Here is a 576,716-nt window from a genome sequence, read left to right as displayed (position 1 = left end):
CTGACACTATTGTATCAATCATTTTTAAGTATTTTTTCACATAGTTCACTTATGATAACAAAGTGAATAGTCATTAAACTGTGAGTTCGATCCCTGGGTCAGGAAGATACACCAGAGTAGGAAATGGCAACCTGCTCCAGTATTCTTGCCTGGAGAATCCCATGGAAAGAAGAGACTGGTCCCCAAGAGTCAGACATGACTAAAGTGACTTAGCACACAGGCTTGCAGGAATTTTCAATCATCTGTTATGAGAACATTTCCTGATTTATTAAAAAAATAATAAGCTGATCGTTTTCAACAAAATATTTGCTGACTTTGTAGTTCAAAATTAAATTCTCAAAAAGGACATACACATATAAAGAAAGTGCTCCTTATTTTATATTGCCCTGTCTTAAATGAGGCAGAAATGGACCAGACCATTGTTGATCCAAAGAGAAAGATGAGTCAAACAGAACTTAATGGACCTTGGTTGAGACACAGGAAGGGCTTAAGACAAAAGAATCATCAGTTCACTTCAGTTCAGTCCCTCAGTCATGTCCGACTTTTTGCGACCCCATGGACTGCAGCACGCCAGGCCTCTCTCCATCACCAACTCCCGGAGTTTACATAAACTCATGTCCATGGAGTCAGTGATGCCATCCAACCATCTCATTGTCTGTCGTCCCCTTCTCTTCCTGCCAACAATCTTTCCCAGCATCAGGGTCTTTTCAAATGAGTCAGTTCTTTGCATCAGGTGGCCAAAGTATTGGAGTTTCAGCTTCAGCATGAGTCCTTCCAGTAAATATTCAGGACTGATTTCCTTTAGGATGGACTGGTTGGATCTCCTTGCTGTCCAGGGACTCTCAAGAGTTTGCTCCAACACCACAGTTCAAAAGCATCTATTCTTTAGCACTCAGTTTTCTTTATAGTCCAACTCTCACATCCATACATAACTACTGGAAAAACTTTGACTAAATGGAACTTTGTTGGCAAAGAAATGTCTCTATTTTTTAATATGCTGTCTAGGTTGGTCATAACTTTTCTTCCAAGGAGGCAGCATCTTTTAACTTCATGCAGTCACCATCTGCAGTGATTTTGGAACCCCCCAAAATAAAGTCTCTCTCTGTTTCCCCATCTATTTGACATGGAGTGTTGGGACCAGATGCCATACTCTTAGTTTTCTGAATGATGAGTTTTAAGCCAGCTTTTTCACTCTCCTCTTTCACCTTCATCAAGAAGTTCTCCTTTAGTTCTTCTTTGCTTTCTGCCATAAGGGTGGTGTCATCTGCATATCTGAGGTTATTGATATTTCTCCCAGCTATCTTGATTCCAGCTTGTGCTTCATCCAGTTTAGCATTTCACTGATGTACTCTGCATAGAAGTTAAATAAGTAGGATGACAATACACAGCCTTGACCTACTCCTTCCCGATTTGGAACCAGTCTGTTGTTCCATGTCCAGTTCTAACTGTTGCTTCCTGACCTGCATACAGATTTCTCAGGAGGCAGGTCAGGTGGTCTGGTATTCCCATCTCTTTAAGAATTTTCCACAATTCATTGTGATCTGCACAGTCAAAGGCTTTGGTGTAGTCAATAAAGCAGAAGTAGATATTTTCCTGGAACTCTCTTGCTTTTTTGATGATCCAACAGATATTGGCAATTGGCTGTCTGGTTCCTCTGCCTTTTCCAAATCAAGCATGAACATCTGGAAGTTCACGGTTCGCATACTGTTGAAGCCTGGCTTGGAGAATTTTGAGCATTACTTTGCTAGCGTGTGAGATGAGTGTAAAGAATCATCAGATTGGTGCAGAATGGTACTGAGCAAGATTTTCTCAAAAGATAAAGTGAAAGATCCAATACTGGAAGAAATATGAGAAATAAGCAAGATGCAAATTCTTTTTAAAAAGATGAGGAAACTGAGGGCCAGAGGAAAAGAGTGACTTACTTGGGTTTTTGTACTAGTCAAGGGAATAAGTCAGGGTTAGAGGCCAGGTCTCCTGGGATATAATAGAATGTATCACTTGACTTTACCACTCTGTGGAGACCAGTTTTCTGCAGACTATCACACGTGTGGAGAATTCAGGGATACAAGCTGGGCTATAATCTGAGAGTGCCCCTGGGTTCTCAAGAGTATCTTGTTACCTCTGGTCTTCCACACACCAGATGCTCAGAGGCTAGCACCTTGTAGTCTTTGGATTCCATAAATAAGTCATTTCTTCCTCATGCAATCTTCTCTTCCTTTGTTGATGATTGAGAGAGATTCCATAGCACATAAACAGTGGTATTAAAACTATCCCCAATGACAATGCTTGTTAACTCTGCTCACAAAGTACCTGACATTCTAAGAAATGTGATTCTCAATAATGTAATCAATATCTTTGCTTCTGCCCAGGATCATTCCTCACAGGACTCTACTCAGTTCTTCCTACTCTCCCAAAGCCATCCTTCTGTCTTTTTAAAATGGTGACCCTTTGAACACAGAACTAGATGAGGACAGAAAGGTACCAGAAAAACTCTAATTTTTCATTCATTCCCTTATAGGCCTGGGATTTATCAAGGCCATTGTCAAAATCTTGATTATTGAATTTTCCTTCAGTTATAGAGCTTTAGTTGATGAATCTTGCCTTCTTCACTAAGAAGCATTATCATCTACTAGCCATTTGCCTTAAGCTTCCTTCATAGACCTAGTTAATCATTACTGCTGATTGTAAAACTCTGGCTCATATTATTTTGGCAAACCCACCCACTGAAATGACAGGACAAATTTAACTTGGATTCTAGGACAGTGTTGCAGGCTCTGGGATGTGTCAGATGTAATTTAAAAATTAAGAACAGAGCCAGAAAGCCAATGATAATACAAAAGGGGCTAAACTCAGCATCAGGTTTATAGGAGATTGCAAAGAATTTGGCAAAAGACTCAGCAAGGGACCAGGAACATATCAAGGAGTGGTGTTTAAACAACACTAATTTGAAAGTGGTCGACAAATTTAGGTCTCTACCCATAGTCTTCTACTGAATTGGAAGTCTTTATTTACCAGATACTCAAGCTGCTTTCTTTGTTCAAATTCTCTCAGAATCATGGGGATTGGGAAGAAGGTGATCCCATGTAAACCAAATCCCAGAGTCAGAATCAGGACAGAGGTCCCTTGGCTGCAGCTGTCTTACTCCCCTTTCCCTTCTGGGCATTGAGGCTGCTGGCCATTCTTTCTGGTATCACCACTATGGGAACATTTGGCTTCTGCTGCCCCTAGGAACTTAATGCTTTTATCAGTAGTTTTTTGGTTTCCAGATCTTTTCATCTCATGTTCATCTCAAACCAGTAAAGAAACATTCTCCTTTTCTAGTGTCCAGCCATTAGCAAATGTATCCCCCCAAATAGCAGAAGCTATCCTGTTAATCTAGCACTTTACAGTTTTCCAGAAGTTGCCCTTGAATATTCATTGGAGGGACTGATACCGAAGCTCCAATACTTTGGCTACCTGATGCAAAGAGCCAATTCAGTGGGAAAAAAAAAACCCTGATGTTGGGAAGATTGAGGGCAGGAGGATAAGTGGGCAAACAGAGAATGATATGGTTGGATGGCATCACCGACTCAATGGACATAAGTTTGAGCAAACTTTAGGAGAAAAGTGAAGGACAGGGTAGCCTGGCATGCTGCAGTCCATGGGGTCACAAAGAGCCAGACACAGCTTAGCCACTGAACATGTTGTCTGGGGACTAAGAAGGGCTGTGGCCAAGTGTATTCATCTCACTGTACCAGGAATTGATACCATTCCTAATCACTCTCCTCCCTACTTGCACACTCACCAACTTCCAACTAAGTCTGATGCCCCCTGCCAACTCCTAACATCCTCATGGTGACCTTTTACTCTTAGAAACTTCTTTGTCCCATCATTGTGGCATTATTCAGGAGATACTGAATTTGCCAAACATGGCAGCGTATATGAACCTCCAATACGGACAGACTGAATGCTTACATTGCTAGGAGTACCACGGGCCCAGGTGGGCTGTGTAGCAGCCATCATGGAGATGGCCTTTGAGGTTTTCACTCTGAGTGCTTTGTGCTCTGAGGCCAGCTCTATGTGTACATACACTATGTTTTTACTGAACTTTTATAAGTTCATCTTTCTATCAAGTGAATGCTTGATTAGAGGGTCCTAGATTACTTAAGATAATGGAACCAAGAATGAGGCTAAATCAAAATTGAAAATCACTCATATTGTGTTTGCTTATTTTATTTGTACTTAAAAGTAGTCATGAACAGAGTTATTCTTGTAAATTATATTACTTCAAAATTGTGGCGCTACTGTCAAGCCTCATTGAATTTTTATCATTTTCCACCCTGTTTCTCTGTGGGATTATCTCTTTTTCTCTCTACAATACTGATTAAGAGGATCAATTTTACAATTGAGGAAAAGCATCAGACTAAATAGAACTTTGTTCAACTGTTCTTACACTAAAGCTCACTGTCTTTTTGCCCATACTTTCCCAGGCTGAAAGAGCTAATTAAACATTCTAGGAGAAAACAGCTTCCCCTCATTACCAGCTGGCCTGTGGGCTGCATTTAGTGAAAACTATAAACAGGGGTGTCAATGATGTTAATGAACTTGAAGCAGAAAAAATGACCAAACGAACCAGGATTATTTGTGGATAATCACAAGGCTGTCTGATCAGGGTTTAGTGTCCTTTTGTTGTTGTTATTGTTCCCGTAAAAATAAAGGTTGGTTTTGGTATTTCACTTTTGTATAAAAATTTCATAAAACGAGATATTTCAAAAGTCTCAACTCGAATGTGATTTTAAAACTGACAAGTAAGCCAGAAAGAAAAACACCAATACAGTATACTAACACATATATATGGAATTTAGAAAGATGGTAACAATAACCCTGTGTACGAGACAGCAAAAGAGACACTGATGTATAGATCAGTCTTATGGACTCTGGGAGAGGGAGAGGCTAGATCAAAATGGAACATCATTCATATTGTGTTTGGGGGAGATCTGGGACAATGGCATTGAAACATGTATAATATCATGTATGAAACGAGTCGCCAGTCCAGGTTCGATGCGAAATACGGGATGCTTGGGGCTGGTGCACTGGGATGACCCAGAGGGATGGTATGGGGAGGGAGGAGGGAGGAGGGTTCAGGATGGGGAACACAGGTATACCTGTGGTGGATTCATTTCGATATTTGGCAAAACTAATACAATATTGTAAAGTTTAAAAAATAAAATTAAATTAAAAATAAATAAATAAAACTGACATGTATACACTGCTCTATTTAAAATAGATAACCAACAAGGACCTACAATTTAACACAGGGAACTCTGCTCAAGACTCTATTATAACCTAAATGGGAAAAGAATTTGAAAAAGGATAGATACATATGCATAATTAAATCACTTTGTTGTATATCTGAAACTAACACATCATTAATCAAATATACTTCAATTTAAAAATGAAGAATCCATAAAATCTGCTTCAGAAAAATAAAAACAACAAAACCAAAAGTCTCAACTCATAATAATAAAATAATAAATTTTCTGCACAGTTCCATTGTCTTGAGAACTCTGATTAGAACAATATGGTAAAACAAAATGAATAAATATAATATTACTAGTTGGTGTTATACTCATGTAATTTTTCCAAATAACACTGCAGCTGGTTTTGGATATCTATCAATATCCAAATATTGGACAGTTCATATTATCATCACACCACAGAGAAAATTTTAGATTTTCCATCTATAGCAAACTATTGCATTATCATAAAAGAATGTTTTCAAATGATGATCCAGTATTCCTCCTCATGATGTAAAGAGCCTCAAATAAAGCACAAATAGTATAAATTGTGAAGGAATAAAAATAGGAATAGACCTGTGATCTAAAAGCTGTGTATATGTAATAGGGTGGATTATGTTACATGTGTTATAACAACTTCATCTTCCCCCACTGGTTATGAGGCTGTAATTTTTAATTTCTGCAAGTACCTGATAACCTTTCATGCAGCTAAAGGATATTGTGTAAAGATATGAGTCACTACTGAGTAACTGTCATTGTATCTGTAAATGCTACTCCTTCACAATCCTTGCTATTACTGCTTTATCACTACTATCTTCCTCATTCCCAGGTTCATATACAAGACACGTATTTCAAAATTTAAACTAAATCTGTGTTGAAAACTTTGAGGGGTTATGAATACCATTCATGATTGTTGAAAACACAAAAAACAACTGAGAATATTGGGTAAAATCACAAATTCTTTTTATGTGGTCACCTTTTAAAAAATAATTCTTTCATTTGAAGCAAGATTTCAACAATTACAAATTGCAGTCTTGGGATCACTATGAGCACGTAGCTATGCCCCCTGGACCTGGACATTTTGACTTGGCTAGGCGTTTATCGTAACCAGGGGATTATGGTTTTATTGTAGTTTCTTTGTAAACTCACATCACAAAGGTGGTTCTTGACATTTACACAATAGATACTTTTGTGTATTATAAATCCATGCCCTAAACCACCTTTCATAGGCCAAATTCAGAATTTCCCACTAGAAGTGATTGTGAGTGATTTAGAGAAACCCATGGAGATTTGGAAAGGGAAGGGAGGTCAGCCTTCATGATGTGACTGTGGCATTTGTAGACTATTTTTTTGTAGCAGCACCAGCTAAGCCAAGCAATGCAAATGCTTTCTGACCATGTTCACCACAGGACAGTACAGGCTTCTCTATCCCACCCCTCTCTTCCATACTGAGGAGTTTTATGCAGATTCCTAGCACTAGAGGACATCTTTAACTTACCAGTTAATTCATTTTATCATGCACAACTAAAATTACCCCTTACCCCACTGAATCTCCCCTTTCCTTCCAAACCCTTTTTGCCTCCTCAGTCCTAATTCTACTCTAGGCTATGAGAGTGGCAATAAGAAGAGGAAGCACCTGTGGAAGGCAGCTGGCGAGTCTCCTCACCCCGGGGTCTGTGAACAAGTGTGGGCTATCTCCCTACTTCCTTCTGTCTTAGCCATGCTCCAGAACACTGTGAACATCCACTCTAGATTTAAAGGCTGAAGGCCACTCAACATTCAGATCAAGGCTCTATGGAAGAGATCAGACAGAGGCAGGAGACCTATGAGGGAGGTTCAGACTGATGTCTGATTTCTAGGAGGGAGCTGGCAGGATTCCATTCTGCTGCTGCTTCCCCTTGTCCTGCAAGGTTCATACCCACCCACTGGAATGCCTGTAGGGATGGTATTTAACAAAATAGTGCTAATTTTTAGCTTTCCAAAAATGGAACACTACACACACATCACTAAAATAATCATGTATTTTGTTTGTTTTTCAAACATTCAATTTCTCAAATATATCTGTCAAGCATATGTTATATACTAAACTACGTTGTTGTTCAGTCACTAAGTCGTAACCAACTCTTTGCAACGCCATGGACTGCAGCATGCCAGGCTACACTGTCCTTCACTATCTCCTGGAGTTTACTCAAACTCCTGTCCATGGAGTTGGTGATGCTGTCCAACCATCTCATCCTCTGCCACCCCCTTCTCCTCCTGCCCTCAATCTTTCTCAGCATTAGGGTCTTTCCAATGAGTCAGCACTTTGCATCACGTGGTCAAAGTACTGGAGTTTCAGCTTCAGCCTCAGTTCTTCCAATGAATACTCAGGATTGAGTTCCTCTAGGATTGACTGGTTTGATCTCCATGCAGTCCAAGGGACTCTCAAAAGTCCTCTCCAGCACCACAGTTCAAAAGCATCAATTCTATGGTACTCAGCCTTCTTTATGGTCCAATTCTTACATCCATATATGACTACTGGAAAAACCGTAACTTGAACTATATGGACCTTTGTTGGCTCAGTGAAGTCTCTGCTTCTTAACACACTGTGTAGGTTTGTGCTTTCTTTCCAAGGAGCATCTTTTAATTTCATGGCTACAGTCCCCATCTTCAGTGATTTTGGAGCCCAAGAAAATAAAGTCTGTCACTGTTTCCCCAACTGTCTGCCAAGAAGTAGGGACAGTTGCCAGATGGGACCAGATGCCATGATCTTAGTTTTTTGAATGTTGAGTTTTAAACTAACTTTTTCACTGTCCTCTTTCACTTTTGTCAAGAGGCTCTTTAGCTCTTGAGTCCTTCCAATGAAATTCAAGGTTTTAGGATGGACTGGTTTGATCTCCTTGCAGTCCAAGGGACTCTCAAGAGTCTTCTCCAATGCCACAGTTCAAAAGCCTCAATTCTTTAGAGCATTCAGCATTCTTTATGGTCCAACTCTCACATCCATACATGACTACTGGGAAAAGCCATAGCTTTGACTATACAGACCTTTGCCAGTAGAGTGATGTCTCTGCTTTTAAAAACACTGCCTAGGCTTTTCATAGCTTTTCTTTCAAGGAGCAAGTTTGTCATAGCTTTTCTTGGGAGAAAAGCTATGATAAGCCTAGACATTAAGTCCATAATAAAGTATCTATCCTGCAAAAGATATCACCAATTAAGAATCTATATGCCCACCTTAGAGTTCTTAAATTAGCTTGGAACTAAAAGAAAAGGTCATGGCTGTACCATTAAAGGAAATAGGAAAAAGGAGTCATTACTTGTCCTTCCATACAACATTTGGGATAGAGCTTTCATTACGACTTAAAATGATACTAAGTTCAGGAAAGTGATGAAAAATTATTAGAGGATCTTAAAAACTTACCTTTAAAGCTTAACATAACAAACTATACTTCCTGAGCAAAAGTTGGATCAGTTTCTTGACCTTGCCAAGACATAAGGATCAACCATTTTGAGGAATGAAATATTCAATAAATGCCAGTCTGTCAATTAAACAAGAGAACTATATCTTTGTTTTGTCTTTTAGAACTATTTTGCTAAACTTTTTGGTGAATAGGCCTTTTTCAGTTTATAGGTTTTTATAATGACTCACTACCTAAAAATTCAGATTCTTCATATAATTGTTCATAGAGGAAAATTTAATAGATATTTTTCCATCTTTCTAGATTTCTAAAACCTATGAGAAAGGCTAAAGCCATAGCACTATTGTTGTCTCTGGGACAAATCAGTATGGAGAAAGCATTGTAGATGAGTGCTTATCATCTAATACAGTTGATGAAACTTATCACTGGGTGATGGTCCTAAAATGCCTCAGGCATCACACTCCTCACTGGAACCAAGAATAAATCAAGATGGCAGAGAAGGTAGGGATGCACTTTCATAGGGAATTACAATGGTGAGTGGAGAGAATATAGTCAAGCACTCTAATGTTTCCTACTGCTGTTTACTTAAAAACTGTCATTTAAAACTATGGGAAGAGCCTAAAATATTCTGATTATGGCAACTTTATCATCTCTAACATATATCTAAATCAACACCATAGTGGGGCCGACAATAAGAATTATGATCAGTAATTTCATTTAACATTTTGATAGGTAAGTCAGGTAAATTGCTTACCTGACTGTTCACAGTAAGCGATTTCACAAGCATTACTTCCATGTAGATACACAGGTACAATTAGTACTCCCGTTTTCAGATGATGCAGTGGAAACCAGATTGAAATTTAGGAGCAAATAAGTGACAGAGCAAGTAAGTCAGCAAAAGCTTCAGCCTACAAGCCTGGGTTTCTTCTCACTGTATCCTATTTTTACTATATTCTTCAAAATGAATTAAAATCACCAGATCTGTTGAAATTTGCCAGTGAATGTATTTTATACATTATCAAGTCATTATTCCCTATGGTATAAATTATTCATTCAAAGAGAGAAAAATCAGGAAAGAAAAATAACATTCGCTGGTGACTCATTATTTACTAGGTGGGACATTTTTATGATTGTCACAGATATTCTAACAAGCTAACAAGCACAATAAAATTCATTCCTGTCCCACATTAAAATAATTTTAGCTGGGAAAAAAAAGACATAATTACTATTATCATTTTGCTTTTGAAATTATTGGCTACAAGTCTCTCATCTAATTAGGATAAGCTCTGATTTCTCAGCAATCATTTTGTAGAAAATCTAGTCTACAGATTATTTTCAAATATGACATTTTTATGAACACTAAATTTAACAACTCATGAAGTTGACAATAACGTTATGCTTCATAGACATTTAATAAAACATGTATTCATTTAGATTTTGCCTTTTTATCATAATCTCCAGAGAACTGTCTTTCTTGGTTTCAAGCCTATTTTTTGCAGACCACTGAAAAACCTGTAGCCCCCTAATGCTATGTTCTGGTGCCTGATAAATAAAGTGACCTGGGGCACTATGCCAGGCAGTTTGCAGACCTTACCTCATAAGATTATCTGTCCAGTAAAAAAAAAAAAAAGCACTCTGAGCTACAGATAATAGTTTGCTGCAGCAAAACCCCAGAAAATCTATAAGGAGGATGATCTCCTAGGAATTCCTACCACACCAGCAATTTTAGTGTTTTCTATTTAAATAACAATCAAGTTCGGGGGGAGGGGAAGGGGACTGCAGTGAAAATAGAATATTGGAGATACAGGGATATAATCATTTTTTTCCTTTATAAATGTTACTAGAAATGTTAATCATTTATGGACTTTATTTCATTAAAATATATCAATGTCAGTTCATTAGTTGTGACACATATACTAATGTATGATCTTAACAACAGGTAAGAAGCATGTGAGGTAAACCAGAACTCTCTGTATTATCTTTGCAATTTTTCACTAGCCTAAAATGATTCTAAATATTTATTTTTATAAATAGAATCATGAACAAAAGTTTTTAAACAGAAAAAATATAGCCCTAATATTTTCTTTGTACCCTTTCCCTTTCATTCCTTCCCCTTCATGGATATTTCAGTCATAAAGCCACTGGATGGGGAAGTGCTAACTGCCTATGTAGAGGATGAAGTTCAAGTGTGGTGATTAAGTAATCACACAGAGAGAAGGCACCAGACATCCTGCTGTTAAAGAGTTACAAATGTGGAAAGAAAGAAAATTAGAACACCATGCTGTGGCAATGAATTAGAATTGGAGGTTTCAGCATGAACAATGGTTTTCAATATATGCATAGAAATATCAGTGTAAGTGTGCGTATGTGCCCTGTTCACTGAGAATGACCTGGGTTCAGTTTCACTTCAATAACAACTCGTAGACCTAAAGCCCCGATATTAATTTCAAAACATCATTCTTAACTAGAAGAAACTAGGGCCCTTTAGAGTATTAACTGGGTAGTAACTGGTTCTTATTTTTGGAGGGGAACTTGATAATATGATTCTAAATCCTTAAAGAACATATAATCATTTCTCCAGATATTTCACATATGTAAGTATCTTAATGAAATTATGAAATGAATTAACAAAATGAAATCTGTCCATTGGCATGAGTCAAAGAGGTATACTTAGTTTTGCTTATTTTAACAAAGAGGTAGACAAAATGCTCAAGAGTTGAGGTTTGGTTAGTAAGGGCCTATATAGCCATTAAACAAAATTTTATTGACTTACATTTTATTAACACATTGTATGCTTTTATATACTTTTACACAGGTTTTTAAAATATATTTTTATGTACTTTTGTACTTATTTATGTTTTATTAACTCTAAAAGGCATTCATAATATATTGCTGAGTGGTGAAAACAAAGTAGAAAGCCATATAATAACAACATGGTATGGAAAGTGTGTGTGTGTGTCAGATCAGTGATCCTTATTGTGTAAACTCACTATATGTGAAACTAAATAAAGCTGAGTGCCGAAGAATTGCTGCTTTTGAACTGTGGTGTTGGAGAAGACTTTTGAGAGTCTCTTGGACTGCAAGGAGATCCAACCAGTCCATTCTAAAGGAGATCAGTCCTGGGTGTTGTTTGGAAGGAATGATGCTAAAGCTGAAACTCAAGTACTTTGGCCACCTCATGCGAAGAATTGACTCATTGGAAAAGACTTTGATGGTGGAAGGGATTGAGGGCAGGAGGAGAAGGGGACGACAGAGGATGAGATGGCTAGATGGCATCACTGACTCGATGGACATGAGTCTGAGTGAACTCCGGGAGTTGGTGATGGACAGGGAGGCCTGGCGTGCTGCAGTTCATGGGGTCGCAAAGAGTCCGACACGACTAACCAACTGAACTGAACTGAACTGAACCATACCTACACACAATTGCAATTAGAAAAAGATAATCACAGAATATGCACAATTGTTAATTTCTTAAATTATGATGTTCAGGTAAATATCATTTTCCTTTTCTTTGTTTTCCACATTTTCTATAAGAAATGTATACAACCTGGTTATATAAAATAATAAAGAAGTGGAAGCCTTGCCAGAATGCATGTGAGCCATTTCTCAAGTTGATTCATCCTACTTAGCCTTGATCTCCGAGACTCCGGGCTAATCACCATTATTGAAAATGGCAACCTTCTGCTGGCAGAGAAAGCAACGAAGCTGAGAGGCTGAAAACACCTGGGCAGGAGGCATTCGCTCTAATGGAAAGTGTTGACTGCTCTCTCTTCACAATCTGATAAGGGACAAGACAAATCAATGTTGTCAATAAAAAGTGTTTCTGTGTCCTTGAGAGAAGACTTTATGCATAGAAAAGATCATTCCTAGGTTTCCTTTAGTTTTAAAGCTTAAAGTTAAATCTATTCAAGGTGCAAATCTAAAAGCCTAACTCACCTTTAAGTTTTTAGATCAATTTACAAATTTTTAGTGTAAAATATTTTAATAGTAACTTAAAAGATTTTGATTGATCACTTGTCTAATTTTTAAAAATAATTATTTTAAAAGTAATCCCTTTAAAAATTGTCTGTCTGATAAACTGAATAGGTTAGATAGGTAGATAAACAGATGGATAGATATAGATACCTATGAAATCTTAAAGGATTCCCAGGTGGCACAGTGGTAAAGAATCTGCTTGCTAATACAGGAGACACAAGAGACGTGAGTTCCATCCCTGGGTTGAGAAGATACCCTGGAGTAGGAAATGGCAACTCACTCCAGTATTCCTGCCAGAAAATCCCATGGACAGAGGAACCTGGCAGGATACAGTCTATGGGGTCACAAAGAGTTGGACGTGACTGAGCATGAGCATGCACACAAGATAAAATCTTGAATGATCCAACACTATATGTAACTTGGTAAGATTTCAACTTAAAATGAGTCAATCTAAAAATTTAAATCATTTACACTATTACACATTTTAAGACAGAATCATTTTAAGATGTTACATGGTAGGGCAAATTCTCTTATACACTAGAAATTCTTAAATACCACATACACACAGATCTCTTCTTTACACAAAAATATTGCTGCAAAACATTTAACTATTTTAAATATTTCTACTGTAAATTATAAATCTTCCAAGGTTAAAAACTCTTTATCCATGAAGGAATGAATATCACTAAAAATAGTTTTGAGGTTACCTTTTCAATCAATTGAAACTGTATGTTGGTTGGAGATTTCAATCAAGCTGGATTTGGTCAGTGCCATTAAGGGTCACCTTGAGCCCTATTCATGGTCTATTGAAGTGAAGTGAAGGTCGCTCAGTCGTGTCCGACTCTTTGCAACCCCAGGGACTATACAGCCCGGGAATTCTCCAGGCCAGAATACTGGATTGGGTAGCCTTTCCTTCTCCAGGGGAATCTTCCCAACCCAGGGATCGAATCCAGGTCTCCAGCACTGCAGGTGGATTCTTTACCAAATGAGCCACAATCCAGGGAAGCATGGTCTATTACAGGGATTTAATGAGGGTTGAGTTCAAGAGCCTTGAAAGTGACATAGCACATGTTATAGATTTACTTATACCCTTCCCAAATTTTTAAGTTAGATTAACTTTCATCCCGTTAACTATGATATTTAATTGAATCCAACAATGTGAGTCACTGCTTTTCAGTTCTGAATTATTTTCAGATTCTTTCCATTAGGACTACAATTCCTACACTTGCATATATTCCATAACATTTGACTAAAAGTTAGATCTCTCACACCAAGCAGTCATAATGCATAAAGTTTTTCTCCTGATGAACATGTATGTATGCACATACATGTATTTTGTAGAGAAAGCAGGAGTGAGAAAATGGTTAAATTGTTGGTAAACTGGTCAGTTTAGGGGCAAAGAAATTTTGCTGTTTTTTGCTATCTTATTTTCTAACCCAGGCAAGTTGATAATATAATGTTTAACTGACAAAGCTTAGGAAGTAAGTTCTACTTCTTAAAAATTTATTATTTATTTCTAAAGAATCAGATCACTTCTCCAGCCTACTTTTTTGGAAAAGAGAGTTTAAAGTGCAAGCTCAATTGCTTGGCCCACAATGCGGTGTCACATGGGCATAGGAGGTCAGCTGCATCAGAGCCACCACGCTACCACTCACCCTAGAGCTCCCACTGACAGCGGAGTCCCAACACCTGCAAAACCTAGCAGCTTAGTGAAGTTATTTTCATTTCAGCTATAGGAACGCCACTGACTAAAGAATTTAAAAGTGAAGGAGGAAAAAATGCTGCCTCCTCATATTTAGAATACCTTGTTTATACTCTCCTGAAGGCAGAAAGGTACAATAGACCTAGTTGTGCTCAAGAAGTTATTCAAGAAACAATTATTTACTGATTCTCAATGCCAAAAGAATGTCAGAAAGTAAAAAAAGCAGTCCATGATCTTGCAGAAGAGTTACAGCTGGAAATCCTTATATAGTTCTCACCAATCTAAAAAGAGCTCCCATTTTATCTGTGTCATGAATAAAAAGACATTGGCATCCAGCACCAGGATTATCATCTGCCTACTCGGAAAAATGATTAATTTAAGATAAATAGATGCTGGCTTCAAACACCCTGATTGTATTTCCCAGATACTGCTGTAGCAACACTCTCTCCACTCAGATGTTATCTAGTATTCAGAGGATGGCTCTTTCCTACTCACAAAACACAGAGCATTCAAGATTTAATCTAGCTCCCTGTACAATGTGGTTGAATTTTTTTTTTCCACTTTACCATCACCCCTACCAATACAAATCTCTTTTTTAACTTTTCATAGCATAAACTTTTTTTTTCCCCTTTCTATTTCATTATAGAAAAATAGCTTAACTATAAAGGATGATAGTAAAAGTATGCCACTCAAAACAAATAAGTAGAAAATAGCAATCACAACCTGATTATTTAATTTTAAAATTTTGCAGAGCATGAGTATGCTCTAGTTATCCCTGAAAAGATTTTTATTCTAAAGATCCTCTTTTTAAAAGTATACCTTATAAGTATAAAGTTGTCTTCATTCCAAAAGGCTACTACATTTTTAAATTTCTTTAATTCAGTTTGTTAAAGGCAGAGGATATGTACTACCAGTATTTTTTTTTTTTACAATAAAAACATGACCTAGAACAATTTTCCTCTTTTTATGAGACATAGATCTTAGAGAATGACCTTATAAAAAATCTAAGGCTATTCTGATCCTAAAATATATCACTGAAAGCAAATTCTAACAACTAAGGATGATCACTGAACACACATCACACTACTTGTCTTCACATCTGGAAACTCATTGAATATCACTCCCCACAATCCTGGGAGCCTTCAGTCAAGAGATGAAGCTTAAAAGTATGTTTTCTTTTTACCAGAGTGCTGTCTTACTGAAAAGTCACACATACACACATACACACACCCACACAAATGAGATATGGGTCCATGGTAATTGAATATGGTTCCATGGTAATTAGGTTTAATAGTTTGTGGAATAGAGATTTAACTTGTCAAGCAATGACTTAGGCCAGGCTATTTCTCTACCTTGTGAAAGACTCCATAAAACTGCCAGACATGAAAGTAATCTTATACCTTCAGCTCTGTTTATGATGAAAACAAAGTTATCCTTCTCATCAAGTCAAAACCAAAAAGTGTAGACTTTAAAATAAAATTTAATAAAAATGATCATTGTAAACAGGTATAATCACAGCAATTATAACACAAACAAAAAGTTGTTTGTCCAAAAGAGTTGATAATTCTAAGGAGTAGTTGATCCAAAGGGCCTCAATATTTGATCCTAAAATTTGCAATATGACTCTGAGAATTTTATGTTTATAGTTATGTTTTTAGACATCTTATAACAATAGCTGGATTTTTCTGAGTATATCACAACTGAACAAAAGTGGCATAGCCAATTGAAAAGTTTTGCAAGAATACAAAATAATCACACAAAAATCATAATTATTTCTACTAACTAGATCCTATTGGGTTAGGAGTTAAAACCTTCTAGTTAGTTCAGCCAATATCTTACAAAATGTAAACCTCAGAGCCTCTCAAGGCTGAAAGAGGCACAATATAATTATTTATCAATATTTAAGCATACAACAACACACTAAGTCCAGGATAGATTTGCCTAGGATCCCTCCAAGAATAAGTATACATATTAAAATGGTTTTTCTATGAGGTCAACAGTGGCATATATATAGCTGAGAGGTCTCTGTAGTAGAAACAAGGAAGTATAGTGACAGGTAAGGAATGGACCAAAATGGCTTTTATGCATCTCCAGCAGATGCAACACTGCAAAGCGGTGATGGAGGACCAGATGCCTACACTGCCCCCCACTGTCATGCCACTTAAGTCTCTGGGAATTTGTCCTCCAAAGTAGTCACCTCAGTAAACTTTCATTTTCTGTAACTCACTTCACAAATAAAGTGACATTTATAATCACATATATTAAAACAATGATATTTAGTATCCCACAAGGCTCTGAAATGTCCAAAACCGCTATGTTTCTGAAGAAATATGAAATTTTCCTGAATTAGAATGAGCAAAAGAGCTTTGAATTCAGCATAGGCTGAAAAGGTTGCACAATAATAAAGATTTGCTGGCTAAATTAACAAAAATCCATTTACATGTTTAGGACAGCCAATTTTTCAAAATATTTCACTATTCTTTCTTTTACTATTTACATTGTTTCTCTGGTTACTTAAAAACATATGATTACTTAGACTTATTTAACTTCTATGCAGAGTACATCATGAGAAATGCTGGACTGGAAGAAAGACAAGCTGGAATCACGATTGCCGGGAGAAATATCAATAACCTCAGATATGCAGATGACACCACCCTTATGGCAGAAAGTGAAGAGGAACTCAAAAGCCTCTTGATGAAAGTGAAAGTGGAGAGTGAAAAAGTTGGCTTAAAGCTCAACATTCAGAAAACAAAGATCATGGCATCCGGTCCCATCACGTCATGGAAAATAGATGGGGAAACAGTGGAAACAGTGCTAGACTTTATTTTCTGGGGCTCCAAAATCACTACAGATGGTGACTGCAGCCATGAAATTAAAAGACGCTTACTCCTTGGAAGGAAAGTTATGACCAACCTAGATAGCATATTCAAAAGCAGAGACATTACTTTGCCAACAAAGGTCCATCTAGTCAAGGCTATGGTTTTTCCTGTGGTCACGTATGGATGTGAGAGTTGGACTGTGAAGAAGGCTGAGTGCTGAAGAACTGAGGCTTTTGAATTGTGGTGTTGGAGAAGACTCTTGAGAGTCCCTTGGACTGCAAGGAGATCCAACCAGTCCATTCTGAAGGAGATCAGCCCTGGGATTTCTTTGGAAGGAATGATGCTAAAGCTGAAACTCCAGTACTTTGGCCACCTCATGCGAAGAGTTGACTCATCGGAAAAGACTCTGATGCTGGGAGGGATTGGGGGCAGGAGGAGAAGGGGACGACAGAGGATGAGATGGCTGGATGGCATCACTGACTCGATGGACGTGAGTCTGAGTGAACTCCGGGAGTTGGTGATGGACAGGGAGGCTGCGATTCATGGGGTCGCAAAGAGTTGGACACAGCTGAGCGACTGAACTGAACTGAACTGAACTTAGAATAATACTCTCCCTTTAAAAACAAATGCTTTTAAAAGTATCATTGTAGCCTAAATCTTCATTACATTTATGGAATACAACAATATTTTAGCAGGCATTTCTGACTCTAAAATTGTGCCTTTCCAAACATCATGAATACAGTTATTAATACCGTTAAATGTGGCACCCGCATAGTATTTCCCTGTGTAAAAATATGTAATGGTTCTCTATTGAGCATCACTAAATTCATATTCCTATAACTTTCTTGAATAGCTCTAGCACCACTTTACTCATTGAAACATCTATCATATTTCCTCAAAAGTACTCTAGGAAGAAATATCATTTCCCTCTTTCAGTATTTCATGTATACATGTTCTTGTCATCCTTCCTATAAGATAAGCAACTGGAGTGTCATATTATTAATTAGACTCTTTGTCCTATGTCTTCCTTAACAGCAAGAGGAATTTGTTATGTCAGCAATTTGAAGCTCCCTCTCAGAGTTCATTTTGTTCATTCCCCACAGCACATTGATCAGAGGTAAGCCAAAAGCAAGAACCAAAGTAGATATTAGCTTATTGATGCTGTTGTTCTAATAAATATAATATATAGACCAGAGTAAATATTTGTACTGAAATTATAAAAATTATTCCAATCATAATTATATCCAATACTTTGGCTACCTGATGCAAAGAACCAACTTATTGGAAGAACTTGATGCTGGGAAAGATTGAAGACAGGAGGAGAAGGGGACAACAGAGGAGATGGTTGGATGGCATCACCGATGTGATGGACATGAGTTTGAGTAGGCTCTGGGAGTTGGTGATGGACAGGGAAGCCTGGTGTGTTGAAGTTAATGGGGTCGCAAAGAGTCGGACACGACTGAGAAACTAAACTGAAGTGAATCATAATTATCTTTGTGTACAGAAAGATACTTAGATATTTTTGATACTCAAAAATCCATTACTCAGAGATTTTTGAAAACCTAAATTGTGATTTGTTGTGTTAATGTCACATGACATACAGCACACAACAAGTTTAAGTAAGCCATATATCTTTAGAGTTCTTCCAAACATCAAATAACCAGAAAATAAATCTTGTAAGGGAGGAAAAGTAACAAAGCTCAGAGTTTAGTTTTATTAGCAGTCTCCAACTTCTCTATTAGAAGGGATGATCCTAAAATATTTCAAAGCATATAACACATGGATTCCATTCTCCGGCTCCACTTTACCAGCTGGACACAACAGCAATTTAGTAAAACACAGCATTTTAGTTTTTAATAGAGAAAAACTTAGGATTACTGAAGCATAATTACCCTATAATCTTCCTCCTCTATAATTTACTATCAGATACTTTCATTCTTTACCACCAAATGTTTTGAAGAGTGGTCTACTCTTTGACCACATTGACTAACTAATCAATTGCAAACTGGTTTCTCTCAGCCACTTTATTATTTTTTAAGACTCCAGGAAACCTGTAATTGCCAATATTAGTAGGTCATCTCAGTCCTCAAGTTTTTTGACCTCTCTAGAATTTTACTCTAGCATCTACTTTTTTTTTTTTTTTAATCTTGACAAGATTTTTTAAAATTTTATTTTATTTTTAAACTTTACAATATTGTATTAGTTTTGCCAAACATCGAAATGAATCCACCACAGGTATACCTGTGCTCCCCATTCTGAACCCTCCTCCCTCCTCCCTCCCCATACTCTCCCTCTGGGTCATCCCAGTGCACCAGCCCCAAGCATCCAGTATTGTGCATCGAACCTGGACTGGCGACTCGTTTCATACATGATATTATACATGTTTCAATGCCATTCTCCCAAATCTCCCCACCCTCTCCCTCTCCCAGAGAGTCCATAAGACTGATCTATAGCATCTACTTTTATACCTCTCTCTTATATTGACCTTCATGGCCCCGTGTTTCCTCTGTTCTGCACCTGTAATGCTCTGCCACCTCTTTCATTGAGTCCAATTTGCCCACTTCTTAAAATTAGGTTTACATGGTACTCTTCTCCACCTACACTGTCTTGTTTCCTTTCATTATCTCACAATCATTTTGGTTCCCATGGTTTCAACTCTTCCCTCAATGTAGAAGACTATCAAATTTGCATCACAATCCAGACTTCTCCAGTTCTCCAGACTCTAATTGCATTTATACCTACACCTTTCTATGGAAACTCCATTTCAACATAATACATACAAACTATTTTTCTTCCAAAATCTAGGTTTCCTCCTTTATCCTCCATTTCTATTAAAAAAAAAAAAAAGCATAGACTTTGTAGTTACTGACATTCAAACCCACAGAGCGTCTTTATATCCTTGCATCTCTCACGTCTCACGTCCAATTAAGTCATGAAAATCTTGGTGATGACATGCATATTTTCTCCATCTCAGCAACTCCTTTAGTTGAAATTCTAACTGTCCAACTGAGCTAAAATTTTTAAAGACCTACCTTTCTCTCAGTAGTATGCCTTAGGCTAGTTATGCAAACATTTCACTTCATGTAAGATTTTTCTGGACTCCTACACTGTGTCTTGGTAACTGCTCCATCTTTCATCTCTATGTCTTCCTATCTTGACTCATTCATTAGGCCCAAACACCCCTTGTTGAGCCTGATTCAGGATCCAACATTTTATGAATTCTATCCATCAGTGGGCTGATAAGTGAGCCTATCCCAGAGTCACAAGCGGAACAAAACGTGCATTACCTTTCATCAAACCATCACCACAGCCTTTTTTTTTTTTTTAGTGTCAATTTCTTTTTCTAAACAGAACAATAATGTAAACAAGCTTAGAATATTATGAATATACAATGCAAATATCACCACCAAATTCCACTAATTTTAACATTTGGCTAGATTTCTCTCTACTCTGGTTTCTATATTTTTTAAATAAAATTAGGATCACACAGTACATATAATTTTGTATATTATATTCTTTATTTAGAGAATGCCATTTTTCCCTCCACTTAAAATATTCTTCAGAAATTGTTTCAGGGCACCATAGTAATCCATAATTAATACATCTATTAAATTTTCAAAGTTTTCTTTTAATTCCATAATAACCATCTTTACATTAAAATCCTTGTCAATTTTATTTCTTTATGACATGTATCTGGAAGACATTATTTAATCAAAGATTATGAGTTTTTAAGCTTATGACCTAGACCATCAAATTGCTTTCCAGAAAAGCTAAATCAAAGTCATCGACTGGCAGACAGTAAGGGCACTAATTTGCCAACTGCAGAATTCTGAAAAGTGCTCTGGCTGCCTCCAGTATCCCCCACCTCTAATTTCTCTGCACTTCACAGGCAACTTTCTAAAACACAGTTAGGATTACATGTGCTCAATCATTCTCTCCTACCTCTGAGCACATGTCCGGGTTCTCCAAACACTGGATGCAACTTCCTTTCTTGTTTTCCACTCCCTTCTTCTGCTTACCCTCAAGTCTATGCCAGCAAGTCTCCTCCAGGAGAGGCTTTTGCAAATATATAGAGTTCCATTCTACACTAATTAAATAAGAACAGGAGTCAGCTTTAAAAAAAAAAAAAAAAATTCTCCACAAGATGATTCTAATAGCCAAGGTTTAAATCACCACAAGCCAGACCATTCTGCCTTAAAGTAAAATAGACAGAGCTATTGGGAGAACCTGTCAGAAAGTCACTTGACTTTAAGCAGACCTCACTTTAAGTGGACCTCACTTTAAGCAGACTAACTCACACCTTTTAGGGCTAGAGACCAGGAATCAACAATTTAACAAACCTGCAGGTTCTGTGGTCTGAGAACTACTCTAGTCAAGCCAGACTATTCTCATTTTCTTAATGAAGTGAATGTATGTCTTCTGCTCTCTATGCTTCAAGCTTACAGTCATTTCCAAACCCTCCCTGACCCCCATCTCTACTCCACCACCCCCCACCAGACATACAAATCACATCTTTTTGCATGCCTGGCTTTGCTTATCCTTTCAGCAACATTTAATTGTTCTGGCATTTGTGTTTTCAGTGTTCATTGTTTGTCTTTTCTGTAGTATTTCTTCTCTCCAGCCCTGTGTTAAATGTAATTGTGTAGACTTTAAGCTCCACTAAGAGGACTGAGAGGAGAAGGCAATGGCAAGCCACTCCAGTACTTTTGCCTAGAAAATCCCATGGATGGAGGAGCCTGATAGGCTGCAGTCCATGGGGTCGCTATGAGTCTGATGTGACTGAGCGACTTCACGTTCACTTTTCACTTTCACACAATGGAGAAGGCAATGGCAACCCACTCCAGTGTTCTTACCTGGAGAATCCCAGGGACGGCAGAGCCTGGGGGCTGCCGTCTATGGGGTCACACAGAGTCGGAAACGACTGAAGCGACTTAGCAGCAGCAGCAGCAGCAGCAGCAGCAAGAGGACTGAGTTTTTCATGTGCGGGTCCAATATCTGACTCACAAGAATACCTCCACACTGTCTGCATATTTTTCTACAAAAACAGGACGTCTGTTACATGCTTATACTAAATAAAAAAGTATTTCTAGCCTGAATCTCCTTGATAAATAATTATCCAACACTGTTCCATAATGTTTTTGCAAAGAGAAAAAACACTCGAGAATTAAACTAGTTTCCCTTTCTTTTTTTTTTAATAAATCTTAAAACACCTAAGTATTCTCTTGGTAACTAAGCTTACTCTGGTTTGCTCTGCTAAATCAAGTATGTTTTGTCTACTTAACAATTCATGTATACCTCAGTTCAGTTCAGTTCAGTCGCTCAGTCGCGTCCGACTCTTTGCGATATGTATACCTGAACTACTGTAAAAATAAATCAACTATGTACCACACACATGTTTGCTCAGTCTTGTTCAGCTCTTTGCAACCCCAATGGCCTGTAGCCTGCCAGGCTACTCTGTCCATAGCATTTTCCAGGCAAGAATACTGGAGTGGGTTGCCATTTCTTACTCCAGGGAATCTTCCCAAGCTAGGGACTGAACCCATGTCTCCGGCATTGGCAGGAAGATTCGTTACCACAGTGCCACCTGGAAAGCCCAAATTAACTATACTTCAATTAAAAATAAAATAAAATAAAATGCTTAGTGAAAAGTTCTACCCCAGTTGTTAGCCATTTTTTTTAGACCATTGATTCTCTTACAATAAATGTATACGTGGGTCAACACATTGAGAGAAATATTAGAAGGGATTTAGAGTATTCTGTTTCCCGAGTACATGAGCACAAATGAAAGGTTAGAGTGGGATCTGATATTCCAGGTAGAAATCAAGTTCAGCTAATCCTGATATTCTAAAATAATAAGCTTACACAAAGCCACTCCCCAGTGTCCCTGAAGGCCATGCCCAAATACGAACTCTCTCATTAAACTTTCTAAGAAATCCCAGCCATCCTTTCTACCTTGGTGTTCTAAAGCACCACCATTTGTCTGGTTTTATTATGTTTTTCATAGACATCTCCCACCCCAATGGCCTCCAAACCCCTAAAATTAGCAACCAGGCATTTTCCACATTTGTGATTCTTCCAGTGAAAATTATATTATCTGGTACATCAAAGCTGTAAATAAATCCAAAATGAATGAGAAATTAAAGACAGTACATCAAATTTTTTGGATCATAGGTATAATGTAGGAGTTTTCTTTCAATTTACCTTATTAAAACCATATGCTAACTTCCATTTGCAGTTGAACTTTCATATCATAGAAGAGCAAAGAATGACCCTGTGATGATGTAAAGATGGAATAATTCATCTTCTCTTTACCTCAGGTAGACAGAGTACGGAGGCCGTTGAGAGCATGTTTAAATTGTGTGCAAGGTACTTGCACACCCCATACCTTAGTTTCCTCTTCTATAAATTCCTGGCAAAATTAGATGTTCTTGGGGGCTTCCCTGGTGGCTCAGATGGTAAAGAATCCACCTGCAATGTAGAAGACCTGGGTTGGATCCCTGGGTTGAGAAGATCCCCTCGAGGAGGACATGGCAACTCCAGTATTCTTGCCTGGAGAATCTCTTGGACAAAGAAGCCTGGCGGGCTACAGTCCCTGGGATCACAAAGAGTTGGACACTGAATGACTGACCACATCACACAGCTGTGGGAAAGTGGGCAGGAGAATAACAATTGTATGTGGGTTCTGAAAGAAGATATGAGGGAAGCTCTAAATTTTTAGCTAGAGATGAAAATTATTAATATGTGTGATTAATGAACAGAAAAGGGACATGCATGCTCGAGTTGGGGAGCGACAGAATGGGGTGGTTCTTACAATTTGCAGAGACCCATGCCTCTGAAGTAAGAAGTATATGCCAACATTTAGTCATGAACCAAAAAAGATATTGAAGAAATGGTAACCATGCTAATGAAAGAAATAAAGATTAATGGCAAGAAGAATAACAGGGAGGTAAAAGATTGCTTAGGGAAAAAAATAGCTAATTGGCAGTACTCATTTCAAAATAAACTATATTCTGCTTCTTACACCCACACAAAAGTGAAATCAAACTTGCCAAAAGGAATTTGCCAATTGTCAAAGCAAAAAATTGGCAGCTCTAATTATACTTGCTACAAATGAACAAAATGAATACTCTCCATGAATCACATTCAAAGCTGTCTAAAATCCTGAGTAGCATCCTAATAGTTGGATAGTCTATATTTGATTATTTTTTATAGCCTGACTTGCTTTCACAACAGACTCGAGTCATCTAAAAGAAATTTGTAAATTAAAACAATAAATTTAAAACAGTGAGGGTTAAATAAAATAAAAATAAAAGCTAGACCAGGAATAGGAGATAAGTAGGGGTGGGAACATCATCCTGCTTTGAAGGTCAGCATCAATCCTTATCAGTCTGGGAAGCCAGAGATTGGTCTTTAGGTTTCCTAACAGTCGAAGAAGAAAGGGAATATAGTTCATGATACAACTCTCTTTATCTCTCAAGGTAATTACATTATCATTTTTTCAGAAGGTAACATTTAAATTTTAGGTATCAAATTTAAATGAAAGAAGTGTTCACTTTTGATTCAGTGTATGCTATTAGGGAGGATTCCCTAGAAGCTCAGACAGCAAAGAATCTGCCTGCAATGAGGGAGACCTGAGTTCGATCCCTGGGTTGGGAAGATCCCTGGGGGAGGGTATGGCAACCCACTCCAGTATTCTTGTCTGGAGAATCCCCATGGACAGAGGAGCCTGGGGGGCTACAGTCCATGGGGCTGCAAAGAGTCAGACACGCCTGAAACAACAAAGCACAGCACAGATGTTCTTGACTAGATGCTTACATGACACAGGGTAATAACCAATTAATGGTATTTAGTCTGTTCTACTTGTCTTACAAAGACAAAAGGACATTGGGAGATTGTTTCTTCAGAAACATCCGGTTCCAGCGCATAAAGGTGCGTGCTGAGAAAAATAGCAGAAGTAATTTAGAGTGTTCTAAAGTGAAAGGTTAGAAAGAAATTTTAAAACAAAATTCTATAATCTGATATTCCCTGTAGAAATCAAGTTCAGCTAATTGCATGCAAGGTACAGAGCTAATCCATGCTTTGGTTTCCTCTTCTATAAACTGTGGACAAAAAGAAGAGAAAATGTCTGGGATTTCCAGGTCCACCATCCAGCTGAGTTGCCAGTGTACTTTGGCCCTTTAATACCATTGACATTCTGATTTCCCAGGGCACCATGGAAACCAGAATAGAACACAGGGCACCTGAGAGCACCCAAGATACTGGCAGTTGCAACAGTGATGGAGCCAGTGGGGGGACCTCGAGGACAGGTAAAAGGGAGAGGCACTAGAAGAAAGAAAGAAATGTTAAGTTGACTTGCAGGGAAGAGAAAAAGATGGGTAAGAACACTAAGTCAAAAGTAACAGCATTTTATATCTCACCCCTACAACAACAACAAAAGAAAAGAAAAGCCATTTCTGAGGTCTATTAATAGGAGCTTAAAAAGAAGAACCCAAACTACTTACTTCAAAAGTTCACTCTAATTATCCAAGCAATACTATTAACTTTCACTGTACTGAGTAAAGGTTAAAGAAGCCAGTTACTAGTTAAAAGATCCCCAGATTTTTAAAAATTTATTGATCAGTTAAATGTATAAATTGAGGAATGATCGTAAAAGATACCCTTTAAAATTTTTGATCAAAAAGAATCTGTATTTACCATTAGATAAATGAAAAGACATTTTAATGCAATGCCAAGGCTACTGTCAGTATCAGCAGATACATTCATCTTTGTGTGTGTGTATATATGGTTCAAGATGGGGAGAAAAACATTCTATAAATTAAAAAATAATAATAATAATGTAAACATTGACACAGTGAACTTATTCTAGATTAAGCTCTATCTTCTTCCTACCACCCAGTTTGTTGGAGAGTTTCTTCCTAGGATATGAGTGTTAGTTATCTCATTGTAAATTTTAAAACAAAATTCTATAATTTGATTCTTGTTTCAACAGTCTTTTTTATTTCAAAGACACTATTTATTGATAACACTTGGAAGCATTTGAACAACTAAATTTTTTTTTTTTTTTGTCACAAGAAACAAAAATGAGTTTATCACCAAAGAAGTAGCCTGGTAATGTAACTATTTTAGTAAGCTAAAAACTGGAATCATCTGGCAGAATAAATAAGACTCATCATGTCCTTTGGAACTCATCCCCGAAAGACCAACAAAAAGAATTTGCCACTGGAATCTCTAATGCCACAAGTTCCACGTAGCAATTACTTGCAATTTCAGGAAGAAAAGCAAAGACTACAACTAAAGAAATTCCTTCTTCATAGGATGTTCCTAGTGGCCAGGATAACAGCAAACATAGAAAAAAAAGATATTGCTGACTACTACGAACAGTTGTTTCAGTCAATTTTGAAACGTCACCTGGGAGAAGCAGTGACAGGACTGCTGCTCATATATCCTACTTCCATTCTGCATATCCTGGAGTCCTCCAGTGGTACTTTTTACCAAATTCTCTTAGATTACCTGAGCCATAATAAGGATGAAATGGAATTTTTTATCCAAGGAATGAAGATTATCGTCATGTCCCACAATATCCCAACAAGGCTCTTTATGCAGTGGCATGTTTCAGTAATAAAAGCGCCGGTCATGTATCTAGATGATGTGACACAGACACAGTCCCTACAAGAGGTCATGACGGAATTTCTCATCCAAACACACAAGCTAGCACTTCACCTTTTTAAGACTGTGAAAGTGAGCCCTAAAGGACCAGGAGACAGTTTGCACCAAGCTGCACCTGAATTACTCCTCCCAGAACAAATAATAAAGTACTTGTGCAACTCTGCAGAATTAATGGACCCGGAAGGTTTTATAAACATGTACAATAAACCCATACATGTCACCTTAGATTCTGAGGTGGTATGGCCCGCTCCTTCCCGTTTCTAGGATGAAGAGAGATGATGTGGTCAATGTGGTCAAATCTCTTAAGGAATGTATGCTACTTAAATAAAAGGAAAATATGCCTAAAGTTCTCTCCTTAAAAAAGAAACAACATGGAGACCTACACAAAGGTAATAGATTAATCTTTAAAAAATATGTTGAGTTAAACTTGAAAATTTATCTGGTCTAATATTAAATTCAACACATTATTTTCAACAGTGAAGGGTTTTCTTAAGGTTATAAGTTTCTCAAAGGCTTATATCATATTGATGGAAAAACTTAATTTTTTAATGAAAAATGGAGATGAAAGAGGCCAAACACTAGATTCAGATTCTCATTCATTCTCTCAACCATCAATGAGAAGCTGTCACCACACAGTAATGTGTTCTAAGAGTATACTATTTCAGGGAAAAATACAACCCTTTAGTTGGTTGCAACCTAAAATTGGAGGCAAATATGTGTAAAATGAAATATGGCATATGATATGATATGTGATTGTTATTACAGTAGCAGTATGTAGGAAAGGCTGTAACAGCACAAGTGAGGGAGTAATTTCTATATATATGATCCCTGAACTCAGAACACAAAACCTAAACTTTCAAAATAGTTTCAAACTCTCATATTCTGGATGACATAATCAAGAATATCGAGGCAATTATAAAGCTAAATAACACAATAGTTTTTTGAAATGACTAGAAAATACACCGTCAGAAAGCACTGAATTCTTTCATGCAAATCATTTACTGAGCACCATTCACAGGACAGACATTTATGACAGGGATATGTTAGGATGATTCCTCCCTTGGAAAGTCTTTGTAAGATAACAATTTGGTTATTTTTCCATTTAATTCCTAAATAGCAATTAATTTTTAAATTAAGTATTTCTTTCTGGCTGTGTTGGGTCTTCATTGCTGCTTGGGCTTTTCTCTAGTTGTGCGGAATGGGGGCTACTCTCTAGTTATAATATGCAGGCTTCTCATTGAGGTGGCCTCCCTTTTTGCAGAGCACAGGCTTTAGGGCATGGGAGTTTCAGCAGTTGTGGTTCCTGGGCTGTAGAGTGTGGGCTCAGTAGTTGTGGTGCACAGGCCTACTTGCCCTGTGCCATGTGGGATTTTCCAGGACCAGGGATCAAACAAACCCTTGTCTCCTACCTTGGCAGGCAGATTCTTTACCACTGAGCCACCGGGAAGTCCCCATTTACTAAGTTCAAAACAATTTTTTTAAAGCATTGATTGTAACTTCATTGTAGCTGGGGAAGGGTCAACATACTTGTTTAATATAGCTTGAATGAACAGCACAGAAATTTTGTGTAATTATGGGACAGTCAGAAAGTTAATAAATATGTATTGGCAACTGGAACCAAAACCCCAAGTCAAACTACAAATTAGACAACAAAGGGTTAAGGGGTTTTGAAAGGTTCAAGTTTGTTTTATTTGTTTGTTTCTAGTTGCTAAGTTGTTTCCAACTCTTCTGCAACCCCATGTACTGTAGCCCACCAAGCTCCTTTGTCAATGGGATTTTCCAGGCAACAATATTGGAGTGGGTTGCCATTTCCTTCTCCGTGGATAGCAATTAATTATATGCAATTCCTATACAACTTACTTCAAGTTGGTCTCCCCCTTCCTTTACTAAGGTTAATGCTTTTTTGCACTATTTAAAATTTTCTACTTTAAGCAATTAAACAACATAAATGTCTTACTACTTCAGTGATTTATTTATCCCCAGATTGCTTCAATATCCTATGAAACAGACTTTGGACTGAATAGAGGAAATACTGTTATATCATTTTAGTTTCTTTTTTTACTGTTTATTTCAGTCACTTTTTGGGAAAAAAGCCATTTCAGTACTCACCTCAGATTTGTCATTATGCAGAAAATATCATAATTTGTTCCATATCAGAATCAAATTTCAGGAAAGACAATTCCTATTTTTTAATTTAGTAAAACAGATTTAGAAAAAGAATGGCATTTTTCACTTTAAGCTGAACTTGAAGTTCCTCTCATTTAAATTTAAGAACAAAAACTAAAGAAAACTCTTCAAATTAAGAAAGAATACATAATTTATAAATGTTTTATCAATGTGGTAAATATTAAACACCTAATATACATCAATGTGATTTTTACTCTTTGAACTATGAGAAGTCACCTATTAGATACTGTTTACTTGACAAAATGAGTTTAGAGTAAAAGCTTTCCAGGCCTCCCCCCCACCCCCCAAAAAAAACAAAACAAAACAAAAAAACAGAAGAAAGAAATATAAGTGAAGAAAGGAAGAGAGGTAGGGAGGAAAAAAGAAAGCGAGTATGTTTCAGTCTTAGTCTTTGAATGTATGTGAGGAAGAGGTTTTGAAGGGCAGGTGAGTATATTTAAGAGAACAGATACAAGCAAAAGCAGGAAAGAGAAAATGACCCATAAATGTTCATTGGAGCAGATGAATCCATTTAACAGGGTAAATTTTGTTTGGGAACAATATTTTCTAAAGTGAATAGAAGTAGTTTACAAGTAAAACTACATATCTGAGTATAAAAAGTACGGCACATTGTATTTTCAAAAAAAAAAAAAAAGACCACTGCAATATATCTCACCCAATATGCTCTTACAATAATGACTTTAAACACTTCTCATCTCATGGTGGGTTCTGAATCCCTTCTCCTTGAAATCAGGTAGACCTTTGTGACTGCCTAGACCAACACTACAACAGAAGTGATCCAATGTGACCTCCAAGGTCTTAAAATTGCCTTGCACTTTGCCTTGGTCACTTGAATGGAACTAAAATATGCTGTGAGCAATCCAAGCAGGTTTCTAGATAACATCCCCAGCTGAGGTTCCAGCCAACAGCCAGTATCACCACTAGACATGTGACTGAGTGAACCTTCAGGTAATTCCAGACTCTAGGCTCCCAGCCAACCCTGGATTTCAAGCCAGAGCAGCTGACACCGTGTGGGGGAGCAGAGTAGAGATGGACTGTTCCCACTGGGCCCTGTCTAAACTGATCTGTGAACAACAGAAATTCTTGTGTTGACTCCAGCTACCAAGTTTTGAGTGGATGTTTATAATAGCAGCATGGAACACCAATATATAACAGGAATAATTTTATATGTATATTTTATTTATATATATGTGTATATATATGCATTTTATATATTTGTTTATTTAGATATGTACATATTTATTTATTCATTCATGTATGCAACTAATATTTTGTAAATATTTACTAGGGGACCAAGCACTGTGCTAGTTACTGGGTATAGAAGCAGAAGTAAGATGTGTGTAATTGTAAGGAAATTATAACCCTCATTGGGGTGAGAATTACTTCATGAGACTTCCTAGCATAGACCTTTTATGGATCTATAATACTTTCTGGTGTGAAACATACTGACAGAAACTTAATTCATCTTGTCAAAGAAAAAACATAAAAAACCTGAGTCATTTTTGAAAGAAGTTATAGAAAATTTCTAAATGAAAACACTGATTTACTTAGTAGACTATTATGTCATATTTAAAGGATTTTTGAAGTATCAATTGTGAAAACTGGAATATAAGCACAAAGTGAGCACAAATAAAACTACTTATTTGTTAAGTGAACATTTTAGAATGAGTTTATTCATATGAAAGTAGTTACCTTTAGGAGAGTTTAAACTCATTTCAGTAACAGCATTATTACTAAAAACATTGTGTGACTCTTTTACGACAGATAAGTTAAGGAGGTTTATAAATCAAAGGGAGTTAAAATATCTTAGTGATATCTAGTTTTTTGGACCCCAAATAATATATGTTCCAATTTGACTGGTGACCTGCTTCCTTAATAGTTCAGTTGATAAAGAATCTGCCTACAATGCAGGAGAACCCGGTTTGATTCCTGGGTCAGGAAGTCTGCTGGAGAAGGGATAGGCTACCCACTCCAGTATTCTTGGGCTTCCTTTGTGGCTCAGCTGGTAAAGAATCTGCCTGCAACATGGGAGAGCTGGGTTCGATCCCTGCATTGGGAAGATCCTGAAGGGAATGGCTACCTACTTCAGTATTCTGGCCTGGATTATATCCATGGAGGATATAATCCATGGGATCACAAAGAGTCAGACATGACTGAGCCACTTTCACTTAAAATTCAACCTTCATTCATAGAAAGACTTCTTTTTAAATATCGAACTCCCTCTCAAAGGAAAATCTGCTGACACTGAACATATTAAAAGGGCATGACACTGCCTTCAAGGGGAAGCACAAATAGGTTTTCCAATAACAGCTGCATTATTGAAAGCCCTATAGAGCTCACCAATATCATATCTTCAAAGGGGACAATACTCATTTAGCTGTGTCTGTTTCGGTATAATGATAAAACGCAGAAATACTATACTCATATCTTAACAAATGTAATTTAATTTGATCAAGTCCAAAAATGTAGCTCATTAAAAATTAGAAAGTCTCATAAGATAATTTTCACCCCTAATGAGGATTAGTTTCTTTACAATTACACTTTACATAAAACCAGGGCACAGAAATTAAACTGAAAAGAAAATGAGCATTTAAATACTGAACATACAATGTTCACTGCCAATATAACAATGACCATGTAACATGTACTCATATATATTCAAGGAACATATGACATTTATATGGCCAGCACCATTCTAGTCCATTTGTTTTGATACCTATAACTTTACAACAGAGTGACAGGTTGACTTCCTTCTTGTTTCAGTATAACCAAGGACTTTCAGAAAGATTATAGTTTTCTTGAAGGACAACTGAAATAATGTTATTTGGAAGGAAAAACCCTCCCAGGGTGAATTTTAAAATTCATACTGTCTTCATTTTAATTAAAGAAGCATCTGGATTCCTTCCTGGAGAATTATTGCTTAATACAAAGAGATTCTTACATTCAGTGACTTTATCATAACTTTAACACCACAACACATTTCAATTCAGTGAAACCTATCTCTAGCAGAGAACTCCCCAAACTTCCATGAGGAAGTGGAAATGGTATTAAGCTGAATACCCACTGAAAATAGCAAGTACTTTAAGGCTATTTTACAGTTGTAGTGACTTAATGTAGAATTAGAGTTCTCCCCCTTGTGGTCAATTATGTAAATTTCCAGATTACCTGCTGATAGGATTTATACAATAAACACAGTGCAGAGTTTTCAAGAAAATATAAAGACAAAACCCCAAAGGTACCTGTCAAATGTCTGTTCTACCCATCCCCCTGACCCTTCACTGTTTTGCAGAAAAAGACATTAAGCGTTTGGCTCACAGTAAAAGCAATAGTTGGTAACACTAGTCCCCTATCTCCACTTCATCACTTTAAATAATTAACTGTAGCCAGGCACTTAGTCATGGTTAGTGTCTAGATTTGACTTTAAGTGCTAGTGGCGCTAGTGGTAAAGAACCTGGTACCAACGCAAGGGACTTAAGAGATGTGTGTTCGATCCCTGGGTCAGGAAGATCCCCTGGAGGAGAGCACAGCAACCCACTCCAGCATTCTTGCCTGGAGAAGCCCATGGACAGAAGAGTCTGGCAGGCTGCAGTCCAGAGGATCACAAAGAGTCAGACACCACTGAAGTGATTTAACCCAAACACAGCTCTCTTCACTACTATGCCACACCCCTTCTGTGCTCCAGCCCTCACATAATGCCTTTTCTAAATATCTGACTGACATCTCCATCGCCACATGTTCTGGATAGAATTCATCATTCCTTATCTCTATTATTCCTTCAGTGTGCTCCCTGCATTCCCCATTACTGTAAAATGGACACTCTCCATACAGTTGCTAAGTCAGAACTTGAAAGTGAAAGCCGTTCAGTTGCGTCTGACTCTTTACAACCCCATGGACTGTATAGTCCGTGGAATTCTCCAGGCCAGAATACTGGTGTGGGTAGCCTTTCCCTTCTCCACGGGATCTTCCCAACCCAGGGATCTAACCCAGGTCTCCCGCATTGCAGGCAGATTCTTTACCAGCTGAGCCACAGGGAAATCCAAGAATACTGAAGTGTGTAGCCTCTCCCTTCACCAGTGGATCTTCGGAACCCAGGAAACAATATGGGGTCTCATCCACTGCAGGTGAATTCTTTACCAACTGAGCTATCAGAGAAGCCAACAACAACAACAAAAATCAGAACTTGAGTGTTGTCCTAACTTCCTCCCTTCCTTTTTATCTCACTGACAGGCAATCAATCCAAGCCCCACTCATTTTTTCCCACAGTGTTTCCTGTCTGGCCTTGTTTTTGTGACATCCTTAGGGATCTCCCTCACTCCAATCTTTTCCTCCTTTCTGTCTTTCTACTCCGTGTAGTATGTCTATCAAAGTTAAAGGCAGTATAGCAGAAGAGGTAGAGAACCCACCTATGGCATTGGACTGCTGTATTGAAAGCTGGATCTGAAAGTTTGTAGAGCCGCAATTTGCTTCTTTACATTTTTGCACCTCAGTTTTCTCATACGCAAAGTGAGTGTGATAAATAGTACTTACATTATAAGATTGGTTATGGATACTGCATGAAATAATGGTGTAAAGATCCTGCTGCTGCTGCTAAGTCACTTCAGTCGTGTCCGACTCTGTGCCACCCCAGAGACGGCAGCCCACCAGGCTCCCCCATCCCTGGGATTCTCCAGGCAAGAACACTGGAGTAGGTTGCCATTTCCTTCTCCAATGCAGGAAAGTGAAAAGTGAAAGTGAAGTCGCTCAGTCGTGTCTGACTCTTAGCAACCCCATGGACTGCAGCCTACCAGGCTCCTCCATCCATGGGATTTTCCAGGCAAGAGTACTGGAGTGGGGTGCCATTGCCTTCTCCAATAAAGATCCTAGCATACAGTAAGTAATAATAAACATTATTCCTCTGATCAAAATTCTTCAATGGCTTTTGTTTCATCAAGATAGAAAGCAAAATTCTAAAATGATCTCCAAAGCCTTGATTCTCTGATCTTTGCTTACTAAGTGACCCACCCTCATCTGTAACCACCATTATCTTTCTCACACTTTGTTCTCTAAAGATTTCCTAATATTTTCATGCTTTTTGTCTTTAACTTCCTTCCTCACTTCTCTTAGCAAAATTCTGCTTATTGATTAAATCTTATTTCCTCTGTGAAGCCTGGCAAGTTCAAGATACTCTTTTCTGTCTTCATCGTTCATGATCCTCAACCACATTTTGGCAAGTCTTCCGTCTTCTTGCTGCTGTTTAATTTTATATTCATTTCCCAACAACCTGTAAACAATAATCATGAGATTTTTTTTGATATTTGTATCTTTAGCTCCTTATTTTTAAAAGGAGTCATTAAAATATCTGTAAGAATTTCTCCGGAAGGTTAATTCTACTTTTATCAAAATGGTTATGAAATCTCAATATATTAAAATATTCCTATCTGACCCATCAGGGTTTGGCCATTGTTCATGAAGCTGTCTAAAACAGCAAGTCTAAACATGGTGACACCTTCTCTGAAATCTTCAGTTTTAAGCACATAATAATTTCTTCCACCCAAATTTGGAAGTTTACTAGGAATATATTCTGGGAGTGATTCAGCCGAATTTTTGTTTTTATATAACGCTACCCATTGAAAAAAAAAGCTCATTCCCAATTCATTTGATTAAAAATACTTTCTGAATAAGCTACTAGTAAGGCATATGACCTTTATTCCATATTTAAGAGTGACTTATTTATGTTCTTTAAGTCCTTTTTTCAGTATCTATACTTATCTGTTCTTTGAGACATATGCTTGATAAGACTAAAATTTATATCCGTATTTGCTTGAAAGTGAAAGTGAAGTCACTCAGTCATGTCTGACTCTTTGCAACTCCGTGGACTGTAGCCTACCAGGCTTCTCCGTCCATGGGATTCTCCAGACAAGAATACTGGAGTGCGTTGCCATTTCCTTCTCCAGGGGATCTTCCTGACCCAGGGATCGAACCAGGGTCTCCTGCATTGGAGGCAGACACTTTAACCTCTGAGCCACCAGGGAAGCCTTTGCTTAGGTTATTATAAAAGTATAAATTTGATTCCATTTTAACTATGTAATTTGCATTTCTGATCTGTTTTTATAATATTCAGCTATTTTTAAGGATTTTTTAAAAAACAAGACATTAAATGTAAAGTGTTGATTTATGAAGGGAAAAATAAATGTCTGAGTACTGAATATATTTACATTTTTACCAAAATCCACACTAATGTAATGATCTCCTCTCAGGGATCTCTCTGACTCAAGTCTCACCTTCCTTCTCCCTCCCTTCCCAGTTTATATTCTACTTTGCATTTTGAAATAAAAAATAATAGACTACTCAACAAGATGGTGCATTTTACCATAGACAAAAACTACACACCTTGTAACATTTTAATTCTTTGATTCTTCACTTTCAGTCCTATAAAGTGACAGTTCTTAAGCACATCCCTTATTCTCACCAAAATCAAAAAAAAAAAAAGAACATTAAAGCAAGATGACTGATCTTTCGTTGTACTCTCATTATGTGCTCTTGAACATGTGATTTGTTCCTTCAGGGATCTCTGCTCATCAACACTGTAGAATCTATAGGCATCACAAAGAAAGCACATGAGCCCTTGAACTTATCCAAAAATGTGGGCAAAAGGAAAGACTATGTTAACTTACAGTCAGTCAGAGGGTAGGATTAAGTATTTTTATTGAAACTTTGAAATCTAATGTCTGAATGGATGACTGATTCACCCTATCAGAGAGTATTTGTGGTGAAATACAAACATCTTCGTTTTTTAAAAAAAATCTATCTTATTGCATCCATTTAAGTGAAAAGATGAATGGGAATTTGAAAAGTCAGGAATTGATATATGAGATTATGACATCTAAATATTAACTGTGGTAGCCCTGTGGAGTCAGAAGATACAGTGAAGAGTGGGACATTTTTATTTAAGGTTGATGAGAAATCACTGAAGATTTTAAGCAGAGCATAATCAGATTGGTTTGGCTTCTGAGTGGAGAGTGAGCTGGCAGGGGACATGGTGGTGCAGATAGACTCCTTAGCAGGTTGAAACAAATTTTCTGGCAGGAGAAGATAATAGCCTGGACTAGATTAACGACAGTGAAAATGGATCCAGGAGACCGATTTGAGAGCTAATCAAGAGGTAAATGAACATAGGTTATGAGGGAGAGAAAAGTGTCAAATACATTAGTTTTTATAGTTTTTTCAACAGGATAGTACTATTCCTGAGTTACGAAATATACAAGGAGTATAGAGTTTGTAGGAAAATATTGTCCTTTTAATTAATGACATATAACCACATCAGACTGGAACCATTTTTGTTTGATATTTCCATTATTAATACCTTTGGATGAACTTTAGAGCATATGCATTATATTAAATCTGACACATGCATTATTTTAAATCTGATACTTTGTTGAAATAGATAAATAGTAAGATATGTTTTCTGATATAAGTAAGTAACTTCTAGAAAAGAAAAGTGAATGAAAGCAGTGTAGTAAATTTAAAAAAAAAAAAGCTGAAGAAGAAATTATCCCCCAAATTACCCTGCATTCTAATATTCACCACCACAGCTCCCCTTAATCTTATATTTAGTGGATCCAAAAATAAACAGCCCTTATTGAGCTTAATGCCTTCCCTTATTCAAATAAATGTCATTGCAAACATTTAATTCAATAATTATTGATTGCCTTCTATAGATGCAGTCATGTGTTAGGAGCCACGTAAGCCACAAACATAAAAGGTTCCATAGAGTCCTCTCCAGATTCATTGGTACACCATTTACTCCATTTGCAATAAACATTTAAGTGAAAACGTATCCTTTGGCATTATCGTAAAATGACTTGCCTCTTGCTTTTCTCATACGATGAATTTTATTCTCTCTCTGCATTTGTCATTCAGCAAGTATGAACTGAAAAACTGTGTCAGACCGTTTATCAGTCATGGGGGCTCAGGGGTGCAATGTAATCACAAGCAAATACATATCATTTCTACCTTAGAGAGTACACAGTCTCTGCCTCCCACTACCCCAAACACATAAAAGAAAATGAAACAATTATGATAATTGTTATCATAGTGGGTATACAAATTGCAGTTGTTTCCTTTCCTAACTTTACCTAGTTTAAAGGATCAGGGGATGCTTCTGAGGGGGAAAAAAAATAGAAGTATTTCTGAAAGTTAAATAGAAGTGAGCCAAATTAAAGGCAAGGAGTAGGAGGGGAGTGTTCCTGGCAGAGGATATACATTCATATTTATGGGCAAGAAGAGTCACAGTGTGCTAGAAGAATGGAAAGAATTTCAGTAAGTGAAGACGTGAAATATGAAGGGAAATCACAAGAGATGAGACTAGATAGTAGTTAGTCACGCATGCATGTGCGCATGCTAAGTCGCTTCAGTCGTGTTTTACCCTGCTACCATATGGACCATGGGTGTACCAGGCTTCTCTATCCATGGGATTCTTCAGGCAAGAACACTGGAGTGGGTTGCCATGCCCTTCTCCAGGGGATCTTTCCAACCCAGGAATCAAACCCGTGTCTCCTATGTCTCCTGCATTGACAGGTGGGTTTTTAAGCTCCACCTGGGAAGCCCTTAGTATTTGGGCAATGGAGCAAATTATACAGACACTTAAAGTTACATACAGAGAAGGCAATGGCAATGGCACCCCACTCCAGTACTCTTGCCTGGAAAATCCCATGGACGGAGGAGCCTGGTAGGCTGCAGTCCATGAGGTCGCTAAGAGTCACACACGACTGAATGACTTCACTTTCACTTTTCACTTTTATGCATTAGAGAAAGAAATAACAACCCACTCCATTGTTCTTACCTGGAGAATTCCAGGGACAGGAGCCTGGTAGGAGGCCGTCTATGGGGTCACACAGAGTTGGACACAACTGAAGCAACTTAGCAGCAGCAGGAGCAAAGTTACATAATCACCATGATTTCTTCTCAAGTGAAACAGGATACAGACACGGTTTAATCATAAAAGTGCACTGATTAGAAATGCATTAGAGAAGGACCACTTGGAATCGAGAGAAGAGCCTGGAAGTGAACTAGAGAACTAGCCAGGATAGATATACTAATTAGGAGACCATTACAGTATTTAAGGAAAGAAATGATAGGAAATCTAAGATAATGATGGGAAATGCAAAGATAATGGCAACAAGAATAGGAAGAGGAAGCAAAAATCAAGAGATCATATCTTGATATTTGACTGAAAGAAGAAAGCGTGAAAAGCATCAAAGACAAAAAGCAATTGACAGGTGGTGGTGTCAGGCTCTGAGACAATAATACTGGAAGAGAAGCAAGCTGTAGTCGCACAGAGTGTAAGATGAAGTTTTCCATTTGGAATATGTTGAATTTGAGGTGTATGAGAAACATCAATATTAAACTCTCAATAAGAGAAATAGATACATTGTCCTGAAGCTCAGGAGATGGGTCATGCTTGGAGACAGAGATTTGAAAATCACAAAGACAATGACTGATGCTTCAAGAGTAATACTATCATCTGGTACAAGTATACAGAGTGCAAGGGAAGAGAGCCTACTTCAAAATCCCAAGGAAGGCAAAGGACAGAAGAATATGGACTCACAAAGAAGCCTAAGAGGTCATTGTTTAAATTGCCCAGAAGCAGACAAAAGAGCAGAAGAGGGCAGTAGTGTCATGGATGCCAAAGGAAAATAATATTTCCTAAAGAAGAGAGTACTTATCAGCATCAACTACTGTCCCAAAGTCAAGTGAGAAATGGACTAAAAAAGTAGATTTTATGACAAGGAGGTCATTGGTGACTTGGAAAGAGTGACTTACATAGTTTAGGAGGCAAAAGAAGGATGCCCCAGGCTCAGGAGTGAGTATTAGGTGAAAATATAGACTAAGTATACACAACATTTCTAAAGGCTTGGGTGTTGAGTTGTCAGTAAATTTGTAGCATCAAATGAGGAATATAATAGCCCTTTTTAAAAATCTTTTTTGTTAAAAGGAAGACCACCGATTTATTCAGGTTTCAAGGAAAGAATCTGTGATTTTATGTGACATGGCCCAAGGGGTAAAAAGCTCTATTCAGTTTCAAAATGCAAAAATACAGTATTGTACCATCAAGGTCCTCAAGTGACTCTTTATACAGTTCTGGACAAGAAATTTTGCTCAATAAACATTTGGATTAGATAAAAAATTGCACTAATTTCTAGAAAAAACCTAGCTGCACAGAAAGCGACTTTAGAATATGTGTGAACTCTGATGTTAGAACTCAAAGTTTGGATATTTTATTGGTATTTCTGAAACTAAGTCCACCTTAAATCAAGTTCCCTTGTCAAGTTTATGATTAATCTCTATTCCCTTTCTTGTCTGACCCCTGTTCCTGTCAAGATCTATGAGTTTCAAAGAAAAGGGGGGACTGAAACCAAGCAGAACCCTGAAAGACAGTCCCAAGTAAATATGCCTTTCTGTTTATAGAAAAAAGGCTTTAGAGTCCTAGAACTTCGCTCAGTTCCAAAGAAGAGATCCAAACTGTGAAGTGAGGGAACTCAACATTAAAGAGAAAGCAAGTGCAACATAATCTTTCCCGTGATAATTAGCTTAAGCCAATGCCTTGATTAATGACAAGGTAACACCCTGTGGCTTCAACCAGCTGGCCCCAAGCAGACCTAAAAATAGGGTCACTTGAGAATTGAAACTCCTGAACCATCATATAGGCCCTAAACAGATAACAGAATGCCTCAGCTACTGTCTCTGCTCTCTTCTAGAGGAAAGTGGAAGGATCACTAGATCAAACTAGGATCAAGTAGAATAACCACCATCACGGGGGGCAAAGGAAGTTACAAAGTGCTGCCAGAAAGTCTGCAGCATCTTATCTGAACTCAGGATTACAAAAGACCTTCTCCTCCCCATTTGCCTTTAACAATCTTGCACCCTAGTCAGTCAGCAAGATGGATTTGAGATCAATCTGGGTCTCCCATTTCCACGCTGGTGCCTCTGTGATTAATAAACCTTTTTCTGCTTGAAACTCTGATGTTCCCATTGGTTTGGCCTCACTGTGCTTTGGGCAAATGGACTTGGGTTCAACAACCATTTCCATGGTCAAACTTTATAGTTGATTGCAGATTATGTGCTTTATCTACTTTATGGATCAAGCACTTTGCATCTGTAAATTTTGCTCTGAAATCTGGCCCTTATCCAGATTGCTTCCTTTTTCGCCCAGTCAGAGCATGCTAAGAAATTGCAAATTACAATCAAATCCCAATTTTCCAAACTAATGAATTTAAAGAGCAATAATGCATAATCCAAAATGATGGTGCATTCATGAACCATTTATCTCTGTAATGTATATTCATTAAACTTGACTCTAAGTACATTTCATATGGCATTCACAACAAAATGATAAAGCATTTCAACTGAAATGATTCAAGGAGACTTGCAAGGTTTTCCAGATTCTCTATTTCTGCTTCCTACTACATCCTATCACTTCTCTCACATTTCATGCTTAGGTGCCCCAGAAAAATGAACATACCACGATTTTTAGGATGAAGATGTTTCATCTTCTCCTTGCAACATTTCCTTATCATTGCCACTATTTTTACAGCTATGTCCCTCTTTCTCTCTCTAAAAAGTATCATTCAAAAAAGTAAATAGTCCATAAGAGGAATGGTACGGGGAGGGAGGAGGGAGGAGGGTTCAGGATGGGGAACACATGTATACCTGTGGCGGATTCATTTTGATATTTGGCAAAACTAATACAATTATGTAAAGTTTAAAAATAAAATAAAATTTAAAAAAATGAAAAAAAAAGTAAATAGTAAAATGAACCCATATATCAATTACCCACCATGAACAAAGACCAACACCTTTTAAAAATCTATAGTTTGTTGGGAGTTTCCTAGTGGTCAAGTGGTTAGGATTCTGGGCTTTCACTCCTGTGATCTGGATTCAATCTCTGGTCTGAGAGTTGAGATCCCACAAGTCAGGTAAGTGTAGCAAAAAAGAAAAAAAATCTACTGCTTATCAAGAACATGACTATTTTATCTCTAAGATAATATAGGTTAAGAAAACACATGACTGCTATATATATAATAGATAACCAATAAGAACCTACTATATAGCACAGGGATTTGTACTTAGTACCTTGTAATAACCTATGAAGGAAAAGAATCTGAAAAAATATATATATATGTATGTATAATTGAATTATTTTGATACACACCTGAAATTAATACAACATTGTAAACAACTATACTTCAATTTAAAAAAAAATCAAGAAAACAACCCCCTCTCAAAAGAAAGCACGTCAATACTAGAGTTATAAGGAGCTAATTAAATATTGTCCATCCCAGCCTAAGTCTCTCAGTAAGGAAAATGAGCAAGTAGGGACTTAATAAAGCACAGAACTGACTGATAATAAAGCAAGAACTAGACATTGTCCACACCTATCTTACTCCCTCTGGTGAAATCAAGACTACAGCTCTTCTGTCTTATTCTTGGAACACAATATTTCTCCAAATCCACATAACAATAAGTATTACTTTCTACAGTCATACGAAGCACAAATAATATGCAAAAATGTAAAGTATTTAAAGTTTGATACATTAGTCACATGATTATTGAGTTGAATTTTGAGGGGTGGACAGCTCAGTGATCAGTTGTAAGAAACAAAGAAGGTTCTTACCTTGGATGTTTTTTAACCAGGATTTCACCCAAGAATGTACTCAATATCTATGTTTATTAGAAAGATGGGCTTCCCTAATAGCTCATTGGCAAAGAGTCTGCCTGCAATGAAGGAGACCCCGGTTCGATTACTGGGTCAGGAAGATCCGCTGGAGAGGGATAGGCTACCCACTCCAGTATTCTTGGGCTTCCCTTGTGGCTCAGTGGGTAAAGCAAGAAGAGAGACCTGGGTTTGATCCCTGGGTTGGGAAGATCCCTGGAGAAGGGAAAGGCTACCCGCTCCAGTATTCTGGCCTGAAGAATTCCATGGACTGAAGTCCATGGGGTTGCAAAGAGTAGGACATGACTGAGCAACTTTCACTTTCACTTTCTTTCACTTTCATTAGAAAGATAAGATGATTTTTATAAAGGGATGACTTCAGTGGTTCCTGTATTATTTTCACCACATACAAGGGAAGGTAATTACGGGTTTGACATTTTCAGTTTTGACCTTCAAATACAAATACAAGGTTTTAGAAACTGAAAATTTAAGGCTTTCATATAGCATTAACTTGAAAAGAGTTGTGATGGTTTCCTCAAGGGTCCTCTTGTCCATAAAAACCTCTTTGGAGGATAATTCTTCGGAGGACCACTCACCCATGTCTGTTGCTAAAGATGTCTACTCAGAGTATTTTAATTATGTCAGGGGAGCTGGAAACCCACAGTTTCAGGTTGACATGTTCTACTAACAGAAGTGTCATTTCTTATCTTTGGCACTACTTTGTTCTTCTTGCTAATATTAACCAAACGATAGTTGTATAAGCACAAGTAATTAGTCTACAAATGATAATAAGACAATGTTTTCCCCATTGTATTTTTAAAAGACATCAAAATATCTCTTTAATGAAGATGCCTCTCAGTTGACTAGTAGGAATAAAATGCTTGCATAAATAGAATTATGTGCATTTTCAGAATATAATCACAGACATAAAGACATCACTGTGTATATTCATGCATGCATATTAAGCCCCTTCAGTCTTGTCCAACCCTTTGTAACCCTATGGATTGTAGCTCGCAAGCTCCTCTGTCCATGGGATTCTCAGACTCAACTGAAATGACTTAACACATACAAGAGAAACCCAAACAAGAGAAACCAATTAATATTCATAAAATTGCTCTAAATCAAGTTGGAGAATCAGATTTAACTATCAAAGTTCAATACCATAGTACAAGAAAGGCTTTGTTTGAATAATGCAGATCATTTATCTACCAATTATGTCCTCCTCACCTCTACTGACTCCCATATCAGATGTTCTGAGTATGGGTCACAACTGTGGGACTCTGTTATCCACCCCTTCTCCTAATCTCTCTCCTTCTGTACACACACAGCAGACAGGCTGGACGAGTAGTATCTACCAGGAGCAGAGAAATCCCATGTGTATGGCAGCAAATGATGAAGCTGAAGTCAGAAGCAGAGATGAGATGCCTAAGAATAGCAGAGAAACAAAAGCACTTCAGCTCCTGATTCCATTCTCCAGCCCTAGCTGAGACCTGGTAGCATTTCCTAGGCCTGAATCTTTCTAATAATCTTTTCTTTTGCTCAAGTCAATTGAAGTGGTGTTGGTGGGGTGGGGGGTCGGGGTGGGGAATGTATATCTGTTTCCCTCTTGAAGCAAACAATTCCTTAGCAGCCTGAGAAATATTTGTCAAAGCAACCTACTGACACACAGGGCAAGGGGTTCTCAGTTTCGTATTAGAAGATTCATGTTCAAATCTCCTAATTTCTGCTGGCTGACTGCAACCTTGAGAAAATTATATAACTTTTCTGGGCCTCTGTTTTGTCACCTATAAATTGAATGAGCACCCAAATATTCAATGAGATAAAATGCATAAGAAAATAACCAGCAGCTCAATAAATGTTATTTTAGAGAGTGCTCTGCAAATTTGCCATTTCCATACAGCAAATTTGCCAGTTATGACAATAAGCTTTGTGACAAGGGCATGAGATGGTTTGAATTCTGACCCACAGCCTTGGGATACTTCAGGAATGTTGGGCCAGTTAGCCAAGTTGTTGTTATATAATGCTTTCATAGCAAGAGTCAGGTGGTCTAGACACACTTTAGAAAACCTTCCAGCAGGGTGAACCACAGGATAAGTGCTCTAGCAGGTTTTTGCTGCTGCTTTTAATATCATAGGAAGAATTTGAGCTACCCTTTGATAAATGCTCAAATACCAATTCAGAAAACTGTAGCCCTGATCAGTTAATTAACTTTTATTAATGTGTTGTGAATGCCCAATTTATATTATTTACTAATAATGAGAACGTTAAAAATATCACAAACCATTGTAATTAAATGGTTTAATACACATAAAAAGAAATTTTCTTATTATTTCAAGAATCTCAAATTCTAGTAAGATGAAAATGAACTTATGTTGGTTTTAGGGGGGTTTGTGTCCATTATGTTTCTAACAAGAAATTGGCTACTTAATCATATGTACCTGATAGAAATAAGGTAATAACCCCACTGTGCCTTGTTACCTGACATATAAAATTGATGGTTAATATTCACACCTATGAGCAGAATTGAAGGCAGAAGGAGAAGAGAGCTACAGAGGATGAGACAGTTGGATGGCAGCACTGATTCAAGGGACATAAACTTGGGCAGGGCAAACTCCAAGAGCTGATGGGAGACAGGGAGGCCTGGCATGCTGCAGTCCATGTATTAGCAAAGGGTCAGACAGGACTTGGCAACTGAACAACAACAACTACATGAGCAGAATTAGTGTAGGACAAAATCAGAAAACTACATAATAGGAGTGGAAGCAACACATACATTTTAATTTCCTTCTACGGACAGATAATTTGGGGGTTTCACCTTGAAAAATTATGTTATTTTCAATTATTTATGTGAGATAAAATTTCTGGAAAGTCCCTCATTTTGAATTATTATGCATTCTTAGTGTCTTTGGGTTCTTGGAAAGTACTTTATAGTTTTGTGTAATTGACAATAACAAGAGTTTAAGTCAGAACATTTATTAATTACACTTACACATTGGCCTGCCTCCTGAGAAATTTGTATGGAGGTCAAGAAGCAATAGTTAGAACTGGACATGGAACATTAGACTAGTTCCAAATAGGAAAAGGAGTACGTCAAGGCTGTATATTGTCACCCTGCTTATTTAACTTATAAGCAGAGTACATCATGAGAAATGTTGGGCTGGATGAAGCACAAGCTGGAATCAAGATTGCTGGGAGAAATATCAATAACCTAAGATATGCAGATGACACCATCCATATGGCAGAAAGCAAAGAACTAGAGAGCCTCTTGATGAAAGTGAAAGAGGAGAGTGAAAAAGTTGACTTAAAGCTCAACATTCAGAAAACTAAGACCATGGCATCCGGTCCCATCACTTCATGGCAAATAGATGGGGGAAAAATGGAAACAGTGAGATACATTATTTTGGGGGGCTCCAAAATCACTGCAGATGGTGACTGCAGCCATGAAATTAAAAGATGCTTGCTCCGTGGAAGAAAAGCTGTGAGCAACCTAGACAAGATATTAAAAAGCAGAAATATTACTTTGCCAACAAAGATTCATCTAGTCAAAGCTATGGTTTTTCCAGTAGTCATGTATCGATGTGAGAGTTGTACTATAAAGAAAGCTGAGCACCAAAGAATTGATACTTTAAAACTGTGGTGTTGGAGAGACTCTTGAAAGTCCCTTGGACTGTAAGGAGATCCAACCAATCCATCCTAAAAGAAATCAGTCCTGAATATTCATTGGAAAGACTGATGCTGAAGCTGAAACTCCAATATTTTGGCCACCTGATGCAAAGAACTGACTCATTTGAAAAGACCCTGATGCTAGAAAAGATTGAAGGCAGGAGAAGGGCACGACAGAAGATGAAACGGTTGGATGGCATCACCAACTCTATGGACATGAGTTTGAGTAAGCTCCAGGAGTTGGTGATGGACAGGAACGTCTGGTGTGCTGCAGTCCATGGGGTCACAAAGTGCTGGACACGACTGAGCGACTGAACTGAACCGAACTGAATACATTGCTGTTCAAATGAATGTTTTGTCAAAATTTAATTTTTCCATATGTGTAGTTACTCAAAATGTTACATTTACTTCAAGTTAATATTTTCACTTTTACCCAATCTAATCAACTAAGATTAAATGAACGCATAAAGAAATGACCAAGGGGTTACAGGTTTATTAAGTGCCTACTAAGCCTCAAACTCTGCAGCATCCAAGTGCCATCATTTACCTGGATGAAGAAGACACATATCCTACTGCCAGGAGACTCAAGGAAAGAGAAACAAGCATGTGAGCCAACAATTAAAACACAATTCTGTTTTAATAAGGGAATGTGAAAACTGTCATGGTCGCGTGACAGTCAAATGGTTTCACACTTGAGATTAGCTTCTGAAGATACAGAGTCCTAATACAACTCTCTCCCCCTCAGTAGCTGTAAAATGTGGAGGCACGTCTCATTTGCAAACAGAATAGTGACACCATCTTAAGATTGTTTTACAAATTAAATAAGACAATGTGTGAAAGGTGTATTTGGGAACAGTATGTCTGATGTAGAGTGAGTGCTCCTGATCTGTTACTATCACTATGTACTGGGCATTAGAGAGGTGTTTTGAATTCCAGGCAAACACTACAGAGGATCCCTAAGAGTTACCAGTGGAGGAGAGCAGAATGAGCAAGTCATAAAACCTTCCTGAGTGCTGGCCTCTGAAGTTCTAAACCACAAGGGTATTTGCAAGTCCACATTGGTTCAATAATTTTACAAAATGTTAATATATAAAACAAACTCATGGGCTGCTTGTTTAAACTATACATCCAGGCCTGTACATTGATTCTTTAAATCTGCAGCTTAATCCCCTTTAGACAATAACCAATGAAGATGAGCTCTTAAGGCCATTCTAGCTTGATTTTGCCAGGCCATTCTGTCGCTGAAGCTGAAGCTCCAATACTTTGGCCACCTGATGCAAAGAGCTGACTCATTGGAAAAGACACTGATGCTGGGAAAGATTAAAGCAAAAGGAGAAGTGGGTGGCAGAGGATGAGATGGTTAGATAACATCACTGACTCAATGGGCATGAATCTGAGCAAACTCTAGGAAATAGTGGAGGACAGAGGAGCCTGGCATGCTGCAGTTCATGGAGTTGCAAAGAGTCAGACCTGACTTAGTGACTGAACAACAACAACAAGCTTGATTTTTACTACAATTAACTCAGTTGCCGTATTTGACAGGCAATTTATTTTCCCTCTTAATCTTCCAGAATCAGGACAAAGTAACATACGTACACCAAAGATTCTCATTACTGATTGCATTTAAATCAGACAAATTGATGGTTTTTCTCTAGAATACTCAGAATATTTTAATGCTAATTATTGAAAAATGAATCAAAGATGAGAAAAGTCCACTTCCAAAACATATATCATACAAGTTTATTTGTCTAATGTGTGCTTTCCATTCTAGACTGTAAATTCCATAACAGATAACACGGGGACTCATTTATATCAATAACTTCACTATCACAATGCCAGACACAGTTAATCAAGAGTTATTTTCAGGAAAATGTAAAATACTTCCATGCCAGGAAATGGGAGTGGTAGGAAAGATGGAAGGGATAGAATGGAGAAATAGTTAGGAGCTAAAATGAGCAGATGTACTAATCTGATGAGGGATTAAAGAAAAATATTCTCAAAATTCAAGCCTAGACTGTTCAGTGATGTCCCCAGCCAAGAAAGCATGCACTCAGTAGAAGATTAACTTCGTTTTGGATATTATATGTTTAAGATATCCATGGGAGATAATGACTAGTGAATAACCACAGATGTCTATGAATCTAAAATTCCGTATTGTGGTAAACAGAATAATGGTCCCATAGATGCCCATAATTTAATTCTCAGAACCTGTGAATACTATCTTCACATCAAAAGGGACTTTGCAGATGTGATTAAAACTTTAAAACTAAGACCCTTCAGATGAGGAGAGGAGATTGGGTTGTCCAGGTGGGCCCAATATAATCCCCAAAATCCTTTAAAGCAGAGAGTTTTTTCTAGCTACAGAGAATCAGAGAGATGGCAGCCAGAGAAAAACTTGCTGGCTTTGAAAATAGAGATGGGAAGCCATGATCCGGGGAACATAGGCAAATTCTAGAAGCTGGAAGAGACAAATGAATTGGTTCTTCTTTAAAGACTCCTGAAGGAAAAGCAGCCCTAGCTATACCTCGATTTTATCCCAGTGAGACCTCTGTGGGAATTCTACAGAACTGAAGAATAATAAATTTGTGTTGTTTGAAGCCACTAAGTTTGTGGTAATTTATTACAGCAGCAATAGAAAACTAATACACATAAAATCTGGGGTGAACATATACATCCTTCAGATTTCTATATAAAAATACAGCATAATTTCCTCTATTATTTAATGTCCCCCCTCTTACTTTCTGCAATCTTGAAGTAAGTGATGTAAATGTAATGCTGGGTATTTCTCTGTTGCCAGTCAGTTCTATCCTAACCATTCCTCTCTCCCTAGGAACTGGGACACAAACATTGTGTATCCCATAACTCCTTGCCAGTTGGTTTCCGGTTAGGTCTGCCAATGGAAAGAGCAAGCCTAATCAGAGAAGGATGAGAGTGGAAGTTAGCAAAAGGAAGGAAGCCATGATTTTCGTCCTTGGCTCTGTCTCCTGACACCTTGCACTTAGCACTCAAAGGTTCTAGCAGTGGTGGCAGCAGCCTCAGACAACTGCCAGCCTCTGCAGTAGGAGCACAGTGGTGCCAGCAGCCAGCAGTTGTAGATACGAGTCACTCAGGCAGCAAATCCACCAGCACCAGTGGGGTTGTCAGCTCTTGGATGACTGCAGAGCAGTGGCGACATGGTGTCAGAAGCAGAATCACAACCAGAGAAAGGCTTGTAGGGTTTAGGCACCACTTTCCCCTTTGTTTCTCCAGCCCTAGGAGCTGCAGTGATTTCCTATAGTTACTAACCTCTTGGTAGTAGCATCTTCCCTTTTCTCTCCCTCAGCCTTTTCAACACATTCATAAACAAATCCTTGCATTGTATTCCCTCTGTTTGAAAAGCTGAGAATGTTTTTTTTCCCCCTAAGAGGAGAATATATGTGCATAAAAGCTTATACCTACACAAAGACTTTAATATTTGCTGATAAAGCAACATAGAACATAGATATGTACAACCTTTATTTACCTAATATGTCTTCACTTCAAATAGTTTACTATTAAAGCAGGTTGTTCCTGGGGAGAGAAAATAATGGAAGGGAACATCACATGATTGGTCCATCAGAATTTTCAAAGGAAGTGAAATAAAGATATTTAAACAGTAAGAGTATGAATGCTTATCATCACAGAGTTAGTAGTTTTAGATTAAATATCTATCTCTATAGAAAAGAAGAGGAAAATTACACATGGCAGCAAGATCATAAAAACAATTCATGTTAACGCAATTCACTTTGATGAAAACAAGAAAAATGGAAAAACAACTTCAAATGTATCATTGTCTTGAATTAAAGCTGTATCAGGAAAGCAGGGCATACTGGGCATTTTCATGATAAAAGTTGTGAAAGCACAGGGCTTCTACTTGCAACATTTCTTTTAAACAGAAAGCTAACCAGCCTGCACTTGTCTTCCAAGAAAACACAGCTACAGTAAAGAGCCATCTTAAAGGACCATTCAAAACAGCAACAGTTTCAACAAGTTGTTTGAGTGCTGACTTCCCAGCCTGTGCTTAAAACAGTTCAAAGGGGTCAAGGAAACCTGTTTATAACAGAACAAGCCACGTGCTATAGGAGTAACCATCAACTGCCTTTCATTGCACACTTAGTATATACCCAACACTTTGCTAAGAATTTAGCATTCATTAGCTCATTCACATCTTGCAGTGGCCCCATAAGGTGACTATCATCACCAATGAACAAGCTGAGGCTCTTAGTGCTGAAGCAGTCATACAGCAAGTTAGAACTGGAGTTGGCGGTCAAACTAGTTCACTCCAACTCATCTATATGTTTAACTACTTCTCTATTCTAAATACAGGAAGGTAAAATGTCCATGCTCTCACCTTAAAAGTCTAGGGGGTGGAGAGTACAGACATGGAGAAAATAGGCAAAATAGGTATACAGACAACACCACAAAACCCTACACACATCATGGTTTTTATTTTAAAATTTTAAATAGATATAAAAAACATGCAACCTTTGTCACCAAGCAACACTGGAAGAAACTCCTCTTTTAGTGACCACACATGTATTTCAGAGATGCAGAGGCAACTCATCTAAGGAAGTCAGTGATTATTACTTTGGGTCTTTAATGTTATTGTCTAAATTGTTTCTAATACTATCTGATTGAATTATCCTAAAAAAGACAAAATGAGTTTCTATACTTAATTCAAAACATTCTAAAAACCCTCTATTTTCCTTTGCTTTCTGGATAGAAAAATGCTATATATCCATAAAACAAGAAAATATTCATTTGGCCAGATCACCCCAGGTTACCCTAAAACAGCAAAGAGGGATATTTTGGGTGAAGCTGAAATCACAGTATCATTTTTCTGTATAGATCTATAAAGTCAGTCCTCAGTTCTTCTTCCCTTATAATGCCTATTTTAATGGACATGATTAATGATGATCCAACTCCCATACTCTTATTTTCTTATTTTTAAATCATTTCTGATTCTTGTTTGTAACAACATAAAAAGCCATGGTTCCTATCTCATTTGGTACAACCCACAAGAAGTAATTAGGTGTACCCATGTCAGGACCACAGAGTATTTAGTTCTGTACTAAGATTAAAAACCGTATTTCCAACTTAGACGGTATCTTTATTTCCTTGTCAGGTGGCCTACAGGAGCCCATGTGGTTGGCCCTTACCTGCCAGTCCTCCCTTATTTTGCACCCCTTAAGCCCCTTAGATGGGGCTTTCCTCATAGCTCAGTCAGTAAAGAATCCGCCTGCAATACAGGAGACCCGGATTCAATTTCTGGGTTGGGAAGATCCCCTGGAGAAATAAATGAAAACCCACTCCAGCATTCTTGCCTGGAGAATCCCATGAACAGAGGAGCCTGGCAGGCTACAGTCCATGGGTTCACAAGAATTGGACATGACAGCAACTAAACCAGCACCAAACCCCTTAGATACCATTTCTATTGTGTTTACCTCACTCTCATCAGCACCTTGGACAGTGCTCGCACTGTATGTGGTAAGGGTCCCAAGTGATTTGTGGAAAATGGATCTGAACTTCATGAGTTTTGAGGTTGTTGTTGTTGCTCAGTTGCTCAGTCTTGTCTGATTCTTTGTGACTTGATGGACTGCAACATGCTAGGCTTCCTTGATCTTCACTAGCTCAGAGAGTTTGCTCAAATTCGTGTCCATTGAGTCAGTAATGCCATTTAACCATCTCATCCTCTGCCACCCCTTTCTCCTTTGCCTTCAATCTTTCCCTGCATCAGGGTCTTTTCCTATGTGTCAGCTTTTTGCATCAGGTGACCAAAGTATTGGAGTTTCAGCTTCAGCATCTGTCCTTCCGATGAATATCCAGGGCTGATTTCCTTTTAGGTTGACTGCTTTGATCTCCTTGCAGTCCAAGGGCCTCTCAAGAGTCTCCTCTAGCACCACAATTTGAAAGCATCAATTCTTTGGTGCTCAGCCTTCTGTTTGGAACTGTGCGAAAATAACAACAACTTTCACATCCATGCATGACTACTGGAAAAACCATAGCTTTGACTATACAGACCTTTGTGATGGTACCAGATGCCATGATCTTTTTTAATGTTGAGTTTTAAGCCACCTTTTTCACTCTCCTCTCTCACCCTAATCAACAGACTTTTTAGTTCCTCTTTAGTTTCTGCCATTTGAGTGGTATCATCCATCATATCTGAGGCTGCTGATATTTCTCCTGACAATCTTGATTCCACCTTGTGATTCATCCAACCTGGCATTTTGCATGATGTACGTTGCTGCTGCTGCTGCTGCTAAGTCGCTTCAGTTGTGTCCAACTCTGTGCGACCCCACAGACAGCAGCCCAACAGGCTCCTCTATCCCTGGGATTCTCCAGGTAAGAATACTGGAGTGGGTTGCCATTTCCTTCTCCAATTCAGGAAAGTGAAAAGTGAAAGTGAAGTCACTCAGTCGTGTCTACATTTTCTTTTGGGCACCTAACACCTGAGCTATTAGGTTAAGAGAAGAATTTTTTCCAGCTCCTTCATTTACATCAAAGAGTACATCAGTAGCAGGATAAAGGATATTTCTTATATATATATTTGCATCTGGTGGTTCCTGCAATGCAGGAGACCTGGGTTCAATCCCTGGGTTGGCAAGATCCCTGAAGACAGAAATGGCAATCCACTCCAGTATTCTTACCTGGAGAATCCCATGGACAGACAAGCCTGGCAGGATATAATCCATGGTGTCACAAAGAGTTGGACATGACTGCACACACACACACACACACACAGACACACACACACACACATAAATGGGAATGTCTGGCATTAGCCACTAAGAACAGAGGATTCTCCACAGAATAGAAACAGCATCTTCTCTAAGAGGGTGGCCAACCATGCCTTTTCCCAAGGGAAAGGGAAGCACTCAGATCCTCACACCCCCACACAAAGTCCTATCTAGTGCTCTGATGCAGTCTCTCCTCTAGGAACTCTCTCTACCACATCCCTTCATCCCTCAGCCAATTATACTTTCAATGCTGGCCTAGTAGGCTTCATCCCACAATGACATCAGCAGGATCACAGAAACCCTGCATCAACTGCTGTCATTCCCTTGGTCTCACATAAGCAGTCAAAGTCTAAAAGAAAACAAATAAAAAAAATTTACTAAGAGCCAAACTAAAACAAAGCAAAAAGAACAAAATGGCAAAATCTACAGATAAAAGTTTAGAACAGTCTAGGTAAAAATTACTTTTAAGCTCTGACCTAAGTGTTCAGTGCCATGGGCCAACCGACCATCATCTCTCTTCATACAATTCAGATGCCCCCCTCACCTTCTTTCTTATGCTTTATCCAAATGAATTTGGTCACTTACCAAAGCGTGCAGATAGAACTACTTTCAAGTGTATTTGCTGCATGGAAAATATACCTTCGTTTCTGATAGTGTGATTTATCTTTCAGTTTTGCTACATAGCCAATAAGGGTTGGACACATAATAGACCCTTACAATACTTGTTAAACATGATTGGATGAATAAATGAATTAATGATGTTGACTTCCCAATTGAAATGTTCTTCTGTTTTCAGTTCTAGAAATCTTAGGCTTCTCCCAGACCAGGTTCCTATATCCAGATTTCTGTCCCATACAATGGTTATTTCCCACTGACTCTGAAGTCTGCTCAGGGACTCTGTTTAGGAAAAAAATTGAGCTTCCTTGAGCTTATTCATGAAGGTGTTCCTGAAATCCCAAAGTCACCTTAATGTTTTTTTAATAAAAACTTCAAACTTAGAGTGAATGTAATAGATAATCAATGTCTAGTGATGGAATTAACTGGCAATGTGTCAAATAGTTAATTAAGTTACTCTGGATAAGATATATGCATTTTAATTATGTTTTGGAAACAGCAGATACTTGACCCTCATGATCCATCTAAGTGGTATTCAAATCATAAAGTCCCAGGGCTCATGCCTAGATGTATCTTCCCTGCCCAGAGGAAAAAGAGAAGGTTTTCACCATTCAAAGCTTCCCCCCATCTTTAGCCAAAGGTTCCATCTATTTTGGGCTTCCCGGTGATTCAGCAGTAAAGAATATGTCTGCAATGCAGGAGACACAGGAGATATGGGTTCAATCCCTGGGTGGGAAAGATCCCCTGGAGGAGAGCATGACAACCCACTCCAGCCTTCTTTCCTAGAGAATTCCCTGGACAAAGGAGTCTGGCAGGCTACAGTCCAAAGGGTCGCAAAGAGTTGGACACAACTGAAGTGACTGAGTGTACATGCATGCGTCCATCTATTTTGCCTGGCTCCAAAGATTTCCTTTGAACTAAGAATATATGAAAAAATATAAACAACATGAAAACCACTGATCAAACATTAGTGAGTTGTTTCCAAACAGGCTGGTAAGAAATTGTGAGGTTGTAGGTTCCTCCTATATTGCATCAAACACAGTGCTAATCATAATCAGAAACTGAATCTCAGAGCTATCCTTATATTCACAACTTAATGAAGAATTTAAAACTTTATGTACCCAAATTGGTGTCACACAAGTAGATCACAAGTTGTATTCCAGTTACTGTCTATTGGATCTAATTCTAGGGTCTTCAGATTCAGTGATGCTTATATAAGTTCACGTAATACTCCCTATGAATATGTTTATGCCAATTATAATTTTGTTCTGGATATGCTTTCTCAGGGATTCCCAGGAGGCTCAGCGGTAAAAGAATCCCCTTGCTAATGCAGGAGACATGGATTCGATCCCTGGGTCAGGAATAGCCCCTGAAGGAGGAAATGACACCCGTTCCAGTCTTCTTGCTTGGAAAATCCCATGGACAGAGGAGCCTGGTGGGCTACAGTCCATGAGTTTGCAAAGAGTTGAACGTGACTTAGTGATTGAGCACACATGCATGCATGCTTTCCCACCTGTTCCATTTCTTGTAGGAAACTGATTTTCTCTATCCTTTTCAGGGGTGGAGTCTATCCTGATGATCACAGAGGATGTAACTGAGTATGATTATTAAAAAGTTTACAGCAAAGTGACTTACTATTGGTAGGAACACAGAAAGAAAATTTATTGCAGTTTATTACTTTTCCTTTATAACACAATTTCACAAATCTTCCTTCTATAATGATAAGAAAACAAATCATCAGTGATCGTCACTAAAGGTTGCTCCAGCAATGTCATGCAGAGCTCTTGAACTCACAGCATGTAGCATATGGATACTGGAAGTTGAACATTTTATTGAAAATACATGATCAGTTCTTTAAACATATTTAATTTCATTTAATTTAGGGTTGATTAATATGAGCATTGTTTGTTTGGGTTTTATCTATAATCTTCTTGGCAATAATCCTGTTTCCATAGCAACACAGGCCTGTATTTTATCCTTATGCATGTGTGTGAGATTATAACAACTTTTGTAATAAAGTTTACATATCATTTGCACATAAATTTCATTTTTTTATGAGAAGTCCAAGATAGAGGTTTCTTTCCTTTAATCATTTACTAGCTCACCACTAAATACATAATTCACATATCCTCGAATAATGAGAATTCTACAGAGCCATTCCTAACCACAGATATTGAAATCTACATGATGGTCAGATCTTTGAATTTCAACATGTACTATTAAAGGAAAAATAATGAAATACTTCACAAATGTTACCCTGGATATGACCTCTGTGTTGTATTAGCATGAATCCATTCATTCTTACCAGATCAGTATTCTTTTGTTCATTTCAAATAGTTAACAAGTTAGCTGTGTCAGTCAAAGTGAAGTAGGATAGTAAGCAGCTGAAACATTGTCTAGTTACCTATACCTACCCAAAAAGAGGATTTGCTGTCAGCTGAACTGCAAGGATATGTATTTCTTACTACAACTCTTTCTAATATTATTTTTTTAAAAAATAAGGCAGTTTATGATCTGCAGTTAGGACAATAGTCGCCTTTGGTTTGGGTGATGCTTGATAAGAGGCACATTTGATGCTTCCAGGAAATTGTAATATATCCACATCTGGGGTATTAAAAAGCTATACATTAACAATTTGTGACAATTTATATATTATGCTATTATTTATACAAAATGTAAAAAGTAACTTTCTATTTAGATACTGCTATGTCTACAATAGGAATGTTGAAGATTTTTGAAATTATAATTGTTATTTTGACTCATCCCATTACTTTTTATTTAAAGCTAATGTGTTTCATCACCTAGGAAATTTGCAGATATCTAAATCAAAGACTCAACAAACCAAGAAAAATGGCCTTAAAACATGCTCTTAAGTTTATCTTCTGTATAAAGGATTCATACAGTATGAAAGGGAACTATTAAAAAAATAGACATGATTTAAAAGTGTGGATATTTTTCTAAACATATGATAATATTATACCAACTTTATTGTCACCTTTCAAGAATATAAGAAACATCAGCATAATGCTGCTGCTGCTGCTGCTGCTAAGTCGCTTCAGTCGTGTCTGACTCTGTGCGACCCCAGAGATGGCAGCTCACCAGGCTCTGCCATCCCTGGGATTCTCCAGGCAAGAACACTGGAGTGGGTTGCCATTTCCTTCTTTTCTTCATGAAAGTGAAAAGTGAAAGTGGAGTCACTCAGTCGTGTCCGACTCTTAGCGACCCCATGGACTGCAGCTACCAAGCTCCTCCATCCATGGGATTTTCCCATGGATGTACTGGAGTAGGGTGACATTGCCTTCCCCGAAACATCAGCATATTGTACTTCAAAACATCTATTACATTAAACAGTGTAATAAAGTATTCTGAGTTGCACAAAATTCAATTAATAAATAAGAAAATAATGCAAGTAATATACATGAAGAAGGTTAGTTCTCATAAATTTTTCAGTCCTCTACTGAAAAATCACCAACTGTCTCTGAATAGTTGAAAGGATATAATACTGATGACAGAGTAGATCTAGCCTTTTGTTTCCAAGGGGCACACTGAGGAAGGATACTGAGTAAATAGGAGGAAGAGACATTGGGGGAGGGCAGAAGGAGACACAGTCTCACTAGAGGATCAGTCACTTTGGTAAGCAGAGGCACCCTACCGCTGGAAATGTTTGCCCATGTTAAGCGTAGTTGTATTCATTTCCTATGGCTATTCTAACAAATAAACACAAATTTACAGGCTTAAAAGATAACACATTTATTATCTTATAGTCTATTAAGTCCGGAGAAGGCAATGGCACCCCACTCCAGTACTCGTGCCTGGAAAATCCCATGGGTGGAGGAGCCTGGTAGGCTGCAGTCCATGGGGTTGCTAAGAGTCGGACACAACTGAGCAACTTCACTTTCACTTTTCACTTGCATGCATTGGAGAAGGAAATGGCAACCTACTCCAGTGTTCTTGCCTGGAGAATCCCAGGGACGGGGGAGCCTGGTGAGCTGCCACCTATGGGGTGGCACAGAATTGGACACGATTGAAGCAACTTAGCAGCAACAGCAGCAGCAGCAGTCTATTAAGTCAGAAGTCTTACTAGGCTAAAATCAAGGTGTTAGCAGGGCTGTGATTTTTTTCTGGAGACTCTACAGGAGAATCTATTGACTTGCCTTTTCTTGCTTCAAGAAGTCATATGCATTCCTTGACTTGTGGCCTTTTCCTCTATCTTCAAAGCCAGCAGCATAACAACTCAAAGCTCTCCCTCTGACTCTGACACTTCTGCCTCCCTCTTATAAAGGTCCTTGTGATTCTACTGAGTTCACCTGCATAATCCAGGAAAATTTTCTCAACATCCTTAATTTAGTCACATCTGCACAGTCTTTTTTGCTATGTTAAGTTAAAGCCAAAGGTTTTAAGGATTATAATGTGGGCATCTTTAAGGAGTCATTAGTCTGCTATCATAATGATATCTTAAAACGTATATAGTGGGAAGCTAACCCAGATTGTTAAAATTACTTCCAATTTTTATATCCTCTAAATAAGACAAATAAGTCAAATATTTGTTAACAACTGTAAAAAAAAAAAGAAAAGAAAAAAACCCTGACCATACGAAAGGCCTGATTCTCTCCACTCCAGAGAGTATTACTATCTTTCTGTATGTCTAGTTGAAATGGCTGGATATTTTAATTAAAACTCATTATTTAGAAAAAAGTCCAAGATTCTTTTGAAGATAGTGACCACATCCTGACTTATCCAAGACAAAAAAAAGTATCAGTACTAGCAAAACCTTATTGGAAACTGTGTGATTGCTAAGTTTAAGCCATTGGAGAGGGCAGGCAATTATGCAACAACCACTTTGCAGCTGCTCCAGAATGGTGCTTTCTCAAGGGCTACAGTGGCCAGTGACAAGGAAATGATTGTCTCTTTTTCAAAAGAAAGAAAATGAGAACAAGATAGAGAGAAATGGTGTGAAAACAACTATCTTTCCTTCTTACTACACACTTCTAAATGGGAAGGGAACGGTCAATTTCCTAACGGTCAATTTCCTAATTCATTTCACAGAAGCTATTAAACATGTGCCAATGAAAAATATGGCTCAACTAACTCAGGTATGAATTTCATCCATTTATATATAGCCATTCTTCAGCCTCTTGTGGCCTTTACAAAAGATGTTCTGAAACAGTTACATGGAATAAAGCACTTCGCAATTTGGAATAATAGGAAGTATTATATTATACTTGAGGCAATTGACCAAAGCATCTTGGTAGAATTTAACGTGAGAAGCATCACCATGGAAAGATTGACCACAAATCCAGTAGAACAGTTTGCATTCTAACAGATTCTAACTAACTTGGGGAAAAACAATTCTCTAAGAAAATATTTTCTTCTTGGAGCTACCAGAAGGACCAAAGGGAATATATATAACAATTAAATTTCGATTGGAATTCTTTTGTTTTCTACTGAAACCGATAATAAACCAGAAGCTATGCCCAGCTCTGAGAATATAAAGAAAATGACAAACATGACTTCAAGGATCTCACAACTCATGGAGAAATGGAGACAAATAAACACAGTGATTACAAGCAATTCTGTGACTGTGGCCTGAAATAGAAGCACCTGATTCATGAGATAAGGGACTTCATGTAGATTCACATGAGAACACAACTCTTTCAGTTTGATAGAATAATTTAAACATATCCCAAGAAATGATAGCAAAAAAAGAGAGGATTTATAGCAAACAGAATAGCATGTGCAATGACAAAAAGGTCCATAAACACATGTCATAGTAAAGAATTTTGAGTACTTCAGTATGACTGGACCATAGGATTAGGCGGAAGAAGAGAGTTAAAGCTGAAGATGTCAAAGGGGCTAGATCATGAAGACTCTTAGATACCACCCAAGGACCACGAACATGTCCAGATAATGTGAATGTAAGTAATATGGACACCTCTTGTCTCTTGACTTCATATTCAGGTGAAGCAAATTAACAAGAAGGGTCAGATTTCAGCGGAGCCTCCTCCATTCTCTCCACCATTCAATAAGGGGCTCAATAGTTACTTTCTCTTTACAAAATGGTATTCATATCGTTCGCAAAGAGGAAATGCCTATCATCTTTGCTTGCCAAGGAACATGTTACAGAATAAAATTATTCATAGAAAAATGGGGATCTGAAAAGGATATCATATGTAGGGAGAAACTGACAGTATTTTTCTGCTATTGAGGAGGCAACATGAGACAAACGAACTGCTGTGTAACAGTGGGAAAGGCTTCCCAAATAGCTCAGTAGTAAAGAATCTGCCTGCCAATGCAGGAGATGCAGAAGACTTGGGTTCAATCCCTGGGTTGGGAATATCCTCTGGAGAAGGAAACGGCAACCCACTCCAGTACTCTTGCCTGGAAAATCCCATGAACGGAGGAGCCTGGTAGGCTGCAGTCCATGCGGTCGCTAAGAGTCGGACACGACTGAATGACTTCACTTTCACTTTTCACTTTCCTGAATTGGAGAAGAAAATGTCAACCCACTCTAGTGTTCTTGCCTGGAGAATCCTGGGGACAGGGGAGCCTGGTGGGCTGCCGTCTATGGGGTCGCACAGAGTCTGACACAACTGAAGCGACTTAGCAGCAGCAGCAGCCAGTATTCCTGCCTGGGGAATCTCTTGGACAGAGGAGCCTGGCAGGATACAATCCATGGGGTCACAAAGAGTTGGACACGACTGAGTAACTGAGCACAGCATAGCACATAACTGTAGGGAAAAGGGCAGGGGAATAGCAATGGAAGCTCTAAATTTTCAGCTAGAGATGAAAATTATTACTATGTGTGATTGATGAACAGAGAAGGGACATGCATGCTCAAGTTGGGGAGCAGACAGAATGGGGTGGTTCTTAAAATTTTGCAGAGACCCATGCCTCTGACGTTAGAAGTATATGCCAACATTTAGTCATGAACCAAAAAAGATGTTGAAGAAACTGGCAACCATGCTAATGAAAGGAATAAGGATCAATGGCAAGAAGAATAACAGGGAGGTAAAAGACTGTTGAGAAAAAAAAGCTAATTGGCAGTACTCCTTTCAAAATAAACTGTATTCTGCTTCTTACACCCACACAAAAGTGAAATCAAACTTGCCAAAAGGAATTTGCCAATTGTCAAAGCAAAAAATTGGCAGCTCTAATTATACTTACTACAAATGAATAAAATGCATACTATCCATGAATCACATTCAAAGCTGTCTAGTAGCATCCTGATAGTTGGATAGTCTATATTTTATTAATTTATAGCCTGACTTGCTTTCACAACAGACTTAAGTCATCTAAAAGAAACTTTATACATTAAAACAATAAATGTAAAAGAATGAAAGTTACAGAAAATAAACTAAAAATAAAAGCTAGACCAGGAATAGGAGGTAAGTAGGAATGAGAACCTCATGCTGCTTTGAAGGTCAGCATCACTCTGGGAAGCCAGAGATTGGTCTTTAGGTTTCCTAACAGTCCAAGAAGGAAGGGAATATAGATCATGATACAGCTCTCTTTAATTCTCAAGGAAAATTACATTATCAGTTTTTTAGAAGGTAATGTTTAAATTTTAGGTATCAAATTTAAATGAAAGAGGTGTTCACTTTTAATTCAATGTATGCTATTAGGGATACATCTTAGGAAAAGTAAGATGGGTAGTGAATACTTTTAAAAGTCCTTTCCATTTTAAATAGTATATAATATTCCTTTGCATTCTTGTGTTCAATAAGCTAATAATGTCTTAGTTACAAATGAGAATGCTGTCTAACTATGATGTAATTCATCTTTCCACAGGTTCTTTTCATATCCAATAAGCGTTTCCAATGCAAGAAAGACTCTGGAACTTGGTGATTGATATATTCCTATTATCATCATAACTCTGCATTTTATGAGAGCATATCAAATATTTAATATCTCTCTCTAGACCTTATCCACTAAGTAAGCCTGATCTATCTACAAGACTGCTGCTTGTCATTTTATAAGAATTACCTGGAAAACTCTGTTAAAACCAAAAGTATTTTCAAGCAAAGTAGCATTTTTATCTCAATTTTGATTCAAATTATTTTCTACACAATATGTATGTGTATCCTAAAGAATTATTCTAGCATTGTGTAGTTTAACAAACCAAATTCATACTGAAACACACTTCATAAAGTTATTCAAAATACATATTACTCTTCTCAATCTTTGCTCTCAGTACAGCTTTAATCATATTGACATCTCAAGCCCTATTAATATTTAACACATGAAAACTCTGTCTATAAGTGAAATCTTACACAACAAGGATTTCATAGTTACGACTAAGTCTTTTTTTTAACAAAAGTACAAATGATTAAGTTCTATGTTAAATAACATCCCCATTTAGCCACCTGATGAAAATATGTTTTATTCTGTTTCCAAAATATGGGAAATAAACCAAAAATAGAGTTTATATTAATTGTTTGTCTAAAAGAAACAAATCAAGAAATTGACCCATTAAATTATAATTGTGAAATAAATTCAGTATGAGCTAATAAAGCCACAAGTTATAGCACTCAAATACTCATTGGATTCTTATTGTAGAAACTTTCTGAAGTTACAGAAACATAAATTAAGTCCTATAAAGTTGAGAGTTATTCTGGAAAGCACAAATGCCAATTACAAGTTTCTATAATCATTTACTTGGGGGAGAGAAGAAATGGGTTGAAAAGGCTATAAGAGAAAAGGAGAGTGCTTAGTACAATATTTGACATACCAAAGAAAACCTGCTGTGTAAGAATTGTAACTGCGTCTTCCTTAAAGAAAACATCTGAAAGTTTCAATATGAAAGGCACTATATGTATTCATGAATTCAAGAAGAGGCAGGTGACTTCTCTATTGGAGAACATATCTTCATAATTACTCTTGGCACATGAAAAGTGCAACAATTTGAGAACATTTTTGGATACGTTTCACCATGTACTTATTAAACATAATGGAAATACATACAATTATTATAGTCATTAAAAAAAGCAAGGTCATAATTGCACTCATTTCCTCATAAGGGGTTCTCTGAATAAATGCATTCTCGAGGTAATTAATCTGTACTAGAACTTCATTCATTTACACATATGCATTGATAATTTTTAAAAGAGAACTTTATAGAAATTTTTAGTCCATTTAAAATGCTCATTTGTTTATATATCACCTCTTTCAATTAGGTAATGCAGTCAGTCATATAACTTAGAATAAGATCACTAAACAAAACAAGATAAAAATTAAACAATATCATCATCCAAGGATCCTGATATGTCGCTGAGATGAAAATCCCAAGAATTTTCTTCACATCAAATGTTTCAGGGGAAGACAACAGATATTCCCAGAAACAGATATTCCTGGGTGTCTATACAGTTCCCAGGAATAAGTACTTTTGAAGAAGTATCATTTTTTTATGTTTTATTTTATTATTATTACTTTTAATTTAATTTTATTTTTTAACTTTACAATATTGTATTGGTTTTGCCATATATCAACATCCAAAGAATGATAATAAGCTGACCATGTACCACAGATAAAACTATGATTATTGTTAACATTTAATCACTAGATAAACTGAATGACAGTCTTACTATTGTTCACACACAGATTAAATAAACTATAATAAACTATCACAACTCTTAAATTTGATATCGTATTTTACATTACTTAAGATAGCTAAGAATATATTCAAATATTTTTGACACTACATAGAGAAGACTCTTGAGAGTCCCTTGGACTGCAAGGAGATCCAACCAGTCCATTCTGAAGGAGATCAGCCCTGGGATTTCTTTGGAAGGAATGATGCTAAAGCTGAAACTCCAGTACTTTGGCCACCTCATGCAAAGAGTTGCCTCATTGGAAAAGACTCTGATGCTGGGAGGGATTGGGGACAGGAGGAGAAAGGGACGACAGAGGACGAGATGGCTGGATGGCATCACTGACTCGATGGACATGAGTCTCAGTGAACTCCGGGAGTTGGCGATGGACAGGGAGGTCTGGTGTGCTGCGATTCATGGGGTCACAAAGAGTCAGACATGACTGAGCTACTGAACTGAACTTAGAGTATATTACTTGTTTATTTGAATTCAAACATGGTGGTAGAAGAACTTTTAAGTTCCTGAGTTGTAAGAAAGTTTAACTTTTAACAGTTCTGACAGTAAAGGTTACAATATATAGGTAGCTTCCTGTACTTGAGCACTGGTAACAAGTGTGTATCTGTATGCATGTGTGCTAAGTTGCTTCAGTCATGTCCGACTCTGTGTGACCCTATGGACTGTAGCCCTCCAGGCTCCTCTGTCCATGGGGATGGGGATTCTCCAGGCAAGAATACTGGAGTGGGTTGCCACGCCCTCCTCCAAAGAATCATACTGACACAGGTATAAAACTGTGTCTCTTTTGTCTCCTACATTGGCAGGCAGGTTCTTTACAGCTAGCGCCAACTGGGAAGCCCATGTATCTGTATATTTATGCATAAATATATGCAGGCATGCACGGGCACGTGTGTGTGTGTGTGTGTGTGTGTGCATCTGTGATTTTTAAAGTCATCATTCAATCTTATTATATATTTGGAATATGATGGGAGATAAATATACTAAAATGTGGGAGTTATAATATTTTCTAAACTTGGAGACTTTTACCAGTAAGCACTATGTGATGCTCTGTCATTTTTTTCTCTAATCTCCTGTATTTAAAGTAACATAAACTATCTCAAATCAAGTATTCACATCTTAATTAGGATAAAAAGCAATAAGCTATTTCTTCATGCCAAGTCACCAAAGAGAAGAGAGATGCAACAGATAAGACATTTTAACGTTTTCACTTTGATGATAGGAACTGAATTTCACTCTAGGATTTTTAGTTTACTGATCTGTGAAAACTGTTTAGGGGTAAAATGCTTTATTTATTTCTCAAGTATCCCATTAAGTATTTATTACAAGAGTTCCATGTAATGATTCAATGTTTTCTAAATGAAATCCTTTGAAATAAAAATGTATATAAATATAAGCATCCCCTTTTTACTGTCAGTTTAATACATCATGTGTTCAGATTCTACAGACACGTCATTTTAACATGACAAATTATACAACTACTTTAAATAACTAGAAGACATTCAAATGTTAAATTCATAATACCCAGGTATATTTATATAAGAACTATCAAAGAAAGAAACTCTTATTACATCAAAAAGGAATTGTGGCTATTCTCCATTCTAAACAAAGTTATAAAATAATCTTATTCAATGATTCTGTTATGTGCTACTTTCAAACAGCTCTACTAAAACAGAAAAACATGGATTAAAATAGGAAAGACAGTCAGATTAAGAAAGTAAGAACCAATATTTAAATTACTGTAGAACTAAGTGAAAATGAGTTAAATACCCCAATCCATAGTCCCAGATGAGCTGAGTTTCAGTGAGTAGAAATAACTAAATTATTGACACAGAGGTCAATTTGAGACCATTCTGGGCATTAAATTTGAAAAACATACCTTCAGAGTAGCTATGTTTTCATAAAAAATAAATGATTATATACCATAGATCTGTGAGTTTGCTGATGATAAATACTTATAAATACTCAATACTTATGCTGATGAAAAAAATCAATATACTTCTGCTAACCTGAAAGTAACTAAAAAAAAAAAAAAAAAAGAATGATGTGTAACCAGTTTTCACCTTTATGCTTCACAACTCATTCATGAAGAAGGCATATATAAACTCATCTGGACCAGGAAACTGTTACTTAAGTTCTCAAGGGTCTAGGGTCCAGAGGATAGTGACCTATTTCAATTTAAGGAGAAAGACTAAATGTTATGCAAGGTGAAGGAAAATCTGACTTGTCTCAACAACCTGCCAGTGACAGAGAATGAATAAATATCACTTTTCACGCACTGCTCATCTCATGTGAGAAACTTTTCAAACCTTGAAATAATCATTCGAATTCCATAGTAAAATGCAAAAGAAGACAAAATATATCAGGTTTAGGAAATACACAGACTAATTCAGAGATTTTTAAATGACGCAAATGTAATTTAAGTATAGTCAAACATGTAAACTGTAAACATTGGAGAGAACAGTCCAGTGAGTCAAAATGTGACACCTAGGTAAAAGTAAATAAATCAGTATTTTAGTGAAAACCAGCCCAATAATAAATAATAATAGCGTCCTGTAGATGTGAGCTCTGGTCAGCCAGGAGAGCAATGTGGATTATGGGCTATTTTCTTATATCCACATTCATATGTCCAGTCCCTAATGGGGTCATTCAGGCTCCTAGGAAATGAATGAGCATAGTGAGATGGGCAGTATGGAGAGAGGAAGGACTCTTTTTGACCATATAACAGAAATTTTCTTTGCAAACCTTTCAGATTTTGGAAGATTAATACTTTCATATTCTAACCAACTTAAATAGAACTGAACAATGTAAGAACTATGAAGTAATTCTCCCTTTATTCCTTGAGTGATTAAGGGACATACACCTAAGGCACTATGGATTTCTACAATCAGAGAGTTTGGGAAGACAGCCACAGAGCTTATCAAAGGGTGGGAAAAAATACCTGTGAGGAAGATGGAACATTCTAGGTTTTCTAGATGAAATGAGCTTAAAGAAAAGTTTGAAGGATTTAAGTCTGCTCTAAGGAAGATTCTGACACCATGGGTTGTTAAATAATAAGGTGGTTTGCTGAGACTGCAGAAACTAGTCCTGAGAATCCTTAAAAACAGGAAGGATTCAGACCAACTGCTCAGAAACACTGAATATGGGCTTTATTCAACTAAAACTCTCCAAGACCCTTCTAACTCTATGATTGAATTGTAAATGCCAATATGAACAGTATATTCTGTCTTACACTTTTGACTCAGTGCTAAACAGTTGCAGGGGGATTGCAATGACCTACTTTTTACAGTGCATGAAAGCATGTGAGGAAATAGTCATAATCAGGAGTCCTAGTGATATCTCTGGTACCTGCACTTTCTGATTTCAGATTTCTCATGCAAATCATACATAGTCTTTAATCACAGGTTTTTATAATATATTGCAGTTTTTGAATAATTCATGCTAATGAAGAATTAAAAACCAATGGAAAGTACCAAAAAATAAAAATCAGACAAATTCAGTTTTCCCTCTTTAAACTATACATTAAGGTACTGGTTTTTCACATTAAACTGGAAAAAAATGTTCTTCAAGTTTAGACCCTTAGTCGCTTACTAATAATTCAAAACTTTAAAAAGTAAATCATGATGTTTTTGGAAAAACATTTGAAACCTTAAAAAATTCATCTATAGTATATACTAAGAATGAACTAAAATATATACTGAAGCCATAGATTCTGATTAAAATCATTTAACAAAAAATACTAAAACAAATACTAAACTAAATTGAATAGTTTACTAAGTAGCAGTCACTCCAATTTGCATATCAATCCATCTATACATAGTACAAAAAAACTAATTTATATTTTCACAAAGAACTCTTTGCCTTTTCTTAAAGTACCTGCATAGTGAAACATTATATTTCACCATATGGGCATCCAACATTTTTCCTTTGGCTAGAACTCTGATGCAAAAATCTTTAAAGAGTTTATTTTCTTATAAAGTAAGTGCAGCATGATTAAACTAATCCCAACTGATGACTTCACAAAGCACGGATATGAAGTGCCACTCAAACTTTCTATACTGCCCAAATCAGCAGATTCATAACTTGACACAGCACTCAAGAGCTACTTTCACAAGCCCACACTTTACTGAATCAGTAAATAGTTGCATGCTAAATACTATAGATACTAATGACTGTGTTGAAAATACACATGTAAATCCACACCCCTCATGTGCAAGTCTCTCAACAAATTGCATAAACAGACACAATATACTTATGAGCAAGGTAGATACCCATCTCCCCCTTATTATGCCAGGACAGCATTTCTTTCTATTTATATTAATTCTGATGGTGGTACGCGTGTGTGTCTGCGCGCGCGTGTGTGCAGGTTACCGGAGAGGGAGATCCATTCTTGCAGAGGGGCCCTCTGAAGACTCCTTTAATGCCCCGGTAGTGCCCATTGCTGAGATGTCTCGAACTGATGACCAGGTAACAAGCCATGTGGGTTCCGGGCGGGAGGTGTAGAGTCTCAACTCCTCACCAGGCGACCAGCCTCGGAAATGCGGACTGGTTTCTCAGCAGCAACAGTGATTGCCACCTCCCGAGATGAAGCGGCCAGCAGTAAGCAAGGGACGCTGCGTCCGCGCGTCCCGGCTCCTTGCCCCGCGCGGGGCTCCTGCTGTCGACAGCAGCTGCTCTGACGGCGGCGGTGGCGGCAGCGGCAGCCACAGAGCACTTAGGGAACCCGGCGAGCCAGTCCACATACTGCTCTGGCCAGGTGGCTGCTCAACCGCCGATCAACGATGTATTTTTTAAAGACAACTTCCTGGATCCGCTAGATGACCAGCAACTCCTCCTCCCTTTCCCTCCCGCCCCCACCTTCGCACTCAGTGCGCGCTCAGGGGATGCTCAGGCGCGGGTCCCCACGGTCTGGCCCGGGCGTCCGCGGCCGGGCTGTGTCTGCGGTGCCGCGAATCAGCAGCAGCGGCAGCCTTCGCGGGGAGAGTGGCGGGGAATCCTCGGAGCGCCAGATCGCTGCCCCCGCTGCAGTGGCGGGAAGGGGGCTGGGAGGGACGGGCGGGCTGGGGTGAGAACTGGGAGTTGGGGACTCGGAGACTTGTGAGTGGGGGCTGTCAACGCGACGGCTAGGAGCCACCTGGGAGGCCAGGGGCTCGCCAGTGGCTCGGCGTGGCGGTGACAGCTGCGGCGGCGTCAGGAGGCTCTCCCGGGTGCGGGAGGCGCCGCTCCATCATCCCATCAGCAGCCCTGAATCCCTGTCCCTCTCAGTCCTGTGTCTCTGGGCCAACTTTGTGTTGTACTGGGGGCGGGGTCCTGCCGGGGGGGCGGGGGTGTGCACGGTGGAGGAGTTGAGCGGGAGGAGAGCGTTTTCTTTACTCTTTCCCTGCCTGCTCGCCTTCAGCGTTTCTTCCGCGCTCAGGCTGAGGGCTGCGCTGGCCAAAGCAACAGCTCCCCACCCGGCTGTAGGGATGTGCTGTGCAGCCCCAAATAGGGCAAACAGATTAGAGGCGCTACAGTAGGTAATGGATGGAGGAGGAAGTAAGTTTTAGATAGAAAACTTGTATAAGGAATAGAAACGAAACACACATACGTGCGTCTCCATTTATTTATCTGTCTTCAGAGTTATAAACATGCACTTACAAGTCTTTCTTGTTTCCTTAAAGAGGCAGATATTTTTGCTCTTTATAGGCCGTTTGTTTCTTCACAAGCTTGAACAATCACCCTTAAAAAGTTGTGTTTTGTTTGTTTGTTTGGTTTGGTTTGTTTTGTTTGTGCTTTTTGTTTTTGGTTTTTTTTTTTTTTTAATGGACGTTGTATCGTTTAGAACAAATAAAGTCACCAGGGAGGAAGCCGCACTGAGAATTAAAGACTCGTGCAGAAATGAGCTCTGGAAGAAGGAGGCTCTTGCAGAGTCAGGTATCAGTACGCCCTCTCCCCAACCCGCTAGCTGATCTTCCTAGATGATTTCTCTCATCCTCTTCAGATCTGTGTTGGGCGAAAAGGAAAGGTCATCCCTTTCCCCTCTTTTGCCTTAGCACTGGAATTAATCGCAAGATTAAGGCTAATGTACCCACGCCTCGCCCCAGTTTTCTCCTCTTCTAACATAATCCCCATCTGCATCCTGGATAACACTGAAGACCTCTTACAAAAGACAAAAACCGGTAAAAAAAAAGAAAGCAGGAAATTAAAATTCTCCTATTTGGTAACTCATAAAACTCTTAAAAATAGTCCCATGAATATAACCTCTGTAACTGCCCAATAAAGGCTTGATTTTTGTTTATATTATTGCAATATCCTTAATGTCTTATTAAGAAACACACAAGTGTATTTCTCGTTTTAAAGGTTTCATGTAATATCTTTCAAGCGTTTTAAAAGTGTTTACATACTAGAAAGTGACTTAGTATATAAGGTGAAAATACCAATTTCTTTCAAACTTCAAGTTGAAAATTACTGATAATGAGGTATTGCAATGTAAATCTTGCAGGAATTAATTATTTTGTAACTACCTTGTTGGGAAGAACTTTTGAAATTTTTAAAAAATTTGCAGAAACAGTAGATACAATATAAACACTTTTCCTTTTCTACTAAGATGTGTTTACTTAATAATGATGTATTTATTTGATGTAGAGTTGCAAAATGTTTCCATAAAGCTGCAAGTGAGTAATGTTGCTCATACATATACTTTCAGATATATTCTATGCAAAGAAAATGTGTTCATAAAGAGTGAAATTTCAAAATTAGGTGAAATTTTTGCCAGAAAAAAAGCAGGGATTTTAAAAGGAGATCGTGTGTCTCAGTCTATAATTACAATCTCACTCTTCGTAAATGTAAGTAGCAAACAGTATTCAGGACCTAAATGTAAACATTCTTGAATGGAATAGAAAAAAATTAATGATGTCACATGCTGTGAATAACAATTCCAAGGATGCTTTGTCTTCTTCATTAAATAAATATGATTCCTAATAATGCTTGATTATTTTGAAGGATTAAGTATGCTTTTCTAAAATGAAAGGATTGACTTAAGTAATGAAAAAGTATATAATTCAAATATACCATCCTATTTTTTTTTTTATTTAAAGTATCCATTAGCTATCCTGACAATCTTGTTCATTTAATTATTATGTGCATTTGAGTTTTCCCATAGAAAACAAAGTAATCTAATCCCTTTTTTTAGTAATGTTTCAAAGACTGGAGTCATTTTTCTAAATTCTTTAAAAAATTCTAATTTCTTAAAAATTATTTACTTTTTGAGGTCCTTCTTTGTTAGAAATGAATGATACCAATTCTGTTAATTTGCCATGTTTTTTAAATCAATTAGGGTGGACTTCCCTGGTGTCTCAGCGGTAAAGAATCCACCTGCAATGCAGGTCTAAAGGTTCGATCCCTGGGTCAGGAAGATCCCCTAGAGGAGGAAATGGCAATACACTCCAGTATATTTGCCTAGGAAATCTCACGGACAGAGAAACCTGGAGGGCTACAGGCCATAGGGGTCACAAGAGTCATAAACTCATAGACTAAATCACCACCATGGTTGTTCTTGGCTTTCTAATTTTTTTTGCCACCCATCTTAAAATATTTAGGCAAAAAAAAAAAAAAAAAAAACCCGACACAATTGTTATTCTCAGCCAATTTTAGTAATAGTCTTTAAAACAAACAAAGGAACAGTTCCCTGTTCCTTGCCAGATTGTGACTGATATTTATTAGTGTGGTGTCATCATATGCAACAATTCTCCATCACTCCTGGCCTCTATTTTAAATGTGTTTTGCCCATTCTAAACAACAGAAATGTGTGCTTTTATTTGCAGAGTTGCTATAAATACAAAGTTGACAAGTTGTGTTGACTTATCAAAGGAGATTCCTTCCAACTTCAGCAACTAAAAATTTTCAGAAAAGGTGAAAGAAAAGGAAAACACTTTAAGGCTATATTAAATGAATTTTAGGTACACGTCAAGTCCTCTTACAACAAGTGTGAAAAGCAAACATCATGCACAGTTTTACAAGCCCCTTTTATTAAAAAGCAATATCTGGTCTGATGAATTCTCATTCTAAGGAAGGGGATATGAATGGCCAAATAGATTTCAGCCTATAACCAAATGATATTTCACATGATTCCAGGTTCATGGCTGTGTCATAGATGATTGATATCATAAGAAACCCACTCTTTATCAACACATCCCAAATTGCTCCCTTTATCTCCATATCCACAGCCCCCACCTTAGCCCAAACCACCATTACTTTTTGCTTGAATCATTGCATTATTTTCTTAGCTAACCTCCTGCTTTTGATGTTGCCTCCATATAAAATTTATTCTTTGTATCTCACAGCCAGAGTGATATTTTAAAAACATAGAGCATATCTTAACCCATCCCTATTAAATCATCTGATTGTTTCATATCATCAGGTTTATAGAAAAACTGAGCGGAAAGTATAGAGGGCGCATATTTTTTCTCCCCCTTCCCCACACAGTTTTCCCTTTATTAATGTCTTGTTTTTGTGTGGTACATTTGTTACAATTGATGAGTCAGTATTAATACATATTATTAACTAAAGGCCATAGTTTACATTAGGGTTCTTTCTTGGTGTTGTATATTCTACGAGTTTTGAAAAAATATATAATGACATGTATGTATCATTATAGTTGCACACAGAATAGTTTTAATGCTCTAAAAATCATCTATGTTCCACCTATTCATCTCTCCTCCAATTCCTCTGAATCCCTATCAAACAATAATCTTTTCATTGTGTCCTTTTTTATGTCATTTTAAGAATGTCATATATTTGGAATTATATAGTATAATGTTTTTTCAGATTGGCTTCTGTCATTTAGCAATACGCATTTTAAACTTCCTTCTAGACTCTCAGTGGCTTGATACCACATTCATTTTTATTACTGGAAGAGTTTTATTGTATTCCATTACATGGAATTGTGCCCCCCATAACCCACCCTGCAATGTTGAAGTCCTAACTCCTTTTTAAACGTGACGTTATTTGGAAATAAATTTTTTGAAGATGACAAACTTAAGATGAGGTCATTAGGGTGAGCCTTAATCCAGTATGGTTTGTTTTCCTTTAGTTTCTTAAGTTGTGTCTGACTCTGTGATCCTATGGACTTCAGCAAGTCAGGCTCCCCTGTCCTTCACTATTTCACGGAGTTTGCTCAGATTCATGTCCATTACGTCTATGATGCTATCTAACCATCTCATCCTCTACTATCCCCTTTTTCTTTGCCTTCAATCTTTTCCAGCATCAGAATCTTTTCCGGTGAGTCAGCTTTTCACATCAGGTGGCCCAAGCATTGGAGTTTCAGTTTCAGCATCAGTCCTTCAAATGAATATTCAGGGTTGATTTCCTTTAGGATTGACTGATTTGATCTCCTTGTAGTCCAAAGGACTTTCAAGAGTCTTCACCAGCAACACAGTTTGAAAGCATCGAATCTTCTGCACTCAGCCTTCTTCATGGTCCAACTCTCACATCCATACATGACTACTGGAAAAACCATAGCTTTGATTAGATGGACCTTTGTCAGCAAAGTGATGTCTTTGCTTTTTAATATATTGTCTAGGTTTCTTATAGCTTTTCTTCCAAGGAGCACATGTCTTTTAATTTCATGACTATAGTCACCATCAGTAGTGATTTTGAAGTCTAAGAAAGTAAAATATGTCATTGTTTCTACTTTTTCCCCTTCTATTTGCCATGAAGTGATGGGACAGGATGCCATGATTTTAGTTTTTTGAATGTTGAGTTTCAGGCCAGCTTTTTCACTCTCCTCTTTCACCTTCATCAAGAGGTTCTTTAGTTCTTCTTCAGTTTCTGCCATTAGAGTGGTGTCATCTGCATATCTGAGGTAGTTGATATTTTTCCCAGCGACCTTGATTCCAAATTGTGATTTATCCAACCTGGCATTTTGCATGATGTCTCTGCATATAAGTTAAATAAACAGGGTGACGATAAAAGCCTTGACATAACTCCTTTCCCAATTTTGAACCAGTCAGTTGTTTCATCTCCAGTTCTAACTGTTGCTTCTTGACCCACATAAAGGTTTCTCAGGAGACAGCAAAGGTGGTCTGGTACTTCTATCTCTTCAAGAATTTTCCACAATTTGTTGTGATCCACATAGTCAAAAGCTTTAGTGGAGTCAGTGAAGCAGAAGTATATGTTTTTCTGGAATTCTCTTGCTTTCTTTATGATCCAATGGATGTTGGCAAGTTGATCTCTGGTTCTCCTATCTCTAAGAATTTTCCACAATTTGTTGTGATCCACACAGTCAAAGGCTTTAGTGTAGTCAGTGAAGCAGAAGTAGATGTTTTTCTGGAATGCTCTTGCTTTCTTTATGATCTAACAGATGTTGGCAATTTGATCTCTGGTTTCTCTACCTTTTCTAAACCTAACTTGTTTGTACATCTGGAATTTTTCAGTTCACATACTGCTGAAGCCTCACTTGAAGAATTTTGAGCATAACCAAGCTAGCATGTGACATTAGTGCAATTATATGCTCCTTTAAACATTCTTTGGCATTGCCCGTCCTTGGGAATGGAATTGAAAACTGACCTTTTCCAGTCCTATGGCCACTGCTGAGTTTTCCAAATTTGTTGAAATGCAGCAAATTTAAAGTTAAAGTGAAGCACTTTAACAGGATCACTTTTAAGATTTTAAACTGCTCAGCTGGAATTCTATCACCTCCAGGAGCTTTGCTCATAATAATGGTTCCTACGGCCCACTTTACTTCACACTCCAGGATGCCCAAATCTAGGTGAGTGGCCACACCATCCTGGTTATCTGGATCATCTTAATGATGCCTTTTCTGTATATTAGTTCTGTGTATTCTTGTCACCTCTTCTTAACCTCTTCTGCTTTTGTTAGGTTCTTACCATTTAATGCCCTTTATCATGCCCATCCTTACATTAAATGTGCCTTTGATATCTCCAATTTTCTTGATGAGATCTCTGCTGCTAAGTCACTTCAGTCGTGTCCAACTCTGTGAGACCCCATAGACAGCAACCCACCAGGCTCCCCCATCCCTGGGACTCTCCAGGCAAGAACACTGGAGTGGGTTGCCATTTCCTTCTCCAATGCATGAAAGCGAAAAGTGAAATTGAAGTCGCTCAGTTGTGTCCAACTCCTAGCGACCCCATGGACTGCAGCCTACCAGGCCTCTCCGTCCATGGGATTTTCCAGGCAAGAGTACTGGAGTGGGTTGCCATTGCCTTCTCTGCCTTTCCCATTTTCTTGTTTTCCTCTATTTCTTTGCATTCTTCATTGAAGAAGGCCTTCTTACCTCTCCTTGCTATTTTCTGGAACTCTGCATTCTGTTGGATATATCTTTCCCTTTCTCCGTTGCCTTTCACTTCTCTTCTTTCCTCAGCTGTTTGTACAGCCTCCTTAGACAACCACTTTGCCTTCTTGCATTTCTTTTTCTTTGGGATGATTTTGGTCACCATTTCCTATACAATGTTACAAATCTCTATCCATAGTTCTTTAGGCAATCTGTCTACCAAATCTAATCTCTTGAATCTATTTGTCACCTCCATTATATAATGATAAGGGATTTGATTTAGGTCATTTCTGAATAGCCTAGTGGTTTTCCCTACTTTCTTCAATTTAAGCCTGAATTTTGAAATAAGGAGTTCATGATCTGAGCCACAGTCAGCTCCAGGTCTTGTTTTTGCTAAGGAACAGAGCTTCTCCATCTTCAGCTGTAAAGAACATAATCAATCTAATTTCAGTATTGATCATCTGGTGATGACCATGGATGGAGTCATCTCTTATGTTGTTGGTAAGGGGTGTTTGCTATAACCAGCATGTTCTCTTGATAAACACTTTGTTAGCCTTTGCTCTGCTTCATTTTGTACTCCAAGATCCAACTCACCTGTTATTCAGGGTATCTCTTGACTTCCTACTTTTGCATTCCAATCCCCTATGATGAAAAAGACATCTATTTTTGGTGTTATTTCTAGAAGGTCTTGTAGGTTTTCACAGAATTGGTCAATTTCAGTTTCTTTAGCATCAGTGGTAGGAGCATAGCCTTGGATTCCTGTAATGTTGAACTGTTTGCCTTGGAAATGAATGGAGATCATTCTGTCATTTTTGAGACTGTACCCAAGAACTGTATTTCCAACTCTATTGTTGACTATTACTGCTATTCCAGTTCTTCTAAGGGATTCTTGCCCATAGTAGTAGATATAATGGCCATCTGAATTAAATTCACCCATTCCCATACATTTTAGTTCACTGATTCCTAAGATGTTTAGCTCTGTGGGCTCCACTTTGGGCTTCACTCAACAGAAATGAATTAGGCTGCCCCCTTCCATGGGGGGAAAAGAACTAGCAGCAAAAAAGTCTAGCACCCTGCTGCCCCATCAATGCTAACCTGGACCACCACAGAGCCAGGGGGAAAAAAGAAAGAATTTCTTAATTTTGTCAGATGTATATGTATGCGAGACCACAGATACATTTGATTCTTTCATTAAAATTAATCATTCTGATTGTATGACTAAATAGAAATTTTCAGAGGTAAAGTCCCACTTATGCTTAAGGCATTCCAAGAAAGAGAGACTGCCAGAAAGAAAAAAAGGGAAGGTGGGGAGGAGGGAGAAAAGAAGAGAGGAAGAAAGGTGAGGAGAGAAGATGAGAAAGCATTCTTTTTCTGCAGCAACTTTAAACCCTTAAGATAGTGAGATAGTGATATTTCCTCTCTGAAATGAACCTACAGGAGTTTAAAACTGGGTTAAGAGAGACTAAGGGGCCCTCTCTCTGTTAACACACAAGGTATAGCATTTTGACTACTGTCTCCTAACAAATCAAATAACAAAGACTGTGCTGATGAATTAATCAAAGTCAAGAAAACAGGATAAGATTCCTTCAGACTTCAACATTTAATTTGGCAAGAAGACAACAGTAAGTCATACAGCTAAATCTATACTGTGAACTATAAGAATACAGCGCAAAGAATACGAAACCAAACTGACTTCATGGAATTCGTTAAAATTATTTTCCAAGACAAGTGTTCAAGTAAAGAATCAGTTCAATCATTTGCATTAATTAAAACTACATCATAGAGAAATGACTAATACTGACTGATGTTGCCCCAAGTCATCAAGAGAAGGACACAACAGCTCCACAATAATTCGGAGATACACAACCAATCAAATATGACCTATCCAAAACTCTCCAACTGCAGAGCACCAAATTCATTCTACACTATTTTCTCTCTTCAAGGAGGAGTCTTTGAAGGATGCAGGAGGTGGAAAAAAACTTTAGATGACAGAATCATACACACACACACACACACACACACACACATAAGCAAGCAAATGAAACAGGAGTCCTTGCTGCTTACCTAGCATTTTGTTCACTTCACAGTTTTCCAAAGCTATGCCACTAATCTGACAACACTGTGGAGAGAGAAGAGGGCTATGCTGCCTACAAATGCCAAGAAAAACAGCTACTATCCTGCCTGCTGGTGCTCAGAATCCCAGTAGTGTCTGGAAGGATGGATGGTAGTGCAATTCACTATAACTCTGATCCCCTTCTTCTTTTCCTAGAACATGGCCCTTTCATATTTAGAGATAAGACCAACTCATTTAAACACAAAGAGCCTTTTCCAGATTTGACCATTCTTGATTTCCCAGGATCACATTTCTAAAATTCAACCTCAGTGTATGTACTCTTCAAATTTAAAATGAATTTTAGTACCAGTTCAGTTCAGTTCAGTCACTCAGTCATGTCCAACTCTTTGTGACCCTATGGACTGCAGCACACCAGGCCTCCCTGTCCATCACCAACTTCTGGAGTTTACTCAAACTCTTGTCCATTGAGTCGGTGATGCCATCCAACCATCTCATCCTCTGTAGTCTCCTTCTCTTCCTGCCTTCACTCTTTGCCAGCATCAGGGTTTTCCCCCAGTGAGTCAGTTCTTTGCATCAGGTGGCCAAAGTATTGGAGTTTCAGCTTCAGCATCAGTCCTTCCAGTGAATATTCAGGACTGATTTCCTTTAGCATGGACTGGTTGGATCTCCTTGCTGTCCAAGGGACTGTCAAGAGTCTTTTCCAACACCACAGTTCTGTTATAAAATTGCTTCTCATCACTTTAGACATGATACAAGACATATAAATCCTTAAGAATATAGAACATTTCCCTTTTTTCTTCTTCTCAATCCCACTCTGCATATTGAAAAAAAGAAACAATACCAGGATCTCAGTATCAGCATAAATTAAGGAAAGGAAGTTGAGGAAATATTTATGGAGCGCCATCCATTTGCCAGTTACTTTATATTCATCATGCCATTCCATCTCTGCACCAATTGCTTTAATGCAGGTAACATAACTGAAGTTCAGAGAATTTAAAGATTTTATCTAAGGTCACAGAGCTAAATGATAGAGCTAGAATTCATGTGGGTCTGACTCAAAGCCTAGGCTCTTTACACCTATGCTGTCTTTTTATCTGCATCATTCAGCCTTTGGATGATCAGAGAAGGATAAGCCATGGGCTCCTACTTTCATCAAGCTAAAAATCCTCTGGAGGAAAATTAGCAAATGTGAATGTTTTTACTAAATTAGAAGTATGAGAACCAATCATAATTCTGCATTGGAGGCTAGGTTTTATCAAAATCTATATAGGACTTTGGGGAAGCCAGGTGGTACGAGTGGTAAAGAACCCACCTGCCAATGCAGGAGACATAAATAAGGGTTCAGTCCCTGATCAAGAAGATCCCCTGGAGGAGGGCTTGGCAACCCACACCAGTATTCTTGTCTGGAGAATCCCATGAACAGAGGAGCCTGATAGTCTACAGTCCATGGGGTTGCAAAAGTTTGGCGACAACTGAAGCAACTTAGCGTACACATACACACACACATATTTAAAATATAATTTTATATATTTATCATTCATATCATGTGACTCAGAGCTCTTATATCTTATATTTTATGAAAGGTATATAAAAGCAGTTATGCCATTAGCTATATAAAAAGTCCCATATGAGTTATAAAATGGATCTGGTCTTCTTAAAGGTATTCCTGCTTTCAAACAAAAGGAAACAGAGAATGTAATCTAGCAACAAAATAATAATATACCAGAAGACTTCAGTTTTTACTATGTTTATTTTCATATTTTAAATTATTTACAGATGAATTGTTTTGTAATGTTTCGATTTGTGCTGTCAAATTGTGCTGAACTGGTTATTTGCCTAGTGACTTTGTGCAGTTTCTAGAAAGGAGTGGGACTGTGAGCCTTTCTCCTAGAAAACTCATTCCTGGGGTAAACAAATCAAACTCATACTGACTAATAAGTTTATCTCGTTAACATTTCACATAGCTTTTTTATGTCATAAAATTTTAATAAATCGAGGGTTTTTTTGTTGTTGAAATGGTTGTCCTATAAAATTTTCTTTTACGAGGGTAATTTTTCATCTCCCTCTACCTGTAAGACTGTTTCTTTACTTATCATTAATCACACTTCATGCAAATCAACTACACAGGCAAAATGCCAACACCAAAAGTCTTAATGAAAATTTAAACATTTTTTAAATGAAATACTTTCATTATGAATTAAACTACATTAGTTATAAGACATGATATCTAATTAGCTTCTAGATATAAATATAGTTCCATTCCCCCCTCAAAGAGCTTTACTTCTTAATTTCCTTCAATATTGAACATTTCATTTTAACCCTTGAACTGTGAAAGTGTTGGTTGCCCAGTGGTGTCAAACTCTTGGCGACCCTGCCAGGCTCCTCTGTCCCTGGGAAACTCCAGGCAAGAATACTGGAGTGGGTTGCCATTCCCTTCTCCAGGAAATCTTCCCAACCCAGGGATTGAACCCAGGTCTCCTGCATTGCAGCAGATTGTTTGCCATTCGAGTCATTGCAGCTAATCTTCTTATAAATTTCTAGAGTTCCATATTAAAGGAAGTGCAGAATGTGAGAACAATGCAGTTATCATGGATGGTGGGGCATGCATGCGTGCATACTCAGTAGCTCATTTGTGTCCAAATCTTTGAGACCACATGGACTATAGCCCGCCAGGCTCCTCTGCCCCTGGAATTTCCCTGGCAAGAATACTGGAATGGGTTGCCATGCCCTCTTTCAGGGGATCTTCCTGACCCAAGGATTGAACTGAATGCATGTCTCCTGCAGTTCCTGCAGGCTGGTTCTTTACCATTAAGACACCAGGGAAGCCCTGATGGGGTTTTTATGTCATAATTTTTTTAACATAGCTTTTTTTCTGTGTTGGTGATATTTTAAGACAAAATCCCTGCAATATACATATATATTTGAATTTAAAATAAAAGAGAACCCTTCATATACTACTATTTATTTTAATTTCATTTTAAGCAATAAATAACATATTTTTAGTTCTCAAAAATACCTGTTTTTCAAATAATAAAACAAAAATGAGCTCACAGATATAGAATACAGATCAGTAGTTGCCTGAGGTAGGGTGGTGGGAAGAGGTTCAAAATGTACAAATTTCCAGTTATAAAGTGAATATCTCATAGGGATATAATGCACACCATGGTGACTCTAGTTAATAATACTGTGTTGCATATTTGAAAGTAACTAGGAGAATGGATCTTGAAAAAAAATGCTGTAACTACATGTGGTGATGAATGCTAACTGGACTTATTGTTGTGATTATTTTTATCATCACTTGTATATATGCTGCTGCTAAGTCGCTTCAGTCGTGTCTGACTCTGTGCGACCCCATAGACGGCAGCCCACCAGGCTCCCCCGTCCCTGGGATTCTCCAGGCAAGAACACTGGAGTGGGTTGCCATTTCTTTCTCCAATGCATGAAAGTGAAAAGTGAAAGTGAAGTCACTCTGTCGTGTCCAACTCTTAGCTACCCCATGGACTGCAGCCTTCCAGGCTCCTCCATCCATGGGATTTTCTAGGCAAGAGTACTGGAGTGGGGTGCCATTGCCTTCTCTGCTTGTATATATACAACCCATATAAAAAATTTCAGATTTATTCCTACCATTTTTCTGTATTTCCACATTTCTGGGAAATTCATACAAGCATTTAATTTACCATTGGAAATTTCTATGTAGAAAATATTCTATGACAGCAAAATAGCAATGAATAATTAGAAGAATATATAAGGGTTAACCTTGAAAAAAAATGCTAGAATTAATCATCTTACATCAGCTACAGCCTTAACAATTTCTCTTAAGACTCTTTAGGAAAATTGCCAACATGATTATAATGGTCATGTCCAAGAATAAATGTAAGAGAATCTCTAGAAAGTGTTGGCAGGCCTTTTCTTTAAATATTAAACTTGATTATAAACGTGTGAGTATAACTTTGTTGAAAAACAGCTAGGATAGACTCACTACTTAGACTTTGGGAAATGCAACTTAACATGAAGGATCAAAACTTCTAAGACCAAGTGGATTACTCAGCCTGGAACAATAATTTTTAAAAGAGGCAAAATGCATAATGGCTCAACCACAACAGAAGTTAATTTTCAATTGAGTAATCTCTGAGGTAGACATTCCTGGTCCAGTAAAAGGGTCGCTCCCTCCACCTGGTGACTAAGGGACACAGCTTTCTTTTGTCCTTCAGACCTCTTTCTCTGATGGTTACAGGCAGCCTAGGGGAAAGAGAGCCCAGAGGAAGTACATCTGCTTATAAAGAAGCTAGCCCACAGATGGTGTGAAATAACACTCTTCTATCCATTGGTTAGAACTCAGTCACGTGGTCACCTGCAACTGTACATGAAACTGGGAAATAAAATTCCTGGGACCTAAAAAGCAGAGAACAGAAATTTGGATGGATGACTGACTACCAGTCTCTGCCACAACATACATACTCTATGATTCAGCAAATTCACCGATGAGAATCCTAAAGAAATAATTATATATATTTATAAAGACTATACACAATTAATTTTAAGAGAATAATTACATATATTTATAAAGACTGTAGTAAAGTATGTTTATTAAGTGTTCATTTTAATAATGAAAATAATCTCAAATGAAACTAATTTATAGAGCATCAAAATGGTATACCATATATATACATATATATTGTATATAGAATAATAATACTATTATAAAGCAATTTAAAATAAAAAGTATATCATAACATTAACTGGAAAAATGAAAAAAAAATCAATTCTAAACAAGAATGATATGATTTTTGTTCTAATTAAAACTATAAATAAATGCAGATTTAAAGGAGATCAGCCCTGGGATTTCTTTGGAAGGAATGATGCTAAAGCTGAAACTCCAGTACTTTGGCCACCTCATGTGAAGAGTTGATTCATTGGAAAAGACTCTGATGCTGGGAGGGATTGCGGGCAGGAGGAGAAGGGGATGACAGAGGATGAGATGGCTGGATGGCATCACTGACTCGATGGACGTGAGTCTGAGTGAACTCCGGGAGTTGGTGATGGACAGGGAGGCCTGGCGTGCTGCGATTCATGGGGTTGCAAAGAGTCGGACACGACTGAGCGACTGATCTGATCTGATCTGATCTGATAGATTCATATACCTGTTACAGGTATAGGTTTATGGAGACATAACTGCATGAGAAAAATAAGGATGTATGTGTCCCCAAATTGATTATTTTGGGTGTATAATTTTAAATAATTAATTTTTCCATTTGTATTTTCTTACAATTATTAAATATTTCCTCATTAACTAAAATGAAAAATAATAAATTAAATATGCTAAAATACTGAAGAGATTTCTTATATGTTAAGATTAAGAACAGTATAGATCTGTAAACACATCATGATTACAGTATGTATTTTTACAAATACATGTATATACAAACACATATACAAATATAAATTATAAAGGCATTTATATAAATATATATACAGAGTTTTATTTAAGCTTCTGGTATTATAAATAATTTTCCCTTCTTTTTAAATGTTATGCTCTTTTAACCATATTTTGAAGGTTGGGGTATTTTTAGGAGAAGACAAACATCACTTAAAATCTAACAGTATGCTATGCTATGCTATGCTATGCTAAGTCACTTCAGTCGTGTCCGACTCTGTGTGACCCCATAGACAGCAGCCCACCAGGCTCCCCAGTCCCTGGGATTCTCCAGGCAAGAACACTGGAGTAGGTTGCCATTTCCTTCTCCAATGCATGAAAGTGAAAAGTGAAAGTGAAGTCGCTCAGTCGTGTCTGACTCTAAAAGCCCCAAAAGGACTATAGAATTATTCTGAGAAACAGTATTATTTTTTCTTCTTTAAATTGGGAAATTTTATCTGTCTTTTGTTGTGAAGGTTGAGAAAATTAGTCTGCTTAGACAGACTGTGTAATGGGCTGAGTGATGGCTTGCCAAAAGATATGCCCTAAGGATCCTGAGATGAAACCATTTGGATTACTCAAGTGAACCCTAAATTCAGTGGCAAGAATCCTTGTGAGAGACAGAGAAGGTCATGTGAAGAAAGAGGCAGAAATCAGTGATGCAGCCAGAAACCAAGGAACACCAAGGAATGCTTGGCCTCACCAGAGACTGGGAAGAGGCGAGGCAAGGAATCTCCCCTAGAACGTGGGAGAGAGCATGGCCTTGCTGACACCTTGATTTCAGACTTCTGACCTCGAAAACTGTGAGACAGTTTCTGTTGTTTTAAGCCACAGTCTGGGGTAAATTGGTACAGCATCCATGGGAAATACATGCAGAGTGGTTATACAAAATGAAATAAACCACTCTGCTTAATAAAACAGCAAGAGCATTGAATATTTTCCTGACCATGGGGAAGCATGTTTGGGGATCCCTGAATGGGAGGAAGGGAAGGATGTGGGAAACCAATCTCTTGGGAGAGAATAAGTGAAGTCACTTAGTCGTGTCCGACTCTTTGCGACCCCATGGACTGTAGCCTATCAGGCTCCTTCGTCCATGGGATTTTCCAGACAAGAGTACTGGAGTGGATTACCATTTCCTTCGCCAGGGGATCTTCCCAACCCGAGTCGAACCCGGGTCACCCACATTGCAGGCGGACGCTTTACCGTCTGAGCCAGAGAACAATGTAGTATGAAATGCAAGCCAGACCAAGACAGGGATGAACAAGCAGCTGTCAAACTAAACAATCTTGTTTTACTTTGACGTTATTATCTGCTGCTATGATGTTCTGAGCTTGCTGCTGCTGCTGCTAAGTCGCTTCAGTCGTGTTCGACTCTGTGCGACCCCATAGACGGCAGCCCACCAGGCTTCCCCATCCCTGGGATTCTCCAGGCAAGAATACTGGAGTGGGTTGCCATTTCCTTCTCCAATGTGTGAAAGTGAAAAGTGAAAGTGAAGTCGCTCAGTCGTGTCCGACTCTTCGCGACCCCATCAACTCCAGCCGACCAGGCTCCTCCATCCATGGGATTTTCTAGGCAAGAGTACTAGAGTGGCTTGCCATTGCCTTCTCCGGATGTTCTGAGCTTAATCACTATCTTTTACCCCTTATTCTTCAGTAAATGTTTTTTTGTTTTTCTTAAAAGAATGGTGCTTCAGGGATTGCGTGACCATGGTATGCACTTCATATATATGGAGAGACAGGACAGGGAAGAGAAAGCAGTGCAAGGAAGGGGAGAAACGGAGTAGGAATCCAGCCTTCGGCAGTAGCATGAGAATAGTCATGAGCAGTGAGCAGCAGAAACAAAAACCTGGAGATCTTCAGAGATTTGGAGGAGGCAGGGGACCTTTCATATAGTACATAGGATGGGGCTCCAGTGAGTACATTTGGAGAAATGTATTTCCAAAGTATTTAAATTCTCTTAGAGTGCAGTAAGTCCAAAATCCTATGGTCTTTGGAAAGTAGTACTCAAATTAAAATTTAAATTTACTATACTTCTTATTAAAAGCCAGAAATTGAAATGATTCTATATAGGCTCTAAAAATATTCAAGTTTAATATAAACTGCCATATTCTGCTGATATAGTGTTCTGTATTCTAAGCCTTCTTTCATCTCCATTTCTACCTCTTTTTTTTCCTGCTGAACTCTCCTTTCATCTCTTACAACTTTTCCTGACTTTTCACTGTTTATTCGATTTTTACCCTACTTTTATTATTATTTCACTCCTATATCATCCTACTTTTTCATCCCTCTACCCATTTGCACAAGCTTCTCTCAGTTTACTGTTCTCTTCTGCTTGCATTTCTTTCCTTTTCTACCTTTTCCCTGCTCTTTGATTTTTTTTTTAATTATTTATTTTAATTGGAGGCTAATTACTTTACAACATGTACACCCATGGCTGATTCATGTCAATGTATGGCAAAAACCGCTCTTTGATATTTTAGACTTCCACTTTAATTTTTCCCCACCCCTGAGGTTGAGTCCTCACCATCTCTGTTATTTGATAGTTTGTTGTTGGTAACAAAGCAGGAGAAAACTGAGGATGAAATAGCACTTGACTCCTGTTTTTAGTAAATTATTGGTCTTTTCTAATTCCAACATTCATTTTGTTATTTATGTGAATTAATACAAACTCTGAAAACAAACTATTCCATGTTATAAAATTTGAAAAATGTGACTTTGGAAAACTTACAGTCATCCCTTTTAGTTTTGTAGGAAAGAAGTTCTTACAAAAAGATGAAATGTGAAGGTGATGAATATGTAATAATGTTTTCATACACTTGCCAATTTAATGTGTTTGCATAAATATTTAATACATCAATCTTTTCAAGAACATGTTCTGCATTTCAATGTATTTTTTTCATTTTCATCAGATTGGTCTATTAATAATGTCCCCAGAGAAGGTTTTATTATTTTGTGGACCTTTCCAAAGCAGTGATCAAATCCCTTTAATTTGTGAGTATATAAGAAAAGGTAATTTTTTAGACTGTATGCAAAATCATCATTACATATATATATATATGTGTGTGTGTGTGTGTGTGTGTGTGTATACACACATATATATTTATGTATATGTGTATATGTGTGAGTTATATGAGTAAAATATGCTTTAGTTGATTTGTATTCTAAAAAGCGTAATTCGTATCAGATATGTAGAATGAAAAAAATTGTTGAAATTATTTTAAATTTCAGTCTAAAGTAGAAAAGATTTTGGTAGATGCCAACACCACAATTTTGTTCAAGTAATATGTACAAAACACATGAACATTTTTCATGAAATTTAGTCTAGCTTCACTCAAATTATCTTTTTAGTTTCTATTCATCTAAACACAATCCCTCATTGAACTGATATCTCCAAATTTCATTCAAATTCAATTATTTTTCCAATATGTCTTCTCAAGTCATTGCCTGATCATTCTGCCTATAACTTTTCCCAATAACACTCTGAAGTTGTGAGTTTACTTCTTTACACATACTCTTTGAATTTATATTTTTTATATATGTGCTTGCTGCTTAATAAAACCATCTACTTTATCACTCAGTGTTCCTATTCTTGTCTCATTTTTTCCATACATCATGTACTGGGGTATATGATTTTGAAATGCAAAAATTAATAAACAGATCTCAATTAAATAGAGTTAGAAGACCAGAAGAGGGTGCTCTCACACCCTGCTACAGTAACAGAGCCCAAGAGGAAGAAGAAAGTTCCTCTTTCCTGGCAAGGACTCAACCAGTGAAAAGCCACAGACCTTTTGTTGTTTCCCCAACTTTATTTTTCTGTCTATAAAAGCTTTTTCCTTCCCTTGTTGTGTGGGGATTTGCACATAGCTTGCCATATTTGCAGATCCCCAAGTGCAAGTCTCTGCTGGTCCTCAATAAAACCAACTTTGTTGGACAAATATCTGGCAGTCTATTTGTTTCAAGTCAATAGAAACAACAGACAAAATGATGGCAAAACAAAACTACAGACCAGATATCAACTACTGAGAATCTTTCTAGTGTCTTACATTTAACAGGCAGCCCTCTCTCAGCTTTTAACTTTCCTGCAGGTCCTGAGGGTCAGCAGGACAGAGGCTACACTCCCAGGACTCTTCATGTGCGGGTGGGCACTACTTTCCCCCAGGGATATCACAGATCATCAAGTATTAAACCTCTCTGGGACTGGTAGAGTATTCTTGCTGCCTCCTTCAACAAAGAAACAATTGAGAGGTGGAGTGTTGGTGAGCATTCAAGCTGCCATTCTCCTCAGAACCCTTTCACAAAAGGTTTAGTTTAGTAAAAATAAAGTTTGAAGACACAAGAAGAGGAAGGAGTGGAAAAGAGAGAATATATACGAGAATACCAACATTTGAATGTAGAACAGACACTCCTTTGAGAACAGAGATTTAATTTTCAAAAGCTTTTGCACAGCAAAGGAAACTGTAAATAAAACAAAAAGACAAATTACAGAATAGCAGAAAATATTTGCAAACAGTACAAACTACAAGGGACTAATCCTCAAAACAACTCATGGGACTCAATATCAAAAAATGGGCATAAGACTGAAATAGATATTTCTCCAAAGAGGAACATACAGATGGCTGAGAGGCACATGAAAAGATGCTCAACATTGCTAATGATTAGAGAAATGCAAATCAAAAGTACAATGATATATCACCTCACACCAGTCAGATGGCCATCATCAAAAAGTCTACAAACAATAAATGCTGGAGAGGGTGTGGGTAAATGGGAACCCTCCTACACTGTTATGGGAATGTAAATTGGTACAGCCACAATGGAGAAGACTATGGAAGTTCCTCAAAAATACAGCAATAAACTATTAGGCATATATCTGGAGAAAAATGTAATTCAAAATGATAATGCACCCCAATGTTCATTGCAGCACTGTTTATAATAGCCAAGATATGGAAGCAACTTAAATGTCCATTGAAGATGAATGGATAACAAAGATGTGGTACATATACACAATGGAATATTATTCAACCATAAAAGGATGAAATAATGCCACTTGCAGCAATATGGATGGAACTGGAGATCATCATACTAAATGAAGTAAGACAGACAGAAAGATGAATATTACATGGTATTGTTTATAGGTGAAATCTTTAAAAAATGATACAAATGAAGTTATTTACAAAACATGAACGGGCTCATAGGCTTCAGTTCAGTTCAGTTCAGTCACTCAGTAGTGTCCAACTCTTTGCAACACCATGAATTTCAGCACGCCAGGCCTCCCTGTCCATCACCAACTCCCGGAGTTCACTCAGACTCACATCCATCGAGTCAGTGATGCCATCCGGCCATCTCATCCTCTGTCATCCCCTTCTCCTCCTGCTCCCAATCCCTCCCAGCATCAGAGCCTTTTCCAGTGAGTCAACTCTTCGCATGAGGTTGCCAAAGTACTGGAGTTTCAGCTTTAGAATCATTCCTTCCAAAGAAATCCCAGGGCTGATCTCCTTCAGAATGGACTGGTTGGATCTCCTTGCAGTCCAAGGGACTCTCAAGAGTCTTCTCCAACACCACAGTTCAAAAGCATCAATTCTTCGGTGCTCAGCCTTCTTCACACTCCAACTCTCACATCCATACATGACCACAGGAAAAACCATAGCCTTGACTAGATGGACCTTTGTTGCCAAAGTAATGTCTCTGCCTTTGAATATGCTATCTAGGTTGGTCATAACTTTCCTTCCAAGGAGTAAGCGTCTTTTAATTTCATGGCTGCAGTCACCATCTGCAGTGATTTTGGAGCCCCCAAAAATAAAGTCTGACACTGTTTCCACTGTTTCCCCATCTATTTCCCATGAAGTGATGGGACCAGATGCCATGATCTTCGTTTTCTGAATGTTGAGCTTTAAGCCAACTTTTTCACTCTCCACTTTCACTTTCATCAAGAGGCTTTTGAATTCCTCTTCACTCTCTGCCATAAGGGTGGTGTCATCTGCATATCTGAGGTTATTGATATTTCTCCCAGAAATCTTGATTCCAGCTTGTGCTTCTTTCAGTCCAGCGTTTCTCATGATGTACTCTGCATATAAGTTAAATAAGCAGGGTGACAATATACAGCCTTGATGTACTCCTTTTCCTATTTGGAACCAGTCTGTTGTTCCATGTCCAGTTCTAACTGTTGCTTCTTGACCTGCAGACAGATTTCTCAAGAGGCGGGTCAGGTGGTCTGGTATTCCCATCTCTTTCAGAATTTAGAGAACAAATTTTTGGTTACTGAGGGGAAGGTTAGGGGGAGGGGAAGATTAGGAGCTTGGGATAGACATGTATACACTGTTATATTTAAAACAGATAACCAACAAGGACCTAATTATATCAGAGAGAATTCTGTTTAATATTCTATGATAACCTATATAGGAAAACAATTTGAAAAGAATGCTGCTGCTAAGTCACTTCAGTCGTGTCAGACTCTGTTCGACCCCATAGACGGCAGCCCAAGAGGCTCCCCCGTCCCTGGGATTCTCCAGGCAAGAACACTGGAGTGGGTTGCTATTTCCTTCTCCAATGCATGAAAGTGAAAAGTGAAAGTGAAGTCGCTCAGTCGCGTCTGACTCTTAGCAACCCCATGGACTGCAGCCTACTAGGCTCCTCCATTCATGGGATTTTCCAGGCAAGAGTACTGGAGTGGGGTGCCATTGCCTTCTCCATTGAAAAGAATAGATACTATTATTTCTGTGTGGTTGGAAAACAGCCTCATGCATGCTAAGGGCTCACTAGTTAGTGGTAAGGTAAATAAATTATAGAAAGGCAATAATTTTAAAATAAAAAAAATAAGTAGCTTCATGCTGTGTCATTTATAAGTCAAATAATGAAATAAATCTCTAATAAATAAAGATGATCAAAATTGGACAGGCCTAACTTCAAGGCAGATTTGGTAAAAAAGAAAAAAAAAAAATATCATCACCAACAAGTCCCTAACTTGGTCTTCTCTGATAACATGCTATCAAATAACAACAATCTCTTTTTGCCTTGTATTCTGGGAGTTTTGGTTTCCTATCAGTCCATTCAATAAACATTTCAGTGTGGGATCAGAAGAAAAGACACGATTCAATTGGCTGAGGTTTAGAGAATAGCTACTATCAGCAAACATTCTGTTAAGAAAGATATATAAGATACCTTTAAACCATTGAGGGAAGAGGTTCATAAAAAACAATAGACTTTCAAATGAGAATATATGTTAAAAATGTAGCCCTGTATAAATCACTTTGACCTTTTTCAGAGGATGATTTTCTAATTTAAATTATGTCATGTGGTTTTGAATAAACACAGTAGTTATGTTCCTGGAACTTAATGAGCACAGCATAGATATATTCACCAAAGCTATGTAGCAACCTGGTCACATGCATTCTACATATATTTATGGAAAGGGGCAGGGAAAATATAATTTTTATTTTATCTTTATATTACTTCTAAAGATTCAGGAGACATAAAACCCCAAGTATTTAAACAAGGCTCTGTAAACAAGGACTATTTACTGAACAGAAATGTCTCAATTATTTAGTTAAAAGACTGACAGTTTTTCCATAAATTTCTCATCAAATCACACAAAAAATGCTAAAATATATAAACTAGGAATTGACATGAAGCATTTATTAAAAGTGAAAGAAATTTCTGGTAGCCAAAACAGCCGTTAACATCTAAGTCAATAGTTGAGTAAAGTAATTCAAACCTAAAAAGCAATAATTGTTCTTAAATATAATTTAAATATTCCATTACTTATAACAAGGGTCCATAAGATTTTTTCTGTAAATGATCAAATGGTTAATATTTTAGGCTTTTCAGTTCTTAAACAGTTTCTGTTGCAATTGCTAATCTTGTCATTGTAGGAGGAAAGTAACCTAGACAAGCATAAAATAATGTATTTGTGTTGCAATAAAACTTATTTACAAAGAACATGTTTGCTAAATCCCCTGTCATGGCATATAAAGCTCTTCACAATACAGAAAATACATATCATTTTGATATTTGGCAAAACTAATACAATTATGTAAAGTTTAAAAATAAAATAAAATTAGAAAAAAAAAAAAAAGATTTCACATCTAAATCCATGCCCCAGTTAACTGCTTGCTAACTTTCTCTTCCCCCTCCCCATCTCTTACTCACACTTCTTATCTTCTGCAGTAGCCAACCAAGGGCAGGGTTCCAAAAGTGCAATTGGAATGGTGACCCCAAGGGAGATACAGAGGAGACTGGCATGCTGAAGTCCATGGGGTCACAAAGAGTCAGACACAACTTAGCGACTGAACTACAAACAGCAAACTCAGAGGAAAGAGGATTTTTTAACTTATATTGTGTAAATTGCCAGCTCGTGGTAACAATTAAAGGCAGACCACTTTTAGTTGGTTTTATTACTGAACTGAAATTCTCTATCATTTTTATTGCCCATATTGCCTGCGCTCAAAACAGACTGTTATCACGGTGCTTGCCTTCCAGTTTAACATTATCTTCTGCATCTTTTTTTCTTTTCTTTTTTTTTTTAATGTGGACCATTTTTATAGTCTTTACTGAATTTGTTACAGTATTGCTTCTGTTTTATGCTTTGTTTTTTTGGACAGGAGGCAGATACAATCTTAGCTCCACAACCAAGGATTGAACCTGCATCACCTGATTAGATGGTGAAGTCTTCATCACTGAACCATTAGGGAAGTCTCCTCTTCTGTATCTTAAGTGGAAAATATAACTGCGTATGTTGGACTTTTCTTTCTAATTAATATTCTTTAACTGTTGTCTAGAGGTTATATGATGTGTTGTAACTTATTTAATAAATCCTACATGATAAATATTTAAGCTATTTCCAATGTTCCCTGATACAAACAATGCTCTATTGAATTTAATTGAACACTCATCTTTGCACACTTGTGGTAGTGTTCTGTGTGGATAAATTCCTAGAAACTGAATTGATGACACTACAATTTTAACCACGTTACTCGTCAAAAATGCTGAGTCAATTTAAACTCTAGCCAAGAGTAAATGATAGTATCTTTTCTCCATGCTCTCTCCATGAGAGATAAGATCAATATTTTTAACTTTTGCCAATTTGTGAACTCAAATATTCTATCTCATTTTATTTCAAATTGTATTTCTTTTAATAAATTATCAACTATTTTTTATTTTTTCCTCTGAAAATTCTCTTTGACATATAATGATGTGTAATTTAAGGTCAGGTGGAGGGAAGGTCCAGAAAGGCAGTCTTAAAAACACACAAGTAAAGTTTAATATATTCTAATAGAGTATCAAAATTATACTGCTTGGTCAGTTAAATCCACCTGGTTAAGATTGATTATCTAGCTGCTGTAGGGGAATGTGTTTGGATATTTCTGTCTTGTTACACTTAAAAACTCCCACAGCTCATCAATAAATTATTCGTATTTTTGTCAGTAAGAAACAGTTATAAATATTTGTTTGTATTTAGTATCAATAATTTCACTCTAATTTAAGTATGATATTTGTCAAACACATACCTCCTCTCCAACAAACTGTTTCTCTTCTTTTATTTTGGAATGAGGGTGGGGTGGACCTATCCATAAACATCCACAATATTTACTAATAAAATTAAACATTTCTAATCTAATTTCATAAGTATATCATTTGGCCCCTGGTATGAGATGACAACTTCAGACATGTACGTGATGATCTTGAAACCACATCGGACATTTGACTTTCATGGGGGAAGCCTTGAGGTATGCTTCTTTTGAGTGTTAAAGTCCTATTAAACAAGATATGTGTGCTCAGCCTTCCTACTATTTGACAGTAGTAAGGCTCTTACCCTAGGGTCTGCCCAAGGACTTTGCCCTTGTACTCTTCTAATCTTGATTTATGTCCACTTTCTAAATGATCTTATACAAATTCTTGTCTTTAAATGCAGTCTACTGAAAATTCTTTATTTGCATCTCAAAGCCAAACCTCACTCCTGAACTCTAAATTAATGTATTCAAATAGCTTACTTAAACTCTCCAGCTACGTAAAGAAGAGGCATCTTTAACATTTTTAAAAGTGGACTCTTGACCTCCTTCATAGCATTTCCTCCCATGGTTCCACTTCTCAGAAAATGGCAATTCCACTTTTTCATGTTGTTCAGATCAAAACATAAGAGGCATAACTGAGTTTTCTCCTTTCCTTATAACTATATAGAACCAACGACAAATACTCTCAGTGTTTCTTCAAAATTGGTCCATAATTTAATAATTCTGAGGAAACTCACTCTAATTACCTCTATGCCTATCACCCTGGTCCAAGTCACTATCTTTATCTTATCTCCTTGCAGTCTCTTCTTCACACAGTATCCTTAGCCATCTTTTTTTTTTTTTTTTTTTTAAGCAATCCTTTTAAAACAAAAGTCAGTTCATGTTCCTCCTCCCATGGCTTTCCAACATGCTCAGAATAAAAGCCTAAGTCCTTGCCATGATTTGTAAGCATTTCACCACCTAGCCCAACAAGATGTCTCTCTGACTCCATCTCACACCGTTCTGTCCTGTTTACCTCTAGTCACAGTGGCATATTTTCTATTTTCTAGAATACATCTGGCCCTCACTCATCCCAGGAGTCTGTGTTCTTTTTGCCTATGAATCTCTTTTCTAGGTAAATCAGCACTGCAGTCTTCTTCATTGTCTTCAATTTTCTGGTAATTTATCTTAGAGACCTGACATCATATAGAATATTAATAAAAACTAGGACATACATAATAGCAAATGTGTGCTAAACCTATCATTAGATATTACATACAAATAGATATTATATGTAATTAGAGAAATACAGTTTCAATGTATAATAGAAATCTAGTAGGTTTTAAAACAGGATAAGTATCTTTAATGTAACTGTGAAGGAGAAATACAAATAGCTAACATTTACTGAATGCTGTTCTCCTGGACCCTGTAAGAAAGAAAAAAGTAGAAGTGTCAACATTAACAGAGTAGATATTTTAAAACTGCAGAGGCAACTAGGATTATTTACATTGACCAAAGAGTTATAATCTACCCTATAGCTGTAACAGCCACACACTTGTGTCTGCTACATAAAATACACAAAGTCAAACATGAGATGTACAAGAAGAATTAATAGAAAGATTTCTGAGAGTTGGTAGTACACCTTTGTCAAGCTCAGATGGAACTCACAGAGTTTATATGTTTAAGGGAGCTTGGGGGCAACAAGAACAGATAAGAAACAATATGGACAGATTGAGAAATAGCATTTCAGTTCTGCCCTTAGTTCTAGCCTGAAGGAATAACAATTTCTTGCTCGTTTCCCCTTATTTGGTAAGATATACAAAAAGTTGAGTGTTTTAACCAAATAAGAAAAAACCTGCTACATTTCTTTGACTTAATTTTACACTATATCCTGGCTTATGCATAGTTATGTCAGTGTTTGGAAGACCATTATTGACAAAATCCGGGATAAAAAAATTACATGCAGTGTGATTTCAACTAATCAGAAACAAATCTTGTGACATTTGGTTATTGTGTACTTCAACTACTTTTATTAAAATTTGTATTGTTTTATTGGAGCTTCCCTAGTGGCTCAGCGGTAAAGAATCTGCCTGCAATGCACGAGCCACAGAAGATGTGGGTTCAGTCCTTGGGTCAGAAGATCCCTTGGAGGAGGGCGTGGCAGCCCACTCCAGTATTTTTGCCTGGAGAACTCCATGGACAGAGAAGCCTGGTGGCTACAGTCCTGGTTGCAAACAATCGCACATGACTGAAGGGACTTAGCATAAATAGTTTTATTGAAATTAAATACCTGTTCATCCTTTTCAAATAGACTGCAACTTCCATAGTGTGGGGTAGAGCACTGGTTTTCATACTGGTTGGATATATATATACACACACACACACATACACACACATATATACATATATATACATATACATACATATATATCAGAGGACACACAAAGCTTTTCCAAAGGGTTAAATTTTTCAAAGAACATTGATCCTTTTCATATCCTTAGCTTCTGTGTGAATTCTTCCAATAACGATCTTAGGAAGATATAGGTTTTGCTGATTCTTTATTCCCAACTCCCCTTTCATAATCCTTTCTCCCACATTACACAAGAAATGACTCTCTCTTACCATCCAGAATCTTACTATGAAGTGTAATCCTGGCAAATAAAACTAGCCCAGGCATTAAATGAAAGACTGTTACCAAGTCCAAGCTCACTCTGCTTGTTGCATGACAGGCCAATGAATCTGAGAGAGAAGTTGAGGCAAGGAATATAACTATTCAGAAAGATGACTGACCAAGATGACAAACAAATGTCTCAAAACAATCATCCTGGGGGGTCTGGATGCCAGGTTCTTTTATGGATCAGAGATGGGGAAGGGGGAAGTGAGGAAACAAAGTAAAAAGGCCATCAATCTTGAAAATATTTCCTAGTGTGGCATTGACAGGTGGACAGGGTTCTGAACTTTAGCTTAATTGTTAGGCTGAGGAGTAGGATTCTCTGAGGCTGGTCATTACGTATGATTAAATTAATAATAACGAAAACAATGGAAAACAGTTCAAAGAAATAGTTCCAACATGGAGTCAGAATAGACTTCTCTCTGCAACAAGGCCAGTTTGATTAAAATACTGGTGTTGATGTTGACCAAGTGAATGACTCTAATGACTGTTTTTAACAACTTGTTTTGCAAGTCAGTTGAACTTAAGTTATTTGCTGTCAACAAAATTGACAGCATGTCCTGTCAAATCAGTAACCTACACTACTAAAAACAATTTTTGTGCCTTTGGTATATCTATAAAAATTTCAAAAGAATAACATTGATACTTCTACTCCCATCCACTTAATTATGTGAAATGGATTCTCAGCAATCACATTAATAAAAGCAGAAATTAAGACCAACAAATGATTGAACTACAGCTTATTCTAATGATTCTTAATATTCATCCATAGTTAGAGGAATTGAAAAGTTTTATCTTTCTCATTTAGAAAGGTATGACCAATAAATCTTAATTTTCATATGTAATAATTATCAATCTTTTAATATATATATTGTTCTGATCACATTAGAACTAATAAAAATTGTATTGACAGATTATTTATGAAGGTATTTTTAGTACCTTAGAGCCTTATGATTATAGGAAATTAAAAATTAATTTTTAATTATACCTATTTTTATTATAAAGAAGTATAATAGGATGATCAATAAAAGATATCAAGCATAAAAGTATTACTCAAAGACAAAATTTTTTGAAGATTGTAAAATCAAACTCAAAGATTGAGGAGAAAAAGGTATTATGTGAAGTACTCAGACACTCAGTCATGTCTGACTCTTTGCAACTCCATGGACTATGGCCCACCCGGGTCTTCTGTCCATGGAATTCTTCAGGCAAGAGTACTGGAGTGGGTTGTCATTTCCTCCTCCAGAGGCTCTTCCTGACTCAGAGATTGGACCTGCATCTCTTATGGCCCCTGGAGTGGCAGGCGGTTCTTTAACAGTAGCACCACCAAACATAATGTCTGTGTGCTTTTAAAAAACAGACTGAAAACATCAAATCATTGTGATACTTAGGTTTAATTAGACACACTTTTAAGAGAGTGATCTGGAGGTCAATTTTTAAGTGAAAATATAATATGTAAAATTGTACTTTTATGACTATTGAAAATTTCAACTAAGATTTTTAGCTATCAGCTTAAACCTACATGGGGAGCATATTTTTCACAATTCATTCAAAGGCTATGTGAGCAAAAACGTTTGAAGGTATTACCATAGAGCAAGGAACTTTGTATTTTTGCATTTCTGGAATCTAATAATTTTTATCCTACTTAGTAACCAAGAACCTATTTCATCAGCCATAAAATGAAACAAATATCATTTTCTATCTTTCTGGGAATAAATAAAATAATGTTTGTAATTGGCTAACCCAGTACTTGGTACCAGAACCTTTCTCATATTTTCTACTAAAGATAGTATGGTTCCTAACCAATGTACTATTCAATGAATATGTTGATTTGATTTCAAATAATCAGCTTTAATCATAACAAATTTCATAGAAAAAGCTTCTTGATGGTGACAAGTAGAGCTGTGGGCTGCAACATTTTGAAAACACGGATATAATTAAAATGAAATGAAAATGAAATGAAAGTGGCTCAGTTGTGTCCGACTCTTTGCAACCCCATGGACTATACAGTCCATGGAATTGTCTAGGCCAGAATACTGGCGTGGGTAGCCTTTCCCTTCTCTAGGGGATCTTCCCAACCCAGGGATCGAATCCAGCTCTCCCGCACTGCAGGCAGATTCTTTACCAGCTGAGCCAAGGGAAGCTCTATAATTAAAACAGATAGTTTATTTTTTTAAACTGGTTTATGGCCCACCTAGCTGAATTCAATTATTATAGAGACTATCTCAACACTACACATGTAATTCATGTATTATAAAACATACTTGTCATTAAAATAATAAAAAGTCAGATTTTCCAAGAGAATGCCAACCTTACTCTATAAAACAGTCCATCAAAACACTTATTTCCTGAAATTAGCGTATTCTATTATGACTAGTAGAGACTTCAATCTAGATTTTCTTTTTTTGTTGTTGTTGAGGGGGAGCCTAATGGGAAAGTCAAAATTACTGTGTCTTTATTTTCAGCAAACTTTATGATCGACATTTGCCTGACAAATACAATGTGTCAGTGATCATTATATAGATATGAGTAAAGCAGAGACTGTGTGTTTATAAGAAACATGGATAAAATTTTTAAATTAAAAGTCTTAATAGATCACTCAGAATCATGCATGGCAGTGAGTGGAAGACACTGCTTCTCTGAAACTTATCCCTCAAGTTAGGAGAAAGAATAAATCAGTGATCCTCAGAAATGATTTAATAGGAATCAAGTCTAAACAGGACTAACATTACATAGTAAATGATGGCATACTTACTCGAGTGGTTTTAGTTCCAACTATCAAGTACAATTTATTAACTTCTGTAAATCAGAGCCATTTGTTAATGAATCAATCTAAAACATAAACTGTGGAAAATGATTCATATATTAGATTTCTGATTCATCATGACAGCTGAATGCCCTGGGTCTATTTTTGATTCTCATAAAGAAACTCCTTAAATCTTTCTGGTTGAATGGACTCCTGGCAAATAGGTAGGACAGACTCCCTAAGTATAACTGTGGTTTGAACAGACAAAAGATAAGACTACTTTTACATATATACTTTTATTACTTCTTATCCAAATGTAAATTAAAATTTTTTTCACCATCCCTTTAAATAATTTCTGATGTAGACAAATTGAATTGGGCTGAATTGTTAACTAGAAATAGATATACATTTATTTAATAAATGTATCTATTTATGATTCAGTCTTAGTAAGGATATTTGAAAGATGCTTATGCCTAATTTTATTTAATCATCTCTATTCCCATCTTTTTATTACCATTGTCTTTAGGATTTTTTAGGAAATAACTGCTTATGCAAAAGTGTAAACTTTTTTGAAAGGAGTCATTTAAAACTAAGTGCAAGCAAAGATGAGAATCACATGAATTTGTTATTCAATATTAAAATGTTTATGCCCAAAGATTTTACAACATTCACTTCCTTGAAAAGAAATAAGATACATATGTTATAATGTGTTCTGCCTTGATTTTATGCACATTACATATTCTAATTATTACAATCTAATTTATAAACAATGCATGCTGTGGTTCTGACAGTGAAATTGTGATGAAACACAGAGTACCAATTTTAATTACATACAGTTCTAATACAGCGAGCACTGCAGCATTTCTGTCATCTTTGAAATGGTAACAGAATGAAAAAAAGTTTTTGAAATATGAGCATGAAGGTAATGAGATCAATAAATGTCAGCTAGAAAAAGTAATCACAACTCCTGAGACTCACTGACCTTTCTACAAATTCCAGAAATAATAGAGTAGCTTGGGATGAGGAATTCTTTAACAATGAGAAACTGATACTATTATAAAAAGAAAGGGAAGCAGAGATTGCCCTCTGACATCAAAAACATTGCCTATAAAGGTAATTTTGACACAATAATTTATTCCCTTGATTTTTTTCCTAAGGTCACCACCAACATAGATCACAAACCTTTGGACTTTACAGAGACAAAATTCCCACTGAAGCCTTCTGAATACTGAAATACCTGCTTCATAGACTTTTAGTTTGCTTCACAATATTCAGCATCCCAATAGAGTTTAATCATACTGTTGGTTAATTTAAATGCCCAAAGTGAAAAACATTCTATTTTCGTAGTTGTAAAATCACTCTATCAGTATCTGAATATAATTTGGGAGAATTCAATTTTGGAAAGTGTTTGAAGGAGTGTTCAGAAAGATTTAATCATCATGAAATATTCAGCATTTGAATATAAAATGAGGTGATAATATAAAACTCTAAATTATGATATTAAAATAATTTTAAAGTCCACAAAATTTTAGAAGATACTGCAAAACCAGTCTTCTGTAATAACTAAGTTTCTACAGGACTAGAAGCGGCTAGGTTAGAGTAAGTTTTTGGTTATTACAGGTTTTATCCTGATGGCAAACTGAAGTTAGCACCATAAAAGTGGCTGAGATTTCAATACAAAACCCACAGCCTTTCTATACTAGAAGATGAGAGAAAAGTTCAGGAAACTCACAGATATTCAAAAGTAAAGGTGAAATCAAAGAAATAACAAAGTCATAGTTGTGAATCCAAATTTATGCTTTTATACTCTGTTGATATATTTAGCTGACCCCTGAACTACACAGGTACTGGGAAAACTCAAACACATACAGTTAAAGATAAAATAACTGAACTGATATCTAAGTTGCCAGCCAAGAGACAAAGTTTGTAATTTGACTCCAACCAAAGGAATGACCAACTAAAACAAGTCACCAACACACTTCTGAGAAATATAACAAAATCCAGAGACTCCATAAGATAAAATCCACGATGCACAGGAAACAATTAAAAACTGCTTTATTCATGAAGTATCAGGAATGTGTAACCCAGATTCTGGAAAAAAAAATCAACTAAAATCCATCCCAAGAAGAAGCAGTTACTAAAATTATAAGAAGATGATATAAAATAACTGTTATAACTATGTTCCATAAAAATATGATCGCAATGAGAAAAGAAAATCAAATATTGGAGAAGAAATAAAAATCTACAAAAGAGAACCAAATAAGAGAGGATTCTGGAAAGATGGTAAAGTAGGAATCATCAGGAATCTGTTTCTCCAACTAGACAACATTACACTTGAAGAATCTGATATAACTGTTTTGGAACTCTAGTGCCTAGAAGGTTTGCAACTTCAAGGAAAGGCCTGATTAGGAAGATGCAGGTAATTTCAGCCCTTAGCACAGTAGCATCTACTCAAATCCATTCTACACCTGCTGTCAGGTAGCTGTGCCCATATTCCTAAATAAGCCAGCACATAGTTTGCCGGAGACAGGATGAGCAAGCTTTAGGTATCCCCAATAAGACCGTCAACAGATTTCTCATCAGAAACTTTGGAAGCCAGAAAGCAAAGTCTGGTATATTCAAAGTGCTAAAAGGGAAAACAAACACTTCCAACTAAGAATACTATATATTGAAAAACTGTTTAAGAGTGAGAGTAAAATGAAGATATTTCCAGATAAACAAAAGCTGAAGGAATCCATTATGATTAGAACTGCCCTTCAGGAAATGGTTTGAAAGAGTCCTAGAAGGGGAAGTAAAGGGATGCTAGACAATAACAGAAGGAATAATATTCTGTCTAGGTTTGTCACTGCTTTTCTTCCAAGGAGCAGGAGTCTTTTAATTTCATGGCTGTAGTCACCATCTGCAGTGATTTTGGAGCCCAAAAAAGTAAAGTCTCTCACTGTTTCCCAATCTATTTGCCATGAAGTAATAGGACCAGACAGAGAAGGCAATGGCAGCCCACTCCAGTACTCTTGCCTGGAAAATCCCATGGACGGAGGAGCCTGGTGGGCTGCAGTCCATGGAGTCGATAGAGTCCGACACAACTGAGCGACTTCACTTTCACTTTTCACTTTCATTCACTGCAGAAGGAAATGGCAACCCACTCCAGTGTTCTTGCCTGGAGAATCCCAGGGACGGGGGAGCCTGGTGTGCTGCCCTCTATGGGGTCGCACAGAGTTGGACACGACTGAAGCGACTTAGCAGCAGTAATAGTACTGGATGCCATGATCTTCGTTTTTTGAAGGTTGAGTTTTAAGCAATCTTTTTCACTCTCCTTTTTCACTTTCATCAAGACGCTCTTTAGTTTCTCTTTGCTTTCTGCCATAAGGATGGTGTCATCTGCATACCTGAGGTTATTGATATTTCTCCTGGCAATCTTGATTCCAGCTTGTACTTCATCTAGCCTGGGATTTCCTATGGTGTATTCTGGAGAAGGCAATGGCAGCCCACTCCAGTACTCTTGCCCGGAAAATCCCATGGACAGAGGAGCCTGGTAGGCTGCAGTCCATGGGGTCGCAGAGTTGGACATGACTGAGCGACTTCACTTTCACTTTTCACTTTCATGCGTCAGAGAAGGAAATGGCAACCCACTCCAGTGTTCTTGCCTGGAGAATCCCAGGGACGGGGGAGCCTGATGGGCTGCCATCTATGGGGTTGCACAGAATCGGACACAACTGAAGTGATTTAGCAGCAGCAGCAGCAGCAGCAGCATTCTGCATATAAGTTAAATAAGCAGGATGACAATATATAGCCTTGACCTTCTCCTTTCCTGGGCTTTCCTGGTAGCTCAGACAGTAAAGCATCTGCCTACAATGTGGGAGACCTGGGTTCAATCCCTGGGTCGGAAAGATCCCCTGGAGAAGGAAATGGCATACTCCAGTATTCTTGTTTGGAAAATCCCGTGGACCGAGGAGCCTGATAGGCTACAGTCCATGGAGTTGCAAAGAGTCAGACATGACTAAGCGATTTCACTCTCCTTTCCCAATTTGGAACCAGTCTAATGTTCCATGTCCGGTTCTAACTGTTGCTTCTTGACCTGCATACGGATTTTTTAGGAGGCAGGTAAGGTGGTCTGGGATTCCCATCCCTTCAAGAATTTTCCACAGTTTGTTGTGATCCACACAGTCAAAGGTTTTTAGCATAGTCAGTGAAGATGAAATAGATTTATTTTTTTTTAATTCTTTTGCTTTTTATATGATCCAATGGATGTTAGTAATTTGATCTCTGGTTCTTCTGCCTTTCCTAAATCCAGATTGAACATCTGGACATTCTTGGTTTATATACTGCTGAAACCTAGCTTGAAGGATTTTGAGCATAATCTTGCTAGCATGTGAAGAGTGCAGTTGTACGGTAGTCTGCACATTCTTTGGAATTGTCTTTCCTTGGGATTGGAATGAAAACTGACCTTTTCCCACCCTGTGGCCACTGCTGAGTTTTCCAAATTTGCTGGCATATTGAGTGCAGCACTGCGACAGCATCATTGTTTAGGATGAAGGGTACACTTTAAAATACTTAAATGGTAAAACTTCTATTATATGCATTTTACCACAATAATTTTTTTTCTTTGATGAAAGAAATGAGATTCTCGAACTGAAGAGAATAATATTTGAGATTTTTAAAAAAAAAAAACTAGATTTACTATAAAGCAGGATAGAGAAGACAGAAAAGTCATTGAATATAAAAATTGATCAACATGATCTAATTACCTAATGTAAATAAATCAAAATAGATTGAAAACAAAATGAGCCATACCTTAGAGAACTCTTGAATGAAAGCAAAATATCTAATATATGTGCAATTGCAGTCCCATAAGAAGAGATGATTAAAAAAAAAACATGAAGCATAAAAAATTTAAAGAGATAATAGCTAAAATTTTTATGAATTTAGTAAAATAAAAGTTTACAGATTCAAGCAGCTATGTGAATCCCAAACAACAGATATTCATGTAGAAACAGACTGAAGCACATCACAGCCAATGTTCTGAAAGAGAAATCTTGAAAGCAGCCAGTGAAAAATGATAAACAACAGTTTGAATTACTAATAACTCTTCGTCAGAAATCACTGTGGCCAAAAAGCAGAGGAATGGCATCACTAAAGTAGTAAAAGAAAGCTATCAATCTTAAATTTTATATTAATAAACACATTTAATGAAACAAAATATTCTTAGTTAAAAACAAGATAATTCACTACTAGCTGAAATTCATTACTATAAGAAATGTCAAATGGAGTCCTCAGCCTAAAGGGAAATCATACCATGTGAAAACTCAGTTCCTTGGGAAGGAATGAAAAACCTAGAGAAGATTTTCTGTTTGCTTTTTTTTTTTTTTAATGTGGAGGAGGCAAATAGAAAAGGCTGTATTTCCCTTTTACTACATTAAAATCCATGGGATTGTTTAAAATAAATATTACATATGTTTGATATAAGTGTAAAGCATAATAGCCATAGTGTAGATGGTGAAGGGAAGGAGGAGACCTTTATAGTTACTACATCTTATATTAAATGATACATTATTATTTATATATAGTGCATATGGGAATCTCTAGAGAAACTACAAAATATTATGTACAAGTTATAGCTCAAAAAATCAAGAGTTTATCAAGTAGGTAAAAATTACTCAAATAACCCAAGAGAAGTCAAGGAAAGAACAGAGGGTCAAAAAACTAAGGGCAAACAGAAAGAAATGAGCTAAACATGCCAATTAAAAGGCAGATATTATCAGAACAGATTTTAAGAGTGAGAATAATGAAAGGCAATAATGAAAGGCTTCCCTGGTGGCTCAGATGGTAAAGAATCTGCTTGTAATACAGGAGACCTGAGTTCAATCCCTGCGTTGGCAAGATCCCCTGGAGAAGGGAATGGCACTCCAGTATTTTTGGTTGGAGAATTACATGGATAGAGGAACCTGGTGGACTACAGTTAATGGGGTTGCAAAGTGTCAGACACAACTGAGCAACTAACACATTCACTGTCAGTAATGAAAGTAAAAAACCTAGGATAGCTTCTAGTTACCTCAATGGAACCTAAGTTTCTTGAGTCAGAATTCTTCCCTATTCTAATCAGAACCTAAATCAAGGTGAGAATTTCAGGCTATTAAAATAGTAAATAACATGTTAGAGAATTCTCTGGTGGTCCAGTGGTTAGGACTTCATGCTTTCACTGCAAGGAGCTTGGATTTGATTCCAGTTAGGGAACTAAGATGTCAGAACTAAGATACTGTGCCAGGGCCAAAAAAAAAAAAAAGGATGTTAAACAGTAGCACTGGTGAAACAATCGCTAGAGCAGAGGGATCCACATAGTCTTTCATAGTATTATTAAGAAGCTGCATGGCCCTTTGCATCTATTCCTCAACTGAGATTTCAAGATAAAAGGAAATTTCCCAAGAAAAGGATACTCTTGGTCACATTTGTCTATCAGAAGTTAACAAAAGAACACACATTTAAGAAAAAGTGAAAGCTATATAACCTGAAAGATAGAAGGCAGTCCTGCAAAATGCAGCCAGCATTCTGTAGAACATAATAGCAGGGAGCAAAATCACTGTAGACTTTACCTAAGCTATGATGTGTAAATCAATTTTGAATACTTATTAATGCAAAAATGAGAATTTTTAGGAATTAACCAAAAATAATGACTATCACAGTATCAAACTGTGGTACAATAATGACATGGGGCATACACATGTGGGATGAGGAGGATAGGTTAACTCGAGAAATGCCGTCTATAAAAAATAGAGTCTATAGCTCTGACAGTACTACATTTGAAAGCTAAGAAGATTCAGTACTGATGTCAGAAAGTGCTTTACAATATTTATATAAATTTTGTATGTGTTTTCAAATGTATCAATACATATTAAAAAATGCATGGTTCAATTCCTATATACATGTTTGTTCTCAAGTACTATTTTTATTCATTTAAGAAATTTCCAATAAAGAGAATTGAGCCTATTATTGATATATCTGTATATCTGACTTGGGTGACCCTCCACCTGAAAACAGTAGGTAGAAGTCTAATGTAAATAGCAGTCAAGATTAGCATAGCACATCTTCATAATGTTTCTTTCTTTTCAGGGATGGTGCATATAACAACTGCATTTTCTAAAAAAGCTTCCCTGGTGGCTCAGGAGGTAAAGCATCTGCCTCCAATGCAGGAGACCCGGGTTTGATCCCTGGATCAGGAAGCTCCCCTGGAGAAGGAAATGGCAACCCACTCCAGTATTTTCCCCTGGGGAATCCCATGGACGGAGGAGTCTGGTAGGCTACAGTCCATGGGGTTGCAAAGAATCAGATACGACTGAGCGACTTCACTTTCACTTTCAACAAAAGGTAGTACATGTATTCCCATTCCACAGTTATTTCTGATATTCTCTTTGAGTAAAATAATAAAAATTCAGCATTAATGAAAAGAACTAAGGCTTACATGTTAACCAAATATTCCTGATGTTTCTAGAAACTTAAAAGTTTTCATAAGGCAATCTTTAATTTTCTACTGAAAAGATAATTACCTGACATATATGCAACTTCTGAAAGACCTCTGAAAAGAAACACATACATCAACCTGTCATATTCTGATTTTCTGATAAGTCAAATTTCATTCCAATGTTTGGGAGAGTGCTGAGCATACCATCACCTGCTATAAAAGTATAAAATAATACTAGCTTCAGTAATAACTCAGCCTCTAGTTATGACCAAGTAAAAAATCAAGCCTAGGCCAAATTCTTCATGAATCTGGATTATTTATTAAATGTAAAAACTATAATTCTACCATATATAATTTTAGTATATTATTATTAATGGTTTATTAACATGCAGTGAAAAAATACATGCTTTAGTGAGTAATTATAAGCAAAAAATAATGTAGTTCTATTATCAGAACTTTCACTATTTCTCCTATATGTTGGTAACTTAAAACTGTCTTTGAAAATAATCAATAGATTTTCATCTAACATATTCATAAGCTATTGTGATTGTCTGCCTCAGATTTAGTTCCAAAACTATAGTGAAAAAAAATCACTTAGTGATATTAATGTCAGGCAAAGGGGCAATAATGTGATGATACTCCCCTGCTCAGTGATGAATGAAATAGGATTATCCTAAATATGGTCAATTAAAAAATTTATACTTTGCCTGGGCTTAAAAGTCTACAAAAGAATCACTTGATCCTATTAAGATGGTTTTACAAGCAGTAACCATAAATTGAATGGCTCTGTTTGATTATAAACATCAGGCAACCTAAGGGGCAGAATCAGTACCATGTTAGTAAGGATTCCATAGGTATGACTGATATTCACTGAGCCAAGGGCTAGATTATAGGTAATTCCTGAGCACTTCACATAAAACTGCAGGTAATACCAACAATAGGGACATTTCCATATGCAATATCATGGCTTCAGTTCAGTTCAGTTCAGTCGCTCAGTCGTGTTCAACTCTTTGCGACCCCATGGACTACAGCACGCCAGACCTCCCTGTCCATCACCAACTCCCGGAGTTTACTCAAATTCTTGTCCACTGAGTTGGTGATGCCATGCAACCATCTCATCCTCTGTTGTCCCCTTATCCTCCTGCCTTCAGTCTTTCCCAGCATCAGGGTCTTTTCCAATGAGTCAGTTCTTCGTATCAGGTGGCCGAAGTATTGGAATTTCAGCTTCAACATCAGTCCTTCCAAGGAATATTCAGGACTGATCTCCTTGCAGTCCAAGGGACTCTCAAGACTCTTCTCCAAAAAACACAGTTCAAAACCATCAGTTCTTTGGTGTTCAGCTTTCTTTGATAGTCCAACTCTCACATCCACACATGACTATGGGAAAAACCATAGCTTTGACTAGACAGACCTTTGTTGGTAAAGTAATGTCTTTGCTTTTTAGTATGCTGTTTAGGTTGGTCATAACTTTCCTTCCAAGGAGTAAGTGCCTTTTAATTCCATAGCTGCAGTTAACATCTTCAGTGATTTTGCAATCCAAAAAAAAAAAAAAACAAAGTCTCTCACTGTTTACACTGTTTCCCCATCTATTTGCCATTAAATGATGGGATTGCATGCCATGATCTCAGTTTTCTGAATGTTGAGTTTTAAGCCAACTTGTTCACTCTCCTCTTTCACTTTTATCAAGAGGCTCTTTAGTTCTTCTTCGCTTTCTGCCATAAGTATGGTGTCATCTGCATAACTGAGGCTATTGATATTTCTCCTGGCAATCTTGATTCAAGCCTGTGCTTCATCCAGTCCAGCATTTCTCATGATGTACTCTGCATATGAGTTAAATAAGCAGGGTGACAATGTACAGCCTTGCTGTACTCCTTTTCTGATTTGGAACAAGTCTGTTGTTCCATGTCTGGTTCTCACTATTGCTTCTTGACCTGCACACAGATTTCTCAGGAGGCAGGTAAAGTGGTCTGGGATTCCCATCTCTTTAAGAATTTTCCACAGCTTGTTATGATCCACACAGTCAAAGGCTTTGGCATAATCAATGAAGCAGAAGAAAATATTTTTCTGGACCTCTCTTGCTTCTTCAATGATCCAAAAGATGTTGGCAATTCAATCTCTGGTTCCTCTGCCTTTTCTAAAATCCAGATTGAACATCTGGAAGTTCATGGTTCACATACTGATGAAGCCTGGCTTGGAGAATTTTGAGCATTACTTTGCTAGTGTGCGAGATGAGTGCAATTGTGCCTTAGTTTGAGCATTCTTTGACATTGCCTTTCTTAGGGATTGGAATGAAAACTGACTTTTCCAGTCCTGTGGCCACTGCTGAGTTTTCCAAATTTGCTGGCATATTGAGTGCAGCACTTTCATAGCATCATCTTTCAGGATTTGAAATAGCTCAACTGGAATTCCATCACTTCCACTAGCTTTGTTCATAGGGATGCTTCCTAAGGCCCATTTGATTTCACATTCCAGGATGTCTGGCTCTAGGTGAGTGATCACACCATGATGATTATCTGGGTCATGAAGATCATTTTATTATAGTTCTTCTGTGTATTCTTGCCACCTCTTCTTAATCTCTTCTGCTTCTCTTAGGTCCATATCATTTCTGCCTTTTATTGTGCCCATCTTTGCATGAAATGTTTCCTTGGTATCTGTAACTTTCTTGAAGAGATCTCTAGATTTCCTTTCTATTTAGGAAATAGAAAACAACTTTCTATTGTTTTCCTCTATTTGCATTGATTACTGAGGAAGGCTTTATTATCTCTCCTTGCTATTCTTTGGAACTCTGTATTCAAATGGGGATAGCTTTTCTTTTCTCCTTTGCCTTTCACTTTTCTTCTTTTCTCAGCTATTTTTAAGGCCTCATCAGACAACCATTTTGCCTTTTTGCATTTCTTTTTCTTGGGAATGGTGTTGATCACTGCCTCCTGTACAATGTCACAACCTCCATCTATAGTTCTTCAGGCACTCTGTCTATCAGATCTAGTCCCTTGAATCTATTTGCCACTCCACTGTATAATTGTAAGGGATTTGATTTAGGTCATACTTGAATGGTCTGGTGGTTTTCCCTACTTTCTTCAATTTCAGTCTGAATTTGGCAAAAGGAGTTCATGATCTGAGACACAGTCAGCTCCTGGTCTTGTTTTTGCTGAGTATATAGGGCTTATCTATCTTTGGCTGCAAAGAATATACTCAATCTGATTTCAGTATTGACCATCTGGTGATGTCCGTGTGTAGAGTCTTCTCTTGTGTTGTTGGAAGAGGGTGTTTGCTATGACCAGTGCGTTCTCTTGGCAAAATTCTATTAGCTTTTGCCCTGCTTCATTCTGTACTCCAAGGCATAAATTTCCTGTTACTCCAGGTATCTCTTGACTTCCTACCTTTGCATTCCAGTCCCCTATAGTGAAAAGGACATCTTTTTTGGGTGTTAATTCTAGAAGGTCTTGTAGGTCTTTATAGAACCATTCAATTTCAGCTTCTTCAGTATTACTGGCTGGGTCGTAGACTTGGATCACTGTAGTATTGAATGGTTTGCCTTGGAAATAAACAGAGATCATTCTATCATTTTTGAGATTGCATCCAAGTACTGCATTTCAGACTATTGTTGACTGTGATGGCTACTCCATTTCTTCTAAGTGATTCTTGCCCATGGTAGTAGATACAATGGCCATCTGAGTTAACTTCACCCATTCCAGTCCATTTTAGTTCACTGATTCCTAAAATATTGATGTTCACTCTTGCGTCTCCTGTTTGACCACTTCCAATTTGCCTTGATTCATGGACTTAGCACTCCAGGTTCCTATGCAGTATTGCTCTTTATAGCATCTGACTTTACTTCCACTACCCTATTATGGCTTACTCATGATATCATGGCTTACTCATAGAAAAAATACTATAGAGTTTTCATAATTGCCATTTACAGCACAGAGGAATGAGGTGAAGAAGGGTTAAATGACTTGTCTAATTCACACAGAAAGTGAATTATGAAGCAGAAACCATAGCCCAGAAGAGAGAAAACATAGCTTTCAAATAGCTGAAATACAATGCAGTGGTGTATAGTAGTTACTTCATGCTGAGTTGCCTTTTTTTTTTTAAATTATGAAACAGAAGGCCACTAAAAGCATTAGAGCCATTGGATTTTCTTAAGAAAATGTATATTTCAGCATAAACATTGCACTTTTCTCCATGTTCCTACTGTTTTTGTTTTGAAAAAGCCATACATCTTACCATAGATGAGTCCTTAAATGAAAGAAAATACACATATTTTCCTTTAATAATATTTCAAGAGGCATTAGTTATATAATCACTCAAAATACTTCGTTATTGCACATTCTCGAGTAAATGTTCTCAATATTTTCCTAAAAATCTATACAGTGTTTTTGGTATTTAATATTTGGGAGTTCTTTTCAAAGAAAGATATCTTTAAAAAGACAAATAAAATTGATAAATATTTAGCCAGATTCATCCAGAACAAAAGTGATAAGGCCCATATAAATAAAATTAAAAATGAGAAAGGAGAAGTTACAACCAATATTACTAAAATACAAAGGACCCTAAGAGATCACTATGAACAATTATACACCAATAAAATGGACAATGTAGAAGAAATGGACATATTCATAGAGAGGTACAAGCTCCTTAAACTGAATCAGAAAAAAATAAAAATATTACAGATCAATTACCAGTGATATAAATCAGTACTAATAATAACCAAAAAGAAAAACTTCAAACAAACAAAAGTCTAGAACCAGACAACTTCACAGGTATAAAGTCTACCAAACACTTATAGAAAAGTTAACACCTATCTTTCTCAAATGATTCCCAAAAACACTGCAGAAGGGATGCTTCTGAATTCATTCTATGAGGTCAGCATCACCTTGATAACAAAAATTAAAGATATCACACAAAGAAAGAAATATACCATAGCCAGTAACATATTCAATAGTGAAAAATTTCCTGATTTCCTCTAATATCAGGAACAGGACAAAGAGATGCACTCTCATCACTTTTATTCAACATAGTATTGGAAGTCCTAGCCACAATAATCAGACAAGGAGATGCATTCTTATCACTTTTATTCAATACAGTATTGGAAGTCCTAGCCACAATAATCAGACAAGAAAAAGAAATAAAAGTAATCCAAGTTGGGAAGGAAGAAGTAAAACTGTCAATGTTTGCTGATGACATGAACTATACATAGAAAATCCTAACATCACCACTAAAAAACAACTCATCAATAAATTTGGTAAAGTTTCAAGATACCATATTAAAAGAAACCCATGGCAATTCTATACACTTACAGTGAACTATCAGAAAGAGAAATTAAGAAAACAGTTCCATTTACCAAAGCATCAAAAAGAATAAAATACCTGGGAATGAATCTAAGTAATGAGGTAAAAGACTTGTACTCTGAAAAGTATAAGACACTGATGAGAGAAACTGAAGACAACACAAGCAGATAGAAAGACAATACTGTGTTCATGGATTGGAATAATGAATATTGTTAAAATGACCGTAATACCCAAGGCAATCTACTGAATCAATGAAATACTTATCAAAAATTTAATGACATTTTTCACAAAACTGGAATAAATAACTCTAAAATTTGTATGGGAAGCAAAAAGAACCTGAGTAGCCAAAACAATCTTGATAAAGAAAAACAAAGCTAGAGGTATCAATTTCCCTGATCTCAAACTATACTACAAAACTGCAGTAATCAAAACAGTACAGTACAGATACAAAAACAGATACATAGACCAATGTAACAAACAGAGAACCCAGAAATTAATCTACATTTATGTGAGCAATTAATTTATGACAAAAAGGGCAAGAATATTCATTGGGAAAAAAAGACTTCAATAATCGGTGTTGGGGAAACGGGGCAGTGACATACAAAAGAATCAAACTGGCCTTCTTCCTCACGCTGTATACAAAAATACAATCAGAATGAGTGAAAAACTTATTAGATAAAAATAATACTTAAAACCATAAAAGTTTTCATGAAAATATAGGCAGTATACTTGCTGAAACTGGTCTTAGCAATATTTTTTTTTTTGGATATGTCTCCTCAGGCAAGGGAAACAAAAGCAAAAATGAAAAAACAGAGGTCATCAGCTAAAATGCATTTGCACATTGAAGGAAGCTATCAACAAAATAAAAAGGCTCCCTACTGAATTGGTAAAGATATTTATAAATGATGTATCTGATAGGTAATTAATATCCAAGATTCATAGTACTCATGCAGATATATATATATATATATATACTGAGTTAAAAAGTTGGCAGAATATCTGAATAGACACTTTTCTTCAAAAAAGACATACAGATGGCCAAATGGCACAAGAAAAGTTGCTCAGTGTTGCACACTGATCATCAGGGAAATACAAATCAAAACCACAGTGAGATATTACCTCACACCTGTTAAAATGGCTATTATCAAAAGGACAACAAATAACAAGTGTTGACAAGTGTAGAAGAGGGAATTGTCATACTCTTGGTGGGAGTGAAAATTGGTGCAGCCTCTATGGAAAACAGTATCAGTTCCCTTAAAAAATTAAAAATAGAACTACCATAAAATCCAGCAATTCTCCTGGGTGTTTATCCAAAGACAATGAAAATACTATTTCAAAGGATATGGGCAATCCTACATTCATTGCAGCATTATTTGCAATAGCCAAAAGATGGAAATAACCTAGATGACTATCAGTAAATTAATAGAAATGCAGATGTGGTATATATAACAAAAGAATATTACTCAGCCATATAAAGAAGGGAATTTTGCTATTTGCAACTAATTTGGATGGACCTAGAGGGCACTATGCTAAATGAAATAAGTCAGACAGAGAAATACAAATACTGAATAGAAACAGAATCATATATACAGAGAACAATCAGGTTGTTGTCAGAGGGGAAAGGGTGAGATGACAAGAGAAATAGATGAGGGACATAAAGAGGTACAAACTTTCAGTTACAAAATAAATAAGTGATAGGTATGAAATGCACAGTGTGGAGAATATAGTCAATAATTATGTAATATGTTTGTATGGGGACAGATGGTAACTAGACTTATTATGCTGATCATTGTGAAATGTATAGAAATATTAAATCACTATGCTGTATACCAGGATCTAATATAGTGTTGTAGGTCAATTACACTTGAAAGACAAATTCATAGAAAAAGATATTTGATTTGTGACTACCTAGGCAGGAGGAGGGGAGGATTTGTTGAAGGTAGTAAAAGGGTACAAACTTCCAGTTATAAGATAAATAAATACTCAGATGTAAGGTACAATATGATACATATAATTAACACTGCTATACATTATATATGAAAGCTGTTATGAACATATATCCTAAGAGTTTTTAACATATGGAAAACAATTTTCTACTTCTAAAATTTTGTATCTAAGAAAATGGATGTTCACTAAACTTACTGTAATAATCATTTCATGATATACACAAGCAAATAATTATGCTACACATGTTAAATATATACAGAATTGTATGTCAATTTTAGCTCAATAAAACTAGAAGAAAAAATTAAAAATAAAAATGGAAGTGTCTTTTTTAGGAAGTCAACCAATGAAGTCTTGCTTAAAATAAAAATGGTCAAACCAGTAAGATTTACCAGTTAATTACGATACTTTGTCATTCTAAATCCACTTTTTTATACTGCTTTAATTTACTACATTTTAAAAATAGATAGTCAAAGGAGATAAAGTTAAATGTTGTTGGTTAGTTGCTAAGTCAAATATGACTCTTTGCAATCCTTTGGACTGTAGTTTTCCAGACTCCTCTGTCCATGGGATTTCCCAGGCAAGAATATTGGAGTGGGTTGCCATTTCCTTCTCCAGGGGATCTCCCTGACCCGGGAAATAAACCTACATCTCCTGCATTGCAGATGGATTCTTTAGCACTGAGCCACCTGGGAAGCCTAGTTAAACATAGTAGTAAAAAATAGCTTTTTAATGGTAGCAGTATTGTGCTTAATGATTAGACCATTTTAGGCATAAGGATGAGATTTTTATCCCCTTTATTTGATATCCATGTATCACATCATGTATATGGTTGCTCTTCTCTAATTCGCTAGTCAGTAGAACATCACATTATAGTACTTTCTCCTTAAACTAGTTCCTTGATGAAAACTATTTACAATTTTTTATTCTACCTGATGTAGCAAATGACAATGTTCATCTACATGCAAAAGTGAAGCCCACTGACTATTTTCAAAGACAGATCATTTTGATGAAGGTGCATAATACAAGCATGCATTATTTTTGTGACTATCCACTTAAAACATGGCTTCCCAGGTGGCGCTAGGGGTAAAGAATCCACCTGTCTATGCAGTAGACACAAGAGACTCTGACCCCTGGGTAGGGAAGAGACACTGGAGTAGGAAATGGTACCCCATTCAAGTATTCTTGCCTGAAAAATACCATGGATACAGAAGCCTGGTGGGCTACAGTCCAAATGGCTGCAAAGAATTGGACAAGACTGAATAAACACACACTTAAAACATATTTTTAATTACTAGCAATTACTTATTATATTTTATAATTTGCAGTGAAACTTTCCAGGTTCACTTTGTAACCCAGATTCTTGAAAAATTTGTCATTGATTTGATATCTCTAAAAATCATGTTTATATCTTGAGAAATAATGAGCAATTACTGATGCAAATATTATTTAACATATAGAGACAATGGAAATATGTTCAGCACTTTGAAAACCATTAGTAGTGAAGTTTGACATATTAAGAAACCAGATTATGACAAACTGATGCCTGTTAACATTTCTTGAGTCATTTAGTTAGTAAATGTACAACAATTAGGTAAATCATATTTATGACAGATCTATGTAGTAAAGTATACTGCATCTACTTTTCCTTCTTGGACAAAATATTGTTATTTGGCCTGTTGTTGTTCAGTAGCCAAGTCATATTCAACTCTTCACAACCCTATGGGTTGCAGCATGCTAGGCTTCCCCGTCCTCCACCATCTCCCAGAGTTTGCCCAAGTTTTTGTCCATTGCATCACTAATGCCATCAAAGCATCTCATCCTCTGTCGCCTTCTTCTCCTTTTGCCTTCAATCTTTCCCAGCATCAGGGTCTTTTCCAATGAGTTGGCTGTTCACAACAGGTGGCCAAATATTGGAGTTCAGCTTCAGCATCAGTCCTTCCAATGAATATTCAGAGTTGATTTCCTTTAAGATTGACTGATTTGATCTCAGTCAATCTGAGATCAAGAGTCCAAGGACTCTCATGAGTCTTCTCCAGGACCACAATTTTAAAGCATCAATTCTTCAGTGCTCTGCCTTCTTTATGGTCCAGCTCTCATGACCATACATGACTACTGGAAAGACCATAGCCTTGACCATATGGACCTCTGTCAGCAAAGTGATGTCTTGGCTTTTTAGCACACTGTCTTAGGTTTGTCATAGCTTTCCTGCCAAGAAGCAATTATCTTCTAATTTTAAGGCTATAGTCACCATCTGCAGTGATTTTAGAGCTCAAGAAGAGGAAATCTTTCACTGCTTTCACGGTTTCCCTTTCTATTTGCCATGAAGTGATGGGACCAGATGCCATGATTTTCATTTTTTAAATATTTAGCTTTAAGCTGACTTTTTTACTCTCCTCCTTCACCCTCATCAAGAGGTTCTTTAGTTCCTCTTCACTTTCTACCATTAGAGTGGCATCATCCACATATCTGAGGTGGTTGATATATCTCCTGGCAATCTTTATTGGCCTGATATTCTAGATGTTCATCATTTTTCATCCCCAAACAATGCCTCAATTATGTAAATCTTCACTCAATGTATCCATGTGTGTGTCTGCTCAATCGTATCCAACTGTTTGTGACCCTGTGAACTGTAGCCCACCATTCTCCTTGGTCCACGGAATTTTCCAGGCAAGAATACTGGAGGGAGGTGCCATTCCCTACACCAGGGGATTTTCCCAACCCAGGAATCAAACTTGCATTTCTTGAGTATCCTGCATTGGCAGATGGATTCTTTACCACTACTGCTACCTTGGAAGTGCCAATGTATCTAAATATATCAGAAATCCTAACAATCTATCTTCACAGATAAATTTTTCCTAGACATCTCTGACTTGCTCAGTCTAGTCACATCACTCTGCAGTTATTTTCTTTATAAACTCTTTTGTCATCATCCTGTGATTCCCTTCACTTCTCGCTTGTATTAGACTCCCATTTCCTAGGTTCCATATATTCTTTTTTTTATTTACTCCCTGGTTTATGGAAAGTATATCCTTCAAAAGCTTTTTTTGCCCTGCTGTCCAGTATGTGGGATCTTAGTTCTGCAAGCAGGGACTGCACCCATGCCCCCTAAAGTGGAAGTGTGGAATCTTAACCACTAGATTGCCAGAGAAGTATCAAGACGTATATATATTATCTTGCATGTCCAAAAGATTCTATTTTCATTCCTATATTTGATTGATAGTATAAAAATTCTAGATTAGATGTAATCTTCACTGGAAATTTTTAAAACAGTCTTTGAGCTTCCAGTACTGCTAAGAAGTCCAGTATTATTCTGATTCTTAATCTCTTGAGGGAAATGTATGTTTCTCTGGAAATTTGTACAGCCTCCTCATGGCTCAGGTTTTCTCATTTGGACAGATGAAACAAAAACAAAATGGGACAACAAAAAGTCTTTAGCTGAAGACTTTACATCTTTCAACCTTCTCAAAATGTTTGTGTACTTAAAGAGAGAAACCAAAGGAGTTAATTCATGTCTTAAACATCTCATAACTAAAAAAAAAAAACCAAAAACTCATAAACCTCAGAAAAGCAGTGTTCTCAAAAGCAACACATCCTGGCTAGGGCTTTATTTAGAATGTGCCCCAATTCTCCTCACCATCAAAACCATGGGTTTTTCTTCAGGGGCTGACCTCCCACAGGGCTGTAATTGTGGGAGTAGGGACTTCATTTCATTGGCTTATTTAATCTTAAAATCCAATCAGAGGAAAAGACTCTAGAGATATAAAGCTTTATAACACTGGAAGCTAATATTTTATTTAAGTGACCAGGTCATGTTAAACAATAAAAAACTATCTCAAAATCATTATAATCACAATATGCTGATGATGAGTGTTAGTGTCTTTTGTCCCAAAGAGAAATTTCAAAAAGAGTTAAAAAGAAAACACAGAAAGGAATGAAAAAGATGATTACCTAGATAAAGGCCCAGGATATTTGCTCATATCATCCTTTTCTCAATTCTGTCTCCAAAATTATGGACTTTATTCATGGTTTCAAAAGCTACTTGAATTGATCAAGGTAATGATTTAAATATCAATAACCTCACATATGCAGATGACACCACCCTTAGGGCAGAAAGTGAAGAGGAACTAAAGAACCTCTTGATGAAAGTGAAAGAGGAGAGTGAAAAAGTTGGCTTAAAGCTCAACATTCAGAGAACTAAGATCATGGCATCTGGTCCCATCACTGCATGGGAAATAGATGGGGAAACAGTGGAAACAGTGTCTGACTTAATTTTGGGGGGCTCCAAAATCACTGCAGATGGTGATTACAGCCATGAAATTAAGACGCTTACTCCTTGGAAGAAAAGTTATGACCAACCTAGATAGCATATTCAAAAGCAGAAACATTAGTTTGCCAACAAAGGTCCATCTAGTCAAGGCTATGGTGGTCATGTATGGATGTGAGAGTTAGACTGTGAAGAAAGCTGAGTGTCAAAGAATTGATGCTTTTGAACTGTGGTGTTGGAGAAGACTCTTGAGAGTCCCTTGGACTGCAAGGAGATCCAACCAGTCCATTCTAAAGGAGATTGGTCCTGGGTGTTCTTTGGAAGGAATGATGCTGAAGCTGAACCTCCAGTACTTTGGCCACCTGATGTGAAGAGTTGACTCATTGGAAAAGACTCTGATGCTGGGAGGGATTGGGGGCAGGAGGAGAAGGGGACGACAGAGGATGAGATGGCTGGATGGCATCACCGACTCGATGGACGTGAATTTGAGTGAACTCTAGGAGTTGCAATTCATGGGGTCACAAAGAGTCAGACATGACTAAGTGACTGAACTGAACTGAATGAGGTAAAAGAAAAACAAGACATATCTTTCAGATTCAATGTATTACATTCCCTTTATTAACAGTATTCTTTTGGAAAATTCAGGCTAGATGTTTGAAATATTCTTCAGAAATCATAACCAGTGTTCTCTTTATTATCTAGCATAATTTAAAGACATTAACCATATTAGCTTCTGTTTGTATTACTATTGTCATTATAACTTTGGGGGCAAAACAATGAAACCTGTTCTCTTTGCGATTTGTGCAGAATTTTCTATATACGTTTCCTATAACGTTATCCTGGTGCTTCCTGATATCTTTATGCTCATGAGGTAACATTAAGGAATTCACATTGGGGAATTTTTCCAGTTATCCAGAGAAGTTTTCTTTTTTTTTTTTTTTTTAAGTTGAACAAATACTATACAATAGGCACTATATATGTCATCTTCATTGGTTCACCTCATACTATTTAATTACCACTTGAATACTGCACAGTAAATCTTATCAACATTTTGACAAATTTTAAAAACTGAAGCTCAGAGAGATTAAGTAACTTGACCTACTTTTCAAAGTTATAAATGGCAACATCAGAGTTTACATACAAGTTTTAACTCAGGTTCTTATGCTTTCTCACTTTTGGTGATTAGATTTAAATATAATATGATGATGTCTGCTTGGCTGCCACTAATACAATATTCAAATGTTTTAGATATTTTCCTTCTAATGGGAAAGAGGTCATACATTTAATAAAGATTGGTTTACAAAACTTTACAACTGTTATGAAAGTGTAGAAAAGTCACTAGTAATATGAAATGGCCAGATAGATCACTTATATGATAGAAAGTATTTCTGTTTCACCCTCTGCTTCTGAAACTGGTGAAGCAGGTACTTCAGATGAGAACCTGACTAAAGATCCACTCTGAGAACAAGCTTGTTTGTTCTCATTTATCTCATACATCTCTAATTTATTTATCTCATAAATCTCATTTATCTCAGAGATTCTAATGAAATATTGAATTGAAGTAAAAATTATTGAAGTAATCATTAGGAATGTAGGTGTGGGATGTCTGCAGTAGGTCAAGAAATCAAAAACATTTCTGGAAGAGAGAAAACATATTGGAACATCGCTGTTGAGATTGGAACATCAATCTCAACAAGAGGTTGAGAGTATATTACATGGAAATCACAGCTCCAGAGTTGCTCAGTCTGTCCACTGAAATCCCAAAGGCAGCAGATGTAATGGAGGATGGTGTGAGGTAGGGTCTGAAAACAGTGAAATTAGCTGAAGATCTAAGTATCTAGCCTCATAACAATAGGAGCAGATATCCTCTTGCTCTTCTCCCCCCATCAACTCAGGGCACAAACATGTGGCATTTACCCTAGTCTTATTTCAATCCTAAAAGGTCCCTCTCTTAAAAAAAAAAATCAAGAAAGCTAGTATAAACTTTTCCTTCCCGCTGACATTTCAGGGCCTATAGCCTGATCCCTAGCTCCCCATTTATTTATTCTGTCTGTCTGGAGTCAGTAAAGGAATAAAAGCACTCTGATCTTCTTTGTTTTTGCTTCTTTTAAGCAAGACAGGATCAAATAATGGGAATTAGGTGATTCTAAAATCAATGGAAGTTATAGAGCAGTAGTATATACAGTCAGGTTTTAAACATGACTCTCAGAACAGTATAGAACTGATCCTGATCACTAAAACAGTTGCTACTTCTGCAAAAAGCAGAACTCTGGAAACAACTGAAATTGTGAACATACAGATCAGAAAACAGAGATTAGAAAAGAACTGCTGCCTACAACCTGACAAGCTTCAGAAAACTGGAGATGAGAAACTGAAACCTTCTGGCAGAGGTACATTTCCGATACCTTTATTGCCAGAAGAAAACAGCCAAAAGACAGCAGGAAGAAGCTCTTTTTTCTAATATGTAGAACCTATTTCACTCCCAAATCCTGGTTGCTGGAAAGTCTAGGGGAAAAAAGTCTCTAGCTTTCCAGACAGTGAAAAAAAAAAAAAAGTCTCACTTAGAAGGAAGTGGATCCTGATGCTGAAAGTGATTAGACCACATCCACCACTCACCTTCAAAGAAGAGCCTTGCACATACATTGGTGCTCTATGCCTTACGCTATGGAGAGTTCACAGTCAGAATACCACCTGCAGCAAAGATCTGAAAGGAAAACACACCTATTTACACAATAGTAAGAAACACCATACTACCTACTCAACCCTTCATCTGATGACTGTTAATGACAACCAATAATTCTTAGTTATAAGAGGAGAACCAACACTGTGAAAGAAAATGACAAAAATTTAAAATCACTCAGGTATCAGAAGAGAAACCTCTGACATGATCAGAGAAATTAGACAAACTAGGATTCTGAGTAAAGTGTCACCTAGAGAATTTTTTAAGCACTCAGAGATTTATATTAAAATTGCTCAAATTAAGCAGCATAAAATATCTTAAAGTGCAGAGAATAAAATATGGACATAAAATATGAATGAAAAGAGGAAAATAAAAGACCAATCTATGAGATACAGCCTCTGAATAAGAGAATGTCCTTAAATGCAGCCAACCCAAAGAATACTTGTACAGAATGCAATATAAATGCTGTTCACTGATTCTTCACTTTTAGAGTCAAGCTAAAATCATCTGCTTTTTGAATACTGGCCTAAATATATAAGGCCTAAATACACAAAATACTCCACAGACCAAATAAAACACACACACTGCCTAAGTCCAGGCCATAGGCACCAGCTGACAACCATTATATGGAAACCATCAGCCGACAGAACCTCCAAAATGGTAGTCTTCAGCCAGAGGTTTTCAAAAGTTTTATTTATTTGAGCAGTTGGTAGCTGTTATTACACTTGATTCTGGCAGTCAGGCCAGGGAGGAAAAGCATTAGATAACATGATTGTGGTTCAGAAAAAGAATATAAAATGTCAACACACTGAACAATACACAAGTAAACTATAGTTGATTGACGATAGGAAGCAAAAAGTGGGACAGGTGAAGGAAAGGGTAGGGACACTGGAGTCCTTCTCTCATTAGTGGGAGCTAAGAGGTATTGGTAGTTGAGAGTACATTCAAAAAAACAAAAAGATGATGAAGAAGAAGAAGACTAAACATAGCATTAGAGTTGCAGTGGAGATAAGCAGAAAAACTTAAAATAATTAAACTTTAAACATTTGAGAGGAGGGGGAGGAAAACGTGAGCCAAATCCCACCTTTCAGCAAAGGAGTGAACAATGTTTTCTAAAGACCTAATCACTGCCAATCCAGTCCATTTTAGTTCTCTGATTCCTAGAATTCCTGCCATTTCCTGTTTAACCAAAAGATGATACTGTGAAAGTGCTGCACTCAATATGCCAGCAAATTTGGAAAACTCAGCAGTGGCCACGGGACTGGAAAAGGTCAGTTTCATTCCAATCCCAAAGAAAGGCAATGCCAAAGAATGCTCAAACTACCGCACAATTGCATTCATCTCACACGCTAGTAAAGTAATGCTCAAAATTCTCCAAGCCAGGCTTCAGCAGTACGTGAACCATGAACTTCCAGATATTCAAGAGGTTTTCGAAAAGGCAGAGGAACCAGAGATCAAATTGCCAACATCCGCTGGATCATTGAAAAAGCAAGAGAGTTCCAGAAAAACATCTATTTCTGCTTTATTGACTATGCCAAAGCCTTTGAATGTGTCAATCACAAGAAACTGTGGAAAATTCTGAAAGAAATGGGAATGCCAGACTACCTGACCTGCCTGTTGAGAAACCTATATGCAGGTCAGGAAGCAACGGTTGGAAGTGGACATGGAACAACAGACTCGTTCCGAATAGGAAAAGCAGTACATCAAGGCTGTATATTGTCACCCTGCTTATTCAACTTATATGCAGAGTACATCATGAGAAATGCTGGGCTGGAAGAAGCATAAGCTGGAATCAAGCTTGCTGGGAGAAATATCAATAACCTCAGATATGCAGATGACACCACCCTTATGGCAGAAAGTGAAGAAGAACTAAAAAGCCTCTTGATGAAAGTGAAAAGGAGGTGAAAAAGCTGGCTTAAAGCTCAACATTCAGAAAACTAAGATCATGGCATCCTGTCCCATCTCTGCATGGGAAATAGATGAGAAACAGTGGAAACAGTGTCAGACTTTATTTTGGGGGGCTCCAAAATCACTGCAGATGGTGACTGCAGCCATGAAATTAAAAGACACTTACTCCTTGGAAGGAAAGTTATGACCAACCTAGATAGCATATTGAAAAACAGAGACATTACTTTGCCAACAAGGGTCCGTCTAGTCAAGGCTATGGTTTCTCCAGTGATCATGTGTGGATGTAAGAGTTGGACTGTGAAGAAAGCTGAGCACCGAAGAATTGATGCTTTTGAACTGTGGTGTTGGAGAAGACTCTTGAGAGTCCCTTGGACTGCAAGGAGATCCAAGTAGTCCATTCTAAAGGAGATCAGTCCAGGGTGTTCATTGGAAGGACTGATGCTAAAGCTGAAACTCCAATACTTTGGCCACCTCATGAGAAGACTTGACTAATTAGAAAAGACCCTGATGCTCAGAGTGACTGAGGGCAGGAGGAGAAGGGGATGACAGAGGATGAGATGGCCGGATGACATCACCGACTCGATGGACGTGAGTTTGAGTGAACTCCAGGAGTTGGTGATGGACAGGGAGGCCTGGCGTGCTGTGATTCATGGAGTCACAAAGAATCAGACACGACTGAGCAAATGAACTAAACTGAACTGAACTGAATCATTGCCAAGCACTGTGCCAGGTGCTGAGGACACAGTATTGCACACGGGAGGGAGAGGAAGAGGCTGATGCTTTAGAGGCATCTCACTGCCGTTCTCCCTTTCTCCTCTGCATAGAATATTTTATTACTTACTCTTCTGGCAAGTGTCTCTCCCTCCAAAACAAATCCATGCTTAAAAGCATAGCACCTCACCATGACTGAAGAAACAGAGTATATATAAAAGTATATAATCTATAACTCAAGAGTAATCACTAGAAAATACCCAAACAGGAATCACAGAAAAAAATATTGGCTGAGGGGAGTAGGACTGGTGATAGGATGGGGGTGGAGAAGGAGACTCCTTTTCCTGAAATACTTTCTGAACCATCTATAAAGAAATAGTACCGGCTGCCAACAGGGCTGCTGACAGTCCCCTTCAACTATCAGCCTTTTCTGCAATGGTCTTAGCTGACAAAAACCATGTCTTCCAAAGTAAAGTAGCTTCCCAGTCAGCCTGTATTTAATGATGGACTGAAGTTGGGCCAGGCCATCTCAACCCAACTTGGGACAGATAACTCTTAAAGGACATTCTAGCTCCATTTTAGCTGGACATTCAGCTGATACTGTCCTTGGATCCCCACCACAGCTTGACTTCTCCTTCGGCTTTCCTTTTATTCCTTTCTACAAGGCTTAATCTCAAGAAAGCTCAGTATTAAACAAGTTGTATTCTAAGTTGCGTGTTTCCCAGGAAACCCATCCTATGGCAACTAGTGTGGACAGGTGTTACACTGACAAATACAAGGTTTAAAGGCTAGAAAAGTACCAGTGATGTTTTATTTGCTATACACAACAAATGAACAATTAGCCAGTAAAACAGAGAATATATGTGTCTATAAAATTCACTTTCACTAACATGGTTTTCTCTTCATTTTATTCCAATTTTTTCTTTTATTTTTGCATTTTTGTCAAGGATGAACTGCTTTCTACCTTATTATTTACCCTCAAACTTGAAATTATGTGTTTGGGATACACAGAAAATATTATTAGTTGTTTATTGCTGTGTGTTTCCTTTATATTACATTCTTAAATCTCATCAGTAAGTTTATCATGACAAGTTGTTATTACTGATTGGGCAAAAATCACATTTAAGTTATGAAATCTATTAACTCATATATATGTCTTTTACTTTATTACCAAATGATAGTAAATTCTTTTACCTATCTTATTTTAAAGGGATGATTCCTGGCATGTAAATATCATAATCAACACTGGAGATTTGATTGGTATAAAAAAAGTTCTTATTTAGCATGCTAATAGTACATAATAGAGATAATTGTTTGGTTGTATTATCTAGGTATCAGTTTACTAGCTTTTATTTCTAGAAATGCTGCCAATAAAAGTGATAATTTCTGTGTCTGTCTTCTTCAAAGCTCTTGTTTGAAATATTTAAAGTGTATCTCTGCAAGTCAGGGACTCTAGCTTCATTATTTATATATCTTATTTCTAAATATTTTATATAATAGTGGTTAATAAATTTTTAAAGAAAGAACAAACGAATGAATGAATGATTAGACTTGCTTCAAACAATATTTTATCCAGAAATCTTTATTCACTTATTTGCATATATTGACTTTTTGCTATTTTTCCCATCATATTCTAATTTCCAAGTATGTCAGCCTCCTTGCAGTTCCTGGAAACTCCAAGTCTCAGTCATTAAATTCATTAATATTTATTAAATACCTACTCTTTGCCAGACAGCATGCCAGGTACTGAGGATGGAATAATGTATATGAGTAGAAGGACGAGTGCTTGAAATGAACCTCCTGGTTGTCCACCTCCTCTCTTCTGCCTGAAATGCTTTATCATTTTGGTTTTCTGTTTATCTGCTACTCCTCAAACCCAAAGCTGTGGCTAAGAACACAGAGTCAGAGCACCAACATTCAAATCTTGACTCCAATTACTATGGAGTCTTTGTGACTTTGGGCAATTCTTCCTTAACTAGTCTTCATTTTTCTCATATTTGGAGTAAGAAAGATAATGATATCTAACACATACAGTTGTTGGTGTTATATGAAAATATCTCAGGTGAGTTCCCATTTCAAAATTGTTGAATAAGTGTCATCTATGATTGCCAATATTATTACACCCTGCTGTTAGAAAAATAGTTAAATCTTGACAAGAAATGCTAAGGTATATCAGCTGCCGTCAAAGTACAGTGACTTTAGAATATTAGTAAAGCCCTTTTACTCACTACTTTTTACAAGAAAAAATTTTAAATCAACAAAACAAAAAAAGATCTGCAAAAAATAAAACATTGTCTATATGTACAATATAATAGAGCATTAATAAGCAAGTTAGTTCACATTACCCAGCAATAACTGTGAAGACCGTGAAAAGAGTGGGAAGGATAGAAAATTTGGATGAAAGTGAAAGAAGATAACCCACATTGTTCTGAAAGATAACCCACGTTACAGGAAGCAAGCGTTTCAAAACATATTCATATTGCTTTATTTGGTCCTTCCATCACTCCTATGAGGCAAGTAAAGCTTCCATAATTGTCCTCATTAGATTGCTGAAGACTCTGAGTTGGAAAGATGAAATTCTTCTCATGGTTTTCTTTCATTATGGAACAGAACTGGTACTAGAAACAAGACCCTACAGCCTCTTGTCAAATATTCTTTCTACTATTCAAAATTCTCATATATTCACAGGGGTTTACATCAAAGCCATAAAAAGTCCATTCCTGGGTCAAGGTTAAATTATCTATGGGGTCATTGATGTGAGGGCATGGATGGGCAGTCTCCCCATCAAAATGGCACAGAGTAACACAAGAAGGATGATGCGGAAGATGTGTTGCCAGGAAGAGAGTGGACTACTACCTCCTCTAGCCTTTCTTTCAATATGTATTTTTGTGTGTGTGCGGGGGGCGGGGGGAGATTATTTTATTTTATTTTAATCGGAGGCTAATTACTTTACAATATTGTGGTGGTTTTTGCCATACATTCACATGAATCAGCCATGGGTGTACATGTGTTCCCCATCCTGACCCTCCCTCCCCATCCCAACCCTCAGGGTCATCCCAATGCACCAGGCCTGAGCACCCTGTCTCATGCATCAAACCTGGACTGGTGATCTATTTCACATATGATATAATATATATGTTTCAATGCTATTCTCTTAAATCATCCCACCCTCGCCTTCTCCCACAGAGTCCAAAAGTCTGTTCTTTACATCTGTGTCTCTTTTGCTGTCTTGCATATAGGGGCATTGTTACCATCTTTCTAAATTCCGTATACGTGCATTAATATACTGTATTGGTGTTTCTCTTTCTGACATACTTCACTCTGTATAATAGGCTCCAGTTTCACCCACCTCATTAGAACTGATTCAAATGCATTCTTTTTAATAGCTGAGTAATACTCCATTGTGTATATGTATCACAACTTTCTTATCCATTCATCTTCTGATGGACATCTAGGTTGTTTCCATGTCCTAGCTATTGTAAACAGTGCTGCGATGAACATTGGGGAACAGGTGTCTCTTTCAATTCTGGTTTCCTCGGTGTGTATGCCCAGTAGTGGGATTGCTGGGTCATATGACAGTTCTGTTTCCAGATTTTTAAGGAATCTCCACACTGTTCTCCATAGTGGCTTTATTAGTTTGCATTCCCACCAACAGTGTAAGAGGTTTCCCTTCTCTCTGTACCCTCTCAAGCATTTATTGTTTGTAGATTTTTTGATAGCAGCCATTCTGACCGGCATGAGATGGTACCTCATTGTGGTTTTGATTTGCATTTCTCTGATAATGAGTGATGTCGAGCATCTTTTCACGTATTTGTTAGCCATCTATACGTCTTCTTTGGAGAAATGTCTGTTTAGTTCTTTGGCCCATTTTTTGACTGGGTCACTTATTTTTCTGGAATTGAGCTGTAGGAGTTGCTTGTATGTTTTTGAGATTAATTCTTTGTCAGTTGCTTTGTTTGCTATTATTTTCTCCCATTCTGAAGGCTGTATTTTCACCTTTCTTATAGTTTCCTTTGTTGTGCAAAAACTTTTAAGTTTAATTAGGTCCCGTTTGTTTATTTTTGCTTTTATTCCCATTACTCTGGGAGGTGGGTCATAGAAGATCCTGCTCTGATTTACTTCAGAGAATGTTTTGCCTATGTTCTCCTCTAGGAATTTTATAGTTTCTGGTCTTACATTTAGATCTTTAATCCATTTTGAGTTTATTTTTGTGTATGGTGTTATAAAGTGTTCTAGTTTCCTTCTTTTACAAGTGGTTGACCAGTTTTCCCAGCACACTTGTTAAAGAGACTGTCTTTTCTCCATTGTATATTCTTGCCTCCTTTGTCAAAGATAAGGTGTCCATAGGTGTGTAGATTTATCTCTGGGCTTTCTATTTTGTTCCATTGATCTATGTTTCTGTCTTTGTGCTGGTACCATACTGTCTTGATGACTGTTGCTTTATAGTATAGCCTGAAGTCAGTCAGGTGGATTCCTCCAGTTCTATTCTTCTTTCTCAAGATTGCTTTGTCTATTTGAGGTTTTTTGTATATCCATACAAATTGTGAAATTATTTGTTCTAGTTCTCTGAAAAATCCTGTTGGTAGCTTGATAGGGATGCATTGAATCTATAGATTGCTTTGGGTAGTATATTCATTTTCACTATATTGATTCTTCCAAACCATGAACATGGTATATTTCTCCATCTATTTGTATCATCTTTGATTTCTTTCATCAGTGTTTTATAGTTTTGTATATATAGGTCTTTTGTTTCTTTAGGTAGATTTATTTCTAAGTATTTTATTCTTTTTTTTGCAGTGGTGAATGGAATTGTTTCCTTAATTTCTCTGTTTTCTCATCTTTAGTGTGTAGGAATGAGAGGGATTCCTGTGTGTTAATTTTATATTCTGCAACTTTACTATATTCATTGATTAGCTCTAGTAATTTTCTGGTGGAGTCTTTAGGGTTTTCTATATAGAGGATCATGTCATCTGTAAACAGTGAGAGTTTTGCTTCTTCTTTTACAATCTGGATTTCTTTTATTTCTTTTTCTTCTCTGATTTCTGTGGCTAAAACTTCCAAAACTATGTTGAATAGTAGTAGTAAGAGTGGGCATCCTTGTCTTGTTCCTGACTTTTGGGGAAATTTCAATTTTCACCATTTAGGATAATGTTGGCTGTGGGTTTATCATATATGGCTTTTATTGTGTTGAGGTATGTTCCTTCTATGCCTGCTTTCTGGAGGGTTTTTATCATAAATGGATGCTGAATTTTGTCAAAGGCTTTCTCTGCATCTATTGAGATAATCATATGGTTTTTATCTTTAAATTTGTTAATGTGGTATACCACTTTGATTGATTTGCAAATATTGAAGAATCCTTGCATCCCTTGGAGAAAGCCCACTTGGTCATGATGTATGATCTTTTTATTATGTTGTTGGATTCTGTTTGCTAGAATTTTGTTGAGGATTTTTGCCTCTATGTTCATCAGTGATATTGACCTGTAGTTTTCTTTTTTTTGTGGCATCTTTGTCTGGTTTTGGTATTAGGGTGATTGTGGCCTTATAGAATGAGTTTGAAAGTTTACCTTCCTCTATAATTTTCTGGAAGAGTTTGAGTAGGATCGATGTTAGTTCTTTTCTAAATTTTTGGTATAATTCAGCTGTGAAGCCATGTGGTCCTGGGCTTTTGTTTGTTGGAAGATTTCTGATTACAGTTTTGACTTCTGTGCTTGTGATGGGTCTGTTAAGATTTTCTATTTCTTCCTGGTTCAGTTATGGAAAGTTATACTTTTCTAAGAATTTTTTCATTTCTTCCAAGTTGTCCATTTTATTGGCATATAGTTGCTGATAGTAGTCTCTTATGATCCTTTGTATTTCTGTGTTGTCTGTTGTGATTTCTCCATTTTCATTTCTAATTTTGTTGATTTGATTCTTCTCCCTTTTTTTCTTGATGAGTCTGGCTAATGGTTTGTCTATTTTATTTATCTTCTCAAAGAACCAGCTTTTATCTTTGTTAATTTTGGCTATGGTCTTGAAAGGTTGTTGTTGAATCACGCGAATACACCAGGATTCTTGGCCCCCGGAGGAGAAGAATTCAATCCGGGGCCAGAGACGAGGCTTGATCGCTCGGAGCTTTTGTGTAATAAAGTTTTATTAAAGTATAAAGGAGATAGAGAAAGCTTCTGACATAGGCATCAGAAGGGGGCAGAAAGAGTACCCCCCTGCTAGTGTTTAGCTGGATGTTATATAGTCACTAGCAGTCTGTTAATGAAAGAAAGGAATGTCTTAAAATTCAGAATGGCACCAGGCCCCTCACCCATAAGATGCATTTTGGGATAAATGGTTTATCCTGGGCCATAAAATGATTAACTTGAATCTTGAAGAAGGGCAGACCACCATACAAATAGTTTCATTTACATAGATTAGGGGAACAATATCCATACTGGTTTGTCAAGTAGGTTCTGGGCCAAGAGGCGGAACCGACTTGGAGACAGAGTTTTGGGGTAAAGGCATAGTACATTAGCATAGCTTAAGACAAACATTTCCATAAGAAAAAGGCATTGGTTATCTCTAGACTGGAGAATAGCTAACTTCAGGCGAAGCCGGGTGTCATTATGGCAACACAGTATTTTAAGAGAAACCTCCCTTTAAATTTGTATAGAGAAGGAAAAAATATTGCTAGTTTGTTTCCTCCTGCCACTTAAGAGAGATAAAAATGTCTGACACTTGCAGGCTATTTCCTCCATTTGGAGACCCCTGGCCTTCCTGCCTGTTACCCTCTCATTCCCCCCTTTTCTTTTAGGAGAATTATGTTGCCTAGGGAAAAGGGGCGTCGTTCTCATTCCATAACTACTTCCGAGCTGACAAGGGGCGTTGTCCCTAAATTGGTGAGGCAACATATTCTCCTAATCCTCATATTGAGGATATCTGATCCAGGGGCCCCAAATAGTAGCTGGAGGTAGCTACAGTAGTAGCAGGAGTTTGAGCAACCATTTGTAACTTAAAAGCTTTCATGCGGCTAGAAACAAATCCAGTTATACAATTACAGATGCAGGGAGCAAACAGCAAGAACAAAACAACCAGAATTATCGTAATTAAGATAGTTGTCCACCATGGGGAATTAGTTAACGTTTTCCAAAGTGAAGCAATTGAGGCTTCAGGAGTGTCCATGGCCCTAATCATCCTGTTCATGTGGTTAGTAAAATGAGTAACATTCGTACTCATATCAGGTATATATGTACAGCATTGGGTATGAATAATGGCACAAGTTCCTCCTTGTGCAGCTGTCAGAATGTCTAGAGCCAATCTGTTTTGTAAAACCACCTTTCTAATTTGTGCTTGTTCAGCATTAAGAGCTGAAATAGCCTTTTGAGAATCTTGTAATGCCTGTTGAGTAAAATTAGTCAAAGCATCCACTCGTAACATAACATCTGTAGTTCCCAAAGAGGGAACAAACGCTGCAGCCAAATAATCATACCAATAAAATACAGACCTTGCCCACCGAGTTCTAAGGTGGGGTAAATTAGCAGGCTTTTCTGGAAGCTCTGAAAATATAAAGCCATGAGTAAAGGCTAGACCCAGGGTGCACTCCCTATCCAACCAGGGGGAAGCCATGCCCATAGGTAAGAGCCACATATCCAATAAGTTCCATTTGGAGCAAGCCAGCGCGACTGAGATATCCAGTCCCAATTCGTGCCTGGCCAGACAAAGGGAGAACCTGAACTGGGATTGGAAAACACGGGAATGATTACATTGCATGTTTCCCGAGACAAATATCCCATTTGTTTCCAATCATTGTAATTAAGTTGTTGGCTAACTTTTGGGGACGGCTCTGTTTGTTCCCAGCATATAGAGGCAGTAGATATTAAACGTCCTTTTTCAGGAGTTAGCCATGTAACCTCATCCCATATTTGATAAACGTCAGGTAAAAAGCCATTAGATCTAGACCTATTTACCTTATATGTAGCAAAATAGTCATTGAACCGAGACAACGTATAATCAAAATTAAAAGTCACATTATGTCCATAGTTAGAGTACAAAGTGTTGCACCAGTCCATTTTAGGGTTGGTAGATGTCATCAGATGACGAAGAGGCATCGCATGTGATTGTTGTCGAAGGTATTCACAGACTTGGAGAAAGTCTTTTCCTTGAAGTGGGGATGTCCACCACGGGAAGCCTTCCACTGACGAAGAGGGGAGCGCTCCGCAGACCCAGCAGTTAGACCGATTGTGGAATGCAGCATAGGAGTGAGCCCAGGACAGGAAGACATTGTCTTGAGGATCCAACGGCAGACTCAGGATATTTGGAGTCAGCAGAAGTAAGCTCACATAGGTTATCAGGCCCATCTAAAAGGTACAAAGTCAGAGCATAGAAAGTAAAGACATAAAATGAAGTCACTTAATTTTGGTCAGGGTGCCACCTCTTAACTCGAGTATGATGTACCCACGAATCAATTCCTGGCACTTTGACAGCTGTGGGAGAGGAAAGAATAACCTGGTAAGGACCTTCCCAGAGAGGCTCGAGGGATGGCCCCCCAGATCCCACTGTTTTTATGAGGACCTCGGTTCCTGGCTCAAATAGAGGCCTGCTTGACTCGGAGGCTGGGTCAGGAGTCTTCTCCCGGAGCTCTGTTAACGTCTGTTGAAAAGCTGAGAGCTGAGTTACATAATTAGTTAATTCCAAGGCTTCAGGGTCTATAACAATGTCTGTGCGTAAGAAAGGCCTTCCATAAATACATTCAAAGGGGGACAGTCCCTCTTTTTTTGGAGTAGTTCGAGCCCTCATTAAAGCTATGGGTAGGACTTTAATCCATTTGTCCTGCGTCTCTTGAGTTAATTTGCGCAGATGCCTTTTGATAATGTCATTAGCTTTTTCAACTTTTCCGGAGGATTGTGGTCTCCAGGAACAGTGTAAGTGATATTCTATTCCTAGAGCTTTAGATACCCCCTGAGTTACAGCAGCTTTAAAGGCGGAGCCATTGTCACTCTGAAGGCTCCGTGGCAGCCCAAACCTGGGGATAATTTCATGAATTAAAATCTTTATAACCTCTTTAGCCTGTTCACTACGACAGGGAAAAGCCTCAATCCATCCAGTAAAGGTATCTACCCAAACTTGTAAGCAAGAATATCCATTAGCTTTTGGCATATGAGTAAAATCAATTTCCCAATCCTCTCCAGGATACTTCCCACTTCGTTGTAATCCAGATTTTGCTAGCTTTTCAGTCTTTGGGTTATTTTTTTGACAAATCTCACACCTTTTGATAATATTCTTTAAAGTTTTCATTACATTTTTACCTTCAAACAAACGAGAAACCATTTGGTAAGTACTCTCAGCACCCAAATGAAAACTCTGATGTAAACCCTTAAGAATTTTCCACTGAGCATTTTCAGGAATTATTAATCGTCCATCCTCGGACTGTAACCATCCTTTATCAGTAATCTTTGCTCCTCGTTTCTCATATCTTTCTAATTCTTCCTCAGTATATTGTGGTCTTTCCTGTTCCACAGGACCTGTCCAGATCAAAGGCGTCTGTAGTGAAGGGGTTTCGTAAAGTGCCGCTTTTCTGGCTTGACAGTCAGCCAGATGATTACCTTCGGCTATTTTACTCCCATCCCTGCTGTGCCCTTTGCAGTGCATAACAGCTACTTCTTTAGGACAATATATAGCAGTTAAAAGTCTCTCGATCTCTCTGAAATGCTTAATAGGTTCTCCTGTTGCTGTTTTAAAGTGTCTCTCTTTCCATATTGCAGCATGAGCATGTAAAGTCAAATAAGCATACTTAGAATCTGTATAGATATTTACCCGCTGCCCTTTGCTTAACTCTAGAGCTCGGGTCAGGGCCACAAGCTCCGCTAACTGAGCACTAGTTTCCTGGGGGAGAGATTTTGCTTCTAAAACCTGTTCAGCAGTCACCACGGCGTAACCTGCTTTACGCTTTCCATCCTGAACAAAAGAACTGCCATCTGTAAATATTTCCATGTCAGGATTGTCTAATGGGGTATCCTTTAGATCCTCCCGAGCTGCATAGTTTAAAGTTAGGAATTGAGAACAATCGTGATCAGGTGTTTCATTTTCCTTCTCAGGAAGGAAAGTGGCAGGATTTAAATTTCCACAAACTTTAAGCTTAGTTACTGGTCCTTCTAACAACAATGACTGATACTTAAGAAGCCTACTGTCTGTCATCCAAATATTAACCTTAGAATTTAAGATTCCACTCACATCATGAGAAGTCAGTACAGTAAGGTTTCGTCCATTAATTATTTTTAAAGCTTCAGGTGCTAATAAAGCCGCTGCCCCAATTACTCTTAGGCAGTGGGGCCACCCACATGCAACTACATCTAATTCTCTGCTTAGATAAGCAATAGGTTGTTGGTGAGGCCCTCGGGGTTGTGTCAAAACTCCCAATGCCACACCTTTTCTTTCAGTGACAAACAAATTAAATTCTGACCCTGTGGGCAAGCTCAGAGCTGGAGCTTGCAGGAGAGCAGTCTGAAGAACCTTAAAAGCCTTTTGAGTTTCTGGAGACCAAACCAGTTTGTCAGTTTGGGCCTGCTGAGTTTCAGCTATAAGTTTATATAAAGGCCGGGCAAGTTCCCCATAACCCGGAATCCAAATGCGACAGTAACCTGTGATTCCCAAAAATCCTCTCAATTGTCTTAAAGTCATAGGTAGGGGGTGATTTAGTATAGGTTTAATTCTCTCAGGGCCTATGGCCCTAGTCCCTTCTGATATGATTAGGCCCAGATATCTAACCGATTGTTGACAAAGCTGAGCCTTTTCTCTTGATGCCTTGTAACCACAGCCTGCCAGAAAGTTTAAGAAATCTTCTGAGGCTCGCGAACAAGCTTCCTCTGTCTCAGCACAGAGCAAAATATCATCTACATATTGTAACACCACTGCTTCAGAGCTATTAAAGTTTTGTAAATCCCGTGACAAACTTTGTCCGAATAAGTGAGGACTGTCACGAAATCCCTGGGGCAAAACTGTCCAGGTTAACTGAGAAGCTGGCTGCGTAGGGTCTTCAAAGGCAAATAGGAATTGACTTTCTTCCGCCAAAGGCACTGAATAGAAGGCATCCTTTAAATCAATTACTGAGAAATATTTGGCCCGTTCAGGAATTTCAGACAATAGAGTATAAGGATTAGGCACCACGGGGTGTAAAGGAACTACAGCCTCATTTATTATTCGTAAATCTTGAACTAGTCTCCATTTACCATTTGATTTCTTTATACCCAAAATAGGAGTGTTGCAAGGACTGTTACAGGGAATTAATAGTCCCTGTTCCTTTAAATTTTCGATGATGGGTTTTAACCCTTCTTTAACTTCAGGTTTCAGTGGATACTGCTTCTTATGTGGAAATACGTGTGGGTCTTTGAGCTTAACAACTACAGGAATAGCATTTTGTGCTCGACCCACAGATTTTCCATCAGCCCATACTCTAGGATTTACATTTTGTTCAACTAAAGGGAGAGAAAGGGAGGGCTCCATATTCATGAAAACAGAGGCATGGACCTTGCTCAGTATATCCCTTCCCAAAAGGGGTGAGGGAGATTCTGGCACAATCAGAAACTCGTGTGAAAACAGCACAGAATCCCAGTTGCAAGATAAAGAATAACTGAAATAATACCTTTTGGCTTGTCCAGACAGTCCCATTACGGAAGCGGATCGGGAAGAAAGTGGGCCAGAGGCTTCAGTAAGCACAGAATAAGTTGCCCCAGTATCTAAAAGGAAATCGACGGATTGGCCCCCCACAACTATTAATACCCGGGGTTCCTCAGGTGTAATTAGGATGGGAGCTTGTGTGGGGACCCCCGGGCACCTTCAGTCCTGATTGTCTTGAGAGTCCGACCCCGGAGACCTACGCCTCTGGGGGCAGTCTCTCTTCCAGTGTGGTCCTTTGCAGACCGGACATGGAGCCGGGGGCGGCTTAGATGCCTGAGGGCAATCCCGCTTGAGGTGCCCCTCCTTTCCACAGCAGTAGCAAGCCCATCCCTTTTCACCTGGGCCCCTCTGGGCATTTTTCTCAGGCTGTTTAAGAACGTTTTTCATAGCCATGGCGAAGGCTTCCGCCTTTTCCTTTGTCTTTTTTTGCCTTTCTTTCTTTTCCTCATATTCCCTACCATAATAGACTGTCTGAGCCAGTTGTAACAGAGTATCTAAAGACTGATTTGGTCCATACGCCTGTTTTAATAGCTTACGGCGGATATCTGGAGCCGACTGAGTGAGAAATCTATCCTTTAAGATCACTTTTCCCTCTTCACTTTCGGGATCAATCTCAGTGAATCTGCGAAGGCCTTCTCTCAGTCTATCTAGGAATTTACCAGGAGCTTCTTTCTCTTCCTGTTCTATATCTGCCAATTTGCCATAGTTTAAAGGCTTAGAACGCGCCTGCCTAAGTCCTTCAAGAATACATCTAACAAAATGACTCTGATCCCATCTTCCTTTAGCTGTGTTGTAGTCCCAGTCTGGTTCTATAGTTGGGACCGCCTGATTCCCAGTGGGGAGGGCCGCTATCTCGTTCTCCCTCTTCCCTACTGATTCATTACCAAGCCACTCATCTCCATAAGCAACCGCTTTTCCCAAAACTCGAGTCTTTGACTCAGGAGTTAGCGTTTGTCCCAAGATATACATCACATCCTTCCAAGTGAGGTCATAAAGCAAAGTAACACCTTTAAAAGCTCTGATATATTTTTCTGGGTCCTCTAAATAGTCTCCCAGATCCTCCTTGATTCTTTGTATTTCTTGATAAGAAAAAGGCTTATTAACTCTCATGGACTGATTATTTCTCCTGGTGGGTGTTTCATAAAGAGGCAACAGCTTGTGTGGCTGTTCCTCAGTCTCTCTGGCTGCTCTGCGCATATGATCCCAGGGATAGATTGGAGAAACCTGTTTTTCCTCTTCTCTTTGTCTCCTGTCCTCCATCTCATCGCTTACTTCGATGGTCTGAGTTTCTACTGAAACCAGAGTAATCTGAGGTCGTACTGAGACAGGAGTTGTTTGGACCTCCATGTGGGCAGTTTGAATCCCAGTTTGGAGTCCCAGGTACGGGGGCAAAGGAAGAGGATAGGGAGGAGCTGAAGGTTTCACACCCAAATCTATACCCTTAGGACATAAGTCTGGCATATTTCGCAGAGAGAAAAAGGGCAACACATATGCTACTTCTACCCATTTCCCTTGTTCCTTACAGAACCGGTCTAATTGTAGAACAGTATTATACTTAAGAGACCCTCCAACTGGCCACCGTTCGCCGTCCTCCAATGGATACCGTGGCCATGCAGTATCACATAGGAAGACCAGGTGTGTCTTCTTTAAGCCCTGGGGATCAAATCTATCCCAGTTTTTCAGGATACAGTTCAAAGGAGTGAGGCTGGAATTGTTAGCTCCCATCTGTAAGAGAGAAAAAAAGCGACCAGCGCCATTTTTCCTACCGGAGGCGTCCCTCCCTGCTCTAGATGGGGGTGTAGACAGACGTTACACCAAAAGCTTTTCCTTCCTGGTCGGACTTAGTCTGTCCCTTACCGACGCAGGGGCCGTACTCGTCCCTCCCGGTTCTACCACCGAGACGGGGTGGGGATGTACCAGGGGTAGACTTGATAGCATCCCTACTTGACGTCCAGCTCTTCACCCTTAACCTTGCTTGCCTCTGATGTCACCCGGGGTGAATCAGAGTAACTTTCCGGAATGCCTCCCAAGCTAAGACCATTGTGGGAAACATTCGTCACCTGAGTGCCTGTGCACGACCCTGAGTATTTCCTGACCACAATAAGACCGACGCGAACATAAAACTGAGATGTTCTTTCCAAGCATCACCACACCAGTATAACAGCCTCCTCTGATCCACTAAGAGCCGGCATTACCAAAGAAAAAAAAAACCCATCGCAGTCCCAATCTGAGTAACCTTTAACCTCAGAGATGTTCTGGGAGCTAGAGCTCCATCTAGCTTCCGAACTTTCGATTCCTAGCGAGGCTAGACACTTTCTTGACTACCAATCCAAGTTTGGGACCTAAGCCACAGTACAGTAACAGTATAGATCACAAGTCCCTTGAAAGTCTATGATCCGATAGATTAGGTTAGTACTTCTAATTCCCAAGGCGTTATGAAATGGTCAAAGAGACCGAAAAGTTTGACCGAGAAAGGAGAGTTCGGTCCACACGCTTTGCTCATTTCTGGTCGGTTCCTGAAGGAGACATTGGGTGCCTCTTGGCATTGGCAGGTCGGTATAACGCCCCGACAGGTTTCTGCCGTAAGCCCTATGAGATCACCGTGGAACCGCAGAGCAGGGCTCCTTACTTGTTTCACGCAGGGCATGCCATTCATTCACACAAGCACACGGTAGAGTTAGTAAAGCACAGCAGAAAACGTGTTCGCTAAGAGAACAAAGAACTAAAGCTCCAAGCATCCTTACCTTGTCCTGAAGGATCCCGGACGAGCCCCCAAGATGAAAGGTTGTTGTTGAATCACGCGAATACACCAGGATTCTTGGCCCCCGGAGGAGAAGAATTCAATCCGGGGCCAGAGACGAGGCTTGATCGCTCGGAGCGATTTATTTTTGTGTAATAAAGTTTTATTAAAGTATAAAGGAGATAGAGAAAGCTTCTGACATAGGCATCAGAAGGGGGCAGAAAGAGTACCCCCCTGCTAGTGTTTAGCTGGATGTTATATAGTCACTAGCAGTCTGTTAATGAAAGAAAGGAATGTCTTAAAATTCAGAATGGCACCAGGCCCCTCACCCATAAGATGCATTTTGGGATAAATGGTTTATCCTGGGCCATAAAATGATTAACTTGAATCTTGAAGAAGGGCAGACCACCATACAAATAGTTTCATTTACATAGATTAGGGGAACAATATCCATACTGGTTTGTCAAGTAGGTTCTGGGCCAAGAGGCGGAACCGACTTGGAGACAGAGTTTTGGGGTAAAGGCATAGTACATTAGCATAGCTTAAGACAAACATTTCCATAAGAAAAAGGCATTGGTTATCTCTAGACTGGAGAATAGCTAACTTCAGGCGAAGCCGGGTGTCATTATGGCAACACAGTATTTTAAGAGAAACCTCCCTTTAAATTTGTATAGAGAAGGAAAAAATATTGCTAGTTTGTTTCCTCCTGCCACTTAAGAGAGATAAAAATGTCTGACACTTGCAGGCTATTTCCTCCATTTGGAGACCCCTGGCCTTCCTGCCTGTTACCCTCTCAGTCTCCTTTGTTTCTTTTACATTTATTTCTGCACTAATTTTTAGATTTATTTCCTTCTACTAACCCTGGGGTTCTTCATTTCTTCTTTTTCTAGTTACTTTAGGTGTAGATTAGTTATTTATTTGATTTCTCTCCTGTTTCTTGAGGTAGGCTTGTATTGCTATGAACCTCCCCTTTAGCACTGCTTTTACTAAATCCCATAGGTTTGGGTTGTTGTGTTTTCATTTTCATTTGTTGCTATGCATATTTTGATTTCTTTTTTTAATTTATTCTGTGATTTGTTGGTTATTCAGAACTGTGTTGTTTAGCCTCCACATGTTTGTATTTTTAATAGTTTTTTTTCCCCCCTATAGTTGACATCTAATCTTACCACATTATGATCAGAAAATATGCTTGAGATGATTTCAATTTTTTTGAATTTACCAAGGCTAGATTTATGGACCAGGATGTGATCTATCCTGGAGAAGGTTCCGTGTGCACTTGAGAAAAAGGTGAAATTCATTGTTTTAGGGTGAAATGTCCTATAGATCCGAGAAGGTAATGGCACCCCACTCCAGTACTCTTGCCTGGAAAATCCGATAGATGGAGGAGCCTGGTAGGCTGCAGTCCATGGGGTCGCTAAGAGTCGGGCACGACCGAGCGACTTCACTTTCACTTTTCACTTTCATGCATTGGAGAAGGAAATGGCAGCCCACTCCAGTGTTCTTGCCTGGAGAATCCCAGGGACGGCGGAGCCTGGTGGGTTGCCATCTATGGGGTCGCACAGAGTCAGACACGACTTAAGCGACTTAGCAGCAGTAGCAGCAGTCCTATAGATATCAATTAGATCTAACTGATCCATTGTACCATTTAAAGTTTGTGTTTCCTTGCTAATTTTCTGTTTAGTTGATCTATCCATAGGTGTGAGTGGTCTCCCGCTATTAGTGTGTTACTGTTAATTTCCCCTTTCATACTTGTTAGCATTTGTCTTACATATTGCAGTGCTCCTATGTTGAGTGCATATATATTTATAATAGTTATATCTTCTTCTTGGATTGATCCTTTGATCATTATGTAATGTCCTTTGTCTCTTTTCATGGCCTTTATTTCAAAGTCTATTTTATCTGATATGAGTATTGCTGCTCCTGCTTTCTTTTGGTCTCCATTTGCATGAAATATCTTTTTCCAGCCATTCACTTTCAGTCTGTATGTGTCCCTAGGTTTGAGTTGGGTCTCTTGTAGACAGCATATATAGGGGTCTTGTTTTTATATCCATTCAACCAGTCTTTGTCTTTTGATTAGGGCATTCAACCCAATTACATTTAAGTTAATTATTGATAAGAAGATCCCATTACAATTTACTTTGTTGTCTTGGGTTCAATTTTATAAACCTTTTCTGTGTTTCCTGTCTAGAGAAGATTCTTTATAATTTGTTGAAGAGCTGGTTTGGTGATGCTGAATTCTCTCAGCTTTTGTTTGTCTGTAAAGCTTTTGATTTCTCCTTCATATTTGAATGAGATCCTTGCTGGGTACAGCAATCTGGGGTTGTAGATCTTCTTCTGAGACTCCTATGATTCGAATGGTGGGGCATTTGACATTGTCCCAGAGGTTTCTGAGGTTGTCCTCATTTCTTTTAATTCTTTTTTCTTTTTTCCTCTCTGCCCGTTTATTTCCACCATTCTATCTTCTACCTCACTTATCCTGTCTTCTGCCTCAGTTATTCTACTGTTGGTTCCCTCCAGCATGTTTTTGATCTCACTTATCACATTATTCATTCTTGATTGACTCTTTTTTATTTCTTCTATGTCCTTGTTAAACGTTTCTTGCATCTTCTCAATCCTTGTCTCCAGACTATTTATCTGTAACTCCATTTTGTTTTCAAGAGTTTGGATTATGTTTACTATCATTCTAAATTCTTTTTCAGGTAGACTCCCTATCTCCTCTTTGGTTTGTGGGCTTTTATAATGTTCTTTTACCTGCTGAATATTTCTCTGCCTTTTCATCTTGTTTAGGTTGCTGTGTTTGGGGTGGTCTTTCTGTATGCTGGAAGTTTGTGGTTCTCTTTATTATGGAGGTTCCTCTGTGTGGGTGGGGTTGGACGAGTGGCTTGTCAAGATTTCCTGGTTAGGGAAGCTTGAGTCAGTGTTCTGGTGGGTAGAGCTGGATCTCTTTTCTCTGGAGTGCAATGAAGTGTCCAGTAGTGAGTTTTGAGGTGTCTTTGGGTTTGGTGTGACTTTTGGCTGCCTGTATTTTTGTGCTCAGAGTTATGTTCCTGTGTTGTTGGAGAATTAGCTTGATATGTCTTGCTCTGAAACTTGTTGGCTTTTGGGTGCAGCTTGGTTTCAGTGTAGGTATGGAGGCTTTTGGATGAGCTCTTGTCTATTAATGTTCCCTGGAGTCAGGAGTTTTCTGGTGTTCTCAAGTTTGGGATTTAAGCCTCCTGCCTCTGGCTTTCAGTCTTATTCTTATAGTAGCCTCAAGAGTTCTCCATCCATACAGCACTGATGCTAAAACATTTAGGTTAATGGTGAAAAGGTTCTCCACAGTGGGGGACACCCAGAGAGGTTCACAGAGTTACACGGAGAAGAGAAAAGGGAGGAAGGAGATAGAGGTGACCAGGATGATAGGAGGGGGAGTCAAAAGGAGAGAGACCAATCTAGCCTGTGATCAGTTCCTTAAGTGTTCTCCACAGCCCAGAACACACAAAGAGATTCACAGAGTTAAGTAGAGAAGAGAAGTGGGAGGGAGGAGATAGAGGTGACCTGGGGGAGAAAAAGGAGAGTCAAAGGGGATAAAGCAATCAAGCAAGTAATCACACTCCTAAGTAAAAATGGGTACTGCAGATTGGATTCTTAAAGGTACAGAGTTGATAATAAATACCAAAAAGCAAAGATTAAAAATCTAGAGTAGAGGTTAGACTTTCAAAATACAAAAGAAAAAAAAACAAAATCACAAAATTTATAAAAAAAAATATGAAATTTGCTTTAAAGATAGGGTCTTTTTTTTTTTTTTTGCATGGTAATAGTAGGTTTTAAAAATGAAAATTAAAGGAGTAATAAAGAACTTAAAAATTAAAAAAAAATTAAAAATGTTAATAGTAAAATATATCTAGTAATCTCTCTGGAGCTTTTGAGGGCAGTGTGGGGTCAGTTCAGTTTCAGATAGTTCCTTGTTCCAGCTTATACTTCATCTCAAGGTCTATATAGGTCCCTTCCAATGTAGCCAATGCTAACTACAGGGTTTTAATCTGTTGCACCTGTCACTTCTAAAGGGGTTCCCTTTTCCTTGTTTATTTTGGCTTCCTCTGTTTGCAAGTCTCTTCAAGATCTAACTTCCGCCCTGACACAAGGGGGTGGAGGTGGTCATTTATTTAGGCTCACTTGTTCAATTTTGCTGCGGGGAGGGAGGAACACTGCAAACAAATATCACTGGCGTGTGGAGGGAGTGCTTGCAGTGTCTGGGCCACACTGGGTTTGCCCCTACTCACAGCATGTGTGCTTTCCCAGACTATGCTGCTCAGGCTCCAGGTTGCTCTGCAGGGGAACTGTCTAAGGTGGGCCCTGGGTTGCGTGCACTTCCCAGGTCTAAGCCACTCAGGTTCAGGTTCCCGGGTACTCCACAAAGGCACAGACTCAGTTGGGCCTGCTTTTTGTGCCCTTCCTGGATCTGAGCAGCTCAGGTGACCAGGTGCTTGGTGAGCACACACTCCCCAGGTGGGGCGGTGTATCTTATCACCTCCCCTGCCCAAGCTGCTCAGTTTCCTGGGTGCTCAGCAGGACGCAGTCTCAGGAGTTCCGTGTGTCTCTGGGGAGCTGATCTCTGGCTGCCACCCTCCTGGCAGATGTCAATCGTCCAGGATCCCAGGAAGACTTGGTTAGCAACTGGGAGCCTGCTTGCAGTTTGGTAGAAGATGCCATCTCTGGGGCCAAGTTTGCCCCTTGCCTTCCAGCTCTGGCTGTCGCCTGTCTGCCTCCCTGCCTCCAGCGGGGGATGGGCCTGTCCTCAGCCTGCTAGCTCTCCTCTGGTATTCTCTCAAACCTTTGTTCTGTGAGCGGGCCTGGCAGTGCCTTAGGTTAGAGTTTTTAGTGGGAAAGTTCTCTCTCTTTCCTACAGTTTGGGTTGCTATCTCACATTAGCTCCCTCAGATTGTCCTCAGGGCATTCAGGCCCAGTCCTTACCCTAAGCATGCAGCCCACACCTCCCTGTTCAGCCCCCACTGACTGGTGCCTGATGCAAGCATCTGGGCTACTTCTCTGCAGGGAGTTGCAGTTAGGAGCATAATCTGTGGGTTTTTTTTATTTAGCTTTTCCTCCTGCTTATGTTGCCCTCTGAGATTCCAAAACTCCCCACAGACCTGCCGGTGAGAGGGTTTCCTGGTGTTTGGAAACTTCTCCTGTTTTAGGACTTCCTCCCCGGGATGGGTCTCCATCCCTAACTCTTTCGTCTCTCCTTTTATCTTTTATATTTTGTCTTATGTCCTTTCAAAAACAATAGGCTGCCTTTCCAGGTGCCTTGTGTCCTCCACCAGTGTTCAGAAGTTGTTTTGTGGTATTTGCTCAGCATTCAAATGATCTTTTGATGAATTTGTGGGGAGAAAGTGGTCTCCCCATCCTATTCCTCCACCGTCTTAGGGGGAGATTTTCAATATGTATTTAAGTACCAATCATCTACTGGGTCTATGGGTAATCTAAGATATTGAACCTGATCTTAATTAGCTTGCAATTTAATTGAATGCCAACATTCTGCCCAAGAAACAATGAACCTTGTTTAAATGAATAATGGTCCTTGGACTCAAGTCCTTTATCTGTAGGAATATATAGTAACCTCCAGAGCAGTGAGAATTAGTTGAGGTATCTTATGAAAATCACTAGTGCATTGCCTAGCACATTTTGTTGTGTTAGTCATTTAGACGTGTCCAACTCTTGGTGACCCCATGGACTGTAGCCCACCAGGCTCCTGTGTCCATGGGATTCTCCAGGCAAGAATACTGGAGTGGATTTCCATTTCCTTCTCTAGGGGATCTTCTTGCCAGAGTAGAACCCAGGTCTCCTGCATGCAGGCAGATTTTTTTATCATCTGAACTATAGGGAAGTCCCTTATACTAGCACACAGATGAGCTCAATAAATAATAGCTAGTAATGTAGCTAATGACAGCAGCATCTGTAGTATAGACAGCTAAATTTTTAGTAGTTTAAACCTTATGGGGTCAAATGGGAGTGCATGTTCATGGAAACATTAATCAATATTAGTTTGATGTCTACTTTCAGATGTACAGCTAGAATCAAGTTCTTTTTTCTCCTAAATGAAGTAGCCTTTTGTATTTATTTTCTAGGGCTGTCATAACAAGTACTACAGTGGTATCAAATACAGAAATGTATTTTATCACAGTACTGGAGGGTAGTGCTCAAAGATAAAGTTGTAAGTATATTTAATTCCTTCTGAGGCCTCTCTCCTTGGCTTGCAGATAATTGCCTCCTTATGTGTTTAATTGGTTGTTTCTGTGTATGCATGTGTCCAGTATCTGTACATCCAAATTTCCTCTTCACATAAGGCTTCCAGTCACATTGGATTATGGCTGACCCTAGAGACCTTGCCTTAATTTGATCAGCTCTTTAAAGACCTTCAAATATGGTTACATTCTAAAGTACGAGGGGTTGGGACTTCAACATACAAATTTGGGGATGACACAATTCTGTCCATATTGCCTTTGCATGAATACACAGAATCACAGAGACAGATTATGTACCACAGTTCTATTATTGCCTAGTCCAAGAACCCAGTGCAAAAGAAAGGGAAAGATTCTTAGCTAAAATGATGCAGATAGGGAACAGTCTCTGGTCATCAATGAAGAATTTGGCACACAACAAAATACTGACAGTCTGTGGATAGATCTGCAGGAGATTTAGCCCAATTTTATAGAGAAAGGAGGAATGGAATTTTTCTCAGTAGGTTTCCGAATGTGTAACTCAGGACTCAGAAAGAGTGCATGTCCTAATACCTCAGCATCTGGAGAAGTGATCATTGGAACAAACCAATCTCCTTCTTATAGGCTTCTTACAGCATCACTTTCTTTTCAGAGTCACCAGGTAACAGAGAAGAGGGTGCCTACTGATATTTGTGGTGTCTATGCACTCAGAGTCTAGAAATGCCCAGAAAAATAAATAAACTGACAGTTGAAAAATATACTTAACACTTCTAAGAATGAATGATTATAAAAGTGTCATAGCAGGTGTCACTATCAAGTATATTTCCTGGAGCAACTTTAGGCACCAATAAAAGGCTGTTGTTCCACAGAAGCTGTAATATATAATGATTAAGACTCTGTTGTATATATAAGATATAGTATAGAATGGATAAACAAAGTCCTCATAGGTATAGCACAGGGAACCATATTCAATATCCTGTGATACACCATAGTGAAAAAGAATACATACACACACACACACACACACACACACACACACACACACACACACACACACACACACACACATATATTTCAAGCTCTTGCTCCAGAGTTGCTGGCTCAGAGTCAGAAATTATGTTTATTAGCTGAGTTGGGTGACTTTGGGCAAGTTTATTGACTATTGCTTCTCAACACCTTCATATGTAAATGGGGGATAAACTGGTTCTTATATCATTGGATAGTTCTGAGGATTACCTGACTTAAGATGTGTAAAGCACTAAGAATATTATATTATCACCAAGAAATCCACAGTGAAGCACTCAGTCTCCACAAAGGGAAGGAAATTTCTAAAATGCTCCTTGCCAGATATAGCAAATAAAAACATAGATTGCTCAGTCAAATTTTATGATATAAACAATGAATACTTTTAGAATAACTATGTCCCAAATATTGTATTAACACTCATACCAAAAAAGTATTGTTTATCTGAAATTCAGACTAATGGGGCATCGTGTATTTTTTTAATCTGGCTTTCCAAAGGGAAACATATTAAGTCATATTAGGAAAGAATATCAGAGAGCACAATTCTTTGAGTGCCACAGTTGTTTAATAAACACATGTATTACAACTGGTAAACTTAAGGGGGCTATAATGCAGATAACTTGGAAAAAATGAAAGCATTTGGATTGACCTTGTGCATTAGGAAAACTAAGTAGCATGCACACAGGAAAATGAATTACTAAGCCCCATTAAAGTGGCCACTGAATTATAATCTCAATTCTCTTACAGAATTTGTGTCATGAATAAGGTATTTAGTAATATTTTTATCTTTGAAAAATTAGTTTATGATGAAACAACAAAGAATAAATGGAAAAATATTTCAGGTGGTAAATTAGAAAATATGAGGCAAATGAAAGGGTTCATGAACTCAGAGATAAATCAAGAATGACTTGTAGTCCAGCTGAAAGTAATAAGGAGCAATCTAGAAACAGATGGAGTTGAAATAGAGATGCTGCTGCTGCTAAGTCGCTTCAGTCATGTCCGACTCTGTGAGACCCCAGACACGGCAGCCCACAAGGCTCCTCTGTCCCTGGGATTCTCCAGGCAAGAATACTGGAGTGGCTTGTCATTTCCTTCTCCAATGCATGAAAGTGAAAAGTGAAAGTGAAGTCGCTCTGTCGTGCCCAACTCTTAGCGACCCCATGGACTGCAGCCTACCAGGCTTCTCCGTTCATGGGATTTTCTAGGCAAGAGTACTGGAGTGGGTTGCCATTGAGATGAGACAGATTCTAAATGTGTTTCAAGACAAAAGTCATGGAACAGGGGAACTATGCCTAACTTTATTACCACCATCCAGCTATGATATTCTCCTCAGAAATGGTTTGGTTCGGTTGCCTCAGATTTTGTAAAAAATACATTCCAAGGGGAAAAACACTTCATTGTGAATTCATCAAGGCTTTCCATTTCAAGGGCAGAGTGTAATAGGAACAATAACAACAACCAAAAATGTTGCTGTTTACATTTTTAAAGTAGAAAAAAAGAAAGTTAATCATAACCTACAGCAAATATTCTCCATACAAAAAAAGAGTCACATTGTCTCTAAGGGAATTCTAAAAGTAAGACAGGATATATACATGCAAGCATTTGAGAGTCTTAATGTAAATAAGTTTTATCTAAGATTTTTTTTCAAGTATTCTGATTCCTACACACATGAATACTTCTAAACACTCATTCCTCTTAAATGTAATACAAGAGAACAATACAATTCAACCCACTCAAATTGGCAAATCACTAAAGATTTCTCTTTGAACAGGTACATATTTAGTTCTTATTGTTGCTCTATCATCACAACTGCTAATGCACAAACCAACAAAGAAAAAGAATTAAAGAAAATGAAGCTAAAAGCTTTATTTATATAAATGAAATTTGTCTCTCACAAGCACAGAAAGAATTTTCAAATTGATCAGAAATTATATGTAACATTTTTTAAAATTTCACAGCAATCAAAAATATGGAGTAGGAAGAATTTTTATTATTTTTATTAAAAATAAGTATTATGGATATGTTTGAGTATTTTGGAATTCATGGAGATAATACAGTGATTTATGGTTTTCAAATATTTGATGGGTTTGACAATGTAAATCAATTTTTAAAAAACATTTTATAATTTTCAAACACACATTTTTCAAAAGAAAAGGACTCATGTTTTTATGATGTAATTAACCCTAGCTCAAAATTTTAAACTTTAATTGATTTCACTAGCATAATTTTTTTCCTTCAACTGAGAGGGAGACAAATACGTTACCCAAAAGTCTCTCTGCTAAGGGTTGAATCTTGAAATTTTCTCTATGGAAGTCCTAACAGGATAGTAGGTTGTCTAATACAACACATGTAGGTGGACAATATAAAAATAATCATGTTACAATCCCCCAGATGATCAGTTTCTTCACTCACACAATTCCACTTTCATCCCTGTGACAGTTTTGCCAAAGAATGATGATCTTGGATATATACTTAGAAAATTCAGTTTCATAGTTTTTGAATGGTCTACAATCCAGCACTTAAGGGTTATAGTGGCAATAAAGGTAGATCAGAATTAAAGCAGAGAACAAAATGTAGATATCAGCAAAATCATGTACACTTCTAACTCTCCCACAAAACTTAGACCAATTCAAAACTCACTAACAGTGATGTGGAAGTGGAAAGTTCAAATTCAGCCTATAGTCTATGTTTAAATATTTGCTACTAGTATTAGCCAACTACTCTTAGCAATATTTAAAATAAACAGCTAAGAATCAAAATAATTCAAAGAAAGATTTCTTTTTTCCAAACCCTTATTCTTATTTTTATCTTAGATTGATCCTGTAAACACAAGAGAAGACTCTACACATGGACATCACCAGACGACACCAAAATCAGATTGATTATATTCTTTGCAGCCAAAGATGGAGAAGCTCTACACATTCAGCAAAAATAAGACCGGGACCTGACTGTGGCTCAGATCATGAACTCCTTTTACAAATTCAGACTGAAATTGAAGAAAGTGGAGAAAATCACTTGACCATTCAGGTATGACCTAAATCAAAGCACTTATGACTATACACTGGAAGTGAGAAATAGATTTAAGGGACTAGATCTGATAGACAGAGTGCCTGATGAACTATGGATGGAGGTTCATGACATTGTACAGGAGAGAGGAGTCAAGACCATCCCCAAGAAAAAGAAATGCAAAAAAGAAAAATGGCTGTCTGAAGAGGCCTTACAAATAGCTGTTAAAAGATGGGAAGTGAAAAGTGAAGGAGAAAAGGAAAGATATAGCCATTTGAATGCAGAGCTCCAAATAGCAAGGAGAGATAAGAAAGCCTTCCTCAGAGATCAATGCAAAGAAATAGAGGAAAACAATGGAATAGGAAAGACTAGAGATCTCAAGAAAATTAGAGATACCAAAGGAACATTTCTTGCAAAGATGGGCTCAATAAAGGACAGAAATGGTAAGGACCTAACAGAAGCAGAAGATATTAGGAAGAGGTGGCAAGAATACACAGAAGAACTGTACAAAAAAGATCTTCACGGCCCAGATATTCACAATGGTATGATCACTCAACTAGAGCCAGACATCCAGACATGATTTAGCTACTGAATTGAACTGAACTGATCCTGTAAAATGATTCCTTCAAAAATTATTGAGAGTAATTCAAAAGTTGTAATGTTCAGTTCAGTTCAGTTCAGTCACTCAGCCGTGTCCAACTCTTTGCATCCCCATGAATCCCAGCACGCCAGGCCTCCCTGTCCATCACCAACTCCCAGAGTTCACTCACACTCACATCCATCGAGTCAGTGATGCCATCCACCATCTCATCCTCTGTCATCCCCTTCTCCTCCTGCCCTCAATCCCTCCCAGCATCAGAGTCTTTTCCAATGAGTCAACTCTTCACATGAGGTGGCCAAAGTACTGGAGTTTCAGCTTTAGCATCATTCCTTCCAAAGAAATCCCAGGGCTGATCTCCTTCAGAATGGACTGGTTGGATCTCCTTGCAGTCCAAGGGACTCTCAAGAGTCTTCTCCAACACCACAGTTCAAAAGCATCAATTCTTCAGCACTCAGCTTTCTTCACAGTCCAACTCTCACATCCATACATGACCATTGGAAAAACCATAGCCTTGACTAGACAGACCTTTGTTGGCAAAGTCATGTCTCTGCTTTTCAATATGCTATCTAGGTTGGTCATAACTTTCCTTCCAAGCAGTAAGCGTCTTTTAATTTCATGGCTGCAATCAAGATCTCCAGTGATTTTGGAGCCCCCAAAAATAAAGTCTGACACCGTTTCCACTGTTTCCCATCTAATTCCCATTAACTGATGGGACCAGATGCCATGATCTTCATTTTCTGAATGTTGAGCTTTAAGCCAACTTTTTCACTCTCCACTTTCACCTTCATCAAGAGGCTTTTTAGTTCCTCTTCACTTTCTGCCATAAAGGTGGTGTCATCTGCATATTTGAGGTTATTAATATTTCTCCCAGAAATCTTGATTCCAGCTTGTGCTTCTTTCAGCCCAGCGTTTCTCATGATGTACCCTGAATATAAGTTAAATAAGCAGGGTGACAATATACAGCCTTGACTAACTCCTTTTCCTATTTGGAACCAGTCTGTTGTTCCATGTCCAGTTCTAACTGTTGCTTCCTGACCTGCATATAGGTTTCTCAAGAGGCAGGTCAGGTGGTCTGGTATTCCCATCTCTTTCAGAGTTTTCCAGTTTATTGTGATCCACATAGTCAAAGGTATTGGCATAGTCAATAAAGCAGAAATAGATGGTTTTCTGGAACTCGCTTGCTTTTTTCATGATCCAGTGGATGTTGGCAATTTGATCTCTGGTTCCTCTGCCTTTTCTAAAACCAGCTTGAACATCAGGAAGTTCACAGTTCACGTATTGCTGAAGCCTGGCTTAGAGAATTTTGAGCATTACTTTACTAGCGTGTGAGATGAGTGCAATTGTGTGGTAGTTTGAGCATTCTTTGGCATTGCCTTTCTTTGGGATTGGAATGGAAACTGACCTTTTCCAGTCCTGTGGCCACTGGTGAGTTTTCCAAATTTGCTGGCATATTGAGTGCAGCACTTTCACAGCATCATCTTTCAGGATTTGAAATAGCTCAACTTAGAAAGCATCACTATGAACAATGCTAATGGAGGTTGTAATGTTAGCAATAAATTAAAATGTACTTAATATTTATTAAATCATAATTCAAATCCAGGAATTACATTAATATGTTAATACAAAGGCTTTCCAGGTGGTGCTAATGGTAAATAACCTGCATGCTAATCTAGAAGACAAAAAAAGAGGCTTTGATTGCTATTTCAGTAATATCCCTTGGAGGAGGGCATGACAACCCATTCCAGTATTTTTGCCTCAAGAATCCCATGCACAGAGGAGCCTGGTTGCCTAGAGTCTATGTGTCAGGTTGCAAAGAGTCAGACACAACTGAAGTGACTTAGCACACACACATATTAATAAGTACCAACTAATACCAATCAATATAAATATATTAAGTATAATATAATATGTATTATTAGGTTGGTGCAAAAGTAATTGGAAAAGACCCTGATTTGGGGAAAGATTGAAGACAGGAGGAGAAAGGGACGACAGAGGATGAGGTGGTTGGATGGCATCACTGACTTGATGGACATGAGTTTGAGCAAGCTCTGGGAGTTAGTGATGGACAATAAAGCCTGGCGTGCTGCAGTCCATGAGGTCACAAAGAGTCCAACATGACTAAGCCTGAATTGAACGGAAAGAGTAATTGTGGTTTTTGCGTTGTTGAAATTAGCCATTTGATATGGAATATATTTTAAATAAATGTGGTTATGTTATACATTATTTTAATATACATTTCTCTCTTTGTGTTTTTTGATAATGACTCATTACTTGCTGTTTATTTTATATATATTTTAGGCAATGGAAATTACATTAGACAAAAAGCAAATTTTCTTATTTGAGTTCAAAATGGGTCGTAAAGCAGCAGACACAACTCACAGCATCAACAATGCACTTGGCCCAGGAACTGTTAACAAACATACATACAGTGGTGGTTCAAAAAGTTTTGCAAACGAGATGAGAGCCCTGAAGATGAGGAGCATAGTGACCAGCCATCGGAATTTGACAACAACTAAGAGTCATCATCGAAGCTGATCCTCTGATAACTACATGAGAAGTTGCTGAAGAACTCAGTGATCATTCTATGGTTGTTTTGCATTGGAAGCAAATTGGAAAAGTGAAGAAGCTCGATAAGTGGGTGACTCATGAGCTAACCAAAAATCAAAAAATCATTTTGAAGCGTTGTCTTCTCTTACTACATGCAACACTCATGAACTATTTCTTAATCAAATTGTCACGTGAGACAAAAAGTGTGAAAAAAAGATACACAACAACTGGTGACAGCCAGCTCAGTGGTTGGACCAAGAAGCTCCAAAGTGCTTTCCAAAGCCAATCTGACACCAAAAAACGGCCATGGTCACTATTTGGTGGTCTGCTGTCCATCTGATCTACTACAGCTTTTTGAATCCCAGTGAAATCACTACATCTGAGAGGTATGTTCAGCTAATCAACGAGATGTACCAAAAACTGCAATGCCTGCAGCTGGCATTGGTCAATAGAAAGGGCCCAACTCTTTTCTATGACAACGCGCAACTCCACATTACATAACCAGTGCTTCAAAAGTTGAACGAATTGGGTTACAATGCTTTGCCTCATCCACTGTATTCACCTAACTTCTCACCAACTGACTACCGTTTCTTCAAGCATCTCAACAGCTTTTTGCAGGGAAAATGCTTCCACAACCAGGAGGACACAGAAAAAGTTTTCCAAGAACTCATCAAACCCCAAAACATGGATTTTTATACTACATGAATAAACTTATTTCTCATTGGCAAAAATATGTTGATTGTAGTGGTTCCTATTTTGATTAATAAAGAATTGTTTGAGCCTAGCTTTAATCATTTAAAACTCAGTCTGAAACCATAATTATGTTTGCACCAACCTACTATAAATAAATAATATAATAAAATCATAATTAAGTATAAAATAATAGGGCTTCCCAGGCAGCACTAGCGGTAAAGAACCTGCCTGCCAATGCAGGAGACATAAGGATGCAGGTTCAATTCCTGGGTCAGGAAGATTCCCTGCAGGAGGGAATGGCAATCTACTCCAGTCTTCTTACCTAGAGAATCCCATGGAGAGAGGAGGCTACCAAGTCCATAGGATTGCAAAGAGTCAGATACAACTGAAGTGATTTAGCACAAGCACATTAATACAATAAATAATTATATTAAGTATTATATAATAAATAAGTCTCTAATGTGGTTTCAAAATGCTTATCTCTATGAAGTTTAGTTCTTAGACTGCCTGTGATAGAGTAGGAATTAGTAACCTAAATTATCTTTCAAAAGTAAACAGTTTATCTTTCAATAAAAATATTAGGTTCCTATGATATTATTGAAGACAAACATAAGAGGTCATCAGAGAAAAATGAATAAATAAATGGAATACCGTCAGCTTGGAAAAAACAAAAGTTAACATTCAGTATTACCTTAAATCAGAATTATAAGCTTTACTTCAACGAGTCACAGTCTAGAAAAAAATCGCTGATATCTAAATAGCTATAATACAAAACAGAACATGATTAAGTGCCATGAAAGAGGACTAGAATATAAGAGGGAAGAGAAGCTATCCAGTTAGGAAATTTGCCATATTCCATGTGGGGAAAAAAAAATGAGTTGCGCATAGGAGGACATTCTCCATCAAGGGAATATCACAAGCAAAGCTGCAGAAATGAAAATTTTCTGAGGTATATACTATGTCCAGAGAATAGTTCCATTGGCAAAACATGCTATATATGAAGGAGAAACTTTGATAATAATAGTAGGAGGATAGTGAAAGCACATAGTAAATTAAAATTCCCTTAGACTTCTTAGTGCTGCTGTAAAAAAGTACTGCCCTCCTGAGACACGGAAATATAAAAATGCTTGTTTTCACTTTCTCTAATAACATTTTTAATTTCCACATCCCATAAGGGTTAGATCTGCACTTATCTGTACAGTTAATTGCTCTGATCCAAAAGTATGATAAAAATTCTCTTATCTTTTCTAGAGAGCAAACAGTTACAGTCCGAATTAGGGCCCTAGGTTAAGTCATCAAGGTACTACCAAAAAGAGCTTCTCCCTAGGACTTTATAATTCAAAAAGGATGAAACCCAGACCTTGGTTATATCTTCAGGTCATAAATGCTGTAGACTCCAGGGTAACTTGTTCCTGAAAAGATGTATTTACATTCCAAAGGTTAGAGTGAGTGAGAATCTAGGATCATTTCCATCCCATTTCAAAAGATCAAAAAAACACATTTTTTCTCTCTCTCTCTTCAGAAGGGGAGAGAGGTAGCTGTCTTTCTGGTGAATAAATCCTTTGTTCCCCATTTCTTCTCTACAGAGTGAAACTCAACACTAGCCTTGAAGGTTTTCATAAGAGCTCATTTAGAAGTGGGTAGACTAGCTCTGGCGAACCAATGCTGCAATGTTAAGGTAAATCTGGTTGTAAGCATCAATATAGAACTCTTTTTTCCTGACCCAGACACTTCCTATTCCTATTTCTATGTGTGTGTGTGTGTGTATAGGAGCTTTCTTGGTGGCTCAGACATTAAAGAATCTGCCTGCAATGTGGGAGACCGGGGTCCAATCCCTGGATTGGCAAGATTCCCTGGATAAGGGAATGGCAACCCACTCCAGTATTCTTGCCTGGAGAATCCCAAGGACAGAGCCTGGCAGACTACAGTCCATGGGGTTGCAAAGAGTCAAATACCACTGAGTAACTAACACTTTTACCTCACTTTCATGTCATATATATGTATTTCATGTCTACATACACAGAATCCATAAATATACATATTGCACACACACACAACACACACACAGAACAGTCAACATGAAGAAATTTCCCTGGCAAATCAAAGGTTTTAATTCTAAAATGCTTCATTTAGAATTGTGTATGCCTCTTCCAAAAGTTGCAGGAGAGTGGTGCCTTATCCTGCAAACATTACAACTGCTTCCAAAATAACATCAACACAGAAAGGAACAGCGCTATAAACTGTTGCTGCAGTCTACAACACAGAATGTGGAACCAGTAACAATCAGAAAAGACAGAGGTTGAGACCTGGGCCAATTTTAGATTAAAAAGCTTAATTGTATTCAGTTATTCCTCTTTCTTGGGAACTTGGGGATACTAAAGAAAAACATTATCAAGAAGACTGCCTTTAAAGAACTGACTTTTCCCCCCAATGGGACAAGACAAAAATATACATCCAAACTAGACTAATGCTAAGATTTTTAGATCAGATAATAGTTGCTAAAGATGGTCAGGAAGGGGGAACTCAGTGTGGCTAGACCATATTTCTGAAGAAGGGGCATTCACAAAGACTCTCTTCCCTCACTACTTAGTCATTAGTAACTTCATTGTTTTATAACTCCTCAAGTAGATCTGATCAATCTAAACAAAACCGTGCCTGCCGCCCTCAACCCTTTCCCAAAGCAAGAGAAGACAATGACCCTAGGATAGGCAAGGCTGGGTTGAACAAGCTTAGAAATCATTTAGAAGAGTGCCTAGACTTTTCTTGAATTTTCTCATCAAAATCCTTACACCTCTGAGCTATGGAGTGAGATAAGCTTGAGTTTGCTCTTGGATGGCTTACTTAATCTCTCTGACACAAAGTGATGCCTTCTGTGAAATAATGAGGCCATGAGGATGAAGTGAGATACTGGATTTAAGATGCTCATCACAGCCTCAGACTCACAGACACTCAACAAATATTGTTCCTTACCCTTCTGAAGTCACTCCTCCGATACTTCCCTGGTTCTGGAAAGTCTTTGAAGTGAAATGTGGGACAACAGGGATGTCATTGTTTTGAACAAAGGTGGATAGTCAGCAGTATGGAAGAACATAAAATCGCTTGTGATTTTCAGCTTCAGTCATAAATACGGAAGATGACAGACATAGGAAAAATATTAAGAGAGAGTTCCCTGTGGTATTGCAAGCTGCCAAATCAGGGAAAAGATGAAAAATAAGTGTTCAATCAAATTGCTTCTCCTCACTGAAGAAGTAATAGCAATGACAGACATACTACTGGATAAAGAAAGGAATCAAATTGAGTATATAAAAATATATAAACAAACAGGAAAGTGTTCAGTTATAGGAAAAGTATCACCATCTCATAGGGTGATCAAACACATTTCTAAGTTAAAGGGCAAAAAATAATAATAAATCTATGTCTTTTAGATCTATTTTTGAAAGCTTTTTGGTTTTGATTTTTAATAAATTGCAAAACATTTCCATAAAATAAAAGAAGTTATTTAGATATCAAAAAATGAAAATAACATTTTAGTTGAGCAGTGCTGAATCTGAAAATATGCTGGAAACTCAGGGAAGTCTGATTCACTCTCGGATTTCTTGAATGACTGAACCTGGGTAAATGATCTTTTCTGTTAATACTGATAATACTCCTTGTGTCTTTTACTTCTCAGGTTTGCAATCACTATCACCATTTGATGTAGAGAACATTTCTAATTATAATAAATCAGTAGGTTTTCATAGTGCTGCATGGTTGCAAATCTGCATGGTTGCAAATTGGGCTTTCTTTATAAGTTTGGAGGAGGTACAAATCTAATTTGGTCTGAATATTTTATTTTATTTTTATTTTATTTTTGTTTTTTCAAGAGGGACTATTGTTTTTTTAAGACTTTCTGTTTGGGAATTCTCTAGGCTAGAACACTGGAGTGGGTAGCCTTTCCCTTCTCCAAGGGATCTTCCCAACCCAGGGATCTAACCCGTGTCTCCCACGTTGCAGGCAGCTTCTGTACCAGCTGAGCCACAAGGAAGCCCTGTTTTATATTAGTCTCTTATAAAACTCTATTGACCTTAGTTATTTGATATCAAGATTTTGCTATCTAAACAGAATATTTTAAGCTTCTCCTTTATTATCTGATTACAGATATCTTGATAACTGATATTCTGTTGAGGATAAGAATTTTGTGCTACACTTTTTTTTTTTCCCCTCTATATCGTATCTCCAGTGCAACACAATTCTTAGTCAATTTCCCTTCTTGGCTTTAAGTCCCTTTAATACCCAGAAAAGCAAGAGAGTTCCAGAAAACATCTATTTCTGCTTTATTGACTATGCCAAAGTCTCTGTGTGGATCGCAATAAACTGTGGAAAATTCTGAAAGAGATGGGAATACCAGACCACCTGACCTGCCTCTTGAGAAACCTATGTGCAGGTCAGGAAGCAACAGTTAGAGCTGGACATGGAACAACAGACTGGTTCCAAATAGGAAAAGGAGTACGTCAAGGCTGTATATTGTCACCCTGCTTATTTAACTTATATGCAGAGTACATCATGAGAAATGCTGGGCTGGAAGAAGCACAAGCTGGATTCAAGATTGCCGGGAGAAATGTCAATAACCTCAGATATGCAGATGACACCACCCTTATGGCAGAAAGTGAAGAAGAACTAAAAAGCCTCTTGATGAAAGTGAAAGAGGAGAGTGAAAAAGTTGGCTTAAAGCTCAACATTCAGAAAACAAAGATCATGGCATCCAGTCCCATCACTTCATGGGAAATAGATGGGGAAACAGTGGAAACAGTGTCAAACTTTATTTTTCTGGGCTCCAAAATCACTACAGATGGTGACTGCAGCCATGAAATTAAAAGACGCTTACTCCTTGGAAGGAAAGTTATGACCAACCTAGATAGCATATTGAAAAGCAGAGACATTACTTTGCCAACAAAGTCCGTCTAGTCAAGGCTATGGTTTTTCCAGTGGTCATGTATGGATGTGAGAGTTGGACTGTGAAGAAAGCTAAGCACCGAAGAATTGATGCTTTTGAACTGTGGTGTTGGAGAAGACTCTTGAGAGTCCCTTGGACTGCAAGGAGATCCAACCAGTCCATTCTAAAGGAGATCAGCCCTGGGATTTCTTTGGAAGGAATGATGCTAAAGCTGAAACTCCAGTACTTTGGCAACCTCATGCGAAGAGTTGACTCATTGGAAAAGACTCTGATGCTGGGAGGGATTGAGGGCAGGAGGAGAAGGGGATGACAGAGGATGAGATGGCTGGATGGCATCACTGACTCGATGGATGTGAGTCTGAGTGAACTCCGGGAGTTGGTGATGGACAGGGAGGCCTGGTATGCTGTGGTTCATGGGGTCACAAAGAGTCAGACACGACTCAGTGACTGAACTGAACTGAATACCCAGAAATTCATTCACTGTTTTTCTGTAAGTTGGAATATGGAAATAACCAATTCATGGTGTTTTTTTATTCTCTCAAGTATATGTACCATTTTGATAGGATACATTTCTCAGATAAATAAAATTTAAGCTATTTCAATAAGTTCACAAAATTACAATTAGAAGCAATTTGTCAAAAACAGTGCTTGGTTGCTTTTAAATAGTGTTATTAAAGAGCAGAGTGGGACTGCTTAATCTGTTTCATGTGAAGTAATGGAATTATGATTGTGCTTGTGCTTAGTTGCTCAGTTGTGTCTGAGTCTTTGCAACCCCTTGGATTGTAGCCTGCCAGGCTCCTCTGTCCATAGAGATTCTCCAGGCAAGCATACTGGAGTGTGTTGTCATGCCCTCCTCTCCGAGATCTTCCCAAACCAGGGATCAAACCCAGGTCTCCCGCACTGTGGGCAGATTTTACCGTCCGAGCCACCAGGGAAGCCCAAGAATATTGGAGTGGGTAGCCTATCCCTTCTCCAGGGGATCTTCCCAACCCAGAAATAAAACCAGGATCTCCTGAGTTGCAGGCAGATTCTTTACCAGCTGAGCTACCAGGGAAGCCCAGAATTATGATTAGATAATATCAATGCCAAGGGAGGCTATGAGAAAACTTGGAACACCTGTTCTACCTCTGCCCATGTTCTTACCTTTTTATTGAATTATAACATGTATACAGAGACATATACAAATCATTAGAATATAACTCAATGCATTGCCACAAATTTAACCTGCCTGTATGATAGTAAGACAGGCAAAATCACCAGTGCCTCAGCAGCCCCTTATGAACTAATGTTCTGGTCACTGCTCCCAAAAGAACAATCACTCTCTTTCCCTGGTGGCTCATTCTCTGACAATGCAGGAAATGCGGGTCTAATCCCTAATGGGGAAGATCCCCTGGAAAAGGAAATGGCAACCCACTCTAGGATTCTTGTCTGAGAAATCCCATGGACTGAGGAGCCTGGCGGGCCACAGTCTATGGGGTCACAAAAGTGTCAGACATGACTTAGTGACTGAACAGAACAGAACAAACTTTTAAACCACAGCTTCACTTTGCCTGTTTTGAAATATAAATGGAGTCATAGTACAATTTATTTGGAGTCACAGTACAATTTATTTTGCTCAATATTAGGCTTATGAGATTTATCTATGTTATTGAGTATGGTCAGCTCACCTTTTAGGGTGTGAGACTAGTTATGGACAAATCTGTATTTTCTGCCTCCCAAATGTGTGGACATTCTAATTCTGCCTCATCTTTGTAGCATGCTGAAACTTGTGAAGTCTTAAATTCCGTACAGTTGTCAACTTATTATGGAAATCAATAAGCATATATTATACAAAAGTAAAGAGACTGATATATTGAAACTACATGTAGCCCTCTTCTACTGTCAATAATTTTATCAACTCAGGAATTTCTGTTTCATCTGTAATTTCACTTGCCTCTCCCTTTTCACTCCACAATGTGGGATTATCACTTCATTTCTTATAAATATTTCAGTGTTGAACTCAGAAAACAATGACTCATATTGAAATATAATTTTAAATGCTATCATCATACCTAAAAATAATTTCTTATTTATTTAGTGTTTGCACAAATGTCCCACTTTTCTCATTTTTTTCCAGTTTTGTTTGTTGTTTGGTTGGTTAGCTGGTTGGCTGCTTGCTTAAGGTAGATATCAAATGAAGTTCTTTGGTTTAAATGGTTAAAAGGTTCTTCTTAACCATCTAACTACCCCCTGTTTGTTTTCTCTCCTTGCAATTGTTTGTGTGTTTGTAGAAATGGTTATTTTTTCCTGAAGATTTTACCACAATATGAATTTTAATGCTTACCTTTCTGTGGTTCCACATCTACGACCTCAGCATTTTTTTTTTTTTTTTTGTGAGGTGAGTCCCACACGTTTATTGCAGGTCGCAGATGGGATGGGCCCCGGCGCGTGCTCTCTTTTGATAAATTAGCTAGTGGTTTATCTGTTTTGTTTACCTTTTCTGAAAGAAACCAGCTTTTACATTGATTCATTGATTCTATTGTTTTTATTTTTTCCAACTCATTAACTTTTGTCTTTATTAATTCTTTCTACTTTCTTTCTTTCTATTTTACTTTTTCCTTAGCTTATTGCACTGAGTGTTTAATTCTTTTGAGGGACTTAGTTTTACTTATATAGGTATTTATATTTTTTTGGTGGTTGTTCTACTGCTATCCCACAGACTTTTTATATATCATACTGTATCATCAGTTTGAAAGAATTTTAAAATTTTACTCTTAAATTTTCACCCGAACATTTCTTAACATTTTGCTGTTGTTGTCTTCTGGTAGAATATTCTATTTGAGTTTTATTTTCAGGAGGAGAGATGTCATTATTCTTTTGTTTGTAAGTTGTATTCCTGTGTATTTTCCTTTGAATTTTTTTATTTTTATGCTTCATGAGAACTATTGCTGTGTTAGTTTACACATAAGTATTCATCCCTTAAGCAGTTTGTGATATATAGCCTTTAAGATTATTAAGTATGCTTATTTATCTCTTTGATTTTTAATCTGATTTCTGCCTTGAGAGGTATGATTATGAGCTCTACTTTCAATCTGCTATCACCTAGTAGTATACCTTTGCCCATGTTTTATTATTTCCAAATAGGTTCAAGATAAAATTCACATATAGTAAAATTCACCTTGTTAGCTGGACAGTTATATGAATTTGGACAGCTGTAGTCATGTTGCCACAAACACAATCAAGATAATGGAATAACCTTGTGGATCACAACAAACTGGAAAATTCTTAAGGAGATAGGAATACCAGACCACCTTACCTTCCTCCTGAGAAACCTGTATGCGGATCAAGACGCAACAGTTAGACTTGGACATGGAACAATTGACTGGTTTCAAATTGGGAAAGGTATAGAACAAGGCTGTATATCATCATCTTGCTTATTTTAACTTATATGTAGAGTATATCATGCAAAATGCCAGGCTGGATGAATAACAATTTGAAATCAAGATTACCAGGAGAAATATCAATAGCCTCAGATATGCAAATGATAATCACTCTGATGGCAGAAAGTCAAGAGGAAGTAAAGAGCCTCTTGGTGAGGGTGAAAGAGGAGAGCGAAAAGGCTGGCTTAAAACTCAACATTCAAAAATCTAAGATCATGGCATCCTGTCCCATCACTTCATGGCAAATAGATGGGAAAAAATTAGAAACAGTGACAGATTTTATTTTCTTGGGGTCCAAAATCACTGAGGATTGTGACTGTAGCCATGAAATTAAAAGAGGCTTGCTCCTTGGAAGGAAAGTTATGACAAACCTAGACAGCATATTAAAAAGTAGAGACATCACTTTGCTGACAAAAGTCTGTATCGTCAAGGCTATGGTTTTTCCAGTGGCCCTGTACAGATGTGAGAGTTGGACCATTAAGAAGGCTGAGTGCTAAAAAACTGATGCTCTAAATTGTGGTGCTGGTGGAGACTCTTAAGAGTCCCCTGGACTGCAAGGATATCAAACCAGTCAATCCTAAAGGAAATCAACACTGAATATTCTTTGGAAAGACTGATGCTGAAGCTGAAGCTCTAATACTTGGGCCATCTGATGTGAAAAACTGACTCATTGGAAAATACCCTGATGCTGGGAAAGGTTGAGGGCAAGAGGGGAAGGAGGCAGTAGAGGATGAGGTGGTCAAATAGCATCATGGACACAATGGACATGTGTTAGAGCAAACACCAAGAGATAGTGAAGGATAGGGAAGTCTGGTGTGCTACAGTCCGTGGGGTCATAAAGAGTCAGACACAACTTAGTGACTGAACAATAACAAGAAAATCATGTTGCCACCAATACAGTCAAGACATAGAATAACTACTACCACAAAAGCTCCTGTTTTTAGTTAACTATTAACACACTTCAATGCATTGTCAATTACTGATCTGATTTTACCACAAAGTAAAACTTCTTTTTCATGGATATTGAGCCTCAATTTTTATCTTCACCTCAGGTATCTGCCTTCAGTTCAGAACTGTGACCACTGAATTTGGGACTACAGAAGTGTTAGAATCTCCCCAGATCCTAGAGTTTTCCCTTCTACCCCAAAGGCTTATTTCATCTGACCCTCTAAGTACAACTGATTTATAAACAAGTCCGTCTACCACGCCCCCTCCCAGAGTGGTATTAACTTGCAAATTGCCTATTTGTTTCATGAGAATACCATTACTCTTCCTTGGTGGTTTCTTCAGGTTGGCAAAATTGAGCAAAAGATACAGATAACCTTTTCAAAAGTAGGGTGAGAGGAGAAAAAGCAGTGGTATGTGTTCAACAACCATCTCTGGGGAAATAAAGGCCTGATGTGTTTTTTTCCAATGCCTATGATATAAACACTCACCAGGACGGATCTCAAGCTACCAAGAGGTTGTAAACCAGCATGCAAATTTCCTGAAAATGTAAAAGTGACAGGGTTTAAAAATTCTGTTTTGGAAAACACTTCATTATGTTTACAAATACTTATCATCTATCATTACCAAAATCACACCATTAAATTCACCTTTTTCCTTCTTTTTCTTGCATCCTACAGATCATTCTTGGAGAAACAAAAAACTAATCTGACTGCTAGCTTTTCTAACTTCAAAGGGACACAACCCCTGTTACTTAACATAATCATCCCATCAACTGTTCAAAATCCTTTCTAATCAAGTCAAGCCTTCAGTCTCATATTCAACATCAGTGGCTTTGGATAGAACCTAATTTCCAAAATAAAATGAAATGAAATGAATTAATAAAATAAATATAAGGAAACTTCATATGTGTTTTCTTTCTTGCCATCAATTCCATTTCAAGCTATGTCTGACTCACTCATTCTTCCCTTAAATATCAGAAACATGAGTGATCCCTTTTACTTAATGTCTCCCCGTCTATTTTTGCTATCTATTAATTCCTATTACCTATTGTTTATATCTTCAGTTGTGTCATTTTATTATTTTAGTCTCCTACACTGCAACTTTTCTCTCTTAACCAAATGTACTTATTGTTCATATTCTTTTAAAACAATCATTTTATACCCAATTCTCAGATTTTGTTTTCTAGTACCATTCTCCATTTCAAGAAACCAGGGCTTCTTCCTTGAGGGTAGAGTTGAATAGTAAAAATATATCAAGAGCCTAGAGTGTCTAGAAGTATCACAAAGTAAGAAAGTGCTTAAAAAGTAACTCCATTTGGCCATGTTAAGAAGACACTGAGCAAATCTTGAAAGAGCTCTTAATGGCCAAAGTTAGGGGGAAATGGAGTGATGGATTATAACCTAAATTGTAAAATAAACATACATGAGTCTGTATTTATTAAATAAATAAATTTATTGAATAAATAAATAAAAAGAAAAGATACAAAGTTGTCATAAATGGAGGTGGAGTTTAATTCTCATACCTGTACTTCCAACAAGTATGGGCTGGACTTAGTGACCCATTTCTATATAATAGAAACTGGAAAGGGAAGACTAGTAACTTTATAGCACAAAAACCTAGCAAAGTCTATCTACCTAAGAAACAGGACTAATGATGCCATGTGGATATCATGTGCCCCTAATACAAAGCGTTGAAAAACGCATATCATCTCTATAGCATTCTTTCTGACAGTACATAACTCCAGTCTAATCATGAGAAATGATATATCAGACAAAACCAAACTGACGGAAACTTTACAAAATACTTGACTGGCACTCTTTAAAACTGTCAAGGCCACCAAATACAGCAAAGAATGAGAAACCATTAAAGACCAGAGGAAACTAAGGAGACAAGATTACTAAATGGCATATGTTAGACTGGATTGCTTTCTGGAAGAGAAAAAAAACATATAATGGAAAAAATGGTAAAATCCTAATAAAATGAAGTATTTAGTTAATAATAAAATATTAGTGGGCTTCCCTGGTAGCTCAGCTGGTAAAGAATCCACCTGTAATGAAGGAGACCCGTGTTAGATTCCTGGGTCAGGAAGATCCCCTGGAGAAGTGATAGTCTACCCACGCCAGTATTCTTGGACTTTCCTGGTGGTTCAAATAGTAAAGAATCCATCTGCATTGTGGGAGACCTGAATTCGATCCCTGGGTTTGGAAGATCCCCTGGAGGAGCTCATGGCAACCCCCTCCAGTATTCTTTCCTGAAGAATCCCTGTGGACAGAGGAGCCTGGCTGGCTACAGTCCATGGGGTTACAAAGAGTCAGACATGACTGAGCAACTAAGCACAGCACAAAGTATCAGTACTATTTTCTTAGTTTTGAAAAAGGTACATGGCAATGGAAGCTACCAACAACAGGGGAACTGAAACAGGATGCAGGGTTTATAGCAACTGTAAAGCAAAGACTGTGGTTCCATAAGAATGAAGTCATCAGCTACAGCAGTCACTGACCTACAATACACCCTGAAAGGAATTCAGGGAAAGATCAGGATGAGGCACTCTGTGCTTTGGGAAAACAAATCCTTAGATAATCAGAAATATTTCAGGAGAAAATTTTTTATGAACCTGGATTCTTGTATCTTCCCATGTAAGAAAAGCACTAACATCATTAACTGAGTTGCTGATGATTAACAGTATTCTTTTACTCAGATGTATGCTTGATTGCATGCACTCCTTCACCAAAATCATATATATATCAACCCTTTCCCTTTACCTTTTTGGAGCAGTTCCTCAGAGCTATCTGAGAGGCTGTCACTCACGGAGTAGTCCTCAGCATAAAACTAAAACTCATAGTCTTATGTTGTATATTTTTATTTCAGCCAGCACAAGTCTCTGCTCTCTATGTATTTTTTTTCTGTAAATCTAAAATTACCCCAAAAGAAAAAAAAATTTTTTAACAATTGCTTTATTCTATTATCCCCTCTAGCTATTATCTCTACTCTCTGCCTGGCAAACAAATCATGGTAATGATGATAAAATATTTTAAAATAAATTTTTCTCAGAATACTTTTAATCACAACTACTACATGGAAATATAAATATAAAAAGCAATATTAAATTTTACAGAGAAAATGGGATATCACTGAAGGAAACTTCCCCAAAATTTAGTCTTCAAGACTCCCCCAAATAAAGTCAAATATCTATCAAATATCTTAGTTATAGAAAGAAATCGCACTTATGCAAGGAGCAGTAAGTTCTGTATATGTAATAACTTCAGATTGCCAGCAAATTTAGGAAATTCACATTACTTATTACTTAGCAATCTCCTTCTCTGAAGCAGCAGATTTCATGTTAATATCAAAATGTATTAACAGTTCCTTAGACAATTTTCATCTATTTTTCAACAAAAGCTGTTGAGATAACTGTAATACACAAAGAAGTACTATTCAAGGTTAAGAAGAAAAAATGTGCAACAAGAATAAAATCTTTGTGTCACCAAGTTATATAGCTGATAGCTAGAAAAATACTGTGCAGACCTTCTCAAACTGGCATCTCAGAAATCCTTTGTGTATGACTAACTGCCTTGATAAACTGCAATTACATCTGCAGCAAAAGGTCCTGGAGAGAAAAGGTTTGACCCAGTGAAAATGAAAAAATCCCAAGGCACTCTTCGAAGGGTATTTGTGTCCATACTTAAATAATTGCAGTATGAGCTCAGCTCCTTTAACCATAAAGGTCTTGAATTCATGTGTTGAACTATAAGTGTGTAATGCAGGTTAATTCATTCTTGGTAAGATACAATTCAGTAAAAGTAAAACCAAACTGCTATGTAAACATTGTACAAGTGCTGATTTTAAGGTCAATGTCAAATGGTTACCCTTTTTTTTGATAATGAGGTTTATAGGTGATCATTTAAAATTTTAACTCAAAGTTCACTATTAAAATTACACACACAGTTTTTTTTTTAAACTTTACATAATTGTATTAGTTTTGCCAAATATCACACACAGTTTTGAGTCAAAGAGATAAAATGCTTGTAATAAGAAAAAGAGCCTTGATATCACTGATATCAATTCTATTAACCAATTTTGAAATAACCAAATTCAATTATTTTAGATGATTCTTATAAGTTTTTTCACTTATACAAATTAATTTTATCCTAACAGTAAACATTAGGTTTTAGTACCATAGGCAGACCTATTATTTCCCTACAGAATACCTTTGCTCAGTTCTCCACATTCTATTTTCATCCACAGGGCAACAAGATGATGGAAAATATCACTTTGCTGCATGTGTGTGTGTGTGTGTGTGTGTGTGTGTGTGTGTGTGTTGGGGGCAGGAGGTATCTGTATATCTGATTCCAGAAATTATGAAATTAGGAGATTATATAGGAGATATCACATATATTCCTCCTCCCCTCCAGCAAGAGACAGAGGGAGAGACAGTAACAAGACAAAGAACCTTTCTTAAGGAAAGATAAGAAGGTATCTACCCTCAAATATAGGTCTTGTCTTTGCGGGAGATAAAAGTTTTATTGCCCTAATTGCCTTTTAGGGGGACCAGAGAGTTCCAAGATGAAGGACAAGTGGTTTCTACCCTTAATGGTATGAAGAGCAGTTGGGGAAAGAAACATTTTCTATCTTCTGTTACACTGTTCAGAAAACCTTGGCCATGAAGACAAATGAAAATATTCACATTACTTCCTGATGTATTCCATATTTCTAAATGATATACAGTTGACCCTTAAACAATGGGGGTTTACAGGATCCACGGTTGGTTAAATCTGGAATGGATGTGGAGAAATCAAGGATGCAGGGGACTGACTATGAGTTATACATGATTTTTAACTGTGGGGAGGATAAGTACCTCTAACACCTCTCCCCAGTCCCCACCACCCCACTGAAATGTTCAAGGGTCCAATGTCCAATGTGTTAGTCGTTGAGTCATGTCTGACTCTGCAACCTCTGTCCATGGGATTCTCCAGGCAAGAATACTGGAATGGGTTTCCATTTCCTTCTCCAGGGGATCTTCCTGACCCGGGGATGGAACCTGGGTCTCCTGCATTGCAGGTGGATCCTTTACTGTCTGAGCCACCAGGAAAGTTGTATTTATATTGCTACTTCTAACTTCTAACATTTTACTTACTACTATTGGCACCTCATTCTTTCATTGACCCCCCAAATGAATACTCCCATTACCTACAACTCTCAATGTAGTTATATCATAATTTTAGTTAGCTCAGTATTCGGTATTTATATTGTTATTACCATGTAAATAATACTCACTATTGAGGCATGTGTGTGCATATATGTTAATGACTGTTATCCTTTGGGTTCCCAGATGGTACTAGTGGTAAAGAATCTTTCTGCCAATGCAAGAGATGCAAGAGATGTGGGTTCTATCCCTAAGTCGGAAAGATCCCCTGAAGAAGGAAATGGCAACCCACTCCAGGATTCTAGCTTGGAAAATTCCAATTTAATGCCCAATAGTAGTATTCTTTGGAATTAATACTTTTTCCTTAGTTTTCTATTTTTTTAGAGATATAATCTATAAGTACATTTTCTAAGCCTACTCTCTCCCATCAGTTGTGTCTTCAGTTATGTTAAAAAGTCAATATTGTAAAGTAATTAGCCTTCAATTAAATAAATTTATATTAAAAAAATTTTTTAATGAAAACCATATGCATTTCTAGGAAGAGTAATGGCATATGTATATTTGTTTAAATAGCAAAAAAAAAAAAAAATCAAGACAATCTATCCAGTTTGCCTTCCTGAAGAACTCTTCTGAAGAATTATGACTTGCTACAATCTCAGGAAAGAGCTCTCTAGCCCTGAATTGTAGGGATCTATGGCAGCCACCACTGCTGTCTTAATTCAAAGTCTCTCTACTTCTCTGATTTCAGCTAAAGTGGGATAAAATGTGGCCTGTGATCTCAGACTTACCTTGCACTCATGTTCTCTTTGCATGTCTTTTTGTCCTCTGACTTGGTACCTTAGCCTACTCTCAAATATGGGCCAGCATTGAGGAGTTAACTTTCCAGGGCTAACATTGAACAACTGAAATAGAAACATAGATATGGAGAATGGACACAGAGGGGGAAGGGCCGGATGAGACAAATTGGGAGAGGAGGACTAACGTATATGCACTACTGTATTCAGTGCAGTTCAGTCCCTCAGTCGTGTCTGACTCTTTCGACCCCATGAACTGAGCACACCAGGCCTCCCTGTCCATCACCAATTCCTGGAGTCCACCCAAACCCATGTCCATTGAGTTGGTGATGCCATCCAACCATCTCATCCTCTGTCATCCCCTTCTCCTCCTGCCTTCAATCTATCCCAGTATCAAGTTCTTTTCAAATTGGTCAGTTCTTCGCATCAGGTGGCCAAAGTATTGGAGTTTTAGCTTCAATATCAGTCCTTCCAATGAACAACCAGGACTGATCTCCTTTAGGATGGACTGGTTGGATCTCTTTGCAGTCCAAGGGACTCTCAAGAGTCTTGTCCAACACCACAGTTCAAAAGCATCAATTTGGCGCTCAGCTTTCTTTATACTCCAACTCTCACATTCATACATGACTACTGGAAAAAACATAGCCTTGAATTGATGGACCTTATTGACAAAATAATGTCTCTGCTTATTAATATGTTGTCTAGGTTGGTCATAACTTTCCTTCCAAGGAGTAAGAATCTTTTAATCTCAAGGCTGCAATCACCATCTGCAGTGATTTTGGAACCCAGAAAAATTAAGTCAGCCACTCTTTCCACTGTTTTCCCATCTATCTGCCATCAAGTGATGGGACCAGATGCCATGATCTTAGTTTTCTGAATGTTGAGCTTTAAGCCAACTTTTACACTCTTGTCTTTCACTTTCATCAAGAGGCTCTTTAGTTCTTCTTCACTTTCTGCCATCAGGGTGGTGTCATCTGCATATCTGAGGTTATTGATATTTCTCCTGGCAATCTTGATTCCAGCTTGTGCTTCTTCCAGCCCAGCGTTTCTCATGCTGTACTCTGCATACAAGTTAAATAAGCAGGGTGACAATATACAGCTTTGATGTACTGCTTTTTCTATTTGGAACCAGTCTGTTGTTCCATTTCCAGTTCTAACCGTTGCTTCCTGATCTGCATACAGATTTCTCAAGAGGCAGGTCAGGTGGTCTGATATTCCCACCTCTTTAAGAATTTTTCACAATTTATTGTGATCCACACAGTTAAAGGCTTTGGCATAATCAATAAAGCAGAAATAGATGTTTTTCTGGAACTCTCTTGCTTTTTCCATGATCCAGCGGATGTTGGCCATTTGATCTCTGGTTCCTCTGCCTTTTCTAAAACCAGCTTGAACATCTGGAAGTTCACAGTTCATATATTGCTGAAGCCTGGCTTGGAGAATTTTAAGCATCACTTTACTAGCGTGTGAGATGAGTGCAATTGTGTGGTAGTTTGAGCATTCTTTGGCATTGCCTTTCTTTGGGACTGGCATGAAAAATGACCTTTCCAGTCCTGTGGCCACTGCTGAGTTTTCCAAATTTGCTAGCATGTTGAGTGTAGCACTTTCACAGCATCATCTTTTAGGATTTGAAATAGCTCAACTGGAATTCCATCACCTCCACTAGCTTTGTTCATAGTGATGCTTCCTAAGGCCCACTTGACTTCACATTCCAGGATGTCTAGCTCTAGGGAAGTGATCACACCATCGTGATTATCTGGGTCATGAAGATCTTTTTTGTACTACACTGTGTAAAATATTAATAGATAACGGGAAGCTGCTGAATAGCACAGGGAGCTCAACTCGGTGCTTCGTGATGACCTAGAAGGGTAGGATGAGGGGAGGGTTGAAGGGATGTTCAAGAGGGAGAGGATATATGAATACATATAGCTGATTCACTTCGTTGTACAGCATAAACTAACAGAACCTTGTACAGCAATTATACTCCAATGAAAATAGATAAATAAATAATGGGGTACCTCTACAACTTCCCTGGTGGCTCAGATGGTAAAAGCATCTGCCTACAGTGTGGGAAACTTGGGTTTGATCCCTGCATCGGGAAGATCCTCTGGAGAAGGAAATGGCAACCCATTCCAGTACTCTTGCTTGGAAAACCCCATGGACGTAAGATCCTGGTGGGCATATACTCCATGGGGTCTCAAAGAGTTGGACACAACTGAGTGAATTCACTTTCACTTTCTACAACTAGAGATAACAAGTTGATATCAAGAAGTAACTAAAACCTGACACTTTGGAGAAATTTCATTTGCAAATCAGTTGTCTTTACCACAACCAATAATAAAAGTCAACTTTCTTGAGTCTGCTAGGTCATTTCCACTTGTCTATGTACTTTCCAGTTAATAAAATTCTGTTCCTTTTTTCTCTCTCCTCTCCCAGCTTTTTGTCCACTTGTTTTATACCCATTTAAAAAATTCTATTACTATTATTTTAGTGGCATGTCAGGAGGAGGTGATATAAGTTTGTGTGCCCAATGTCAGTTTTAGCTGGATGTGCTAGATGCTTTCCAAGTCAATAAAATGTTCTATTTGGCAGAAATATCTATTATGTTTTCTTATCTTCTTAAACAGTGTTTATCATAAATAATTTTACCTTTTGTGAGAATTCATGGTAATTTAATACATCAATTATAGTGTTTTGGTATAAGAAATTATATCCTCAAGATTTTATTTCATAATATGCAATGCTACTTATACTAAATGATCTCAAATTTTTCTAGTTTTTCTTGTTTTTTACTTCTCTTCTCTATTTATTTTTAATCAATTTTTGTAATGTATCATTACCAACAGGATGAACTTGTGGTTTCTAGTCTACTTTATTTAACATACAACTTTCAAAATTAGGTTGGCTCTACAATTGAATAAGACATAAAGAAAGCTTTTTGATAATTACATTTTGGAGGTCCATCATCCTCAATTCTTATTCTCTTGGCTTGTGAGTTGACAATTATTTTTAATGTGATTTGCATCATTATAATATAGTCTGACTAAATTAGGCCTTGTTGTACCTTAATAACAAAAATAAAGATGATAATAGTGACAGAAATAATAATTCCTAAAATTTATTGATGACTCCCAAGTGTCAAGCATTGTTTTGCATGCCTTACATGCATGTCTCATTACAATCCTACAAAGTAGCAAGTATTATCATCTGTACTATGGTACAGGAAAGAAAACAGTGGACTAGAGAAACAATATCACCTTTTCTTAGAGTAAATAAACATGTATCTTGGATTTTACTTCCAGTCTGAGTCTAAAATCTCTGTTCTGCCGTCACCAGTCTATACTGACTCTGCAAATCATCATACTAAAAGTCATAAATAGACAATGGGTATCACTATTGGATTTTTATATAATTTATAAAGCTTGGTTCATAACATTTGAGGTCACAGACTAAGATCGACTCTTTGATAAGAAGCTCAATGAAAGTAAATCTTGTGGTCACAAGGTGATGCTTGGGTAATGGCTGCTAATCACCAGTCCTATAATGTACAACCTTGCTCCTGAGTGTCACACAGAATTTGATATAAAAGCTGTGTAACATCTACTACTATAGTTCTTAAATCAAGGCAATATACATTTACTAACAGTTCATAGTATGTTAAACCATGTGCTGCTGCTGAGGTCACAACAAATAATTGTGAATAGAAAATAAAGAAGATATGTATCCTCTGCCTTCAAGGCACTTACAGTCTAATTGGAAATTTAAAAAATCATATGAAAAATGTAGGAACTTTACAATATCAGAAAAGTTTTAAAGGTTTGAAATGCCTGCAGTACATCATGTATTTAGGAGAGCTGAGGCAGGAATAGGCTGAGATGGCTGGTAGAGCACAATCTGAAAGGTTATGCAGCTTTCAGATTGATGAAAAGGAGTTCAAAGGTTTGCTCACCAGGAAGAGATATCAAATAAAAGACAGAAATGATAATAATACAGTCACAGTGCAGAGAAGGTAAATAACCAAGAGGACTCTACCTATAACAGGAGAATTTGAGGAATACAGTTGGAGAAGAAAGGCAAGGTAATACAGAGAAATGTCTTGCACAGGGAACCATTCTATAAATAGTGGCCAAAATTGAAGATGCCTAGAAATCAGGCTGAGGAACATGGGCAGTATCCCTTGACCGAAGATCTTAATTTTTTCTAAGAGGAATGATCTAATGAATCCTGAGGTTTATGAGGGGAAAATGATTAGAAAGTAATATGAAGGAAAAATTAGGGAGAAGGACTGATATCACAGTTGATATCAGTTAGGAATAAAACATAGAAATGTGAGTTTAGGTTATAACTGCCTAGATACATGAAAATGAAGAAATAGAAAATTTTCTATAAGGGAAGAATTGGAAGGTTTTATAGGAACTTCCCTGGTGGCTCAGATGGAAAAGTGTCTGCCTGCAATGTGGGAGACCCAGGTTCAATCCCTGGGTTGGGAAGATCTCCTGGAGAAGGAAATGGCAACCCACTCCAGTATTCTTGCCTGGAAAATCCCATGAATGGTGGAACCTGGTAGGTTACAGTCCTTGGGGTCACAAAGAGTCGGACATGACTAAGCAACTTCACTTTCCCCTGCAGTGGAGGCACAGAGTTTTAACCACTGGATCACCAGGGAAGTCCCAGGATATATAACATCTTAGTCACCCCCACAGGACAGGCTCCATGCCCCTCTACAGTGAATTAGTATTTTGATCTGGACTCAGCTTGTGATGGTGGGATCTTTGCCAGAGGATCTGGAGACCAGTTTAATAATCACATGTTGCTTGTGTCATCATGTGTCGTCACTCAGAAATATCTGACTCTTTGTGACCCCATGGACTGTAGCCTATGAGGCTCCTCCCTCCATGGGATTTTCCAGGCTAGAGTACTGGAGTGGGTTCCCATTTCCTTCTCCAGGGGATCTTCCCGACCCAGGGATTGAACCCGAGTCTCCTGCATTGCAGCCAGACGCTGTACCCTCTAAGCCACCAGGGAAGGGGCTTATAATTTAGGTAAACAAACTTAAAAAATAAACTCAAGACTGCCTAGAATAAAAGAAATCTTATCAAACACATAAATACAATTAATTTATTAATCTGAGCCTACCCTGGAAAAGAGAATAAAATGTCATAGTGAATTACATGGAAAATCCAATTATTATTTATTCATCTAATTAACCACTCATTTAAGCACTTCTCTGATGGCTTAGATGGTAAACTGTCTGCATGCAGTGCTGGAGACTCAGGTTTGAACCCTGGGTTGGGAAGATCCCCTGGAGAAGGAAATGGCAACCCGTTCCAGTACGCTTGCCTGGAAAATCCAATGGACAAAGGAGCTTGGTAGGCTACCATCCACGGGGTCACAAAGAGTCAGACATGACTGAGTGACTTTACTTACTTAAGCAAATAGCATATTCATTCAACAAATCTTACATGTACTATTTACTGCATGCCAGATATTGTACTAGGTACAATATCTGAAGATAGAAATAACAGTAAAACAATATCCCTCCCCAAGAGGCTCATGGATTGGTCAAAAAGGTAACTTGGGGTGCTAGGAAATCACAAAGGGGAGACACTTTCCCATGTCACCTCAGAATTGGGCAAGACAAAAAGTGTGCAGGACTCTGATGTGGAAAAATAAAAAATGTTGTTATATTTTAAGTGACATTAACTTCATTCTTTCTCTCTCTCCAGACTCATTTTTTTAAACTTCTCTCTTTATATGTAATTTCCAATCCATTAGAGAATTTTAATGGGTCTACCTTCTCAACCTATACCAAATTGGGTTTTTTCTCACATTCTCTATGGCTATATAGGAACCCAGCTTGAGTATCAATAATCTCACATGTGGATTATGGTAACAGTCTTCTCACTGGTCTCTTGCCTCCATCTTTGATGTCCTAGCATCTATTTTCCACCCAATATTCAGAACGAGCCTTCCGAAGTTAAGTCAGAACTTTGAACTCCACTGGTCAAAACCTACACTCATTGAGAGTATAATGCAAAGTTCTAACAATGCCCTATAAAGCCCTATATAGAGCACATTTGTCTCCAACTTCCTCCCCATTCCCCATTCCAACTTTACATGTACCATATCACCTCCTTGCCATTCTCCAGCAAACTAAGCACACTCCCACCCTAGGGTTTCACGCTTACTGTTCTTTCTGTGTGGAATGTTCTTCCTTAAATAACTTCTTCTCTTATATCTTTTTGTCTTTGCATAAATGTCACTAAATGTGGATGTCTTTCTCTAACTATCCTCTAAAAATAGCACCCCCCATAAATCTCTAGTCTTATTATTGCTTTCTTCTTCTTTGTTTATCACATATATGGTTGTTTATGGTTTGTCTCACCTTGCCAGAATGAAAATTCCACAAGTGCAGAAATTTGTTATATTTTGTTTGCTGCAATATCCCTAGAAGAATGCCTGGCACATAGTACACCCACAGTCAGTATTTGTTGAATTAGTGAGTCAAATGCAAATGATATGGGCTTAGGTTTTATTTTTTTAGCCTACTTAAGTGGGCAAGTAAACAAGGGATAAATATTTATGAGATAATCCTTTTTTTTTAATAGTCAGTGATTGTAACTTGTAACCCCTCTAAGGTTTAATGAGCCCATGTGTTACTATTTTTTATTTTAACATTTGAATAGGGTTTTACTGAGATTTTGAACTAAAAGGTTATACAAATCATTTTAGGAAATTTATAAAACAGATAAGAATGCTTTAAAAAAATCAGCTATATTTATCCATGGCTAATATCTCTACGTGAGTGTCATACTATACAGAAAATTGTATGCCCTGATTTCACTGCCTATTATTAGGTTTTCCTTTGTGTTATGTACTTAAGGTTCTTGGAAGCTAATACATGCGTGGATGTATGTGTGCTTCCATACTAACTGGTTTCTAGAAGTGATGCATCCATCAATATACACTTTGACGGGCACAGTCTCACCTTGACCTTAACTGGGAATTGAGAGGCAAAGTAGTGGGAGCGGCTGACAGCACAGAGTCAAAGCCAGAACATCCACAGTCAAGCCTCAGGTCACCACTTAGCTTTGTGACTTTGAGAGACTTACATAATATCTTAATGCTTTGATTTTTTTAGTTATAAAAAGAAGATAATAATGGTACCAAACTCATAGGTGTATCATGAAAATAACGTTGAGTGAATATATGCAAAGTGCTTAGGAAAGTGCCTAGCAAATATTTAGTATGTATAAATGTTAGCTGAGAATAGGAAGGAAGCAAAATTCAATATTATTTGTGTACATTTCAAATGTTTACAAATATGGGGGAAGAGTGATAATACCCCACGTATTTCTTTGATTATGAATGATATTGAATAACTTGATTTCCTGACCATTTTCATTCCTTTTTAATTCATCTATTTAAGTCCTTCATCATTACTTATTCATTTGTAAGAGATATATATATTGAGATTAACTCTTCATATATTTATTAAAAATATTTCTCTAATTCATTACATCATTTGTTCATAACTATCATGTATTATATTTGTAATGTACCAAATTTTTTAAAAATGTATGTTGTCAAACCCACTTTATGCTTCTATATTTTCTCCTGTATTTTATGATTTAAAATTTTTCTTTAGTTCTCCATCTGGAAATTAGAATATGGTATGATGCGAAATTTTGTTTTGAATTTCTTTTGAACAAAATTTCTCAATATCATTTACTTAAAAAAATGCAGCCACACACATTCTTTTACTATCCTTCCTCCATATTGTTTATTTGTATGTATATATGTACACATATAAAGTTAAATTTATATTTATAGATATAAATGTAAACATATTAAGTTTATGTGAACTATATATATACACAGATTTTGTTTTATATCAATTTTGTGGAATAAATAAATATGAGTTGAATCGAGCATAAGGATAAAAATGGCATTAGATTGGTTTTCTTTTGTCTGTCCAATTGAAGCTAAATATTTCCTTCGTAGGGGAACTTTCAATACAAAATTCCAATTAAAAGTAGACAGCAGTGTATGAGAACCTCCTGCTGCATTTGCTGCATGTAAATGATCTGGCAACGCTAATAGCTTCATACACTCAATGTGATCGTGCATGAGTCTGTTACTAATAAGCCCGCTCAAATAAACTGGCTAACATATAGCACAATAAATAGAACAGTTAGAAATGTCATGGGGTCAATCCAAGCATTTGTGAGATTCTAATCTTTGTTTCTAACCATTTAGGCTTGTTTTCCTGCTGCTGTTTCTAAAGCCCACATTCTTATTAGCACTGAAAGGATGAGAGGTTTAAAGAGTAGTATAGAAGGCCTGCTGCTGATCACTTATCCTTATACCTTTAATGAACCTGAATATTTAAAATTAAATGAATTTTAAATTCAGGGTCTTGAACTCATTTCAAAATGAAAATACAGATTTTATTTCTAGCCCTTCAGTTGTTAGAAATGGATAAATGAATGAATAAGTGAACGTATGAATGAATCAATCAATAGGTTGTCCACTGCTTGCTTATATTTTTAAACAAGATGACTGCAAGTAAACTGCTCAAGGCCCCTCCAGGAGGATGGAAGCATAGCATGCCTCTAGGCATCCAGGAGAAGAGATGGCAGGGCTAAGACTAGGTCTAGGAGACATAAGCAATAAAGTAATTAGCCTCCAATTAAAATGAATAAATAAATTTTTAAAAATTAAAAAAAAAAAGAAACAGTTAAGGACACTTGCATCCACATAATATAATCTTTTTAGTTCATTCTGGCCAATTGTTCCAGGTCAAATATGCTATAGTAAGCAGAATCTGTCTCCTAACAACCAACTCCAGAGAAGGCAATGGCACCCCACTCCAGTACTCTAGCCTGGAAAATCCCATGGACGGAGGAGCCTGGTGGGCTGCAGTCCATGGGGTCGCTAAGAGTCTGATACGACTGAGCGACTTCACTTTCACTTTTTATTTTCATGTATTGGAGAAGGAAATGGCAACCCATTCCAGTGTTTTTGCCTGGAGAATCCCAGGGACGGGGGAGCCTGGTGGGCTGCCGTCTATGAGGTTGCACAGACTCATACACAACTGAAGCGACTTAGCATAAGCAGCAGCAACAACAAACTCTAATGTTCATTTTCTTTTTGTGGCAAGATGTCTTTGGTGTTTCTGGTAAATTTTTGTATGTCAGTGGGCAATTTTTCCGAATTTCACTTTTTTTTTTTTTTTTGGTGGGGGGTGGCGTTAAGATTTGTGATAGATTTGTCCAAACAAATGTTGAAGCAATAAAGAACTAATTTGTTATATCTTCTTGAGGTATATACTACATCATTTCATAACACAAATAGACTCCAATTAGGGCAACATGGAGAATGTGGGGTTTTAAAAGAAAGGTATGCACTTTATAAAAATGATGCTGATACCCAGTTTGCTAGTTAGGAATATAGTCTCACATATCAATTTAGAGAGACAGAAATGGCAACCCACTCCAGTGTTCTTGCCTGGAGAATCCCAGGGATGGGGGAGCCTGGTGGGCTGCCATCTATGGGGTCACACAGAGTCGGACACGACTGAAGCGACTTAGCAGCAGCAGCAGCAGCATGTCATTCAAAACTCCTTACCAAATAAAGAAACTGTAATGGAATTTTACCACATTTAATCATAAGATAACACCATATTTTCACAGTAGAGTGATACCCAGGTATCACATTATTTTCAAAGGGTCCAGAGCAAGCTATAACAGAAAACTGGGGAATTTGCTGATATGGCCATCAATGACTAGGAGAAAAAGATCAAAGTCGTTCAGAGTTGTGCTTGTAGAGACTCCTAATCCTGCACTCTTTCCAAGTACAGTCACATCATAGCTCTCTCCAACTACAGTCACATCATAGCTAAAAGATAAGAATATAGTAAAGGCTCTGAGTGAACTACAAATAAGGCTCTTACATGTGAACCATGTCCACAGGCCATATGCAATCAAGTATTCTATTTTCCCAGGAGAAATGTATTTTAATTATTAATTATGACCAACCTATGAAAAACTAATCATCAAGGCTGCTTCTGCAGATACCAAATTATCTCTCACCAAGGAACATTCCAAACTTAAATACTTCACATTGTAATATCCGTTATCTTTTGTATTCTCATCAAGGCTTTCCAGGATTCTGAAATGATTGTTCTTTCACTGATGTGTTAACAATCAGTTCAGTTCAGTTCAGTCACTCAGGCATGTCCGACTATTTGCAATCCCATGAACCGCAGCACACCAGGCCTCCCTGTCCATCACCAACTCCCGGAGTTCACTCAAACTCATGTCCATCGAGTCGGTGATACCATCCAGCCATCTCATCCTATGTCGTCCCCTTCTCCTCCTGCCCCCAATCCCTCCCAGCATCAGAGTCTTTTCAAATGAGTCAGCTCTTCACATCAGGCTGCCAAAGTATTGGAGTTTCAGCTTCAACATCAGTTCTTCCAATGAACACCCAGGACTGATCTCCTTTAGAATGGACTGGTTGGATCTTCTTGCAGTCCAAGGGACTCTCAAGAGTCTTCTCCAACACCACAGTTCAAAAGCATCAATTCTCCGGCGCTCAGCCTTCTTCACAGTTCAACTCTCACATCCATACATGACCACTGGAAAAACCATAGCCTTGACTAGACGGACCTTTGTTGGCAAAGTAATGTCTCTGCTTTTGAATATGCTATCTAGGTTGATCATAACTTTCCTTCCAAGGAGTAAGCGTCTTTTAATTTCATGGCTGCAGCCACCATCTGCAGTGATTTTGAAGCCCAGAAAAATAAAGTCTGACACTGTTTCCACTGTTTCCCCATCTATTTCCCATGAAGTGATGGGACCAGATGCCATGATCTTCGTTTTCTGAATGTTGAGCTTTAAGCCAACTTTTTCACTCTCCTCTTTCACTTTCATCAAGAGGCTTTTTAGTTCCTCTTCACCTTCTGTCATAAGGGTGGTGTCGTCTGCATATCTGAGGTTATTGATATTTCTCCTGGCAATCTTGATTCCAGCTTGTGCTTCTTCCAGCCCGGCGTTTCTCATGATGTACTCTGCATATAAGTTAAATAAGCAGGGTGACAATATACAGCCTTGACGTACTCCTTTTCCTATTTGGAACCAGTCTGTTGTTCTATGTCCAGTTCTAACCATCAAGGTAACCATCAGGTAACAAAAATAAAGGATGTAGCAGATCATAAGTTACAGAATTATTTTTTCACTTTATTACACCAGGAACACAAGTGAAAAGAGAGAAATAGGAAATCAGACCTTTCAATGGAATCTTAATCAACCTCAGCTATGGTTCAGAAAATGTAGAGGATGCCCAGTAATACACACCACTAACAACACACATGATTGTCTGGTAAGAGTCACCAACAAAAACTGAAGACCATAACATAAGGATTCCGTGATCCTGCACTGCTACTCCACAGAGAGAAGTGAGCTTGGGCTGCAGAGCTGGACCTGCTGAAAGGGAACAGAGCTCCATACTACTTTCCATGTTTATGGGACAGCTAAGGAGGGGTGTCCCTTGGACTGCAAAAAGATCAAACCAGTCAATCTTAAAGGAAATGAGTCCTGAATATTTATTGGAAGGATGATACTGAAGTTGAAACTCCAATACTTTGGCCACATGATGAGAAGAACTGACTCATTTGAAAAGACCCTGATGCTGGGAAAGATTGAAGGCAGGAGGAGAAGGGCATGACAGAGGGTAAGATGGTTGGATGGCATTACAACTAGATGGACATGAGTTTGAGCAAGCTCTAGGAGTTGGTGAAGGACAGGGAGGCCTGGCGTGCTGCAGTCCATGGGGTTGCAAAGAGTCAGACACGACTGAGTGACTGAACTGAACAAAAGAGGGGGATGGGACATCCAATTTTCTGTGTAATGAAGAGATCTCAAAATTTCTAACCCAGCAAATAGTCTCAAGGTTACTCAAGATCTTATAATGGCCCCACTATTGACATTAGACAGAAGCTTTGTTTCTCTTCGTAAATACCTCCATCAAGCCACCAAAATAAAACAATGGAAAGGAAGACGATGGTCTCAGGAACACAAAAATCCATAACTTTCTTACCCCAATTTAAAAAATGGATAAGAAAGCTATGGTACATATACACAATGGAGTATTACTCAGCCATTAAAAAGAATACATTTGAATCAGTTCTAATGAGGTGGATGAAACTGGAGCCTATTATACAGAGTGAAGTAAGCCAGAAAGAAAAACACCAATACAGTATACTAACTCATATATATGGAATTTAGAAAGATGGTAACAATAACCCTGTATATGAGACAGCAAAAGAGACACTGATGTATAGAACAGTCTTTTGGACTCTGTGGGAGAGGGAGAGGGTGGGATGATTTGGGAGAATGGCATTGAATTGATATATGATTCAATATCATATATGAAATGATTCAATATCATATATCAATGATTCAATATCATATATGAAATGAGTCGCTAGTCCAGGTTCGATGCATGATACTGGATGCTTGGGGCTGGTGCACTGGGACGACCCAGAGGGATGGTATGGGGAGGGAGGAGGGAGGAGGGTTCAGGATGGGGAACACATATATACCTGTGGCATGTTCATTTTGATATATGGCAAAACCAATACAATATTGTAAAGTTAAAAAATATAATAAAATTTAAAAAAAAATACACCATTCCCAGGTTCAGTTTCAGTACTGATGAACTGACCTGTTTTATTGACCCCAGAAAAATTATTTCTTGATGCTAGTTTCTCTTACAGAAAGACATTTTTCAGAATGACAAGAAGTTATGAACTTCTGAATCTATGCATACTGCAATAAATAATGACCATTGGTTTCTGCTCCTGATTCTTCATTTTACAGCCTTCATCTTACATCCTTCACAAACAATTTTACTCCATGGCACACAGAGAAAATGATAATACCTATACTACACACTGGACCAAATTGGGATGGATTGTAGAATAGGTAGGAGGAACTTGGTACAAAAATTCATTAGGTGTTCTTTGTATTATATAATTAGAATAAAAATAAATGATAAATAATTAATAGACAAGTTAAACTTTGAATTTATATAAAACTTTCAAAGAAAATCTTAAATTCAAATTTAAGAGAGAAACTTGGAATTGTTTTCATGTTCATAATTTTTTTTATGCTTGGAATGTCTACATACAGTTTCTGATTGATGTATTTTAATGATGATGTCTTCAAATGTATTGTAGTCAACACTGATGAGAAATTTTTGCACACGTGATAGCAAAATGCAGAAGTGTATTTATTGCTTTACTGCTTCGTTGATGAATATTTTTTTTCCAGTAACATGATTTCTGATCATTTTATTTCCTATCATTGTATTTCAGAGTATGATCATTCTTCAGCTTTAATAGTTCTTCTTTTTCAGTGAAACATGAAATATTAGAAAGTCTTGAGATAATTCAAAATGGATTTAAATTGCAATAGAAGTTTTTCATATTAAATATTTAAAATAATGATAAAGAGATTTCCAGGATCAGTTCTGACATGCAAAGTGATTGGAAATTGTCACTCCCATTGTTAACAACAAGAAAGCTAGGCACACTGAAAATCAATGACTTGTTTTGGACGATCAGAGAAATGATGTCATATCACAAGACAAATTAAAACCCTGATATCTGACGAGATATGTGTACCAAGAAACACAGACTTGATCTGCTTACTGAGAGCAGATGCCTGCAGAGCCAAATATCAGTAATTTTTATAAAGGCTGAATAATCCTAGATTGTCCAGTAAAACAACAAAAAGAAGTACAAGTTATACAGTTTAGAAAGTTAAAAAATTAGATCAGTTTGATTGTTTATGTATACAATCCCTAAGAATCTACCAAAAATTCCTGGAACTAATAAGCAAGAATGCAAAACCTAATGATACAAAGTGAACAAACAAAATTCAATTCTTTTACCGTATTTCAGTAACAATTGGAATTTGAAGTCTAATAAGCAATACCATTTACCATGGGGTTGCAAAGAGTCAGACATGACTGAGCATCTAACAATTCCACTTTTTCACCATTTACCATAACATTCAAAAACTGAAGTACTTTGTTATCAATCTAATAGAATAGCACATGATCTGTAAAGAAAATTAAAAGAAAAATGTTGAAGAAAGAAGTTGAGGGAAATTCATATTGATGGAAAATATTCTATATTCATGGATTGGCAGATTTAGTATCAATTAAGGGAGCGCATCATAGGTATAACTTACACAGCTAAGTTTTTCCCAACTTGATCTATATATTTAATTGAATCCCAATCAAAATTCTAGTTGGTTACTATGTAGATACTCATAAACTAATTCTAAAACTTCTATGGAAAAGCAAAGGATCTAGAATCGTTAACACAATATTGAAGAAAAATGCAGTTGAGGAACTTAAACTACTTGATTTAAATATTTAATATAAAGTTCTAGGAATTGAGACAGCATGTCATTGGAGAAAGAACAAATAGGAAAATCAATGGAACAAAACAGAAAGCCCAGAAATAAAACTGTAATTCAATGGAGAAAGGATAGTCTTTTTCTCAATAAATGATGCTAGAACAACTGGACATCCATAAATAAACAAAATTTTTAAATTTTTACATGCCCTTGACACAGCCGTTACATCTTACACAAAAATTAACTCACAATGAATTTTAGAGCAAAATGTAAAACAAACAAACAAAACTATAAAACTTCTAGAAGAAACTTGGGAAAGAATCTGTTACCTTGGATTTGGTAATGAGTTTTTAGGTAAAATATCAAAAGCACAATCCAATTAAGAAAGAAACTAGTAATTTGGATTTCGTTAAAACTAATTTCCGATACTGATTAGAAAATGAAAAGGTAAGCCACAGACTGAGAGAAAATATTTGTAAAATACCAATTTGATTTCAAAAACTTATATACAAATTATAAAAAAGAACACTTAAAACTCAACAATAAGAAAGCAAACAACCAAATTAAAAAACAGGCAAAAGATCCAAAAATACATCTCAATAAAAAAGATATTTAAAAATATCATTTGTCATCATAAAAGTTAAAACTAAAATATCAAGATAGCACTAAACAACCGTTAACACTTGCTAAAATACATTTGACAATGCTAAATTGTCAAAGATGTAGAGCAATAAGAACTCTCATTCCTTGCTGTTGGAATGCAAATTATTTTTAAGGGGTGTTCAGTAAAAAATTTTAAGTGTTAATTCCACCAAAAATGTAGGATATCTCTGTAGAAAAGTGTGCCAATTGCATTTTCTTCTTATTATTAACTTTATTGACATATAATTTACATTATTAAAATAAAGACATATTAAGTGCAAAAAAAAAAAAAAAAGAAAGATCATTTATCTGCTTCTTACACAAACATAATCTTACCATGTGATCAAGCAGTTGTGCTCCTAGTTACTTACCCTACTGTTCTCAATACTTAATTCCACACAAAATCCTGCACTAGAATGTTTACAGCAGCTTTATTCATAGTTGTCAAAAATTAGTAGCAAGCAAGATGTTCTTCAATGGGTGAATTAATAAGCAAATTATCGTACATACATATAATGGAATGTATAGAATATTAGTCAGCAATTAAAATAAATGAACCATCAAGCTATGTAAATAACAAGGATGAGTTTTAGCTGAATATTTCTAGTAAAAGTAGCCAGTCTGAAAGGTTACATACTGTATGACTCCATTTATATGATGTTTGGGGAAAGGTAAACAACAGGGATGGTAAATAATCATGACTGCACGGGTTCAATGGAAGAGAGGAGGGATGAATAAATGGAACACAGGATATTTTTAAGGTGGTAAAACTCTTCTGCATGGTACCGTAATGGTAGCTTCACACATGGATTTGTGAAAAACCCATAGTACTTCACAGCATACAGCAGAGTGAACCCAAATGGATATATACTTTAAAAAATCGTTTAGGAGGTTGGGAAAATCCCAAGAGAGAATACAGACAGTGACAAAATAATCAAAGTGTGTCACAAGTGTGAGGTTTCCCAGGTGGTGCTAGTGGTAAAGACCCTGCCTGCTAATACAGGAGACATACGGGACATGGGTAGAATTCCTGGATTGGGAAGATCTGGAGGAGGGCATGGCAACTCACTCCAGTATTCTTGCCTGGAGAACTCCATAAACAGAGAGACCTGGTGGGCTATAGTCCATGGGGTTGCAAAGAGTCGGACACGACTGAAGCGACTCAACACACACTCATAACATCACAAAAGTACAAAGCAATCTCACTGAAGTGGATTGGGAAGAAGTATGCTCACCTAAGTATTGAATAATTTTCCAAACGAGCAGACGCAGTAAGACTAAAATCAAAATGGACAGTACATAGCACTATTCCAGAGTTGATAAAGTTACTTTTTTTTCCTTCCACAGGAGCAACAATCTAAATTGTTTTTAGATTAACAATTTAAAAATTCCAATCCAAATTAAATATTATTAGGAAGTACTTTAAACTTCATTTTTCCAAAGCTGAATTTTGACTGTGAATCCACAAGACTTTTCAGTATACATATATAATCTTTGTACTTGTCTGTAATTTTATTTGAATGTTACAGAATTTTCATTAGGTAAGTCATTTCTGAAATAACTCTTTCAATCATATCTCATGATAATCACACCGATGCATTCACCACCCACAAATACACAGATACCAGTTCTTTTAATTTACAAACTCTTGACAAATTTCTTTCTTTTTATAATCAGCATATTTTAGTATTAAGCAGTAGAGTGTGGTGTTCTAATCCTATTTCTTTAAATAAAGCTGAAGATAGAATTGGAATACTGAAGCTTATATTTTAATAGAGTCATCGTTTTGACAACATTATTTAATGTGGATTTCAGAACTCCAGGCAAAACTTTATATGTAAGAGATTCTCTGAAAAGAAAAACGTAATACTTCAGTTTCAGGGTTTTCAAATTGAGCGGAATGTGTAAACCTTCCACATCGCTGCTGCACCATTAACTACAAACTTGCAGTGTTTCAACATGCTGCCATTTTTTTTTTTACAAAGGGTTCATCTACATGTGAATATGTCATCTCTAAAGTTTACTCTATTGTCTCTTTCAAATCACATTGTTTTTTCTCAGCATTTTCCTTCAGAGATTCTAAATGAGAGGTAAGAAGAATTAACTTTTCCAAGGCTGATTCCATGCAGCCTGGTCTTCCTGAGCATGTTGGGTAAATGCAGATCAGGATTAATAGGAAACTCAAACTGCTCCATAGAAAAGAGGTACAGACAAGCAGTAAGGAATTTAATTCTGTGAGAAAGCTGAGGTGGTGTGGATTAGGGTTGGAAGCCAGGGATTTGTTATATCATATATTTACAACTGTAAAGCACGGACCCCAGTCTTTGATCATGGGGTCTCTGATCTTTGTGCTCTCCTAATGGAAAATATTACTGTGACAGAGCAGGGTTGATGAGCAAAACTCTATCAATTAATAGAGCTGTGACTACAATCCTCAGCCCAAGGTCCAGGTCATGCAATGGTTCTTCAGCCAGGGGACCATCTCTGATCATGGTATCTGCTGCTGCTGCTATTGCTACTAAGTCGCTTCAGTCGTGTCCGACTCTGTGCGACCCCATAGATGGCCGCCCACCAGGCTCCCCCATCCCTGGGATTCTCCAGGCAAGAACACTGGAGTAGGTTGCCACTTCCTTCTCCAATGCATGAAAGTGAAAAATGAAAGTGAAGTCACTCAGTCGTGTCCTACTCTTCGTGACCCCATGGACTGCAGCCTACCAGGCTCCTCCGTCCATGGGATTTTCCAGGCAACAGTACTGGAGTGGGGTGTCATGGCCTTCTCCGGATCATGGTATCTAGATGCCTTATATTCCTATGTGCTGCTCCATTACCATTACAGAGGAAACTACAAATCCATTAATTCTCCTATATTAGAAATTTCTCTTTAGAAATATCATTCCATGCCTGATGTGTGTATTATTGGGTTAATTGTTCTCACTTGTTTGACAATTTGGTGCAGAGAGCTAAACCCATGAAAACCTTCAAAGGGAGCCTAGTAATTAAAGATCAAAAGCATATCAATGAAAGGTTAAGAAAGTAGTCTGGATTGAAAACAGAATATTGCTGCAATCTATGTCAGAGAGTGTTCTGCCTATGTTTTCCTCTAGGAGTTTTACCATGTCTGATCTCACATTTAGGTCTTTGAATCACTTACAGCTTATTTTTGTGGATGGCATCAAGTAATGATCTAATTTCATTTTTTTTAACATGTAGCTGTCCGGTTTTCTAAGCACCACTTGTTGAAGAGACTGTCTTTCCAACATTGTATAATCTTACCTCCTTTGCCACATATTAACTGACCATAGGTGCATGGATTCGTTTCTCGGTCTTCTATCCTGTTCCACTGATCTATATTTCTATGTTTGTGCCAGTACCATACATTTTTGATGACTGTAGAGTAATGGAAAAAAAAACAAAAATAAACAATAGAACCTACTTAAACTCAAAAGCTTTTCCACAACAAAGAAAACAATAAACAAAACAAAACAAAAACACAAATTGGGAGAAAATATTTTCAAATTATGTGCCTGGCAAGGGATTAGTCTCCACAATTTACAAACAGCACATGAGGCTTAACAGCATTAAAAAAAAAAAAAAAAAAAAAAACAGGCCAATCAATAAATGGGTAGAATACCTAAACAGATATTTCTCCAAGGAAGACATACAGATGGCCAAGAGGCGCATGAAAAGATGTTCAATATCACTAATTATTAGAGAAATACAAATCAAAACTACATTGAGATATCACCTTACACCAACAGAAAATGCGAGAGAGGGTGTGGAGAGAAGGGAACCCTCCTATACCATTGGTGGGAATGTAAATTGGTATAGCCACAATGGAGAACAGTGTGAAAGTTCCTTAAAACCATACATGTGGTGGATTCATTTTGATATTTGGCAAAACTAATACAATTATGTAAAGTTTAAAAATAAAATTAAAAAAAAAAAAAACCTGAAAATAGAGCTACCATATGACCCTGCAATCACATTCCTTAGGCGTATCTCTGGAGAAAAATATACTCTGAAAGGATACATGCACCCCAGTGCTCATTGCAGCATGTGTTGTGCTTAGTCGCTTAGTTGTGTCTGATTCTTTGTGATCCCATGGACTGCGGCCCGCCAAGCTCCTCTGTCCATGGAATTTTCCAGGCAAGAATACTACACTGGGTAGCCATATCCTTCTCCAGGGGATTTTCCCAACCCAGGGATCAAACTCGTGTCTCTTGTGTCTCCTGCATTGACAGGCAGATTCTTTACCACTGTGCCACTGGTTTACTGCAGCACTATTTACAATAGCCAAGCCATGGAAACAACCTACATGTGCATCAACAGAAGGATGAATGAAGATGTGGAGATGTGGTGTATACACACACACACACACACACACACACACACGTACAATGGAATATTACTCAGCCATAAAAAAATGAAATAATGTAACTTGTAGCAACATGGATGGATCTATAGATTGTCATAGTGAGAGAAGTAAGTCAGACAGTGAAGGAGAAATGTATGATAACCTTTATATGTGAAATCTAAAAAGAAATTAAACAATGGACTTACTTAGGAAACAGAAACAAGCTCACAGACATAGAGAACAAACTTATGGTTGCTAGCAGGAAGGGAGAGGTAGGAAGTTTGGGATAGACATGTGTACATTGCTATATTTAAACTGGATAAGCAACAAGGACCTACTTTATAGCACATGGAACTCTGCTCAGTGTTACGTGGCAGCCTGGATGGGAAGCGAGTTTGGAGGGAAAATGGATACATGTATATGTATGGCTGAGTCTCTTTACTGTTTACCTGAAACTATCTCAACATTGTTAATCAGCTATACCCCAATACAAAATAAAAGGTTTAAATTTTAAAAAAATAATTTTTAAAAAAAAGTACTTTTCTGGAAGTGGTAAGATTCAACAATGACAAAGATCCAAATTGCAGGTGACTAATTGCCACTTATCTCCTGTGTTGACTGTATCATGAACCAGAGACCAAGGAGAATATTCTTTCATTGTCATTAATGGTCTTTAAGGGAGATTGCCAGAAATAAGCAGGCTCCATGAAGAGGAGCAGGCAAAGTGTTACAACTTGCTAAACTATTCAGGAGGAATAATGCTCTTATTCTTTCATCTTTCACTTTCCTCTGAATATAAGTGTATTAGTCCAAGACAGGATAGTGTTTCTAGGGTGCTAGTTATTCTGTGTAAAAAGAAATGAAAATAGAAAATGCCTTAAATGCATGGCTTGGGTAACTACACCTCCTCCCAGAAAAACAGGTAACATTCAAGGGTACCAAACAACCTAACATAGTCACTAGATAGATTCTTATAAGGAATCTTCCTCTTACAAGGCTATGCATAATAGCTTATAGAATTTAAAAAAATAGCTAAAAAAGATGATGGTGTTCCCAATTATAATTTATATGAAATAGATTAAAAATAAAATAGATTAACAAAATAAAGTACTGATAGGTAGGGATGGGGGCTTCTTTCAATTGACAAAAAAGTGTATGGAATTGAACTAATTAATACTTACAAGGAGAGGGCTCAGAACTTCCCAGAAATGAAGACAAAAGGGATTTAAAAACTACAGCCTCTCCCTATGAGATTAAGGTCATTAAATGATTAGTTCAAAAGGGTGGCCAGGGGCTCTGATTTGCAGAAGCAGTGCCTATGCAACTGTAGATTATACCATAATATAGTTCCAGCTTTAGGGATATTGTTCTATTTTAGGAATATTTTTATGTTTTCCACTGTAATACCCAGGTTATCATCCAAATAAAACCCTCTTCACTGAATCAGAAATACAACAGTCTATTTCTGGTATGGAATTTTTTTATCATGCTCCGTATAGGCCACAGACTAGAGAAGGAAATGGCAACCCATTCCAATATTCCTGCCTTGAAAATCCTATGGACAGAGGAGACTGGTGGGCTACAGTCCATGGGGGTCACGAAAGAATCAGACACAACTTAGTGACTAAACAACAACAAAATAGGCTACAGAACACAGCACACAGGAGAAGCTTACTCCAAAACCCTAGGAGTCTGCATTATCTTCTCTTTGGGATGAAGCAGAGGCTCCATGCAGCAACCTTTCTAGCCTTTGCAAGTGGATCTATTGGATTTAAAATAAGTTATCCTGAAATCTCTATCTGTTACAGACCCTTGTGTTATTTTGAGTTCCTTGCAAAATCTGAAGTTCACTCAGTAAAAGGGTTGAAAGAGCATCTCCAAATACGAAATATGTCAACTTTAATATACAAAGAAGCCCACTGAAGAATCACCAAAGTGGTTCTTTCTTTGTGTGGAGCAGCATATAATGGGAGGAAAGAGGGCTACCTACTATGCCTGTCAGGGCCACCAGAGTTTGATATAAATAACAAATATAGGTTGCAATATAACAATAACAAATATAGGTTGCAGGTTTTGGGTTAGGTCTGTCTAGACAAACATTTTTTGCAAGAAAAGGATGAACAACTGTGAACCAAAGGCTCGTTATCTCCTTCCAAATTAATGACAGTCAATATAATTCATAATTAAATTATTGAATTGAAATGCTGTTCAGTGGCATTTGCCATACAGATAAATTGTAGTGTTAACACTAATTTGATTATAAATATTACCAAATAGTAGTTTTTCTGGATCCAGTTATAGTGCTTTTTTTTAAATCATCTACCCATGCTTTATCTTTCATTCCCCCTCAGTTGTTGAGCCCTATGGTTGGTAGTCTATGTTTTAATGTTTACACACATATACATCATATACATATATTTTTTACCCATTAAATGTTTTGTTCCTTGGAGTCTTAAAAAAAAAAAATATATATATATATTTTTTTTTTCTTTCTAGTGCAAAGCTTTGTTCATAGAGGTTGTCTTTATGCTGTTTCTAGAGAATAAAACACTGGCCAACATAGGTGATGGGGTGTCCACTAGAAAGCCTCACACTCTGTAAGAATGCTTTTACTTCAAACAAGCAGGTACTACCATCACAATGATTTACTTACCTTGCCTCTTTGTGGGATTACACCCTGTGGGAATAAATATACATTAAAAATCCTAAATAATGGCAGTGAATTTGCCTAGAAATTACACATGTGGGTTGTATAATGTTTTGGCATGCCTCAAATTCATCATAATAGGTTTGGATACCTTGTCACAATAATTTACTTAGAAAAATACACTTAAATTTTTACATCTTGTATAATGTGGTTCATGTCAACAGAAAGATTACTAATTCCCTTAATGATTCATTCCATACTCCAGAGAATGCAGGAGTCTAGAAGAAGGTATCATTTTGCAATAAGTGTCAAAAACATGTTTTATCTAAATAGCTCAACACACAGTACTGACAAAATTTAGTTAGACATAATTTATACTCTTCAGTGGCCAAAGTAATCTATGGGTTTCTTCAAGTTGCTTTTGTCTATAAAATAAATTCAATTTGCTTTATTACATGAAGCACAAATTTAAAGCAATATTTCATAAATCTTTGCCACTGAAGATTAAAGCAATATTTAATTTACAAATACTGCTACCAGTCTGTAAGCTTTATGTTGCTGGAGATTGAAAATTGAGTTAGACAACATAAAGCTGATTTTCAACCTCACCTGCTAATAAAAGCAATTTTTTTAATAAAATAAGAAGAAATAAGTCATTATTAAATGTCCCTAAGGATCTCATATGTGCACTAACATTGTTCTAATTTTTTATTTGTCTGAAGGATTGTTTTAATAGAGCACTAGGGATGATGCATTTAAGATGCATCCACAGCTATCTGTTACAGTAACTCCATTTAGTAAATTTCATGCAATGTTTGCATCTGCTGCATAAAGCCAAGAAGCTGCATAAGTTCTTTAGCCCTCATTGGAAAACACATATTACCAGAAGATTCTCTCATTTAAGATGATTGTCTCAACACTATGTACCAGTCACAAATCAGAAACGTAATGAAATTAAGCTCTATGCTGATGTATATATTAAATTTCTAACAGGCTAGTGTCCAGCTATGTCAAAATTTTCCACTTCAAAAACAAATGCAAATATGTGATATTTATGAAACTCCAACATCTCTTTAAATAGACAGAACACGCTTGACTACCTGCTACACACAAGGCACTATGCTAAGTGATTTACATGTCTTATCACATTTAATTTTCACAACTCTATAAAGTAGTTCTATTATTAGTCCTTTTTGGCAGAAGAGAAAACTGAGGCACAGACCTCACAACTACTAAAGGTTAAAGTGCATTTTTCTTAATGAATAAACCAATTTTTAGAGTAGTTTAAGGTCTACAGGAAATTGAGCAGAAAGTATAGGGAACTCCCACATACTTTCTCACAACCATCCTGCATAGTTTTCCCTATTATTAACACCTTGCTATTATGGCACATTTGTTAGATAATGATACATTTACATTAATAAAATCATAGCTTACATAGGGTTCACTGTTTGTGTTCTATCATTTCATGGGGACAAATGGATAAAGTCATATATTTCTGTAACAGTATCAGACAATAGTTTCACTTCCCTAAAAATAACCTGTACTCCACATTTTCATCCTTTTTCCCTCTTGCCAGATCCCTAGCAACCACTGATCATTTACTGTACCTATAGTTGTGCCTTTTCCAGAATGTCATATCTTTGGAATCATACAGAATGCAGTCTTTTCAAACTGTTTTCTTTCACTTAGCTACTCTGCATTTAAAGTTCTTCCATGTGTCTTCATGGTTTGATAGCTCGTTTTTTTAATCACTGAAAAATAGTCCTTTGCTTGGATGCATCAAAGTTTTTCATTCACCTACTGAACTACATCTTGGATGCTCCCAAATTTTGGAGACCATGGATAGAGCTGCTATAAACATTCATATGAGGGCTTCCCTGGTAGCTCAAATGGTAAAGAATATGCCTACAATGCAGGAGACCCTGGTTTGATTCCTGGGCTGGGAAGATCCACTGGAGAAGGGATAGGCTACCCACTCCAGTATTCTGGCCTGGAGAATTCCTTGGACTGTATGTTCATGGGGTCACAAGGAGTCAAACACAACTGAGCGACTTTCAATTCAAACATTCATATACAGATTTTTGAGTGGACATAAATTTTTGATTCATCTGATTAATTACCCAGAAGTTCTGTATTAGTTTCCTAGGGCTGCTGAAACAAAGTACCACAAACAGTCCCTACGAACAACAGAAATTTATCACAGTTCTAGAGGCTAGAAGTCTGAAATGAAGATAACAGGGTGGTTTCCTTCTGACAGCTGTAAGGAAGAATCTGTTCCATTCTGCTCTCCTAGGTGAGGTGCTGGCAATCTTTGGGGTTCCTGGAAAGATTTACTCCAATCTCTGCCTTCTGCATGTGGTGTTTTCCTCCGTGTCATCATTTCATGTTGACAGTGATGTGTCTCTCTGTGTTCTCTTTCCCCATTTTATAAGGACACCAGTCATGCTGGATTTGGGCTCATTCAAGAAACTCATTTTTAACTTAACAACTTTTCTAAAAGACTCTGTTTTGAAACAAGATCACATCCTGAAGTACCAAGAGTTAAGATTTCAATGTATCTTTCTTGGGCAATGCAAATCAATCTACAATAAGGGCAATTGCTGGAGCATATTTTAAGACTAGGCTAAGCTTTTTTTTTTTTTTTAATACCAAACGGTCTTGCATAACCTTTGTACGATTTTTGCATTGCCACAGCAATAAATCAGAGTTTCTGTTGTTTCACATCCTCATGAGCATTTAGTGTTGGCAGTGTCCTAGAGTTTAGTAATTCGAATTGGTGTACAGTGGTTCAGTTCAGTTTAGAAAAGGCAGAGGAACCAGAGATCAAATTGCCAACATCTGATGGATCATCGAAAAAAGCAAGAGTTCCAGAAAAACATCTATTTCTGCTTTATTGACTATTCCAAAGCCTTTGACTGTGTGGATTACAATAAACTGTGGAAAATTCTGAAAGAGATGGGCATACCAGAGCACCTGATCTGCCTCTTGAGAAACCTATATGCAGGTCAGAAAGCAACAGTTAGAACTGGACATGGAACAACAGACTGGTTCCAAATAGGAAAAGGAGTACGTCAAGGCTGTATATTGTCACCCTGCTTATTTAACCTACATGCAGATTACATCATGAGAAACGCTGGGCTGGAGGAAGCACAAGCTGGAATCAAGATTGCTGGGAGAAATATCAATAACCTCAGATATGCAGATGACACCACCCATATGGCAGAAAGTGAAGAAGAACTAAAGAGCCCCTTGATGAAAGTGAAAGAGGAGACTGAAAAAGTTGGCTTGAAGCTCAACATTCAGAAAACTAAGATCGTGGCATCTGGCCCCATCACTTCATGGGATATAGATGGGGAAACAGTGGCTGACTTTATTTTTCTGGGCTCCAAAATCACTGCAGATAGTAACTGCAGCCATGAAATTAAGAGATACTTACTCCTTGGTAGGAAAGTTATGACCAACCTAGACAGCATATTAAAAAGCAGAGACATCACTTTGCCAACAAAGGTCCGTCTAGTCAAGGCTATGGTTTTTCCAGTGGTCATGTATGGATGTGAGAGTTGGACTATAAAAAAAAGCTGAGAGCCAAAGAATTGATGCTTTTGAACTGTGGTGTTGGAGAAGTCTCTTGAGAGTCCCTTGGACTGCAACGAGATCCAACCGACTATTCTAAAGGGTGTTCATTGGAAGGACTGATGTTGAAGCTGAAACTCCAGTAATTTGGCCACCTCATGCTAAGAGCCAACTCATTTGGAAAGACCCTGGTGCTGGGAAAGATTGAGGGCAGGAGGAGAAGGGGACGAGAGAGGATAAGATGGTTGGATGGCATCATCGACTCGATGGACATGGGTTCAGGTGGACTCCAGGAGTTGGTGATAGACAGGGAGGCCTGGTGTGCCGCAATTCATGGGGTCGCAAAGAGTTGGACACAACTGAGTGACTGATCTGAACTGATGATATAGGATGTTGAACGTATTTTATATGCTTACTTGTTATCTACATATTTTTTCATGGAGTTATCTGTTCATATTTTTCCCATTTTTAAATTGGGTATTTGTTTTATTATTGAGTTTTAAGTGTTTCTTGTATATTTGGAGACAATACTCTATTATCAAATGATGCGTGTGTTGCAAAGATTTTCTCCAAGTCTATGCCTTGTATTTTAATTTTCTTAACAGTGACTTTCATAGAGCAAAAGCATGTAACTTTAATGAAGTTGAACTTATCATTTTTTTCTTTCTTAGGTCATGATTTTTGTTTGTATATAAGAAGTCATCACTAAATCCAAGGTCACCTAGATTTTCTCCTTTGTTATCTTCTCAAAGTTGTATAGTTTTGTGTTTTACAGGTAGGTCTATGAGCTACTTTTAGTAAACTTCTGCAAAAGTGTAAGATTATTTTTTAAATGTTATTAATTTATTTATTTGACAGCACTGGGTTTTAGGTGTGGCGTGCAGGGTCTTCAATCTTCATTGCAGCAAGAGAACTCTTAGTTGCAGCATATGAGAACGAGTTCCAAGACCAAGGATAGAACCCAGCTTCCTGCACTGGGAGTGCGGTGTCTTACCCACTGGATTGCAAGGGAAGTCCCAAAAGTGTAGGATTATTTAACTTACTAATTTTTGTATATGGATATCCAGTAGTTCCAGGGCCATTTCTTGAAAAGTTTATCATTTCTCTATTGAGTTTTTGTCATGACTTGGTGGTAACTTTTTTTTAATTGTCTTAGTTTCTTTGTCAAATATCAGCTGACTAATTTTTGTGAGTCTATTTCTAGGCTGTAATTCTGTTCCATTGATCTATTTGTCTACTGTTTTACCGTTACCATACACTCTTGTTTAGTTCTGTAGTAAATATAATAAGTCAGATAGTGCCAGTCTTTCAGCTTCCTTCTTCAATACTGTTTTGCTAATTTGGATCTTTTGCAAATCAGTTTGACAGTATTCACAGAATAATTTGCTGGGATTTTTAATTGGCATTGCACTGAGTCTATAAATAAAGTTAAGAAGAATTGACATCTTAACAACTTAAATCTTCCTATGCATGAACACAGAATATCTTTCCATTTACTCATATCTTATTAGATTTCCCTCATCAAAGTTTTCTAGGTTTTCTCAGGCAGATCTATCATGTTAGATTATACTTAAATATTTCATTTTTTGAAACACAAACGATGTTTTGTTTTTATTTCCATACAAGTAGCATTATCTTTTTAATTTAAAATACAATCGTTCACTGCTGTTATATAGAAAACAACTGATATTTTAATATTAAAATAATTATTGCTGCATCTTGCAACATTGCTATATTTTCTTATTAGTTTCTGGAATGGTTTTCTTGGTTCTTTGGTATTTCTATATAAAAATGTCATCTATAAACAAAGAGAACATTACTGTTTCCTTCCATTTTGTCTAATTTTTAGTTCCTTTTCTTGTCGTATTGCATTAACTAGGACTTTCACTACAAAGTTGATGGAGTAGTGAGAAGGGACATTCTTGCTATGTTCCTGATCTTAGGGAGGTTTCTACTTTCTCATCATGTAAATATAATGTTAGGTGTAGGGTTTTCTGCAGATTTTGTTTACCTATCTTCCTCACTTGCTGTTTTTTGTCATGAATAGGTGTTAGACTTCTTTTGAATGCAGTTTATACATCTATTGATTATGTTTTTTCTCTGTTAACCTGTCAATGTGATGAGTTATGTAAGGGCTTCCTAGATTGCTCAGTGGTAAAGAATCCGCCTGCCAATGCAGGAAATGCAGCAGACACATGTTTGATTTCTTGGTTGGAAAGATCCCCTGGAGGAAGAAATGGCATCCCACTCCAGTATTCTTACCTGGAAAATCTCCTGGATAGAGGAGCCTCCAGGCTACAGTTCATGGGGTCATAAAAAGTCAGACATGACTGAGCTACTAAGCACATAGACATGTAATAAGTTGTAGCCATTGATTTTGGAATTTTGAACCAACCTTGCCTAACCCGGGGCTTCCTTGGTGGCTCAGAGGTTAAAGCGTCTGCCTATAATGCAGGAGACCTAAGTTCGATCCCTGGGTCGGGAAGATCCCCTGGCGAAGGAAATGGCAACCCACTCCAGTATTCTTGCCTGGACAATACCATGGACGGAGGAGCCTGGTGGGCTAGGGTACATGGGATCACAAAGAGTCGGACACGACTCAGCGACTTCACTTTCACTTTCACTTTGCCTACTCCAGATAAATCTACTCAGTCATGATGTATAATTCTTTTCCACATTGCTGGATTTGATTTGCTAACATTTTGTTAGGGGTGTTGACATGTTAAGCTCATAGGAGATATTGGTCTATAGTTTCCTCTCTTATAATATCTTTGTTCAGTTTTGGCATTTTGAAACCATAGTCTGATTGCAGAACTCATGCTCTTCTACTATATCTAAATTGGTTGAGGTTCAACCGTGAACCAGGCATTGTTAGATGTTTTCAAACATATTGTCTCACTTTTCTGAATTATATAAGAGGACAAAAGATACTGCTGGTAGAAAAAGCAAAGTTGTCTCATTTCTAAAATGAGTGATAATAACAATACTCCCCACAAAGTTTTTGTGAATAAATTGTGCAGTGAATGCTAAACATTTAATACAACACTTAACACTTTACAAACATATAATGTGTTGATTAGGTGATAGCATATGACTGTTGAATTCTTTTTTCTATACCAATAACTATACTACTGTTATACATTTCTAGCTGTATGATACATTGGTTCTTCACAATTAATCTTTTCAAACTAAAATCTCTATTTCCATTTTTAAAACCTATTCTCTTCCACGTTATTCATCTCCTTTAAGAGTTTCAAAGCTGGCTTGGATAGCAAGCTATAAAATGTGGTTTCATTTTTTTAACTTCTTCCTTACCCCACATCAAATGATCAAATTCTGCCCAAATTTATTCCCAACTACTTTAAAATTCTAAGAGTCCCTTGTATTGTCATATTACTTGTTTAATTTTATGTTTATGGCAACCCACTCCAGTACTCTTGCCTGGGAAATCCCATAAACGGGGGAGCCTGATGAGCTACACCATGGGGTCACGAGGAGTCGGACATGACTGAGCGACTTCACTTTCATTTTTCACTTTCATGCACTGCAGAAGGAAATGGCAACCCACTCCAGTGTTCTTGCCTGGAAAATCCCAGGGACGGAGGAGCCTGGTGGGCTGCCGTCTATGGTGTCGCACAGAGTCGGACATGACTGACGCGACTTAGAAGCAGCAGCAGCATACTATTTACCTTATCTATTGAAAGAGCTTCCTATGGCATCATCCTACCTTAATTTTTCGATCCAATCATTTTTATACCCTGCCACCAGAATCAAATTTCTAAATAAAGCCAAGGCTATGCTTAAATTCATCTCACTGCCTATTTTATTATAGCATTCAGTAATTTTAGTAAGTCACACAGATTAACCACAAATCTAGACACATATCTTACCATCCTACATTCACAATTGCTACTCAAGCAAAATTATACTCTCCTTTCTCTGAGTACTTATTCCAAGTGTGTGTATGTGTGTGCGATGCATATATGCATTTTATTTGTTTCATACAGCAGGACTTGGCTCGCTCTCTCATTTCTAAAATATCTCATTCATCCATAAATCCAAAAAGCCCTAAAGAGATGCCTCGTCCCTTCTAAAGATTTTATAGATATTACTCTGGTACAGTTCTTTGCTCCTGTCTTCCACATTTTTTTCTTAAATAACTTATATTGCACTTCATATACTGCTTTACAGATTTTTGTGCCTGCCTTCCTGCTACATCTGAGTTCCTTGAGATCAGGAATTACATAATTGATTTTTACCCCCAGTGCTTAGCATAATATTTGGCACATAGTTGATATTCAACAATCTTGTTAAATTGCAGACATAAATATTTTAAATAATACTCTTAAATTTTACTTTTATGTTTTTAAAGCAAGTAAAGATTTAAAACCTAAGGTTACTTTTACAAATGGCGATGACTAAAGAAGAAATATAAAATAAAATATTTTGAAATTTAATAATAAAAAATAACAGATGTTCATATTTTCATGATACAAATATTTACACAAACTTCAATCATTTACACAAACTGCAAGTATAAAAAAATATTTATTTTAAAGATACTAAATACTCTATGAGATTCTACTTTACCACATTAAACATTTAGAAAAAAATTTTAGACTAATTACAATGAGATTGCATCAGAGCATAGAAACATTTTCATCAATACATATTTTTATTATTTTATTGATATAAAATTGCCAAGTATGCAAAGATTGATGCTTCCAGAGCAAACAAATTATGATATTGTAATAAATTTTTTCAAGTTCCATCATCCAGAATCACTGAAATGAAGGATACGATCTGGCTTATCTGGGCACAGCATAGAAACTACAGACCAAATCATGTTCCTTAGCAGAGGAAAAATTTCTTGCTTAAGCTTCAACCTGAAGCATAAGTACCCATCTTAGACAGAGCAAAACTTTTTACTGTGAACCTATTTCTGATCTCCTAACCTGCATTTATCAGAAGAAAGGAATGAGATGCTCTAGAATGGGAGAAACCAACTGTGTTCAGTCTGAAGCCAATTATTGTACAATCCATGAGCAAAGAATGTTTTTTATATTTTTAAAAGGTTATAAAAATATAAGACATAGACCTTGCAGGGCCACTGAGCCTAGAATATTGACTCTACAGCCCTCTGGAAAAAGTTTGTCAATCCCTCCTTTAGAGCAGCTCTGTCGAGTAGAACTGTCTATGATGGTTGAAATATTCTGTATCTCTGCTGTCCCAGAATGGCAGTCATAAAACTCATGCAGCTATTGAGTATTTGAAATATGGCCAGCACAACTGAGGAAATGGATTTTAATTACATTTAATTTTAATTAACTTAATTTAAATAGCTGTATTTGTCTAGTAGCTACCACAATTTTTCCTGTCCCAATAGTCTGAAACTTTACATGCCATAAACAACAGAGAGAATAGAAGACAAGCTGCCATTACCTAAACAATACTTAGTTATTTGGGTAATCTACCTCCAAAAATATTTTCTTCCTCTTCCATTTTGTATCTTCTATTATTGTCTCTCAATTATTTTCTTTGAATGCATCTTCAGCCACCTTGCCATCTCATTCTCTTGTGTTTCAAAGGGAAAAGCGAACACAAAGGCAATGCAGGGCCTTACTGAAGGGAGCAAATATATTTCAGAACTGAAGGTCAAAACTCTAAATCATTGCCCTTAAGATCATAGCTAGATTTCTTTGATACCATGTTGAATTCCACAGATCTCTCTGACACATGATGAATTAGCCTAAAGATTTAACCATCATGTATAATGTAATTTCTATAGAAAATTCTATACTGAACTCCAAACACCTGACTTTAAAACTTGCCACAAACTTTCCGACAAATTAGGAATAAACTGTATATAGTTTAACAATAAAAATCACTTATAAGTTTTAAAGTATGGTGAGTCATGTAAAATGTTTACTAGACTAGTATGGAAATTATCCCACAACTTCATAGATGATACAAATGCTTTGCATTTAGAACTAGTTAGTGCTTCCCTGGGCCTTCCTCGTGGCTCAAACTGTAAAGAGTCTGCTTGCAGTGTGGGAAACCCAGATTCAATCCCTGGGTGGGGAAGACTCCCTGGAGAAGGAATTGGCAACCCACTGTAGCATTCTTGCCTGGAGACTTCCATGGACAGAGATTGGCAGGCTACAGTTCATGGGAATGCAAAGAGTCAGACATGACTGAGTGACTAGCTTTCACTTTTCAGTGCTTTAGTAGTTGCGTGCCCTTAACAGTCACCTCTATACTAAGGCAATTTTGTTCTATCAGAGTCACACTTGCAAAATTAAGCACATTCTCCTCAGCCTAAAGGTAAAAGAGATTTGCAAAAAGAGTTAGACAACAATACCATCTTTAACACATTTTCCAAAACTGCATTCTTTTTATTTTATTTCATTGGCCACAAGGTTCAGAACAAGATCCTCTGTGTAATTTACATGCATTATTTCTTAGAAGTCAGAATTACAGTTCCAGTTTGCTAATTCCAAAATAAATTAATTCAGGAAATTAAATTTAGTTTTTGTGCCAAAGCAACTGTTGCTATTAGTTTCTTTTGAACTGTAAATTAGCCTATCTTCAATGCGTTTCTCTGTTAGGTAAAAATATAAGATGAACAGCAGATAAACATTTAGACTATAATTCAATCATTTTTAAGTAGCTGCCAAATGCTGTCTTCAGAAAGTGTCCCATGGGGAAATGGCTATTCTGAGAGTAAATGCTACAAAGTATCTTAAAAACATGCCAAATGCTTTTTATCTGTCAAAAATGGCTAGTAAAGGAAAAGTACAATTTTAATAAGAGATCAGGGAGAAAAGAAGGAAGACCTGTTCCTTTCCAGTCTTTTGAGAGTTTTTCACGCAATACAATTATATGGGAAATTAAAGGGTGTGCTTACATGAACATTTAGAAATTCCAGGGTCCTTTTCAAAACAAGGACAAGGTAACCAGACAATTGACTGTAAACAGACAATTTTTAACTTAAGTGTATTTTTCTATCAATAAAAAAATCAGCCAAATTTCCCAAAAAATATTTGACAAATAATATATTAAAAACTCAGCTTAAAACCTGCTGACAAATTGAAAAAACTAATCACTGGCAAATTATAAGAGAAAACTTTGTATATAGAAATATACCAGTGATAATTTCAGGTTTAAATTTTCTTGGAAGAATCCATAGACCTTCAAAGTTACTATGGTTTTACATGACTTACCAATTATGAGATCTGATTAAACTGTATATTTAATTGGGCAAATAGAAGAATTTCAATTTTTGTTTTGCCTATGTTCAGGACAAGGATGTTCACAGCATAATACTTCATTTAACATTATCTCACAGATTTAGCTCCATAAAAATGAGAAAGTGAAGTCAGTTACAACTAGCATTCAAGGAATAATAATTAAATGGGATAGTAATAATAGCTCTGGCTGGACAGATGGCAAATCTAAATACTCTGAGATTAAGAAGAGTATTTAAAAGGGCCTTATAAATCAAATAGTCTGCTTTTTCACCCAGTACAGTGATTCCTTTCAGTTTCCACTAGTTAACAGGGAGTTCTCTACTTGGTGGCTCAAACAGTAAAGGATCCACCTGCAATGCGGGAGACCTCGGTTTGATCCCTGGTCTGTGAAGATCCCTTGGAGAAGGGCATGGCAACCCACTCCAGTATTCTTGCCTGGAGAATTCCATGGATGGAGGAGCTTTTTGGGCTACAGTCTATGGGGTCGCAAAGAGTCGGACATGACTGAGTGACTTTCATTTCACTTCACTTCTCTACCTCCCATACCAGTAAATTCTATCTTTGGAACATTCTAAATGTTATAAAAGTCTTTTGAAAAAGATATAAATCTATTCATAATTACTTCCTTATGTTTCTTACTTTAAATTCTGGATTGGGCTTCCCTGGTGGCCCAGAGAGTAAAGAATCTGCCTGCAATGCAGGAGACCTGGGTTTGGTCTCTGGGTTTGGTCTCTGGGTTGGGAAGATCCCCTGGAAAAGGGAATGGAAACCCCCCCCCAGTATTCTTGCCTGGAGAATCCCATGAACAAAGGAGCCTGGCGGGCTATAGTCCATGTGTTTGCAAAGAGTCTTACTCGACTGAGAGACTAACCCTTTTCTTTCACTTTCACTCTGGCTATATCAGGAATCAATAGTAATTCAAATAATTAATCCAAAGCCCGATATGGAGTGTCACAAGTCTACTATAAGACATATGTGTCCACCATGAATATAATGTGTCCTAAGGATTTGAGGTGTAAATATAGCTCATTTCAGGGCATTGACACAGTGAAGGTTAAGAAAACAGTTTCCAAAAACTCTCTTCTGTGTGTATAATTTTAGTTTTGACTTTTATTTTCATTTGGAAAGTTTCTGAGGAAGTTACTTTCTTTTGCCATACAATGTTGTCATAAGGTGTTAATTGAAGATAAAAATATTTTGAAAAAAAGCTACTATAAAATCACTGACATTATTGGTATAATGTCATAAGTTATAGTAAGTTATAGTGGTAGTAGCTTTGATAGACTAGCTTTTTCATGAAGATTTGCATAAGAATAAAAATAGATTGATCAAGATGTGATAGGAGAATTAAAAATCAGAGCCACTGTATCTTAAACCACAATGTACACAGAGTCCTCTGGAACCTTCTTTAATGCAGATTCTTTGCACCCACTTCCACAGATTCTCATATAATGCTTGTATTCTGTACTTTATTCCAAGAGGAAACATAATGGAACATACTTTGAAAATTGCCAGTTTGGACCCCAAATAAGGAAACTAACTCTAACATAAACTATGAAAGTGTTAACAATGAAATAACATTTTATAAACATTAGAAGTCAAGGAATAATTTGAAACACATATAAAACTAAAGATTTGCTGATAAAAGTAAATATATACATATGGATGTACAAGAAATATAAGGTGTCTACCCACTTACAATAAAGAAATTAAATGTTTTTGGTTGTCTTAATATTTGATGAAGTTTTGAAAAAGCAATTAGGAGGAGCATCCAAAAGTCACAGGAATGACAACATTATTCAGCCTAATGTTTGCTCAATTATTTGGACATTATCTCTTTAATAGGAAGACAGATTTGCTCAAAAACCCGCAAAACAAAAACAATATATGTGCCTCAGAAAATCTCACTTTGGCTGAGTTACAAGTAGAGGATTAGAGTATTAGTAGTATTTGGGAGAAGGCAGTGGCAACTCATTCCAGTACTCTTGCCTGGAAAATCCCATGGATGGAGGAGCCAGGTAGGCTGCAGTCCATGGGGTTGCTGAGTCGGGCATGACTGAGTAACTTCATTTCACTTTTCACTTTCCTGCATTGGAGAAGGAAATGGCAACCCACTCCAGTGTTCTTGCCTGGAGAATCCCAGGGACGGGGGAGCCTGGTGGGCTTCCGTCTATGGGGTCGCACAGAATCAGACACAACTGAAGCGACTTAGCAGCAGCAGCAGCAGCAGCAGTATTTGGGAAGACTTAACCTGGATATAAAAGTAAAAGGTAGCTCTACTAATTGTTTTCTATATCCTTGGATAAGTTGCTTAGCTTCTGGGCGTCTTTATTTTGTCTCTTTTAAAAAGGTGGTCATCATATCTGTTCCCTTCTGCTTCAAGACATTCTTGTACAGATCAAATGAAAAAAGTATAAAAAAGTGCTTTTGAGACTATAAGCCCTATCACATGGTTGATGCATGGCTATATCAGAATCTTACTATATAACCTGCTTTTTCAAATGCCAAAATCAGTTAAATACTTTTAGAAAGGTCATGACTTCAGGGGAAATAATGACATGTTCTGGATTTCTATCATATACACTTCTGTGAGAGAGTGAGAATGAATGAGGAGTATGACTTATACAAATGGGAGCAAAATTATCACCTTCTGAATGGGTTTCATAGTGATTTCAAAAGTGTGCTAAATGAATACATCATCATAACCATAACTGACTCTATGAGGAATAAACACTGGAATATGGTAGTTACTAAATTTTGAAATTCATCTAACCATTTGCCATTTTTTTGAGGTTTTCGTCATCCACATCAGTTCTTACAACTGACTCCCAATAATACCTGTGATTAAGATGGACTTAAAGTTCCTGTCAACTTGATTAAACTTTAGACAGCTTATTCTTGACTCTAGGCCTTTGATATCCCTTTCTTGGAGCATTTACTTAAAAAAAAAAAAAAATTAAATTCCTTCTCTGCCCATTTGTGATGTAAATTTTTAAAAATCTTGTCAGTTTGACAACCCAGGACTGTCTTTCTCCAGACCTGGGAGCCCTTGCTTTGATATGTCAACATAAAGGAAGGCACAGTAGTCCAATCCCCCAATCTCTGTGTGAAGTTAAGAGCCTAGCTGCAGTGGACGCCTTACTCCAAGTTGTGAAACTTTTTCCTTTTACAAAGACATGAGAAAGTTTACTTTTCGTTCAGGTAAAACCAGTTAGTCAAAGCAAATGTCCTGTACTCTCCCTCTCACCTCAGTGCTTAAAAGTCTTCCCACCCTTTGTTCAGTGGAACTGAGTTCAGACTTTAGTCTGGCCCATTCTATTGCAATAAACAAAATCTTGAATAAAGCTGTATATTGTCACCGTGCTTATTTAACTTATATGCAGAGTACATCATGAGAAACGCTGGGCTGGAGGAAGCACAAGCTGGAATCAAGATTGCTGGGAGAAATATCAATAACCTCAGATATGCAGATGACACCACCCTTATGGCAGAAAGTGAAGAGGAACTAAAAAGCCTCTTGATGAAAGTGAAAGAGGAGAGTGAAAAAGTTGGCTTAAAGCTCAACATTCAGAAAACAAAGATCATGGCATCTGGTCCCATCACTTCATGGGAAATAGATGCGCTAACTGTAGAAACAGTGTCAGACTTTTGTTTTTTGGGTCTCCAAAATCACTGCAGATGGTGACTGCAGCCATGAAATTAAAAGACGCTTACTCCTTGGAAGGAAAGTTATGACCAACCTAGATAGTATGTTCAAAAGCAGAGACATTACTTTGCCAACAAAGGTCCGTCTAGTCAAGGCTATGGTTTTTCCAGTGGTCAGGTATGGAGGTGAGAGTTGGACTGTGAAGAAAGCTGAGCACCCAAAGAATTGATGCTTTTGAACTGTGGTATTGGAGAAGACTCTTGAGAGTCCCTTGGACTGCAAGGAGACCCAACCAGTCCATCCTAAAGGAGATCAGTCCTGGGTGTTCATTGGAAGGACTGATGTTGAAGCTGAAACTCCAATACTTTGACCACCTCATGCGAAGAGTTTACTCATTGGGAAAGACCCTGATGATGGGAGGGATTGGGGGCAGGAGGAGAAGGGGACGACAGAGGATGAGATGGCTGGATGGCCATGAGTCTGAGTGGACTCTGGGAGTTGGTGATGGACAGGGAGGCCTGGTGTGCTGTGATTCATGGGGTCGCAAAGAGTCGGAAACGACTGAGTGACTGAAATGAACTGAACTGAACTGAAGCTGTTTAACACTTGTGTAACTTTTTAGAACAGGAAAAAAAATACTTCCAATTTGCAATCATGAAAAGGCAGATTAGAAGCAGCATTTGATACAAGTTATAATCAGAAACTATCTTTTTGTGAAAAGTCTGCTGTCACTTACATAAATTAGCATTAAGTTTGGTATTACTAATTTAAACAAAGCCTAAATAGAATTGATGTTGGGCAAGGAAAATTTTGTGCATAATTGTAACACTGTCCACTAGAATCAGAATAGTCTTTTACAGGTTGCCAAAATTTAACACATGGCTGATAGCTGGAGCTTTGACAAATATGAAAGAATGCTAAAGAAAATCTTGCCATCTGGTAAAAGAGAAAGAGAGGTGGGCTGCAGACTTTTTTCTATTTTTTATGAAACTTTACATGTTCTCAAAGACTAAAATGATTATATCCATATAGAAAACCTGCACTGTTATTTTAATAAATTTAAATATTAAATAATTAATGAGATTACTGTGCTTAACAAATTACATTTCCATGTAATATAATGAAAACATGATTTGGTATATGTACGGTCTGTACAAGCACAGAGTGTAGTTTTAACTATTCATATATCATGTTGTAATTGCATATGGTCCTTCAATGAATGTGCTTATGTATTATATGCCTGATAAACTTTCACTAAACCTAAATTCTAAGTCATTTAAAAATTATGTTGTAAAGCATACTCATTGTCATACTGTACAATCTCATTCCTAAATCATGGCTATGTTTCCACTTGGAATCATTTAACTTTTCCGCCTTTTATCATGTTAACTGGTGGGAAGAGTAATATTTTACAGTTAAATATTGTGTGATTAATATCCATAATTATAAGATGTGACTGAATTAAAATCAATAACCCTTTATTTGAAGTAGATATCTCTTAACCCTTAATTGCTGATTTAGTAGTTAATTGAGAAAATCCTTGTTAATGATCTGATGTAGCTCTGAAGACTGTTGAATGAGTAAGAGATTTCTCTCCAGTAGAAATAGTTTTCCCAACAGCATACGACTGATTCAAAAGAAAGATTGGTGGAGGGGACAAGGAAATTCAGTGGTTCAGTCTCTCTCAGCCACAGTCAGCCATGACATACACACAGAAAAAAATACGTAATAGGAATTTTTCGTCTCAATGCGAATGTTGATCAATGGCACTCAACATAAAGGAAAAAGTCAGAAAGAATAATATTCCCTAGAAGCTATGTTTTAGGAGCACATGAAACATACATATTTTGTTACAGAACACCTATCTGTTCATCCTTCTTTGTCTCATCTGTCTTTTGCTTGACTACTTCTTCCTTCTTATTCACTCACTGCTTACTTTGCTGCTGAGATAATTGTTCCTGGAAAGGAGATTGTTAATGGTTCTGGCAGCAAAAATTCTCCAGAATTAAACATCTGATCTCATCTGTATTATATTCCTTATGCTAATTTTAAAAACCATTGCCCTTCACAGACTTTACAGAGGGATTTCTCATTTTAAATATGTGTTATGTGGGAAAGAAACATGATCAATTTTATGAGATATTCTGTGTAGAGGAAGGTAGAAGGAAAACCATATTCACTGAAGCCCATAAGGCATCAAGTATTGTGGTAGATATTTCAGATACGGTATTTACTCAAATTCTGACAACCACCATGCTGCTGCTGCTACTAAGTCACTTCAGTCATGTCTGACTCTGTGCGACCCCATAGATGGCAGCCCCTTGGCTCCCCCATCCCTGGGATTCTCCAGGCAAGAACACTGGAGTGGGTTACCATTTCCTTCTCCAATGCATGAAAGTGAAAAGTGAAAGTGAAGTCACTCGGTCGTGTCGGACTCTTAGCGACCCCATGGACTGCAGCCTACCAGGCTCCTCCGTCCATGGGATTTTCCAGGCAAGAGTACTGGAGTGGGGTGCCATTGCCTTCTCCGATAACCACCATAAGAAGAACTTATTATTATTATTTCCATGTTAAAGATAAAAAAAAAAAAAGACTCACAGTTGTTGGGTAACTTGATCAAAGACAAACTGCTGGTTAATAATCAAACACAGATTTTAAACATTGACTTCAAATCCATGCCTTTCCCCCCACCCCCAGCAACTGGATGCTTCTATAAAATAATCTGTATTTGGAATAGAAACATCAAGTGTGAAAACGTATCTTGAATTAATCATGCTTGAATGCAAATTGTAATGTGTTCAGGTTAACATTCTCGATATGTGTCACATAATGTATACCCATGTTTCCCAAACTACATCTGTGCCCGAGGATGTCATCACAAATTTACCAGGAACTAAGGGATACTTTAAATTTTAAGGATAACAATGAAACTCAACATCTATCAGATTACTGCAAACTACTAACTTGAAGTTCCGTTTCAGAAGTAGATTGTGCTAACTTCCTCTTAATGGCATATCTTTGTGTAACTGGTTTTTAAGTGACTGCTGTGATAAAAAACAAATAGCAAGCAAAAATCAATGTGGAATGAGTAAAATGAGGGTCCTGGTGATATCTAGTTTAGTTCCAGTATCTGAGAGTTGTGCAGTCCTCAATTGATGCATAGATTCCACTAGTAAGTAATTGTGCTTATCTAAAAATAAATATATGTATGCATATAATTTGCTTCAAACATCTATTAAGTCATAGAACATAAATGTTTACTGAGTTATTGGACTTCACTGCTTAATAAGTGGAACTCTTAAGTCTTTCTTTTGGCCTTAGGACATGGTGGTGACGTGTTTGAGACACTAAAGATTCAACAAAACAAGAAAGCTTGGGAATCTCAAGAAGTATTTAACATCTTCCTCTTAATAAAGAGGTCTTTGAACTTGTACCTTTAAGTTAGTCATATGAGTAACTCAGAAATAGATGAAGATTTCTTTAATCGTGCCTCAATCTGTTGTTCTTTAGCTATAAAGCGAAGGCAATCTCAGAGAAGATTACTTAAAAGAAACATTTATTTCAAAACATTTCTCAAGATGAGAACATAGCCAAGTCTTTGGAGATTGTGTGACTGGCAAACTTACCTTCTGAGCTGAGCACAGCCATCAGAGCTATATAGTGTAAGGGACAGAGAGGACTTGACTCCAAATTGCATTTCTACCACTTGCTGACAAAGCTAGTCAAAAATTAGTATTGCTATCCTCATCTGCAGGATGAGCAAAATTCAGTGAGAAGCCATATTTCATATGATTCCATTGTGAGAACTGAAAACAATATGAACCAAAGTTGATTCCAGGCACAAAGTAGATATTTAATAAACATTCCTGCCTGCCTTCTGAATTCACCCTTCCATTGCAGAGAGGATTAATAATCAATACATAAACCTCATGGCTGAAAAATAGTCAACACTTCCTTCTGTTTTATTCTATTCTGAATTTGCACAATAGATAAGAAGACTACAGCCTCAGAAAGCCTCTCCAAGGCTTTATTATTCAGTCAAGGTTCAGATTGATTTTCTTTAGGTCATTTCTATCACTCCCCTCAAATAATACTTCATTCTTTCACTATTTAATATCTGCCCTATCCACAAGTACAAGACCCATGTCTCCCAAACACAAGTCCAAATATATCATTTATGTCTACTCAGAGTCTTCAGTGGCTTCCTCTGTCTGCAGAATAAAGTCTTAAGTTATTGAGTACAATCATCAAGGACCTCCTTCACAGAGACAACTATCCTTTTTTAAAGCAATATAGTCCAAGGGTTAAGAGTAGAGTCTAGAGATAGACCTTCTAAAATCAGAGCTCTGTGAATGTAAGCAAGTTACTCATCCTCTGCATGCCTCAATTTGATCATCTGAAAATGGGAAAACTAATAGAACCTACCTGAAATGGTGGCTGTGCAGAGTAAATGAATTAAGATAAACTCAGATCAGTGTTCAAAATAGAGAACATGCTGTTTAAGTGTTAGATTATAACTAATACTACTCAACATACAACTTCAACAAACAGGACTGTATAATACTCTGAATAAATCCCACATTTTTGGGTATCTGTCATTTTTCTTATATTTTCCATATATTTAAATACCCTTTCTAAGCTTATCGTCAGCTTATTAATCTTTACAAATTCTATTAGCCCATCAAAAGCCTCTCTAGGATGCTCTCCCAGATTTATTTATTTTTTAAGGAAATTAATTTCTAAAATTGACTTTACTGACAAGTTTCTACCTTATATGGCTAGCTACTTATTTTCATCATAGTCTTAATCATAATTTATAAGCAAATGTTTCTTTGTTGGTTAATCTGTTTAGGGCCTATCATTAAAATTTCAGATATATATGTGTGTGTTTTATTTACCTTGCACATTCAGATTAGAGTATCTTTATATCATTGATGCATAATTACATGATGGGTAAATGAATGAATGCATATCTACTACTGAAATACAGATTTCCTTTTCATCTTATATATACTACAAACAGTCCTTTCCACTGATGGATTTTCCTTAGGATGGCCCAAATACCCCTTTTTTTCAATATTGTGTGCTGAGTTTATAAAACCTATAAAGAGAATATTATTCTCTTAATATGTCAAAAGATATATGGCTTTAATTTCTTAAATTATTCTATGAAAAAAAAAAGATAAGGTAAACTAAGACCCATTGCCTACTTGCTTCATTCATTTTATTGTGATTGATATAAATAATGGCTTAAAATCACAAAACCTAATTCACACTGAAAATTTATGTTTAAATATCTATATATGACACAGCCAGATATCTCTGAAAAATCTTTCAGAAAGTGCATATTGCTACAGAAATTCAGCTCTTACATCTGCCTTTTGTTTTGACTATAGCCTCTGTATGATTTTTTTCCACAACACAAACATGCAAGTATATTACTGATTTTTTTTTAAGTTCACAGCAGAAAAACAATGGGTGAGTCAATAAATATGAACAATAAATTAAGTGAAAAGTACAACATTTAATAAAACTAAAAACAAGAAAATTAAGCAACTGACTGTTCAGGGAAACATAAACATGTGATGAACCATAAAAATTCATGGGAGAATAAACACAAAATTTGGTAAGTGGTTCCCCTAAGGAAGTGGCAGAGTGATGGAAGGGAGGAGTGCAAGGGGGTGAAAGTTATTGGTGATGGTACTTAGATTGCATGGTAGGTTCAGGAAGGTCTTTACATGTTCTTCTTTTAATACACATATCTATAATTTACATTTAAATACATGTTAAATATATCTTAAAAGAAAATTAAGACCATTGTGTAACATTAAAAAAGAAATAAAATGAAGAATAGGAGATAAAAGAATTGAAGGAATTAAAGCTGCATAAAACAAAACAAATAACACAAAGGGAATTGTCTAGACTGCTTCAGAGTACAACTGCCATCTGGATACGTGTAATATTACTTACACTTTATGTATGTGTATGGTTGTTTTCTAGTTATGGAAAGTGATGATGGATTTTCCATGTATGACTGTCAACATAAAATTTCCTCTTGTGTGTATAATATTTATGTAAAAATGTAAAACCACGTGTATTTTTCTAAAATAATAGCATTGGGGGGCCTCACTGTAATTTCAGCAAATTAAGATAACATGAAAAATATTTTAGGTAAAGAAACATTGTATCAAAAGGGATTTTTCAGGAGCCATAAATTTGAGAGTGTTAACACTGGAGAAAAAAATATCAGGTTACTAAAAAGAAGAGGTTAACAGAATTCTGTGACAGAAATGGCTATTTTTCTCTCAATATCTTGGCCTTTGATACCTGTTTTTCCTCAATATTTTGATGGACCGTGGTGTCCTACAATAGAGGCTACGTTGCTCAGTATACATCGCAGCAATACAAAGTAGTCCTGCAAGTTGTCAATAAAGAAATATAAAGAGAGGCAAATATAAAACTTTCAGAACATGTCCTTTTTACTACTGGATGGGATGAGGATAAAAGTTAGAATGGAAGCATTCATCTCATTGCATGAGGTTATCATGGAAACTGAGGTCTTTGCAGAGTAAAAAGGGAAGTCATGAGGTTTTCAGACTCCTGAGTGTCACAGCATCTTTTAACTGACTACTTTCAGACTCAAGAAAGAAAGAAACTTCTCATTTATAAAAACCAGTATTGTGTGCGATTTTCTGTTACCTGTAACCAAATCTATATTCAATTATCACATAATCATAAGCAATCAGATTGTTATTCATTTTTTCATTGTTTTTTTTTTTTAAAGAACTTTGTACATCTAATAGCAAGGACTATACAAGGTCCTTGAAATTTTTACCCATGACTTAGTTGTAAAACCTCCAAAGATATAATAATTTGAAATGTCATTTATTTAAATTTGGAATCCATTATCAACTGTGAGAATTAAAATGAGACAATTACTTTATATTTTATGTAGTATATATTGGAGGCATTTTGCCTACTTTCATTGCATCTAGCAATTTTATTCAGAGGAAATGTTGACTCCTGGTGATCTAAGCAGACCAATCATATTTTTCCCCCCAGGAATTAGAAGGTTGGAATAAGGCACACAGAATTGGAAAGTGAAGTAGGTGAGCATACTAGAGCAGCACGGTAGCAAAAGCCCCTATGTTCCTGCTGCTGCCCATACCAGGAAGCTCAGGCTCTTGGTGGCACAAATTTTTGGTCACCTTTCTAGCATTCAAGGCTTCCCAAGTGGCACAATGGTAAAGAATCTACCTGCCAATGCAGAGAGGCAGAAGACGTGAGTTCAGTCCCTGAGTTGGGAATATCCCCTAGAGAAGGAAACAGCAACCCACTCCAGTATTCTTGCCTGGAAAATTCCACGGACAGAGGAGCCTGGTGGGCTACAGTCCATGGGCTCACAAAGAGTTGGACATGACTGAGCATGCATGCACACACTGGTCACACGATACTAGCATTCATTTTCCCTTTCCCAGTTATAACAGTACCCTAAGGCCTCATTCATGTAGTTTGAGTGGTATTTGATCCATCATTCAGGACCCGTCCTAATTTGCTGAAGCCAATAGCATAATCCATCCCCATGTCACCATTATGAATTAGGAATATGTAGCCTAGACCTCAGCTTGGGGTGTGCAGGAGCTGTTTCATACCAGCTCTGAAGAGCCAGCTGCTAAATTTCTTGAAAATGTGCAGTCCTTTACTAACACCACCATTAATTAGAAAATAAATCATATAAACTCATTTAAATTCTATGAAAATATAATAAATACTCAAACCAGATCCATTTCTAAGTGTTTTGTGTGATTTTACTACACTTTATTAGAATCCATGTACTTGAGATTATTCATATTTACTGCACAAGGTGGAAATTCTATGTAATGATGTGCAACTGCATGGTGGTGGTGGTGGTTTAGTTGCTAAGTCGTGTCCAACTCTTATAACCCCATGGATTATAGCTTTCCAGGATCCTCCGTCCATGGGATTTCCCAGCCAAGAACACTGAAATGGGTTGCCATTTCCTTCTCCAGGGGATCTTCCAAACCCAGGGGTGGAACCTGGGTCTCCTGTATTGCCAGCAGATGCTTTACTGACTGAGCCACCAGCAAAGCCCATATAAGTGCATACCTTTTCCTGACTCTGTAGTCAATGGCATCATATCAATAGCCAAATAATATATATTCTTCCAGTATTTGAAAAGTATTGTCCAAATGAACAAATAATTACCATAATCAATGAATGAATCAGTAAGGTTTCCGAGCAGCTAGCCTATTTTCAAATCATGACTAGATTGCAACTATACATTGGCTACAGACATGAGTCTGGCAAAAGTTAACAGAAGTACTATGTGAAAATTAATCGGCCATATGAAATTCAAATTGAAAAGTATTCTATCCTTATTATTTATAAATTGTGTGCTAAACATCTTTTACACAAGTAAAGTTCATAATAATCTTATGTACATATAGAACATGCTTAAATTTTTTTTCAGAGAACTGCTTTTCATCATTTACCAAGAAACCCATGTCTAAGCCAGCTAGTTCGTACGTGACTTTCCATGAATGAACATGGGCCAAATTAGTTCAATCCCAGAGAAGGTTGGGACTTTCTTTTTTCAATGACTGAAACAGACATTTCCTTCTATCTCTCTAAAACTCTGAAGCTCTTTCTTTGCCTTCCACACATACAAATACACAATCACTCACTCTTGACATAAGGAAGAATGAAGACTTATGAGCTTATTATTGTGTATGATGACACTACAAATGAGCTTCCCTGGTGGTTCAGATGGTAAAGAATCTGCCTGCAATGCTGGAGACCTGGGTTCAATCCCTGAGTTGGGAAGATCCCATGAAGGAGGCATGGCAACCCACTCTCCCATTCTTGCCTGAAGTATCCCGATGGTCAGAGGGGCCTGGCGGACTAGTCCATGGGGTCACAAAGAGTTAGACACAACTGAGTGACTATGCACACATGACATGACAAAGGAGTCAACTTTAGGATACAAAAAGCAGGTAAGAGAAAAGAAAGAAGCTAATTTCTTGTTGAAAGTTTTGAGGTGCTGGGTCAAACTGACATTATAGTAGCCCTAATAGCTAATGAGTTTTTTTTCATTCCTTAAGACAGTTTCAGCTGAATTTTCTGTGCTTCCTGAGACCCAAAACTATCCAGCTATTTTGTCTGTAAACTATACCACTTCCCTTCTATGAAGCATTTCTTTTTTTCTCATATTTACCAAAGTTTGTGAATCAATCGTCTAAAAAGGTTAGGTTGGAGGCTTAATATGTTAGAAGAAAAAAATAATTCTGATATATTTTTCTTACAGAAGGTACAAAGAAGGAGCAAAGAAGCTTTGGGGTGAGTGTTGTTTTTCAAGACTCTCCAGGTAGTCTTAGACAATACACTTAGGTTGGTAGGGATGTTATTCTTTTACTCAGGCCCTAGATCCCAACTAGTCATGAGAAACCATAAGAGAGCTTACTACAGGCTTACAGGCCTCCTATACTATCCATTTTATGGCCCTGAAACTACAAAATGATGATCTTTTGTGACTGTGAAATCATTTAGCAGGCCAGGTCATGTATATCCTAATAACCAAGTCTCACATATAATTTTGTATTACGTCTCCAATGCCATCTCTGCAGATATAAAGTAATGAAAACATATTTTTGTGTTAAGATTCTCTGCATCATACTATGTAATGCTGGCAGGTCTGTGGCAAGCAGCTGAGTCCACTGCTTACAACCACAAACACCCCAACAAACACAGAATTGGCAACTAGGAGTAGTACAAGGGCCATAGATCCTCGGGTAAATTTAGCTTTCGGGAATTTGTCATCAGGTTGACATAAAACAAACAAACAAAACCACTGGGATACTTTCCCATTAGGAAAGTGCCAGCCCATGACACAGAGTAGTGAATTTGTCAGTCAACTTGGTAACTTTGGCTACTGGAAAAACAACAAAGAATGAAAAAGCCCAGGGCTATGGTAGGATCTTTGCTACATCCAATAGCAAAGTGTAACTTAAAATAAGAGAACCCTAAAAAGCAATTCTTGAAAATCCTACCTCAATGTGATGACTGATACTCAGTTTCTATATGTTGCAATGCTAAAAAAAAATCTTCTATCTCTTGTAGCCATAGAGTGAAGCTGCTAAAGGTCATAGAAACTGATTCCAGGGGATGCTTAACTAAGAAATTAGTTAAATTCACAACATCACTAATTTTTATGCAATGTATGATATATGAATAGGAAATTAGGGAATTCTGCAATAAGAAAATTAGAGAATCCATTGAAATTAACATATCCAGGAGTATTCTTAGGATTTGGAGAACCCCAACCCATAGAGCTGCTCTAAAATGTTCCCATTGTATCTTTCTTGCTGTATGGATCTAATAATTTACCTAATTCTAACATTCATAGCCTCTCAATTTTCCCAGTCACTGAAATGCAAAATCAGAGTAGAGAATAAAATAATTAAATCCAGAAAAATTTCATGGATTTAAAATTTTATATCCAGAAAAAGTTTCATGGATTTAAAATTTTATATCATTAAAAATGAAAAATTGTAGAGAAGTATTTTGGTAGCTCTCAATCATGAAGAATAGAGTATGATTTTGGATAAGGCTTAAATCTTTGCTATTGGTGAACACAGAGCAATTTGGAACTCAGCACCTTGCAAGCAGCTAACTATGATTCCAAGAATTTGTTGGTTTGGTCAAAGCAAAACTGTATGAAAAGGTGACCCATGTTGCTGTTGCTGCTGCTGCTGTTAATTTACTTTAGTCCTGTCTGACTCTTCGCAAACCCATGGACTGCAGCCTACCAGGCTCCTCTGTCCATGGGATTTTCCAGGCAAGAGTCCTGGAGTTACTCATGTTCAGTCAGTTCAGTTCAGTTCAGTCTCTCAGTCATGTCCGACTCTTTGCGATCCCATGAATCGCAGCACGCCAGGCCTCCCTGTCCATCACCAACACGCAGAGTCCACTCAGACTCACATCCATTGAGTCAGTGATGCCATCCAGCCATCTCATCCTCTGTCGTCCCCTTCTCCTCCTGCCCCCAATCCCTCCCAGCATCAGAGTCTTTTCCAATGAATCAACTCTTCTCACGAGGTGGCCAAAGTACTGGAGTTTCAGCTTCAGCATCATTCCCTCCAAAGAAATCCCAGGGCTGATCTCCTTCAGAATGGACTGGCTGGATCTCTCAAGAGTCTTCTCCAACACCACAGTTCAAAAGCATTAATTCTTCGGCACTCAGCTTTCTTCACAATCCAATTCTCACATCCACACATGACCACTGGAAAAACCATAGCCTTGACTAGACGGACCTTTGTTGGCAAAGTTATGTGTCTGCTTTTCAATATGCTATCTAGGTTGGTCATAACTTTCCTTCCAAGGAGTAAGCGTCTTTTAATTTCATGGCTGCAGTCACCATCTGCAGTTATTTTGGAGCCCCAAAAAATAAAGTCTGACATTGTTTCCACTGTTTCCCCATCTATTTCCCATGAAGTGAGGGGACCAGATGCCATGATCTTTGTTTTCTGAATGTTGATCTTTAAGCCAACTTTTCACTCTCCTCTTTCACTTTCATCAAGAGGCTGTTTGGTTCCTCTTCACTTTCTGCCATAAGGGTGGTGTCATCTGCATATCCGAGGTTATTGATGTTTCTCCCAGCAATCTTAATTCCAGCTTGTGCTCCTTCCAGCCCTATGTTAGGTAATATTAAAAAGCCAGAAAGCCTTTAGTTGATGTCAAAGAAAGAATTCAAAGACTACAGGAAAACGTGATATTAGATTGGATACATCTTGTACATTTCACCCATACATCCCCCTCACCGTGTTCATTGCCAGGGTTCAGACAATTATTCATTCTACTTTTTAATTAGGAACAAAGTGGTGATGGAAGTCCTGCTGCTGCTAAGTGGCTTCAGTCATGTCCGACTCTGTGTGACCCCATAGATGGCAGTCCAGCAGGCTCCACCATCCCCGGGATTCTCCAGGCAAGAACACTGGAGTGGGTTGCCATTTTCTTCTCCAATGCATGAAGTGAAAAGTGAAAGTGAAGTCGCTCAGTCATGTCTGACTCTTAGCAACCCCATGGACTGCAGCCTACCAGGCTCCTCCATCCATGGGATTTTCTAGGCAAGAATACTGGAGTGGGTTGCCATTGCCTTCTCAGGATGGAAGTCCTAGTTTCTTTGAAAAATACTTTGCTGCTGCTGTTACTAAGTCACTTCAGTCGTGTCCGACTCTGTGCGACCCCGTGGACTGCAGCCCACCAGGCTCCTTCACCCACAGGATTTCCCAGGCAAGAGTACTGGAGTGGGGTGCCATTGCCTTCTCCGGAAAAACACTTTACTAGGCTGATAATTCTAGTGAACAAGGGAAGAATAAAAATGTGATCCTTGATCTCACTAGGGTTGAAATAAGCTAAGCCCAGTGAGGCCAAGACTGTATGTTATTACCCTCCAGAAACAAAATATCATTTTGCCATAGATTATATATCTCTTATGACCTCCATCTTCCAGATGTCTCAGTTCACATTCAAATCCAGTGATAGTAAATTTGATTATTCAAATGTGGGTCTGATATCTGTCCTAGAATTAATCAATCATGGCCAGAAACAAGGCTTGGTAACAATCACTGAGGCATCACTGAGCCCATGAAGTGTCACTCTACTTTAATCCATTATGTTCTTTTTTACTTGATTCTCAACACATGTACACGAGGACAGGAACACATGCATGCACATGCACACACACACACACACACACACACACACACATTTTTGTTTCCTTAATCCCAAAATGTCATCATCTAATAAGATCTAAACTCTCCCATGCACAACTACATCCTCTTCCCCACCAGCACACAATTTCTAGTTTATATCTTGCAACTCAACCAGAATTTTCTCTCCTATAGCCATACCCCAAATTTCCCCACTGCCTTTCCAACCTAATAACTCATATTAAAAATTAAAGGGAACCAGTATAGGGATTTGCTGTTTGCCTTTTGACAGTAAATTGTTAATAACAGCATTCTGGTAGGAGAGATGTCTTGATTTACAGTGTTTGCTAATTTCCATAAACATTTCTACCATAGTCAACTTTGAGCTACTAATGTGAAGTCACTGAATTGCAGAGTTGGAAATAGACATATATAATCAACTCTGTAAGTAAATGCAAATTGGCTCCAGCACACCTATATAATTATACAATCAGGAATTAGGGGAAATTCAGGAGTTTTATGCCTGATTGTCTCTCTAGGCATATTTAACTAACTTTCATTTATTATCTTACCCTCAATGCCTCCCTTTATTAGTAGATTTCAGTGATGTTCTGTAACATCAGGAATTAGTGTAAGCACCGAGCCAGGATCCAATAATCTCCACCAATTTTTTACATATCTTTTTCTATATATTTACTAAATTAAGCAATCAATTGGAACAAAGATTAAAACATTTACAACTCATATATTTAGTGTTATAATAGCATCATTTTATTAAGCTTCTTCTTGTTCCAGAAAGGAGATGGTCAGCTCACAAAATTAGGTAATAAAATGACTATGCAGTAATAAAATAGGTATTTGGTTTTTTCAGATTGAAGTTTTTAAGTTTTCTGCAAATTAAGTAGGTTTTAATTAATTAAATCAAGTAGAAACAGTCCATTTTATTTCCTTAGAACATATGGTTAATTGACCATAATTGGTATGCCCTTTGGCATACTATGCACCATCTCTGGGGTACTGCACTGATCCTATGCTCCTACCACCATTATATACCCATAGACTTATTTTCCTTCAACTTATGGTTATTATAAACTCTATAAAGGCAGAGTTGTTGTATATTTTACTCCAAGAATAGTTTCTGACATCAAGACGAAGGAGAGAGGTAAGGAAGGAAGGGAAACAGTGAAGGAGACATGTTGAAAGATTGATCAAACATGCTAAAGTCATAGAATCTGGAAGTTTGAAGACACCTGATGCTATCTAATTCAGAAGCCTCCTCTACAGATTAGGAAACGGAATACTGAAACAGGTCAAAATACTTGTCCATGAATTTGTTGTTATTCAGTCACTCAGTTGTGTCTGATTTTGCAACCCCATGGACTGCAGCATGTCAGGCTCCCTTGTCCTTCACTAACTCCCACAGTTCACTCAAATTCATGTCCATTCAGTTGGTGACATTATCTCACCCTTCATCCTCTACCACCCAATTCTCCTTTTGCCTTCAATGTTTCCCAGCATCAGTGTCTTTTCCAATAAGTCGACTCTTCCTATCAGGTGGCCAAAGTACTAGAGCCTCAGCTTCAGCATCAGTCTTTCCAACAAATGTTCAGGGTTGATTTACTTTAGGATTGACTGGTTTGATCTCCTGGCAGTCCAAAGGACTCTCAAGAGTCTTCTCCAGCACCACAATTCGAAAGTATCAACTCTTCAGTGCTCAGCTTTCTTTATGGTCCAACTCTCACATCCATACATGACTATTGGAAAAAGCATAGCTTTGGCTATACAAACTTTTGTCAGCAAAGTGATAACTCTGTTTTTTAATACTCTGTTTAGGTTTGTCATAGCTTTCCTTCCAAGGAGCAAACCTCTTTTATTTTCATGGCTGCAATGACCATCCACAGTGGTTTTAGAGCCTCAGAAAATAAAATCTGTCAGTTTCCACTTTTCCCCTTCTATTTGCCATAAATTGATGGGACCTGGTGCTATGATCTTAGTTTTTTGAATGTTGAATTTCAAAACAGCTTTTTCAGTCTCCTCTTTCACCCTCATCAAGAGACTCTTTAGTTCCTCTCCACTTTTGCCATTAGTGTTATCGTCTACATATCTGAAGTTGTTAATATTTCTCCAGACAATCTTGATTCCAGTTTGTGTTTCATCCAGCCCAGCGTTTCACATGATGTACTCTGCATAGAAGTGAAAGAAGCAGGGTGACAGTATACAGCCTTGTTGTACTCCTTCTGCAATTTTGAAATGATCAGTTGTTCAATGTCCACTTCTAACTGTTGCATCTTGACCTGCCTACAGTTCTTAGGAGACAGGCAAGGTGGTCTGGTATTCCTATCTCTTTAAAAATTTTCTACAGTTTGTTGTGATCCACACAGTCAAAGGCTTTAGCATAGTTAGTGAAGCAGAAGTAAATGTTTTTTTTTTTTTTCTCGAATTTGCTTGCTTTCTTTATGATCCAACGGATGTTGGCAATTTGATCTTTTGTTGCTCTGCCTTCTCTAAACCCAGCTTACCTTCCTAAACATATGGGAGTGCCTGGTTCACATACTACTGAAGTCCAACTTGAATGATTTTCAGCATTACCTTGCTAGCATGTGAAATGAGTGCAATTATACAGTACTTTGAACATTCTTTGGCATTGCCCTTCTTTGGATTGGAATGAAACTGATCTTTTCCAGTCATGTGGCCACTGCTGAGTTTTGTAAATTTGCTCAGCATATTGGGTACAGCACTTTAACAGCATCATCATTAGCGTTTGAAATACCTCAGCTGGAGTTTTGTCACCTCCTCTAGCTTTTTTCATAGTACTTCTTTCTAAGGCCCACCTGACTTCATACTCCATAATGTCCAGCTCTAAATGATTGACCACACCATCAAGGTTATCCAGGTCATTAAGACCTTTTCTGTTTAGTTCTTCTGTGTATTCTTGCCACCCATTCTTAATCGTTTCTGCTTCTGTTAGGTTCCTACTGTTTCTGTCCTTTATTATGTCTGAAGAGATCTCTAGTCTTTCCCATTCTATTGTTTTCCTCTATTTCTTTGCATTGGTCATTGAAGAAAGCCTTCTTCTCTCTCCTTGCTATTCTCTGGAACTGTACACTCAGTTTGGTACATTTTTTCTCTTTCTTCTTCAGCTATTTGTAAAGCCTCCTCAGACAACCATTTTGCCTTCTAGACTTTCTTTTTCTTTGGGATGATTTTGGCCATTGCCCTCTGTTCAGTGTTACAAAGCTCTGTCCATAGTTCTCCAGACACTCTGTCTATGAGATTAATCCTTGAATCTATTTGTCACCTCCACTGTATAACCATAAGGGATTTTATTTAGGTCATACCTTAATGGCCTAGTAGTTTTCCCTCCTTTATTCAACTTAGGTCTGAATTTTCAATAAGAAATTTATGATCTGAGACATAGTCAGCTCCAGGTCATATTTTTGCTGACTGTATAGAGCTTCTCCATCTTTGGCTGCAAAGAACATAATCAATCTGGTTTTGGTATTGACCATCTGGTGATGTCCATGTGTAGAGTCATCTCTTGGGTTGTTGAAAAAATGTGTTTTTTCCTGTAGTTTTCATACTGTGCCCAGCATTTTCTGTTGATGAAACTCTGTTAGCCTTTGCTCTGCTTCACTTTGTACTCCAAGGCCAAAGTCACTGGTAATTCTGAGTATCTCCTGTCTTCTTACTTTTGCATTCCAATCCCGTATGCTGAAAGGACATCTTTTTTTTTTTTTTTTTTTGGTGCAACACCTCCAGAAGGTGTTGTGGATCTTCATAGAACTGATCAACTCAGCTTCTTTGGCATTAGTGGTGGGGCATAGACTTGGATTACCATAATGTTGAATGGTTTGCCTTGGAAATGACCTGAGATCATTCTGTCATTTTTGAAGTTGCACTCAGGTATTGCATTTCCAATTATTTTGTTGACTATGAGGGCTATTCCATTTCTTCTGAAGTTTTCTTGTCCACAGTAGAAGGTTAATAGTCATCTGCATTAAATTTGCCTATTCCCATACATTTTAGTTCACTGATTCCTAAGATTTTGATGTTTAATCTTGCTATCTCCTGCTTGACAACATCCAATTTGCCTTGATTCATGACCTAACATTCCACCTATACAATACTGTTCTTTACAGCATCAGACTTCACTTTCACCACCAGACACATGCACACCTGAGTGACATTTCTGCTGCAGCCCAGCCACTTCATTCTTTCTGGAACTATTAGCAATTGCCCTTTGCTCTTCCCCAGTAGCATATTGGACACCTTCCAACTAGGGGGGGCTCATCTTCCAGTTTCAATGTTTTGCTTTTCATACTGCTCATTAGATTCTCTATGCAAGCATACAGAGTTGTCATCTCCTCCTCCAGTGGACCATGTTTTGTCAGAACTCTTCACTATGATTTGTCCAACTTGGGTGACTCTGCATGGCCTGACTCATAGCTTCATCAAGTTATGGAAGGCCTTTTGCTATGACAAGGCTGTGATCCATGAAGGATTGTCCATGAGTAGCCCCTGTATAAGTGCCAAGTCAGAACACAAGTCAGAGAACATAGGTATCTCAATTTTATAAAGGCAGTTTATTTTAAGAAAAGACTATAAAATAAATACAGAATGGAAAAACACCATGAAGGTATACCAAGGTATACAGAGAACAGTGAAGTAAAAAGAGAGAGATCTTTAATGCACCACAATTTTGTAAAAAGCATACTATTTTTTTTTTAATTAAACTAAGTAAAATTCACCAAAACTCTTGGATTCTTGCTTTCAGCTTTCTGATTCCTGGCCATCACAGTGACTCCAAAGGTGCTGAAGCTGACATTTTTTTGTTTGTTTGTTTGTTTTGGTCAAAATGGAAATAACTTCCCTCTACATGGCCTCCAAAACATTTTGTGGAGAGGTCACTCCAAACTCTTGATACTTTGGTATACACTATTTGTAGGGTCACAAACTATTTATAGAATCAGGCAGATTCTCCGAAATGCAAAGCGCTTTGTAATTACAACCTTCATTTATCCTGAAAAATACAAATTTTTGTATCCCCAAAATGGAAAGATAAAAGAATCATCTGTCAGGAAGCAACAGAACTGGACATGGAACAACAGACTGGTTTGAAATCAGGAGAGGAGCATGTCAGTGCTGTATATTGTCACCCTGCTTATTTAACTTATATGCAGAGTATATCATGAGAAATGCTGGGCTGGACGTAGCACAAGCTGGAATCAAGATTGCCGGGAGAAATATCAATAACCTGAGATATACAGATGACACCACCCTTATGGCAGAAAGCGAAGAACTAAAGAGGCTCTTGATGAAAGTGAAAGAGGAGAGTGAAAAAGTAAGCTTAAAACTCAACATTCAGAAAACTAAGATCATAGCATCGAATCCCATTACTTCATGGCAAATAGATGGGAAACAGTGGAAACAGTGACAGACTTTATTTTGGGGGACTCCAAAATCACTGGAGATGGTGACTGCAGCCGTGAAATTAAAAGACACTTGCTCCTTGGAAGAAAAGTTATTACAAACAAACAGCATATTAAAAAGCAGAGACATTACCTTGCCAACAAAGGTCCATCTAGTCAAAGCTATATTCTTTCCAGTAGTCATGTATGGATGTGAGAGTTGAACTATTAAGAAAGTTGAACACCGAAGAATTGATGCTTTTTAACTGTGGTGTTGGAGAAGACTCTGGAGAGTCCCTTGGATGGCAAGGAGACCCAACCAGCCCATCCTAAAGGAAATCAGTCCTGAATATTCATTGAAAGGATGATGCTGAAGCGGAAAACTCCAATACTTTGGCCACCTGATGCGAAGAACTGACTCATTTGAAAAGACCCTGATACTGGGAAAGATTGAAGGCAGGAGGAGAAGGGGATGACAGAGGATGAGATGGTTGGATGGCATCACCAATTCAATGGACATGAGTTTGAGTAAATTTCAGGAGTTGGTGATGGATAGGGAGGCCTGGCGTGCTGCCGTCCATGGGGTTGCAAAGGGTCAGACATGACTGAATGACTGGACTGAACTGAACTGATTCTATTCAGGAAGGTTATGCTTTGAAATGCTAAAAGATATATTTATACATTATAGTTATAATGAAATAAGTTGGACTTTGTTCCCATATTTTGATTTTTGAATCAAAATATATATCTCAAAGTATAAATTAATTTCTGAATGTATAAATATTGCTTTATCAAAATGTTTAAGACAAAATCTAAGTCATTTTGAGTATCAGGAAAGACTTAACTCTCTCATTATCATTGCAGGACAGAACATTCAGTTAAGCTTTCTTAGAATTTTAGGAAGCTTCAGTTCTGGGCAAGAGTTCTGTAATGATACTCAGTAGAATGAAGCTTCACTTTTCCTCGGTGAAAGCTGCTTTTTTTCTGAGAGATGAAAATTGTGCCAATCAAATTTTAATTTTTCTAGAACAAGTAGGTAATTTAGGAAAAGACTAATGCATATCATTTGTAACAGTTTTAAAAAATTATGCATTTCAGTAATCCTTCCAATATAACTTTAGCTGCTAAGGTATATAAAGTTTCTAAAAAAATTAAAACTGAATATTAAATGGGTGAGTTATGGCTAACAAAGGTAACACATTGGAAAGAGTAAGATAATTTGAATAATAATTCACTCAGTATTTCTATGATCCAAGTAATCCAGTGTTTCATTTATGGAATGATGATGGAGAGGAAGAAATAGAATTATCAACCAACCACATACTCTGAAAGGGATTGGGTAATTATAAATCTTTCTGACTTTAAAATATTGTTGTTGAGAAGATATGTTAAAAAGATAAGGTGTCTACAAGGAATGAGCTTCATAGGAGGTGTTTAAACAAACCTTAACAGATGTGAATCCTTAGAAGTTTAGTAAGGTATTTAAAACCAGTGAAGCAAGGGAAAAGGGTTATAACATTACACCTTGCAGAAAATCCAAAGAGATAAATATTTATCACACATGTGAAGTTGGAATCAGATTGCCCTAACACTTACAAGACAGAAACCTAGTCTTAATCATGTAAAATAACAATATGATAAATACTAAGTGCTTGTTATTTGTCAATGATTATTTTAAATGTTTTACATGCATTAATTTATACAATCTTCATAAAACCTATGACATCATTAGTATGATCATTCTTGATTTACAGATGCTGGAATTTAAATATACAGATATTATGAAATTTTTCCAAGTTCATATACCTAATAAATGGTGCAAAAAGGATTTTAACATAGGTACTCAATAAATGGAAGCTATTTTTTACTTAAAATATTTTAAAGTGATGAACTAAAAATCTCTATAAAATACTGGCTGAAACAACTTTTCAAATTGAAAAAACTCTGCAAACATCATATTTTTATTGCTGGTTCCCCATTTCCAGAGATTAATGTATTACATATTTCTTATATAAAGACTATTCAAAAGAAGAGTAGATTATACAGAAATGGAAATCAGCCTAAAATATTCGTTAGCCAGGAGGCATTGTTCTACTAAAAATTACTGGATATAGTAAATTAACCTAGGGCAATACTGTATTGCTGTATCTAAATGATAAAAAATGTAATTTCATGAGTCATTTATCAAATGCAACTGAATAAATTACTAAGAGTTCAAACAAACATGTTAGGAAAAAATTAACAAGTGTTTAAAAAAGAAAACATTCAACATTATGTCCACATATTTATACGGTGTGTGTATGTGTGTGTGTGTGTGTAAATTCACAGTAATCTGTATACATGTTACGGATTGTCTATAAATTTTAATTAATTTATTTATTATAATTGGAGGCTAATTACAATATTGTGGTGGGTTTTGCCATATGTTGACACAAATCAGCCATGGGTGTATTTAAATTTATTATAATATACAGCTTGCTTCTGAAGTGCTATCTTGTTATTTTCAACCAAATAAACTAGGCAGATCAATAATAAGCAATTCAATGACACAGCTGAATCAGATAAAAGTATACAGAAAATATTCATGGACTGTAGCCCGCCAGGCTCCTCTTTCCATGGAATTTTCCAGGCAAGAATATTGGAATGGTTAGCCATTTCCTGCTTCATGGGATCTTCCTGAACCAGGGATCGAATATGCATCTCCTTCATGGCAGGCAGATTCTTTACCACTGAGCCACCAGGGAAGCTCCTCCTAGACATGTAAGGATAAAATTTGAAATCTTTATCTGTAATCAATCAGTTCGGTCGCTCAGTTGTGTCCACCTCTTTGCAACCCCATGGACTGCAGCACACCAGGCTTCCCTGTCCAACATCAACTCCAAGAGCTTGCTCAAACTCATGTTTTGGTGATGTCATGCAACCATCTCATCCTCTGTTATTCCCTTCTCTTCCTGCTTTCAATCTCTCCCAGCATCAGGGTCTTTTCTAAGGAGTCACTTCTTCACATCAGGTGGCCAAAATATTGGAGTTTCAGCTTCAGCATCATCCTTCCAATGAATATTTAGGGCTGATTTCCTTTAGGATGGATTGGTTGGATCTCCTTGCAGTCCAAGGGACTCTCAACAGTCTTTTCCGACACCACAGTTCAAAAGCATCAATTCTTTGGCGCTCAACTTTCTTTATAGTCCAACTCTCACATCCATACATGACTACTGGAAAAACCAAAGCTTTGACCAGACAGACCTTTGTTGGCAAAGTAATGTCTCTACTTTTTCATACATTGTCTAGGTTGGTCATAACTTTTCTTCCAAGGAGCAAGCGTCTTAATTTCATGGCTGCAGTCATCATTTGCAGTGATTTTGGAGCCCACCAAAAATTCTCCAGGCAAGAATACTAGAATGAGTTGCCATTTCCTTCTTCACAGGGTCTTCCTGACCCAGTGATTTAATCTGGGTTTCCTGCATTGCAGGCAGATTCTTTACCATCTGAATCACCAGGGTTAGTATTAAACAACACCTCCACAAATAAGGCAACTAGATTTGCTTAAGGGCTTCTCCCATAGGTCAGGTGGTAAAGAATCCACCTACAATGCAGGAGACTCTGTTTCAATTCCTGGGTCAGGAAGATACCCTGGAGAAGGGATGGCTACCCATAACTCCAGTATTCTTGGGCTTCCCCCTCCAGTATTCTTGGGCTTCCCTGGTGGCTCAGATGGTATGCAATGTGGGAGACCTGGGTTTGATCCCTGGGTTGGGAAGATCCCCTGGAGGAAGATATGACAACCCAATCCAGTATTATTGCTTGGAGAATTCCCCATGGACAGAGTAGCCTGGAAGGCTACAGTCCATGGGGGTTACAAAGAGTCAGACAGGACTGAGCAACTAAGCACAGAATACTTGCTTAAAAGTGTTTATAAAAGATAAAGCAATAAAATATTTCTCAAATAAGAAATAACTTAACTCAATAAATATTTCTTGAATAGGCAGACCACATAGATTGTAAACACACTATAATTCCAAATCCAACATCCCTCATTTTACTAGTTTAAAAAAATTCTGTGAATAAATCCAACCATTCTTTTCAGAAGAAAATAAGTAAGACTTTTAAAAATTGTTTTTAACGAATGCTTTTGTGAAGCAAATAACCACTTTCTGTTTCCTTCCCATGCCTTCTATTCTCTATTCTTACATTTATGATTACCAGTTCTTTCCATGCAATTCCAGGAGATAAGCAAACCTACAGGCAAAATAATTACTGTTTGTCTTATATAATTAGGTCAAGGATGGAAAGGTCATAAAGTTTGGAAGGTGGCAAAGAAAATTTATATTAACACGAGTGTTGCTTCTCTCTAGTGCTTGAGGACATGGAAAGGGAATTTATGATATTTGGGTTGTGAATTCACTCTTCTGAATAGGTCAGCAGGTATCTTTGAAAGAGTTATAAAAGCTGGGATTTGGATGTCTCCCAAATGTCACAACATTTTAATCTGTTTCAAGCTCTATATACTATAATACGTTTACTTGAATTCTACATGATAAAATTCTGTTATATTGTTATCAATCATTTTAAATTCCAATAAGTGGTACTCAGTCTCAGATAGTCACATGAAATTTAGGTTAACTCCTGCCTGTCTAAAAATCTGTTATTCACAAATGCCAAAAGAATGCATTTAAGCAATTCATCATCAAAATAAGTGAGAAGAGAATACCTGACTAATTTAAAGCCAGAAAATGACATTGCTCAAGTATAAATAATAATAGTGGCTACATTAGCGATATGAAGGTACAGATGAATGACTTCTATTTTTACCTGTTTTCTAATTTTTAAACTTTACTTAATTAAAACTATATAATTCTTATTCTTCAATTAAATTATTTCATTTCATTCTTTAATAAAATTTTTAAAGGTATATTTTAAACAATGAAACAAAGAAATAAAAGGAATTCAAATTGACAAGTAACTTTTTGCAGATTGCATAATACTATACATAGAAAACACTCATGATTCCATAAAGAAAACTATTGGAACTAATCAATGAATTCAGCAAACAAGATAAAAAATTAGCATAATGAAATCTGTTGCCTTTCTATATACTAATAACAAACTATCAGGAACCAAAATTAAAACACAATGCCATTTGCAGTTATATTAAAAAGAACAAAATAACTAGGAGTAAATCTAACTAAAGAAGTGAAAGACCTATACTTTGAAAACTATACAATGTTGATGAAATAAATTTAAAATGATACAAATAATTGGAAAGCTATATCATGCTCAGCTCATAAGCTAGAAGAATTAATGTTATTAAAATATCCATATTAACGAAGTCAATTTATGGATTTAATGCAATCTTTATCAAAATCTCATTGATAATTTTAAAGAACTAAAAGAAACAATTCTAAAATTTATATGAAAACAAAAATGACCTAAATTAGTCAAAGCAAATTTAAGAAAGAAGAACAAAGCTGGATGTATCACACTTCCTGATTTCAAATAGCCCTCCTCCCAAAAAAAAATAGACAAATAGATCAACAGAACAGAGAGCCCAGATATAAACCCATATAATTTATAATATGAAATAACCTATGATAAAAGAGATAAGAATATACAATGGGGGAAAGACAACCTTTTCAATAAATTATATGGGGAAACTGGACAGCTACATGGAAAAGAATGAATCTGGACCATTCACTCCCATCATATATAAAAATAAACTCAAGATAGATTGAAGACTTAAATGTAAGACTTGAAACCATAAAACTTATAGAAGAAAATATAGGCAATATGTTCTTTCACATCAGTCTTAGCTGTATTTTTTGGATATATCTCCTCAAGTAAGGGAAACAAAAGCAAAAATAAATGTTAACACAACAAATTAAAATGATTTTGCACGGCAAAACAAAAAAGACAGCAAACTGAGTAGGAGAATATATTCATAAACAATATATTTAATAAGGCAAATATTCAAAGGTTAATATTCAAAATATCAAATATTTCATACAATTCAGTATCCAAAAAAAATCTGATTTTAAAATGGGTAGAAGACCTGAAAAGATATTTTTCCAAAGAAGACACACGGATGGCCAACACATATGGGAAAAAATACTCAACATCATTAATTATCAGGAAAATGCAAATCAAAACCACCATGAAATTTAACCTTATATCTTTCAGAATGGCTATCATCAAATACAGGACAAATAACAAGTGCTGGTGGGGATGCGGAGAAAAGGGAATCTTGATACACTATTGGTCAGAATATAAATTGGTACAGTCACTACAGAAAACAGTATGGATATTCTTCAAAACATTAAAAATAGAACTACCATATGGTCCTACAATTCAGCCATGGGCTATGTTTCTAAAGAAAACAAAAGCACTAATTCAAAAAGATATCTACACTCCTCTATTCACTGTAGCATTATTTATAAAAGGCAAGATATGGAAGCAACCTAGGTGTCCCCTGATAGATGAATGGGAATAGAAGTGGTATGTATAGATATAAACACACACACAATGGAATATTATTCATCCTAAAAAATGAAATCTTGTCATTTGTGACAATACTGATGGATCTAGAGGGTATTGTGCTGAATGAAATATGTCAGACAAAGACAAATACCCATTACTTCACTTATATGTGCAATCTTAAAAGCAAAACAAACAAAATGAAAACACATTCACAGAGAGGAAGTCCACACGGGGCTAGGGAATCAGGCAAAATAGGTAAAGGGGATTTAGAGACAATCTCCCAACTATAAAATAAATAAGTCATAGGGATGTAATATACACCATAAGAAATATGGTCACTGTAATAATTTTGTATGAGGCCAAATGGGTACTAGGCTCATTGTGGTCATAATTTTTAATGTAATTAAAGGTCACATCATTATGTTGTACACTTGAATCTAACATAACATGGATACAAATATATTCAATAAAAAATAAAATGATTGATTTTAGTCAGTTAATTTTTGCATACATAGAGCAATGAAGATAAATGAGGAAACAACCTATACTTCATTGCCTGATAGGTAGAATAAAGTTAATTATCATCTCCCACTAAAAATAAGTAGCATCTGGAAACTCTGTATGATCCCTCATTAAATAATATGTGTGATAATCATAATACAAGAGTTTATTTTTTCAAACCCCTCTCAGTATTATATAGGTTTAATTTAACAAAACTCAGTGGATTTCTTGAATGTCTAATTTGTCAAAAATTTATTAGAAAATAAATGGAGTATGATAATAGTTTTTAAAGTGACTTGACAGGTACCAAAGAGAAAAAAATAATATTATTTAATTAATGAATTAAACCTTTAAAACTCTGGAATCACTAATTGTAGAACTCCAGGGACTTTAGATATCATTTGAAGCCAACCTTCATATTTTCCCATTAAGCTATCTACAGACCAGAGAGGTAAATTTACTTTCACAATAAATGTCACACAGTGACATTCTGCACTTCCTAAATCCTAAGAGGTAATGATAATCTATAAGAAACCTAGGGAAAAGAACCCCTTCAGATATATGACATTTGTTAAGATTTAATGTATCAAGTACTTTTAATATTATGGCTCATTTAATCTTCAGAGAATCTATAAAAGCTATGACTTATTATCTCCACTTAATAGATGAGAAAATTGGTTCAAACTGTGAATAACTTACTCTGCCATACAGTGAGGGGTACAGTCAAATTTGATCCCACATGTATGACTGCAAATTTCAAACTCTTTCCACTAAGCCATACAAATAAAAGGGACTACTAGCAGAGTAGCCTCAGAAGCCAGATGGGAATAGTTTATCTGCAATTAATACTAATGGTACTACTACCACTAATAATAATTTTTTATATCTCAGTTCAGTTCAGTTCAGTCACTCAGTCATGTCCAAATCTTTGTAGAGTCAGACTGCAGCATGCCAGGCCTCCCGGTCCATCACCAACTCCTGGAGTTTACCCAAACCCATGTCCACTGAGTCGGTGATGCCATCCATCTCATACTCTGTCGTTCCTTCTCCTACCACCTTTAATCTTTCCCAGCATCAGGGTCTTTTCCAATGAGTCAGCTCTTTGCATCAGGTGGCCAAAGTGTTGGAGTTTCAGCTTCAACATCAGTCCTTCCAATGAACACCCAAGACTGATCTTTACGATGGACTGGTTGGATCTCCTTGCAGTCCAAGGGACTCTCAAGAGTCTTCTCCAACACCACAGTTCAAAAGCATCAATTCTTTACCACTCAGCTTTCTTTTTTTTTTTTTTAATTTATTTTATTTTATTTTTTAACTTTACAATATTGTATTGGTTTTGACATATATCAACATGAATCCTCCAAAGGTATACACGTGTTCCCCATCCTGAACCCTCCTCCCTCCTCCCTCCCCATACCATCCCTCTATACAAGCAATAAATGCTGGAGAGCGTGTGGAGAAAAGGGAACCCTCTTACACTGTTGGTGGGAATGCAAACTAGTACAGCCACTATGGAGAACAGTGTGGAGATTCCTTAAAAAACTGGATATAGAACTGCTTTATGACCCAACAATCCCACTGCTGGGCATACACACTGAGGAAACCAGAATTGAAAGAGACACATGTACCCCAATGTTCATCGCAGCACTGTTTATAATAGCCAGGACATGGAAGCAACCTAGATGTCCATCAGCAGATGAATGGATAAGAAAGCTGTGGTACATATACACAATGGAGTATTACTCAGCCATTAAAAAGAATACATTTGAATCAGTTCTAAAGAGGTGGATGAAACTGGAGCCTATTACACAGAGTGAATAAGCCAGAAAGAAAAACACCAATACAGCACTCAGCTTTCTTTTTAGTCCAACTCTCACATCCATAGATGACTACTAGAAAAACCATAGCCTTGACTAGATGGATCTTTGTTGGCAAAGTAATGTCTCTCATTTGTAATATGTTGTCTAGGTTGGTCATAACTTTCCTTCCAAGGAGCAAGTGTCTTTTAATTTCATGGCTGCAGTCACCATCTGCAGTGATTTTGGAGCCCCCCAAAATAAAGTCTGACACTCTTTCCACTGTTTTCCCATCTAGTTCCCATGAAGTGATGGGACCAGATGCCATGATCATAGTTTTCTGAATGTTGAGTATTAAGCCAACTTTTTCACTCTCCTCTTTCACTTTCATCAAGAAGCTCTTTAGTTCTTCTTCATTTTCTGCCATAAGGGGGGTGTCTTCTGCATATCTGAGGTTATTGATATTTCTCCCAGAAATATTAATTCCAGCTTGTGCTTCTTCCAGCCCAGTGTTTCTCATGATGTACTCTGCATAGAAGTTAAATAAGCAGGGTGACAATATACAGCCTTGACGAACTCCTTTTCCTATTTGGAACCAGTCTGTTGTTCCATGTCCAGTTCTAACTGTTGCTTTCTGACCTGCATACAGATTTCTCAAGAGGCAGGTCAGGTGGTCTGGTATTCCCATCTCTTTCAGAATTTTCCACAGTTTATTGTGATACACAATAAAGCTTTGGCATAATCAATAAAGCAGAAATAGATGTTTTTCTGGAACTCACTTGCTTTTTCCATGATCCAGCAGATGTTGGCAATTTGATCTCTGGTTCCTCTGCCTTTTCTAAAACCAGCTTGAACATCTGGAAGTTCATGGTTCACATATTGCTGAAGCCTGGCTTGGAGAATTTTAAGCATCACTTTACTAGTGTGTGAGATGAGTGCAATTGTGCGGTAGTTTAGGCATTCTTTGGCATTGCCTTTCTTTGGGATTGGAATGATATCTGACCTTTTCCAGTCTTGTGGCCACTGCTGAGTTCTCCAAATTTCCTGACATATTGAGTACAGCACTTTAACAGCATCATCTTTTAGGATTTGAAATAGCTCAACTGGAATTCCGTCACCTCCACTAGCTTTGTTCATAGTGAAGCTTCCTAAGGCCCACTTGACTTTGCATTCCAGGATGTCTGGCTCTAGGTGAGTAATCACACCATCATGATTATCTTGGTCATGGAGACCTTTTTTGTACAGTTCTTCTGTGTATTCTTGCCACCTCTTCTTAATATCTTCTGCTTATATCTAAGTGTAACTCTAAAATTTAAAGTAAACTCACACATATGCTATTTTATTTGATTGTCAGTACAACCTCTGAACTGTGAAATAAATATAAATGGTAGGAAAATTGTACCCACTATTCCCAGCTTACCTAAAACAGCTCATATATATGAGACAGTTATATATATCAAGTATTTTATATATATGAGTAATATATATGAGTAATGAGTAACTCACTCATTGCCTTTCTAAATCAATGCCTATATTAGTATTACCTCCTCTTTCTAAAGTTGAAGTCCCATTTATGAACATCTACTTGATAGTGGCGATCCATATCACTCAGATAATGATAGAAAATTTAGTGTCCTAAGAGTAAATCGTAGATGAAAGACTCTGCAATAGGAAAATCAATGTGATACAAGAACAAGATACTTCTAATCTGAAGGTATGTGTCCTTGTGCTAATTGCCTGTCCCTTTATTAAGAAGATTGCAGCTAATTATTAGAGGTGTTATGAACCATTCTAAAATATTTATTCCCACCAACAAATACTTTTGAATGTTCAGTAAAAGAGAAGCCTTGATTTGGCAGAAATTGAGATGGCTTTTGTGGGCTCCACAACCTCTCAGGAATCTAGGCACTGATAATTTGCTTTGGCGGAAAAGGAATCTGTGAGAAGTAGATTTCTGCATGAGTTCTATAACTAAGAAAGATAAATACTTCCCACCCTTTTCCTCAGTCCAGGCCCATGACTGGGATTGAAGCCGTAAGAAAAAAAGGCATTTCTAAACTGGTTCTGAGGCAGAGAGATTGTAGGAAATACATCATAGTCTTGGATCTCAAAGGTGTACAGCTTGGGAGTTCCAGGAGACAGTGTCTGGATAACGTGGCAACTGACCAGCAGAGCAACAGCAAGGCTTTGGTAGGTGTGGTGGAGCTGAGTGTCCCTGACAGAGACTCAGTGAACAGCCCTGGCCACTGGCAAGACTGAGGTTTATACCAAGCACATGCAAACAAATATCTCCAGAAATACATGGGTGAATTTTTCAAAAAGCTGAGGTCTATGGGCAAAAAAGGAGAAGAAATCTTTTCAGTAAAATCTGGGTAGATATGCTAAAAACTACCACACAATTGCACTCATCTCACATGCTAGTAAAGTAATGCTCAAAATTCTCCAAGCCAGGCTTCAGCAATATGTGAACCGTGAACTTCCAGATGTTCAAGCTGGTTTTAGAAAAGGCAGAGGAACCAGAGATCAAATTGCCAACATCCTCTGGATCATGGAAAAAGCAGGAGAGTTCCAGAAAAACATCTATTTCTGCTTTATTGACTATGCCAAAGCCTTTGACTGTGTGTATCACAATAAACTGTGGAAAATTCTGAAAGAGATGGGAATACCAGACCACCTGACCTGCCTCTTGAGAAACCTGTATGCAGGTCAGGCAGCAACAGTTAGAACTGGACATGGAACAACAGACTGGTTCCAAATAGGAAAAGGAGTTCGTCAAGGCTGTATATTGTCACCCTGTTTATTTAACTTATATGCAGAGAACATCATGAGAAACGCTGGACTGGAAGAAACACAAACTGGAGTCAAGATTGCCGGGAGAAATATCAATAACCTCAGATATGCAGATGACACCACTCTTATGGCAGAAAGTGAAGAGGAACTCAAAAGCCTCTTGATGAAAGTGAAAGTGGAGAGTGAAAAAGTTGGCTTAAAGCTCAATATTCAGAAAATGAAGATCATAGCATCTGGTCCCATCACTTCATGGGAAATAGATGGGGAAACAGTGGAAACAGTGTCAGACTTTATTTTTCTGGGCTCCAAAATCACTGCAGATGGTGACTGCAGCCATGAAATTAAAAGACGCTTACTCCTTGGAAGAAAAGTTATGACCAACCTAGATAGCATATTGAAAAGCAGAGACATTACTCTGCCAACAAAGGTCCATCTAGTCAAGGCTATGATTTTTCCTGTGGTCATGTATGGATGTGAGAGTTGGACTGTGAAGAAAGCTAAGCACCGAAGAATTGATGCTTTTGAACTGTGGTGTTGGAGAAGACTCTTGAGAGTCCCTTGGACTGCAAGGAGATCCAACCAGTCCATTCTGAAGGAGATCAGCCCTGGGATTTCTTTGGAAGGAATGATGCTAAAGCTGAAACTCCAGTACTTTGGCCACCTCATGAGAAGAGTTGACTCATTGGAAAAGACTCTGTTGCTGGGAGGGATTGAGGGCAGGAGGAGAAAGGGACGACAGAGGATGAGATGGCTGGATGGCATCACTGACTCGATGGATGTGAGTCTGAGAGAACTCTGGGAGTTGGTGATGGACAGGGAGGCCTGGCGTGCTGCGATTCATGGGGTCACAAAGAGTCGGACACGACTGAGCGACTGAACTGAACTGATAGAAAACAAGTTTATTTGCTAGGCTGGTGAGGGAGTCAAATCCAAACATGTAATGCTATAAAATGTAGGCTTTACAACCATAGGTTATTATAACTGAAATGATGCTTACATATTATAGAGTCCAACCCCATTTGGTCTCTCATGAGGAAACTGAGGTCTCATGTTACTTCCTTCTCAAGGAAACAAGCCTCGAGAGTGATTAAGGCAGAGCTTATGACCATTGCTTTCCACCGGATCATGGTGCAGATTTTTCTCACAGCTGGTCCATTTCATTTACTTAAAAGAGCTTTGCATTTGGCACTCTTGGGCTTCTTTAAATTTTTGAGAAGTGAGAATTCTTTTTAATAGAACATGGGCTTTGCAGTTTTAGAAATACTAGTTTTGGTAAATATCAAATTCTTCCCTGAACCAGCTCTTTGAAAAGGCTTTGATGTAAAAAGAAAATTATTTCTAAAATAACTTTTTTGTAACACCAGCAAGGGCACCTCAGGACAATTTATCTTTTCTGTGCTATTCATCTAATATCCTTACATTTAAAATGCTAGTACAAGACAAAAATATCGAAATCAAATGCAACATTGACTTAGAAATTTGTCCAGTTAAGTCTTGCTGTTGCCTCTGGTCTTTTTTATACTTTCAGAATGAAATGATTTAAATTTGGAAAAGAAGGATGCCACATGTTGCCTGGAAAGTCAATGATAGTTTTAAATTTAATATCATATGTAATGTGTAGTTAAATATTGAATTGGAAGGATGTGGCTAGTGTCTACCATATATACATACATATTTATAGTCTAAGCCTATGTATACAGGCTCAGACTGCCTCTACATTAAATAATTAGCAGAGACCATCTTCTTTATCAGTATTAGAATAAGAGTAAGAATTTTGAGTTCTAATTTCAGCTCACTTTCTAATTGCTTTGTGGTCTTGTGTGATTTAATTTCTATCTTCAGTTCTTGGTTTCTAGAAGAGTATGCATGTATGTTTCCTTCCTAACCTAATAAAACAGTGTCATATATATTGGTATTGATTTAGAAGGGCAATGAATGAGTTATTGATATACAATATAATATTGATTTATGTTGTCTCATACAGATCATTAGCTGTTTTAGTAAATCAGGAAATAGTGAGTATACTTTTCCTACCATTTGCATTTATTTTATAGTTTAGGGATTGTACTGACAATCAAGTAAATAGCATATGTTGGTGGTTACTTTAAATTCTAGAGTCCCATTGAGATATGTGTGTGTGTGTGCCAAGTCACTTCAGTCATTTTCAACTCTTTGCAAACCTATGGACTGAAACTGGCCAGGCTCCTCTGTCCATGGGATTCTCCAGGCAAGAATACTGAAGTGGGTTGCCACGCCTTCCTCCAGGGGATCTTCCCGACCCAGGGACTAAACCCATGTCGGTTACATCTCCTGCATCAGCAGGAGGGTTCTTTACCAGTAGCACCACCTGGGAAGCCCCCATTGAGATATAAGGAATTATTATTGTTTACTTAGAAAATCTTCCCATCTAGCTGTTGAGACTACACCACTAGCAATCTCTTCCATCAGTAGGCTGAGGTCTTGCAGTTGGTTAGCAGTGCACTGAGGGTGAATCAGAAGGAGAGAGTCCTATTTCATACTCAAATATCCTAAGGGTTGCTGATAACTTAGCCATAGTTTATCTTGACTGACAGACAATATCCTATTCTCCTCATCAGATCAACTCTATGGTCACTTCTTTCTCCTTGAACGTAAATCCTAAAATACTGTGTTGGGTTTGAATTCTCGAAGTCCTATCTAGAGTAAATAACTAATACTTTTATTTCCATGCCTACTTAAGAACCAAAAACAAAGGCAAAGTCGGGCTCCTCTAGAAGGAAGGCATCACAATCTATTAGGTGGGAGAATAGCAACCCTTCATCACAAATGGAGGTATGAGGAGGGAAAGTAAGATGGCATGTGATCTTTTTATTCTAATTACTGACTCAAAAGAGAAAAGTCTCATCCTAACCCACAACACACAAACGCATGATGGCAAGTCCAAACAACCATCACCCATGGCACCTAGAAAGTGACCAGAAAAGAATTATCTCCAAGAATTCTGAACTGGCTGTGCTCTGTCTCTCTTTCACCCTGGAATTGCTCTTCCCTTAATTGGTCATTGTGAGTGTGTGTGCTTAGTCGCTCAGTAGTGTCTGACTCTTGTGCAGCCCCATGCACGGCAGGCTGCCAGGCTCCTCTGTCCATGGAATTCTCTAGGCAAGAATATTGGAGTGGGTAGCCATTCCCTTCTCTAGGGGATCTTCCCAACTCAGGGATTGAAGCCAGGTCTCCTGCATTACAAGCAGATTCTTTACTGTCTGAGCCACCAGGAAAGATAAATTTGTCATTGATTGATACATAAGGTACCAATCCAATCAAGAATCAAGTCATCACTGTCATTCTACAGATGCTGTGCCTTACCCGTTTATCTATAGGTATATCTCACCCATGTTCTCAGTTATCACAGTCTTCCCTGTATTGACTGATGATTTTATTATGTATTACAAGCAGTTTTCTGTCTGGCAATATATCATAATCCTTTCCATGCTTAACATTTTTAGCCAACACCCTATTCTATCATCATTTGGGAAGTTTAGAATACAGCATATACATATCACTTCCCATTCTCTATGGTATGTTAAACTCTAGTTTTCTACTAGCATCAGCTTGTTATGTTTGGCACATTCTGATGAGCCAGCCTGATTATTCTGAATTAATGATGTTTCTTCACTATTCTTAATGAAATCTGGTTGATCACAATCTTCAAAAAGGCAAATGAGAGGTATGAGAAATCACCACCATGTAGGAAGTTGGAAAACTTAAATTCTCTATTTAAGAGGGGAAGGTGAAAGTGAAAGTGAAGTCTCCCAGTCATGTCTTACTCTTAGCAACCCCATGGACTGCAGCCTACCAGGCTCCTCCGTCCATGGGATTTTCCAGGCAAAAGTACTGGAGTGGGCAAGGGATTAGTTTGAATTCACTCTCTGAACTCATGGCTGACACTTCTGTTGTCCTCTGTATTCTTTAAGGCTCAGTGTCTAATGTGATTCCTTTGTCTCCTTAAACAGCCTCATGGGCATAGGGCACACTCATATCATCTGAGGAAGCCTGCAGAGCACCTAGCAGACCAGGATGCATAGCCATTGTTGATAATTTCAACTTTAATCTTTTGTACTTACAGTGAGTTTACAGAAAAACAATTCATGTTGGATTAATAACAACCTTGTATATAAAATTGTCTAATAAGCTCTTCATTAAATAAGATAAAATGACTCAGTTTATCCAGCATATTTCCATTAGAAATAAACAGTTTATAAATTATCTGTAAAGTTTGGTGAGCAATTCCTCAGCATCGAGAATTAATCTGCATTCAACAAGTGAGCAATTTAACCTCCTTCCCATCCATACAATCAGCAGCAACATCATATCCAAGGGGAGGAAAGCATAAAACATGTTTGGATATCATAATGAATTCGATTACAATAACACCAAATTAAGCCTATTTTCATTTTGATATTATAAAAAAGCAGCAGGAGGTTTGACTAGATAACTTGCTTTTACTTTATTAAATTCCTTATGTTACAGTCAGCTGGATTGAGTGCTCCCTGGGAGTAAATTAAGAACATTTGGGCCTTGTCTTTACATTCCAAACAGTGTGGCTTTTACAATTCATTTTACTTGGGATGCCAGAGGGAAATTAAGAAGAGCTCCCTAGTTCCTTGGCTTGTTTATTGCCTTCTTTATGCAGAAGGGTTTACTCCCACCTTCAGGTCATGAAATATCACACTGTGGCATGAGGCAAATAAGACTGACTTGTCCCAAGAGCACCATCTCTGTTGTCCAGGACAAATGTCACACAAATACGGGAATTGTCCACATCCTGTTCACTTAGGAGTGAACCGAAACCCTAAGCCCTCCCTTCTTTTCAGTCAACACATATTTATGGCTCCATCTCAACAATGCTAATTAATTAAATGTTTGCTTAGTGGACTAAAAGAGCACACCTCCCAAAGCTTCAGGCAGACACTAAGAGGATTTTAAGTTTGGCTATAAAGGGAAAAGGGCACTTCTGAAATGTTAGAATCCTAATTTACAATGGCATACTGGTACAAGAAGGAAAAAAAGGCCCCTAAATAAAACTGAGTCAACTTCAGCAGTCCTCAAACAGTTCATACCACTAACTTGGAGCACATGTCCAACTGCAGCCAAGTCTAATGAAAGCTTGAATACTCAGTTCTCTAATGGCCCTGCCACTTTCCCTTTGCAGCTTCCTGTTTCTCCATACGTTATGGTGTTCGAAATCTATTTTTATAGCAAGTTTATTACATTTCATTTCCTAACAGTTGGCACATTTTGTCTTACTGCAGCCATGTTATGAAGTCAGCCACACGTTATCCTATCATCAATTGCTGGGGCTGTGAATCTTCTTGTCTATTGTCAGGGATTTGATTTTCTCTAGTAAAATGTGTTTTCCTCTGCAGGCTTCACCAGAGCATTCACAGCAGCTGAAAAGGGAAGGCTGAGAGGCAGGGCTAGCCACTGGCCCAAACCCAAACGGAACGCTGTTGGGTCCTATGGTGGGGCAAGAAGGGAGGGAGGCCTCCTTCCCCAGACAGGACAGCACGTGTTCGACATGTGTTTCCTCTCAGTGCATGCCACTGGATTTTTTTTTTTTTTTTTTTGCAGGGCCAGTTCTGGACTGAAGATGAGAAAGTTGTACCTTCCAACTCAAGAACAAAGCAATTTTAGAAACCATTGGTCAAACTGTAGAGAAAAGGTTTCCGGTACCCAGGAAGAGAGTTCATTAACTTTTATTGAAATAAGCACAGGAAAAAGCAACGTCCACTTTTTCATGCCATATTTTACATGTGAGCAGGTGCAAAGGGTTCTGCTATGAAAACATCATCAATATTGACAGACATAAAAAAATGGTTATGCATTTGGATATGTTATAAATTGATTTGGATATATTCTTATTAGAATATTGATAGACACGAGAAATGTTCATATTATACAATACAGTGTTTGGCATAATTGTAAAGCACTCCTTTTCATATCCCCTCCACTCTCCTGTTCTCACTCTGTCATGCTCATTTTACACTCCGTAAGCCTTGGTTAAATCCAACTGTCTGTCTAATCCACACCTGAACCTGAGCATCAGAGAACTGTTAAGAAAAAGCACTCAATCTTGCTGAGTGACTTCACCTAAAATTTTCAATATGTGTGTGTGTGTGAATCTATCTATTTATCTATCTATCTGCAGAATCACCCAATCCCCTGGTTTAAATGTATAAATGTTGGTTTAAATGTAAATATATTCATTGATTATACAACACACAAATTGTATCTTCAGTGCTGATTTCCCTCCTGAACTATATAGATTTATAGAAATAATAAGATTAGTATTAACTGAGCATCTTTTATACATAATGAGAAGTTCACATGTATTATGACCAAAAGAGAATTATGTCCTCTCCACTTTCCCCCAGTTATTCTTTCCCCCATCACTATTCTCAAGAAATGGTACATCATTGTTCCTGCACCTCACTCCAAAAAATCTGCAGTCATTTTTTTTTACCACTCTTTGTTCCCCATAGCCTATGTCCAATCTGCTAACAATAATTGCATTGTTATGCAAAATTACAGTTAACAGCAACCATTCCTTACTAACAGCGTCAGTTCAACTTATAATTTTTTTTGTCTAGAATAGCTTTCAAATGGTCAAGCACTTCTGTTTCTTCCCCCCAAAGGTCACTTTTGCATGGTATACAAAGTGATATTTTTGTAAAGCATAATTCAGGTTATATCACTCATATGACTAAAACCATCCAATGACTTCACACATACTGTAATGTTATACATTGGTATATTTTTAATATATTCATCATCCTATGAGGCGTTGTTGTTGTTGTTATTGTTCAGTCGCTAAGTCATGTCTGACTCTTTTGCGACACCATGGACCATGCTCCTCTGTCCACAGGATTCCCCAGGCAAGAATGCTGGAGTGGGTTGCCATTTCCTTCTCCAGAGGATCTTCCAGACGCAGGGGTTGAACCCATGTCTCCTGCATTGGCAGTAGTAAACACCACTGAGCCACCAGGGAAGCCCCATATGAGGCATATTTTTCTGCAGTTTTTTTCAAGATGAATTAATTCTTCCACTCAGCAAATATTTATTGAGTGCCGACAAGGATCCAGGCACTACACTCACCTCTGGAAATACAGGAATGGAGAAGGAAGAAATCTTGTAAGAACTTACACTATTTGCTCTGCTGTCTCACTGCACATTTGTCCTGTTGAGAAAAATAATACATGTTCACTACATGAAATTTGGAAGACACAGAAAATCATACAGAAGAAACATAATATACTACATAATTAGATTAATGTTACTTCCAGTGTCCTCTCATGCTTTTCTGTATTTCCTTACTGTATTATTCCTGTGGCCATAGCCTATGTTTCTGCATTCCTTAGTACCCAGGTCAGGATAGTCCATCCCAGCTGGGTTTTGGAAATTACTTCAGTCCTGAGCTATCTTCCCAATGACTGAGATCATGCCTTATCAAAGTCTTGTACTGTAGGGGGGCAAGCTTGTCCTTCTGTCTACCTTTCTAGAGAATCCTTCCTTGATGTATGCATCACATTTAGTATCTATCTCTAGGTTACAAAGGATCTATCTCTAACCCTCAATTAAAAAAGCAGGAGAAGCTCCAAACTTTAGGCATGTATCTTATGGTTTTGTTGATTTAACCTCCAAAGCAAGCAAAGGAAAGGGGCTGCTGGTGGTTGTTCTTTTATAAAAACAGCCAGATCAGACATCCTGGGGGACTTCTTGGCTGATTCTAAAACTGCCATCAAGCTCATATGCCATTCATAAATATTAAGAAATAGAAAACTCAAGCATAAGCACGAGAACTTCAAATAAAATCAAAAGCCCTGTGAGAATGTAGTTTTACTGCAGAACTACTGCACAGCCTGAAGTCATAAAGAGAAGCACCAGGGAACTGATTAACTAGGACTGTAGTGACAGTAAGCCAGAAAATACGTTTTCCCTTCAAAGGCAGAGAATCTGATAGCCCTGCATGATACAGTGCAATGCCACATGCCTCATGGACACCAATTTAAATCCAAGCAGGGTCAGTTGTCAGAGCAGAAGTCATTTGTGTCCAATAGCATTTTATTAGCACATGCACTATGTTTCAAAGTTATGAACCCCATTCTTCGCGGGTATGAGTACATCAATAAGAACATGGAAGGGGGATTAACATATACACACTACTATATATAAAACAGATAACCAACAAGTACCTAATTTACAGCACAAGGAACTCTATTAAATATTCTATAATAACCTATATGGGAAAAGGATCTGGAAAAGAATGGATATATGTGTGTAAATATATGTGTGTGTGTGTATATATATATATATATATATATATATATATAAAGTGAATCACTTTGTTGTACACATGAAACTAACCCAACACTGTAAATCAACTCTACTCAAATATAAAATAAAAATTAAAAATAAATTAATTAAAATAATATTACTCAATTTGTTCTCACTTGGACTCCAAAACAAACCATGTCCACATAATACAAGAAACTAGCAAATAATGAGTAGCAGAGAAACTCAATTTTATAATAATTATAATAATAGCCACAGCAAGGTGTTTTTACACCTTGTATTTATGTACTACTTTACAACTTTTACATTTATGGTTTTGTTATTTCTTTTAGCAACTCAATGAAATTAACTAATTTACAAATTTTTATTGGTTTTATTTTACAAAGGTGAAAAACTGAAGTTCAGATTGCTAAGTAACTTGCACCTTGATTTGTAACCTAACTCAAATCCTAACCATGAAGAGAAGGGAACTAGGACTCTAATGTGGGCCTTCTGATTTCAAGTCTACAATTCTTTCTTAAACAGCATGTTGTCTCTTTTTAAGGGTTTTGTAACAACTCAGTCTTTAGAAAAAAGTAATTTCATCAATTGGACAATTTAGAGAATAAACCATTGTCCAGGTATTTTTTCCCTAGTGCAGAAATACTATATTCTTTCACAGTAGAGCAATTATGCAGTACTTTTAGAATAATCAGTTGAACATACTATAATTATTCACAGTAGAAAATGTATATCTGTTCTTTCCTCAAGTTGATAATAATAAAGCCAAAAATTAAATAACAGCATTATGTTTATTGATTACTTTACATGTGACAGTTTTTACTTTTAAACCTTGTAAGAACTTAGCAAAATGAGCATTATACCCTGTTTTTCAGATGGAAACTCAAGAATATAAAGGTTAAGTACGTTGAACAAGCACAGAGAAAATGTAGCAGGGCTGGGGCAAAATTTCTATTGATCTGATTTCAAAGCTTGTGGTCAATCATTACAATTTTACCAAGAGGATAAGAAGCACACAGCAGAATCACTAAGGGACCTTCTCTGAGGATGGTACAAGGAATACCAGACTTTGAAAACCTGTGTCTTTTTTTTTTTTAAGGACTCACTGGATCAAGAGAAAATATGTAAAATTATTTTCTCAAGTACTCTGCTATTTTTCTAGGGAAAATATCCAATATATATATTTTACAACTAATGTACTGACATACCAAAGTCAAGTATAATATCAACTTAACAGCAAATATTCATTAATACTGAATGCAAAATACTGTAAACTCCATGGTCTTAGCAATATGAGGAGTTCAAGATAAAAAAAAAAAAAAAAAAAGACTAAACAGACATACCTAAAGCCTTGGAGAGCCAGTGGAGGAATTGTTGCAAGCTACAATAAAACAGAAATGAAATATTGTACGAGTTGCGAAAGCCATAGTTCTCAAGTTTTAGTGGGGATTGGAAACACCTGGAGGACTTAACAGACTGTTGGATCCCACCCCCTGAGTTTCTGCCTCAGACAGTCTGGGAAGAATCTGAGAATTTGCATTTCTAACAAGTTTCCAGGTGATACTCGTGTTGCTTGATCCTTGGTCTCCTCCCTCCATGGGATTCTCCAGGCCAGAGTACTGGAGTGGGTGGCTATTTCCTTCTCCAGGGGATCTTCCTGACCTAGGGATTGAACCTGGGTCTCCCACATTCCAGGCAGACGCTTTAACCCAATTCTAAGAGAGTGTAGAGGGAGATATGATAAGCCTTCCAAAGCAGAAGTAATACTTCACGGAGGACTCAACTTTTGAACTGCATTTTGACAAAGAAGCAGAATTTCAGATATTGAGAGATAATTGCTTCAGTCTCAAGAAGAGGCATAATCCTTCAGGCTCTTCTTTCTCATTTTAGTGATTTGGTTATTCTACTCTTGCAAAATGAATATGAAACCATGTCTCCTTATTCAACAACTCAGTATACTTTGTTTTCTAGGCTTAAACCAATGTACTGATATCCAGAAAAGAATGAAAGAACAGTTTCAGCACATTTTAAGCCTTTAATTAAATTCTTTCTTTTTTCCATTTTGAATAATTTCAATTTCCTCTGAAACTTTACATTTTGTTTTACTTGGCCCTCACCTGACTCTCACATTCTAGGGATGACTAAGAAAATGAATGAAGTGTTGAATGAATGAAGTTTTATTTTGTAGGCTTGTTTGATTATAATGGCCAAAATAGTCACAACTTCTCATGTAAGTATGTGTCCTAGTTTTAAACCAAGAGGCAAAAAAGAAAAAAAAAAAAAAGAGTTGGAAACATTTCTAAAAGCATTTAAACTGTATGCTGAAGCTGGGGAATAATCAAGAGATAAAATAATACTAACTTGTGAGAATAATTTTGTTCCCAGTTCCTCTATCATTTTACCACCTGGTTCTAATGAAGTAATTTAAGTTCTCATTGCTCTGAATTTTATATTTGTAAAACAGGGATAATATTTGCCAGGAGGCTTAGTTAATGATTGAAAATCATTTTGAGATCATTGGGAAAGGACAATAAAACACCATTTCTCTTCTTTGAGTTTTGATAATCAAATGATCAAAAAAGAGGAATTAATACTCTTTCAGCAACAAATCCTTTTAAAGTCATTTTCCTACTACTAAGTTGCTTATTGTCATGATAAATGTATATTAGATTCCAATACCGTCAAGTACGTACAATCATTTCTACTAATGGTTTTTATCCCATTTCTCTTGCAGATGTAACAACTAAGTGGAAGATAATTCAAATGTTTTCAGTCTAGACATGAGAAAACTTTTCCCATAAAGGGCCAGGTAGTAAATAATTTAGATTTTGCAGGCCACATAGGAGCATGTGATCACAATGATCATGCTCACGAGTCATTGAAAAGTGGGACAAAGTATCACAACTAATCATTATCATTTTTCATTTCCATCCCCCAAAGCATCAGCATCTCTTCCCTCTTCTTTTACTTACTCAGATTTAGTCAGTAATAAAAATTGAGGTAGAATTCACTGATCTTAGCTTTTTTTGTTATAAAATGGATTGCTTTCAAAAATAACACTGTTGTTTTCAAGTTTTGTTTGGCTTCCCCAAAATAATTTATTAAGTCAAGCTGGTTGATTTCAGTATCCCAAATGTAAGCCATCCTGTTTCATTCACATTTTCTATTTTGTTTTGCCTGCTGCTTTACAACTTGTGTTTCCTCATGAGCCTTTACAGAAAATAATACTATTCCTTCAGTTGTGCAAATTGAAAACCTATTTTTAAGGAGCTGTGTTCCAGCCATCTTGATTATCCTACTTTCCATTCCCCTCTTCATTTATTTAAAAAGAAAAGACTATATACAAGCCCCCATCTCTCTCCTGAGTGTAGTTGTGGAAGCCTGTTGTATTCTTATTAACGCTTTTACACACATTTCATTTTGTTTCCTATTGCAGCGATAATTTACCTTCGTGTTTGCTTTTCTGTTTAGACTTCGTTTAAGAAGTTTTGTCTAAAGTGCTTTATATAAAGATTCCTAATTAGGTCTCCTTTTAAAATGATTTAAAGTGGAAACTGAGAGTCTCACAATTTAAGTTGCAACAATTTACAAAAATTGTTTAAAGATTTTTGCTACTTTGTGGTTATAATTAAGGTTTTTAAGATTAAGAGCTTCTTTTAACTGAGATGGACTTTTACACAAAGATCCTCAAAACTTCGTAAAAATCAACAAAACATTTCTTATTTTAGTCTAATATAGAAGTAATATATTTTATGCTATAGAAAATGGAAAAGATACTCATTTTTAATATTTGACCATAATTTCACAATTTAATATTAAGTTCTTCCCCCGCCCCCATTTCTACGGTGTGCACTTCAGAAATCAGCCTATCAGTCCTAGACACGAGTCACACTGTCACGTTTCCCTTCAGTTCATAATTGGAAATCAGTCAGTCACAGAAATGTCTTCATAGCACTGTGATTTAGCCTTATGTCCTCGGCTTTTATTGAGGGGTGACATAATAAAGGGCTCTGTGAAGAAACTCTTTGGATAAAACTGCTGCTAAAGACACCCCCACTACATTGTTCAATGTTCCTATAAAAAGTATCCAATTTATGTTTTCCTAGTTTCCAAACAAGCAAGAGATTTCCCCTTTTGATGATTTTATTTGGTCTCTTTCATTTTACATAATTTAAAAAGCTGCTGCTGCTGCTGCTAAGTCGCTTCAGTCGTGTCCGACTCTGTGCGACCCCATAGACGGCAGCCCACCAGGCTCCCCTGTCCCTGGGATTCTCCAGGCAAGAACACTGGAGTGGGTTGCCATTTCCTTCTCCAATGCATCAAAGTGAAAAGTGAAAGTGAAGTCGCTCAGTCGTGTCCAACTCTTCGAGACCCCATGGACTGCAGCCTACCAGGCTCCTCCGCCCATGGGATTTTCCAGGCAAGAGTACTGGAGTGGGGTGCCATTGCCTTCTCCCAATTCAAAAAGAGTTGTAAACTAATAAACAAATTCAATAAAGTTGCACAGTACAAAAACAATATACAAAAGTCAGTTGAATTTCTATACACTAACAGTGAACAGCTCAAGATGGAAATTAAAAAAAACATTTCTGGGTAAATTGCCTATCTCTAAGTGACTTAGTTCTTCTTCTGGGTTTTTAGCTCATTCTTTCCTCTGAAATATATTCCTTTGTCACCTCATTTTGTCTAAATTGCTATTTGTATTTCTATGCATGTGGTAGGTTGATTAGGTTTATCAACCTTAACAGAGAAAAACAAATATCATATGATATCATTTATATGTGGACCCTAAACAAACACACAAATGAACTAACTTACAAAACAGAAACATACCCACAGACTTAGAAAATAAACTTAGAGAACAAACCAAAAGGGAAAGGTGAGGGGGAGGAAAACCTAGGAGGTTGGGATTAACATATACATACTACTATATATAAAATATGTAAACAACAGGACCTACTATATAGCACAGGGAACTATAATCAGTGTTTTATAATAACCTTTCATGGAAAATAATCTACTGTAACTGGAAACTAACATAACATTGTAAATTAATTATGCTTCAATTTTGAAAATAGAAGAAAAAAAGGAAACATTCCTGTTTCCAACAGCATGGGGAAAAAAAAATGAAATGCTCAGATTGTTAACCAAAAAGGTAAAGAACTTGTGCATTGAAAACTACCAAACATATCTAAATTCATCCAACTCAGAGAAGCAGAAAGCAGAATGGTGGTTGTGTAACCCAGCAGGACCCAAGGGGACCTTCCTGGAACAGTCTCCCTTCCCCTATATCCTCTGCTGTAGCTCCTCTTTGATGTACTGGATAATAGTATTTCATGCAGATTTCCTGAGTTTTTCAGATGCTAAAATCCACTACCCAAAGGAATAAATGAACTACTTGATGATCATGAGCATGTACCCCAGATCTTCTGGCACTTAAGGATTGATAATGTTAGCACCTGTGACACTACCTTGTTACCTCAACATCAACCAATCAGAATTGTGCACAAGGTGATCACATACCCTGGGATGGCCCTCCCTCAAGTTGCCTTGAAAAAAAAATGCTTTGCTGAAACTCTTTGGGGGAGTAGGGGAGTCCCATGTTTTTTGAGCATGAGCCACTCATTTTCCTTCCATGGCCCTGCAACAAAACTTTTTCTGTTCCAAACTCCAGTGTTTTGGTTTGTTGGCCTCACTGTGCATCAGGCAAAGAAACTGGCATTTGGTAACACTTAATAGTGTCTGCAGGAAGGGGAAACAGAATACTGTTAAATAGTATAGAGTTTCAGTCATGTGAGAAGGAAGAGTTCGGGAGATCTACTGTACTACACTGTGCTTACAGTTACCAACACAGTAGTTGAACAAAAAATTTGTTGAGAGTAAATCTCATGCTAGCCATATTTTTACCACCAATAAATAAATTAAAAACCTACAAAATTTCTGGAGAAGAACATAAGAGAAAAATCTTTGTGAATGTCATCAAAATTTTGTACTTCTACTATTTGAAAGGTATCATTAAAGTGTTTAAAAGATAAGCTGCCAACTGGGAGAAAATATTTGCAAATTATATATCTAATAAAAAAAATCTGTACCCTGAATGTATAAATGACTCTTAAAAGGTAAGAAAAATAGACAAAATATTTGAATAGTCTACCATACAAGATATAAGGTCTGAATGGACACTACACCACATAAAATACATGACTTAAGCACATAAATATATATTCAGTATCATTAGTCATTAAGACAATGAGATGCCACAACATACTGATTAGAATTTCTTTTTTTAAAACATTTAAGACAGTGCTTTATTTTTTTTCTTTTAGCTTTCAATTTATTTTTTAATTGAAGGATAATTGCTTTACAGCATTATGTTGGTTTCTGTCAAACATCAACTTTTTTTTAATATTACTGCATTTTTATTACTTTAATTATCTGATATTTCTTCATTATTGTGGTGGTGGAAATAAAAAAGTAAAATTTCTCCATGCACAAACAGTGTCCACTGACAGAAAATGATGCAGGAAGGATGTCTTTCTTTTGGCAACATTTCTAAATATGCTCGCCAGCTGAAGTCAGCTGGCAGTGTAATTTCAAAGCGAATTCCAGTGTCTGAGATGGTCCATCATATGTCAAGAAGCATATTGGGGAGGAGCCAGGTTAGCCCTGGCTCAGGAACCTGAGGGAAAAAGTTGCCCAGGTTCTAAGATCCCTTCACTCCTGGCCCTGGGCCAAGAAATGCACACCAGGTGGATGGGGAGGAAGCTATAGGCCTGGGATTCCCGCTGTTACCCTGGGATCCAGATGCATCCTAGAGTGCCAGTTGTCCAAGAATTTCTGAAATTAAAAAAATGTTATCATACGAAGTGATGATGAGACTGTGAAGTAACTAGAACTCTCAAGTGCCATTGATCAGAATATAAAATGTCACATGCACTTTTGAAAACAATGAGTAGTTCCTAAAATATTTAAATACACACATATCACTTGACCTGGTTATCCCAGTCCTTGTCTTTACCTGCTGCTGCTGCTGCTGCTGCTAAGTCACTTCAGTCATGTCCGACTCTGTGCAACCCCATAGACGGCAGCCCACCAGGCTTCCCCGTCCCTGGGATTATCCAGGCAAGAACATTGGAGTGGGCTGCCATTTCCTTCTCCAACGCATAAAAGTGAAAAGTGAAAGTGAAGTCGCTCATTCATGTCCGATTCCTAGCAACCCCATAGACTGCAGCCCACTAGGCCCCTCTGTCCATGGGATTTTCCAGGCAAGAGTACTGGAATGGGTGCCATTGCCTTCTCCTTGTATTTACCTAAGAGAAAGGAAAGAATGTGCCCATACAAAGTCTGGTATCTTATTCAGAACAACTTTATTAACAATTTATTTACCACAGACATATTAATACGTCTTTTGTTACCTCAATGTTATAGACTGGTGTGTTTCAATAGTCACTTACATAACAAGTTGCTGGCTACAGGCATTAATTTCTGCAAAAACCTCTCATTGTGTCAGTCAACAATGTGTTCAGTTCAGTTCAGTTGTTCAGTTGTGTCTGACTCCTTTCGACCCCATGAATCGCAGCACTCCAGGCCTCCCTGTCCATCACCAACTCCCTGAGTTCACTCAAACTCACGTCCATCGAGTCGGTGATGCCATCCAGCCATCTCATCCTCTGTTGTCCCCTTCTCCTCCTGCCTCCAATCCCTCCCAGAATCAGAGTCTTTTCCAATGAATCAACTCTTCACATGAGGTGGCCCAAGAATTGGAGTTTCAGCTTTAGCATCAGTCCTTCCAATGAACACCCAGGACTGATCTCCTTTAGGATGGACTGATTGGATCTCCTTGCAGTCCAAGGGACTCTCAAGAGTCTTCTCCAACACCACAGCTCAAAAGCATCAACTCTTCAGCCCTCAGCTTTCTTCACAGTCCAACTCTCACATCCACACATGACCACTGGAAAAACCATAGCCTTGACTAGATGGACCGTTGTTGGCAAAGTAATGTCTCTGTTTGTTAATATGCTGTCTAGGTTGGTCATAACTTTCCTTCCAAGGAGTAAGCATGTCTTAATTCCATGGCTGTAGTCACCATCTGCAGTGATTTTGGAGCCCCAAAAAATAAAGTCAGCCTCTGTTTCCACTGTTTCCCCATCTATTTGCCATAAACTGATGGGACCAGATGCCATGATCTTAGTTTTCTGAATGTTGAGCTTTAAGCCAACTTTTTCACTCTCCTCTTTCACTTTCATCAAGAGGCTCTAGTTCTTCACTTCTGCCATAAGGGCAGTGTCATCTGCATATCTGAGATTATTGATATTTCTCCCAGCAAGAAATAACCATAATTGCCAACATCCGGTGGATCATCAAAAAAGCAAGAGAGTTCCAGAAAAATGTCTATTTCTGCTTTATTGACTATGCCAAAGCCTTTGATTGTGTGGATCACAATAAACTGTGGAAAATTCTGAAAGAGATGGGAATACCAGACCACCTGACCTGCCTCTTGAGAAACCTGTATGCAGCTCAGGAAGCAACAGTTAAAACTAGACGTGGAACAACAGACTGGCTCCAAATAGGAAAAGGAGTATGTCAAGGCTGTGTATTGTCACCCTGCTTATTTAACTTCTATTAAGAGTACATCATGAGAAATGCTGGGCTGGAAGAAGCACAAGCCAGAATCAAGATTGCCAGGAGATATAGCAATAACCTCAGATATGCAGATGACACCACCCTTATGACAGAAATAATCTGAGTTATGCTTAAAAAGGAGTTACTGAGGCAGCATTCTCTAAGGTAAAGAAAAGATATAAAGATAGGAATTCAGTGAAGATGCATTTAATAGGGGTCCTGTGAGAATTCATGAAAGACTGGGTTGGTATATTCTCTTTGGGAATTATCTTGCTCGGTACTGTTGGTTTACCTAAGAGAATATTCCCCTTTCTCCTACACAAAAACTGGAAACTCATTTGGCCCATAAAAGTCCACTCTAGTTTTATGAAACATAACCACTTTTCCCCCTCCAAGTCAGTCTCAAGTTTAAAATAATTCTTGGAGTCGAAGAAGGCTTTGGAATGCTCCATAAACTTTGTTGTATTAATTAAACTCATCATCATGTATTCAATCAAGAAGTATCTTTTGATCACTTACTTACTTTGTGCAAGTCTATAGACTAATCACCAAAATTTTGCGAGTTCTGTGAACAGGTGATAGCAGATAGCAACTGCCATACACTTTTAGCAAGATGAACCAAAGAATTAAACAATTGCCTTTCAAACAGAGCCATCAGTCTTATGTTGATGGCTAAGGTTTCCAGATTTGGCTTTAAATTTTTATCCTACGTAATTATATAATTTTTAGGGAATTATACATGTACCAGTTACTATGTTGATAGGTATTATACAAAAGTCCAACATCTATCTTGAGCAAAAACTTTGTGCCCTACATCAGCCTTTGCTTCTCTGGTAGTCAGGCTGGCCTCAGGACAAATAAAATTACATATAAATGCAACCTTGAGTTTTATTTCCCCCCAGAGGTTCTAAATGATTTGGCTGTAACTCTTTGGGGATGATGTTCATGAAAAACCCTATAATCTTCGTTATTGTATTTCTCAGTTGCAGGTATTTCCAAAGCTGTGATTTGTCTAAATTATATTTTTGTCAAAGGGTTATAAAGGGGATAATGTGAAAAGTCTATTGGGATATTGTTAGTAAATTTATAAAATTACTTTCTGTATCCAGTTAGACCAAGTAATTTTTTCACTCCTTGTTTTTAGAGCAAGCTTATGCATCATTGAAGACTTCAAGGGAGTAAAAGTTAAGTGTCCAAACAAAAATTCTTTGTTTAAAAGCATATCTGTTAGGTCAAAGTTATCATTCATGGGGCTCAAGGAGAGCTTTTAGTGAGTGAATAATCTAAGCCTAAAGGTACAAAATTGCATGCAGATATTTCCAGAATTCTTCATCTTACCCACTTTATGTTGTTCCAAGTAGTGAGTTATTGGTGCGATGTACAGAGCCCTGGGGGTACATTCTCACTGCTGCTGGATCCAATCAAGGTCAGAGTCCATACACCAGGGGGATTTCCTCCAAAGAGGTTTGTCTTATGTAATGGATGCTCTTTAGCACACCATCCCCTTATGTAGCTAGCAAGGAGCCAGTTGTACCAAATACTGAGGCGTGTCTGATATCCTCTGGTCTTGTGGACATGAAGGAACTATTGAATTTACAATGCTAGAGCTCTAAAGAATTGTGAGATCTCACCTTATCCCTTGATGTTATTTTGAGCAGTCAGTGGATATGAAATATTGGAGCTTATCAGTTTTGTAAATTTTAACCATATGTTTGGAAATTTTTCATATTAGCCAGCCAGGAAATTCCTGTGGCCCCAATGTAGGAAATGCCTATGAAGTAACTAGCATAAAGCCCAAAGGTAAAGCTAGCTGGCACTAGAGTCAGAGATTTGTGTATTGCATAAAGCAGCAAATTTTTAGCAGCAGGTACAAACATCAAAACTGAGCAAACAGCAAAATGAGAGAGCAGAACTATAAAAGCCTGAATAATTCATTGTCTATATCTAAGATATCAGTTTAAATCACTTAGTTGCTGGGTTATAAAACTGAATAAGAAAAACAAGCAAAGACTGATAAATTGTCATAGATCCCCAAAGGCTAAGGAGGTATGATAACTGAATGCAATATAGCATCCTGGACAGAATTCTGAAACAGAAGTAAATTAATGGAAAAACTGATGAAATCCAAATAAAGTTTGCAATTTAGTTAATAAAATGTGTCAATGTTGGTTTCTTAGATTTGACAGATATGCCATAAATGATAGCACTAGAGAAAGTAAAATCAGATGGGGATTTTACAGGGATTCTCTGCACTCTTTTAGCAACTTTTCTATAAGTCTGACATTATTTCAAAATAGAACATCTGTTTTAAAATGAATAAGACAAGACTCTTATCCTGCAGTAATTGGAGCATACTTGGGAAGATACAGTAATGAAGAGATCAACTCAATTCTAGCACTAAATGGTTTAATAGAAAGATTCTCCAGGTGCAATGGTACACAGGACAAGGAGAACTCTTAGTGCAAACTAGGGTTTAATGAGAATATCTGAGATCGATTCTGAAGGGTTTGTCAGGAAAGGAAAAGTGACCAGAATTACAGGTAGAAGGAAGGGTATGAGGCATGTGGAGAACTAAGATGATCTGGAAGTGCAAAGGATCAGACTAGAGATGGGAAGAGATTTGGGTTTGTGACCTGGATAAGGAGCTGGAACTCCACCTAGGGACAACGGTGAATAAGATAATCAGATCTGCAATAGCACAGGGATATATATTTTGGAAACAGAACTAATTTTAAAAATCTAAAAGATATTGCATACATAAATACAATAGAAGGAAAATGACCAAATATAAAAGATATTATTAATGATAGAAGAGCAAAGAAAAGAGAATATCAACAAAATCAAAGAAGGTCTCTTGGAGAAAATTTTAAAGAGTAACAAATCTCTAAAAGTAACGTTCAAGAAAAAGAGGCATTAAAGAAAGAATATTAGAAAGGAAAGTGGATACATAGAAATTAGAAGTAATACAATAATTTTTCAAGAATTAAAAACATAAAATTTTAAAAATTGGAAAAATATAAATTCTGAAACAGATTCAGGAATAATTAAATTAAACAATAAAAAGACTAAAAAACACACTAAAAATACATTTCTCCCTCTAAAACTATTAACCTAAGATAATATTAGACCAATTATACTAAACTTTTTGACACTTTTGGTATCATCATGATTACAAAATTTGATAATATGTGATCTTTTAAGTTTTAATCAATGCAATAAAGTAATAAAAATAAAATTAAGTAATAAAAATTAGAAATAAACAAAAATTGTCATTTTTCACTGGAGATATAACTGTTGCACAGAAAACCCAAGAGTATCTGTGGGGAAACTATAACATAAACTGTGCTACATCTAGAAAATGAAATATCATTCAGCACTAAAAATAAATGAACTATCCTGCCATGAAAAGTCATGGTGGAATTGTAAGTGTACATTACTAAGTATAATCTGAAAAGTCTATATAATGTATTATTTCAACAAAATGACAATCTGGAAATGCAAAAATATGGAGACAGTAAAAAGACTGCCAGGAGTTGAGTAGGAGGGTAGGATGAATAAATGAAACACGGAGGATTCTTACAGTAGTGAAAATAAGCTATATGATACTATAATGATGGATACATGTCATTATACATTTATTTAAGCTCACACTGTATTACAACAGCAGGAGTAAACTGTAAGGTAAGCTATGGGTTTGGGGTATCAATTGTAACAAATACACATGTTGCCTATTCATATTACACTGCCAAATGTATGTGTGTGCTCATGATCAGCTGTGTTCAACTCTTTGCAACCTTTCGGACTGTAGCCCACCAGGGTCCTCAGTCCATGGAATTCTCCAGGCAACAATACTGGAGGGGGTTGCCATTTCCTCCTCCAGGGGATCCTTCCAACTCAGGGATTAAACTTGGGTCTCCTGCATCTCCTTCATTGCAGGTGGATTTTTTACCACTGAGAAGTCCAATTGCCAAATGAAAGATGCCAATAACTGAAAATTCAATAAATAAACACCTGAATGGTAATGGTAGATGGTATTCATATCTTTTAAGCACCAAACATGTACAAGAAATTACATATTTTTATGTTAAATTATGTGTTCCTCATGACATAAAACTCATAATACGCTATACATCTATGTTACATTTTTTACAAAACCAATTATTTGTACAATGTCTATTTTGATTTTGTTAACTAGGATAAAAGCTTCATGAAGATAGATTTTCTTGATCTATCAAGATATTCTTAACCCTTTCTGCATTTCCAAGACCTATCAAAACACCTGTGACACACAAGAGGCATTCAACAAACATGTATTGATGCTGAATAAACAGATAAATAGCTATATGATGTCGGTATTATTATTTCAGTTTTGCTGATAAAACAGGAGCATCAAATGACTTGCCCAAAATAACATAGCTAGGTGGCAGAACCAGATTTAAATGCATAATTTTTCAATGTTCAATGAAAAACTTGCTTCTTAGTCAGTTCAGTTCAGTTCAGTTGCTCAGTTGTGTCTGACTCTTTGCAACCCCATGGACTGCAGCACACCAGGCTTCCCTGTCTGTCCATCATGAACTCCCGGAGCCTGCTCAAACTCATATCCATCGAATCGGTGATACCATCCAACAAGTTCATCCTCTGTCATTCCCTTCTTCTCCTGCCTTCAATCTTTTCCAGATCAGGGTCTTTTCCAGTGAGTTAGTTCCTAGCATCAGATGACCAAAGTATTCTTATTGGTACCCAATAATTGTAGCCCAGAGTACATTCACAAATCTCCTGTGAACTTTCCCCAAGGAAACTTTAGCATGCTTCATGAGTTTCTTCTTAAAGATAATGAAAAATGATATTAAATACATTAGTAAGGTTATCCTTGGCTCTTTAAAATAAGTTCAGCCTATTTGTCTTCTGGGAAGCAGGGTAGAAAGTTCAGAGACCAGTTCTAGCCAACTGGCTGGGCAAAATTATTGAGCATCATTTTAGTTACATACTGGCAGGCCCTGAATTATTTTCATTTGCACTTCAGTTCTTTCTACATGTTTCAAATTGATCATGTTCTTGCATTATCTATCTTTAGCAGTAGGGTCTCATTTATAACACCTGAAGACAATCAGATAATTGTTACTAAATATCTACTAAACAGTAATGGCATGAGAATGAAGCTTTTGGGGGACGTGAAACAAAACATATGTGTTTGATCTTTGTTTTCTATGACTCAGTATCAACCCCATGGAATGAACAGAATGAACAGAATCATTACCCTTTTCTAATCAGAAACTTTTTCACCAGATTTGTGACACAGGTTAGGTAATACACTATCCTTCAGTGGTTAAGCTCACAAATATATTTCATCATGTGATGATGGTACCAATATTCTTAACACTTTGTTAACTTCCTAAGTGTGAATATCACTTTCTGTTCACAAAGTGAAGTAAAAGTAATTCCAAAATTATAAAAAGGTTCAACCAATATGTTAACTGTGTATACTTAGACACACATATGTGTATATGTGTAATACATGCACATGCTCATTTAAAGATAAATTATAGATCCTGATTTTTTTTTCAAAAAACAGAGATAATTGATACAGAAAATATCATGCTTGAAAGGTTGAAGTATTTTTTAGGCCAGTGAAGCAGTATGCTTTAGAGCAGTATCTTTATGATTCTATAATGGTCAATAAGCTAAGTTGCTTCAGTCGTGTCCGACTCTGTGAGACCCCATAGACGGCAGCCCACCAGGCTCCCCAGTCCCTGGGATTCTCCAGGCAAGAACACTGCAGTGGGTTGCCATTTCCTTCTCCAAAGCAGGAAAGTGAAAAAGTGAAAGTGAAGTCGCTCAGTCCTGTCCGACTCTTCGCAACCCCATAGACTGCAGCCTACCAGGCTCCTCCGTCCATGGGAGTTTCCAGGCAAGAGTACTGGAGTGGGGTGCCATTGCCTTCTCCGATAATGGTCAATACATTAAAAAACTCACAGAACATTACAGAAAAAAAAGGAAACCTTAATGTATGTACGTTATTAAAAAATCACTTAAGAGGTTGGCAAATGTCAATATGGAATGCAGACTATTACAAAAGACTCTGTGTTACAAATGTATGAAATCTCACTGAAGAGAATGGAATAACAGGGACTTAAGTAGTTTTGGAAATGAGTGAATTCTGCAATACTGAAAGTAAAGTAAATATTCACGAGCACTGGGCAATGTTGTTTCTCATTAGAGCATGGGTTAACAATTAACTGAAATAACCATATATGTACATTTTTTGTTTTTTATTGTTTTAGTCACTCAGTTTTGTCTGATTCTTTTGCAACTCCAGGGACTTTAGCCTGCCAGCCAGAAGTATTTCATCCATGGGATTTCCCTGGCAAGAATATCAGAGGGGGTTGCCATTTCCTTCTCCAGGAGATGTTCCTGATCAGGTATCAAACCTGTGTTCCTGCATTAGTAGGCAGGTTCTTTACCACTAAGCCAACAGGGAAGTATACATGTACATTGGAATTAAACAATTAAGTATACAGATGGCAAGGAGAAGGATTCTGCTTTCTCATGCTTGGGAGTGGGAGATTACATATAAGCAAGGTTTGAAGGTTAGAATGGTCATTATGTAGAGAATTAGAGTTGGAGACACCAGCATGAGCTCATACTTAGCTTAATATATATATAGAAAGCTGTGTATATAAAAATTTATAGCTATGGACCTCACAGAAGCAGAAGATATTAAGAAAAGGTGGCAAGAATACACAGAAAAAATATATCCCCCCCCAAAAAAAATTTTAATGACCCAGATAAGCACTAAAAGTCCTCTACCTAGAGCCAGTCATCCTGGAATGTGAAGTCAAGTGGGCCCTAGGAAGCATCATTACTAACAGAGCTAGTGGGGGTGATGGAATTCCAACTGAGCTATTTCAACTCCTAAAAGATGATGCTGTTAAAGTGCTGCACTAAGTTCAGTTCAGTTCAGTTCAGTTCAGTTGCTCACTTGTGTCTGACTCTTTGCAACCCCATGAACCACAGCACACCAGGCCTCCCTGTCCATCACCAACTCCTGGAGTTCACCCAAACTCATGTCCATCGAGTCCGTGATGCCATCCAGCCATCTCATCCTCTGTCATCCCTTTCTCCTCCTGCCCTCAATCTTTCCCAGAATCAGGGTCTTTTCAAATGAATCAGCTCAGGTGGCCAAAGTATTGGAATTTCAGCTTCAACATCAGTCCTTCCAATGAACACCCAGAACTGATCTCCTTTAGGATGGACTAGTTGGATCTCCTTGCAGTCCAAGGGACTCTCAAGAGTCTTCTCCTACACCACAGTTCAAAAGCATCAATTCTTCGGTGCTCAGCTTTCTTATAGTCCAACTCTCACATCCATACATGACCACTGGAAAAACCATAGCCTTGGCTGGATGGACCTTTGTTGGCAAATAATATCTCTGCTTTTTAATATGCTGTTTAGGTTGGCCATAACTTTCCTTCCAAGGAGTAAGCATCTTTTAATTTCATGGCTGCAATCATCATCTGCACTGATTTTGGAGCCCCAAAATAAAATTTTAGTGCACTATTTTTAGTGCAAAAATAAAATTTTGCTGCACTAAATATGCCAGCAAATTTGGAAAACTCAGCAATGGCCACAGGAATGGAAAAGGTCAGTTTTCATTCCAATCCCAAAGAAGGGCAATGCCAAAGATTGTTCAAACTATTGTACAATTGCACTCAATTCACATGCTAGCAAAGTCAGGCTCAAAATCCTCTAAGCTAGGTTCAATAGCACATAAACCAAGAACTTCCAGATGTACAAGCTGAATTTAGAAAAGGAAGAGAAACCAGAGATCAAATTGCCGACATTCATTGGATCATAGAAAAAGCAAGAGAATTCCCCAAAAACATCTATTTCTCCTTCACTGACTATGTTAAAGCCTTTGACTTTGTGGATCACAACAAATTGTAGAAAATTCGAAAAGAGATGGGAATACCAGACCATCTAACATTCCTCCTGAGAAACCTGTATGCAGATCAAGAAGCAACAGTTAGAATCAGACATGGAACAATGGACAATTCAAAATTGGGAAAGGGGTATGTCAAAGTTGTATATTGTCACCTTGCTTATTTAACTTATATACACAGTACATCATCTTAGAAATGCCGGGCTGGATGAAGCACAAACTGGAATCAAGATTGCAGGGAGAAATATCAATAACCTCAGATATACAGATGACACCACGCTTAAGCAGAAAGCAAAGAGGAACTAAAGAGACTCTTGATGAAGGTGAAAGAGAGGAGTGAGAATGTTGGCTTAAAATTCAACATTCAAAAAAACTAAGATCATGGCATCCAGTCCCATTATTTCATGGCAAATAGATGGTGAAACAATGGAAACAGTGACAGACTTTATTTTCTTGGGCTTCAAAATCACTGTGCATGGTGACTACATCCATGGACTCTGTGGGAGAGGGAAAGGGTGGGAAGATTTGGGAGAATGGCATTGAAACATGTAAAATATCATGTATGAAACGAGATGCCAGTCCAGGTTCAACGCATGATACTGGATGCTTGGGGCTAGTGCACTGGGACGACCCAGCAGGATGGTATGGGGAGGGAGGAGGGAGGAGGGTTCAGGATGGGGAGCACATGTATACCTGTGATGGATTCATTTTGATATTTGGCAAAACTAATACAATTATATAAAGTTTAAAAATAAAATAAAATTTAAAAAAATGAAAGACACTTGCTTCTTGGCAGAAAAGATATGACAAACCTAGACAGCATATTAAAAAGCAGAAATGCTACTTTGCCAACAAGTTCTGTATAGTCAAAGCTATGGTTTTTCCAGTGTCATGTATGGATGTGAGAGTCAAACCACAAAGAAGGCTAAATGCTGAAAAATTAATGCTTTCAAACTAGTGTTGAAGAAGACTCTTGAGAGTCCCTTGGACAGCAAGGAGATCAAACCAGTCAATCCTAAAGGAAACAAGACCTGAATATTCTTTATAAGGACTGATGCTGAAGCTGAAGCTCCAATATTTTGGCCATCTGATACAAAGAGCCAACTCACTGGAAAGGACCCTGATGCTGGGAAAGATTGAAGGCAGGAGGAGAATGGGACAACAGAGGACAAGATAGCTGGTTGGCATCACTGACTCAATAGACATAAATTTGAGCAAGTTCTGGGAGATGTTGAAGGACAGGGAAGCCTGATGTGCTGCAGTCCATGGAGTGGCAAATATTCAGACACTACTGAGTAACTGAGCAGCAACAACAAATGGCTGTGTACATGAGTTAGTAAACACACATGTTTTTCCTTGTTCTGGTAGCTAAGAGAGTATAGAAGTATGATACTCAAGGAGCGAAAATATATCTAGTATCCAGATCTTGGTTCCAAATACCTTTATCCAATAAAAGGAACAAATGCTCTTTAAAGAAATATCTAATACAAGATTCAGAGAAGGCAATGGCACCCCACTCCAGTGCTCCTGCCTGGAAAATCCCATGAATGGAGAAGCCTGGAAGGCTGCAGTCCATGGGGTCGCTAAGGGTCAGACATGACTGAGTGACTTCACTTTCACTTTTCACTTTTCACTTTCATGCATTGGAGAAAGAAATGGCAACCCACTCCAGTGTTCTTGCCTGGAGAATCCCAGGGACTGGGGAGCCTGGTGGGCTGCCATCTATGGGGTCACACAGAGTCGGACATGACTGAAGTGACTTAGCAGCAGCAGCAGCAATACAAGATTATGACAGAAAACACACATAAGATGATATTGAAGTCTTAAAAGTAACAACATGCTGAAAAAAAAAAAATTCACAGTGATAGGGGTATATTTAAGGGTTATTGGAACCAACTGGAAGATTTCCCAATGGCCACAGTTAGAATAATTTGAGCAAGAAAATAATAGAATGATTTTGGATTACAACCACAAAAATGAATATCCATCAGTCCATACTGATACAAATAAATAATCAAATTAACTTTAAATGGGGGACAAATATTTAATGGAGAGGAATTACAATTTATGTAGATACTCTATCCTCAAGGAAGGAATGTAACTTCCCATTATATTAATGGAGGCTGTACCTTAAGACATTCTTCCTAAGAATAAATATGGATCCCAGTAAATAAAAGAGTAACTTTAAAGTGAAGAAATTTGAACACACGACCTCAGCCAGGGGATCAAAAACAATATAAAGTGGTGTCATACTGATAGTCCCTTGATATATGATGAGAATGGCACTTTGGTTCTGTGTGCTAATCCCCGAGAAACCATAACACCAGTCTAGTCAGACAAATGCAAATTTAGAAACACTAAAAAAATACATATCCATACAAAACAAGATGAGAAGTTGTCACAGTCAGAGGATCTGTCACAGTCAAAGGACTCCAAGGACATAGGACAACTAAATGTAATATAAATAATATCCTGGCTCAGTCTTAGAAAACAAAGGACATTAGGGAAAAATTTAGGTAATCTGAATAAATTATGGACATGAGTTGAGGACAATAATGTATCAGTATTTGTTATTTAATTGTAAAAAATGTACCATACAAACTATGAAATTGACAGTAGAGGAAAATAGGTATGAGAAAGTACTGGAGCTCTCTGTACTATCTTCACAGTAACTCTATAAATTAAGACTTTTAAATATTTTCTCCCATTCTGAAGGCTGTCTTTTCACCTTGCTAATAGTTTCCTTTGTTGTGCAGAAGCTTTTAAGTTTAATTAGGTCCCATTTGTTTAATTTTGATTTTATTTCCAATATTCTGGGAGGTGGGTCATAGAGGATCCTGCTGTGATGTATGTCGGAGAGTGTTTTGCCTATGTTCTCCTCCAGGAGTTTTATAGTTTCTGGTCTTACATTTAGATCTTTACTCCATTTTGAGTTTATTTTTGTGTATGGTGTTAGAAAGTGTTCTAGTTTCATTCTTTTACAAGTGGTTGACCAGTTTTCCCAGCACCACTTGTTAAAGAGATTGTCTTTAATCCATTGTATATTTTTGCCTCCTTTGTCAAAGATAAGGTGTCCATATGTGCGTGGATTAATCTCTGGGCTTTCTATTTTGTTCCATTGATCTATATTTCTGTCTTTGTGCCAGTACCATACTGTCTTGATGACTGTGGCTTTGTAGTAGAGCCTGAAGTCAGGTAGGTTGATTCCTCCAGTTCCATTCTTCTTTCTCAAGATAGCTTTGGCTAATCGAGGTTTTTTGTATTTCCATACAAATTGTGAAATTATTTGTTCTAGCTCTGTGAAGAATACCATTGGTAGCTTGATAGGGATTGCATTGAATCTATAAATTGCTTTGGGTAGTATACTCATTTTCACTATATTAATTCTTCCAATCCATGAACATGGTATATTTCTCCATCTATTAGTGTCCTCTTTGATTTCTTTCACCAGTGTTTTATAGTTTTCTATATATAGGTCTTCAGTTTCTTTAGGTAGATATATTCCTAAGTATTTTATTCTTTCCGTTGCAATGGTGAATGGAATTGTTTCCTTAATTTCTCTTTCTGTTTTCTCATTATTAGTGTATAGGAATGCAAGGGATTTCTGTGTGTTGATTTTATATCCTACAACTTTACTATAATCATTGATTAGTTCTAGTAATTTTCTGGTGGAGTCTTTAGGGTTTTCTATGTAGAGGATCATGTCATCTGCAAATAGTGAGAGTTTTACTTCTTCTTTTCCAATTTGGATTCCTTTTGAAACATGTATACTATCATGTATGAAACGAGTCGCCAGTCCAGGTTCGACGCACGATACTGGATGCTCGCGGCTGGTGCACTGGGATGACCCAGAGGGATGGTATGGGGAGGGAGGAGGGAGGAGGGTTCAGGATGGGGAACACATGTGTACCTGTGGTGGATTCATTTCGATATTTGGCAAAACCAATACAATATTGTAAAATTTATTAAAAATAAAATAAAATTTTAAAAAAACTTTTAAATAAAAAGCGTATATTTGAGAAAAAGGAAATGGGGAGGCAAGTTTAAAGAAAAGAACACTGGTATGAAAAACAATAAATCAGAACATGAGGACCAAAATCACAATATACTATTTTTAAAAAGCAAGTAGTAGAAAGGAAATGTTCAAATTTCCAACAATAAAAGCAAACAGAGCATAAGGGTAGAAAATTCCCATCAGTTACTAGTCATCATTGCAACTTAAATTCTATACATGAGAGGTTATTTCCTTATCTATTGATTTATTTGGGAAATGAGATTATCTATATCTGATAATCTCTTTGGGATATCATCAGCAGCAGGATATTTAAATAATGATAAATAAAAAAATTGGTGAGTTCCTTAAACTCAATAAGTCTCCCATTCCTTCTCCTTAATATAAATATAATAATGCTACAAACCTAAGAATGCTGTTATATGAACTAAATAAGATGATGCATTTAAAGCCCTTCCATAGTACATGGCACATAGGAAGCCCACGATAATTCTACTGGTATTCCCCCTAGGATCAAGGATATAAATTATTACTATAGGTGTTATTTGGTATTGGTAGATAGTGTCAGAGATGATAAAAGTTCTATGGTAAATGATTTCCCCTTATCACTATCTTTAATCACTACTCTTCTTGGAAGACTGACCTGTTCCTACACTGTTCTGATTTCAAATACCTTTCAGTATTTCCCTTTTTATTATTTAGTCTCATTTTCCAAAACACATTTCTTTTTCCTCATTTATTCCCTATTTGCCCAATGAGTCCCTTTTGGTTACTCCCTTTCTGTAAATAGTACCACCATTATTCCCGGCTTGACATCTCAAATTAATCTTTTAATCTTCTATCTTCTTGTTCAATTCAATTAGCCATCATCCCCTACCCTCATACCCACCCCCCCAAAATACAATAAAGTGCTCCTTAAATCTTTCTCATATCTGTCCAGTTCTTTCTTTTGCAATCTCCAGCATTAGGGTTTACAAAACTCATTCCTGGCTAGCCTTATTATATGCTGATTTTCTTATTTCTCATGTCTCCTCATAGTAAAATTTCCTCTTCCAACATTGTGTAAATATTTCATTGAATCAGCTTCACTTAACAGGGTACAGAGACCAGGTTTATTCTTTCTTGCATTCTACTTCCAAACATGTTTGTGAACTAATTCTTTCCCTGTGTCTTCTGGAACAGGCAGAGCCCCTCAAATTTCAAAGTTCTTTTAGTCACAGACTGTCTCAATCTGGTTTAATTCAATTTAAAAGCCTTCTCCTTCCTCCCCTCATCTCCCTGTCCCTGATAGAATCTGCATCAGACTTAAGCAAGCAAGGGAGGATGGAGACTGTTTTGCTTCTTCTCTATTCCTCTTTCACCGTCTCTATTCATTTTTGTTCTGATACCTCAAGTACCAAGACCAGGAAAAAAGGTAATTAGAGATAAGCTGTGTAGTATCACATAGCTATTAGAGGTGTTCCTCCTGCTGGATGTAATGCATGTGCAGGTACTGTTTCATTTTGACTTATTTCTCACTTGGGAGGCACCTGCATAGGTTATTCAAAGTTCCACTACTAGGCCTGCTGACTACAGTTCCCAGAACACAGTCCATAACTCTTCTCCATTGTAGGGAACAGGTGGACATATACTGGACAGACACCCCTGTCCCGAGAAACTCTTTCTCTCCAATCTCTTCACTCCCATACATTTTAAAAAAATGAAATGAAAGCTCATAACACTGGTAGCAATATATTTCTAATATGTTAGCATGATCTGCATTAGACAGTCCTATGGGATCCAAAGTAGGTATTTGACCTTTATTCAGTTATTCTCAGTTCAGTTAAGTTCAGTCTCTCAGTTGTGTCTGACTCTTTGTGACGCCATGGATGGCAGCATGCCAGGCTTCCCTGTCCATCACCAAATCCCAGAGCTTATTCAAATTCATGTCCATCAAGTTGGTGATGTCATCCAATCATCTATTCCTCTGTCATCCCCTTCTCCTCTTGCCTTCAATCTTTCCCAGCATCAGGGTCTTTTCAAATGAGTCAGTTCTTCTCATCATGTGGCCAAAGTATTGGAGTTTCAGCTTCAGCATCAGTCCTTCCAATGAACATCCAGGACTGTTTCCTTTAGGATCAACCAGTTGGATCTCCTTGCAGTCCAAGGGACTCCCAAGAGTCTTCTTCAACACGACAGTTCAAAAGCATCAATTCTTAGTGCTCAGCTTTCTTTATAGTACAACTCTCACATCCATACATGACTGCTGGAAAAACCATAGCCTTGACTAGATGGCAAAGTAATGTCTCTGCTTTTCAATATGCTGTCTAGGTTGGTCATAACTTTCCTTCCAAGAAGCAAGCATCTTTTAATTTCATGGCTGCACTAACCATCTGCAGTGATTTTGGAGCCCCCCAAAATAAAGTCAGCCACAGTTTCCACTGTTTCCCCATCTATTTGCCCTGAAGTAATGGGACCAGATGCCATGATCTTCATTTTCTGAATGTTGAGCTTTAAGCCAACTTTTTCACTCTCCACTTTCACTTTCATCAAGAGGCTTTTTAGTTCTTCTTCACTTTCTGCCGTAAGGGTGGTGTCATCTGCATATCTGAGGTTATTGATATTTCTCCCGGCAATCTTGATTCCTGCTTGTGCTTCTTCCAGCCCTGCGTTTCTCATGATGTACTCTGCATAGAAGTTAAATAAGCAAGGTGACAATATACAGCTTTGATGCACTCCTTTTCCTATTTGGAACCCGTATGTTGTTCCATGTCTAGTTCTAACTGTTGCTTCCTGACCTGCATATAGGTTTCTCAAGAGGCAGGTCAGGTGGTCTGGTATTCCCATCTCTTTCAGAATTTTCCACAGTTTATTGTGATCTACACAGTCAAAGGCTTTGGCATAGTCAATAAAGCAGAAATAGATGTTTTTCTGGAACTCTCTTGCTTTTTCGATGATCCACCAGAAGTTGGCAATTTGATCTCTGGTTTCTCTGTCTTTTCTAAAACCAGCTTGAACATCTGGAAGTTCACAGCTCATGTACTGTTGAAGCCTGGCTTGGAGAATTTTGAGCATTACTTTACTAGCATGTGAGATGAGTGCAATTGTGCGGTAGTTTAGGCATTCTTTGGCATTGCCTTTCTTTGGGATTGGAATGAAAACTGACCTTTTCCAGTCCTGTGGCCACTGCTGAGTTTTCCAAATTTGCTGGCATATTGAGTGCAGCACTTTCACAGCATCATCTTTTAGGATTTGAAATAGCTCAACTAGAATTCCATCACCTCCACTAGCTTTGCTCATAGTGATGCTTTCTAAGGCCCACTTGACTTCACATTCCAGAATGTCTGCCTCTAGGTGAGTGATTACATCATCGTGGTTATTGTACAGTTCTTCTGTGTATTCTTGCCACCTCTTGTTAATATCTTCTGCTTCTGTTAGGTCATACCATTTTTGTCCTTTATTGTGCCCATCTTTGCATGAAATTGTTCTCTTGGTATCTCTAATTTTCTTGAAGAGATCTTTAGTCTTTCCAATTCTCTTGTTATCCTCTATTTCTTTGCATTGATAACTGAGGAAGGCTTTCTTATCGCTCTTTGGAACCATTCATTCAAATGGATATATCGTTTTCTCTGCCTTTTGCGTCTTTTCTTTTCCCCTTTGCCTTTTGTGTCTTTTCTTTTCTCAGCTATTTGTAAGGCCTCCTTGGACAACCATTTTGCCTTTTTGCATTTCTTTTTCTTGGTGATGGTCTTTATCACTGATAAGTTTTATCTTTATAGGCTGTTTAAAGTACTTTCAATTCACACTTATGAAAAATCATCATATGCTCGTAAAACCCATAGGGTATTTTCTTAGTGTAAGATTTGTAATCTAAAGCCTTATCTAATCTTCTCTGACTGGTCATTCTAACACATTCCCTACTACTTAATTAATCCAAACATCATTTGCTGCTCCATATCTAATTATTATTTTCTAAATTCTGCCTTTATTGCTTCTTCATCCTCTATTCCTATCCTCACTTCCCCAGTCAGGATCCTTTGGAAATAAATTAAGGAAAGGAGAAAGCCCAGTCCCTTTAATAGAAATATTATCAGAAATATCATCAGTGATGCAAGGGAACATGACTTAGCATTAGAAATTAGTCAAATTTACTATTTTTGGCACATAATATGACTGTTTATATAAAAATCCCAAGATAATATCTTAAAATAATTAGAATTCATGTGAGATATCCACAAAAGTGACTAGGCACTACATTTGTATGTAAAAATCAATGTATTCCTTATACAAAAATAATTAGAGAAAAAATTATGAAAAAGATGCCAATCACCAAACAATACAAAATATAGACTCTTATAAAGAAAACTACAAACACTAATTCAGATTTGTAACAGAAGATTTGAATAAAAACAACCTTTTTTTGAATGAAAAGACTCTTAGGGTAGCTCTTGTTTACTTTACCTATGATACAGGATGAATTTGGACTATATGTAACCACACTTATACAGAACAGTATAAATTTAGTGTGTGAGTTAAATTTTGTTGATTTGATTGAACTTTTTTATATTAAAAGGAAGGGGTGGTGTTTATTTGGTGTGTGTGTGTATACACATGTGTATATTCTGAAAATGATTTGAAACTGACTCCGAGGGCACTAATGCTGTCACCAAGTATACCAGCTCCAAGTAAATATAATATGCCTTGCCGCTGTTAACGGAGAAGGCAATGGCACCCCACTCCAGTACTCTTGCCTGGAAAATCCCATGTACGGAGGGCCTGGTGGGCTGTAGTCCATGGGGTTGCAAGAATCCGACAGGACTGAGCGACTTCACTTTCACTTTCACTCTTTTATAGACACTGAGATGTATAGAATTACAGATTATAGGCTAACAGGGTTGATATTAAATATGAAATAATTGAGCAGAAAAAATATCTAAGTTTAAGCCAGAGTCATGACACCCATATTTCTACCCAAAGAGGTATTCATATTTTAAACCTAAAATTCCATTAAGGATGCTATGTTAACTTTTAGTTTATTTTCCATTCTGTCAATACAGTCACTTAATCCTGGATGGATTTCATATACCTTTCAGAAATTAGAGAGCTATTTATTCTTAGTTGTTTTCTGCTACTTTGTTCTGCTATTAGAGGCTTGGGTAGATGACAAGATAGGAACTAAGATTGTTAAATCTCAACTTGAAGAACCTCACATGTTAGTTACCAGTTTATCTTCAAGAAAAAAAAAGATGTCATTTTTAAAGGAGATGAATGAGGGTGGAGAATTAAAACAAAAATAAAGTTAGAATAATTAGGGAATTATAGTCAAATTGGGGGTATACAGTGAATGCTCAAAACAAGACTTGCTTCTTATTCCCCTGCATTTAATAGCTCTCCTTTAGCAAATGCTATGACTAAAGACTATCGGAATATCAAAAGCCCTGTGTAACCAAATTTCAATAGGGAAGAACAAATCTGACTCCATATTAGATGTTTCTTTTACTTTAACCTTTGTATTCTATTGCTATTGCTTTGAGTTAAGAATGTTGCCTCCAGAGTGAAATATATGGGATAGCTCTTTCTGAAGGCTCTGACCTTTCAGGGTATAACACTTTTCCATTCATATAGAGATAAAAAGTTGCACAACAGAGAATAAATTTGTCTTGATGAAGGTTTACAGAAACATCTGACCTACATGGACTACTTGCTATAAGAACAAAAGATTCCTACACAAAGAAATTTGCAACAGCCACCACATGCCTCCATCATCTCGCCTTTTAAAATGCTTTGCTGAAACCCTTTGGGGGAGTTTGGGGTTTGTGGAGGGTGGGGGGCAGGAGCCATCCATTCTCCTTCATGGTCCTGCAACAAAATTTTTTCTGCTCAAAACTCTGATGTTTTGGTTTGTTTGGTCTCACTGTATATGCGGCACATGAACTTGCTTTGGTAACAATATGAAACCCTGAGGTCCTATCCAATATCACTAATATCTCCAAGTGCGTTTGCTAAATCTCCAAATCCATTGTGTGTTTGATGTAGAGCCATTCAGGGGAGCTAAACAACCCTGTGCTGTGCCCCATTGTGCAGTCCTCATGTTCTCTCAAGAACACATCAACGTGCTCTCATTATTCATTTTATCTTGAAATAATGTGTGAATTATTTATAAAAACAAGGAAACAAATTATTACTAACCTCAAAGTTCCCCCCTCAGATATAAATAGGGTTAAGTGGATCCATTGGTTACTTAACTACTTACTGGTAATCCCTCTTGACTAAAATATTTCTTACATTAATTAAAAAGGTTTAAACTGCTGTTGTTTGGAGAGAGGATATAATGTAAAAAGTAACCAAAGCTACCCATAGCCCAGCCCCCTTACAGTGTTTTATGGTGTTCTAGTAGTCTCTGAGGTGGACAGGGATGTCCCTCCAACTCACCCATTCAGAAGGACAAGGCATTCATTCATTCAACAAATATTTACTATTCTGAATGAGTACTGTGTGCCAAACACTGGGGATCTGACAACAAATTAAAAAAGACAAAAATCCAGTGGGGAGAGACAGACATAAGCAAAATAAATAGATAAGCCACTCTCTGGCTCTATATCAGGCTATTTCAAGCACATCATCCCTTGAGGCCACAAAGATTATGGTGTCTGTTGACTTCTAGCTAGTTCAGATCTTGTTTCCGGTAATTTTCTCAGCTACTTTTCCTTCTTGCTGGGTATCTCTGCTGCAGGGTTTTCTCTGCTTTCACATCCAATTCCAGAAATGTCTGCAATGTAATGAGTTTCTGCTAAAAACAGTACTACCCCCAGCAAGGTCCATTAAACACACAGAGGTGCAATGACTGGAAAAGAGCCATTGTTTACGATATTGCAAGAAGAAATAAGCTGGGAATGTACATTATTTATGAACTGTTTATGATGTCATCTAATCCTGTCATAAACATGGACTGACAAAACTATATAATAAACACAGCAGCTGTTTCCTCCACCGTCTCACTGCTCCACTGTTTTAACTGCTAATGCAGGTTTTAATTTTCACTCTCAACCTTCTATGATACTGATTGACCTAGCAATATACTAATCAATCTTCATGCAAAATCTGCCAGCTAAGTACAATAAATCATGCATTCAAGATGTAAAAACACAGCATGCAGTTTTGAAGCAACTTTATTAGAAATGAAAGTTATGAAACTTTATTGGGCACTGTGATTTTGGTGGGTGTGGGTACTCTGTGCTCTGAACTCAAAAGCTAAATTTCTAATTTTCTCTTTTTGAAGCAACAGTTTCTGATTGTTTTACACTTCTGGTGTGAAAATAAGTCTTTGCAGAAATAGAGATAAGTTAGCATTGCTTTGGAAGTATTTACACTTTATCCTTTTGATAAGCATCTTTTGATCAACAAAGGAATTTATTTTAGTCGATAGTGAAAATACAATCAGTGCCTGCTGCTACTTTGGTGTTGCATCAAAGGCATGGTATATTTGTGGCAATTGAAGCTTGAAAGAAGGGGAATAGGACAAAATGCATCAAGCCATGGGAAGTAGGGCAGGGCAAGGAAGAAAAGCTTGAACATATGTCCTTCAACTTTTTCCTAATAGACTACATATTTAGGAAAATCAAACTACCCGTATCTGTAAGATAATATCTATTAACAAATGCATTGATTATGGTACTTTATAAGTCTTATCATGAAGGGCAGTCATTTTAGATTACAACTCTGTATTAAGAACTCTGCTTTATTGAAAATAATGGCTTATTAAAAATGTTAAGTGGAAGTTTATCCTATGAAATTAAACAATTTATCAACTTATGATACAGAAGCCACTAACAACCAGTAAACACTCTAGGAATTGTAAATGGAAGAGTCAATATTATTCTAAAGAATGAACTGTGGGTCCTGATTAGTTTGCTTTGCTGTGCATCTGAATCCAGTACAACATTGTAAATCAACTATACTCCAATTAAAATTTTAAAAAAAAGGAAAAAAAATAATGAACTGTGGGGGCAGGGTGATATGGATAAGGGGTTCAACTGTACAATGGAGGAGAGAAACCTACAGTTTTGGTGGTGAGCAGGATGCAGGTTACACAGAAAAGCAAATATAACATTGTACACATGAAACTGATACAGTGTTATAACCCAATGTTACCTCAATACAAATGAATTAAAAAATAGAAATGGATACGTTATTGCTATATATTTATTCTGGTGTTTGTTGTAGTTTGGTCAGTAAGTTGTGTCTTACTCTTTTGTGACCCAGTGGACTATAGCTCACCTGGCTCCTCCATCCATGGGATTTCACAAGCAAGAATACTGGAGTGAGTTGCCAATTCTTCTCCTGGGGATCTTCCCAACCCAGGGATTGAACCACATCTCCTGTATTGGCAGACAGATTCTTAACCACTGAGTCAACCAGGGAAACCCTTCTTCTGGCAAATTAACCTTCAAAACAGTAATGATTGCCTTTATTAACTCAGTTCTGCTCACATTGCTGCCCATGACTGTCAGCTCCTGATACACAACATGCTAATCAGAGAAACTGAAAGGAGGTGTTTGTAAACTTTTGTGGCTGTTTGATATACTGATTTTGATATCTGCTTAATTTAATAAAAACCAAATCCAGATTGTGAAAAATTCTTCCAGATCTGCTTTGGTTTTCAACAAATAAATAGCAATGGGAAAAAGGGGAAGCAGAAATTATTAGAGAGAAAAAAAAATGTATATAAACATTAAGCAAGTGCAATACATGGTACTTGTTTAGATTCCAATTTAAATAAACTATAAAAAGATGCTTTACACAACTGGCAAATTGAATATGGACTGATCATTAGATAGCATGGTTGGTATTATTAATAATGAAAATGGCAATGTATTCATGAAAAGTCACTACCTGTAAGGAATGTGTTCTGAAGAATTTATGGTACCTGGCTATTGTTTTTAAAATAATTTAGAGTTTTGTGTACCCCAATGTTCATTGCAGCACTGTTTATAATAGCCAGGACATGGAAGCAACCTAGATGTCCATCAGCGGATGAATGGATAAGAAGTCTGTGGTACATATACACAAGGGAGTATTACTCAGCCATTAAAAAGAATACATTTGAATCAGTTCTAATGAGGTGGATGAAACTGGAGCCTATTATACAGAGTGAAGTAAGCCAGAAGGAAAAACACCAATACAGTATACTAACGCATATATATGGAATTTAGAAAGATGGTAACAATAACCCTGTATGCGAGACAGCAAAAGAGACACAGATGTATAGAACAGTCTTTTGGACTATGTGGGAGAGGGAGAGGGTGGGATGATTTGGGAGAATGGCATTGAAACATGTATAATATCATATAAGAAATGAATCGCCAGTCCCGGTTCGATGCAGGATACAGGATGCTTGGGGCTGGTGCACTGGGATGACCCAGAAGGATGGTATGGGGAGGGAGGAGGGAGGGGGGTTCAGGATGGGGAGCACGTGTACACCAGTGGCGGATTCATGTTGATGTATGGCAAAACCAATACAATATTGTAAAGTAATTAGCCTCCAATTAAAATAAATTTAAATTTAAAAAAATGCAAAAAGGCAAATGGTTGTCTGAGGAGGCCTTACAAATAGCTGTGAAAAGAAGAGAAGCTAAAGACAAAGGACAAAAGGAAAGATTTACCCATTTGAATGCAGAGTTCCAAAGAACAGCAAGAAGAGATAAGAAAGCCTTCCCCAGTGATCAGTGCAAAGAAATAGAGGAAAACAAGAAAATGGGAAAGACTAGAGATCTCTTCAGGAAAATTAGAGATACAAAGGGAACATTTCATGCAAAGACGGGCACAATAAAGGACAGAAATGGTATGGAGCTAACAGAAGCAGAAGATATTAAGAAGAGGTGGCAAGAATACACAGAAGATCTATACAGAAAAAGATCTTCATGACCCAGATAACCATGATGGTGTGATCACTCACCTAGAGCCAGACATCCTGGAATGCAAAGTCAAGTGGGCCTTAGAAAGCATCTCTACAAACAAAGTTAGTGGAAGTGATGGAACTCCAGTTGAGCTATTTTAAATCCTAAAAGATGATGCTATGAAAGTGTTGCACTCAATATGCCAGCAAATTTGGAAAACTCAACATTGACCAACCAGACTGAAAAAGGTCAGACATCATTCCAATCTCAAATAAAGGCAATGCCAAAGAATGTGGAAACTACCACACATTGCACTCATCAGATCAGATCAGATCAGTCGTTCAGTTGTGTCCGACTCTTTGCAACCCCATGAATCGCAGCACGCCAGGCCTCCCTGTCCATCACCAACTCCTGGAGTTCACTGAAAACTCACGTCCATCAAGTCAGTGATGTCATCCAGTCATCTCATCCTTTGTCGTCCCCTTCTCCTCCTGCCCCCAATCCCTCCCAGCATCAGAGTCTTTTCCAATGAGTCAACTCTTCGCATGAGGTGGCCAAAGGACTGGAGTTTCAGCTTTAGCATCATTCCTTCCAAAGAAATCCCAGGGCTGATCTCCTTCAGAATGGACTGGTTGGATCTCCTTGCAGTCCAAGGGACTCTCAAGAGTCTTCTCCAGCACCACAGTTCAAAAGCATCAATTCTTCGGCGCTCAGCCTTCTTGACAGTCCAACTCTCACATCCATACATGACCACAGGAAAAACCATAGCCTTGACTAGATGAACCTTTGTTGGCAAAATAATGTCTCTGCTTTTGAATATGCTATCTAGGTTGGTCATAGCTTTCCTTCCAAGGAGTAAGCGTCTTTTAATTTCATGGCTGCAGTCACCATCTGTAGTGATTTTGGAGCCCAGAAAAATAAAGTCTGACACTGTTTCCACTGTTTCCCCATCTATTTCCCATGAAGTGGTGGGCCCGGATGTCATGATCTTCATTTTCTGAATGTTGAGATTTAAGCCAACTTTTTCACTCTCCTCTTTCACTTTCATCAAGAGGCATTTTAGTTCCTCTTCACTTTCTGCCATAAGGGTGGTGTCATCTGCATATCTGAGGTTATTGATGTTTCTCCCGGCAATCTTGATTCCAGCTTGTGTTTCTTCTAGTCCAGTGTTTCTCATGATGTTCTCTGCATATAAGTTAAGTAAACAGGGTGACAATATACAGCCTTGACGAACTCCTTTTCCTATTTGGAACCAGTCTATTGTTCCATGTCCAGTTCTAACTGTTGCTTCCTGACCTGCATACAAATTTCTCAAGACGCAGATCAGGTGGTCTGGTATTCCCATCTCTTTCAGAATTTTCCACAGTTTATTGTGATCCACACAGTCAAAGGCTTTGGCATAGTCAATAAAGCAGAAATAGATGTTTTTCTGGAACTCTCTTGCTTTTTTGATGATCCAGCGGATGTTGGCGATTTGATCTCTGGTTCCTCTGCCTTTTCTAAAACCAGCTGGAACATCAGGAAGTTCACGGTTCACATATTGCTGAAGCCTGGCTTGGAGAATTTTGAGCATTACTTTACTAGCATGTGAGATGAGTGCAATTGTGCAGTAGTTTGAGCATTCTTTGGCATTGCCTTTCTTTGGGATTGGAATGAAAACTGACCTTTTCCAATCCTGTGGTCACTGCTGATTTTTCCAAATTTGCTGGCATATTGAGTGCAGCACTTTCACAGCATCATCTTTTAGGATTTGGACTAGCTCCACTGGAATTCCATCACCTCCACTAGCTTTGTTCGTAGTGATGCTTTCTAAGGCCCACTTGACTTCACATTCCAGGATGTCTGCCTCTAGGTCAGTGATCACACCATCGTGATTATTTGGGTTGTGAAGATCTTTTTTGTACAATTCTGGCACATGCTATTAAGGTAATGTTCAAAATTCTCCAAGCCAGGCTTCAACAGTATGTGAACCATGAACTTCCAGGTGTTCAAACTGGATTTAGAAAAAACAAAGGAACCAGAGATCAAATTGCCAACATCCGCTGGATCATCGAAAAAGCACGAGAGTTCCAGAAAAACATCTATTTCTGCTTTATTGACTATGCCAAAGCCTTTGACTGTGTGGATCACAATAAACTGTAGAAAATTCTGAAAGAGATGGGAATACCAGACCACCTGATCTGCGTCTTGAGAAATTTGTATGCAGGTCATCTATCTACTACTACTAGCTACTACTATCTACTACTACTATCTACTACTAGCAATAAAGACTGGGTTTGCCCAGTGGCTCAGTGGTAAAGAATCCATCTGCAATGCTGAACACATAGGCTCAATCCCCGGGTCAAGAAGTCGGGAAATCTTTCCTGAAGAATCCCACAGTCAGAGGAGCCTGGCAGGCTACAGTTCATCGGATCACAAAGAGTTGGACATGACTGAAGCTACTGAGCACTCACACAAGCATGCACAGCAATAAAGACTGAACTGCTATATTCACATGTGTAAATTTCAGACTCCAAAGAGTACATATAATATGCATTCATTTACATGGAGTTCTACTGAGCAACTTCACTTTCACCTTTCCCTTTCATGCATTGGAGAAGGAAATGGCAACCCACTCCAGTGTTCTTGCCTGGAGAATCCCAGGGATGGGGGAGCCTGGTGGGCTGCCGTCAATGGGGTCACACAGAGTTGGACACAACTGAAGAGACTTAGCAGCAGCAGCTACCAAAAAAACTAAATAGTGGTGAAAAACATCATCATAATTGTTACATACTGAATATGAGGAACAGAAGTGGGTATTAACTTAGTATTCATGGTAACATTCAATGTCTTGATAGGAGTTTGGATTATGCACGTCTATACATTAGTTCAGTTCAGTTCAGTTCAGTCACTCTCATCAAATGCTACACTTAAGATGTATGCATTTCCCAGTTGGTAAAACCTACCTTAATAATGGAAACATAAGTGTAGAGTCAGTTAATTATATGCATGCTGATGTGTCTAGGGTAAAGTATAGAGCTGTCTGCAACTAACTTTGAAATTAATTCAAAAACCAAGATTGATTGGTAGATAAAGATAAGGATAGGTGGATTGATATATGATTGAGAAAATATGGCAAAATATTAATTATAGAATCTAGGTTAAGACTATACAATCTTTAACTATTTTGTATACTTTATTATTTTTTTTTTTATAATGGATGGGTGGGAAAAGGACAGTTTTCCCTCTTTAAGTTTTCAACTCTTTTGAATTGAAATACTCAAAAGTACTTCCTCACAACCTGTCGGGCCTTCAAAAATGCCCTTTATTAAATAATATAAGACTTGTTAGGGCTTCCCAGGTGACACAGTGGTAAATAAGTCACCTGCCAATGCAGGAGACACAGGAGATGTGCGTTCGAGACCTGGGTGGGGAAGATTCCCTCAAGTAGGAAATGGCAAACCACTCCAGTATTCTTGGAAAATTCCATGGACAGAGGAACCTAGAGAGCCCCAGTTCACGGGGTTGCAAAGAGACACAACTGAGCAACTGAATACACATGCACATAAGACTTGTTAGATTATTTTCCAGTATCTTTCTTTTGAAATGCAAACTCAGACACATGCAAAATATAGGGCATTGCTAGAAGAAGAAAATCTGTGTTTAAGCAACTAGTTATGTACTTGGTACTGTCATTATCTAATTTAATTCTTGAGAAAATTTTTAAAATTAGGTATTATTTTAGGTGCCAAGGTCATGATTTTAGTATCAGTGGCCCCTTAAATTCTATAATAACTTAGAAATCAGTATTCCATACAACACTGTAGATTTTATTAATATCTTGACATCTTTGGGGCAACAAGATGAAAAATGTTTTAAAAACTCTGAATACACATTCTGAAGAATCATTTTAAAAAGGAGAAAAGATCTTCCTTACTTTCCATCAAAATCCAGCCCTGTATGTTAACAAGGGAGCTCCTTAGGAGATGCTTTTCTGTCTTATCGTAAGTCTCAGTTCAGTTCAATTCGGTTCAGTCACCCAGTCGTGTCCTACTCTTTGTGACCCCATGAACCGCAGCACTTCAGGCCTCCCTGTCCATCACCAACTGCCTGAGTCTACCCAAACCCACGTCTATTGAGTCGGTGATGCCATCCAACCATCTCATCCTCTGTCGTCCCCTTCTCCTGCCCTCAATCTTTCCCAGCATCAGGGTCCTTTCAAATGAGTCAGCTCTTTGCATCAGGTGGCCAAAGTATTGGAGTTTCAGCTTCAGCATCAGTCCTTCCAATGAAGACCCAGGACTGATCTGCTTTAGGATGGACTGGTTGGATCTCCTTGCAGTCCAAGGGACTCTCAAGAGTCTTCTCCAACACCACAGATCAAAAGCATCAATTCTTTGGTGCTCAGCTTTCTTTATAGTGCAACTCTCACACCCATACACGACTACTGGAAAAACCTAAGTCTCAACTATCTACATTAAACTCAACATCTTGGCATTTGATGACCATAGTCAAGCCAACTATTAATATTTAAAAAACATAATAATTATAATCAGACAATGTCTTCCTCTATCTACATCTCAGATCCTGGAGAACTACAGCTGGCTCTAAGCAAAGAAATAAAAGGTAGGAAAGGAGACTTGTTCTCTGAGAAAACAATTTCTTTGGGAAGATCTAATGTCATGTTGGCTTAAGCTTATAAAATTGGGGTGGATAATAGATTCTCAAGTTTGTAGCTCTCCAAGTTGGGCATATAGCAGAGCCCACTCCATTATAACTGAACAAACTGCTTTAATCCCATAAACAGATACCATCCAAACATTTCTAGAGAACAGTTTGTAGAGCTTATGAACTTGTCAGGAGCCCCATAGCCAGACAGAGTAGGGACACAGTTCAGACCTGTAATTGTTCGTTTGTTTGTTTAATGTGCTTTTTCCCAGTACCAAGTTATGGTTTACACACAGCGTGAATTGGTTGGATAAGATTCCGGCACATAACTAACAACTGAGAATGGTGGACCATGGCAGCTTCATCTGAACAACACTGGCATTGGTACTACCTAAGCTGAGCGCTGAAGAATTGATGCTTTTGAACTGTGGTGTTGGAGAAGACTCTTGAGAGTCCCTTGGACTGCAAGGAGATCCAACCAGCCCATCCTAAAGGAGACCAGTCCTGGGTGTTCTTTGGAAGGACTGATGCTGAAGCTGAAACTCCAATACTTTGGCCACCTCATGCGAAGAGTTGACTCATTGGAAAAGACCCTGATGATGGGAGGGATTGGGGGCAGGAGGAGAAGGGGACGACAGAGGATGAGATGGCTGGATGGCATCACCAACTCGATGGACATGAGTTTGAGTGAACTCCGGGAGTTGATGATGGACAGGGAGGCCTGGCGTGCTGCGATTCATGGGGTCGCAAAGAGTCGCACATGACTGAGTGACTAAACTGAACTGAACTGAGCGATGGCAGGACTAGGGGTGTCAAGAAAGTCTGGAGCACAGTGAAAGAGTTTTCAAAAGGTAAACAGTGCAAAGAAAGGTAAAGAGGAAGGCATCAAAAATAAACTTCATCCATCTCCCAATTTGTCAACCCCATGCATTATTCTAATTGGTTATATGTGTAACAGAGGTAGGATTATTGTAGACTCTGGTTTGCCCAGGATGGTCCTGGTTTATGTTTGTTGTCTCTGTGGATTACAAATTTTATGGTCATCCTATTTAGAAAAGAAAAAAAAAAATGTATATTAACAAATGTTCTCTAGGAAAAAAAGTATACCTTATGAGAAGAAAACTTTTTTTAAGTTGAATGTAATTGTAATTAAATGGCAGCCAAAAGTATTTTGTGCAGCTACCATTTTATTTGCCCTGCTATTCACTTACTGGCTAACCACTTCTTGGAGAATCAATCCAACTAGAATGACTGTTTATGGAAAAGCTTTGAGGTCATAGAAAGTTTGTTTTTCTCCTTTCAGAAAGTGATCTCTGGTCTAGGCCTATTGCTCAGATATCCAGGTATTTTACATAACTATCATACATACATTATTATATAAATGTCTATTTCATGTTCAGTGTGAATTTTCATTTGTCCTTTCAAATATGAAATGAAATCTGTCTAAAGAATGAGAAACCACCATCTCTAGTTAAGTGTTAGTCCCCAATTTACTTTGTATTTCTTATTTTATATAGATAGTGAAATGAATACTCACAATGCTTTAAAGATTAAATAGATGGGAGAAAATCTCCTTTAACTCCCTGCAAAAGCTAGATAACCTTTCTAAGTTTGTTGAGATAGTACATAGTGACAGTTTATTAGAAGCCATTTAAACTTTGTCAAACTGCTACAAAGATACGTGTTCTGCAAAGGATTCCTTGGCAGAGTTCAAAGTAAATTCTGATTATGCATGCTAAGTCATTGATAAGACTGATCAGGGAAGAAGTAAATATAGGTGTGTATCTTCCTAAGGGATCTCAGTAGAATTAAAGCCTCTCCTGTTCACATCACATTATCAATTAACTAGGTAACTTTGGACACATCACCTCACTTCTCTACACCTCAGTTTCCTCATTTGAAGAACTGAGATGTTGGGTTTAAAACTTTTTCAGTTGAGAAACTTTAGAAAACAATGTGATATTTTGATCACACCTATTTTTGTTCTAATATCTTAAGCCTTTAAAATTTGGAACAGGAGAGTATTACTTTAAGGACATACAAAATGCTTAGTGTGCATCAAACACCTTGCCAGGCAATTTCCTTATGTTGTAGCACTGGATACTTAAAATAATCTTGGAAAGAATAAATAGCATACCTGAGGATGATCTACTAAAGAATAAATAGACCAGACAGATTTTAAAAATTGCTCAAGACCATATGTTAGTAACTGGCAGCACCAAGGGTCAATGTCAGGACTCCCCATTCCAAACTCCATGATACTAATCAATATGACGCCCTAACCCCACACCAAGCCCAGTCTGGGCATGTGGAGTTAGGACTCTGAGATACCACTGCCTATGGCCTTGACACTAAATAACTATATACCTTTGACAAATCTTTTCTTAGTTTCCTAATTTTTAAGTGACAGACTCAACAAGATGGCTTCCAAAATTTATTTCTTACTCCACAGCAATCATCTGAAAGTTTATCGTGTCTAATCTCAAGTCCTTTTCTGATGCCCATAAAGTCTTAACTTAGGAAATTACATAGTTCACTTCCTTATTGCAATGATCAATGCAAATATGTGATGGTGGCTCAAAATTGGTTATAGTGAAGATGGAGAAGACTCAGGAGATTATAAGGCTATTTAGGGAATAAAGCCTGTAGAATTCAGTTACAGATTAGGATACAGGATATAGAGTAGGAGAGAAATAGTAATAAGAGGAGGACCCTTCAATTCCTAGTTTTTATAAAAGGGTGAAGGTGGTGTGATTCACAGTTGGCCAAGAGTATTTGGCTAAAGCACAAGGGTGTTTATGCAGAGGGTAATTTTCCATTTTCTAGGTTAAAAAAGGTTGTCCAATATGACATTTGCTGCTGGTTTTTTACAGTGAAAAAAACTGCTAGTCTCAGATGAAAACACACTTGCACCACAATCTGCTGAAGTAGATGGTTAGAGGAATCCATGAAGTAAGAAAGAAAATGTGTCTCAGTCCTTTCTTTTCAAGCCATAAACTTGATTACATGGATGGTCATATCTATTCAAAGACTCAGGCCTAGAACCCTACACATGACTCTGGCTCTCGAAAGACTCTCTCCCTGACTCAGCCATCCTCAGGTGCAGAGCACGATTTGTAAGAGCCTCATTCCAAGCTGCGGTGAAAGAAACAAGATTAAAATTGTACTAATGAGAGGCACTAGTGCTTCTCATTACTAGTGCTTTCCTTTTCTTCCACACAGCTTAGCCTAAATGTTTCATATTTCGGTTCATAATCTTAAATCTGTTTTCATATGATAATGTTCTACTGAGGAATATGCAGAAGGTTGGCTCTCCATGACACTTACAAGAGAATAAATCTCATAATAATGTAATATTGGCAAAAACCCTGAGTATCTATTTCAGTTTCTCTATAAAACTTCCCATGAGTATCTGTCTTCAATTTCATTGTATTATTGCATCCTTTATTTTGTCCAGATGTAATATGATAATTAATATTCAAACTTTGCAGCTGTCTGGGAAGGAAGGAGGATTTTACTGTGTAATTCTGCAGCTGCTGTAATTGCTGCTACAGTAGCTCACCATTCTTGAGTTTTAGCAAAATGAAGATCCAATACATAGGTTATTATCTCTATTTTCAAGTGTCATTTTTGATGGTTCCCAGAGAATATTTTTGAATTATACATTTTAGAAGTTGCTAAAAGGCAGAGCCTAGTGGCTTATGATTTTCATCTCTATAACAGCCAAGGGAGTATTAGTACCATAGTAGAAAATAGTACATAATGTTAACACACAAAATGTCATTTATTTTAATACATCATTTCCCAAATGTATGTGCTTTCTTCTACTGTCTTATTATTATTATTACCTATATTATTATTTACTGAATTTTTCTTTGACTTAATATATTTTACTCAATATATTTATTTATAAAGTAAATGTTATCACTATAGTTTAACTGGGAAAAAGTGAGTCTTTTTTCAAATATACACTAAGATAAACATAAGTGCCATAGTAGATAGCTTTGAAAGATGTTTCTAGTGATCCTCTCCACCCTATGTTCACACCCTTGTGTGATTCCCTCCCCTTCAGTGTGGACTGGAACCTTGTTTAATCCCTTCCTCTTCAGTGTGGACTGGAACCTGTATAATCCACTCCCCTTCAGTATGGACTGGAATCTTGTGTAATCTCCTCCCCTGCAGTGTGGACTGGAGCTCATGACTTGCTTCTAATGACCTGGATAAGTACAGCAAAGGTGACGGGATGCAACTGCCATAGAACTTGGGCTGCCCCATGACAGGCACAAGTAAATCTGAACCATTAAGGTTGAGATCCCTCATTAGGTATTTTTAAAGGTCTCCAGGTAATTCCCATGTGCAGCTAAAGTTGAGAAATACTAACTGAATTTTAGGACTGCCCCAGGGAATGGCCCTTGGACCTTCTCTTCCTTTAGTGATCTCAACAAAGACTTCCAATAACACCTAGGTGCCTGAAACTTCTACATAGCTAAAACTCCAGCATGGATTTCTCCCTTCAAATCTAGATTCCTATAGCCAACTGGACTATTTCAAATTAGTACTGTGAAACTGAACTACTGACCCTACTCCAAAATTCGTTTCTCCATTATCTTCCCCTCAGAAATTGGCAACTTCACCCTTAAAATACTCAGGAGGAAAGACTGTATATCTCATATGCCACCTACTAACAAATCCTGTTGGTTCTATTTTTAAAATATATCCAGAATTCAACTTTTCCTGTACCGCCACTACTACTACCCAGGTCCAAGCCACCATCATATCTTATCTAAAACCCTTTAATCTGCCCCAATTGCTTCCTTTCTTGTTCCTTCAGTTTCAGTTCAGTTCAGTCACTCAGTCATGTCCGACTCTTTGCGACCCCATGAATCACAGCATGCCAGGCCTCCCTATCCATCACCAATTCCCGGAGTTCACTTAAACTCACGTCCATCAAGTCAGTGATGCCATCCAGCCATCTCATCCTCTGTCATCCCTTCTCCTCCTGCCCCCAGTCCCTCCCAGAATCAGAGTCTTTTCCCATGAGTCAACTCTTCGCATGGGGTGGCCAAAGTATTGGAGTTTTAGCTTTAGCATCAGTCCTTCCAAAGAACACCCAGGACTGATCTCCTTTAGAATGGACTGGTTGGATCTCCTTGCAGTCCAAGGGACTCTCAAGAGTCTTCTCCAACACCACAGTTCAAAAGCATCAATTCTTCGGCACTCAGCTTTCTTCACAGTCCAACTCTCACATCCATACATGACTACTGGAAAAACCATAGCCTTGACTAGACGGACCTTTATTGGCAAAGTAATGTCTCTGCTTTTGAATATGCTATCTAGGTTGGTCATAACTTTCCTTCCAAGGAGTAAGCGTCTTTTAATTTCATGGCTGCACTCACCATCTGCAGTGATTTTGGAGCCCCCAAAAAATAAAGTCTGACACCTCTTGTTCCTTACAGTCCATGAATTACCCAATAACCGGGGCATACCTTTTAAAATATGATTGATTATTTCACTCATGAGATCAGTAATTCACACTCTCACCAAGTAAAAATGAAAGTCATTAGAGACCTATGAGAACTTATAAGATCTAATTTTCCCAATTATGACCACCCTGACTTCATCTTCTACAAAACACACATGTACACATTAATATAGCCATCTGCCTCTGACCACAAAAGCTTCTCAAGGGAAGAAATTCCTGCCTGCTCTGTTCATTACCAATTTTGTTCTCAAGAACAGTTTTTGACACAGAGTAAGTGCTGTACTAATACTTGCTGATTTCCATATGAATTTTTAGTGGTAAATATAATTTTCAGAAACAAATTGTGATAAACATATTTTACCATTCCCCCAAAGAATGGCAATTATATAAATCTTATAGGGGAAAGGGTGTTTTAGAATTTAGAGGATAAACTATTTTATATTTTACTTTGAATCCTTCATGAATTTTTATTAAGCCTTTCATCTGAGGCTGCACCCTTAGACCCCATGAACCTCTCATTCTCACAGATGTACTATACAATATTCCTCTGCCACAGATTACATTGCTAAAGCTATCCACAGCGTCAGGGAAAAAAATAAATCTATATAAATGTTTAATTACATCCAGCTTTCCATTCCTGTCCTGTGAAATACATGTTTTTGTACATGAAGAAAGATAACAGCCTCATGCTTTATTATTAATCACCATTGATCTTTTTGGGCTTTTTACTTGTCAGGAACATCATTTTTCAACCTGATGTGGTTGTACTCCAAGTAACTGAATCATTGCTTAAAAATTCACTGTTACTTTTCCAGTTATAATCTTTAAAAATTAACTGTTTAAATTTCTACCGAGCTTTAAGCTAAGTACCAAGAGGATCTGTTTTGTGTTCATTTAAATGGATTTTCTCATTCTGCAGATTGTTTAATGAGGATATAAGCTTTTTTGTGTGAAAAGCAAATTTTGTAAAAGAATGTTTGTTGCTGAAAATCCATTTGAAAACACAGTTAAATGGTAGATTGCATTGATATATTAGAGAAAATTATTCCAAGATAAATGATTCTGAATAAAAGAGTTTGACAGAATGATTGTATCTTTTCCTGGAGTCTGAGGCAAAGAGAAATTGTTTCTAATATGATAATGGCCACAATTTACATAATGCTAAATATATGCCAGGAACTTCACATATATTTACTTATATACACCACACAATATCCTTTGAGATATGTCTGATTCTCCCATCTTATAATAATAGGAAAAACAAAACAATAATGAAGAAAAACAAGACCTGTCAAGATTACACAATTTATGCAATACCAAGATTCCAACAAATTTTCTTTCCAAAACTAATTCCTCTTAAGCATGCTGCTGTACTGATTCTGTTGTCAAAATACAACAAACAATTTAAAAAGAGGTAAGGACAGACTCACCTGTCTGTCCTTTACATATTCAAAGTAAAATGTATGACTATGCTGCTACTAGAAATATTTGGACCAAAAGTTCCCAACTCTTGGAAATATTTCCCAAGTCTATACATAATTGAGACTGCCACAGTTCAAGCAAAATCAGCCTTGGACTTGGTGACCATTTCATATCAGCTCCTTTGATATTTTTCCAAAGGCAGAGATTCTCCATTTGTAAGGATAATGTCCTCATCATGCTTCCCTGACAGCTCAGTTGGTAAAGAATTCGCCTGCAGTGCGGGAGACCTGGGTTTGATCCCTGGGTTGGGAAGATCCCCTGGAGAAGGGAAAGGCTACCCACTCCAGTATTCTGGGCTGGAGAATTCCGTGGACTATATAGTCCATGGGCTCACAAGGAGCCAGACACAACTGAGCAACTTTCACTTTCACTTTCTGTCCTCATCATGGTGCTTTCAGATCCTAGATATGATTCCAGAATTCTACTTGGATTGCCTACTGTTTCCACTTTCCAGTTGTATCCTCCTTTCTACTTTCCTCACCTATTTTTTTTCTAATTTTAATATCTATGAAACCAGAGTCAGTTGCAATAGCAACAGAATGGGAGTTTTTAAGCACATCTGAAGTAGCTCTAATTATTTCCCCATCATATGGTTATAAATACAGATTACTAGAATAAGGCATTTTATAAAGCTCATCTGAAAGTTGGCCCATAAATTAAAGGGATAGCCTTACTAATAATGTAGGTTTGTGAGTGTAATAATTTATACCAGCAAAGAAATGTTTCTTCTAAAGGATTTCCACCAACCACAAAAATGAGTATATGACTGTCATTGAGGTTTTACCATAAATACTGTCACAACTGTTGAAATAAATTTCTAGGCCCAAGGCTGAGTGGCTCCTGCCCAAAATGCCACATCAGCAAACTGAAACTGAGATAACTTTCCTGTTCCTGCAAATGCTCCAGAGTATATCCAGTCAGCCAGTTCACAAAATGCTGAGCCAGTTCTGAGCCCTTTACTTATTTCCTTGCTTCCTCTTCATTTCCTATCTTTCTCTTCCTTGTTCCTTATACTTTCTTCTATAAAAGTTTCCCAACCTTTGTCCCATTTTGCAGTTCTCTGGACCCTTGAGAAGAGAGACTGCTCACTTCATGAAGTGTTGAATAAAGTTTTCTTGTATCAACTAAATTGCTTCTTTGTTTAAAAAAAATGAAATACAGTTGATTTACAATGTTGTGTTAATCAAGGAAGTGATTCAGTTACATTAACTTGTCTTCTTTAATAGTTTTTAATACGAGAGTTCTGAGATGAGTATGAATAATATCTCAAAGAAACCAAAACAGCTTATCTAAGTTTACACAGTAAGGAAGTAACAGAAACAAAATATGAACTGAGAGTGTCTGACTCCAGAGTGAAGTAATATACTATATAATAGTATACTATGCTTATTCATGTTACCAGCACTATATTCTCAATATATGTGAACCTAAAAGTCTTATAAGGATTCGACAAAGATCAACTGAATATATTAGTGACAGAAGCAAAATGTGGACAATAAAATAGTTTATCAAATGTGTTAGTCTATCAAAAAAATTAAAATGTATAGTGTCAAAACATTTTTCCTTTAAATAATTTAAATGCATTAAAGAGCAAGGAAAAAAAGCTAAACATATGGTTACATAATATATCCAGAGACAAATTCTAGATCAGGGATGAGCAAACTTTTCTCCAAAGGCTAAACCATGAATATTTTAGGCTTTTCAGGTAATACAGCTCTCTCTCTAGCAACCTCTCAATGACGCTGTAAGGAGAAGCCAGATGTAGATATACATAAATTAATGTGTGGTATGTCACAGTAAAAAAAGTTCATGGACACTCAAATTTGAATTTCACATAATTTTCACAGATCATGAAATACTATCCTACTTTTGATTTTTTCCAACCATTCAACAATTCAGAATTTATTCTCAACTCATGGGCTTCCCAGGTGGTGCCAGTGGTAAGGAACCCTCCTGCCAGCACAGTAGACATAAGAGACATGGGTTTGATCCCTGGATCAGAAAGATCCCCTTAAGAAGGAAATGGCAACCCACTCTAGTATTCTTGCTTGGAGAATCCCATGGACAGGAGAGCCTGGTGGGCTACAGTCCATGGGGTTGCAGAGTCAGACACAACTGAAGCAACTTAGCACAGGACATGGGCCACATACACAATTCAGGCAGCAATTTGGAAGTGGGACACAGACCATAGTTTGCTATACCCTATCCAAGCCTCTTTTGCAGTATCCTTGCAAATAGTGAGATTTTGAAACAGAACAGGAATGTGATTTCAACCTGAATGAGAGTCACAGAAATGTGCTGGAATTGCAGTGTGTGTGTGAAATAATATACAGGAAGTAGAGTCATTTGAACATGAGTTGTGACAGATAAACAAGACAAAGACCAGTGAAGTAGTACAAATGAGAGGAAGAATTCTGTTATCCAGTTAACTAGCAGGAGTTATGCCATTTATAAGATAATGGGAGAGACAAGGAGCCCCTTACTTTAAACACCAGGCATGTTCAGAACAGATAGGTCAGAAAAATAGCACCAGCCACCTAAGGTCTAATTACATCTCCTTCAGCTAAGATGGCAATCAAATGATCCTTTTTAAATGAGCTGATTCAAATGTTTCACGCTCAGTCGTTAAAATGTACAGAAGAAGGCAGAATACAGATCTGAGTGTATTATTTTCCATTTATACCAGAAGATGTAAGACTGCTGAACAGGGCTGCAGAAAAGTGCACAGTCATTCAGGGGGGACCCATGCAAAGCTTTCGGTCCTTCTCTAGCCAGACCTCTCCCCTGTCCTCACAATAGCCATACACAGAGTTCTTCTCTTTCTCAAGGGCCACCCCAACCCTTCCCCCACCTCCAGATCTCCCCCACCGATGACCTTGTTTCTGTTGCAGAGAGAAATTGAAGCTATCAAGAATAGTCTTCAGCTTCTTGCTTTTTGAGTGACAAACATCAGGATCTGGTTTAACTCCTTTCAAATCTCAGAAGCTGAAAATGTCCTTTGGTCTTCTTTCAGGCCAATCCCTGCACCTGTGACCTCAGTCACATCTGTTCTTCTTTCTCTAGAACAAAGACTCTGTTCCACTCTAGACCCCATTTCTGCTATATTTTCATGTGCTCCTCTCCCTGCTCCTTGTGCATGGCCTGCAAATATACTCGACCCTTTCCTTAGTTAAAAACAAATCCAGGCAAAAAACATGGATTGCCCTAAAGGTCGTTACACTGAGTGACTTAAGTCAAACAGAGAGACAAATATCATATGATATCACTTATGTGTGGAATCTAAAAAGAAAGTACAAATAAACTTATCTACAAAACAGAAATAGAGTTAGCAAAACAAGACCAGGGGCTGACTGTGGCTCAGATCATGAATTCCTTATTGTCAAATTTAGACTTAAATTGAAGAAAGTGGGGAAAACCACTAGACCATTCAGGTATGACCTAAATCAAATTCCTTATGATTATATAGTAGAAGTGAGAAATAGATTTAAGGGACTAGTTCTGATAGAGTGCCTGATGGACTATGGTTGGAGGTTCATAACATTGTACAGGAAAGAGGGATCAAGACCACCCCCAAGAAAAACAAATGCAAAAAAAGAAAAATGGCTGGCTGAGGAGGCCTTACAAATAGCTGTGAAAAGAAGAGAAGCAAAAGGCAAAGGAGAAAGGAAAGATATACCCATCTGAATGCAGAGTTCCAAAGAATAGCAAGGAGAGGTAAGAAAGCCTTCCTCAGTGATCAATGCAAAGAAATAGAGGAAATCAAAAGAACAGAAAAGACTAGAAATCTCTTCAAGAAAATTAGAGATATCAAGGGAATATTTCATGCAAAGATGGACTCAATAAAGGACAGAAATGGTATGGACCTAACAGAAGCACACGATATTAGCAAGACGTGGCAAGAATACATAGAAGAGCTATGCAAAAAAGATTTTCATGACCCAGATAATCACGATGGTGTGATCACTCATCTAGAGCCAGACATCCTGGAATGTGATGTCAAGTGGGCCTTAGGAAGAATCACTATAAACAAAGCTAGTGGAGGCCATGGAATTCCAGTTGAGCTATTTCAAATCCTAAAAGATGATGCTGTGAAAGTGCTGCACTCAATATGCCAGCAAATTTGGAAAACTCAGCAGTGGCCACAGGACTGGAAAAGGTCAGTTTTCATTACAATCCCAAAAAATGGCAATACCAAGGAATGCTCAAACTACCGCACAATTGCACTCATCTCACATGCTAGTAAAGTAACGCTCAAAATTCTCCAAGCCAGGCTTCAGCAATATGTGAACCGTGAACTTCCAGATGCTCAAGCTGGTTTTAGAAAACGCAGAGGAACCAGAGATCAAATTGCCAACATCCACTGGATCATCAAAAAAGCAAGAGAGTTCCAGAAAAACATCTATTTCTGCTTTATTGACTATGCCAAAGCCTTTGACTGTGTGGATCACAATAAACTGTGGAAAATTCTGAAAGAGATGGGAATACCAGACCACCTGACCTGCCTCTTGAGACACCTATATGCAGGTCAGGAAGCAATAGTTAGAACTGGACATGGAACAACAGACTGGTTCCAAATAGGAAAAGGAGTACGTCAAGCCTGTATATTGTCACCCTGCTTATTTAACTTCTATGCAGAGTACATCATAAGAAATGCTGGGCTGGATGAAGCACAAGCTGGAATCAAGTTTGCCAGGAGAAATATCAATAACCTCAGATACGCAGATGACACCACCCTTATGGCAGAAAGTGAAGAAGAACTAAAGAGCCTCTTGATGAAAGTGAAAGAGGATAGGGAAAAAGTTGGCTTAAAGCTCAACATTCAGAAAACTAAGATCATGGTATCTGGTCCCATCAGTTCATGGCAAATAGATGGGTAAACAGTGGAAACAGTGGCTGACTTTATTTTGGGGGGCTCCAAAATCACTGCAGATGGTGGTTGTAGCCATGAAATCAAAAGACACTTACTCCCTGGAAGGAAAGTTATGACCAACCTAGATAGCATTAAAAAGCAGAGATATCACTTTGTCAACAAAGATCCTTCTAGTCAAGGCTATGGTTTTTCCAGTAGTCATGTATGGATGTGAGAGTTGGACTATAAAGAAAGCTGAGCACCAAAGAATTGATGGTTTTGAACTGTGGTGTTGCAGAAGACTTTTGCGAGTCCCTTGGACTGCAAGGAGATCCAACCAGTCCATCCTAAAGGAAATCAGTCCTGGGTGTTCATTGGAAGGACTGATGTTGAAGCTGAAACTCCAATATTTTGGCCACCTGATGCGAAGAGCTGACTCATTTGAAAAGACCCTGATATTCGGAAAGATTGACGGCAGGAGGAGAAGGGGACAACAGAGGATGAGATGGTTAGTTGGCATCATCATCAATGGACATGAGTTTGGGTGAACTCTGGGAGTTGGTGATGGACAGGGAGGCCTGGCATGCTGTGGTTCATGGGGTCGCAAAGTGTCGGACACGACTGAGCAACTAAACTGAACTGAACTGAAAAGTGAAAGTGAAAGTGTTAGTTGCTCAGTCCTGTCCCACTCTTTACTACCCCATGTACTATAGCCCATTAGGCTCCTCTGCCCATGGGATTCTCTAGGCAAAAATACTGTGTGGGTTGCCATGCCGTCCTCCAGGGGAAATAGAGTTACAGATGAAGAAAATAAATTTATGGTTATCAAGAGGCAAAGGGGTGGGAAGGGATAAATTGAAAGTCTGAGATTGACATAAACACATTACTATATACAAAATAGACAGCTTTTAAGAACCTATTGCATAGCACAGGGAAGTCTACTTCATACTCTGTAATGGCCTATATGGGAAAGAGTGTAAAAAAGAGTGGATGTATGTATTGTATAAATGATTCACTTTGCTGTACACGTGAAACTAACACAACATTGTAAATCAACTATTTTGTTGTGGTTGTTGCTCAGTTGTCAAGTCCGTCCAACTCTTTGCAATCCCATGGACTGCAGCATGCCAGACTTCCCTGTCTTTCACTATCTCCCGGAGTTTGCTCAAACTCTTGTCCATTGAGTCAGTGATGTGATCCAGCCATCTTATCCTCTGTCATCCCTTTCTCCTCCTGCCTTCAATATTTCTTAGCATCAGGGTCTTTTCCAACGAGTCAATTCTTCGCATCAGGTGGCCAAGCTGTTTCAGCTTCAGCATTAGTCCTTCCATTGAATATTCAGGACTGATTTCCTTTAGGATGGACTGGTTTGATCTCCTTGCAGTCCAATGGACTCTCAAGAGTCTTCTTCAAACCACAGTTCAAAAGCATCAATTCTTTGGCACTCAGCTTTCTTTATGGTCCAACTATCTCATTCATACATGACTACTGGAAAAAACCACAGCTTTGACTAGCCAGACCTTTGTCAGCAAAGTAGTGTCTCTGCTTTTCCAGATGCTTAGAAATGGTTTCAATGACCAATCATATTGGGAGAAAAAAGTTTCTATTTGTTAATACACTGAATACCTCTAGAAGAATTTTTCCCCTCAATTTTTTAAACGTTTGAACTCCCTTGTGTATAATTAACATTGTCTTCAACATTTGTATGGCCTTTTCTAGGATTAGAAGAAAATGGAGAAACACAATGCAGAAAATATTCTGCTTATAATTAGATCCCTCTGAAATACTTTCAATAAAACCAAGATTACTAGAAAAGATCCTTGCATTGCCTTTGAATTTGAAATCACAAAGTCTATTCTGATTAGTTTTGAAATAGAAATTAAAGATTAACTGCTATATTCACTGGAGTTTTTGAGTGGAAAAAGTTCCACCATATTATTTTGAAATGCAAATTATGTGAATAGCATTTATCCTATAGGTGTCATTCATGAAATAGTAGTTTCAAGTCATCTTTGTTAAATGTAAACATGAAAGATATTGAGGTGAATTCCAATCTGGAGCAACTTTATGCAGAAGCTGCAAAAATCAAATCACATTAAATATGTGTATATAAATTGATGAGTCAAATTCATCATTTTTGTGAGGTTCAGTTCAGTTCAGTCACTCAGTTGTGTTCGATCTTTGCAACCCTATGGACTGCAGCATGCCAGGCCTCCCTGTCCATCACCAACTCCCAGAGTTTACCCAAACTCATGTCCATTGAGGCAGTGATGCCATCCAACCATCTCATCCTCAGTCATCCCCTTTTCCTCCCACCCTCAATCTTTCCCAGCATCAGGGTCTTTTCCAATGAGTCAGTTCTTCATATCAGGTGGCCAAGTATTGGAGTTTCAGCTTCACCATCAGTCCTTCCAATGAACACTCAGGAATAATCTTTAGGATGGACTGGTTGGATCTCCTTGTAGTCCAATGGACTCTCAAGAGTCTTCAACACCACAGTACAAGAGCATCAATTCTTTGGCGCTCAGCTTTCTTTATAGTCCAACTCTCACATCCATACATGACCACTGAAAAAACCATAGCCTTGACTAGACGGACCTTTGTTGGCAAGTCTGTGAGGTTACAGAGAAGTAAAGTGTATAATTAAACCTAATACTTCATTTTATGTTTTTCCAAATATCTTGAATAATTTTCTTTAGTTATTACTTACCACTCAACTGCTTACAGTTTACATCCCTTCAACTTTACCTTTTCTTAAAATAAATGATGTTGACAACAGAATCACAGAATCAATTAGGATTAACGTTCATTTTTCTCTACACATCCATGTCTGTTCTTTTTCAGTTTGTTCTGTGCATGTGGGAGAGGGGGAGAGGACTCACTAACCAGGATCAGCTGCCTTAAGATTTTCTCTGTGAACTTAACCAAATGTGAACACCGTTAAGACACGAAGGAGGAAATAGAATTGGTCACAATGCTTATTCCCCTAGTTCTATCCTGCAGGCTTGCCTGGAGGCTGGCTGTATCTATTCAACCTGAATCCAGTTTATGTCATATATGCATATGCAGCTCTCCATATGCAGCTGTCTCTGTCTCTCCATATGCAGCTGTCTCTATCTCAAGGTACAGGTAATCATGCCCTCTCTTCATACTTTGAGGCCTAGGATTAGTAAAATCTTCTTGTTACTAACTCTAGCATGTTGCCTGATTTCTCTTGGTATATCTCTATTCTTCTTATATTTGTGAATATGAGAGCTTTTTATTAAACTCTGTTCAAACTATACTAATTTGAGTAACTCATCTAATCCCTGATGGAACCAAGACTGATATTGTAATTAATCTAAATATATATGTACATATATGTATGTGTGGCTCAGCAGTAAAGAATCTGCCTGCCAACACAGGAGGTAGGGAGACATGGGTTGGAGTTCTGAGTTGGGAAGAATTCCTGGAGGAGGAAATAGTAACCCACCCACTCCAGTATTCTTGCCTGGAAAATCCCATGGATAGAGGACCGTGGTGGGCTATTGTTCATAGATTCGCGAAGAGTCAGAAAGGACTGTATGGCAGAACACACACAAAAAAAACACAGAACACACACACACACACACACACACATATATTATATATACACTAAAAATCTGGTGGAGAGATGTTTGTTGATTTAGAAAATCAAAGAAAACTGAATCCTAAACCGACAGTGGGGTAAACTATGAAGAAATGGACGTATACAGAAAAACAAAATGAATCTGATAGTAGAGGTGGTGATAACCAAAAATAGGATTAAAGTTTGAAAAATCTGTTAAAGAGCCATCTGGACTTTAAGATCCCATCTGCTTATTCCATCCAACCAGGTGGCAGCCCCATTCCAGGTCAGGGAGAAGATCAGGGGTTTGCATAAATCATAGAACCGCACTTAAAAGCTGTATCACTTATAGTATACAACGGTAAACAAAGAAATTAAGGAAAAATTAATACCCTGGATCCTAATTAGGCTCCAAATTTTCTTCCCCAATTTGGCTCACCAAACACTTCAGATGAGATTTTAGAAAGATACCTGGAGAATCCAACAAGATCAGAGAAGAGACCCAAAGACACTGATAGCAGGAACTTCTTAAGCAAATGGAAATGTACAATCCTCCCATGGAGAAATTCACAATTGTCTAACTCAGTCCATGAGACTAGAGCAACTATTAATATATTTTTAAATGTCCTATAATTTTATATGAACATGTAATCAAACACCACCAAGTACCATAGATATAGAATTTCTACTATGAAAGACAACTTTCATAAGGATTAAAACAACTTTCCAAAAAAAAAGCAGCATGAAGATAGCAAAGACTGTACATAGAGATAAACTTCAAAAATTTATCAGCAATATATTAACATTTTCCAGAAGGTAATAAAAGATCTTGCACTCATGAATAAGAACAGGATACTATAAAAAAGAAACATTCTGGGAAAAAATGAAGAATATTTGGAAATTTAAAGTATGATAGCAGAAAGTGAAAACTCAATTGGAGAGTGTTGGAAGATGAAGTTGTCAAATTCTTCCTGAAAGTATAACAAAACACAAAGTAATTAAAAATAGAAAAAGGAAAAAGATAAAGAAAAATAGAAAACCAATGAAGGAAGTTTAATATCTGAAATAGTAATAATTACAGAAAACAGAACAGATATGGAAGCAGAAATCATCAAAGAAATAATTTTAGAAAATTCTCTATAACTGAAAGACATGGTTTATCATACTAAAAGAAACAAATTGAGTAAACAGATTATTGACTCAAAGAGAAACCAAAGAACATTTAGAACACTAAGAATAAAGAAAAGACACTACATGCCTACAGGAAAGGATGCAAAGGGCCATAAAATCTCAAAAATTATATTCTAAGATTTCTCAACAGCAACTATAGATACTTGAAAATAAACGATTTCAACAACATGAGGAAACCAGAATTGAAAGAGACACATGTACCCCAATGTTCATCGCAGCACTGTTTATAATAGCTGGGACATGGAAGCAACCTAGATGTCCATCAGGAGATGAATGGATAAGAAAGCTGTGGTACATATACACAATGGAGTATTACTCAGCCATTAAAAAGAATACATTTGAATCAGTTCTAATGAGGTGGATGAAACTGGAGCCTATTATACAGAGTGAAGTAAGCCAGAAAGAAAAACACCAATACAGTATACTAACGCATATATATGGAATTTAGAAAGATGGTAATGATAACCCTGTATGCGAGACAGCAAAAGAGACACAGATGTATAGAACAGTCTTTTGGACTCTGTGGGAGAGGGAGCGGGGGATGATTTGGGAGAATGGCATTGAAACATGTATAATATCATATATGAAACGAATCGTCAGTCCCGGTTCGATGTATGATACAGGATGCTTGGGGTTGGTGCACTGGGATGACCCAGAGGGATGGTACAGGGAGGGAGGTGGGAAGGGGGTTCAGGATGGGGAATACGTGTACACCCATGGCAGATTCATGTTGATGTATGCCAAAACCAATACAATATTGTAAAGTAATTATCCTCCAATTAAAATAAATAAATTTATATTAAAAAAATGAGGGAAAATATTGTCCAATCTAGAACTGTATATCCATCCAAATTATTAGTCAAATGTGAGGATAAAGTGATGTCATTTTCAGACATGAAAAGTCTCAGAAATTTAACTGTATGTATGAGGGTAACGGAGAAGGCAATGGCACCCCACTCCAGTACTCTTGCCTGGAAAATCCCATGGATTGAGGAGCCTGGTAGGCTGCAGTCCATGGGGTCGCTAGGAGTCAGACATGACTGAGCGACTTCACTTTCACCTTTCACTTTCATGCATTGGAAAAGGAAATGGCAACCCACTCCGGTGTTCTTGCCTGGAGAATCCCAGGGACGGGGGAGCCTGGTGGGCTGCTGTCTATGGGGTCGCACAGAGTCGGACACGACTGAAGCGACTTAGCAGCAGCAGCAGCATAGAGGGCAAGCAGTCTAGGTAGAAGCAGTCAGAATGCTCTGAGAAGAACATATGTTACTGATATAATACCTGAAAGGAATGAACACCTTGAAAAGAAATTTATATATCTGGAAGAGAGAATGAGATTAAATCATTGATAAATACCTTATCCAAAAATCAAGCAAAAACAACAGAATTACTAATACTACTTAATAGGTGAGGTTATATTGGTAATAAATATATTTTTAGATAAAGAAAAAACAATATAATCTTCAATTAAGCAAGAAATAGTGTAATTATAGTTTACTTCATGGCTCATCTTAATTTGCATATTTAGGAAGATAAATATGAACATTAATATAACCAAAATGATGATTAAAAATAATACTGGGACATTGAAGGAAAGGGAGGTGTGTATGTGAGTAGTGGCAAAATGGGAGAATTAGGTAAATCCTTAAGGGAAAAATCAAAAGATAAAGCCTAAAATTTTAAAAATAATAACATAGCAATATACACATATTATTTAGATGTAGAAGTTAATAAAGAATCAACTAATAAATTATTAAATTTTTACATTTAGTTTTTATTACACAATTCTGTGCCACTTTCAAATTTTAATAGTTGACTCATTATTCTTAAACTCAGTACCATTTCAACACCCTGGCATTCAACCTACTCAACTATATTTCCTCCCTTCATTATAAGCAATGGTAACATCAACCCATGTTTTCCAACCCAGCTTTTTCATGGGTACAAATCCTTGATGAAAATTATTCAATATAAATTGAATCCATTCATTCATTAATATATGTGAATTATGTATTTCCTCAACCTAAATTATTCCTAAAAATGTATTTCCTCAACCTAAATTATTCTCAATGGTAGGCAAGTATGAAGAATCCAATCACTATTTCTGCCCTTTCCTGAGCTCTCTGCCATTGGACTTTTCAGTTAGTACAATGGTATTTGGGAATTGGCCTTGTCAACATATTTTTCAACATTTCCAAAATCACAAAGAAACATTTACATCATTCTTTTTTTAAAATGTGAAGTATTGGGATTTTTAAATAATGGTGTTTTGATACTCAGCACTAAAAATTCTGTCACCCTTCAAATAAGACTTAGTTTCAATATCAGAATAAGAAAGGGTTGTTCCTAATTCCTGTATTAAATGGGATATATTATCCCTGAAGGATTTTACCCAATTGTCAAAGATGAGGGGTTCTGAACAGGACATATGTTTTAGCTGTACATAAGTTAATCAACCCCTTTCAGTAGGTAGGGGCTTTAGAGTGCCAGGCTTCAAGAGCACAAAATGAACACCAGGAGTAAGCAAGGCACAAGAACTTCCTCAGGTGTATAGGCAACCCACTTTCTGTCTGTCCCCAAGTCTACATATCTTTTTTTTTTTTTTTTTTTTACTTTTCTAAGAATTTGTCCATTTCTTCCCCGTTGTCCATTTTATTGCCATATAATTGCTGATAGTAGTCTCTTATGATCCTTTGTATTTCTGTGTTGTCTGTTGTGGTCTCTCCATTTTCATTTCTAATTTTATTGATTTGATTTTTCTCCCTTTGTTTCTTGATGAGTCTGGCTAACGGTTTGTCAATTTTATTTATCCTTTCAAAGAACCAGCTTTTGGCTTTGTTGATTTTTGCTATGGTCTCTTTTGTTTCTTTTGCATTTATTTCTGCCCTAATTTTTAAGATTTCTTTCCTTCTACTAACCCTGGGGTTCTTCATTTCTTCCTTTTCTAGTTGCTTTAGGTGTAGAGTTAGGTTATTTATTTGACTTTTTTCTTATTTCTTTTTTTTTTTTTATTTTATGCTGCTGTTTATTAAAAATGTTTACCATAAACTATTTCCTGAATATTGCTATCATGGAGGTATTTGGGAATTTTAATATTATTTCTCCTAATGTTTGACATTTCATAGAAAGAGGAATCATAATTTCTATTTACTGCTATTTCATTGAAATGCTTTTTTTTTTTCAAGTAAGCTGTTTTTTTTTTTTTCCATGTGCACTTGAGAAAAAGGTGAAATTCATTGTTTTGGGATGAAATGTCCTATAGCTATCAATTAGGTCTAACTGGTCTATTGTATCGTTTAAAGTTTGTGTTTCCTTGTTAATTTTCTGTTTAGTTGATCTATCCATAGGTGTGAGTGGGGTATTAAAGTCTCCCACTTTTATTGTGTTATTGTTAATTTCTCCTTTCATACTTGTTAGCATTTGTCTTACATACTGCGGTGCTCCCATGTTGGGTGCATATATATTTATAATTGTTATATCTTCTTCTTGGATTGATCCTTTGATCATTATGTAGTGACCTTCTTTGTCTCTTTTCACAGCCTTTGTTTTAAAGTCTAATTTATCTGATACGAGTATTGTGACTCCTGCTTTCTTTTGGTCCCTATTTGCAAGGAAAATCTTTTTCCAGCCCTTCACTTTCAGTCTGTATGTGTCCCCTGTTTTGAGGTGGGTCTCTTGTAGACAACATATGTAGGGGTCTTGTTTTTGTATCCATTCAGCCAGTCTTTGTCTTTTGGTTGGGGCATTCAACCCATTTACGTTTAAGGTAATTACTGATAAGTATGATCCTGTTGCCATTTACTTTATTGTTTTGGGTTCGAGTTTATACACCATTTTTGTGTTTCCTGTCTAGAGAATATCCTTTAGTATTTGTTGGAGAGCTGGTTTGGTGGTACAGAATTCTCTCAGCTTTTGCTTGTCTGAAAAGCTTTTGATTTCTCCTTCATACTTAAATGAGATCCTTGCTGGTACATATCTTTCCATAACTCTGTGACCTGGATGTTAAATGCAGTAGTCAGGGATACTGCAGGGATTGATGGACTTTTCTGGAGCACTGAGGGATTCATGCCTTGGGCAAGGAATGTAATCATTCATATATACAGGGTTTCTTTTTTGCTTCTGTGACAGATATAACATTGATTTCTTATTTCAGGAAGTCATTTAAATATCACTCAAACCAAAGATATGTTAGGAACCCGTTTAACTATTTATTGGCCTAAATACATATATAAATGGAATGAAATGGGGAGTGTTCCTGTAGCAAGAGGCAAGACCTTTACTGAAGCAGTGTTTCCCTGGGGACAATTAGCAATGACCACAAAGGGTCTTTTAGGGTCACAAAGAGTCGGACAGGACTGAAACAACTTAGCATGCACACACACATGTTAATACAAAGTGAAAAGTGAAAGTGTTAGTCACTCAGTCGTGTCCTACTCTGCTCCCCATGGACTATAGCCCGCCAGGCTCTTCTGTCCATGGGATTCTATAGGCAAGATTACTGAAGTGGGTAGCCATTTCCTTCTCCAGGGGATCTTCCTGACCCAAGGGTCAAACCCGGGTTTCTGGCATTGCAGGCAAATTCTTTACTGTCTGAGTCACCAGGGAAGCCCCCTTAATACAAGGTTATACACTTTAACCTGGGCTAACACAGAGGCTGCTGGAGAGGGGCAGGCTAAAGGGAGAGGGATTTGGTTACTTTAGTATTTGCCAGCTTCAACTTCAAATCAAATTCAAACATTCCATATTTCATGATAATTCCCTAAAAATCCCTGGGACCATATTTATAGCACTTGTACATTCCAGCTGCAGTACTCCTGCAAGGAAAGAAGAGCCCTGTGTCATTTAGTGCATTATGGTCGATTACAGTTCTGAACTGATGTATCGATGCCAGGCTCTGATCTGGGCATGTCACATACATTATCTCACATAAACATCACAATGATCCTTGAGGTAAGTATGGTAACATTCAGTCTACATATGAGAAAACTGAATTTTATAGAAGTTGAGCACCTTGCTTACAAGTGTCATAGCCATGATTAGAAATTAAAAACTTTGTCGTACTGCCTATTCCTCATCTGTCAGTGACATTAACATGGAAGTTTTTTCCTGAGAAAAGCTATATCTGCTAAGATCTTCTACCATCCCCAAATCCCAGCCCTCTTTCGTGTCACAGCCACCAAGAACATGGGATGAGAAAGGAAAGGGTAAATGAGGTAGATAGATACCAAGGACAGAGGGAAAGGGGTTGAAGAGACAGCATTTTAGATTTTACTTTAAAATATGTAAATAAAAATATGAAACAAATATGGAAAATATCAACAAATGCTAATTATAAGTAGCTGGTGTATTAATTTCTGTTGTATAATCTTTATACTTAGCCTATATGGTTGAAAGAGTTCATGTTAATTTTTTAAATATTTATTTAATATAAAAAGTAGCTCTGGGTCAAATTGGGACATAAACATGACTATCACACTGATGTTTTAGACTGTAATCTAAAAGAAATAGTCAAGTTTTCCATAAAGAAAATGACAATCTTGAGACTGTGACAACTCTCATAGCTGAGTGAAGAATGGATTGAAAAGGGAAAGTAAAGGGTCAGAGAAATCAGTGAAAAGGCCACTCCCACAATTATGACAGAATATGACAAGGTGTGAGGCATGATGAGGATCGAGGAAATTGAGAAGATAGAATGGAAGTGAAAAATTTCCAGGAGTGGATTCGCTGTGACTTTGTGACTGATGGACTGTCAAGGACAGAGAAATCAAATATAATCCCAGACTTCCCAGGCCGGTTGGTTAAATTGACAAACAGTCAAGGAAAAAGTGGCACAGGTCTGAAAGGAAAAGCTATCAGTTCAGTCTGGCACTCCTATTTAGAAGTGCTGACAGGATATCAAACGTGAGACATCCGCAGGCAATTAGAAATATGGGCCAAGAGCTGTCAAGAAAGATCAGGGCTGAAGGTAGACCATTGCTGGTCTTCTGCACAAGAGTGATCAGCAAGGACAGGAAGCTGAATAAGGTTGCCCAGAAAAGAGAACCCCAAAAAAACAGAAAGACAGGATAGGGAGAAAAGTTGGGGACTCTAACAGTACAATACAGTTAAGAAATATCTGCCTCGTGTAAACATACCCTTAGCAAAGAAATTCTCAGGATCTTGAATTCATCCTGAGGGAGTCGAGGCAGAAGAGCACTGCCAGTATTTGTAGGATGTTCCAGGAATAGCTGTAAGTATTTCATGTGATCTTACTTGTTTCTCACAACAGCTCTGTAAGGTGATATTATGATGTCAGTTACATAAAAGGGGAACCCAAAGCTCCGAGTTAGGAACTAATTTACCCAAATTCACACAGTTAACAAGTGGCACAAGTGAAGAAGTGAAGTGAAGTGAAAGTCACTCAGCCGTGTTCGACTCTTTGTGACCCCATGGACTATACAGTCCATGGAATTCTCCAGGCCAGAATACTGGAGTGGGTAGCCTTTCCCTCATCCCGGGGATCTTCCCAACCCAGGGATCGAACCCAGGTCTCCCACATCAACACTGGAATGATTCCGAAGCAGATATTCTTTCCTATGAGTTCTGAAACAGTCTGTATGGAGCAATCTCATGATTGGTCGTATCTTCTGTATGGTCATATCTTTAAAGAGGACATGGAATAGTTCAACTGTGCTAGACTCCATGGTGCATTGTTGAGGGTATCTTAACATTTCTTCAATTAACCATTTGTTTGGATTTAAACTGAACCTGTCTGTTTTCTATGCTGGCATTTTGGGCTTTTCTTTTTTGCAGAGGGGAGTGGTTACAAAGAATTTATGTATTTGCTCTAGATAATTGTTTCTTTAACAAGGGAATCAAGGCAAAACATTTGTTTCAATTCAGTTTTTCTTCCACTCTGAAGCAAGGTGTTTAGTCAAAGAAATAAGCAGTAAACTTTAGAGGCTCTGTCTTAGTGCTGTCCCTATGCCTTATGTCTGTAATGAAGTAATAAGTGAGAACATGAAAACAGAGCTTTCAGAATCAGAAGTAATGGATGAACTGTGCTGTAATCTGACCTTAGCAGGTGCCCAGTAAGATTGCCATCCACTTTAATACCCGCTAAACACTGCAATCCATAGCACATGGAGTAGGTAAGAAATCTGCTTTAAAAATATCAATGTTGTTTATAAGTCCTGCTCCTTACAAACAGAACCCATGAGTACCTGGGTTTAAGCCTCCAATTCCCATGTATAATTTGAGTCTCAGCCCATTTCAAATAGCCCACTGGCAGCTCATACTCAATGCACTGTCTATGACATAGAAGGTAAAGCAAAAAAAAAAAAAAAATCAAAATCAATACCGTTGTTACCATTCTATAATAGGCGTAGTACCTCAGGGATCAAGGCTTCTGAGAGATCAAAAGAAATAAGGAAAAGAGTTAAGTTCCAAATCTGTACTTGGTTTCTGCCACTACCCATGGGGTAGGATAATACTGACCAAGCTCTCCCTATTAGCACTCAATCAGTACCAATTTTTTTAAACCTCAAAATCTGCCACACTGTTTTTTAAATGGCTCTTTAATATGGTAGTGTCCTAAATATTCCGATATATTATGTCACCTGTATTGCTCCAAAAACCTATGACCTGAACTGGCCCCCAGACAGAATAAATTTTGCACATAGAAACAGAAAATATTGTGTACCTTGGTCACTGGCCTTGAAGGATGGAAATTATCAGGAAACTACAGTACTAGTGGATTGCTACAAAGTACGTATTTGCTTATTGCTGTTTTGGGTAAACCTTATCATACAGTAGCCTGCAAAATGCTGAGAGGACATGGAATGAATGATCTGAAGACTATAAGTTTGAACTGTTGCCAGCACATCAGTAAAACACACAGAAATCTTTCCAGACAGACCAAAGAACTACGTAAATGCCAAGTCTCTCTTTTCTCTCATCTGGTATGAAAGAGATTAAACAGACTGAAAACCAACCTTGTGTTGATTCCTCCCTTTAATGCACTGACTTTTTAATCTAATAGCTTAGTTTTATGGGCTAGCTATTTCGGATCAAGAGTCGCACTCCACAAACCCATAGTTTATACTACCAACAGTGCACCAGATGTAAATGAGTACAGTAAGCACATGAATCAATGGGACACATGAATAAACATGCCCAAGTGGCAGTAGAATACTGTTAAAAGAAAAAGAAACAGTAGTTGAAGAAAAAAAGCTCTGCTGAGGGGAATTTTATATTCACTCTTCCTCTTTTTAATGGCTTTGAAAATTGAAAGCAGAAAGATATGATAGATACATTACTAAAACTGTAAATATTCTTGTATGATATTTTTGCATAAAGTGTATACATTCATTTTGGTTTCTTTAAATCTCTCATTCTTGAAACATTGACTCAAATCAAAAGAAATACTGACAAATGTGAGGTGCTTTGCAGAATTTATTTTAATGTTTTAACTTTGAATTAAGTAGTTTTTGTAAATGTTCTGTTTTAAGCCAGTTCAGTAAACTGCCATGCATATACATCCATGAGTATATGCTTTGAATGTGTTTTAAAAAATAGGTTTGACTTGCTAGTACCATAGAAAAATAGCATAATTTGAATATGGATTGAAATTCAGCAACTTAAAACCGCTTTCATTTTAGGACATAGTTGATGTCCGTGATCAAGGTACATTTTTGTGGAATGTACAGTACATACAAGTTTTCCAAATTTGGCCCATTTGAAGCAAAAGCCTATTGGTACTGCCAGGAGGATCTGGGAAATCATCAATGTAGCTCAGAAATATGGATGATCTCGCCTGCTGCTTCTGTGTTTTAATCTCAAACTATCACAACTCATGAGTGAAGGGAAAAATCTGACTCATTGATTTTATTACCATATTTCATCAGTTCTAAGACATTTTTGCTTATTGCAGTTCAGTTCAGTTGCTCAGTCATGTCCAACACTTTGAAGCCCCACGGACTGCAGCACACCAGTCTTCCCTGTCTTCACCAACTCCCAGAGCTTCCTCAAACTCATGTCCATTGAGTCAGTGATGCCATTCAATCATTTCATTCTCTGTTGTCCCCTTCTCCTCCCACCTTCAATCTTTCCCAGCATCAGGGTCTTTTCCAATGAGTCAGTTCTTCACATCAGGTGGCCTAAGTATTAGAGTTTCAGCTTCAGCACCAGTCCTTCTGATGAATATTCAGGACTGATTCCCTTTAGGATGGACTGGTTGGATCTCCTTGCAGTCCAAGGGACTCTCAAGAGTCTTCTCCAACACCACAGTTCCAAAGCATCAATTCTTCAGCGCTCAGCTTTCTTTATAGTCCAACTCTCACATCCATACATTTCTAACGGGAAAAACCATAGCTTCTGCATTTTTAACCCCGCCCCCCCAAATTGTGATGTATCTTTAATCTATTGCATCATAGAATTAATTAGAAGCATTTGTCTTTCTTAATGGCATATAAAATAAATGTATATACTACTTTTGCAGGCATTTTGGATTAGATGAAGTATGAAATAGTTATATCTCACTATATCTTAGTAAAATAAATAACATTTCCAATTAGTAAAAGCAAAAGATTTGAATCATAGAGTATGGTTTTAAAATGCATTTTTATTCATTTTAACTAGTCTTAATTCACACCTTAATGTTCTTAGAGGAATTTTATAGTATGAATTTGCTATAGGGATTATATTTAAGTCATAACAGTAAATATAATAAGGGCTTAATAAGTACCAGATTATATTTTGTAAGCTTTCTATATGCATTTTTTATCTAGCCCTTGCATCAACCTTATTTGTTAGGGACTTGAAGGGGAACAAAAACCTTTCCCATGCCTAAGTTTGAATCAACTGAAAACCAAACTGATGGTAAGATAGAGGGGAGATTAAAATACAACCTTTGTAGCTTAAATGCTTGATGTGTTGTCAACAATATGGCCTGTTGCAGTCAACAGGGTTGACACACAAAGAAACATTCAGATGGGAAAATACTTGCTCCCTACTAATATACATAAAGTAGGAATAATATTAATCCCATTATAAAGAGGAAAACTGAGGTATGGAGAGGTCCAACTGTCATATGCTTGCATGCAACAAGAGTGACTTTTCTAAAAGCCTACCAACAATCTCTACAGTCACTAATCTGTTCATACTTTTTCTTCACAGATTATCAGTACAACATGGGTGAATTTCATAGCTATCTTCCTAATCACTGGCAACACTGGGCAAGCATCTTAACCTCTCTGCACCTCAGTTTTCTCATCTATGAAATGAAGAATAGTAATAGGACCCACCTTAAAAGGATGCTACGAAGAAGATGACTGATACGTGTGACATGGCTTATGAAAGAGTCTAGCAGTAATAAGCACTAAAGAAATACTGCTGACTGATGGGCTGAACCACAGGAACACACCATTTCAAAGTAAAAAATGACCAAGCATGAGCAATGTCATGGTTCAATTCACTATTATCTGAAAGAATCATATTTGGCTATCATCTCAGGGTTAAACATGGATTCACTGTGGTATCTTTAACCAAAGAATGTTACAATCATGAAAATGCTTCGGGTTTCTGAATGGAAACTGGCAAAATCAAGATGTGAACAAAATGAAAAATAAATTTCTCTACTATAATACAATCCCATCAGACACCTGACCAGATGAGGACACTGCTCTGATTATTAGGTTTTCTACAGCTAAAGCAGTCAGGCATGAAGATTAAGTAACAATACTGCATTAATTTATCCTTTTGAAATTTTAGCAATTCTGAATAAGCTCTTTGGCTCCTGTTGTTTCATCTCAATGTACTTGTCAACAAGAGGATTGTGCTTGTAAGGAAGCTACTGCCTACTGTAAACCCTAATAATATAATTAAAACACTAATGAGAAAGCATAACTTTTTCATTGAAAGTTCTTAGTGCTATGAGTTTAGGAAAGCAAATATAAATTATCGCTTAATTTATTTTCCATAGCTTTCTCAAATTTGTATAAATAAAGTGAAAGAAATAAAAGCATTTTTTACATGTTAGGAATGTATCTAAAGACCACCTAACCTCAACTGCCCTTTTCTAAAAATAATATTTGATTTTTAAAAATCCACTAATGTTCAGTTCCATCTTCCATGGATTTGAATTTCTTTTTTTTTAATTTTATTTTATTTTTTAACTTTACAATATTGTATTGGTTTTGCCATATATCAACATGAATCCGCCACAGGTATACACGTGTTCCCCATCCTGAACCCTCCTCCCTCCCCATACTATCCCTCTGGGTCATCCCAGTGCACTGAATTTCTTATTTCTCTAGAATCTTAGAAGCTGGAACCAATTTCCTTCTGGCTTTGGTGACCATTTGCATCTTTGAAAATTTAAGATTATGCCCACTCCATTTTTTTTTGTTATAACATTTATCTTATTTTGTTGTTTTCATTAATTACATCCCACATTTCCTTCATTTGTTTCTATGGGGTGAAATCTATTATAAAATTAAATTTTGAAATACACAACAAAATTTTTTAAAGAATTCCCCATTCCTTGTGAATTGTAAATTCAGTGTTCATGTAATGGTATGTAATGGAAAAGGAATCCATTGTATGCCTTGCTCTTGGTAATGCTAGTTGTCACTAGCCAGATTTAGGCCTTTGAGAGTAAATTCCAAAGAAAATACTATACTAATACACTCCCTTTTCATCCTTCTAGCTAAACATACATTTCTTCGTTCCTAATATTTATCACAACTCATTATGGCAATGTTTACAAAGCAAAGGCCTTTGAATATTTAAATTCCCTATAGAAATAAGCAGAGCTGCAGCATATTTTATGTGTTCAGTGCATAGTTGGTGAATGAATTTATCTCTCCAAAGACTCCATACTGCTGAATCTATAATCAATACGTACTGAAAATCTCTTGGGATTTTCACTCGATCTGAGCTCTGACTTTACAAGGTGACTTGGGGTGGGGGGTTGGGGGGTTGTTTCCTAGAAGAAATGATCTTTCAGTGATATTTTGAACATACAAAGAGGAAACTGAAAGCAAACAATGTGGGAGAAATAGTAGAAAATCATTTAAATAAGTAACGACAAAGACAACATAGTCATGAAAAAGTAAAAAACTGTGCTGGAAGGAGGCACTATCTAAAAGGGTTAAAACTGGGACTATTGTTTAACAGAAAAAATAACAAGGGATCATGGAAGATGATGTGGCCATGAGCATACAAACTTAAGCAGACACCTGAATACATAATACTTAGCCTGCGCTAAACTCATTCAGCTGCAGCATCAATACCCTGAATGAATGTTGGGCTAATTGGAACAAACACCCATCCATTTTACTTGAGTAACATGGCATTGATGACACTGTATGATTTATGGGTGCTGCCATCTGCACTTTACCACCGTTCTTTGGCTGTATGTTCTATTAATAGACATATTTCTCTGCTGAACTCTCACAAATTTACTGGTTTGGGAGTTGTTTACCTGGGAAATTCCTGAGAGGATTCTTGATCTATATATTTACATGATAAATGGATTTTGTGGATAGAGCTTTTTTAGGTGCAAAAATGTAACCCAGAGTCTTTGGAAAATTTCCAGATTCCTTTTAACACTTGTTAAAAGATCAGGGTTGTAGCATAAAATTCTTCAGGTTCCAGTTTGAAACCCAGGAAGTTATTTAACTTCCTATAATCAACTTTCTATAATATCTACTATTTCTTTAGAGAAGCAATATGAAAAAGCATATTTAATAAATATTTACAAATCATATAGTCTTGTAGATTTGAAATGTTTTACATAAAGAGGTTCTTAACTCTATGAAGACTAGCATTTGAAGTATTCCAATAAAAAGGTTGTTTACTGATAGCTTTTTCTTTTTTTTTTTTTTCTTTTGCTGGTTGCATAACTCAAAAATAACACAGGCAAAATTGTGAGAGGTATTGCTTACATAATGAATTGAACCAAAGATCTTCAGAAGCCAGCTGATCTTTGAACTCCCCTCAAACTTTTGGCTTTGAGGATTACTCATGTTTATATAGCAACTATGTTTCTAAATTTCATTAGGAAACCCATATTTCCAAATGCATACACGTGATAGTGGGGTCACTTCATTACATTTTAATAATTTAAATGTAGTGATCCAACATGGTATGAGACTAAATAAGACCCAGTAGAAATTTTAATGTGACACATGATAATTTCACAGGCCAAAACCTTTATATATCATTCTAATTTTGTCAAACATAATAGCAAGGGTAAAGTTACTCATAGCCCTAAAGAGATGTTCTTTATCCTTATTCTTAATTTGCTGTACAAACTCAACCAAGTTATTTAGGTTTCTTCTGCTATGACTCTTTCTCCACCAAACAGAAGATTGGCAATTATACCGTGAGCTAGTTCTATGTGGTCAGTGAGAGAATTTAGGTTAATAAGTAGAATTTTAATCCTAGATAATCCAGTGACCCTCTCTCTGTTTATGGAAATTTTGCATTAGAAGCAGGAAGAGCAATTAACTTTCAAAGGACAGATGGCATTGGATTACAAATAACACCAGACTTCTCTAAATAATGCATGGAGCAAAGGACAGCACTATTTTAACCCCAATAACTCAAAAATCTCTGAAAATCAAGTACCAGAAAAAAAAAAAAAAAATACCAGACACTTCTTTCAAATGTATATAGTTTGCTGCTGCTAAGTCGCTTCAGTTGTGTCCGACTCTGTGCAACCCAGAATGGCAGTCCACCAGGCTCTCCTGTCCCTGGGATTCTCCAGGCAAGAACACTGGAGTGGGTTGCCATTTCCTTCTCCAGTATATATTATAGGAAACCTCTAAATAAAATAGAGATGAGCGTCACTCAGTTTGATGTTATTTATCCAGAGAGAGGCTATGCAGTTTGTCTTTATGGTTGACCCTGATTTTACTGCCTCTGTGTGTCATGTCTTGGCATGGATGAATTCAGCTACTGAATGCAAGCTTCTGATGGGCCTGTTATGCACTGCCTATAAAGGCATGATTTTATGGCTCCCCATGCAAAGACACACAAAGAACCCACCTTTTGCCAGGCCCTGGGGGCGCATGGGCTTCCCAGGTGGTGCTGGTGGTAAAGAACCCATCTGCCAATGCAAGAGACATAAGAGACACAGGTTTGATACCTGGATCAGAAAGATCCCCTGGAGGAGGACATGGCAACCCATTCCAGTATTCTTGCTTGGAGAATCCCATGGACAGAGGATGGTGGTGGGCTACAGTCCATAGGGTTGCAAAGAGTCAGACATGACTGAAGCAACTTAGCACACTTGCACAGGGATGCCATAGTGAATAAGAAGTTCCCATTTCACTGCTTTCCTATATATTATTTAAGACACAGTACTTGTCCTCAGAAGTGGAAAGAAGAGACTAATCCAACAGAAGAATATGAAGTCATCTGAAACAGCAAAAGCAAAATAGACTCAAAATCACTGACACTGAGAAAAAGGTCTCTCTATGGCCTAGGACCTTCAGTGGGGTGATACAACCTGGGGTTCTCTATAGCTATATTACAGTGAAGATACTTTTTATATCATAGGATTCTTATAAACAGTACTGTGTTCCCTGAATTTTCATAAGTTTCTGCTGCCACATAAAATGCTGCTGGCACTAGGTGTCCAACATATTCATTTTATAAATATCCGTGGAGAGACTGTGTGGCAAGCATAGTGCATATGCCAAGTTTGAAAACAGGAAAGGCAATAATGAATAAATGTGCGTCCCTAAATTACAAGGGAATCACAATTAAGGGAGGAGAGACAGATAAACAATTGTATAATATGATCTATTCATTATAAGATTATGAAGTAGAAAGGAATTGTAATTATGTGTGGGGATTTATTTGTGGGGCAGATTTATGAAAGCAGTGACATTGAACTGAACATGGGAAAAAGGTCAGAATTTTGTTAGGTAAATAAAGAGGACATTTCAGGCAAAGAGAATGTCACAATTATATTCATGGAAGGAGGACAGCACCAGCTGTTTTCAGAGAATAACAAATACCATATTTCATTCTTGCTGGTTAGTAGCAAAAAAAAAAAAAACAAAAACAAAACAGGAGAAGAATGAGATAATGCTGGGGCTACGGTTTGGAACCAAAGCAGGAAAATTCTTTGAATGTCATGATTCGGGATACATGTTGCACAGAACAGGCGATGGAGAATCAAAGTTACAGAATCAATCTTTTTGCTATTAGCATTCAGGCCTAACTCTCATGGGAGAGGTGAAAAAAAACTAAAGCCAGAGAGGTTTAGTGATTTGCTGATATCACACAAATGATTAACTAGAGAACTACTGAATATTTTTCAATTGGGGGCCAGAACGATCTGCTTTTGCTTCTGGAATGGTAACTTTAAAATATCTTATGAAATGAAGTAGAATAAGGAAAGATTGAGGATGGAAGAAAACAATTAAAGATATCTATCTTGGGACTGAACAAGATATTATGAAACAGGATAGATATGAAAACAGAAGATTAGAGGTGATGGTGATGGTGATGATAGTGATGATGAGGAGAAGAACAGCAAACATGTTACACAGTGATGTCTGTAGTAAGCACTACATGAAATACTTTACATATGCTAACACGTTCAATCATTATCACTACACCCTTACTGGTATCCCATTTTACAGAAAGTGAAAAGTAGAAAGCTAGTGAAGTTGCTCAGTCATGTCTGACTATTTGCAACCACATGGACTGTAGCCTACCAGGCTCCTCATCCAGGGGATTCTCCAGGCAAGAATATTGGAATGGGTTGCCATTTCCTTCCTGACCCAGGGATTGAGCCCAAGTCCCCTGCATTGCAGGCAGATGTTTTACTGTTTGAGCCACCAGGAAAGCAACTCCATTTTACAGAAGAAGGAAATACATACTGCCAAAATAACAGAATTTCATTGGAAGATCAAGAATTTGAATTTGGCATTCTGGTTCTAAAGTCTAAATTCCTAATTAATGGATAATGAGTCTCATGGAATAGAGTCCACAGACAGAACAAGAAGCCAGTATTGTTATTGAAAGAGAAAGATTTAAAGCCATGATAAAAAGTTTGAATTTGGAAAAATGGTGTCTTTTTAAAAAATGGAAATAGGCATGTCCTTAAAAAGTGTTTGAGATCAGTTGAGAGGTATTAAGAAATATGAGTCAAATCTAATAAAGGGATTTAAAGCTTAGAAAAGTAGATGACATTGGAAGTCAACCTTAGAGAGATGAGAGCTCAAGTCCCAGGCATGAACGAAACTCTCAAGGAAGTGAAAACGTCTTGTCATTAAGGAATGAAGGTAAGAGGACGTCATGAAAGATTCTGAGAGCCTTTCAGAGAACAAACAGGGGAAACCAAGAAAGGCCAGGTCATGGAATCCAGGAACTGAGCATTTTGAGAAAGGACTTGTGTTGAGCAGAGACCAATTAAAGAAGAGGAGGATGAGAAAATGTGATGTGATTGGTAGGTAGGAGTCGCTGACAACTTCTGATGTGGCTGTATAAAACAGCTGCGGGAGCAGAAATCTGATTGTTTGTTGTTTAGTCACTAAGTCATTGACTCTTTTGCGACCCCATGGACTATAGTTCACCAGCCTCCTCTGCTGATGGGATTTCCCAGGCAAGAATACTGGAATGGGTTGTCCTTTCCTTCTCCAGAGAATCTTCCCAACTCAAGGATTGAACCTGCACTCCTGTATTGGCAGCTGGATTCTTTACTCCTGAGCCACCTGGGAAGCCCAACGTTGATTATCTTTGCAGAAATCTGATTAGAAACCATGTAGAAAGGATGAGGAGACCATGATACTCTGGTGATTCAAGGAAAGAGAGGCATAGGCTGGTAATGACAGTAGCAGAGAATCATGTGAAGTTTTTGAAACTGCTGACAGCCAATCATATCTGTAGACAATATATGTCTACATCGGCCATGTGATTTTTTTAATCTAAACATTAATATCATTTCTAAAATAGCCACGTTGCTGCATGAGTTCAGAGAGGGCTCAGTATTTAGGAAATAAAATAATTGTTCAAAAAGACAACCAATGAAGATAATGGTGATATTAATGCACTGCTTAAGCACAAAGCCTCTGAAGGAATTTTAATTCTAGATCAATTAGTATTGTTTCTCTGCACATTAATATGATATCAAGGATAGGACACAATGTATTTTTAAAAAATAGAACATAAAACTATAAGAAAGAGAAACTAAAATGGCAAATCATTCTACCATCGTCATCAGTAACACCACAACTACCTAGGAAATGGTGTCATTTCTTCCTCTCTACTTTCAAAATTCTTGTATTACTGCACTCACCATCAGTTTTACTACTATTGAATTGTTACTTTGAGCAAGTGTATTTGTTTCCATTTAAATACTTAAAGAATGTTTACTAAAGAGAATTGTGCCAAATATTATAGATCTGAAAATATCAGCTTGATGCTTAGATAGAAACTGTGAAAAGCACAATTCCACTGTTCTGAGGGCTTTTATTTTATTAAAAAAAAAAAAAAAAGAATATAGTGTATTGCATTTAGGAGCATCAGCTATGGCATCAGAAAGACTTGGGTTCAAATCCTACCTCTCTCTTGCCTATATATGTGTCCTTAGCAAAATTATTTATTTTTGATAAACTCTAGTTTCCCTATATATGAAATAAGACTGCTGCTGCTGCAGCTAAGTCGCTTCAGTCGTGTCTGACTCTGTGAGACCCCATAGACGGCAGCCCATGAGGCTCCCCCGTCCCTGGGATTCTCCAGGCAAGAACACTGGAGTGGGTTGCCATTTCCTTCTCCAATGCATGAAAGTGAAAAGTGAAAGTGAAGTCGCTCAGTCGTGTCCGACTCTTCGCGACCCATGGACTGCGGCCCACCAGGTTCCTCTGTCCATGGGATTTTCCAATAGGGTTAATGATAAGACCATTTTATTTCTAATTTGTATACAATATTGTTAGGTAGATCATTTGTTTCCCCTTGGTCAATGTCATTATTTCTAATACAAGAAAACATATAAAGAAATTGAATATAATTTCCCTACAGTAAAGGAGTATCCATTTTACAGAATACGCTTTAATTTAACCTAGTGTTATTTGGGAAAGGTATAACGACATTAGCACATTTAGAACTATATCGAATATATTGGGATGAAATCCTAAGTACATAGCATAGGTAGTTACATTTCAATTACACTTTGTTGATTAGTGAAAAGAAAAAGGCATTATAAATACACTGCTTAAATATAAAACATCAAAAGCAGAATTTTTTTTTATGTATAACAATTGGCAAAGTGTAAACACAGAATGTTGATGTTTTTCATCTTTCTCTTAAAACGCTGAACTGAGTTCAGTGCCAGAGGCAGAGTGCCAGACTATCGGCTTTGACAAGCTCAGCAGAGGGAAAGCCTACCTTCCAAAATAGGAAGGGCAAGAAACCCAGAAAAATACCTCATCCCTGAAACACATGAACACTTTAAGCACTTGACTCTTCCTTAATACACATCAGTTTTTCAGCACACCTAGAGAAATTATTTTAATATATGAATATGCTTATATGAATCTTATAAATGTGCCTGGTATTGGTAAAATACAAGGCATTAAGTTAGTCTGAAGTATCTTTTTAACCCATACTGGGGAAAAAAATTCTTCAACGCAACTTTTAGACTCTTTCATTATTTAATGAAAATTAAGATTTTAATGCATAGTTTCTTGAAATGTACCTTGACTCTGTTGAGTATCATACACTGAAGAGCACCTAAAAACAAATCCTGGGATTTCCTGAAGGATGCGGAGAGATCTGTGATCTCTGCTTATTAATATCAAAATAGAGTTTGACACAAAGCAAACATGAGAAAGTAAATGTTAGAAAGTTGCCTGTGTGAGTAAAATCATTCTATGTTTAATTTGGAAAAAAATTAAGAATAACATCAAAAGACATAAGATAAAACTCAGCTGGGAATTTACACTTTTCTGCAATAAAGCCTACTCCTATTAATATACATGTACACAGAAAATTCATGTGTGTTATATATAGTGCATAGTGTTAGTCGCTCAGTCATGCCTGATTCTTTGAGGCCCCATGGACTGTAGCTGGCCAGGGTCATCTGTCCATGGAATTATCCAGGCGAGAACACTGAAGTGGGTCACCACTTCCTTCTCCAGGGGAACTTCACAACACAGGGATCGAACCTGGGTCTCCTGCATTGCCAGCAGATTCTTTACTGTCTGAGCCACCCGGGAAGCACTGCCCTCCCCCACCCCCCATAATTGAACACTGAGAGCTCAATTAGCAAGACAGATACATTACTTAGTAGAAGAGTCATCCCCTCATAATCACATTATTTCATTTCTCCACTTTCTTTCACTAAAGCACAGATACTTTTCAAAGTCTTTGGGCTTTCCAAATGAGTAACAAGAGAAGCCACCTTTTTCAAGAGACAGAAATCAGCCAAAATGGGATTCCCAGGGTGAAAAGTTTATTTGCCTCCAACACCTCCTTGATATAGGCACATGGTCTTGCAGTCTGTCACTAGCTGGCCAGTTAAAAAAGGGAGGAGAGTGGGAGGTAAGAAGAAGAGAGGAAGGGCAGGAAAAGAGTAGGAGGAGAGAAGCATAAGGAAGAGGAGAGAAAAAGCAAGCTCAACCAACTTCAGATACTCACAGTAAAATGAAAAGTTGAAAGAGACTGAGTCATCCTTGGACCTTGTCTAGTACTTTATTCAACCTTGCTGATGGCTAATATTTATAGAAATGATATAAGATTCTCATATGGACATGCTGCCAAGAGGCAAAACTGAGCCTCCGTGGAAGCAATTTTTAATCAACAATTATGCTTGAGAATCCAAAGAAGATGTCACATTAAAGCAACCTAGCTAATAATACACACTCACTTGATGATTTATAATAGTCCAGTAACAAACAACACCAACTCAATTTATCTAACTGTCTGTGCACCTCCTCAGGGAAGGGAAGACTTATAATTTTGATAGTCTGATAAATGATTTGTATTTATGTAGTAGCTGTGTTAAGCCATGTTTGATTATTTCCCCAGCTTTCCCTATAGGAGTGCCTGAGCAAGTGGAATGCCTAGAATATTCTTCCCATCTTTCTCATATAAATTCAGGCTGATCTGAAATGTGGCCAGGACAGTAGAGTAATAGATATGGATTAGATTCTGAAATAGAATAGATTAGATTAGATTCTGAATAGAATAGATTCTGAAATATTGGAATAGTTTAGGTTCCAAAAATGTTCCCAAATATCTATTCTTAAACACATTGAAAGTGAAAGTCGCTCAGTCATGTCCAATTCTTTGCAACCCCATGGACTATACAGTCCATGGAGTTCTCCACACCAGAATACTGGAGTGGGTAGCCGTTCCCTTCTCCAGGGTACCTTCCCAATCCAGGGATCAAACCCAGGTCTCCCACATTGCAGGCAGATTCTTTACCAGCTGAGCCACCAGGGAAGACCAAGAATACTAAACTGGGTATCCGTTCCCTTCTCCAGTTCATTTTCCCCACCCAGGAAAATCAGAAGATCCAACCAGGATCTTCTGCATTGCAGGCAGATTCTTTACCAGCTGAGCTCCCAGGGAATCCTTAAACACATTATACACACAGATATTAGACATTTAAATAAACACATACTTTATTCATTCAACAGCATCTGTTAAACATCTCCTGAGTGTCAATGAATGTAGCTGCTAGGAACACGTTAATAAAACATGATTCTTGCCTTCAGAGAAGGTAAAAGAAAAAAGGAAACATAATTTATTGAACATCTGTCATGCACCTAATATATGTGATCATGACACTGCTGTGGAGTTTGTACTATTTTCCATATTTTACTGACAAAGAAACTAGATAGGATTCAAGGAGACTAAGTGATTGTTTATGATCAATTACCCAGTTAAGTAGCAAAGTCAATATTTCAACCAAAATATGTCAAACTGCAAATTCCAAGTTCTCTCCACTATTCTGCCAAGAGCTAAAGCAAGGTGGGCAAGTAAACACTTGCAATAAAATATTTAAAGTAGTAGGAAGGAAATATACACATTGTAAAGTAATGGCAGGAGGAGGAAATGGCAACCCACTCCAATATTCTTGCCTGTAGAATCCCATGGACAAAGAAACCTGGCAAACTACTGTCCATGGGGTCGCAAAGCAACACGACTGAGCAACTAAGCACAAAGTAATGGCAAAAAGAAGCAGTAAATTCTGACTGGGGTGAAAGAAAAGCAAAAAGTTCTGATGAATCTTTTCCAAAGAGAGAATATATGAGCACTGTGTCTAGTTAACAGTGGTTCTCTAGTCTTTTCCTATTAAACACTTTGCTGTTCCCAAATACACATTTGTGTGAGTTCAGTCTCTTCAGTCGTGCCCAAGTCTTGTGACCCTATGGACTGTAGCCTGCCAGGCTCCTCTGACCATGGGATTCTTCAGGCACAAACACTGGAGTGGGCTGCCATGCCCATCTCCAGGGGACTTTCCTGACCCAGGGATTGAACCCCCATCTCCCGTGTCTTCCGCACTGCAAGTGGATTCTTTACTGCTGAGCTACCAAGGAAGCCTCCCCCCGCAATTATGCTCTTCACCTATCCTCTCTCTGTCCATACGGTATAATTTGCCTAAAATAGCTCATCCTTTTTCTACCTGCTGAATTTCTAGAAGGAAATCTAGTAGACTTAGAGACATGAAAATGTATAGAAATTTTCCCAGTGATCTGTTCATTCAGCAAATATGTGAGTCCCTGTTTATATACAAGGCACTGAATATTCAGGAAAAGGACTAATAAATTTTGACTTGTTGAAAATCTAGTTGAAGAAGTAGAAAATTAGCATTATCATTATAATAAAATATATGCTATGTTAAAAGAAACGACACAGGATATGACAGAACAGCTCAGGGCAACAAAAGGGGTTTCCCAGAAAAGGACACCTTGGTCTGTGTCTTAAAGACTAAGTTGTTTCTGATATACAGTGAAAAAAATTAAATTAAAAAGAGTTAACTTCCTGGTTTGCTTTGTATTGTTGGAAAATATCATTAAAATCTTGGCAGTACTGCAGTGAATTGTTAATTGTGTAATGAACAAAAGAGCTGATTGAATGAATGAAACCAGCAAAGTACAGTAACAGTTTCATAGTGCAGTTCATATCTTCCCTATGCACCAGTCAGGAGAAATTTGACAATCAATGATGTGTTCATTGGTGAAAGTTAATTCTTAATCTAAGACTCTATCAGACTTAATTTACTAACAATATTGATTTTCTGATATAATCTGAAAATGAAATGAAATTTACTTGATTGATTGGCCTCAAAGAGGAGAAATAATCATGACTGAATTGACAAAGAATGAATGGTAACCCTATTCTGACCTGAAAGCCATGTCTACGTGAAGGACTTTTCTGGAACAGTTCAGCCCAACAAGAGGATGCTTACTGCAGGTTCTGTGATCCTTTCTCCTTCTCCATCTGTTTCTCCAAACTCTCTCCCTTCCTCCCATCCACCTCCCCACTTTTCTGTAGATAGATATATAAATTGCCCTTTAAACCCTTTACAAAGGACATATATGTGTATGTAATAAATATATATTACATAGAGACTTGATAACATTTTATATAAATTTATTTATTTTAATTGGAGGTTAATTACTTTACAATATAGTATTGGTTTTGCCATACATCAACATGAATCCACCACAGGTAACCTTTTTAACCCCTTGATACTTTTTAAGGGGTTAAAACGGTGATCTTATACAAAAATAATTATGGCTAAAATGTGGATTAAGAAAAATGACAAATAGTATTCTATAAAGATAATTTTTATACCAATGACAATAATTTCCTTTCAATTTCTCTTATTACAATCTAATTCTAAACATATTAATCCCTGATGTTGTTCATTTCCAAATACCTTTTACATTTGAATGATAAGAACAAGTCTATAATTCACCTACCTTTGCAGCGAAACAGAGGTTAGCCTTGACATTTTTCACCTTTATAATAAATTCAGGCTTTTAGTTATTATGATCCTAATTCTATTTTTTAGTTTTTTGCTAGCAATGATTTCTATACAATTTTTATGGTGAAGTGCATTTCTAAATAAGTGTGAAAATTCATTTGCAAAAACAGCACTGTGTTATAGGGACTGCTGTAGCAATATTTCAATTATGTTATAAATATCTTCATTTAGTACTGAAATTGCCTCTCTATTCAAGTCTATACTAACAAAATAACACTTAGATATAAATCAGTTACTAAAACTCAAAAACAGCAAGGGAATGAGTAGCACATAAATGCTAGAAGGGTCTTAAAGTAATAAATAAAAATGCACATTTTGCTTAAAATATCTGGATAATTCCCTCAAATCTTTTTTTTTTTTTTAGTTTGCTGATATAGGTCTGCCCCATATCTCTAAGAGAGATGATTTTCATGAAATGTCGATGATAAAATTCTCATTATTTTCTCTTACTTTTCAGATGTTTAAGACATAAAGGTAGACATGAAAACCTTTAATTTTAGGATTTTGGAAGGAAACATTAGCTAAGCCTCCAAATTAAACAAGAGGTTTATTCTCTATTGTTATATTTTTATAATGCCACCTATTTATTTATAGAAAAATGTTCAATTATCAACTAGATGTTAAGCTGTCAGTACAGAATTTTAAATCTGGGAAAATTTCCATAAGAAACTGAATCTAAATAAAGTGCTGGTATATGTTTCCTTATAATTTTAGCACCAAAGTATATTATATGCTCCTCAACATTTTCTACATGAGCTCTTAGGCCCACGTTCCTACTGATGTTCTCCAGAAATGCAAAGTAAGACATGAGTTGGCAGCTTCCTGGAAAGATGAAAGAGGTTTTAGAAGCCAAGCTGTGCACCTGGCCAGATTCCAGATGAGTGGTTCCTTCCTGAGATGAGGCTATATCAGCCGGGAATAGCCTAAAGGCAGTAAAAGTGAATGGCAAATAAGTAAAATGACAGAAGATTAAGGGAAGACAAAATATTTGATCTCTAATTTTATACCAAAGACTTGTTAATTATGAAAAATCTGATCCCTTGATTGTGTTTATTGCATTTATGTTCAGAATTGGTTCAGAATTAGAGATGAAAACTCAATGAGCAATACATTTCTTCAACATTCTTTCCTCAAAGAATAAAAGATAAACATTCTGAGAAGCAAGCAAAACTGATTTTTTAAGAGCAGGCCCATGATGCCAGCGAAGACTTTGCCTTCATTTTCCAAAATAGCCACTAAAAAAATCATCACCATGTATATTATTCAGAGTTCTTCAGAGAAATAGAACATGTATGTGTGTGTGTGTGTGTATCATGACACACATATATATCATGATATATATATATAGCTATAGATATAGATATATGTCATGATAGTCCCATCACTTTATGATAGTGGTCCCATCTTTTCATGGCAAATAGATGGGGTTACAGTGGAAACACTGACATGCTTTTTTTGGGCTCCAAAATCACTGCAGATGGTGATTGCAGTCATGAAATTAAAAAATGGTTGCTTCTTGGAAGAAGAGCTATGACAAACCTTGACAGCATATTAAAAAGCAGAGACATTACTTTGCTGTCAAAGGTCCATATGGTAAAAGCTATGGTTTTTCCAGTAGTCATCTATTGATGTGAGAGCTGGACTGAGCACCAAATAATTGATGCTTTTGAACTACGAATGTTGGAGAAGACTTTTGAGAGTGCCTTGGACTGCAAGGACATCCAACCAGTCCATCCTAAAGGAAATCAGTCCTGAATATTCATTGGAAGGACAGATGCTGAAGCTGAAACTCCAATACTTTGGCCACCTGATGTGAAGGACTGACTTATTAGAATAGACCCTAGTGCTGGGAAATATTGAAGATGGGAGGAGAAGGGGATGATGGAGGATGAGATGGTTAGATGGCATCACCAACTCAATGGACATGATTTGAGCAAGCTCCAAGAGTTGGTAATGTACAGGGAAGGAAGCCTGGCATGCTTCAGTCCATGGGGTCGCAAAGAATTGGACACAACTGAGTGACTAATGCGTTCAGTTATACCATACACACACACACACACACACACACACACACACACACACACACACACACACACATATATATGAGAGAGAGAGAGAATTGGCTCAAGCAATTATGGAGGCTTTCAAGTCCCAAGATGTGAAAACAGGAATCTGGAGACTCAGGAGAGATGATTGTGTAGTTTCCAAATCTATAGGTCTGCAGGCTTGAGATGCAGAAAGAGCCAATGTTTCAGTCTGAGTTAGAAGGCAGGAATAATCAAGACAGTTGGGCAGGGGAAATTCCTTCTTATTCACCTGAGATTCAGTCTTTTTGTTCTTTTCAGACCATTAAGTGATTAGATGAGTCCCACCCACATTAGTATTAGTGCCTTGGACTTTCCAGCTGGCTCAGTAGTAAAGTGTTCAGTTGCTCAGTGCTGTCTGACTCTTTGAGACCCCATGGAATGTAGCCTGCTAGGCTCCACTGTCCTTGGAATTTTCCAAGCAAGAATATTGGATTGGATTGCCATTTCCTCCTCCAGGGAATCTTCTCAACCTAGGGATCATACCTGCATCACTTGTGTCCCCTGAGTATCCTGAATTGGCAGGTAGATTCTTTACCACAGCCACTGGGAAGCCCAGGGAAGCAATTCAGTAGATGCTGGTTTTATGCCTGGATTAGGGAGAACCCTGGAAGAAGGAAATGGCAACTCACTCCAGTATTCTTGTCCAATCTCATTGACAGAGAAGCCTGATGGCTTACAGTCATCAGGTTTACAAAGACTCGAACACAATTTAGCAACTAAACAACAATACCACCCATATCAGGGAGGGGAACCTGCTTTACTCAGTATACTGCTAAATATTAATCTTGTCTATACCCTCACAGACATACTAAGGACACCTGGCTGGTCCCCCATTGGCCCTATCAACTTGGCACATAAAATTAACCATTACAGTATAGTAAGTTACAGGAGGAAAAATAAGACAGCATTTCATCTATTCGAATCTGTTTTTAATTTATGAAATTTGAGCCACCAGCATATCAAATCATTTGTCCAAGACTGTAAAGATCATTAGTATTGAAGCTCAAATTAGATCACAGATGTCTCATCTCATAATTGTGGAAATTACTACTTTTCAAAAAAAGTGCATTTGAAACTTGAAAGTGTGACCTTTTACCTTTCTCTCTCTCTCTCTCTCTCTCTCTCTCTTTCATTTTTGATTTGTCTTCATTCAATGCAGGGCTACTTTCTCTTCTCACAATTTCAGACAATTTTAATCTGTTCTCCAAACACACACTGACCACCTTTTAACACTTAGGGGAAAAAAAAAAATCTGTTGACAAGAAATCTCATTAGACTTCTCCCCAAAATCTCTTCTCACTGAAAAAAGATAAAGTGTATTCTAACAATGAAGTGGCAGCTGCGTGGCACTGGAGTGACGTTGAGGAGATACCCCACATCCAAGGGCAAAGGAGAAGCCCCAGCAAGACAGTAGGAGGGGCGAAATCGTATTTAGAATCAAAGCCCATACCTTCCAGAGATGTTCAGAGGACTCAAGCAAACGTTGTGTGCACCAGGACACAGAGACCCCACAGAGACTGTGATAGAATTGTTTGAGCAACTCATGTGGAGGTCAGCAGTGGACTTTGCAGGGGCAGGGGCTCTGGGTGCAGTAGACCTGGGTATGGTATAAGCCCTCTTGGAGGAGGTCACCATTAACCCCACCATAGAGCCCCCAGAGCTTACACAGGACTGGGGAAACAGACTCTGAGGGCACAAACAAAACCTTGTGCTCACGAGGACCCAGGAGAAAGGAGAAGTGACCCCACAAGAGACTGACTCAGACTTGCCCTTAAGTGTCCAGGAGTCTCCAGCAGAGGCATGGGTCAAATAGCTGTGAAAAGAAGAGAAGTGAAATGCAGAGGAGAAAAGGAAGGATATACCCATTTGAATGCAGAGTTCCAAAGAATATTAAGGAGAGATAAGAAAGCCTTCCTAAGTGTTCAATGCAAAGAAGTAAGAAAAAAAGAGAATGGGAAAGACTAACGATCTCTTCAAGAAAATTAGAGATACCAAGGGAACTTTTCATGCAAAGATGGGTACAATAAAGAACAGATATGGTATGGACCTAACATAAGCAGAAGATATTAACAAGAGGTGGCAAGAATACACAGAACTGTACAAAAAAGATCTTCATGACCCAGATAATCACAAAGGTATGATCACTCACCTAGAGCCAGACATCCTGGAATGTGAAGTCAAGTGGGCCTTAGAAAGCATCACTACTAACAGAGCTAGTTGGGGTGATGGAATTCCAGCTGAGCTATTTCAAATCCTACAAGATGATGCTGTGAAAGTGCTTCATTCAATATGCCAGGAAATTTGGAAAACTCAGCAGTGGCCACAGGACTGGAAAAGGTCAGTTTTCATTCCAATTCCAAAGAAAGGCAATGCCAAAGAATGCTCAAACTACCACACAATTACACTCATCTCCCACGCTAGCAAAGTAATTCAAAATTCTCCAAGCCAGACTTCAAAAGTATGTGAACCATGAACTTCCAGATGTTCAAGCTGGATTTAGAAAAGGCAGAGGAACCAGAGATCAAATTGCCAACATCCATTGGATCATTGAAAAAGTGAGAGAGTTCCAGAAAACCAGCTACTACTGCCACTGCCAAGTCACTTTAGTCATATCCGACTCCATGCGACCCCATAGACGGCAGCCCACCAGGCTACCCCATCCCCGGGACTCTCCAGGCAAGAACACTAGAGTGGGTTGCCATTTCCTTCTCCAATGCATGAAAGTGAAAAGTGAAAGTGAAGTCTCTCAGCTACTTCTGCTTTATTGACTATGCCAAAGCCTTTGACTGTGTGGATCAAAACAAACCACTGAAAATTCTGAAAGAGATGGGAATAACAGACCACCTGACCTGTCTCCTGAGAAATATGTATGCAGGTCAAGAAGCAACAGTTAGAACTGGACATGGAACAACAGACTGGTTCCAAATTGGGAAAGGAGTACGTCAAGGTTGTATGTTGTCACCCAGCTTATCTAACTTCTATGCAGAGTACATCATGCAAAATGCTGGGCTAGATGAAGCACAAGTTGGAATCAAGATTGCCAGGAGAAATATCAATAACCTCAGATATGTAGATGATATCACCTTTATGACAGAAAGTGAAGAAGAACTAAAGAGCCTCTTGATGAAAGTGAAAGAGGAGAGTGAAAAAGTTGGCTTCAAACTCAACATTCAGAAAACTAAGATCATGGCATCTGGTCCCATAACTTCATGGGAAATAGATGCGGAAACAGTGGAAACAGTGTCAGACTTTATTTTGGGGGGCTCCAAAATCACTGCAGATGGTGATTGCAGCCATGAAATTAAAAGACGCTTACTCCTTGGAAGGAAAGTTATGACCAAACTAGACAGCATATTACAAAGCAGAGACATTACTTTTTCAACAAAGAGCCGTCTAGTCAAAGCTTTTGTTCTTCCAGTAGTCACATATGGATGTAAGAGTTGAACCATAAAGAAAACTGAGCGCTGAAATATTGATGCTTTTGAACTGTGGTGTTGGAGAAGACTCTTGAGAGTCCTTTGGACTGCAAGGAGATCCAGCAGTCTATCCTAAAGGAAGTAAGTCCTGAACATTCATTGGAAAGACTGATGCTGAAGCTGAAACTCCAATACTTCGGCCACCTGATGGGAAGAACTGATTCATTTGAAAAGACCCTGATGCTGGGAGAGATTGAAGGCGAGAGGAGAAGGGGACGACAGAGGATGAGATGGTTGGATTGCATCACCGACTCAATGGACATGAGTTTGAGTAAGCTCTGGGAGTTGGTGATGGACCGGGAAGCCTGGAGTCCTGCCATCCATGAGGTCACAAAGAATTGGACATGAATGAGTCACTGAACTGAACTGAACTGATTCTAACACTGGAAATAACAAATGCTGAATTTAGGCTGAGTTATGTTATTTCAAAGAGTGCAAGTGCTTCACGGGAGGCAGAAAACCAATTTCAATATTTATCTTTTACAAATAAACAACAGGTAATGCAAACCTACCTGTACAAATAGTTCTATCCAAGCCTCAGTCCTCTCTCTTAGCTGGATAATAACAGTAAGCTATAATACAACAAGCAGTGTAGTTTTTGCACACATTGACTTGAAGGAAAGGCCCATAACTCAGACTGTACATACTGCTTTGAAATGTTTCCCTATGGTTTCACTGTTCTCCTTTCTGCTGTCTACAGAGACCAAAATCAGGTTCTAAAACTGTCACCAAGAAGACCAGCAGGCCTATAAGGTCCTGGTGCAATCTGGGCCTGGAATCTGCTTCCTCTTTCTCTTTGCCACAACTAGTAATGATGACAGCATATAAGAATAGAAAAAAGTAACACATCTTTAACACAACAACCCCCACCCTGTAAATCACCTTATGATCATCCTGGGATGATCATCTATGGGTTTCTGGTTCAGCATCTATTCTTACTTACTTCATGGAAGCATGAAAGTTATCAGATCTTAGACTAAAATAAAATGCAAACAGGATGCCCAGAAGAGGGAGGATTTCTTTTGCTGCTTCTTGTTTGTGCTTTTTGAAGATTCAGAAGAAACCACAGCCAGGTTCCTTACCTGGATAGAAACATTTTCTACAGACCCCTTTCACATGGTCTAGGAGGTGCTTCATTAACTGGTCGGCACTTCCTTCAGCCTCATTTCCTAGGACCCTAGTAGTTCCCGCCTCCATTCTGCCCATACTGGCCTTATTCCTTCCCACCCCAGGGACTCTCAATACATTGTTCCTTCTGTCTGGAATATCTTTCCCTACTCTATAGCAGGATGATACACTGTAAAATATTCCCTGATGGTATTTTTCCCTGTCTGTAACTGGACGTTTTCTCTGCAGCTCTTCAGCTATTAGTATAGATATGACTTTGGTACTTATTTCTACAAGCAAGTGGAGGGCAAATACCATCTTGGGAAGCAAAAAGAAATGATTTAGAACCATCCTTACCTGACAGAAGGAGAATGAAAGGAGAATTCTGAGGGGAAGATGGAAGGCTTTTTTAAACAACCTTCCAAGGCAGCCCCAGAGTCAAACAGGGAGACTGGGAGAAGGTGTGACTGTAAAAACATGCAAATAGTTTGGTAGAATTCCAAGATAAATGAGTTATTCCTTATCACAACCTCCAAGGACCACATGCCTTTCAGAGGAGCCCTGAGGCTTTTTTGGTGCCATGTTGAACACAGTGTCTGAGTGATAAGAATATAAATGACAGAGGGGAGGGTCGAGGTGGATGGACTTGAAATAGCTCTCTGTTTTGGTTCAATCTGTTTGACATTTAGGGGATCCAGAAATTCCTTCTTGTCTTCCTGAGAAATTCAGAAGATAGCTAAAGATGCAAGATTATGATCTTCTAGCAGAATGATACAGAATCAACTTCCCAAACCAGAAACCAAAAGAGAGATCATGGGAATCTCCAGCACCAGTGAAAGGTTGAGGGCAGGGGCTAAAAATACTGGTGGACAGTCACAGTAGGATAAAGTACATGGACTGCCTATGTTAAGAAAGGAGACTACAGGTTACGGCAGCCAAAGATAGATCAGAAGCAAAGGCAGCAAGGATATAAATCAACTTCCAAAGAGCTGGCAAAAGGAGCTACACATCAACCAGAAGTCAACAGGAGCCAGTGAACCATACTCCCCATAACTGTAATGTTCTATAATCTTTCTCCTGGTCTTGAATGTTGGCAGGAGGTAGGACTTTGGTGGTGGTGGTAGTGATAGTGAGGAGATATCAGCCAAGAAGCAGAGAAAGAAATATAAAAAGGAAAGAAGGCAGAGATGCTAAGAAACCAATCACTAACCCAAAGGGTTTTTTTTTTTGTTTTTTTTTTTTAATCAAAGAAGGACTAAGTTTAAAATTTTAAGAGACCCAGAGCTGTCCAACAGCAAAGTCAAGATCAGCATTTTCCAGAACACAAGTCAAAATCATCTACAGTAAAGAGAGTAGACCTACTTGGCAAACGATTCATCATGTGTAAATTTCACCCTATCACGTACCAGTATCCCTGTCTTAGTTTCTTAAAATCTCTATGGAACATTAACTTGCACATAGGCTGTGTACAAAACCTGGACTTGGAACCAAGTTATCTTCAGAACAGTGGCATGACCCAGTTAGAGAAATAAGCAGAGATGAGTATAACCTCTGTAAAAAGGAAAGAAGGAAGAAACAAGGAAGAAAGGAGGGAAGGGAAAGAAGCAAAATGGTAAGATGCAAGAAGAAGAAGAAAATGTGGAGGGAGAAAAGGGGATAAGAAGGAGAAAAGGGGATAAGAAGGAGAAAAGAGGAGAAAGGAGAGGGGGGAAAAGGAAGAGGAAAGAAGAGGAGGAAGACGGGAGAAGAAGGGATCATTTAGACCTCTTGCTTCTATGAGAACTAGATCTCTTCCCAGAGAGAATGAATCCTTAAGCTCACATTAAATGATCACTCCCTGGATTTCTTTCATTGGGTATATGCCACTAGTATTATGTTCCCCTGATGCCATTTGACTTTCTTCACAACAATTACTTCCGCTCCAATTTCACACTTAATTGTGTGATGATCTGAGTAACTGCTTGCTCTCTTTCTTCCTGGCAGGGACCAAGGTGGCTTGGGCTTATCATTTTAATGACAGTGTCTAGATCAATACTGAAATATAGTATGTACTTAATAATATGCATTTGTCAAATGCATGATGGAATTAGTATATTTTATTAGATTGTCTTTTTCTCCTTCTATCCAATGCTTCTTTTCCTACTATTCATTCATTTCAAAGGTTTTATTGACAGTGGATCAATCTTGATGGGTTCATGAAGTAGAATCTGTCTGATCACTTTAAAGTTTTCTAAATGTTTATTCGAAATTTGCCAGAAATTCAGGTTACAAATCGGTAATTGTTAGAAAAGCTGTCCAAGGCCCAAAGAATTAATGTGCAGAGGCTACTAGTAGTCCCCTTGATATCTATCCTCTGCTTCACTCACAATATTAAGCTTAGCTCCACATTTGTTCAGAATAAAGACCAAATTCCCCATTATAATTTTCAGCAAAAATAGACCTTTGACCAAGGTCCATCGGTGAGATATAAAAGAAAGTAAATTGTGCAATTTCTGGATTATATTCTTAAAGTGAGAGACATGCCCTTTTTCCTTGCTTACTTCCATCTAATATGGCTCACTCTAATAATCATGATGGTAAGCTCTATTGGACCGATGATGGCAACATTCTAGCAGGACATTTAAATAGAAAGAGTAAATGATAACAGGATACTGAAAATAAATCCACACTCCAATATTTATTGCAGCATTATTCACAATAGCCAAGATGAGGAAACAATCTAAATGCCCACTGACAGCTGAATGGATGAAGAATGTGTGGTACATAAATACAATGGCATACTGCTACTGCTGCTACTGCCAAGTCGCTTCAGTCGTCTCCGACTCTGTGCGACCCCATAGACGGCAGCCCACCAGGCTCCCCCATCCCTGGGATTCTCCAGGCAAGAACACTGGAGTGGGTTGCCATTTCCTTCTCCACACAATGGCATACTACTCAGCCATAAAAAAAAGAATGAAATAATGCCATTTACAACTACAGATTATCAAACTAAATGAAGTAAGTCAGAAAGAGAAAGACAAACACCATAAAAAAGGACTTATATGTGGAATCTAAAATATAACAAATGAACCTATCTACGAAACAGAAACAGATTCATAGAGAACAGACTTGTGGTTGCCACTGGGGAGAAGAAGGAGGGGTGAACTGGGAGTTTAGGGTTGGCAGATGCAAATTATTATACATAAAATGGATAAACAACCAGGTTCTACTTTATAGCACAGGGAACTCTACTCAATATCCCAGGATAAATCATCATGGGAAAAAATACAAAAAAGAATGTATATAATGTGTATAATTAAATCACTTTACTGTACAATAGAAATTGACACGTCATTGTAAATCAACTATACTTAATTAAAAATAAAAAAAGAAAACACCTAGGTATCATTCTACCATTTTTTTACATTGGTGAAGTCAGATCATTGGGAGTGGGGAATAGTCTTTCTAGATATTATATAATCCTCCTTAAAAGGTAAACACAAAATAACTTAACAGACAACTAACTCTGTCTTACTTTCTTACAGTTGGTCATTTCATTTCTTGTTACTTTTATTATTAACATTATTATCATTGGTTAATATATAAAGTCTTTGTTAGATTTAAAAATGTTAAAACTATACATTTTCAATAATTTTATCATCATCATTTAACAGATTTTTTAAATTGATACTCAAAAAGGCTAAATAGTATATAAGCTTATCCTTTAGAAATTTTCAAATGTCTTTGAAACTCAAGATTATTGAATCCTGGTTCCTGGATCCTCGGTTTTCCTTATTCCAAAGGATGTCTTAAAATATTTTTTATACACATTTCCAGCAATTTGTATGCCTCAATTTTGTCTCAGCATTTTTCCCCATATTACTAGTCACTAATGGATATGCCTTTCACATTTATGGACATGACCTTTTTTTTTAATGTTTATCAGGATGTTCACTACACATATATATCCTATATATTTAAGTTATTTAAATTTTTCCTACCCTTAATTTCCTCTGATCCCCAGAACTTTCTAAGATTTAAAGTAATGAGGGACATTCCAATGGACATGGTAGATATAACTATCTACACTGAAAGTATAAAATTTACTTTATCCATTAACAACACAAAGGAAAGCAAAAAGTAAGAAAATATCCTTATTTTAATATTTACATTAAAACATTTCTATTAAAATTGCAGGGAACATAATGATATCCATAATAGATAAGTAGCTCATAAAATCAATTTTAAAAAACAAAGACCCTAAAGGATAAGTGGGCAAGAGAATGAACAGATGCTTTGTAAAATAGGACATCAGTTTGTGAAAAAAATATTTACTCAACATAGTAGGAACTTCTGGTTCCTGCCCATATGGCAACTTAACATGGGACTTCTGGCTCCCTCTATAAAATTAACCCTGAATTAACTACAGAAGAAGGAAAATGTATTTCAGCAACTAACCTTTCTGTAAAGATGCTAAAGCTGATTTTAAAGATGTGTTGAGCGAAAGTAGTTGCCTAAAACTTGGGACAGGACAGTTGGAGGACCAATTAGAGAATACATTAGAATAATTTTGTAAATACTGCTTTGCCCTCTCCTCTGTGTTTGGGATCATCATTTCCTATGTCTTCACCTTAAAAATCAGTGGCAGCCTTTTAGATGCCAGTGCAGATGGTCCAAGGAGCAGAAGTCCCACAGGGGTGTGTGTTCTGTATAAATAGGTGCCCATTAAGCAGCAGTGCCCAGACATTTGCTTCTACCTCCCTCCCTGTCCAATCCCCGAGTGCTGGTTAGCTGTAACCTAGGGAGGCATCTTCCTAATGCTGTTTCTCCTGCAGGCTTCATAGGAGGCAGAAGAGAGATGATATACAGGAGGAAAATGGGAGTGATCAAGACTGGTCTGTTGTACCTGAGGCTCTCTGCACTGGGGTTCATTCCCACCACCCTCTTAAGTTCAAGAGACAAGTGAACACTTGGAAGCCTGTTTTCAACCCTTTCTCAACTCACATTATTAAACAGAGTAACTCATTCCCCCAAGTGACAATGGGTTCACAGGTCAAAAAAAGGAGCATCAGCATTTCAATGGAATTTTTAAAAAGTAGATAAAATATGTCAACTGAATTTATTGAAAATACTAGATCAAACTGTAAAATAAGCTTTAAAATACATTAAGAAGCTAAACAAAGAGTTACAAAAAATTAAATAAAAGGTTGTGGACTGAAAAGGCTCAGAGAGTGAGAGATAAGAAAAAAAATCCTACAAGGACATACAGTGAATTTAAGATTAATGAAGGCAATGATACAACTCTAAATGTTCGTAGATGAAAATAGTAGATCTTTTACAAAGAAACAAGCTTGATATTAGACTTCTCTGCATGCAAAAACACAATTGAGAAATATATTTAAATGCTATAGTAACTTTAAACTTACAATTTTATATCCAGCACAGTATCATTTGAGCGTAAAAATAAAAAATTAAATAAATAAATAAAAATAAGTCCAGATATATTCCCTCAAAAAATGTAAAACAAAAAGCCAACAGTGAAAATATTTTTGAAATAAATATTCAAATAAAGGAGAAACAATCCAGGAGAGTTGAAAAATAAGTGGAAATTAGGAAATTAGGGCTTATCAATACCTTAATAAAGTGATTGCTGTTTTTCAAGCAAAGATCAAAGAATGGGAAAAGAGAATATATGAATAATCACTCCAATATTGATTGTGATAGGGCTGGAGAATAATTGGGAAAATAATGATCATGTTCCAAAAAACTCCATAGATATGATTAGGCAATTAAAAATGCACACATGCATACATAAATTTAGCAAGCATATTACAAGATGCCAAAAATCATTGATTTTGAAGAAATGCAAATTAAATCAATGAGATAATACATATTTTAGCCTGCAAAATTAGAACACTAAATGTTGATGAAAATGTGGGTATATAAAAAAAATTATTGTACTGCTTACAGAAATAAATCCTATGATACTATTTAGTCAAATTAACTACTGCATACACAACGTTCAGAAATTCCAGGGAAATTTTCATAGGTCCATATGGGAATATTTATGATGGTGGTAAATTAAAGGGTCCTTAGAAATCCGTCATAGGAAAGAAGGGAAGGGAAGTCACTCAGTCATGCCCGACTCTTTGCGACTCCATGGACAGTAGCCTGCACCAAGCTCCTCCGTCCATAGATTTTCTAGGCAAGAGTACTGGAATGGGTTGCCATTTCCTTCTCCAGGGAATCTTCCCGACTCAGGGATCGAACCCAGGTCTCCCTCATTGTAGACAGACACTTTACCGTCTGAGCCACCAGGGAATGAGAAGTGGGCAATATGTGGCACATAATGAAGAATTTTTTAGTGGTTAGAGCAAAGTGGTTATTTGCTGTACAAATAGCAACAAATATAGATTCTAGGAATTAATATTTAATGGGAAAAAATAGGGGAAAAAAATGATATACATAACTGAACCCAGGGCTCTTGCATTGCAGGCAGATTCTTTACCTTCTGAGCTACTAGAGAAGCCTCATAAATTAAAATACCTATACAAAAACAATACACATTTTGAAAGAAAATATTTGAGCCAAAAGTTATACATGAAATACAATAAAATAGTTACATGCAACACCAGGAGAATGGAATGAAGTACAGAAACACATAGGAACCAATATATAAGTTGATATAGACAAATGATGTGAAATGGATAAAGACAGATAAGAATAGATGGATGAGTGGTACATGGATGGATAGATAGTCTCGCATGCATGCATAGGAAGAATGTACCATGTTCCACAGAGTGCAGTTAACTCAAAAGATTGCCCCTGAATTCAAAAATTAAAAATTCAACCTCACTAATAATTAAAGACAAATAAAAATTTAAAAAATTTCCTTCCACTGCTTTCTGTTAAGGATAACAGCAAATTGACAAGAGTATAGGATAATTTCACTTATAAATACTGCTGGCATAAACACAAATTGATATAATCTTTTCAGGGACAGTTTGGAAATATGTAACAACAGCATTAAAAGAATGATGCTCTATGACAGAGGAATTCTTAAAATCTATCCTTACAAAGTTATCAGAAGTTAAGAAAGAAAGCTGTCTGCAAAAGATGTTAATACTGGAAATATTTATAAAAGTAAAAGTTTTAACATAATATAATGACTTATAAAAGTTTTAAAGTTTGGTATGATTTTCCCCTAATTGGTACTAGGACAATAAAGAGAAATTGCTGCTCTCAGTTCAGGGACAAGAAATTCACAAGAGCTAGGCATATTTTTCTTTGTGACAGAAAGCAAGGGTAACATCCAATATAAACAGGGTCATGTCAAGGGGACACAAGAACGAGCTTAAAGGGGATCCCACTGACAAAAGATGGGCAATTGGATTATCAAAAAGAATAAAAACTGTAGCATGAAATGCATTCATTTATCATGAAATTTAAAAAACCAAAAGCTCTTTGGTCACCCTTGGATATGGAGGTACCAACTCTTTATAAGGGAAAGTGAGAAATGAGAAAGGATCAGATTTCATTTGCACAATTTTTTGAAGTAACCAAATTATTAATGAGGGAAGGTTCTTTGTGAATCTTAAGTACAAAAGGGAAGGTGAAATTTGAAAATTAACATTTTTCAAAGCCCTAATGAAGTTATGGATCTAAACAATCTTCATTAATGGATGTTAAAATGATTGAAAATAAGGGTGAAGGGAGTACTAAGTGGACCGAAACACCTGATCTACTTCCAGCATCGTTAAATGTGGGCAACCAGATGGTATGGGCCTTTGATGCAATGCATAAGGAGAAAACAGCACAAACTGTGACATATTCTTGACAAAAAGAATTGAGTTTGACTCCAATCAAGTCTCTAGATATAACTATGCATTTACAAGAAATACAGGGATGAAAAGAACAAGACAAATCATGAAGAATCAGTAAGTCAAGTCAACAATGTGGAACTGACTAGGAGACAAATACATGATATAGGAAGTGGGGGGCTAGAAGCTTGCTAGAAATTAAGTGAGACTTAACAAACATGACAACCAAATATAGTGTCTGGCTATTTAAACAAGCCAACTCTTAAAAAAAATTTATTAAGTCAACTGGAAATATCTAAATATATTTTCTCTATTTCTATATTTGAAAATAACCATTATAAGCTAAAAAATTTAAAACAACACATTAGTTTGATAGTTTCATACCCTATACTATAGGGTATGAATGAATGAAGATTGTCCAATCAGGACTCTACTTTTAGAATTTCTTACCCTCAAGAGTCAGATACTTTAAAAACATCCTCATCATGGCAACATACCTATGTTTCTCTGCTCTTTGGGAAAGAAGATTTTCTAAAGTTTCAGCTATAAATCTTAAGTATTTAAAAATCATTTATCAGTGCATTGAGCTTCAAAATTGCCTGCCCATTTCCTCTCCATATTTCTACTAATTCATAGATCAAATCAGTTTTCCATATTGACTGAGCTATAGGATCTCAATGTCTATACATTAATACGTGAGACAATAAAATTATAATAATTTGCTTTTAGTCAGCAGTCATCTTTTGAGTCCCAGCTATATAATTAATATATGCATTGTGTTTTGCATGTATGGCCACTTGTGCCCGACTCTTTGAGATCCCATGGATTATAGCCCACCAAGCTCCTCTGTCCATGCGCTTATCCTTGCAAAAATACTGGAGTAGGTTGCCATGGCCTCCTTCAGGGGATCTTTCCGACCTGTGGATCAAACCCGCATCCCTTGCATTGGTAGGTGGATTCTTCACCACTCAGCCACCTGGGAAGCTTATAATTAATATGTGATAATGACTAAAATATAATATCCATATGATAAATGTTATTTTGATAGAAATCTATTTCTAATTAACTGGAGGGTTCATTCCCTGGGTCAGGAAGATCTGCTGGAGGCGGGCATGGCAACCCACTCCAGTATTCTTGCCAGAATAAGCCCATGGACAGAGAAGCCTGGCAGGCTACGGTCCATGGGGTCGCAAAGAGTCAGACACAACTGAAGCAACTGAGCACATACACTTCTTCCATCAAGAAATCACGTGATTTAAAACTTGAAACATATCATAGAAATAAGTATATTCATTTACTTGTCTAAAGACCTGTCAGGAATGATGTGACAGCTGTATAACCTCTCCCAAAATAAGTTTCTTCTCAACTTGTCTTTTCTCAACCTTTTGAAGAATGGCAATAAAATCCATGTGTTCTTTCTCCCTGAACTAAAAATTGCACGTTATTTCATATTTTGTACCATGTGCTAATCTTCTGAATGGGTGAAATTAAGAAATATTATCAGACTGTTAGACTTCATTATCCACCATACAACTATTACCATCTGTTATCTGCACAATTGAAATGGTTTCCTAACCAATCATTCTGGTATTTGCTCTTGCCTAATTTGTTCTCCAGAATAAAAATAAGGTAAAAACCAAATCTGATTATGTCACTCTCCTTAAGGTTCTGTTAGCACTCTGTTGTATTTAGAATAAAACCTAACAGCTAAGTCTCAAAATCTAAACTCTTGGCCTCCATTTCATATGTCAAATGATGGACTTTTGAGGGTGTATTGGGGTGTTCTAAGACACAATTTCCAGTGTGGGGGGTGGGGTTGGGGGTTGTTCCTTACACTGATAAGCAATTCTCTGGACCCCATTGTGTGTGCTATAATTCAACTCAATTCTGACACTATCTACCCAGAGGTAGTATCAGATCCCAAAGGTTAAGAGTTCAGTCCTACAAGACTGCCAGCCCTCTCACTGCAGACACCATCATAAGTCTAGGTCATTATCTGTGCTTCTGACCAATTGAACATATATCAAAGGTTTCCATGACCCCTTTCCTCAAGTTGGATTAATTTGCTAGAGTGGCTCACAGAACCCAGAGAAAAACTTTACTCATCATTAATTTATTATAAAAAAGATATAACTCTGGAATGGCTGTTGGAAGAAATGCATTGTGTAGCACAAGGTATGGGGAAAAGATCTGGAGCTTCCAAGACCTCTTCAGACACAGCACCTGCCCCACATCTCCACATGTTCATCTACCCAGATGTTCTCTGAACCTTGTCCTTTTGGGGTTTTATGGAGCTTGATTGACTAAATAATTGGCCTTTGGTGACTAAACTCAACCTGTTGCACTGCTTGCCTCCCCAGAAACCGGACAGGGAGACTGAAAGTTCCAGCCCTGCAATCACAATCATGTGGTTGGTTCTCCTGGAAACCAGACCCCATTCTTAGGCGCTTCCTAAAAGTTACTTTATTAACATAATAAAAGCCCTTTGTAGTCTTATCACTTACAAAAGTCCAAGAGATTAAAGAGCTCTGTGACAGAAACAGGATAAAAACAGAATCTTATAAATATTTCTTATGATAAATTACAATATCCAGGTGTATAAAAACCTCATACAAATCAACTCAATGAGATCACTTTGTGAGCCACTTGTACCTGACCTTCAAAGTTTTGCTATAATTTTGTTGCTTCTGCATCCTTTGACCTAAGAATTAAGAAATACACACACACATTGTCTTTTACCTCTCTCTCTATTTTTACTCTCTTTCTCTATACAAAGAGGAATGAAAGTGGAGATATTGCATGAAATGTTTTCATGAAGGCTTAATCTGCATTCCTAATTAGTATAGAATCAAATTATCATTTACAAAGGAAATTGTATGCCCTATTTGGGATTACGGATTTTGAATTCAAGTCCAGCTCATGAAGACAGAGAATATATTTAAATAAAAAAATAATAAGGAACCAAATAAATACATTTAAACTTTTTATATGTATGTAGTTTGATATAGTTTAGGAAGTTTTGCTTTCTTTATTGTCTGTGTTTTAGTTTGATTTGGTGTGACATTGTACATGTGGTTTGATTTCATTATATTTAATAAGAAAAGTTTTATTTTTTATCATTTAAAGAGCTCATATATTTCTAGAAATTTAGAATAAACATATACCTACTCTTCTGAACTCTTCTAAATTTAGATGTGGTTTGGCTCAGACAATAAAGGATCTGCCTGCAGTGCAGGATACAGGTTTGATCCCTGGGTTGGGAAGATTCCCTGGAGAAGGGAAGAGCCACCCACTCCAGTATTTTTGCCTGGAGAATTCCACGGACATAGGAGCCTGGCAGGCTACAGTCATGGGGTTATGGAGAGTTGGACAGAACTGAGGAACTAACAGTTCCACCTTGAGGGATGCTACTACCTGAAACCCTTGTACTCCGAGATTATTCATAAACCAAAAGAAAGTCAAACTGCAGGACCCAAGCAACTTTTAGAATTGATGGTGGTGGTTTAGTAGCTAAGTCATGTCCGACTCTTGCGACCCCATGGATTGTACCCTGCCAGGCTCCTCTGTCCATGGGATTCTCCAAGCAAGAATACTGGAGTGGGTTGCCGTTTTCTTCTCCAGGGAATCTTCCCAACCAAGGAATCAAACCCAGGTCTCCTGCATCACAGGCAGATTCTTTATTGAATGAGCTATGAGGGAAGTCCAAATTTTAGAATTAAAAAGTGTTTAAATCCCTTATAGGTCATATTATTTTCAAATTTCCTCCCATTCATAAAGTTGTCTTTTCATTTTGTCAACGGTTTCCTTTGCAGTGCAAAAGCTTTTAAGCTTAATTAGGTCCCGTTTATTTATTTTTTTTTCCTTTTATTTCCTTTGCTGTAGGGGATAGATCAAAACATATATATATATTGCTGTGATTTAAGCCGAAGAGTGTTCTGTCTATGTTCTCCTCCAGGAGTTTTATAGTAACCAGTCTTACATTTAGTGCTTTAATCCATTTAAGTTAATTTTTGTATATGGTGTTAGAGAATGTTCCAATTTCATTGTTTTATAAGTAGCTGAAGTTTTCCCAGCACCATTTATTGAAGAAACTATCTTTCCTTCATTGTATATTTTTGCCTCTTTTGTTATAGATTAATTGATCATAAGTGCATGGATTTATTTCTGAGCTCTCTATTCTGTTCCATTGATCTCTTTGTCTGTTTTTGTGCCAGAACGGTACTGCTTTGTAGTATAGTCTAAGTCTAAGCTAGGGAGCATGATTCCTCTAGCTCTTTTCTTCTTGTTTTCACTATTCAGGGTCATAGTGTTTTCATACAAATGAGTGTTTTCATACAAATCTTAAAAATATTTGTCCTAGTTCTGTGAAATACATACACCATTGGCAATTTGACAGGGATTGCACTGAATCTGTAGATTTCCTTGGGTAGTATGGGAGTTTTAATAATATTGATTATTTCAATCCAAGGACATGATACATCTTTCCATCTGTTTGTGTCACCTTAATTTCTTTCATCAGTGTTTCATAGTTTTCCCAGGTCTTTTACCTCCTCAGGTAGGTTTATTTCTAGGTATTTCATTCTTTTTGATGCAATGGTAAATGGAATTAATTTCTCTTTCTGACAATAATCCACTTAAAAATGAGCAAAAGGACTTTATTTCCAAAGAGGAAATGCAGTGGCCAACAGGGACATGAAAAGATGTTTAGTATTATTAAGCATCAGGAAAATGCAAATCAAAAATATAGTGAGATATCACCTCATACTTGTCAGAATAGCTATCATCAAAAAGAACACAGATAACAAATGTTCGGAGGAATGCAGAAAAAAAGGGATTCTTCCTACATTTTTTATGAGAATATAAGTTGATGCAACCACTATGGAAAACAGTTTGTATGTTGCTCAAAAAAACTGAAAATAGAACTGACATATAACTCAGAAATCCACTCCTGAGTATATATCAAAAAAAAAAAAAAACTAATTTGAAAAGATACCTGCCCTTCAATATTCAAAACAGCATTATTTACAATTGCCAAGGTATGGAAGTAACTGAAGCGTCCATCAGCATATGAAGATGTATATATACACAATGGAATACTGTTCTGTCATATAAAAGGATGAGACTTTCCCGTTTGTGGGCTTCCCTGTGGCTCAGCTGGTAAAGAATCCGCCTGCAATGTGGGAAACCTGGGTTCGATCCCTGGTTGGGGAGAAGGGAAAGGTTACCCACTCCAGTATTCTGGCCTGGAGAATTCCATGGGCTGTATAGTCCATGGGGTTGCAAAGAGTCAGACACTACTGAGCGACTTTCACTTTTTGCCATTTGTAGCAACTTGGATGGACTTGAAGGACACTATGCTAAGTGAAATAGGCCAGAGAAATACAAAAACTGTATGTTTCCCTCATATGTGGAATCTAAAAAATACAACAAACTACTATAGAAAACAAAAAGTTAGCAGCCTCCCAGACATAGAGAACAAGCTAGTGGTTACCAGTGGGAAGAGCGAATGGGGGAGGGGTAATACAGGGGAAGAGGAAAAAAGGGTTATTATGAGAATATATGAAATCATGAATGTGAAACCTTTTGAAAATTGTAGAGCACTATACAATTTAAATAAACTTTCATTCAATTTTTTAAAAAGATCACATGATAAATAAATAGTACTTAAAGCCCAATTCCTTAAGTACTAAGGCTACCCACTCCAGTATTCTGACCTGGAGAATCCCAGGCCAGATTCTCACAGAGTCACAAAGAGTCAGACACGACTAAGCGACTTTCACACATTCAAAGCCTAATTTCTGCTCTCTGAAATTTAAAACTAGGGAACTTTTTATCAGGATTTACTAGATAGCTCTGATAACAGTCCAGTATCAGGGTATGGTTATGGAACCCCCAAAGTAACATGACCATCAAGGTTGGTGACACTGGATTCATACTAAGAGTATAGGAGGAAAGCTGATTTCTGAACATTTCTAATGCTGGAAAACCTAAAGGCCCAGCCAGGCTGGTGAGGACACTGGAAACAATGAGGTAAAATGGATCAGCTTTGCTGGGTAAGCTAAAGAATTTGGGCCCTGGGAGGCCTAGAATATAGACCCGTTGGCAGTGCTCATCACTTGGGAGTGAGGGTAGAGGGATGAAGGTTAACCTTCCTCCCCAGAAGAACAACAGCTGCATGGAGGGATGAGCTCAGGCTATAGTGCACAACTGTCCATGGGATGTACAAACTCAGCATCAACAGTGACACCATGAATACGCAGGTTCCCAGTTTCCTTGGGTAATTCAGCAAAGGAGAGTGTGGTCCCTGCCAGCATGAAGCTTGGGGCTCAGCAAAGTATTTGGGACAATAAGATAAGGTGATTATATGTGTACTCTGTAAGTTTGAGAAGTAGCCCATATTGGTTATAAACATAATTTGAACTACCAGGAGTCTTCAGTATTACTCCCAGGATAACACTGACTCTCCTTGGCAATAATTACTGACTTTGACACCTACTGGGACATGAATCCTGTACATATTGGCATAATTTATAGGATAATATGCCAGCTGATTGAAATTAGTCACTTCTGTAAAGACTTGAAATGTGCCAGACACATAATACGTCCTATATAAGTGTTTACTATTATTTGCTACATTCATATTTTCATGCATTATGGGTTAGAAGAAAATTGCCTATAATGCTCAATTAAGTCTTTGATGTGTTTTAAAATAGAAAGTCACAGAAACCCATCAATTATGCCCCACTTCGCATATGCTGGTGAATATTTTTACCACTGTCGTAAGTGGAATTGAATGTGATATATATTCTGATACATCAGTACCACTTAATAAAATTTCATTCCATAAATTATTTGATAAAGGGCACTGAAATAAGTACAAAAGATTTTTAAATCATTACCTAGGCTACTTATGCTTCTAAAATGTGCTAAAAATGTTTAAGAGGAGCACAAGTCTAGTTTCTTCCAAATTTTAAATAACTTACACCAGAAATAAAAAACTCTTCTCTGGACTACTATACATATGAACCACCTGTGAATGTCCTAAATGGACTTAATATCTTGGGTACTAGATGAAAGTTTTCATAATTTACTGAAGTCCTAAAATGTCATACAGAGACTTAGTTTTTTAAATATATTCCCATTGACAGAAGACAATTTCTTTTCAACATGACCTGAATGTTTGATAGTCTAAACTTTTAAATAAGGTCTGATATGTGCTTGTGTGCGCTCAGGTGTGTCCAAACTTTGCCAACGCATGACTGAAGCCCACTAAGCTTCTCTGTCCATGGGATTCTCTTGGCAAGAATACTGGAGTGGGTTACCATTTCCTATTTCAGGAATCTTCCTGACTCAGGGATCAAACCCTCATCTCTTGCGTCTCCAGAACTAGTAGGTGGATTCTTTATCACTGTGCAACCAGGGATAGTTATATTAAAATGCTATTTCAATCTAAGAAAATAAAATAGTCCTGGGATATTAGAAAGTCCCAAGTCAGAAACACAGGAAAAAATGTATGTTAATCTTTATTAACTAAAATATTTTTGTAATTATCATAGCTTGTCTTTATATGAATTTATAAAGCTGATCTTGAAACTTAATTCCACACACAGGTTGAAGGATGATACCTTAGAAATAACTGGTAAGATATATTTGAGAATAAATAAACATACCCGCTAACATAAAATTAATCTTCCTTCCCAGCAAACCTGAGTCCAGTTCAGTTCAGTTCAATGGATCAGTCAGGTCTGACTCTTTGTGACCCCATGGACTGCAACATGTCAGGCTTCCCTGTCTATCACCGATTCCCGGAGCTTGCTGAAACTCATGTCCGTAGAGTTGGTGATGCCATCCAACCATCTCATCCTCTGTCAGTCCCTTCTCCTCCTGCCTTCAATCTTTCCCAGCATCAAGGTATTTTCCAATGAGTCAATTCTTTGCATCAGGTGGCCAAAGTATTGGAGTTTCAGCTTCGGCATCAATCCTTCCAATGAATATTCAGGACTGATTTCCTTTAGGATTGACTGGTTTCATCTCCTTGCAATTCAAGGGACTCTCAAGAGTCTTCGACCACACCATAGTTCAAAAACATCAATTCTTCAGCGCTCATATTTCTTTAGAGTCCAACTCTCACATCCATACATGACTACTGGAAAAACCATAGCTTGATTAGACAGACCTTTGTTAGCAAAGTAACATCTCTACTTTTTAATATGCTGTCTAGATTGGTCATAACTTTCCTTTCAAGGAGCAAGTGTCTCTTAATTTCATGGCTTCAGTGACCATCTGCAGTGATTTTGGAGCCCCAAAAAATAAGGTCTGTCACTGTTTCCATCGTTTCTCCATCTCTTTGCCATGAAGGGATGGGACCAGATGCCATGATCTTCGTTTTCTGAATGTTGAGATTTAAGCCAACTTTTTCACTCTCCTCTTTCATTTTCATCAAGAGGCTCTTTAGTTCTTCTTCACTTTCTGCCATAAGGGTGGTGTCATCTGCATATCTGAGGTTATTGATATTTCTCCTGGCAATCTTGATTCCAGCTTGTGCTTCCTTCAGCCCAGCGTTTCTCATGATGCACTCTGCATGTAAGTTGAACAAGCAGGGTAACAATATACAGTCTTGATGTACTCCTTTCCTGGTTTGGAACCAGTCTGTTGTTCCATGTCCAGTTATAACTCTTCCTGATCTGCATACAGGTTTCTCAGGAGGCAGATAATGTGGTCTGGTATGCCCATCTCTTTCAGAATTTTCCACAGTTTGTTGTGATCCACACAGTCAAAGGCTTTGGCATAGTCAATAAAGCGAAGCAGATGTTTTTCTGGAACTCTCTTGCTTTTCTGATGATCCAATGGATGTTGGCAATTTGTTCTCTGGTTCCTCTGCCTTTTCTAAATCCAGCTTGAACATCTGAAGTTCACAGCTCACATTCTGTTGAAGTCTGGCTTGGAAAATTTTGAGCATTACTTTGCTAGCATGTGAGATGAGTGCAATTGTGCAGTAGTTTGAGCATTCTTTGGCATTGCCTTTCTTTGGGATTGGAATGAAAACTGACCTTTTCCAGTCCTGTGGCCACTTCTGAGTTTTCCAAATCTGCTGGCACACTGAGTGCAGCGTTTTCACAGCATCATCTTCTAGGATTTGAAATAGCTCAACCGGAATTCCATCACCTCCACTATCTTTGTCCATAGTGATGCTTCCTAAGGCCCACTTGACTTCGCATTCCAGGATGTCTGGCTCTAGGTGAGTGATCACACCACCATGGTTATCTAGGTCATGAAGATCTTTTTTGTATAGTTCTTCTGTGTATTCTTGCCACGTCTTCTTAATATCATCTGTTAGGTCCATACCATTTCTGTCCTTTATTGTGCCACCTTTGCATGAAATGTTCCCTGCTTGAATTCCCACCATAAAGAATAATGTCACAAAATCAATAAACAATTTTTAATTTTCTACAAATGGAGGTATATGCTCCTCTCCTGCATAAACCTGTAAAGGCCCTTTCCAGTCTCCCTGCCTTTACTTGTGTCCCTTCACAAACTTCCTGAGCACACAGGAGAAATTTCTAAAATGATAACCTGATCATGTCTCCTCTTTCCTGTTCTAGTATTTACATGGATTCCAATCCCTTACAACCAAATTTCAAATTCCTCAGCTTCACAAGCAAAGCATGATGTAGATGGATGGACTAACACTCCAAACTCATCTTCCACTACCACTTCCTCACACTTGCTCCAGCAATTCAGAACAGTTTACAACCTCTCAAGCACACCATATCACTTATACTTCCATGTCATCTGGCACTCCTGTTCTTTATAAAGGGTGTGGCCTCTCCTGGAATACCCACCTTTTCATGTCTTGCTCCCAAATAACCCACATACACACTCCTATGTCCTGTCTGGATAATTCCAACTTCAAAACCCAGTTCAAAATCTGCTTGCTTAAGGCTGTATAGTCATCTGCCTTTTGATAACTCAGAGGAAAAATAATCAGCCCCTGCTCTATATCTTCTACGTGCATTCATTCTTGCAGTGTTCATATGCTATTAAGTATATTCTGCCTCCTGCATTAAATTATGAGCTTCTTATAACAGAGCCTGTGTCTGACTTGCATTTACTCCAGAACCTAGCAAAGGAGCACACAGGAGGCACTGAATCCTATTTGTGCTTGACTGGCTAGAATTAAGGGGACCTTTAAATACTGTTTTCTTGCTTTTGTTCCCTTCAAATTCAGAATAGAACTCTGAGATGTTGGCAGGCTCTGTTGTTCTATACGAAAAAGTCTTTATCAACACCAAGCCATTCAACAAAGAAGCTCTTTCTGAAAAATTAGACCTATCTTCAATTATTTAAATTTTCGAAAACCTGCAGTAGCAAGCCTTACTGCCACCTTTGAACAAATTATACAACCTATTTCCATTTCTGAACTTTCATAATTTCTAAGGGCAGATGTAAGGAGAGAAATAAAAATGCTTCCTCAGATAAAGGTTGTGAACCTGCTTTAAATCACATAGAAGCTCTTCTCTAAGGGGCAAAAAATTGTATTAAAACAAAATATTTTTACCAAAAATGGAATGTCTAAGATACTAATCCTTCAAAGTGACAACATAATGGCAAATTATAACCCACTAAACTCAAAGGAGCAACGTTATATCTGAAGAAATATAGATCAGATTGGTGCTAAGCAGTGAACCTTTTTCATGGGAAATTAACAAGGTAAGCACCCAGGCTTTTGGGTGCTGAATCACTTACTATCTGATGGAGGACCACATCTGGAGAAGAACACTGAAATCATCTTAGAGAGCTCCAGGCCAACCATTCATTGATACATGAAGATTTAAAAAGTCATCACGGGGTCATCAATAACCAATAGGTTTATATATAATCTGAGGACTGCAGGAGGCCTTGTGAATGATACCCAAAAGTTATAAAACTAATCTTTGCCTTCAATGAGTTTATAGTCTGGAAAGGGAAATAAGCCTAAAACGGAGAAAATGCAAATAACATGCAAGTTATGTGATTCTCCAACACAATGCAAAGTAATAAATTAAGATTAAGTTTCTGACTATTTATTTCACTAACATCTATTGAGTTTGACTGAATACCTAATACTTTCCCCAGAGAGATACAGGCAATAGGAACAAAAAGAGTTAAAAGGAAGGAGATCTTAATAGATTAAACTGTTGTTGGAGAATTCCCAATAGTGGAAGAGGAGAGCTGAACTGGAGTAAGTGATATTTAGATTTTCAGAGAAAAAGGGAAATGACTCAGACATAGGAAAATGGTATCAATCAAAATACATTCCCAGGTTATATTTTAAATTTTGTCTAAATTCTAAAATGACTTGTGGTTTGATATTTCAAAGCCCTGGACTTGTGCATATACAGTATGCTATGCTAAGTCACTTCAGTCGTGTCCAACTCTGTGCGATCCCATAAATGGCAGCCCATCAATACACAATGGAAATCTCCATTCCTTTATGCTGATTCCTTGACATTACTGAGCTGTACAATTCTACCCACTTTTCTGCCTATTTAGCAACAGAAAAGGGATAGAAGGGACCTTTCCTGAACAACATAAGAGTAAGTCTATAAAACGACTTGTGCACTCAAGTATGTGTAGAAAGAGGGATGCACAAAGCTAATCTGGTTTGAATGTTTACTTGCTGAAATTTTAAAATATCCCCTGTGGCTAATAGGCTCATCTAATAAGCATATTCAATACTTCAATAAGTAGCATATACTTCTCCTTGCTTCTTGGGGATTGCTTTCATCCAACTTGCTCAAAGCTCTTCAAAGACATTGAGCCAAATTTTCCACATTTCTAAGTCACTCTCTGGAGGTAATTTGGGCAGTTAAGTAGGTGCATTAATTCTTTCAGGCCACAAGGGGCCCATTTACTGGATATATGGTGAGAAACCAAAAGAGAAACAAAATTCCCCTGAGCCCCCAAAATGGGTGAGGACTCTCCCCTGAGCCAGTGAGAAACATCAAGCTCTCTACAGCATGTTAATTAACACAGAAGAAGCAGAACTTTGCATTTTGTTTTTACTAAAGCTAAGCAGAACATCCACCAATCACTGAGCCCCTTATTCTGAAATGAATTATTTCTTCACAATTTAATCATTAATTAAAAAAATACTTCCAGATATAAGTATAATTGTAGCAGCCAAGCAAATATGCCAACAAAAAAAAATGAATCAATGCAACTTTAATGATAAACTGTATCCAGAGTTTAGAGATATCAAGTGTTCTGTTAATTTTATTATTTTACACTTTGGTTTTCTTTCACCTTGCTGAGGTATTAGGCAATTTGCAAAGATGATGACCTACCCTAGAAGGCTCTTATATACATATTGAGACTTACTCAATTCTGATCTCGAAAGCACCCTGGAGTACTGTTTAGCCTTGAGAAAGCAGATCCAGACAAGTACCCATTGAGAGAATAAAAAAATGAAGATAATCTTCTGCAGTTAGATCTGTGTTTAGCTAAATCCAGGCTGATTTGCATCAAAAAGAAGAAATCATGTCTTTCAACCAGTTTCCAGGGACAGAAGAATCATCAAGATGTGTGTTTCATCTTAACTCCCTACCCCTGTCATGTTATGTCTATTCTTACAAACTCAATCAGGAAGTGACTATTAAGAATGTTTTTACTTAATAGATTCAATTATTTACAAGTATAACTGGAACAGCGTATAACCAAGAAAAATGAAGAATGTGGAGAAAAAGATAAATTTGCAATTACTTTTTGTGGTTTGTGTTTGCATAGGATTTGGTTATCTGAATCACTTTGAGCTTCTTAGAATTAAGCTGTCTCATTTTAGAAAATCTAACTTTATCAAATAACCTGTGTCAAAACTCATAATCTATTTTCTATGATGGTGTTTAAAATGAATCTGTAAATTAGGCTTATGGAGTCTATCAATTTGTGTAAGATAAGGAAAACATAATTTAATCCAGGTATCCCAGTAGAGGAAATTTAGTACAGGTAACAACGTACAGAGATGTTGGAAGAGATGAAAACAAGGAAAGTTGAGGCGACCAGAAAATAACAACAGCAGGAAATTGCTACTATTTAAAGGCAAATAAGCAAACAGATTAGATGGTATTATCAGAAGCAAATTGAAAAGGCGTGAACATGTGAGCTGGAACTAGACAGAAGCGACTAGGAGGGAGTGCCTTTCTTTTCTTTTTTTTTTAGCAATATCATTGGTGGCCTCCTTAGGATGTGAATGTCCATAGACATTAACACCATTTTTCTGAATTCTTATTGAAATATAGTTGATTTTCAATGTTGTGTTAGTTTCAAGTATACAGCAAAGTGATTCAGTTATACACCTATTCTTTTATGACACAGTCTTCCATTGTAGGTAATTTTAAGAGATTGAGTAGTGTTCCCTATGCTATACAGTAGGTCTTGTTAGTTATTTATTTTATATATAGTAGTGTGTATAACTGGATCTACAACCACAGAGATGTAGCTACTCTCTTGAATATCACTAGAAGCACCATTAGCTGCTTCTTAATGCCTCCAGGCCAATGTCCTGGCACCTCTCCCGCTCCAGCCAAGCCCAATCAGAAGCCAGTGGGAAAGGAAGCCTGGGTAGTGCAGGTGACAGTGATCAGGCTCCCTGAAACCAAGCAGTGTCGTGGAAGAAAAGGGGACTCGATTTGTGAGTGAACCACCCACCAGATGTTTACACAGTTTATCTTGTCTGCTCCTCAGCATCTGTCTTCACCCTCTATGCCTATTATAGCTTCATACAACAGGAACTACTTGCTTTTGCCTATATCTTTCATGCTACAAACTAATATACACTCACCTTCTCCTTCAAAAAGGGAGAGAATGTCCCATCAGTGCGAGTTTCTCATCTAACCCAGTGAAAATTCTACCAAGGTATTCTCTAACCTAAAAACTACTTGTTAATTAAGGAGTATGCTTCTTTTATGAAATGGTAGGACAAGGAAAAGGCAGAAAAAAGAAATGAGTGGTTAATACTGTCAATGTCTTTTAGTCAAAGACCATCCATTGAACAAGTTAGGTTTTATTACCTGATGCATTCACACAGAACACATAGTATGGGAACTAAAAGGCGTCATGGTAATACGGTGTTAAAAAAAAAAACCTGTTATAGGATAGGATTTGGATTTTAGTTGGTTTATTAATGGAGGCTCTGAGGAAGTGGGGGTTTCCCCTAGATGGAATACTGTCAGAAAGCAGGGGCAAGTCTATAATCTGGTAACTCAATAAAACTTATCTATAACGTGTTAAACTAGAATAAAGACAAATCTATAAATGAAAAGGAAGCAGCAGTCACTCTTATTATCTATAATAAGAATGTTTGCTTGTGGCTGGCTCAATGGCTTTGCTTTTGTCTCATTTCATTCTGGTATCAGATGACCTTGTCTGATATTGATGTTCTGTGAAACTGCTTATATCCAGCAGGAGAAAACAGGGCCTGGCTACGAGCAGCAGACCAGTTACCAGATATTGGAGGCTTCTTTTCTTCCTTTTCAATATTCACAGAACTCTTTTTCATTACATATATGAATATCTGTATATGTAAAAACATACATATCTTTTCTGGCCTTTCTTCTAGTAACTGATCATGAGTGACTATTAATATTTTAACACATCCTTTTCCTACCACCCATTCCAAGTTCCCTTCACCCTTCCTTTTCATATCACCCTAGCAAGGATTCAATGTTCAGCAGAGACAGAAATGTTTTAATCAAAATCACATATTTTCTTTATGTTCAAAGTAAGTAATTATTGTACTTATGTGATATAGCATTTTAGCTTATTTGAAAATGTCATGAATTACAGGATTCTTTTTCCCAATTAAGCCTGTTCAAAATAGGTTTAAAATGTTTTTATTTTTGTCTTTTATTTCCAGAGCAACAAAGCATTTCCATCTTTTATATAGATTTTGTTCTACATGCACGTTTTTCTTAAATTTTTGAGAATGTTTTTTGTGGGGATTGAGCATATATTTTTCAAAAAGTTCAGTTCAGTTCAGTTGCTCAGCCATGTCTGACTCTTTGTGACCCCATGGACCACAGCACGCCAGGCCTCCCTGTTCATCATCAACTCCTGGAGTCTACTCAAACTCATGTCCATTGAGTTGGTGATGCCATCCAACCATCTCATCCTCTTTCATCCTCTTCTCCTCCTGCCTTTCAAAAAGATTTTAAATTTTAAATACTGAAACAAATATGCTCAATCTTAATGATTAAGTAATGTTTGAATTCCTTGGGAATTTCAGCTGTGTATTTGGTTGTTCGCTGGATTGGTGGCCTGCCCCATCTCTTCAACTTGAATTTGCTCTGCCCATTAGAAAAATGCTCAGTGGATAAACCAGTTAAACCAGTGTGGAGGAGTACCTGTGATGTGCTGTGTTTTTATTTTCAATCAAGGGTACTATCTCCTTTGGCAGAAAAAGAAACAGTTTAAAATTTTTGTCTGGTCATTAGAGGCATTGCACTTAAATACATGAGTTAACTGATCTCATATTTCTCATTTCTTCTAATCACATTTTAGCATCTTCAAATGACTGGTACCTGGAACAGCCACCCAACTGACCTCCTGAATCTGGCCTTAGCAGAGGGAAGAATATAGTTGTGAGACTGAAACAGTCTACTGTCTGAACCATTTTCTCAATTTTTTTTTAATTTAATTCTATTATTTTTTTTTTTAAATAATACTCAACCTTTGCTCAACTGAGGTTTCTTGGTACTTGAATTAAGTCTTATACAGATAATTGTGAGAGATGAGGAAGGCAGAAGAGATAAACCACGATGATCAGAAGATGAAGGACCTGACAAGCAATGCCATAATAAATGAATTGAGAAGTGTAAACGTGTACTTGATCCATTAAGGGAGGCAGGAAATGGTAGCAGGCATGGGAATGGTTAGATCAGATTAGCATATTTGAAATCTATTTGGATTACAAGCTTCATTTTCAATATGCAGATAAAGCTAAGTAGTTAAGCCTTTGTCACTCAGAACTTGCTGTGAGTTATTTTGATCAGCTCAACACAGAGCAACTGGAGAGGACTGGGTTTTGAGGAGGTGGAGGCAGTCATGCTCAGAACAGACTTTGTCTAGAGGCTGCCGTGTACAGGATGTCACTCCTAAAGTGGGTCCCCTGTCACCTTCAGCAAATGCTGCAAATTGTATACATTTAAGAGCATAAGGATAGTAGGCACAATTTTGTCCCAGGATATGGCCCTTAAAGAACTATCTAGGCTCTATCTAGTCAAAGCTATGGTTTTTCCAGCAATCATGTATGGATGTGAGAGTTGGACCATAAAGAAAGCTGACAGCCAAAGAATTGATGCTTTTGAACTGTGGTGTTGGAGAAGACTCTTGAAAGTCCCGTGGACTGCAAGAAGATGAAACCAGTCAATCCTCAAGGAAATCAGTCTTGAATATTCATTGGAAGGACTGATACTGAAGCTGAAGCTCCAATGCTTTGGCAGCCTGATGCGAAGAGCTGACTCACTGGAAAAGACCCTGATGCTGGGAAAGTTTGAAGGCAGGAGGAGAAGGGATTGACAGGATGAAATGGTTGGATGGCATCACTGACTCAATGGACATGAGTTTGAGCAAGCTCCAGCAGTTGGTGATGGACAGGGAAGCCTGGTGTGCTGCAGTCCATGGGGTGGCAAAGAGTCGGACATGACTGAGTGACTGAACTGAACCGAGGCTCTATTTTGAAAAATAAATCAATTATTTGTGTGATCTGGATAATTAGAATATTACTAAATGAAAAGTTATTATATGTGGGGTCTTAAACATATAACCTGGCTCAGAATAACACCTAATCTAACATTCCCACACCACCTCTTCAAAAGAGCAAACCTTTCCCTGAAAAATAGTCACTAAATACAATAAAATACCAGATAATTTTAAAAGCAGGATTTCAGAGAAAAAAGTCAGGACTTGTCCATGACTTGAATTGTCTTTTCAGTCTTCTACTTTGCTCTAAGAATATATAACTTTCATTTTTAACATTTTTTTTCTTATTTACCCCTTGTACATCATTTCCTTAAAAAAGCCAAATGTCTTTGTGATATGCTTATAAGCAACTCTAGTTTGGAACTGGTAATTTGTGCATCCAGTGTACACTCAACAAAGCATGAATCATATAGGTCCCATTATGTGATTATGCAAATACACACTAAATATACAATTACAAGCATATATGGGCAGTGAAATTTAATTAATTATTATGACTTAGCTCACTTGCCGAATGTAGTTTTATTAACTAACTGTCCACAAATGTGTTTCCTCTCTTGATTCATTTACATTTTAAAATCATGTAGAAATGATAAATTATTGTAACAACAGATGATAAAAACAGATGGAATAAACATAATTGAACCCAAAATAATTTACATAGGTTTGAATTGAACAGTTTGTATATTTAAGCCAGTCTTTAATGCTTTACTCTTGTATTGTAGCTATTTAGGAAAAACTTCACAAACACACAAAGACATTCAAAGCAGCCAAAGGCATTTGAAAATGCATGTTTAAAGGTAAGTAAATACTTTTTAAATTGATGAGCAATCACTAATTATATTTGAAGGTATAAATATTAAAAGAAAAAGTGATCAAAAAGATCAGACATTGTAACCTAGAGATTATAAAAATCATCAACAAGCATTCATGCTAAGTGAAGTAGACATTCGACAAAAAATTAGATATAATTTAAAATCTCAACCACTTATAGATTACATTCTTCCCTGGAGGGCTGCATTCCAAACTTAAATAATTGATGATCTTTCTAAAGAATCTAAAACCATCAGAATCACTTCATTCCATTCCAAAACAGTATTTGTAGGTGTATATGTGTATTCACATCACTAAGTCTTTTAACGGCATATATTTGAATTGACACCCAGGACTATTACTCCCATTTGTTTGAAATTCCATCAGATAAAATTGCAATTACATTGAAAAGTCAATATTAGGGGCATCAGATTTCTCTGATGACCAAAAGGTGAAGAAAATTCATTCTTGTTTGTCAAAAAAAGATTATAGGAATAGGATAGGACATGAACTGGTTACCAGAAAATAAGTGCTCAGTGGTCTGTGGAAAGCCTCCCTTCTCCCCCATTATATCATATGGTACTCCTGGCAGAATCCTCCTTTAGCAGAAAGCAGAGATTTAGAACTGTGTGGGCTTCAAATCACCTTCGCTCTCCTTCAACAGTTATTTTAACCATAATTCATTTCTCAGGTGGTATCTTCACCCTTCATACTTTACTTCTATTTTATTTCTACTTTATGTGCATGCTGCTAAAAGACAGAGCCTAAAATTGTATGAATAGAAAAAGATCATTTTCTAAAACTAAGTTATTTTATAGTTAAATAAGCACTTTTAAAAGAAGTTAAGAATAGGTATTTCCATGTAGGGCTTCATACTGCCATACTGCAGAAAAATGACTTTCCATTCCTGGCTTGCCTTTCAAACTCAGAGATATATGAGAACTGTGCTTACCTCTCTAGGTTGAAAAGGGCAAGTGTATCTGATGGGAGGCATCAAGGCTGATCGATACCTCAATACCAGGAGAACTGGTCCTCTTAAATTGTACCATGAAGGGAAGAAGGCACAGGCTGGCGATTAGTCAGCTGCAAAGATATAATTTAAGATATCTAATTAGAAGAAGAAAAACTGAAGAGGGTGAGAATTAAGCGCTAGGTTATTAACAGGTATTTGTTTGTTTATTTTTAAAGTTACAAGAAATTATAAAGCTAAGCAGGCAAAATAGCCTTGCTAGAAAGAGAATGGTAATATTTATACAATAAAATCACATCTTATTCCTTAGCCACAGTCATCATTTGTGCCTGAGGTAAGTTTAGTGGCTTATTTTTATTTCTAATTATATCTTTGAATAAAAAGATATAATGCAGTTTGGAAAATGGATCACATCTCCCTATACCCACACTACACGTCCACATTCACTGCCTTTACAAACCCTCATTCACCACTTTTATGTTCTTCTCCAGTCATCAAGAAGTTTCTTGAATGGTTACAAGTAAAACAGAATGGTTGTGATGAAACGGGTATACAAAAGAGCTAACTGACCTCATGAACAACTTCATTTCAGTTCAGTTCAGTCGTTCAGTCATAACCAACTCTTTGCAACCCCATGGACTGCAGCACTCCAGGCTTCCCTGTCCATTACCAAATTCCCAGAGCTTACTCAAACGCATGTCCATCGAGTCAATGATGTCATCCAACCATCTCATCCTCTGTCATCCCCTTCTCATCCTGCCATCAATCTTTCCCAGCATCAGGGTCTTTCCTAGTGAGTCAGTTCTTCTGAACAACTTAAAACTTTTAAATAATTTTTAAGCTCTATATTTAAAGTTATTAGCAAATATGTTTTTGTTGCCTTATCTATACTCAAATAGCCATATAAAGTTTTAAAATCTTGATAAAATTTTCTGGGAATTATAATAGTTTTCTGTATAATATACTAGCCACAGGAGACAGGGGTTTGATCCTTGGGTGGGATCCCCTGGAGGAGGAAATGACAACCCAGTCCAGTATCCTTGCTGGGATAATCCCATGGACAGAGGAGCCTGGCAGGCTATAATCCATGTGGACATGGATTGAGCAACTGATCAAAGAGTTGGACATGATTGAGCAACTGATCAAGCACACATTGATAGTGATAAAATTTCTGCATCTTCATAAACAAAAAACATGTTTATAACAGCAAGTCTATACTCTCTATATAATTGTGTGATTTCTAATAACTTTGATACCCATAATGAGCTTAGTAAATTATGTTTGATGATGACATCATACCACCTTTGTGCCAATGATCAAAAATTGTGCAGAAATGTCAAAGCAGAGCCTTGATGACTGAGTTGACTGATTTGAAGTTTCCATGGAGCTCCATTCTATTTGAAGTGTGACTGCATTTTCATTATTAATTGTCATCCCCACTTTAGCACCATAAATAAATGTGTTCAAAATGGTTTCTATGTCCTCCATGGAAAATACCACCTTGAAAATTCCCTGTTCATAGGTATATTTCCAAACATTACCAATCAAAGTAGTAAATTATCTCTTTCATGGAATCCTAGTTTTTTCTTCCATTTATAGAAATTTAAAACACTGTTGCTGGGGCACCTCTATACATGCTGATTCAAATCTTTGGTTTGCTGTGCCAGCCTCCAGCAAGCAGACTACATGATTAAACAGCATATTCAGCTTCTTTGGGGTTCCAGAGATTTAATAATTTGTTCATTTGTTTTTGTTTGTTGTTGTTTTACTTTCTAGTTCCTCACAATTTTGTTGTTATCTGTTTAGAGCAATTGTTCAGATATCCTAGCTCTACATCTTCTGTGAGTTGATATGCTAGCTTCTCTTGGTCATCTGGGTTCATCTGTTTATCAGCATTCCAATTCATACACATAGAGATTTGACAAGCAGGTCACTCTGCTGAATTCCATAGGAGACATTTCATTCTGAATTACTCAGTCTGTGAAACTTTAAATGACACTGGAAACATGATTCTATAAGCCTACTTTCTATTTCAATTGGATGCATGTCCATTCATGAAGGCTGATCCTTCCCATTCAACTCAGTCATAAATTAACAGTCCCAAGTCTTCAAAGTCAGTGATGTGACTTGTGTCTATTGTATGCTAATGTGAGACACCTTCCTGGGTCTGTGCTGTGTGTTTAACATGCCTTATGTCAGATCTGACCATAGACCATTCCCAGAATTCACCTCTCACTGTTCTCCCTCTACATTAGATTCTGACTATCTTCCCTTCCTTTAACAAAGGAAGCTCATTCTGCATTAGGGATTCTTAAAATTGCTGTTCCTAGAAATTTCTGCTCCACAACTTTCCCAGTTTGCACCTTCCTACCAGTTAAGTCTTAAATGAAATGTCAGGGGTGCCTTACCGGATTCCTCACTCAGAATTAGTATCCCCACTCCCATACACTCATCATATACAAATAAGGACATTTCTAGAGATAGTAGGGACTTCCCAAAGTAGGTAAGAATGACTAGCTGCTTAAGTTGGTAAACAGGCCATTAATTTGTAAAGTCAAAGCTCTGAATATTAATAAACTTTTTCAGAGTTTCAGAGGTTGATATGAGGCTCGAGTCTTATATGTCTCATAATATAGTCTTGAAGTGATTTCTTTAATAGAATAATAATCCATACTATGTTCATGATAAGGTCATTTACTTACATTTTAAATCTTCATAAAACAGCTTTTTTCAGCTTTTTGTGTGAGAACATTCATGAGATGAATAAGTCTGAAACAGTTCATGAAGGCACCTAGCACTGTGTCTGGAACATGGCAGATGCTTGATAATGCTTGCTGGCCAACTATACAAGTAGCATCTTTCAAAATGACAGCTAAATTCTCTAACAGGCCCAGGGTTAGAGAAGTCACCACTGCAGTTTGAATTAAGGGGTGCTAAAATGAGGGACAGCCATAAAATCTCTCTCCCACACTGATTCTACCAACAGTATGTCATTTTAAAGTCATTCCTTTCCATTAGAGACCTCTTTTTGAAATGCAAGACTTCAGGAAATTGTAGCAAACCCCTGTTGTTTTGTTTACTCAGGTTCTCTTCTGCAGGAACCATCCCACCTTGACCCCAACTAACAGGGAAACTCCTGGAAGCCAAGGTATTTATTACACTACATGATTTTGCCCTAACTAGGCCAATCAGACTTTTTCTTCCAGGAAGTTAAAATTCTAATCTAAAACATAGAAAAACTGAGAATTTTGAATCTTCTTCAGATAACAGCAGAGTTCTATGTTTGTCCAATACAACAGCAACTATTCACAGCTGGCTCTTTAAAATCAAATTTCAATAAATTAAAATTTAAAATTCAGCTCCTCAGTTGCATTAGACATATTTCAAGTATTTGATATTATAGAACATTTTCACCATCACAGAATGTTCTGTTAAACAGAGGTGCTTTAAAGCAGGGCTCAACAAACTACAGTCCCTAAGCCAGGGTTTTTTGATGAGATGAGTGGTTTGTTTGTTTGTTTTCATTTTTAAATAGTTGGAAAAAATTAAAGAAGAAAATTCTAAAATGTTAAAATTACTTGGCATTGATATTTCAGAGTCCCCAAATAAATTTTTATTGGAACACAGCCATGCTGATTCATTTACCTGTTATAGATAATGTTGATTATTTTCAGCAAATCATATGACCAGAGAAGTCTAAAATATTACCTGCACCTTCATAGAAAAAGTTTGTTAAGCCCTGCTCTAGAGGAAGTGCTAAGGTTCCAAAGATTTCTCAGATTTTGAAAAGTTACGAGGAGATCAGAAAACACTTATATTAAAGTATTAATGATGTGTCAGGTAAGTGGAATGGCTTTTCACTTCTGTGTTTAAGGTTGAAAAAGGAAAAGGAACGATGCCAAGAGTGTTAATATTGGGTGGATTAAGTGGGAAGAGTGTCTTCTTCCCCAGTAACAGGTATGAGAGCATTGCATTTTACTGTGCTTACCATGGCATGCCCAGGTCTACCATTGTCATAAAGGAGAGGTGAAAAAATGAATGCCCTAGCATTTCTATAGTCTAAACAAAAGGCTCCAAGATGTCCTCTGCAAGAGAACTGCTAAATTTCCTTTATGTAAGCACAGCACCTTCTCTGCCTCTGCACAGCTAGACACACAAGCCAGAGCTGATGAGCCTCAAACCAAGTGTAAACATCATCCAAGTGGAAATTATGTGACAGCATCCTGGGTGAACTATGAACTCCTCCCAACACTAAAAGGAGGCACACTTATTGTATGTGTTTCTTGAAAAGATTTCATTACAGAAGGGTAATTGACAAAAGTCAAGAAGTGGCCAAGGTCATCTACACTATAGGAGTTATACTTTCCTGGGACTCACCATAAATTGACAGAAAAAGGGGATCCCAGACAGAAGGATACAATAGATCAAGACAGAATTCCTGAAATGGGTACCGAGATGAAAGTGTTTAAAGGCTAAGAAGAGAGACTGTGCTTTATGGAAATTCTGGGTCACTTGCTGTGACAAATAACTCTCAGCTCAAGACTCTCTTATAGAAAACTCCAGAGAATCTTCCCTCGATTAATAAGCTTGACAAATCATGCTTCATTTTCTCTGAGAGATGCCAGGACTTTGCCTCTAGTTCTATCTAATACAATCATTGTGGAAAAGTGGGTGAGAGAACCAGCATGACATCAGAGGGCCTGAGTTTGAATCACGCCCCCATCACCTATTAGCTGCCTTGTTTTTCACAACTACAAAATGATATATATACTTAAAACTGTGTTTATTAATAATATTATTTCAAATAAAGGTGGTTACCACTGAGACAGGCAAGAACAGTAAAATGGATGCTGATTTGGAAGATACTGCTAATGGCCCAGCAAATGTCCATCCTGCCCCCACTTTCTTTGCAAATAGATTCTGAGAATGTACAGAGTCAGTATGTAATTCCAAGCAGTGAATCATGATCTGTTTAGACCAAATCTGACAACTGTGTCCTCACATTCCTCGCTTCCTCTACATCTAGGGCTTATTGAATGCCCCATTTCTAGTCAATGAGACATTAGTAGAAAGTTCCTGGATATTAAGTAGGGTGGAGGTAGAGGTAGTTCTGGGAAATCTTTGGTTTTCTCAGATGAAAGTAGACAAACAGTAAAGTAACAAATATGAAGACAAAGCCACAAGAATTAGAGTCATAGCCATAACAACCCTCAACCACTGAACCAATAATCAATACTCCAGACTTCTTGTGTCATGAGAAAAATAGTCTGTTAGGCATTATTTTTCTGTCACCCATTCCTTAAAATGAATTATATACAATTTATTGGGTACCTTTAGGTACCCAGGTTGCACTGAAAACAAATTTTTAATTTCCCTAGAAATATGTTCATTATCAGTATGAAAATGGGAAAAGAAAGAAGCAAAAAATGTCAACTAGAGTTTCCTTCTCTCACAGTTCCTTCTAGAGAGTGTCTTTAAGCCCTACTTCTCTGTTAGTGGTGGTGGCACTCAATCGTGTCTGACTCTCTGTGACCCCTGTAGCCTGTCAGGCTCCTCTGCCATGGTATTTTCCAGGCAAGAATACTGAAGTGGGTTGCCACCTCCTACTCCAGAGGATCTTCCTGACCCAGAGATTGAACCCACATCTCTTGTGTCTCCTGTTACCCTGTTAGAATCTATGTCAGGGCTGCCACAAGTAGTCACATTTTCCTCTGGTTGTGAACCATCTAATACTATAGGAAGACAAACACAAGGACAATAAAACCATATTCAAGTGCTTACTATAAGCCAGAGGCTGTTCTAAGAGTTTTACAGATCAGGGTCATACAAATGGGTTAATACAAATGATTACAAATGGGTCAATATCTGTAAAACTCTTAGAAGGGCCTCTGGCACACAGTAAGCACTGGAATATGTTTTTATTGTCTTTGTGTCTGTCTTCCTGTAGTATTAGATGGTTCTCAACCAGAGGAAAATGTGGCTGCTTGTGGCAGCCATGACTACCTCCCCATCACATTATAGATTCCAACAGGGTAACAGGAGACACAGCAGGCATGGGTTCAATCCCTGGGTCAGGAAGAACCCCTGGAGTAGGAAATGGCAACTCACTTCAGTATTCTTGCCTGGAGAATTCCATGGACAGAGGAGCCTGGTGGGCTACAGTCCATGGGGTCGCAGAGTCGGACAGAGCTAAGTGACTGAGCATACACACATGCTAATATCAATAACTATTACCAACCCTGTTTCACAAATGGAGAAACTGAAGCACAGAAGAGTTAAGTAATCTGCCTAAGGTCACATAGCTAGAAAGTAATAGAACCAGAATCCAAACTCAAGTAAAAATGTGAATTTAAGCCATATACGCCAGCACCTCTCCCTCTGAGATGGCAATACACATGATGTTCAGCAAGATAAGGAGATGAAATTGACCTGATAAACTGATCCAGTGGAGACTTTTTTAAAACTCCACATCTCACATTTTGCCAAGCCATTTATTTACCAGACTCTTTGAGGTATCCAACTAGTGAGGAAATAGGATAGTCAATTTAGAAATTTAAACCATCTAAATGTCTACCAACTACAAGAAAAGAGGAGAAGTGTTTAGCTTTGAAAACAAAGCTAAAGGGACCCATCTAAGCAAGAAAAACTCTCCAGAAGAAAGATATGAAGGTGGCAACCCCAAATTTAGAAGGTTGGGTAATATTTATCCCCACCTATGTTAGCTCGCTTGGCTGTCAGGATGTGGTTCTTACTCTCCCATCCTTCCCCCTGCTCAAGATACTGAGCTGAAATCTGCCTATCATCAGTATTATCAGCATCTAACCTGGGTAACTACCCCTCTGTATCTTTAAGTAACAGTCTAAAAGGAAAACAAGCTAAAGGTTATCTGATTTGACACAAGTCTATTGGTGGGGAGTAGGAACACTATACTATTTTGGACAAAGTTGTCCTGTTTGGGATGGATAACTCAGTTAAACAAGGTAACTGTAAAATTATCTTTCATATTGTACCTGAAGTAAATCATGTACAATATCATTTTAAGAGAAAGGAGTGGTTTAAGTGACCAGTAAAAGCACCATTTATTTCTATTGGCTCTTGGTAACCATATTAGCTTTCCCAATGGAACACAAATTGGTCTTTGTCTCATACTCACTCATTTGAGATACAAATTATTGTGTTCTAGCAATGTGACAAGCATGGTGTAAAATATATATTAACAGAGCAAGCTGCTGCTGCTGCTAAGTTGCTTCAGTCGTGTCCAACTCTGTGCGACCCCATAGACAGCAGCCCACCAGGCTCCCCCGTTCCTGGGATTCTCCAGGCAAGAACACTGGAATGGGGTGTCATTGCCTTCTCCAACAGAGCAAGAGATGTGCCCATATCCCTTCTATTTGTTCCTAGAGGTTTAGGAGTGGAAACTAAATTTTGTGCTGATCCATTAATGTATCTCATATTTACTCATGAAATAGAACCTTGAATTATCTGATAAGCATGATGTGGCAAAGTACAGATAGGCAGCTTTTCTGAAGAAGGCCTATTTGAAAAGCACTTAGTATCAGTATTGAGAAATGAATGATGGCTTAGGATATCAGAATGTCCAAGGCAGGGGTTCTGAAAAGGGAAGCCTGAATTAGAAAGCATTTGATAAATGCCTGAAGATTTCACCCTAGTAACCCACTGTCTCTTACTCTAAAACACGTATTCCTTTCTTTGTTCCATGACATTTCCTACACTGTCTACTGCTGTCAGGGACACAGACACCCTCAACGAGGACTATCACCACCCGCTCTAATGCCTTTTCCCCAAAACACAGACTTAGGAAAGTAAAAACTGCTTTCTCCACACAAACACACATAAATGTCAAGCTGAAATTGCTTGTTTTGATGGGTGATCATTGTTCTAAAGGAATCTGTCTGCATTTATTTTATTGATCATCTTTAAGAAACACAGTAACCTACTGAATTTCAACTACTTTTTAAAGAACAGAAATAGGTTCTGCTATCTTTAAGTGTAAGCCTCTAGGGCTATTTTTCGTGAAAGTCACTCATGTCTGACTCTTTGCAACCCCATGGACCATACAGTCCATGGAATTCTCTAGGCCAGAATACTGGAGTGGGTAGCCTTTCCCTTCTCTAGGGATCCTCCCAACCCAGGGATCAAACCCAGGTCTCCCACATTCCAGGCGGATTCTTTACCAGCTGGGCCAAAAGGGAAGCCAGGGCTATTTTTAAGGGGTGGAAATAAACTGCCTACTTAAAAAGAGAGTCTGAGGGAATGAAAGAGAGATATCATCCAAATTTATGTCAATAAGCTAGATAAATGCAGACAGATTCAGATTCCCACCTCTCTTTTTTGACACCAAGAAAAGAGAAAGGAGTCTAGGACCATGAATAGCATGACTACTGCCCCATTCTGGAAGAATGACACTGAATGTGATGTGAGGAGACCAGATGACAAGTAAGAATACAAGTTTATCTGACAAGATAAAGGGATGTATGTGTATGTTTCCTTAATTGTGGCTCTGTGGCCATCACCCAGTTGAAAAGCCTGATGATCAGCAGAATCAGCACTCATGAAAATGAAGGGGACGATTCATGAAGAAAACTCTAGGTGGTGACATGGCCCACCTCTTTTCTACATTTGCAACAATTGCCCTGTTCAGGTTCTTACTGTCTTTAGCAGAACCACTTGCCAGAAACCCTAAATAGAGATGAAGGAAACCAAAACTGTCAGCCGCAACAGCAGCCCACAACAGATGAATATATTTCCAAATAAACTGAGTAAGAACATTTGGCTATGTCTGCCAGATTTATTTTATTGTATGATTTTCAGGCTAATAATGAAGACTAAGTTCTTAATTATAAGATTTGCATTCCTCCACTCTGTTATGAAAGCTCATACAAAAGCTGTTTTTCCCTTCATTGAAATAAGGGTTTGAATACACGATAGAGAAAGGATGGGTTGGCAAATCAAAGGCCTTTCTAACTAGTATTCAGGACTAACAGTCCTTCTCAAGTTACCAAATGGTGTAAGTAATAAAATTCAGCTCCTGGTTTCACAATTTTGTATGTTCCATTTCTTGTACTACAGGCAGGAAGAAAAGGTAGTGCACTTGCTCATATATGAAGAAACCCATGTTACTCAGTATTATCTAAGATGTGTACTGTGAGTCATTTTACAAGATAGATTTTAGTTTTATGTGAAACCTTATGTGTAAGTGATTTGGCAGGTGTGAGGTGAAAGACTGAGCATAGGGATATGGTCCTAAACTCCTGACAAAATGGGTGTAACAGGTTCAAGGCTAAAGAAGACCCAGAATGCTAACTTCAAAAGCTCATTAATGCCATGTCCTGAGCAACTGCATGAAATCTCCACTTCCCAGCACTGACTCACTGGAGGACAAAGCTCCAGCTTTAGACAATGCACGGAGTGGACCAGACATGGGAGACCAAAGCACAGGATTGACCATTGCCAGTATTTTAGAACAACGCAACAGAAGACACACTTGCTGGGAAGGAGGTTTCTTTGGGACAGAGAACTAGAGACAGACAAGAAGACCACCAGACAAGAAGGTTCTTGAGGTAGAAGAAATTGTTGTGAAGGGTCTTGACTTCAGATTTTAGCTACTGGTCAAAGTAAAAGGTTGAATAGAAAGCAAAAATTCACTTCTATTTAAAAGGCTGGAAAAGAAGAAGAAGATAGAAATATCCATTTCAGTGGCTCTTGAACTTTAGCATGTATCAGAATCCCCCAGAGTATTTGTTAAAAGTACAGTTGCTGGGCTCACTCTGAATAGGAAGCCCAAGGTGAGACTTTGAGAGTGTACATGTTTAACAAGCTCCCAGCTGATCCTGATGCTGCAGGTCTGGGGACCACGTTCTGAGAACCACTGATCCTCGTCACGGTTTCTTACCCTCAGCACGACTGACGTTTGGGGCCGGATAATTCTTGTTGTGAGGAACTGTCCTGTGCAGTTTAGTATGGTTAGCATCATTCCTTGTCTTTACCCACTCGATGCCAGTAGCAACTCACACAAATGTGACAACTAAAAACGTCTCCAGGCATTGTCAAATATTCCACAGAGGGGACCAATGCCCACTGAAAACTGCTAATCTAGACAGATGACAAAAGACTACCTTTCTATCGCTGAATGCAATTTTTCTAATTTTTTAAAGAGTTTTATCCCAGTCTTATTTTTAATTTTTTTCTGAAAATCTATTTGGTAACTGTAAATATTACTCATTTATTTAAAGGTCAGGTTTTTCACACTAAGAAAATAAGAGTCTTATTTCAGTTCTAAGTTATCAAGCTACCGAGGACATAAAACAACTGTTTGTCACTCATTCTATGATATATGATCCTTCCTTAAATTTCAGATATGTGGGTTAGATTGAGATGTATTCCTCAAAGTGCTTTCAAATTCAAATAATTTACCCAACTCCCTAGAGGAATCACCATAGAATAGATTCTGGAGTCACCTTAAACTAGGAAAATAATGCTAAACACAAGTCTGACAAGAGAGAAAGAAATAATATACATGTAAAAAAATCCCAGAGAGAAATAATAATTATCAAAGACAAGGGAAATGCCCACGGGAGGGGGAAGAGAAGCATACAGATTCTAACAGCAAATAATAAGCAATGGTTCATAAACAAACTTTCTATTTAAAAAGCAAATCAAGTGTGAATGTAAGTTTTTGGACACAGACACTACTGAATAAAAACTCCAACACAACTGCCCTCAAGAAATACAGTGTATAAATATTTCTTCTTTTGAAGCTCTTCTTTGTTTCTTCTTTAGAGTTCATACAAATGTTAATTTGATAGTAAGTTTAACTTTAAAAGGATTGCTGGTAGAAAAAAAGGCACAAAAATTCATTCTAGCAGCTTATAGTCCAAGAGCAAGGAAGATTTTCTGTAGATCCCTCTATTATTTCAAGCACAATTTTCTGGAATTTTCTTAGTAGAAGGAACTAATGAAGATTATCATTATGTGAGGGTCTTAGTGTAAAAGTTATGCTAAAGATAACAGTTAAGGTAGCAATTTCTTTTCTAGATCATGCATCATTTTTGGTTTGTTTGTGTATTTTTGATCACTCCTATTTCGTAGGTTGCTGTGCATGTGTGTGTGTGCATGTCTCTTTGTGAACCCATAGACTATAGCCTGCCAGAATCCTGTCCATGGAATCTTCCAGGCATACATACTAGAGTGGATGGCCATTTCCTACTCCAGGGGATCTTCCCAACCCAGGAACTGAACCCCTGTCTCCTGAGTCTCCTGCACTGGCAGGTGATTCTTTACCACCGCACCACCTGAAAGCCTGTAGTTTGCTAGCTGTTGTATCATTTGTTCAGTCAGTATACTGTGAATGAATGTGAGTCATACATAGAAAAGCCCTGTAAGATGAAGCAGGAAACATATCAGGCCAAGCTTTCAATAGATGCCCTACAGCCCTGAGTATGCCTCTAAACTACAATTTGGTGATCTTTGAAGAGGAGAACTTGGGAGAGAGATTTAATTTTGTTTCCTGCCTGTACAGATTGGCCACAAGGACCCAAATGAGTGGTTGAGTAGAAGAGTGAGCTCTGTGCAGAAGGGATTTGTCAGAACCTTGAGAAAAAATAGGTAGACAGTGGATCAACAAACCTAACAGGGACTTGGACCTTGGACCACCCCACTCCATCTCACAATCCAGTGATGCAGGATAGGAAGTAAAAAAGTTTTTCACTCAAAATAATGGTTATCAGTGTAGCAGATGGAAATAAGGGAGAGAGGGCAGAAAAAAGAGTCCTTTGTGTTACTATATACCTCTTCAGACTGCAAAAGACACTTTATATATACTGTGCCATTGAATTATTTTTAAATATGTCATTTTTTTAAACCAAGAATCTTAAACAGGGTTTTGGCTTTTTTTGTTTGTTTGTTTTATTTTTTATCAGAAATACCTGGATCTAAGTGGCTCCTAGGAGCCATCAGTTCACTATATAGTTTTTCCTGGGAAAAAAGACTGTATTAGCATCTATTTGCAACACTATTTATTGGATAAAAAGTGAATGTGGCAGCCATAGAAATGACCTCCTAATTACATGTGCACCACATCCATATCCATTAGTTTAGAAACTGATGTAATACTTGTAGGTCTTTAGGTGTATCCTATGGAATAATAGCACAAAGGGATGTTAGTAGATGTTAGGTTTAAAAAAAAAAGTTATATTTATAAATTTAGCTAAATACTGTTTTAAACAAATTTAAAGGTATTCCTTTATTGCACAAGTTCCCAGATCTTTAATATCTTAATGTGATTTGTGACCCTTCAAGAGAGGTATATATGATATAAAAGTTTCCTAAATCATTTTATCATGCACTTTCATTTGCAAACAAAGCATCCTGGGAGAGTACACAGTAGCTGACCATAGTTTAGAAAACACTGAAGAGTACACATTTGTATATTATATTTCAATGCCATTTTTTAAAATTTCAATCATCTAGCATCTTCAACTGCCATTTAATTTCCTTTAATTAATCTCTCTCAAGATACATTAAGCATATAGCAAAATTATTATTTTATCAGGTTACACTATTAACTTTAAAATTTTATAGGCTAGCATAGTGATTACTTGTTTTATTTTTTTAATTAAAAATATTTTTAATTGAAGTATAGTCAATTTATAATACCATGTTAGTTTCAGCTATATAGCAGTGATTTATATGTATATACATTTTCACATTCTTTTCCCTTATAGGTTATTATGAAATATTGAGTATAGTTCTTTGTGCTATACAGTACAGTAGGTCCTTTTTGGTTGTCTGCTGCTGCTGCTGCTAAGTCGCTTCAGTTGTATCCGACTCTGTACGACCCCATAGACAGCAGCCCACCAGGCTCCCCGTCCCTGGGATTCTCCAGGCAAGAACACTGGAGTGGGTTGCCATTTCCTTCTCCAATGCATGAAAGTGAAAAGTGAAAGTGAAGTCGCTCAGTCGTGTCCGACTCCTAGCGACCCCATGGACTGCAGCCTACCAGGCCCCTCCGTCCATGGGATTTTCCAGGCAAGAGTACTGGAGTGGGTTGCCATTGCCTTCACCGTTTGGTTGTCTAGTTTATATATAATTGTGTGCATGCTAAGTCACTTCAGTTATGTCCAGCTCTTTGCAACCCTATGGACTGTAACCTCTGTCCAAGGGATTCTCTAAGCAAAAACACTGGAGTGGGTTTGCTGACAGAGTCAATTCCTAGACAGGTTGATAAGAAGTCCGGGGTCCCTGAGGAGGAGAAAAGGGGCTGGGGGTCTTAAGGAGGAGAAAAGGACAATAGTTGTTTTTTTTTTTTTTTTTCCCACCACATTCCTTAATATTAGTCACATAAAACTTTGTTGTTGTTGTTGTTTCTTTAAGCCCAGAACTGAAGATTACACAACAAAAAACTCAGTTTAAACTCTGTACTAAGGATTATATAACAACAATGTATCCTGCTTGAGGACAATTTCTCCTTTCTGAAAACCTTCTGATTAACCCTGATATCTTAGAATGTATATTATGGGAATGGGTCTGGTAAAGTCTTTCTATTTTTAAATTCTAATCCTGTTATCTTAAAACTTAAATTGTGGAAGTGGGTCTGGTAAAATTTTTACAACCATGAGACATTCTTTTGATTTATTGTAATAACGAATTTAAAAAGTATATAGCTCTCTTGCCAAAGACTAGTGAGGGGGATACTCTCTGTCCCCATTCTGATGTCTATCAGAAGCTTTCTCTGTCTCTTTTTCAGTTTAATAAAAATCTGCTACTCAAAAGCTCTTGAGTGATCAAGACTAGTCCCTTGTCCCAAAACTAAATCTTCTTATTCAGAGATCACAAATCCCAAATCCAACATCATTCACTGTGAGCTATCATTGCCATGCCCTCCTCCCAACCCAGGAATCAAACCCACATCTCTTTTGCATTGGCAACTGGGTTCTTTACCACTAGTGCCACCCAGGAATCCCATATAATTATGTATCTAATGATATTTTACTCTGGACTATGATAGTGCATGTAACACTGAGAAATGTTATCTCATATCCCTCTTCTTTTGTCCACATAGGGTTTCATCTCTGGCCTTATCCTTATACACTTCGGAGTAGAAGATTAGTGCTGAAGAAAGTGAGAATTTTGTCTGTGTAAGGTTTTCTGGATTGGACCCAGAGGTTTTTAACTGCTTTAGTCAATTACTTATTCCTTAAAGCCTGTGGTTTCACACCAAAATTGTTTAATTGAGATGAAAAAGGTTATTTACAGTATTTTCCACATAACTGACTTTTTCAGCCAACTGATTTCCATACAGTATAAAATTGCTAATTTATGTTAATGACTGAGAGGGCAGTGGAGATTACACATTTAAGAATTAGCTAATACAGTAAGGGAAAGCATGAAATTAAAAGCAATTAGAGACATCGCATCACAAAAGGGACTTGATTAGTCCATGCTTATTATTTATGGTAGTGATTTATAACACGTCGTCATTTTCTTGGTAATGAAACCTTCGTGATGTGACATTTTCTCTCATCCTACAAGAAAGATGAACATAGCTGCCAGAGAGCTGGTAAAGTTTGTCAGCTTTCCTGATAGACCCATTCACTGTTCTAGCCCCTGCCCTGCGCAAAGCACCTTTAAGCATAATTTTAATGGCTTTTTCCTACTGTTATCAGATTCATAGATTTTCACTGTAACCCAGAAAGCATTGAAAATGCAAAGAATAGAACAAAAAAGAACACCAATAATCTCATCACATAGAGATGACCACTGCTAACATTTGCCATGTTTACTTCTGATATATCCTGTGCATATATGTACATGAAGAAAATGTGAAGTATGTAAATGCTTTTGCATAATTAAGGTCATAGTTTATTTTCAATTTTGTATTCTGGTTTTTCACTTAGCTGTTATGAGGACATACCAAATTATATACATAACTTTATTATTGCTGCATATTAAAGTGTATCTTAAAGCCATCATTTATGTCAACCTAGTTAATACTTAGAAAGCAGCAGTTGTTTTGTTGCAATCATTTGAAAATAAATTAAAATAGTTCCAAGAGTCCAAACTGGTTTTGCATCATGTGAATATTACATTTGTACATTTTTCTGAATAGCTGAAAATAACTCAGTATGGAGGACTAGACAAATTCAATTCAAAGTTGTTATTACTCACATTGACTACCAAAGTGTTACCTTCCTGCTGTAAGCAGCAGCAACTTCAGGGAAAAGGGAACAAACACTAATTCAATCTATACTTAGTCTTCTAATGAAATTGAGCTTCCTCAGTCGTCACATTGCATTATAATTTCCATAGTCAATTTCAGCCCACTTCAATTTTGGAGAACTTCGATTAGAGGTTTCCAAAAAATAATTCTTATTTGCATTGTTACTATTTCTATTTCACAGGCGAATTAATTGTAGCACTAAATGGGTAGGTGATTTTTAGAGGACTACATAGGAATTGAATTTCTTAATATTCTTAAGGGTTTTTCTTTTTTTTTTCTTTCATCCTCAATCTCCAACACACTCTCTCAAATGAAGACTAAAGTTGTGCCTGAAGGAAACAGATGTGGTGCAGTCATTCTCAGTTGAAACTATGGCCACCACATGAGAATAATTGGCTTTAATTAATGTGTTTAGCAGCTTTAAGCTGACTATGCATTTGCACAACTCTCCTAAAATCTTCCTAACAGCATCCTCTGAAGTGTGCCTAACAATCTCTGAGAAAGTCCCTTAGAAGCTCTTCAATCGTTTTGATAAAAGTATTTTGCCCAGTGCTATTAAAGCACATTAACGTTTAGTAGTTTTGGAATTCACAAGTCCCGTCTGTTCTATACTCAGTTCTATAAGACATCTACTACTGCTCACAGTAGGTTCTCAATAAATATTCACAATCACATATTCTTAATGAAAATTTAAATGGCTACTTAGTTCTTTTATCTCCAGAAATGATGATTTGTAGTCTTTTCATTGGTATTCCCTAGAAAACTGCTAGAGCTTGTAATTTCCATTGTAAATCTGAGGCATTCAGAGTTCATAAAAGAGAAGCAAGAAGTCCTTTGTTCTGTTTCTTCCAGTTTATAAATTAATCTCTTTGGTGTATGTTCATATATTGAGGCAAGGTAAATTCTTTTGTGATGCCCAGAAAATAACAGGAGATAATGCAGAGTTCTTTTCCAGGAAAAGAAAATTCACCCTTAATGGTCCTGCTCTATGCCTGCCTTGAGTTGGCAACATTATACACACTATTTCATGAGAACCTTGCAATGACTTTATAGTAAAGAAGAGGCTTGGAGCATTAAATCCAGGATCTGATATGATCCTACATCTGACTTCAGACTTCTGTTGTTTGTACCTCAACATGAACTACTTAACAACCATTGCATAATCCAAGGGCTTCCCTTGTGGCTCAGCTGGTGAAGAATCTGCCTGCAATGCTGGAGACCTGGGTTCAACAATCCAGTAGATCAGCAATGACCCACAAGTGGCCATGAGGTCCAAGGAGCTGGCCATGAAGGGGACCCAGAGGGTTCTCTGCTCTCCAGTACGTTCTAGAACTCATATCACTTTATAAGAATTCAAAGTCCAGATAAAGTCTGGAGCTTTTCTCCTTTATTTGTTAGTATACCAGATAATGTGCTAAACATGTGGGATTCTTTTGTAAAACCTTAGGAAAAGAGAATTTTGATGTCTTCCAAAAGAAATCCATCCTTGGCCAATAGAGCCTCACAGAAAATCTTGATTCCAATAAAGAATCATCTGGGCCCAGGAATAGAAAACCACAAACCCCAAAATATTCCAAGGCCAATTCTATCTATAACTGCAACACTAAGGCAGCAGGATTCCTAAAATCATTATTCACTAAACAAATGTGTTTCAAGCATCTGCTTTTTGCATGATACAACTATAATTTCTCAGGATACATCAGTGAAAAAAACAGGCAATTCTAGCCCCCAGGGAGCTTACTTTCTGGCAGACAGAGACAAGAAACAATAGATTAAATAAATAAGCAAATTTTTAATAAAATAAATAAGCAAATATATCAGGAAGTGACTAGGACCATAGAAAAATACCCAGTATTGCAAGGAGACTCAGGCAATGTGCAGATGGTGAAAGCAAAAGTCACTCAGTCGTGTCTGACTCTCTACTACCCCCATGGACTGCAGCCCACCAGGCTCCTTGTCCATGGGATTCTCCAGGCAAGAATACTGGAGTGGGTTGCTGTTCCCTTCTCTAGGGGATCTTCCTGATCCAGGGATGAACCCTGGTCTCCTGCATTACAAGCAGATACTTTACCATTTGAGCCACCAGGCAGATGGTATAAGCTGTAATTTTAAATTGGACAACAGATTAGACCCCATGGAGAAGCTGACATTTGAGCAAAGGCTTAAATGAAGTTAAGTGATTAGCTATACGCACATCTGGGAAAGATGGTTTCTGAGAGATGTACAAAAGTCCTAGGACAGAAGCATGCTTGACAAGTTTGAAGAAGCAAGGAGGGCTATGTTGCCCAGGTCAAGTGGACCTGAGGCAGAATAACAGGATGGAGGGGGAGAGAGGTTGGGCTCTGACAATGAAGGGCTCTTTACTAGACTGGATTTTATCCTAAATGGGATCTGCTGCTAGAGTTTGGGCAGAAAAGTGATAAGACAAACACATTAAAAAGTTTCACTCAGGGTGTTATGTTTTGAGTAAACAATACAGTGGTGGGAGAAGGGCAGAGGGATATGGACAGAAGCAGGAAGCCTGTGTGACAAGGCTATTAAGTAAGATGGGAGGGGATGGTGCCTTGGAACAGTGGGAGCAGTCAAGGTGGTGAGAAATGGCCAAATTCTGGCAAAATATCTGGAAATACATTGCAGAAAGAACTAACAGTATTTTCTGCTAAATTGAATGTGGGGTACGAGAGAAAGAAGAGTGAACGATGATTCCTCTGGTGTGTGCACGAGCAGAAGGAAAGATGGATTTACTATCACCTATAATGAGAAGAACAGGGTTTAAGAGGTGGATCAGAAACTCAGTTGAATCTGGGACATTGAATTTGAACTATTTATTAGATATCTGGGAGAAAATAATCAAAAATATCACTTTGGAGGTGGTAAGAAAAATCCAATTGAATGATGTAAGTTTAGGAGTTATTTTTTTATTTGTTCATTTAAGCCACACAGTTGTATGTCATCACAGATTGAACAACCAAGGACTCTGTCCTGGGTGTGCCAATATTAAGAGGTCTAGGAGATGAAAAGGAAAAAGCAAAGGCATCAGAGAAGGAGCAGCCAGTGATGCAGGAAAAAAAAAAAAAAAAAAAAAAAACAGAAGACATGGTGTCCTGAAAGCCAGTGGAAGAAAGTCTATTAAAGAGAAGAGAGATCAGTGTGTCCACTGCTACAGAACTAAAAGGAGCACTGAAGTGACCACTATATTTAGCAATAAGCAAGACAGCTTTTGAACTGTGGTGTTGGAAAAGACTCCTAAGAGTCCCTTGGACTGCAAGGAGATCCAACCAGTCCATTCTAAAAGAGATCAGTCCTGGGTGTTCTTTGGAAGGAATGATGCTAAAGCTGAAACTCCAGTACTTTGGCCACCTCATGCGAAGAGCTGACTCATAGGAAAAGACTCTGATGCTGGGAGGGATTGGGGGCAGGAGGAGAAGGGGATGACAGAGGATGAGATAGCTGGATGGCATCATTGACTCGATGGACGTGAGTCTGAGTGAACTCGGGGAGTTGGTGATGGACAGGGAGGCCTGGCGTGCTGCAATTCATGGGGTCGCAGAGTCGGACACGACTGAGCCACTGAACTGAACTGAACTGAACTGAAGACATCTAAAATGAGTTTAGACAACTCGGCTTCAAAGAGTTTTGTTGAAAAGAAAGTGGGCAACAAAAAGTACTTTCTCTACTGGAGAAAGTAGAAGTCAAAGAAGAGTTGCTTTCTTACTTCTCTTTGGTTTTCTTTTGTTTTTAGTAGAATAAAAATGTTTGAATGCTAATAGTAATGATTAAGTACTATATATATAGTAATAATGTAATATTTATATAATAATATATATTATATATATAGTAATATATATAATAATAATAATAAGTAACCTAATGATACCAGAGAGAAAGGAGAGAATTTCTGGAGAAATGTCCTTGAGTAGGTGAGAGAAGAGAGGACCTGGGGGCTGAGATTGGCGTACAGACACACAACTATGGTTACAGCTAAGCCTGCAGAGTATAGGGACAGCAGACCCTGGAAGGCTTTTTGAAAGCAAAATGTCATGAGAATTTTTGGAAATCCTTTCCAATGTCCCAGTTTTCCCTGAAAATGAAGGTAGGGATGAAAGTGTTGAGCCTGGACAAAAGAAAAGAAAATAGTAAACGAGCTATCAAATAGAGTAGAAGAGTGAATGGATTAGTGAAGTTTGGAATGATTGTTGGTGGGCATCCAGAGTCCAAATGAAGTTCAAGGTCATGAATTTAAGGAGTCTAGTCAGTCTCAGTATGTATTTTTCTTAAGCCATATGGGTGCTGGTCTAGAGAAATTAGAGTTATATTTAACCAGAAAGTTGGTTTGGAGAAGTGAGTATAATAAAAGGAATGGGACCAAAGAAAGATTATAGCCACCGAGCATGGACATTATGCTGGACGTGAGGATGTGAAAGTGATTGGTCACTGGTTGATTAATCCCTCCTATTTGGCAGATTCTGAGAAGTAGACTCGAGGTGGTGTGTGTTACATTCCTGAGTAGTTACTGGTGACCTTGTACATTCAGGCTCCTGGACCAAAACAGTGAAGGCCTAGAAAGAGCCAGGGCAAGTCTCTACTTCTCATTCATTGTGTGACTTTGCTCGCATCATATTATCTCTGTGCATCTTCTTCTCCTCACATCCATAATTTAGAGATAATACCTTCCTCATTGGAAAAGGTAATAGTAACCTACTCCAGTATTCTTACCTGGAGAATTCCTTGGACAGAGGAGCCTGGCAGGCTACAGTCCATGGGGTCACGAAGAGTCAGACATGACTGAGCAACTGACAGACAGACAGACAGACACACGTGCACATGCACACATCTTCCTCACAGGATTCTTAAAACTTACTGAAAACATGGGTGAAAACTTCAAAATCCTTGAGTGAAAGCCTAAGCATTATGATAAATTAACTTAAAAATAAAATTTAAAGTCTTTTTATATTTGAATTCTTTGCAGAAGTTGTGTTCTCCATGTGGTTTATGCAAGAACATCTATCCTTATTACTTGTGTAAATAAATCTTATATTGACATTAATTATTTCAACTCCCTTTCTTTTAAATTTCCTTAACTTTTGCCAATTTAACATCTGATGTTGAGATGTCAAGAACTGAATGAAGAATTTAGAACAGAGATACTAGTTTCCTGGCATTTATTACATTAAAAAACAAAAAAAAGGGAACTACTATGTAAAAGACAGTAAACATTTAATATTCAATTTAATCTTCAAGGCAATGTCATGGGCTTGCTATGATTATCAGCCTCATTTTACAATGAGAAAACTGAGCTCAGAGAGATGACGGAATTTGTATGAAAACACATAGATTGTGACTGGTGAGCCCAGATTTGAACACTGTCATACATGATTTCAAATTACATACCCTTACATACTATTTTATTTCAGTAAAACTCCAAATGTAGAAAATGGATTGAAGCCAATGTGGTCCCACTTTAGAAACAACAATCCAAAAGTGGAGCAACTAAGAATTATGGAGAACCTATGCTACACTACTCAGGGAAGCTTAAATTGGCTAGTTTCCACACAGAATTAACTGACAGCCTCTTTCCCCCACTCCTAACTCCCACTGTCAGAAAAGGCAATGGCACCCCACTCCAGCACTCTTGCCTGGAAAGTCCCATGGACAGAGGAGCCTGGTAGGCTGCAGTCCATGGGGTCGCTAAGAGTTGGACACGACTGAGCGACTTCCCTTTCACTTTTCACTTTCATGCATTGGAGAAGGAAATGGCAACCCACTCCAGTGTTCTTGCCTGGAGACTCCCAGGGACGGCGGAGCCTGGTGGGCTGCTGTCTATGGGGTCGTACAGAGTCGGACACGACTGAAGCAACTTAGCAGCAGCAGCAGCAACTCCCACTGTACCATCTATGAATCCATGTCCCCACCACGGAGGTAAAGGATCACTTACAGATGGGAAAAAATTAAGTACTTCTAAAAACAAATTCAAAAAAGTTCTCACAGCCTGTAGTATGGGACACAACAGGATTATTTGGTGGGAGGACCACACTCAGGGAAGGAAACCAGATTTTCGTAAAGGTCTGTATTCTTGTCAGTGCTTAGCACTCAGTGCTTAGAAAAGGTCTGTTCAGTGACCAGAGGGATGGGTTGTATTGGTGAAAAGATAAGTGGAAACATGGATTCAACCTGTATAAGTGATTTGGAATGCTTTCATAAATTGAAATCCACTTTGATTTGTTTTCACTGTTGTTTCCAAAGGATGCTTTAGGTCCTTAAATTTAAGGGTTCTATGTCAGAAACAAATAAATAAGGACAAAATAATGTCACAGTCAGGGCCAGCAAGTTTCCCAAACAGCATACTCAAACAGTGAAGCATTAGTTGCTAAAAAGCTGGCTGAATGAAGCCAGATTGGTGAGAGGGTAGCTAACCAAATATAGTATTTCACAGTACTTTACAGGTATTTTAATAGTGTGTTTATTTCTTGAAAAACAAAACTCCGATCCTGAAGCAACAAACTTCCCCTAGTGGAAGAATTCATATAGTTTTCTTACGCTGGCCAATTCCTAAACAATGTGCCCTAGAAATAATAGTATTACAGCTTCATAACAAAGTGCACTGAAAGTAGATTCTATTTGAATGAAGCAAAAAAACTGACATAAAATGAAACCTGTTCATTCAAGCCATTTGAATGCCTTTTACAGGAGCGTTAAGAGAAAAATTAGGAGAGTTTTATACTGCCAGGTTGTTCATTTAATAAAACCAGGATTTCCTTAGGAAAAGTAGTATATAAAATCATGATGGTACTATAGGCCCTTGTCCATGCCAAATATGTTTTCTGTTAGAAGTTACTTTAGAGCAAATTACCCCATAATTCTCTGCAAGAAGGAACAGATGGGGCAAATGGCTGTTTAAAGTATGTTATTGCCCCAACACATAGCCGTTATCTATCATCCCACAGGCTAGACACAGTGCCCACCTCTCCTGAAATTCCACACGGACCAACCATGTCAGTGAACTGATACTGTAACGCTCACGTTGACCTAACAGATCATTTTACCCAGTCAGCCTGGGAATAAATGCTCTTGGTTCAAAAAGTCATCTCCTCATTCTTATTGACTGCAAAGGTGCTTCTCTCTGGAAGTTGTACTCCAAGCAGAGAAGTGTTTTTTAAGCACATCCTTGAATTAAATCAGCACATTAGTGCAGGCAGCCCGGGGAGCCTGAAATGCAGGAGACCCCGGTTCAATTCCTGGGTTGTGAATACCCTCTGGAGAAGGGATAGGCTACCCACTCCAGTATTCTTGGGATTCGTTGGTGGCTCAGCTGGTAAAGAATCCACCTGCATTGGTTCACATGTTCTGGGCAAAACATTTCTGAGGCTTATATGTTCCCTTTGTAAGATATATGTTTCTTCCCATATAACAACACAAGTGTATGGTTTATTCTCAGGATCTGCAGCCAAATGTGCAGTTGAGTCCAATAGGGTATATGAGGTCTGCAAATGCAACAAAACTCCAGCCTCCTCTCATTATTCCATTCACTCGTGAATTGGAGGTCTCCTGTGGTGCCTTGCTGATTGTTGTAATACTGTTTATTTTCTAAGAATGCATAGTGCTGTTGTTTCTTACCTAGTGAAAAGATGATATAATCTTATAAAACTGTAAAGAGATTTTAGTTTAATTCAGTTCAGTCGTTCAGCCGTGTGTGACTCTTTGTGACCCCATGGACTGCAGCACGCCAGGCTTCCCTATCCATCACCAACTCCTGAAGTTTACTCCAACTCATGTCCATTGAGTCTGTGATGCCATCCAACCATCTCATCCTCTGTTGTCCCCTTCTCCTCCCGCCTTCAATCTTGCTCAGCATCAGAGTCTTTTCAAATGAGTCAGCTCTTCGCATCAGGTGGCCAAAGTATTGGAGTTTCAGCTTCAACATCAGTCCTTCCAATGAAATTTCAGGACTGATTTCCTTTAGGATGGACTGGTTGGATCTCCTTGCAGTCCAAGGGACTCTCAAGAGTCTTCTCCAACACCACAGTTCAAAAGCATCAAGTCTTCAGTGCTCAGCTTTCTTTATAGTCCAATTCTCACATCCATACATAACTACTAGAAAAACCATAGCCTTGACTAGATGGACCTTTGTTGGCAAAGTAATGTCTCTGCTTTTTTAATACGCTGTCTAGGTTGGTCATAACTTTCCTTCCAAGGAGTAAGCGTCTTTTAATTTCATGGTTGCAGTCACCATCTGCAGTGATTTTGGAGCACCCCCAAAATAAAGTCTGCCACTGCTTCCACTGTTTCCCCATCTATTTGCCATGAAGTGATGGGACCGGATGCCAAGAACTTTGTTTTCTGAATGTTGAGCTTTAAGCCAACTTTTCCCCTCTCGTCTTTCACTTTCAGCAAGAGGCTCTTTAGTTCTTCTTCACTTTCTGCCATAAGGGTGGTGTCATCTGCATATCTGAGATTATTGATATTTCCCCCAGCAATCTTATTTCCAGCTCTGCTTCATCCACCCAGCGTTTCTCATGATGTACTCTGCATAGAAGTTAAATAAGCAGGGTGACAATATACAGCCTTGACGTACTCCTTTTCCTATTTGGAATCAGTCTGTTGTTCCACGTCCAGTTCTAACTGTCGCTTCCTGACCTGTATACAGATTTCTCAAGAGGCAGGTCAGGTGGTCTGGTATTCCCAAGAGACTTAAAAAATTTAAATAATAATTTAATTTAAATAATTTAAAGAGAGTTAAATAATTTAAAAAACTTCTTCATGGCCAAAAGGTAGTTCACACAAAAGACAGAAACATTGTACCAAAGACTGTAAAAGGCCAAAAAACAAACAAACAAACAAAAACCAACACCCAGTATTTCCAAAAGCTTTGGCGACTTCTAGTATGAATACCTACAGGGTAAGAGGTAGGGAGAAAAATACTAAAAGTAGAGTAAGGCATATGAAGAAGAGAAAGAATAGTCAAGAATGTCAACTTTTGGATGAAATCCAGTTCTTCAATCCTTAAACTCAAAGAAAAGAAAGAAAAACACTTAATATCACTCTGAAATGACTGACCCAGCCAACAAGGATGTGACACTTGTGGACCTAGAATAAAATCAAATTATCTTCAGGGAAGATTGGATCATAGCAAAGAAATCTCCTAAAGAAAATGATTAGCTGGTATAGGATAGTGATTGTCTAGAACAAAAGAAAAACTTGCCTGACTTCTCAAAATAAAAAAGCCAGTAAGAACACAATGGATGTGCAGCTAGCAAACGGGTATCTATAAAATGCCCAGAACTGCATGCCCAATTATTTCAGTGGTATTTTGTGGCTTTCTTGTAACCCACTTTTCTGAAGGCAGCAAACACAGGGCAAGGCATTTTACAGATAGATGATAATGGCTTTCAATGTTTCTCAAATTGGCGCAAAGCCCATACTGTGTAAATTGCTAAAAGTCCATATGTAATTCTGAACCTCTTGCAGGCTCTGAGACTCCGTGTGCTGGTAATAATTACATAGACTGGATAATTAACTTCTGACATAAAAAGGAATGAAGGTGAGAGAAGAAAATGCAGACCTTATCAACTTTTTCTTAAAGTAAGGCACAAATTGACAAAAACCCCAAGGCATTCATTTGGGGAAAAAGCACTACAGTCTTTCTCTCCAATGTTTCCCTATAAGAAAGGGAAGAAATGTCTCTGTGTTTATACTGTTATTCTGTTCCAATATTTCCCAATGTTACCAAGTTACCCATTTAAATTTCTGTTTGGACAGTCTTCCCTTATCAATCCTAAGATTTTTTAGAGAAGACATAGGCCCAGGGCACATGTGAGCATGGAGTGTTTACACTTCCCCTGGAACAGAAGGTTGGCCTCTGCCTGCTGTTAAGCAGAAAAGCTGAAATGGAACCTTTTGCAAAATATACAGTGTTGAAGAGCTGTCACTTCTATGGGAAAACAAACAAACAAACAAAACTGAAAAGCCTGAGGAAAGAGCAAGAAAGTTTGCCATCTGTCCAGGACTCTAAGTGGGGATCAAAGTAAACTCATGAGACATCAAACCCCAGATATGCAGAGTCTCAATCTATACTAATCGGAAGGTAAGGTATCTTGACAAGAAATTAAGATATAGATCTCTCCACAACCACTGAAAATTGTTAAGACTCCAGAAGAAGCATCCCCAGAAGCACTCTAGGAATATTTTCACAACCAGGATCTCAAGGGACTCCTATAGGGAAAAGTAACTGAGCTGAAGAGAAACTCAGAGCAAAATTTTAAATCTCCTAAAGAAAGGTAATTCCATGAGGCACAAAACAGATTCCTCCGACAGGTGAAGTTGGCCCCTGAGAGCTGAAAAATACTACAAAATGAACTATTTAGAATTATTAAGAAACTAAAACAATAAATAAGATGAAAAAAGCTCCAGCTGAGCTTTAATAACTAAATAGAACTTCTGTGAATATAAAGATTGTTATAATTTAAAATTCAATAGATGACAATAATCTTCACAGCAGATAAGGAAATATATATATATTCATAAGTGAAAATAATAACCAAGTACAAAACAGAATGGGATAAGTAATTCCATATGGAATAGCATTGAAAAAGATAAAATGCCATGAATAAATGTAAGTGCACAAGGCCAGTATGAAGAAAGTCTTAAAATGCTACAAAAAGACACAAAAGACAGGAACAAATGGAAAGATACACCACGTTCTTGAGAAGGAAGACTCAATATCATAATCTTAATTCTCCTTGAAGAAATATATAAATTTAACAATCCTTAAAAAAATTTTTCTTAACTAGATGAGTAGATCTTTGAGTTCATACAGATAAATAATTAAATAGAAGAGTCAGGAAAAAACTAGAATAAAAGATCAAAGGGGGATTACTATTATCAGATATTAAAACATTATATTATATACAAATAATCAAATCAGTGTTGTAGTGAGACATGAATAGACCAGTGGTGTAGAAAAGGAAATCCAGAATTAACCCAAATATCTATGATGATTCACTGTATGCTAAAGATGGAGTGAGTCTCATGCCAGTGGTGAAAATAGATTAATCAAGAAAGTATTGAGACAATTTGGTAACCATTTGAAAAAATAAATATGTAATTCCTACCTACACGAAGGTAAATTACACATGGAACAAAGGTTTAAATATTTTTTAAATGAAGTGATAAAAGTAGCAAGAGGAAACATGGAAGAATTATATTGTAAGGTCACTTTATGACTCAAAATCCAAAATCTACATGAGATAAGGTAGATTTTCATGTAGATTCTGGATATGGTCACAGATAAACTGAACTACTCAAAAAAATCTTTTTAATATTTTTGGTAATAAAAATGATAAGCAAAGTCAAAAGACAACTGAAAAAGAAGAAAAATAATTTTCAAATCAGAGAGAAAATGTTCCTAATACACACAGGATTCTTTGAAATTGATAAGGAAATGAACAATTGAATATAAAAATGACCAAAAGATATGAACCAGAATGTTCACATTAAAAAAAAAAAATGGTTCTCAAATATATAAAAAGATGTTCCATTCACATAAAATAATACAAAATTAGGATAGAAATACACTTAGAAAACTTTTCATTTATCAGATTGGCAAAGTTTCAAAAGTTTGATCATATCTCAGTAAGACAATGAAGTGAGTGAAGTAAATTGGTACAACACTTAATGAGGACAATACAATATCTATCAAATTACAAATAAACATACCCTTTGACTTGACCAATTGATTGACACACATTTGAAGTAACTCATGTCAAAGCTATGTGTAGTAGGAAAAGTAAGGAAACAATCCAAATATCTACCAATCAGTTCAGTTCAGTTCAGTTCAGTCGCCTGGAAAATCCCATGGATGGAGAAGCCTGGTAGGCTGCAGTCCATGGGGTCGCTAAGAGTCAGACACGACTGAGCGACTTCACTTTCACTTTTCACTTTCATGCATTGCAGAAGGAAATGGCAACCCACTCCAGTGTTCTTGCCTGGAGAATCCCAGGGACGGGGGAGCCTGGTGGGAGGCCTTCTATGGATTTGCACAGAGTCGGACACGACTGAGCGACTTCACTTTTTACTTTCTTATGCTGGTGCCCAGGGAATCTGCATTTTAGCAAGCACTGTGGCTTATTCTGATACATTTAAAAACACTGGTAAAGATCATTGATTTTTTTTTTTCTTTGTCACTTAGAAAGAACTCTGCTCAAGATACAGCTGGAGGGATGAAGAATAAGTAGAAGGCAAGAGTTGATTAAGTGTCCAAAGGTGTTTCCAAAGGAGGTTATAAAATCTACTGTTCTGGAAACACTAGAAAATGCAGACTTGCTTGGCAGCAGAAGGCTAAACTAATGACCTCTGGAAAGCTTTCATAGACCTATAAGATTTTAGATAAATTAAATGCCCAAAAGTAAAGAAGAATAAGAAATTGAAGAGATTTTTGGATGTTAAAGAAATTTTGGTGTTCCTTTGAAGTATCACAATGAGTTTCCAAACACTTTAGTACTGCAGGAATATGTGAGACCAAACGTGGTACCTTAAACTTTATTGACCACCCCCTCCCCACACCAAGGGATAGTAGGTGAGTAGAACACATGCTTTGCTTTATTTTGGCCGTACAACTGACAGTGGCCTGAACTGATTTTGCCACTGTCATCTTGTCTTCCCCTAAGCATTGCCTCTAGCTCCAAGCAAACAGGGAATACACAGGCAGGTGTAAAACACACACACACACACACTCAAAGCTTTCTTATGAACACAATTTCTAACCAAGTAAATCTAAATGGCTGAAATTGAGAGAAGGAAGATGTTAATTTTCATTAAGCTCAGAGTCAAAGTTTTTGCAGCCCTGCTGTGAAAGTGTAAAAGTCCCCTTCAAACCTCACAGCATCCTACGTGTGCATATGTACTCATGCACACATATTCAAACACTAAGAAGCATTTTTTTAAGGAAAATCACTGCACTGTACTGAAACAACCAACTGCACATCCCTTCCAACTCAACTACTTTTAGTTTCAGAATCTGAAAACAAGAATAAATTGTGTCATGAAGGAGAGAAAGCTGGACTTAGATTGAAGCTCTGAGTTTAAATTTGAATTCTCACCTTTACTGGATACATTACTCATATACTGTTGTGTGTGTGTAGCAGCTCTTAACTTCATTAAATACAAGATTATTTTCAAGAGTAAGTAAAGTGGACTGAGGATAAAAGTAGGAAATGAAATAAAATTCACTACAAGATCAACATGCAAAGCGTGTGTCACTATGACCTTAATCTTTTATTATTATGGGCCACAAATCTTGTTCTGAACCTTCTAGAAAGCAAGACAAGTGAAAAAAACATGCTAAGTTTCATAATTTGGCATCCCGAAGACTTAAAAGATATTCATGAAAACTTCAACTAGTACTAGCACTGAGTCCAGAGAGAATGTTTTTCCCATTAGTTTTTTATAAGGAGGACTAGCACAGTGAACAGTGTCCTCCAAATAACCTTACAATAAATACAAGAGTGAGTTTATCATGGATCACATGTACCTCAGTGTAAGCCAAAAGTACCACATCCCAAAATCACAATGCTGTAAAACCGTTTCTAGAAAGAAGAATAAGTGATGTTAGGTACAGTCCCCTGATGGGGCCTTAAAGTTTCTGGAGAAGAGGAAATGAAACGAATAGAACAAAAATAGGCTAAATATAGCCCAAACATGTATTTTCATTGACCCAAATGGGGTTGTATTATTATTATTTCCCACATTTACAATGAGATTTTAAAATAAGATTCAATTCCAGTGTGTGTTTGATTTTATTTAGTAAACCTAGCCCCACTGGAAGCCCACTCTAACCTGAGGAGGTCACTGGAAACTGAAGAGCAGCCCCCCAGGACCCATTGTCCCCTCTGTGCCCACTTCAGTCATCAACTCTGCCTGCTTGGTCCCTGAAACTCACTCAAATGTGAAATTCCTCACCTAGAGGAATAGTTAGAATATATTTACCTCAGACAGTATAGCATCAGTATTTCTCTCACTAAGCTTCCACTCAGTACAGAGCAGAAACAAAATTCAATGTGTGGCCTTCAACAAATGATTCAATTATATCTGAGTCTCCATTTCCTCCTCTTAAGAAAGGAATTAATAATAACCATCACCCTGAGTTTCAAGGATTAAATGAGACATTTCCAAAAACAATGAACTGCTAATTGCTATCAAATGAACACTGAAGAATTTATGCTTTTGAACTGTGGTATTGGAAAAGACTCTTGAGAGTCCCTTGGATGCAAGGAGATCCAACCAGTCCATCCTAAAGGAGATCAGTCTGGGGTGTTCATTGGAAGGACTGATGTTGAAGCTGAAACTCCAATACTTTGGCCGCCTGATGCGAAGAGCTGACTCATTTGAAAAGATCCTGATGCTGGGAAAGATAGAGGGCAGGAGGAGAGGGGGACGAAAGGATGAGATGGCTGGATGGCATCACCAACTCGACGGACATGGGTTTGGGTGAACTCCAGGAGTTGGTGATGGACAGGGAAGCCTGGTGTGCTGCGGTTCATGGGGTCGCAAAGAGTCGGACATGACTGAGTGACTAAACTGAACTGAACTGAACCATATTATTACCAGAAATGATCCATAATGCTAGTTTACTTCATCTTAATCATCATGGACAACAGACTGTTTCCAAATCAGGAAAGGAGTACGTCAAGGATGTATATTGTCACCGTGCTTATTTAGCTTATATGCAGAGTACATCAGGAGAAACACTGGGCTGGATGAAGCATAAGCTGGAATCAAGATTGCTGGGAGAAATATCAATAACCTCAGATATGCAGATGACACCACCCTTATGGCAGAAAGTGAAGAAGAACTAAAGAGCCTCTTGATGAAAGTGAAAGAGGAGAGTGAAAAAGTTGACTTAAAACTCAACATTCAGAAAACTAAGATCATGGCATCTGGTCCCATCACTTCATGGCAAGTAGATGGGGAAGCAATGGAAACAGTGACAGACTTTATTTTCTTGGGCTCCAAAATCATTGCATATTGTGACTGCAGCCATGAAATTAAAGGACGCTTGCTCCTTGGAAGAAAATTTATGACAAACCTAGACATCATATTAAAAAGTGGAGACATTACTTTGCCAAAAAAAAGTCCACCTAGTCAAAGCTGTGATTTTTCCAGTAGTCGTGAGAGTTAGACCATAAAGAAAGCTGAGCACCAAAGAATTGATGCTTTTAAACAGTGGTGTTGGAGAAGACTCTTGAGAGTCCCTTGGATGCAAGGAGATCCAACCAGTCCATCCTAAAGGAAATCAGTCCTGAATATTCATTGGGAAGACTGATGCTGAAGCTGAAGCTCCAATACTTTGGCCACCTGATGAAAAGAACTGACTCATTGGAAAAGACCCTAATGCTGGGAAGGACTAAAGGCAGGAGGAGAAGGGGGCAACAGAAGACTAGATGGTTGGATGGTATCACCAACTGAATGGACATGAGTTTGAGCAAGCTTGGGGAGTTGGTGATGGACAGGGAGGCTGGCGTGCTGCAGTCCAAGTGGTCACAAAGATTCGGACACGACTGAGGAACTGAACTGAATTGACAGTATTTCTGTTCAGTTCAGTTCAGTTCAGTCACTCATTTGTGTCTGACTCTTTGTGACCCCATGAACCGCAGCATGCCAGGCCTCCCTGTCCATCACCAACTCCCAGAGTTTACCCAAACTCATGTCCATTGAGTCGGTGATGCCATCTAACCATCTCAGCCTCTGTCATCCCTTTCTCCTCCCACCTTCAATCTTTCCCAATATCAGGGTCTTTTCAAATGAGTCAGCTCTTTGCATCAGGTGGCCAAAATATTGGAGTTTCAGCTTCAGCATCATTCCTTCCAAAGAATATTCAGGACTGATTTCCTTTAGGATGGACTGGTTGGATCTCCTTGCATCCAAGGGACTCTCAAGAGTCTTCTCCAACACCACAGTTCAAAAGCATCAATTCTTCTGCACTCTGTTTTTTTAATAATCCAACTCTCACATCCATACGTGACCACTGGAAAAACCATAGCCTTGACTAGATGGACTTTTGTTGACAAAGTGATATCTCTGCTTTTTAATATGCTGTCTAGGTTGGTCATAACTTTCCTTCCAAGGAGTAAGTATCTTTTAATTTCATGGCTGCAGTCACCATCTGCAGTGATTATGGAGCTCAAAAAATAAAGTATGTTGTTACCCATTAGAATAAATGTCACTTGTGCACCACTACAGATCCTTTTGATTCACCTCTTACTTCAGCCCCTCCTATAATGACAAGTTCAATGGAAGTTCAACCAGGTTAGTGCAGGACTGACAGTCCTTTACCTGGTATCTGTGGGATATACCTGTTATTGCTTCTTACCCCATGACCTCTCCAAGGCATCATGAGACACCATCAGAAACCAGCTTGGCATTCACCATGCACATCTCAGAAGTCAATGCCCTTGAGATCACTGTTGACAAGTGGGTGAATGGGAATCAGTAGCTAAATATTCCCTTCTTTGGCACACAGATGAAGTGTTCAGACACATATTTTATAAAGTTTCTCAGAAAATCCTAGCAAGGATCAAGTACCATCCACTCATACCATTTAGTCAGTATCACAGTAACATAGGACAGAAGACAGGTTGATGAAAAATTCATCCACGTGTGTTTCACTGTGTATCACTCTAAATATCTTACACCTTGGATTCTACTTTGAATCTCATTCTCAGAGACAAAGAAACAATGAGTGTTCAACCTTTCTGTAAAATGATATTTTGCTGTGTTTCAGAATAACAATAGACATTTCTGGCATTTATCCTAGTCAGATGCATATCTCCTGAAATTCCATTGATGAGTATTTCTAGCCTTAGACTGAAAGAAATCTATACCAAGAAATTCTTGTCCCAGTAGCAAAACCAATGGATGTATTGCTGTATTGCCTACAAACTTAGCTCTTGGTTAAAAGAGTCACTATAGTTTTCAACACTTTGAGAATTTCTCAGTTTTTAATATCAGGAATTATTTTCTCTACAAACAGTGATCCACATATCCAATGAGTTGAAATGAGCTGACTTCATTGCCCAGTGTCAGCATGTGAACCTGATCCAGGAAAGATGTTCAAGAATTATGGTAAGTTTCATTGGATGACATAGATTATTTCTACTATTATCCTTAGTTCCATATTTCTTTTCATTCTGGACCTTAGGCCAGACCTGCTGGGACACTAGAAGAGAGAAGAAACAAAATTTGTTTGCCAAAATCTTTTTTTCAAGCTGGGCATGGAATTATCACAATTTTAGTTCAGAAACAGCCTAACAACTGCAGGAAGGAAGTCCATCCCTCATTTCAGCTTTTCAAATTTCAGTCATAGAAGGCTTGGAAATACAGTTTTTTAGCTTTGCAATTCCTTCAGGTTTAAAAAAAAAATGAACTTTTGAAAAATTTGCCCATCAGGAAAAAGAACCTCATATATATATATATATATATATACATACACACACATATTTATGTAAAAATTATATATGTTATTTTACTCATACTATGTATACTATTTTCAGATACAAAAATAGAAATTATAAATGAAAAATTAATATCAATAGATAATATTTTGAGAGGTTTATTCTATCTACTAACAGTACTGAACTGTTTTCCTCACACTAAACTATAATGCCCTAGTGAGGTAAAGTAGGGGGTGATAGAATCATTCTCTAACACAGTCAAAAATGTAGCGAAAATCATCGAACAAGGCAAGTGTCATTTTCTTGCTGTTCATTTGTGTTACCATTAACTTTATAGTTTATTTCCTGAAATATTATTAAGTCATTTACCCATCTTGTGAGGATTAGTTTAGTTAAAACTAGAGAATACAATTTATAACTCTTAACCAGGGCAAGTAAAATACTGAATGCTATAATATACTAAAAAGAAACCAAGAATTGAGACTGATACCACCAGTCTTTCCAAGCTATAGAACTTCCTTTAAGCTACATGATTGTCCAGCATTTAAATAGAGTAAAGATATTGCAGTCAATTCACTAATTAAATGTGAATAACTCTTAACTTCATTATTCCATTATTGCTAGATTTTTTAAAAGAAATGCTTTAATATTTTCATCCTATATCCCAATGTTTCTTGCACATATTGCAGTACACAGGTTCTCCTTTCAGAAAGCAGACTGACCTTTAGAGGTCAGTCTAGCTACAAAGGAGCTTCCCAGGTGGCCCAGTAGTAAAGAACCCACCTGCTAATGCAGGAGCAACGGGAAATGTGAGTTTGATCCCTGGGTCAGGAAGATTCCCTGAAGGAAATGGCAACCCACTCCAATATTCTTGCCAGAATAATCCTATGAACAGAGGAGCGTGGCAGGCTACAGTCCATGGGGTCACAAAGAGTAGTACATGACTGAGCATGCACACACGCTAACTACAAAGTGACAGCTCTTTGATTATATATCAAATCCTTGGAATAAAATATACATGTCATTAGAAATGAGTTATAAAGTTTTAAAAATAAAATAAAATTTTAAAAAAAAGAAAGAAATGAATTTTGTTGCATGTTACAGAATACACAAAAATAGAGTGGATTGAACAAGACAGAGTTTGTTTCTTTTTCAAGTAAACAAATTTTTGTAGATAAGAATCCAGGAGCTAACTTGGTGCTCCAGGATGTCAGGCTCCTTATGTCTTCCTCCTCTGGGCCATCCACACACATGCTTCCCCTTCAACATCCAAAATGACTGCTTGGGGTCTGGAAATCATATCTATATCTCAATCAGCAATAAAGAGAAATAGACAAAGAAAGACACTTTTTATAAATTCCACACAACATATTAATAATAGCCCATTGGAGATAAATTATTCAAAAGGCTATACCTAGCTTCAAGAATCAGGGATTCTATTACAAAAGAGGACAGCCAAGACACTCAGTCATAATACATAAAGAAGTACCAATAAATATACATAAAAACAAAGGAATTCTACTCTCTTACTATCATCTTCTTGTTCTACCTCTGTGTTCTATCTGGAATAAAAACTTCAAAGACTAGCTAGCCAAAACAATCTATGGGCCAGCATGTCTCTCAAAAATATAAGAACCCAGCTGAAATAATCAAAACCTAAAAATACATTTCTAGTTTTCTTGATTGCAGTCTGGTTTGAAAACTATGAGATTATATTGTAACAGAAAACTTTTTTATTCCCTAAAACAGTTTTATATCTTCTAAGGAGAGCAATTAAAGTATTATTGCTTTAATAAGCCCCTTTCTGAACTTGTGTGGACAATTTTTCATGTGGGAGTCAGGTCAGAAGTGAATTGCTCCATATGATAGAAGAGAGCTGAAGGAGGGCAGAGGTTAGAATCCAGCAGGAAAGAAGAGGTGGCATAAAAGCAGAGCACTTACTGGGAAATGGTCAAAGAGACTTCCCACAGAAGAACCATTGAGAAAGGACATTGTTTAAGATGGAGATTAAGTCGTTTCCTGTGGGGTGCAGGATATAAATCCCCTCCTTCCTTTTGTCTCCTTCAGTAAAATCTACCATGCTTATTCAAGCTTTCTTTCAAAGAAACGAAGTTCTGAATTCTGTGTCTAATTGACTTTGGGCTCTAATAGAGACAGAAATTAGAGGACAAGGAAGGATCAACATGAGAATGACAATGATAATGTGAAAATAGAGATCACCACATTTCATTAAAACCAAATTTACATATGATTAGGTAAACTGATAAGGGATTTTCTTACCCTCCATATTTCCTCTAATAGAACCAGAAATTAAACATAGATCTATTCACATGCCTTGAAGTATTTTTAAATATATTTGAAATCTGCATTGAATATTTTGCCTAAGGGTGGGAAACTTCACCACACTTTAAAATCTTTATAGAGTTCATTTATATGAATGCACTGTAGTTTAAAGCACTGAATAAGAAACTTCCTATAAATAGGGTTTGACTGAACAAAGCAGAGACAGAAGAAAATGGATAGAGAGAAAATGAGGCTGATTCAGGGCAGAAAGGAGCAGCAGTACTTTATGGAAGGGAGAAAGCCAGACAGCTCTGCATAATTGAACTAGAAGTCTGAAAAGCCCACTAGCCTGCGTAGACTCAGATTGGATCTTGGTCAGGAGAGAGACCATGTCTAAGAGAGCTGAAATAAAAGGTCAGCACATACAGGCCAAGAGCTCGGAAAAATGACCCAATAACTCAGGCACAGCGTCTGTGCTGACACTGTGGGTTGACTAAGCAGCTTCTATCTAAAGCACACCTGTCCTATCCAGGGATTGGGTGAGTGCAGACCACGTGACCTATGGCAAGCCAATTAGCTATAAGCAGAGGTTGCTAGGTGGGATTTAAGGAAAACTTTATCAAAGGTAAAAAAGCAGGTGTCCCCATTTTCCTTCTCCCTAGAAGGTAAAAGGCACAGCAACCAACTCACAACCACAAGAGTGAAAAACACACATTAAGGATGGCAAATCCAGAAGACAGAGAATGTGTTTGAGCAGCTGGACTATGAGTATCCAGACACATTAAGTGAAAACAGAAAACAAAATGTAAACAAACAAAAAACCCTTACCTGTTTAAACCACCATTAATTTTGTTTTTTGATACCAACAGCTGAATAAATTAATAACTGATTCAGCTAGAATTTGGAGCCCAAAAGCAGGGTTCTGCAAGCAACAGAATCTAAAATATAGAGCTGCCTGAGTGGAGGAGATAACAATCGGATATCAAATACCCATACATTCCAGGCTGCATAGTAGAAACCTTTCTCACTCTAGGGCAGAACTCATTCTGTAACACAAACCAGGAGTTCAACACAGAATGTAGTTTTAAAATGGGGCTTTTCAGAATCTGGGAATATGATGATTAGTTCTTGCAGTCTTCAGCCAATTACTACAACAACAACAGTAAAAAAGATAAACTCAGACTAGAGCAAGCCATTCTGCTTGCACAAGTGGAAAGTAATACATTGTTCCTGAGGTACACTCGGCCTTCAGCAAGCAATCTAGATTGACTGGGAGCCCATAGCAAGGATTCTTACAGGGTGAAAAAAACAATTACTTCTCTACCCCATATTGAAACTCTTACAAGTTGTTAAGTAGCAACCTTGACAGAAAATTAAATCGGTGACCCTGGGCTGTCTTAAGCACATTCCATTAAAAGTTTCTTGGCAGGAAAGAAAAAAAGGGCTCAGTCTACAGGAAGAGTAGTCATTCCACCCAAGAGGTTATTTCAGATTTCTAAAAAGCAGCAGCCTTTAAGCTAATGAAGGTGTTCAAAACACAGAAGCCAAAAGCCCCAAATTCTCAAGTTTCAGAGTTAAACAACATTGTCATTGTTGTAGTTCCTCACATTTAAATCTACTGGAAGCAACTAGACTAGAAGCCTGCGAAGTTTCTGAGGGAACCACACTGCCAAAGAAAACCCAAGTCTCACTGGCAAGGGCTAATAACTGTATTACTCCTAGATAATCAATCCCCAGGACTATAAATGAGAACAGCCTGCCATACACATAGAAAAGTTTGGGGACTAACAAAATAAAAAGAGGCTTAAATTTAAAACATAGTAACACTGTTTAAAACTCATTAGAAGAGTTGGAAGATTAATTTGGAGAATTCAACTGGAAGAGGTTAAAAAATATGGACTCTGTGGGAGAGGGAGAGGGTGGGAAGATTTGGGAGAATGGCATTGAAACATGTAAAATATCATGTACGAAACGAGATGCCAGTCCAGGTTCGATGCACGATATTGGATGCTTGGGGCTAGAGAACTGGGACGACCTAGAGGGATGGTATGGGGAAGGAGGAGGGAGGAGGGTTCAGGATGGGGAACACATATATACCTGTGGCGGATTCATTTTGATATTTGGCAAAACTAATACAATATTGTAAAGTTTAAAAATAAAATTAAATTAAAAAAAAAAACCCAATACTGTAAAAAAAAAAAATACAGATAAATATGAGAAACAGAAAAAACAAATAAAACATTAAAGTTCAGAGTTCAACAATCGAATAGTAGGAGAACCAAAAATTAAAAAACAGAAAAGGGGAAAGACTATTAAAGAAACTGTTCAGAGTGCTCAGAACTGAAGAATGTGTGTCCAAATTAAAAGGACCCATCAAGTTTTCAGGACTACATGAAAATAGGTTTTCACCAAGGCATATCATGGTAAAATTTCAAAACACTGAAAACTGAAAGATTACCCTAAGTGTCCAGAGAGGAAAAGCAGATCATAGTCAAATGATCAGGAAAGAGGATAGCTTCAGATCTAAAATGGAAGCAAAGCTTCAAAAATCTTGAGGAAAAGTTATTTACAACCTAGAATCCAGTAAAGTGTATACCTGGAAATAGACATTATCTGACTTTAAAATCTAAAATTTTAACCCTATGGACTTGGAAGGTGCAAAGAAGAAGAGGGAGTCAACACCAAAAAAGGAATGTCCGAGGTGCAGGACAATGCAACACTAAAGAAACAGAAAGAAATCATATAGCTGAAAATAAAGGGAGATCACAGGACACCACCTGTGTTCCAGGTATAGAAGACCACCAGTCTATACCAGAGTAGTTATAACTCTCTGGCAAAGAAAGGAGAATGGATTTGATAAAAAATCTATCAGAAAAGAGATTAGGAACTTGGAAGACAATTTGATGTTAAGCTATTTATAAATACAGAGAAAACTAAGCAAATAAAGAAAATAGACAAGTTGTTTTTTTTTAGACTTTTAACCATGGAGAAACACAATATACAAACAACAAACAAGAATATTGTGCCAGAAGGGAAATTAAGCTTAATTTAACACAATTCATCTTTAAAAATGCATACTCATAATAATACAAACAGTGAATAATGAGTTAATCAAAATGATGGTATAAATATAGCATGAGAATTGAGAGATGAATGTAAGAATGCTGGGGAAGTAGTGAGGGGAAAGAGCTGCATGTTCATATTCTATAGTGGAAAATCAATTTGCCACATGTTTTACAGATAAAGAGATGCCAGAACAATCAATTCAAAGTATTGAAAGGGTTTGCCTCTGGGGAAGAGGAAATGAATGGAAAGCAGGAGAAATGAGAAATGAGAAAAGAGACTACTTCTCTTTTTTCTTGGCCATACATTTATAGGATCAACCAGGGATTAAACCTGGGTCAAGTCAGTGAAAGTGTCAAGTCCTAACCACTAGACCACCAGGAAATTCTCAGGACTACCGTCTTCTTAAATTATGTGTTTAAGTGGCTCCTTAAACTATGTGCATTTGTAATGTTGATTAAAAATAAATACATTAAAATTCAGTAATAAGAGGCCAAATACTCTAGTAGAAATTTGGCAAAGGGCATGGAGACATTTCACAAAATGAGAAATAACATGCAAATAACAATTAACATTTTAAAATATTCTCAGTCTCACTAGCAATTAAAGAAATGCTGTGAGATACTATCAAACTTGTATTGAGAAAGATCAATGTTAAGGATGAGAACCTAGGATATGTAAAAACACTATTATACTATCGATGTAAGAAGAAATTGGTACAGCCCTCAATAGAAATCTTTACCAATGTTTATGAAAATCTTGGATTGTTCATATTCGTTCACCCAATAATTACAGGCACTGGAATTTATCCTAAAGAAATAAGAAAAGTGGCAAAAATTTATCTACAAGTATGGTTATCACCACTTTGTTCACAAAATAGCAAAAAATTGGAAATAATTTCACATGTCCAACAATCACAGAATATATAAATATAATATAAAAGGAAAATTGCACTTCTATTAAAAGTGATGATCTAGATCATACTAGCCTAGAGAAATGTTCACACGAATTTTAGGTGAAAAAGTAGATCACAAAGTAACATATATAATAGGATCTCTTTTTGATTAAAAATAAATGTGCAATATTGCGTAAGAAAAATCAAAGGATGTACAAAAAAATTCTTTGTGCCTCTGAACACAGTTTGTCGGGTTTATTTTTTTAGTAAATATATGCACAATTCCTAAAATAGTACCAAACATATAATATGCACTACCCATAAATGTTGGTAATGACTAGCAATTTTTATCCATAGAAAAATTAGAAAAATTTTCTACAATGACTACTTTTTACTTAGGCATTTAAAACTGTAAATGCAAATTTTAAAAACAGCAAGGATCTCAGCAAGGGCATAATTGGCATTCCCACCTCACAAATTTTATGAAATTCACACAGAATCCTGGGAGTCCTATGAAGACCATGACAGTCCACAGAATAAATGATGACTTTGAGAATCATATGTCTCTCAAAATGAAGTCAAGGACTACCTGATGATTGCACTGAATAAAGTGGAGAAATAAACTTTAGCAGAGGAGAATAAGAAAATAGGTGATCTACCATTCAGAACCCTGGTGGGCAACCAATGACATTCTCTAATTGAGTGGTGAAGGGCAATTCATTAAAGCAACCATTTACAAAAGTGTGGGCAAGTCAATATGCCAGCAAATTTGGAAAACTCAGCAGTGGCCACAGAACTGGGAAAGTCAGTTTTCATCCCAATCCCAAAGAAAGGCAATGCCAAAGAATGCTCAAACTACTGCAAAAAGGCACTCATCTCAGTTCAGTTCAGTCATACAGTCGTGTCTGACTCTTTGTGACTCCATGAACTGCAGAACACCAGGCCTCCCTGTCCATCACCAACTGCCAGAGTCCACCCAAACCCATGTCCATTGAGTTGGTGATGCCATCTAACCGTCTCAGCCTCTGTCATCCCCTTCTCCTCCTGCCCTCAATCTTTCCCAGCATCAGGGTCTTTTCAAATGAGTCAGCTCTTCACATAAGGTGGGCAAAGTATTGGAGTTTCGGCTTCAACATCAGTCCTTCCAATGAACACTCAGGACTGATCTCCTTCAGAATGGACTGGTGGGATCTCCTTGCAGTCCAAGGGACTCTCAAGAGTCTTTTCCAACACCACAGTTCAAAAGCATCAATTCTTTGGTGCTCAGCTTTCTTTATAGTCCAACTCTCACATCCATACATGACTACTGGAAAAACCATAGCCTTGACTAGATGGACCTTTGTTGGCAAAGTAATATCTCTGCTTTTCAATATACTATCTAGGTTGGTCATAACTTTCCTTCCAAGGAATAAGTGTCTTTTAATTTCATGGCTGCAATCACTATCTGCAGTGATTTTGGAGCCCAGAAAAGTAAAGTCAGCCACTGTTCCCACTGTTTCCCCATTTATTTGCCATGAAGTGATGGGACCGGATGCCGTGATCTTTGTTTTCTGAATGTTGAGCTTTAAGCCAAATTTTTCACTCTCCTCTTTCACTTTCGTCAAGAAGCTCTTTACTTCTTCTTCACTTTCTGACATAAAGGTGGTGTTATTTGCATATCTGAGGTTATTGATATTTCCCCCAGCACTTTTGATTCCAGCTTGTGATTCATCCAGCCCAACATTTCTCATGATGTACTCTGCATATAAGTTAAATAAGCATGGTGACAATATATAGCCTTGATGTACTCCTCTTCCTATTTGGAACAAGTCTGTGATTACATGTCCAGTTCTAACTATTGCTTCCTGACCTGAATACAGATTTCTCAAGAGGCAGGTCAGGTGGTCTGGTATTCCCATCTCTTTCAGAATTTTCCACACACTAGCAAAGTGATGCTCAAATTCTCCAAGCCAGGCTCCAAGAGTACATGAATCATGAACTTCCAGATGTTAAGCTGGATTTAAAAATGGCAGAGGAACCAGAGATCAAATTGCCAACATCCATTGGATCATCTAAAAAGCAAGAGAGTTCCAAAAACAACATCTACTTCTGCTTGATTGACTACACCAAAGACTTTGACTGTGTGGATCACAGTAAACTGTGGAAAATTCTTCAAAAGATAGGAAGACCAGACAACCTGACCTACCTCCTGAGAAATCTGTATGCAGGTCAGGTCAGGAAGCAACAGTTAGAACTGGACATGGAACAACAGACTGGTTCCAAATCAGGAAAGGAATACGTCAAGGATGTATATTGTCACTGTGCTTATTTAACTTATATGCAGAGTACATCAGGAGAAACATTGGGCTGGATGAAGCACAAGCTGGAATCAAGACTGCCAGGAGAAATATCAATGCAAATGACACCACCGTTATGGCAGAAAGTGAAGAAGAACTGAAGAGCCTCTTGATGAAAATGAAAGAGGAGAGTGAAAAAGTTGACTTAAAATTCAACATGCAGAAAACTAAGATCATGGCATCTGGTCCCATCACTTCATGGCAAATAGATGGGGAAGCAATGGAAACAGTGACAGATTTATTTTGGGGGGCTCCAAAACCACTGCACATTGTGGCTACAGCCATGAAATTAAAAGACGCTTTCTCCTTCGAAGGAAAGTTATGACCAACCTAGAGAGCATATTACAAAGCAGAGATATTACTTTGCCAACAAAGTAATATCTAGTCAAGGCTATGGTTTTTCCAGTAGTCATGTATGGATGTGAGAGTTGAACTGTAAAGAAAGCTGAGCACTGAAGAATTGATGCTTTTGAACTGTGGTGTTGGAGAAGACTCTTGAGAGTCCCTTGGACTGCAAGGAGATCCAACCAGTCTATCCTAAAGGAAATAAGTCCTGAATATTCATTGGAAGGACTGAAGCTGAAGCTGAAACTCCAATACTTTGGCCACCTGATGTGAAGAATTGATTCATTTGAAAAGACCCTGATGCTGGAAAAGATTCAAGGCAGGAGGAAAAGGGGATGACAGGGGACGAGATGGTTGGATTGCATCACCGACTTGATGGACATGAGTTTGAGTAAACTCTGAGAGTTGGTGACGGACAGGGAGGCCTGGTGTCCTGCAATCCATGGAGGTCACAAAGAATCAGACATGACTGAGTGACTGAAATGAACTGGGCAAGTTTAAGGGGACCAGCAAGGAAAGTTGCAGTATCCCAGGCCAGAAACAACAGTCTGCTATTAATACATCTCAGTCAGAGCAATGAAAAAAGGGAGCAGTTTCAGCACCTTGAGAAAATGTCTGTCTGGAGAGAGTCACTCCCAGGAGCTATGACTCTGAGTGGAGGGTTACAACCAACCCCCAGAAACTTGGCACAGATATAGCCATGAGACCGACGACAGCTGTCTCGTTCTCCCTTCGTCTTTGATCATCTGATCGTTCCTCCCATTGCCCAAACTTAGTTAAAAACCAGAGATCAAGGCAACTCATAGAAGGTCATATTCCCTGTGAAAGGAGTAGCACAGAGAAAGATATAGAATGCTTCTGGAAGAGCAAATGTAAAATACTCAAACTATCCCACATCAGGGTGTGGGTTGTGTTAGAGAGGAATGTACTTGTCCATTCCTCAGCAGGGATTTTAGTTGCCACCCTAATTCTAGCAGGATATGGGAAGTACCATAAAAAGAAATCTTCTGCCACATGCCTATTGTTTCTTAAATGCCTGCCCTTACTAACATCCTAATAGTTACCCCGTTTGTTTCCCTCTCTTTGCAGTAAAAATCACTGATTCTATTTTAGTGTCTTGTAAGACAACTTGATGTAAGATCCAGTTGCTCCTGAACTTCACCTCCAGTTCTCTCCTAGCTATGCTTTCATCTTTCCTTTTCCATGGATAATATTGCTCCTAGCTCAGTTGGAACATATTACAGGTAAATTCCAACTGACTATTCCTAGGCATGTGTGTGAGAATAAAACACTCCTTCTTTCCCCTGTTGAATCAGCCAGAATAAGCTAAGTCAAACTAGGCCAACAAAAAAACCCAAAATCTAGTGGCTTTAAAATAACAAGGTTTATTAACTCCCCACTACACCATATATAAGCCAGGGATCACTCAAGGTTATCATTTAGGAACCCAGCTAATAGAAAACTTTTTGTCAACACATCATTTTCATGATTTTAGAGGCAGAGAACAACATAGTGGATTATACAACAGCTCTTAAAGTTTCTTCGTGGAAGTTACACACATAGATCACTTCAGCTCACATTTCACTGTCCAAATGAAGCTACATGACCAAAGCTAAGTCCAAACTGGCAGAGAAAAACAATCCTAGTATATGCTCAGGGTGAGACAAATTTCATTTTTAAGCCAATCCTAATGACTAACACGTATGCTCTATTTGTTGCACCTTATTCTTAGGGGGCTGTAACATTGAAAAAGATAAAGTCACAATGTGAGGTACAAAAATTGTTCTTAAAGTTGCAAAGGTTATAATAATTTATTATAGGCATCAGCAACCATTTGAAACTAGTGGACCAAGCTGAGAGATTTGTTAGAAGCTAGACAGGGTCAGAAGACCTTCATGAACTAGTTTCTCCCTTCAGATTTCTCTAGAATGCAATAAATATTAACATTGTCAGTCATCATGGGAGGCAAGGAAATCATGGGAAGAAAGCGCGACCTTAGAGGTTAGGCTTTAGAATAGAAACAGAAGGGTCATATAATTCTCTCTGACTTGAGAGAAGTGGAAAGTGTGGACTCTGCCCCCAGGCAGTAGAGGGACTTTCTTATTCTCTCCAGGTCTCAGTTGAAATATCATTTGATCAGAAACACTTAATCTGCACACTTTCTACTCAATAGCGTCCTTCCCACCCTCACCTCCATCTTTCCCTTCTGCCTCATATGCTTTCTCTTCATAACACTTATCACCATCTTGCGTGCTAAGTCACTTCCGTCATGCCCGACTCTTTGTGACCCTATGGACTATAGCCAGACAGGCTGCTCTATCCATGGGTTCTCCAGTTCTCCAGACAAGAATACTGGAGTGGGTTGTCATGCCCTACCTCCAGGGGATCTTCCCAAGCCAGGGGAGGAACACACATCTCTTACATCTTCTGCATTGACAAGAGAGTTCTTTACCACTAGCACCACCTGGGAAGGCTATCACCATCTTATGTGTCTCATATTTATCCGTCTTCCTACCCACTAGAATAAACACTTTGAGGCAGGGACTTGTAGATATCTCCAGTGCCTAAAAGAGTGCTTAGCAGTTCAGTTCAGTTCAGTAGCTCAGTCGTGTCAGACTCTTTGCGACCCCATGAATCACAGCACACCAGGCCTCCCTGTCCATCACCAACTCCTGGAGTTCACTCAGACTCATGTCCATCGAGTCAGTGATGCCATCCAGCCATCTCATCCTCTGTCGTCCCCTTCTCCTCCTGCCTCCAATCCCTCCCAGCATCAGAGTCTTTTCCAATGAGCCAACTCTTCACATGAGGTGGCTAAAGTACTGGAGTTTCAGCTTTAGCTTCAGTCCTTCCAAAGAACACCCAGGGCTGATCTCCTTCAGAATGGACTGGTTGGATCTCTTTGCAGTCCAAGGGACTCTCAAGAGTCTTCTCCAACACCACAGTTCAAAAGCATCAATTCTTCAGTGCTCAGCCTTCTTCACAGTCCAACTCTCACATCTATACATGACCACAGGAAAAACCATAGCCTTGACTAGACGGACCTTTGTTGGAAAAGTAATGTCTCTGCTTTTGAATATGCTGTCTAGGTTGGTCATAAATTTCCTTCCAAGGAGTAAGCATCTTTAAATTTCATGGCTGAAGTCACCATCTTCAGTGATTTTGGAGCCCAAAAATATAAAGTCTGACACTGTTTCCACTGTTTCCCCATCTATTTCCCATGAAGTGATGGGACCAGATGCTTATAGGAGGCATTTATTAAATATTTGTTTAATAAATAAATGACTACAGGAGAGTTCCATCATATGTGTGGAGGGAAGACTAGCCCTTCCTTGCAGGAGAGACTTTTATGCTTTGAAGGAAGCACACATGATGTGCCTCTGATAAATCCATCCTGAGGCTCCCATTCTAGGAATTTCCCATGTAAGTCCTTTACACTGATAACCCATGCCTTCACTAAGGCCTTGCTAGACATTTTGACATGGTCTCAATTATTCCACAGCATTCATTCAATGGAGAATATTATGAGGGTGTCATACATGCTTCTATTATTCCATAGGAAACAGCTCTGGGCAGGAGCTGGATCTGCAGCCAATGGGTTTTAGCACTGTGGCCATTCTACAACATCCCCAAAGCTGCACATCCCTGAAGTTTCAGAAAAAGACACTGACTCAAGAAGTCTTCTCTGACGCCCAAGCTAGGCAGAATGCCATGACTAATGCCCTTCTGGTACCATGAAAACTTCCTCCATTACACACTTCATACTCAAAACTCTGAGATGTCAGGAACCAGCCTATATGACCACTTCTGTATGCCTTCTGCCTTACAGAGTGCCTAGCATGTAGTGCATGCTCTGTCAATACCTTTTAAATGAAAAGTTAATGCAATGAGTGAATGAATGAATGAAGTGGTATTATGGCAACCTACAAAAATCCAAATCCCTTATGATTATACAGTGGAAGTGAGAAATAGATTTAAGGGCCTAGATCTGATAGATAGAGTGCCTGATGAACTATGGAATGAGGTTCGTGACATTGTACAGGAGACAGGGATCAAGACCATCCCCATGGAAAAGAAATGCAAAAAAGCAAAATGGCTGTCTGGGGAGGCCTTACAAATAGCTGTGAAAAGAAGAGAAGCAAAAAGCAAAGGAGAAAAGGAAACATATAAGCATCTGAAAGCAGAGTTCCAAAGAATAGCAAGAAGAGATAAGAAAGCCTTCTTCAGCGATCAATGGAAAGAAATAGAGGAAACAACAGAATGGGAAAGACTAGAGATCTCTTCAAGAAAATTAAAGATACCAAGGGAACATTTCATGCAAAGATGGGCTCGATAAAGGACAGAAATGGTATGGACCTAACAGAAGCAGAAGATATTAAGAAGAGGTGGCAAGAATACACAGAACTATACAAAAAAGATCTTCATGTCCCAGATAATCATGATGGTGTGATCACTGACCTAGAGCCAGACACCCTGGAATGTGAAGTCAAGTGGGCCTTAGAAAGCATCACTACGGACAAAGCTAGTGGAGGTGATGGAATTCCAGTGGAGCTATTTCAAGTCCTGAAAGATGATGCTGTAAAAGTGCTGCACTCAATATGCCAGCAAATTTGGAAAACTCAGCAGTGGCCACAGGACTGGAAAAGGTCAGTTTTCATTCCAATCCCAAGGAAAGGCAATGCCAAAGAATGCTCAAACTACTGCACAATTACACTCATCTCACACGCTAGTAAAGTAATGCTCAAAATTCTCCAAGCCAGGCTTCAGCAATATGTGAACCGTGAACTTCCTGATATTCAAGCTGGATTCAGAAAAGGCAGAAGAACCAGAGATCAAATTGCCAACTTCTGGTGGATCATCAAAAAAGCAAGAGAGTTCCAGAAAAACATCTATTTCTGCTTTATTGACTATGCCAAAGCCTTTGACTGTGTGGATCACAATAAACTGTGGAAAATTCTGAAAGAGATGGGAATACCAGACCACCTGACCTGCCTCTTGAGAAATCTGTATACAGGTCAGGAAGCAACAGTTAGAACTGGACATGGAACAACAGACTGGTTCCAAATAGGAAAAGGAGTACGTCAAGGCTGTATATTGTCACCCTGCTTATTTAACTTATATGCAGAGTACATCATGAGAAACGCTGGACTGGAAGAAACACAAGCTGGAATCAAGATTGCTGGGAGAAATATCAATAAGCTCAGATATGCAGATGACACCACCCTTATGGCAGAAAGTGAAGAGGAACTCAAAAGCCTCTTGATGAAAGTGAAAGTGAAAGTGGAGAGTGAAAAAGTTGGCTTAAAGGTCAACATTCAGAAAACAAAGATCATGGCATCCGGTCCCATCACGTCATAGGAAATAGATGGGGAAACAGTGGGAAAAGTGTCAGACTTTATTTTTGGGGGCTCCAAAATCACTACAGATGGTGACTGCAGCCATGAAATTAAAAGACACTTACTCCTTGGAAGGAAAGTTATGACCAACCTAGACAGCATATTCAAAAGCAGAGACATTACTTTGCCAACAAAGGTTCGTATAATCAAGGCTATGGTTTTTCCTGTGGTCATGTATGGATGTGAGAGTTGGACTGTGAAGAAGGCTGAGCACCGAAGAATTGATGCTTTTGAACTGTGGTGTTGGAGAAGACTCTTGAGAGTCCCTTGGACTGCAAGGAGATCCAACCAGTCCATTCTGAAGGAGATCAGCCCTGGGATTTCTTTGGAAGGAATGATTCGAAAGCTGAAACTCCAGTACTTTGGCCACCTCATGAGAAGAATTGACTCATTGGAAAAGACTCTGATGCTGGGAGGGATTGGGGGCAAGAGGAGAAGGAGACGACAGAGGATGAGATGGCTGGATGGCATCAATGACTCGATGGACGTGATTCTGAGTGAACTCCGGGAGTTGGTGATGGACAGGGAGGCCCGGAATGCTGCAATTCATGGGGTCGCAAAGAGTCGGACATGACTGAGACTGAACTGAACTGAAAAAAATCCATGTGTACATCAGATATATCTACATACTGAATAAATAGTTCCCTTGCATATATTTACTGCTGCTGCTGTTGCTGCTAAGTTGCTTAGTCGTGTCTGACTCTTAGCGACCCCATGGACTGCAGCCTACCAGGCTCCTCCATCCATGGGATTTTCCACACAAGAGTACTGGAGTAGGGTGCCATTGCCTTCTCTGGCATATATTTACTACTATCATTCAAATGTGAGGAGATGCGTTTGTCATTCATGAAATACAAGAGTATTCAAAAGAGTTATTGAATTAAGAGTAACTATTTGAAATTATGTCTTTTCTCAATTAGTAATGCTAAAAATATTACTATTATAGGAATTCAAATAATGTTTTAATTTTTTTAAAAAATATTTTCATACTTGAAGAGGGTTGAAAATAGTGAGCTAGAATAAGATGATGAAATTAAATTCACATACAAAAAGGTATAATACAGGCTGCAAATATACTGGCTCCATTAAGTAAGCATATGAAGTATACAGAAAATTAATTCAGTCATAATTTTAATTGACTCAACATAAAAGGTGCAGCAGACTCATGTTAATTCCTCTCACAGACTATAGATTTCTATTTCCTTTGGATGGGAGTCTCTCAGATGCAACAATATGATTATACTTTCTCCAAATGAATATGACAGTCTAGTCCACACCTCCAATACAGGCATATAAACATGAAACAGCATTCTCTCAGCCAATCTCACACACATTATGAACAAACAAAAACCCTATAAAATGAGAGGATCAAGACGTAAAATCTTTAAGGTCTTCCTTTTAAGTTTATATTTTGCAACTTTCCAAGAAACCTAGCTGAGAAGTTTATTTTACTGTTACTCAAGAGACTATATTGATAAAATCAACTTAATAAGTCAATCTAAAGTTATCATGCTGCTGCTACTGCTGCTAAGTCGCTTCAGTTGTGTCCGACTCTGTTCGACCCCATAGACGGCAGCCCACCAGGCTCCCCTGTCCCTGGGATTCGCAAGGCAAGAACACTGGAGTGGGTTGCCATTTCCTTCTCCAATGCATGAAAGTGAAAAGTGAAGGTGAAGTCACTCAGTTGTGTCCAACTCTTAGTGACCCCATGGACTGTAACTCATAAGGCTCCTCCATCCATGGGATTTTCCAGGCAAGAGTACTTGAGTGGGGTGCCATTGCCTTCTCATACAGTCTCTAAAAATAACTGGATAGATTATTCATGTCTATTTTTGCCTTCCAAATAATAGACTCCAATCATTTCTTCAGAGAGGTGAGGATATCTCTGCATCAGCAATACTAACTTAACTTTAAACTACTTTGGTCTGTAGGAGTAAAGTAGTTACAAGCACAAGTCTGGAACCATGCAGATCAAGATTGAAACTTACTTCTCTGCATTTATAAGCTATTGGCTATTGGACAAATCACTTCAGACCTCTAGGATTATTTCCTTCATTATAAAGTGGAGGTCACCATATCTACTTCACAGGATATAGCATAGTGCCTGTCATGTGTGAAAAACTAACTAAATGGCACATCTCCATATATCTTTTTGTTATTCAGTCACTCACTTGTGTCCAACTCTTTGCCACCCCATGGACTGTAGCACACAAGGTTTCCCTCTCCTGTACCATCTCCTGGAGCTTGCTCAAATTCATGTCTATTGAGTCAGTGATGCCATCCAACCATCTCATCCTCTGTCATCCCCTTCTCCTGCCTCAGTCTTTCCCAGCATCAGGGTTTTTCCAAGGAGTCAGCTCTTTGCATCAGGTGGCCAAAGTATTGGTGCTTCAGCTTCAGCATCAGTCCTTTCAATGAATATTTAGGACTGATTTCCTTTAGGATGGACTGGTTGGATGTCCTTGCAGTTCAAGGGACTCTCAAGAATCTTCTCTAACATGATAGATCAAAAGCATCAATTCTTCAGTGCTCAGCCTTCTTTATGGTCCAACTCTCACATCCATACATGACTACTGGAAAAACCATAGCTTCCACTATACAGACCTTTGTCAACACAGTAATGCCTCTGCTTTTTTAATACGCTGTCTAGGTTGGTCATAGCTTTTCTTCTGAGGAGCAAGTGTCTGCAGTGATTTTGGGCCCCAAGAAAATTAAGTCTGTCACTGTTTCCATTGTTTCCCCATCTTTTTTCCCATGAAGTGATGGGATCAGATGCCATGATCTTAGTTTTTTGAATGTTGAGTTTTATGCCAGCTTTTCCACTCCCTTTTCATATTCATCAAGAGGCTCTTCAGTTCCTCTTTGCATTCTGACATTAGGGTGGTGTCATCTGCATATATGAGGTTACTGATATCTCTTGACAATCTTGATTCCACCTTGTGCTACATCCAGCCCAGCATTTCATATGATGTACTCTGCATATAAGTTAAATAAGCAGGGTGACAATATACAGCCTTGATATACTCCTTTCCCAACTTGGAACCAGTCCATTTTTCTGTTTGGTTCTAATTATTTATTGTTGACTTGCATACAGGTTTTGCAGGAGACAGGTAAGATGGTCTGGTATTCCCATCTCTTTGAGAATTTTCCACAGTTTGTTGTGATCCACAGAGTCAAAGGCTTTAGTGTAGTTAATGAAACAGAACTGGATATTTTTCTGGAACTCTCTAGCTTTTTCTATGATCCAACAGATGTTGGCAATTTGATCCCTGGTTCCTCTATTTTTTCCTAAATCCAGTTGTACATCTGGAAGCTCTCAGTTCACGTACTATTGAAGCCTGGCTTGGAGAATTTTGAGCATTACTTTACTAGCGTGTGAGATGAGTGCCATTGTGCGGCAGTTTGAGCATTTTTTGGCATTGCCTTTCTTTGGATTGGAATGAAAACTGACCTTTTCCACTCCTGTGGCCACTGCTGAGTTTTCCAAGTTTGATGGCATATTGAGTGCAGCACTGTCACAGCATCATCTTTTAGGATTTGAAATAGCCCAACTGGAATTCCATCACCTCCACTAGCTTTGTTCATAGTGATGCTTCCTAAGGCCCACTTGACTTTGCACTGCAAGATATCTGACTCCAGGTGAGTGATCACACCATCATGGTTATCTGGGTCATTCATTAAGATCTTTTCCGTAGAGTTTTTCTGTGTATTCTTGCCACCTCTTATTAATATTTTCTGCTTCTGTTAAGTCCATGCAGTTTCTGTCCTTTAGACCACTGCCTCCTGTACAATGTACAAACCTCCCTCCATAATTCTTCAGGCACTCTGTATACCAGATCTAATCCCTTGAATCTATTTATCACTTCCACTGTATAATCATAAGGTATTCTATTTAGGTAATGAATGGCCTAGTGGTTTTCCCTACTTTCTTCAATTTAAGTCTGAATTTTGCAATAAGGATTTGAGCCACAGTCAGTTCAAGTCTTATTTTTGGTGACTGTATAGAGCTTCTCCATCTTTGGCTGCAAAGAATATAATCAATCTGATTCCAGTATTGACCATCTGGTATGTGTAGAGTCATCTCTTGTGTTATTAAAAGAGGGTGTTTGCAAGGACCGTGCATTCTCTTGACAAAACCCTGTTAGCCTTTGCCCTGCTTCATGTTGTACTCCAAGGCCAAACTTGCCTGTTATTCTAGATATTTCTTGACTTCCTAGTTTTGTATTCCAGTCCCCTATAATGAAAAGGACATCTTTTTTTGGCTATTAATTATAGAAGGTCTTGTAGGTCTTCATAGAACTGTTCAACTTCAGCTTCTTCAGCATTACTCATTGGGGCATAGACCTGTATTACTGTGATATTGAAAGGTTTGCCTACATACCCACCAGATATATTCTGACCAGGTCTAGAAAGGTTGTAACTGGAACATCTTACTTGGTCAATTCCTCCATTCCTGAGTTATAGAATATGTTTCCACTTTTGGACCTTGAATTGAGTGATATGCATTTTTAAGTTCCTCTTCAATTACATGAGCTTGGTTCAAATCTTATTCATTATAGGACCCTCCTCTAAACAGTCAGATGAAAAGTGGACTGTGTGCTCCATATCATCATCCTTTGCCTTGTATATCCAGAAGATTTGTAAATAGAAAAGATTCTTTCCCTGACGGTCTTATACCTTGTAATTAAGAGAAGGCTAAAATATTCTATGGAAGTTTTTCCTTCCATAGAAAACATATTTGAAATCATGGGCCTTCCCAGGGGCTCAGTGGTAAAGAATCCACCTGCCAGTTCAGGAGATGTGGGTTTGATCCTTGGGTTGGCAAAATCCCTGGAGAAGGGAAAGACAACCCATTCCAGTATTCTTACTTGGCAAATCCCATGCACAGAGGAGCCTGGCAGGCTACAGTCCATGGAGTCACAAAGAACCAGACATGACTTAGCAACTAAACACACACACACACACACACACACACACACTTGAAGTCACATACATAAAGGTATGATACAGAATACAAATGTACTTTTTTTGTAGTGAGTAAACATATAGTGTTTACAGGCAATGTATCAGTCATGATTTTTATCACTGATTCAGTATAAGTGAAGACACAGACAAAAGTAGAATTAAATGCTGAATTCTTTCATATCTTACCAACAAAGTAGGTGATTATTTATTGATATTTCTGTCTCATTCCCCTCTCCAACACAGACATACTTTTCATTTTGAGAATTTTCCATAATAGCCCACAAATCTATATGTTCAGGGGGATGAAAAATAAAATACTCTAAAAAACAATTGTACATCCCAGAGATGTTTCTTCAATTGCTCTATGCCACTGCTAGAGACCCAAAGTTACACAAAGAAACCAGGTAAGTGAAATTCTTTCTGCAGAGGCTCTAGCTAGACTATGCTCATGGGAGAATCAATCTGAATTCTAACTCCAAGGCTAGAAATGGAAAATAATAGAGCAATTTCTCCCTGAAGGAGAAAGCTTTTGATCCTAGCACCTATAAAATGCTATTGCCTTTGTTCTTCACAGATTCTGATATACCCAGGCTCTGAAAGGTCTGACTCTTAAAAGTAGCTGAGGTAGCCAGGTTTATCAGAGACCTGATGCTCCTCTTTTATGTGCTACTTGCCGTCCAATGGGCTTTATTTAATGGGTGAGAGGACCGAAGTGAGTTAAGAACAAATTCCTAGTTTATTTTGAAACCAGTTTGTTCCCTTTCTAGCACAAATATCATTCTACCACTTCATTCTGTTCAACTTTTTAATATTCACACACATTTAATTCCTACACTGGGATCTTAAGCAAGAAAATGTGTATATGTGTGCTGTATTAATTTAAATGTATTCTAAGGAATAATTTAGGGTTCCAAGTGCAAATATCTCATTCTGAAAGGATCTTCATACTTGAAGAAATTCTACACAAAGAAGAGCTTCCTGAAGGCTCTTCATAAATAGAAAATCAGAGAAGTTAAAGATAAGGAAATGAGCAAGTCTGAATTGTTCTACTCTGCCTTAAAGAGAAGCTGGTCATTTTACCAGAACAAGAATGAAACAGTGTCAGCTGAGTAAAGTGAACTTGTAAGAGTACACATTGAGAAGAAAGGATAACTAATAGACAAAAGGAGTATTTCAGAAGAAAAAATATTTTTAAGCCACTGATCAATTATCTCAGTTATTTACAGCTACGTGATCATCAGATTTATCTGACTGGTTAATATAGTTGGATTTTTAAGAAATATTAAAATTTCAAATACTAAATAGCCTTAAATAGACTAGCTAGATAAAAATTGGGGGGGAAAAGCTATTGTCTTGTGTTGATTTCAGTGAGAGATAGCATAATAGAAAGATTGTTTCATTTTAAACATTAATGAAAGCATACTACATTTCACTGCACTCCTACATTGTTATTGTCTGGTCTAAATGTAGTATTTATGTCCTATATGATGTACTAGTTGGCTGTATTGTCAATTGATTGGTGCATAATGTACCATATATTTATGCATATAACATATTCAATTACAGTGAGTTATTTTGTATACATCATCTACAATTTGTTTTACCTTATTGTTCAATATAAAAACACAGCCTTATTTCCATAAATGTGATTTTCATCACACAATTTCAAAATAAGGTACTAGGTACCAACTGTGTACAACACTAGTGGAAATATACCTAATGTCTCTGAAGAAATAATGCATCCATATTAAAAGAGATATATCAAGTCTATGCACCTGAAACTCCATAATGGCAGGTCAATTTAAATTAGACAAAGACTAACTGATGAAACAAATGGACCATATCTGTATACTGAGTATATGTACACATAGAACCAGAGCTTCCTGTCAATGTCACTGACCAGAGTTGCTTCATGGATGCTCTATTAAAACAAAGATTCACAGAATAGACAGAATATAAATCACCAGCTTCTACGTAGAAGATATCAAAAGAATTGTAGTATAGTTGCTTTCTTCACATCAGGTTATTAATGGAAGTAACATCAGTGAAATGTAGGCTTGTACTTACTGACAAGCTACTGTTTTTCCATTAGTCATGTACGGATGTGAGAGCTGGTCCATAAAGAATGCTGAGCACCAAAGAATCGATGCTTTTGAACTGTGATGTTGAATAAAACTTTTGAGAGTCCCTTGGAATGCAAGGAGATCAAACCAGTCAATCCTAAAGGAAATCAACCCTGAGTATTCACTGGAAGGACTGATGCTGAAGCTGAAGCTGCAATATTTTGGCCATGTGATGGGAAGAGCTGACTTATTGCATTCGAAGGCAGGAAGAGAAGGGACAACAGAGGATGAGATGGTTGGATGGCATCACCAACTCAATGGGCATGAGTGTGAGGAAGCTCCAGGAGATGGTGAAGGAAAGGGAAGCCTGGCATGCTGCAGTCCATGGGGTCGCAGAGTTGGACATGAATTAGCCACTGAACAGCAACAACTTACTGACAAGTTTTAGTGATAAATCCTGAAGTAAATATTCATATTTTATGTTATTCTATGGTTATGGACAGCAGAATACTTTGATTAACCATTCCTTGAAAACGTCAATCTTTACCTTCTTTGAAAATAAATGCTTCTGTAAGTAGGATGTGTATATGGGGAGACAATAGATGCATGTAGTTATTGTTTATTCTCTCAGGCAAGTTGTCCATTCAGAAAAGGAAAAAAAAAAAAAGACTTTCCATGGTAGCATTCCTCTATGACAGAAGTGTAGGAATTTAAAATGTAGTGTGTCTGTTCTATGCTTAGTCACTCGGTCCTAATGTGTCTATCTCTCTATTACCTGCTTTCTACTCTTTTTCCTCTCGATGAGTCTGGTCTTGGAGAAGGCAATGGCACCCCACTCCAGTACTCTTGCCTGGAAAATCCCATGGGCAGAGGAGCCTGGTAGACTGCAGTCCGTGGGTTTGCTAAGAGTCAGACACGACTGAGCGACTTCACTTTCACTTTTCACTTTCATGCATTGGAGAAGGAAATGGCAACTCACCTCAGTGTTCTTGCCTGGAGAATCCCAGGGACGGGGAGCCTGGTGGGCTGCCGTCTATGGGGTCGCACAGAGTCGGACATGACTGAAGCGACTTAGCAGCAGCAGTCTGGTCTTATGTCTAGTTTAGGCTCCCCAACTTCTCCACATTGTCCTCACTTCTGCCACTGCCCACTCTCCTACATGTCCAGACTCTTTCCTATGGTGTGAGCCATTTGTCATTATTTGATAGTAGAAACACTTGTTCATTTGTAGTTTTCAACACTCATTCAATTCAACATATGTATATTTCATGACTGTTATGTGTCACATATTTTTCTTGTCACTGGGGACGCCTATGTAAATAAGAAACTTCTGATTTGTCCTAATGCACAAACACCATCATTCCACCAGAGGTCATGGCAATGGGGCTAGAGAAAGAAGGGAAGAAGACAGGGGAAGTAATTTGGATTAGTAGTAAAATGGCTTGAACTCATCAAATTTTACATTTATTTCAAGATGCTGAAGTTTTGCCTGAAACAGAAATGTCTACTGAGTTCCTGGGTTTCAATAAGTTTTTATGACAGGTCATATTTTGTGCCTCATGGTTACTTGAATTGAGTTGACAGTTTTATATGTAATAGGAGAAACATCCTACACCTAATTTGTGGACTTCCTTTGCTTTAGAATGATCTGCACTCATTTAACCTGCTATTAAGAACACATTGGATGTGAGAGATGAATAGCTTGAGAGCCACTATTTTTTCCCTTATTACAACAAACCACATTAGAAGTTAAGACACATGAAAAAACATTTGGAAATCTGTGTACCCATCTCTTTTTCAGGTAAAATGACTACAAGTGCCTTTAAAATGACATAAATGGGCCACTATTTATATTCCACAAATTACGGGTTTTTTAAGCCTATAACAATCTATATTTTTGAGAATTTTTTAGATGACAATTCAAACTTAGTATTTACATGTACAAAGGGTTGTTTTTTTTTTAATTTGGGAACATTATTAAATCTATTGTTACTGTTTTCTAACATTTTATGTTATTATACCAATAACTCACAACATGTAAGGCAATAGTACTTCATAACATTAAATATTTGAGTTTCCACACAATATCATTTAGAAAGAAAATCCATGTCAAAAGGGGTACAAAAGATCTTTTTATTTTCTTCCTTAGATTAACTTTATTAAGGTATAATTTACATTCAATAACATGCATCTATTTTATGTGTACAAGTCTTATAAGTTTTGGTAAGTGTGCACAACCATGTAATCAACTAATCAACACTCCAACCCAGATTTGGAACATTTTCAGGCCACCAAAATTCCCTCATACATCTTCGTATTCAATCCCCCAACCCCTGGCCACAAATTATCACTAATCTACTATTGCTGTAGATTTGTTTTCCCTTTTCTAGAATTACATACACAGTAGATCACCCTTATCCAAAGTTTCACTTTCCACAGTTTCAGTTATCTGTGGTCAACTCGGGGTCCAAAAATAATAAATGAAATATAAACAATTCATAAATTTTAAACTGTACACCATCCTGAGTACTGACGAAATCTCATACCATCCTGCTCTTTCTCACCCAGGACGTGAATCAACCCTTTGTCTAGCATATCCATGCTGTATATGCTACATGCACTTAATCTACATATTGTAGTTAATAATACTCATAAAATACTCAAAACTAAGTACAAAGACTACTTCTACAAGTGACCATGAGCACTAGAGAGACCCAGAGCAGCTACAAAGATAGTGAACAACTGCTATCACCATCTGTTAGCAGCAAATAAATTGTTCTGCCTTTACTCTGCAGGGTAGATCCATTTGGATTAGGAAAAGTTCATAACTGGAAGTTTGTAAGCAGAGGAACTTCTGTAATTCTTATTTTACAGGCTTCCTGTGAGGCATAAATGATCTAATTCATGGGAAGGCACTTTGTTAATTATGAAAATGAAACTGTTAGTTGCTCAGTTGTGTCCAACTCTTTGTGACCCCATGGACTGTAACTCACCAGGCTACTCCATCCATGGAATTTTCTAGGCAAGAATCCTGGAGTGGGTTGCCATTTCCTTCTCCAGGAGCTCTTCCCAACCCAGGGACTGAACGCAGGTCTCCCACATTGTAGGTAGATTCTTTACCATTTGAGCCACCAAGGAAGCAGAAAACATTATATAAATTTTGGTTTTATATAAAATTTAAGGAAGGGTTTGAAGTCTCATCTCTGTTCTGAGTCCAGATTCAAAGGCTCACCTTGTAACTAGATATATAGCAGGTCCTAGAGTTTACAGAATGCTGTTTTTACTTTTTGCCTGGGCCTGCAACATCCATTCTATGATTTCCACCTGCTAGAAGTCAAAGTCACATGCAGACGTCACCCAAGAAAATATTATTTCCTTCCCTATATGTCCTGTGCATCATCACTAAGACAGCACTTACCACTTTACATTATGTTTCATTATAAACATTTGTCTGGCCTCACTCAACAGTGAACTTCTTGGAAGCAAGGACTACATCTGATTCCTCTTTGTATGCTTAGCATGTAGCATTATATTGGGCATATACTATGCATTCGATAAATGTTTGTTGAAATTGTTGAATTAATTTGCCATCAAATAACAACAGCCTCCTTCCTATTTAGCTGTGTCTCACAGCAAGCAGCCGGGCCCAGCAGGGAGGAAGAGATGAAGGGAATTCATCTAAAATCAATTTCAGAAGAAAATGTATTGTATTCAATGAAATTATTGTTTCATCTTTTTTGTACATAGCTTCAGAGCTGTACATGATCATAATTTTATGTCAAATATCAACTCCCTTAAGTCATGTGGAGATATATTACTTTTTGGACACAGTATATCACTGTAAAAATAATACTATCAATCCTGCAGGAACTAAATCCTGGAGTCACAGAAAGGGAAAAACCTAACAAATCACCTGGTAATGGCTGGATATTATACAGTTAAAAATAAAACAAAAACAAAAACTCCTACAAATTTATAGATACTTAGATAATGCACATCAGAGAAGGCAATGGCACCCCCCTCCAGTACTCTTGCCTGGAAAATTCCATGGACGGAGGAGCCTGGCAGGCTGCAGTACATGGGGTCGCTAGGAGTTGGACACAACTGAGCAACTTCACTTTCACTTTTCACTTTCATGCATTGGAGAAGGAAATGGCAACCCACTCCAGTGTTCTTGCCTGGAGAATCCCAGGGACGGGGGAGCCTGGTGGGCTGCCGTCTCTGGGGTCACACAGAGTCGGACACTACTGAAGCGACTTAATAGCAGCAGATAATGCACATACTCATAAAACGATCAATTTTAAGAAGAAGAAAGACATCTCTCCCAAAAGAGAGAGAGCCATATGGTTTATTTTGAAATCAGTAGGTTCCATTCCAATTTACAAGATGGCAGACCAGAAGATTACTTGTGATGTCTTCATGAGAACCTCTTCTATTTTGAGGGGAACTAAAGAAAAATACTCAGGATCTGTCAAGGCATGAGGCATGGATCATAAAAATATATACACCTGATTGTGTGATAACACCTCAGAACTGGAAAAGATCCTTGTTAAAATGAAGCACCTTAATTGACTTAGTATGCCATCCAAGTGTAGTTAGTTTAATGTAGCTATGCTATAAATTATACCTTCTTCCCAGTAAAACAGGTGAAAACAACTGCCAAGTGGGATTTGGAAAACTTAAAAAAAAAAAATTCCTTTTGAAGCTCAATGATTGTCTGTCCTGCACAAATATCAGGATTTGACTAGCTCATTTGCAATATCATTTTAATACAGGCAAAGTCAATGGCTATAGAGAAAAGAGTTGCCCCGTCTGACAGAGTTGCAACCCCACCTTCATCAGCTGCTCAGAATCTAAGGTACTTTGCTGAGGTGGGGCCCATGAGAAGTTACTACTTTCTGCTCACTTCATCTTCCAAACCTTCCTACAAAACGTACTGACCTTGCTGAAGGGACCCTGGTCCCTTCCAACTCACAGCTACAGGCACACATCCTCAAGCTGACATTTACTGATGTGCCACAGCCTCAAAGGCAACATTTATTTTTAATGGAGGCTTTTCTGGAGAACACAGTGAGAGTCCTTCTAATGGTGGAAATGGACAGCTCCAGGTCAAGCCAATGAGGAAGATATTTTCTGACAGCCCTTTTAGCACATCGCAGGTCACACCATAAATAGTCTTTCCCTCTCCCTTCTCCCAGGGCAGGACTTCTTGGTCAGCCAACAGAAGTATGAAGGTTCCCAGGTCTTGATGACTTATCAAGAGCATTTTGGGGGCTCCTATAACAGTGACCCAATTTCCTCGCCCCAAGAGTCTTATTCTTTACATCCCGTGATCCTTGTAAACCACTCATGAAGAAACAGTGAAACGGTTTCCAAAAACTTGTTAACAAGTTATTGTCAACAGCAGTCCATAAAATTCATGTGTAATAGTTTATTCTGTTATTTTCTCAAAGCAGTGTCAGGAATGATTTGGGGACAAGAGATAGAGACTCCCTCATTTTCTCAGAGGGGAAAAAAAGACTATTTCCTTGAAAATAGAACTATTTGGAAAATGTTATCCAAAAAAATAAATAAATAAATTTGGGAGGAGGGGTTATCCTTTTTTTTCCTCCCTGAAATCCTATAACTGAAAAGTTGTAGCTCACTTACCACCCTGGTCCTGTTCTTTCCAACTATTTAAAATCTATCTTCTTTTCTCTTTCTCTCCAATTGCCTCTGTTTTCTCCATGTCATCTTTAGAACTCTCTGAAAAGGTTGAATGGGAAATGGAATTCTGGGGCAGAAGGAAACTGTGCCCTTGACAGAACATTTGCTCAGGCCCAAGGTCCTAGCACATGTGTCCCTTCCACAAAACAGGTAGGCCTTGCTTTGCCAATGGTTATAAAAATTCTAAAAAGAATGTAAAAGAATGTCTAATCTCATCTGAAAGATACATAACATAACATAACATTCACCGTTGCATCCACCTACTTGCTACATCTAGTTCCTATCCTCAAATCTGTAGTGAAGAAACCACTATGCTAAATTTTATGCTTATAATTCCTATCTTTATTATTATGATTTTATCATATATGTTATAATATGTATGTAAATATACATATTTCTGAACCCCATGAAAATAGCATTGCACTGCATGTACTTATTTTTCCAAACTTACTTCCAAGTTTTATCCGTGTTGTTAACATATGTATAACACATTCAGGTCATTGATTCCCATAATTATTCTCCAGTCTGAAAAGTTAAGTATAGGAGATTTGAAAACAAGTTTACTTTTTTATAGAGATTCAACAATGGAGGGATAACTTGAGCTGATTCTTAAAAGGTTGTTGGTTTGCTGGAATAGAATGGAGGAAGGTAAACATTTGAGGGGGCAAAAGAAGACCATGAGTAAAGTATAAAGGCAGGAACATTCAAGACATGTTCAGATGAAAACATGTTTTGCTTAGAACAATACATTGAGGCCAGGATAGGAGGACCATCTCCAAGCCAAAGAGACTGAGAAGGTACAGAGAGGTGGGAGAAAAATGGGGAATGTGTAATGTTTTAGGAGCAAAAAGAGAGGTGTTTCTAGAAATAAAGGAGATAATCAAGTAAGTTGAAAACTGCTATGGAGAAAACTTCCCTTTGGATTTTTTAATACTATCATCAAATTATCTTTTTAACATTCAATTCATCTAATACCTTTTGTTCTAATTCCATGGTCACTCAATCACTGTCTGATTAAGGACTGATTTTCCATGTAACTCAGCTGGTAGAGGGAGAATTCATCAAGAAGAATAGGACTTCAGGTATTTCTAGTCCTTCTGTTAAGGTATTTTATGGTAAATTAATAAAGCAGTTTCTGAATGAGTTTGCATTCCATATGTGACTACAAGAGTGTATTAGTCTGCTTGAGCTGCTATAACAAAATATCATAACCTTGGTGGCTTAAGCAACAGACATTTATTTCTCAAAGTTCTAGAGCCTGGGAAGCCAAAGAACAAGGTGCCAATCAATTCAGTTCCTGACAGGAGCTCTCTTGCTCACTTGCAGCTTCTTCTGTGTATCCTTACATAATGAAGAGAAAGCAATTGCTCCCTTCCCCTTCTTATAGAGCTACTATTCCAATATGAGGGCCTCACCCTTTGTTACCTCATCTAATGCTTATTACCTCCCTAATGTCCCTTCTCCAAATACCATCATATTGGGATTTAGGGGTTCCACACATAAAATTTAGGAGACTACAATTCAATCCACAGCATGGGGAATTGTGGGTGTTCCCATATGGCCATAATTGTCTCTAGCACCAACTATATTATACAGATTTTGTATTCTCATCTGCATTGAACACATAACATGAGTCCATCTCAAGTCCTTATCATTCTTGTCCTGCAAAAAGCACATCTCTGGCTTCACAGTGCTAGCAAAATCCTGAAATTTGGCACCTAAACAATACTAAGTGAGGGTTAACTTATTTACAAGCAGCTTGCCACAGTAATAAGCATAATCTCCAGAGTGAAATCTCATCAACTAAACTCTGCAGAGACCTTCAACCTCCTTGTATAGCATGAACTATACACATTTCCTCAGCTGGGGCTGGGGCACAAAGTGGGCATGGTGACTGGCTAGTACCACCTGACTCTCAAGGGACTTGATGAAGTGCCAGGCAGGTGGGACACCAGTTGGGGTTGAAGCCAGGAGGAAAACTATGGAGAAGGCTCTGCCACACAGTAGCTCCAAGTCAGTGGAATTCTTACACCTCAGTTTTCTCCTCTATCAGTTGGGTCCATTCATTCACAAAGCTCTTAGAAAGATTTGAGCCAAGGGAGGGCTTCACAAATAGTCTGATCATTGCTAGTCCTACTGCTGCTATAACTGTGGGCTATGACATGCCAAGGTGTCACCTGCATCCTCTCAGGTCACCTGCACCATGGCTAGAAAGTTCATTTTATAAGTGAGGAAATAGGCACAAAGTGACAAGTGCAAGGCTACACAACGGTTTCTCCTAACTCGTAGCACCCACCCATAAAAAAAGAAGAAAAAGAATCATACACATTTCCTTATGTATAAATGCAAATAGGACAGATGAAGTTATGAGAGCAATTTCCAACTTTCGTTCACTAAGAAGTGGATGTAGCCCCTCAAGATACAACGATCAAAGAATATTGTATTCTCTCTCTGGGCCTACAGTCCTCTACTTTTAGGTCCAGGGATCTTTACTGTGTGCCACATGCTAGTCCAATTTTAAGTTTTCTAACAAATTGCACAAAATGTTTTATTGTTGCTCTTGTACTGGTTACAGTAAAATCATTAAGCACCAGGAATTATCCACTGATTTACACACCACTTTCCTTAACATGTTCTGCAAAATACAGTCTTCCTCCTCTACTTGCTAAAAGAAAAGACTGAATGGATCAGTGACTTGTTTTTCTCCAACTAATTTCAGTATATTGGGTCTTTGTTCTATCTTCAAGGATTAGTATCACTATCCTTCAAATGTCGACGGTACCAAAGTATTTTTTCCCTTTTCGCAGGAAAGTTACTTCCTGTATGATGTCAAGACTGAAAATGCATTCTTCCCATGGTAAGTTCCTAGGTTTTAAAAGTGACATCATTAACCAACCCTCTACCCACAATACCCACCACCATCCCACACTTCCCAACATGAGTCATAGTTAATAAACTTCATTAATATATGAATGTTAACATATTTTATTTATCTCAAATTTTAAAAATTAAAAATTTGGTTTAATGTTTTTTCCTAGAATCTTGATGGTTACTTCTACATGTGTTCTCACAACATGTTTTCATACTTAGCTGAGGACTTGCTTTTGCTTTTTATATGTTTTAATAGACTCTTGGTTTTTCTAGACAGAGCTTTTCATTTCTGTATTTCACTCTTTGGTACCTAATTCTTTTTAGTTTCTTCCCCCATTGGGGTGTACTATTTTGCTGCTGTTGCTGCTGCTAAGTTCTTCAGTCGTGTCTGACTCTGTGCGACCCCATAGACTGCAGCCCACCAGGCTCCCCATCCTACTTTGCTACTTCCCCAGAATTAAGCTATAGCACTGAACCAACCTGTCCATTTTTCATGTCCTCCATTCTGAAGCAACTGCTGTTTCTGAAACTTTTCAGTTGCATCAATATTCCATTTCTCAAATATTTATCTACAACACAGTTATATGTCAAGTCAATTTCACCACTGCCAAGATGTGGTCATTTTGCAACTGATTTAGACCTAAATGGTGTCATTCGTTTTGTAGAAGCATGGGGCTATGACAGTTTCTTACAACAAAAATAGCACTGCTTACTGGCAAGAAAATCATAGATTGTGAAATTGCACTTTCCTTTTCTTGACTCTAATAATGCTTTCTTTTAAAATTAAAAATAAACTATGAGATCTAACTATTTATTTCCTTAATGAAATATATCCTTCTTGATTTCAGGAATTGGTGAGCAAATTTTGCTTCAAAATAAACAATCTAGTTTTCAGAATATGTGCTTCCATAATCACATATCACCAAGCTTGTTCTAATGCTTGACTCTGTTAAAAGGTGTAGTATCACCCATGTCTTGGTTTCCAAATACCTCTTCCCACTAAAAAGAACCATGAGTCCTTGGAGAAATGGTTGAATCCCAACACTGCTATCAAAAATGCATCTGGAACATCATCTTATGCCAGAGAAAAAGTACTCAAAAAATTATGATATTTACAGAATTTAGAGTCAGCTTTGATGAGACTCTGGTCAAATCTAGGATAATTTTAACATCAAAATAGATACAACAGAAACCTGCACACAGATGTTTATAGCAGCTTTATTCATAACTATTAAAACATTGGAGGAAAAAAAAAAAACAACTTGGAAGCAATCAAGATGTTTTTAAGTAAGTAAATAGATAAATAAATTGTGGACCATTCAGACAATATAACATTGGCATGGTGGTGTTCAGTTGTGTCTGACTCTTTGTGACCCCATGGACTATAGCCCACCAGGCTCCTCTGTCCATGGGATTTCCCAGGCAAGAATACCAGAGTGCATTGACATTTCTTTCTCCAAGGGATCTATTCTTGACCTAGGGATCAAACCCCCATCTTTTGCACCTCCTGAATTGGTAGGAGGATTCTTTAACACTGAGCTACCTGGGAAGACCAATGTAATATTACTCAGCACTCAAAAGAAATAGCATGTTGATAAATTGTCTAGTTTGCCCAAAGCTACCTACAGATTAAATGTAATTCCTATCAAAATTCCAATGATATTTACCACAGAAATAAAACAAACAATAATAAAATTTGTACAGAATGACAAAAGACCCCAGATAGCCAAAGCAATCTTGAGAGAGAAGAACAAAGCTGGAAGCATCTCATTCCCTGACTTCAAAGCTAATAGTAAGCAAAATAGTATGGTATTGACATAAAAACAGACATATAGATCAATGGAACAAAATACAGAGCCCAGAAATTGACCACATATATATGGTCAATTAAATTATGCCAAAGGATCCAAGAATACACAGTGACAAAAGGACAGTCTCTTCCGTAAATGGTGCTAGGAAATGGACAGCCACATGCAAAAGAATAAAACTGGACTACTATGTTACACCATACACAAAAATGAACTTAAAATGGATTAAAATTTTGAATATAAGTCCTGAAAACATAAAACTCCTAGAAGAAAACATAAGGGAAAATCCCCTAGACGCTGGGGTTTGTGACAATTTTTTGGATTTGACACCAAAGCAGAGGCAACAAAGGCAAAAATAAAACAGTGGGACACATGAAACTGAAAAGCTTTTTACAGAGAAAGAAACTCAACAAAATAAAAAGGCAACCTACCAAATTGGAGAAAATATTTATAAACAATTTACCTTACAAAGGATTACTATCCAAAATATACAAAGAGCTTGTACAAATTCATAGCAAGAGCAAATTATCCAATTTAAAATGGGCAGAAGATATGAATAAACGTATTTCCAAAGAGACATACAGATAGCTAACAAGCATATGAAAACATGCTCAAAATCACTCATCATCGGGAAAATACAAATCAAAATTACAATATGGTATCACCTCACACCTGTTAGAATGGCTAGTAATGAAAAAACAAGATATAAAAAGCATTGGTCAGAATGTAGAGAAAAGGAAATCTTCATGCATTACTGATGGCAATATAAATTGGTGCTGCCACTATGGAAAACAATATGAAGGATCCTCAAAAAATTAAAAATAGAGCTTCTGTATGATCCATCACCCCACTTCTGAGTATGTATCTGAAAGAAATAGAATCAATACCTTGGAAAGATCTGCACCTCCATATTCATTGCAGCATTATTCACAATAGCAAAGATACGGATGCAACCTAGATGTCCCCCAGTGGATGAATGGATAAAGATATGTATTCATACATACACAAAGGAATATTATTTGGCTGTAAAAACAAGTACATTCTGACTTTTGTGACAACATGGGTGGAGTTTTAGGGCATTATGCTAAATAAGTCAGAGAAGGACAAATACTGTATCTTCTCACTTATATGTGGAATCTAAAAAAAGCCAAACTCATAGAAATAGAGAGTAGAATAGTGGTTGCCTGAAGCTGGGTGGTGGGAGAAATGGGAGATGTTGGTTAAAGTACACAAACTTCCAGCTATAAGAGTAATAAACTCTAAGAATCTAATGTACAACATGGTGACTATCATCAACAATACTGTATTATATATTTGGAAGTTAAGAAAGTTTGAAATTTGTGGTAATCACATTGCATCACATCTCAAATGTGACTCACACACACACACACACACACAAACACACACACACAAAAAAAAAACCTGGTAATGATGGGAGGGGATGGAGATGTTAGTAAACTTTATTGTTGTAATTATTTCATCATATATACATGTGTCAAATCATCAGGTTGTATACCTAAACTTACCAATGTTATACATCAACAGTATCTCAATAAACCTGGTAAAATCTATAATTTTTCAAAAGCTAAAAAATAAACTTGTTGTCAAAATATACTTCAAACAGTTCAGAAAAGTATCAAGCTATATAGAGGGAACAATAAAGCAAATGTGGGAAAATGTGAAGAATTGTTAAGTGTAAAGAGTATAATTGAGTTCTTTCAACTTTTCTGTAAGATTTAATTTATTTCCAAACAAAAACTAGAGAGAGATTTCCTAACCCCACAACTGTAGAATCATCAACCTTAAAAGTTCTTATTTAACTGATTCAGGATAAAATCTAGATTTAGGATTTTTAAAGCTCTCCCAGTGATTCAAAAGTACAACCAGACTTGAGAATCATGTAACTGAAAGGACTTACTCTCACCTGTAAAATGGTTCCATGATATGGTACATTAAATCTACACCCTAAATCTTCCCCTCGGCCTTTTTAATGAAATAAAATTTCATCATCATTATAATCAATAATAAATATCGACATACCAATAAAGCAAATATCACAAAAGGAATTTCTGGGGTCCACTTTATACATGAAATCCTCAGTCTTTGTCCACCTGGCATCTGTGAGTCTTCCTCTCATGCCTTCTATGGGGTCACACATACAAACTAAATATTTGAAGTCAAATGCTCTGTAAATTTCATTCCCCAGAAAACTGTCCTTTCTTGAAGCTGTATGAGTGACAAGAGTCCTTCTTCCTAAGCATGATAGATAATCCTAAAACAACCAGTTGCAGACAACATAGTGAGTAATGAACTTCAGTAGGGCAGTAGACCACATGATTTATATTTATTAAAACTAATTAAAACCATAAGCAGAAACTAAAGTTGATAACTTTTATAATCAACAATTATTGGACTATACCACAAACTACTTCTAACAATTCTTTTAAAAATGGCCCTATCCAGTTAACTCTCTCTACCCCACACTCTAGATTGGAGTTTAGTATTGGATTTTGCATTTTGTCAGAGATGCTATTATTCTGCAATAGGGACCCTAACTATCACAACACTATCCCCAGTGTAAAATGTAAATAGTCTAAGCAGATATATGGGACTTTATCTGATCCAAGGGAGATATGGTGTCCTCATACATCTCTTCTTTCTTTCCACAAAAATTTGTCAATTCATACTCTGAAAAATACAATACAGGTATTTCTATGATCTAAGAATCACAGTATTTAAAAATTACACAGATTAAAATTTGACCTCTAAGCTGAAGCCATCTGTGAGTATAGTTAGACCCACATTTTATTTAATGATTGAAAGTAAAGTTGTGATTTAATCTCTAATTCAACAATATAATCAATCCTCAAGTGAAGTTCTTTAACTGGACAATAAACAGCACCTCCATTCAACTCCAAGATCTTTAATAAATATTTTAACATTTATAAAGTCAAAGGGTACACTCAGCAAATAAATTAGGTAATACCATGGATCAGTTTTCAATTCAGTATTCAGTGATTATAATTCTGTATCTTTTAATATTCAGGGATTGAGCTTAGTTGACCCTCGGCATAGCTCAGTTCCTCAGTTGTGTCCAACTCTCTGCAACCTCATGGACTGTAGCCCATCAGGCTCCTCTGTCCATGGGATTTTTTAGGCAAGAATACTGGAGTCGGTTGCCATTTCCTTCTCCAGGGGATCTTCCTGACCCAGGATTTAAACTTGTGTCTCCTGTGTCTCCTGCATTGCAACTGGATTCTTTACCCACTGAGCCATCAAGGAAGCTGGGATCTTAATTCCCTGACCAGGGACTAAACTCAAGTCCCCTGCATTGGATGGCAGATTCTTAACCACTGGATCACTGCAGGACTCATAAGAAATAGAGTAGAAAGACAGTTAAAGAAGATGACCAAGCTCTCGGCATTTATCAGAAGTAGAAACAAACTATGTTGTATTTTACCACAAGCTGGACCACATGTGGTTAACTAATTGCTGTGTGAACTGTCATAGCTCTCTGCCTTGACACATCATATTTCTCAACTGGGAATCCTTTTTCCTTTCTCCTCCTGAAAAATAGTCCATCCCCCAAAAAGTGAAGCCTTATTTGTTTCACTTCAATCTAGTAATACACATTATATTTAGTATTTTTTGTTTGTAGTTTTGATTGTTTGGTTTTATCTTTTAGGAGTCAGTACCACCCTTATTTCATTAATTCCTATAGGACTAGAATAGTCCTTTACTACCCTATAGGACTAGAATAGCCCCAACTACCTAGTAAAGAGCTTGGCACAGTGTACAGCCCCAAAATAGATTAAACAAACTTGAACCAAATTGATTACAAAAAATAATAAATTTATACAAATTAATGAAAGCAATGGGTTGTGCATTATAGTAATTAATCGAAAGGAATACTATCATTTTGAATTACTATAATGCACAACCCATTGCTTTCATTAATTTGTATAAATTTATTATTTTTTGTAAACAAATATTTTTATTGAAGTATAACAACTACAACACTATATCATTTCCAGGTGCATAGCATATTCAATATTTCTATATACTACAAACTGATTATTACAATGAGTCTGAATATGATCTATCACCATACAAAGGTATTACAATATTATTGACTATACTCTCTATGCTGTACATCATCCCTGTGACTCATTTATTCTGTAACTAAAAGTTTGTTCCTCTTAATCTGCCTCACCTATTTCAATCATAGATACAGAGAACAGACAGATGACTGCCAGAGGGAAGGGGTTTGTTTATTTTTGCTTTTGTTTCCCTTGCTTGAGAGGACAGATCATTGCTAAGATTAATGTCTAAAAGTATACATCCTATGTTTTCTTATAGAAGTTTTGTGATTTGAGGTCTTACATATGATTTTTTAATCCATTTTGACTTCTGTGTACAGTGAGAAAGTGGTCCAGTTTAATTCTTTTGAATGTAGGTGTCCAGTTTTCCCAAGTCTATTTACTGAAGAGACTGTCTTTTCTCTGTTGTACATTCTTGACTCCTTTGTTATAGATTGATTGAACATGTAAGTGTGGGTTTATTTCTAAGCTCTCTATTCTGTTACATTGATCTCTAGGCCTGCTTTTTGCCATTATCTTGCTTTTGGTATGAGTTTTGATTACCATGACACTGCAGTATAGTCAGGGAGCATGACACCACCACATTTGTTCTTCTTTCTCAAGACTGTTTTGGCTATGTGGGGTCTTTTAAGTTGCCATACAAATCTTATAACTATTTATTATAGTTCTGTGAAAAACACTATTAAATATCTCGATAGTGATTTCACTAAATCTGTAGATTGCCTTGAGGACTATGGCATCCTTGTCTTGTTGTTGATCTTAGAGGAAATGCTTTCAGCTTTTCACAACTGAATACAATATTAGCTTATGGGCCTGTCATATATATCCTTTAACTATTTGAATAAATGTTCTCTCCAAATCCACTTTGTAACATATTTTTATCATAAATAGGATGCTGAGTTTTTAAGCTTTTTATGAATTTTGATGGCCATATAATCTTTAGTCTTCAATTGTTAATATGATTCATCATATTGATTGATTTGTGGATATGAACCATCCTCCTATCCATAAGATAAATCCCCCTCAATAAATGTGTATGATTATTTTAACATATGGTTGAATTAATTTTCTAATATTTTTGAGGATTTGTGCATCTATGTTCATTAGTGATATTGAATTGTATTTTTTGTTTGTTTGTTTTTTTAGGTATCTTTGTGTGGTTTTGGTATCAGAGTTATGCTAGCTTAATAGAATGAATTCAGAAGTATTTTTATACTCAGTCTTTTGGAATAGTTTGAGAACAGAGTTAACTTTTCTTTAAATATTTGGTAGAATTCACCTATGAAACCATTTAGTCCTGGACTTTCTTTTGTTATAGATGCAAAGTCTACAGTGATACATTCTCTGTGCTTTCACTCTGAATCTGGGGGCAAAATTTTAGAAGTAGCTGTAAACCCACAGTTCCCAAGCTCTTCTGGGCTCTTTATTATAGGAACCCCCTCAGGCACCTCCTCAGCAGGCTCCCCCACTGCAGTGTCACCCCATCCTCCCGTCCAGTTACAGTTTCACTCCTTCCACACCCGCTCAGTCACCTTGGGACTACGAGGGGGAATTATGGCTATTACAGAGATAACCTCTAATTGACGGTAATATAAAGAAAGCAAAGCATCCACAGACTCGTGTATTTGTAACTCTTATTATTATCTTATACCTCCCGTGACATCAGCAGTAAGAATGCTGCCCCTGGGGCTGTTTCCATGGATCTCAGCAGGATGAGGAAAAGGGAGTCCTCCTCCCCATCTTTCATTCTGTAATTTCTCTGTTACTTGGGCCTGTCTTCTGGGTGGCTTTTTTTTTTTGCCTCAGGTGAGGCCAAATTACTGGAACTTGTTTTCTGTTCCACTTGGACGATTGCCTGGTAAGTCTATTCAGGCCACCGAAAATGAATTTAGATCCTTCTCTGGAGTGAGAGGAGAGAAGGTCAGATGATAAAGCAGGATAAAGGTACCTCTCTTGAACTGTAGGAGACAGGTAGATTATGATAGATTGGGACAATATAATTTGGATTGTTGGAATGTTACATGAATCCAGTAGTGAAGATTTTTATGAAGTTTGCTCCTAAAACAAAATAAAACTTGGAATTACTGGGTGTGTCCCAGTGAACATTTACTTAAGTCATATGCCTTTGTAGCTGGACACAGGTTTACTTTACCTACTTATTTAGGTGTTTGGTAGATAGCTGCACTCATCAGCTTTTAGTGTGCTATTGTTTTTTGTTGATGTTTCCCCTTCTCTTGTATGGGGATTCCCTTGTGGCTCAGCTGATGTATCTTAAATACAGTTTAAAGAGAAGCTCTAAGTAGGATCTGCTAGGTCACGTTTAGGTCTATAGCTTTCTTGGTATAAATTGCCCTACCGTTATAAAGATAGTTTTTCTTATTTATATGTTTACACCTGTTTGAACTTTTATTTTGGAGTACTTTCCAGCCTGTAATACACTGGACAGCTTCCTTGCCATCTTGACTCAAGAAGGAAGTATTGCTTTTGTTCTTCTTAATGTTGTAATATACTTGCTGGGGAAATGTTACAAGTGCCTTTTGTGTCCGCTGGAGGAATTTGAAGTCTATCTTAAGCCCCTCTATTCCATCCATTTGGGCCAATTGAATCGGGTACTCTTAACACCACCTGTTTGGAGAAGGCAATGGCACCCCACTCCAGTACTCTTTCCTGGAAACTCCCATGGACGGAGGAGCCTGGTAGGCTGCAGTCTATGGGGTCGCAAAGAGTTGGACACTACTGAGCGACTTCACTTTTCTTTTGTTGGGAGTTTTTTCATTACCAATTCAGTTTCAGTACTGGTAATTAGTTTGTTCATGTTTTCTATATCTTCCTGGTTCAGTCTCAGGAGATTTCTAAGAATTTATCCATGTCTTGTAGGTTGTCCAAGTTCAGTTCAGTCGCTCAGTCGTGTCTGACTCTTTGCGACCCCATTAATCACAGGACGCCAGGCCTCCCTGTCCATCACCAACTCCCAGAGTTCACTCAGACTCACGTCCATCGAGTCAGTGATGCCATCCAGCCATCTCATCCTCTGTCGTCCCCTTCTCCTCCTGCCCCCAATCCCTCCCAGCATCAGAGTCTTTTCCAATGAGTCAACTCTTCGCATCAGGTGGCCAAAGTACTGGAGTTTCAGCTTTAGCATCATTCCTTCCAAAGAAATCCCAGGACTGATCTCCTTCAGAATGGACTGGTTGGATCTCCTTGCGGTCCAAGGGACCCTCAAGAGTCCTCTCCAACACCACAGTTCAAAAGCATCAATTCTTTGGCACTCAGCCTTCTTCACAGTCCAACTTTCACATCCATACATGACCACAGGAAAAACCATAGCCTTGACTAGACGAACCTTTGTTGTCCAGTTTACTGCTGCATAATTGTTAGAGTAATCACATAGGATCCTTTGTATTTCTCTCATATTGGTTGTAACTTCTCCTCTTTCATTTCTAATTTTATTTATTTTGGCCCTCTCCCTCTTTTCTTAATGAATCTGGCTAAAGTTTGACCAGTTGTGTTTATCTTTTCCAAGAATCAGTTCTTAGTTTTGTTGATCTTTTCTATTTTTTTAAGTCTCTATTTCATTTATTTCTGCTCTGAATTTATGATTTATTTCTTTCTTCTAACTTTTGGTTTTCTTTGTTCTTTTTATAGATCCTTTAGGTGTAAGATTAGGTTGTTTATTTGAGATCTTTCTTTTGTCCTGAGGTAGACTTGTATTGCTATAGAAGACTTCTAGAAATGCTTTTACTGCATCCCATAGACGTATTTTTTTTTTTACTTCCTGTTTGATTTCTTCAGTAACTCATTTATATTTAATAGCATGTTGTTTAGCCTCTATATGTCTCTGGGTTTCACAGCATTTTCTTCTTATATTTGATTTCTAATCTCACAGCATTCTGGTTGAAAAAGATGCTTCATATGATTTCAGCTTTCTTAAACTGAGATTTGTTTTGTGGCCTAAAATGTGATCTATCCTGGAAAATGTTCCATGTGCATTTTAAAAGAATGTATATTCTGCTGCTTTTGAATGAAATGTTATACACACACATATATAAACACACATCTATATATAGACAGAGTACTGTTTGTTTTATGTAGGGGCTGCTGCTGCTGCTAAGTCGCTTCAGTCATGTCCGACTCTGTGCAACCCCATAGACGGCAGCCCACCAGGCTCCCCCGTCCCTGGGATTCTCCAGGCAAGAACACTGGAGTGGGTTGCCATTTCCTTCTCCAATGCATAAAAGGGAAAAGTGAAAGGCAGTGTTTCCTTATGGATTTCTGTTTGGATGATCTATCCACTAATTTAAGTGAGGTGTTATATTCTCCTACTATTATCATGCTAATTTCACTGTATGTATTTCAGTGCTCCTGTGTTGGATCTATATACAGTTTACCCTTGAACAACACAGGGTTGAATTTTGTGGGTTCACTTATAGAAAGGTTTTTAAAAATAATACATAGTACAATACTACATGATCCCTTCATCTTAGTTTCAGAAACATGGATACAGAGGGAAGACTTTAAAGTTATATAAAAACTTTTGACTGCCTGGGGGTTTGTGCCCCTAACATCCACATTATTTAAGGATCAACTGTATATTTAACATTGTTGTATCTTTTTACGCTGATCCCTTTATCACTATATAATGTTTGTCCTTTATAACTATCTTGACTTTAAAATATATTTTGTCTGATGCAAGCATTGCAACCCCAGCTTTATTTTCACTAACTTGTACATGGACTATCTTTTTCCACCCTCTTATTTTCAGTCTGTGTATGTCTTTTTTTTTTTTTAATTAATTTTATTTTATTTTTAAACTTTACATAATTGTATTAGTTTTGCCAAATATCAAAATGAATCCACCACAGGTATACATGTGTTCCCCATCCTGAACCCTCCTCCCTCCTCCCTCCCCATACCATCCCTCTGGGTCGTCCCAGTGCACCAGCCCCAAGCATCCAGTATCGTGCATTGAACCTGGACTGGCATCTCGTTTCATACATGATATTTTACATGTTTCAATGCCATTCTCCCAAATCTTCCCACCCTCTCCCTCTCCCACCAGTCTTATGGACTCTGTGTATGTCTTTAGCTCAGAAGTGTGGGCAGCATATTGAAGACTTTTTTTTTTAAATCCATGCAGTCATCCTGTGTCTTTTGAGCACTTAACCTATTTACATTTAAATTACTAACACTTATGTACTTATTGTCATTTTGTTCATTGTTTTCTTATTGGTTTTGTAGTTCTTTTGTGTTATTTTCTCCTTTTGCTCTCTTCCCTTGTGATTTGATGACTATCTTTAGTATTATGTTTGAATTCCATTCTCTTTCTTGTGTGTGTTTATTACAGATTTTTGGTTTATAGTTACCAGGAGAGTTATATATAAGGATAGATAGATAATTATTTTAAATTGATAACATCTTAAGTTCAAATGCATTCTAGCAACTCTGCATTTTGATGCTCTTTAACTTCATGTTTTACATCTTTTTTGTGTGTGTATCCTTTACCCACCTTTTGTGAATATAGGGAATTTTATTACTTTTTTGTTTTAACCTTCCTACTAGCTTTTTAAGTGGTTGATTTATTATCCTTCTGTATATTTGCTTTTACCAATGATACTTTTACTTTTATAATTTTCATATTTCTAGTGTATTTTTTTCTTTTCCACTTAAAGAAGTCCTTTTAACATTTTTTGTAAAGCCAGTTTAGTGTTGCAGAACTCTTTCAGCTTTTGCTTGTTTGCAACACTTTTTAATCTATCCTTCAAAACTGAATGATAGCCTTACTGGCTGGACTATTCTTGGTTATGGGTTTTTACTTTCATCACTTTAAATATATCATGCCACTCCCTTCTGGCCTACTTATGCTATTTTCTTTTTCTCCACAGCTTGGGTAATTTGCACTACTCTGTCTTCAAGTTCACTTATCTGTTCCTCTGTATCATGTAATCTGTTGATTCCTTCTAGTGCATTTTTTAGTTATTACAGTCTTCAACTCCATTTGGTACTTCTTTATATCTTCTAACTTCTTGCTAAATTTCTCACTGTGTTCATCCATTCTTCTCCCAAGTTTGAATTCATTATCAGGTAGATTGCTTATCTCCACTTAAATTAGTTCTTCTAGGATTTTGAAATTCCAGTTCATTTAGTTCTTGTTCCTTCATTGTAACACATTCCTCTGTCTCCTCATTTTGCCTAACTCTCTGTTTTTATTTCTATTGTTAACTATGTCAGTTTTGTGTCCCAATCTTGGAGAAGTGGGCATATGCAGAAGGTGTCCTGTAGGCCCAGCAGCATACTATCTGCTGGTCACAGTGCTATATGATTGAGGGGTGCTCCCATGTGGGTTGTGTGGACCCTTTTGCTATGGTAAAGCCACTTAGTGCCAGTGCACCAGTCAGCATGCTGGCCCCTGGCCCAGTTAGCTGCCAGATCCTGCCTCAAAGGTTACTTAGATATGATTGTAGGTAGGGCAGCATCAAGCATGGCTGGATATGATGCCTGGTAGTAGACAAATTGTATGGGCCTGCTGCTAGGTAAGGCAGGTCCCAGCACAGGTGGATGTGGGACCCAGAGGTATCAGGGCTGGCACTACCTCTCTGGTGAATGGCACTATATCCAAGGGTGGCTGGCTGTATCACCTGGGGATCTCGGGACTTGTGATGACCAGACAGTAGGAAGGTAAGGCCCTGGCACTAATTCACTAGAGTGAGGACTTTAAGATGATGCTTGCCCATACCAGTGTCTTCAAGATAGAACAAGCTCCCAAAATGGCTGCTACCAGCATCTAGGTCCCTGGGAGAAATGCACTCACCTCCTGCCTCTCTAAGAAGCTCTCCAAGATCAGCAAGTGGGTCTGAAACAAGTTCCTTCCAAATTACTTCCTCTGGACTTGATCTCAGAGCATGTGAGACTTTGTTTGAGCCCTTAAGAGTGGAAGCTGTTTTCTATAGACCTCCAGCTCTCCCATACACAAGCTCTGTTGCTAGCCTTAAAAGCAGAGACATTCTGGAAGTTTGTCTTCCTGTTGAAGGATTCCACACTGGGGAGCCTAATCTGGGGCTTGAACTCCTCATTCCATAGGGAGAACCTCTATAATTGTGAATATCCTCCCATTTGTGGGTTACCTTCCTAGGTATGTGGATTTTAATTATCCTACATCTCTACCCTGCCTACCCATTTCATTGTGGTTCCTTATGTATATATCCTTTCTTATGGGAAATCTTTTCTGCTAGTCTTTGGGTCATTCTCATTGATGGTTGCTCTGTGAATACTTGTAGTTTTGGTATACCCATGAAAGGAGGTAAGCTCAGAGTCTTTCTACTCCACAGTCTCAGGCACCAAACCCACTGCTTTTACAGACTCCTTAAGGAATTATACAATTCCTTTTCCCAAGGAGATGTAGCATATAGTTAGTTTTCAATGACTGTCATATTGTGACCTAAAGCAAAACATAGCATGGTAAACACATATACTGTAGCAGGCCACATCTCTCCAGCTTAAGGCTTCAGATTCAAATAAAGAAAATCAGTTTCCTGTTTTCTCTGGGAATTCAAACCAAGGATTATTATTAATAACCCTTTGGTCCTAGAATGTTTACTGATGCGCCACTTCCCTTTAGTCAACAATGAAGATTTAGCTAGTCCTATAAAAATGACAGAGTCCATCATAGTTCTATTGATGGTCAGAATGGTAATACAGAGAGCCATCCTTCACTTCTTTGAATTTTTTCTTTTTAATGCTTTGTGATTTCTAGCTTGTATACTCTTAAGCTAAAATCACTGTACCTTTAGCCAAAATTAAAGGTACTAGGCCAAACTCACTTCTATAAACTTTCCTTAACCTTTCCAAAAAGTAATTCTCTAAGGATATTCAAAAAGAACATTTTTCAAAAAAAGATTACATCTACTCATCTTTATGCTGTTCTTTTTCAAGGCCATCCACATAGCCAGTTCAATGGCCTGTATTATTTGAAAACTAACAGCTTTATAGGAAAGCATTTTCACACATTTTTGAAGGATTTATCTTTTAACTCCAGGTGAGGATATTGCATTCACTTAAAAAGTCCAGTTTCTATAGTTTTACCTAGTTAGAATATTTGTATTTAGAATATCAAATGATAATCCAAACAGACTTTTAAGTCCCTAGCATCATCGTATAGTCCTTAAAAATAAAATATTTATAAATTTATCTATGTCATTATAACTTGATAGAAAAAAATTTTAGGCAATTACAACAATTTTTAACCTGAAAGACATGAGGAATATGGTTAATAAATGGCTTAAATACCAATGTTTCAGATAAAATAAAGTATTATAAGAAAAAAAAACCCCATTCTTTATCAATTTCATGCTAAACAGTGTATGTCACAAATGAGAATTCATTACTGTATTGCAGCTGGAGCAAACATTAAATTTCCTTCTTCTGTTCAATTATTTTCATTATCTAAATTGATCTTAATTCTTTTTTTCCAAGCATTTCACTACTGCAAATCAATATCAGAGAAAGAAAGGCCTAGTCAGAGTGAGATACTGAAATTTATATTTCTCAAATATAATTTTGTGCTATTCTCTCTTCAACTAGAAAATCAGATCAAATAACAAAACTCAGAAATGAGAAAAAATTGCAATTTGGGGTCTGCAACTATGTCAAGTCATTTGTAAATGCCCATACCACAGGAGAGAACTCTTTAAAGAGGGGAAAGAAAGTTGGGAAGGCTATAATAAACAAAGAGTTCATTGATGAAGTTAAGAGCTTGAAGTATAGTGGCTTTTTTCTTTCTGGCTGAGCTGTGACAGTCTCTCACTGGCTGAGCTCTTACTAGATAATAAGTCTTCCTTTTTCTTGTTGGGCTCTTCTATCATTTCAAGGTAAAAGAGTAACCTCTCTAGCATTCTGATTTTATTTTAATTGAGGTTTCTGTTCATTGATTTTCAGAATTCATATAATTTCTACACATATTTTTACTTTAAATGAAATACTGGGACAAGATCATTGCAGGAGTCACTTCAATTAGAAATTGTTTGAGAAGGAAGAGGAAAGAAATTAACTAGAAATTTTTGTGATTCTAATTAGGGTCATTGTCAATTAATTAGAAGTTAAATATTAGGAGAAAATATTCCAATCCGTTAGGAGCCACCTCAGCTCATACTTTGTTTAAAATATTTGGCAAGATAGTATTTAATCCAGCATAACAGTCATGTAACTTATCACTCCAAATGCCTCATAATAACCAAAAAGGCAGGTACCACCATTACTCTTGTTTTTCAGGGAAGAATAAGAAGTTTAGGTAGAGTAAATAACTTGCTGAAAGTTCTGTGGAGTAACTGAAATTCAAGGTCAGGGTATCTGACTCCAGGGCCTCACTCCTTTACAGTCCTCTAAATTATGCCCAAACAGTACACTTTCTCAGATATAGCCTCACATCTCAATGCCAAGGTTCCAGAAAGTAGGAAAGTGGGCTGTAGGAAGAGTGCTCTCAGTAGAAAAAAGGGATAAAGTCATCTATTTCTTTTGACTTTGATGATTCTAACCTTAGATGATGTGAATGAAGAATGGTAGATTCACTTGATTTGTTTTCTACACAGCTTTAATACTTGATGTCTCAATATGTTACAGGCATACTTCATTTTATTGCACTTTGCTTTCCTGCACTTCACAGATACTGTGCTTGTTTACCTTTTGAACATATGTGGCAACCTGTGTTGAGCAAGTCTACTGCCACCTTTTTTTCCAATAGCATTTGCTCACTTTGTGTCTCCGTCACATTTTGGTAATTCTCACAACATCTCAAGCCTTTCCATTAGTATTATATTTGTTAAGGTGATCTGCAACCACTAATCTTCTATGTTATTACTACTACTACTACTTACTGAAGCTCAGAGGATGGTTATCATATTTTAGCAATCAAGTATTTTTTAATTAAAGTATGTACTTTGGTTTTTCTAGATATAATGCTATTGCACACTTAGTAGGCTACAGTATAGTGTAAACATAACTTTCATATGCACTAGGAAATGAAAAAAATGCATGTGACTAACTTTATTGTGATATTTGCTTTACTGCTGTGGTCTCAAAGTAAACCTACAATATCTCTGAGGTACGCCTGTGTGCGGTTTTATAGTTTGTGGGAAAGGAGCCCTTTTCTTTATGAGAAATATTATATCCAAGTAAGCTTTGATTCATTGATCTGAATCACCATGTAGGCAACATGACAAGAATTCACCATTCTCAGGGGAGAATTCAAATGACCAAACTGTTGTCAAACAGGAAAAAAAAAAAAATAATCTCCTTTTAAGTGAAAAATGAAAATAGTAGAAAGAAGGGGATTTGCATAGTTTTAAGGGCAGGAATGAGGAATAAGAAACAGATTTATGCTGATTGGGATTACGAATGAAGAAACTGGAAAGGATGTGTTAGAATCTAGAGGTACTTTTGTTGTCATGCTGCTGCAGTAATGGTACAAGATGTATGAAAAAGTACAGTAGAAGAGAGGAAATAAATGGTCCTGATGCCCATAAAGCTATGTCAAGCATTTAATCCTATCCACTGCTGAAACTGACTATATCTCTTTGAATAGACAAAAAGGTAGAAGAGATGGTATTTTTAAAACAGGAAAGAGAAAAACTGTCAGATCTTTTCCAGTACTGTTGGTTGTTGCTAAATTAATAGAATATTTCATACATGAGCAAATTACCAAATCTCTAAATACAATTATGGTACGTTTTAAAATATCAGTTCTAATTATATTTTCTTTTCACAAAGTAATGATACTTCAAGAAACTGTGATAGGAACAATTTTTTGCTGCCAAATATGAGAACAGAAGGTGGAAAAGGTGGATTTAGATTATCTTACCAAAAGCTGGCTAAACTTTATATAACCTTCTTTCCTAGCCTTATAAAAGAAAGGCTTAAAAATAGACTAACAAACACAAATTTTAATCTCCTTTCAAGTCACTCATTGATTTGTAATTTAATGTTCTTTAGTACAATGTGGTCACATACTGTAGACTTCTTTTCCTTTCTTGGATATGTTTTGTTCATATTTAAAATCACAGGGTAGAGCCAGAAACTTTTTTTGTTATTAGTCCAAAACAAATGAATTGAACTCTTAGGCTTCTTTTTCCCAAGAGGAAGCAGTACAATACTCTCAGTTGGTACTTCAAGATTTCCAACAATATCTCTTCCCAGGAGTCTTTCTTTCCTTCAGATGTCTGTAGCCCCTTACACTTCCTCTTCCCTTCAACTTATGTCTTAATGAATAAATGTTTCTCTATTCACCTGAATAGGATTTATTTTGCCTCTCTCTGCCCTGAAATTGCTCCCTCAGGATCCTGTCTGGCTTGCCTGCAAAATTCCTAGCACAAAGGTTTAGGGGCAGCCTCCAGCTATAAGTCCTAATATTTGTCAATTTTACCATTTTGTTCATGGCTTTTCTTACTCCATTAGGTTAAGAAGTCCATAAAATGAAAATGCACAATGAATAAACCAAAAAGTGCAGATCTACTGGTGAATTGGTTGGCACAGATTTTTCTCTCTCTAGTTAGTGTAATTTTGAATTAAGAATTTTAACAGTAAATATTATGAATGATCTCTATCTTCTGAAATAAGGGGTGGGGGGCTGGAGAAGGCAGGAGAAGCAAAGGCCACATTGATGGGTTGAAGAAAGAAGCAAAGAAAAAGGAAACACAAGACACAGTACCTGCCCAGGAGCCTGGCAAACTGCAAGGGCACATTTATATGCATGAACACTTTGAGAAGGACAGAAGAGAGCATATAAAGTGCCAACTTATGTAATACTTTGTGGCTTTTTCAGGTGTGTCTAGACATTTTAATAAGTCCCATTAAACTATTAGAGGCTTCAATGTTTCAGGTGTTCTCTGCTATAGATAGAAAAAACTGAAGCTGACACAAAACTGAAAATAGAGATAAAGGAGGAGTCATGCCCAGATTTCAATTCCAGGAATGTTCATTCTCTGGTAAGGGCAAATCATTGATCAGTACACCAAGTAATCAGAGATCTTGAGTTAAATACTTTCCATTCCTACCCTGTTGGAGACCATAAATGAAGATGTATTTTTGTGTATGGGTTAAGAATAAACATCCTAGAGAAGGAATTATGTAGAAAATGTATAACAAATGATAAGCTTTGTCTTCCTACATGATTGTTCCTAATCATCTTGGTAAATGAGTCTATTTCAGTTTTTAAAAACCTCTGTGTAACATTATCTTTCTCTGCTGTCCATAAACATTTATAGATGTTTTGCACATCAGAATACAAGAGTATGCCCATTTTATGGAACTTTAAATTAAATAGTTTGGTCTGCCTTATCCTGACAAGTCATATACTTTAAAAGATGACACTAAATGTGAATGTCATACTTATATTTCTTCTCTTCCAACATATGTATAAAACTTGTATCCGTCACAAACTATAAGGAGGTCCTATGACTCATTTTTAAAAAAAAATCTAAGGGAGAAGAACCTTGCTTATTTGTATCCACTCTTCAATGCAAAGCACCACCCAAAAAATCCTCCTTGATTATTGCATTATTTTTTTTTTTATGTTTTGTAAGTTGCTCTCTCACCCAGTAGTTAAATGTCTAAGCTTTGTAATTTCTCCCACAGATAGTAGGGATCAGGAAAAAATAATCCATCTTTGGTGGGAATCATCAATATTGGGTGTGTAGAGAAATTTTTAGTAATTTCTTGGCTAAATTTCAATATTTTTCTATACATTCTGAAAAATCTAGTACAAGTCTTGACAAATACAATTAACACTTTAAAAATTTTTTTTGTCTTTAACACTATCCACAAGAAAACTTATCGACAATGCTAGGCAGATCAATTATGTAATCAGAGAGAATTCAATTAGGCAGGTTTCAGTTCAGTTGTTCAGTTATTTCCAACTCTTTGTGACCCCATGGACTTCAGCACGCAAGGCTCCCCTGTCCATCACCAACTCCTGGAGCCTACCCAAACTCATGTCCATCACATGGGTGATACCATCCAAACATCTCATCCTCTGTTGTCCCCTTCTCCTCCCACCTTCAATCTTTCCCAGAATCAAGGTCTTTTCAAATGAGTCAGTTCTTCACATGAGGTGGCCAAAGTATTGGATTTCAGCTTCACCATCAGTCCTTCCGATGAATATTCAGGATTGATTTCCTTTAGGATGGACTGGTTGGATCTCCTTGCAGTCCAAGGGACTCTCAAGAGTCTGCTCCAACACCACAGTTAAAAGCATCAGTTCTTTGGTGCTCAGCTTTCTTTATAGTCCAACCCTGATATCCATACATGACTACAGGAAAAACCATAGCTTTGACTAGACGGACCTTTGTTGGCAAAATAATGTCTCTGCTTTCCAATATGCTGTCTAGGTTAGTTATAACTTCTCTTCCAAGGAGCAAGTGTCTTTTAATTTCACCATCCACAGTGATTCGGAAGTCCAAAAATAAATAAATAAATAAAATCTGTCACTGTTTCTATTGCTTCGCTATCTATTTGCCATGAAGTGATGGGACCAGATGCCATGATCTTAGTTTTCTGAATGTTGAGTTTTAATCAACTTTTTCACTCTCCTCCTTTCACTTTCATCAAGAGGCTCTTTTGTTCTTCTTCACTTTCTGCCATAAGGGTGGTATCATCTGCATTGATATTTCTCCTGGCAATCTTGATTCCAGCTTGTGCTTTATCCAGCCAAGTGTTTCTCATGATATACTCTGCATATAAGTTAAATAAGCAGGGCAATGTACTCCTTTCCCGATTTGGAACCAGTCTGTTGTTCCAAGTCCAGTTCTAACTGTTGTTTCCTGACCTGCATACAGATTTCTCAAGAGGCAGGTCAGGTGGTCTGGTATTCCTATCTCTTGAAGAATTTTCCATAGTTTGTTGTGATCCACACAGTCGAAGGCTTTGGCATAGTCAATAAAGCAAAAGTAGATGTTTTTCTGGAACTCTCTTGCTTTTTTGATGATCCAGTGGATGTTGGCAATTTGACCTCTGGTTCCTCTGCCTCAAGATAAGCTTAAAGATGGCAGAGGAACAGAATGGGGAGACCACTTTCTCCCCCACAAATTCATCAAAAGATCATTTGAATGCTGAACAACTTTCACAGAATAACTTCTCAACACTGGCGGAGGATACCAGGCACCCAGAAAGGCAGCCTATTCTCTTTGAAAGGAGGTAGGACAAAATATAAAAGACAAAAAAAGTTAAGGACAGAGACCTGTCCTGTGTAGGGAGTCGTGAAGGAGGAGATGTTTCCACACAGTAGGAAACCCTTTCACAGGCGAGTCTGTGGTGAGTTTTGGAATCTCAGAAGGCAATATAACTGGGAGGGGGAAAAAAAAAAAAAAAACATGACAGAATACACGCCTAAGGCAACTGAGGAAAAGAGAACTTTTCTGCAAAAGGCTCTAACCTAACAACCTAATGTGCAGCCTGGCCCGCTCATGGAACAAAGGATTGAGGGAATACCAAAGGAGAGCTAGCTGGCTGTGTACAGGCCCCTCCCTGCCAGAGGTAGAGAGGCAGGCTTCTGACAGCCAGAGCTGGAAGGCAAGGGACTGCTACAATCTCAGCCCGAGAGACAGCATCTTCTACCAAACTGTAAGTAGGCTCCCATCTGCTAACCATGTCTTCCTGAGATCTGGGATGGTTGACATCCGCCAGGAGGATCACAGCCTGAGATCAGCTCTCCAGAGGAGACATGCGGCATACCTGAGATGGTGCTCTCATGGCACGTCTGGGAAACCAAGCTGCCAGGACCAGGGAGGGGATTAAGATGCATGGCCCACCTGGGACAGTGTGTTCGCCAAGCACCTGGTTGCCTGAGCTGCTCAGACCTGGAAAGGGCACGAAATGCACACCTAACCTGCAGAGACTGAACCAGAGCTGTGCCTGAGTGTCTCCTGTGGAGGTATGGGTCAGCAGACGCCTGCCGCAGGGTCTCTCAGTGCAGCATACCTGGGTACGGCATAAGCCCTCTTGGAGGAGGTCACCATAAACCCCACCATAGAACCATAAGAACTTACACTGGACTGGGGAAACAGATTCTTGGAGGGTACAAACAAAAACTTGTATGCACCAGGACCCAAGAGAAAGGAGCAGTGGCCCCTCAAGAAACTGACCCTGACATGCCCATGAGTGTCCAGGAGTTTCTGGCAGAAGCATGGGTCAGCAGTGGCCTGCTTCAGGGTCAGAGGCACTGAGTACAGCAGTGCACGCATGGGACCTTTTGAAGGAGGTCGCCTTATCATTACCTCCACCATAGTTTGGCCTCAGGTCAAGCAACAGGAAGGGAACACAGACCTGCCCATTAAGATATTTAATCTCTCCTAAAGTCAAAAGTCAACAATCTAGAGAAGCAACATGGAATCAAATTATCTCACGGACAATGCAGCAAACAGAAATATCAGTGTACTAACTAAAGGGCATACTAGCCTTCTTGACAAGCCTAAAGACACACTCTTTTCTAAACCAGTTCCTAACATGTGTTTAACACTCAGCAGGTTCCTGACACAGCTTCCCTGCTTAAAACTCTTCTCTTCCTGGAAACCTTCCCCATGAAGTCTTCCCAGGCCTAATCACCTATACTTATGGTAACCTTTCTCTTATTTTGAATTCCTATTAAACCTAGAAACTCAACCTGCTCTCTAGTCATATGCTTGCCTTAGAATCTTTCTCAAACTATTCCGTGATTTCTGTCTTGGGCTTCTCAGCTGAACCCTCATGGGTAGAGAGCAACTGTGATATTTTCTGTATTCCCCATGAATCTTAGCAGAATCCATTGCCCAGCAGTCATCACTCAATAAATTCTTCTAAAGTAATGAATGAGCAAACAGAACAAAAGGACCTATTCATTACCCTGAAGCACCAGCATTCTAGTAACCAAGAAGGGGAAAATAATTGCTTCTATTCATGACCAATGTCCAAGTGAAAAAGTTTGCTTTATAATATATTTTGATTTGTTTGACTTCTTGTTCATTTCTCACTATCAACCTGGGTGGTGACAGACAATGGTTTCTGTTTGATTTTATCACCTCACTTTGCTGCTCCCCATTAGCATTTATATGCTTTGGAGGATTTCGACTAAAGAAAGACACACGGTTGGCCTTGGTGTTGGTTTAAACAGTGAGAAAATATTAGTAACTCTGTGTGGCTCAATCTAAGAACTTCTTTTTAAAGATTTTATCAATGTCAGTCCATCACATCAACTGTGATGTGTGTTTTTGGGTCCTGGAGAGCAGGAGATTGGATGAGGAAATCTGAAAATTGGCGGACAGAGAAACTCAGAGGGAGTAATGAAGTAATTTGCTCAAATATTATGTTGCTTGTATCTAAAATTAAAAACAAAACAAAACCAAACAGATATACATCTACTCTGATCTGAGTTGTGTGAGTATTGTTGCTGTTTCCTGTTTGTATATGTTGTTTTGCTCCCCCAAAGGATTTCTATATTCAGTCTTTTCCCTTAGAATACAAGTTAATGAATTAATGAATACAAACTAATGAAAAAGGAGGCCTGGGGTCCAAAACTCCAATGAGAAGGAAGCCTAGGGAAGACCTGGCAGCTGTAGGAAGGAAAGGAACTGACTCACTAAGCCAGGCAGGGTAGACATGCTCTAATGCTGAGCTGTCTCTGATAAACAGAGACTTTAAAGTTGCTTAGTGGTTATGTGAGTGCTGTGGCTATAGAAGTGTTATTAATAGGTTGGGAAACCCATTTACATTACTATAAGACTAAGGGGGATTTTTTTTTTCAATTCACAGTGTCTGTAGCTCCTAAAGAGACATAGTCAATGATAGTTTGATAATTTTTGCTTTAAGATTTCTTTTCAAGTAAATAAAAATGTGTTTAATTTAGCTTTGTTTCCTAAAGGATTCATTAAGTATCTCATTATGCTCTTTTTCTTCTAGCTCTATTGTCATAAAATTAGTGTTAATATAGTTATGGATAAGCAAAAGTACTATTAGATCTCATGGGGTTGTTTAATCATTCAAGCCAACTATATTATAATTACTTTAATGATCTTTAAATTCATTGTATATTTTATTTGAAGAAGAGTATTTATTAGAATTGTGAAACTTCATTCTTCTATTGTGTCTGCTTACTGTCTATATAAAATTCAGAATAGCATTCCAGGAAAACAGAGAAAAACAGAAATTCCTTTTAATAAAAGGAAAAATAATTTACCAATTATTCCATTAAAATAAAACAGAAAAGATGAATAAATTGATTTTTAAATAAAAGTGCATCTTCACCTTCAAATAATCAAACAAATGCAAATCAAAATAATTTTAAGGTGCCATGATACAATTATTAAACTAGGGGGGAAAAAGGAAATAAAAATGTTAAAACATTAGAAAGATTGGAGGAAATAAAAGTTGGGGGTTCTGCAAATTGCTCACTCTTTTTGGAAAGCAATCAGGCATTTATGACAAGACCTATAAAATTAAGGGGAGAAACCGTATCTTTTTTATCTTTTAATAATCACCATCATATGCCCAGCAGCAGGTACAATTTCTGATATATATGAGGAAATGAATAAATATTTGATGAAGGAATGACTGAATGAAATTGTTCCTGCCCGTTAACTTGTTAATTCCACTTTGGATAATATGGACAGAAGAATTAATCTAAAAGAAAAAGTGAGACTTTTTACAACTATTCATAGCAGTGGCTCAGACAGTAAAAAATCTTCCTGGAGTACAGGAGACACAGGTTCGATCCTTGGATCAGGAAGATCCCCTACATAAGGAAATGGCAACTCACTCTAGTATTCTTGCCTGGAGAATTCCATGGACAGAGGACCCTGGTGGTCTACAGTCCATGGGGTCACCAAGAGTCAGACAGGACTGAGAGACTAACACACACACACACATAGTAGTGAAAACCTGGAGACATTCCAGGTTAGGCATGTTAGGCATGTGCTACATGCCTAACAAAAAGGGAGTGTACAAGCTTGATTAAATGCTACCTGTAGCACAGTATACATATCATGTTTGAACAATAAAATATGAGAAACATGAGTTAATATTAAGTCTCTATGGGGACTCAAGGAGCACAGTAGATAGAGCAAAGGGGGACGTCCAGGTGGGTTCTGTTCAGGTATCCTGATAAGAAATTTCAATTACCAAGTGGAAAAAAAAGAATTGAAACTGACCAAAATCATTCCAGGAAGGCTAGGACAGACAGTATAGAAACATTGACATATGAAGTGGAGAAGTCCTGATCAATGAGGACAGAATGGAAGGAATACATGAAGCATCCCCATGGCTCACACTACTCTGCAGATTATAAAGATTTCCTTACCTTTGATTACCTAGCTCTATAAATGAAGCAATTTTAGAGATTTAAAAAGGAAAGTTCCAACTGAAAACTAAAACTGAACTGCTTAGAAACTCTGATCCATAATCAACTCATTACTGAATATCTCTTTTAAGACAACTTGACTTTGAGTCTGTATAAAGCTATGTCTTAGGTATTGCAAGGAAGACATTTATGGAGAAAACACAATATGGCAGCAAATGTTCATCACTAAATGTTAACATTAACATATGTAGAAAGATGCTGACTTTTTCAATCAATTAATGTGCTAAAATATAACAGTGGAGCTGGAGCTGGAGCCAATTTTCAATTGATTTAATGTCATTATAATTTCCAATTTTTAAATAAATTTAGATAGAATTTTTGACAGTAAGATAATAAAAACGTTTGAGGCTAACAATAACGGGATACTAAAATAGTTGGGCCTCTCATGGTTATCCTGTATATTTCAGTTCTGTCATTTGAACAGTAAAAGTAAAGGAACAGGTAAAAAATCATTTGTATATGACATGTTGGAATTAAACAGTATAACCATTTCTTTACAATGTTTGACAGGTACTAACTAACCTGTCAATATCCCATAATAACATACTAAAAAATAATTTTTAAAATCACTTCTGGTGCCCAGATAACAATTCCTGAGCCTATTAAAGAAGTTACAATGAATTACTCTATTTCTTTATTAAATTCATGTAAATAACTTAATAATAAATGAAAGTCTTTTGTTCATTTTTATTAACCTACAACAATCCCGGCCGTAGAAAACATTTATGAAATTAAACTTTAGGACTTTCAACATCTTAGATTTTTGTTCATCTTAAGTTTGTTTCCTAGGGAGAGCAGTTTATTTGCTCCTACCTTGAGTAGGAACTTCCTCAATGGCTCAAAAGTAAAGAATTTGCTGCAGTGCAAGAGACCTAGGAGACATGGGTTCAGTCTCTGCATTGGGAAGATTCCCTGGAGGAGGAAATGGCAACCCACTCCAGTATTCTTGCCTGAAAAATCTCATGAACAGAGGGGCCTGATGGGCTACAGTCCATGGGGTCACAAAGAGTCAGACACGACTGAGTACATACACTCATCTTGAGTAGTTCCAGAAAGAAAGGGAAATTTCTGTTATTTTAGTATATGACTCCTATTTGATTAAAAACAAACTATTTACCCCAATCTTACAATTTGTAAAGATGAAGAAAACATTCTATAAATCAGAGGTAAGAGAAGTCATCTTAATTAGGACTCAACCACACAGAACAGAAACCATTCTAGGACCTTTATATCTAAGAATGGATTATGGCAACCCACTCCAGTATTCTTGCCTGGGAAATTCCATGGACAGAGGTCCTGGTGGGCTATAGTCAACGGGGTCACAAAGAGTCAGGCACAACTGAGCGACTGAGCACGTTAGGGCCTTACAACATTGTTGGAAGGGTGTGAGGAGAAATGACCCTCAAAACACTGCCCAAGAATTGTCCTTTCAAAGAGTCTACTACCACTGCTGTAACCAGAAAGTTATGCCCAGGATCACACCATAATTGGCCATGATCTAAGAAATAGATGTCACCAGGACTGTGGCCTCCAGAGCCCATCCCACCTGATGTATCTGCACAAGCATATGGGTGTTACATATCCAAATTCTAACCTCCTGTAGGTGCTCCTGATTGACAGAACCTAAACCATGTGGGGACTTCCAGCTGCAAGGTTGTCTAGGAAATGAAATATTTAGCCTACCACCCTCTGCAGGACAGGAAAGAGCACTGCAGGGAGATTGAAGCAGATGTTGAAGCAGTTCTGCTACCATACTGAAGCCCTTTAATATTTGATGATTCTTCTTTGGTGTTTAACCATTTATAGGAAAATAAAGATCATACCAAGACATGTTGTGAGAATATTATTTTCATATTCAGTTGGACTTATTTCCAGATATGTACTTTTTCAAATAAATTAGGAAAAATATGAATATGAATATAAAAGAGAACTACAGAGTGCTTATGGAAATGTTATAAAGTTTGTACATATATTGATAAATAACAAAAGGGAATATAAATGAAAAGCATAGTATTTCTGACCAGGAAAATATCACCAAGTCCTTAGCTTGTAGTTTAGAAAAAGTATACCAACATGGTTGAAAACTTGGGCATTAGGTCATTGGAAACTCAGCTCCAACACTATATTAGCACTGTGACCTTGATAAAGTTATTTCACATCTTTTAGCCTTAGACTCACTTCCTAATTTAATTTTAAAAGGGGAGGCTATGGTAATACCATATTATATGTTTGCTATGATGCTTAAGTAAGGCAATGATATATTTCATTCTTGCCATTTATTTAATTATAGGATGCACATTTTATGATTTCTGAAATCTGGCATTTTTACATTTTTATTATTAAAAAAAAAACTGAAAACATCCACACAGAAGAGAAATTATCACTGCCAGGAAGCTACAGTAACTGTTTATCCAATTGTCAGTTCTACTGACACTGCTGTTGGTTTATTTGGGGGGCATTTAGTGTATGATTGTATTTTTTATGACATCACATTTTTTGCTATTCCTTAAAATGCTTTCTAAAAATTACACTAGTATAAAGCTTTAGGGGAAAAGGTAATGTATAACAGTCATTTTAAAGCTAGGAGCTGTTGGTATGTCTGTCTAGTTTATATGTGGTGAAAGCCTGTCACAAAGCATCAATGATTTATTTAGCAAAAGCTTCCAGCTGACTTTCAAGTGATGTTTAATGTCCAGCAAGACATAGTTCCATTAAAAAAGTGAAGCTATAAGTTAACAATATACTAACACAAAGAAATACCAGTACTTTTTGATATGCCTTATTGTAATGCTAAAAGTGCTTTAAAAAGATCACAATCCCAAATACAGAGAGGAGTAGCTTATCAGAGGGCTGGGTAGACTGTGGCTAGCCAAAATGATTTTTTAAATTTTTGTATTGATATTGATGACTACTAACATGGTCTAGACTCAATCACCAGCTGTAATACAAGAAAAAATATTAGGTTTATTATTTTAGAGTTTGTTTCTCCCTTTTTTTTCTTATCTTATTCCAAAGTTGTTATCAAATCAATGCCAAATTGATGCTACTTAAAGGTCATAGTATGAGAAGTGAGCAGTTGCTAGAGATAAATTCGCTTCAACGTTATTATATTTCCAAGACTCTGGATTCTTCTCCTTATATTTTGCTAATGAGTTTTGTCCATCAACTTCGTTCAGTGTAGACCACATAGGTTTCCATCAGCGAACAAACAAACAGGTTAGATCACCCCAAGCTGTACAAGATAACATCAAATTCATAAAAAATAAATTTAGTTCAATTTAAATTGTGTTTCTCCTTTTTCTCTCCAGTATATGCCCTGAGAATTCATATCTACCTATATTCTCAGGTCTCATATATATTAAAAAAAATTTTAAGTGAATTTCTCTGTTGTCTTATGCTCAAGTTGATTATCAAAGTAACAATTAGAAACCAAGATGCAAAAAAGCATAACCATTTGACCCAGGTCACATAGAGAATTAATGACAAACCCCAGTAAGGCAGGTCTGGGGATACACATACTTGTCACTAGTCAACTCCAGTGACAGAGATGGTTCTGATAGAGATGGTTCTCCCAGAGATGCTTCAACTCTTAAAGAGGCTGAAGTTCTCTCCTCTGACTAGTCACCATTAAGTAATTGCTTCTTATATTTTTACCCTATCAAATCACTAAGTTACTTGCAGTGTCAACTTACATCTGCTCTATTTTCTAAAATATACCTTGAGCCCTCTTAATGTGTTAGAAACTGTGCTAGGAACCAATAGGATAGATAAATCTCTACAACCAAAGAAGATTTTATCACTTTACATTTTTTTTCTAGGCTTCAGAACCCTCTACGTTCATTCTGTTGTTTGTTAGCAGCAGTTTTATTTTTTTTTTATAAGGAAAGAAACAAAAATTATGGTTGAATCTTCTGTATTATTTTCACTTTTCCATCTCACTGTATTTAGTTAGTAGTTGCCTATGGATCAGAAAAAATCATGGTCTTGGCTTCCACTAAAAAGAATAAATGGTCAACAAGCATTTCTCAAACTCCCCCCCAAAAGGCAAATGCAACTGGTTCCTTTTCAAGTCACTGTAAACCTTAAAATACTGGTAGTTCCAAGGAGAAATAGAGGGATAGATTTCTGCAAGCCTCTGATCAAAGTATTTTCATCAACCAACCAATGCCTAACTTTGTATTAATGTGTGTTTCAGTTTAAAGATGTCTTTTAAAATATATACTGTTGACTCAATATAGAAATCATGGCCAACATACCCATGTGAAGTTTGCCCCACATATTCTCTCCATAAGTCACATTAAAGCCTTCCCATGCACAGAAACACTTGAGAGCCCCTCAGCACTAAGCTTAGATACCATTTAAATCACCAACTAAAAGTAGGAGAATGGAATAAACATGGCACTAAACAGACCAAGTCAAGGATGTGTGTCTACCATAGGAAAGCTAAATCAAAAGGGCAGAATGTCAGCCTTGTTTAACCTCAGCTCGGACTGTGTACATGGCTCAAATCAAATTTTTCACTAACATGTCCAGGAATGACCTCAAAAGTGGCATGACAGAGGAATGGATAAAAAGATGTGGTACACTGTTGTATGGCAGAAACCAACACAACATTGTAAAGCAATATCTTCCTGTTAAAAAATAAAATTTTAAAAAAGACACCTCTCCCCATTCCTGGTGGCTCAGACAGTAAAGAATCCACCTGTAACACAGGAGACCCAGGTTTGATCCCTTGGTAGGAAAGATCCCTTGGAGAAGGGAATGGGCATCCACTCTAGTGTTCTTGCCTGGAGAATTCCACTGACATAGGAGCCTGGTGACCTACAGTCCATGGGGTCACAAAGAGTTGGACATGATTGAACGACTTTCACTTTTACTTTTGATCCTCCCCCTCAAAAAAGATGTGGTACTTATATACAATGGAATATTATTCAGTAATAAAAAAGAATGAAATAATGCCACTGGCAGCAACATGGATGAACCAAGGAAATATCATACTAAGTGGAGTAAGTCAGACAGAGAAAAACAAATATCCTATGAAATCACCCATATGTGGAATCTACTTTTAAAAATTATATAAATGAACTTATTTCCAAAATAGAAAAAGACTCACAGATTTCAAAAACAATCTTATGGTTACCAAAGGGGAAATGTGGGGAAGAGAGAGAAATTAGGAGTTCGAGATTAACATATACACACTACTATATATTAAACAAATAACCAAAAAAGACCTACTATATAAGCAGAGGGAACTCGACTCAATATTCTATAATAACCTATATGGGAAAAGAATATGAAAAAGAATGAATATATGTATAACTGAATCACTATGCTATAAACCTGAAACTAATACAACATTGCAAATCAACTATACTCCAATAAAATTTAATTTAAAAATAAAAATATACACATAAAAAAAGATATATAGCAGTTCCATCAGAAAAAAGAAACAAACTACCATGAGTTGATTTTAGGGTTACAGAGAAATTCTAGGACTAGAAGTTACAAAAATGGAACTCATGAATAATATAGATCAACTGAACCTGTCCTGGATGAAACCTAAGTGGAACCTCAATGGAATTTTCAGTAAGTTTTAATGAAAACTATATGTAGCTAATAAATTTCTTAAGAATTAATCAAGAATACTCAGTGATAGTACACTAAAAAGACTAGAAAAAAGTACATAATTGCTGAGAAAGTTTATGCCCTACTCTCTTTTCTAATGGCTAAGCACATAGCAGCAATCACAAATATTTGTGGAATAAAAGAACTGAGTTGGGAACATGGCTTCCTTTGCCTACAGAATATGAAGATAATTACAAGGCTGAGGGACTTGGAAGGTACAATGAAATTTCATTATTTGGGCTTCCATAAATTTTATAATTTCTTGCCTTGAGAACCCCATGAAGAGGATGAAAAGGCAAAAAGATAGGACACTGAAAGATGACCTCCCGAGGCTGGTAGGTGCCCAATATGCTACTGAGATCAGAGGAGAAATAACTCCAGAAAGAATGAAGAGAAGGAGTCAAAGTGAAAACAACACCCAGTTGTGGATATGACTGGTTATGGAAGTAAAGTCTGATGCTGTACAGAGCAATATTGAATAGGAACCTGGAAGGTTAGGTCCATGAATCGAGGCAAATTGGAAGTGGCCAAACAGGAGATGGCAAGAGTGAACATCAACATTTTAAAAATCAATGAACTAAAATGGACTGGATTGGGTTAATTTAACTCAGATGACCATTATATCTACTACTTTGGGTAAGAATCCCTTATAAAGAAATGGAGTAGCCATCATAATCAACAAAAGATTCTGAAATGCAGTACTTGGGTGCAAACTCAAAAATGACAGGATGATCTCTGTTCGTTTCCAAGGCTAACCATTCAATATCATGATAATCCAAGTCTATGCCCCTACCAGTAATGCTGACGAAGCTGAACAGTTCTATGAAGACCTACAAGACCTTCTAAAACTAACACCCCAAAAAGATGTTCTTTTCATTATAGGGGACTGGAATGTAAAAGTAGGAAGTCAAGAAACACCTGGAGTAACAGGCAAATTTGGCCTTGGAGTACAGAATGAAACAGGTCAAAGGCTAATAGGCTTTTGCCAAGAGAAGGCACTGGTCATAGCAAACACCTTCTTCCAACAACACGAGAGAAGACTCTACACATGAACATCACCAGATGGTCAATACCAAAATCAGATTGATTATATTCTTAGCAGCCAAACATGGAAAAGCTCTATAGAGTCAGCAAAAACAAGACTGGGTGCTGACTGTGCCTCAGATCATGAATTCCTTATTGCTAAATTCAGACTTAAATTGAAAAAAGTAGGGAAAACCACTAGACCATTCAAGTAGACCTAAATCAAATACTTTATGATTATACACTGGAAGTGAGAAATAGATTCAAAGGATTAGATCTGATAGAGTGCCTGAAGAACTATGGATGGAGATTTGTGACATTATATAGGAGGCAAGGATCAAGACCATCCCCAAGAAAAAGAAATGCAAAAAGGAAACATGTTTCTCTGAGGAGGCCTTACAAACAGCTGCAAAAAGGAGAGAAGCAAAAGGCAAAGAAGACTTCCAAAGAATAACAAGGAGAGATAATAAAGCCTTCCTCAGTAATCAATGCAAATAGAGAAAAACAATAGAATGGGAAAGACTAGAGATCTCTTCAAGAAAGTTAGATACCAAGGAAACATTTCATGAAAAGAAGGGCACAATAAAGACAGAAATGATATGGACCTAACAGCAGCAGAAGATATTAAGAAGAGGTGGCAAGAATACACAGAAGAACTATACAAAAATGATCTTCATGACCCAGATAATCATGATGGTGTGATTACTCACCTAGAGCCAGACATCCTAGAATGCAAAGTTAAGTGGACCTTAGGAAGCATACTATGAACAAAGCTAGCCGAGGTGATGGAATTCCAGTGGAGCTATTTCAAATCCTAAAAGATGATGTTGTGAAAGTGCTGCACTCAATATGCCAGCAAATTTGGAAAACTCAGCAAGGGCCACAGGACTGGAAAAGGTCCGTTTTTGTCCCAGTCCCAAAGAAAGGCAATGCCAAAGAATGTGGAAACTACCGCACAATTGCACTCATCTCACACGCCTGCAAAGTAATGCTCAGAATTCTCAAAGCTAGGCTTCAACAGTATGTGAACCATGAACTTCCAGATGTTTAAGCTGGATTTAGAAAAGACAGAGGAACCAGAGAATAAATTACAAACATTTGTTGGATCATCGAAAAAGCAAGAGAGTTTCAGAAAAACATCTACTTCTGCTTTATTGATTATGCCAAAACCTTTGACTGTGTGGATCACAACAAACTCTGGAAAATTCTTAGAGATGGGAATACCAGACTACCTGACCTGACTCTTGAGAAACCTGTATGCAGGTCAGGAAGCAACAGTTAGAACTGGACATAGAACAACAGACTGGTTCCAAATAGGGAGAGGAGTATGTCAATGCTGTATATTGTCACCCTGCTTATTTAACTTATATGCAGAGTACATCAGAAGAAACACTGGGTTGAATGAAGCAAAAGCTGGAATCAAGAATGCCGGGAGAAATATTAATAACCTCAGATATGCAGATGACACCACCCTTATGGCAGAAAACAAAGAACTAAAGAGCCTCTTGATGAAAGTGGAAGAGGAGAGGGGAAAAGTTGGCTTAAAGCTCAACATTCAGAAAACGAAGATCATGGCATCTGGTCCCATCACTTCATGGCAAAGAGATGGGGGAACAGTGGAAACAGTGACAGACTTTTTTTGTGGGGGGGGCTCCAAAATCACTGCAGATGGTGACTGCAGCCATGAAATTAAAAGATGCTTGCTCCGTGGAAGAGAAGTTATGAGCAACCTAGACAGCATATTAAAAATCAGAGACATTACTTTGTTAAGAAAGGTCCATCTAGTCAAAGCTATGGTTTTTCCAGTAGTCACGTATGGATGTGAGAGCTGGACTGTAAAGAAAGCTGAACACCAAAGAATTGATGCTTTTGAACTGTGGTGTTGAAGAAGACTCGAGAGTCCTTTGGACTGCAAGGAGATCCAACCAGTCCATCCTGAAGATCAGTCCTGGGTGTTCACTGGAAGGACTGATGCTGAAGCTGAAATCCAATACTTTGGCCACCTCATGCAAAGAGTTGACTCATTTGAAAAGACTTTGATGCTGGGAAAGATTGAAGGGGGGTGGAGAAGGGGACGACAGAGGATGAGATGGTTGGATGGCATCACTAACTCAAGGGACATGAGTTTGGGTAAACTCCGGAGTTGGTGATGGACAGGGAGGCCTGACATGCGGCAGTCCATAGGGCTGCAAAGAGTTGGACATGACTGAGTGACTGAATTGAACTGAAGTGAAGTTTTGTAATTCATATCATCAGGAAAAATCCACAAGTGCAAATTTTACATTTAAACTTTCCTCTAGAAAAGTGTTCTTTAATCACAAAGGAAAAATCTTCAAAAAAATCTAATAAATCAGAAAACAAGCTTTCAGAAAATATATTAGATGTACCTGTATATATATATTTAAATTCTTGCTCAATTAATTCTTCTTCAGTTGTCAAAGGGATTTTTTACTTTTCTGGATTTTTGACTTTTCTAGATTTTTGTTTGTATAGTTTCTTTTTCTGAGCGAACTTTGAAAAAATAAGATGCCATTTAAAAAATCATGGTGAAAACATTCCAATATTAAATTTACTAACCCATAACCTAAGAACTGAATCATATCCTATATAATCTGTATACACAAACATTTGATGATTCTGTGATTTGTCCACATCAGTGAGGACATTTTTGCACTGACTCTATATATGTACAATATGTCTTCATCTTATGCACAGAGCTTGCTTTCTCTGTTTTTAGTCTATGCATGGGAATGCACTTAGAGGTATTTTCTCCTCCTCCTCCTACTTTTCTCTATCTCCTATTACTCTTTCTCCTTTCCAGATTTGAGGTCAGTTCTAAAAATTCATACCCATTTCCAAAATCCTAGCCATATTTCTAGTTTAAAAAAAGAAATCTGCAATTCTCATATTTGGTAAATCTGTGGTCTTTAGAATTAATTCATATTCATAAAAACCACTTTCTTTTATTGGACACATATATTACATACCATTGCAAAAATCTAGAAAGGCAGGCTATTCATATTTCCATGCTTATAGATGATGAAAAAGAAACTGGCTTAGAAAGGCTGAAAAAATTGCTCTACATCTCAGTTAGGAAGTAGAAGAGCTGCCATAAGTTGCAAAGCCACTAATTTAACCACTATGCTGTCCTGCCTCCAGACAGATACCAGATACGAGTACTAAAGGGATGCCTGACCCTAGTTCTTCATTAACATTCATCCAGCTAAAGGGAACATCATGATTTTATCTCCTCTTAACATATTAATTACAAGGTTGTTTAAGTCCTTTAAAATATTAAATATTTAATTAGTCCTATTACAGCATCTCCCTGAGGCAAATGGTTAGCCTGCATAATTGTTATGTTGGTTAAAAAGAAGAGCAAAAGGAAGTTTGAGCATAAATTAACAATAATAAAACAGATCATTACATTTCATGCCTGTAGATTAACATGGATAACTTGCATCAAATAAAATTGTAAGGTGATTATTAAGATCAGTCTTTACAGATGACCTTCATCATTACACTTTAACTGGGTCTCCAAGCATCCAAAATGACCAGTCATTCCATTAAATATAAGGTTACCATTCTCATCTATTATTTCTCAAAGTGTCCACCAAAGACTGCATCTGGATCACCTGGGAATTTTGTTTAAAATGGAGATTTTGGAACTCACATGAATTATCTTTCTGCCCTTTTAGCAAGTATTTCCAAGTGATTCTGGGGTAAAATATCAACCAGTTTTTATAGGACTATATCCTTATTTGTAATAAAAATGCACAAAATATTATTTCTACTTAAGTAAGGGTTAAGAGAGTTAATTCCTTTACCAGTCTGGGAACACCTTGAGATTTGAGTCCTGCTTTGTTCAATAATTATGCCACTGTTCAGCAAATGATTTAAGCTGAATGAACTTAAACATGGTTGACTGGATTTTTCATTTTTAAAAACTCTGCCTTCAGCAGACTATATACATACCCACGTAGTCATAGTTTTAAATAATCATCCATAACAGTTAGGGAAGATACTTGAGATTTGCTTCTTTTGTTACAGCGTTTCCAACTAACCTATATGCTCTCAAGAATTGGTTTCTTCCATTACCTGATCAGAAGAGATTTGCAACAGTGAGTTTCCTTAAATAAAAGAAAAATGCCTTTCACAATGGGATATCAACACTCCTGCTGACATGCCTGGTATTCTAAGCCTCCTTGAGCCAATAGCAGAATATTTTGTTACTTAACACACTCATCTGAAAATCCAGGCTTTACTGCCAAAAAGCCCACTTCATATATACCTAATGCAAGAGGGAGGCTCAGTCCAAAGGACATTTTAAGTTACACATTTAGATAAAGCTCTCAAGCTTATGTCATTGTATTCAGCTGTTTAATCATCAAGAAGCAATATACTATCATCATACTATTTTCATTCCATGCCCAAAATCACTTCATGAAATCTAAATTTCATGACTTTTAGCATTTATTGAAGACTAACCTAAAGAATATCAATAACCTCAGATATGCAGATACCACCCTTATGGCAGAAAGTGAAGAGGAACTAAAAAGCCTCTTGATGAAAGTGAAAGAGGAGAGTGAAAAAGTTGGCTTAAAGCTCAACATTCAGAAAATGAGGAGCATGGCATCTGGTCCCATCACTTCATGGGAAATAGATGGGGAAACAGTGGAAACAGTGTCAGACTTTATTTTTGGGGACTCCAAAATCACTGCAGATGGTGACCACAGCCATGAAATTAAAAGACACTTACTCCTTGGAAGAAAAGTTATGACCAACCTAGACAGCATATTAAAAAACAGAGACATTACTTTGCCAACAAAGGCCCGTCTAGTCAAGGCTATGGTTTTTCCAGTGGTCATATATGGATGTGAGAGTTGGACTGTGAAGAAAGCTGAGAGCTGGAGGATTGATGCTTCTGAACTGTGGTGTTGGAGAAGACTCTTGAGAGTCCCTTGGACTGCAAGGAGAGCCAACCAGTCTACCATAAAGGAGATCAGTCCTGGGTGTTTATTGGAAGGACTGATGCTGAAGCTGAAACTCCAATACTTTGGCCACCTCATGCGAAGAGTTGACTCATTAGAAAAGACCCTGATGCTGGAGGGAGGGATTGAAGGGCAGGTGGAGAAGGAGATAATAAAGGATGAGATGGCTGGATGGCATCACCGACTTGATGGACATGAGTTTGGGTAAACTCCGGAGGTTGGTGATGGACAGGGAGGCCTGGCGTGCTGTGATTCATGGGGTCGCAAAGAGTCAGACATGACTGAGCGACTGAACTGAACTGAACTGAACCTAAAGAAAAGTACATTTTAAAATTCTTTTCATTTTCTTTTTAAAAAATATGACATTATATATTATGTTACATTATGGCCTTCTATACAAAGAGATACCTAATATATTCTTCTTAGTATTCAGTAGCAAGAAAATGTGTTTCTCTCCAGATGAACATGAATGATTATATTCATCCTGCTTTGAGAGCTCGGCAGCCTCTTATATTTCCCTATTTGACTTCACTGCCCAAAAGAAGAGAATTAAATTCAGTTTTCAATGGTAATAACTAATTCATTTCATATGCATGATATAAGTATGTTTTAACTTCTGAAACTTGTTTCTATGATTTTTCCTTTTATCTTGTCGTATGTTAAGTGGGTTTCATCATTGAAACTAACTTTTAGTGTTTTGAACGACAGGAAAAAGTCAACTTTTTTCAAGAATTAAACAAGCAAAAGTAAGTCCGGCAAGGAATGTGACAAGATTACCTGGATACACAGAAAAATCAAGCAGTTAGAAGAGAATCAATATTTCTTGTTTTATAGTCACAAGGTCATTTTAACCAACGATAATACCACCAAAACAGATCACTACGAAACATCACAGAAGCCAGCACTACACCTGACCCTTGTCAGACTAGCTGAAAGCCAGATGCAGAAGCAAAACAGCTGAAGGATAACGAACTATAATCTAATTTGTAATTAGGTAGAAAGCACAAAGGCCCAAAGATGAAAAGCATCTTAAATAGAATGTTTTCAATGTCTGATATTTAACTGCCTGCAAGTTTTTTTAAGAACCATACATCCCATCTCAAATTTTCATGCAAACATAAGTCACCTGATTATCTTAAAATGCAGATTCAGACCCCATAATATAAGCACCCAGGATTCTGCATTTTAATATTGTCCAAGGAGACACTGAGACAGCTAGTCCAAGGACCACACTGAAAACATGCTGCCTTTAGAGCTAGCCGTGACTGAATCCATCCCAGCTTTACCACTTAAAAGCTGTAACATTAACCGAGTCCTTTAACATCTCAGACCTTCAGTTAGGCTATCAGTTATGTGAGGATAAAAATATCTACCTTGTATAGCCCATGGGAAGATTTAAAATGATAACTGCATGGTCCAGTAAGACCCTTGATAGATACTATTTTAGTGAGAGGGCTGTCTTTACTATGACAGAACACCACTGTTAGGGAAAACACTGACTGAAACCACCCACCACGGCCAGTCAAGACAGTAGCCACATGCATCACTTATCCTTTTTTTTAAAGATTTTTAAAATTTATTTTTAATTGAAGGATAATTGCTTTACAGAATTTTGCTGTTTTCTGTCAAACCTCAACATGAATTAACCACAGGTATACATATATCCCCTCCCTTTGAACCTCCCTCCCATCTCTCTCCCAATCCCACCCCTCTAGGTTGATACAGAGCCCCTGTTTGAGTTTCCTGAGCCATACAGCAAATTCCTGTTGGCTCTCTGTTTTACATATGGTACTGTAAGTCTCCATGTTACTCTTTCCATACATCTCCCTCTCTCCTCCCCTCTCCCCATGTCCATAAGTCTATTCTCTATGTCTGTTTCTCCACTGTTGCCCTGTAAATAAATTCTTCAGTACCATTTTTCTAGATTCTATATATATATGTGTTATGATATTTATCTTTCTCTTTCTGACTCACTTCACTCTGTATAATAGGTTGTGGGTTCATCCACTTCATTAGAACTGACTCAAATGCATTCCTTTTTATGGCTGAGTAATATTCCATTGTGTATATGCATCACAACTTCTTTATCCATTTATCTGTCGATGGACATCTAGGTTGCTTCCATGTTCTAGCTATTGTAAATAGTGCTGCAGTAAACAATGGGATACACATGTCTCTTTCAATTTTGGTTTCCTCAGGGTATATGCCTAGGAGTGGGATTGCTGGGTCATATGGTGGTTTTATTCCTAGTTTTTTAAGGAATCTCCATACCATCTTCCGTAGTGGCTGTATCAATTTACATTCCCACCAACAGTGCAAGAGCATTCCCTTTTCTCCACATCCTCTCTAACATTTATTGTTTGCAGACTTTTTTTTTTTAAACTTTACAATATTGTATTCGTTTTGCCAAATATCGAAATGAATCCGCCACAGGTATACCTGTGTTCCCCATCCTGAACCCTCCTCCCTCCTCCCTCCCCATACCCTCCCTCTGGCTCGTCCCAGTGCACCAGCCCCAAGCATCCAGTACCGTGCATCGAACCTGGACTGGTAACTCGTTTCATACATGATATTATACATGTTTCAATGTCATTCTCCCAAATCTCCCCACCCTCTCCCTCTCCCACAGAGTCCATAAGGCTGATCTATACATCAGTGTCTCTTTTGCTGTCTCATATACAGTGTTATTGTTACCATCTTTCTAAATTCCATATATATGCGTTAGTATACTGTATTGGTGTTTTTCTTTCTGGCTTACTTCACTCTGTATAATAGGTTCCAGTTTGATCCATCTCATTAGAACTGATTCAAATGTATTCTTTTTAATGGCTGAGTAATACTCCATTGTGTATATGTACCACAGCTTTCTTATCCATTCATCTGCTGATGGGCATCTAGGTTGCTTCCATGTCCTGGCTATTATAAACAGTGCTGTGATGAACACTGGGGTACACGTGTCTCTTTCCCTTCTGGTTTCCTCAGTGTGTATGCCCAGCAGTGGGATTGCTGGATCATAAGGCAGTTCTATTTCCAGTTTTTTAAGGAATCTCCACACTGTTCTCCATAGTGGCTGTACTAGTTTGCATTCCCACCAACAGTGTAAGAGAGTTCCCTTTTCTCCACACCCTGTCCAGCATTTATTGCTTGTAGACTTTTGGATCGCCGCCATTCTGACTGGCGTGAAATGGTACCTCATAGTGGTTTTGATTTGCATTTCTCTGATAATGAGTGATGTTGAGCATCTTTTCATGTGTTTGTTAGCCATCTGTATGTCTTCTTTGGAGAAATGTCTATTTAGTTCCTTGGCCCATTTTTTTGATTGGGTCATTTATTTTTCTGGAGTTGAGCTGTAGGAGTTGCTTGTATATTTTTGAGATTAGTTGTTTGTCAGTTGCTTCATTTGCTATTATTTTCTCCCATTCTGACGGCTGCCTTTTCACCTTGCTAATAGTTACCTTTGTTGTGCAGAAGCTTTTAAGTTTGATTAGGTTCCATTTGTTTATTTTTGCTTTTATTTCCAATATTCTGGGAGGTGGGTCATAGAGGATCCTGCTGTGATATATGTCGGAGAGTGTTTTGCCTATGTTCTCCTCTAGGAGTTTTATAGTTTCTGGTCTTACGTTGAGATCGTTAATCCATTTTGAGTTTATTTTTGTGTATGGTGTTAGAAACTGTTCTAGTTTCATTCTTTTACAAGTGAAAAATATGGAACGCTTCACGAATTTGCGTGTCATCCTTGCGCAGGAGCTAATCTTCTCTGTATCGTTCCAATTTTAGTATATGTGCTGCCAAAGCAAGCACTGTTTGTAGACTTTTTGATGGTGGCCATTCTGACTGGTGTGAGGTGATATCTCATTGTGGTTTTGATTTGCATTTCTCTAAAAATGAGCAATGTTGAGCATCTTTTCATATGTTTGTTAGCCATCTGTAAGTCTTCTTTGGATAAATGTTGGTCTAGGTCTTTATCCCACTTTTTGATTGGCTTGTTCGTTTTTCTGGTTTTGAGTTGTATGAGCTTCTTGTATATTTTGGAAATTAATCCTTTATTAGTTGTTTCATTTGCTATTATTTTCTCCCATTCTGAGGGTTGTCTTTTCACCTTGCTTATAGTTTCCTTTGCTGTGCACAAGCTTTTAAGTTTAATCAGGTCCCACTTGTTTACTTTTGTTTTTATTTCCATTACTCTAGGAGGTGGGTCATAGAGGATCTTGCTTTGATTTATGTCATCGAGTGTTCTGCCTATGTTTTTCTCTAAGAGCTTTATAGTTTCTGGTCTTACATTTAGATCTTTAAACCATTTTGAGTTTATCTTTGTGTATGGTATTAGGAGTTGTTCTAATTTCATTCTTTTACATGTAGCTGTCCAGTTTTTCCAGCACCATTTATTGAAGAGGCTGTCTTTGCCCCATTGTATATTCTCTCCTCCTTTGTCAAAAATAAGGTACCCATAGATGAATGGGTTTATTTCTGGACTTTCTATCTTGTGCCATTGGTCTATATTTCTGTTTTTGTGCCAGTACCATACTGTCTTGATGACAGTAGCTTTGTAGTATAATCTGAAGTCAGGAAGGTTGATTCCTCCAGCTCCATCCTTCTTTCTCAAGACTGCTTTGGCTATTCGGGATCTTTTGTGTTTCCATATGAATTTTGAAATTTTTTGTTCTAGTTCTGTAAAATATGTCATTGGTAATTTGATAGGGATCACACTGAATCTGTAGATTGTGTTTGGTAGTATAGTCATTTTCAAAATATTGATTCTATGCAGGAACATGGAATATCTCTCCATCTGTTTATGTCACCTTTGATTTCTTACATTAGTGTCTTATAATTTCCTGTGTACAGGTCTTTCATTTCCTTAGGTAAGTTTATTCCTAGATATTTAATTCTTTTTGTTGCAATAGTGAATGGGATTGATTCCTTAATTTCTCTTTCTTATTTTTTCATTGCTAGTATATAGAAATGCAAGTGATTTCTGTATTTTGATTTTGTATCCTGCAACTTTGCTAAATTCGCTGATTAGCTCCAGTAATTTTCTGATACTATCTTTAGGGTTTTCTATGTAAAGTATCATGTCATCTGCACACAGTGAGAGCTTTACTTATTTTCTGATCTGGATTCCTTTTATTTCTTTTTCTTCTCTGATTGCTATAGCTAGGACTTCCAGAACTATGTTGAATAATAGTGGTGAAAGTAGACACCCTTATCTTATTCCTCCTTTTAGGGGGAATGCTTTCAGTTTTTCCCCATTGAGAACAATGTTTGCTGCAGGGTTATCATATATGGCCTTTACCATGTTGAGGTAGGTTCCTTCTATGTCAATTTTTTTAAGAGTTTTAATCATAAATGGGTGAGGAAATTTGTCAAAGGCTTTTTCTGCATCTATTGAGATTATCATATGGGTTTTATCTTTAAATTTATTAATATGGTGTATCACATTGATTGATTTGCATATATTGAAGAATCCTTGCATCCCTGGAATAAACCCAATTTGATCATGGTGTATGAGTTTTTCGATGTATTGCTGAATTGTTTTTGCTAAAATTTTGAGGATTTTTGCATCTATGTTCATCAGTGATATTGGCTTGTAGTTTTCTTTTTTAAAAAAATTATTTATTTTAATTGGAGGTTAATTACTTTACAATATTATAGTGGGTTTTGCCATCCATTGACATGAATCAGCCATGGGTACACATGTGTCCCCCATCCTGAACCCCCCCTCCCACCTCTATCCCCATCCCATCCCTCAGGGTTGTACCAGTGCACTGGCCATGAACACCCTGTCCCATGCATTGAACCTGTACTGGTGATCTATTCACATATGGTAATATACATGTTTCAGTGGTATTCTCTCAAATCATCCCACCCTCACCTTCTCCCACAGAGTCCAAAAGTCTGTTCTTTATATCTGTGTATCTTTTGCTGTCTCACATATAGGGTCATTATTACCATCTTTCTAAATTACATATATCTGCATTAATATACTATGTTGGTGTTTTTGTTTCTGACTTCACTCTATAGTAGGCTCCAGTTTCATCCATCTCATTAGAACTGATTCAAATGCATTCTTTTTAATGGCTGAGTAATATTCCATTGTGTATATGTACCACAGCTTTTTTATCCATTTGTCTGCCAATGGATATCTAGGTTGCTTCCATGTCCTAGCTATTGTAAAGAGTGCTGCGATGAACATTGGGATACACGTGTCTCTTTCAATTCTGGTTTCCTCAATGTGTACGCCCAGCAGTGGGATTGCTGGGTCATATGGCAGTTCTATTTCCAGTGTTTTTAAGGAATCTCCACACTGTTCTCCATAGTGGCTGTACTAGTTTTCATTCCAACAGCGTAAGAGGGTTCATTTTTCTCCACAACCTCCCCAGCATTTATTGTTTGTAGATTTTTTTTATCTCAACCATTCTGACCAGCATGAGATGGTACCTCATTGCAGGTTTGAGTTGAATTTCTATGATAATGAGGGATGTAGAGCATCTTTTCATGTGTTTTTTAGTCATCTGTATGTCTTCTTTGGAGAAATGTCTGTTTTGTTTTTTGGCTAATTTTTTATTGGGTCATTTATTTTTCTGGTATTGAGCTGCATGAGCTGCTTGTATATTTTTAAGATTAATTCTTGGTCAGTTTCTTCATTTGTTATTATTTTCTCTATTTCTGAAGGCTGTCTTTTCAACTTACTTATATTTTCCTTCGTTGTGCAAAAGTTTTTAAGTTTAATTAGGTCCCACTTGTTTATTTTTGCTTTTATTTCCATTACTCTGGGAAGTGGGTCATAGAGGATCCTGCTGTGATTTATGTCAGAGAGTGTTTTGCCTGTGTTTTCCTCTAGGAGTTTTATGGTTTCTGGGCTTACATTTAGATCTTTAATCCATTTTGAGGTTATTTTTGTGTATGGTATTAGAAAGTGTTCTAATTTGACCAGTTTTCCCAGCACCACTTGTTAAAGAGACTGTCTTTTCTCCATTGTATATTCTTGCCTCCTTTGTCAAAGATAAGGAGGATTTATCTTTGACTAAATAAATGCGTGGATTTATTTCTGGGCTTTCTATTTTGTTCCATTGATGTATATTTCTGTCTTTGTGCCAGTACCATACTGTCTTGATGACTGTAGCTTTGTAGTATAGCCTGAAGTCAGGCTGGTTGATTCCTCCAGTTCCAATCTTCTTTCTCAAGATTGCATTGGCTATTCAAAGTTGTTTGTATTTCCGAACAAATTGTGAAATTATTTGTTCTAGTTATGTGAAAAATACTGTTGGTAGCTTGATAGGGATTGCATTGAATCCATAGATTGCTTTGGGTCAGTCAGTTCAGTTCACTTGCTCAGTCTTGTCCAACTCTTTCTTACCCCATGGACTGAAGCATGCCAGGCCTCCCTGTCCATCACCAGCTCCCGGAGTCTACTGAAACATGTCCTTTGAGTCGGTTATGCCACCCAACCATCTCATCTTCTGCCACCCCCTTCTCCTCCTACTACTGTGGGCAAGAATCCCTTAGGAGAAATGGAGTAGCCATCACAGTCAACAAAAGAGTCCAAAATGCAGTACTTGGATGCAATCTCAAAAGCGACGGAATGATCTCTATTCGTTTCCAAGGCAAACCATTCAATATCACGGTAATCCAAGTCTATGCCCAGACCAGTAATGCTGAAGAAGCCTGAAGTTGAATGGTTCTATGAAGATCTGCAAGACCTTCTAGGACTAACACCCAAAAAAGATGTGCTTTTCATTATAAGGGACTGGAATGCAAAAATTGGGGTAGTATACTCATTTTCACTATATTGATTCTTCTGATCCATGAACATGGCATATTTCTCCACCTATTTGTATCATCTTTGATTTCTTTTATCAATGTTTTATAGTTTTATCTATATAGGTCTTTTGTTTCTTTAGGTAGATTTATTACTATTTTATTCTTTTTGTTGCAATGGTGAATGGAATTGTTTCCTTAATTTCTCTTTCCCTTTTCTCATTGTTAGTGTATAGGAATGCAAGGGATTTTTGTGTTGATGTTACATCCTGCAGCTTTACTAAATTCATTGATCAGCTCTAGTAATTTTCTGGTGATGTCTTTTGGGTTTTCTATGTAGAGGATCATGTTATTTACAAACAGTGAGAGTTTTACTTCCTCTTTTCCAGTATGGATTCCTTTTATTTCTTTTTCTTCTCTGACTGCTGTGGCTGAAACTTCCAAAAGTATGTTGAATAGTAGAGATGAGAGTGGGCACCCTTGTTCCTGACTTTAGGGGAAAGGCTTTCAATTTGTCACCATTGAGGATAATGTTTGCTGTGGGTTTGTCATATATGGCTTTTATTATGTTGAGGTATGTTCCTTCTATGCCTGCTTTTTGCAGGGTTTTTATCATAAATGGATGTTGAATTTTGTCAAAGGCTTTCTCTGCATCTATTGAGATAATCATATGGTTTTTATCTTTCAATTTGTTAATGTGGTGTATCACATTGATTGATTTGTGAATATTGAAGAATCCTTGCATCCCTGGAATAAAGCCCACTTCGTCATGATGTATGATCTTTTTACTATGTTGCTGGATTCTGTTTGCTAGAATTTTATTGAGGATTTGTGCATCTGTGTTCATCAGTGATATTGGCCTGTAGTTTTCTTTTTGTGTGTGTTGTCTTTGTCTGGTTTTGGTGTCACGGAGTTGGTGGCCTCATAGAATGAGTTTGAAAGTGTTCCTTCCTCTGCAATTTTTTGAAATAGTTTTAGAAGGCTAAGCATTAGCTGTTTTCTAAATGATAGAATTCTCTTGTGAAGCCATCTGGTCCTGGGCTTTTGTTTTTGGGGAGATTTTTGATCACGGCTTCAATTTCAGTGCTTATAATTGGGTTGTTCATAATTTCTATTTCTTCCTGGTTCAGTCTTGGAAGATTGAACGTTTCTAAAAATCTATCCTTTTCTTCCAGGTTATCCATTTTATTGTCATATAGTTGTTCATAATAGTCTCTTATTTCTGCATTGTCTGTTGTAAACTCTCCTTTTTCATTTCTAATTTTGTTGATTTGATTCTTCTTTTTTTCTTGATGAGTTTGGCTAAATGTCAGCTTTGTTTATCTTCTCAAAAAAAACAGCTTTTATTTTTATTAATCTTTACTATTGTTGCTTTAATTTCTTTTTCATTTATTTCTGATCACATCTTTATGTTTTCTTTCCTTCTACTAATTTTGGGGGTGGTTTTTTTTGGCTCTTTTTTTTTCAGTTGTTTTAGGTGTAAAGTTTGGTTGTCTATTCAATGTTTTTCTTGTTTCTTGAGGTAGGATTGTATTGCTCTAAACTTCCGTCTTAGAACTGCTTTTGCTGCATCCAATAGGTTTTGAATTGTCATGTTTTCATTGTCATTTGTTTATAGAAATTTTTTTATTTCCCTTTTCTTCAGTAACTTGTTGGTTATTTAGAAATGTGTTGTTTAATCTCCATGTGTTTGTGTTTCTTACATTTTTTTCTTGTAACTGATATCTAGTCTCACAGTGTTGTGGTCAGAGAAGATGCTTGATATAATTTCAATTTTCTTAAATTTACTGAGGTTTGATTTGTGACTCAAGATGTGGTCTATCCTGGAGAATGTTCCATGTGTACTTGAGCAGAAGGTATATTCTTCTGCATTTGGATGGGATGTCCTGAAGATATCAATAAGATCCATCTCATCTAATGTATCATTTAAGACTTGTGTTTCCTTATTAATTTTCTGTTTTGATGATCTGTCTATTGATGCCAGTGGAGTGTTAAAGTCCCCTACTATCATGTGTTACTGTTAATTTTTCCTTTTATCTCTGTTAGTGTTTGTCTTACGTATTGAGGTGCTCCTATATTTGGTACCCAGATATTTACAATTGCTATGTCTTCCTTTTGGATTGATCCCTTGATCATTATATAGTGTCTTTCCTTATCTCTTATAATTTTCTTTATTTTAAGGTCTATTTTGTCTGATACGAGTATTGCTGCTCCAGCTTTCTTTTTCTTCCCATTTTCATTGAATATATTTTTCCATCCTCTCACTTTCAATCTATATGTGTCCTGAGGTCTGAAGTGGGTTTCTTGCATATATGTGGGTCTTGTTTTTTATCCATTCAGCCAGTCTGTGTCTTTTGGTTGGAGCATTTAATTCATTTATATTTAAAGTGATTATTGATATATATGTTCCTATTGCCATTTTCTTAACTGCTTGGGGTTGATTTTGTAGATCTTTTTCCTTCTCTTGTATTTCTTGACTATATAAGTCCCTTTAACATCTGTTGTAAAGCTGGTTTGGTGGTACTGAATTCTCTTAACTTTTGCTTGTCTGAAAAGCTTTTTATTTCTCTATCAATTTTGAATGAGATCCTTTCCAGGTAGTTATCTTTGTTGTAGATTTTTCCCTTTCAGTACTTTATATCCTGCCATTCCCTTCTGGCCTGCAGACTTTCTGCTGAAAGATCAGTTGTTAAGCATATGGGGTTTCCTTTGTATGTTACTTGTTGCTTCTCCCTTGCTGCTTTTAATATTCTTTGTGTTCAGTCTTTGTTAGTTTGATTAGTATGTGTCTTGGTGTGTTTCTCCTTGGGTTTATCCTGTATGGGATTTTTTGTGCCTCTTGGATTTGACTGACTATTTCCTTTTCCATGTTGGGGAAATTTTCAACTATAATCTCTTCAAACATTTTCTCATACTCTTTCTTTTTCTCTTTTTCTTCTGGGACCCCTATAATTCAAATGTTGGTGTGTTTGATATTGTCCCAGAGGTCTCTGAGACTGTCCTCAGTTCTTTTCATTATTTTACTTTATTATGCTCTTCAGAAGTTATTTTCACCATTTTATCTTCCAGCTCACTGATTCATTCTTCTGCTTAATATATTCTGCTATTGATTCCTTCTAGAGTATTTTTAATTTCAGTAATTGTGCTGTTTGTCTCTGTATGTTTATTTTTAATTCTTCTAGGTCTTTGTTAATTGATTCTTGCATTTTCTCCATTTTGTTTTCAAGGTTTTTGATCATCTTTACTATTATTATTCTGAATTATTTTTCAGGGAGTTTGCCTATTTCCTCTTCATTTATTTGGACTTCTGTGTTTCTACTTTGTTCCCTCACTTGTGCAGTGTTTCTCTGCCTTTTAATTATTTTTTTTTAACTTATCGTGTTTTGAGGTCTCCTTTTCCCAGGCTTCAAGGAATGTTGAATTCTTTCCTCAAAAATGGTTGAATTCTTTCTTCCTTTTGGTTTCTATCTTCCTGAGGTTGGTCCAGTGATTTGTGTGAGCTTCTTATAGGGTGAGATTTGTGCTGAGTTTTTGTTTGTTTTTCCTCTGATGGGCAAAGCTGAGTGAGGTGGTAATCCTGTCTGCTGTTGGTTGGGTTTTTATTTTTGTCTTGTTTGTTGTTTAGATGAGGTGTCCTGTACAGGGTGCTACTGGTAATTAGGTGATCCTGGGTCTTGTATTCAAGTGGTTTCCTTTGGTGTGATTTCTTACTATTTGACACTCCCTAGGGTTAGTTCTCTGGTAGTCTAGGGTTTTGGAGTCAGTGTTCCCACTCCAAAGGCTCAGGGCTTGATTTCTGGACAGGAATGAAGATTCCACAAGTGGTTTGTTATGGCACTATGAGATTAAAACAAATAACCAAAAATGAAAAACCAAAGATGAACCCCAGACAAATGGCAGTTACAAAATCAGACATATAATAATTAAAATAATGGAACATACACATATTCATATATACCCATGCTGCTGCTGCTGCTAAGTCACTTCAGTTGTGTCTGACTCTGTGCAACCCCATAGACGGCAGCCCACCAGGCTTCCCCATCCCTGGGATTCTCCAGGCAAGAACACTGGAGTGGGTTGCCACTTCCTTCTCCAATGCATGAAAGTGAAAAGTGGAAGTGAAGTCGCTCAGTCGTGTCCGACTCCTAGCGACCCCATGGACTTCAGCCTTCCAGGCCCCTCCGTCCATAAGCAAAGTGCAAACAATCCAACAAAAATAAAGTACAGTAGATTGACCTGGTGAACAAAGGAAATCAAAAATTATATTTACCAGTTGAGAGCAAAACTAAATAAAGCACAAACTGAAAAACAAAACTAATGCAAGTTGCCAAGTGGGGAATAAAGCAATGAAAACAAATCTAACAAATATGTTGAGAGGAAAGGAAAGAAAGAAAGAATAGATATGCAAAGTTAAATAGGGGTAGATATGGAAGATTTGTATACATTAAAGATTAACTGAAAGGGGAAAAAAGCCGTAGGAAAGGCAAACAAAGGAATAAATGTAGAAAAAAATATAGTAGGTTAATAATTTAAAAATTAAAATTATAAAAAAGAGAAAAGAAAAAAATGAAAGAAGAAAGAAAAATGGGGAAAAAGGAAAACCCCACAGTACTGCAAAAGCCCAATGTAGAGGCAGAAGTTTATAACAAAAATAGAAAATTTGACTGAATATACACATATACATACACACCCATAAGCAAAATCAAAAGTGTCCAACAATTGACCCAGTGAACAAAGGAAACCAAAAATTACATCTATCAGAACAAAACTAAATAAGGAACAAACTAGAAAACAATACTAAAGCAAGGTGCCAATTGGGGAATAAAGCAATGAAAATATGTTGAGAGGAAAGGAGAGAAAGAAAAGAAAAAAGGAATAGATATGCAAAGTTAAATAGAGGTAGATGAAGAAGATTTATATATGTTAAAGATTAACTGCAAGGGGAAAAGAACAGTAGGAAAAGCAAACAAAGGAATAAATGTAGAAAAATAATAATTGGTTTAAAAAATTAAAATTTAAAAAAGAGAAAAGAAAAAAGACAGAAAGAACTCCACAGAACTGCAAAAGCCTAATATAGAGGCAGAGGTTTATGACAATAAAAAATGTGACTGAGAAAAAAAAAATCTCAAAAGCTTAATTGGATTTCTTAGTGCCAAAAAAATTGACAACTACAACAGAGGGAGAAATGGGCCGGGGGGATGGAAATCCAAAAGAATCTACAGAACAAATCAAAAAATAATAAGAATAAGAAATGTTTTTCTTAAGTCACTGCTGTCAGAGTCGTTTCACTCACTGGGAGTCACAGTCTACCTCACCTCCCTAGGATGCCCTCCAACACTGTGCTGATCTCTGGACCTGCTGTGGGGGCAGCTCAGATTCTAACCTGGTCCTACTCCTGTGTGTTCTTGCCTCCAATGTCCACAGCTATCAGAACTAGTGCGTTTTCTTTTGTGGGAGCTCTCAATGGCCTTTTATATATTCCAGAGACACAGAGTTTGCCTAGTTGATTTAATCTGCAGTGTGGATTTAATCTGCAGCTTGTACAGCTGGTGGGAAAGTTTTGGGTCTACTTCCATAGCCACACTGCCTCTGGGTTTCTGTTGTGGTTTTATTTCCACCTCTACATGTGGGTCTTCCATGGGGGTTTGCTCCTGAGGATGCCCTGGAGGACTTGGGTTTGCCCCTGTGAGGATCAGATGTGGAGGTGGTGCAGCTGCTTGGGTCACAGGGGTTCTGGCAGCATCAGGTACTCAGGAGGGTTGGCGGCTAGGGCAGCAGGAAATATGGTTCTCTAGAAGGGTATGGTAAACAGTATTGGTCAATATGCTTCAGTATTCTTGCCTGGAGAACCCCCTCTCTGACAGAGAAGACTGGCAGGCCACAGTCTACAGGGTCGCAAAGAGTTGGACACGACCGAAGCGACCCTGTGTGCATAGATGCAAGATATTTTTGCCTGTGGCAGCTCTGCCCCAGTGAGAGTTGAGTGTGAAGGTGGCGTAGCTGTTTGGCTTGTGGGGACCCTGGTGGCACCAAGTGTGCAGGGACACGGACTGCTTCCGCCACAGGAGTTATGACTCTATCAGAGTCTTTTTTCAAGCCTCTTGTAGCTGGCGATCAGAAAGCCTCTATGGCCAATCCTTCTCCATAACTTCACCCATTCAGACACTTAGAGGGCTCCCTTGCCCAGGGTTGCCTCTGTTGTTTTGCATGTCAGGCAGAGAGGGGGCCCCCTGGCTTGGGTCCTACCCTGTAGTTCAGTGCATCAGGTATTTGATGGGCCAGCCTATTGTTCAGTTCTTGATGCTGGCATGTGGGGAGAGAAAGGCTATGGTGATGGCTCCATCCCCTACACGTGACTTAGCAGTATCGCCTTGCTTCCATGGCTGCCTGGCATTTCCCATGAATATCTCCTCCCTCACATCCCCTCAATCTGCCTCTCTGCAATCAACAGCAGCCCTCACTCTGGGATTGCTCCACAATCCCTAAACTCCAGCTCCTAGCTACTGTGTTTTCCAGGGAACCAGTGTTCCTGTCTGGGGTATGTATGGCTACGGCGAGGACTGTCTGATTCTCATTCCATTTAGGCTGCCACAGATCAGCTGTTTCACTCTCAGCCTTAAATGTTTCTCCTCTGACTCAGACAATTGCCCCAATGTGGGGCTTGTACCCATGCTTAAGTTCCCCTACCCGCTAAGGGCAGGTCCAGTCCTACTAACACTCTTGTTTTTTCCCCTAGTTCCTTCGTCCTACAGAGTTTTGCATGGTTCTATATATTCTTTTCCAACTGGTCAGGTACTCCTGTCTGCTCTCAGCTGGTGTTCTGAATGCACTTCTGTGTCTGAAGGTGTATTCCTGATGTATCCATGGAGAGAGATATACTCCATGTCCACCTACTCCCCCGCCATCTTGTTCTTCAATGCATGAGTTATCTTAAAAACAATAGGTCCTGGTAAAGAATAAAAAGCTAGCACCAACCAAAGAATTTGGGAAAAGTCAAAAGGAGAGAGGAAACGCCAGCCCGTATATCCTACTAACCTTCCAGGATCCTTCTCACTGGAATCCATCTTTGCTGAGCAATGCACATGCCACAGGGAAGGATCCTGAGTCAGAATGTTTGGCCAGAGACAACCCAGAAATTAACCCGTTTACTATAAAACCCAAGACTGTGAGCCATGTGGCAGAGCAGTTCTCTGCCCAGGTGTCCCTTCCCAATAAAGGCACATGGGTCAACACTTGTGTCTCCTTGGACAATTAATTTCTGAGTGTTATTTAAGAGCCCAGTCTTGGATTCTGGAAGGGGTCTCCCTTTCCTACAACACCACCTTTAGGATTTGGAATGTTATACTTTGCATTAAAGTATGCAAGATGAAAACCTAGATTTCTTAAAATAAATTTTACACATTAAAAACAGATGTGTGTGTATAAATGAAGTTACACTAAGGAAAGTTAAGTTTCACACCCCTGTATTGACTACTATATAACCAAAATCTGGTATAATACACACATGTTTATCTAATCATGTCATTGAGAAAGAAGGGCTATATATTTCAGAGAAAAGACAGGCAGCAAAGGCAAGAAATTAAACACTACTCTCAAACCCACTTTTCTTGTAATGACTCAGAGCCAAGTTGTCATTAGCACAAAATAGGGTTTGTCAACTTACACTCTTTGTTAAGTGAAGCAAGACATAAACAACAGGTAAACAAATAATTTCTAAAATTACACAAACCATATTAACAACCTCAGCAGTTAATTAAGAAATGTGTTAGTAATGTCCAGAAAACTGTTACCAATAAAGGTTTCTAACAGCACTCATGACCAATTTTTGCTGGATTTTCAATTGATTTTTGACTTCAGGTTATATTCAGGGTCCAGGAAAATCATTTTTTTCTGCTTTGAAAAATCAAACCCTGGACTGAAATAGACAGAAACTTTGGAGAGTTTCCTTCTAACAAGCAGAAATGGTGGTATTTTGCTACACCTAAACCAAGATGAAATCTCTAAAACTGCATTGCCAGAAGCAAAATTCTCAGGAGACTAATAATACTTTAACATTTTCTGTTCACTTGTGAATGTTAATTCTAATCTCTGAAAACCACCAAAATGGCATTCGTTAAAACCATATTACTACAAAAATGGGAAATTTATATGTATGGTTACTATAAAATAAAAATACTGCCAAAGAATTGGGCTCTACTGAGTTCTCTCTACACCTATTCCTTTGCAAAGTTAAATCACACTGGTGAAGCATTTCATAAAGCGGAATAAAATTATTAAGTAGCTGGTATTAGCTTCTCTGCTGGCAACGTAGCCCCGCAGGTTTTTGACAATTGTGTGCCCCTGTGAATGCCCACATATGCTCAGGGCACAAGCAAATGGCCCTGGTAATGGAGGCGGACAGCAAACATCTCAGACTTCAGCATCTGGCAAAGTGGAAGAGGCTCCTGCAAAACACAACTTCTGATTGGGCCTGTCTTGCTCTTGGATCAAACATCTTACGTGGTGAAGTCTTTGGAAGAATGTTATTTGCAGTGGCTTTTTTCATGATTCCAAAGAAACAAGCAAAAGAAAGGGTTATTGAAAAAGGCAGACAGTTTATTTCAGAGTTCTATTTTTTCACGGTGTTTTAACAGGCAATATTTTAACACAGTACTGAGAAATAGCAATATTCAAATTCATGATTCATTACTGGGACTGCTTGGTCTAAGAGAAAGGGAGTAATGAGAAAGAATATAGATTTGAAGAGGGACTAAAGCATGAAGGGGAAAAATGTGAGAAACAATAGTAAGAGCTAAAGGATATATGGTGATTTATACATACTAACTCATAGGATCTTCCTAATAATTCTATAACTCAATAAATTTTGCATTACTCCTGTTTACATCTGAGGAAACTGGGGCATAAGGTGGTTTAAGAGCTTCCATGAAGCCCCAAAGTGTAATCTCATTCCAGGTTATCTGGCTTTTATACAGTACTCTCTACTGCTTCTTATTCACTGTAGTATGGCTGAGTGTCGGCAGATAACAGTGCTCAATAAATATATGCACAGTGAATGAGAAATTTCCACAATCCCTATAGCCATCATGTCCTAGACACAATGTCTCTGAAGATAGGAACTGACTTCTTCATCTGGTCCTAATCCTCAGCACCTGGCACAATACCATCCACACACAGTAGATACTCACAAGTTGTCTGATGAATGAATCAATGCAGACTCAAATAGTTATAGGTAATATGGACCATAAACAGAATCACATGGTAAAATGGGCAAGAGTGGGTACAGTTCAGTATCTTCTCACAGTTCCATAAGGTGGTCTAGAATAACAAACTCAATTCTCAATTTTATTATCCAATTTCTCCTATCCAACTACTCATAAGACATAGAACAGACATTCTAAATTCCTCTTTGCAAAAGAAAACCTTGTTTTCACGACAAATGTAACAATGGGTTCCTAAAGGAGCTCCATTTTCAAAAACATGATATGATCATTTGCACTAAAATGAAGACAACTAAGGAAATATCCAAATCAAGGGTAACAAGATAGGTACACAAACTAGTGTTTCTTAGCCCTATCTAGTGAAGTCACCTTGGTCACAGAGGAAAGTACATATGTTCCTCTGAGACACAGCTAAAAGCAACCTGCTTGAGCATAAAACTTCATTGAGGTCTTACATTTTATCTTAAAAATTCAACATTTTTTGGTATTCTGACATATGTTTGTTTTTGTTTCACCACAAAAATAATGTTGTGATTATTTACCATTATACAATAAACTGTGGAAAATTCTGAAAGAGATGGAAATACCAGACCACCTGACCTGCCTCTTGAGAAACCTATATGCAGGTCAGGAAGCAACAGTTAGAACTGGACATAGAACAGCCTGGTTCCAAATAGGAAAAGGAGTACGTCAAGGCTGTATATTGTCACCCTGCTTATTTAACTTCTGTACAGAGTACATCATGAGAAATGCTGGGCTGGAAGAAGCACAAGCTGGAATCAACATTGCTGGGAGAAATATCAATAACCTCAGATATGCAGATGACACCATCCTTATGGCAGAAAGTGAAGAGGAACTCAAAAGCCTCTTGATGAAAGTGAAAGAGGAGAGTGAAAAAGTTGGCTTAAAGCTCAACATTCAGAAAACTAAGAGCATGGCATCTGGTCCCATCAGTTCATGGGAAATAGATGGGGAAACGGTAGAAACAGTGTCAGACTTTATTTTTGGGACCTCCAAAATCACTGCAGATGGTGATTTCAGCCATGAAATTAAAAGACACTTGCTCCTTGGAAGGAAAGTTATGACCAACCTAGATAGCATATTCAAAAGCAGAGATAATACTTTGCCAACAGAAGTCCATGTAGTCAAGGCTATGGTTTTTCAGTAGTCATGTATGGATGTGAGAGTTGGACTGTCAAGAAAGCTGAGTGCTGAAGAATTGATGCTTTTGAACTGTGGTGTTGGAGAAGACTCTTGAGAGTCCCTTGGACTGCAAGGAGATCCAACCAGTCCAATCTGAAGGAGATCAGTCCTGGGTGTTCTTTGGAAGGACTGATGCTAAAGCTGAAACTCCAATACTTTGGTCACCTCATGAGAAGAGTTGACTCATTGGAAAAGACTCTGATGCTGGGAGGGATTGGGGGCAGGAGGACAAGGGGATGACAGAGGATGAGATGGTTGGATGGCATCACCAACTCGATGGACATGAGTTTGAGTGAACTCCAGGAGTTGGTGATGGACAGGGAGGCCTGGCATGCTGCAATTCATGGGGTCACAAAAGTTGGACACAACTGAGTGACTGAACTGAACTGAAGATACAAAGGTTACCATTTTTATCCTTTAGCATCCAAAACCCTGTCAAATGTGTCAGCCCATTTGAGAAACCAGGGACTATAGCATCCGATACAAACTCTTAGAAGCCCAAACATTTAGAGGCAAATTACAAATACATTAAGTGAAATATAAATATAGTGAGATATAAATAAAATATAAATACTGACCCCAAGTAAGCATAGTGGAAGTAGGATAATGTGGTGTGAGATATGGTGTCTGTGCACTTAGCAAATACCTTCCTAATCACCTTTCTAATAATCAACACCTTCTAAATAACCACATATAAAGGTAAACAAATATGAAAAGCTAATTAGGATAGCTTCTTCTCACATTCAGGAATATTCCTGCTTCTCCAATGCAATATGGGAGGATTAAAAATTCCCCAAGTGCCTAAATATACCAGTATAATTTCCTAGGTCAATAAAATGATTGGAAGTCACCAATGTCCATTCCAGGTGAAAGTGGTAAAGATTAAACACACAATTTCCTATGTTCTCTCTTTCCACATGACTAATAAAGCCATATGTTCCAAGACGGTGGAATCTTCTTCACTCTGGAAGCCTGAGTTGTCACACAGAGACAATTATCTGAGAGAGTCATACAGATGCACAGTGGACTCTAACGAAGAAATAAACCTTGGTTGGATTTAAATCACTGAGATGTTGTTACTGTGCCAAAAACTACCCTGTCCTGGCTCATATTCTCCCAGATGTTAAACAAAAAATCAAACAGATCAAGCTCTAAAAACATTAAAGAGGCCTACCTTCTTTCTGTTTTATTGGTCCAGAGCTATTAAAAAAAAAAAATCTGTAAGCAATATGGTTATTTGTATGCTCTGCCCAACAGATTTAGGTAAATTGGCTCAATAAACTGCTCTCTTAAAAAGAATTCTGTCAAATTGGCCATTTAGAAGTGTGTAAACAAGCAGTCAGTTGACATTTTTCAAATCACTTCAACTAGATGTAAAGGGAAAACCTATATAACACACTACAAAGTTCTCTACTGACACAGTAAATGTTGGTGAATACACTAAATACTAACTTCTACTTAATTACCAATAAATCATACCACAGTCAGTCAGTTCAGTCACTGAGTCATGTCCGACTATTTGTGATCCCATGAATCACAGCACACCAGGCCTCCCTGTCCACCACCAACTCCCGGAGTTTACCCAAATTCATGTCCATTGAGTCGGTAATGCCATCCAACCATCTCATCCTCTGTTGTCCCCTTCTCCTCCTGCCCTCAATCTTTCCCTGCATCAGGGTCTTTTCAAATGAGTCAGCGCTTTGCATCAGGTAGCCAAAGTACTGGAGTTTCAGCTTCAACATCAGTCCTTCTAATGAACACCCAGGACTGATCTCCTTTAGGATGGACTGGTTGGATCTACCTGCAGTCCAAGGGACTCTCAAGAGACTTCTCCAACACCACAGTTCAAAAGCATAAATTCTTCTGTGCTCAGCTTTCTTCACAGTCCAACTCTCACATCTATACATGACTACTGGAAAAACCATAGCCTTGACAAGACAGACCTTTGTTGACAAAGTAATGTCTCTGTGTTTTAATATGCTGTCTAGGTTGGTATAACTTTCCTTCCAAAGAGTACCTTTTAATTTCAGGCCAGCAGTCACCATCTGCAGTGATTTTGGAGCCCCCCAAAAATAAAGTCAGCCACTGTTTCCACTGTTTTCCCATCTATTTGCCATGAAGTGATGGAACTGGATGCCATGATCTTAGTTTTCTGAATGTTGAGCTTTAAGCCAAACTTTTCACTCTTCTCTTTCACTTTCATCAAGAGGCTCTTTAGTTCTTCTTCACTTTCTGCCATAAGGGTGGTGTCATCTGCATATCTGAGGTTACTGATATTTCTCTCGGCATTCTTTATTCCAACTTGTGCTTCTTCCAGCCCACCATTTCTCATGATGTACTCTGCATATAAGTTAAATAAGGAGGGTGACAATATACAGCCTTGATGTACTCCTTTTCCTATTTGGAACAAATCTGTTGTCCTATGTCCAGTTCTAACTGTTGCTTCCTGACCTGCATACAGGTTTCTTAAGAGGCAGGTTAGGTGGTCTGGTATACCCAACTGGTCAAACAGGAGATGGTTAAAGAGGAAGTGGTCAAACAGGAGTTGGCAAGAGTAAACGTCAACATTCTAGGAATCAGCAAACTAAAATGGACTGGAATGGGTAAATTTAACCCAGATGACCATTATATCTACTACTGTGGGCAGGAATCCCTTAGAAGAAATGGAGTAGCCATCATAGTCAACAAAAGAGTCCAAAATGCAGTACTTGGATGCAATCTCAAAAATGACAATGATCTCTGTTCATTTCCAAGGCAAACCATTCAATATCACAGTAATCCAAGTCTATGCCCCAACCAGTAATGCTGAAAAAGGTGAAATAGAACAGTTCTATGAAGACCTACAAGACCTTTTAAAACACCCAAAAAAGATGTCCTTTTCATTATAGGGGACTGGAAGGCAAAAGTAGGAAGTCAAGAAACACCTGGAGTAACAGGCAAATTTGGCCTTGGAGTACAGAATGGAGCAGGGTAAAGGCTAACAGACTTTTGCCAAGAGAAGGCACTGGTCATAGCAAACACCCTGTTTCAACAACACAAGAGAAGACTTGATACATAGACATCACCAGATGGCCAAGACTGAAATCAGATTGATTATATTCTTTGCAGCCAAAGATGGAGAAGCTCTACACAGTCAGCAAAAACAAGACCGGGAGCTTGACTGTGGCTCAGATCATGAACTGCTTATTGCCAAATTCAGACTGAAATTGAAGAAAGTGGGGAAAACCACTAGACCATTCAGGTATGACCTAAATCAAATCCATTATGATTATACAGTGAAAGTGAGAAATAGATTTAAGGGACTAGATCTGATAGACAGAGTACCTGATGAACTATGGACAGAGGTTTGTGACATTGTACAGGAGACAGGGATCAAAACCATCCCCAAGAAAAAGAAATGGAAAAAAGCAAAGTGGCTGTCTGAGGAGGCCTTACAAATAGCTGTGAAAAGAAGAGAATTGAAAAACAGGTGAGAAAAGGAAAGATATACCCATTTGAATGCAGAGTTCCAAAGGATAGCAAGGAGAGATAAGAAGGCCTTCCTCAGCATTCAGTGCAAAGAAATAGAGGTAAACAATACAGTGGGAAAGACTAGAGATCTCTTCAAGAAAATTAGAGATACCAAGGGAAACATTTCATTTTATTGAGCCCAAAGATGGACTCAATAAAGGACAGAAATGATATGGACCTAACAGAAGCAGATGATATTAAGAAGAAGTGGCAAGAATACACAGAAGAACTGTACAAAAATGGTCTTCAAGACCCAGATAATCATGATGGTGTGATCACTCACCTAGAGCCAGACATCCTGAAATGTGAAGTCAAGTGGGCCTTAGGAAGCATCACTACGAACAAAGCTAGTAGAGGTGATGGAATTCCAGTGGAGCTATTTCAAATCCTAAAAGATGATGCTGTTAAAGTGTTGCACTCAATATGCCAGCAAATTTGGAAAACTCAGCAGTGGCTACAGGACTGGAAAAGGTCAGTTTTCATTCCAATCCAAAGAAAGGCAATGCTAAAGAATGCTCAAACTACCGTACAATTGCACTCATCTCACATGCTAGTAAAGTAATGCTCAAAATTCTCCAAACCAGGCTTGGAGAATATGTGAACCGTGAACTTCCAGATGTTCAAGCTGGATTCAGAAAAGGCAGAGGAACCAGAGATCAAATTGCCAACATCCACTGGATCATCGAAAAAGCAAGACAGTTCCAGAGCAACATCTAGTTATGCTTTATTGACTATGCCAAAGCCTTTGACTGTGTGGATCACAATAAACTGTGCAAAATCATACCAGAAAGCAAATATAAACCAGTATTTATTTTTTAAAGTCATAATCAATTTTTATTAACTTTCAAAATTCTGATGTTCTATTTAACTTATATGCAGAGTACATCATGAGAAACGCTGGACTGGAAGAAACACAAGCTGGAGTCAAGATTTCCGGGAGAAATATCAATAACCTCAGATATGCAGATGACACCACCCTTATGGCAGAAAGTGAAGAGGAACTAAAAAGCCTCTTGATGAAAGTGAAAGTTGACAGTGAAAAAGTTGACTTAAAGCTCAACATTCAGAAAACGAAGATCATGGCATCCAGTCCCATCACTTCATGGGAAATAGATGCGGAAACAGTGGAAACAGTGTCAGACTTTATTTTGGGGGGCTCCAAAATCACCGCAGATGGTGATTTCAGCCATGAAATTAAAAGACACTTACTCCTTGGAAGGAAAGTTATGACCAACCTAGATAGCATATTCAAAAGCAGAGACATTACTTTGCCAACAAAGGTCCGTCTAGTCAAGGCTATGGTTTTTCCAGTGGTCATGTATGGATGTGAGAGTTGGACTGTCAAGAAGGCTGAGCACCGAAGAATTGATGCTTTTGAACTGTGGTGTTAGAGAAGACTCTTGAGAGTCCCTTGGACTGCAAGGAGATCCAACCAGTCCATTCTGAAGGAGATCAGCCCTGGGATTTCTTTGGAAGGAATGATGCTAAAGCTGAAACTCCAGTACTTTGGCCACCTCATGAGAAGAGTTGACTCATTGGAAAAGACTCTGATGCTGGGAGGGATTGGGGGCAAGAGGATAAGAGGACGACAGAGGATGAGATGGCTGGATGGCATCACTGACTCTATGGACGTGAGTCTGAGTGAACTCTGGGAGTTGGTGATGGACAGGGAGGCCTGGCGTGCTGCAATTCATGGGGTCGCAAAGAGTCGGACACAATTGAGCAACTGAACTGAACTGATTACTTAACAGCTCACCAAACTTAAAAGTTACATGAACTCAATTTTTGCAGATGTCTCCATCTGGTCAGGTTTCTTAAATTTGGCACTATTAACATTTGAAACTGGATTGTTTTCATTAGCAGAGGAAGCTGTCCTGTGGGTCATAGGATGTTTTGAAGAACCCCAACCTCTTCACACTAGTCACAGATAGCAACTTCTCAAGTCAAGACAACCAAAAAGTATCTGCAAACATTTCCTTACGTCTTCTAGCAGACAAAATCATCCCCAATTAAGAACCACTAATGCACTCCAACGTCCCCCACTACCAAAAAAAGTGACTGTAACCAGCTCTCTGCAGGTATCTGCTCTCCGCTGGAATCAGCTTTCTGCAGGAGATCCTTTATCTTGTCACTTTCAAAGAGCTACTGCTGCTGCTAAGTCTCTTCAGTCGTGTCTGACTCTGTGCGACCCCATAGACGGCAGCCCACCAGGCTCCCCTGTCCCTGGGATTCTCCAGGCAAGAACACTGGAGTGGGTTGCCATTTCCTTCTCCAATGCATGAAAGTGAAAAGTGAAAGTGAAGTCGCTCAGTCGTGTCCAACTCTTTTCTAACTAACCTTTACACCAGATGCCCCTCTACTCAACTAACCTCTGGCCCAATCATACTTTTCGTATCTTTTTGATTACATAATTCCTTGCCTAATCTGTTGATTCGTTTCTTAAAAAGTAGAAATGAAGAATAAGTAATTAATAGATGACTGGCCCTTTTCTCCAGCTCCCCCTTTAGGAAGATCATGAGAAGATGGTGTGAATAAGTTAGCATGTAAGGAAGGATCTCAAGAAGCCAACAAGCCTGCACACGGTGGGAGATGATAAGTCTGATCTCCTGCCTCAGTGATTAACTGAGATACTTCACCATTTTCCTTTTAAGAACTTTCACAAGCAAGCAAAATCTTCAGAGTTTTGGGACACGAGTCTGTCTTCTCCCCAGGTTGCTGGCCTCCTGAATAAAGCAACCTTCCTTTTTCTAGCCAACATCTGTCTCTGTACTGTCTTTTGAGCAGTGGGCAGCTAAACCCAAGTTTGGTGACATGAATTCCATCCTATGGCTCCTTAGGCTGCCTCACTGCAGTGACTTCACAATAGCACAATAAACGAGGTCTAACAGAATTTTACTTTATTACATAAAGAAAACACACATTAATTGTAAAAATTAGAAAATAAAAATTTGCAAAACTAGCAAGATAATTACTTGCAATCTCATCTCAATTAGCATGTTTACAGACAGGCTCCCTGGATTCACTCATTCAACAGTAACCGAGTGACGTACTGGGCTCTGTCCCAAATGTCAGAAATAGAGTGTTGAGGCAGACATATTACAGCCTTTCTGGAGTTTACGGCTTCACAGGAGAACCAGATTAATTGCCTTCAGTACCAATAGAAATGATGATAAGAATCATAAGGCAAAGTCTAGGCTCTTATAGCCATATGTCACTGGCTTAAGGTGTTGTCTCAGGGAAGAATCTTTGAAGAAACAGCATCTTAGCTGAGATCAGAAAGGTTCTCCACTATGGCTAGTTGAGAATAACAATGGCTAGTGCTTGCTACCTCCAGGAATTTTTCTAAGTTTCTATGTATCAACGTCAGTCATGTCCCACTCAGTCGTGTCCAACTCTTTGGGACCCCATGGACTGTAGCCTACCAGGCTCCTCCCTCCATGGGATTCTCAAGGCAAGAGTCCTGCAGTGGGTTGCCATTTTAATCCTGTGAACATCGCTATAAGATAACTGCAATTATTATCCCTGTTTTAAAGATAGCATATGGGTTCAGAGATTATGTACCTTGCCCCAGGCCACAAAGCTAATTTGTGGAAGAAACAGAATCTGAACCTGGCCCATGTCTCTAATGACTAAGACAAGGAAAGTCAGCCCAGCACTGCCCCAAAGTGAGCCAGGCAGAGTGGGAGGAAGAGGGCTTCTGACAGAGGAGGCTATGGTGGACTGTATTCCCAGGCAAGGAAAGTGACCTTCCAGCCACCAAGAAAGAAGAGAGAGGACACTATATTTGTGGTAGTTTCTGAGTTAAATGTGGCCTCCTTAAATCCTTTCTTGGGAGAAGAAGGGGTATAAATTATTTATAAATTAAATAATTATGATGAGAAATAAACAACAAAAGAGTCTAAAAACAAAATTGAAAGAGAGGTGAGAAATTCCAAAAGGTTGAGTTCTTAACAGCAATTCACTTAAATACATATTGTGGATAAGTCAGGAAGTCTGAAATTCTAGGCTAAGAGCTCATATGTTTTGAACTGAAGTAAATGTTCTCATCATGCTTCTCTAAGTTGTATGTTTGCAATAAAATGAAGGAACTGTCCTCACTAAAATAATTTCCAAAAATTTCAGTGCTCTATCTCACTCCCTAACTCTAGTGATGACAGTTAATTTTATAAATCTAAGAACATTCACTATGATAATGATTTCAATATTACTGAATATCTTCACTTTATTGCTTTTATTATTTGAGACCACTGGTTTGATTTATATATGACCATATTATATATAAATTCTAAATATTACAAAAGAAAATAAAAGTAACTATTTTGCTTTTTAACTCACTTCCTATAAGAATGATACATCTTTTCAGAATTTAGAATATATATAATTATCTGTTGGTTAGAATACTAAGCTAATAAAACTACATTTATGTATTTGATCTATGTCAAATTACTCTGTGGACACAGCTGCTTTGGGTATCTCAACATAATCTACCATGATATTTGGAAAATAACTCAAAATTGCTAGGGGACCACTAATTTCATTTTCATCTATGAAGTGACACCAAAATCTCAAGGATGAGTTTCTCTGATTAATTGCATTTTTTTGGATAACTGAGACTTATCTTGAAAAGATTTAGTATCCATCCTATCCTTAAGGTTGAAAATATTTGGTAGATGTTCTTGCCATCACATACTTTAATCCTTGTGTGATAACATGATAAAAAAACCATCATCATACGGAAATTAAAAATAATTTTATATTGTAAACAGAATTGTAAACAGAAGCAACAGAAAGAGCACAACATCGTGTTGAAAGTGTACTCATCTCTGAACAGAACCTATTACTTTTGAAAAAAAATACTAATCTTTCATTCTATTATCACTTGTCTGATTATTAAAAAGTGAATTGCAAAAGAAAACAGGTTTGATTCTCGTTGGTGTTATTGCATGAGGATAACTGAGAGGGATAAAAAGAATTTGTGGATATTTAATTCCCATGATATTTTTATTTTCCCCAACAAGGAAAAATAGTCTTCCTTTTCTATTACGAATTATTAAATGTAATGGTCAGCTATTTTGAAACTCACACAGCAATGTCAACCATAATTTTGATACTGCTTTAGTCTACTGTTGCTCATTTATCAGTCAATGAAGAAGTAGTAGGATATTGGATTAAAAAGTGATATGAGTACATGTGCATTTGTTTTTTAAACTACCTCACATATGCAGTCAAGACTCAAGTCTTGTTGGGAACTTCTGATACAATTCTATCTTGCTTTTACTCTTATGAGTGTTTTTTCCTTTGAGGGAAAATGTATTACATAATTTTGTTGAGACCAACAGAAGATGTTTGTTCCCCTTTCAAATTGTGTGTTGCAACCATTTCTTGCCTACATCTTACAGAAGTAACTATAACTCAAAGAGAAAATGGCATGTTTGTAATTATACTCTCATTCATAAAGTATTGTAGAAGGCAGGCACTTTTATATTCTATAGTCCAGAGATTCTCAAAGTCTAGCCCCAGACCTAGATCATCAGCATCACCTGAGACCCTGTTAGAAATGCACGTTCTCAGGCCCCACCCCAAAGCTACTAATTCAGAAACTGAGGATGAGACCCACTTAAGTCCTCCAGGTGATTCAGATGTACATCTAAGTCTGAGAAGCACTGCTGTCAGCTGGAGAGTATTTTGAAAGATAAGCAGACTTAGCCAAGGTCAGAAACTACTTCAACAGGTTCTTCTTATTTTAACACCTCATTTCTCCAGACTAAGTCTCTAATTAAGATTTTTGATTTTTTTATATTTACAGTTGGTTTATTCAAATTTATTTATATTCTTTTTTAATTAGAATGTAATTGCTTTACAATGTTTTGTTGGTTTCTGCTGTACAACAACCCAAATCAGTTTTATATATATATATGTATTCCCTCCCACCACTCTAGGTCATCACAGAGTGCCAGGCTGGGCTCCCAAATATATGTATATTCTTCTAATTTTAAATCAGAGGATAATTGCTTTATAATGTTGTGTTGACTTCTGTCATACATCAACATGAAGTCAGTCAAAATGGATCTAATTTAAACTTTTCAAAACAACAGCACTGATCTGCCATCAAGGATTGGTCAGTGATTCCATCTAGTTTTCTCTAAATGCATAAAGAAGAGAACTTGGGTATTGTCCATAGTATACTCTTATGATATATCCCCCAAATAACTCTGAGAGAATCTGGTCCTTCTCAGTTATATTGTCTCCAACTAGCTCACTTTGGATGCCTCTGCTAGAACCACAAGATGGAGATGAGTGTTGCTGCCACTGTTGCTAATTAAACTTGATCAGAATTTCCTATTTTGACCAGATTTTTTAAATATTGCAAAACCAAACGTGGATTGTTCTCAGAAATATTAGTATTTTACACTACTTCATGCAGATAATATTGTCATTACTAAAATAATAAAATCTTCCCAATAAATCTCAATGTACTGTAATAAAGGGAACTGAAATTCCTAATGAAATTGAGAAAGAGCATAATGCCCTTTTGTATAAACCGATCTGGAAAATGAGTCAACAAAGATTTTGTGACCAGTTGCCATTTCAATAAAGGACAAATAGAGTTATGAAGCCAACCAACTAGTTTCCTTTCTTAATGGCTCCCCTCCTGCTAGCTGGACTGGGAAGACTAGGTTGGAGAGGGAGGGGAAAAGGCATGGTTCTAGGCACACAGAGAAAGTGAGGCATGAAACCAGCTGGACTCGAACTAGAAGATTGTTAATGGCACAGGGCAAGTGATGACGAGAGGAAATCAACCAATGAACAAGGTCAGAAGCAGACAGCTACTTATCATGAAGGACGAAGTAGGGTTTGATCCTAAAGGCAACCAGAATTCATTATAACATTTTAAGTAAGGAAGTGTCATTATCGATCCAGAATTACAATGCCACCACTTTGCCAACAAGCGATGGATTCTAAAGAGAAAATGCTGAAGAGCAACTGCCATCAGGACAAAGGTGATTAAAAATCAAAGCTAAAAGCAATATTGCTACCAAAACCCAAATCTGTGTGCCCAAAGCACAGCTGAGGCCAAACAATATGAAAACATTGGAGTCTGAAACAGAGAAAGGTTTACTGCAGGGCCCAACCAAGGATGGCTCATGCCTTATAAACTCCAAACTCCCCAAAAGCTTTCAGCAAAGCCCTTTTCTAGGAAAGATGAGGGAGGGGTGTGATTATTTGTTGCACACTTTTTGGTGTCAGATCCTTTGCCTTTGAGGTCAGGTCATGGGCAGGTAACTATGTTCCTGTAAACCTCTACCAAGTAAATGCTATTCTCTGTTGTGACAAGAAAGGGTGGGGTCACCAGGCACAACTTTCCCTCTCCGAGGTCCAGATTCTGGCTAAGAGGAGGCAGATCTCAGCTGATGGTTCCCTCAGGGCCAGGTCCCCAGACTCTGTCCAGCTGCCATGGCTGAGGAAGCCAGGCACCCAGGACCCAGCTGGTCCTCAAGCTCCTCAGGCTACCTGGACAGCAGGGGCCAGGTTCTGCAGACTGTGACCCAGGCAGAGAGTAACTGCCAGCATGTCGCAGAGGCAGGAGTGGGGGAAAAGTTCACCACTGCCTCAAGGTCTAGACAGGGTCAGTGCGCAACCTTGTCAAGGGCTCTGGAAGGACAGAGCTCCCAGCCTGTTTCCTAGACCCCCTAACTCACCCGCTGGCCGAGGCCGGGTGAGATGGAGGGCACCAGGGAGAAGGCCAGGATCCACTTTTTACCTCATTCTCCACCTGACAACCACCATTCTGACGACCGTTTGCTGAATTGGCCACTAACTGTTGCTCAGTGACAGTTGCTCACTTGGGGGAAGAGCCCACAGCAGAGCCAACCAATTGCTGAGCACAACTGCTAATAGTCACTCAATGACAGTTGTTTGCTTGGGGGAGGGACCCACTGTGGTGCCGACCAATGGCAGAACGGACCTCTAATCGCCACTCTAGCCCTCTGGATGTTAGTGGTCTGGTAACCGTTGCTGGTAATGGGTTGCACAGTAACGGCTCCAGCAACTGGCTGACTGCTAAGGCCTGTGCACTGTCCTGCTCTATTACCCTGTAGCCTTCTCTCAAGAGTTTCTTGCACTACCAAAAAAAAAAAAAGGCTTACAAATTTTTAAAAGATTAAATCACCTCTGAATTAACATACAAATGTATGCTGGAGAGGAAAGGTGCCACTAATCCTCTGACAAACACAACCAGATTTTGAAGCTTATTTTAGATTCAACTAGAGAATCATTCCTACATATATCTATGTACATACACACACACACACACGCTATACCTTTAGAAAACGGGCTTACAATTGAGTTACGAAAGATGTCTGTCCAAACGACGTTATCCACACCAAAGTCTGGGCGATTCTCCTCCTCAGCCTCCCCTAGTCCCTACCTAGCCAGTTCGTTAGGTGGTCTACTGGAATTGCTTTCTAAATTGCCTGTGCCCACCTCACTGAGCACAGGTTTTTCTGGTTACTTTCCAGTTTAACTTTTAAAATGCCATGGTTATTTCAAAGAAAAGAACCATTTGTAGGCACCATTTTTTTCAATCCTTTTCCTTTCACCTGTCTCCACTCAAGGTTACACCCTCCATTTGTCCATCTTTTCTGTTTTTTCACTACCAGCTAGCTGTTTCAAGGTTCCACAGTGGGGAATACGGGTAGTCTCACTATGCTTTACTTTTTCACTCTGTCATTTTTGAGTACTCTTGGGCAGCACTCATGCTTGTTTGCTAAAGCATGGTTACCATGGTAACATCAACATTATTTTTAAAAGAAAATGGCAAATCAAAAGCTTATTTTAAATGAAACAGTGAGCAAAATAGGTAGAACTCAGTCAAGTCTCAGATTACTATAGAGTAATTCCCTTCTCCTGAGCACACAATATTTCTTAAAAAGCAGCCATTCTCCAGGGGAATATTAAAGATAAACAGTCTACTTGTTTGTTTTTTACCTATCTCTCAAAGTATCTTTTAGCAGAGAAAGTTCCTGGTTTTTCAGTAGTTAGCCTAGGTGAGGAAGCGATCGTGTCTACTCTCCCAAATGTTGCTAACCTCTCTGAGCATTCCATTGAAGTCAGAGTGGAACTTTGCAGTCCTCAAATCTTTCAAAGAAATGTTCAGCCTCTCACTATTTTATCTATCTCTCAAGAATTCATGTACAGAAATCCCACTACAGTAAAACCTCAACAAGGGAGAATAAAAATAATGAACATGTCAGTCCCCTGGCAGCTGATACTAATAGCCAGCCTTATGCAAAACTAATTTCTTGAGTTGAAATTGGTTTATTATGTGAGTTATGGCATTATATAATGTAAGATTTAGCTGTCCTATTTAATAAAAACTGTTACTATTCTTGGCAACTTAAAAAGTGCTAATATTAAACTATGCAATTTCCATACCTTTCAATTTCTTGTGTGCCCATGTTATAGAAAGCCTGATTTGAAATATAAATAAATAAGAGAATATTACATTTTGTACAAGGAGAGATTCAATAGTGATCTGATTTTTTTCCTTTAAAGTATGTCTTTTAAACGCACACGTGATAGCTCCTGCATTTTCATAACATCGGAATTCTGAAGTTCTAAGCAATCAAAGCTGCAGGAGCTGACCTATTGCAATTTTGCTGCCATGGCAAAATCAGCCCCTTTATTCTAAACTACTCATTTTCAAAGACAGTCTCAGCAGTGTGTTTTTTGTTATGACTCCAGTTTATGCAACTTTTCCTTAGGACCTTACCTCATCCATATATCTGAGATTCCTAAATGCAGTGAGCTATCAAGTCATAGCATTATTTTCTTTTTCATCTGTAAAGTATGAGTACAGAACAGAGGATGAGCAATAAATTGGGGTCACAGATGTGCTGGGCATGTATTCTCTCTGATATCCATTCAGAAGTTATGAAAATGTAGGAGCTGACACTTGCATATTTAAAGGCAAATATAATCACAAGAGGGGGGAAAGAGTTCACATCATTGTGAATGAAGGGCAAGCATCCTAATGGATACTGTAGGCTCGCATGGGGCCACAGCTGAAATTAATAGTGAGTAACTTCTAAGCAAGACTTCCAAAGGGAATGATTCAAAAGAGGAAAACCAAAGTGCATGCATTCTCTTGCTCCCTGCCAGAAAATCGGGGTATCATAAATTCACTGAGACATCCAATGAGAACACAAATGGGATTTTCCAATTTGCAGAAAAATCAAAGATGTCCATGTAGAAGGGATGACAAGAGGGCTTCTTAATTAAGGATTATAGGACTGGACTATTCAATTCAGAGACAAAGTTTTTTTTTTTTTTTTTTCCCTCAAAAAATGCCATTCTTTGATTAATTATGTATTATCTGTGTTCCTATGGGCTTCCCTGGTGGCTCAGAGGTTAAAGCGTCTGCCTGGAATGCGGGAGACTCAGGTTCGATCCCTGGGTTGGGAAGATCCCCTGGAGAAGGAACTGGCAACCCACTCCAGTACTCTTGCCTGGAGAATCCCATGGACAGAGGAGCCTGGTGGGCTACAGTCCATGGGGTCACAAAGAGTCGGACACGACTGAGCGACTTCACTTCACTTCACTTCACTTCACTTTGTGTTCCTATAGTGCCTGGAGCTATGGAACCAATGTATACCAACATATTTTTTTATATATATTTTACGAAACTTCTGCATTTATATCTTTGTCCATATCTAAGCTTTTGGCTGAAAGTGTCAGTTTGAGTAGAACCCCAGGAGTAGGAGCATAATCCCTCTACATGGGTCTAAAGAACAGAGAAGTACATGGATGAACTTCCTGTAGCCCCTAACACCAAAGAGCTCTTCACCTCCCACACACAGAACTCTTGAACTTTGTGATTCTGAGGATACCAAGGATAGTTTCAGTGAAAAGGAGTTTCTCACCCAACAGACAAGAAAAAGATCCATTCGACTCAATAGTGTGTGAGCTGAGCTTCCACTAAAGCAAGTAACTCAACATGTCATAGTTTTCAAGGCAGCTTATAAAATCCAATTTCATCTCTCAGCAATGCATTGTTGATGATGCTTGTTACCTGGATGGCCTGCAGATGTGTTTTAGGGATTAAAAAAAAGACACTGAATTTAATTTACAACTGTCCCTAAAAACAAGGGAGCTCCTCTGAATTAGAAAATACAACCTTAGAAATCAGTACACCTATTCAGATACAAATAAATATTAATCATATTAGCAAAGCAAAGGAATTTTTATCTATTTCAGTTAAAATATCTGCCTTTGCTTAAATTATGTAACTAGTAAGAATTTTTGAGAGTAATTCAAATAAGTGCTTTAGTTTTCAACTAACTTTTATTGCTCATTTGCCCTAAAGACTGAGAAGAACTTTAAAATTAACACAGTTACCTTTTACTTATTCATGGGGAAAAGGTTAACAATGTGAGAATCCATTTTACTTTCTGACTTCCATTGCCATGATTAAAGAAATTATTATAATCATTTGCCAGTTACTCTTCTGCTACCTTTATGTTTGTGTTCTTTTGTTTATTATTTGAAACTAAAATCTTTTATCACCATCCTACCTGGGATGAAGCACAAACTGAAATCAAGATTGCTGGGAGAAATATCAATAACCTCAGATATGCAGATGACACCATTCTAAGGGCAGAAAGCAAAGAGGAACTAAAGAGCTTCTTGATGAAGGTGAAAGAGGAGAGTAAAAGAGCTAGCTTAAAACCCAACATTCAAAAAACTAAGATCATGGCATCCAGTACCATCACTTCATGGCCAATAGATGGGGAAGCAAAGGAAACAGTGACAGACTTTATTTTCTTGGGCTCCAAAATCACTACAGATGGTGACTGCGGCCATGAAATTAAAAGATGCTTGCTCCTTGGAAGGAAAGCTATGACAAACCTAGACAGTATATTAAAATGCAGAGACATTACTTTGCTGACAAAGGTTCATATAGTCAAAGCTATGGTTTTTCCAGTAGTCATGTGTGGATGTGAGAGTTGGACCATAAAGAAGGCTGAGCACCGAAGAATTGATGCTTTTGGACTGTGGTTTTCAAACCAGTCAATCCTAAAGGAAATCAACTCTGAATATTTACTGAAAGGACTGATGCTGAAGCTGAAGCTCCAATACTTTGGCCACCTGATGCAAAGAGCTGACTCATTGGGGAAAACCTTGATGCTGGGAAAGACTGAAGGCATCAGGAGAAGAGGATGACAGAGGATGAGATGGTTGGATGGTATCATCGACTTGATGAACATGAGTTTGAGCAAGCTCTGGGAGATGGTGAAGGACAGAGAAGCCTGGCGTGCTGAAGTATGGTGTCGCAAAGAGTCGTCCATGGGGTTGCAAAGAATCAAATACAACTGAGCGACTGAACAACAACCACCTGTGGAAAGGTTAAAAGACAGAGTTTTCTTTACTATGGTGATTTATTTCTCCAAGAAATTACAGCATCGCATTCCCATATGGATTGGGAAGCAAAAGAAAAAAAAAAGAAAAGAAAAGAAACAGAGCTGAGTCAGTTTTCAATTATATGACTGAATCATTGGGCATAAATTTTGAATTCCCACACATTTCAATAAAACCACTGATAATTAAGCAAACTCAAAGCACACAGTGAGACACTAGAACAAATACTTGCAGATTAGCTACGTAAAAGCTACTTCCCTTAAAGGAAGACAACCCAAAATTAACTTTAAATAGCTATGCATTAATGGAACATGTACTCTGCATGATCATGTAACACACTAAATGCCAACATTTATTTCTAATTGAAAAACCATCCTGGAGGAGGGAAATCACTGACCTCTGCACATATATAAAATTGAAGAGAATATGCTTATATAAGTCCCATGACCTTTCTGCACCTTTTTGCATTTCAAAAACTATCTCACTTTCCTTAAATACTGTGATGCTTTGATAAATCATGTTGTCACACTGAAAGCCAAAGGTAGTATACATATAGCGCTGTTTTTTTAACATAACAAAATTAAGATTTTTATTCTATGTTTGCAGTAGCAGTATGTATCTGTTTGCATCCAAGAACAAAAATGGAACAAAATAAATTTTCAGAATCGACAAATTAAGTGATACATCTGTCCAGACATGGAAACAAATTGTTGAAAATAGTGTTATTTACTACAAAACCGCAGGACTCATTTTGCAATGCCTGTGCTCAAGGAGGAAAGGGAAGAGGGGATGTATTAATTATACATGACGAATGACTTGACACTTCCTGGGTGTTAAGATGGAGTTTTGAAAGACTTTCCTGGGGCCTTGCTTCATGCTTCAGATGAATATGTGTTTCTTCAAATTTTTACATTTCAAAGACTTTTAATAAAGATGGCAAAACACATTATAAATTTTGAATACACACACACATACATTACTCATATTCAATTGCTCTCAACATTCAAAGAGTCAACCTCTGAGTTTCTGTAAGAAAGATGGATGGTCCCCATTTATTCATGTGCCTCCAGTAATCTAATGATTCTAGTTCTCCCTTAGGTTCTAGATGGTAGCGTGCATCTTGTTAGTGTTAATATTTCATTCAAAGAAACCTGAATGACATGATGCAGTAGTATTTATGTGTACAATAAAATTATGATTACTTATGAGAAAAGGGATAGTAATAAAATCTCACATTTGAAAATGACATTACACCAAATTTCAACTTCCAAACATTGTACCAATATTGGCTTTTATCTTAAAATTGTGCCATTAAAAGACAATTAAACTATTACTTTACTGTATACCTAAAACTAACAAAACATTGAAAATGAACTATACTGTAATATAAAATTAAAATTCAACTTGAACAACAAAATAAAATAAAAGACCATTATACCTATTTATATATCTGTTATTTCCAAAGCTGTCAGTTCAAGTTATCCAGAGTTTGTTCCATAGTCTCATACATTAAGTATTCATACAAGAAATAAAGAGAACTAACATCGCCAGATCCTAACCAATTCCCCTCTTCCTCCTTCCAGTTGAATAAAGAAGTAATAATCTTATCTCTCTCCTCTTGCCTCAGATTTCAGGAAGCTCACAGTACATATAGAGATGGGTGTTTCCAACAGAGAGAGACGGAAATCGGCAAAGAAAAAAATTGTCGTTCTGAGTTACCATGAACATGACAGATTGCCCCCTACAACCCTGAAATTCCCTAATAAAGTAGGTTATAAAACATAAGGCCCAACTCGCCACATTTTTTTTGCTGGAATGGCTGCTCTGTGATATGTAATGCTGAGATCATCCTGACATAACGTGCAAGGCTGAGATCTCTTTTTTTCTTTTTTTTCCTGCCCTCACACCAGCTCACCGCCTGCACAATTAATTCATCACCAGCAACCCCAGCTCTCAAAGAAAAGGAAAGCAGGGAAGCAGTAGGCTAATCACATACTAGATGTGCCGGCAGTATAATGCCTTCTTTGTCTTTCTCTGCTTGTCACTCTCATTAATACCTGAGAGCAGGGACCACATCCTACTCTATTACGTGTCTGTGTAGCACTCAGCACAGGACCTGGCATCTAATAGGCACAAAATAACTGCAACTGGAAAGAATGAATTTAAGCCATGATTAGAGCAGAATCTATGGAAGCCTATGTAGTGTCTCCAAGCTTCAAAACCTAAGTACACAGGGATGGCTTAGATCACTGAGACTAAGAAGACCTCATGGTCCTGGGCAAGGGTTAGAACTTCTGCTTCACACGGAGGTGCCCCTGCTTCAGGCCCACAGAGCCACTGATATTCCTTCCTGCTTGAGGTCATCTGACCACGGGAGGTGAGGAGGGACAGGGCAAGTAGAGGCCAGTTTAGCAGAGTGGTGAAGACAAGGAGAAGGACAGGTCTACAGTCATGCACAGCTGCCCACAGATGCGGACTCAAGAACTACAAAACCGATTTCCCTATTCCTTGACTCTCCAGGGCACAAAGAATAGGGAGTAAGTTAAATATTGGCATTTAGATATGCTGCTTCTTCTGAATAAAAAACAAGTGTTTATTTTTTCCATTCATTTTTTCAGATAAATATATCTCTGGGTACCTACACGTGCATGCTAAATTGCTTCAGTAGTGTCTGACTCTTTGCAACCCTATAGACTATAGCCCGCCAAGCTCCCCTGACCATGGAATTCTCCAGGCAAGCATACTGGAGTGGGTTGCCATTTCCTTCTCCATGGAATCCTCCTGACCCAGGGAGCAAACCCACGACTCTCATCTCCAGTATTGGCAAGAGGGTTCTTTCCCACTGTATCCACCAGGGAAGCCCCTGTGGGTACCCATAAAGTACTTAAAGCTCTACCTCCTTTAAGTTCTGGCATCACTATATACCTGATTCCCAGATAATTTATGGCTGAAAGTTCACTGAGAATGAAAAGATTAGGCCAAAATATAAAAAGATGAGGACAGTGTGATTTTATAAAAGATTGCCTCTCAGCCCTTGCTGCTATTTTTCTTGTTTAAAATGTCATGTTTTCCCCTAACTCCTACATTTACTTAGCTGTAATACACTGTTTCAGTTACTATAGGAAAACTATTCAAATCCCTTTCTGTGACTTTTCTGAGCTTCCCTGGTGGCTCAGACAGTAAACAATCTGCCTGCAATGCGGGAAACCTGGGTTCGATCCCTGGGTTGGGAAGCTGAAAGTGACTTCTCTATGATTCCTTTGAAGATGCTTACTGAGGGCAGCAACTGTAACCAGAATCTGATAGCATAAAGCCCTGTTCCCAGGCTTCAGGAAAAATACCCGCTCCTCCCTCTCCTTTCTGAACATCAGCTGTTGACAAGATTCTTTATGCTGACTTTTAAGAAAGCAATATAATTCTATTGAGAAGCTACATTGGGGTGTTGTGCTAAAGTGTACCCTGAAAATCCTGTCAGAACTTTGCAGTCACCAATCCCCCCTCCAAAACATTCTGTCAGCCAGACATACAGAATTAGGCATATTCTTTCGTTTAAATAGCAAGGAATAGAAAGCAGATAGGATGCTTAATCACTGCTTCAGATTAAGAGATGTCTCACGTTCCCATGATGCGGATTGTTCAACTTCAATAAACCAATTTAACTCGTATTAGTGCTTCACCAAGTTCCAATTTTGTCATTTATTGGGTACTTACTGCGTGTCAATCTCTTTGCCAAGTGCTTTACTACAAACGCTCTTTATTCTTTACAACCACCTAATGAAGAAGGCGCCCTTGTTATCTCCAGACTACAAACCAAAGCTCAGAGAGTGTCTATACCTTATCCAAGAACGCAGAGAGACTCAGGTGACCGGCGATTCAAACTTACACACCATTTCTGAGTCTTGACCGTAAACCTTTGTTCTCAGGTCGCTCTCTGAGGGTCTCACACCTCCCCGCCCCACCCCACCCCCCCCAAGAAAAGGTGACTGCTTCTCAAACACTAAAAGGCCAGTCGCCTGAACACGCTTTCCTTTTAGAAAAAGTGATGCGTTGCTGAATTACACATCGTGCTTCCTTATATTTAAGCAACTATTCTTTTAAGGCAGGGGTACACAGTGGCCTGAAAATATGAGTTCGGCGTTTATGTTGAGAACATAATTAATAACTTGCGGAATTGGTGTTGCAATCCAAACGGCTCCGCGTGCGGGCTGTTAAATCACCGGAGCTCTGAGCGCTTCCACCGCCTCCGAGCCGTGCAGTCTCCGCGGTGTTCCTTCGCCATCTAGAGGCTCCGCTCTGCAGAGAGATGTGTCCCCGGAAGGTCAGACTGGCTTCTGAGATTCATCCTTGTACTCCTGTTCAGATCACCCCTTTCTGATATTTCAGTGTCCTTTTCTCCTCCTTTAAAAGCACAGTTACTTTCTTTGTAAGTCTCCAAACTTAATTAAGTCCAATTGTATTAAATAAAATACGTTGTTGATATTTTATGATATTGAATTTGAGAATAACAGCAATAAGAAAAATAAGAGCTCTCCTTTGGCATTTTAGAAATATATACACTACTTTCTATACACTACGATCAATTACCAGATTATATGAGCAATTATTCATCCCTCTTTGAAGAGGTCCAGTATTTGAATGTTCATCATCTAAGTTACTAGATGCTTTCAGATAGCAATAAAAAATAAATATTTCTCAAATACCAATAAGAAACAAAAACAGCAAGATCTAATTTCCTAATCTTTGCCTTATATGGAAAATTTAGAGAAAAATTTGCTAGCAGATATTTTGTCTGATCAGTCATAACAATAATGATAATGATAATTATAAAACAGTGAACATTTATTGAGTCCTACTGAGTTTAGACAGCTTTGTATGTTTATATATTATTTCTAACCTCATAATGATTTGAAAGTTATTAGTATCATCATTTGAGGAAAAAAAACTTAAGTCATAGAAATTATAAAGCTGGTAAATTAAAACCAGTAATTGATGAAACCAGCATTAAAAACCAGACTCCAAAACTCCATTCTTTTCCACTAAATCATCTTAACTCGAAAATAATAAAGAGATATTGATTATCCAAAATGATGAGTGATAGGTTAATATCATTAGTCTAAATATTTTACATTAAAGATAAATAAATTTTTTAACTTGTTTAAAGTTGGATTGCAAACCAATGAAATAGGATACATTTTAAAACTGAGTGTACAATTTAATCTGCCACCATGTGAGATGGAATTGTTTAACCTGAGGAATACCCCAGGGTGAATATAATAGAGAACATAAAGGGGTATGGAGAAAGCAGAGGTGAGGGTGATGGGATAAAATGATGGTGTGGGACATTTTAAAGCATCTTTCAAAAATGAATTCACTGCTTCCATGTTCATAGGCAGGCATCCTGGTTCTAAATGAAGAGTAAGACTACAGTATATTCCTTTCCAGTGGAGCCGAATCCTTCCAGAGTGAGAAAGCAGATGGTCCTACAGAGCATAGGTCAACATCACAATGTCTGTTTCTGATATCCACGCTCTGAGTACTGCTGGCTTCTCCAGAGTCTGTCTATTGTCGAAGATTTTCACTGAGATTCATACTTCGTGACATTTTATTCACTCAGAAATACTTTGACCAAAGAAAAATGTCATAAATGTTGAAAATTTAATGTCCTAGGAGACTTTTTAATGCAAATATTTACATACCATGACAAGTTCTAATATATTCCTGCCACCTCCAGATGGAAAAAAATAATTATGAATACTTGGAGGGGTATCCACAAATGGGAAGGGTCACAATTGTTCTTCTTAGTATATAAATGTGGATTCTTGGGTATTTTGAAATTGTAAAAGTAGCATATGGGCATTATGATCTTAGAATGTTAAAACTAGAAGGGATGTAAATATCATCTATTCTAGTCAACATTACATTTTTCACAGATGAGAAAGCTGGGGCCCATAGAGAAGAAAGAGCTTGTCCAATATTCACAGCAAGATAAGGGCAAATCCAAGGATAGAACTTGGTGTCCCAGTTGCCAGTCTTGATCTTTTGACAGACAGTGCAATATGTGTTGTCCATGCATAGTCCTTCCAACTCACACTCAATCTAGTAAATGTGATGAATACCCAATGTCAGTCTTTGCTGGGCCATAACAGATCATGCTAGGTGCCTGTAACAGTGTCTGGCATATAGTAGACACTCCATGAATACTGGCTGAATGATGATTGCCTATATGAAGGCATTCACTGATGGCAACGTCTACATCTATCTACACAGAATAGAATGAAATGGAAAAGATGATACTCAGAGGACAATTTCTGACAGGAAACTTCTCCATTATTTTGTCCTTCACATGATGGAAATGGAGACAGAATTTCAGATTTGCCGTAATGAGAAAGCATTACTCTTTTGTCATAATTCCAGAGCACTTAAAGAGGAAATAGAAAGTGTTATCACAGATAAAGACAAGTAATTGAATCAAACTGCTAGTCTTAGAATACATAAACTATCAGAAGAAAACACAAATTAGTAGCTATGAAATTCAGTGTTTTGATAGACACATATCGGGTTCATTCTAAGAGAAATAGTGGAACACACTTAAGCACATTCTCTGAGCTGTGTTAATGTTAACATCCAGACAGAGCTGGAGAGTCCTACCTTCCAAGTAGCCCCCATATGACTTCATATTGCATAAAATTATTAGAGCTCCACAGGCACAATCTAACAAGAATTCAAAATGCCCAATCAAGATTAAGCCATAGATCTCAGCCTCATTCATAAAAAAAGAAATGTGAATTTAAACTATCCCATTTTTATCTCACATTGTTATAACTCAAAATTGTGTTAACACTCAGTTGGCCAGGCTATGGGGAAACAGGCACTCTCATACGTTGCTGTTAAGATTATCCTTATGGCAGACAGTTTTCCAGTATCTATCAAAATTAGAACTGCGCATACCCCTGGACCCTGCAGTTTCACTCTGTGAATTTATCCTGCATATGTACTTGCACTTGTACAAAACATAATGGTTAAATGTTCTTCACTACTAATGTGATAGTCAAAGAATGGAACTAATGCAAGTGTCCATCTATATGGGAATAAATAAATTATGTACATTCATATAATGAACGATATTGCAGCTATAATAAAGAATAAGCAAGCTCTTTGTGTACTACTATGGAAAGGTCCCCCAGGGAAAACTGGTAAGTGGAAAAAGCAATGTGCTCCTCTTCATGTATGGCGTCTTCTCTTTTGAAGAAGAAAGAAAAGAGATAATGGTATGTGCTTGAATATATATATATATGTGCATATATATATATATATAAATTCTGGAAGGACACATAAGAAACTGACAATAGTGGTTAACTGTAGCTGGAAGAAGACAGAAAATGGGCAGATGAGGAACAAGAGTCAAATATAAGATTTCCACAATTTTCTTTAAGTTTCGAAAAATGTGAATTATCTTGAAGAAAGGGGGGTGGTGAAGATGATGGGAGAAAATAAACTGCACAACCTAGCATACTTATTCGATAATTTGCCAAGATGTTCAGACAAGCTGTGGGGTAGCACTACAGGGCGTCCTGGGCAGGCAAGCAGCAGTGGGAGTAAACACATGCCTTGAAAGGCTAGAGCAGTCTGTCCCAGGGAAGTCAGACCACTGCACGTACACCTGACCAGAGAGAGGAAGATGACCGAGCTTTTGTTCTTTAAGGGTATTCCGATTCCTACAATGCATTTTGATGCAAAATCTGGATCTGACTAAATTTAAACTAAAAAATGTTGAAAACATCTTTTCCTAAGGACAACATACATGCTGTAGGTGGAAGACATGTTGAAGGAGAGACTTATAAATGGACATATAAAGGCAGGCCAACTTGGGGTTCCTCCAAGAACTCATCCATACACACTTGTATGTATGCATAAAAGTCAAATGGTAAGGCCAATTGTCGTAAATCCTAAAGCCAAATGTATTGTGAATCCATTTTTATTTAACTCTAGAGAAATATAAATAAGTTTAACAAAAACATAAAAGGAAAAACAGAAGAGTATATAGGAACAGTTGTTGACAGAAAAATATTAACCATAGTGGTACTCTCAACCCTGTACTTGCATACTATAACTGAGAAAATCATGTGGACAAAGGATGAAAATATGATTCTCCACAGCAACATCACTGAGAAAAGGCCTGATTTTGTTTCCATGGTCTTTGGTATAGTTAGACTTACCAAGAGATTTCCCAAAGCTGCTGACAACTTCTTTCTCTCTAAATCTAAACGCTATTTTCCTTTTTGAAATGAAGACAATATGAGAATTACACAACTTATACTTCAGTAACTTTAGCTGTAATTTTCAAAACATGCCATTGGATTCTATGGGCTTGAAAACAGAAAAGCCTTGAAGTCTCTCCTCCTCTAAATGTCTCACTAAATCATAGCACTGGAAAGTTCACACAAAGACATTTTTTTCTAGCCACTGTGTGCCAGATATATGATATAGTTCCCTTTTTTAATCTTCTTAGCAAAGATTATAGATCTTTCAAATATTTTCCATAGGTAAATTTTGTGTTTAAATTATAATATGAAAAAAAAAAATAAATTATAATATGGAACGTCACCATGAAACCCAGGAGTCTTTAGTGTACAGATTCTCCACTAAGGTAATTTGCCCCTTCCCCCACACCCAGGACACTTGACTATGTCTGGAGATATTTTTGGTTGTCATGGTTGGGGAAGGGGGAGATTGGAGGTGCTACCAATGTCTAGCAGCTTCCCTGGTGTCTCAGACAGTAAAGGATCTGCCTACAATGCAGGAAACCTGGGTTTAATCCCTGGGTTAGGAAAATTCCCCTGGAGAAGGAAATGGCAACCCACTCCAGTTTTCTTGCCTGGAGAATCCCATGGACAGAGGAAACTGATGGGCTGCAGTCCATGGGATCACAAAGAGTCGGACACGACTGAGCGACTAACACTTCACTTCACCAACATCTACTGGCTGAATGCTAAGGATGCTACTAAACATTCTACAATGCAGAACAAGGAATTCTCCAGCACAAAATGTCAATACAGCTAAGACTGAGATAACCCTGACCTGTGTTAAAAGACGAATAATTGTATTTACGTGCATGCTAACTTGCTTCAGTCCTGTCCGATTCTTTGCAACCATGTGGACTGTACCCCACCAGGCTCCACAGTCCATGAGATTCTCCAGGCAAGAATAGTGGAGTGGGCTGCCGTGCCCTCCTCCAGGGAATCTTCCCAACCCAACAGCTGAACTACATCTCTTAAGTCTCTGGCACTGGTTCTTTACCACTCATGCCACCTGGGAAGCCCCTCATAATTGTATTTACATTCCTCAGATTAAAATAGGAATTTTGACTAGACCACACACACGAAAGATGCTTCTGCTATGATATCCATTCCTAAGGCTAATTGTTGTTTTAAGTATATCGTGTCTCCAATATTTTATAAATGAAAACATGAAACAATTTTTTAATGGTCTTCATGAGTTTTGCATCTTATGTCAAGGGACACTTTTCATTTGTTCACAATTCTGAGTCAAAGGACAACAACAGTTTTGGGAACAAAAGAGTAAAATAAACATGTTCAACATTTTACTATTTTTTATTCTCTGCTACAAATCACAACCAGAATTGTCTTTAGCTATAATATAGGCTTCCCTGGTAGCTCAGCTGGTAAAGAATCCACCTGCAATGGGAGAGACCTGGGTTCAATCTCTGAGTTGGGAAGATCCCCTGGAGGAAGTCATAGCAACCCACTCCAGTATTCTTGCCTAGAGAATCCCCATGGACAGAGGGGCACAGTGGGCTATGGTCCATGAGGTCTCAAAGAGTCGGACATGACTGAGTAAGCACACACATGATATGTATATCTATATTGTTTTATAATTTGATATATTATGCTACATCATGCCCCAAACATTAGACAAGTCTATACTACCAACACATAATTAAATGTCGGTCATTTGCATTGACTTGTTCATGCAGTGATAAGAAACATAGCCACAGCAGACATGTTTTCAAGTTGCCGTTGAAGCCAAGGAAACTGTGGTTAAACAAATGAACCATTTTGGACTTAGTCTCTCTATAATTACAGAAAGAATTTTCCTATTCATTTTAACCATCCTAGAAACATTGCAATACCTTTTCAAATAATTTCTCCTGCCAAAAAAGGCTTGACTTTTTAATCTAGGTCAAGTGGAGACAAAAAGTAAACAAACTAGTGACATGAGAATCCATTGACCTCTACTGAACTTGCTACCCTGGAGAATCTGGAACTCACTAAATGAAGCCAGAGGGGAGAAAATAAACATGAGAAAACCCAGAACTTTAGACCTAATGGTTCAGGAGTAATACCTTTGGTCAAATACTACATGTTAGTAGTAACATTTGATTATTTTCCAAGAAAGAAGAAGAAGCAGCAAAAAATTCGATCAAAACATGGACTTTTTTAGAAAGGTAACTATGAGACACATGTAAAAGTGGGCTTTCACAACAACACGGAGATACTATTTCAATCCCAATCGAAACACGCTGCTGGGTACATGTATGTGCTCAAAACAACTTCTTTTCTTTAGGGTTTTGTGTGTCACGTAAAATATTTCACACACCAGTGGCAAGAAGCCCCACATATAGAGTTGTGAGTTTTTTTTTTTTTTCAAATTGGTAGAGGTACCACAGCCTGGTTCTTTTCCATGACTACCTCACCTTTTAAAAAATGGGTCCTGAAAGTCAAAGTCAATAAAGTTCAAGCTGACATATATGCTGTGAGTCACCTTGACAATTTAAGAGTCTGGCCCAGACTCCCAGAGCCTGTTCCAAGCTCCTTTAATGTCTCTCTCCCTCCATAACAGGAGCCCGCATCACTGTCACTGATGGTCATATTTTTATCCCTGAAGGACAACACTTCTTTCATTTCCTTACCCTAAGCACAACTCTCACAGAGTAAAGTTCAGCTCAGAATATGTGAGTCGAATTTACTAAACTTTCAAAGAGTGAACCAGAAAAATCGAAACATCAGTTAGAGAAACTGGAGACAGCATGATGCCCTGTGCCTTTTAGAGGTCGACTAGAAGAGATTTTCTAGGATCCTGTGTAAACCTTCTCTCCTTTTTTCAGGATGGATTAGACCATGGCTGACTTCCCTGGTGGCTCAGATGGTGAAGAATCTGCATGCGATGCAGAAGACTGGGTTCGATCCCTGAGTTGGGAAGATCTCCTGGAGAAGGAAATGGCAACCCTAGAGAATTGCCATTGCCTAGAGAATTGCCTAGAGAATTCCATGGACAGAAGAGCCTGGCAGGCTACAGTCCATGGGATTGCAGAGTCAGACACAACTAAGCAACTAACACACTAACAGACCATTCCCATCTCTTACTGATGACGAAAACAATTTTGAGGAACACTGATACTGACTCAATTTTTTCGGCAACTTATGACTTGTAAATTTCTTTCATTCAATTCTCATAACAACCATGTAAGTTAGGGGTTATTTGCCATTATAAGTCTTAGTATTATTCATGTTATTTCTATTGCTGAGTGAATTGGCCAAAATAAGAATTTACATTTGGAACACATGAGACTGCATTTTCTGTACAAATTCAAGCAAACTACTCTCATGTTCATGTCTCTGAGGATTTGTCTGCTTATTAGTATACTACTACTACTACTAAGTCGCTTCAGTCGTGTCCGACTCTGTGCGACCCCATGGACTGCAGCCTACCAGGCTCCTCCATCCATGGGATTTTCTGGGCAACAGTACTGGAGTAGGGTGCCAATGATGCCATAGACTTGTAGAGAGAATTAAACAATACAGCCTAAGTGAAAATATCCTCCAAAGTGCTTACAACATTCTTTATTTAATGCTATTTTTAAAATGAGGTTTGTTCATTTGGTTTGGTTGGGTTCACTTTTTTATGAGGACATGATGATTCAAATAAATCAGATGATCTTCCCAAGACATCACAGGCCAGTGTGGTAGGGAAGAACTGAAATTTAAGTCTGGAGTATATGCTATGATGGATGAAGGAGACCCTCCCTGTCCCCAACCTGCAATTCTGAGATGAATACTCATTCTCTAGCTGCTTCTCGGATTGGAGGCTGGGAGTTGGAATCCCTCTCAGGACCCGGCCTTAGACCTAAGAAAGCTATCTCACCTAAGACAAGCCCTTGCCCCATACTGATCACTGCCATGTACAGAGTCCTGGTTCCCTTGCCTCTTTTCCAGTGGAGGTCCATCCTAGCTCCAGAGATCCCTGTAGGATTGGCTGGAGTCTCTGTTGCTATGGCACCCCAGTTTACCTCCTCCCTCTGCCCACTCTAGCTTCCCTCACAGGTGCTGATCCCCAGAACATTCCCCAATAGAATTCCTGCTCACAATCTCCACCTCAGAGTTTTCTAGGAACCAGATTTAATATAGTTTCCTGACTCTGAATTCCATGTTCTTGGCACAACAGTACATGTGAGAATGGGCAAAATTTCTTCACAATAAAACCGTATCTGCCTGCCAAGTTATCAGCAAATCTTTTAAGAATGTAAAACAGAACCTGTAGGGCAGCTTCAGGATCAAAAGGAACCTAGGGCTTTGAAGCAAAATTAAACATCAGAAATTCCTCTGCCCTACACTTTGTTCAAGGAGGTACAAAATGGGATAAAAGTGTCCCTTCCTATCAAGCACTTTGCAACCAAATTGCCCAGGATATCACCTCTCCATAGAGGAAGAAAGTGGAGACATGGTTACTACCCAGAAGCCCTTGCTTCAAGGGTCTGCCTCCATCAAAGTACATAAACAAAGCATCTGGGTGCTTGCCCACAGAGCTGTCAGAAACCACTAGAAAGTTGTCTGTCCAGCCTTGTCTTTGGGAACCATGCACCTTACCCACATGGGACTTCTCAGAGCTGTTTTATTTCTGTTGTCATTGCACCCTTGACTAGAACTCACTGATTTGGAAGAAGAGGATGCCTGAGTCAAGCTGAACCAATCAAATTCTCTCTCTTAATAATGTGGACTTTTAATGTGAAACTGCAGAAGAGGGATCAAAACTAGCTGCTGTGAAGGCCCCTTGGAGAGCCTTGCTCCCCAATGTCCAGAGGGACCTCTTCCTTGGATTCTGAAAGACATACCATCAATTTCCAATGAAGACTGCTTGAGTAATCTATGTTTGATTCTGTTACTTGAAAGAAACTTCATCACTCCAAGCCCTCTGTAAAGTTTTATATAAACCTCAGACATTTTAATTATGCCTTTGGCAGAGAGAGAACATCTATATGTCTAAACTATTTCCCACATGGCGATGTTGACAAAAGCAAATGGAATTTGGAAAAATGTCCTCCTATCTTAATGCCATAGGGAAAGACCATAAAAGTAAAATTTTCAAAAATCCACAAAAGCAACAGAAAGTTAATAGGTGACATTGCTTCTTTCTCAAAATCCTCCACTAGCTTCCTATCACACTCCAAATAAGTTCAGTTCACTGGTGGGTACCCTACATTACCTACCTTACTTGACCCTTGACTATCTCCAACCTCACTTTCTCCTACCCACCCCTTGACTTACTCATCCACACTTTATTCTTTTCAAGCACACTCCCATGCCAGGGCCTTTGCACTTAGTTTTCCCAAGCAGCACATCTATAAGTCCTATATAGATGGACTTACAGTCCATCTGTAAGTCCTATGGCTTATTCTTGCTCTTCCTTTAGGTCTCTGCTGAAATGCCATCTCTTAAGAAAAACCTTCTCTGACCTCCTGTCCAGAAAAGTAGCCTCTCTCTCTCTCTTTATCCTCATACGCCACTTAATTTGTCTTCATAGCATTTGTTACTACCTAACATCACATGATAAACTGCTACATGTTTATTAACTATCTAACGCCCCTACTAGGTTGTAATCTCCATGATGATCATGAATTTAGTATTTTTTCAATGTGGAGTCCACATCACTTACAAGTGTCTGACACATAGAAAGGTCTCAATTTACAATTATTAGTTGAGTGAATAAATAAACAGTTAAAATCTAAGCATTGAGATATTTCCATTTGGAGGCACAGTGTCAAGAGTGTATGTGCAGGATTAAAAACAACCTTTCTTCAGTCTCTCATGGCTCCTGGGTTGGACAAGGACAGTAGATATAAACCCTAGGAAGAGAATGTAGGCTGAATCCCATTAAGGGAGCAGGCCTCCTTCTAATGTCACGTCAGCTCATGCCTGCCGTTGGACCAGGTGATGAGTGCCTTGAGGCTTTAAGAAGGCAGAAGGCCTCTGTGACGTAGAGTTCCAGGTAGCTTTAATGGTTGCAACCAGAACAATGTGGCAGTGAGTACTGACAAGGGCAATCCCAGGCTGGCGTGCAGGAGGAGAGATGAGACTCAGGGAGGAGGCAAAAGGATGTTCAACTAGCTAACTCTGTTGAAACAACTGCTCTGAAAATGACCAGGTTTCCCTTACAAGTCTTTTCCTTCTTGCTAAGTGACTTTTCTAATAATTCTACATGAACTAGGCACATTCTCTTCTAGTTTTGAAAACTAGCCCACATTGTGCATGTTCACCTCTGCTTGTTCCACAGTCTCACTTCACCCGCAAAATAGTTTCCCTTGGGTTCAAAGGAAAAATCAAGTTTTTAAATATTAAATGTTATGTCTCACAAAATAAATTTTGTTAGAATTTCCTAACCTTCTTTAAAATGTGCCAGAGCAAGTAGGACAGTCATTCTGGTTTACACAGGGATGATGAATTGCATTACAAATGATCTCCAAACAAACAGAGCTGGGATACAGCCCCATAATGACAGGTCCTTTTCCTGCCATTCTTAACAAACCGACTGGGCATGGGCGGAGGAACAGGTTACAAGGGGCTTGGAAGAGAAAGTGTCCCAGAGAGATGGACTCACACCACTGCTAAATGTCAGTTTTCCTTTATAAAGTAAAATATGTGAGGATATATACATGACATATATGTGTACTTATGTCACTTACTTAGTTGATTGAAGATCAAATTGATCCTTGCTTAGCCATGAGATATCATACTAGTTGACAATGGAATATAAAATTCATGTTGTCAAAAGGAACAAAAATATGAAAATGGACTCTTAGAGGGTGAAAATAGGTATGATCACTTCAAGAAAAAATTTATCAAAAGCCTCAAAAATGTACTTCTCTTTGATCTTTGATTTCTGGTGATTTAGACTAAGAGCATAATCATAGATATGCAGTAAAGTTCACTTACAAAGATGTTGGTATTGTGTGTAATAAAAATCATGGAAATTTGAAAATAAATGTCTAATGAAAGGGGTTGAGTGAAATAAACCGTGAACATTCACAGTGCAAGGAGATATAATGAAGCCATTAACAAGATGTTAAAATATTTAGACTTTGAAAAATACAATATAGTTTTAAGTTTTAAAATGTATTCTATTTTTTAACATACTATAATGTCAAATTAGTCAAAAAATAAATGTGCATTTTTACCCAAGCATTTATTCAAAAAAATCTGGAATGAAATATACCAAATGTTATTAGTGGTTGTTCCTAAATATTTTAATTATACATAATTTTTATTTATTGCCTCTGTACCCTTACTCCAAAAATCAGCTATAATGAATGTATATTGCCTTTTAAATATGAATTTTTAAACTATATGATAAAGAAAATGCACCTATGTACAGCGGAAGATTGGAAAGAAAAGCAATGGTTCATTGCAACAATGGAGAATAATTTGTGTGCTACCTCTTAGAGATATAGCTCTATCTTGCCATTCTGAAATGATAATAAATAACAACCACTCTTACAATGAAGTAGTGTCAGAATGCTACTATGGGAAGCCAAAGTAATATTAATAGTTCCAAAGTTGTATGTCAAGCAAATGCAAAAGTTCTCTAGAAAAAGGATGCTGGTAGAATAAATAATCAAAAATAGAAGACTGTACTCTTCATAGATAGTGCTCTTTGTGAGATGGCATATGCAGAATAAGATAACAGCATTTAAAATATTAATTACTATTCTAAGTTTTGAGGTATGTTGATAAGTATTTAAAGAGTTATGTTGCTAGATTTACAATCACCACATCAAAAGTTTATGAAACAAAACAATTTGAAAATTTTGGTCCACATAATCACAAAAAAATCTGTTTTGAAGGGTTTATAAAATCATTATGCAAGTTGATGAATATATTTATCCTTCAAATGTAACTTCTTTGCTTTAATTTCTCCCTACCTTGCCCAAGCTTGCACGCTCCCCAATACACACACACACACACACACACACACACACACACTCCTGTTGTCATGATATCATAAAACAATCGGTATTTTTCTATAGTTTTACCTGGTATGTTTTCTACTCTGGTAAGAAAGGGAACTGAAGCAAAATACCTGGAAACAGGAGTTCATAAACTATCATCTTCCAAGGACACTGGTCACTGATGGCAATAGTATGGCTTCCAAGTGGGAATCTTCTGATATACCCAGAAATAGTAAGTCCTCAGAATAGTAATGAAGCCTCATCTGTGAATGGTACAAGCAGCACACATTTATCCTTCAAAGTGATGTAAACCATCTAGAATGGGTAGCTTCATTTATTCTAATGATTGAAGTTTGTTTCCAATTCTAATACTATTATTATTACTTTTTAATTCCCAGGACCATAACATGCATGAAGAGTAGCATTCAGCAGCCATTAATTGATTCATGGGTAAAACAATGGCATAGTTGCCCTCAGGCCCCATTAAGCAGCTATGTACCAACTGGAAATGTCTCATAGAATTTGAGCTAATAGGCAACTTGTTCAACAATCACTACTCAGTGTTCACAGATACTGTTTCTCTTCTCACTGAGAGCAATTAATTCTAAGCTAGCCTAGTTTTAGACAGTGTTACACTGTGTCTTTGCATCTGACCAATGAGCAATGAGCAAATCCTCAGCAAACAGCTTCTGAAATGGAGTTATCAGAGAAGAGGGGTGATAACATTATTTCAATCACTTTGAATCAGGTGTAACTAAAACCTCAAACCCACAATGTGATATTAGAAACATAACTTTTTTTGTTTATAAAATATTTCTATTTAATATAGAGTAAAGTAGTATAGTTTTCTGAATATTGAGCTTTAAGCCAACTTTTTCACTCTTCTCTTTCACTTTCATCAAGAGGCTTTATAGTTTTTCACTTTCTGCCATAAGGGTGGTGTCATCTGAGGTTATTGATATTTCTCCCAGCAATCTTGATTCCAGCTTGTGCTTCTTCCAACCCAGCGTTTCTTATGATGTACTCTGCATAGAAGTTAAATAAGCAGGGTGACAATATACAGCCTTGATGTACTCCTTTTCCTATTTAGAACCAGTCTGTTGCTCCATGTCCAGCTCTAACTGTTGCTTCCTGACCTGCATATAGGTTTCTAAGAGGCAGGTCAGGTGGTCTGGTATTCCCATCTCTTTCAGAATTTTCCACAGTTTATTGTGATCCACACAGTCAAAGGCTTTGGCATAGTCAATAAAGTAGAAATAGATGTTCCTCTGGAACTCTATTGCTTTTTCGATGATCCAGCAGATGTTGGCAATTTGATCTCTGGTTCCTCTGCCTTTTCTAAAACCAGCATGAACATCTGGAAGTTCACGGTTCACGTATTGCTCGAGCCTGGCTTGGAGAATTTTGAGCATTACTTTACTAGCATGTGAGATGAGTGCAATTATGCGGTAGTTTGATCATTCTTTGGCATTGCCTTTCTTTGGGATTGGAATGAAAATTGACCTTTTCCAGTCCTGTGGCCACTGCTGAGTTTTCCAAATTTGCTGGAATATTGAGTGCAGCACTTTCACAGCATCATGCTTCAGGATTTGAAATAGCTCAACTGGAGTTCCATCACCTCCACTAGCTTTGTTCGTAGTGATGCTTTCTAAGGCCCACTTGACTTCACATTCCAGAATGTCTGGCTCTAGGTGAGTGATCACACCATTGTGATTATCTGGATCATGAAGATCTTTTTTGTACAGTTCTTCTGTGTATTCTTGCCACCTCTTCTTAATATCTTCTGCTTCTGTTAGATCCATACAATTTCTGCCCTTTATTGAGCCCATCTGTGCATGAAATGTTCCCTTGGCATCTGACCCCATCACTCCAGGGGAAATAGATGGGGAAACAGTAGAAACAATGTCAGACTTTATTTTGGGGGGGCTCCAAAATCACTGTAGATGGTGACTGCAGCCATCAAATTAAAAGACGCTTACTCCTTGGAAGGAAAGTTATGACCAACCTAGATAGCATATTAAAAAGCAGAGATATTACTTGGCCAACAAAGGTCCATCTAGTCAAGGCAATGGTTTTTCCAGTGGTCATGTATGGATGTGAGAGTTGGACTATGAAGACAGCTGAGCACTGAAGAATTGATGCTTTTGAACTGTGGTGTTGGAGAAGACTCTTGAGAGTCCCTTGGACTGCAAGGAGATCCAACCAGTCCATCCTAAAGGAGATCAGTCCTGGGTGTTCATTGGAAGGACTGATGCTGAGGCTGAAACTCCAATACTTTGGCCACCTCATGCAAATAGTTGACTCATTGGAAAAGACCCTGATTCTGGGAGGGATTGGGGGCAGGAGGAGAAGGGGACGACAGAGGATGAGATGGCTGGATGGCATCACTGACTCAATGCACATGAGTTTGTTTGAATTCCTGGAGTTGGTGATGGACAGGGAGGCCCGGCGTGCTGCAATTCATGGGGTCGCAAAGAGTCGGACATGACTGAGCAAATGACCTGAACTGAACTGAAAGTAGTATAGAGTAGAGGCCAAGGTCATGGACTCAGAATTTGATGCTTGGGCTGGAATTCTGGCTTGCCACAAACCAGCCATGCAGCTTTGACAATTCGATAAAGTTCTCCATGCCTCCATTCTTTTATTTATAAAATGAAGGTGATAATGTTTGTGATCCCAAAGAATAGTATTAAGGATCAACACATGTAACACTCTTAGAACAATACTGGGTAACATGGATGACTGTTAACTATTTTTCGTAGTGAATCACCATTTCCACATACTGACTAGTAAGTACTCCGAGTTTATTGAGTTCACAAGAATTATTTGAAAACAGAAGCTGGAAAAGGTTTACTAACATGATTTTATGGAACCCAGATGTTAGTTAATACTTTGAGGAAATTAAACTCTGTAAAAATTGAAAACAAGCAGTTCTGATTTCGGTAGATTCAAACTTTTTTCTCATTGACTTCTTGGTAAGAAATAAATTATCCACTGCATTGGATAATGCAGTATCCAATTTACTGCACTGTATTGTATCCAATTTACAATACTCATGAAAGTTAAACTGTTAACGGCTCAGTCTTGTCCAACTCTTTGCAACCCCATGGGCCATAGTCTGCCAGGCTTCTCTGTCCATGGAATTTCCCAGGCAAGAATACTGGAGGGGGTTGCCATTTCCTTCTCCAGATGATCTTCCCAACCCAGGGATCAAGCCCGGCTCTCCTGCATTGCAGGCCATGGTAAATACAATACTCAGATGGTAAATACTATTTACTCAGATGGTAAATACAATACTCATACCCACACATAAACAAATGAATATGCACATATAAACCTAAAAAATGTTTCCTGAAGCAGCACTCATGAAATTCTATACTGTCTTTTTATTTGAGTTTATTAAGATATTGGTGGAAACCTACTATTGATTTCACCATCCTTAACAGTTCATGACCTAAGATTTGAAAAATTCCTGTATAACCAATCTTGTCCACTAGATAATTACATGTGAAAAATATGTGTTCTTCCCATTTCTGGCCACTGTTAGGTTCACTCCTGCCCTGTAGCACCAGGGTTAAGCTTTCCCTTAGTACAAAAGGAACCAGACTTTTTTTCTAGACCTCAAAAATTCCAAACTAGATCAGAATACTCTGATTTCTAGTTCTGACATCAGTTACTCATCCTCAGCACTTATCTGAATATGAATATGGATAGTAATTGACTTTATGGGTGGCGCTCGTGGTAAAGAATTCGCCTGCCAATGTAGGAGACACAATAGATGCAGGTTTGATGCCTGGGTCAAGGAGATCCCCTGGAGGAGGAAATGGCAACCCATTCCAGTATTCTTGCCTGGAAAATTCGGTGGACAGAGGAGCCTGGTGGGCTACAGTCCATAGGGTGGCAAAGAGTTGGATACGACTGAATGACTAAGCACCAGAAAAATAAAAATCTCTCTCTGACCTAAAGTTCTTCTCCAGTCATTACTGTGAGAGGCCTGAGATTGTAGCAAGAAGAGGGTCATCAACCCCCTGGAGAACTGTGAAGAGCATCTTCCCAGCCCCAGAATAGACATGGTGACCCCTGCCCTTGCATCCAATTTGTAGCCAAAGCAGCACTCAACAGAGCATCAAATTTAATCCTTGACAATTAAACACATAGCAAGGTTTAAAGGATGGAAATTTTCCAGGAACAAAGCCAGATGGAGTATATTTTTAGATCAATAAAATTGACTCCCACCACAAAATCACTTAAACCATGGCCCATTTGCTTTCTCCTCTTTTTCTACACATATAAGTTGTATATTTTTAAATTCTACCTTGGACTTCCCTGATGGCTCAGCAGTAAAGAATCCACCTGCCAATATAGGAGAAATAGGTTCAATCCCTGGGTCGGGAAGATCCCATGGAGAAGGAAATGGCAACTCACTCCAGGATTCTTGCTTGGACAGAAGAGCCATGGACAGAAGAGCCTGGTGAGCCACAGTCCATGGGCTTGCAAAGAGTCAGACACAACTTAGCGACTGCGGCTGCTGCTGCTGCTGCTAAGTCACTTCAGTCGTGTCCGACTCTGTGCGACCCCAAAGACAGCAGCCCACCAGGCTCCCCCATCCCTGGGATTCTCCTCTACCTTAGTCATGATTCACATTTCTTATAAAGTAGCTCTACTCCTTCATTTCCACACTTGGCAGCTTGAATTTGAGATGTGATAATTTCACTTCACAAAACAGTATTAAATAAGAGTTATAGAGACAAATGGTGATGATTAATTAGGATTGCATAGTGGGAATACACTTAATGCTGCTCATCTGTGCACTGAAAAATGGTTAGGATAGTAAATTTCATGTCATGTATATTTTAACATGAATAAAAAATAATTTTAAAGTATTAAATAGAAGTTCTTCCAGATTACATATTTATAAAATCTTCCCAACTCACCCCCTCATTACTAAAAAAAGAAAAATATATAAGCAAGTGTTGCATTTTAATGTTGCTAGTCAAGTAAAATTTAGTTAGTTATTTAGATCTTTGAATCTAAATGTCATCCATCACCACTTGCTAATTTTTGTGGTTGTGGGGAATAACCAGAGGAAACAGAAATATCCCTCTTAATCTTGTATTTACTTAAGTTTCCACATATCCAACCACCCCACTGAAAATGTTCTCCTTAATAAACATGTATCCACAAATAGCATGATATTTTTCCTGATGCCAGAATTGACATAGTAACTTAAGCTTCGGGTCAGAAACCCACTGACTTACTCAAATTGAGCAGTCAAAAGTAATAAAGATATATTCAAAGAATTATATAAACATGCTGTTCTAAAAAATATGAAAATAGAGGATATATTCAAAATTTCTGCTTGGCTACAGAAAACTCAAGACAACAAGGACATTTGATTTGGGTACCTCTACTAAATGAAGCCTTGAAGAAAACCAAAGGAGCGGTTCATTAAACATGTGTTTCTCATTGACCTTGGGAGGCATTCGTCCAGCATCTTAAATAAAAGAATGCTGTTAGTAAGCATACGCTCTTACTGTTGAATTTTCATGGCCTTATAAGCCACTCAAGCTTCACCTTTGCGGTTAATGTGTCATCAGAATCTAGTTCTAGTCATTTCTGGATAGCTTTGTTGTAGTTTCCAATTACCATAGTATATATGTTTCTCTCTCATGCCCCTGTTAATATCCAAACCAAACATCCTACTTACTAGAACAAACTCACTTCACGTAAGATTCATTTTTAAAAATATTTTAAGCTTAGGCTTTTTTTACAGAGTACTTGAATAACGCATTTACATGTCAGACTTAATTCTAATCTTGAAAATCTACCTTATTCAAACCTAATGGCTTGACAGTACGCCTATGTCCCAGCACAGGTGCCTAGGAACATGCCTCTGTGCTTAGTTGTGTGTGACTCTTTGTGACCCTTTGGTCTACAGCCCATCAGGCTCCTCTCTACATGGGATTTTCCAGGCAAGGATACTGGAGTGGGTAGCCATTTCCTTCTCGAGGGGATCTTCCTGACCCAAGCATCAAACCCAGGTCCCCAACATTGCAGGTGTATTCTTTACCCTCTGAGCCAGCCCACACCTCCTGATTTCCCCCAAATAATTGATTATATAAAAAAGAGAGCATTTCTAAAGAGACTGAAGGAAATACACTTAAATTTTATGACTGGCTATACAAATATTAATACTTGCCTCTCAATGAACAGTTCTACTTAAGCTAAAGGCATTAAGTACAGCATATTTTGTGGAACCATCCTCATCTAGAACTAAAAGGAAGTTCTAGACAAAAACAGCAGGCCAAAGTTTCCAGGTAAAAAATGTGCAGCTCTGTTATACTATGTAATATCCAACTACAGTACTGTAAGTAGTTGAAAGGAGATAGTCAAATATATCTAGAATTTCAAGGACAAACAATATAAAGAGATTATACTTCATACAACTACCAAAAACTAAATTATATCAACAGCAAGACTTTTTTTTTTAACTTGCCCAAAGAGATTTTGAAACTAGCATAATGGGTGAAAAATGGAGTTACATATGCACACTTTGAAGTATCTGTTGTTGTTCAGTTACTCAGTCGTGTCCAACTTTTTGCGAGCCCATATACTGCCGCATGCCAGACTTCCCTGTGCTTCACTATCTCCAGGAGTTTGCTCAGACTCGTGTCCATTGAGTTGATGATGCCATTCAACCATTTCATCTACTGTTGCCCCCTTCTCCTGCTGCCCTCAATCTTTTCCAGCATCAGTTGGCTGTTCACATCAGGTGGCCAAAGTATTGGAACTTCAGCTTCAGTATCAGTGATGAATCAATGAATATTCGGGTTGATTTCCTTTAGGATTGACTGGTTTGATCACCTGGCTGTCCAACGAACTCTCAAGAGTATTCTCCAGCACCACAGTTTGAAAACATCAATTCTTCAGTGCTCAGCCTGTTTTATGATTCAAATCTCACATGCTTACATGACTACTGGAAACACCATAGATTTGACTATACAGACCTTTGTTGGCAAAGTGATGTCTCTGCTTTTTATTATGCTGTCTAGGTTGGTCATAGCTTTTCTTCGAAGGAGCAAGTGTCTTTCAATTTCATGGCTGAAGTCACCATCTGAAGTGATTTTGGAGACCAAGAAAATAAAGTCTGTCACTGTTTTCATTGTTTCCCCATCTATTAGCTGTGAAGTGATGGGGCCAGATGCCATGATCTTAGTTTTTTGAATGTTGAGTTTTAAGCCAGCTTTTTTGCTCTCCTCTTTCACCTTCATCAAGAGGCTCTTTAGTTCCTCTTCACTTTCTGTTCTAAGGGTGGTATAATCTGCATATCTGAGGTTATTTGTAATTCTCCCAGCAATCTTGATTCCAGCCTGTGCTTCATCCAGTCCAGCATTTCTCATGATGTACTCTGCATATAAGTTAAATAAGCAGGGAGACAATATACAGCCCTGACGTACTCCTTTCCCAATTTGGAACCAATCTGTTGTTCCATGTCCTGTTCTGTTGCTTCTTGACATGCATAACAGTTTCACAGGAGGCAGGTAAGGTGGTCTGGTATTCCCATCTCTTAAAGAATTTTCCACAGTTTGTTGTGATCCACATAGTCAAAGGTTTTAGCAGAGTCCATGAAGCAGAAGTAGATGTTTTTTCTGGAATTCCCTTGCTTTTTCTATGATTCAGTGGATGTTGGCAATTTGATCTCTGGTTCCTCTGCCTTTTCTAAATCTAGCTTGTACATCTGGAAGTTCTCAGTTCATGTACTATCGAAGCCTAGCTTGAAGGGTTCTGAGTATTATTTTGCTAGCATGTGAAATGAGTGCAATTGAGGATTAGTTTGAACAATCTTTGGCATTGTCCTTCTTTAGGACTGGAATGAAAATTGATCTTTTCCAGTCCAGTGGCCACTGCTGAGTTTCCAAATTTGCTAGAATATTGAGTGCAATATTTTAACGGCATCATCCTTTAGGATTTGAAATAGTCTAGCTGGAACTCCATCATCTACACTAGGTTTTTTCATACTAATTCTTCCTAAGACCCACTTGACTTCACACTCCAGGATGTCTGGCTCTAGGTTAGTGACCACACCACCATGGTTATCCCAGTCATTAAGACCATTTTTGTTTTGTCTTATTTTTGTACAGTTCTTCTGTATATACTTGCCACCTCTTCTTAATATCTTCTGCTTCTGTTAGGTCCATACCTTTTCTGTTCCTTATTGTTCCCATCTTTGCATGACATGTTCCCTTGGTATCTCTAACTTTCTTGAAGAGATCTCTAGTCTTTCCCATTCTCTTGTTTTCCTCTATTTATTTGTATTGATGACTGAAGAAGGCTTTCTTATCTCTCCTAGCTATGTTTTTGGAACTCTGCATTCAGATGGGTATATCTTTTCTTTTCTCCTTTGCCTTTTGCTTCTCTTCTTCTCTCAGCTACTTGTAAGGCCTCCTCAGACAGCCATTTAGCATTGTTATATTTCTTTTCCTTGCAGATGGTTTTGGTCACTGTCTTTTGTACAATGTCATGAATCTTCATCCATAGTACAAGCCCCTTAAAAATAAGGAAATCTCAATCTTGGACCCTTGAAGTTCTAAATCTATAAACAAGGAGGTATAGTTGACCCAAAATGTTAGTAGCATTGTATTTGCATTTAACAAAGAACTGTTAAATAGCCAAGAAGGGTGACAGATGTTGAATGCGTTTCATACAATGGCCAGTTTACATTCCTTTCATCTTTGGATATTCCTTCTGAAACCTGTTAGGCCTACATCCATGAAACCTTTCCAAATGACTCATATATATCACAATTCTGTTATTATCACAGTCTACTCTGCTCAGTCTAGGGACTTCCAAAAACTGTTGCTTTTTCAACTCCCAATCCTGACTTAGATTACTACTAACAGGACCTCTCACTCAATAAGAAAGGGAACAGAATAGAAAAGTAAAAGAAAAAAAAAGGGAAATCAATGTTAGAAATAAATAAAATCATTATTATAATAGGGCAAAATACTTCATTCCACTCTTTTTCCATTCTCTAAATTATTAACACTGCAGTGGTAAAGAATCTGCTTGCCAATGCAGGAGACTCAAGAGGTGCGGGTTTTATCCCTTGGTTGGAAAGATACTCTGGAGGAAATGGCAACATACTCCCGTATTCTTGCCTGGAAAATTCCATGGCAGAGGAGCCTAGTGGGCTACGGTTCACGGGGTCACAAAGAGTTGGACATGACTGAGCACACACATGCAATTTACTAAATTCAGTAGCCATGTATTGAAAAATTTTCTAATAACAATAGATAGTGTATACAGGGTGCCTATTATGAGCCAGACATTTCTCTAAGCACCTTACAAATATTATCTAAAACTTGATAAAACAATTTATTGAGGTGGATAATATTCATATTCCACTCTACAGACAAAGTGTAAGGTATAGTTCTGGCCGAGGCAGAAAAGCAGGAAAGATAACCTCAACAGAGGTAGGTTACCTTTATTCAGGCAAGGAGGGGTAACAGTCAGCCTAACAGCCAGGCTGAGCCCTAGAGGGATCAGGGAGGCTTCATATTTAAAGGGAGGTTTGTGGAAGCAATAAGGGAAACGTTATTTAGGCGGGACATTTTGGATAATCTTTAGCTGAGATGGCATTTGCAGTTGAACAGGGGGTGGGAGGTTTTGGGCAGGGAGTGATAAGTCCCCTGGGCAGGGGGGCGATAAGTCCTGGGCAGACGTAGGGGTGATAAATCCCAGGTAGATGCAACTGTAAGAGCATCGAGGTGGGACTTAAAGTTCAGTTTTGTTTTCCCCGAAGTTAGATGATTCAGCAAGGGCCTCTGAGACCGTTGTTTTCTATTCTAGGCCCACGGAATCCTTCACAAAGAAGCTGAGACACAGAGAAGCTAAGTAACTGACCCAAGTTACACAGTTAGTAGTACCAGATTTGGAATTCGACATAAGCAATCTAATTCTGGAGGTCACATTTTTGCCTTGTAAGTTACATTGCCTTTCTGTATTAGAGGACCTGCTAATCACATTATTTGTGGCTTCCATTACAATAACAAGCAATCAGTGGGGAGGGAGAGCCTAAGGATTCATGCCTTCAATAAACTTTCATGATGAATTGATTCTAGCTTTAGCTGCCTGAAAGAAACACAGAAATGAATGACTCATAGTTCAAGCCCTAGATAAACTCACACTCTAGAGGAGGATATGTAATTACAACACAGTGGAAACAGTGCTTAAACATGGATAATGAAAATGCTACAGGGGCATGGGAGTGGAGACACTAACTGCTTGGAAAATTCAGGGAGATGTCCCAGAGAAGGTGATGATAAACAACCTAAGTTTTCTGAAAGACAAGTAGGCATTTTCAGAAAATAGGAAAGATAGAAGGAGTAAGTAGGTATCCATGTTCTGGATAATGAAGAATTCACTTGTTAAGAGAAGAACTGTTAGGTGCATGTATGCATAAGTGTTTGTGCTGGGGTGTTATAAATTAAAATTTCTATAAAATAAAATTTTATATAAAATAAATTATAGTCCCTTCCCAAAAGGTTTATAATCTAGGAGAGAGGATAATACACAAATGAATATTAGAAGACTATGTTTTTTTTTTTTTTTAATGTTCTAAGACTTCTAGGTTATGCCTTTTACATGATTTAAGAGCTTCCTAAAATGGATCCAAAGAATTCTGGGGAATTGATGCCTATTCTCATTCTACAATCCTGAATTTAGGAACGTGTTTGGATCAGCTTAAGAGTCTGAGGCTAATGGATGAGGACTGAATGCACTGCCTCAGTCATGTGCTGCATTAAACAATGCTGAGCCTGATAAGGGTGTCCCTGGTGGCTCAGCAGTAAAGAATCCACCTGCAATGCAGTAGACATGCCAGAGACAAGGGTTTGATCCCTGGGTTGGGAGGATCCTCTGGAGGAGGGCATGGCAACCGTTTCCAGTATTCTTGCCAGGAAAATCCCATGGACAAAGGAGCCTGGCAGGCTACGGACCAAGGGGTCCCAAAGATGAGACTGATGCAACTAAGCATGCACACACAAGCCTGATAAAGTGTATCTAGACCAAGTGAGGGAGATCAGTAGAGATCCAGACAAAACAACATGTAGACATTCTCCGGCCTTTTGCATAAACGCTCCACAAGGCAAGGGATAAGTTGCACTTCCAGAAAGACTTGCAGTCTGCACTCCCAATCCCTGGTTAGATGGGGGTGCAGTCTGCACTCCTAATCCCTGGTTAGATGGGGGCGCTCTGAAACTTGCATCTTTGTACTCAATGATGATGCTAATCCTGCCACTGTTTATCCTAACTGCACTCTGTATTGCACTCCTACGATGAATAAATGTATTTCCTCAAAGAGTATCTATGTCTTATCTTTCTGTTAATCCAAGTCTTCTAAGGAAATTTTTCAGTATGATAGTTGGGCAAGGAGTTGAATAAATCATATAGGAGTATAGCAGAAGAGACTAATGCTGATTCATTAATTAAAGAGTTCTTGGAGGAAATGACAATGAAAGTATGACTAATTGAATCTATCACCAAACAATCAAGATTTCCATCTGACTCATACCCCGACTGACTGATACATTCACTCATTAGAAAGGTTAATATATGCTAAAATATTAGAATTGAGTTTTATTGGTCTTGGAAATGTCCTGCACTTTACAAAGTCTAATCTTACAATTTATTTATAAAGATAAAATGTTTAATTCCTAGGTTCTTATTGGCATCTTACAATACTAAGTATGTCAACAATAATAATAAACATCAATTACATAGTGGCAGACTTTATTTTGGGGGGCTCCAAAATCACTGCAGATGGTGACTGCAGCCATGAAATTAAAAGATGCTTACTCCTTGGAAGGAAAGTTATGACCAACCTGGACAGTATATTAAAAAGCAGAGACATTACTTTGCCAACAAAGGTCCATCTAGTCAAGGCTATAGTTTTTCCAGTAGTCGTATATTGATGTGAGAATTGGACTGTAAAGAAAGCTGAGCACTGAAGAATTGATGATTTTGAACTGTGGTTTTGGAGAAGACTCTTGAGAGTCCCTTGGACTGCAAGGAGATCCAACCAGTCCATCCTAAAGGAGATCAGCCCTGGGTATTCACTGGAAGGATTGGTATTGAAGCTGAAACTCCAATACTTTGGTTACCTGATGTGAAGAGCTGACTCATTTGAAAAGACCCCGATGCTGGGAAAGATTGAGGTCAGGAGGAGAACAGGATGACAAAGGATGAGATGGTTGGATGGCATCATTGACTCAATGGACATGAATTTGGGTAAACTCCAGGATTTGGTGATGGACAGGGAGGCCTGGCGTGCTGTAGTCCATGGGGTTGCAAAGAGTAGGACATGGCTGAGTGACTGAACTGAACTGAACATAGTTCTTTACCATTTACAAATCATTTTTCAGATTACTGTCTCATTTGATCCCCCAGTAACCCTATAAAATATGAGTCAAGTTTAGTGACTTGCCCCAGACCACATGCTTAGAAAGTGGACAAGCCAGTTTTTTACCATTATCCTACCACTGAGTCCTGGTTCTGCCTGAGCCCACTTTGGAACCTCCTCTCAATACAGGAATTATTCCTCCCCTCTCCTTTTTCTGAGAACTGCCCTCTCCATTACTATCATAAAAGTGTACCCAGCCATGTACCATACAACATCTCCACTCCACTTGTGCTTAGTCACTCAGGCATGTCTGACTCTTTGCAACCCATTGGACTGTAGCTCACCAGGCTCCTCTGTCCACAGGATTTTCCAGGCAAGAATACTGGAGTGGGTTGTCATTTCCTCCTCCAGGAGATCTTCCTAACCCAGGGATCAAACTGGCATCTCCTGTGTCTCCTGCATTGGCAGGCAGATTCTTTACCTGCTGAGCCATCAGGGAAGCCTCAACATCTTCAACCAGGCCCTAGTTAATCGGCCTCAAGTATACATAGATCCAATCCAGAGAAGCGGGTTGTCTAAAGGAAGCCTTTGGATATTGATATCATCATAAGGAGAGTTTTTCTCTCCACCTGCCAGGAAATGAAGTATGTAAATTTAAAAGCTCTTAGAGGCCATGTTGGAGAAGGCAATGGCACCCCACTCCAGTACTCTTGCCTGGAAAATCCCATGGACGGAGGCGCCTGGAAGGCTGCAGTCCATGGGGTTGCTGAGGGTCAGACACGACTGAGTGACTTCACTTTCACTTTTCACTTTCATGCATTGGAGAAGGAAATGGCAACCCACCCCAGTGTTCTTGCCTGGAGAATCCCAGGGACAGGGGAGCCTGGTGGGCTGCCATCTATGGGGTCGCACAGAGTGGGACCTGACTGAAGTGACTTAGCAGCAGCAGCAGGGGCCATGTTCCTCCCTGAAAACAAAGGTTAGAGAAGAATTGGCAGAAAGAAGGATGAAGGAGAAGCACAAAGAGAATCAAGGAACGGACACAAAGAAAGTACCCAGTGGCTTTGTCACCTGCATTTTAGTCCTAGGAGACCTAGCTGTACTCTTAGCCCTGTATTCTATCCTTTCATCTTATTTTAAAGCACTTTCTCACATCATATACAAAAATAAACTCAAGATGGATTAAAGACTTAAATGTAAAACCTGAAACCATTAAACTTCTGGAGGAACACACGGTAGTATGCTCTTTGACATCAGTCTTAACAATATTTTTTTGGATATGGCTCCTTAGGCCAAGGAAACAAAAGCAGAAAAAAAAATGGGACTACATCAAACTAAAAACCTTTTGCACAGTGAAGGAAACTATCAGCAAAACTAAAAGGTACCTACTAAATGGGAGAAGATATTTGCAAATGATATATCCAACAAAGGGTAAGTTAATATACAAAATATACACTCATACCACTCAACATCAAAAAACAAACAACCCAATTTAAAAGTGGGCAGAGGAAGTGAATACTCATTTTTATAAAGAAGACAGACAGATGACCAACAGGCACAAAAAAAGATGCTTCAACATCACTAATCAACATGGAAGTGCAAATCAAAGTCACAATTAGATATCACCTCACGTGTGTCAGAATGCCTATTGTCGAAAACACAACAAATAACGAGTGTTGGTGTGAATGGAGAAAAGGGGACACTTGTGCACTATTGATGGGGATGTAAATTGGTGCAGCCACTATGTAAAACAGTATTGGGATTCAGCAAAGAATTAAAAATAGAACTACTATATGATCCAGCAATTCCACTTCTGGGTATTCACCCAAGGAAAACAAAAACACTAATTCGGAAGGATATATGCACCCTAAGTTCACTGGAGCATTATTTACAGTATCTAAGATATGGAAGTAACCTAAATAAATAATAAATAAGATGTGGTGTGTATATGTATGTGTGTGTGTGTGTGTGTGTGTGTGTGTGTGTGTGTATGTATTATTCAGCCACCAAAAAGAATGAAATCTTTCCATTTGTGATAGCATGATAGACCTAGAGGTCTATTATGCTAAGTGAAATAAGTCAGACAGGGATAGACAAATACAGAATGACTTCACTTATATACATATATGCGTATATGAGTATTCCATTTACTTATGTACAGAATCTACAAAACAAACAAATGAGAAATCACAAGCAAACAGAAGCAAACAGAAGCAGAGTCATAGATACAGAGAATAAGTAGGTGGTTGCCGGAGGGGAGGGTGTTGAGGGGAGGAGGAAAATAAGTGAGGGAGATTCAGAGGTACATACTTTCAGTTACAAAATAAATGAATCAAAGCTATGAAATGTACATTGTGGATAATACAGTCAGCAATTGTGTAATATCTTTGTGTAATGGCAGATGGTGGCTAGACTTACTGTGGTGATCTTTTAGAAATGTAAAGGAATATCGAATCACTATGTTGTGTACCAGGTCAATTACAGTGTTGTAAGTTAATTATACTTCAAAAGCAAACAAACTCATAGAGAAAGAAATCAGATTTGTGGTTACTAGAGACACGGAGTGTGGGAGGGGAATTAGATGAAGGTTATTAAAAGGGATAATTTTCAGTTACAAGGTAAATAAGTAATAGGGATGTAATATATGATATAATAAAGATAATTAACATTGAAAGTTGAAAAGAGAAAGCTGTGAAGACACTAAATCCAAAGAATTCTTATCACAAGGAAAAATATATTCTTTCCATTTTTTGATGTTGTATCTATGTGAGATGATGGATGTTTACTAAACCTACTGTGGTCATCATGTCATGATGTATGCAATTCAAATCATGAAGCTGAACACCTTAAGCATACAGTAATGTCTGTCAATTATACATTAGTGCAATAAAACTAGAAAAATTAAAATGCAACAAAGATTCTGGAAGGGTTAAGAAGAACCAGTGTGTTCCTGAAATAGAAAATGTGATTTAGAGAGGAAAACAGCTACCTGCCATGGTGTCTTGCATTCTCTCGGTAACATCGTGGGTGAGGTCTAAGAGAGACAATGCCAGCACTGACATCACAGTCTGTAGCAGAGGCAAGGGAGATAATCAGCACTTAACAAATGTTCGTCAAATGAATTAATGAATCTGTTACTCAAATATGTATGCGTGAATATATACATAAGTACTTTCACTGCTCATGTGTTTTTTTTGGTTGTTGTTGTTGTTGTTAATTGGTTCAGAAAAGAGAGCATTCTATGGCTCTTCATCCTAAGGAGAATCAAAAACAACAACAAGCCTGCTTGCTTTGAACATCAGAGAAGAGGAATGTAATTACATGTCATAACCGAGATAATTCAGCCCAACCTGTACACTCAGAAGCCATATCATCAGCAGAATAACTTGCCATTATAAAAGGCAAAGTGATATAAACAGAGAGCATTTTCATTTTCATAAAGGAAATTCTATCATCCTGTTTTCACATGACCTTTCTCCAATGTCACTATTTTCCTATGAAATGACTTGGTGCCTCCAGCCTTAACATTCCAGGGGTTGCATGCTTCCCATTTCTAGTGATAAATCAAATAAGGTCTATGAGTAATGTAGGGTAAAGATTCTCACATGCTCCAGATCAAAACTGAGAGCTGTTAATGACTGATGATTACAACCTTTTGTAACCTTAGGCAGAAAATCTAATCAAACTTGCCCAATATTACACCAAAAATAAAATTGTTACACAAAGTGTAAATAAAATGTAAAGTAACTAAAGAGAATAAGGGCTTGGATCATTTTTGGAAAACTAGAAAACACATATTGCTATATGTCTATGCCATCGAAAGGAAATATGCTCAATAACCCAGTTTTCTGAAGAAGTAAATGATTTTGTGACCTTGGACCTCAGTTGTCTTTCTTTCTAAGAGCTAATGCAGGGGTTCTTAAAATTGTAACATTGATGTCTTTGACAGTCTGGTGAAACCTGTTAACTCCTCCCAAAAGAAAATGTATAAATTCATAAAAAGAAAGAGATTTACAAATGTAGCTGAAATCAAATTACAATTGAAAAGCAACTGAAACAAAACTAAGAAAATATTAAATAAAAGTGTTATGATATGGTAACAGGCAACTTCTTTAATAACATATTACATAACAGCTCTACTGATGGAGCTAATAACTACTATATTTCTAATATAGCTATTAGCATGAACAACATTTTAAAAATACTATAAAATGTAAGGAAATCCAGAAATATTAATAATTTCTATTGTGACAAAATCACGGGTTTATATTAATACATTATAGTTTTAGCCTCCATAGTTTGAAGCCTAAATTCATAATTGAAAGAAATCTTTAGTTTCTGTTTGAGCTTAATATAAATAAAGAAGGTTTGCTATGAACCTAAGATTACAGAATCTGGGATAAAAACCCTTGGCTGTCCCTTTTATAAATGGTATAAATGCAATTGGTGTTCACCAACTTTGGGGCTTCCTTGGTGGCTCAGTGGTAAAAAAAAAAAAAAAAATGCCTGTCAATGCAGGAGATACAGTTTCAATCTTTGGTCCGGGAAGAGCCCCTGGAGGAGGAAATGGCAACCCACCTCAGTATTCTTGCCTGGGATTTGAAATCCCATGAACACAGAAGCCTGGCAGGCTACAGTCCTTGGGGTTGCACAGAACTGGACACAACTTAGGAACTGAGTAACAACAACTGATTATTAACTAAATTAAGTTTTTATGTCCTAGAACTACTAAGACTTCACCAAGTGATCAGAAAGGGCAGACACAGAACTGTGAAGGCTGTTGACAAGCACGGAAAAGATTAAAGTATATACATGAATGTGGAGAATCTCTGATACACTTTGAGAAGCAAGATCCAAGAAATCCACTAACCTGGCGCCAAGAAGGGCCCTGAAGAAGGATCCTGAAAATCCATACTGTGCAAATGACAATCTTAAGTATCTAAGATCATGTTGCTAAGTATGTTTCTCTCTGCAATATTTTGATTAAAATTCTACCAGAAAATTTATTTCACCAAAATTCTAAGTGTGGTATTATTCATTAAAATATTAATAAAAATGTGGCCATTGAAACTTTCTAATAAGATCATATGTAAAACACACATGAAATACTTAAAAAACAAAAGCACAGAAGTACAGCTTTCTTTTTTGGTAGTTGGTAGGCTGATTGCCTGGAAAATCCCATAGACAGAGGAGCCTGGTAGGCTGCAGTCCATGAGGTCACTAAGAGTAGGACATGACTGAGCGACTTCACTTTCACTTTTCACTTTTCATGCATTGGAGAAAGAAATGGCAACCCACTTCAGTGTTCTTGCCTGGAGAATCCCAGGGACGGGGGAGCCTGGTGGGAGGCTGTCTATGGGTTCGCACAGAGTCAGACACTACTGAGCGACTTCACTTTCACTTTTCACGTTCGTGCATTGGAGAAGGAAATGGCAACCCACTCCAGTGTTCTTGCCTGTAGAATCCCAGGGACAGGGGAGCCTGGTAGGAGGCCATCTATGGGGTCACACAGAGTCAGACATGACTGAAGCGACTTGGCAGTAGCAGCAGCAGCAGGCTGATAGTATTGGATTGTTCTTACTATAAAGATTGGGAGAAATAGCCCCTATCCCAGGTACTAGAAACAAAGCATGCATTTGATAATATATGAGACAGGAATGAACCATAAAGTAGACAAGGATCTTCATGGCATTACCCAAGCCGAATTTATTATTTGCCCACCTAAAACGAAGTGAAAGTGTTAATTGCTCAGTGGTGTCTGACTCTTTGCAACCACATGGACTGTAACCCACCAGGCTCCTCTGGCCATGGAATTTTCCAGACAAGGATACTGGCATGGGTAGCCATTCCCTACTTCAGGGGAATCTTCCCAACCCAAGAATTGAACTTGGGTCTCCTGCAGGCAAATTCTTTACTATTTGAGCCACCAGGGAAACCTTAAATCTAGTGCATTTGTTTCCTAAAGCAGTCACAACAAATTGCATCAAAATGCTGGCTTAAAACAACAGAAATTGATTCCATCACGCTTCTAGAGGCCAGAAGAACAGAATCAAGGCATGGGCAGGGTGGATCCCTCTGCAGGATCTGAGGGAGACTCTGTTCCCTGCTCCTCTCCCTTCCTGTGTGGCCAGCAACCTTTGGCACGCCTTGGCTTAAGACTGTATAACTATCTACTTCTGTCTTCCCCTGGCCTTCTCCTTTCTGTGTTTGTGTCTCAAATCTCTCTCTCCTATAAGGACACTAGTTACAGCACACCCTAAAGTCAGGAGGATCTCACCTCAAGGTCCTTAATTATGGCCACAAAGGCCCGATTTCCAAATAAGGTCACATTCACAGGTACTGGCTGTGAGGACTGGCATATACCTCTCGGGGGCTAAGGGGGACACAATTCAAACTATTCCACCAAGAAATCCTAAAATTCCACACATCTTTGACACAGAGGCTTTGAATAAAAGGTGACAAAAGGCAGTACAAAACACATGTTTTTCCTTATAGAAAGTATTAGTAGATACTTGTATATGAAAAAACTGCACATCATACATTTCTAGCACTGCAGATGTGTGCAGTAAACACAGGGAAGGTATGGATCTACAGAACTGAAATAGAGTTAGTGCAGACTGTGTAGTTTAGATAGAAAGTTAAGATATTTTAGGGACTTAACTTACAGAAATTACAGACACAAACCAGGTACTCCTGGCAATCATGTCTGAAATGAGCTCTTCCCAGGCTGGCCCTGGAGGATGTGGGCTAGTATTGGATGTAAAAACAGGATGAAGAGACAAGCTCCCTTAGTCACTGTTGCCTAAGGTTATTTCCAGTGGTGTAATGAAATAGGCTGAGTGTCACCCAGCCTATGCTGGAGCTATGACTGGATTGTTTAAGATATGCTTTTTTTTTGGTCCTTAAATTACCTCTTTGTGAGTTAAAAAAAAAATCATAGTTCATCTAGTGGTATGTAGAGAACTTTACTGATGTTTTTATGTTTACATAAAGACTGAAACTAGTGGGAAAAAAGACTCAGTATAGTACAGAGAAAAGTAGTATTTGAACCAGGTAATATTTCCAGTCATGGTGTTCAGAGAGGGCAGACTAATGTACAAACATAAATATTCTTGTTTAGATCGAACACTCTTTATATATCCTAAGATTTCAGAAGTTGGTGCCAACATATGGTAATGTGGCCACTTAATAAATATTGTCCATATCTTCGAAACAGAAATCACATTGTCATCTAAAAATTAGAAGTGTGCATGCAAAGGAATATTTTATCAATTTGTTCATTTTGTTTAATGATATTATACAGGTTTTTTTGTAATGATATAGCCCTATTACCACATAGATTACCCCCTGTATTTCTAGTAAGGACCGTGTTTTATTCTTCTTTGGTATCCTCCATAATACCTGGTCTGTTCCTGGTGTACAGTGAATCAACAATGATCACAGGTAACTACAAGATTTCCTAATATTTTGTACTAAATGGTTGTTCTTTCTTATGGAAATGACCACATACCGATGTGATGATATAAGGGGATTCATATTAGATAAACACTGCTCAATATTTTTCCCACTGAAGCAACAATAAAGCCTGAGTTTGGAGAAACTCCTAATTGTGCTGGTGCACTGGGTGCCTCAGTTTCCCCATTTGTAAAATGGGTGTAATAGCTGTATGTGTTTCAAAGGGTAGGTGTGAGATTTAAGTAACTTAATATTTGGAGGGTCCAGAAGAGTGTCTGGCACATAGAGAGTGCTAGACAAGCATTTTTATTACTAGAGATGTTTATAATATTATTATTACTCACTGGCTGTTGTTTAGTTGCTAAGTTGTGGCCAACTCTTTGTGACCCCATGGATTGCAGCTCTCCAGGCTTCCCTGTCCTTCACTATCTCCCAGAGTTTGCTCAAATTCATGTCCATTGAGTCAGTGATGCTACCTAACCATCTCATCTTCTGCCACCCTCTTCTCTTTTTGCCTTCAATCTTTCTAAGCATCAGGATCTTTTCTAGTGCGTCAACTGTTTGCATCAGGTGGCCAAAGAATTGGAGCTTCACTTCAGTATCAGTCCTTCCAATGAATATTCAGGATTGATTTCCTTTAGGATTGACTGGTTTGATGTTCTTACAGTCCAAGGGACTCCCAAGAGTCTTCTCTAGCACCACAATTCAAAAGCATCAATTTTTCAGTGCTCAGCCTTCTTTATGATCCAACTCTCAAGTCCATACATGACTACTGGAGAAACCATAGTTTGACTATACAGACCTTTTTGGCAAAGTGGTATCTCTGCTTTTTGACACGTTGTCATAGCTTTCATTCCAAAGAGCAAGCATCTTTTAATTCCATGGCTGAAGTCACCATCCACAGTGATTTTTGAACCCAGGAAAATAAAATCTGGTACTGCTTCCACATTTTCCCCTTCTATTTGACACGAAGTGATAGGACCGGATGCCATGATCTTAGTTTTTCAAATGTTGACTTTTAAGCCAGCTTTTTCACTTTCCTCTCTCATCCTCATCAAGAGGCTCTTTAATTCCTCTTCATTTTCTACAATTAGAGTGGTATCATCTGCTATTATTCACTAGCCTTCCAGAAATAGGTTTGTTTGAAGGAATAAGTACAGTAATATATCTTTTACTGAGTGTTGCTGGGGAACAATATCTTCATAGTCAGTCAATCCGCCAGTCAGTGTTTATCGAGAATCTATGCTGGGCCAGGTACAGTAACACAGTAATGAAGAAGAGGCAGTCTATGCCCTCAATAAGCTTACTCTCCAGTGGGAAAAGAAATAAACAACCACAGTGATTAAAAACACAATAATATGTACCATGAAGAAAATAAAACCATACAATGTGACATACAGTACCTGCCTGAAAGGTGGTGGATGGAAGAGCTACTTTAAGTTAAGAAGCTCCTCAAAGATTAAGAAGTTGAGCTGAGACCAGAATAATGAAGCCATTGGTATAGATCTGAGAAAAGAGCTTTCCAAGCAGAAGCAATAAAAACTACAACATACAAATATCCTAAGAAAAGAACAAATGCTCAAGATTGGTGTATTAAGTCATTACCTGAGTGCTGTCAGATGTAAGACAGTGGAGAGAGATGAACTGATAACTGGGAGAAAGAAGAGGATAGTTAGAGGAGTGAAGCCTTTATGAAGATGGCATGGGGTCGGATCCAGGAATACTTGGAGAATGGCCTTAGAGACGACCAAGAGACATGGTAGAGTTAAGTATCTGTATCATGGGCTCTCAGAATTAGTGGTTAAAAAAAAAAAAAACAGAGATCATAACATGTAATTGACGGGGGAGGCGGGGGAGAAAAGTAGAGGTTTAAGGCATCATTTCAGACACTGAGAAATTCAATATGCTCAGCAAGTACAACAGGATGGCACTCAGGTTACTGTGCCTTTACCACAGTGGTCATGTTTTGAAACGACTCTAGCTGGCACAATCGTTGGATTTTCTCCAGCAACATTTAGCTGCTTAGAGGTGTATGAAAGTGAAAGTGAAAGTGAAGTCGCTCAGTCGTGTCCGACTCTTAGCGACCCCATGGTCTGCAGCCTACCAGGCTCCTCCGTCCATGGGATTTTCCAGGCAAGAGTACTGGAGTGGGGTGCCATTGCTGGGCAGTTATTTGGGTGAAATCAGGGCTGGTATTTGCCAGGCAAGGAAAGTGAACAAAAATATGGCCAAAGGAATCAAGAAGCATTTGCAAGAAAATAATCATAGTAGTACATGAAATATCAGCTAGGTAGGAAGATTAAGTGAAAAGATGAGGGAAGCAACTGAGAAACATAAAACAATAAAGGATGAGGGCAGGGGATCAGAGGTACTGATGAAGTTAGAAACTAGCAAGGGTGGGATTAAACAGGGTAAGTGAGCTGGAGAGACAAGAGGTAATGATCAGAAAATGAGATGTTTGAAATGAAAGTACGGCAGTTGTTGGTAATGAAAAGGTGGATGTGATAACTCCATGAGTGGTGTCTATGGTAGGAGGGTGGATCAATATCAAAAACTGACCTTAAATTCCTTATGATAATCATTTTGGATAGAAATGCCATTAAAATGGTTTTTACACCATTCCTTGGAGTACATCAAACATATTTTTCTGGTCATAATAAGGTTAACAACATAAAGATTAATTGTGTTATGTGGTAATTGGCTCAGTATTTTCTGATTGTTTTGCCCCTATAATAAATTATTTTTGATACTTTTATTTGAAGACCTTAAGGTTTTCTTAGAGTTTTCCTGTCTCTTTCTTTGTTCCTTTCAGGCATAGTAAGCCAGAAAAGTGGGCTTCTCAGAATCAGTTTTCTCAGGTATCCTTTGCTTGGTTTCCCTCCCTCTCTCAAATGATGCTTTATTCTTTAAAAAGGAAAAGTGGATACAGGAAGTCAGCCACCACTAAAAACAATAAAAGCTTTTATTTCTAAGAAGTGGATTTTGATGAGATTTTTATAAACTTCTCTTTCTAAATTTCTAGTGTTCAATTAAAATACATCATTTGCTTATGAATGACCTCCTTGGAGGATAGCTATTAAGTTATGAAGAGCACTGGATTTAAGTTCAACATTAAAATAGTTCTCATGTAGGGTTTTATAGAATTCATATTTGACTGACACAGAAAATCATAACCTACCTCCCCACAGCCTCTAAACATTCTTTCTCTTGTGGCCCTTTTCATGTACAATATCTATCACTCCTTTACAAAATGCAAAAAACACAAATTAAGAATATTCCCAAATAGCCACTAGTCCAACCAAATTAGGTATCTAAAGGGGGCCATTAGAGTAAGCCCTTTATTTTGTTTTTCTCCACTCCTTTTAATGATGAAAGTATTTTTTACTTAGGTCAATTAAAAGCACATGTCCACATCTCTTTTTCCTGCAATTATCACATAAAAACACAGATGACATTTCTGAGAAATCAAAACTCAGTGGCTACTGTGCATTTCCAAAATGTGAAGAGGGGAGTCTCTGCTCCCTGTCATATAGCAAATTCTGGACATCGTTCTACAGCCTGTTGACAACTGCTAACTCCTGGGACTTAGCAAGCAATATCTCACTACAGAGACACTCTACAAAAAAGGCCCAAGAACTCTATTATATTTTCACAAAATGCTATTACAGACGTAGGTGATATGGAGTTGGGAAAGAAGTAATTAAGTGAAAAGATTATAGATGAAAAAAAAGTCTGAAGAAAAGCAGAACCCTGGGAATAGGAAGAGATAAAGTAGCTGAAGGCATTTGGCCTTTTCTGAACAACTCGAGCACAAACCTGTGTGGAAATCAGCAGAGATGGCTACGTGAGTATTTCACTTTAGCTACTGAAGCACAGGTTTAATCTCACTGATGTTTTTGACATGAATGATTTCAAATAGCTTATATTTCTACATATCTCCTTTACGTATGGGTTTCTATCAGTCCATCATTTTCCCTTCAAACCATTCATTCATTCATCAGTATTTGTTGAAATAGTTCAAACAATATTTGAAAAAAAATATTTTTGTTTTTTAAAGAAAATTTATGACTGTCTACAATAATCCTTTGAAGATTTCTTACTAGAATGGAATATCTGTTGATTTAGTTGAGGGGGGTAGGGTAGAAGAAGCAATAGTTACAGTATTTTCAAAAAGTGTAACAATTCAGTGAAGATTTTGATGTTGCCTTAAGTTTTTTGTTTTTTTCCCCCAGTTTTAAAATGACTTTTTAATTGCAAAGGAAAAGCTTTAAACACAGGAAATAAAATCTAGACCAGTCCATTATGCCCCTTTTGAGACCCTATTTTGCACTAGTCACTTAGGTATTACGTATACAACAAAGCTCACATTACACAAGAATTTTCTGTCTTCATGGTGCTTCCATTCCAAGGGAAAGACAAACAATAAACATAATAAATAATTTAAGTACAGTGTGTTACAAAGTAAGGAGTGGTTTAGAAATAAAAGAAAAGGGAAGCAAGGGAAGGGAGCTAGGTATGTATGTGTGTGATTTTAAATAGAATTGCCTTAACTGCTCTATTCTGAATGATCTCTGATTTACAATAAGTGAAAAAGCAAGATGTAAAAGAATGTGACTAGTAGGCTCCACTTGTATTTTTAAGAATAAGTATGTGTTTTAATGTGCACTGTCTGTCTGTGAAAGGAGCCCAACAAATCATCCGAATGGTCGCCTCCAGGCAGGAAAACTCATTGTCTGGGGGAAAAAAATGTGTTTTTCAAGTACCCTTTTCATATCTTGAATTTTGCACCTTGCATTATTTGTTCAAATATTTTAATTAATACTTTAAAAAGAAGTTTTATATAACCCAAAACAACCTACAGTAGTTAAATCAATGGTGTGGCAAATAATCTGTGAATATAAAATAAATCACCTAGATTTGGTATTTCCCTGCCAGCATGACAGAGGAAGTTTTATAGTTATCTTTAAGTCTATTCCAAGAAAAATAACTCTTATAAGTAATTTATCTTTACAAATATTTAAAATTATGCAAAAATAAAAATATACCTAATATTTTAATTCTTCTTGTCCTTTTCTTTTCCTCCTATGATTGACTCATTGCTAACTTTGTTTGAAGGTGAACAGGACAATGCATGAAGCTAAACGCACTTGAATCTTTTTTCCCTCTTTAGCAACTGAAAATCCAACTAACCTGCCTTTACTGGCACCAAGAATAGATTGACTGGACTGGAATTGACTTTACTAATAATACCTGCAGTGCTAACAGTAGTCACCACCCTCTGTTGAATCAGAGCTCTTCCCATAGCTTGATAAATCAGCGTGTCTACTGGGAGGCTGGGGTGAAACTGAGTCACCTTATCTTCATTTTTAGGATTACCAAAGAACATCTCCCTTAGTAACAGTGTCATTTATCAAAACATGAACTCAACTTAAAAGTTTCCCTATCTCTTCAAACTATTTTGAACATCTTGTTCTTTGATAGTGTCCCAACGAATTGACCACCTCCGAGGTCAGCAGGTGTGGCTTGGCCCACATCCAGATTTCTACTGGGGATGATTAGTTCACTGCCCTGCCAGGGGCTTTGGAATCTCCAACATTAACACAGACCTTGTGACCTGGAGAACCAGAGGCCCAGATAAAGAGGACTGGGATTTCTTGCCCATTTCTAATTCCCAGAAGTAGCCACCCTTCACCTGCAGTCAGGGACTTTTAAAAATATTACTATTCACTCATCTCACACGCTCAACTCTTCCACTTATACCTCCTCTTGAATTTCTAGTGAGAGTTTCTTTAGGGCACGTTTTATTTTTAAGTTCTTGATTGTCCTTCCTGACATCATCTAGCCCAGTCTCCACTATTGTCAGTGTCTGGCATATTTTCCCATCAGGACTTTTTTTGGGTACAAGTGGGTGGCAAAATGTTCGGTTTTGCTTCCTTCTCTGTGTTGGCAGGAATCCTAAAAATAAGTTAAAACCAGGTCCATGGTGTGGATTTCTTTACTGTACCCTTTACAATTTTATAGTTGGGGGGAGGCGGGGGTTGATGGTTCAATTAGTACACTTCTTGGAAAAGTAGGAAAAGAGTAGGAAGAGAAATTTGTTGGGACAAGAAATTAAATTTCCAAGTCCACCAGGAAGTAGCCTAGAAGCGTTAACCACAGAGATTGATTGCTTACCCATGTCCCAAATCTGCTACAAGAAAATTGGGAAGCTTTTTTCCAAAACAACAAATGTCATCCTTGTCTGTGATGAAAGTACCTTAAATATGTGGTAGGACTGGAGAAGCAAGACTGATCAGGTGACCTTCTCATCGTACCCAATCCCATTTTCTTAGGCAAACATCCAAATATCAACTCTTGTAACTGAAAATCCCAGTGGTATGAAGTTCCAGCAACTTCAGAAATCTGTCTCTTCCCATCTCTTTGCTCTCCTTTCCCTGGAAGTGGCTACTTTCTCAGGCCCACTCTCTCTTCACAGCCACCCAGGTTTACATTCTAGCAGTTCAACAACCCTCTGGAAAGATTCCTACTGGCCCAGCTTAGGTAATCACTGAGCCAATTTCTGTGTATTGGCCAGACCTAAGTAATGGATCTATTCCTGAAATCCTAGCAGTGTTACCACTTCCAACCAGACCAGGGATTGTGCAAGGGTGTTTCTCAAAGAAAAAAAAAAAAAATGGGTCTATGATTAGCAGAAAGGAAATGGATTCTCCAAGGCCAGGACAAGAGTCCAGAGAAGCACCAAGAGGCAAAATTTAAGTCAATCAGACACTCATTTTTAATTCATGGAAGTTTGGTTTTGACAGTGACCTTTTCCTCAAATATTCTGCCCTAGGATCCTCATTCACTTCACCCTCATCTTGGCCCTGAATGATGGGCCAACAAAAAATAAAACATCATTATACTCATATTCAAAACTATCTCCCAGTGCGCTTGCAACCCCCAACTTGAGACTCATTCCTTTGAGTAGGCAGAGACATCCCGAGGGGTTCTTCAAATTTTTTTTCCCTCAAAATAGCTAGAAGATAAATCTTTAAGCTGATAAAAATTTCCTCAATACATGCTAGTTAGATAGGCGGCTGCTGCTGTTAAGTCACTTCATTTGTGTCCAACTCTGTGCGACCCCATAGACGGCAGCCCACCAGGCTCCCCCTTCCCTGGGATTCTCTAAGCAAGAACACTGGAGTGGGTTGCCATTTCCTTCTCCAATGCATGAAAGTGAAAAGTGAAACTGAAGTCGCTCAGTCGTGTCCGACTCCTAGCAACCCCATGGACTGCAGCCCTCCAGGCTCCTCCGTCCATGGGATTCCCCAGGCAAGAGTACTGGAGTGGGTTGCCATTGCCTTCTCCAGTTAGATAGGCTATCAAGTCAATAACATCTAGGGCCAGCAAATGTTGAAAGCCCCACCCCATAAAAATGTGTGTGGTATATATACTATGAGCACAGACAATAAGGAAGAGGGACAAATGGGTAAGACCTGGAGCTGCACAGAAGAAGGTCCCTAAAGATGAGAAAAATGAGAGCAAAAAAGGAGATACAAGATGTTAAAGCACACTTTAATCCAATCACTTACTAATAGTTAATGAACACTAGCTCTAGCTCTACTTCATCAATTTTCCTAAGTTCTGCCACGTGGAAAAATGGACATAGTAGGGTGGCAGGAAGAGATGGAGCAGCCATGAAGAGATTCCCCACGTCCAAGGTAAGAGAAACCCAAGTAAGATGGTAGGTGTTGCAAGAGGGCATCAGAGGGCAGACACCCTGAAACCCTAAGCACAGAAAACTAGTCAATCTGATCACACTGACCACAGCCTTGTCTAACTCAATGAAACTAAGCCATGCCCGTGGGGCCACCTAAGACGGGCGGGTCATGGTGGAGAGGTCTGACAGAATGTGGTCCACTGGAGAAGGGAATGGCAAACCACTTCAGTATTCTTGCCTTGAGAACCCCATGAACAGTATGAAAAGGCAAAATGATAGGATACTGAAAGAGGAACTCCCCAGGTCAGTAGGTGCCCAATATGCTACTGGAGGTCAGTGGAGAAATAACTCCAGAAAGAATGAAGGGATGGAGCCAAAGCAAAAACAATACCCAGTTGTGGATGTGACTGGTGATAGAAGCAAGGTCCAATGCTGTAAGAGCAATATTGCATAGGAACCTGGAATGTCAGGTCCATGAATCAAGGCAAACTGGAAGTGGTCAAACAAGAGATGGCAAGAGTGAACGTCGACATTCTAGGAATCAGCGAACTGAAATGGACTGGAATGGGTGAATTTAACTCAGATGACCATTATATCTACTACTGCGGGCAGGAATCCCTTAGAAGAAATGGAGTAGTCATCATGGTCAACAAAAGAGTCCGAAATGCAGTACTTGGATGCAATCTCAAAAACGACAGAATGATCTCTGTTCGTTTCCAAGGCAAACCATTCAATATCACAGTAATCCAAGTCTATGCCCCAACCAGTAACACTGAAGAAGCTGAAGTTGAACGGTTCTATGAAGACCTACAAGACCTTTTAGAACTAACACCCAAAAAAGATGTCCTTTTCATTATAGGGGACTGGAAGGCAAAAGTAGAAAGTCAAGAAACACCTGGAGTAACAGGCAAATTTGGCCTTGGAATAGGGAATGAAGCAGGGCAAAGACTAATAGAGTTTTGCCAAGAAAATGCACTGGTCATAGCAAACACCCTCTTCCAACAACACAAGAGAAGACCCTCACATGGACATCACCAGATGGTCAACAGTGAAATCAGATTAATTATATTCTTTGCAGTCAAAGATGGAAAAGCTGTATACAGTCAACAAAAACAAGACCAGGAACTGACTGTGGCTCAGATCATGAACTCTTTATTGCCAAATTCAGACTTAAATAGAAGAAAGTAGGGAAAACCACTAGACCATTCAAGAATGACCTAAATCAAATCCCTTATGATTATACAGTGGAAGTGAGAAATCGATTTAAGGGACTAGATCTGATAGATAGAGTGCCTGATGAACTGTGGATGGAGGTTCATGACATTGTACAGGAGACAGGGATCAAGACCATCCCCATGGAAAAGAAATGCAAAAAAGCAAAGTGGCTGTCTGAGGAGTCCTTACAAATAGCTGTGAAAAGAAGAGAAGTGAAAAGCAAAGGAGAAAAGGAAAGATATAAGCATCTAAATGCAAAGTTCCAAAGAATAGCAAGAAGAGAGAAGAAAGCCTTCCTCAGCAACCAATGCAAAGAAATAGAGGAAAACAACAGAATGGGAAAGACTAGATATCTCTGTAAGAAAATTAGAGATACCAAGGGGATATTTCATGCAAAGATGGGCTCAATAAAGGACAGAAATGTTATGGACCTAACAGAAGCAGTAGATATTAAGAAGAGGTGGGAAGAATACACAGAAGAACTGTACAAAAAATCTTCATGACCAAGATAATCATGATGGTGTGATCACTCACCTAGAGCCAGACATCCTGGAATGTGAAGTCAAGGGGGCCTTAGAAAGCATCACTACGAACAAAGCTAGTAGAGGTGACGGAATTCCAGTTGAGCTATCCCAAATCCTGAAAGATGATACTGTGAAAGTGCTGTACTCAATATGCCAGCAAATTTGGAAAACTCAGAAGTGGCCCAGGACTGGAAAAGGTCAGTTTTCATTCCAGTCCCAAAGAAAGGCAATGCCAAAGAATGCTCAAACTACCACACAATTGCACTCATCTCACACGCTAGTAAAGTAATGCTCAAAATTCTCCAAGCCAGGCTTCAGCAATATGTGAACCATGAACTTCCTGATGTTCAAGCTGGTTTTAGAAAAGGCAGAGGAACCAGAGATCAAATTGCCAACATCTGTTGGATCATCAAAAAAGCAAAAGAGTTCCAGAAAAACATCTATTTCTGCTTTATTGACTATGCCAAAGCCTTTGACTGTGTGGATCACAATAAACTGTGGAAAATTCTGAAAGAGATGGGAATACCAGATCACCTGACCTGCCTCTTGAGAAACCTGTATGCAAGTCAGGAAGCAACAGTTAGAACTGGACATGGAACAACAGACTGGTTCCAAATAGGAAAAGGAGTACATGAAGGCTGTATACTGTCACCCTGCTTATTTAACTTATATGCAGAGTACATCATGAGAAACACTGGGCTGGAAGGAGCACAAGCTGGAATCAAGATTGCTGGAAGAAATATCAATAACCTCAGATATGCAGATGACACCACCCTTATGGCAGAAAGTGAAAAGGAACTAAAAAGCCTCTTGGTGAAGGTGAAAGTGGAGAGTGAAAAAGTTGGCTTATAGCTCAACATTCAGAAAACTAAGATCATGGCATCCGGTCCCATCACTTCATCGAAATAGATGGGGAAACAGTGGAAACAGTGTCAGACTTTATTTTTCTGGACTCCAAAATCACTGCAGATGGTGACTGCAGCCATGAAATTAAAAGATTCTTACTCCTTGGAAGGAAAGTTATGACCAACCTAGATAGCATATTGAAAAGCAGAGACATTACTTTGCCAACAAAGGTCCATCTAGTCAAGGCTATGGTTTTTCCAGTGGTCATGTATGGATGTGAGAGTTGGACTGTCAAGAAAGCTGAGCACTGAAGAATTGATGCTTTTAAACTGTGGTGTTGGAGAAGACTCTTGAGAGTCCCTTGGACTTCAAGGAGATCCAACCAGTCCATTCTGAAGGAGATCAGCCCTGGGATTTCTTTGGAAGGATGATGCTAAAGCTGATACTCCAGTACTTTGGCCATCTCATGCGAAGGGTTGACTCATTGGAAAAGATTCTGATGTTGGGAGGGATTGGGGGCAGGAGGAGAAGGGGATGACAGAGGATGAGATGGCTGGATGGCATCACTGACTCGATGGACATGAGTCTGAGTGAACTCTGGGAGTTGGTGATGGACAGGGAGGCCTGGCGTGCTGCGATTCATGGGGTTGCAAAGAGTCGGACATGACTGAGCGACTGAAATGAACTGAGGCTGGCAGAAGAAGAAATAACAGGAAAGACTTAGGGCATAGTCCCCATGGAAATCTCTGAACGGGACCTGTTTGATGGCGTGCAACATCTGGGAAGGGTTATCTGGAGTTCCAATGATAATGCTACATGGAGAAGGGTGAATCCTGCCAAGAGAAAAATCCTCAGGTTTTCCAGTACCTGGCATCTTTGGAAGCTTAATTTTGCCCTATAGTAAAGGCTTAAGGAAAGACTTGGAGACTTATGAACTGTGTGTCCTTCCTAAGACCAAGGGAAAAATCAGTTCTTAAACCACAAGATAAATAAGCCAAGTACCTCATAAATTTCGTACTAATAAAGACAATTTTTTTTAATCTTTCATATTCCAGTCATTTTAATCTTCCCTTTCTGGGGAGTTGCCTTTGGCAAAAAAAGAGCTTATATAACTGAAATACATCTGCCTCTAATAAAATTGGGCTTCAAAATGTTTTGTCCATCTGATGTTTATCTACAGCAATGATTATTTATCTAATCACCTAAAGAAATGATTCAGTTATTAATGGGAGGCTGCATTTGGGAATATGATTTTCTATTTTGTCAACTTATAAAGGATCCAAACACTGCCCAGAAACCAGAGTGACCAGGTCCAGACCTCAGCTGTCTGCTTCTGGTGGCATGTATGTAATCACCGTGTGACTGGTGGATGGCTAGATGCCAGCAACTTTGCAATCTTACAACTCATTTCCTCTGTTTATGGAGCAGCCTTTTATATAAAACGGCCTCCACGGGATGTGCCTACTGGGAGACCATGCGGTGGCCACAATGTCTGGTGCCCATAGCAACCGTATTTCACACTAACTATTTGCTTTATACTCCATTGACCACTAACAAATCAGCATTCTAATTGTAAGTACCCGGTTCAATGTGCTAAGAATTGAGTTTTTGTGCCCACAAGGATTAAAGCCAGATGCTAGACCAGGAGCAAGTCACAGCAACTGTGTTGATCAACTGTGAGGCTTCTTAGAGACACAGAAAGAAGCCTTCTTTCTTTGCTACACCCTTCTCTCACCCTGTGAGTCTTTAGACTGGGAAAATCAGATGCTATAAAAGCAATGAATACCTTTTTATGTTCTTCCATCCCCGAAGAATTATACCTGATGAACTTTCTGCAAAATATAACTGGCAGTAGATTTACTAATGAGTGCAATAAATGTTGAGTACCTATTATATGCCAACTACTGTGCTAGGTGTGGTGGAGAATTCCAGGCTGAAAAAAATAGTGTCAACCCTTGAAGCTTGCAGACCAGGAAAGGAGATACACAATAATTTTCTTAAGAGGCAAATTATCCTAACTTCTGTAGTAGAAGAATAAATTACACTGTATGGAGAAAGAAAAGCTTAATTATAACAAGTGGCTCAAAGAAGACCTCTTGGAAGACATGGTGTCTGACCTGACTCCATGAGATGCTCTGGGAAGAGTCGCAATCCAGGCAGAAAGGGATTTGACTCAAAAGTGCTGGGAAAAGGCCCCCCATGTGGCTGAACATCTTGCCCTGGGCAAGCACATCATTAAGACCAGGTGATTGGGTGGGAGACAGATTGAGAAGGCTCTGGGCTCTAGACCACAGAATTTTGGAGTGCAGTTGTGTTTTGCCCCATAGATTATCATGGTTAGTTAAATTTTAAGCCATCACAGGTGTGGCTCTTGAGCTCTTTCTAAGTAGAAAGACCTATTAGTCCAATATATATAATTGCACCATTATTATCCAATATTATATAAGTATAGACACACATTGGCATCCTCATTAGTATCCCTCTCTCTTACTTGGTTTGTTTCCTTTGAACCACTTAATGTACCTAAATTAAGACCTCCAAATTCAAGATCATCCAATTTATGCACCCCCGCCCCTCCCCAAACCCAAGGTTTCCAGGTAGAGGAGAAAGATGTCACCTCTGAATTAAGACATTATAGCACAGGCGGAAATGCCTAGAAACCAAAACCAGGTGATGTCTTCTCAGCTTTTCAAAGTAGCCTCTCTGGTTCCTTCAGAAAAGGGGTCCTCCTCAGCCTCTCCAAGCCTCAATCTGCCAGGGATAAACAAGATCTCAAAGGGTCTGGGGGAAATCCTTTAAAAACTCCACTGGCCCGAGATGAATGTCAACATCTGCAGCAACGGTGGCAGCACCGGAATTTCTGGTCCTCCCAGCTGTCTGGGATTCCCAGCTTGAACTCTTCCTGGAAGCGCTTTCTTCACCACTTCTCTTGCGCAATCTAGCGAGCCCTCCCTCCGCTCTGGGCTTCTTAAATTGAGCGTGGCAAAGCGCCGGAGCACAGAGCACCGAGCAGCGTCCCCTCCCAGCCTGGCCCTCGTTGCGCCCTGCAGCAGCGGCGCTGGACCACAGCCGCTTCGGAAGCACCTCTCCCGCAGGTGGGTCATATTGCTGCCGGCCTACGCCTGGTACCTTTCGCCATAGGGCTCCCCTCCCTTATCAGCTTCTGCCCACCTCGAATCCCTGCTTCCAGGACTCTGCTCCGCAAACCTGCTCACCCTGGGAAGAAGGTGCAAGACCACCCCAGGGTGTGGCAGGATGAGTTAAGCAATTCAGCAAGCGGCTTGCTTCCAGGAGTTTTCTCTCTTGCTTCCTCGGGGTGCAGAGGAGCCCTAAGAAGGAAGACTTAGGGCTTTGGACTTCTCTCTGTGTCTTACTTCTGGATAAAGGCAATCTCAGATCTGACTACACTTCCTGGCCAAGAGCTGAAACTGCGTCCTGAGATTTGCAACTGCTTCGTTCATTGATCTTTAGCAATTGTTTTTCCAGAGAAATTCTGCTTTGGAATGTAATCGATGTGAAGAGTAAATAAAACCTTTGGTTCCCTGTTTGTCCAGAGGCAGCTGGAAGGTACTTTTCCCCTCTGGATAGTAATTTTAAAACTTTCTTTAGAAGATGACTGGTCTAAAGGAAAGTCAACTGGGTGGAGAATAGGGCAGGGGTGGGACTGGAGAATTCTATTCTTAGTTCTAATTAGAAGTTCAACACCTCAGCCTCAGTTTCCACACACATAAAATAAAAGACTATTGGAGCAGAGTAGCCACAAAATCCACCTCTAACAAGGTAAAAACCCATGACTAAAGATGCTTGTAGGTTTTAAATACATTGAAAACTTCATCAATGACATATGTGTAACTAAGAAATTTCTTTCTTCATAATAATGCAGGTTTCACTTTTTTAGGGAAACTACCCAGTTGTGGAGAGACAGTCTTTTTCTACTGAATACCTTGGATTTGCACCACTTTTATCATTCAGAGAATACTCTCAGCTTTCCAAACCAATTCTTCAGCCTTGCTGTGTGAGAATGTCCTATTCTGTATAAATGACAGTCATATAAATGTCACTCACATGAAAGAACATTTTTTTCTGATACAGTAGGTGTAATTTTATAAAATGGCACATTTATTTGAAGCAGTAACTTTTTTGAGATATGGCCTTTTGCAAGGCCCCAAGTTTTTCAGAATGCTGTGATTTAGCACGGTATCAATACCTGCCTGTATTCCACCTGCATGGCAAACACCGCCACCCCAGAAAACAGGATGAAGCACTCCTTATTTGGCTTGGAGGTTGTAAAGTAAATGGAACATGTGTATGGAGAAATTGGGTCATGGCACTCTCTCCATCCAGCAACGTTTATGGTGTTGCTGAAGCTCACGCAGCAACCTGAGGTTCAGAAACCAGCCTGTTCAAGGCCTCACCCCTAATTTCAGAATGATTTCCAGATGCCTACCTTGCTTAAGCTTGCTAACTGGTGTTAGAAGTAACCAAATAAATTTTTATAAACCTGTGCTTAAATTGAAAACCCTGAGCCTTGTTCTGAACAGTTTTGAGAAAAATGGATTCATTTATCATAAAATTTCAAAATTGAAGAACACTTGAGCAGTCATTCCACATTTCCTCAAGGATCAACCCTCATCATGCTACCATTATTCATGACATTATTAAAAGGGTATAAATTCTCTTTTTAAAGTTTCCTGAGTAGCTGATTCTGAAGTTGCCCTCAGAAACACATCCAGTGTTTCCTGATCCTCACCACCCAGTTCTCTTTGGAAGTCATTTGAATCTTTTGTTAACTGCTATTTCAAAATTATTTCCTTTTAAAATCTTAATAAAGTTAATAAGCTGCTAGCAGAAAAAAAAAAAAAATACAATCACTTTTCAAACTTGAAGACTTGCCAGGGCATCTTGTAGGTTTCCTCTGGATTATCCTCTGAAAAAGTGAAAAACTCTTTTTAAAATGTTGGTCACTCAGTTGTGTCCAGCTCTTTGCTACCCTGTGGACTGTAGCCTGTCAGACTCCTCTGGCCATGGAATTCTCCAGGCAAGAATAGCGGAGTGGGTAACCATTCCCTTCTCCAGGGGATCTTCCCCACCCAGGGATCAAACCTAGGTCTCCTGCATGGAAGGCAGATTCTTTACCATCTGAGCAACCAGGGAGAAATTGAAAATTAGTCACTCAGTCACGTCTGCCTCTTTGCTACCCCGTGGACTGTAGCCTGTCAGGCTCCTCTGCCCATGAAATTCTCCATGCAAGAGTATTGGAGTGGGTTGCCATTTCCTTCTCCAGGGCATCTTCCTGACCCAGGGGTTGAACCTGGTCTCCAGCATTGCATGCAGATTCTTTACTGTCTGAGCCACCAGGGAGAGAAGTCAATTATTAAGTGTCTGCAACTACATTTACCTATAAGTCCTACTCTAACAGTCTAGGACATGCTGTGGATAGTGAAGTTTTCTGTGTGGGATTTTTTTTTTTCTAAGTTACAATTAGGCCAGAAGTAATAAACTTTACAAGGCCTCTGAAGTCACCTGTATGACTGCTTTTGTACATCCTTCTGTGCTTTGTACATCCAAAGAGAACAGGTCATTAGTTAACTATGAGGACAGTTAACTATGAAGAGTTCCACATTACATGTCCCACCTACCATGATATTTTAAATGACTTTTGGGTCATTTCCAAAATGCTTTTAATTAACACTTGTTATTTTATTGAGAAAAATCAGGCCTGCCAGGAATAAAGCTAATAACTAAAGGATAACTAATGCTGAAAACAATACATGATAAGAAAACATATTTGGCCAACATACTTAAGCAATTTGTTCTTACCAAATTATTATGGAAAAAGGATCAAAGAGTGTTTGCACTGTTTGAAGATCATCTTTCAGAAATACATCACTGCAAAAAAAAATGCAATGTTCTACTCAAAGAAGCATTTCCACCCTAATTAACTAGGCAGGACATGACATCCAAATCTGAATGCTTCTCTACAATGTTCTAGAAGAGTGTTTGTCTGCCATGTGTAAAGAAGCCTTACCATACTGAATTTTGATGGCTGAGTATTTTGAAGTTATTTTGAGAGATATATGTTACTTTTAAATGTAGTTTATATGATCAGTCTTCATGTCAGGATGAAGTTCACTTTTCATCTTATAAGGAAGGCAAATGTATGCAAAGGATAATTTTGAAAAGTCAGGAACTATAATTCTGAATACAAAGAAATCTAAGAAGCAACTTAATATAACTATATAGCATACCTCTTGGGGAGGGGGGTATCAGAACACATACTAGATCATCGCTTTTGCCTTAGCTCCAAATAAATTGAGGGAAAATAATGGTTCAAGCACAGAGCCAAGTGCTCCAATCAGATTTTCACTGGCGATGGCTCAATAACTGAGAAGAATCAGAATAGGAGAACGTGGCTAATGGTCCACTCTGATCATACATCTTTCATTTATACATCTCAGTTTATAAGGTGTGGAAATAGCTTTGAGCCCAAATAGAGCAGTGGCTGAAACAGTTATGCACAGACTTTGGTAAACTTTCTTGTTCTGCTTCCCAGGCAGATTAGCGCCCTTCTCTGTACATTCAATGTCTTCACATGTTGTTTTACAGCAGTTTATGTGTCTATATCCTCCCCAAGACAGGAGCCCCATGAGGACAAGAACAGTCTAGTTTATCACTTTACCCCTCTTATGTAGCACAGGGCCTTGCACAGAGAGGTTTTTCAATAAATCTGTCAAAAACATGCAGTGTTTTTGTGTATCAAGACATTGTTTTAGTGTATCAAGACATTGCTGATACACTAATTTTTGTTTTTGAAAGATGCTAATAATTATGGACATAGGAGGTTATATGCACAGATACCTCCTGTGCTATATTAGTTAAGAGGGTCAAAGTGTTCAGATTTCAACTACCTGCCCTTTGGGAAGAAGCATGAGATTGCTTTATACTCTACAATACATATAAAGTAAGTAGTGGAAATTATTCTGCTTTTTTAAAAGAATAAATAAATTGTAGGAATCTTGGTGTTTCTTCTAATTAACCTTAATTTAATAACTCTATTATGTTGCTATCCTGGGTAAGATTCATAATAAATTTGTAACTATAATACTTTGGCGTTTAAGTCATTTTAAAGAGTGACATAATGCAATTAATGCATTTAACTGAGGTCATGAAAGTTGGAATATTGAATTTTTAAAGGTTTTCATTAGTTTAACTTAAATAAAACACTTGAGCCTTTCTTTTAATACCTGAAGGCATGGCATAAGAAATGAAGCCTGATGCTAAGTCATTTCAGTCGTGTCCGACTCTGTGCAACCCCAGAGACGGCAGCCCACCAGGCTCCCCCGTCCCTGGGATTCTCCAGGCAAGAACACTGGAGTGGGTTGCTATTTCCTTCTCCAATGCATGAAAGTGAAAAGTAAAAGTGAAGTTGCTCAGTCATATCTGACTCTTAGTGACCCATGGACTGCAGCCTACCAGGCTCCTCTGTCCATGGGATTTTCCAGGCAAGAGTACTGGAGTGGGTTGCCATTGCCGTCTCCAAAATGAAGCCTACTGATTAGCTCAAAAGAACTAAGTTACATCAAATCACTCTTATTGTAGAAATGGCTATTTCTTTTCCAGTACCCAAGTATTGCTATTAAAGTGACTTCTTCTTTGTATTCAATTGCCCTGACATAGCAGTATGGGATATGGGAGGCACTTGAAGAGAAAGCAATCAGTAAGTTGGTAAATGATACATTGCAGCCAATAATGTTTATCCCAAACTAAGATCCTAAACTCCTTTTTTTTTTTAATGCATGTCTGAAAAATTCAAAACTATGTGTTTGGGAATGATGATACACAAAGAGGTCCCTGTATCTATCTTCTGAAGGGAGCCAAGAGTCTAGCAGTGTCAGACTTATAGTCCAAATTGTGTTAACTCCATGTGTGGGGTTGAAAGGGCCTGGGACCTTTGCTGGGGTAGAGGGACCCACATGGCTTCTGTTTTCATTAAGAACCTATGAGCCTGAGCCTCCCTAGAAGAGGAGGAGAGGCTCTAAGGAAAGAGATTTTAAGGCTTAAAGTCCAGAGTCAGGATTGAGAAAGTGTATCATCCTATCAGTCCAACCATTTTCCCATTTCCATGGTACCAGGCAGAGTCTTGGAGAGAAGAAGACGAGAGACAGAGAAAGAGCCAGTGTGTGACGGTAAATGGCTCTCTAAGGAAAAAAGATATCCTAAATAGAAGCACTTGCTGATTTCTATGGCATGAAATCTCCAAAGTTGGCTGATTTCAAACTTTCAGCTGGCAAGCCAGCTCCAGCCACACCACACCACTAAAAAGAGCCGCGGTTAAAAATCTAGGAATTAAAAAGGAGGAGCTGATTCACTAAAATATATTTATCAACCAGCAGTGCTCTCAGTCTAGTATAACATGAGAAGGGGAAGGAGTTTCACGAGCACTTTCTCTTCTGGGGTAAGAAATGGAGCAGCTGCAAGGCCAGATCATTCCATACAGCTCGAGCTCATGGGGTCTTGGAAAATATTAAAGGTACTCTGGCCATTGGGGATCCTTGCCTCCAAAGCCAAATTAAAACTGAAAGAAAATGGTACCGAAAAGAAGATGAAAGAGACTATATAAAGGACATATAAAGCACCCCCAGGAGATTTCTAAACATTGTAAGGAGATGCTTTGAAGCAGATTGGAGTTACACCATCAGCAGAGTTAAAGGGAGAGAGGGAAACAGGATCAGATCCACAGGTTGGCAGTAATCAATATTCAGATAATTCCCAGTGGCTTCAAGGTGAGGATAAATGACTATTTATAGAAAATTTATTTAAACAAAGTTAATTTTGAAATGATCGAATAAATTCCTAAATGTTTCTGACTGACTACAGCAATCCTAGAAAAGCAAAATCCACTAATTGACACTAAATATTAAGTGGGTTTTTACAATCACCAGATTAACCAATAAGCAAATGCTCAGGTATTAATAGTATGTACAAGTCAAATGCCACCAAGTCAGTGAGATAGAGTTGTTTTCCTGATGGTGAATTGAGGTGAACGACAGATCTATAAGAAGTTGCTCAGAATTTTGTATGTAAACAGAGGTAAAGGTAAATTAACTTAGACACGACTGAACCCCTGACCTTTCTGTCATGAGCCCCAGCTTTAATCAAATGAACTAACCAGCCTAGACAGGGGCTAATGAACCTACATGATAAAACTCTTAGTCAGGGAATCATAAAACAATCTTCATGTCTCTTGACAGATGCAACTGAGACCTAAATGTGAAAACACATATGAGAAAGATCTTTAATTGGATCAGAATTTCACCAAAGAACTAATATTAAAAATAGAGTTTCATCTAAACTATAATTCAAATAGGTAACACAGAGCTGCGTCACATTGCTCTCCTGATAATTCATTGGACGGTAGTGAAATGCTACTGACAGAATCATTTTAGCTATACCGCATGTCACAGCTAGTTTTACTTACTAGCAATCCACGTGGATATTTATCCCCATAGAACATCAACATAAAAGTTTTATATTTAGTTATGTTCTTGTTACTTGATCAAGTTGTACAACTTGATTAGTTTCCTTTTGTGTCATTCTATTAGATAGCATAAACTAATCATCAGTAAATTAGGGTGCCATGAGATATGTAACATTTTCTCCCAAAACAATTGAAATAATTAGTTTTTTAGCAACCAATCTGCAGTGGTTTCTTTATTTAAACTAAGGGCTTTAGATGACAGATTTATGTTAGTCTATAGCTATTACTAACAGAGGTACTTCTAACTACAAGGCTAAAATACGAAATGTACTATTATATTTTCAAATAACATATATAGACTGAAGATTGAACTGTCAAAAATTAGAAAACTCCACTGATTATGGGCACATTACATTTTTTTATAAACTACAGTCAGTGGTCTTTTTAAATCAGGGTCTTCTGATTTTGCTACAATAATATATAACTGTCAGTAAAAGAATATGTACTTAAATGTAAGCATGCTTGCTCTCCCTAAAAAGCCTTGACCTCACTAAATACAGAAATAGCTCCATGAATAAATAGGATGAGTTCATGTATTATTGTAAGGTTTTTCTTAAAAAAATTTTTTTTGACTATTTTTTGCTTTCCAGTTATCCCTGGGATATATTAAAACAAATGCTCTGAATCTTACAGGAAGGCTGGACTAGTTGCAGAACTCTCTCCTGCCCCTATGCCTGGTGAGGAAAGGAAATATTTGATTGATGGGCTTCAGCTCATTACAAATATGTTGTCAAGTCATGTAGGGCTTTCAGAGTGAAATTCAGAAGGGATAATAAAACAGAAAGAAGGACTGAGAAGAATCCCTGTTTACAGGCATCAAATTAAAATGAAAAGTCCTGCCACAGCGTATGGAGTTTTAAAGTGTTATTTCTATTCTGACTCTCTGGGAGGTGCCAAGCCAGATCACTGGACTTGGAAACAGCAACCCTGAAGGAGGGGAGATGGGTGTCTGGAGAGGACAATGTAGGAGGAATTCAAAACCTTGTGTGAAAACTCAGTTCAGAATTCAAAGCTGAATTCTCAAAGGGAGACAGGGACAGAATATCTCTAATACTGGTTTCATCCAAATGTAACCAGGATGTTATATGGCACCAAAGGAGAGATGCTATGGAGGAATAACTGTAGTGGATTCATGGCTGAATTTGATCAAATTATAACTTGTGGCTCATGGAAGACAACTCATTAGTTTCCTTAAGGGAGTTACAGAGCAAAGCTACCAAGTGTTGTATCTGGCATCCCTTGATCCTCTCCCTTGGGGTGTCTGAACACTCTTCAGTTATCATAAAAATAGGAATTCTAGGTTATCAATTATACCTAGCCAATTATTACTTAGAGGAAGAAATTTTAAAGTAAGTGAAATGTTTCTGCAGCCCCTTATAAGCTCATCCATAGCCTGCTCTCCCTCTGCCTTTTCCCTCCCCACCATATCTCTCCAGTGGTTCTCAGCTCTGGATGCTCTTGAGAACTCATTTGTTTGGTTTGTTCTTTTACCAAAAAATACAGATTCCTGGGCCCAATCTCAGAACAATTGATTCAGAATCTCAGGAGGTGCTACCTGAGCATTTAATAGCATTGATTTTTTTTAAGTATAAGCATTTAAAACATGCAAATTTTGTAATTCTGTTCCAACATTTCCAAACAAGACATTCAGATAGCAAATAAGCAACCAAAAAAGTCTGTACCATGGACTGAACACTAAAAAAGAACAAACTATTTGTACAAACTATTTACACATGCACCAACTTGGATTGATCTTAAGGGTATTATGCTAAGTGGAAAAAAAAAAAAAAAAGCCAATATGAAAATGTTTCCTTTTGTGTGGTTTCACTTACATAAAATTCTCAAAATGATAAAATTACAGAGTAAAGATTAATGACTTTCAGAGGTAGGGAGGTGGCAGAGAGGGAGTCAGGTATGACTATAAAGGGGGTAGTAATGGAATAGCTCTGCATCTTGTTTGCAATAGTGGCCACATGAAACTACACATGAGATAAAACAGCACAGAGTGACACAGCCAATGTGCTCGTGTCAGTCTCCCAGCTTTGATGTTGTCCTCTAGCTATGTGAAAGTAAGTGTTGGAGGAAATGGGAAAGGATGCACAAGAACCTCTTGTACTATCTTTAAACTTCCTGTGAATCTATCATTGCTCCCAATAAAAAGGTTTCTTTACTAATATCATTGATTTGTTAAATATAATCATTTAAAACATGAAATTTTTGTATCCTGTTTGGACATTTCCAAATTCTTAATACTCTGCTGCTGCTGCTGCTGAGTTGCTTCAGTCATGTCCAACTCTGTGCAACCTCATAGACAGCAGCCCACCAGGCTCCCCCATCCCTGGGATTCTCCAGGAAAGAACACTGGAGTGGGTTGCCATTTCCTTCTCCAATGCATGAAGTGAAAAGTGAAAGTGAAGTCGCTCAGTCGTGTCCGACTCTGAGCGACCCCATGGACTGCAGCCTACCAGGCTCCTCCATTCATGGGATTTTCCAGGCAAGAGTACTGGAGTGGAGTGCCATTGCCTTTTCCGCTTAATACTCTAGAATCCTCTAAAACTGACTCTACATGACTGAAATTAGTGCCCCCTCATCACACACACATAGGTGTGCACACACACACACACATACATATTCATGCTTCTTAGTGGTGGCTTCTCCCATGGCCCTTACAGTTGTCTCTGCCACATTTGCATCTGCATCATTGGTTGGCAATCTCTGATGTATACAAACACTCTTGTGGGTTTGCTTTACCTGTCTTGGTCTCCCTCTATGGGACATGCTTCCAGAGGAGGCAAAGTGAAGTCACTCAGTTGTGTCCAACTTTTTACAGCCCCATGGACTGTAGCCTGCCAGGCTTCTCCATCCATGGGATTTGCCAGGCAAGAATACTGAGTGGGTTGCCATTTCCTTCTCCAGGGGATCTTCCCAACCCAGGAACTGAACCTGTGTCTCACGCACTGCATGCATACTCTTTACCATCTGATCCACCAGGGAAGCCAAAACCTGGAGATTTTCCAAACCAGGGGATAGTCTTATTTTCCTTCCTGTTATGTAACTGAGGTTTGCAAAGAGCTGAAGGAAGGACACCACTGTGCCATAATTTAGCCATAACTAAATTACCCCAACTTTCCCTTAATAACTCTGCTTCCTGTTTACCACCTTCCTTATTTTCTTTATTCCCTCCATCATACATCTGCAAATAAAAGAGGACTAGGAAAGTTTTTGTTTGTTTGTTTTCCCCTAGTCTTTAAACAAAAAGCCCTTCAGATCAGATCAGATCAGTTGCTCAGTCGTGTCCGACTCTTTGCGACCCCATGAATCGCAGCACGCCAGGCCTCCCTGTCCATCACCAACTCCCGGAGTTCACTCAGACTCACGTCCATTGAGTCAGTGATGCCATCCAGCCATCTCATCCTCTGTCATCCCCTTCTCCTCCTGCCCCCAATCCCTCCCAGCATCAGAATCTTTTCCAATGAGTCAACTCTTCGCATGAGATGGCCAAAGTACTGGAGTTTCAGCTTTAGCATCAGTCCTTCCAAGAAATCCCAGGGCTGATCTCCTTCAGAATGGACTGGTTGGATCTCCTTGCAGTCCAAGGGACTCTCAAGAGTCTTCTCCAACACCACAGTTCAAAAGCATCAATTCTTCGGCGCTCAGCCTTCTTCACAGTCCAACTCTCACATCCATACATGACCACTGGAAAAACCATAGTCTTGACTAAATGGACCTTTGTTGGCAAAGTAATGTCTCTGCTTTTGAATATGCTATCTAGGTTGGTCATAACTTTCCTTCCAAGGAGTAAGTGTCTTTTAATTTCATGGCTGCAGTCACCATCTGCAGTGATTTTGGAGCCCAGAAAAATAAAGTCTGACACTGTTTCCACTGTTTCCCCATCTATTTCCCATGAAGTGGTGGGACCAGATGCCATGATCTTCGTTTTCTGAATGTTGAGCTTTAAGCCAACTTTTTCACTCTCCTCTTTCACTTTCATCAAGAGGCTTTTGAGTTCCTCTTTACTTTCTGCCATAAGGGTGGTGTCATCTGCATATCTGAGGTTATTGATATTTCTCCTGGCAATCTTGATTCCAGCTTGTGTTTCTTCCAGTCCAGCGTTTCTCATGATGTACTCTGCATAGAAGTTAAATAAACAGGGTGACAATATACAGCCTTGACGAACTCCTTTTCCTATTTGGAACCAGTCTGTTGCTCCATGTCCAGTTCTAACTGTTGCTTCCTGACCTGCATACAAATTTCTCAAGAGGCAGATTAGGTGCTCTGGTATTCCCATCTCTTTCAGAATTTTCCACAGTTTATTGTGATCCACACAGTCAAAGGCTTTGGCATAGCCAATAAAGCAGAAATAGATGTTTTTCTGGAACTCTCTTGCTTTTTTGATGATCCAGCGGATGTTGGCAATTTGATCTCTGGTTCCTCTGCCTTTTCTAAAACCAGCTTGAACATCGGGAAGTTCATGGTTCACATATTGTTGAAGCCTGGCTTGGAGAATTTTGAGCATTACTTTACTAGCGTGTGAGATGAGTGCAATTGTGTGGTAGTTTGAGCATTCTTTGGCATTGTCTTTCTTTGGGATTGGAATGAAAACTGACCTTTTCCAGTCCTGTGGCCACTGCTGAGTTTTCCAAATTTGCTGGCATATTGAGTACAGCACTTTCACAGCATCATGTTTCAGGATTTGGGATAGCTCAACTGGAATTCCATCACCTCCACTAGCTTTGTTCATAGTGATGCTTTCTAAGGCCCACTTGACTTCGCATTACAGGATGTCTGGCTCTAGGTCAGTGATCACACCATCGTGATTATCTGGGTCATGAAGATCTTTTTTGTACAGTTCTTCTGTGTATTCTTGCCATCTCTTCTTAATATCTTCTGCTTCTGTTAGGTCCATACCATTTCTGTCCTTTCAAGAAAATCAGAGATACCAAAGGAACATTTCATGCAAAGAAGCCCTTACTAACTCCATAAATCCAAGTTTATAAGTGGGAATTATTTTGAGTTACAAAGTCTGAAATGGGTATAACTTCTTTCTTTACCTAGTACTTCCTGTAAAATACACCCTTAATGAGATCTCCCTTGTGGTTTAGAGTATGTGTACATCTCATTTTCATGAACTCCTATCATTAGGTTATTTTTTTCAAGAATGTAGAATCAAATTCTTCCAGAAAATTAATTAACATTTTATTTTTTACATCTATTTTATTATCCTAGTTATGATAACCTTAGGTCTGATCATTTTTCTTGTATCATAAAACATAATAATAATAATCAAAATATTATATTACCCTGGGTTGATTTGCAAGCAAAGCCTGTGATGAAGGTTTGCATGCAGATAGTTTATTACAGAAGTGATTGCAAGGAGAAGGAATGAGGAGCAAGGGACTTAAAACAGTGAACAAGGGAAAGACAGGACAAGAGCCCATTAAGTTGGCCACTGTTACAGATGAGTGAGGGCTTCCCAGGCGATGCTAGTGATAAGAACCCACATATCAACGCAGGAGACATAAGAGATGCGGGTTTGATACCTGGGTCAGGAAGATTCCCTGGAGGAGGAAATGGCAACCCACTCTATGCAGTGCTCTTACCTGGAGAATTCCCATGGACAGAGGAGCTGGGCAGGCTATAGCCCATGGGGTTGCAAAGAGTCAGACACGACTGAGGCAACTTGGCACACACACAGATGAGTGGTGCTCTATTGCTCTGGGACTTCCAGAATTGCTCTGGCACTTCCAAAGAAATCTTATGAAATGTGTCAGAACTGTGTTCCAGACAATGAAAAGGGAAGCCCTTATCCATGGAGTCCTATTCCCCACTGGCTTCTGATGGGGACATGGGTTGTACATGTCTGAGTGCCAAACAGGTACAGGTTTCAGAGAAGCCCAGAACAAAGATCAAGAGCCCCAAAGTGAGCTTCTGTTAGGCAGTGGAAACTGCAGAGCTCAGTTATTGCCCAGTGACTAGAAATAGAACCAGGAGGATTTGAAGTGCAACTCAAGATGTATGCAACACAATCATCAACATTAAAACTTCCATAACTTAATACAGAGTGACTAACTGCCCAATGGAATAACTATATTTCTTTCTATTAACTCTATCAGTGATATTTTAATATCTCCTTATTGTTTCTGTATCTTCAATTTGCCCAGGGATGTCTCTGAAGATTTAAGAGTGAAAATAAATTTTAATGGTTGGGGTAACAGCCCAAATGTGTTATATTGGATTTCCAGCTGCATTTTAAGAGGAAAGTATTAAAATGTGTAAGATTACAAATGAGGGAAATTCACACTTGAGCTGTTTTTACATCTATGTTTTGATAAATTCTTATGTGCAGAAGCCATTTCATACATGGATACATTAATTCATCTGGCCCTTACAATGTCTCTAAAGTAGGTATTACAGAGCTCTCATTTCAAAGATAACGTAACTGAAACACAAAGAGCTTGAGTAATTTGCCCAAGGTCACACACTAGTAAGTAGAGAACAAAATACTAGTGTAGTAAAAAAAAAAAAAAAATACTAGTGTAGTGTAATTAATATTTTCAGTGTTTTTTAAGTTTATGAAAGTTTAGAATAGATGCATGTGGGGGCCACATGATCAAAATAAAGTCTGGACTCTCTCTGCAATGATTCAGTTGAGTTCAGTTCAGTCGCTTGATCATGTCTGACTTTGCGACCCCATGAATCACAGCATCCCAGGCCTCCCTGTCCATCACCAACTCCTGGAGTTCACTCAAACTCATGTCCATTGAGTTGGTGATGCCATCCAGCCATCTCATCTTCTGTCATCCCCTTCTCCTCCTGCCCCCAATCCCTCCCAGCATCAGGGTCTTTTCCAATGAGTCAACTCTTCGCATCAGGTGGCCAAAGTATTGGAGTTTCAGCTTTAGCATCAGTCCTTCCAATGAACACCCAGGACTGAACTCTTTTAGGATGGACTCGTTGGATCTCCTTGCAGTCCAAGGCACTCTCAAGAGTCTTCTCCAACACCACAGTTCAAAAGCATCAATTCTTTGGTGATCAGCTTTCTTCACAGCCCAACTCTCACATCCATACATGACCACTGGAAAAACCATAGCCTTAACTAGATGGACCTTTGTTGGCCAAGTAATATCTCTGCTTTTTAATATGCTATCTAGGTTGGTCATTCCAGAGAAGGCAATGGCAACCCACTCCAGTACTATTGCCTGAAAAAAGCTAGGGACAGAGGAGCCTGGTAGGCTATAGTCCATGGGGTCGCTAAGAGTCAGACACGACTGAGTGACTTCACTTTCACTTTTCACTTTCATGCATTGGAGAAGGAAATGGCAACCCACTCCAGTGCTCTTGCCTGGAGAATCCCAGGGATGGAGGAGCCTGGTGGGCGCCACGACTGATGCGACTTAGCAGCAGCAGCAGCAGGTTGGTCATAACTTTCCTTCCAAGGAGTAAGCGTCTTTTAATTTCATGGCTGCAATCAGCATCTGCAGTGATTTTGGAGCCCAAAAAAGTAAAGTCTGACACTTTTTCCACTGTTTCCCCATCTATTTCCCATGAAGTGATGGGGCCAGAAGCCATGATCTTTGTTTTCTGAATGTTGAGCTTTAAGCCAACTTTTTCACTCTCCTCTTTCACTTTCATCAAGAGGCTCTTTAGTTCCTCTTCACTTTCTGCCATAAGGGTGGTGTCATCTGCATATCTGAGGTTATTGATATTTCTCATGGCCATCTTGATTCCAGCTTGTGATTCTTTCAGCCCAGTGTCTCTCATTATGTACTCTGCATAGAAGTTTAATAAGCAAGGTGACAATATACAGCCTTGACGAACTCCTTTTCCTATTTGGAACCAGTCTGTTGTTCCATGTCCAGTTCTAACTGTTGCTTCCTGACCTGCATATAGGTTTCTAAGAGGCAGGTCAGGTGGTCTGGTATTCCCATCTCTTTCAGAATTTTCCACAGTTTATTGTGATACACACAATCAAAGGCTTTGGCATAGTCAATAAAGCAGAAATAGATGATTAAGATGATCCAAATGAGAATATGTCAATATAGACATCATCCATCTCACTGCAGGACAGAGGAACTTTGTAAAATCTGTATTTTGCTTGCAAATGTTCATTCCAATATAAAAAAGAGAAAAATAATATATTATGACAAATAATGAAAAAAAGTGATAGGACAGACAGGCACACAGGCATTCTTTCAATACACTTACAAACCAGTTCCACAAAGTAAAAAATTAAAGCATCATTCAGCAGTTTGAGGGTTTGAGTTATAACAACTAATTGTTAACTGATTAGAAATATAAATTGCTACACTAGTTTGTATTTGAAGATGCTCCTAAGAATTTTTCAAAGGCATAGCTGTATTTCCATATGATAGGCTGTGCTCATCTCCAGGTGCTTTCTCATATAAAGTCATACCCTTCTCTGATACAGTTCAAGATATTAGTCATCAGCTAGTTTATAAAATGATTCAGCTGTTGTGGTTAATTCAATTATTCAAAGAGTTTCTGTGGAAGTATATAAAAGTCTTATATGTCTTGTCCCTTTTCTCTATAACTTATGATTATTTATAAAAGTCTGAATGATCTGCCTGTGATATAGATATTAATACACAGCTTCAGATAAGCTCAGGTAAGAATTCCTTTTTTCTAATTTGAAAAGATACATGCATTCCCATAGAAGCACTATTTACAATAGACAAGACAAGGAAAAAACTAAATGTCCATCAAGAGATGAATGGATAAAGAAGACATTGTATATATAAACACTGGAATATAAGCCAGTCTTAAAAAAGAATGAAATAATTTAATTTGGATGCACTAAAATAAAGAAACAATGAAAAAAAAAAAAAAAGAATGAAATAATGCAACATGGCTGGCCCTGCATGTTAAGTCTCTTCAGAGGGGTCCAACTCTTTTCTACCCTATGGACCGTAGCTGGCCAGGCTCCCCTGACCATGGGATTCTCCAAGCAAGAATACTGGAGTGGGCTGACATGCCCTCCTCCAGGGGATCGTCCTGACCAGAGATCAAACTCACATCTCTAATGTCTCTTGCATTGTCAGGCAAGTTCCTTACCACTAGCACCACCTGGGAAGACCCCAAAGTAATTTAGACAAAAACAAACGTCATATGATATCACTTACATGTGGAATCTTTTTAAAATGATACTAATAAACTTATTTACAAAAAAGAAATAGACTCACAGGTGTAGAAAACAAAATGGATGGTTATCAAAGCAGAGGGGTAGTAGGGAGGGGAGATAAATTAGGAGTTTGGGATTAACATACAAACACTAATATATATATATATATAATATATATATATATATTATAGATAAATAAGGACTGACTATATAGCACAGGGAACTATATTCAACATCTTGTAAGAACCTATAATGGAAAAGAATATGAAAAAGAATACACACACACACATATATATATTTACTATACCCTGAAACTAACACAACACTGGAAAAAAACAAAAACAAAAAAATTTAGGTATTTTCCATAGGCTAAAATGAAAAGGGCAAATTTCTGAACTTCTTTTAAAAAGGTGAAAGCTTCATATGCTCTGCAATCTGCATGAAATTCACTATGTCGGAAGTGAATAGTGATTAGGTCTGGTTTGAAATTCCACATCAAATTCATGGAGTTTTACTTTAAATCCATTTGGGTGAAAGAAGTAATGTCCTTAATAGCTCCCCCACCACCAACTTTCTCTCTTTACTCCTCCCTTCCTCCCAGTGTTCACTCTATTCTCATTCAGCTTCCTCTTCATCTTGCACCTCTCACTGTGCCAGACACACAGAGCAAACTGCAGCTTACAACTCTAACGATCCACCCCTCCAATATCATCCAATAAATATTTATCAACAAATGCCTGGCCCATCACAGTCAGTGCTCTTTTTAGCACTGAGGTTGCATCACTGAACACAAGAGACTACTACCCACTGCCCCCCCAAAAAAGATTAACTAAAAGCTTACACTATACACTAAATATTGGAAAGAGAATTTTTTTGAGAAAATTCAGAATCAAAATAAGAAATAATATTCTTTGAAAATGGAGAATATCCTAGATGATTTTATTAGATCATAAAAACTTCAAGAAGTTTTATTTGATTTATTATTAATTTAAATTTCAAAATCTTAAAAAGCAACACAGTCAGATGGTTTATAACTTTATATCAGTTTAGTTTTGCCCAGCATTTCTTTTACATTGGGTAAGATTAAGAAATCTTTTACTATATTGAAGTCATAAAGTTTATAACCTTTCCCCTCTAAGGTTATAAAATAATTCTCCATGGCCTCTTACAGTTCTATTATAGGTCCATTTCTTTAAAAAAAAATACATTTCAAGTCTTAATATATTTTAAATTTACCTTGGGGAAGAGTGTGAGTATAGATTAAGCTTTTTATTCCAACTGGTTATTTAGTTGTCATAATATTAGCTACTGAATAAGCAATCTTTTCTACATCGACTTGAGATGCTCACCTTTATCATATAAATTTAGGTTCATTTCTGATTTTTTTTTACTCTATTCCACTGAACATTTGTTATTTCTGTGACAGCAGAATAATATTTTAGATTTAAAATATTTAATAAAACTGGTCCTCTATTTATTAGAATAGAACTAGCACACTTTTCAGAATGTATAGATTAAACCAGAGAAAACTGACATTTTTGTGAAGCTGAGGCTACCCACCCAGAGACATGCTGTACAGTTCTATTTACATGAATTTTCTGAGTCTTAGGGGATTTTTAAATTTTTCTTCATTTGGATCTTGTACATATCTGGTGTGTGTGCATGCTCAGTTGCCAAGTCATGTCTGACTCTTTATGACCCCACTGACTCTAGCCCACCAGGCTCTTCTATCCATGAGATTTCCCAGGCAAGAACACTGGAGTGGGTTGCCATTTCCTTCTCCAGGGGATCTTCCCCATATATACGATATATACCCTGTATCTTAAGTTCATTCTTAAATACTATCTCTATTTTGTTGCAGCCATAAATAGGGCCTTTTCTTCTATTAAATCTTCAAATTGGTTTATTTTTCTCATATGAGAAGAGCATTGATATTAATTGAGTGCCCAGACAAGATATTGAATTGCTTTTATGTGTATAGCACTTTTTCAATTGACTTTTGAGTTTCCCAAGATTACAGTTTGATTTTCTACAACCCCTTTTGAATTTCTATACCTCTAATTTCTTTCTCCAGTACAATTGTGTTAGCTAGAATCCAAACAATAATATAGGATATATATATTTACCTCATTTATGACTTTATTAGGAATATTTCTAGTAATTCTCTTTAAAGTATGAAACTGAATTTTAGGTTAAGAAAGATACTTTGTATGTTAAGGAAATATATATTTGTTCCTTTTTAAAAAAATAATAAAAATAAAGAAAAACTGTCAAATTTTAATGTAGGTCCACTTAGCATACATAAATATGGTCTGCTGGGAGCCAGCGTGAGGAAATAATTTTCTAATATGGTGTATTCTATTAATAGATTTTATAATATTGAATTTATAGAACTAATCTTTACATTTTTAGAATAATCCTATCTGATCCAAGTGCACTGTCTCATAACAGGCTACCAGATACTGTTGGTTAATTTGGGATTTTGCATCACTAAATATAAATAAGTTGGTCTATAATTTCCATATTAGTGCATTCTTTGTTAGATTTTGCTCTTGAGAATTTTGGGAACTCAATAATGTAAGTACTAATGTAATAATGTAAGTACTCAATAATGCAGTATCATTGTGATACACATCCACAGTTTAAGACCGCAACTGGTAAATGTCTTGGGTTTTCACTGCGTTTCTTCATCCAATACAAGATTTTGTTAAATAAGACATATGAGAATATATGAGACAGTTTTTACTCCTTCCAAATTTTGTAGGGAATGTGCTTGAGGTAATTCATCAGAAGATTCAAACATCACTCAATCACTGTTTCCTTGATATAATTTTCATTCCTTTTTACCAGAACATTCATATTTTGTTTGGGTATTTGATTATCTTTCAGTTATGGAGAAAACTTCTACAGATGCATCTCCTCTCACTATGTATTCTTCAGAAAAGCAAGAAACTGTATGCATTTTTGGAACTGGAGATTTTGGAAGATCACTGGGACTTAAAATGCTCCAGTGTGGTTATTCTATTGTTTTTGGAAGTCGAACCCCTGGGATGTCCAGCCTGCTGCCCAATGATGCAGAGGTCATGAGCTACTCTGATGCAGCCCAGAAATCTGACATTATAATCATAACAATACACAGGGAACATTATGATTTTCTCACAGAATTAACCGAGGTTCTCAAGGGGAAGATATTGGTTGATGTCAGCAACAACCTCAAAATCAATCAGTATCCAGAGTCAAATGCAGAGTACCTTGCTCAGTTGGTGCCGGGAACCCACGTGGTAAAAGCATTTAACACCATCTCAGCCTGGGCTCTCCAGTCAGGGGCGCTGGATGCAAGTCGGCAGGTAAGATTACAAGATAGATTTACACTCCATCTTTAAAAAGTAAATGTCTTAATATGCACTTACCTCAAAGATTCCAAAACATAATTTCAAAATAAAATATTTTATTTTGCTAATATGTGCCATGAATAGCTTTCTTGGGTTTGACAAAGTAGGGTAACCAATTGTAGTGATTTCCCATTATCTATACCCTGAGCTTTCAGCTTGATAGAACCCAATGGTGTCAACCTCTAGAGGCCTCCTGTCAGTACTAGAAAATAACACTGCTAAATTGTTGATGGATATCCTTTCTACTCCCATTACTTTGTATGAAATGGGTTTCATTTATTCATCAAGATTAAAAACAATCCGTAAGTGATGTGGCACCCACAAATACAGAAGAGAACTCAAGTTGTCTGTACTGCAGAAAACCAAGTCTAATCATATCAAGGCCATATGCCTAAGCCACTCTCAACTTAAAAGCCTGGTACTTAACTATCCAACATACATGTGCAAGTCTAAACCATTATCTCATTAAATATGTTCACTCTACAGCCTTATTTTAGAAGCAGTTAACTACTATATAACAACGTCCTCCATTACTAAAGAAAGAATAAATACAAAATTAATTCTTTTAACCCAGGTGTTTATCTGCGGAAATGACAGCAAAGCCAAGCAAAGAGTGATGGACGTCGTTCGTAGTCTTGGACTTACTCCATTGGATAAAGGATCTCTCATGGCAGCCAATGAAATTGAAAACTACCCGCTACAACTCTTTCCAATGTGGAGGTTCCCCTTCTATTTGTCTGCTGTTCTGTGTGTCTTCTTCTTTTTCTACTGTGTAATAAGAGAAGTAATCTACCCTTATGTTTATGAAAAAAGAGACAGGACATTCCGTCTGCCTATTTCTATTCCAAATCGGGTCTTTCCAATAGCAGCACTCACACTGCTCGCCTTGGTTTACCTCCCTGGTGTTATTGCTGCCATTCTGCAGCTGTACCGAGGTACAAAGTACCGCCGATTCCCAGACTGGCTTGACCACTGGATGCTTTGCAGAAAGCAGCTTGGCTTGATAGCACTGGGATTTGCCTTCCTTCATGTCCTCTACACACTTGTGATCCCTATTCGTTATTATGTACGATGGACATCGAACAACAGAACCATTACCCAGGTACATCTCTACTCACTTGTATTCTCCTATTTTTAAGTCAAAGAGCAATCTTGCTACATCATATTCCATTTCATAATTATAGAAAACCACTCTTCTAAACATCTTTAATTTTTAAAGCAGCTACAGTTAGATAGTTCATGTTTGTCTTGGGGAGCTTATTGTTTTACTTTGGTTTTTTAACAAATCCTGTTGAAATCTCATATAACTATTGAAGAGTCAGAGTTAGATTCCCAGGTTCACTTGAATCCATATCTGTATTCTCAGGATTCACTGGTACACAGATGTAAGGGCTCAGGAAAACCTAATGAACCTACTTGAGTTACTTCAATAAATGGAAGCCAAAATTTAAAGTTTCTATTTTTATGCATGCTACTTTCTTTTGGAAGTCAAAACCAACCATCTTATAAGTGAGGGGGCTTCATGTCCAAACATGAATCAGAGGAATGTAAACAAATTTACAAAAGGGTGTTTATAACTCTGTTAATGTTTGTCTTGTGGGATGCCATCCTCAATGACTAGAAAACTAAACAATTCTGAGCAATTGTCAAAAACTATATTTTGCACAGTCAAAATATTCAGAGAGAATCAGCTCAGGGAGTCTTAAAGCAGTTCCAGAGAAAGTTCTATACATCAGTTCTGGTTTGGAAATAATTGGTTTTGATCAATCCTACTGCAGTGTCAAAGTTTATTAGTCAATAACTCATTGATGGTGTGTCTGTGGGATTTCTATACATTATTTCCATAACAAATACATAGTATGTCCTCGGGTAATAGGCATGTTACAGGGGCCAGATTTCTCTCAAGATGTGTTACAACAGACCTGAGGCTACATTCCAAAAAAAAAGAAAAGAACTCAAACTTCATGTGTGTGAATAATCAGCATATAAAGCAGGAAAACAGAACCCTAATGTAATTGTTTGAGAACATCAATTTTTGCTTGGGGAACAAGAAGCCATATGGTAAAGAAGGTTTAAGTAAATGTTTATTTTGTTTTAGGATTTACAGGGTCAATTAAAATTCTCTATACAATTTCTGGAGTCAACTATCATAGTAAAGTCCTAATAGAACCAATTACTTTTTCTATCAAAAAACATAATATCTAAGTATATTTTTCTAAGTGTAATTATTTTGAGTGACTCTTCAGAAATGTTATACAACTTGCATTGAGCAAAGAAACGATGTAGAGGTATTTTTTCATCACCTTAAAAGTTTGGGCAATTTGTAAAAAATGAAATTTTTAAAAATTGCTTCTAACTATTTTAGGTAATAACCAAGAAAGAAAATCCATTTAGTACCACTAACTCCTGGCTCAGTGATTCATATATCGCTTTGGGAATGCTCGGATTTTTCCTGTTTGTACTCTTGGGGATCACTTCCTTGCCATCAGTTAGCAACATGGTCAACTGGAGAGAGTTTCGATTTGTCCAGGTAAAAGGACTTCATGATTTAATCTACTTTTTAGTGCAAAATGATTCTGAGTTAACAAATATTCTGATTTTTCTCTCATACGTGCATAAATTTTCATTTTGCTCCATCAGTTCCCTAGCAATCACATAAAAATAGCAACTGAAACAATTTCAGATTAGAAAAGCTAAACTCTGGAACCCAAAGGCAGATTCCATAATGGTTTGATTTCCCAGCAGGACAAGATTCCTGACCACTCCCAGAGACACAGCTAAGAGTACATAGTGAAAAGCATCAACTACTACTGAACCCTGTGCATGGAGCTATACTAGGCTCAAGGTGGAAAGAAACCCACACACAAAATTTCTACTTCTGAAAATCAACTTTAGAATATGGACTTATGGGTATAAAACTTTCTATGCTAGCCTGTCATCATACCAGATTCAGTGCTGGTCTGTAAGATGGAATATCAGTGTTTCCACACATCAACCACCAGATACATCATTAAAGGCAGTTAGTAACTAATTTTGTAGACCAGGGGTCTTCAAAGTGTGGCATCTGGACCACCAGCAGCAGCAGCATCACCTGGGATCATGTTAGATACAAATCCTCATGCCCCACCCCTACCAAACTGAATCAGAAACTCTGGAGGTATTGAGGCAGGAGTTAGATAGGCCCCAGGTTGAACAAGTTCTCCCCTGTGAACAAAAACCCCATGATAGGAGAAACTCCATAAAAGCAGGATGATGGAGGAGGCTGTGCCCTGCACAGATACCAAATTAAAAAAGAAACACACACACATTCCTCGTTCTTGAAGTTAGGGAGTGAGTTGCCATTTCCTTCTCCAATGCGTGAAAGTGAAGTCGCTCAGTCGTGTCCGACTCTTAGCCACCCCATGGACTGCAGCCTACTAGGCTTCTCCATCCATGGGATTTTCCAGGCAAGAGTACTGGAGTGGGGTGCCATCACCTTCTCCGACAATTCAGCTAGTATCTGTTTTTAGTCAGCAACATGCACTAAAGTGGTATTTCTTGAGGACATACTGTGTTTTGTTCATCTCTGGCCTCCAGAAAAGATGATCCAGGAAAGAGTGTTACCCTTGAAAAAGAAGGTACATTACTTATTCAAATGCAAAAGAATCTATTCCTGGGAACCTTTCTTATCCAGTTAGGTTAAGATGAAACCACCAAGTCATTTGTAAGCAGTCTTTTCTTTTTTTTTTTTTTAAATGATACAATGATCATCCTAAAGCAGAGTTAATGTTTTTTCCATTCTTGGCAGTGTTCTAAATACTACAGGTTTCAAAGGCTTGTCGCTTTGACAAATACCCTTCACTGACTCACAGTATTTCACGTGAAAATGTAAACAGTGTTAATGTACATGTTTTTGTTTCTTGTTTATAGTCCAAACTGGGTTATTTGACCCTGATCTTGTGCACAGCCCACACCTTGGTGTACGGTGGGAAGAGATTCCTCAACCCTTCGAATCTTGTGTGGTATCTCCCTTCAGCCTACGTGATTGCGCTGATCATCCCTTGCACAGTGCTGGTGATCAAGTTCATCCTCATCTTGCCATGTATAGACAAGACCCTTATGCGGATCCGCCAGGGTTGGGAAAGGAACCCGAAATACTCAGAATCATCACTGAATGGAAAAACAGATATTTAAAGCAAAATTCAATTCCCCTGGACTTCTTAACCGTGGTGTTGCATGTTTAGAGAAGAATAATTAGTGCAGTGAAGAAAGTATTTTTCTTCCACCATGGGCTGAAGTTTGTGAACAGAGAAAGAAATCATGCCTGACTTTGAGAAATGGGACACCATTTAATCTCAGGTCCGCATTGAATCACTGCTGGTCTCTGCCTCTCCTTTTTTTGGAGGTGGGGGGGCTGAATCACCATTAGCTTTGTGGTTTCACAATAAGAAGCTTCTTTGCTGTGGGCAACATGCATGACCTAATGTCTTGCAAAATCCAGGGGAAGTACATGCAGTTTCCTTCTCTGGTTCAAGGGCTAAGTAGAGTGAAAGAGAAAATACTAAGATGGTGGCCGCTGATAAGGGCTTTATTAGATATGTCTGAAAAAGAGGGCCAAGGAAGCAAAAGGAATGAGATTTTTATTCTGGTTTTTGGAAGTGCAGGTGATTATAAATATTGCCATGGTAAATTCTGTAGTTACGTGTACTTTTTGATATTTTTTTTAACCAACCTGGACATGTAGTGTGGAGAATTATTTTGTAAAACAATAAAAATTTCACAATAGATTAGAAATAATCATGGACTGGATATATGCAAACTTATACAGTTGTCATAAAATCATTCCTCCACAAAGGAATAGGTGTAAAAAAGATTGAGTTAAAAATGAGGGATATCCACTTGGATTTTCTCAATGTACCATACGTGAAGAAGAGTTGATAAAAGCTCTTGTGCAAAAAGTTTAAAAAAATTAAATAAATTTTATAAAGTTTGTACTACATCAGGTTTACTATTATTTAGGTTATGTGCTATGCTTTGTAAATAACATATTTCAAATTTGTTCAATATTAATCATCTATGAAATGAATTGCTAGTATAAAAAAGTAGCTTCTATAATTTATCATAGTTTGTTATAAATGTAAGCAGTGAAATTAAATGAATATTGAAAGTATAAGTTGGACCAATACACAGATGAGACAGAATTTCGAAGTCTTAGGCAGAAGAGGTGTGAGCAGCAGTTTGTAATAGGAGACTTGGTTCTTTCTCAAGTCCTAGCTGGAAGGCAGGATGGTTTTCTCTGCTTTTCTGTAGTAATGATGCCATTTCCAAGATGACCTTCAGCAGGAGTAGCCTTCCTGGCTCATACATGGAGCTGAGAGGAGCCTTATGTATGACCTTTCCACAAGCCGAAATAACCAAAAGTCTTCGGATTTGACAATTTTCTGCCTGCCTCACATAGGCCATTTCTTTTACTTTTTACTTTCACTATCATATATTCTATATGACATTATACAAAATGATTACAATATATTAAAACATCACCCACAATCCAGAATATTTTTCTATAAAACGTTTTGAAAATAGTTCTACTGTATATTCAATTGTGTATCCTTCCTTTTTTACTTAATATACTGCAGCTTTGTTTGCTTACTTATATGCTTTATGTATTGAATCAGTGGCTGCATGATATTACATCAAATATACATTTATTTTACCACTGCTCTAATTCAACATTTAGGTTATACCCATTTTTTACTAAAACAACATTTCAGAGGATACCTTAGCACTTATAACTTTAGTGTGTATTTTAAGTTACTTCTTCAGAATACTTGCGAAGAATTGGGATTAAAACTTTAAAAACATTTAATGTAATTGCTGAATTATTTCTGAAGTTAATATCATTGGCACCATTTGAAGATGTTGGTTTCATTATACCCTTGAGTTCAGTTCAGTTCAGTCGCTCAGTCATGTCTGACTTTGCGATCCCATGGACTCCAGCACACCAGGCTTCCCTGTCCATGACCAACTCCCAGAGCTCACTCAAACTCATGTCCATCAAGTCAGTGGTGCCATCCAACCATCTCATCCTCTGTCGTCCCCTTCTCCTCCCATCTTCAATCTTTCCCATTATACCCTTACAGACTTTTAAATTTCAGCTTGTGTTAATGAAAAGACACCCAGAATATATGTTCCATTCATTTATCCTTGATCTACTCAAGGATTCAAAAAAGCTTGAGAGTTTGAGCAGAGCTGTGCTGTGTGGTGAAGACCCCAGGGCATCAGTGAGAAAGACAGGGTAACTGTCACTACTCATTCATTCTATTTTATGCAAAATACCCAAGTGTACTAGGGTTGGCCACTGACTTTTGGCTAGAGAATTGGTTATCTAAAGGTTAAGTACTATCCAGGCTAATCTAAAGGAAACCTTTGGGGTTAACCATGTTCCTTTTTTGGTAAAAGAGTAAGATTTTTACTGGCTATCTGGTTCATTACTAAGACTAGAAAATGCCACTCTTAGGTTAAACAAGGGGCTTCTTAGGTGGCTCAATGGGTAAAGAATCCGCCTGCAGTGCAGGAGACATAAGAGATATGGGTTCAGTCCCTGGGTCAGGAAGATACCCTGGGATTTAACATGGCAACCCACTCAAGCTTTAAAAAAAAAAAGCTTACCTACAGTAAAAAGGATTCTGCTTTTATAATCTAGTAAAAATGTTCTTCTTGGGTACTTCACAAAAGGCATCCAGGGAGCCAGACATTCCAGAGCACCCCTGGTGGTGTTGGCATCACAGGGCATTGCTGGGCACGACCCTGGCCTCACCCACAAGGCTCCAAGCCCCACCAGCTGACCAGAGAAGCCAGTGCCCTCCTTTCACCCCTCCCAATATCCATTCCCAAGCCATCAAACCAATGTGCCCATCCTAACACAGCTGATTCCCCCAGTCTCCATAAGGTGGAAAAGAGTTTGAAACAGAAATAGGTGTGTTGTGTGAACTATAGTCCTTTTTAACTGTTCTAAGCTATTCTTCTACATTAAAAAAGTCAGACTAAACTTCCTCACTCCTCATACATTTCCTGTATTCTAGGAACATTTTTATTATATGATACACCTTTTATTTTTGTATATATTCCCCAGATTAAGGGATGACTGCTTTTGGAAATGTGTACTCATTAAACATTATTTTAAAAGTTTTTCCAGTTGTATAATCATTCTCGTGTTGACTCATCTGCATTCCAAAGAAAGTGACTTGAAGGTTTTGGTTCACAGTAGTTCCAGCATCTGGAACTAAAAATAGTTCCTTTCAGGGATAAGGAAAAGGAAAGGAAGTACAGTGGTTGGAAAGCACATTAGTGGATTTGCAGCTTCATGTGATACATGCCTACGCTCAGCACATGACGCATTCCAACATTCTGCATGTTTCAGTTTTTACCCTCAGAGATGGAAAAAGCATTGGCAGGTCAAATAGGTAGGGGTCAAACTATCCCACACTGGACTTTTGTGGAAGAAAAAAAAAGGCCTTCCTTCCTTCTCCCAGGTGGATGCCACCCAGACAGGGCAACTGCCTTAATGGGTAGACTGATTTCAAGCTGAATTTTAACCTGTGGGACCAGATATGAAATGCCTTGGGCAACGGAACAACTTCAGCCCTGATGAGTGTTACCTTTCTTTCAAAAGCAAAATAAAAACAGATAAATAAAGAGTCAGCAACCTTAAGTAAGCTAGAAAAAGACAGAACAAAGTCCCTTCTAGAAAGCTACTTTAACTAGAAATTGCATTCAAGAGCTCTCCATATGTTTACAGTTCAAGGATCACAGAAGAGTCATGATAAAAATGAATGCAAATATAATGAATTTGATCACTAGCAGCTCAAAAGGTTCTGGACCTCCTCCCCAAAGCAAGGTGGAATGGCAGTCAAGTTGCTGCACAGAGCTTGCAATTTCCATTCTCCATTGCAACTGTCCACACCACTACCTGTTTAATACACACACACCAAAAATCTCCTTATATGATTGATCCTCCTCTACTTTTCTACAGTGAGTTAAGATCACAATGTAGAAAAATCCTCCAGTCTTCCAAAGCTTCATTTAGTAGCATTCAGGAGAAGGGGAGTAAGTCACCCTTCTCTGCATTACCTTTCTGAAGTTTACAGCAAAGCCCTGAGCTCTCAGATATGAAGAAACAAGAAATCGATCCAACTGAGTGGGGAGAAGGATCAGGGGTGAAGGGGAAAGCAATGAAAATTGGAGTAAAGGGGAGCACAGACCAGCAGGGTCCTGCACCCTGCCTTAGCCCAGACAGTTTCCTCCTTTCGTCCCTTCCAATGTCTTTCCCTCCCCAAACCATCAAACCAGTTTGACTATCCAAACACAGCTGACTCCTCCAGTTCACATAAGGCTCTACCTGTTTCCTGCTAGGAAGGTGTCTTTGAAGGCTTTTAATAGTGTTGACTGTATGATATTATGACCAAACACTAAGCACTTCACATGCAGTACCTTATTTCACCCTCATAACAACTGTCTAAAATACTCTTATTATTACCATTTTCCAGAAGAAACTGAGCCTCAAAAACACTGAGTGCCTTGCCTAGATAGAGGCAAACATGGGATTTGAATCCAGGCCATCTGAGTCCAGGACCACCACCTTTCAACACCATAGTATAATGGAGGACCCTCATGTGCTCCTCCAAAATATGCCTGAGGATCCATATATTAGGCCGAGTAGACTGAACCACTGGCAACCTTTTTTTTTTTAATATTTTTTAGCGGGAGCCTTAAATATTCCTGATCGCCCCATCCTTAGCACTCCATATTTGCCTACTGCTGGTATTAGGATGCCATTTAAGGTTGTAGGGACCTGTGATGCCTTGGTTTCAGCATTGAACACAGCTCTCTTGTAAGCACCTTTTAATCTTCCCACCACAGTCTGGCCACAGGCTTTTTTAAGCAGCAGAAAGACTGCTGGAGGCAGGTACTAGGCAGTTCAGGTGTAGGTAGGCAAAAGCCCCTGACCGGAGGACTCAGAGGACCAATGAAAATACAGCTCTACAGACGCTGAAAGGCAAATGTTTTCTTTCTGTTTGGTTTCACCTTGGTGCTTTGTGCACTGAGAGGACTTATTTGTTCTTGAGATCCAGTAACACACCTGAGAAATTTCATAACACTTTTCACTTCGTATTTTAAGACTAGTTGAGAAATCTTAGTGCTAAAGAAAACAAGATTCAGTCTCACTACCTAAAGTGGCCAGTCTCTCAGTTTTGTAAATATGAAGGGCTGTTAAAACGGAACTCACAATGCATCAAAACAATCAGAACAGGATTAACTACAATTAAACTCTCCTTTAGGATTTTTAGAGAATTAGCATGCATTAACTAACTATGTATTAAAGAATACAACTCATATATTGGTTTCACTTTTACTAATCTTTTCTTTCACAGAAAGAAATGAAAGAGTAAGAGAATTACTGTTCAAGTTTCATTAAGGCAGAGAAGTAAAATCTTCTTAAAAGACGAAAGGTCTGCCCTCAAACTCAAGGATTCTTTATAGTCTCAACTGTCCAGCCAGCCAAGCAGGCTTAGCACTTCTCAAGATAAGCGTACTGACTGCCACCAATAGGAAATCTGTCCATTCTTAGGTTCACAGGGCAATTAGAAAACTCTCTCATACCAAACCAAAATTGTCCTAATTGTTCTTCCATCCACTGGTCTCAGTGCCATCATTTAAAGTTGTGCCTTCTTCACCTATGCAGTGTTTTACTGTATTTATTTATTTATTAACTTATTTATATATTTTTGGCTGTGCCGGGTCTTCACTGCTGTGTGCAGGCTTTCTTTAGTTGCGGTGAGCAAGGGCTACGCTTCGTTGCAGTGTGCGGGCATCTCATTGTGATGGGTGGCTTCTCTTGCTGTGAAGATGGGCTCTAGGGCACATGCGTTTCAGTAGTTGTGACACCCGGGCTTACTTGCTGCAAGGCGTGTGGAATCCTCCCCAACAAGGGATCAAACTCATGTCCCCTGCATTGGCAGGCAGATTCCTAACCACTGGACCACCAGGGAAGTCCTACAGTGTTTTTTTTTTCAGTTAATCACAGACATTTGTGTGTGTGTGTGTGCGTGTGTGTGTGTGTCTGTAAAACACAAAATCACCACACTTAAATATCACAGCAACATCAAATTTCTATAGAAGTTTCTAAACTTTCAAGCTCAATTTCTGACTTTATCAGACAGGTGATAAATAGATCACAAACCATCTGCAGGCCACACTTTGAGAGGCACTCATAGATAGGTCTCACAACCTGGCCTGACTTGGGTTCCCCCAGAAGCCAACTCTGAGGCACGGATTCTAATGCAAATGTGTAGTTTATTCTGGAAATGAAACCATTAAGTATGGGGCATAGAGTAGGGAAGGAATAAAGTGTGGGTCCTCAAATCAGTTACCACCTTACCACCGCAGGTCCAACTCCACTGGGAAACTCTGGGAAACAGTGTCATACCTGTTATCCTCATCCAGAGGAAAGGAAAATGGTGTGGGCGGGTGGCAGTTCTACACCAAATTCCTGTTTATTACCAGATGAAAGAAGCTTCTAGGCACTAATTTTTTGGCTCTTCTGAAGTTTTCCCATATGCTCACTGTACATGCCACCATGGCCAAAGAGAAAGCCTGCAGTCAAGGTGTCACAGGTGCTCACAGAAGCAGTTTCCAGCTCATAGGGAGGGTAAGGGGTCAGCACCAACACACCTACAGAATTGAACAGAACAGCCAGTCAGAACAGTTCACAGTGGGACAAAGGTACTTCAACATGTGAAAAGACACTCAACTTCATTCATAAAGAAATACATGAAAACTCAACCTGCATTTATTTATTTATTTTTTATTTTATTTTTTACTTTACAATATTGTATTGGTTTCGCCATACATCAACATGCATCAGCCTGCATTTAAATGCCATTTCTTACCTCACAGATGGGCAAAATCCAAAATCCAAAAGTTTGAGCACATACTCTGTGAGTAAGGCTGTGGAAACACACATTCTCATATATCACTCTAGGGTGTTTAAATCCGGACAATCCTAAGGAGAGAAATTAGGCATTATCTTTCAAAATTAAAAATGTACTCTGTATAACAGGCTCTAGGTTCATCACCTCATTAGAACTGACTCAAATGCATTCCTTTTTATAGCTGAGTAATATTGCATTGTGTATATGTACCACAACTTCCTTATCCATTCATCTGCCAATGGATATCTAGGTTGCTTCCATATCCTGGCTACTGTAAATAGTGCTGCAATGAACAGTAGGATACATATGTCTTTTTCAATTATGGTTTCCTCAGGGTATACGACCAGTAGTGGGATTGCTGGGTCGTACAGAAGTTTTATGGGCTTTCCTGGTGGCTCAGTGGTAAACAATCCATCTGCAATTCAGGAGACGTAAAGAGACATGGGTTTGATCCCTGGGTCAGGAAGATCCCCTGGAGTAGGAAATGGCAACCCACTCCAGTATTCTTGCCTGGAGAATCCCATGGACAGAGGAGCCTGGTGGTCTACAGTCCTTAGGGTCACAAAGAGTCAGACATGACTGAAGTGAGTAAACACACATGCACAAATGGTAGTTTATTACAAGTTTTCTAAGGAATCTCCACACTGTTCTCCATAGTGGCTGTATCAATTTACAGAGTCAGAAGAGAAAGACAAACACCATATATTGGTGGTTTAGTTGCTAAGCCATGCCCAACTCTTGCAAACCAACTTGCAGGGCAGCAAACAAAACAGACATAAAGAGCAGACTTTTCAACACAGTGAGGGAAGGAGAGGGTGGGATGATTTGAGAGAATAGCATTGAAACATTGCCATATGTTAAATACATAACCAGTGCGAGTTCGCTGTATTACGCAGGGAACCCAAAGCCAGTGATCTCTGACAATCTAGAAGGGTGGGATGGAGTGGGAAAAGGGAGTGGGGTTCAAGAGGAAAGAGATATATGTATAACTATAGCTGATTCATGTTGATGTATGGCAAAAACCACAACAATATTGTAAAGTAATTATCCTATAATTTAAAAAAAAAAGGAAAAAAATTGAGAAAACCTGAACTTCGGGCTTAAGAAAAAAATCTGGTTATGAAGGTTTTCATTTGTGTTTTCTATTTATGTGACTTTAAAATAAATTTTCATGTTCAAATAAAAAATTAAAAATACAGAGTTAAGTTTTGACCCAGGGACTCTGCACGAGAGCATTTATCCTACAGATATAGCCTGCAAGCATTTGAGATGACGAATAAACATTACTATTAATTTTTCTTATTTTTCAAGAACAACAACATTGTAAAAACCAAATATAGGCAAAAACTCAAGCATTCATCTTCAGGATGGATCAAGTAAACTATAATGCTTTCACAGAAAGAAATTCTAGGTAGCTATTTAAAGCAAACAAGTCACCTTATTTATACACATACAAAAATATCTCCAAAATATATTATCAAGTAAAAAGAAAAAATCAAGGTGCAAAATAACATGTAAAGTTTGATTCCTTTGTATATGTGTATTTGCTGGTATTGCCTAAAGAAACAATGAAAGGATTCAAAAAAAAGTAATAAAAAAAATCACACCTAAACAGGATGGAGAGAGGGAGGAGTAGAAGTAAGAGTAGATGCACTACATGTGTTTTGCATCATTTTTGATGTTTTAATTATATGAATAGTTTCCTAATTTTGAAAATAAATTTAATTTAAAAAGTAATTGGTCACCAAAAGAAAAAAAAAAAAGGTAATTGGTTGCAGATCCCTGCTAAGTCCTCTCTTGTTCATACCAAACCTCTCCAGCTCATTCAGTCTCTCCTCTTACATAATTTCCATATCTCTCATCATCCTGCTCCCTCTTCTTTGGATCACCTACAAATATTTCAGTGTCCCTTTGAAAACAAAACTCAGAACTTCAGATAAGATAGACTGTTATATAGTCTATAGACTGTTTATAGCTAAGTTATGACTGTTGCTTCCCTTATTCTGGATGATGAGTCTCTGTTAATGTACTAATAGTTAAGCATTTATTAGGGTTTTTTTTTCCCTTTTTTGGAAAGTCACATATATCAGGATCACATCACAGAATATGCCTAAATTCTTTTCACATAAAATGTGAAGTCCAGCCTTTCTACCACCCACCTCACTGGCTCCTTCCCTGCCCCCTTTCATCACTAATACCACCCACTCAGCATTGATTTCCACCAATATTTCTAAAATTCTGTAAAGCAAAAATAAATAAGCACTCTGTACTATCTTCACAGCAATTCTGTAAATCTAAAACTTTCTTAAACAATTTATAAAACACAAACAAATCCACTCTATTAAAGTTTATCTTGTGGAAAGTAATCTCTCATTTCAGCCTGGAAGATTTCTTTAAGTTACGTTTTCCTATATGTGTGCTGTCCACACATCTCCTAAATACAGCGTTTCACTTTTGATAATAAACATAGAAACATTTTAACTGTAACCTCCACTTTCAACTACAAAATTTCATACCCTAGATGAAGCCTGGAGATTATCTAATCTAATAAACTCATTTCACAGATTGGGAAACTAAAGCCCAAGGGGGTAAAGTAATTTCCGCAAGGTCACAGAGCTACATGGTAACAAAGAAGAATTAGACCACAGATGATCTGCTTCCAATTCCCAGGCCAGGAGTTTTCTCTTGTCCTTTTGGAAGCAAGTGATTCACTTGAAAACAAATTGGTTGCAGATCAAAATCAAAAGGGTCTAAAGGACAAACTGATCAGAAATAGGTATATCCAGTTGGCAATTTTGGTCTTTTCACTAAGTGCTAGCATGGTAAACAACTTTGTTGTTGTTCAGTCACTAAGTCGTGCCTGACTTTTCGACCCCATGAACTGCAGCACACCAGGCTTCCCTGTCTTTCACCATTTCCTTGAGTTGACTCAAACTCATGTCCACTGAGTCAGCGATGTTTACCTTAAAAAAATGACAGGACTAAAGGAACAGCATTATCTAATGGTATGTTTAGATATCCTAAATATGATTACTAGAGTGGTAAATAATAAAATCTTATTTTTACCTCCTTTCGCATTCTCTAAGTTAAAATAATATTTAAATTCTTAATAGACATTTTAGGAATATCCAACAACAAAAAGTTGTCCATTATTTAATGTTAGGATTCTTCTCCCCCTTATGAAGGAGACTTTGTCAAACTGTTTTAAAAGAAATTCACAGTAGAAATATTTCTCTGAAACTGGCTCAATATATCAAGTAGACATCAAGGCAGCCATGGAGATAGTCACATGTCCCTTCAAGAGCACCTGCTACGCGGGAGCATAGCTGATTGACAGCCTCCAGCTGCCGCACCCTGCAATGCACCACCTCCTTCACTGGATTCATGATTCATGTAGCCCTTGGCTGTTCTACTGTGCATGACAGAGATACTGGAACCATTACTTCCTCATGCAAGATTCCTCTAATGGGCAATATCTGCTTGGGTTATTTCCCGTAAACCTAAGAGTGTTTCACAACTGCACTGAAATCTGAGTATCTTCCTAAACAATTTTCCCCTTCCTTTGCTCTTTAACAGGTGTAACACCTGAGCAGTATGAAAGCTTCAGTTGAGTTCAGTTCAGTCGAGGTCGTGTCCGACTCTTTGCGACCCCATGAATCGCAGCACACCAGGCCTCCCTGTCCATCACCAACTCCCGGAGTTCACTCAGACTCACATCCATCGAGTCAGTGATGCCATCCAGCCATCTCATCCTCTGTCGTCCCCTTCTCCTCCTGCCCTCAATCCCTCCCAGCATCAGAGTCTTTTCCAATGAGTCAGCTCTTCGAATGAGGTGGCCAAGGTACTGGAGTTTCAGCTTTAGCATCATTCCTTCCAAAGAAATCCCAGGGCTGATCTCCTTCAGAATGGACTGGTTGGATCTCCTTGCAGTCCAAGGGACTCTCAAGAGTCTTCTCCAACACCACAGTTCAAAAGCATCAATTCTTCGGCGCTCAGCCTTCTTCACACTCCAACTCTCACATCCATACATGACCACAGGAAAAACCATAGCCTTGACTAGACGGACCTTTGTTGGCAAAGTAATGTCTCTGCTTTTCAATATGCTATCTAGGTTGGTCATAACTTTTCTTCCAAGGAGTAAGCGTCTTTTAATTTTATGGCCGCAGTCACCATCTGCAGTGATTTTGGAGTCCAGAAAAATAAAGTCTGACACTGTTTCCACTGTTTCCCCATCTATTTCGATGAAGTGATGGGACCAGATGCCATGATCTTCGTTTTCTGGATGTTGAGCTTTAAGCCAACTTTTTCACTCTCCACTTTCACTTTCATCAAGAGGCTTTTGAGTTCCTCTTCACTTTCTGCCATAAGGGTGGTGTCATCTGCATATCTGAGGTTATTGATATTTCTCCCAGCAATCTTGATTCCAGCTTGTGTTTCTTCCAGTCCAGCATTTCTCATGATGTACTCTGCATAGAAGTTAAATAAGCAGGGTGACAATATACAGCCTTGACGTACTCCTTTTCCTATTTGGAACCAGTCTGTTGTTCCATGTCCAGTTCTAACTGTTGCTTCCTGACCTTGCATATAGGTTTCTCAAGAGGCAGGTCAGGTGGTCTGGTATTCCTATCTCTTTCAGAATTTTCACAGTTTATTTTGATCCACACAGTCAAAGGCTTTGGCATAATCAATAAAGCAGAAATAGATGTTTTTTCTGGAACTTTCTTGCTTTTTCCACGATTCAGCGGATGTTGGCAATTTGATCTCTGGTTCCTCTGCCTTTTCTAAAACCAGCTTGAACATCAGGAAGTTCACAGTTCACGTATTGCTGAAGCCTGGCTTGGAGAATTTTGAGCATTACTTTACTAGCATGTGAGATGAGTGCAATTGTGCGGTAGTCTGAGCATTCTTTGGCATTGCCTTTCTTTGGGATTGGAATGAAAACTGACCTTTTCCAGTCCTGTGGCCACTGCTGAGTTTTCCAAATTTGCTGGCATATTGAGTGCAGCACTTTCACAGCATCATCTTTCAGGATTTGAAATAGCTCAACTGGAATTCCATCACCTCCACTAGCTTTATTCATAGTGAAACCTTGTCTAACTCAATGAAACTAAGCCATGCCTGTGGGGCAACCCAAGACGGGCAGGTCATGGTGGAGAGATCTGACAGAATGTGGTCCACTAGAGAAGGGAATGGCAAACCACTTCAGTATTCTTGCCTTGAGAACCCCATGTACAGTATGAAAGCTTACCCCTCCTTTATCCTTCAAGGCATTTCCTCCAATGTGTCTCTACACCGATCTTGATGTCTGCTTTCTTATAGGACCAAACTGGCAAGCATCTTCGGTTTAAAAGTTGCAAAATAATTATTTTTATTATGAAAGTGGAAAGGTTAGTCTCTCAGTCGTGTCCAATTGTGACCCCATGACTGTAGCCTGCCAGGCTCCTCTGTCCATGGAGTTCTCCAGGCAAGAATACTAGAGTGGGTTGCCATGCCTTCCTCCAGGGGATCTCCCCAACTCGGGGATCAAACCTGGGTCTCCTGCATTGCAGGCTGATTATTTACTGTCTGAACTACCAGGGGAGCCCATTATGCGTGCATGCTAAGTCACTTCAGTCACGTCTGATTCTTTGTGACCCTATGGACTGTAACCCGCCGGGCTCCTCTGTCCATGGGATTCTCCAGGCAAGAATACTGGAGTCGGTTGCCATTCCTTTATCCATGGGATCTTTCTGACCCAGGGATCGAACCCACATCTCTTGCAGCTCCTGCACTGTAGGTGTATTCTTTACTGCTGAGCCAATGAGGAAGTCCTACTTTTTATATTTTAATTATCATACCATTTATTGTGTCCTTCACCCAAATATATCCTTCAACAATTATGTTCATTAACTATTTATATTAAAATAAGGTAAGCATAAATGAGTGAAAAACCACATCACAGAGTGTGTTAGTAAAGTGTTAAATAGAGCTTGCATCTACTTTTCCAAGCTCTAATCCCCTTCCCATGAAAGGGAAGACAATGTTTCTAAAGGCCTAAAGATATAAAATACCCTTTAAAACACCCACACAGAAGAACAAAAATGTGTTTCTATTGCACTGAAAATTGTGAAGCTGATGGTCTCAGAGAGGGGCTAATGTGGTAAGAAAGCAAGAGGCTTGGGCAACAAAAGTGAAAATGGCCAAATCTGAGAAAAAGGTGTGGATTTAATCCCTCCTGTCTTGAGTCTGAGGCAGACAAAGGAATGAAGTCTGTGGAGTGAAGCATCTCCAATGTTGTGTGATGTCTTATTGAGCTGTGCTGTGGTGTGAAACAAAGGTTTTAGTAAGATTCTTAGCCACTGGAGTGGAATGCTCTAAGAAACACCTTTAAGGCCACCCAAAGCAAAGTGCCTAAAATGAGCTAATTCTTAACAGGAGTATCCTGAATCCAGAGGAGCCACAATGAAGATGTTAACCATCTTGGGCCCAGAGCCAAACCCCTACCCCCACCATCTTCAAACCCTAAACAATCCCTCGATTCAGCTTTGATAAAACAGTGAGAAGAATCAGCCACTCTATGAACTTGCTTTTAGCTAGGTAAGGGGTAACTCCATAAAGAGTTTTCTGATTGAGAGAATGAAAGAATTGCAACATTCTTTATTGGTAGAAGTTGTGCAGCAAAAAATATGGAAGGATAGAAAAATGAGAATTGAAAAAGGTCAAGAATGAACTGGGGGGAAAAGAGCAAAAATTAGCAATAGGGACTATTTCAAATTACTGAGGGAAAAGGTTATTATAGTTAATAGGACAATTAGAGGTTTTTCCAGTGGTCATGTATGGACGCGAGAGTTGGACTATAAAGAAAGCTGAGCCCCAAAGAATTGATGCTTTTGAACTGTAGTGTTGGAGAAGACTCTTAAGAGTCCCTTAGACTGCAAGGAGATCCAACCAGTCCATTCTAAAGGAGATCAGTCCTGGGTGTTCTTTGGAAGGACTGATGTTGAAGCTGAAACTCCAATACTTTGACCACCTAATGTGAAGAGCTGACTCATTGGAAAAGACCCTGATGCTGGGAGGGATTGGGGGCAGGAGGAGAAGGGGACGACAGAGGATGAGATGGCTGGATGGCATCACCGACTCGATGGACATGGGTTTGGGTGGACTCCGGGAGTTGGTGATGGACAGGGAGACCTGGCGTGCTGTGGTTCATGGGGTCACAAAGAGTCGGACACAACTGAGTGACTGAACTGAACTGAACTGAGACTTAAATAAAATCAGGTCAGTACTTCATACTGGAATACATTCCAAATGAATCAAAATTTAAATGTATAAACTAAAAACACACTAAAATAAAACATGGGAAAGTTGCCTTATAATCTGATCTGAAGATAACCTTACTAATTCAAAAACTAAAAGCTATGAGATAAAATATTGATCAATCTAATTAAGTCAGTTTTCCTTAAAATACTGGCATGACACAAAAACAACACAAAGTTACATGATAAATGATGAACTGATAAAAATATTTGCATTTAAAATGTTAATAATCTTAATATATTAATCATTCCTACAAACTGAGAAGAAACAAAATAACAATCTGATAGGAAAGTGCCAAAATATATGAGCAGAATTTCACAAAAGAAATGAAAATGGCACCTAAATGTACACAAAGATGCTCAAACTTGCTCTTATTCAGGGAAATGTAAATGAAAATTACAACGAGCTATAGCTCTTCATATATCTGATTGTCAAACATCCAAAAATCTGGCAACATATTCTGCTGGGAAGGTTATTTCAGGAAACAGCTGAAGAGAATACAAAATGTACAGCTCCTAGTAAAAGAAACTTGACAATATCTTTAAAAAAAATTACTAGCAATCTACATAGCAAATTCAGTTCTAGGATTCTACAATCAAAAAATTCTGGTTAAAAAAAATACAAAATGTCTTGTATGCAAAGTGTATTTTTCCAATGGCAAGATACAGAATAGTACATATACTCTACTAACATTTAGATAAGAAAAGAAATTGTTAATATATACACAAATGTGTTATATTTGAAAAAAAAAAAAAAAAAAAACCTAATAAGAATGGTTATCACCAGATCAGTGGTTCTCAGATTTTAGTGTACATAAAAATAACCTTCAGAGCCTGATTCCCAAAGTTTCTGATTTCAAAGTTCTGAGATGAGGCCCCAAAGTCTGCATTTGTAATAAGTCCACAAGTAACAGTGAAGCAGCTGTTCTAAAGATCACACTTGTCTCCAAACTTAAGACAAATGGAAACAATCGGATCTATCAATATCAAATTAATGACATTACTATATAAAAATAGATTTAGTTATAATTATAGTGACTTTTGAGTATTTTGAGAGTGTATCCTAAGTGGTGTGTGCGTGTACTTAGCCACTCAGTTGTGTCCAACTCCTTGCGGCCCTTTGGCCTGTAGCCCACTAGGCTCCTCTGTCTATGGGATTTTTCAGGCAAGAATCCTGGAGTGGGTTGCCATTTCCTCTTCCAGGGATCAAACCCACATCTTCTGCATCACTTGCATCATAGGCAGACTACTGCTGAGCCATTGGGGAAGCCCCTTAAGTGAAATGAGTTCCAATCACAAAGAGATCTTCAAATAAATCTTATATTCAATTCAATATTTATTATAAATGTTAGTATTACTAATTTGAAACTAGCTTATACATATACAAATACACACAGATATTTATGTTGTTGCTCACTCACTAAGTTGTGTATGACTCTTTGTGACCCCATAGACTATACACACCAGGCTTCCCTATCCTTTTGTATTTCCAGGAGTTGGTTCAAACTCATGTCCATTGAACTGATGCTACCATCCAACCATCTACTCTTCGGTCATCCCCTTCTCCTCCTGTCCTCAATCTTTCCCCGTATCAGGGCCTTTTCCAGTGAGTTGGTTCTTCACATCAAGCAGCCAAAGGACTGGAGCTTCAGCTTCAGCATCAGTCTCTCCAATGAATATTCAGGACTAATTTCCTTTAGAACTGACTGGTTTGATCTCCTTGCTTTCCAAGGGACTCTCAAGAGTCTTCTCCAGCACCAGAATTTGAAAGCATCAATTTTTTAGCACTCAGCCTTCTTTATTGTCCAACTCTCACATCCATACATGACTATTGGAAAAACCATAGCTTTGACTACATGGAACTTTGTTGGCAAAGTGATATCTCTGCTTTTTAATATGCTGTCTACGTTTGTCATATCTTTTCTTCCAAGGAGCAAGCATCTTTTAATTTCCTGGCAGGAGTCACTATGCACAGTGATTTGGGAGACCAAGAAAATAAAATTCTTCACTGTTTCTACTTTTTTCCCATCTATTTGCCATGAGGTGATGGGACTCTTGATGAAAGTGAAAGAGGAGAGTGAAAAAGTTAGCTTAAAGCTCAACATTCAGAAAACTGAAATCATGGCATCTGGTCCCATCACTTCATGGGAAACTGATGGGGAAACAGTGGAAACAGTGTCAGACTTTATTTTGGGGGGCTCCAAAATCACTGCAGATGGTGACCTGCAGCCATGAAATTAAAAGATTCTTACTCCTTGGAAGGAAAGTTATGACCAACCTAGATAGCATATTGAAAAGCAGAGACATTACTTTGCCAACAAAGGTCCTTTAGTCAAGGCTATGGTTTTTCCAGTGATCATGTATGGATGTGAGATTTAGACTGTGAAGAAAGCTGAGCACCAAAGACTTGATGCTTTTGAACTATGGTGTTGGAGAAGACTCTTGAGAGTCCCTTAGACTGCAAGGAGATCCAACCAGTCCATTCTAAAGGAGATCAGTCCTGGGTGTTCTTTGGAAGGATTGATGGTAAAGCTGAAAGTCCAATACTTTGGCCACCTCACTCGAAGAGCTGACTCATTGGAAAAGACCCTGATGCTGGGAGGGATTGGGGGCAGGAGGAGAAGGGGACGACAGAGGATGAGATGGCTGGATGGCATCACCGACTCGATGTACATGAGTTTGGGTGAACTCTGGGAGTTGGTGATGGACAGGGAGCCCTGGCGTGCTGCAATTCATGGGGTCGCAAAGAGTCAGACACTACTGAGTGACTGAAATGAACTGAACTGAACTGAACTGATGGGATTGGATGCCATGATCTTCGTTTTTTGAATGTTGAGTTTTAAGCCAGCTTTCCTGCTCTCCTCTTTCACCTTCATCAAGAGGCTCTTTAATTCCTCTTTGTTTTCTGCCATTAGGGTAGCATCATCTGCATATCTGTGATTCATCTAGCCCAACAATTCTCATGATATACACTACATATAAGGTAAATAAGGAGGGTGACAATATACCCTTGATGTACTCCTTTCCCAATTTGGAATCAGTCCACTGTTCCATGTCCGGTTCTCACTGTTTCTTCTTGAGTTGCACACAGGTTTCTCAGTAGGCAGGTAAGGTGTTCTGGTACTCCAATCTCTTTAAGAATCTTCCAGTTTGTTGTGATCTACATTTTTCCATAAAGTCAAATAATAGTGTCAATATTGTTATGAACTAAAATTATTGGTGTAAAAGAGTTTAAAGTTAAAAAAGTTAAATTAAAAGTCCCCGATATTAAATTTGAATTGAATATTGATATTGAATATTAAATACAGACAAATCAGCATTATTGCATGATTGGTTTTTTTCTCTTCAAAATGTATATTTGTTAGCTCTGTAACTGCAAAGATCTATAGGACAGGCAGTGACCACCCAAAAACAAGAGTACCCCTAGTGCCCACATTTTGGTCTCTAAGTAGCATTTCCCAGTACAGGATACAAAGCCTATGGCAGAATTCTGATCTCAGATTTGGAGAAGAAAATGCATTCAATGGGTTTGTGACAAGTTATGCCAGAAAGCAAGGAGGCAACCAAAGACTAACGGGATATGTCAGAAACAAATATAAACAAACAGGAGCAAATATAAGCAAGAATCCCATTGGAAAAGTATGGGAACCTATTAAAAATAGTGACTGCTGTTAATTAATTAGAATTCATGAATTCATTCTATCACTGAAATCAACAGCAACAAAAGTGAAAATAAACAAAACACACAAGCAAAAATCTAGTTGGTCACTATTGTATTTAGAACACTTCCTTATTTTGAAAATTGACAGTAGAAAGAAAAAAATTAGGCATTTTCCCTGCTTTCTTTGTACAAAAGAGTTGATGACAGAATGTTCTTCTCCATAGGAAACACCCAGTTAATAAAAGTTAAAAGAAAATTAGAAAAGTGCAACTTTGCCCAGTGAAAATGCTTTTAGCAGTAGATGAAATGGCCAGGTGAAAAGTTTCCAGGTAATTATATCATGTCAGCATCACAAAACCATATGCTGTCTATGAAGCACCCAAAGGCCACAAATGTTTGCTAATCAAGTTGAACCCAAATCTCTTCAAGCCTTGAATGCTCACTTCGATTTTAGGAAATAACAGTGGGTGGGGTAACAATTAAAAGTCACCAACAGGAAGCAGATAGACAAATCCAGAATATGGAAAATTCTCAGGGTTAAAGCACCCAATTTTTTTTTTTTCAATAAATCAAGAGCAAGGAGGGTATGGAACTACTCTAGATGTAGTTAAATGCAGAATGTGAATCTTGTGAGTTCTTTAATTAAATAAATCAAATATTAAAAGATACTTTTGAAACAATTGGAGAGTTATAAATATTGACTGTATTAGACTATACCAAGGAACTGTCAATGTTATTAGTGGCGATAATGGTTTCATGATTTTTAAGTCCATTTTTAGCAAAGCATAGTAACATATGCCAAGTTAAAATAACAACATTTGGGATTTGTTTCAAAATATATCAGCAAAAAAGAAAAAAAAAAAAAGAATGGATTAAGCAAGTGAGGTAAAATGATGATAATGATTGAATCTGGCACATGGACATTCATTATACTACCATTTCTATTTTTATGTGTATTTAAATTTTCAAAATATATTTTTAAAAGTACAGTTGGCCCAAAGACCTCTGTCAACTTTCTTAAGTATTTCACGTTACTTTTGCTGAAATACAATGGAAGATTCTAGATTACTAGTAATTACTGCTTTCTAATCACCTAAGAATTTAATCGAAACCCTATTGCAATAGAAAGTGCCCTAGAATACAAGTCCAGAAGAAAGTTAGGGTCAGGCCCTCACACTAATCTTCTGAATTTGACAAATCATTTAATCTTTTCAGATCTCATGATCTGTAATGATGGGAAATTAGACCACTTTATATCTCATCTTTACCCCAATCACTAGAAAGTAATATGACTGTCCCTTTTCAGGCGAGCAGAGGGCACAAAATTGAGTTAAAAAAAAAAAAAAAAAGCATGAAAATGTAGCTTAAACAGAATAACTTTCTTGAATTCCTATCTGGGAAATAAGTGGGTTAGATTACATTGTTTCTAAGATGTCTCTTAGTTCTAAAATTTTATGACATGTAAAAGCTGTAGCCATAGCCCAAATGTTTTATATCAAATTCCAGTGGCTGATGCTGGCACCCAATTTCAGTAAGGCACTTGTTTCTATATTCTCAGTAGACGGAATACTTACTCACCAACAGGACAGAAAAACAAAGACCTGTCGTTTTCAAACATTCTTATCCCTGGTTTGTAATCCATGGTCCCTGTTAAAGAGCCTTCTAATGATGACGGGGAGCAGGAACCGGCAACCCACTCCAGTATTCCTGCCTGGAAAATTACGTGGAAGGAGGACCCTGGCAGGCTACAGTACCCGGGATTGCAAAAAAGTCGGAACTAAGCACGCACACGCTAAAGACGAAGAGCGGGCGAGTTCACCTCTTTCAGTGTTGCGTCGCAGTACGTCAGAGACAGCCAGTGCTGTAACCCCAGATGAAGATCCAGGCTCTCAGGGGAAAAAAACTTACAATTAAGACAACAATTGATCCTGAGCTGGAGAGTGCAGTGTCAGCACTCTAAAGGAAAGTCAGAATTTAAAATGTGGCGAATGATATCTGTCCTTCAGTATGACATTTGATGAGCTGCCATGGTGGGTGGAAACGGTGAGGAGATGCTTTGGCCATTACTAGGACCAGTGAGTGAAAGTCATTGAGAGATGCTTTCCATGGAACCTCCAGGACAAGATTCTTCTTCATAAGGTCTACTGCTGCCTGAAGACACAATTGATCATCTCGGGGAGAATGAATTCAGTCACTGGAGGCTGTTTCACCAGTGGAGGTTAGTCTGTCTTATACAAATAGATTCCAAGCATCAGAAATCTCATGATTCATAAAATTTATATATTATAAATAGTGCCATTGGGACTCAAAAAAGCTATTCTGAGAATTTCAACTACCAATTAATGAAATGTTTAACTGGAAATTCCAATTTGTATAATCCATATATGAAATAAAGAAAATGGCTGCAAATACTTTGTTAAATAAGTGAATACTTAAGAACTCATAACATGAAATTTCCAAGGGAAAATACAATTCATGCAACAATGAATGAAAGTACTTTTTGAAAGTCAACCATGTGCCAGAAGTTGGTAAATTCTGTCTTTATGATACTTTTATTCTATCAAGGGACTATAATGCTAGCAATACATTCTTGCATTATACTGAAATTAATGTAATGCTATATGTTATTATACATCAATAAAAATATTTTGGCAGGTGGTTAAGTTCTAAAAACAAAAGTAAACCAGATTAAGTGAACAGGATGGGGAGGCTGCAATTTAGACTGGGTCTCCTGGAAAGGACATGTGAGAGGTAACACTGAGGCAAGGGTCTGAAGAGGGGCATGAGGGAGTGAACCCCGTGGATTCCTGAGGGGAAATCCCAGGGAGGTACAAGAACAGTACAAAGACCCCAAGGCAGGACGGTGTTTGGTGCTCATGGAAGAACCAGGAAGCAAGCGGGGTGGGAACAGGATGAAGCAGGAGAACAGACAGAAGCAGGCCACAGGTCCTATGCCTCCAGAGGCCTGGGCAAGGATAAGAGCTGTGTAGTCTCACTGAAAGGGCCATAGATGTAGAGTTTTAGATGGAAGAGTGACTTGTTTCAAAAGGATCACTCACTTGGCTGGGTGAGGGAAAGGAAAAAAGAAGAGGATCATTCAGAAACACATTAATTGTGGTTTTGACTGAAGTGGTCGTAGTGAATATGGTGAGGCATGGTCAGGTTGGGAAGCAACTGGCTTGAAGAGAGGAAATTTCATTTGAGACCTGTCAAAAGTGAAGTGCTCGTTAGACATATAGGTAAGAGTGTCAGATATGAAGGTAGATGTACATGTCTAAGAACCAAATTGAAGATGTAAATTCAGGAGCCCTCGGCATACAGACCTGGAATTGAATGAATAATCTGAGACATGAGTGTAGATAGAGAAGTGAAGTGTAAGTTGCTCAGGCATATCCAACTCTTCGCAGTCCCATGGACTGTAGCCTGCCAGGCTCCTCTGTCCATGGAATTCTCCTGTGTCTGCTGCATTACCAGCGATTCTTTACAACTGAGCCAGTGGGGAAGCCCCAGATATAAAAAAGATAACTGATAAGAACCTACTGTATAGCACAAGGAACTCTACTCAATATTCTGTAATGACCTCTATGGAAACAGTCTCCTTTGCTGGAGATTCCTTCCATCATCTTCCCACCCTCCAGGTTTAGGATGCATTGTGTCTCAGTCTCTAGACTTGATTTCTTCTCTATCTGGGCTTTCCTGGTAGCTCAGCTGGTAAAGAATCTGCCTGCAAAGCAGGAACCCCTGATTCGATTTCTAGGTCAGGAAGATCCCCTGGAGAAGACAATGGCAACCTACTTCAGTATTCTTACCTGGAGAATCTCATGGACAGAGGCTTGTTGTTGGTATTCGGTTAACTAAGTCGTGTCTGACTCTCTGTGACCCCATGGGCTGAAGCACACCAGGCTTCCCTATCCTTCACCATCTCCTGGAGGTTGCTCAAACTCATGTCCATTGAGTCAGTGATGCCATCCAACCATCTCATCCTCTGTCATCCCCTTCTCCTCCTGCTTTCAATCTTTCTCAGCATCAGGGTCTTTTCAAATTGGTCAGCTCTTCTCATCAGGTGGCCAAAGTATTAGAGCTTCAGCTACAGCATAAGTTCTTCCAATGAATATTCAGGATTGACTGGTTTGATCTCTGTGCTGTCCAAGAGACTCTCAAGAGTCTTCTCCAGCACCACAGAGGAGCCTGGCAGGCTACAATCCATAGGGTTGCAAAGATATCTAGTAGTGTGTGTATGTCAATCCCAATCTACCAATTTATACCTCTTACCTGCCAGCCCCTTGGTAACCATAAGTTTACTCTCTATATCTGTACATAGTATCTATCCATTTACAAGGATTTGAAAATACATTATAGGGAATATAAAGAAATATAAGAAATGACCAACCTGATTTACAACTAGAGCATTGTACAATTCACATTTGTGCAAATAGTTTGAATTTAACTAACATTTTCTGAGTATCTTATATGACCCAGAAATTAAAAACAAGAATGTCTAACACATTTTCCTACTTATGAATTTTATAACCTAGAGATTGTTTTCTCCCTTATTCCAAGGTAAGACCGGTTGGTTGAAATTACTGACTAAAGTGAAGGAAAGTTAAGCAAGTCAACTTTGGAGGTAGAACAGCATAAGGTTTTGTTATCTAAACAGCTATGAAAATGAAAGAGAAATACAATGCAAAATGGGTAACTCGGTTAATTGGAATATGGACTGGAATTATAATCATTCCCAATTATTAGGAAATTTGTTACATATAACAATGGTATTCTGGTCATGTTAGAAAATGTTCTTATTGTATACAGATAGATAATAACATATTTAGGAGCAAAATGAAAAGATATTACTTATTTAAACCACTTCAAAAAATAAAAAGAGAGAGAGAACTGAATTGAAAGGGTATTCTCCACTTTTGCCTAATGCAAATGTTTGTCAGCTATGGAATTTTGACCCATAGAATTAAAGAAATCTTTATCTTTGTCTCCCCAATGTGTACCCATTTTCTGAGAACCATAAGGGCAGACTGGAATTATAGCTCAGTTGGGAATTAGATGTTTTTAAGCTCCTATCCGTATTGAACAGAATATGTCATATAATCTGATTTTTCTCTCATTTCCCTTGGCCTTCTTTCTGTTGGTACTTATTTGCCTTTTACTCCCTGCCCAATCTCTGTTTTTTTAAGTTCCTCATCTTTCTGGATATCTATATTTGAGGGTATATACTAAAAGAGCATAAAATAGATACTTTTAAATTTTAATCTATTTTATTTGGAATGTTTAATCCATTGAAACTGATTGTGATTGTGATAATTGATATATTTGGATTTATTTCAAATACCTTATTTTGTTTTTTCCATATCTGTTAGTTTATAATAATCCATTTTCCTCCTTTCTTGTCCTCTTCTGGATTGATGGACTATCTCCTTTCATTCCACTTTTTCCTTCTCCCCCTTTGAAAATTATAGTCTATTTGTGTTCTTATAGTAAGCACCCTGGGCTTCCCTGGTGGCTTAGATGGAAAAGAATCTGTCTGCAATGCAGGAGTCCCAGGTTTGATCTCTGGGTCAGGAAGATCCCGTAGAGAAGGGAATGGCAACCCACTCCAGTATTCTTGCCTGGAGAATTCCACGGACAGAGAAGCCTGGTGGGCTATAGTTCATGGAGTGCCACAGCTGGACACAACTGAGCAACTAATGCTTTCACTTTCAGTAAGTACCTTAGAGATTGTAACATGTATATTTAACTTTTAAAAGGTTTAAAGATAATCGATGTCTTTTGTTGTTGTTCAGTCACTCAGTCATGTACGACTCTTTGTGACCCCATGGACCGCAGCACACCAGGCTTCCCTGTCCTTCCCCTTCTCAAACTCATATCCATTGAGTCAGTGATGCCATCCAATCATCTCATCCTCTGTCATCTCCTTCTCCTCCTGCTTTCAATCTTTCTTAGCATCAGGGTCTTTTCCAATGAGTCAGCTCTTTGCATCAAGTGGCCAAAGTATTGGAGTTTCAGCTTCAACTTCAGTCCTTCCAATGAATATTCAGGATTGATTTCCTTTAGAATGGACTGGTTGGATCTCCTTGCAGTCCAAGGGTCTCTCAAGAGTCTTCTCCAACACCACAGTTCAAAAGCATTGCTTCTTCAGCACTCAGACTTTTTTATGGTCCAAATCTCACATCCATACATGACTACTGGAAAAACCATAGCTTTGACTATACAGACCCTTGTCGGAAAAGTAATGTCTCCACTTTTTAATATGCTGTTTATGTTTGTAATAGTTTTTCTTCCAAGGAGCAAAAGCATCTTTTAATTTCCTGGCTGCAGTCACCATCTGCAGTGATTTTAGGGCCCAAGAAAATAAAGTCCTTGCTGTTTCCATTGTTTCCCCATCTATCTGCCATGAAGTGATGATACCAGATGCCATGATCTTCGTTTTCTGAATGCTGAGTTTTAAGTCAACTTTTTTACTTTCTTCTTTCACTTTCATCAAGAGGCTCTTTAGTTCTTCTTCACTTTCTGTCATAAGGGTGGTGTCATCTGCATATCTGAGGTTATTGATATTTCTCCTGGTAATCTTGATTCCAGCTTGTGCTTCTTCCAGTCCAGCATTTCTCATGATGTACTCTGCATATAAGTTAAATAAGCAGAGTGACAATATACAGCTTTGACATACTCCTTTCCCAATTTGGAACCAGTCTGTTGTTCCATGTCTGATTCTAACTGTTGCTTCCTGACCTGCATACAGGTTTCACAGGAGGCAGGTAAAGTGGTCTGGTATTCCCATCTCTTTAAGAATTTTTAGTGTCTTCACTCTCCTAAAGAACACAAACACCAATAATGTTTCAACTCCAGCCACTACCTTCTACTATGAGGTCTGATTATTTGATTTATTCATGCTGCTTATTTACTCACTGTCTCTCTCGTCCAAGCCCACTCTGCTCTGTGCTGAGACTACAAACTGTATTCCCCTATTTTGCCCACTGACTTCCTATTGTGTTGTTTGTAGGGATACACAAGGGAGGTAAAAGATAAGTGGAGATGAGAAAAGCACTCCTTTCAATTTTTCAGTTCTAGTGGGCATTGCCCACTAGATCAGCAACTTTATTAGTTCATCCCTCAGATTTTTTGAGAACTCCTGGGAGCAAACTCTCCAGCAGTCTCCCTCTGAGCAGCCAGCAGCCTCCAGGGGCATCCCTGTATGTCCAAGCTGTAGCGGACTACAGCAACAGTGGAAATGCTAGGGAGGCTCCAAAATAAATATAATGTTGCATTGCCACCTCGTGGACATTATCAGTATAGCATGAACCCAAGCATTAGTGAAACAACATGAGCTACATAACCAACCAAAGATACTAGATACTTTGGAATTTCAAAAAAATCAAATATATATATGTGTGTGTCTTAGTTAATCTAGAAAACTGAATAACAAATAACACAGGACAACAGTATAAATTGGCAAAATCATTTTTATATCCCTTGTCCTAGAGCACTAGCTCATTCCTTAGACTAGATTTCTCTAGTTCAGTTTACTGTCATTTTA

General features: G+C 37.9%; 3 protein-coding genes, 1 long non-coding RNA gene and 1 other non-coding gene across 8 annotated transcripts; 2 read left to right on the top strand and 3 right to left on the bottom strand.

Moving 5' to 3' along the window:
* Positions 1 to 25,410: 25,410 nt before the first annotated feature.
* On the top strand, positions 25,411 to 43,238 carry TEX47 (testis expressed 47). 3 transcript variants are annotated; one of them, XM_070787962.1, is made up of 3 exons: positions 25,411 to 25,473; positions 26,157 to 27,222; positions 43,040 to 43,237. In XM_070787962.1, exon 2 carries the CDS (start codon positions 26,339 to 26,341, stop codon positions 27,095 to 27,097), a length of 759 nt encoding a protein of 252 aa, XP_070644063.1. In that variant the 5' UTR covers positions 25,411 to 25,473; positions 26,157 to 26,338; the 3' UTR covers positions 27,098 to 27,222; positions 43,040 to 43,237. The 3 variants fall into 3 exon arrangements, with proteins under 3 accessions (XP_070644063.1, XP_070644065.1, XP_070644064.1); XM_070787964.1 differs by having other exon boundaries at positions 25,432 to 25,542; positions 26,240 to 27,222; positions 43,040 to 43,238; XM_070787963.1 differs by having other exon boundaries at positions 25,436 to 25,542.
* Positions 43,239 to 131,920: 88,682 nt separating this feature from the next.
* Positions 131,921 to 134,769, bottom strand: LOC139182735 (uncharacterized). Its single transcript, XM_070787961.1, has 2 exons — positions 134,636 to 134,769; positions 131,921 to 133,616 (listed from the first exon to the last, which is right to left on the bottom strand). The coding sequence occupies exon 2, from the start codon at positions 133,614 to 133,616 to the stop codon at positions 132,051 to 132,053; it is 1,566 nt and encodes a 521-aa protein (XP_070644062.1). The 5' UTR covers positions 134,636 to 134,769; the 3' UTR covers positions 131,921 to 132,050.
* A 20,448-nt stretch (positions 134,770 to 155,217) lies between these two features.
* Positions 155,218 to 482,731, bottom strand: LOC139182734 (uncharacterized). 2 transcript variants are annotated; one of them, XR_011566273.1, is made up of 5 exons: positions 474,083 to 482,731; positions 346,157 to 346,287; positions 239,848 to 239,885; positions 237,308 to 237,389; positions 155,218 to 158,539 (listed from the first exon to the last, which is right to left on the bottom strand). It is a non-coding gene; the product is annotated as an uncharacterized lncRNA (long non-coding RNA). The 2 variants fall into 2 exon arrangements; XR_011566272.1 differs by lacking the exon at positions 155,218 to 158,539 and having other exon boundaries at positions 233,805 to 237,389.
* LOC139182880 (U6 spliceosomal RNA) lies at positions 448,396 to 448,497 on the bottom strand. Its single transcript, XR_011566439.1, has one exon. It is a non-coding gene; the product is annotated as a U6 spliceosomal RNA (small nuclear RNA).
* Positions 482,732 to 528,127: 45,396 nt separating the features above from the next.
* On the top strand, positions 528,128 to 554,414 carry STEAP4 (STEAP4 metalloreductase). The gene is made up of 5 exons (XM_019958886.2): positions 528,128 to 528,273; positions 546,745 to 547,202; positions 547,822 to 548,349; positions 549,613 to 549,777; positions 551,157 to 554,414. The coding sequence occupies exons 2-5, from the start codon at positions 546,747 to 546,749 to the stop codon at positions 551,418 to 551,420; spliced, it is 1,413 nt and encodes a 470-aa protein (XP_019814445.1). The 5' UTR covers positions 528,128 to 528,273; positions 546,745 to 546,746; the 3' UTR covers positions 551,421 to 554,414.
* Positions 554,415 to 576,716: the final 22,302 nt, after the last annotated feature.

The sequence above is a fragment of the Bos indicus genome, chromosome 4, assembly GCF_029378745.1.
Source record: "Bos indicus isolate NIAB-ARS_2022 breed Sahiwal x Tharparkar chromosome 4, NIAB-ARS_B.indTharparkar_mat_pri_1.0, whole genome shotgun sequence".
Lineage (NCBI taxonomy): Eukaryota > Metazoa > Chordata > Mammalia > Artiodactyla > Bovidae > Bos > Bos indicus.
Note: the sequence above shows the minus strand (reverse complement) of the source record. Positions and strands in the feature narration are given on the sequence as shown.

Coding starts and splice junctions, on each gene's coding strand:
- TEX47 (XM_070787964.1), top strand. CDS start 26,339: ATGTCCTTTGGAACTCATCCCCGAAAGACCAACAAAAAGAATTTGCCA.
- LOC139182735 (XM_070787961.1), bottom strand. CDS start 133,616: ATGGGAGCTAACAATTCCAGCCTCACTCCTTTGAACTGTATCCTGAAA.
- STEAP4 (XM_019958886.2), top strand. CDS start 546,747: ATGGAGAAAACTTCTACAGATGCATCTCCTCTCACTATGTATTCTTCA. Junction 547,203..547,821: donor CGCTGGATGCAAGTCGGCAG/GTAAGATTACAA, acceptor CTTTTAACCCAG/GTGTTTATCTGCGGAAATGA. Junction 548,350..549,612: donor ACAACAGAACCATTACCCAG/GTACATCTCTAC, acceptor TAACTATTTTAG/GTAATAACCAAGAAAGAAAA.